Below are 569,558 nucleotides of genomic sequence, written 5' to 3'. Positions count from 1 at the left end.
GCGTTATCCTTTGGACCATCAACCGTTCCCTTCTCGATTCCAGAAACGTGTTACCTTTTGTTCACATAGACCACAAAGGCACCTCAGTGTGCTGACAATGACATGCCAACGTTCTCCAGAGTATTGGTGACTTTGTAAGGCCGTTGACCATGTACTTTAGTTGCGTTCTATTTTCCTTCAGGTATTATATATTATCGAAGGTCACTGGAGCTTGCTTTCTTCTTTTAACAGTGTTCTGCCTGGTTAATTTGGTGGTCTCGTGTACTGATATACACTGTTCTTTCAGGCTGATGGGGGCCTCTTTTGCCAACAAAAAAACCTCATTGTCTGTATACCTTTGGGCTTCATTGTATACAAGATAGCATGTCAGTGACTCAATGCTGTGGGATGTGCTGGAGGGAAGTTATCAAGTTCAACATATTTGACCACCTCGTGGCAACCACCATGAAGCTTAAAGTGGCTTCGGTGTCCCAACTAGCTCATATTCATAACCTCATGGGGTTTTCCCAGCATGTCTTAGAGTAAAGTCTGTCAGTTTAGTCAATACTATGTGGCTGTTACTCATTCCTTCCATTCCGTCATTTTATTGTGTTACTGTTGTTGTGTTTCCTCTTCTCGCCTGCCAGGGAGAAACTGGCCTCTGTTTTCCTTTCAAAGCGGACACATTAATAATGAAATAACAAGCTACTCGCTGCCCTTATTTATGACCTGCCATCATTTTACATCTTAAAAGTAACAGCAGCTGAGAATTGGAGGCAAAATGGTTGCTGCTGTGATCATGTTCCCCAAAAGTAAAACACTGCCTCCTTGTGGCAACTTGTGCAAACTCTCCTCTATCATGCTTTTGTTTTTCTTTTTAACCTCTCTAGCAATTGCACATACTCCCTAACGTTATTGGGTTGATTCTATGACATCCATCCATCCATTTTACGATCTGCTTTATCCTCACAAGGGACGCGGGGGTGCTAGAACCTATCCCAGGTGTCTTCGGGCAATAAGCGGGGTACACCCTGAACTGGTTGCCAGCCTATCGCAGGGCACACGCAGATGAACAACCATCCACGCTCACACTCACACCTACGAACGATTAAAAGTGTTCCATTAACCTAACATGTATGTTTTTGGAATGTGGGAGGAAACTGGAGTACCCGGAGAAAACCCACGTAGGCCCGGGGAGAACATGCAAACTCCACACAGGGAATTGAACTCTGCGCTGTGAGGTTGACGCGCTAACCACCGGGCCACCAATTAAAATGATTATTTAACGTAATGTTATTTTGCTTTGTGCTGTTTAACTTTAACAATGATGCATTGTAGTTCTTTGCTACTGTAAATTAAAAATACAATAACACCCATCCTATAATTGTTTATAAGTGATTCATATAATATTTAATTATCGCCACCCACAGACATTAGATTACAAATGTTGACCAATTGAATGAAATATCTAAAAGCTCATGCAGTGTGTGGGTCTGTTATTTGCTTATTTGGGCAACTAATGTGAAAAGATAAAACATAACTATAATTGAATGTGTCACAATCTTCCATCCACTGAGCAATTGCAACATTGCTCTGCGAAAACAAAATAAAACTGGACTCAACCACAAATACAGTCGATCATTTGAGCACAAGACTAGAGGTTTTATAACTGCCGGTAAACAAAGCCTTGTGTCCCGGTCTCTTCCAGCTCACCGTACACGACTTCCTCCTTCCACTGTGCCCCTCTGTCTTGCTGACCTATTTCCAGCATCAACACAGGGGGGCCCCCAGAAAGAGGCCACCCCGACGCTTCCCAGTCAGCAAAAGTGGTCTGGCCCAGCTCTGGGGCAGACACGGCACGTACACTCGGCCAACATACCTCAATGAATGACGGTCCTGCAGTGGCCCATGTCTGGCATCCATGATGTGGGCCGCTTTCGGCCCAGATCTGAGCCGCATTGTAAAACCATATCTGGCCCTACTCCGGCCCGACACTGGACCAGAACAGGTTCCGGATATCAGCCTGAATTCAACCTCAACTAAGCCACATCTTTCACAAGCCATATTTGACCCACATTTTTAAAAAAGTCTCAAAAACAACTGTTACAAAAATATGTTTATAACTTATATTTATATTATTGTCATAATTTGTGAACCTCACATATAACTCCATATACACTGGAAAAATGCACTTTTCTTTATTTAACAGTCAACACAAAGTCCAAATTGGGATGCAGATTACTCTTGAACGGTATTTTTCTGTCCATCAAATTGTTGCGCTCTCCATGTCCTTTTTTCTTCTAATGCTCTCCTTCCTGTCACCATCCCGATCAGGAGCCAGATGTAGCCATCTTTTGATTGTGACATCAATTTCCTGGTCTGAGGCCCAAGATGTTAGGCTGTTGGGTCTCACAGTGGTTGTAAGAACTGTAAGAAAACAAGAATGGACAGTGTGTTAGGAAAACAAACATTTGTAAATGTCACGAACAATGAATGGTCAGTAAAAATAACCCCTGAAATTTCTTATAATAATAATACATTTCATTTATAAGCGTCTTTCAAGACACTCTATTACACTTTACAACCGAAACTAAACTAGGTGTGACGCTGTGGGCATTAAAATGATACCATACTTTGCTATAAACAACCAAAACAATATGTCTTTCCTTTGTTTTGGTATAAAGAAGCACAAAAACATTAGAAAAATGTTGAAATTTAATGAACATATCTTTTACAAAACATTTCATGAAGCACCTTACATTTCCTTCAACAAATGTGCAATTTACTTTTATCATTCACATATATGCATTGCAACTGATCCCATTGATTGTACAAACTTTAACAAGTAACTGGTATTGAAAAATATAATAATTCACTTTATGATTAAACAAGATTTATAAAGAAAGGAAGTTTTCAACCATTTTCACGTGCATATAAAATCTAAATGTAATCCCTGCCTACACTTTACAAATGAAGGCGAGTGCTATTAAGTGTATACATGTGAGACTGCTATTGATAGCGTCTGCTGTCATGGGTCTCAGTGATGGACTGAGGCTGCTGTCTTCTTCTCTGGTCAAAACAGTGTCCTCTCGCGGATACTCAATGAATTGCACCTTATTAAAAATATTAATTCTACGTCCTTTATACATTTTGTTCATTTTTAAATTATCCTGCAGGCCTGATTGAACCTCGCGCGCGTGCGTGTGTGTGTGAGTGCGTGCGTGCATGCGTGCATGTGTGTGTGTGCGTGCGCACGTGCGTGCGTGCGTGTGTGTGTGTGTGATGAATGGAATTCCACATCGGTGTGCAATTGTAAAACAAGGCTGTGTGTTGAAAAAATAAATCTGAAACTGCATTTAAGGGTGGCTCATATACTGGCTGGCCATATACGGGCCGGAATTGTAAATTGATTTCTGGCCCAAATACTTCACTCCACAACTGGCCTTTGCCACTCCTGGGCAGTGTACGGCCCACATGCATTATGCCAGTGCCGACTCAAGGCCAGCTGTGCCAGCTTCATGCCGAATCCGGGCCAGATGTCTTTGCTGACTGGGTTGTGTATCTGCTTCTCCACTGAGGCAGTTCACAAAATAACTTTGGACCTGCTCCAGCTTGACACTCCTCCACCCATACGGTCCCAGAAGATCCTGCCTTCCACCTGGTCAAGGGCCTAAAAGCATGAATCACTATCTAATATATTGGTCATGTATGCAAGAAACACAAAATGAATTTACTTCCCACTTACAACCCATACGGAGGAACATAAGACAGAAATCAGAATCAGAAGCTCGATGAGTCGCTATTAAGAGCCCCGATATATGTACTAGAATTTAAAAGAAACAGTCGGGAAGAGGAGGGGGATACTAGACTCCAACCATTCTCGTCAATGGGAGGATAGTTTGAGCACATGTCGCGTAAATTTAAAAACAGTACAACAATTCTCAAGACTTCACATGAAGACTTTGACCTTGCAGGTGCAATGTCAAGACCTTATCAGTCACAGGCTTGGGAGAGTAAGGAGAGGAAGACTGGGAGATAGGATGCCGTGTGGGGTTTTTTCCATCCTGGGAAATCCAGATAACGGCTGTTTTGGGGACAGCCTTGAATGTCTTTTAGGTGAAGATATGTGAATGAGAGCAGTGTTATTGTTGTCTGTCTCACACTCACTATCTTAGCTCTACTCTACTCCTGTCAGGTTCGAAGCGAACCGAATAATGTTTTAGGATCCCAGAATTCTAGACACCAGACAAATCTCCGTCAAAAAATAATATTTATTCACACAAACCGCCGACAAAAGGAGAAACAGAAATCACTGGTCAAAAAAAAAAAAGACCATGGAAAGAAAAACAATATGTTAACCAAAAGCGCTTGCAAAAGGCCAGGAAGAAATTAACTCGAGAAATGCCAAACGAAATGCCAAGAATCCAATTCCCCTGAAATGAGATCAAATAATGAAACTAAGACTATATTTACCACCCCCCCCCAAAAAAAAAAACATAATCCAGAGAACCAGAACTAATACGACGAGAGCGAGAGGTCGAGAGAAAAATGATCACTTGCGCAACAGCAGTAGCACGGTCAACAATAATCCGACAAACTGCTGAAAGTTTGTCGGTCCTTAAATACGTGACTCCCGGATGATAACATTGGCAGCAGGTTCGCACACTGGAGGATTGGCTCTGGTCTGTCGCCTGCTGAGGGACACAAGAACTGGAACATGACAACTCCTTCACTTTGCTCAGTGAGTGGGATTCTTTTTTTTCTCCACAGTCCGGACCAAACAGAAAACAGACTGACTGGAATGCAACGACATTTTTTCTTCTTCAAAAGAACTCTTACCGAGCATTTGAACTCTCAATGGTCAGACATGTTGGAGGTCATGAAATCAGAAAAAAAGCTTTTTTTAAATGTTTATCCTGGAGAAAAACAGCCTCGTCTTTTTTTGCTTTCCAACACGCCAAGTATTTCCTGTGATCAGGAGCAGATTTCCACTCACACATTCAGTGTAGGCAATTGCTCCCTGAGGTCTTCACTTGAGGTTAATAAAGTCATGTGGGCTGGGATGATGATTACAAGGAACTCTCTCATTTCCAAAGCTTGGAGGAGATGATGAAGTCACATACACATAAGATGCTGTGCTCAATTTAGGGAGTGTATACGATGTGTTTAACTCAGAAGATGTGTCCATATTCCTTACAACATTTCAACTTTGCGAGAAAATGAGCTGCGGTCACAAAAGACATCTCAGACGGCTTAATTTAACCAAATCATCCATGAGCATCTTGCGGGACCTCATTTCAGCTATCATAGGATTAATTGTGGGAGTGTGCTTCGTTTTTTTGTTTTTTTTTCTTTAGATTTTTGCCTAAATGATACCAAAAGAAGGACTAATCTCAAGAATAGCTTAAGAGAGAATATAGCCTGGAAAATAAATGACACAAGTGGACTCTCATTCAAAGCATTTGGTCTTCCAGCATCCCGGAATGGATTGTGCTCGACGTCAGATGTTTCACTTTTACTATTTTGCTGTATGTAGTCTGACATGATTGATAAAAGTCTCTTTTTCTCCTAAACTAAAACAAACGTCCCACATTATTTCTGATTGCCCAGATTTCATGTGTCAGATTTCAGTTTATTTGTCCCTTCTGAAGCAAAGGCAGAGTTGCTTCATGAGAAGAAAGTAGGGGGTAACCACATGTCCTTTAAGTCACTCTTTATATTCATTCATTCATTCATCTTCCGAACCGCTTGATCCTGACTAGGGTCGCGGGGGGTGCTGGAGCCGATCCCAGCTGTCTCCGGGCAGTAGGCGGGGGACACCCTGAATCGGTTGCCAGCCAATCGCAGGGCACACAGAGACGAACAACCATTCAGGCTCACACTCACACCTAGGGACTATTTTAGAGTGTTCAATCAGCCTGCCATGCATATTTTTGGAATGTGGGAGGAAACCGGAGCACCCGGAGAAAACCCACGCAGACCCGGGGAGAACATGCAAACTCCACACAGGGAGGCCGGAGCTGGAATCGAACCGGGTACCTCTGCACTGTGAAGCCAACGTGCTAACCACTGGACTACCAGGCCGCCCACTCTTTATATTTTATACAGTATATATATATTTTTTACACTGAAGTACAGGGGTTAGTTCTATTTCCACACTGCAGGAAGTTCCAGGGGTTGAATTTGTGTTTTTCATGCCTTTCAGTGGGGGAGTCAGCATTCTCTACCTGTGCTTGTGCCAGGTTGACTTTACAGATGACTCAGTGAGTACCATTCACGTTAGAAGGAAAAAGTTGCGTTTAGATTTGACATCGCTCAACATTTCACACTATTTCCTACACGGGTGTTTGGTAAATTTCCCAACATTGAACTATTGAAAGGAAATAGAATAAAAAGTGTCACTTTTCTGCACATGAGTGTATAACAGAGGGCCAGTGAAAATGACTTTGTTCTGTGTGGTGAGAGGAAGGAAAAACAAACACGTGACCGCAGTGAAGTCACAGTTCATCTGGTTGAACATCTTGTGTCCAGATGTTCATATCACATTCGGGTTATCCACCTTTGCCGTCCGGCTGGCTGGTCCAAAGATTAAACACGTGGTCGCACAAGCCTCTTCTGTCCAAAACGCTGTGAATAAAACAGCCTTTCTTTCACAAAAAAAGGAGTGAAAAAGCTTCAACGTGTGGCTTCTAGTGCAGAGTTGAGAAGCAATGTGTCCACTTGGTGTCATCACAGCACAGCGTATTGGATCCAACTCCATCGTGCCATTGCTAAAGTGAGACGTGAAAGGTTGTCAACGTAGACTGTCAAACTTGACAAGTGACGGATGTCAAAGTGTCACTGAAGCCCATGTGAATAAATTCCAGATGGATGCTTTTGCGCATCTGCATGAATCTGCATATGCCAAAGCCCAAAGATGAGGTCACCGAGTGTCAAACTTAACATCGTGGCAAACCACAACGTGGCAGAAGCATGGGAATTTCCAAAGTCAATTCAGTCCATTCCGCGACGCGACTTAACTTCAAAGTTGCTTTTTCGATTTGCCCTTGCAGTCCATAGAAAGTCCATCAACGAGACCACAAAAATTTTACATTTTTTAAATGAAGCTATCTTAGACATACAGTTGGTGTGAGTGAATAAGTTGGGGTGTGAAGTCCGTGTGTGCTACAATCATCAACAAAGCAATACAAGATGCCCTTTGAAGAAGGCTGAGTTCAACCTCGAGGCACCTTTGATGTTCTGCTTTGGGTTCTCTGGTTTGTAATCCGTTTCTATGATACCGTGGTCCATATGACAGCTGTTGCTATCCTTGAGAATTTATTATCAAAATTGTCCCTCCTACTAAAAAGCGACTCAGAAATATTGAATCTGATGAAAGATTTCCTCTGACAGTAGGGTTGGTTTTAAATGTAAATATTTTATCTTTGCGGTTCTCACGTACAGATCTTTATTTTAACCTCCTGCCATCAGTCATTGTTAAATTACAGTCTGTCAACGTTGTCTTCGGACTGTCACTAAATTTCACCGTTTCTCCAGTCCGTCATCGTCAGTCTCGTCACTCACGATGTGGAACTGGGGAATTCATGACCAACCACCAAATCCAGTGTGATTTGGGAGGGCTGGATTGTGGCCGTTTCATGAGACAATACAATACAATACAATACAAGAGGTGTGAACTCCATCGAGATCCATTTGAAAAATACGTCTGAACTTTCGTCATGGATCTTGACGTCCATAGGCTACTTTTAAGGGCCGTGTTTTTGCATCAATTTAATCAGAATACCATATTACCAGAATACAATAACAAATTGCTTAGGAGACGGTTGAGCCTGAGACTTGACCAGGTTGCCAAGCAACACATTGGCACATGGCGCATCAAATTCCAAGAAGAAAAATTAGCGCTCATTGACCATTAATACAATAACTATTGTTTGCGATATTGTTTGTGCACGCTTGCAATCCTGGCTGACCCAGTACTGAAAATAATTCCTGATCAGAGCGGACTTTGCGATTGGATTTAGTAGAAAACAAGCTCATCTCAACGGAGGTCCACACACTTTTCGTTTTGGTATCTGATCGTTATATTTCATTGACATTTTCTCATTGATTTTTGTTTGTTACTCGGCCTTGTTTTTCATTGTGTTAGTTGTCATCTTGATTGAATTCAGTTTGATTGCTTAATTTTGAAAAGGTCTGCTTTGGTTACACCTGGTGTCAAACTCAAACGCGGGGGGCCAGATCTGGCCCGCCATGTCATTTTTCTATGGCCTGCAAAAGCAAATCAAACATGTCAATTTCCATGATGCTTGTCTAAGTGTTGGACCAGGTGCTTGATGAAAGTCTGAGCTGGATCTGGTCTGGTCAAGTCTTTATCACGTGCAATATCTTGCGCACACATTTGAGAGCAGGTCTTCAAAATTCAACAGCTTGTTTAATTCCTTTGGAAGTGCATGAGTCACCAAATGAATGTTAAAAGCTTTCATGTCAGTACACAACAACTTTTGTTGCATTGTCTTGTCTTCAAGCCTGAATAGCCTTCACATTAAATGTGATTCAATTGCAAAGAAAAAAAAAATTTCTAACAACTTTAGGTTGCACTTCTTTCCAAAGCTGCACCGGCGGCCTGATTTATATTGCGCATCCTATTTGACCTTGAAAAGGGCACGAAAGGGGAAAGCTGGGGCAAATTGGGGAGAGGGCAAAAAAATGAGCCTATCATTCCTCACAAATACTCTTTCACATTCACTGGAGCAAAGTTGTTTAATTTTGAGAAAGTCAACATTTTTAAAGTTCTTCCTCTGCCTCCAGTCTCGAGAGCATCATTCTCGATCCCGGGCTCATCCTCTCTGATAAAGCAAAGAGAAATCATGCATAGCTGCCGGCTTCGAAGGAAAGACAGCTAAGCATGGTAGAAAGAGATATGCGGAAAGACCCAAAGGGAAAACATTTTTCGAAAAGTGAAAACTCTGAAGCACATAATTATGGTTGGATGCGTTGCAATAGTAACATGTCGGTTGAAATCTGGAGAATATTGCCAAACACGACATCATTATGTGCTTTTGCTTTCAAAAGACAATTGAGTCTGTTGACACTTCTGTTGACATGATTCAGTGTTCTATAAAGTGGCTCCCAAACCCGTTTGATATGCGTATTCATGGGTGAGTCGATTTGAAGAAAAGAGTAAAATGACAAATTTCCTTTATTGGAGATTGATCAAACTATGCCTTTACCAACGTGACGTACCACTTTTAAAAATGCTTCTCCTGGCGCGCCAGATTCCCATTCTTTGCCAGTGCCATCGGTGAATTGCAGATGAAACAATGTTGAATGAGAATAATAATTTAAAAAATATATATATATCCCAACAGTTACCAATAACTCTGTTTTTCTCTTGGTAAAAAAGACACCTGTACCTCCGCCTTTGGTAGAGTAAGACGCTACAGCAGAGGAGACTCAAGATGAAGAGGAACTGGGAAATACGCGTGAGTCACAATGTGTCCAACCTCGTATTGACAATTAAAATGATTCATCCATCCATTTTCCGATCTGCTTATTCTCACAAGGGTCGTGGGGGTGCCGGAGCATATCCCAGCTGTCTTCGGGCAGCAGGCGGGGGACACCCTGAATCGGTTGCCAGCCAATCGCAGGGCACACAGAAACGAACAAGCATCCATGCTCACACTCACACCTAGGGACAATTTAGAGTGTTCAATCAGCCTGCCATGCATGTTTTTGGAATGTGGGAGGAAACCAGAATACCCAGAGAAAAGCCACGCAGGCCTGGAGAACGTGCAAACTCAACTGGATCACTGGGCCGCCAATTAAAATGATTATTTTACGTAATTTTATTTAGCTTTGTGCTGTTTGCAGGCAGGTCTGCGTTGCAAATGAGAATCAGACTTCCAACTGTCATATCTGAGCAAATAAAGGTTACATAAATACAATCTCATCAATGACTGAAGTCATGTGATATATAACAAGGTTGTTATTGCTGCAGTTAAGCAGAATTGGACACGGTTTGCCAGGAAGCAAATTGCATCTTCTCCTGCTTCAGTGATCTTCCTAATGCATTTAAATCAAATCTAATCGTAATTGGCTGAATGCCTTGATTTGTTTGCATGACTCAAAATTGGAAAAAAAAGAAATTCTAAAGATGTCATGTTAGAATCAAAAGTCAGTGGACTGAATAGATTATTAGAAACAATAAGAGGCCATATCATTTTATTATTCTAATCAGATAGAAAGAAACTTCTAATTAACCTTCTTTCAAAATGTCATTGGAAAATCGACGACACACCATCACAAAATGTAACAACACAGAGCAGAGTGTGAAAGCGTGCTCTAAACTTTCAGCTTGGTTGAACCAGAAATGCTCAGGCAAGTGGTAATAACACGCAAGTCCTCCACTTGCACCCTTGGCCCAACGCTGACCTCCTTCAAAGAAACATTTTTCCCCCCCGAGGACATCCTTACATCTTTTAATCCCTCGACTCAGCGAGGAGTATTCCCCAATGCATTCAAAACGACACATGGGCAGGGTCTGAAAAAATAAGTGGCCTTACATACAGTCGTCCCTCGTTTATCATGGGGGCTACGTTTGAAAAATTACCCGTGATAAGTGAAAATCGTAAAGTATTCATCTTTATTTGTTACAATTATCCATCCATCCATCTTCTACCGCTTATCCGGGGCCGGGTCGCGGGGGCAACAGCTTTAGCAGGGAAGCCAAGACTTCCCTCTCCCTAGCTACTTCTTCCAGCTCTCCCCGGGGGATCCCGAGGCGTTCCCAGGCCATCTGGGTGACATAGTCTCTCCAGCGTGTCCTGGGTCTTCCTCGGGGTCTCCTCCCAGTGGGACATGCCCGGAACACCTCACCAGCGAGGCGTTCAGGAGGCATCCGAATCAGATGCCCAAGCCACTTCATCTGGCTCCTCTCGATGTGGAGGAGAAGCGGCTCCACTCTGAGCCCCTCCCGGATGACCGAGCTTCTCACCTTATCTCTAAGGGAGAGCCCGGACACCCTGCGGAGAAAACTCATTTCGGCCGCTTGTATCCGGGATCTCGTTCTTTCGGTCACGACCAATAGCTCGTGACCATAGATGATGTTACAATTATTACATATTCAATACGATATTGAATGGAACTCAAGATTAAACATTTTTAACAGACCGGTTACGGTACGTGTATGTTCATGCGGGGAGTAAGCTAAATGGGAAGAGCCGCTGTCCACGGTGTCATTGTCTGTCTGATCACTGATTTTTTTGCAAGAAAGAAACATCACAGGTAACATGTTTAAAATATGTAAACAGTGATTATACTTTACACATTTGAGACAAAGTTTACAACAGTACAAGTATTTATTTGAATCTGTAACTATAAAACTTTATACAGTAATTAACATTAAAAAAAAAACAACAACCGCAAAACACGTTGTGAACTTGCTTTTAATAGCCAAATAAGTGAGAAGTAAAATCTTTGCAATTTAAATTAAAATAACAAAAGTGTCAAGTAAATAAAACATGATCACGTAACATAACACAACCTAAAACTATTATTTGTAAAAGGGATGCCAACATGGCGTAAGAGTAAGACGGTGTGTCAAATGCTTTTAAGACTTAAAAAGTTCCTTCCATCACTTTTTGTTTTGTTCCCCGAGGCAGAGGAAGACAGATGCATCATGGTTTCTTAACACAGCCGGGAGTGGCAGCAGATGAAGTGGGAGTTGTGAGATTTTACCCTTTCAGGCACCCTGTAACCTGATAATAAAGCATCGTGAAATTTTAATGTCACTGCTAGGAATGTATTGGTTGCTTATCACAGCATCTTAATGGACTCGTCTTGGTCGACAAAGCCAAAACAAACACAAGATTAGATTCAACAAAAACATGTACTCTCTTGGCGATGTGCTGCGAATTTAGAGCAGCCATTCGGATACATGACAGCTGTGTTTTTGAGGAAAATGAGAATGGAGTAACAGAGGCAAAATTGTTGGACCAGGAAATAGAAGTGCCGACAAACCAGTCAGCATACTCGCTTAACTTGTGTGCAGACAGCGTGGGATCATTCCCCAAAAAGGGTCAATGTGGATTGTGGGTATGAATGCTTGTTCATCTCGATATGTTCCCTTTGATTGACTGGTGACCAGTTCAGGGTGTAGTCCGTTGCGCCCGAAGTCTGTTGGCGATAGGCTCCTGCACCCTCTTCAGGATAAGTGGTGTTGGATGGATGGATGGACATAGGAGCGGAGGTATGGACGCATCTACTTTATAGAATGCTTCATTCTGATGAAAGCACCAAAACTTTCTCCACCTATTCATTCATTCATCTTCCGAGCCGCTTGATCCTCACTAGGGTCGCGGGGGGTGCTGGAGCCTATCCCAGCTGTCTTCGGGCAGTAGGCGGGGGACACCCTGAATCAGTTGCCAGCCAATCGCAGGGCACACATAGACGAACAACCATCCACGCTCACACTCACACCTAGGGACAATTTAGAGTGTTCAATCAGCCTGCCATGCATGTTTTCGGAATGTGGGAGGAAACCGGAGCACCCGGAGAAAACCCACGCAGGCCCGGGGAGAACATGCAAACTCCACACAGGGAGGCCGGAGCTGGAATCGAACCCGGTACCTCTGCACTGTGAAGCCAACGTGCTAACCACTGGACTACCGGGCCGCCTAAAACAGCTCATTTTCATCGCATTTTAAAAAGCCAGATTTTTTCCACTTGAAGCTTGTGTTCTGTGTCCTTCATTTGGTCACAATCAGTTCTGAGACACACTAACGACAAAAACATTCGATTTTGATTGTGTTATTTAAATCTTGCCAACGAGGACAGCATTTTGAGCAGCGGAATCCTTGATGCTCACAAACCTCCAGCTGTTCTGAGCATATGTAACAGTTGCCAGTAGCTTGAGGTTATCCGCAGTAAACCGTGGATGTGATTAAACTTCCTCAACTCACTGTCTCCCCCCTTAAATGTTCCCACGGTGGGATACATTTAACACAAATGGAGAGACCTGCTTAGATTTACTCTCTGTCAATGCACAACAGGTAAATAAGACATGAGATACACTTCAGAGCTAAAAGGTCCTTTGGCCTGGGTGGTACAGTCCTGTTAAGAGCTCACCATACAGCCTCGTAATCTGCTTATTGTAGATGCACTCCAGAATTAACTTCGAAAGACTCGACCACCTTTGGAGCGTTGTCAGACTTTTGCAAATGAACATGCCACCCCCTGCAACCAACGATAACAAATCTAGACACGTGCACTAAAAATTCTACAAAAAACACTCAAAAGTGACAAGGCCATTTTTACTCATAATGGGTTTAAAAATGACCACCACCACCATGTCCCAAGAAAACAATGTGGCGACACACAGCACATCACATGACTTACTCTCTCGTGAGCTGTTGCTGCTTAGCGCCCACGCCCGCGCTACTCAGCAGGGATTACCGGTAGGCACACCAAGACATACACACAAACATACACAAACACACAATGAAATGCAACCGAAGCAGCAAGTGAGTAGGACTAAGAATCATTTACATAAGGGAGGCATGAAGAAGTCAAAAAGTGACTCGCCACAAAGCAAATAGTCTTGCGCCTCATGCCCTTTGGTGAGTACCCCTGGAGTTTTTTTTAATGTTCCTCTGTTATTGTGCAAATATTTTTATATTTATATTTTTTATCGATATTTTGCAATAGTAGGTCCGGTTTCATGGCATGAGTATAATGCAGGCTACAGATCCTGGCTCGTTAGCTTGATGACAGAGCATCAGGACACTTTAAAAACGAAGCTCCAACACAAAGACACAGTCCGTTACATTTGACTTGGTGTCTTCAATAAGATTGTGGTCTCATTCAAGGACTTTGGTGTGCAGAAATGCTGCTGTGGAAGTGAGTTACCTGGCTCTCTGACAGACAGATGAGTGACATGGGTCCAATTTGCTAATCTTCTGTCGTCTAAATGCTGTGTGCTCACTTAGCTCACTGCCCAGTGTGGCGTTTGCTCATGTGGGGATTCAGATTTTCTTGAGAGAATGTTTGTTAATGTGCCAGAAGACCAGCTCAAGATGCAGTGCTTTCTGGTGCAGTTTTTGATAAGTTAACCTTACCACTTTATTTCACATTTTATAATTATCTGGAGATTTACAAAAACAAAAAAACAAAACCGTGATATTCCCCCTGGTGGTCGGAACTAAAGGTTGCAGGTAGGACATACTCAAGTATGTTTGAAAACAATAAAATATTTTGTAATGCCACTTTTTTTGTGATGTCAATCTTTTGATCTGCCTCAATAATGTAATGAATTTAAAATGAAAATCGGGGGGGTTCTCAGAAATTTTTAGATGAGATTAAAATATAGATTAATTAGATCAATTAATTACAGATCAATAATTAATTAATCACACCTTTTTAAATCTCTTGACAGCAGTGGTAAATAGTAGGATGGTACTGGTGCGAACAATGCCCTTCAATTTTTTTTTTTAGCTTCATGGTTCGTTAGCAAGTCACATGCTTTGGGGATGAAAACATTGTTACTCATCTTTGAAGCATTCAAATTTTTCAATGTATACAATATAATATTTGAGCAAACATGAATTTCAAACAATCTAGTAATGCAGACACAACCACGCAATTCATCTTTGTATGAAGCCAACTTTTCTCTCTGTGTCTTTTTTTCTCACCCTCTAATTTCTAGTTGTTGCGCCAATCTCCACAGGCAGCATTAAGCTTCGAGAGGGTGAGGGCAATTACAGAGGAGAGAAATTACAGAGCAGGCAAAAAACAAACTATTGTATTTCCCTTCTAGAGCTTGGTTATTAATAGCCTAGGCAACAATAGCATCTACGTCATCCGTCTACTCTCCGGTCATAATTTGCTCCCGGCTTTCAATGCTCTTGTAACACTGAATCGAGTAACGAGGATTCTTCTTTTTTGTTGTTTTTGTTGTTGTTGTCAAACCCATTAGGAGACCCCCCCCAAATTGCATGTTTCTTCAACATCGTCAAGTTGCATCGTCAAAGAGAGAAAGGCATTGTCAAGCCATGGTCAACAATTTATGCAACACCCACACACATCGACTGAGTCATAATGTAGACTTGTGACAAAACATGAAATCTAACGAGTTGTGACCTATGAAGTTATGGCCGGGCACCAGCAATATGTCGCTGTCAGTTTGTAACTTGGTGTCGTAAGGTGAAATTGTGTTTTCCATAATGATCAAAATGTCAGCATTTTATTTATGTTATTTTAAAACTTCTGAATCATTTAGTTAATGGGCTATTTTAGCTACCTGATTTTGAGCTGCTCGCATCAATCAGACTCACTTCACCAGAAATATCAATGTAACTATATATCTGAGTCTTTAATTATGTTCCAAAATGTATAAAGTCAGACAAAAATTGTATCCGCTAGTGGCAATATGCACATTGAAAATACAGCAAGAAAGTGAAATGTCGTCTTACAATGTACTTAATCCCATCAGGGGTAAGTAGTGTAGGAGGACTGTTCAACATAAAAGTTGTGGTCATGTGTAGTGTTGTCCCAAGATTTTCGTATTTGCTTGTATCTGCAAGGGTGTTTTTTTTCCCTTTTTTCTCCTGTCTATTTGCTTCTGTTCTACTTGTGGCCCAGACACCTTATCTACTCTCACGAGGTGCTCGTATTCATGTAGACAAGAGTGATAATGTGTCAAATGGAAGGATGTGCATGGAAGAGAGGGGCACGGTTTTTAAATGGATGTTGATAACGGGAAAGGAAAGAGGGTGAGACAGGTGAACAGGAAGGAGCTGAGTCAATAGTGTGTGAGAAATCAGGAGGAATAGAGAAGCTGGGAGGAGAAGTGCCCGACTAGTAATCCTATTAGAGAAGCCCAGATCAAGTTGGCATTGATGCTGCCGCCTCTGAGGAGATTTTCCTCCATGCTTTTGAAAAAGTCTGCAACACACCTGAGAATTCCTCTAATTGAATAAGTTTTCACCGTCACAGTCGACTTGTTTCTTCTGTTCCCATATCACTCAGGTAATTTACTCAACGGAAATTAAGTGACTTTATCAGTTTCCTGTTTTGAGCATACAGTATTTCAGGCGAAAAACAAGCAAAAAGCTTGGAATGAGACTCCAAGCTGTTTAGTGCTACTTTCAGCGGAAGCGGACAGTCAGACAACACGTAGCCAATGCTCCATTAATGTTACGCTTTCAGCAAGGAATTTCTGAACACAAACAGAAACACATAGAGACAGATAATATAACAACACTCGCGGGAACATCTTTATCCTCTGCGTAGAATGACTTATATTACTGTTGTACTGAGAATCCAAGAGAGGAGATGAATCTACACAGTCCATTAACATATATTTATGAATCTGTCTTCTACTGGTCCAAGGCGTGCACACCAGAATGAATAGCAAAATATGCATTGAAGCCCATATCCCATTGAGGGGGCGAACATTTACGTGTTAGCGAAGGTAGAGAACGTCAGGGTTCGTTCAAGGTTGCAGTCAACAAAAGTTCTCCAGACGTTCACCTACAGTTTTAATGTTTTGTTTTTGTCTTGTAGCAAGGAAATTTCATCCTTAAATGAACCCAGACGAACATTCACTACCTTTGCAAACGTTCCCCCCTCAGTGGGATATGGGCTTGAAGGAGAAAGTGTGACAAAAACTGTTTAATTCCTTTTAATTCGATTTGTCACGACTGTACAAGTTTGTATTTTGTTATCTATTAAGTAATATTGAAATACAGTAATGCTATCAAGAGCTATTCTTCCCAGTCAAGAACACAATACACATTTTTTTGCAGATTTTTTTCAGAAGATGGACCAGATTAATGGCAATTCTATTCGTTTCAATGGGGACAGATGATTTGAAATGGAGAAGGAATGAATGAATTGTGAATGTGAATTGTGAATGACTGAGGCCATGGTAATGAATGCACAAAAGTTACGATTATAAATTACACAGCAACTCACCTTCAAACTCATTCGCAGTGGATGAGGGAAATAGAAGCCGACATGAAACAGTTCCCTCTGCCTGTACCCCAAAACAGCGAACATCAATCAAAAATCGACGGCGCAAAATCATTTCTATAATTTTGTTTTCCAGGAATATGGTTGCGGAAAATTAGGGGGAAATGGAGTGTTGTTTTGGTAATTTTTTTCTAAACCTCATTTCTTTTTGCCATCAAGTTCTTTCTGTGCTGGAAGGATGTGTCCGTGTGTGCAATACTGCAGAAAAAAAATTATAATTTAGTGAGCTGGCACACTGTCTTAGTCTGAACTTAAATGCATTTCCACAAGAAGTCAGTGTTTGAGCCTGCATGGATGCCATCAGTGGATGTTTTGGGATGGCTGTGGCCTTATCATAGCCAGCCGAGGAGCCCCTGGACCCCCTGGCTCATCAACGGGAAATAGATTACCTTCTTCTTTAATCTCTTTTTTGTTTCCTGACGCACTGAGGGGTGCGCCATGATAAAAACCTTGGAAAGTCGAACCTTCTTTGAAAGGATCCACTTGGAGCGAAGCCTGAATGATTTATTGTTTTGGATGGCTGCTGATAGATGTTGTTTCTTGGAAAATACCATGCTTTTTGTCCAAAGTTCATAAATACTTGAATGTAATTATACCTTTTGCCACGCATTGATTTCGTTCAACTTCTACTTAATTAAAAATAGATTTCATGTGTACTCACAAAACCCCACCAGAAAGTTGCACACTCCACTTTTAATGCATACACTGTAATTTATACAAAACAACTTAATATCTGACCTCTCCCTTTGGGAGCCAGTGTGAACTAGTGACTTCAATGGTCATGAAAAGAATGACTCACATGTGATTTAGTTTCCTTAAAATATATGTATATAAATAAATAAAAAAGCTCATGGGGGCTAATCTGGGCTAGGAACAAGGTGGCAATGCCCCCACCAACCTCCCTTGCATATAAGTGCAGTATCTAATGTTTAAACTTTGGATCATGTCACGGAGCTTTGAATTACTGTTGAATACTGTATAAATTTTAAGATACATTACTGCATTTTGATTCTAATCCTGATGTTGGTACAATTTGGAGAGCAAAGTATTAAGGTGCTACTTCATGTAAAAGGTTTTACTGCATATGGTTGCAGAGTCACTTGTGTCTGGCCACTGTGCAGCCTCGGTTTGTAAAGTGTTTTTGTCTTTACTGTTTCTGGAAAGGGAACAAGAAAACGAATAAATAAAGTGGGCACCATTGAATAGTGGTGATTTCTCAGACTGTGTGTCTGGAGCCTTTTATCACAAACATTAGCTTTAAACTCAGTTCATTATTAAAACGTATGAGAAAGATACAAGTGAGGTCCTCAATAGTGTGGATGAATCACCTTTTTCCTACTTTGTGAAACACTAAATAACCTTATTTTACTCTCCATTTGCTCTCTTAGAAAGAGTCTTTACCTCGAATTGGATTTTTAATGTGCCTTGGTGGAGTGCGCACTGTCTCCTTGAGACTGACTGCGTCCAAATATATTGCAAGAGGAAAGGTCGTGGCCTCTAAGCTGACATCAAATTGCTTTTTGGGGAGGTGGGAGTGTTACAAATTTCATGTTGAGTGTTCGGATTCTCTTGTGCCACAACTCATTTTTCTATCATCTTGACTCTGCTTTTAACGTTGCCTCTTTGAGAGGTTTCTGACTACCTGAGAGGAGAAATATTCAGTTCTTAGTGTCATATGTCACAACAATAAAATTCTTCTTGGAAAGTATGAGACGGTGTGAGTGCTTTTTTTGGGGTGCTGACGTACTTCTGTTCCACCCTTCGGATCAAAAGACTTCTATCACTGAAATATCGCTGGCATAAACAGGATGCTATGATGACGCAAGAGCAAAATGCAACCGGGCGCACGCCCTGCAAGACTCAAATGGGAATGGGTTGCGGCCTCGCCGTTAGCTTTGGCTAACCTGACCACTACAGCAATGGCAGGTAGTACTAAGACATTTTCAGACATTGGACGCTTTATGACGCAATCTACAATGCAGCCACTAGATGGAGTTATTCCCAAGGAAATACTAACAGAACGATCAGATGTCAGTAATACATATTTAACAAATTAGCGACACAGTTCACTTCACTACAGCAAGTTATCACATTGACCGGTTAACGTTGAACTCTCTTGCCGCTGCTCCATTTCCATGTTCAACTGCATAACCTGTTCGCCTTAAGTTTGAACTCTACGTTGTAATCGTGTCTCTTGCAAGGAGCCATTTTGGGGTCGACATATTATCGTAATAACCATACACAAGGCGCATCGGATGTTAAGGCGCGCTGTGAGCTTTTAAGAAAATGGAAGGTGGTAGATGTTTTCAGAACAATGCCACCAAAACACTACACTTTGTGGCGTTATCCGCATAAAGACTCATTTGGAATAGGACACACAAGTGGTCTATTTGAGGTGTCATTAATGGTGAGTGATATTTTTCCTTTGCCGGTCCTACAAACTGTGTCTTCATACACTGTTTGGGGACCGCTGCCATTCAGTATTTTTTTTCTAAATAAATAATTTTGTGCTTGTGCATTGTTGAAATGTCAGTGCAACAGAAATATTTTAAGTGCCTCTTCTGGCATGTCCACCACCTAAAATGTCTTGAATGTTGGACAACGCAGTGGTGGGCACTGTACTCAATTTTGTCAGTCGTGAACGACACAGGCACCCGGCTGTCACCATCTGTCAGTCATTATTTCAACCCCAACGAAACGCCAATCATCTTACAAAGATGTAAATGAAGGATATTTTCAATACCTTTATTGTTCGCTTTAGCTAGTTTTGTGAGGAGAAAATGTCATTCTAGTGAGTTATCGTATTTTTGTTTTTATTTTATTTTGTTAACAAAAATGTTTTTTTTTAAATGAAAGTTTTTGTTATTTTGCAAATTTTCGTTGCTAACAACCTTGGTCCCTGCATGAATCCGTCAGCTCACTGCTCCACTGCATGTTGCTGCTCATTAATATGCACTGTGGAAGACCAGGGCCAAAGCAATTTCATTTTCTAAGCAGAGCCTTTGAGGAGTTCATTTCAAATGCCCTCCAACCACGACTCAATCTGAATTGCATTTGGATGGACAACGACTTGTGTTTAGAAAAAAAAGAAAACTGGAGGGAGTGGGGTGGTGGGGTTGATTTGCCATCAGCTAAAAGTCAAAAATTGCACAATAATAAGAAAAATAAAAAATGTCATGAACTATGGCTCGATTCGGGATCGTAATGCCACTGGCATCCGTCATATTGTTTTGCAGCCGGGGCTCTACCCAGTAAGCGCCACTTTTTTGCACGAGTTTGTGAGCAATTACCTTTGTCACCTCTGTACAAATAGCTGTGAAAAAATTAAATCCCAGAACTAGGAAAGTGTAAAAAAACACCTTCAGAAAGAAGTTTTACTGATAAACTGCTGGACTGCATTGACTTTTGCCACGGTGTTCAAATATCTTTTTTTATGTCACAAGAGAACACAATTTGTGTTAGAATGATCAAAATAAAGATATATGTTCGGGAGAAAATGGCAAAATAAAATATGGTGAAAGGTCAAAATTGTCTTTTCTGGCTCCCGGTTGATTTGTCATCCCACTTTTGAGAAAACAACGGCTGTTCCTTGAGTGACTTACCATGTTTGAAAATCATCTTTGCCCCTCTCCCCAGTCGGCAAGTAATGGGGCTATCTCCCTGCAGATTCCATACGTCGTCAAGAAATGACCTGTGGTGAGGACATCATCTTTTCTAGCTGGTGGGAGGCCATATTTTAATATTAAGATGGAAATGTTCTCGTGAATGAATTTTGAAAATGGAGTAAGTATTGTGCGAATGTACAAGCAGCAGGAGCATCTCTATTGACCGTGACTTATTATCCCCGTGAGGATTGTACATGTCCGCGACAGTCGATCCACTGAATGATTTTTTACTGGTGGTTCATGCGGTCTTTTTCCCCTCTTACTTTAAAATCCATCAGCCTCCTCAAAGGCAGAGAGCATTTTACAGATACCCTGCAGATTGCTAATATCGCAGCTCATATGCATAATTTGAGTCTCGAGTTGCCTCATCCGTCTACTGCAAACAGCCTCTTCTCATTTAAATTTGTTTCACAGTCATACTGGGGCCACCGTTAAACCTTTACCTGTACAGTGTCTCAACTTGAATTTCAGCATTTCACTGTATTTTGAATCCACACACAATAAATCATCTTCGTGACATCTCTTAGATCGTTGCTATCTAACATACGGCTTGCGGGCCGGATCATCCCCGTGCTGACCGTGTTCATGACTGTCACCCAAACAAACAAAAGAAATACAGGATGCATTTTCGGTATTGATAGCACACGCTCCGAGGTTGACATAAAAGGATACTTCATGAAAATCGGTTGTGAAATGAGCAAGTTCTGACCTATTTTCAACGCGCATGCATTGCCTTTGATGGTCGTGAGTCGAGCTGCGACTCATCATGGCACTTGAATCGCTCGTAACAAGATTAGAGCTTGCTGATCACCGAAGTGATATAAAGTGGGTCACTACACTTGCGTTCACGTTAGCATTAGCATCTAGCTTTGTCACTTTGTTGTTGTTCAGTGCAGGGAAAAAGCCTTTGATCTTCGCAAAGAGATTTGCGATGGGCGGGTGTCAGCATTACAAATTTGCAAACATGTGCATATATCTTTAAATGCGTGCGGCGATTTGCAAAAGCGAGTCTGGAGACTTGTATGTGGCTCTGCAGCTTCTCATTCAGAACCTGCTAGTTAGACTGCACTGCGCTGTACCACTTGTGAAACATTGCAAATCATATTAAGATTTAATGAGTGCATTTTGATCTGTAAAATTTCTCTGAAATGAAATAAATCAGTCTGGGCTTTGTCATTTGGAATGACAATAGTTGTTTGTGAACACAGTAATACAAAGCGGAGTGCATGCTAAAAGAGTCAGACAATATTATCTTGGGTTACGCGAAGAGAGATGGAAAGAGGTAGTTGCCAATGACACGCCTCCTCAACACAGTTAGTGAGAGGCAGCACAATCTGAGATAAGGCTCGGTTGCTCACTGGCCCACTTTGTTTCTCACCCGTATATTCGAACAGGAAATATGATGATAGCTACATTAACTATCCATCCATCCATCCATCGATCTTCTTCCCTCTCCCTAGCTACTTCTTCCAGCTCTCCCCAGGGGATTCCGAGGCGTTCCCAGGCCATCTGGGTGACATAGTCTCTCCAGCGTGTCCTGGGTCTTCCTCGGGGTGTCCTCCCAGTGGGACATGCCCGGAACACCTCACCAGCGAGGCGTTCAGGAGGCTTCCGAATCAGATGCCCAAGCCACCTCATCTGGCTCCTCTCGATGTGGAGGAGAAGCAGCTCCACTCTGAGCCCCTCCCGGATGACCGAGCTTCTCACCTTATCTCTAAGGGAGAGCCCGGACACCCTGCGGAGAAAACTCATTTCGGCCGCTTGTATCCGGGATCTCGTTCTTTCGGTCACGACCCATAGCTCGTGACCATACATGATGGTTGGAACGTAGATTGACCGGTAAATTGAGAGCTTTGCCCTTTGGCTCAGCTCCTTCTTCACCACGACAGACCGATACAACGTCCGCATCACAGCAGACGCCGCACCGATCCGCCTGTCGATCTCTCGCTCCCTCCTGCCCTCACTCGTGAACAAGACCCCAAGATACTTAAACTCCTCCACTTGGGGCAAGATCTCCCCCCCGACCTGGAGGGGGCACTCCACCCTTTTCCGACTGAGGACCATGGTTTCAGATTTGGAGGTGCTGATCTTCATCCCAAACGCTTCACACTCGGCTGCGAAACGCTCCAGTGAGAGTTGGAGAGCCCTGTTTGAAGGAGCCAACAGCACCTTCAAAATCAACTTGAATGAGTCGTGGGAGGGCATATGAAAGGACCATTGAAAACAGATGGTCACAGTTGCGGTCCCGTTGCAGACCGAACGTAATTGCAGCTAGTTGCTCGACTACTGTCGATGCGCTGTACATCCCAAGACTCATCTTAGGGGGGAATCTGGCCTATGCTACTTTAATGCTACAGTATATGCCATTTATCGGCATATAAAACGATTGGACACCATTTTCATTTCAGTCTGTGCCACTGAATTAAATCTACTCATGAAACACACAGGTGCATTTGTTAATGTCTTGTTATTGCAAAAGCAATGGAACTAATCCCGTGAGACTGTATCGGTGACGCCATGTTTTGTTGACTGTTGTGATTGTGTAACAATTAATTTAGCCACCCGGACTGTGTATAAATGTGAGGAAGGGTCTGAGCTGCGTGGTTTTATTTTAGCCTTCGCCATCGTTTAATGGCACTAATTATCTCCTACTTTATTCATAAATAAATACACAAAATACATAAATGAATAAATGGAGCATACGGTAAATGGATATTGTCTCCCGACATGTTGCACGTGGATTAATGTGTTTCAATCAAGTAGACAATGCAAAATGTGAAACTGCCCATTTGTTCGGCTGCACTGGTTCTAAATATTGCGCATCATCCATTATGCTGCATAGCCTGGGAAGTATCGCAGTAATCAGTCCCAGATGACATGAGATGACCATCGTTTTTAATGATTATTTCATTTCCTCTCTCCATTTCTTCCTATGAGGTGGGCGGCATGTGTGGGAGAGAAGAAATGGGAATGTACTCTTGGATTATGCCTCATTTTGCCATTAACTGTAATTGGCTTCAAGCTCTGTGTTGAGCAACTTGCTGGGAACAGACTTTCTTTTCCACAAGGAGCCAAGGAGACAAGCTCTGTTGTCTCACACACACCCGCACACACACACACAAGCGCCCACACACGCACAATAATTAGGTTACCTCCTCACTCTCACTTTATTGTGCCAAATTCATTTAGTTCTGCAAACGTTCCACCTGTAACGAAGTTTCCCTTTGCCCTCTCAATCCCATTAAGACTACCGCCTATGACATAGGAGAGTCATGTTTTATAGATCAGACAATGAGTGCGATCACACCATTTGTAACACATCGCGGGTTCCTCACTGCAACGTCGAGATCTGGCTGACGGTAGCTGCAGAGAAGCTACGAGCTCCCGCGGTTGATGAGTCAGTCAGCCGCGATCCAGAAAAATAGCCATTTTCATTTCTGTTTTTCCATTTGAGTCAGACGTCTTTGATCCCCGCGCTGTAGGCCGCAAGCTCGAGTCAACTTGACCCGCCGTCACCTCAGTCAAGGAGTGAGGCTTTATTAGCACTAACAGTGAATGCTTCTGAGTGCCTCTCCGGTCGTAGTAAAAGCTTCATTTGCATTTGGGATAAGAACCCTATCACCGTTTCCATTCTGATCTTCTCTACTACTCTATTCCCACTGGTTATTGTGATAATTGAGAAGGTAATACAAGCTCACAAGAGCGACTCAATCAAAAATAATTTTTCAGTGACGTAATACGAATCGCTTTTAAGCCCTGTAATTAGCTGGAAATAAGTCCGGAGTGGATCCTTTTTCTTGCCCAAAGTCGTGTGAGAGAGGCTCGAGCTCAGCCACGACCTTGAAGAAAAGCCTTATAGAAAATGGAAGGATGTTTTTGAGCCAGGGCCTATTAATGTCAATATCGTATAAGGCTTTATCTTTTTAGGATTATGACTATTAAGGTTCTGCTTGCAAATCTTATGGTAGAGTACTAGATTTAATGGTGTGTTCAAGGAAACGATATACCTCAGAGGAGCGACTGAAGGCAGATTTCTTATCCTCTCGGGCAACCTACTCTCTTAAATAAACCCTTTTGAAACTCGATGCTACATTTGAAGAGCAAACAACATTATGATGAATAATCATGTCATTCCTTCTGTGCTCTACGCATGCCGGAATGCTTTTTTTTTTTTCAAAACTAAAAGTGATTTTCCAATCTTTCCTGCAATTACTTGTATTGACGGATTTCAAATAACAGCAGAAAGAGGGAGCAAGAGAATGAAAAAGGTTACCCCACCGCGAGTGGAACTAGATTTCTAAAATGTCAACAGTGTTAAAACATATAAATTTCCTCTTGTGCAGGAATGTTACTCTTACTGCAATCATACGCCTGCAGAGTCCTTCTTCCATCAAAAATGTCACATGTGCCAACCAAAATGATGTCTATTAATTACTTGAAGTCCTTCAACAGACCAAATACATCTGATCTGCCCAGATCTGCCCGTGTTTTGATCTTTGTATAAAGCCCATGAGGTTCAAAAAAATATTGTGCATAGTCCTGCCAAATTTGCTCACTCAAGGCAGATCGAGATGCTGAATGTGGCATCGTACATGTGCAGCACTGGGAACACGTGCGCGGTATATATACGGTGCGTAATGCGGGCAGGATAAAAATATAGCTGAGGCTATTTGGCTGCATTCAGGCATAAAGCTGGCTGACATGATTTACTGCCATACAAATGAGGATCACGTCCGTACACACACACACACACACACGGATTCATTCTGGGTGAATCGCACGAGAACATCAAAACAGATACAATCACCTAGATGTAGCAGTTCTTTAGTCAGTTCTTTTGATTTTTTTTCAACCCAGCGTTTGGACGCACTGCCATTTCAAATGTGAATATCCTCGGGGGAACAAAACTAATACATATTCCAGTCACCTCCCAAAAGTAGACAGAGGCCTATCGATTTGTGGTTAATGCCAATTTGACCCGCGCTCCTCAGCTTTCAACACCGCGGTCAAGGACATTTATAGAACGGGCTTTTAGCCATGATGCCATGGATCTTTTCTTCCTCGTGAAACAAGAAAAAACACTTGTTTGCCTCATAGCATCGATGTAGTTGCCTAAACCATATCTGGATGTTTTCAGAAAACGACAAAAATAAGACAGTAGAAAGTTTTTTTGTTCTTTTGTTTGTTTTTTTTTATGGATTTGCTGCCAGTATATTAAATATGATCAAAGAAATTAAGCTAGTTGGCTAATTACATGTAAGTACCATGATTGGTCAATATCATCACAACACACAAATACATGCCCACACACACACACACACACACACAGTTCTGTGCATAATGACTGGAAATGGAGGCTGTCGAACAGCCACATGAACAGTGACTAAAGAAAAAAAGGCTGGCTAATGGTCGTCGTCGGTGTGGAAACGTTCTGCTCAAACAGAAGTGCCACAGCACCAAGAAAGACTGTGTGGAGACTGTCGAATTGACATTTCGAACGTCGCGTCGTCCAAATCTGTCCTCACAAGATGCAAAGGCTATCCAACCGGTAAATTCCAAAAGACTTACATGCCTGGATACATTTGACTAAGCGAGTTATCGCCACAATAGTATATTTTTGGCATATTTGTTCAAATAGAAAAAAAAAAGATAATTTTGCAATGCGCTCTCTCGTAATGCAATTACTCGCCTCATCGGTTTTAGCCTTAGACACTGTTTTACACCGATTTTAATAATTGGGTAATTAAACCCAAACCCAGCACAGTCGATAATTATTTATACAAGTCAAGCATTTTCAATTCGTAAAACCTTGCTTCACTGAGCTAAAACTCAAAGTACACTGAATCTAAATGTCCATATAATCCTAAGTATTAATTTATGGTTAGCATGCACTAAACTGACCCATTTGCGTCCTTTCAAGTGCCGTATTCCTGCAATTATCTTTTCATAGACTGTACATGAACATTTTACACTCCGTTAGCTTCTCATGCTTTTTTGTCTTCTGCTAAAGAAATGAACTATCATCATAGATCACGGTTATGCACATTGTTACTCCTCCTGCAAAGAGAAAAATGAGAATGCATGAAGGATTGTGGAAAACGGCACGTTCTGCAGTGAGCGCACACAAATAAGCGGACAAAAATGAGTCGATTGCCCCTAGTGGCAATTTCTAAACAATAGTTTGTGCTTGCGTAATAAAGAAAAAGATGAGCTCAAATAAGGAAACCCAATGGAAGGGGAGATTAGGACCTTTGGCTGTACTGCTCTAACCTTGTCATTGAGGACACACGCGACACTCCAATTTGTCTTTGTTGGAGTCATTGCTCTAGCTCTTGTCTCGTTAGGTTGACTGGGCAATTAAACTAGCATCTGATTAATGCTGCAACAATCTCTGCTCATTACTCTGAAAAGGTGCCTCATTAGGCAAGTTGTCATTATTTTCAAAACGTGCTGTATTGGCTTTCTCGGGAAAGGCTTTCAAAATCAACCAAACCTCTCAACTGTTGGCGACCTGAGACCCGCATTTTCCTCTTGCTGCAAAACCATGACAACATTTTAAAGAAGTTACCAAGAAAATATGTTGTCCAAAAATCCTGGTATTGATCTAATCATTTTTAGAAAATTAAGACGTCAATAGTTAGATAATAATAATAATAGTATAAAATCGATAATATAAAAACTGCAATCATTAGAGTCGAAATTATGATGAACAATGATGCTATTTGATATGTGAGATGTGTAGCACATCGCTAGCCAGGAACATCGATAGCCAGAGGTTGAGCCGCACTGTTTTGTCGATTTCTTAGCCATGTGGCAACTGGCAAGAGCATGAAACACACTTTGCTACCTGATATGTTCTGTCTGGAAAATGGATATGCTACAGAGGTAGAGAAATTAGGGATACATGAGCTATTACACTGCAAATACACTTTCAGACACATTTCTGTCAAAAAGATTTTAATTTTCCAAATGAAAGGCAAGCTTGACCTGGAAGGTCACAATAAGTATTTCAATCTACAAGGGATCTGCAGCATATGAGTTCTGCTCCAACGGCAGTGACCCAGCCACAATTTCTGCATATGTCGGAACGTAAAGTGCAGTGTATCACTGAACTATGCTAGCGGTAGTCTGTCACATTACAGTCCAAAAATAAATGAAAGGAAAACATTCGCTGGCGAAAAGTGTGATGTGATAAAAAATAAGAAAGGCACAGGTGTCAAACTCAAGGCCAGATCCAGCCAGCCGTGTCTTTTTATGTAACATCAAAGTGGTCCGCGACAAAAAAAATAAAAAAAAATAAAATTGACACCCCTGAAGTAAGGCGTTTAACTGAGCATGCCTTCTGGTGCAGCATGGCCATGCATTCTGTCTTTTTTTTGGGGGGGGGGGGGGCTATCTGTCTCCAACTCACCCACATAATGAGCCCATTTTGGGTTCCTGGCCCCCAGTTGAGAATCATTGTTCAAAAAGGAATCGCATTTGGTCATTACATTCATTCATTTACAATATTTGCGTTTTTAATGGCACCAGACCTGACCTATCTGCCTATTTGATGTGACGTTTTATTAATCAACTGAAATCTGCATCAGAAGGAGGGCAATGATGCCATGCCGGTGGCTTGCAAGGTACCGTGGTAGCTCAAGAATCCCGTGTCTGGAGTGAGCCAACCTTTTGAACAGATGGCATCATCACATGCTTGTGTCCCTGTTTTCTGTGGCCGTGCTGCACCACTTTCAGATATTGAGTTTCGTGTACTTATCGGTGTTGTGTGGTGCCTTTTGGTGTCTTGTCTCTTTTGTGACCGCCATTGATGAGGCAGAGACCGTCTAATGGCTTTTGGCAGTGGAGAATATTGATCACATGGCAATCAAAAGCTCAAAGTTCGACAGGTCTCAGTGACAATTTTCCACTTGATCAAAAGAGAGCACCTACAACGCAGCACAGGTGCATGCTTTGAAAAGCACATGACACGCTCGCGACCGACTGGAAGGTGCATGTGCACAGATTGCATTGTTGCTTAAATTTTATATGACTTTGCAGCCATTCAAGCATGCGCTGTCATTCCTGATTTGGCCGACGGATCAAAAACTGGCCCGAGCGGTGCTTGAAATTCTTCAAAAGTTTGCCTGCGTTACCTAAGGCTCCTCTGAAAATAAATATGTGCCTGGTCACAGCAGGCCTACATTCCACACCAGTGCTCATAAAAAGCCTGGAGCAGCGGTGTCGATGGGCAGAGAGATCACACACTCTGTGGACCATGGTAATAGGTAGGAAATGTCAGTGCGTCTGTCCCCCCCTAGCCGTCTATCGTTCATCCATCTTTTACCTTAATCCTTTACTTCTCATTACGTTGTGCTGTCTTGTTTGAGTATCAAACTTCGGGAGTCCTGTACTTTGTCCGCAAAGTGTACATATTGCTATTTCACATATTTGCTGTTCCTGGTGCTGTCAAATGAAAAAAAAGTATGTCCAGTAAAGTTACAGAACATAAGCAATTACAATCGATATATTTTTTTTATCCTAATTTTGTCTGTTTTGAGGTGGTGGTCCTGTCTCATGAACATAAGAGACACCTGCCTGCTGTACCAATGCATAATTGTCGTTGCCATGATGACTGGGGACGGAGTGAAGAAATTGAACAAAGCAAGCTGCTGAAATGAATAATGAACACATGGCATACAATATCTGTGAAAACTGGAGGCAGGCAAAGTGAGACGAGGGATAAAAGGTGAGATGAAGGTGATCAAACTTAATCTAGACCGAACTGTTGAGCCGGCTGTGTTTACAGAGCAGGGAGCTCCAGCATGGCAAGCAATTTATTGTCAATTACTTGCAGTTAACATGGGCAATAAACCTCCATTTTTTATCTTCTAATTACCCTCGTTGATGCCATCCATTCACAAGTTCAAATGACATTTATTTTGAGGACTGTCTTTTTGGCAGTGGCGGGCGGTGAATTTTGTACCTGGCCCTTCAGTGGGTATTTAGTATATAATAATACGTCACAATGTGTACAAAATCCCCCAAAACACTACCTGTATAAAGTGAAACTCCTCTACAACGAAATCATGTTTGCCGCAAGAAATTTTTCACAACAGGGGGGTTTTCATTGTAGCAAATTTGATCTCAGATGTACACACACACACACACACACACACCACCCGTCTGTGCAGGCTAACTTATCCACTCATATTTAACTAATCTGAAAAAGCTCCGCCCCAAAACAAGTGATTAAAAAGAACATTCAAAGTTTTGTGATTTTCAAGTATGAAATTGTTTTGTTCATGATATCGGTTCAAGCGATCAATAACGTATAAAAATGATCCGCCTGTGTGCGAGACCTAAATATTCATAGCAGGGTAGGAGACGAGTCAGGCATGAACCGACCAACCAATTAAAACATTCCCATTAGTGGAAATGATGGTGGTGAATGCTTTCAAACAATGTTCTTCTCATTTGCCATCCCAGCAACACAAACATCCGATAGTCTCCCACCCACCTCTTATGCCTGTATGAAAGCACATTTCTTATCATGAGTGTTCTTTCTCTTCTCACCATTCCAGATGTCTTGTGACACCATTTCAGCTTCACACCTGTGTCACGGTCGGACTGTCACAGCCGTCATGTGTGAAAAATGGTGACATGAATAAGCGTGTCAATACTGTAGGCTTTACATTACTAAATGGTTCATTAACCTTGTGTAACATTGACATTTGCTTTGTTGTTATGCAAATTTGGGGTCTGAAGCACGAGATTATGATCGTCGTCATGTGGGGCTGTGTGGGGTCATAATTACTCTCACATGCAGCCATTATTATTCTGGGGTTTTTTTTCAGCCTGCCCGATCTCTTCTTTCATACTTGTTTTTTTTTTCTCCATAAACTAAAAAAAGAAAACAGTGAAGGTCATAACACACACACACACACACACACACACATACACAAATGGGGTCGCATTTGTTTCACTCCCTTTTAACACCTACTCAGGTGTGGGAGTCATTACACCGCATAATAGTTGCAATCTATCACTGGGGCCTCGGGGTGTCAGGTTCGGGAGTGAGTGAGAAGAAAATGAATTGACGAGCACTTTAGCAAGGGACAGAATGAGAGCTACTAAAAAAATACTAATGAACGGCTCACTGGTGGGGGTGAGCGGGCCTCTCGGAACACTTCTCAGCCTGCAACTACTTTGACGTATCGGCAGTACGGCCTCCTGAACAGGTACGGCGTGCCACGTGCCCATACTCCTGCATGAAAAAGAAGAATATGTTGCAAAGAGAGGGTCGAAATTCATTTAATGGAGGAAGGAGTGTTGCGGGCGAGAACAGATGGCTCCAGGTGATATTGTACAAGTCATTTGTTTGCCTTCTCAAATCTGGCCAGTGAGATCTTATTCATAAAACATTGAAGTAAATCTGACATATTTACACCGCCCTTTTGGAGTTTCAGCTAATACAATCCTAGTTTGATACCGATTTTGATCCCTCGAGGGAATATTGAATTGACATTCTGCTTTATATTTTTCTTTTTGGTCCGCACAACACAGAATTACAGACAACACATGCAGGCATGCAGGAAGATGATGTCAGAGTGAGGGGGAAGTTGAGCGCAGGGGTGGAGTGGTGCCTTGCTTGTAGGATTTGAACGCTAACTCTGGTTGGTATCACGATTTACGCAGTTGCAATGGTAAAACACTGGTGGGCAGTACTGACAACAGTCACAACGCTGGTTCCTCTTCAATCTTAAGAAGACTTTTTGGACAGTTGTATATTTGTCGCCATGTTGGAACGGTTTGCAGAAGACGCTTTTCTGTTCTAAGTTCTAATGAGTTGATGATCTTGTAGAACATCTGCCAGAAAATGTGGCGGCAAAAAAATGGGCCGTTGGCTTTCATTTTCCGTTTTTGTTGGTGTAATGGCAACGTGTCCTCATATCTTTGTGTATGCATGGTGAACATGACAAGCAATCCATCATCTCTACTGCAGCGAGTCATCGCACATCACCCACCTTTATTCAAATTAAGGTTGCGTTCATACCATGCACCCACATCAACAACCTTGACCTTTCCTTGCAAAATATACGCGACATGGTGCAGATGTTCTGGTAAGGCTCAGTAGAGCATTCAAAGACACGGAGATGAAAAATAGTGAAGGGCACTGTGAAAACCGGCGCTGAAAATATTCTGGTTCTGTCATTTGGGACAAATAGAAGTTGGCCAGCTGGTAGGTAAAAGTGGAATTTTACACAACAGCCGATGAACATATGTTTCCGTATGTTGACCAATCAGAGTGTGAAAGAGGCTTCGAACAGCGGTGAATCACCATTTTTTTTTTTTTGCCATTTTCTATCATCTTCCCTCTGCATGGATTCAGCCATCATGGAGCAGATGCTAATTACCCCCACATTTCCCTCCCAAGGTGTCCCTTGCTTCTCTTTCTTTTCATCCATCTCAATCCCTCTCCCTTCTTGCTTTCACTCGATATCCAGATCCAAATCTGCTAACACGACAACATATTTGACGTCTTTCCCCGAGATTGCTGCAGGACGGTAGCAAGCAAAGCATATTTAAAAAGAACTCAAGAAATTACAGTTTGGTAATTTGACGTGATTGCTCACGCATTTTAATCACAATTTTCATCATTTTACTCAACATTTACTTTAGGAACAAGCGGCAGTGTACCATTAAAAAAAAAAGACACATCTTCATGCCTTAACTAGACAGTTTGTCACTTTCTCGTCATTCCCAAACGGCCACGTGTGAACATTTGTGACCTTCCTGGTGAGATAAAGGCTTGTTTTATGGTTTACATTTTATACGAGTCTATGCCTTTATCTCTGTTTACCCAAAGCCCCCTTGAGTCATTTTTTTCTCTCTTCCGTCTCAAGGGCGGATTAATGTGGACTGTCACCCTCATACAATAAAGAGTGTTTGAATATAGATTATTTTGGCCTTCTCAAATCATTTCGAAACAAGAATATTCAGATTTCATTCACACAAAAGATGGTGCATCGCTGCCTTATCTTCTACAAATAATAGCATTGATTATGTTTTGCATTCCATATTTAATTTCCTTTATTTATTTTTTTTAGCAGAGGAACAAAAAGAATGAATTTGGCACTGCAGTCTAACTGTGGGAAGTGAGAAATTCTCTGTTCTGGGTTTCATGCCAATATTACACCTCTGAGTTTTCCCCCCAGGGTCAAGGGAACTATTTGGAGGAACAGATAAGAAACACACTGTCAAGTGTATGTGCGTGAGGACTTTGTATCTGTGTGTGTATCTGCACACGCGTCTTCCTCCGAGTGGTGATACTGTGCTCTTGCCAGATCAGTGGGATGTGTAAAGTATCCTCATTTCACAGCTTGTTCACTTTCTGCACTGTGACATATAATAGAAAACAGTTTGGGACTGGGCTCGTCACAGAGCATGAAAGACAAAAAAATATATATTTTCTGGCTCCAGCAATCCCGTCAAGAGTTGAGGAAGGTAATGGTTCTCTAATGATCAGACATTAGGGATTACAAAAGACCATTTTAGTCATATTACGCCCATAACATTGCATGTAACAGTACCTTTGAAGTGTTCTTTTCCATATGTACAGGTATATGATTTTTTTTTTGAACCTTTAAATCTAACAGAGATTTTAAAATAACAGTGGTCAACAGCAAATTTGAATCACAGATGGCATCATTTTTTATGTCGATTTAAAAAAAAAAATCAGTTTTCAGGTAGATCAGGGTTTTCAGATATATTTTTTTCATTTGACCGATAAAAGTGGGGGCAATTCGGCTCTTTCCATGTGGTGTAATTTATAGCTGTGACATTTTCAAAAGAAAAATACACCTCTTATGACTACATTTTCACATGATATGATATTATTACCATCATCAATATCTTCTTCTCATTATTATTATAATTATTATCCATCCATCCATCTATCAATTTTTTAAATCCGTTTATCCTCAAAAGGGTCTCAGGCATGCTGGAGCCTCTCTCAGCTGTCATCTGGCAGTAGGCAAAGCACACCTCAACTGGTTGCCAGCCAATCGCAGGTCACACGTAGACGAACAACCAGCCGCACTGACACTCGCATCTACAGGGAAATTTTAGAATATTCAATCAGCCTGCCATGCATGTTTTTGGAATGTGCGAGGAAACCGAAGTACCCGGAGAAAACCCACACAGGCGCGTGGAGAACAAGCAAACTCCACACAGGAAGGCGGGATTCGGAATCAAACCCTGCACCTCTACACTGTGAGGCAAATGTGCTAACCGGTCGACCACCGTGCCGCGTATTATTTTCATGCCTAGATTTCTCACATGCATGACTGTGATCTTTCAGTGATTGTCATTTTATTTTTTACTATTTTTCTTAGTAATTTGATTTTAATTACATTAATGTAGCTTTTGATTTCATCTTTGCAAGTTGTGAATGTATATTAGATCAAGTGGAGATGGACACACACACACACACACACACACACACACACTTGAGCAGATGTGGCATGGCCGGAAGCCTGAGAGATGTTGTGTACCGTCGTGTGTGTGTATAGTAGGAGACAGTGATGTGGTTGTAGACCGCAGGGCGCCAGAGTGTTTCTCCCACAGCCATCTGTCGGAGCATCTCTGCAGACACGGCGGCTCACAGAACATTTGGTGCTATAATATGAGGCCATTATCAATGTAAAGTGTCAGTGCACTTAAAAAAAAAATATTTTTGTCGTATCAAATGGGAGCAGATTCATCGCAGCACCCAAATACGGTGCATTGCGTTTCACAATTAATGATGATATAATTCGCTTTGCTGCAACAAAAATATGGCGTCATTAATTAAAATAAGCTTGGAAATATTTTACACGACCCAATCTGTCTGAATGAAAGTAATTTGATCATATCGCCGCTATTTGTTTTCCGTCGACTTCTGGAGGTCAGTACTGACGCACAATAAAACACAGCCAGGAACGGACTGGCAATCTGCTCTGCCAAATGGGAGAGACGTGAGCCAAATTGCCTCATTCGCCGCAAGGGCAATGATGCCATGTCATGTCAAAAAGTCTTGACGTGAAAGATGGCGCTTATTTCATGAAATGATCTTTACCGATTCGGTTGATGATCCATGCTCAAAGAATTTCTCAGAGAACATTACAGTCGCTCGTAATAAATGCGCTCAATGTCTTGATAACTGCAGCGTGAGAGTGATGAGGAGGATAGTCGGTGCAACTTGGGAGAGCAAACAGAGGCATTTGCTAGTCTTTGTGGCGCATGAAGTGTGATGATTGATGCTGCTCATAGCAAAGGTGTGCCACTTGCGAACAAGGACATCACAATTTTGTGACTTGAATCAGAAATTTTACAGAATTTTAGGCTAGTGAGAATCTAGCCTAAAAATTAGAGCAGTAGAATAGAAAGTCTTTCTATACTTATATGCCATGTCTTTGTTTATCATAGTTGCTTGTTACCAGTGTAGCTACCAAAGACAAATTCCTTGTGTGTTTTATGTACATGGCCAATAAACATGAGTCTGACTCAGTACAGGTGGCAAACGCAAGGCCTGGGGGCCCAAATCCAGCTCGGCATATAATTTTCTGTGGACTGAAAGCAAATCATAAGTGAGAATTATGTTTTTATTTTTTTTAAATTATAATTATTCAAGAAACTATTTTTTTTTACGTTCATTTCTGATTTAAAAACCAATTGTCCCTCAAATTTCTTGTATTTATGTATGTAATAATATCATGTGACAATCAAACATGTATATGCTATAACACAGTCTTAGTGACCCTGTGAGGGAAATCGCAACCACATTGTGGCCAGCAACAAAATTGGGTTCGACACCCTTGCCTTCAAGGGTCAACTCGTCTCAAACTGGACTGGTGGACCCAGAGAGTGCTACTCTGCCCCAAGGTTAGAGAGTGTAAATACTTGCCCCAGGTGCTGGCAAACCACCTTGAACTAACATGGAAACCTTTATTGTACCATTTCCAAACAGATTCTCATGAAATGATGTGACATTGCGCAAACATGTTCTTTCAGTGCTGCCACCTACTTGAAAACAATATAGATTTGAGAATGTTTTTTTTATTGCTTTAATGTTACATTACAAGAAAGGACAACATAAGATTTATTCGTCCCACAATGGGGAAATTTACAACATTTACAACAAACAGTCCCATTGTTGCTTTTTTTGTCACTTACCTTTTCATTTTGTGAAGCAAATCTTTTTTTTCCCTCATAACTCAAACTGTGAAAACATTCCCCCCAAAAAACTACCATTAAATGCACAATGCCTCCGCCTGGACACACACACGCACACGCACACACACACACAGATGATTAAATGCGTCTTCACATCAGCTTGGCGGTAATTACTCTCAGCCTGCCAGATATTCGAGACTCAGTGTGCTGATAAACGGAGATAATTTTATGTAAATCACATTGTCATACTTCTCATTTTACATGCGCCTGCGATTGGCTGGCAACCAGGTCAGGGTGTCCCCCGCCTACTGCCCGAAGACAGCTGGGATAGGCTCCAACACGCCCGCGACCCTTGTGAGCTTAAGCGGATTAGAAAATAGATGGATGGATGACTTTTGTGGAGCGAAATGTCAATGAACCTACACCGAAACATAATTTAGAAGGGACGTGAGTTAGTTTAGCATTGGAACAGATGGACATGTGCACATTAATAAAAGCTACTACTTTGGCATCACGGGTTCTACGCTGGACCTTTTTTTTTTATTTACACTTTGGTCTTGGTAGAATTTAGGATGTTAATTAGTGGTCTTTAGAGATGGTTTGTTTGTTTTGTTTTGTTTTTTTGCTGCTGGTGTCATCTCTGTAGTTCATTTGCATAATTTGTTCTTCGTCACACCCAATAAAATTAAAATGTATTCTTCGGATTGGGATACATATTGTATCTAACATTTAAGAAATTTGATAACAGAATGATGATGTTTAGGAATCCATTTTTAAACATTTTTATTCCATGTAAAATATCAGCTGTATGAAGGTGATGGCCATCCTCTGATGTGACGATCATGTGTTGCGTTAGCCATTAAAAAGCAATCACGTGTGATTATCACGCATGAATCATGCTAATGCACTGTGGCAACTTTTATATTAAAAAATAAAATAAAATTAGACCAAGAGAAGTGTCTGGCAAACATATTTCCATTTATTGATTATTTTGGATTTAAGCCTAAAAAGAATGGACTTGTTTCAAAATGAGTCAACAGGTGTCTTGTTATTTCATTTTCTTGTAAAGATTGCCCTCCTGTGTCTCCGAGGGATTATAATGTAGGCACGAAATTGTTGAAAAGTAGTCCTCCTTGCTGTCAGAGTTTTAAAACTCAACGGGACATGGTTTTGATATTCCAAACAAAACGGGGATCCCTATTGTACCGTATTGCCGACTGACAGTGGTGAGGAATTTTGTTTACCCAGCCAGCACTTGAATGAACACGAATTCACATTCACAGATGGGAATGGTTTAAAAAAAATGGTGAAATGTGCAAAAACAAAAGGAGGTGAGAAAACAGGCTCAAAGTGTGATGAAGCAACAAAGGAGAGAATGCGTCAGCGGCAGCCGCTTCGGTGGGTTCTCTCCATCTCAAAGGACAGATGTTTCCCAGAGATTAAAATTCAAACTCAGGGTTCAATCATCTGTATCATTCCTCCCCTCTCCAGGTGGTTTCACGCTTCCTTAGCCACCAGAAAAGACTCCTTTTTCCTGCCGCCGTAGTGTTCAGCCTGTCTCCGATTTTAATGAATGACCCTGATAAACCAGGCTTATGGGACAGGTTTTGAGGCTGTGCTAAATTTAGCTCCCTGCAGATCATGTATTTAAGTATTTATCCAGAGTGTTTACAGCCGGCACGTGCCAATTCATTTCCTCATCAATGTTTAAACTGTGGAAATCCTTCCAAATGCCTGACCAGTCGGCCATCACTCACTCATGGCCGCCGGGGGACATTGTTGTGAGTGTAAGGCAGCTGTTACATTAAACTGGTTATTCAACTACCAATGAACAGCAAGCTAGTAGATAGCAAGTTAATTTGTTGGAGTGCAGATCCATCAAGATAACGGATTTCGCAATTACCGTCATTGTGACCGCAGTTCTTCACCTGTCTTTATTTATTTATTGGCCTTAATTACCTTCTGGCTTCTAAGTTACATTGTCCCGTCCCCCCCCCCCCCCGCCCCCACCCTAAACGATACACTACCCATAACTGTGTGCACAGACCAGCCACAACTGACCAGTGTCACTGTAAGTAGGCGAAAAGTGAAGATAATTCTATTGACCCAAGATTGACAAGGGACCTAGGAAATAATCATTTCAGTTTGCGCCATTGAAGCAGGGCCAATTCAAGTGTTATTTTCAAAGGGCCCCCAGTTCTGACCACCTGAGCAAGGCGATGAGAACCAATATACAGTAAGAGCTATTGGACTTCACAAAGATGATAAAGGCTCAGTTGATTGACAGTTGACACTGTTGAAATGACTTATTTAGCGCTGGTATTGTAATACAGTTACAACTCCTTTACGCTCCACTGAAAGTTGTTCCGAATGTTCTCGGTGTAATGCAAGAATATTACACCGGAGAGAGGTCAGAGTTAAACGGGCACACAAACTGTGCCACACTGCTCGAACTCGGCAACTGGGAACAGTGTGTTGCTCATGGGTGCCTCGAAAGTAATCAGGAATCAGACAATGGCTCCTATTTTTGCATTTTGCCCAAAGTGTACCGTAACCGTTCAGTTCCAAAGCCCAAGTTGTTCTAGATGAGTTATTGTGCCACTCCAAATTCAAAATGGAAAGGCATTGAACCAAAGGATGTCAACTGCTGATATCATTCTTCAGCCTGCTATACATTTCAACAAATTAGAATGGATCACGGTAGTTACGTCAATGATTCAGTTCCAACACATTGTCACAAAAGCTGTGGAGCACTGGACAAATGTAGAAGCTTCTGATGACGCATTTTTGAATTTACCGAGAGGTGGTACGCATATTATCTCCTCCATCATTGTCACCATTACCGAATGACACACGTTTCAATCGACTGCCACTAATTCACGATGAACGTAGGGATACTGAACCTTTAAAAAGAGCTCTGTTTTACAATAATCCCCAGAGTTGTTATTATACAGTACATGCTGAATAAATGAGGCCTGCCCTCAACCTTTCCACTGAGTCTCTTGCCTGTATGAGCTTGTCATCGAGCTGTGAGTAAAAGCACCTGGTCCGTTTGCTCTTCATCTTCATTGTGAAGGTTAATTGAGTCCTCACGCCACATTGGCGTCGTTTCCACTTTTATCTGGAGTCATACAGACAACGTCTGCTGTCAATTGTGCATCCGAGTGAACAAGCAGTTGCATGATAAGAGGCTGCTGATATAGCACTGATCAGACATCCCGTGGAGTGGTAAAGGTCAAGAAGACGGATAAAGAAATATCGTACATTATGGACATTCCATGTCTCCATCCTTTTAGTATGCAGCTTCTCCTCACGTGGTAAAAGCCTATCCCGTTCGATTGTGGGGCCGGGCCGAAGGCTGGATTAACTCTCGGCTCGTCACCATCACATTGCATTACTTCAATTCATGTACTGCATGCTGTTTTCATTCAGTGCTGACAGACTATTTGCTGCACCAAAAAAGTCAATTCTCATCCTTTTTTTTTTTGGTACAAACCTTAATGTAAGAGTGACATTAAAAAATATACCGTATTGGCCCAAATATATGAAGGCCCTGATTATATGACGACCCCCTCTTTTTCAAGACTCAAGTTTGAAAAAAGACTTTTTGAACACCAAATTAATTTTTATACAGAAAATAATTTCAGTACATCTGAAACAAATGATTATCACAATATATCTGAGAGAAAAGCCTGTTGTTTTGCCTCATTCAAATCTAAAGTGCAATCACATTCGTAAATGAATGGCTTCTGGTTTTTGAAATGTAAATTACATCATAACTTGACCTTAACCTGGCCGATCTTCGACCCCTTTTTCTCGAGACTGTCACTATGTTTCTCCATTTTCTGTTATCTCTTCTATTATTTTCTTCTCTTTTCCTTCTTAACCCCATTTTTTTTCTTCGTGCTACCGCTATTTTTATTTTTATTCTTCATGGCAGGGGTTCATTTGCCCTGGGGAGTCAAGTTCAGCATTCGCTTCAATGATATCTGGCACCATCTAGCGTTGTGAATGGGTATAATGTCTCGACCCCATATATTGGACGACCCGTACTTCAATGCAAAAAACACAGTCTTATATTCGGGCCAATACGGTATTGTATTTCTTATAATACTGATAAATAACTCACCACTACATTTCTGATATGTTATTTATTTTTGTTTTTGCTTTCTTTGACCTCTCTCTGTTTGTATGAACTTTCAATATGCTCACAATAACACAAATACAAAGATTAAGCCGGGGCAAATGAGAAGAGAATGGTAGAATAGGTAAACATCAAGGCTCGAAACTCCACCCCCGAAAGACTTTCTACCCATCTGAATGCTGTTTTTTTTTCTTTTTCCCATTTCTAACGCTAATGTTGGTTTTCTATCCAACCTGGATCATCTGCCGCCTGATTTAATACAGCCTTCCCAGAACCTGGCTCGGCTTTATACAAGGACGTTGGCTGCTTCCGGGCCAAACCTGCTGGGTTCATCTCAGCAGTCAACTGAATCACAACCTGTCCCCAACACTGATTCCCCGCTCTGTGCTCTCCTTCCTCACATATGACAGATGGAATATTTGTTCACATATTATACTGTATGAGAAACATATTGCTACCAATTTATATTCGGTGTCTACCTTTATTTCCAAACGAATCCTTAAGGGAAAGAGAGCCACAGCTGTGCTAATCATTGATGGTTCTGAGAAACCAACCAATCACTCTGCCCACCATTAACCTTTTCATACACTCTTAACGATCACATCCCATAATCATAAGCTTTCATTATGCTGAATGCCCAGGTGGGAAGACAGCTAGATGGAAACACTAAAAAAAAATAAATCCAGGATAACTGAGGTGAGTGTGGGTTGTGATTGCGCTGATTAACAAGACCATTATTGCTAATTGCTTCCAAGAATTGACTGTCTGCTGATAGATATGGACCTTTACAATCACAGATGCTCTCCACCGTCATGTTAATGCACGTGTTCCAACGGTTTGGGTTCGAGTGTGTGTATAACGTATCTATTTTTAGCACAATGAGTTGAAGAACTCAAAAACTGTTGAAAACTGTTTTTTGATCAATCTTGTGGTTTACTCAGTCCCATCATTAGTAATAAAGGGGCTGAAATGCTCGGCTGGTTTCTATTGCTGCTTGGCTGAAGAGAGACTGTCTTCAGAACATGGCCGTGATGCCAATGATACAATCGTCTCCCGGTGCTTTTGGGCAGCAACTGAGGGTGTGATCGAGCATCTTCTAAGCAGGTCACAGGATGAATGCAGAGCTCTCAGCTATGCCCCATCAGTGGAGCTTTGACGGAGTTAGGAGCACATTCGAGCACAAATTTGAGTTATTTCCGTTTTTCACTACATGAAATTATCACTCGCTATGTACTCTTTGATTATTTATTGAAGCACACAGCAGGCAAAAACCTAAAAGCAGGCATGAATACATCACAAATTAATGTATCCATCTTCATGCATCACAATGTAAATAATAGACATGAATTCGTTAACTCAATACCGTCATCTTAACAATAATTTTATCAACCATAATATTATCAATCATGATTTTATCACATTTTAGCATTGTGTATTATCATTATTTCTCGTAAAGTTCTAAATGTAATCCAAATTATTTATAATGTCATCAAGATATACAGTAAATCGTCTCAACATCACGAGAAACCAGACAACTGGAACCTAAGACAAGGACGACAAATGCAGGAATCACAACCGGAAGTAAAACGCCGGCATGACTAACTCCAGCCGAAACACAAAATCGTCATTCAAACTTTTCCAATGCAGCCAGACAACCACGACGTGACAACACTCCAACAAAACAGAACTGAACATGTACACCGCTGCAATTGCAAGTCTTAATTCTTCCGTCGCATTCCGACCAGAAAGTAACGTTCAAGCGATGCAGCAAACATAAAGAAGTGCCACGGACACAAAGCAAAGCAGGCAAACAAAGCAAGTAAGCAGGATTCAAACTCAAAGATAATTCTACAGATCTGGCCAAGGGAAACGTATCTTACCATTGGGGTTATGCTGGTGACGAAGTGAGTCATTTCTTACTCATCCAAACTTCGATACCTTTTTTAAGATTTGCTATTGACGTATTTAAAATACGGCAAGTGAATGGTCACCTGTCAGTGGCAGCCCCGCCCCATTTTAAAGCCCCAGGTAAATTCTACATAAAGTAATCCCTCGTTTATCGCGGTGAATGTGGACTAAAACCACCGCTGATAAACGAAAATCCGTGAAGTAGCGTCCAATTAACATAAACAGGTAAATAAAAAACTTTTTTTAAAAGTCCGCAAATGGTCCACGAGAAGCTGCAAAACAACAGTAATCCCTCATTTATTGTGGTGAATGTGGACTAAAACCACCGGTGATAAACGAAAATCCGCGAAGTAGCGTCCAATTAACATAAACAGGTAAAGAAAAAACTTTTTTTGAAAGTCCGCAAATGGTCTGCGAGAAGCTGCAAAACAACAGCGAGTCACATAGAGCAACATATACAGTACTGTACTCCATGTATATGTAAAAAAAATCTTTTTTTTAAAATATATATAATAAGTGCTTGTCTTTGAGAGTGTATCTGGCTCAGAATGGTGTTTACGAATTAAAAGATGTCGCATTCTAAATAGTAGCATCATTGAAAAAAAAGGACCACTTTTACTGAACAGCACGTTATTTTTATGAATGCAAGAAAGGCAATTTCTCGAAAATGTAAACTGCCGCTGGAGCATACAAACTCTATCAAACCAGCTTTTTATTTATTTATTGACCAATTCAGAGAATTCACGGGCCTGCAAGCACAATTGGCTCTTTGGATGTTCTATAAATATCTTTGTCATGACACAACGGCTCAGAATAGTGAGTGCATCCTTTGGTCTGTCTGACTTTTCTGCTTCCACGTGATGGCTTTTCTGATTTGCATACAGTCATTTAAAAATAGTCTGTCTGACAATGACAAGACGTTCACTGTGAGCTCCACTTTAGTGCTGATTTTCCCTTGTTTGGTTTCCTTTTTTAAAACCGCCAGCTCTCTTAAATGTTCTGGCTTTTCATCTCCACTGTAATTGTCCTTCCATCTTTTATTTCGAGAAAGTGTGCAATGGATTAGTTCTCGCCACTGAAAAGCCTTTGGATTAACAAGCGTAGAGTACCAAAAAAAGGGTGATGAGAGGAAGGACAGGATTAAGAGGGGAAAAAAGATAAATGAGAAAAATGTGTGTGTGTTCATATGTTCATACTGGCTGAACATAAATCACCACCAAAAGGCAATTAGCACTGTAATTATCCACAATTATTTATTTGTCTGTTGTCTGTTTGAGAATAGCATGAGAAGAGAGTCTCTGTTGCTATGCAACTCTTAAGTTTCTGGCAGTTTGGAGCCTTCATGTCTTTTGCTGTTGTGATTCCAACTCGGATGTTGAAAACAAAAGCATCATGCCGAGCTTTTTTTTTTGGCCAGAAACAAGGACACCTACAGCTACTCGTGTGGGCAGAAAGATTAGCACTTCAACACCTGTCAGTGGAACACTCATCTGTCATCAGTGGCATTCGACATTCACCCTTTGGGAAGTCATTTCCGGAGAAATAACATGTCAGCCATTCATATTATTTCTAAACGAAATGGGAAAAAAAACACAGCTCAGTGTGTCAGTCAAAAACTCGGAGTCCACGTCAAACAAAACAAACCGTGACATCTTGTAATCGCCATCCTCCAATCTTTGTCACTATCTGCATGTGATGCTGCATGCTCTACAATCTGCAGACCGAACCCGTGAGATTGATTTGGAGAGGATGTGCACTGCGGTGTTTCAGCAAGCCCCCCCCCCCCCGCCCCCCCCATCACTGGGCCCATCTTTAAAACTCGCCCTCCATGAATTGGCCGACTGAAAGATGAAATGCCCAAAACACTTCTGTGGCAAGATGAGTCAAGCACTAAATATTCATTCGGAGTAGTGAAGTCGACCTATTGACTGGTTGACTAATCAATTCAAACCTTATCCACTCACAACACACACACATACACAAGCACAAAACCTGTTGTCTCTAACCATTTTTTTCTATCATTTCTGTCACAGAAATGGAAAACTGAAAAGTCACAGCAATTCTCGCTCGCGTTTCTTTTTTTTTATTGGCCTCGCTAATGGACCGAGGAGGGAAATTGTGCCTAACCACAGACACTGCAGAAAACTTTGACATTACTTTGTCTAGCCTCCCAGACAGCTTCAAGTGATTGTGACGAACATTTCCTTTAAACCTGCAGGCATGATTTTTACGGATGCTTACATCATGTTTTATGCCGCACCTGCAGCCGTTATGCAACCAAAAGAAGAGCTACTTTGCTCTACTTTATTCTGCAAAGAAATAAGGCCATTTGCTCGTTATTGGCAACCACCAGAAGTTTGCTTCAGAAATGTGGGCTTAGATTCATTTCACTTTCATTTCTTTGACATACAGCGAACACAGTTACACTTGATTCAGTTTTAATGTTGTACTTTGTCACAATGTCATGGTGCGGAGCATGCACCTGTTCACGACACGGCTTTGTTTGAGTTTGAGGACCCTTCATTGTGCATGTTTTTGGGATGAGGGAGGAAGCCAGAGCAATCAGAGAAAACCCACAAAAAAGGGGGAAAAAAACACGCAAACTCCACACAGGAGCCGAGATTCAAACCCCAAACCTCGAGAGCTGGCAAAAGTACTCACACACTGGACTGAAGTAGAAATACATTGTAATAAACAAATAAATAAATAAATAAAAAGTTGAATAACTGATTTATCTCCTATGAAAAATTAAAAGTAAAATGTACAGACTCTGAAAGTACACAAGTAAAAAGTACACTTGAATTTTTAACGCAATTATTTACAATACTTGGATAACTTGGCACAGCGAAAGAAGACCTTTGCACGCACACACACAATAGCTGTCCTCGCATGGTGTTCACATAAAAGCTGGACACAGCTTTGCCACAAGCGACATTTTGGCAGGTTATTTGAGACTGAACTGACAGATCCTGCATGCGCAAAACAAAGCAATGCCACCAAAATGCTCAATTGCAAGATTACCGATAATGACAACAGCTGAAAGAAGAAGCCAGTGAGTTTTTTTTTCCAGGCTGGGAAAGGACAAAGCATTTTCCACAAACCGTTCTTCTAAATTGACTCCATCAAAATATATCTTAAATATAGCTGTGGATGGGGAATAGCTTGCTTCTCCGATTCTGTTTCGTCATCATTATTGTTGCTCCCTGTCACCTTCTTCCACGTCCCTTGTTTCCCCCGTCTTATAAGTTCATGAGATCAAAAGACAAGACAAGAGCTCTCATGCGGTTATCTTTGGGGAAAAAAAGTGTAATGAAAAGGCTGTCTATTGATTTTCTCCGCTGATGTCAAATGTTGATGGTTCGAGGCACCCCCCGTAGGGGGTCTGCAACACGCCTCGACTCGCGGCAAAATACATTCATTGAATAAACAAGAGCGTACAAGTCATCTACACAATCATTTATTGTTGCGAATCCTTCAACGGACTCATAAAACTAATCACGGTCCGTTAGTCTATGCAAACGATTCATTTAAAGGTCATCCATGACGCGGCTCGAGGTCTTTCAGCAACACGGCGCGCGCCAAGGTGCGCGCGCACGGTTGGAACCGTGACGCGTGCCCGAAGGCGCGTGTGCGTGGCTTGCTCGCGTGGTAGAAGAACGTCACAAGTGCAGCTGACACCGCCGGGGCTCGTTGTGTTAGACGAGTCGGTACGAAATTCACACTTTCACTTCTTGGACGCTCGGGGACGCGCATGTGGACCGGAGAGTGACCCGGGCACCGGCACGCTTTTGTGCGCTCCGTTGTGCTTTTTTTGGTCGACCTCTCGGAGGAGGAACATTTTCTCACCCGTGGAGGACGGTTTGCTCGTTTGGACATCATGACAGACGCAAAGTGCCTTCTGAAAACACCATGGTAATGCAGATTGTTTTACTTGGGCTAAAAAAAAAAAAACTGGCACGATTTCCACAGTGCAGCATTTTGTCGCATTTATGGCGGTACAGTATTGTAAATAATGAGGCGACGGCACTTAATTGGCGTGTAAACTGGGGTGAAGTCTTTGAAAGCCTCTTCCTTTGCGTGTTGTGTCTCCTATTATGATGCAAAGTCTTCAAAGCCAGCATCACCGGGGCACCTGACAAGATGTTCAAGAACTGGTTTGCTGGCTGAAATGTTCCTTCTCTATGCTTTAGATTCCATATTAACCAAAATTTTCCCCATCTCTGTGTATGGGGGAAAAAAAGCCTTATGCATGCATAGTGCACTGATTGTTTTGCCCATTTAAAGGTATCTCTTTCAAAGGGACGAAACGAGCAGGCTGGCTGATTCGGTTACAGAAATAAAATATCAGCCGTGTCACTAAGTTGTCTTCCTGTGATGAAAGAGAGAGATAAAAACCGAGCACAAGGACTGACCTTGAAATAATTGTGTCTTCTCCACGTTGACTAAATAAACGGACTTAACAGATAAAAGATGAAATCATTATAAACGATTGTAAGTGACATTTTATTGCTGAAAGGATCACTATGAACTGTTTTCTTTGTTTACATCGCATTTGTCCACCTGTTACCACGCAAAGTTGGAAGGACGCAATCGAAACTAGCCCGGTTGGAAAAATCGGAAATTGACACATGCTTTCTGTTGGCTTCTTGAAAGACAAAAGGAATGATTCGTTTCCGAAAACAGCTGAGAAAGAGAGGAAATAACACCAGCTATTTCTACTTGAATCTGCTCTGCGTAAAATATCAATGGCAGACAAATCTGGATGTCTTTACGTCACATTCCTAGCAGCAGTCTCTGCAAAAGTCTGCGCGCTTCTTGACGGGTGTTTTGTTGTGTTCCTCAGAGAAGGCACTTAATAGCACATCAGATCCACTTATCTCCTGTACATCGTCTTGTCCCTGCATTTCCAGCTCAGTCGCCCCCCACCCCCAACCCCAACACCCAAATTTGCCCTGGGGATTGTTCCCTGAGATCAAATAGATGGTTGGTGGTCCTCAGGCTTTTTAAGGGAAAACGCTTACAATTAGCTTTGATATATGTGAGGTAGAGAAAGACAACCGCTCTCTTGTCCATTAGCACCCGTGCCCTACTTCTTTGTGAAATTGCTCCATGTGAGTGCTATTGCAAAGAAGCTTTGGTTATTATGTTGTTTTAAAGCTGACATTTGACAGATAAAGCATTCCGAAGTGATTATTTCAGAAGGGGGGGGGGGGTTACCCTATGTGAGTTGCCCAGACATTCACATGCAGACCCATCATAGTCTCATGCCGCCTCACCCTGCCCTGCTTCTTAAAGGCACATGCTAGCAGCGGGAGGGGGGGTGGGGGTGGGGGGGGGGGTGCTGAAATACGGTTGGACTATGTCTCCTAAAACCCGAACTCTTGCAAGGCATGCATTTTTATTTTATTTTTATTTTCTCTTTGATATTTAGGCTAATTGGGACCTGATGGATGTAAAAACAACGAATTATCTTTTTACTTGATGTAACGTCCTGGTAAGTGGACGCCAGGCCCTTATAGTCCAAAATTTAACATTATCGTCTTGAAAACCAAAGACGTCATGTCCACACATGTGGACGCCAGGTCCCAAGAGGTTTTAAAGAGTGTGTTTTAATCAGTTGAAGTTTGTTTTAATAATAATAATAATAATAATACATTTTATTTATAAGCGCCTTTCAAGACACCCAAGGACACTTTACAATAGCAAAAAACACCAAACAGTTTTAGTGTGTTTGAAGCATGCGGGGTGGGTAAAACTATTTTTTTTTTAAATAGGGGTTCAATGTACAGTTGGTTTTCAGTTCCTTGCACTCGCTTTTTAGACTTGGTGCTCATCCTGGGCCAGTTACCTGTTACAAGGTCTAAAAAATAAAACAAAACGCTAATACTTCCCACTAGGGGTTTGAGCTGTTTTTTTCATTCATTCATTCGTTCATCTTCCGAGCCGCTTGATCCTCACTAGGGTCGCGGGGGGTGCTGGAGCCTATCCCAGCTGTCTCCGGGCAGTAGGCGGGGGACACCCTGAATCGGTTGCCAGCCAATCGCAGGGCACACAGAAACGAACAAACATTCACACTCACACTCACACCTAGGGACAATTTAGAGTGTTCAATCAGCCTGCCACGCATGTTTTTGGAATGTGGGAGGAAACCGCAGCACCCGGAGAAAACCCACGCAGGCCCGGGAAGAACATGCAAACTCCACACAGGGAGGCCGGAGCTGGAATCGAACCCGGTACCTCTGCACTGTGAAGCCGACGTGCTAACCACTGGACTACCGGGCCGCCCTAGCTGTTTTCTTCTTAATGATTATTTTTGAGTCATGAGCGCTGATTACATTGAAATCAGGATACATCATCCATCGGTTTTCCACCTGTGATCATCAGTCAGATTTGAAGTGACTTATTGTCACCCATTAAAACGGTATAATCGTTATGTAGGTTTTCTGGCACTTGGTTAAAAAAAAAAAGTATCAACAATCGGATCTTGTCCAATTTCTCCACGGAAGCGGTCCACATATGCCATTCCTGGCAACCTGCGTTCCGACAGTTAGTACTCTTAAAGTACTGTGTATGACTCCAACTTGCATTTCTTGGCCTTGAGAAGTGTGAGTTAGAACACAAGTGGCAGGCATTTTACTGCTCATGTCAGCTCCAGTCTAAACCGGTCCTTCTGATCCAAGACCAATCAAAAGCAAGTCTGAACATTTTGACAAGAATTTGCTCTGACATTTTCTTTTTTTTGGTCTTACAGTAATTTCCAATCATCTGCCATGTTTGAAGACTCTGAGTCTGTGGAGGTAGACGGAAGCAGCACAGAGAGCACAGTAGCCTCTACTATCAGCGCTTGTAAAAAGGTAAGGGGGAAAAAAAAACAACGGTGTCATGGAGGAAAATAATCAATTCCTCATCTCAGTGGGGCCCTTTCTTTGTCTGCTTCATGGATTCTTCTTGAAATGTGTATTTCAGTTTTGTGCAAGTTGGTCTGTTTGGGAGCTCCTTTCCATTTCATCCTTTGGGAGTAGCGCAGTAAGCGCAACCGATGTATCGTCTGCCTCTTCCAGGGAGAGAGGAGCACAGCCAGAATAGATCATTGGACTGGGGTGAAAGCTAAATTGAGTTTCCATTTCCAGTGTGATTCGGTTAATTTGACCTTTCTCTGAACATTTTCGTGCAGTTACCATCACACTCGCTGTGCATACTTGCCTGTAACTCACAAGCGTAACTGCAATCCGCTTGAATGTCCTGATATCTGTCTCATTATTGGGCTGCAAGTTGTGATGAGCTGTGGCAACACACATATATGTCTAGAAAACAAGTGCAAATACAAACGTTTGAATCACGAAAGTGAAAAAAAAAGGGTGTTACACATTTGAATAAAAACTATTCAAAATGGTCATTGTTGTCAACCTACAGTATGTGTTGTACATCAAAGGTGATTGATTTTGTTGCAGGTTCTGTGCAGTAACGGTGTGCTGGACTCATCAGACTACTGGTTGAGGAATAACAAAGTTCTGTGCAGACTGGGCCTGTTGGATGACAACACAGAGAGCAGCTGCACCACGGTGAGAAGCAGACTGTAAATGATGAAACATGTGCACCCTTTTGGCAACATAGATGAAGCTGTTCACTTCTCATGTAGAATCCTCAAGTTCTGGAAGCCAGAAACGACAGTGGGCCAACCGTTCTAACTCTCACTGTCAAAATGATTATGTTTCAGGACAAGTCCATTTGCCGTGCACACACTCGATAGAGTGTGATATACAGTACGTTCGGATAGTTTTACGTAAACGTGAATCATCCAGAAAAAAGTGTTTACCGGTCAAGGCGAAGGATTGTTTGAAACCGACAAAAGGAAACGTCCTCTGATCAATTATTTACAAAATACCAGGCAAAAAACACTTCTGAGGGAGAACATGGATTAAAGGGGGCAAAAAAACCCCGATGAAGACGCAGTCAAGTTTTTATTCGTTACTCTTTTCTTAGTTTTTTACATTATGCACAACTCTCATTTATTGTGCAATAATCTAATTGTGACATGTATATATTACATATTTTGATGTATTTGTATGCTTAAAACATTTATGTCAGAATTTTGGGGGGCTTGGAACGGATTAGGGCATTTACATGGAAAACACGTCTCTACTTGCAAACTTTTCCAGTGAAGAAATTTCTTCCAGAACCAATGAAGTAGAGGTCCCACTGTACAATATACCTTGTTTGCCTGGGGCCAGGCCTGGAGGTGGTGCTCGCTGGCAAGCCCCCGGTAGCTCGGGTTGCACCCACGGGGCCCAGCATAGCCCGAGAAGGCAACGTTGGTCTGCCTCATGGGTTCACCATCTATGGGAGTGGCCAAAGGGGTCAGGTGCGTAGTGAACTGGGCAGTAGTCAAAGGCGGGGACCTTGGCTACAGAAGCTAGCTCGAGGGCAAATTCACCTCTGCGCCCGGGCGCAAGGCAAAGAAATTCTGATACGACATTGTCGGAGTCGCTCCAAATCATATCTTGGGTTCTGCTACCAGTCCTCTGGAGAGGGTTTTGAAACTCTTTCACTCTAGAGGTGCCCATGGTGAGTTGAGAGCGGGCGTTGTCATATTAATGTGTCAAGTCGCGGTCCCCTCGCATTGAGAGGAGCCAGATGAGGTAGCTCGGGCATCTTACCAGAATGCCTCCTGGATGTCAAATTGATGATTTTTTTTTTTAGAAGGGTGAATGTTTATATGCCATTTTTGAAATCGAGAGGCAATCAATACAATCTAAAGCAATGCAACTGTGTTTCAAACTTTGATATCAACAAAATGTCTGGGTTGATATGGTCACAGTATCATATTTTAGACCTTTTCACAGAGGACTCTATTTAATTCCCTTTGAAGGAGATAAAAGTTGAGATAGCTACTCAGAGTGAAAGGCCGTCGTCTCTCATAATATGATGTGAAATCTCGTCCTAATAAATAATGCCCACACAACAGCGGCAGCCTGATGCTAACTGCATTTCATCTCCTCGAGGTGGAATGAAGTTGCTCACCTTTGCCCCCCAAAATCTCATTCTTTCCCACTTTTGTAAAAAATAAATAAAATAACGGCTTCAGCTCGCATCTGGATTGATCGCAACGTGAATTTAGTATGTCGCTTTGACTTCCATTTTAAGTCCTTGCGTCATCACATTTGCCCTTTTTGCCATGACCGTCCTTCTCCTTTTTGCTTTGTGCTTCCTTCAGTCCATGGTCATTTCTTTTCTTTATAACGGATTCCCTTTCACGTGAGCAGAAACAGATGCAACCTCTCCTCCCACAGCGTCAACTCTCAGAATTTGAAACGATAAATTGCTCCTTTGACCGAATTCTCTGTCGGGCTGTCAACACATTACAAGGCCAATCAGTCAAATGGGGGGGGCATGTAATTGATAATGCAGTCTCTGGCATTTCACTCCCAAAACTGAACTGCAAAGAAAAGCAGAAAAGACGGCAGAGTGGCAAACACAAAGACATTGTAAGAGATGGATTGTGAAGTGAATTGGAGCGTGACACCCAAACCACAATCTTATTACAACAAGCTATCACAATGCTTTCTTTGCGGTGTCACCACAGTGCTAACGTTCAGTGGATCGCCGTTAAGAATGGAACAAGGCAATCATCGGCCCAATTGCTTTGATGGCTGCCTCTGATTTCTTTGTAGACAGGGTGCTTGCAATGAGAATATATTTTCTTTAATTACTGTAACTCTGAATCAAACACTATCACATGCAATTGAAACCCGGCGTGTTCAGCTGCAGAATCGTGCAAATAGTGGCCTTCAATGAAAGCTTTGACGCAAGCGTTACAAGGGGTGCGTTTATGTGTCATTTCAATTCACAAGCGCTCCAAAAAGTCTGCTTTTTTTTGGGGGGGGGGGGGTCCTAGAATACTGTACCCACTAAAATACATTTCAATAACTTTGACCTCAGTGAATGCTCTAAACCCACGATGTGCTATAGTTCCATCCATCCATCCATTTTCGAGTGCACTTATCCTCACGAGGGTCGCTGCCGCGCTGGAGCCTATCCCAGCTGTCATTGGGCAGTAGGCGGAGACACCGTGAACCGGTTGCGGACCAATCACAGGGCACACATAGACCAGCAACCATCCGCGCTCACACTCACACCAAGGGACAATTTAAAGTGCCCCATTAACCTGCCGTGCATGTTTTTGGAATGTGGGAGGAAAATGGGAGTACCCGGAGAAAACCCACACATGTAAACTCCACACCGGAATTCCGGACCCTGAATCGCAACCTGCACCTTCGCACTGTGAGGCGGATGTGCTAACCAGTCGAACCACCATGCCGCTATGCAATAGGTAGAAATACTAAATAATAAATGAAATACTACAACAACAATAATAGTCATTAAAGTAATGGTTTAAGAAGAAGCAGAAGAAGAAAAAGCTTTCTTTGTCTCCCAATGGAGAAATTCGCAATTTATAGCAGCAAAAATTCTGAAAAAGAGAAAGTAGAAACACAGAACAAGTAAATATGTACTTTTACATTCAACCTATGCAAGACTTAATAGATTTTTCATAATTGAGCCAATCCATACGGAACTGAACCGAAAACTATGAGCCAAAAACCAAGACATGAACCAAACCATACCTTGATTTTGCAATATGTTCCACTCCTAACACTGAGCAAAAAGTAATACATTCAAGTATATTATCAGTAAACGTTTTTTCAATATTAAATGGAGGCCGCATACTTTGAGTGTACTTTTCAAATACTATTTATAAACTTCACAGGAATATGCTTGAGTATACAACACTTGTCTTGTACTGAAAAGTATACAACTAAGTTGCGGTACTTTTAGTCTCCTTTTAAAATGTAATTTGTTCCAGTTCAGCATGAAAAGGTACGTTTTGAATACTTAGACTTGAGTATGCTCTATAAAGTAAACTTCATATCTACTACTTTTTCGTAAGGGAATAGTAATTTGAAAAACAATTACAGTTAAGACAAAATACTGTGTGCAGGTGTGCATGTTTTATAGCTCCGCTCCCATGAAAATTCTACCAGCTGCCGCTACTCTGAATAAATCACTTGATGCATGGATTTTGTTTGTTTGTTTTATGCATTTTGTTCACTAATTAACTCCAACCTTCCAATATTTTTAGCGGTTCAAAAAGATTTTTTAAAAAAGAGTGAGTGCTGGAAAGAAAAAAAAATATGAGTTTCATAAAATCTGAAAACATTCCGATTATCCGTTTTCCCCTCACCAAACCTCAGGCTCGAGGATGTTGTCTCCTTTCATCAGTCACTCATGTTGTACGGCACGGAATCTCGTCCCAACCTGGAGATATTTGATATTAGAATTTTGACATTGACGTTTTTTTTTTTTTACTCTTTGGCAAATAGAAAGTTAACTTCACTGTAGTGTACTGCTATCATTGCATTCTCTCTCAATTAAGATATCCTTTACATAATTATGGATTTATATTATTATGATATGGAAATTGAATATCTAGCATACAAAAGGGAATTTGGGGCTTTCTTTTTAAAAACTTTTTTTTTTTAAATTCTTGCCGTTGTCAGAATGTCCTATTTTAACACCGTCCATTGCTTACATCCTTTGGCCTCCGGGGGGGCTTAGAAGCTCTTGGAGAACAATCCATTCGTCATTGGATTCAAGCAAGTCTCCACATTGTGACATTTCCATTCCCTGCCCAGAGAGCAGAATAAATATGCCATCAGCCACAGCCTGAGCGTTGACTTACGACAGGAAGGTGAAGCTTGTTATTTTAAACATGCTCATCTTTGCCTGGAACCGCAGTCTTAATAATCTGCCTTTGTGTGGAACATACTAGTCCTGCATTATAAGCTGGGTTGTGACCCGATTTATCACTACGCTTTGTTATGGAACGAGCCAGTAGAGTAGGATCAAGTGAAAACCTTGGGCTTCTGTCAAGCCGTCCATTTTCTATGCCTCTTAGGGTCACAGGTGAGTTGGGCGACAGGCAAGGTACACCTGATTTGGTCACTTGTCAATCACAGGCCTCATATAGAAAACAATCATGGAGCTGAACTTCCCATAGCAGATGCTTTGTAGTACTGTCATTTCCTCGACGACAAGCTAGTTATGACTGAATCAGGAGTGTCCTGATGATTGAGGCAGTTTCTTAAAACTTCAAGCTTCAAGATCCAGTTAACTCACAGGAACGCAATACAGAGAATTCTTCACAATCAAAGAATTGATTAGTCAATTCTCTGTTATGAGACGAAAACAAGAATATACCTTGGGTTACATCTGCTACTGCAAAAACATACCCATTCACTTCATCTAAGAAAAAAAAAGTTGTTGTGTAGAATAGTTTCTTATAATACCGTATAGTATATGTATGGTAATTATATAGTAATATAGTATATGCATTTTATTTTTTGGCAGTTCTTGCGATCTTTGTGCTTCTTTATCCTGTACTGCTTTTAAATTTGAATTTCCAATCTGGAGTTCAATGACGGTTTGTGTTCAATGAAGTCCTTCAGCAACAAAATAAGATCCTCAACTGACGACAACACGTTTCACAATATTCGCAGTATCCATTGAACTGCAGATGCTTTGTTTTTGGTTAATTTCACGTGACACTTGTAAGACTGCAAAAATACTCAAACATTTCCTGCACGGTAACAAAAAAAAAAAAGAACTTCATGATCCCGTTTGAATTTTGAAGTGGCTGATTTACTAGGTTTGCACTTGGAAAATGTACACAAGGTTCAACTCACCCAAATAAATGTGGAAGCTGATTTACTAACCGGTTGCACACAGGACTGCATCTGACAAATGCGCAAAATGTTGAGTTCGTCCATATTCGCTTTGTTTTTGGAAGAAGGTTACACATGCATGCGATTCAATTTAATGCTAGAAATGGTCCTGCGTAGGAAAGACAAGTCAAGTCAAGTCAACAGTATTTCTCGAGCACTTTTAAACAGACATCGCTGCATACAAAGTGCGGTACATGTAGCGATTTAACATGCACAATAAACAGTAAGACAAATCGGTAATAAAGGCGGTATAAAGCACCAAACAGTAAAATCAAGAACACATCTTAAGTCATGCTGTGCTAAAATAGGAAGCAGTGTGACTTGTTCACAGCTACAGCTCCTGTTAAAGTGTGTCATAAATAGCGTTGAGTTGAATTACCAATTGACGGTGACTCTTTTGTTGGTACTTTCGGCTCTTGCCACAGCTCGCGTCATTTGTTTGGGCGCATAGCTGACTACTACTACAACTCATCCAAAGGTGTCAAGATTAAGTGACAACTAATCGATTATCAACTAGTTTTAATAATCAGGTCATCATTTGAGTTGTGTCATCAAAATAAGACTTTTGCAAACATCTGCTTTTACCACGACACTGACCAAGCCAGTTACTGAACCGTTTATAGGAGTTTGATGAGCATGAACATAAATCCCGCTTGTGTGACATTGATTAATTTTGAATGTTTAGTTGTTTTTTTTAAACCGATAAAGAAAGCACATAAACAACAATAAAATTGGTTAATGAACGGTAATCAATCCAAACCAAATTAAATGCTCAAATATAATGTGCATGTTTTCCATTAATACCTGACACCAATAAGAGTCAAATATGTTTATAAGAAAAATCCAAAGATCTTCATTGTTTTATTGTGTAAGTCGTTTTAATGCAAATCTGGGACACTAAGAATGCAGCGAGCGAATGCAGGGTGAAGAGAGCAAAGCTAATTGGCTGTGACTGTTGGATCCCATAAATAAGTCTGTTTTGAAAAAAAAAACCCGTCAGATGTGGCACTCTCATCTTTTATAATACCTGCAAGTACAAATTGTTTCAAATTGTTTCAAATGGTGTATACGTTTATATTTGAGCTGGCAAAAGAAGAGCGTGCTCGTCACAAGTGCACAGTAAATACTGGATTTTGATTTGATTTGAAAGTAAACAGGAGTCACATTAAAAGCAAGGAGACAGAAAGAAGGGCAACAGCTGCGTGTGGGAGGATGAGAGAGAGAGAGCAGGACAAATCTTCAAGTGTCAAATGAGACTGAAATGTTCAGTAATGGTTTTGTATATTGACCAAGTCTGTGCAGACATTATCGTATGGGGGACATGAGGTTTAATTGTGGGCATGTGATGAAAGGAAACTGGCAGCTGGTCACTGTGCATGTTGTCAAAAGATTTGACACAAAATGGGATTTATGGGTAAATATACTTAAACAATAAGAACCGGTCTGTTTTTCTCGGATGCTGCGGTCGACGACGCACATACGGTACACACATGTGCAGGGTGTAAAATTCCATGCTGTACTCAGGCGTAAAGTAGGTTCAATTACTTAAGCACTGGCCCAGATTCTATCAAGCAATGACTTTCCCTTCACTTCAGAAAAATATATATTTTTCTTCTTTTTATAATTTTTTTTTATGTTTCCATTGTAAATTGTCCCAAAATACCATATTACTTTTCATCTCTCCTTTTGTTGGGTTAGTCGTTAGGGCTGAACAATGAATCAAAATCAAATCGACATCGCATTGTAGGAGAATATTGAAATTCAAAGGCGACAATTTGGGGAGGCTGAGAGTTTGCTCTCACTTGTCTTCCGAGCGGCGGCCCGGTAGTCCAGTGGTTAGTACGTCGGCTTCACAGTGCAGAGGTACCGGGTTCGATTCCAGCTACGGCCTCCCTGTGTGGAGTTTGCGTGTTCTCCCCGGGCCTGCGTGGGTTTTCTCCGGGTGCTCCGGTTTCCTCCCACATTCCAAAAACATGCATGGCAGGCTGATTGAACACTCCAAATTGTCCCTAGGTGCGAATGTGAGCGCGGATGGTTGTTCGTTTCTGTGTGTCTTGCGATTGGCTGGCAAACGGTTCAGGGTGTCCCCCACCTAGTGCCCGAAGGCAGCTGGGATAGGCTTCAGCACTCCCGCGACCGTGGTGAGGATAAAGCGGTTTGGAAAATGAATGAATGAACGAATGATTTGTTTAACCTCGATTTTTATCCTGGTAATATTTGTAATGTGGCGGCAGACGGATTTCCACTCCATATTAGAAAATAATAAGGTCTGTAGCCGTTCAGTGTTTTCAGTGCCTTGCCCAGTGACTTATCGCGGGTGGCTAATCCGTTGCCGCACTCCCGCTTGCTCTGTCTGCACACATTGACCAAGTTGACCTTGTTGCCCTCATTCTAATTCATTCAACAGCTTTACGTTATAAAGAACAGGCATTTTACATGGGCTTGTGGAATATTTCCGTCCATGACAACTACCTACACAAGAAACATGGTCACTTCTTAAGTCAGAGAACGTCCGACACCAAATGTTCTTGTTCTTGTCTGGTACGTCTGGTGTCAAACTGATAGAATCAGGGTGTTTCCCTTGACACCTCTTATCAACTGCATCTGGCCCTCATTGTTTGATGAGGTCAAATATACCCCTCCTCTCCTCCTCCACAAAGTCAAACGTGAATTATTTAGGCCCCGTTCTCTTCAATTGAAGTGATGAGGTGATGACGGGCAGAATAAAGTGTTTATATTATGTAAATTATTTCCCTAAAAATAACCGCTTTACATTTTTCATTGTATGACACTAACGGGCAGAAAGCCAGGTCTTTCATCATTAATTTAGAGAGCAAATATTGCACGTGATCTGAGCAACTGAGATGAGTTGAAAAAGGTGTGTAACATTTTACAGCACTCAACTCTGGCCCTCTCAGATCTAGTAGGAACACAAAGACAAAGGAGACACTAGATGTCCTTTTTTTAGTGGGGGCGGAGGGTTGTTTTAGTTCTTAGAGAGAACATCCAACCCCGACACTGTTTATGCTGGCATTGATTTGCTACGGCGAGAATGTCCAAAACATTTTTCTTTTCACCTTACAGTAAGTCTATTTTTTGCACTCACCATCTGCTCTTTCCTTCCAAATAATGCTCCTTCTTGTTCCAGCAGAGTCTCCTGCTGCTTTTACCCACATTCTGCATTAATATAATAGCTTCGGGTATGTTGCTAGGAGTTTGCCTCACATCTCCTGTACACGTCTTTGCCAACAGATATGCAGTGCAGTGCAGTCCGACAGCTCTTTATTTTTACGTTAAATTCTTGAACATGTTCATTTCCTAAGGAGTGTTTTTCCCATGAGAAGGGAAGAAATTAATTTGACATCAACTGTACAGAAAAGAACACATATTTCTATTACGTTGCTGTCGATGTAGGTCATAGGTATCAAACTCCTCGAGGACCGCTATCCTGCATGTTTTCTGATTCAAATAATCAGGATCATTCTCAGGCTTGTCCACAGCTTGCTGATGAACTGATCATTAGAATCAGGCGTGTTGGAGGAGGGAAACGTCGAAAACTGCGGTGTCAAACATACGCAACGCGGGCCGGAACCGGCCCCCACGGAGGTTTGATCAGGCCCGCGGGATCATTTAAAAGTGAAAAATGCATAAAAGACACGGAATGAATATTATTAAATTAATAAGGTGAAATTGGTGGAGTAGCCGCTAGGCGGACACACCGTTTTGATCAGAGTAGAAGACAACAGCAGTCTCAGTCTGTCACTGAGACAGACCCAACACAGCAGACGCTATCAAGGACATGTGAATAGTTTATTCTTTACACATTTAATAGCAATCTCCTTAGTTTGTAAGGTGTAATCAGGCATTAAATTTAGATTTTATATGGACGTGTAAATGTTTTAAAAATAGGATAGTGGCCCTGAAAGACCGGAGTTTGATAAATCTGTGATCTATGTTGAAGCTGGGGTGTGGGGAATGTTGGAAAAATACAAAACAAAACAAAACAAAACGGTTTCTTGGATTGGCCGGCATCCTATCCTGGTCGTACCCCACCTCTCACCCAAAGCTTGCAAGGAGAGGCTCGAGCACATCCGTGACCCTAATATAAGCGGTATCAAAAAAATGACCGGATGGATGGAAAAACTGTTTCAGTTTTTGGGGTAAAAGGAGAAATTAAGCAAATCCCAAAAGGTGGGAAAACTAAATCTTTGAAAGACATTTGTTTTTTTCTGTCAGTGAAATGGCGAACAATTGATTTAAATTGGATATACCAGTAATTTTATCAGGCAATTTTATTAGAAGGCCATAGCACCCGGCCCTGCATGTTTATCCGTCATTTATAATTGATCTCTGTGAACATTTGTTTAAAAGACCACAGTACTAAAGGAACACATTTGGCTTTCTTGTTGAGTCAAGCACCGCTTAATAGAAGTGAAAACATTTTTGAAAAACATTTGAGCATCCCAGCTGTGAGGCAGGATATGTTGTGAAAAGTTGAAAGCAGACTTTCAAACTGGCGACGTGGCAAGGTGTAATTATTTGGAACTATGTATCTATTTTGATGCGCCTGGAGGAGAGGAGGTGGTTGATGCAGGTGGTGCAGATGATGATTGAAGTGAATGAGAGCGAGCAGGATTCCACCTGTGCGTGTTTTGCATTGGAAAGACTTCATGACTCATTTCTCTGCAAGATGACTAGAATGGTTGCACTTAGATGTCAGACACATATAGGAATGTCGTGACTGCGACACAAAAATCATCGCACCCCCAACTGATTCATGTTGCACAGCCGAGCTCAACTGGGAGCCCCCTCCCATCCAATTCCTTCTAGACTCGAGCTTCACTTCATCCATTTAGCCATGCAAGTACTTGACGATGCCACCTTAGATCAGTGGCTGTGTGCTGAAGAATGAAACTGCCAGCCTTGTGAACAGTCCCTGGCTCCCCATGCTGACATGAGGACTCCATCATAGACCATTAAGGCCGTAGCTAGAGACGAAGGTGGGTGAGATAGGAAATAAAAGATGAAGATGACAGAACGGGAGAGAATGAAATGAAGGAACCACTGCCTCACAGCCCTTTTGTCAACCATGACAGCTTGTCTTTTTTTTTAACTCAAGTGACATTGTGAAAAAAGTATAACCCTGCATTTTCTATACCAAAGAAAGAGCAGTGGCGCTAGGGGTTGCCTTACTGGTGGTCAAATGCTGAAATGTGCATGAGCAAACAATGCAAAAAAAAAAAAGTTTCTTACCTTGTCTCTATGTGTCCTTTCCAGATGTGTTTTGTGAAACTGGACCCTCAGAAAACAGATTGTCGAGATGACGAAAGCATCAAGGTGAGCAAAAATTTTTTTTCTCCTATTCCCCCTTGGAAAAAAAACAAACAAACGTATTAATACCACATGCTAGATCTACATAACGTGTATCCATGCTTTCCATATAAGGTCATTACAATGGCCGATTTGTTTATATACGGTAATGTGAAGGTTTGATAACTGGTCCCAGTGGCCGTAGCGAGCAATCAGTGTTCAAGATCAGATCAGAAAAGATCAGAAAAACCTTTATTAGTCTCGCAATAGAGAAATTCCCAATTCACAGCAGCAATGTTATGAAAGGAAGAAGTAGAACAACAAAATATAGGAGCTGCTGGAAAGGCAGCCACTCGCGCGGCACCATTTTGAAGTCAAAATAACAAAAATAACACAACACAACACATAGGACACAGACAGTCGTGCAATCTTCACCACTTTTCTGCATACACTTTGTTGTCTGAAGCAGTTATAGATGAAAGAGGAGAGGATCAAAGTGTCCTTTCAGCAGTGGATCAGAGACGTCATGCTGAAAATGTGCACACATCTGCTCCAAGCTAAGTTTTGAAAGCAAACACGAAGCTGTAGCGTCCATTGACGAAAAGAGATTAGTTCACTTCTCATGTCCCACGTAATCCGCTTCAAACTCCAAGCCGCGACTCCCAGTTCCAAATCCGCATCGGCGCTCCGCGCCAACGCTCCTTTCTTCTCATCGTCGGCTCCTCAAGCCTTACATCCATCCAGCCGCAGACCGTTCAACAGCACCGATCCCTCCGCTGAACAAAGCGGGGCTGTGAAAAATGCTTCCCATTACAGGCGCAAGACACAAGCGCCCTTGGACTGTTCTATCAAGATGCGCTGGTAATGCTGAGAAGCAATTTTGTATGCTCTTCTCCACAGAAACTGGCACTGGTGTCTCCAGACCTGCCAAAGCTTGTTGAATTACTAACTGCTCAACGGCCCAAAGAAAATGAGATCCTCTTCTTCAATGGCCTTGAAGGATCCGACACTTGCCAAACACATCCAACAGCTCCTTCTCAGGTGACTCTGGGTGTTTTCGTGGCCTTACAAGTGTTTGAGATTGTTGATAAGAAAGAACCGAAGCATGAAACATTGCATATTTCCATCGTGACGTACAGTGTCATGCGCTGTGGCGTTCATCATACCTTCTGGTTTTTAAAAATAGGTTCAACGTTTTTTTTTCCCCCCAGACAAAGGGTTTTTTTTTCTAGTAAGGAAAAAAAATCTCTTACCTTGCTGACAATTTCAGCTGTCACTTCAGCCTTTGTCAGAGCTGTCACTGCTTCCTGGTGTGACATGTCTAAAGCACGGCTTTGATCAAGTCTGGGAGCCTTATTTTGAAGGTTCCCCGACCAGATCAGCAGGAAGCAGTGACAGGTCTGATGAAGGTAAAGTGGCAGCTGGCACTGTCAGCGAGGTAGGAGATTTTTACCGCAAAGAAAAATAACCATTTGTGTGAAGAAAAAAAAAGTCAAACTATGTGATATATTGTTGTTTATTTTTTATTTTTTATTCTGGTCCTCAACAGCAGCAGAGAAGAATGGGGGTGTGCCTTCTTCAGCGATCAGGACAAAAGCGCTTCATCCAACCAAGCAGCATTATCTTTGAGATCAACAGGTTCCTTGCAGGTTTCCAGTGGGGACAAGAAGGACAGCTTCATCAAGGGCAAATCAGACAACGGGTTGATGATGACACCAATCGTTCAGTTTCATCCATAGAGGAAGACTTCCTGACGGCTTCAGAACACATGGGAGATGACAGTGAAGATGACGGTTTTAGAAATGGTAAATTCTGGCTGAATACGTAATTTCAAATATGTTCTCTGCTTTCATTCTTTTCAACACCATTACTGTGTTTTTCACCTTCCATCCATCCATTTACTTTACCACTGGTCCACATCAAGGGTAACTGGAGCCAAAACTAGGTAACTTTTGGTTAGAGGCAGGCTACAACCTGGACTGGTCCATTTGATCGCGCATAGAGACAGCTATTCATATTCAGATATATGAATGTGCATTATTCCACAGTTAAGATCTGAACCCAGAACCATTGCGCTGTGAGACAGACGTGCTACCGAATATCCCTCTCTGCTTGTGTGGATTTGTTTTATTTTTTCGATCATATTGGCCACTTATTTAAATAAAATAACTTCCTTCTGAACAAGACAACTTATGATAGGTAAGATAGGGAAGAAATATTTCGATTAACCGTATTCTTCTATCGTGTCATCGGACATATTCCAAAATCAGGCCATTTTTCACTTGAAACCCTGGCTTCATGTTAATAAGAACATTTCAGAATATCACATTTCGAAACTTATATTGTACATCATATTTAAAAATTACATATTACACAATGTTTCTGTCTGTGTGTGCTAGGTCTCGAAAAATAAATCTGTTGACAGTTACAATTTGTAAACTAATTGTGATACACTGACCAGACTTTTTTACCGTTCTACACCACTGAAGACTCCCAACTAGAATAAGAGATATTGAACATATTGTTGAAGTCCAACCTCACTTAATCTAATGTGTTATTGGACATCTGCTGGCCTTTCACGATTCTACCACTCTTTCTTTCTCTCAACAGAGGCAGAAGTTGGTGAACAGACAGAGAGCTTGGTAGAGGTTGCGCAGAAACATAATGCTGGTGTCACGGGTCAGAGGGGACAGCTGGCTCATCATCAGAGAAGGGAGGGTGCAGATTTGAAAACAGAAGCACATCAGCGGGTCAGCCGGCACACAAAGGAATCAGCTGGTTACTACGCCACCAATCTGGCAGAGTCAGTCCTGCAAGATGCCTTCATACGACTTTCTCAAGATGAAACCTCGTTTATCTCTGAGGCTGCAGTCAGTGTGTCACATTCTCAGTGTCACCCCAACACAGCACTTTCACCAAGAAAACAGCCTTCCCAACTGCAGACCTGCTCCTTTGAACTCCCCAAAATTGTCATAGTTCAAAGCCCAGACAGTGCAGATGGAACTGCGGAGTGGCCAGAGACTCAGGTGACAAATGTGTCCGTTCAGGATATTACCAACAAAGATATTGAGATGCCAGAAAAGAAAGCCCAGATTCCTCACCATAATGGAGGACCTCCATCTAAACCTGTAGAGGTGGCTTTGGCCTGTGCTGCCAATGTTATTGGCACCATAACATCCCCACAGCTAGCGAGACATCTCACCCAGGATTGTACTTCAGAAGAAGACACAGAAGCGGAGCTCGAGAAACCGGAGGAGAAAAGCGACTACTCCTTCTCCTCAGCCATCTGTAGTATGGCTCAGGTTGCTGGTGCTGTTGCAGCATTGGAGCTTACGGACGCATCAGGGGAGGGTGACAATAATGACAGAGATTTAAGTGCAGTCTACACAACATCACAGGGTTTAATATCTGCTGCCCAAACATCTGCAGCCTTCACACTACATTGTAGTGTTGCAGAAGGTACCAGTGTGGACGCATTCCGTGCAAACATTGCTGAAGTCTTTCATAGGGAAGCAGCCGGGGTGCTGACAGATCCACATGGTTACCGGAGTGTTGCTGACCTCTTGGAGTCCACACATAACAAGATAGTTGATGGCATTACTTGCCCAAAAAAATCGTATACTGAAGAAAGTGAGGTGAGTGAATTAATCAATGAGATGGCCGACAGTCTTTTTAAGCACGCTTTAGAAAAAGCCAAAAGGAAAAAAGAATTGGAGGGGACTGGGAAAGATGCACCACACCTCCAGGCTCTTCTGCAAGACAGTGTAAACAATTTGCTGTTTGAGATTCTTTGCCAGGCACAAAAAAAGATTAGTCACATTTCAAGATGTGATAATGGGACATTTGAGACACAGGACCTTGGTACTTGTTCCAAGCAGTGTGTTCCCCCAAAGGGAAATGACTCATTAAGTCAGTTACAGGGTTTAGCAGGTTTCAGGCAATCCACTAACACTGACAAACACAGTGGAATGCGTCAAAGCACAGATAATCTTACCATGGTTCCTGGAATTAGTACAAATGCGTTTGAAGAAAGCGATGTAAATACATCTCTCTTTACGACATCCAGCAAAGAGCAACCACAGCACGCATGCTGTGCACAAAGTCAGTTGAAGTCTGCCCTACATACGAAAGACTGGTCTGGCCACCATGATACAACTGCTGTCAGAGTCCCTGTGAGTGACATCCCAGTTCATGGCACAGAAAGGCGAGGCCGATTTGCAACAGCAAATGACAGCAGACAGTCTTCTCTCACCCCACAGTCTTCACTCAACTCTTGCAGTTCACTTTTGTCTTGGAGAATGGACTCAGAGAGCAGGACACCCATTACTTGCTATGCTGATGATTTGGCTGCTACAGTGGTGTCTATGGCCACCGAACTAGCTGCTATATATCTTGAAAATTCAACCGGGAAGCAACCCTGGTTCTGTGCCCTCAAAGGGACATCTGCGGAGGGCCCAGAGGCTTTCTTTATCCCTGCTTGCCGAACAGTATTCAGAAGGAAAGAGAGTCAGAGCAACAATGTCTCCTCAAAGAAACATCGAGCACCACGCCTCAGTGAGATAAAAAAGAAAACAGAGGAGCAGCCAGAGTTGATGGAGCGCCTGGTGAACCGCGTGGTTGATGAGTCGGTCAACCTTGATGAATCGCAGGACCCATTTGCCCTATTTGCCTCGGAAGTCACAGCCAGGATCATGAACTGCCCTGAGCTAAATGTGGTGGACACATCCAAAACAAGCCAGCCACGTAGCAGGTTGCAGTGTGAGAGGTGGAGCCGTGGGAAGGCCTCGAGTTATGAAAGCATTCCAGAGGAAGATGCAGACCCCTCGGGTACACCAAATACCCTCGGCCCCGGTAGTCGATTAGGCCAGAACCTGAGTCGCGGTAGCTCTATTTCCAAGCAGTCAAGTTGTGAGAGTATCACGGATGAATTTTCACGGTTCATGGTCAACCAGATGGAGACTGAGGGCAGAGGCTTTGACCTTCTTCTGGACTACTACGCAGGGAAAAATGCCAGCAGCATCCTGGCGGCAGCTGTGCAACAGGCTGCATCCAAGAAAAATGGTCACCTTAATGTCAGGACCACATCCTGCCTGTCCAAACAATCCAGCACTGAGAGCATCACAGAGGAGTTCTACAGGTTTATGCTCCGGGACATGGACAAGGAAAACAAAGAGCACGGCATTGCCAAGACTAAAGAGTGGAGCAATAGCTTGTTCCCGCCATCCCCCCGGAGTCCCTTTTGCATACGACAGTCATCAGTCCCAGACAGGCGTTCCTCAGATTCAAGACTGACCGTTAACTCACCCATTAAAGCCAATTCATTTGATGGGTTTGCCCAAAATGTTCATGGAGATACCCTGACTATCTACCCCCGCAACTCAGTGGCAGCAACAGGACTGTGTAAATCAGACTCATGTCTCTATCAAAGAGGTAAGACTGACCAGATCACTGACATGCTGATCCACGATACCTGGTCCAGTTCTATAGAGTCATTGATGCGGAAGAACAAGATCATTGCTGATCCAGAGGACAGTATCGACCTGGAGGGTGCAGCAGACCCCCAGCCACACATAGAGCAATTTGCTAACCGCTTGGCAGCTGATATTGTAGATATTGGCAAATCATCTGCTGGAGATCAGCGAGAGGTTCCTGGAAGCACAAATGGGCCACAATCACAAATGCACATACCTGTTGGTGAGAGAAGGAGGGGATTCAAACAATCCCATTTAAACTGTAGTTGGGGTAGATCGGGTCAAGAACAAACAGGGTTTATACCAGGGCCAGGTGACAGCAGTACACCCAGTTTAAGAGCCCCCAGGGATGTGCCAGTGATCCACATTGAGGGGGATACCCAAGAAAGGAGAGATGGACATCCAGAACGACCACCAGAGGTGCCAGGTACCAAGTGTACAGAGAGGATTAAAGCCAATGGGAAAAGGTACTGAGATTAAACCTTGAGTGTTTAAAAAAAACTGTGACATTATAAAAGAATAAGAAATGTACATGAATTGCGGCGCGAGTGGCTTGTTTGACGGCGTCAATTTCAGATCTGTGCAAATATCCCTGGAGGTCGGCCTGGTGAAATTTTTAAATTGGACTTTGAAAAATCCTGCTCGCATGCGAGCGAACCTTGTGAGGATATGCAGTGCAGAAAATGGATGAATGGATGGATTTTTGCAAAATTTATGACACCCAGAGCTCTAGCGAGGAGACTGACCTTTCAGCCAAGTGTAGTTGTATGTTTATATGTGACGTAGGTACAACGAGGATGTGTATGCATTGTGTGAAGGAAGGCGGGCCCCCTTGGGCGATACACCCAGAAGTGTATATGTGTATTAAATGAACTGTTCAGCAGTACGGTCAACGAAGCTAATCTCAGCAATCTATCGGTGCCTTTGTTGTTGGTTTGCTCCCCTCGTCTCTCTCACACCTTCTCGCATGGCAACAAATGAAGGGCAATAGACAATTTCAGCCCAAAAGAGACTAGCGTAGCTCTGGGATTCAGCTGGTCCATGACATGGAGGATTTATTATTTACAACACCAACAGGCGCAATAACTGACCCAGATTCTCCCTTTGGCTAATACGTGGTGTAGGATCCTGGTGAAAGTACATTTAAAACTAGTAGGGACTAGAAGCGGGTGTATGCTCGTGTCTGCCACATCCAAATCTGTACTTTCTGATTCAATAGATAACGTTTTCAACTATAACTTAATGTCAGAGTTTGTCAATTGCTTTGGGTATCACATACTCTAGTTAATGTGCTTTTCAGTGCATTCCATTTAGCAATTTTACCCAATCGGATTTTATTTATTGGACAATGACTTGTTTTGTTTCGGAAAAGTAGCATGACTCAATTCCATTTGAAAGTCATTCGTAACTGTCAACGCAAATAACAAACCAGGCTTTAGAGTGCGAGTCTGAGCTCTAGTAATAAGGCAATGTAACTCCTTTCATCTTTTGAAAGGCAAGGACAGTTCGGGGAAAAAAAATTTTGTATTCCCAAATGGCTTCCCTAAGAGTTAATGGGGCACAGACAGATGTTTTAACTGCATTTTAATGTTTTGCAGTTAATGAAGGATGTCACTGTACTTTGTCCATCTCAGGATCAAATGAACCTGAAAAGAGATGCTAATGAATATATTTAGGAGCAGAAAACAAAACTCTGTCCTGTTCTGTGCTAAAATGTTGGGCCAACAATACTTTTTTGGAACATTATGACTAGAGTGCACTGGTTTATAAACTGCATGGATGAATGGATGGATACATTACGCACACTTTGCTTTCCCCTGTGGTGTACACACATAAGCCCGACAATGGCAATAATATGACAAGTTGATTGATTTCTAGAATAAATCAATAGTTAGCAAGCTAAACTGAAGCTAAAGCTAAACTCCCAAGAGCAGAGAGAAGGGGAGTCTACTTTGAGATATTACAAGCATTTTTTTGTTACCAACCCTATTATAATTTCAATTTGAACAAACAATTTTCTGGACTTCTGGATTTCAAAATTTGTTATACATCAATTTGTTGTTTATATGTTATGATGTGATAAGGTGCTTAAACAATTATACAGTTTCACAGTCATAACGGCTTCCTGTGAGAAACCACAAACATGAATTTATCACGCCTGACCTAAGTACACTACATGAGAACCTAATTATCCTGGGATTGGGGAATATTGTAAATAAACTGCATTAGTGGTTAAAACTGAGGGGGAAAAAAGTCAGGCCTATTGTGTGAACTTTACATAAACTCGGACAGATGCAGAATGCAATTACCAATTTCCACAAAAGCTTATAGAGCTATTGCGTATAGGCCAAATCCCATATTTTAGTGAGGATACAGAAATTTGATTTCACAATCACCTTCGATGAATCAGGAAATAACTGGTCGCTATTATCAATTGAGCTTGGCAAATGTTACCCCTAGTTTATCTCTGAAACCTCACTTTGGTCATTACCGCATTGCTAAACATAACACTAACTAACAGTGGCTTTTGCACTGTGTATACAGAGGGCATTGGTTGATATATTTTGAGGTTTTAATGGTATGCTAATCCTTAAATTAATGTGATGAATAATGAACGTGGGTGGAGAGATGCTCCTGTTTGTTTGACAAGACATGCAATCTGTGTTAGTCTCTGTCTCTAAGGTACGAGCGGCATCAAGACAATAAACGTTTATTTCTCTCCTGTATTCTCAAGGTTGACAGTCCTCAATCATTTGATTATGACTTCATTTGATCAGTTTGTTAAAAAGCACTGAATATACCGGCATACACTTGGAGGCATGGACTTGGTTGATACGTTGAATATGCTGACGAATGAGCTACCTTATTGTGTACTACACACTGAGAATACCTCAGGACACTAAGGCACTTTAATCCGTGATCAATTTTGCTTTTCCAGCAGTGAAAGGGACAGGTCAGGTGTGGTTGTGGCGAAAGTAGTGAAGCGGGACAAGCGTTCAATGAGCGCCAGCAGTGAAGAGAGCATGGGAAGCTGGTCCCACATAAACACGGAGGATGAGCCCCCCGAAGAGACCAGTAGTTTTATCCAGCTGAGTGAGGGGTCAGTAATTGCTGTTTCCCGATAAATGCGAATAAGGCTGCTGCTCCTCCCACTGTCACCTCACTGTCATTGGCCCATTGCTGCTGACTCCTGTGCTCCCTTGTGCAAATTCTAAATTTACTCCCTTGCTTTATGCTGCTGCTGCTGATTTCATGCCACCTTGCTAGGACAGCGAGCTCCACAAAGTCCATGTACAAGGTGTGACCCACCTTCAACAGTGTTCAGCTTTCGTGATTGGAGAACATGTGACTTCTCAAACCTATCGCCTCTTTCCTGATGGCCAATCACTGATTGTTCTTGGCCTTCTGTGTTCCATGAGAAAAAGTTCTCTTGACGTTGACTTAATTGTGAAGCATGAGGTCATACCACACGCTGCTCTGTTCAACTTCTCCATCAGCAGTTTTAATTTAACACGTCATCCCCAAACCATGTGACGCGATGGCATGGTTACCAGCCCAGCTCGTCCATCAATTCAACTCCAACTATCTCCAAATCTCATTTTCAGACAGGCTTGCCATGATTCCACTACCACCAGCTCTCCAACCATCAGTGTTAGAATCTGCTGCAACTGCTGTATGCATGGAAATCTCCCCCTAACTGGCAGTATGACCAGCTGCGTATTGTCCTCAGTGATTAGGCAGATGCGTGAAACTAAGATATAAATATTGTCCTTAACAATGATTTACAGGAATGCGACCAGCAGCGACTCAAGCGTAGGCATGGCCGATCTCGAGATCTTCTCTGATGTGCAATCTCAAAGCACAGAAATAAGGTAACTGTCACTTTTCCAAGACATCATAAATTGATACATATAGAAGGCGCATGGGATTATAAGGCGCACTGTCGGCTTTTGAGAAAACTGGAAGACTTCTTCAACTAAGACGACTTTGTTTAGGCTGGTTCATTTTGTGTTCACAGTGCCGGGTCAGAGAAAGGTGACCGCTCAGCAACCAAAGACTGCTATTTTGGTAAGTGTGAACCTGATGCTGAAAACATCTTATACAGTATACGCTTTATTGCTCAAAAATGGCAGTGACTGGAGGCTAGATTACAGCTAGAATAAGATAAAACAAGGTCAGATAAGAATACCTTTGTCTCATAGTGGAGAAATTCCCAATTTACAGCAGCAAAATTATGAAAGGGAGAAAGTAGAACATAGAAACAAACATAAATATAAATATAAGCATATTGAAAATGGGTGAGTGAGGGTGAGTCCAGGTTTTCAGGACCATCTATTCAATAGCCTGACAGCAGTCGGCAGGAACGAGGGGCGGTACCTCTCCTTGTTGCAGTGTGGGTGTATCAGTCTCTGGCTGAAGGAGCTACCCAGTGCTGCCAGGGTGGCCTAGAGAGGGTGGGAGGGTCTGTCCATCATTGCTGTTAGCTTAGCTAGCATTCTCCTGTTGCCCACCTCCTCCAGAGTGTCGAGGGCACAGCCCAGGATATAGCTGGCCCTCCTGATAAGTTGGTCCAGTCTCTCTCTGTCCTGGGCTGAGATGCTGCCTGACCATCAGACTATGCCATAATGAATAGTTGAAGCCACCACAGTCATAGAAGGTCTTAAGGAGTGACCCCTGAACTCCAAAAGACCTCTGTTTTCTGAGCAGGAAGAACCGGCCGGCTCTGCCCCTTCGTGATCAGACCGTCAATGTTGTTAGACCAGTCTAGTTTATTGTTGAGAAGAACACCCAGGTACTTGTAGGAGGTCACCCTCTCTATGTCCATACCGTGGATGTTCATCGGTGCAGGTGAGCACTGTTTCCTGCAGAAATCCACAACCAGCTCCTTAGTTTCCCTATAGTTGATCTGGAGGTGGTTCTGCAGGCACTAGTCCACAAAGTCCTCGGTCAGTCCCCTGTACTCCCGATCGTCAGTCCGTAATGAGGCCGACAATTACGGAGTCATCAGAGAAATTCTGAAGGTGGCAGGTTGGAGTGACTAAGCTGAAATCCGAGGTGTAGAGAGTGAACAGGATAGATAGTGTTTGCTTTCTGGGATTAAACCCTCCAATCCAATCCATAGACTGTGTATTGCCTTTACCTCATTTTGTAACTCTGAAACCTACTGTAAATATGATAAATAAATCATAGTGTGTATCGTGAGGGTCCTACGAGGGAGTTGTGATGACTAATTTATGACTGACATTTCAGAGAGCAGCTCAGCCAGGAAAGCAGGCGGGGGTGGCTGTCATGTTCGGGAGCTCCTTGTGATAAACTGCGACCTGGAAGCGGACTGCCTGGACTCGGAAGTGACTTTGGCTCTGGAGTGGATTGCTGCTTCCGAGCTGGGCCTTCAAGAGCTCTACTTCAAGAAGTCCAAAGAAAAAAGGGTCGCCAAGGTGCTTGTCTGCTCAAGGAAGCGTTTGTTAGCATAAATTTGACTTTGGTGCATCTGTTCTCTCAGTTTCAGAAGGTGGTCCATCTGATGTCCCAGAAGTCATGGAAGATCGCGGACTTGTTCGATGCTGTGGTTCGGTTCTGTAAACTTCATGAGGAGAGTGAGGACATGTCTCTGTCTAGCCTGTTTGACTGGCTCTTAGAGATCCCGTGAAGCGGATTTCTTTCGACGGACTGCATAAAAGTTTGCATGCTCACTCCCTCACACTGACACTTGTCTTCACACCAAGTGTGTTTGTGTCCAAAGCTGAGAGCACAAAGTGATCAGCCAACTTCACGAATGCTCTTTCCTTCACTGCTGTCACACTCCGTCTGTGGAGGTTTTGTTTTCTGTCTGTCACTTCTCACATACACCCCAAAGGAACACGGGTTGGACATTCCTATTTTGAGTGAACAAGCCATTAAGAGATTATAGTTAGTTAGCAGGTTTTAACTGCTCTGGTGTATATTGATAGACACGGTAATCAAGAGTATATTTAGAGATTCTCACAACCAAATAATGGGTTGCTTCATTTATTTATTGGAAAAAGTACTAATACATAGTGCACTTTCCCTGCTTTTCATACCTTCCTTGCTGGTTTGAAAGACATGGCTGTTTACATTAGCACACGTTACACATTCCTTTAAATCAAAGTCAATGCCTATTTGTTTTTCATTCGCCAATAAAAATGTCGTCGTTGTGATCTTAAAACTCATTCAGTACCAGCCAATTCTGGACCAAGTCTGAAAAGACGTTTAAAAACGTCTTTGGGAGTGAATGAGTTAACGGCTTGTCTTGGGATCTCGTAAGCGTTACTTGAGAACAGATCTTAGATTGTTGTCTTGTATATAGTGACCATTTGGACCTGCAGCAACCTCGGGCGAGTGGACTCTTTAGCATTTATGGTCAGGACGAGCACGTAAGGTTCGTAATGTTGAATTTGTAAGTGAACTGTGTGTTTATTTCACTATTGTGGTCCTCTTGTGTTAACAGAAGCACACAATTCAGCTGTAAAGTGTCACAAGTGAATATTTATTTCTTGACATTAATAAAGATTCCTGTGATGTGGAGTAAATCGATGACCTGTAACACCGCCTTCTCTATTGATCTGGTCAGCGACACGACAAAAGACTCATCAGAGACAAAATTAAATGACAATGCATTAATTTCCAGTTTTACAGTCTTCATCATGTTTTCCCCCCTCATCCATCAGAATTTTGTCGCAGTGGAAACACAACAAACAAATAATACTTGTGAAGGTAGAATTTTCAATGCTCACTGAGTCTCACAGTCTTTAAATTCCAGGTCTTATTAGGCACAATGAGGGCTTGACCTCCCAAGTTTTTTGTGTGGTCATATGTTTGCAGAAATATTTGGTTGAACTCCAAACTGCAAGACCTTAAGCTCATTTGACCTTTGAGTTAGCACGAGGAAGCTGAGATTGTCAGTGTGAAATGCTAACTCACTTTACAAACCGTAACAGCAAAGCAGCCAAAATTAAATTTATCTAAATATATATGCTCAAATATACCCAGATTCTAATGAGCACATTCCAGTGGTAAGACTTTTAATGTGCATTCCAAAATGGAGAGATACCAAATGTAGCAGCAATCGGTAACACTGCAAATTTGAGGATGCGATTGTCCTCTCTAGACGACACAAAAACTTCAAATCATCTTTATGGTCTCCCTGAGCGCACACATAAGTCTGTGCGCCGCCTGTAAAAGCTAAATCTTGGAGGAACTAGCTTAGGCTCCGTTGGCACGGTAGGGTGGAAACAACAAGATGACCTTGAGCTCAAGAGGAATGGAGGGTGGGGTCGGGGTGGTATCCATCCCTCTTTGCCTGATGCTAATACAAATGTCAAAAGAACAAGCCGAGGATTGACATCAAGAATTGCATCCGGATGATCACAAGACTGAAGATGAGTGGCAACCACTTTCATTAACATTTCAATGTCATGCAGACGCTGTCAACATTGCATGTCATTGAGCCGCTCATCCTCAAATGAAGCTGTCAACACGGCACCATGCATGCGCAATTGGGAGCGGGAGTGACATGATGACGTCTACTGGCTTCCCAGGAAGGGTCAACACCAGATTCGGCACGTGTTATCCTTGCTGCCTGCAGTCGAACACAAACACGAGCAGGTGGCTGCACAGCTGGGACATTTGCAATTAACAATTGGTGACAGGCTAGCAAGGACCGCTTGTTTTCTCGCTCGAGGCAACAGTCGTTATCGGCCTTGCGCATGCTTGCCAAATGTAGGACATTTGTGGGGCCGCTGTACCTGTGATAATGGTGTCACCTTCGTAGTTGAAGGCGCAGGAAAAGATCTCGTCCGTGTGGCCCTCTAGGACCTGAAGGCAGACTCCGGACTGGACATCCCACAAGCGCGCTGTCTTGTCTGAGCTGGCAGTAAGAACCCTGCTGCCCTGCGGACTGAAGCAGATCTAACGAGACGGGTCTATACTGTAGTTATTGAGCCGCTCAGTGGATACTGAAAAAAAGATTCAAGTGGAAGTATTCAAATGACAAAAGGAGGTGAACAGTAATGAACACTTTCATGAGCCCATGAGAGGAATTTTACTTTAAATCAAATGTGTCAAATTCAAGGCCTGGGGGCCAGATCTGGCCCGCAGGGTCATTTGATGTGGCCCGCGAAATTAAATCGTGTTGCTAAATCTGTACCGAAATGTTAAATTGTCACCTGTAATAAATAACGTTGAGATTTTGCAATCACTTTGTGAGCCAATTTACCGTCGCTTGAACAATAACTCAACAAACTATTTTAATCGAGTTGACTTATTTCAAAACGAGTAATCTATGAATTTGTTGTGTGTTGTTCACTCACTGTCATAACGGCCCTCTGAGGGAAGCTGTAACTCCAAATTGGCCCGTGACTAAAATCAGTTCGACACCCCTGTTTTAAATACTTAAGAAGGATGAGGAAAGCAATGGCACCACTTATTAAAAGAGAGCATTTTGAAAATCACGCTTGAAGACAATTTTGTTCGAACACGGGCGGATTGTTCTCTGAATGACTTTTTTCTTACACAGAGGGGACAAGACAGAAGAGGTGATTAAATAGCGCCACTTTGTGAAAATAAAGTGTGGTTTTATGAGGGACAAACAGAGCACCGAGAAGCAAACCCACACAGGAAATGGAAACTGTCAAGAATGCGCCTAAGAAGGCCAGAGGGAGAAGACGGGAATAAATGCAAAAAAAAAAAAAAAAAATCAGTAATATAGCCTTAAAAAACACTTGGTTGACATCAATTCTCATAAAGGAGAAAACAAAAAAAAATTCGATAAAAGGGCAGGTGCACAGACAGACAAAGGAGACGATGTCAAATAAATACTAGGAAAATGTCACAGTTAAAAAGCATGGGTGGGGGGGGGGGGGGAAAGGTGTCCTGTTACAGAGAGATAAGAGTCATAATCCTCTGGATTGATCCCCCAGCAGTCTATTTATAGCTGGCGGATAAACAGAGGGACCTTCTTGTGTACACAACACATGCGCGATTGTACACAAGACCACTTCTGTGCGTTCATTCACGCGCAACACTACAAAGGCATTTGACCTTTCCTTTACGCTTGATTACGTGACGGGAAAGAGACAAATCGAAGAGTATGACCTCAAGTCTTTCCTGCAGAAGCAGCACAACGGACTATTGAAAAAAACAAAAACAACACTCGTTAATTATACCGACTTGCTTAACAACTCGACTTGGACACATGAGCATCCAACGGCCTGAAACCAGGCCTCTTGTCATCCCATTTGAATATCAGCGCGTTTACAAATAAAGGTCTTTTTTTCGAGCACAGTCCAGGAGAGCTGCAGCCAAAGATTCAGGCCAAACGTCACACAATTGCAAGAGCTGTAATCCTGGTCAGAATTACTCTTAGCGTCCCAAACAGAAGCGGTGAATAATGCAATATTTAGTGTGTGATTGTCCATATTTTATGAGGCCTTATGTAATATTTCTAGTTCGAGCCAGACGTGCATTATTCATTTTGTCGATATCATCTCCCCTATCCAAAAAAGTCTGTTGTTTGTTCTAAATTGGAAAAACAGAAACTCAAAGAAAGCAAACAGCTCCTGCGTAGGTATGGGTAAGATCAAATTTACCATCATTATCACTGCCTGTCATGCGAGGAGCAGTGGGGTTAGTGTGACATATGAAGACTCCCTTGATCTCACACTACTTCAATGATTCCCAAACTTTGTGCCGCGGCACACTAATGTGAGAGATCAAGTGCGCGCCATGGGAAATTAACTCGTTTCACTCAATTTCATTTCAACTTTTTTCCATTCTTCCCACAGAACAATCGATTTGTCTTCAAGAAAACAGGCCAAGGTTTCTCCACAGCGTTTAGTTTTGACTGAGCGCCTCCTTGTGGCAACTATTGTAATTTCAGTTGTTGTTTTTTTAAAGCAAAACCAACAATAAGCATACAACAGAAAGAAGAAAAAAAATTCTCCTGACACCCTGTCAACAGTGTTGTGCATGCACGACTCTCACCTTTGAGATCTCTCCCTCATGGCCTTCTAGTGTTGTCAGACACTCGTGTGTGCTTGCACTGAACACTCTGGCTGTGCCTAAAAATAAATAAATAAATACATAAAAAAATATATATGTATAAAATAAAAAAAGAAACAAGGATCGTCCGGCACCAGTCTGCATGCGATGAGACTGGTAAAGTAAACACAAAAAAAGTCCATGTTTTCCAGTCCCCAATTCTTTTATTGATGATCGGTGAAGTTTTGTGTCCTTCTACACTCTGTTGAAACAGCACTTTGGCTTCAGCTTTACAAATGGCCCGTGTGAGGCCATTGTGTTGTGAAACTGATGTAACCACCTCGACGTGTATGTCATAATAAAGTTAATTACATCACCAAGTGACACCACCATTTATTTTTCCTGTAATGGAAAAAAAGGAATTGATTTGAGGTGCATTGTTTATTAATTGATGAACCTGGCAATTATTTGCGACACTGCGTTTATCAGAGGAGAAACCACTAGTAATCACATTTTTACATTTTACATGACATGTAGGAAGAACTGAAGGCATTTGCGTTGGAAAAATATAATGATGACAACAGAAATGTCTCACCATCAGCAGAGGCTGTCGCAATGAGTTGACCCCGTAAATCAAAACACACATCCAGCACCTCCTCTTTGTGTCCAACGAGTGTGGCAACACAATTGCCATTGCTTGCATCCCAAACCTAAAAAAAAAGAGACTTGCAGTGCAAATACAGTATATATTCACTACATAGTGTTAAACCGTCAAATGAAGACATAAGTAGAGCTCGAATGGTAAGGTGAGGCACCTTTGCATTACCGTAAATATAATTTTAAGTATAATGCACATTGTATTATACGCATCCCCCAAAATTACCTTCCAAAGGCCAATTTTCCTTGGTACTCAGGTATTATGCACTCCTCCGATTTGCTGGTATCCATGCTCACAAATATTAATATTATAGGCATCGTAATTTGATAGATTGGAACTTATATTTTTTTGAGGAAAGGGATGTTCTCGTAACTTCCTAACAGTTTTGGCGGTCAATAGTCAAGCTGTCAACTTTCATCAGAGTTACCACCACTTCCTGGAGCGAGACAAAGCCCGGTCTACACCGAAGAAGAGAAGAATATTTACCAAGTGGCGAGAGCTTTGTGAAATGGTGAAAAAGACTTGATTTGGAAAATACTACCTGCCATCTGGGAACTCGGGTAGATATGTTCATTTTTTATTTAAAGCCAATTTTGAGGGCATCATGATTCTAGCGTGAGCAGCGAAAATTATGTTATTAGACATTACATATCAGATTGATCATGCATGCGTCCTGTCTAACGCAGTTGTTTGGGACAGTCTCCGTGGGTCAGAAAAACAAAATTCTGTGATTCTCAGATTTGCTATTCAATTTTCGTTTCGTCACTTTTTGTTGGTACTCCTTTCCATGGTCAGTAAATAACATAATATTCATTTTCTCACCTTGCCGGTTTTATCCATGGAGCCTGTGACTATAAGTGAGCAATCCCAGTTAAACTGCACATTGCTGATCTCAGCCTGGTGGCCCATCAACGTGGAGACACGCCTTCGATTACAAGAGGAAACGGTCACGGGACAGAGGTATGGCGGCGGGCTCTTGCATACGATGGTGCGTTACAGTGTCGTAACAAGGAAGGATGTCTGACCTTCCTGAAGCAACATCCCAAATAATAACGGTGTGGTCAAATGAGCCAGTTACAAGCTGACTGCCAACTGAGTTAAAGCACAAGGAGAGGACCTCTGCGGTATGACCCTTGAATGAAATCAAACACAGAGTTTTAGTCATACAGTAGATATGTTAAAGACCCAAAGGTTGATTATTTCACTTGTTATGAATCTCAAACAACTGCTTAAAAGATTGATTTCCGCTACTACGTTCACGTTCCAACAGTTGCCCTCAGAAAAGGATTTTGTGCTTTATTAAAATTGAATAACAACACATCCTTAGTGGATCCGTGAGGTTGAGAGGGTCTGCTTGCGCGGGTATCAGGGTTCAATTTAACAATGACCAGGAGAGTTGCAATGATGTAATAAATGCCTCGAAGGACAGCAAGAGGAAAAAGAAAAGGTGACTCACAGCGAGAGTGGCCACCTCCCACCCAGTCGCCACATCCCATAGCTTGGCAGTGGCATCCATGCTGCCTGTGGCCACAAGTGTGCTCCGAGGGTTGAATGACAGACACACCTACACAAAACACATTTTTTTTCACATTTCAGTTGGGGGGAAAAAAAATACGTAGTGAGACTCTCTTATCTTGGACTTAATATAACACAACATGAGTTCGATCTGATCAAAGTGTGCCAGCATCAGTTGAGGTGTAAACAGTGTGGGATACCTACATTTGGTCTTATTAAATGTATTTCCAAGTAAGATTTATACAATATTTGGGACATCGTCTCTGCATATCAATCAATCAATCAATTATACTTTCATAATCCCTTGTGAGGGTTCCCTCGAGGAAATTAGCTTTGCAGCACAACACAGCACCACAGCAGCAAAGTATAACGTGCAAGTTAATTTAACTCATTCAGTACCAGCCAATTCTAGACCAAGTCTGAAAAGACGTTTAAAAACGTCTTTGGGAGTGAATGAGTTAAGAGAGAGTAAAACCTACTCAAAGAATAAAAAATGTATATGAAATGCAATCAAATATAATGCTAAAAAATACAATCAAAGAAGTGATACACACACCCGGCAGACATCTGCATGAGAGAATAGTGTCAGAGGTCCATGAAAAATGGCAGAAATGCTAAAGTGCGACAGTGCAGTAGCTTCTCCACCCCCCCCCCCCACCCCACCCTCAATCAAACGATTACTGCTCACATTTTGTATTTAGACCAGAACGTAATACTGTACTTACTATTTCAGCCATATGGCCTCGAAACGTATAGAAGCATTTACCCGTCTCAGCACACCACAGCTTGCAGGTCTTATCAAAAGAACCGGTGGCAATCTTGTCTCTAAATGGCATCGACACAATAGCACTTCAATGTGGAAAGCCATTTGAAAAAATGATAATAATGCTTGCTCTCAACTATAATAGCTTTGTACCCAAAGGGGTTGTTGAATGCGATGGCATACACCACATTTCGGTGACCCTCCAGTGAGTGCAGCTCAGTGCCTGAGGCGGTGTCCCAAATACGACACGTTCTGTCATAGCTCCCAGTTAGAAACCTGCAGAGTGAACGAAGATGATGAGAGCAACAAACGCGGGAGCTTTTCATGAGGCGGCAGAAGTTTCAAGCACATCACCTTGACCCTGATTTGTCAAATGCAACATTTGTCAGAGGCAGTATGTGTGCCTTCAGCTCCTGTAAAAACGACATAAAAAGGGCATATGATAACTGTCGTGACTTTTCTTCAGTCACAAAGTTACATGTGGAATATGCATATCATATTGATGCAAATTTAAGACATGAACAGGAATTTCGCCTAACTTCAATCAAAGAGGTTCACTGCCTGTCTGTCTCTGCTCTTTCTTGGAAAAGCACTCCATATGTGTGAATCTCTCGGGCAATTAATTTAAATCTGGGTTCTGGCTGGGCCATGCACTTAAATTATCATGTGATGCCAAGGTTTTTTCTTTAGATTTGGATGGGCAGAAGGGCGGGAGGGAACTGGGGCAGGGGAACCGACAGACATATAGGCAATCGCTCAGATGGGCTAACCTTGGAAAAGGCGAAACTGTTGTTGTCCTCTTGGTTCTGTTTCTGTTGGAGTCGAATGATAAGCTTTTTGACTTGCTCAGCTCGAGATTCTGTGATCAAAGGTTCTGATTGCATGATCTCTTTCAATAACTCATCTGGGTTGGTTCTGCATTTAAAAAAAACAAGAATATCACCTTGATTAGAAAAATGTAAAACACATTTATCCATCTAATATGAAAGCAAAACTGACAATACTGCTTTGAAAATTTGTGATTTTTTCCGTCTAATTGAGTGCACTGCAGTCTGACCACTATACTGTCCTGTATATGCGAGGTCATAAAAAAATGAAGTATTGTGTGCAATTTTTTTCATGTCATGCTAATTTATTGAAACAGGCAGCATATATTCTTGAAATTAAAAAAAAATATATTGGTTTTGTCGCACAATTCAGAGTCGTTTTTTTCCTTTTTTTCTGCGTTTGCTCTAGTTTAAAATTACATCAGTAACAGTCTTTTATGACAAAAGTACCTGCAGCGTACTACATAACAAATCAATATACAGAAAGTATGCATAATGGATACCGCATATGTAATGAACAAAGCACGTACTCCAATGTCAAATCCAAAAGGTCGATCGATTTAGTCCTCAGAAGCCCTGCTTTGTCATACTCCAGGATGATACCTAATGGGGGCAAAAGTCGTTCGGCTGAATGCAAATAAAAACGACAGCTTCTCTTCTCTTACAGACGCATTTTCCGTGAAAAGAACCATAAATCACGTTCATGATTTGTGTTACCTGGTGGGTAATATCTGAGAAGAAACCTTTTGAGTCTCATTTTGCGCAAGCAAGCCTACGTCCCGTCAACAAACCGTTGTTACGGCAACAACTGGCAAGTGGCCATGGCGCATGCGCAGTCGGAACTCAGAGCAAAGGGAGTGGGGGATCACGCCTGATGTCAGGAAAAAAAAACTTTTTGTGGTTTGCAGCGATTCATTTTATATATAAATAATATTTCATTTCACAACATCATCGTTTTCAATATCATAAAAATATTACTAAAACGTTATGTTTTTTGCCTTCATTCCAGAGCAGAGTCTGCACAAATGGCATTCTGTTTCCCAACAGGTGAAAGTCTAAACTCATAAAGCGTGCCATGTGAAACGACCCAACTCATTAGATTAGATTATTCCAGCTCGTGGTGGTGACTAACTGAAGTGTCATTATTTTAAGGCACGTATCGGCTTCTGAGGACCAAATCAATCATGCCACATTAGGAACCCCCCACCGGGAAGGAAACCACAGAGGATTCTATTGAGGAGAAACCATGGGCTGCTGGGTCAAGCTGAAGTCCTCAAATTGGGCTTTCCCTACTGCAGTCTTGTCACTCTATGGTTTTTTTGCCAACTGCAGAATCGCAGAGCCTTTCCTGGCGCCGTACTTAATTGGCCCTTATAAGAACATCTCCGAAGAAGTGGTAAACTGATCTCACTCAACAGCATTGCGTGTTAGTATACTGAACTACACCAGCACTCATGTTCCTGGTTTGTGCATTGTTTTCTTTTAGGTGACCAACTACCTATTTCCAATATGGACATATTCCTACCTGGCCTTCCTTTTCCCTGTTTTCCTGCTGACTGACTTTCTGCGACATAAGCCGCTCATTGTGATCCAGGCGCTTTTTCTGGTTTCCAACTATGTCCTGCTCTGCTTTGCCCCAGGACTACTTGCCATGGTCTTCCTTGAGGTTTGCACAACGTGTCATCAAAAAATATTTGACAGAACATGATTGGAAACGTCGTCCCTTACTCAGAGATTCCGCAACCGGGCAGGCAACCCAGAATAATTTGCCCAGAGCTGAAGGGGCCTGGAGAGATAGCTGACATTAGTCCATGAATGCAACCTCTGTGGATTACAGCTCTCACCGGTTTCATTTCAGCCATTTAATAGCAGCTCTTTCTTTTACAGATTCATTATGCTGTCGTGACTGCTACAGAGGTGGCATACTTTTCCTACATATACAGCACGATTCCCCATGAAAATTACCAGCGAGCCACCGGTTACCTTCGCAGCGCCATGCTTTTTGGGTACACGTCTGGTGCCGGCCTGGGCCAAGTTCTCATCTCATTGGCAGGTGGTGTTTCAAATCCTACAACAGAGAACAACAAAAAAGCGTTCGATTCATCACTTTGATGCGTCTTTTCAGCATGCAAAACGACTGTTATATTCACCGCAAAGAGAATCAGGAGAGAAACTAATGAATTATTTGATCATTTGCATCAGGCAGTCTGAAAATATGAATTCTAATCTACAGGGTTGAACTACTTCTACCTCAATGCCATCACTCTGGGCGTTGTAAGCGTGGCTTTTCTCATCTCCTTCTGGTTGCCAATGCCTCAGGGGAGCATGTTCTTCAAAGGGAGAAAGACAGCATCTTTGGGTCGACAGTCCCAGCAGGTGGTGCCTGGGAAAACGGACAGACCCGATGAAACGGCATTGGATGAGGAGGGCGCTAGCTCGGGGAAACAGAAGATGGAGTGTGATGACGACGCTGGCTGGTGCAGCAGGAAAAATGTGTTCAGTGCAGGTCATTTACTTTGGCAAAGCTTCAGGGAGTCCTACTCGTCAAGGCATTTTCTTCCGCTCTTTATGCATCTATACTTACCTTACGTGCATGCACGTGCCATTTGCCACTTTTCACATTGATGGAACATGTTTTACAGTGACTTGGGACTAATTATCATTAATAATCATAATTTCTTGTCTTCATGATCCACATGCAGGCATTTGATCTATTGGTCTTTGTGGTGGGCTCTGGCCACAGCTGGATATACACAAATAGTTAATTACATCCAACTCATGTGGAACCATATTGAGCCATCTGCCTCGTCATCCGTTTACAATGGTGGAGTAGAATCTGCATGCTCTCTCGTTGGTAAGACTTTTTCTTCTTTGTAATGTGTGTGTGTGTGTAGTTTTTTCAATCAAACCACATGTTGCCACAGCATCATTAGCTTGCAATGTAGACAGTTGATTGGGTTAACTGTATAAAAATAGCGTGGACATTTTTTGGTGTGACTATCCTGAGATAAATCAGTTCAAAACTTTTTTCCACCATGAATGTGGCCTATAAACTCGTATCTTCCTTCTCAGGTATACATTCAAAAATCCTGTGCTGTCAGATTTAATTACGGAAATGACAAGAAAGGCCCGGTAGAACATCTGAACTTTATTTGGGGTTGATCAGGGCAATTTAAATGGTTCCATGTGTGTCCTGACTTTCATCGAATGTGAGTTTGAATGTCACACATTTGGATGGGTATGAGATGGCCATCGCCGCTAATCTTAAATGGTTTCATAGCAGCAGGATGACAGGACTGGGTGAGGAATTAGGACAGCGGTGTGTAGTGAAGGTCTGTCTTTGGCACCAAAATATAAGGTGTGGTCAACAACGTGTTAACAAGAACTCAGGACATTTCAGTAGTTTGCGTATCATAAATCAGAACACTTGTAGCAATATTGCCGTCTCTTCGACAAGAAACAGGCCTCGGGCTAATTACAACAACATTCGCATACAACAACATCAGCATAATGGTGAATTGTATTTTGAAACATTCTGTTGAATTTGTTTCAATGCCAGTCGATCAAAATATCTCTCGACAAGAAAAATGTCTGCGGCACAAATTAGGTTGGGGACCGCTCTACTGAAAACAGATCAATGAAGCCTTTGACGAATGAACTTCGACTCGACTTTGATTACATATGCGTCGACTATGAAAATCATTCGTTCTACACAGTGGTGTGCAATAAGGGCACACATTTAACATACTGTACATATTTATACAGTGTACCATATTATTCACATCTCCCTTTTTTCCCCTTTTTTGTGGGGCAGGTGCCGCAGCAGCCTTCTCTGTGGGTTACATCAAGGTGAACTGGTCCGTGTGGGGAGAGCTGGCTTTAGGGTCGTTTTCAGCCATTGGGGCAGGCGCTGTGTTCTTGACAGGACTCACCAGCAATATCTGGGCTTGCTATGCAGGCTACGCCCTATTTAAATCATGCTACATGCTGCTCATCACCATCACAACGTACGTTCACTGTAGTCACAAGGCAGCTTTCTTGAAAACAATTAGATGAAACATAACGGATTCAGATTTGTGCAATTCAGATTTCAGATTGCCGCCAATCTCTCCATGGAGTGCTACGCCCTGACATTCGGGATCAACACATTTGTGGCCCTCTCCCTGCAGACCATTATGACACTTATTTTTGTTGATGGAGCTACATTAGGACTGGACATTGTGACGCAGGTATGGTTGGATACCTAACAAATTCCAGGCAAACTCATGCCTCTAAAATAACACACGTATGGCAACGCAGCAACATGTGGTACTGATGCAAACAGTGACACCTAGTGGCTAACATGCACAATTGCATACAGAGCCGAAGATGGAACTTTGTTCAGTGCTGTGAAAAAGATCTCTCTCCCTCTAGTTCATCATTTACGGGATCTACCATGCTCTCATCTCCGTGCTGTTTTTGATTCGAGGGACCTACACTGTTTGTACAAAGCGAAGCACTCCAGAACCACCAGATAACCTGCCAAAGGAGAGGAAGGACCCCGTGCAGGTGATCCATGATACGCCTTTCTGATCATGGTCAACCAGTTGTTAAATTGTAATAGTACTTGAATGAGTAGATAATCATACAATATAGCTTCATTTTGAATCAGTGTCCATTCCCCATGTTTACATGCTTACCAATTAAAGATGAAAATCGCCATGGTGGTCGACTGGTTAGCACGCCGGCCTCACAGTGCAGAAGTGCAGGGTTCGATTGCGGCCCCGGCCTTCCTGTGTGAAGTTTGCATGTTCTCCCTGCGCCTGCGTGGGTTTTCTCCGGGTACTCCGGTTTCCTCCCACATTCCAAAAACGAGCATGGCAGGTTAATTTGTGTGATTTGGATGGCAACCAGTGCATACTGCCCGAAGACAGCTGGGATAGGCCCAAGCGCGCCTGCGGCCCTTTGTAAGGATAAAGCAAATTTGATAATGGATGGATGTTATTTACCCATTCACACTATCTTTTGATTGATTTCCCTTTCTGATGTTTATATGGTACTGTTTGAGTTCCATCCATATCGCTCACACAATGTTTTTGCTTTGCTCCCGTAATAAAGACACATTTATCAAGAAATTATTTCACCATTGCAGAAATATCAACCTTCAGTCACTGTAGGTGTAGCGGTTCACTTGCCTGACTTGCATGCAGGTTGCAGGATTCGTTTCCCACTTTTTACTGAGGGGGTGAATGTGAGCATAATCACAATAATCCTGTCAGTGATCAGTGGTTGTCTCGCGACCAGTCAAGGGTGGAATTAGACTTTCGCCTGAAATCAGATCCATCTTACCATGCATTACAGAGGCACAGGGTTAAGGGAGCACGCTTCCCTCTTGGACCGCCACCACGAAATATAATCCCACAATTAGTGTGAAATATGTTGACTACCTGGAGGTGCTATCAAAAACAGCAACCAAGGGTGGCTGTTTATTTTATTTTATTTTTTGCCTATAATGAATTACCAATATCATATTATACAGCTCGCAATCTCATAAATTGCTTAATAACATAATAACGCTGTCATGTTGCTGGATAGTCTTGATACATGACCTGTAAATCAACATAAATTAATGTACTTTGTCCGGATTGTTAATTGACTCACCAAGATATGACTCAAGGCAGCAAATACAAACAGAAGAATGCACAACAGGAAACAGATTGAGCTCAACCTCACTTTCCATTGTACCTTGTGTTTTAGTCTTATTTTTAACAATGGATTAAAAAAATGCTTAATTACATCGCGAAACAAAATCTAAATTGACTAAACCGTTTTTTGAATAAGTAAGATTGCAGTTGACCTTACAATGAAGCAACATGTGCATGTTTTTGGAGCTCACACCTTTTTCTACATTGAGTTACAGACCAGCTTAAAGTCTATAGTCGTTGAAAGAGGCTATTATTCTCAGGTGAGCCACTGGATTTTGTCAACAGTCAGCTAAAAATGTGTGCTTTTGTTTTGGCAGTTACTTGACAGCAATTACTGTTGTTTTTGCACTCTGTGCCCTTTTTTGGATGGCACGAAGACGAAAAAAAGAAATAAACGTTCCAGACAACAATGATACAGAATTCAACACTATTAGAAATGATTTTTTTATATATCTATATACATATATTCATATAAACAGCACAAATATTTTCATACATCAATATAAATCAATGATTTGGTCAATTCTTAAAACTCATTTTAAGATGCACATACACGTGTTTGTGTGTATGCATATATACAGTATACACACTCACACACACAAATTAACTTAAAATTGTCTTTCTGCCAAGTGGTTGATATGCCATCCTGCTGTGGATGACATTGTGAACCAGGCCTCTGTCAGGCAGGCATAGCCTGGCAGAGAGCATTACACCATTGCTTTCTCCCTTTCCTTATTTGTCAAGAGAACATGCAATATTTGTCTGGTTCACTGAAAAGTATTCTGCACAATTAAACAATATCGATGGCAGTACCCATTGGCTTTTACAAGCAATAGTTGCGTTGTAACAAAACTTGTGTACAAACTGATATGCACAAAGAGTGGATTTTCTGAAGGAAACAATGTTCACCGAATTTTAGATTGACTACCCTTGCAAACTCACATTTTCAGCCAGTTTGATGAGCCATTCATGGACAGGAGGAGATCAACCTCTCCCCCTCTGCACTCACCATCACATTATTTTGTCAGCATACTCAGTGTCATGACTGTAACACTGCAAAATGGTCGATTTGTGGAGTACAAATCTATACACACATTGCGTTTTAAAGCTACCTGTGAAATAAAACTATGAAATAGGTGCAAGTGCCATCAATCAACCCTGAAGAGGAGCTAATGTGATGGAACGCTATAAGAAGGGATTCGTTGAAGAGCCTCCTGTTGGAAATTGCGGTGCTGGACCCGCACCCTAAAAAAGACAAATGTATAGAAATCAAGGACCAAATGTTGATGCAACAAGTGCAAGTGACTGTAAGTTGTCCACAATTATCCATTAGAGTGGGCATGCACTTTTGCCAAGGTCAAGTTTCATAAAATTCATCATTAATAAAAATTTCAAGCACCCTGGAGAAGCCAGGCATTAGATGTGAGCATGACAGTGAAGTAGGAATAAATTATATTTGCATTTTCTTTATTGTAAAGTCACAACTATCTTAATGCATTGAGATGATGCTGACTCTTATGACGTGCTGGTCAAGTTTTATTATTATAACAATATGTGAATAATTGTATTTAGATAAAATGTACTGTAAAACATACAGTATTTGTTTTACGAACCAGAAAAGGGTTACTGGAGACCGCTGGTCCAGTAGCCATTGCCTGCCCAAAAGGAGTCAACACTGGCTTGCCCTGGCCAAAGACTGGAAAGCCTCCACCTGCACAACAAGTACATATTACAGTTGTTGGATTCACTTTCTTCATCTGAATCAAATGTAATCTTCATGCACTGTCATTCTTTAGCTTTAGTGGCTCTCAATACACTATTATCCACAAACACAGACACACACCGTTGAGTTGCTGCGGATACGCTGCAGGTTGCGAATAGGGCACCTGGCCAGGAAAAGGCTGCTGAAAGGTTCCACTAAAGCTGGTAGGCAGGTTGTAGGCTGCAGTGTTGCCAAATCCAGCAGGCATACTCATGGAGGCGGTGCCAAATGAAGCTGCAACACAACAGGATACCAGCGGGTTAAATACTGTCATAAACTACAGTAAAACAAGCGAGTGTGCAACCTCGGTCGCACGACTGACTCTGAAGGGAAGTGGGAATGCTGTGGTGCGGTGCGGTGTGGTGTTTGCAGATTAAACGGAGTTGTGGGAGAGTGAAGTGTTTCTATCTTGAAACCAAAAAAAAATGTGCCTTCTTCAAGAAGTCCCTACATTATATCTGTTAATCAATGAGAAACAAGTGAAAAGTCTTTTGACCTTTAAGTGGAGGACAACTGGACACGCTTTTAACTAGCAGCCACATTTGTGGCATTATTGTGCTGCGAAACGAGGCACATGTGCTCGGCAAAGCGACTCACCGGCTGCTGCTGCCGCTGCTGCAGCAGCGGCAGCTCTGCTGTTGTTCTGGAATGGGTTGGTCGGCGCAGTTGCAACACCAGCAGCTGCAAAGGGATTATTTGGCTGGGCTGCTATGGAGAAAAAGAGACAGCATATACAACAGGTAATCAATGTTGTATAGAAAAACCATTGAAAACAAGAACCTGGAATTACATTGAATATGAAAATGTCAAGTCAAGTCAAGAGTATTTCTCGAGCACTTTCAAACAGCCATCGCTGCATACAAAGTGCTGTACATGGAGCAATTTAACATGCACAATAAACAGTAAGACAAATCGGTAATAAAGGCGGTAGAAAGCAAAAACCAAGAACAAATCTAAGTCATGCTGAGTCGAATGCCAAAGAATACAAGTGAGTTTTGAGGAGGCTTTTGAAGATGGGCAGCGAGGAGGCTTGCCGAATGTTCAGTGGGAGGTCATTCCAGAGAGAGGGACCAGCAACAGAAAAGGCTCCATCCCCTCTGAGCCTCAGTTTAGTCTTAAAATAACCGTTTACTCACCCCCAAAAGTTTGCGCCATACCAGGTAGTACTTGTTGTGCGGACACTCCAGTCGCTGAACTCAAGGAAACTCTAGCCAAGAAATCATACCGCATATGACTATGTTGTTAAATGTTGCCAAAATGGGAACAGAGAAGCGGCGTGGTGTCTCACCCCTGTGTGCTGCTGCGGCTGCTGCTGTTGTTGTTGTAAAGACCTGAAGTGGGAGCTGGGGGGCCAAAAACTGTATCAAGTTCAACTAAAGCAGCATAGCGGTCCCCTCCTGTTCCTGGTGCCGGTTGGTTATGAGACGCTGCAGAAACTGAACTCACCCCAGTAGGAATAGGCCCCCCTGGAAGGGAGACACACACAACAAGGGGGCCGAGTTGAGCACAACAATTCCAACCAATCAAAGAGATTTCTTTCCATTTCGAAGCTCAAGGCGAAAGGTCTGCAAACACCTGCCATATTTAACGGTAATCTTTGAACAATTGAACCGAATAAATGATCAAACTTGATAAATGAAATATTCCTCCATCACCAAACGTCAACTTTTCCTCATTAAACAGAGTCGTTACAATAAACCAAGGCTCATCTTTTGAAGCACATCTTGAGGCTGAGGCTTGTTGTGGTTTGGGATTATCACAACCAAGGAACCAGAGAATAGGTCATCCTCCTTAAAGTCTAACTGGCTCAGCAATAGCTATAGAATTCATGACTGACTTGCCACTAAATGTATTTTAGGTGTGACGTGCACTTTATTCATACAAGCAACAATCCAAACAACTGAGCTCGATGAAACAGGCTAGGTAGGAAAGGTTTACCTTGCTCTGTTTTGCCAGAGCTAAACACGTTATCCAGGTCAGCGAGGGCTGCGTATTTATCGGCAGGGACACTAGTACTCTGTACGGTGTCCCTGACTGCTCCTGTGGAGTTACTCTGGGAGGACGAACTGAAGGATCCAAAGTCGGCACTACATGATTTGGGGAAGTTGTCAAAATTTGCAAAATTGGCATTTGCTAGTCCCCCTGAAGCACTACCTGCATGAAAGAGAGAGATTGTCGTTGAGTCATGAGGGGACGTGGATTCTTGGTGCTCTGTGACAAGATACAAGAGCGAGAAGATGACGAGTTACGTTGGGGTGGAGTCCGGCACTGGAGAGTGGATTCTTTATTGCATCCTCTGCACACAGTTACGGGATGTGCAGAACAGCACCTTTTCCAATACGCGCGCTACTCGCAAGTTGAGCGCTAAACTGAAATCAATCGAGAGTGGCAAAGAAAACCAAACTGACAAAAGTACGGTAACATCATCTATCCTCCTGGGCCAGTTCACAACCCTTTTCCGCGGATTTCAACCTGGTCCATATGGCCACCCTTTGATGCAATGTCTGCAGTAGTTCTAGACAGGGACAATGATAATAACGCTCACTTATCATCAGTTTCCCACCAGCTAAATTGTAAAATGTCCTTTAAATTTACATACAGAATTTGCAGCTAGAATATACAAATTCCAGAAACGTCACAAATTGGTCATAAACACATCGATGTTATTCCAAAGGATTCACATATGTTTCCTTGCAACCTTTCAAAGACAGGAGGGAAACAGCTGGCAACACATAATGAAAGAGGCCAAACCCAATGTGAGACCTATTGAATACAACCTGGAGAAGCAGAGCAGTTGCTAACTCGTATGTACTGCAGCTGGATGAGAGGACAGTCAATACTGGCAACCCCAAAAGCAGCGATTGACAAAGATCAAAAACGGGAATGATGAAAATGAGTCATGGGGCAATGAGCAACGCAAGGTGGAGAAACATACTGTATGTTGCACAAGAAGCACACACACACAATTAAGAGGTCAAAGCAAATAAGAGTGCTGCAGAAAGTCTGGACTCCCGTTCACTATGATGCAAAATTTTGTCTTCAATTAACCCAACGTGCGAGTTTTTGTATGCGACAGAAAGCCAGAGTGCCATAAGAAAAAGGTTGTTTTGCAGTTGGGTATGTGTCCAGGAAAGGCAACTTGATCTACCTGTGTTTGAGGCCGGGAATGAGGCTTGGGGCGCTGAAGGGAAACCACACATAGACCCAGGAGTGCTCACGAATGCATCAAAATTAGCAAAGTCTGCATTTGTGTTGGCATTCTGTGCCGCTGGAGGAGTGGTCACGATGACGTTCACATAGACAGACCAACAAAGACAATGAAAGGAGAATGACATTTAACATAGTAGAGAACATGGATGAGATTGAATAAAACACACACACATAGGATTATGGGATAAATGTGACATAATCAGAGATGGGATGCCATGTGTTCTTTCATGCAGAGCAGCATTAAAAGCTAAGATGTAAACATGAAATGATTGCAGATCACAAATTGTCATGGTTTTTGGAATGGCATTCCTGCCAAGATGTTTCGACGTCAATGCTGTTCTATTGAAGTTACAAATACTGTAACCTTACTTGTGTGGCTGTTGAAATGTGCGAAGTTTCCAAAACTGGAGCTGGCGCCTGCACTCATTTTTGGTGGGGCAGCAAAGATGTCACCACCCAGGTCACTGAGGAGGTCAAACTTCTTGTCGTGCTGTTGGTGGATTTGCCCACGGCTGACGACTGGAGACTGTCAGAGACAACAGACTTAATTGTAAACGGGTGGCAGTTTCGGTAAACCTGCATCAATCCAAGTGTATCATAAAGTCATCCTTTAGAGACACGGCAACCCGTTTCGATGGCTGTATTATTTAATAATTTATTATTTTTGTTGTGTAGAACTAAATTGTTTCATTTTCAGAGTAGTGTCAAATATTTCATTATCAGGTAGAAAGATAAGGTCACAAAAAACAAACAAACAACAAAAAAACTGTCTTCACATCAATAAGATGTTTTTTTATTCATTTGAAGAGCTAGTTTTTGTGGTATTTTATTCTGTTTACTGATTATGCACATTAAACAGTCAGTCGTGACGTTTATTTTTTCGTTCCCTTTTTATTTAAAAAAGCATCAAAAGGTATTGACATACATGTGGGTATCGTTACAACCATAGGGGGGTGACATTTACAAATTCAGCTTGTGTACAGTTGTAGGTATTGAAGGAATCTTACCTGATTGGGTGGGAGGTTCTTGTTGAGATGGAGGGTCAGTACCGAGTCCCCAAGGAGGGATTTAAGAGGTCTGACCTCTGGAGTGCTGCTTGTGCTGCTGTTTGAGGAGCCAGAGATCGACGCGTGGACGGATGCCACTACCTTGGCTTGCTCAGGTGAAACATACCTCAGGAGCAAAGCACACAATAAAGCAACTACTGGTATTACATTTTCAGCTGTAAATGGCATGATTACTGCCACTTTCAGTTTGCGTCATCAGAGGTCACACCACAGCAAATCAAATTGCATGATTTGTTCGGCACAATTTTTACACTGGATGCCCTTTCGCAACTCGCCACTGCCACTACACTTTCAGTCACCTTAACCTTATTCTGACTGTGGTAATTCAGGGGCAAGTCGAATCAGGGTTCCTTATTATGCAATTATTTAATTTCAAGAGGTATCTTACCACCGTTTCTTCTCATATTTTTCTTGAAGGAACTCCTTGACTTTCTGTGGTTCTCTGAAATCTGGTGCTGATGAGGTTTTCCCATCATGAAGGCCTAGCCAGATCTGTCTACATACCTGAAACACACACACAATCGAAAACCAATTCATTCTAGACACAGAGTTAAGTGTGGATTTAACACATTATGTCATAGGGGACTGTTTAACTGCAGGTATTCAGAAGACGTCTCTTGGGGACATGCCGATCCATGCATATAGAAAAGCTAGGTTTACACTGCAGAACTTAATGCACAATTCAGATGAGGTGAATTCAGATATGTGTGTGTGTGTGTGTGTGTGTATGTGAGTGCGCATGTAAACGTTCAAATTACATTTTAAAATGTGACCATAGTCTGTATGGGGTGTGTGAACCAGATGCCTCCCCAAAGTGAGCCAAAGGTGCTGAAGAAGAAAGGACGTCCCTCACAAGGTAGTGTTTAACGAAGTAAATATGGTCCAGCGAGAAGGGGCTCATCTTTTTAATCATCTCATATTTATACAGGAGCGTTGCCAGAGGAGTTATCATTTGGGTAATTAAGGCAAGGCTTTTCAAGTGGGATTAAATTAAAGTCAAATAGTCAATACTCCTGTGATTGGCTGGCAACCAGTTGGGGGTTTCTCCTGCCTAATGCTCGATGACGGCTGGGATAGGCTCCAGTACAGCTGCAGCCCTCGTGAGGAGAAACGGATTAGAAAATAAATAAATAGTAAATATACTGCTACTCCAAAAAACTTTGCAGGTTCACGGGCAATTACCAATCTACCCATGAAGCACTTCTGTCTTTGGGTGATTTACCTGTATAGGTCAGCAGATAAATGTGATCTGACTGATCAGACTGCAGTTGCATTGCAAATATAAATTGAAAAAAACCCCCCAACAACCCAAAAGTGACCCAGGCCGAATTAAAAAAAAAAAAAATCTGAATTGAGCCACTCAGACTATCATTAAAAAACTGATACAGGATACATCTGGGCGAGAAAAAAAAAATCCCATCTGAGTAGCATTTGCCTGTAGTGTGAACTTAGACGAAGTGACTGTTATACTATATTATATGTATGTGAGAGTGGACCCTAAATTTCCACCCCAGTGCCATGTGTATACTTTACTGCAGTGATTCCCAATCTTTTTTGCCCCAAGGCACATTTTTGAAGTTCCAAAAAAAAAAAAAAAGTCGCCACGCCACTGAACAAATTTGTCACAAAATGAGGGTACATATGTCAATTTCATACTTGTTGCCATCTAACAGAAGATCATTTATTTGTTCTTCGTCACTATAAATTGCTGGCATAGATAGATTATTTGTTATGAAATAAATAATTTTCTCACCAATTTGATAAGTTCCCGCGGCACACCGTTAGAGCTCTCACGGCACACTAATGTGCCGGGGCACACCAGTTGGGAATCACTGATTTACTGGACATGATAACCACAGTTTCTCCTCCTCTTCCAATCAACAGTAGGAGTCATGGCCAAAAGGTAAACAGAGTTGCATCGAGTTTCACTGGATATACAGGCTCACATTAGTTTTCACTTCTGATAAGTGGCATGTGAAGTCGGTGAAGTTGGCAGGCATTTGTGATTGGCAATGTATCCACTGCATGCGCCTCAATCACGGACAAGTGCAATTTGATGGCTTGGTGATGAAGTGCCATCTCCACGAGGTAGAATATAAGCAACGCCGTCATTGTGGGGGCCGGCCGGTGTGTGCATCACAGTCGCGTTTTTAGATTGTGGGCTAAATATGCAGCTCAGAGGCATGCACATGGGCACACCACTGCAATCAATGCCAAGTGTCTCTATGGACAGACAGAAGGCCACTTGAAGGCTGTCGTATTTATAAAACAGCTCTGGAGGATTTATGACTGCTTTAACCTTGAGTCTGCTGCTTTGCTAGAGCTTTAAATAGACGCTGCCTCCCAAGAGACAATGCTGCATTTTAAACTTGCTGTTCCTGAAATTACTGCTGAATAAATGATGTAGTTTAGCCTGTCCGGTATATCAGTAATCTGAATATGAGTGGCGATAAGAGATTCAAATTATTTACTGAAAGTGCACAATCAATGTACATTTAGGGTCCAACGGTGCCACATTGCCAAGCGTACCCATATTTGGAAGCGCTGACATAAACACGGAGACAGTGGCCACTGGTTTAGACGAGAAGTAGACCACAACTTGACAAGTTGTATCTTTCATTGCCGCAAAAGAAAACTCCAGCTCTGCTCATTTTGAGGAGGAGAAAGTGGAGACAAGCAGCAGAAAACAGAATGGATGCATCCTTTCCTCATAGCTTGGTGAGAACTTGGAGAGTTTAATTTAATTTGATTATATTCGTTAATATACCTCAAGCTTTAAGGCCCTATTTCGGGCTAGCAGGGAGCAGTGTCTTCTTCAACACGTCATATACATGTCATCAGTCTTGTGGACCAATGCTCAGGATACAGACACCGCAAGTTCAATTCCACGGTGTCCGTCTCTCACGTCATTCTGCTAAGTGCAGTGTGAATAGGGCGAAAGGTGTTTGTGCAGAAATCAGTTTTGCGCAGTGCCAATTTGAAAGAATGTGACGTTTTTAAAAGGAATGGAAATTCTTTTTTTCCCCAATTCCTCCATAAATCCAAAAAGTATTATAACAATGCGCAAATGCACAACGGAATTTTGTTTGAGAACTCAGGTCCGTTTTCAAAATTCAACGTCATCTCTTGATTTAACTTTCACCACCTGATCATAAAGGCATGGCAACTTCTTTTTTTCTCTCTCTCTCTCTCTTTGACAGCCAAAACTACCTCATTGCCGTTTTTCTGTAGAAATTCTATTTCCTGTTGTGTGAAGGTTGTCATGGAAATGGACTTGACTCTGTTGGGTGGATTCAGTCCTCGTCTGTGGAATATAAAAAAAAAAAAGAAAAGAAAAAATAGCACGTCAATTTTATTGAATGACTGTACAGTTTCTCCAAAATAATATATACTGTTGGTCTACACACTAGCAAAATACGTATACGAGGAGTTGAATCAGTAAATTACACACCCATTAAATACTGTTCTCTCAACTGTTGATTCCCACCCATGAAATGAGCCGTTCATTATTATGAGGGGGTTACTTGTTCCCCTTTTTTGATACATAAAAATAATATCAGTATGATGCTTGGCAAAACAGATTTGCAGTTTGTAGTCATGTAAATCTAACAACGGTACAGTGGTAATACTTGGGTCAAGTGGTGTGACTTGATGCAGAGTACAAATTTCCGGAAAGAGCAAAGGAGACATTGTGAGTAGAGTTCCTCAAGGGAAAGTCTCCACCTTCATGAGGAATGTGTTTACATAATGGATTACAGCTCCACCCATTGAGCAACCACAATTATTGGGGTAGAAACTGAGGAAGGTACTGGTGCCTTTGTAATAAGTTTTAACACATGAACAACATTCCCAAAATATGGGTCACTTCATCAAAAACAGAGCTTTGACACACAGCAATGTTTCATCTTCTGTAATATTGCGGGTACCCACAGCGGCTCCTCTCTCTCCTGTGTTTGGACTGTGGTTGAGTGGAAAGAAATGTCATCTGTGCTGTCTGTTGCACATAGAGCACATATGACAATAAAGTTGACTTGACTTGATATTTAGAGCAATAGAAGACTCATTTGTTGTTTTTTTTTCTCTTTCTTCTTTCTACATACATTCTTGCTGCTGGAAGCTGTAAATTTCCCCAGTGTGGGACGAATAAAGGATATCTTATCTTATAAAACCAGCATTCGGCCACCACTTGGGGGCTAAAAGTGAGTTATGCTTGTGTAGTCACTCAAAGTTAGAGTATATGTTGGGAAGGCAGACAAAAAAAATAAAAAAATCAAGTTGGAGCATGCACAATGCCAACTTCTTTGCAAGTCTGAGCGCGCCTCTACCGCTTCCTGTTTTCACATGCACATCACATGCTGGTGACACCGCAGAAAACTATTCTGCCCCCTCGAACTACAATCAGATTAGGCGTCATACAGTCAGTGGACAGACAGTGTGTGCATGCCTTCTGACACTCAAGATGTTAGAATTCAAATTTATGTTTCCTTACCCAATTTGTGCTGAGCTTTCATTGACCGTTTACTGTGCACTTCTATTTGTATAGACTTTTAGAACATTACTTAAAAAAGTGCCCGAAAAATTCATTAAAAGCTTGAAGTTGGCAAGAATTGGAACCTGATAATGAATCAAAACACATCAAACAATCCATGCCAAGTCACTGACCACATTCTTGACACTCAATCCATTTGCCTGCCCATCCCTTTGAACTGTTTATTTTAAACATTAAATGGTGAGCATAATTCAAATGCATTTTAAAAATGCATTTTTTTGGGAAAGTTAATCGACCAGACGACTATGGCTCTTCAAACATCGGCCCAAACAATCAAATAACCAATATTTACCAATTGTTTTTAACTCTAACCATTTGCAGCAATTCTCGTGATTTATTACACATACATTTAAACCACAGCCTTGTATCCTTCAATATAAATACCGTTTTTGATAAGGTCATTCTCTGCATCGGTCATTCAAAACAAAGTAAATATTAATTAATTAAAACAAAAAAGGTGATTTTATGCATCATACTTTTTAACGATTAAATCTGCTGATTATTCTGTATTTTTTTTCCCGACAAAAATTAGCATCATGTTTACAGGAAACTTATTTTTTTTAAACCAACAATATCGACTGCGTTTCCACGTGGACAGAACTCCATAGATTCTGGGTCACATGGGTCAGTGATGGTTGGAAGAGGAATGAGTGCAAATATTTCAGTCTGTTCTTTGAATTGCAGAGTTTCACTATCCACCTTTATTTCTCCATTTTCATATTTTACAACCTCAAACTGCTGTAAAAGTTTCACCAATTACACACTTTGCACACTGCTCCAAAATGAAAGGGAAAAAAAAAAACAGCAGTAAAAGTCTTGTGTGCTGCTCTCTGTGCACATACATTGTATTTTAATAGAGCCGAGTTCCTAATGAAGTTTTCTCATTCACATATGTTCTGTTTTTGCTGTCGGACAATGGTGAAAGTATGAAAGTGGCCAAGGAAGACTACCTGTTATCAGTTGCTGCACCGACTGATGATTGTCGCTGCAGCTCTTCTGAAACCAGAGATGTATTTCATCTCACCGTGCATAGCCAAAAGTGACAGCACACCCGCTACAGCTCTCTGTCACTCAATAGAAGAGACTAGAGAAAAAAAAGCTGCCACTCAATATAAAGCACTACAGCAACAAACTTTAACTGGAAGCCGCTAGCTTTGGCGCTTCTTTGGAGAAAAGAATCCTTTCTTGGGAGGGAAAGGTCAGTAATGCTTAACAGTGGAAACACTGCAGCAGTACTGTTATGAGGGAATACAGTGCCCTCCATAATTATTGGCACCCCTGGTTGAGATGTGTTTTTTAGCTTCCAATTATTTTATTTTTTTTCTAAATAATATGGGACCTTAATGGAAAAAAAGAGAAAAATCCAACCTTCAATACAAGTGCATTTATTCAGTGGGGAAAAAATCCCACATAAAGAAATAATTATTTGACATCAAATCACCTGTTCCACAATTATTGGCACCCTTAACAATTCCCAGGAAATAAACATAATTGAAGCATTTCTGTCATTTCTACAGTAGTTTACAAAGTTTACCAGAGTATGTAGGAACATTTAATTAGTAATTCATCACTTCCTGTCTCCCTGGGGTATAAATATGACGTGACACCGAGGCCATTTCTCTTATCCACTCTTAAACATGGGAAAGACAAAGGAACACAGCATACAAGTGAGGCAGATGTGCGTCGACCTTCACAGGTCAGGCAGAGGCTACAAGAAGATTGCCACTCAACTGCAGCTGCCCATATCCACTGTGAGAGGAATAATTAAGAAGTTCAAAACAACTGGAACAGTGGTAAACAAGCCTGGACGAGGAGCCAAGTTTATTTTGCCACCACGCACAGTGAGGAGGATGGTAAGAGAAATCAAAAGATCTCCAAAGCTCACTGTTACAGAATTACAACAAATGGTAGCATCCTGGGGTCACAAAGTCTCCAAATCAACCATCAGGCGCTGTCTACACGCCAACAAGCTGTTTGGGAGGCATGCACGGAGAAAACCTTTCCTCACTCACAATCATAAACGCAAGCGTCTGGAGTTCGCCAAGCGGTATTGGGGCTTCAACTGGGACCGTGTGCTTTGGTCAGATGAGACCAAGATTGAGCTTTTTGGCAACAAACACTCTAAGTGGGTCTGGCGTACCACGAAAGATGCGCATGCTGAAAAGCACCTCATACCCACTGTGAAGTATGGGGGTGGGTCAGTGATGCTGTGGGGCTGTTTCGCTTCCAAAGGCCCTGGGAACCTTGTTAGGGTGCATGGCATCATGAATGCTTTGAAATACCAGGACATTTTAAATCAAAATCTGTTGCCCTCTGCCCGAAAGCTGAAGCTGGGTCGTCACTGGGTCTTTCAGCAAGACAATGACCCTAAACATATGGCCAAATCTACACAGAAATGGTTCACCAGACACAAAATCAAGCTCCTCCCATGGCCATCTCAGTCCCCTGACCTCAACCCCATTGAGAACCTGTGGGGTGAGCTGAAGAGGAGAGTACAGAGGAGAGGACCCAGGTCTCTGGATGATTTAGAGAGATTCTGCAAAGAGGAATGGCTGAAGATCCCTCTTTCTGTCTTTTCCCATCTTGTGAAACATTATAGGAGAAGATTAGGTGCTGTTTTGTTGGCAAAAGGGGGTTGTACAAAATATTAACACCAGGGGTGCTAATAATTGTGACACACATTATTTGATGTCAAATAATTATTTCTTTATGTGGGATTTTTTCCCCACTGAATAAATGCACTTGTATTGAAGGTTGGATTTTTCTCTTTTTTTCCATTAAGGTCCCATATTATTTAGAAAAAAAATAAAATAATTGGAAGCTAAAAAACACATCTCAACCAGGGGTGCCAATACTTATGGAGGGCACTGTATGCAGTTTGTTGCTAACTGATATTTTCTAAACAGATTAAACACAAATCATGACATGAGGAACGTCCTATTTGGTCGCAACACTCTGGTCACTGTGGTAATGTTTAAACGTGCCTTCAAAATAAGATATAGTGCAAATAAAAAGTGCATGTAAAATACGGGCTTGGTGCGTGAGAATCATCGAGATGAATGATTCATTGAGATGAATCCGTATTTTAGGTAGGACTCTTGATACTGTCTATTAAATGTAGCCTTATTTTTCTTGAAAGTCGTAGACTCCTCTTCTGTCTCCTGGACGGGCCTTTTCCCCTTGCCAAAACAAGACCAAGACCTTCATTTTAACTCATTTTGCTAGCTCCTGGGTTTCATTTTTGCGGTAACCTATTACGTGACCGAGAAGCGCGCCTTGAGTGACATCCTGTCGACGGATGTAACAGAGAATCTTGCAATTTCTTCAACTAAAAACATCTTTCAGATTCCGAAATGAATAAAACGGAAGTAATGCAAGTTATTTATTCCTTCTTTGATGCCCGATACCAAATGACCCACGGACGGTACTGGTTGCCCTGGCCCGGTGGTTGGGGACCACTGCTCTTGTGGAACTAGTGTTCCCTACCCCTGGGCTCGGGGCAGAGATGAAGCAGAAAAGCGAAAACAAACAATTTATCAGTTTGACCCTTTTTACTTTTATTTCTCATTATCCATGACTGGTAGAATATTGATCAAATTTCCAGTAATGGAAATTATTTTCAGCAAGTTTAGAATCCCTGCATCCTGAGTACCATGTGCTATCTCAATACCCGTCGGAGAACGTTTACTAATCCCAAATCCCAGGCTACAGATGCTTGATTACACAACTGCACTGTCAAGCTTAAACTATAACACACTCTGTATTCATATTACTGTCAAAACACCCAAAAGGAGTGATTAGTGTGGTCAAGGTTGTATCCTATTATACGTACAGTACGTATTCTAGGTACTACATTTGGCAAACGCAGTTGGGTAGGTTTGACAAGCAACCGGTCGTGGTGCCAGGCGCAGTGTGTTGATTTAGCTGGTGTAAATGTCAGTTTGTTCACCCGGCTGCCATGATAGGCCAAAGTCAAACACCAAAGTGAAGCAAGACCCCTCTCAGCCTGACCACCATTGGAAATGTGATGTCGAAAAGTACATATTTAAACTCTCGGCAAAACCAACGATGCTCGAGCAGCCGTCGTTAGCCAGTAGCGGGTAGGCTAACCGCTCCTAGTAACCATATGTCGGGTTAAATCTAACATTATGCTGGGTGGTGGACACGCCATCTCCATGCGACTATGAGGTCGGGCGGCTTGGGAACTCACAGGATGCCTGAGCAGGAGGTACACACGAAGGAGCCCACCGTCATGTTGGCGTAGGTCGGGCCGCGCTGGTCACAGTCAAAGCACTTTCTGTTAGCAGGCAAACTCGTCATTTCCCTCAGCATCTTCAGGTGTTTCTCTTCTTGCTTCCGTTTCGCACTCGCCGCCATGATTATGTCTACACAACGCGAATCGACTAAAGAGAAATATTTGGTGACCTGATGAGAGTCTAAAGGTGTGCGCTTTATAAAGGTTGTCAACTCGTTGAGCAGGGAGGGAGGGAAGGCAGGTGGCTCAGTTGACAGGGCTGCCTGGCGACTCCGCTAAAGAGTTTTGATGGTGCGTTTAATGTATGCTGGGAAGTTACGTTACGCTCGGCAACACGGCGGGGCGCTGACATCCACGACATTTGCTTGTAAAAGTCGATTGTCAAGATTTGTGGCGTCATCAGTACGTCTGTTCTTAGTTTTAACATCGTGGTCGTCAGTATACTTTTTGAAATGTTGACATTGTTTTGTTCAATGTTCGTGTGGTTTCCCACAACAAACCGAAATAGTTTAAATTTTTAACACATAACTTCGACATTTCATGTCATTAAAATGACAAAACGATTTGGCCCGTCTTCTGGTGAATCTATTGGTCGAACAGTGCGGAAGGCGGTTTAGAAATAATCAGAGGTTGTAGAACGCAGCATGAGAAGTCAAATCAGTTATCTGTAGTACAGTACCGCCATAAACTTCCGCATTCTTTGACAACGTTATCTATTTATCTCCATCTCTCTCTATTTATATATACACCCCCTCATTTCTAACATTAATCAAATAAAACTACCATGTGCACCCATAAACGCCATGGGAATGTATTCCTTATATATTTTTATACATGCATTCTAAAAGTGAATACAAAACTTGCAACTTACATGTATTTGTTTAGATTGTTTATTTTTCATTTTAAGACCACAAAACAGACAATGATCTCAATAAGCACATTATTTTTCTGGCAATAAATTGGGAAGTTGTTCTTCAGCTACAAGTAGCAAGCCAAGTGTTTTTGTCTTATGAATTGCTGCTGACTGTTTGAAGTAAAGGATGCTCATGCTGTGGTTGTGGACTAAAGTCGAAGGGTCTGCGGTCCTCAGTGTAGCCATAGAGTTTTCGCAGGGCCACACGAGCTGCCTCCTCCTCCGCTGCAACAAGTGTCTCACCTGGACCCTGGGCCAGGAACTTTTTATCACTGGATGTATACAATGGAGGAAACAGAATATTTATTATAAAAGACAAATGAAATACAATTTATCTAAAAAGACATACACATACCAGTACAAACCAACAAAGTAGAGCGGCAGAACAGTGCTGGACCCAGCAGACCTGATGAGGCGGGGCTCTGGTGGGGGAACATTCCTCTTACCGAGTTCCTCCACCAGAAGGCCCATTGGATTGACCACTGTCCACATATCAAAAAGGTCTTTTCCTATTAGCTGGGAAACTAAGAAATCCTGAGGTTGAGAAGATGCAGAAAGAAGGGAAATGTATTTAATCCTTCGTTTTCAAACAGACAACAAAGATCTCTTATGTCATTAGGGCTGGGCGATATGACTGAAAAGTATATCACAATCTAATACATGCACGCTTTTTCGTCATTGGTTTGGCTGCCGGTTCATCGTTGGATAGAATGGTTATTCTTCATTGAAATAGTGTATCCCACTTCATGCTTGGATTTGTATTCTGATACTTTTTTTTTTAATCGAAAGCATTTTCTACTGATATCGAACTGATTGATGTCTATCGCAATACATATTTATATTGAATTATCGCCCAGCCCGAGACCTCATTATGTAAACCGATTGATCAACTCTCACCCTGAGGAAGTATCCTGTGCGTTCTGTTCCACTGCTGTCATGTAGTGCTCCAATCACTGCCATGAATGTAGAATGAAGTACATTGTCCGGGACAGGGAATTGTAAACTCATGGTTAGATCCTCAACACCAAGATTTTGTGCTACATTGCTCACTAGGGTTACGCTCGTGAGGTGTCTCACGACACTTTCCACCCCTTGTGTTGGCAAGCTGGGAAAGCTAGCCCTGCACCAATCAGTCAGGAAGCTTTTTGTGAAGGCATCTCCCTGTGCACTCAACTCAATATTATCATGCAGAGCAAGAGGTGTGACTTCAGAGTCCATGCCCAGCTCTTGTCTCCTTTTCAGCTCCGCTTGCAGGTAACAGGGATTTATGAAAGCTGTTTTCAGTCGCTCCAGGGAGAAGTTTTCATGGAGGCGGGTGCTGAAAGCCTGAACTTCGGCATGGTAATCCCAATTAGGCTTTTGAGATCTGAAAGAAATCACATGTGTAGCTGATTAGAGTGTTGTATTTTGAAAACAATCAATCACTACACATTTTTGGGCGGAATTGACATGAGGTTTAAAAGAAGAAAATTAGTCTGGAATTGAAATAAAATATGGGTTGCATTTACACTAACAATTCAAATGAAGCACACTTCAATTAGAAGCAGTAAGTGACCCAATACAAGACCAAACAAATGTATAAAAATGTGTAAATATAATTCTGTTTGATTGTCCTTGTCAGTGTGACCTTTAAATGTTACACTTGTTTTAGTCTACGTTGCATGATGCTGTGCAGTGTTTACAATAATTAACTCCATGTATCCCAATATGGAGGCCAAACATCTCATAGTATGACGCAGGGCCGTTGTACAATGCAGCAAAGTGCAAACTACAGTCACAACAAATAATCGATGACGTCATCATCCGAATGGGCCGCTCATAAACACTCATTCATGCGTTTGTTCAGATAGCTTTTGCATTGACGCTCAATGACTCGGATATATTCGACCTAATTTCAAGATGTCCAGCACAGAACTTGAACTTCAATTGAAGTGAATGGGCATCAGCATTGCTGACTGTTTCCCAATAGCTCAGTTTGCAGGGTCGTGAGTAACAAGATTGCATGTTCACGGCCAGTGATAATTATTGCACATTGCAATACAAAGTTTTGCACGTTAAATAAATATGCAGCAATTAACTCATCTCAATTATTCATCGCTCTTGAGTCGATCTCGAACGAAGTTGTTTTCGCCGACGTTAGCCTCACCTTGGTTTCGGAAGTGGAGGACCTTCAAGCTTTAGCTTTTTTGCCATTAGATGTGTATAGGCCCTCATCCAACGCTTAATCCCTCGAACCTGCGTGACCGTGACATTCCAACTCAAATGTTGGCAGTATGTCCCTAACGTCAACGCGCCTCGATTAAGAATAACCCCCGACGCCATGCTTACTACTTTGATAGACGGTACGTCAGCTAAACAAGTCCGACCAGAAACAGGTGACAACGGCCTCTTCTCAGAGAGTTACCATAGGAACAAAACATCAACAAACACATTTAGTTTTTGGGTGATTGAACGAACTCCAGCCAGCTAAGGATTTTTTTGGACCGCGACACTTAAACACAAAGCGCAGACACCTTTGGCACAATGTTGCTTACCGAGGGTGGTGAACCAAAACATGATAGTACGTCAACAACCATTCAAATGGGAGTTGAAGACGGGGAAACATCTGCTCAAATTGCTGCGATACAGGACGGACGTGGAGAAAAGAAAGAACACGGAAAGACTTCAGGGCCGCGGATGACCAAGACATTTTTAAAAGACCACTGTAAGCAGTACAAACTCTACTCAACACCATGCCTGAATGACACCTTGTATCTGCATTTTAAAGGTTTCGACAGCATTGAAAATTTGGAGGAGTACACAGGATTGAAGTGTCTTTGGCTAGAAAGCAATGGGCTGCAACAGATTGGTAACCTGAATGCACAGGTTGACCTTCGCTGTCTGTTTCTTCAGCAGAACCTTATCCGCAAGCTGGAAAATCTTGAGCCTCTGAAAAGCCTGTGCACTCTAAATGTCTCCAATAACTACATACAGACCATTGAGAACATTTCTTGCCTTCCTCAACTTACTACTCTGCAGATTGCCCATAACAAGCTGGAGGGAATTGGGGACATAGAGCATTTGATTCAGTGTCTATCCATCAGTGTGCTGGATCTGTCTCACAACCTATTAACTGATCCTGGTATTCTTGCTGTGCTTGAAGCCATGCCTGAACTGCGAGTCCTTAACTTGATGGGCAATGAAGTCGTGAAAAAAATCCCCAACTACAGAAAAACACTGATTGTGCGCCTGAAGCGGCTTACCTTCCTCGATGACAGGCCTGTATTCCCCAAAGACAAGGCGTGTGCAGAGGCTTGGGCACTTGGTGGAATTGAGGAGGAACGCAAGGAGGCACAGCAATGGAACACACGAGAAAGAAGAAAAATTCAGGAAGGCTTGGATGCTTTGGCAATGATCCGAAAGAAAGCCCAGGAGAAACAACACATGAAAATGGACGTTGACAGAGGTTTGCGAGTTCGATAATCATACACGTTGATTTGCATTTTTCCAAAGGGCACAAAAAGATTAGTTTCTATGGCTTTTTACTTGCCAACTCTTACACTTAGCATCTAACACCTGAGCATATAGTAGATTGCTTTTGCCTATGGTCCTAATTAGCTAAAACATCATTAAATTTTTAAGTCAGTTTACAAGATGACACATCTTTGTAAAATTAAATCAGTTACAGTATTTTACCTCCTAGGAGAGACTGATGAAAAAGTATGTGTTTTAATATACTCATGAAGATGTTTCCCATTTTGATCACTTTCAGGTGAAACCGAGCCTTTAATCAACCCAGAGGCTTCTTACGAGGAGCCACCTGTAGAGAAAATCCAAGTATTTGTTCAAGACACTTTGGATGCGCGTGAGGAGCTGATACAAAACAAAACAAAACAGTTGCCCCACGAAAAGGTTCCCAACAAATATTTTGAAGCAAAGAAATATGGCAAGGAATTATACAAGCAAGCACCTGAGGACAATAACAGAGAAGAACCAGAGAGAGTGACCCTAAGCAATGACTCAGGGCGAGAAGTGAACATTCCACATCAACTACTTCCTGTGACTTCCCCAGAATCATCCCATAGTCCTGGCCTACACGTGACCGAACTGGTGGATGCAGAGCAGTTGGAAACCATTCCACTAACAGGTCCACTTCTTGTGGATGATCTGCCTGACCTGGAAGATGTGGAGCCAGAGAATGTCTCAGAAATGTTTTCCAATTTGATGGCGAGACCAAGAATAGAAGTCATTACAGGGGACGACCTGAACGACGAGGGTCATTCAGTCAGAAAGGTTACCCCTTTTCGTGGAGAAAATCCAGTGTGCCCAAGCGTCTGCAAATTAACCAAAGATCCTGATTCATCATTAATCTATCCCGAAGATAGGGACACTCCTAATCCAGATGCAAAATTCCAAACAAGCGAACTGTCCTTAAAACCACATTGCCTGATTGAGGAGCTTTAAAATGAAGGTGGTCTCTGATTGAGGACACAGTCTGACTGATTCTCCTGTTCAGGTTGGTGTGTAGGATGCTCAATTCTGCGGCTAAAGAGACGTGGACAAGTGTTGGTACCACTCTGTTAATGAAAGAAAAGCCCACAGTAGTCAGAAATATCCTGGAGCTTCCAAAAGTAATTAAGAAATGTGAATTGAAAGAATTAACCAATAAAAATCAGATTTGATATTGTGGTTCAACTGTATTATTTTAATTAATGAACTAATCAAGCAGGCCTTGACAAAAATAGTGGTACTTCATATTCTGTTCACAACCCTTTGAAGTAATCACTGCATTCAAATGTTAGTTAACTTTTAGTGTGACGTTTGCACCTCTCAGCAGGTATTTTGGCCTGCTTTTCATTAGAAAACTGATTCAATGTCTCCATGTTTGAGGGGGTGCTTTCTCTAGATGGTATTTGTCAGCTCCTTCCACGGAGGTTCAATAGAATTTTAATCAGGGCTCTTACAAGGACACTTGAAGAATAGTCATGTTTTACGCAGAGCCATTCTAACCTCTCTCTTGCACCACAGTTGTACATACCCTGTACGTAAATATATAAATATGCAACTTAATTACACATCTCTATCACAGCTGCATTTTTCCTTTGGTAAACAGAGCTGTACTTTATTAATGACATACTACTTTCATATTTACAAGTCACAGCAAGCACTGCTCAACATTTAGATTTAGAAACAAAATATAGCATTACTCCTTTCTAAAGTGATACATATTTACAAGTCATGCTTAGCATTGCTCAACATTTAGAATCAAAAACAAAAATAGAACCAAACTAACAAAAGCACAGCTGTAAAAAAAATGGACATCCCTGTATATTAAATAAACCAAACATGACATGAGTGCTTCGCGCAATAGGTTATGGTCTTGCTCATATGGCAGCAAGTGTAACATGTCACACACGTCATGGAGATGTTAACTTGTTTTGCAGGGGTACTGGCAATACAGATGTACTTTAACGTTTTAACCACACCCACGTGTTGACGAGCCAGAAAGCGACAGTGACAGAGTACAGGATCATCTCGCGCTTTGCTCGCTCCTTATTCTCTTCTTCCAGAAGCTGGAGCCGTCGGTTTAACTTGATAAGCTACAAATTAAAAGTACATTTTTTTTCCAGTTAGTTTTTGCCAGATCAACTCTCTTAGCCACTAAACATGGATGTTGTTATTGCAATGTTCCAACCTGTCGTCGAAGTGTTGCAGCATCTACAATGTTCATGTCATCAGATCCTCCATCCAGAGAGCCTTCGTATGTTGATAATGCAAGCCTTAAAAAACAGTTGCACAATAACCTGGATTAAAACGCGTTTAATATACCTCACGTAAAATGGTCTATGCAAATTCATTCACTTCACCACAAATGGTGCATGAAACAAGAGGAATAGACAGGAAAGGATGGGTTAAAGGAGGGGAACAAAATGAAAAGTGAGTGCTACATGGTGTTACCTGGATTCATTCAGGGGGTTGGAGCTTGAAGCTGACCCCCCTCGCAGTGATGTTTTTCTACAGGGGTGAGGAAATACAGGTTTGGGTTGGGGTAAAAAGGGAAACATAAGCGCTAGCACTTACACAAAACACTGTTCCAAAAGCATGCAAATGTGTGGATACCCTTCCCTATTCTAGATAAAAACGCTTGCCAAACAGGTTAAAAATGTTTTGGTTTTGCCAATTTGCAAACAAGGTACGCAGGCCTTTCATTTTAATTGAATCGACTTAACCTCCCTCATTAAGTCTGATGTTCTAACTGCCAAACCATTTCTCTTGTTTGTTACCAAGATTTGGCACATTTTTAACTTCTGAGGATTATGAGAATATTTATAACTGGTAGTTTGCTCAACCAACGAGTGTAATAGTTTATTTCACAAATTCTGCATTGTGTTCTTTGAAATTGGACTCTAATATGCACGCAGCACTACCCCATTTGTTGTAAGGTGGCATGCAAACACACTGCATGGAACATTATGGCACACCGCAGTGTTGCCTGGAGGAATTATGTCCTCGCATTTGATAAGGAAATGACATTTAATGCCATCTTAAGCTTAATTTACCAGCGCCAAACTATTCACCATACTTGTACCTACTACACAACCTCAGGTTATCATACAGTTAATGGTAGGGGTAATTTTTCTTTCAGATAGCATCCCAGTAGCTTGTAACATATTGACAGCAGAAACTGTTATGCCATTTGATCTTTCCACCTGAAATGCTTCATGTGTTGTTTCATTATTAAAAGGTTTACATATTATTGCAATCCTATCTGATTACAACCGTGATGTTGAGGGGGCTTCACTGCTAGAAAAGATCGCCATCTCGCTGTGTGACGCTCTCCTTACTGGCCGAATGAGAGATTGTGGCAATTGGGGGGGGTCACCTGCGAGGGTTTTCATCCAAGACCTCAAGGACATGCTCGTAGGCCCGACGTGTAGTGCACTGGAGGAAAGATAAAACGCCACTAGCGCTGTACAGGTTGTGTTCTTCTTCAGCCACGGTAGAAGGGGAAGGGGAGTGAAGAGTGGCTGGGGGGGATGCTGTTGCACTGCTTGGAGGCAACCATTTAGAGCAGCCAATTTAGAGAAAATAATAAGGAAAGGAAACAGGAAGAGAAAAGGGAACAGGGAAGGAGATGGGAGAGAAATGAGGAAAAGGAACTATCCTCAAATGTGTTAGTTCTGCTGCAGTGTTCAGGAAAGATACACTGCTACATAGCTTGAGTAAAAAATTGACACCCATAGCACGAAAAAAAAAATCGCCGTAGGGCATGCAAATTAAATTACATTTTAATTACAAGCTCTAACATGCATTACTTTTTAGGAATGGTGTGACCATGTTTAAAGAAATGGCAAGGCTTATCCTAAATTGCCAACAATATAGTTTTATTGGAGCAACTGCCCTGCAAATACAGAGACAAGCTAGGAAAAACATTAAAACAAGACATTAAATCATGTGAGCGAGGAAAAGGGATTACGTTACAAAACGGTGTGTTAATTTTTTTTTTTCTTCTACATGATGGTCCCTGGGCACTCTCCTTCCCGACTGCAAAAATTGAAAAAGGCTCTACAATTGACAAACTTTGCTCTTATCAAACTATTAATGCAAAATAAATATGAGACAACTTTTAATGGATTCTTGAACCACCACCCCCCAAAAAAGTGTATTATGTGGCAATAAAGACAACAATGTCTATATGGGGAAAAAAGGGAAACGTGAAAGTAAAAGTAGGAAAAAGATGCAGCATGCAAGAAGGATGCAGTACCAATGGCTGAACAAATACTCACGCTGAATCATTATGCATCAATTGACTTCCATGACGGACAGCTGCATTCTCACTCGCTGAGCGTTCTCGTCTCGATCGGCCATGGGGCCGCAGCTAAAACAAATAATGCCAGTTATCCAAGATTGACTGTAAATCAGAGTTTCACTTTGCTCAATTGATTTTTCCCATACTGTAATGGAACAGGACTGATTGCTCTATCACTTACCACGGCCTCACTTTCTGGTGCTCTATTCTGCTCTTCCTCCAGGAAGTCAAGAGGTCGCTCACTGAGTGTGAGTACTCTCGGTGGGGTCTTCAGGGACAAGGCTTCTAAAGGCGTTGACTGGATTAAATCTAAGTCTCTCGGTCTTGAAAACTGGCTGTCATCAGCGTCTCCTGAAGTATGGAGTCATCATGAGGTCAAAGTGCTATCAAATATAATTCTTTACATTACAGGTTAATTAAAATTAAAAAGTAAGACTACATTGATGATACATTTCTTTCGCAAGCCTCCTTTTTTCAACCAATTATCAAATACTAAAGGGCACACTCCGTCACAACCTCTTCAAATGAATATATTTTTTATCATATTGTATCTGGTACATGTTTACAAAGCCACCAATTTTAGAAGAACACATTGATTTTATATGAAGGGTACAAACAAGTATTCAGACCTGAGACAACAATTCTTTCCGGGACCTGCATTATAACACTCTGAGGAAGCTGCCGTGAGCCAAGACCGGAGTCGTCCTGGCCTTGGGGAGCCACTTTAAGCATCTGAGGTATGCGCATCCTTTGGCTGATCCCCTCAGTGTACTCCAGATCATAGTGAATGCGGTTGATTTCTGCCATCTCGGCAACGGGAGAGGGGAATGTTGCGCCGTTCATTTGGCTGTGCGGAAATATGACGTGACACCATCATTAGTTATCATACAGTCAATACCGACAGTATGCATAGTGCGGACTCACTGCAACAAACTATATTCACATCGCCATTGTCTACTCGTACAGTATCACTGAGAGCCATTTCAAATGTATGAGGCAAAAACAAATCACATGATGAAAACAATCACGTCCGTTGACAGACGAAACGGAGATTCGTGGATTTTTTTCACAACAGGACACGGACATAAATACAAACCAGGTGGAACTATTACAGTTACATATAAATGACCATGGAAATGGTCGTTAAGGAGTTCAAGTCAACCGCAATGACATGCAAAAGCCCTTTCCAATAAGTCTTGTTTCTTCTCATTAGCATTGTTTGCTACATAGCGGTCACCCTCAAACTTGTTAACACTCCTATTCGCAAATATTAACATAAAACACGCTTGGCCAAGAGTGATATGTGCTCCTTTAGTTAGGGTTTCTAATATGTGACATTCGAGGAAAAAATACTGTAAATATAACTGGCTGTTTATGACGCTAAGTAACAATCTAGCATTGGCGCAATTGAAGCGAAGAGTTCAAACCTGTTTCTCACCCTTTGCTTATTTGCTCAAGGTAGCACTTTCCTCTAATAAAGCTCCCGAGTCGCGAAAAGACCTTTCACATTTACTCCGAACGTGCGGGAACAAAATACAACAGTTAAAATTCCAAAAGTCGAGAGCAGTCGGATGGGAACTTTTCATCCTCCTGTGTGCTCAGTCGAACAGGAATCACCACGGGAAGTGACGTCACGGTCACGACCGCTCATATCGAAAGCATAAACGTTTTACGAATAAAGTTGTACGTCTAAACTCATTTTCCACAATAATAGGTACACTTGGTGCACGATATTACGAGATCACTTTGAGCAATATTAATTAATATACTATTACATCATGTATTACAATGACAAATCATAAAACCAGTAACAAAGTGTGAATGTTTGTTGGCATTTTATTGGGTGATACGGATTTGTGGAAATTTATATTAGTTGAAACAAAACTTTTATGAATAGTTACGTAATGTCATCAAACAAAGCATGCCTAATGGATAAGTTCAGCTATTTTGAATTATAACTTTTATTATTTTTTTATATCTCCAAAAAAGTTTATTTCAGGACCTCAATTCAAGAAGTAAAACGAAAAGATTAATTAATAACTGAAAATACTTTTTCAGAAGGCCAATACCTACCTAATTTTTACCTAATAATTTCATTATTCCTTTAGATGGTCAAATTTGGACTTTTATCATCAATGTATCATAATGCGAATATATTATATACTCATGAAATCTCACTCTGTGCTAGTGCATGAATTGGTGTATCCTTTAAGAAGTGAATTTTCCACACGATTCTAATATGAATATTTAAATCTGGATGCACATCTATCTATCTATCTATCTATCTATCTATCTATCTATCTATCTATCTATCTATCTATCTATCTATCTATCTATCTATCTATCTATCTATCTATCTATCTATCTATCTATCTATCTATCTATCTATCTATCTATCTATCTATCTATCTATCTATCTATCTATCTATCTATCTATCTATCTATCTATCTATCTATCTATCTATCTATCTATCTATCTATCTATCTATCTATCTATCTATCTATCTATCTATCTATCTATCTATCTATCTATCTATCTATCTATCTATCTATCTATCTATCTATCTATCTATCTATCTATCTATCTATCAAACCATTCAACCATCAAGACAACCATTAAACTCCAGATTTCCGAGTCAGTTTTACTTGGGGTGGAGGTGGTAAGCAACCCACTCTACGACGGTGGGTGGTGCACTTACGCGCAAACCTGTTGACACGAGACGTCGACCTTCATCTTCTCTCACAGCTGACGCGAGCTCACGTCCAGATCACATGCCAGAGTACTGAAGACTTACACCAATTTTCTCAAGACGGATTATTTTAATGGAAACGTGTTCTTCATTTGATGGCCCGTTTTGCTTCCCGGCAACCTAATGATGCCATCGGCTTCCTAAGGAACAGAAAGTATTGTTAAATTAGGCCTCTTTCCTTATATTAATTATGTTCCCAGACATTTTCACTTTGTGTCTGATATCATTCAGCACATTGTACGCCGGGTCAACATTGGAATTGCAACTCGAAATGTAAGTAGATTGTTTCGAAATAGAATATATTGTATCGAATATCTGAACTTGTTAAATGAAAACGATACTAAATTAAATGATTACATGTTCACACACTTCTGGAGCGATATAGAGCATTAATTATTGTGAGGCGCGCGCGCGTGTGTGAGTGTGTGTGTGTGTGTGTGTGTGTGTGTGTGTGTGTGTGTGTGTGAACAGTTGTAATTAGACGCAAGCATCATGATGACCGATCGAAATCATATTCTTTCAATTGGCCACTAGAGGTCGCACTTGCAAGTAACCTATGACAAATGCACGGTTTGAATTGCCTTTAATGTACCTTCCAACAAAATTCAAATTCTAAAGTATTTTGTCTCGCCAACAGACGTCTATTAAATTAATTAGAGTGTGTTCGGCAAGGTTAAGTGAAACGTTTTAATGACAAGCAAAGCTGAACACTTCCTTTCATTAACTTCAGGCTGTTAGTGTTTTCAATTGGAGCCAGATGGTTGGTAGAGGTGGACCCCGCCATAGGCCATTTGGAAAGCCACCTGAAGCTCCCGCCATTGCCAGAAAAAATTGAGGAACAACTTATCAACTTGGGTGTTAATGTTGGTTGCCACAATCATAATGACAAGAAGAGTTAACAGACAAGCTAACAGTCTTTTCTTTCTCCCAAATCTGCTCGAAAATGGTCGTGCAGACAATTGTAAATGTTAAACCTGTACTCGCACTAGTTTTGAAACCTTCGCGTCCATGTACAGAAAAATGATTTTGTTTTTTAAAAATGTTGGGCATTCTGGATGCCCCTGTAACATCATGTGGATTTTAACACATCACAAAACGTGCAATTGTCATTGGCATTATTGTTAAGAGTGATGTTCATGAGAAGAAGCATGCGAAAGGTCATGGTTAATCTGTTCTCTTTTGTGAAACTAATTCAAATGGCATCAGCAACAGATCTGTTCATCTCTGTCTGCATTTCAGGCCCAATGTTTGCGCCGACCAGGAGATGTTTCATTTGGGTGGCCCTCAGCCTTGTGTTCAGGGTTTTACACGAATGGTGAAGGTGTGGAGGCAGGGCTGCACAGGCCACAGATGGTGTGTAGGATATGAGAGGAGGTAAGAGTCACTCCTTTCTCCAACACTGAATAATTCATCATGTTCATGGTGAAATGTAGCTATTACAACCCAGTAAGCAAGGCCGATTTTGCTCTCCACAGGACAGCATATTACACAATGTACAGACAAATGTACAGGACAGATATTCGCACAGTTTATAAGTGCTGCCCTGGTTGGACTCAAACAGATGGCGAACCAGGCTGTCTTCATAGTAGGTATTATTAGCATTTTAATATCAGTATGCAACGTTTTCACTGGTGACCCCAAAAAATAAACCATACAGTATGTAATTGTACCAGTTAACTAAACATTATAAAACTGTAAAAATATATATGATAATGTCACACTATTATATGTCACACCTTTAGGGATATGCAGTGCCGATACGTGTTTCAATGGAGGCCGATGCGCAGAGAGTGGGGATCTTATATGTCATTGTCCAAAAGGTTTTAAAGGGACACGGTGTCAATATGGTAAGTTTTCACTCCTATTGTTGTCAATATTTCACAGTTACTCTACGTACACCACATTTCCACCACGTCATCATTGGAGTTTACCTACAGCGTAGCATCGACAGTCTGTTAACTTCTTAAGAGGTGGTCCTGTGGGGTCTCTGGCTGTTCAAGGTGGTAGAAATTCTTGAGGAGTCGTGGTGCGCATGGGCTTTAAAGGTTCTGTTGAGTCTTGCTGCAATTAAAAAAAACAACAACAAAAACAGTGCTTTGTGTGCTTGGGATCCTAACCTGCCAAATGCCTCGCGACGCATTCAAAAAACAAACATATGCTGTAAAATACGTGTTGTCCAGTAAATGCATAGGGACTGTTGGGAATACTGTTGGTGACCTGAGGATATTGGGTTGCTAGTCCCCCTGCCACACCCACCGCGCACACACACTCACACACACACGGATGTACACTCCACAAAGCGTTTGCCACCCTCACAGATTCACCTGAGTGAGCGCTTGCCTGCCTCGGTTTTTTAAACAGAAGCCCTTCTTTACGACAATGTCACAAGCACGTGTTGTAGAGGCAGCTGTCTGCTGTGAGTGTTTTGGCCCAAATTATTTGCTTTTTGCACATTGGAGTGATAGATTAGATGAGGATTTCTATGAGTTTGTCTTTCACATGTTCTAAGGTCTCAGCTCAACTCACTTTTTTGGTTTTCTTCAGTGATGAAAGCATTCTCCTTCTCGCACTTCTGCGGACAGATTTATGCAGCTCTCCATCATACGCAGAACAATTTATCCACTGCACACATTGTTGTTAAATAAATGCTGCAGTAAGACTTTGTTATAGGACTTCAAGTTTGGTTTGAATTTAGTGTGTCTCTAAAATGTATATGTTGAAAACACACACACACACACACACACACACACACACACACACACACACACACAAACACAAGATTCAGCTGAGGAGGTGTTGAAAGAGTTGCTGTAGCTCAAGGTTGGAAACTATTGATGATTCCGATTACTCACTTTAGTTTTTGTTATTCATGGTCAGTATTGACTTCACACTGCAGGTGGTTTGAGTGATTTCTGTTCCGGTTTCTTGGACACAATTAGGACTGAAAGTTTCGACAAGCATTTTTATGTTCCAAGTGTGACTTGTATATTGAGTATTTGTTGCAGGAGCAAATAGTCAGGCCATCTCTCATCGCTTCAACTCTCACCCCGATTGCAGAGTTCATGTTTGAACGGGCTTGATTTATAATGCTGCTAGATCAAACACACCTGCTGTTTATATGCAGGGCGTATGTACTGTACATGAAAGCCTGTTCTCGTGTCGTCTAATGACACAAAAAAAGTATAACATCAAAAGAAAAACTACAGAACTTAAACTGATATCTTGTTGGAAGGGGAATTCAGTTTTGTTGGTAGTATTATGGAAAATAAATTCGAATCAATTCTATAATGTAATATTTCAATAAGACTGCTTCAAAGTTGAAGCAGGCAGTTGAGGTTGTTTTTGGTGGAGGAAGCGAAGAGATCTTTTGGGAAATTCTGAAGTGGAGTCTAGAGAACACGCTATGCAAGTAAGACTTAATGATCTACACAGGGATCTGGAATCAGTATGTCTGTAGAGAACACAAGAGCTTTTAACCATCTGCGTGTTGTCCGTGTTACCGGATGGGAAACTGTTATTTGCCTTGTTCATATAGCAGCTCCATGGCAACACTTTCCACTTGAGTGTAGAACACACTTAATTCCGTGAATAATGGCATGCACACAGTGCGTTTCCAGCAAAGAAAGTGACAACTGATCTTTAGATCTAGATTGAGATCTTTACAGACTCATTTTGGGGAAAAGTCTCAGGTTTCCATCCCGAGGTTCTGATTTATGGTCCTTCTTGACGTGTCCTTAATCAGTTATGTAATCCACAAACGGTGGCACTGTTCCATCACTTCTGTTGTATCTGTTGCCCCTTTTAGACTGCCTTCCTGGCACTTATTATTATTATTTTTTTTTTGCTTTTCGACAGAATAGGACATTGTCATATCCATGCGCATGCACACAGCCATTGCAGCATCACACATTCAGAAAGTTACATCTGGCACACACTCTAATACGACATCAGAACTTTTATTAATTACATACAGAATGAAGGATATAAGATTCTAATGCTTCTTGTGCATCTTCTTTGTGTTGTTTTTTTTCCATTTCATTTTTCATTTTCAAATTCTCCTTTATCTCTAAAATCTTTAACAGAATGATCAGCAATGTATTGAGTTTTTTTTTCCCCCCAATGCATACAGTATATAGTTTTAAAATAAAAGTATCACACGTTGTCTTATGGATTGAGCCAAGTCATTTTCACAATTTGCTTTTCTTTCAGATATAAATGAATGTGAGGTGGACAAAGGAGGCTGCGAAGAAAACTGTTGCAATACGATTGGCAGCTACTACTGCAAGTGTCCTGTGGGCAGTGAGTTGGGGCCAGATGGCAAGTCATGTCAAGGTAAGAAGAACGTGAGGAGACAACCAGTTTGCACAAACACATTTTTTATGTGGCCTTCTCCTGTGCAGTTTGGATAGTTTTCTCCAGTATTCCAGCCTAACCGTGACCTGAATAAGAACAAGTTGTCTAGAAAATGAATGGACAACTGGTTTCTGATGTTACCACCACCTTTCTTCCCAGTGTCATTTTATTTATATATGGACCACCTTTGGATTAATAACACTTTGGTTAGTTGGCATGTTCTCACTTTGTTTGTGCTTTCCCTTTTGATGGCTTTCTGCAGATGAGTCTACAGACAACCACAGTTTACCACACTAGACATCTTCCTTTTGTTTTCGATTATTCTGAATATTATTGTACATTTGTGTGTGTTCAGATGTCAATGAATGCGCAGAGCTCAATGGAGGATGCCAGCAGACGTGCGTCAACACACCAAGCTCTTATTTTTGTGAGTGCAGTGAAGGATTCCGCATGCACACTGATGGTCGGACCTGCATTGGTAAGCGGTTTTAACACTTGCTCACTAGCTCATGATGCTACATTGGTACACACGTTTCAAACATTGTTTTAGGGAATGAGACCAAATACACAGAATATGACATTGGAAAATCTTCGTACTTGTGCATTAAAAAAAAAAACACACCCTAATTAAATTCGCTGGACAAAAATAACGGTACCCTTAACTGAATGGTCTTTTGAGCCGGTCACTACAATCAATTAATTGCTGTAACTAACACTCAGTGAGACGTGCACACCTGTAAACAAGTATTTTGGCCCACCCTCGTTAATAATGGCTACAGCTAGACAAGCTTTGAAGAGTGTCTGTGAAAGAAGGTCAAGACTTGGTTATGATCTGGGAATGTTTTTCTCCATCTGACTCTGGGTGTCTTCAATCTGTGTATGAATGGTCCAATGAAATAACGATTGTCAAGGTATTCTGGAGCTTTTTGTACTGCCCAGCATCACAAAGATCGGAATTAGTTGCAGGTCATTCGTCCTTCAACAGGATAATGACCGAAAGCTAAAGTACCGACAATGGAACAACTTTGGCCTACTTTGAAGAGTTCTTACATAAAGACTCTTGAACATTTGCGGAAGGCGTCGAAACATGCAGACTGCAGAAGGATCACATCAAATCTGGAGCATGTTGCGCTCAATGAATAGTCCCGAATACCTGTCAGCAGGTGCAAAAGTCTCATTGAGAGTTACAAAAAAAATGTACACTGATTGAATTTTGATTGCTTTTTTACAGACTCGAGGTCCAGGCATAGACAAGCAACATACACAAGTTTAGAGTTGATCATGCTCTTAAACAAGAGAGAATACAGCGAACATGAAAAAAAAGTTATCATTGTAGTGAGAGTCTCGCTCCGTCTTTCTGTCGTATCTTTGCACAAGAGGACAGGCTGAGGTTTGGGTCTGCTAAAATCATCAGTGTTAAAATGTTTTCTTCCAATAAAATCTCAGGCACAGAAGTGATATTTCATATTTGGTTCATCGTACCGTAATTGGAAGGAAATATTCGAAAGTCAGTAGGACTGCCTGCAGTAACTGTGACTTACATATTCTTTTCACCTTTTAAACATATGATTGGGCGGCCCGGTAGTCCAGTGGTTAGCACGTCGGCTTCACGGTGCACAGGTACCGGGTTCGAATCCAGCTCCGGCCTCCCTGTGTGGAGTTTGCATGTTCTACCCGGGCCTGCGTGGGTTTTCTCCGGGTGCTCCGGTTTCCTCCCACATTCCAAAAACATGCGTGGCAGGCTGATTGAACACCCTAAATTGTCCCTAGGTGTGAGTGTGAGCGTGGATGGTTGTTCGTCTATGTGTGCCCTGCGATTGGCTGACAACCGATTCAGGGTGTCCCCCGCCTACTGCCCGGAGACGGCTGGGATGGGCTCCAGCACCCCCCGCGACCCTAGTGAGGATCAAGCGTTACGGAAGATGAATGAACATATGATTGTGTTTTGATGTCATTTATTATACTCCTTCTAATCATTTAAGGGAAAGTTCACCATGCACTCTTCTGCCTATTTTGCGCGGCACACCACATGGAAAACCAGATCACCCACAATGCAGGCATTGCAAGGAGAGATTCAGCGAGAGACAAATAGTGCTGCACTGTTTGAGATGGGAGTGAGGATGGTGACTCGTTCAAGGGCACCACGAATGTTCATCGTGCAAATGTTTTACATTTATTTTTCATACATGCATGCGTCTCCTTTGTTTTTTTAAGCCATACACTCCTGCTTGGTGTTGAATGGTGGTTGTGAGCACAAATGTCTAGACATGGGTAACAATCACTATAAATGTGAGTGCCGAAAGAACTACAAGCTCAAGACAGATGGGAGACACTGTGAATGTAAGTCATCAGTCCTAATTTCCTCCACAAGACCTTGAACAAAAAATGTGTTTATCAACAAGATACCCATGATCGAATGTGCATGTGTGGGTCAAATCCTCCGTGGCTTTATGTGGCAGTGAGGGAACCCTGCGAGGAGAGGAACGGAGGCTGCGCACAGCTGTGTGTCTCGGCGGATGGTCGTGTTCAATGCAGCTGTCGACCCGGTTTTACTCTGGCTGAAGATGGCAAGAGCTGTGAAGGTGAGGAAGCAGATGCACTCATCTTACACTGGGCATTAAGGGACATTAGCAAATACATTGAGCGCTTTCAAAAATTATTCGAGGGATTTTCAGTGCTTTACTTGAGTCTGATTTTTATTTATTGTTTAATCACAATTCCACACAAAAGTCTCAAACATTGATCGTTATTGGCTTGGTCAAGGCAGAAGTAGTGATTTACTGGAGAGCTAGAAAATGAAACCTCTGAAGTTGAACATCTCTGTAAAGAAACACTTAAACTTAAACCTAAGCTTGGATTAAAAAAATAAACAAATACATAACGGCTGCTACAACTCTTCAAATGTGCATACCGATACACAGTTTATCGTATTTATGTTTTCATTTTACAGCAGTTCACTTATTTTCAAGCATACGTCGTAGTTACAAATTTACTAGACTCAAATACAATGAAGGGTCAAATACATTCATTCATTCATCTTCCGAGCCGCTTGATCATCACTAGGGTCGCGGGGGGTGCTGGAGCCTATCCCAGCTGTCTTCGGGCAGTAGGCGGGGGACACCCTGAATCGGTTGCCAGCCAATCGCAGGGCACACAGAAACGAACAACCATTCGCACTCACACTCACACCAAGGGACAATGTAGAGCAGGCATGTCCAAAGTCCGGCCCGGGGGCCAAATCCGGCCCGCGGTCGAATTTCATCTGGCCCTCGGCCCCTGTCATAAAATCAGTGCCGTCTGCCCCGCAGGTTGGGCGCAATGGAACACGTGTTGCATTGACTGAGGTCTCGTAGACTGGTGAGTGATGTTTCATAGAGTACTGCTTCCCTCTAGTGGCTAAATGAGTAATATCATTCACTAAATGAGTAATAGCATTTAGACACTAGAGGGCATCACTCACGAGTTAACAAGACATCACTCCGTGTTTATATTGACTGATATGTCATATTTCAAATGGTCCTTGCCGTTGTGGATATGTGTATTGCTTGTTCATTTCCCTGTTGTTCGAGTCAAAGGTTTTGTGACTATTGAAAAGTCATGGTGATACATTTTATGTTTCAAATCAATCAATTTGCACTCAGGAGACTTCCGTTTAAGAAAAAGTCAAGTGAATAAGCAGTTGCATGTGATATACCTGTTTCAAATGAACCAAAAGAAATTCTTAAGATTGTTGAAATTAAAATAAAAAATGGAAATGTGAAACAGACTGGCTTACTAAGATTTGTTGAACAATATTGTTGTTCAATGTAAAGAATGTCAGCCAAGGTCGGCCCCCCGACATTTTACCACATAAAATCTGGCCCCCTTGGCAAAAAGTTTGGACACCCCTGATGTAGAGTGTTCAATCAGCCTGCCACGCATGTTTTTGGAATATGGGAGGAAACCGGAGCACCCGGAGAAAACCCACGCAGGCCCGGGGAGAACATGCAAACTCCACACAGGGAGGCCGAAGGGTCAAATACATTGACCCTGAAATTGATTTTTGGATGTTGGATGAATTATCAGGTTTTTTTTGTCCTAATCTCCGTCCCTCCATCTCTCGACAAAACCTTGCTCCAACAAATGCAATATCGTTTGTAATATCTGCCGCCAGTATTGAATTTGTAATCATGTTATGTCTGCCTGTGTATGTGGAAATTTCCCAATCTATCGTAAAATTTAATCAACAGAGCCAAGAGGGACAGTTTACTCAAGTCCTGCCAAGTCAGATACATTTTATTTCATGCAAGCTGAAATGCACATGACCGTGAATTCCAGTCTGACCTAGCAATACGTTCTTGTGTCCATGACACTGATAAATAAATCAAGATGTCTTTGTCAAGGATCTTCCATCTTACATCTTTTGCAACTCTTGCATTTCTGCCATTTGTATTGCATTCCTAGGTATTTAAAATAACCAACAAAGCACTTTTGTGCATGTCCTGTCTTCAACAGACATTGACGAGTGCAATACCGGACATCACAAGTGTTCCCATGGATGCATCAACATGCTGGGCTCCTTTCGATGCGTGTGTCATCCGGGCTTTGAGCTTGGTGCAGATGGAAAACGCTGCTACCGTGAGTAAAGATAACATCTTTTTTCCCACTACAGACCCATTATAGCAGAAAAAAATCGATACATTCATCCACCAGTGGACAATGCTTTGTGCACACGTTTTGAACGGTGAAGGACATTCCCTCTGCAATGTATGACTCCTTTACTTCCTTTCCAAACTAAAGTCATTTTTTGTACTTGTTTACCGAAGATTTTGTGTCTATTTTATGGCCATACACTTTTGTACATGCCTAGGCATAGAGATGGAGATTGTGAACAGCTGTGAGAAGAATAACGGAGGCTGCTCTCATCAGTGTGAGCACACCAGCAATGGGCCCCTTTGCTCCTGCCATCATGGCTACCAGCTAGACCAGGATAGGAAGACCTGTGTAGGTAAGAACTTCTTTGAGCCTCGTGAACCGTCAGTTATATACGGAATCTGACAACGTGCTTCTGCGTACCTACTTCAGACAGTGATGAGTGTGTCAATGGGGAATCCTGCTGCAGTCACTTCTGCAGAAACTATCCAGGCGGCTACGAATGCAGCTGCAGAGCCGGCCACACACAAAACCCAGATGGCTGCGGCTGCGATGGTAAGACTTCTGCATTGTTGGCGAATTATGTTTTTTTTTTTGGTGTTGTGACACTGTGATTTTTGTACGCAAATCCCAAGACATGTTGATGTGACAGAAGCTATTCCAGATTCAGTGATAAAGAACAGAAAGTGTATGGTTGCTAAGAAGCAAACCATTATTCAAAGGCATTTGTGCAATTGATACGACAAGGCAAGATACCAAACATTAGATTCAAGAGTTGTTGATTCGTCAGATTCCAGTCCATTTTATTTCTATGATAACAACTTTTGTGCAGTCCCTCTCTGGATTTTTTTTTCAAATGTTATTTCTCCATTATCCTTTAAGATATCAACGAGTGTCTGGCAGAGACTTCAGGCTGCGACCATGGCTGTGTCAACACCCTCGGATCATATGAGTGTTTTTGCCGAAAGGGTTTCCGCTTGGATCAAGATCAGCACACTTGCATCTGTCAGTAACCTTGACCCAATTCTTAAAAACAAAAAACATTTTAAAATGCAATTTTCCATTCATTCTATGATTTCTACGTCCAACTATCTCCTGCTTTATAACACAACCAAGGGTGTGAGTTTGTTTCAACCTACTTGGCTAGACTGGCTTTAAATTAACAATCGCAACGTTGTGAGATTGTGACCATAAAAATAAATACCCAGTCATTCGATCCACATGAAATTCTAGTGAGTCCTACAAAAATAACATTTCAATAGAATATTTAATCATATTCCAATGGTAACACGTGGTCATTGTGTGGCCTTTGTTAGCTTTGTATAGCGCAGAGTTGGAGGAAGATGAGGAGGAGGAAGAAGAAGATGCAGAGCAGACGGAAGTCTCGAGGTTTCCAGAGCTCCTCTTCCGTAACGTTCCCCAGCTTCTCCATTACACGGCAGCATTACGTTCCCCGTACGACGGCGATCATGAAGATAACGATGCTGGCGACTCTGATGAAGTGTTTGAAAGCTTCATAAAAAGTCCAGAAGAATTTCGATTGGACACCCAAATCGGTACAACAAAAGCATTATCAACTCTCCACCGATAGTGCTCAACCTTTCTGACAGCGTCTTTATTTTTATTTTTCATTCTTGACAGTGTGTCTGGACAATTCTTTTGGGGAAGACTGCAGTTGGCGATGTGAAGATTGCGTCAATGGAGATTGTGGTGAAAATAAAGACCGCTGCGAATGTTCACCTGGATGGGCTGGCATCATCTGCAATGAGAGTAAGTTCAACAGTTTTTTGTATTCGGAATGTAGAGTGCATGTCGCATCTGCTTTTTGCATCACATACGCTTGGCAGTCTGATCCTTAGTTTCCAAAATGCTTTAAAGAGATTTGCCTTCATTTGTGCGATACAAAAGCTTCAACATCGTCGACCAATGGTTTTGTTTTTACCTGTTTGTTCGCAACTAATTGATTTTCACTAAATTATGAAACGGATGCAGCAGGGTACCAACGAAGAAGTCATAAAAAGTTGACATGACTTAACTCAATGTGAGACATTTTGATTTGAAAACAACTTCTTTCAAAGTAATATATGAGTAAGTAATATATGACGACGAATGGCATAATTCACATTCATAAAGTCACAACAATGTACAGTTTGGTCCCGATCCAAATTCGGATTTGATTCTCAATGAAACGTCAAAATGGTTAAAAAGTTACTTTTTTATTGACAGTGTTCACTTTTGTGATTAAGAGAGACTCTTTGGGGAGTTCACGCAGAACAGCAGCGGCGAAAGAATATGCAGTCTGTTTGCCAGACGAACTATCGTTTATCTTTTAACTAGTTATTTTTGGCCATGAATATGTACACGTACACACGCAGACTCACAAAACCATCATTTTTCCCACCTCGAGGGAAAATCCATCTGTTAGTTCTATTTGCGCTACCTATAGAAGCGTAGACCAGTTTTAGACAGAGATAGCCTCCTGCTTGCATCAATCCAGGGTCATATATCAAAACCTGTCAGCTCTTCTGCGTAGGTTGGATCATTGTTTATGGACTCCTGAATAAAAAAGCACCAGGCGAATCAATCTGTAAGCTACCTTCCAAGGCCAGGGCCCTCAGCAGGCCGGAGTCCAAGGATGTTCATTGTCGGGTTTAAGAACCAAGGGTCCACTCTTCCCGTGCGCTCCTGTGACTAATGGCTGTGTCTGCTGTGAACCCGAGTCATGCTGGTTCTCATGAAGGGAAAGTCATGTGGGATAAGTCCATTAGAACGTCGCATTTTCTACAGAATACACACTCCCAATGCGCCTGGCGCCGCTTGGATGCGCAGTCACTGGACACTTTATGCACTTTATGCGTAATCCTCGCCAGCTAATCAACAAACAAGACAGCAGCAACCAAAAATGAGACCATAAAAGTCCATTTTGATTGCGAATGGATAGTACTTTGAATTGTCCGGTATTTAAGATAAGATAAGATATCCTTTATTCGTCCCACACTGGGGAAATTTACAGCCTCCAGCAGCAAGAATGTATTTAGAAAGAAGAAAGAAGAAAGAGAAAAAAAACAACAAACATCTTTCAATTAAATGCAATATGAACACAAATGGATAAATCGCAGTACTATTTACAATTTTCCTTCACATCATTTAATTATTATTATTATTATGATTGTTATTTTTTATTCATCAGCCTGACAGCAGTCGGTAGGAACGAGCGTCGGTATCTCTCCTTCTTGCAGCGCGGGTGTAACAGTCTCTGGCTGAAGGAGCTACCAAGTGCTGTCAGGGCGGGCTGGAGGGGGTGGGAGGGACTGGCCATCATAGCTTTTAGCTTAGTTAGCATTCTTCTTCATTCTTCAAGGGAGCAACCCAGGACAGAACTGGCCTTCCTGACCAGTCGCTCCAGTCTCTTTCTGTCCCGGGCTGAGATGCTGCCTGACCAGCAGACAATGCCATAATGGATGGCCGAGGCCACCACCGAGTTATAGAAGGTCTTAAGGAGTGACCCCTGAACCCCAAAAGACCTCAGTTTCCTGAGTAGGAAGAGTCGGCTCTGTCCTTTCCTAATCAGGGTGTCCGTGTTTGTAGACCAGTCCAGTTTGTCGTTCAGAAGAACACCAAGGTACTTGTAGGAGGTCACCCTCTCTATGTCCATACCCTGGATGTTCATCGGTGCTGGTGAGGACTTTTTCCTGCAGAAATCCACAACCAACTCCTTAGTTTTCCTAGGGTTGATCTGGAGGAGATTCTGCTGGCACCAGTCCACAAAGTCCTTTGTAAAACCTTACATATAAGCCAACATAAGCAGTGTCATAACGTTACCCAATGTTGACAATGTATTTTACTCAAGACCCACGTTATTTTCCAGCTTGTCCACAGGGCACTTATGGGCCTCATTGTAACAGTCTGTGCCAGTGTAAGAATGGAGGCACGTGTGACCCCGTGTCTGGGAAGTGCTTGTGCCCGCCGGGGGTACAAGGTCTACTCTGCGAGGCTGGTTTGTATTATTTGGCCACAAATTCACACACATCTGCACCAAACAAAAGATCTTTTCCATCACATAAAATTCCGTTTTATTGAATTCTCAATAAAATGTTGGCCTTTGATTATGACCAATGTTCTCAGTTATCATTCATATTTTCAGGTTGTCCGAGGGGCTATTTTGGAAGTGATTGCATGATGAAGTGCAACTGTCCCAACAATGGACACTGCCATCGTTTATATGGCGCTTGCTTGTGTTCCCCAGGATTATATGGTCGACGCTGTCATCTGCGTGAGTACCAACTTCATTTTATGGTGTCGATTTTTAGTGCCGCCATTTTCAAGGCGCTGATCACGCTCATCGAAAGCAATGAAATATTACTCATAGACGTTATCTTTTAATTGCAGCTTTAACACCAAAGTATTACGACCGTGTCACATAAAATGAATTCACAATTCTGTATATATTGCTCAAAGTGAAGAAAACTGTCTTTGCGTATGTTTTTTTTTTGGACAATCTGTACAAATGATGCACTTAATTATTGCCCCATACTGCATGTCAATTCAGATCTCTTCATCAGTCATATTTAGTCGTTTTGAAGGAGGTAGCAGGTGAGAGGGCAGCTCACGCGGAAGCCAATGGCCCTCCAGTTTTCCTTCGATAAGATGGACAGCCAGTGCGAACTCCTCATTGTCCAACATACCATCTGCATCAATGTCTGACAGCCTCCAAATATGAGCAAGCACAGAATTTGGCAGGAGTGTTGTTGTCATCCATTCTTTGACTTTGGCTCCACTAAGTTTGCCTTCATTCGGGCTGAGGTTGTAGAAGATCTCATCGTACTTTGGCTTGTGTCTCTCCACTATCCACTCAATGGAATCTTGTTCACCGTCATCGTCATCTTGGATTTCCTTGAAGGGATGCCTCTTGTAATGCTCGCGCCTGAACGTTCCCAGGAATTCGCCATCTAGAACTCCGGGGAGGGATTTATTTACAAGTTCTTGTTGCTGAAGTAGGGGAACCAGGTTAGCTATGTCAGTGTTTAGGAGTTTTTCAAGTGAAGCCATCAGACTTGGTTTCAGTTTCTTGAACTTTGAGAAGTTTTGACTCAGAAGTTGCTCCTGAAAAAGCAAAATTGTAAATGATGAGTCAGATCATATTTAAAGGGGATAAAAATAATGATCGGAGAAGCCAACAAGATGCAACGCGTAGGACTTCATCTTAGAATCATATCATGCATGCACTTTTGGATTTCATCAAGCCATATGCTTGATGAAATCCCACGTGTTATAAAAAAGGATAATATTTAATGCCTAATATTTAATTTAATGATAATAACAATACCTGCATGAATGGAATGATGAGTATTTGGTTGTGATTTGATAGTATTCCGCACTATATCTGAGAATATTCAGTTCCAAATAAGTTCATTATTGGATAAAGCAAGCTTGTTATGCTTCATGCATTTTGGCTATCATGACAACTGCTTTCAGTTGTTGTCGCCAACGCCTTTCACAAGCAAATATTCCAAATGCATTTCATAGCTGACCGGCTTTAGGTTCGTTTTAAGCTTATGTGAAGGTCATGAATGGCACAATTAGCTTCTGGATGACAGCCATTCCTTAAATGGTTGGCCTCTTAAGAGCTCTTAATCCAGCATTTCAGTGTGACCTGCATCTTGGTGCAATCGGGGAAATCTCCTGCTGGAACTCTGTGTCGCTGCTGGATCTTGGTGAAAATGACTGGAAGCTCGTAGATCAGATTGTGCTTCTTGTTCTCTTTGCAGAAAATAGTCGGCATCTCCTGCTTCAGATAACCGATGATGTGTGCATGAGCCTATAGCGAGCGACAAAGCACATATCAAATACAACAAGATCAACTCTGACTGAGAATCGCTGAATGTGTTTTCCCGTTGGATATTTTACCCTCACAAGTCGTGCTCTCTTCACCAGATCATTCAGTTTTCTCACAGCAGCATTGTGTGGGAGGTTTCTTAGGTCGGTCAACAGATCCTCCTCCTCCAAGTCTATCAGTTGGTAGTGGTCACACATCCGTCTTGGCTCTGACCAAAAGGATCCGATATAAACTCGCAAAATTTCAGGGGTTCTAAAAACTTTCCCCAGTGACCACATGAGGGCGCCATATACTCTCATGAGCTGCTGCGAATCCACACTGTCAGCCTTATTCAGAACCACACGTAACTTGTCCTCGTAGCCAAAAAGAGCCCCAAAGGCCCGAGTGAGCTCATCCGAAAACTCAAGCTTGTGCGCGTCGAACAGCAAGATGATCCGATCCACACGCTCAGCAAACCAGCGCAGCACTGCTGGGAAGTCGTAGCCTTATAGGACAAGGAGCAGAGGGTTTCGATTAACATTGATGCTAATGGCCTCTGCCCCTGTGCCTCAAGGAGCAGGGAGAAATATGTAACACATCCCAGCGGCCCCTCACTGTTCGCAAGCTATTCCAGCTACACCCATAGATGAATGCGTCAAGAAAGTAAAGCAGAGGCAGCTTTGGTACTTTCTGCCGATCCCCTTCCAACTCTGTGAAATTGTTCTCATCTGCCGTGCTCACGAATCAACTGCATTTGATTAAGTATTGCATCATTCAAATTCCTACTTTGCCTCATCTGCTTCGACTCTCATTTTAATACAAACTGGATATGTAGTGTGAGCAGCATTATTTAGTATCTTAACTCACCTCTGCTTAGTTTTTTCCTCGCTGCAGTTAAGATGCCCGGTGTATCGATGATACTGATACTCTCGAGGACCTGATTGGGCATCTGCACACACTGAAATCTGCAGATGAATGATTCGACATTTTTTACTACGAGAAAGGCATCTTTCTTCAAACGGCATGTGAATACAATACAATACAATACAATACATGCTGATTTATATAGCGCTTTCACAACAGCGGCAGCTGTAACAAAGCGCTTTACAAAACAGTTAACATAAAGTAAAATATAAACACAACACATAACATAAAACACGGACAGTCGTGCAGTCCTAACCACTTTTCCGTCACACGCTTTGTTGTTTGAAGCAGTTTGAGATGAAAGAGGAGAGGATCAAAGTATGATGAGATGCTGTTGCCAAGTGAAAATTCCAAAGAGTTAAGTCGAGTACTGTTAATCACATCGATCCGCGGATACCAAGTGTATATGCAGCATCTTACGATGATTCGACTTGGATCTTTGCAAGGAGAAAGCCATATATATCCAATAAATAAGTTTGTCTATTGAACCGTTTGTTTTTGTTTTTTGCAGAATATCATCAACATGAATGCTTGACCGCTCAGCATGTACACACGACTGCCCCTGGCAATATTATGGATCGTTAACATAGCTCAATGCAAAGTTGATGATCACAAATTATAACGCCCTCCCTCCTCCATCTCCTTATCTCTCGCTTCCCATCACCTGTTCAGAAAAGTATTCCCAAAAGGGTCAAGGTGGCGAAATGGTTTTTGGGTATCCATGGTGAGGGCATTCCCTGGTGTGATTCCCTCCACCTCTCCGTACATCAAGGCTGTGAAGCAGTCGGTGGTTGGCTCCGGTCCCACTCTGCTACCCAGAAAGTCTTGTTCGATGAGATATCTGAACGCACACATGGCACCGGAATGTGCTTTTCTGTAGATTCCGATGGATACTGTTGAATTGCATCAGAATGTAGCCAAATGTTATTACCTGATGAACGTTGTCTTTCCTGTTGAGTACTGGCCCATCACCAGCACCATTGGTTTGTTGTCAAAGTCCGCATCCTCATAGCCTGGAGAGTGGTAGTGATGGAAGGAATAGTACTTCTCTATCGGCAGCAGTCTTTTGTAGTAAAGATTCCTTAGCTCCTCTGTCACCATGTCGACACCCCCGAATGTTTTAGGATTGCCTCTCCGACGAGACATCGTGAAGACGACTTCTTACAGAGTTCTTTTTTTTTCCCCCGTATGAAAGGCTCAGTCTTACCAAGCACGAAACAAAATGATGGAAGAATGTGCTTGACAAATATTGTCAGATTCCCCCAGCTGCTTGCTCCATCCTGCAGCGCGACATTTGGAGGGTGTAACCAGACAGAGACTCCAGCTGCACCTCACACAAAGCCTCTGTCAAGCAGGACAAGGGTGGAGTGGAGTTTTTGCTGCTGCCTTTGGGACAGTCTTGGCAGTTTGCATGAAAATTTAACAACCCGAACAATGATTATGGATGTTTCCATGCACATTTATCATGCATATATATCCACACATTTTAAACAATATCTACACAAAGAAAGCATTGTTTCAATTCAACTGCGCTGACCTGTGAACAATTATCAGCGTTTTCGAATGTTGCATTGTCGTCAGGGTTCGTTCAAGGTCGCAAATGATCACCAAACGGTTGCCAGACGTTTGCCTACACTTTACTTGTCGCAAGAGAATTTTGAACAGGTTGAAGATTTTTGTGCGACAAACTCGTGACCTTGAACAAATCCTGATGAAAACCGGCCCTTTTGCTACCTTCGCCAGCAGTTCCCACTCAGTTGGATTGTCTCTTAACAGTATGCTAAGAATCAGTTACAGTTTAATGTCAGCGTGAAAAACGGGTGAAACCATCCAAACAAACCACGAGCAAAATAACCAATAGTTACAGTTTGGTTGGCAAACACCATCGAAGAAGCTCTATGACACTTGAAATCCTCCAAACTGAGATTTTACTTGCGCTTGTCTTCTACTCCTCAGCTTGTCCCAGGTGGACGCACGGCTCTGGCTGTTCGGAGGAATGTGACTGTATTCGAGAACATTCCACTGGCTGCGACCCCAAGATGGGGAGCTGTATCTGTAAGCCTGCATACCATGGCTCACAATGTGAGAAAGGTATAATCCCTTCGCAGGAAAACTGATCTCAATGTAATTATTTTGTTAGGCCACAGCAGCAAAATCGGCATAGCTGGAGGCATGCTTCATTAGGGCCACAGGAATAACTTTCACATGTCCAATCGCCTAAATTCCAGCACATTACTTGATCATCTTTTCATTGTGAAGTGTCAAAAAGATCCACTTTATTTCACAGTTGCAGAGTGTCAGTCGCACTCGCATCTGAAAGACAGTGTACTGTTCTGAAATGGCATTTTGAGAAACGACAAACCGTTCTCCGCTTTATATGTACCGCTACGTGTTTGTGTGTCCCACTGTAGAATGTGAGCCCGGCTTCTTTGGCGCTGGTTGTGAGCAGCCTTGCGACTGCCCAAGTACGGGGTTATGTGACCCCAAGACTGGGGAGTGCAGCCAGCAATGCCCTGCAGGCCTTAGTGGGAAGGGATGTCAGCTGGGTGAGACAAACAAACTTCAGCATTTTTCTGAACCAAACTAAAATAGTATCACGATTGATAAACAGAAATGTGATCTTTGTGCTAACTGTTTTGCCTTGAACATCTGGCTCAAAAGTTTGAATTAAAAAAAAAAGAGAAAAGAGAATTGCTACAGCGCCCCCTGTGGTTTTTATTCATGATCAAGAGTGTTGCTGGCTCAAAAGTTTGAATTAAAAAAAAAAAAAGAGAAAAGAGAATTGTTACAGCGCCCCCTGTGGGTTTTATTCATGATCAAGAGTGCCGCATAACTGTAAGAATACTTAATGGAAGAAAGCATATATTGCTCAAGAGTGTGTCCACAAGTGTGGTTAATGTCCGCATACCTAAATGCTTGTATAAATATGTGCTCCATTATGGATGTCATCATAACTATAAAAAGGAGTGTTTTTCAAAGTGTTTGAGTAAGACTATAAAGGTTCTGTTGACCCATTAACTTTACTTATTTTGTACTAGACAACACTGTCCTGTTTTATTGCCAAATTATATTTGACCACAAGAATACATCATTGAAAGATCAGCACTCTATTTTTATTCAATGTTGCCCTGTATGTACACTATGTGTTGCTTCTTTGTGCTGTTGAATCAGATTTCAGGACAAAGTTATGCATTAACCAGCTATAACAGTAATCTCATATGCACAAGTTAATATTTGTGCCACCTGTAACTGCGGATTCATATTCTTGTAAAAATACTCATGCGGGTGTTATGAGCTCTTGTTTTGGTTTTGAACAGTACTTTGATCCCATCCATTCTCCAAAATCTATTTAGAACTGGGCCTTGGGGACAAACATTACAAGAATGACTTTTTTCTGTCCGCTCTCTCACGTAAAAAAAAAAATCAACTATTGTCTATTATTATAGATACCACTTGTCGTTATGCAAAAATTGGCCCCATTTGAAACTCTTGGATTATATCCCCCCCCCCCCCCCCCCAATGAATGCTAATGATTATGATCTTACACTGTACTATGTTGATCATGCATGTCTTAAAGAAGACATTAAAGTGGTGAAGTCATCATCATCATTAACCGAAGTCTGATTTTTAAACTTTGTTCAGAATATTATATTATATTATAAAAAATGTAATATATATAATATTACATTAAAGACAAAAACATGTGCATTTTACATTGACTACAGTGTGTCCTCCTGGCTACCATGGACCCGGCTGTCTACTGAGCTGCTCCTGTCACCCTGATGCTGCTTGTGACCCACAAACCGGCCAATGTGTCTGTCCGCCCGGAAGGAGCGGCCATGACTGTGCATCACGTAAGAAAATGCAGAATCACAAAATATAGTTGACCCCAGGTTGAAATTTCGCAGCAATTCAATGCAAAACAGTACTTTATAAAACACACACCTCAATGAAGAGTATAAATGGCCCAAATGAAGATCGACAGAATTAAAATGTGTAAATCTAAAGGGGAAGTCAACCCAAAATTCTTCTTCACAAGAATATGTCCGAACTACTTCTGCTAGTCTAAACACAGTATTCTGATTACTATGGAATATGAGCTAAGCAGCAAAATTCACCTGTTTTTTGCCCAGCTCAAGGGGCGGCCATCTTGCCACTTTTGGGCGACTGAAAATTATTTCACAGTTGTTCAGGGCTCGGGTAACGAGCTATCACGGCTCAACTGTTTTCTGAAGGTGAGCCATACTGTGTTCTCAGACTAGTGGAGACACGTAAGCCATAATACTGTAAAGTACTATTTTGGGTGGACTTCCCCTTTAAGAAAGTCTCAGTGTTTTGTAAGATTCATTGGTTACAATAAAGCACTACGCATTTATTTTTTGTCAAGTAAGTTAGACATGCCGATCCCGACAGTACAGTATGAGGTTTAGGCAGCGACTGCTGCCACCGTGTGTTTTTCTTTCGTCACATCAGCTTTTCTCGAAGGTTCATTCACAAACTTTGGAAAGAAGTTGGTGGTTTGGTCCCCGGACATTGCAACCATGTTGAAGTGTCCTTGAGCAAGATATTGAACCTACTGATAATCAGTAATTGGTGAAGTAACGGTGTAAACCCGAGGTGGAAAAGTCAGGGCCCTTTTAACAACAATAATATATTATTCCAGCAGAGTGCGCTGCAGGTCTAGTTTTCTGGTGTCTTACAATACAATACAATACATGCTGATTTATACTGTATAGCGCTTTCACAACAGCGGCAGCTGTAACAAAGTGCTTAACAAAACAGTTAACATAAAGTAAAATAATAAACACAACACAAAATGGATTATAAAAACAACACGCACACAAAAAAAAATCACGTCCACTTTTGTCAGTGGCAAAACCATTACAAAACCCCACAAATTCCATAATGCAATATGTATTGTGTCTTAGACCGTACATAATTATTTATATTGTATTCATTTATTTCCCTTTATTTAGTCACCCAGTCCACGGGGAAATCAGGCAGGTTGATGCCATTTGTTAGTCTTAATTCAATGATGATCTTTTGAATAATCTTTACTGTAAGTGTTCCATGAGGCTCAAAGCTCGGTACCACCTCAGAAGTAGCAGTATTGCCCTTAAAATCATGGCCATTCCTCAAGAGAGCAGAGCCTCTTGTCCCTAGTCATAACATTCTCATGATTCACGTCACTCTGATTGGACCTTACTGTGGAAATAAGCCGATCATTCTATCTCGGTTCTGTTTTCTGTAGGCCCTTTCCTCTCAAGTTGAGGTGTTCAGTTTCTCAGTGGTGCCAGGCCTCTCCCTTCAGGAGAAATCAGAAAAAGGCCTGTGCTGTGAGATGTACCAGATCTCATTGGGTATTTTATTTCCTAGAATCAAAATAGAAAGATATGTGGCTTTCCCTTTCAGTGGGATATTTTAGTTCACACACATGATTCAATAATGAGATTCATGACTACGGCAGAAACATTTGTTTCGCTGAGTGAGCCTTTATGGGATCTTGGGACTGCTTAACATTTCAGGCATATTTCTTTTTTCAATGGAAGCGGGCTGTTATGCTGACATTGGTCCGAGATGTCGCTTACTTTTACAACTTTGGTGTCATATTCCAAAATAGTTTGTGTTTGTTGTAAATAGCGCTGTTCTTCCACTGTCACACTGGCTCATTGTCATTGCTGACTTCCTTGAGTGTAAATGACACCAGGAAGTTCGATTCTATTCTCTGTCCATCCATTCCCTTTCTGTGGTCTCTTCTTTCCGACTGTGTGGTCCTGTGTGGACCTTCTTTATGGGCTGACAGCCCTCTTTCTTCCACAAGCAGGGATCTGGAAATAATCCACCCATCTTAAAGAGCTCATTTATCCCAGAGATGGAGTCTTTCAGTGATGACACAGTGTGTGCGCGCTAGTCATTGTGGACCATTTCTTCTATGCCTACCTATAAACTTTGAGAGAGGAAGTGGGATGGTCCTAAACTAACAAGTACCAGCAGACTGTGCACAGGCTTCTGTGGTTAATATGAAAGCTACTCACTCCCTATTGGTATAAATAAACCATAAGTTACATTGCATCAATTGACAGTATAGATTTGAGTCACTCCAGTAGTAGGTGGTGTCTCTTGCTTTTAGCGTGTCGAGGGGATTGCAGTGCCTTGTTGTAGGACATCTTAACTCATTCAGTACCAGCCAATTCTGGACCAAGTCTGAAAAGACGTTTAAAAACGTCTTTGGTAGTGAATGAGTTAAGGATCAGAATTCTATCGGATCCGTTTTGGCTTGTGCTAGAACTCGTTCAACTCAGTTAAGCGCTATTCTAGTTCTGTGCAAATGCGATATAAATCAGCTCTGCTGAAAATGTTGCCACAAAACCCCCCCACACATTTGTAGATCGTAGTTTCTGAGGCAATTTGGATTCGGAAACATTAAACCATCAATAAAAAGAAAGCATTTTTTCCGTCATGCCAAAAGAGTGGGTCTCATTAGTGTGATTTCCCTTTGAACTAAATTCTTGTAAGAGCAGGCTCTCCTAAAAATACGGCATCTGACAAAAAGGCATGTACATAGCCATGGTACCACAAACTTCAGTAAAAGTAAACACGAGACAAGAACAAGTACTTTTGAAACAGTGTTGCCGTGGAGCTCATTTATGGTGACGGCATCCTCAGTGGGCCGGTTTTAACGACATCACAGCTGAACCACTGCCGTTGCACGCCAAGACGTCATGCTGTCAGCGTGGGAACACGGTGATGGGCATGCCTGAAAGGATATGTACTTTGCTCACATTGAGGCTGAGGGTTGAAGGGACGAGTGGACAACATCAGAAGGAGGAGGAAGTGATGTAAAAACCAAAGGGAAACACCCTCAGCATATGAAACCGCCAAAAGTTAACATTTCTGGTGCGCCCCAGTTTGTGGCTTCCTTTGGTTACATGGTCCACTGATTCCCTTATGGAAAGAAGAGGTGGTCTATTGAAAAAAAAAACTTTTTGGTTCAGACTTTATAAATATATATGGAAGTAAAATGGAGCTCAGCGGGCACCAAGTCACAGACCTCTTCCAATGCTAAACATTTGAAAGCCGATTGTACACATTCATAGATGCCAAATTTCTGGCATATTTTAAGAGTCATTATTCATGGAAACATTTAGGGAATATATTTTAATATGACCACATTAATTTTGTGCTGCATTTGCACCTTTTATATGCACCAACACAAATCAACTCAGCTGAAGTTGATTTTATTCATTCATTCATTCATCTTCCGAGCCGCTTGATCCTCACTAGGGTCGCGTGGGGTGCTGGAGCCTATCCCAGCTGTCTTCGGGCAGTAGGCGGGGGACACCCTGAATCGGTTGCCAGCCAATCGCAGGGCACACAGAAACGAACAACCATTCGCACTCACACTCACACCTAGGGACAATTTAGAGTGTTCAATCAGCCTGCCACGCATGTTTTTGGAATGTGGGAGGAAACCGGAGCACCCGGAGAAAACCCACGCAGGCCCGGGGAGAACATGCAAACTCCACACAGGGAGGCCGGAGCTGGAATCGAACCCGGCACCTCTGCACTGTGAAGCCGACGTGCTAACCACTGGGCTACCGGGCCGCCTGATTTTATTTTATTTCGTTTTATTTTTTTAGATGAACGAAAAAAGTTCAGTCATTGAGAGCCCTCAGGGCAGCACGGTCGTCAAGTGGTTAGCACATCCGCTTCACAGCGCAGAGGATGAATTTTCGATTCCGGCTACGGCCTTCCTGTGTGGGGTTTGCCTGTTCTCCCGGTGCTTGAGTAGGTTTTTTCCGGGTGCTCCGGTTTCCTCCCAAATTCCAAAAACATCCGTGGCAGGCTGATTGAACACTCTAAATTGTCCCTAGGTGTGAGTGTGAGCACGTATGGTTGTTCGTCTATGTGAGCCCTGTGATTGGCTGGCAACCGGTTCAGGGTGTCCCGCGTCTCCTGCCTGAAGACAGTTGGGATAGGCTGCGGCACGCCCTGTGGATAGAGCGGATTAGAAAATGGATGGATGGATGGAAAACATACTCAATAGCCAACTGAAATTGCCCACAAGTATCCCACAAGGCATCCTCCAACTGTTAATGACACTGCATGTGTGACAGTCTATACCATATTATATTCTACAGTATGAAAGCTGCTCTCAGATTGTAGGTTTTGATATTTCAAGGTCTGTTACAATAACACACAAATCTCATTTTATTGGAAATGTTCGTGTTACCACTGACAGTACTGTGCGCAAATATTTTTGTCGACCAACTACACACTCTTGAACAATCAGCGTCTGCCGATTGGACAATGAGAACCAGACGCTTCCACCAAGCAACAGACTGTCATGCCGTAAGTGGGCGCAGGAGCCTGGTTCTGTTTAGTTGTGCATTGGTGGGGCCTGCGGACTCAGCAGGTGCTCAAATTATGGGGTCTCTGGCCCCTAAAAAGGGAACGGCCTCTGAGCTGCTGCTGACTTTGATGTGTCCCCGATTCACCACACGTGCGCAACATCAACTCACTTAATGAATGTCGATGTTGTATAAATTCAAATAAACACTGACATTTGATTTTGCCATTTTCACTTGCTGATGTGACAGTGAAGACATGTAGCGGAAAAGCCAAATAAGAAAAAAAGAACAAAAAAATCATCCTTTTTTGTTTGTGAATTTGCAAACTCTGGCTGTTTTGATGTTTGAACTGGACCCACAGTGTGCCTGGACACCTTTTACGGTCTTGACTGTGGCCAGATGTGTGAGTCCCAGAATGGTGCCCGTTGCCACCACATCACAGGAGTATGCCAATGCTTCACTGGCTGGGCAGGACCTCATTGCATTCTGGGTAAAGGAAGCCACATCATTAAAATGGGGTGTGAGGGAGGGCCTCGCTGCTGAACATCCTCTCTTGACACACAATTATCCCTAGAATGAGACATTAGCAAAAACATTTTGGCAACGGGGTATTTTTAAGCAAAGGAGCCAAGATATCTTGGAGCAAATCAAGGTCTGTTCTGACGTCTGGCAAAGTATAGTGATGCACATGTGAAATATTTTAAGCCTTTAAATTGCCTCCTTTTTTGTTTGTTTGTTTGTTTTTCATGGTCTTTCGTTATTTTCCCCCAAAATCGAAATAAAACAGTTAATTCATATTTCGTAAAGTGCATCGAAGTGGCAAATCGATGCAACTCCTTACATGGCGTCACATAGTAGTGAAGGTTTCACGGACACATGTAAAAAGAAAGCAATGCAGTTACCCTTTAGGATTTATAATGTGTATATTGTTGTTATTGTATATTAATAACACTCCATCAGTATGTCTTAAGAGTCTTTTTCATATTTACTGTGTATATACAGGTATATATATACAAAAATTCATCATGAGTGTGCTTATTCATTTGTCACCAGTCGCGTCTCTCTCATTTAGGTTTCGTTCTTCATTGTAAACTTGTGCTTTTTCTGCTTGTGTCGGAGCAAGTTGTGCATTAGGTGCTGACTGAGTAAGCGCAAAAGAAATGTGAAAAAAGCGCTTTTGCATTTTGATTACAAATGAGTGCGTCTGTTTTGTCTTGAAGGTTGTACCGGTAGTTTATTTAGTGAGGCCTGCGAGCATGAGTGTGATTGTGTCCATATACTGTAGTGTGAGCCCCAATGTGAGCCCGGCTGGACAGGAGCCAAGTGTGACAAACGTAATTGTGGAAAACAATGAGGAAATTGAAAATTAATTCAGACACATTTGTATTTGCATGTGTAAGTGAACACCCGGCTTGTTTCTTGGGGTTCTTTCGTGCTTCCTGTGTGAGGCTGGTGTGTCATGTTGTCATGAGACGGGGAACTGCGGATGCCCTGCTGAACTCGGCGAGAGTAAAATGAGAAAAATAAGAAAGACAAGGAAAATATATTTGGACGAAACAAGCTGAATGCGTAGTCCAGTGGTTAGCACGTCGGCTTCACAGTGCAGAGGTACCGGGTTCGATTCCAGCTCCAGCCTCCCTGTGTGGAGTTTGCATGTTCTCCCCGGGCCTGCGTGGGTTTTCTCCGGGTGCTCCGGTTTCCTCCCACATTCCAAAAACATGCGTGGCAGGCTGATTGAACACTCTAAATTGTCCCTTGGTGTGAGTGTGAGCGTGGTTGGTTGTTCGTCTCTGTGCTCTGTGATTGGCTGGCAACCGATTCAGGGTGTCCCCCGCCTACTGCCCGAAGACAGCTGGGATAGGCTCCAGCACCCCCCGCGACCCTAGTGAGGATCAAGCGGCTCGGAAGATGAATGAATGAATGAAAGCTGAATATGGAAAATGATTTGTAGAAAAAATTTCTTGTAAGGTTTAAATAGGAAGCGATCAGGCAATTTAAACCTTGTATCCACACTTTTTGAAATTAGCTTCACGGTTGAAGTCAACACTCTTTCCACAAGGTACAATCTAAATAATGATTACTGGACTCCAAGTTTAATGTTTATTATTTTTCTAATGCCCAACACTTTCCTGAAGTTGTACAAGGCTCAGGGTCCCATTTTACAGCCCAGTGCAAGCTGAGCACAAATTGCACTCTTACAGTCCACACAGATGGAATTTTGTTTGATTCCTCGATAGTTCCCGCAACGCTGCCCTTATCCTTGAAAATGGCCAACAGCACACTTTTCCTCCATTTGTCTGGGGCAACTTCTAGAATTTTATTGCCCAACTCCTTGTTGGGAAGGCAATTGTCGTTGCTTCTTCTTGTTGCTTCTTACTGCACCACGTTTGCCTAAAATGTTTTTACATGATAATGCTGTGCAGCAAATGCGCACAGTTACACGACTTGATGTAATATTTCATCTTGTACTCCGTACCATTTATGTACCAGCCAACCCCCCAACACCACCTTAGCTCCCTTCCTCTCCGCACATACTCTCCAGACATCTGATAAATGTTACACACCAGTTGCCAAGTAAAACAGAAGGCATTGTTTTTGTCTCCTCAGCAGCGGATAAGGGCTTTTGGAAGGCAGACATGCATAATGACAGCTCCGTAATTGCCTCTTTAGTCTGGAGTCCTTTCTTATCTGTTCCCCACGCTGCCTGCTGCTGCCTGACTGAGTGCGGCGGCGATCTCACCCACAAACATGTTGGGTTCACAGATTCATGCACTATGACTGATGGTGTGGAGGATTGCGTTCATTCTTGTTGTATGCACAAATGTGTGCATGGAGAAAGGGTGTGTGAAAAAACGTTATCCCCATTTGGGTTTGGGCACCAGAGAATGTCGATGACTTTTGTGACCAGTTAGGATTGAAAGTCGCTATATTTTTTTGCACAATCCAGTAATGCAAGAGAGAGAACATTTCTGACGACACACTACGCAGTATTTGAAAGCCCTTTCTGTTGCTTTTGCACTTTTTTAAAATGATGAGATGTTATGTGAGTACACTAAGGGCGCTTTTGTTTTTAAATCTTGATCACATTCTATCAAAACAAATGGAAAGTGTTCCCACTGAATAATGAGACAGATATCGCAGTCAATGGCAATGAGATAAGCTGATTAAAAGTACTGTATTGTTTTTTTTTGTTTTTTTTTGCCAGTGCATACTTTACTGTTAAAAGGCAGTGCTGTTGAGGTTACATTGTTGAGAGCAGTCTTAGCATGAGACATTTACTAAATGCAACAAGGATGGGACTATTGCTCTGGCCTTCCTGTGTGGAGTTCGCAGGTTCTCCCCGAGCCTGCGTGGGTTTTCTCCGGGTACTCCGGTTTCCTCCCACATAACATAAATCTGCATGGCAGGCTAATTGAACACTCCAAATTATCCCTCGGTGTGAGTGTGAGCGCGGATGGTTGTTTGTCTCTGTGTGCCCTGCGATTGGCTGGCAACCGGTTCAGGGTGTCCCCCGCCAACTGCCCGTAGACGGCCGGAGATATATGTGTATTGTTTTTACTTAATATAAACTGACTTGATTGTGTGCTGAATACACATTGTATGATGGATAAAAAGTCTTTAGTCCCTTGCTCAAATGCCAGGTTTTGTGTTAAAAAAATGAGATCAGTATTTATCATTTCAAAACGTTTCCCACCATTCATGTGACGTAATAACTCAATTAGAGGGGAAACACGTTTTATGAAGGGTTAAGTAAAAGTGAACACCTTTGGAATCACAGCTTAATATGTTCAAGCTTTTGTCATCTAAATTTGCACGGGGTTTGTACATTGCACATTATGTGTTGCTTTATTCATTTCATATATTAATCATATCTCTTGAGTTTTTGCTGAATGGTGATATTGGTTTGTTTGTTTGTTTTTTATGTGTGTTATGTTAGCTTGTGCTGCAGGTATGTTTGGGAACAACTGTAGTCAACTATGCCAGTGTTCAGGAGACCGTGAGCAGTGCCATCCAGTTACGGGGAACTGTAGTTGTTTACCTGGTTACTATGGAACAAGTTGTGAGTTACGTAAGTACACTTTTAAAACCACTTTATTTCTGCTTGAATATTGGAATGCAATGCTCAAGGATTCCTTAGTTTTATATGGCCTTGCATTGTGAGAATCAGTGTCCTTCAATCACAGGCCATATTTTTAACCATCCATCTATCTGAGCTCATTTTATGATAATCAGTACATACAATACATCATCCCGACTTGATATGTTTCCTTCCACGTATTATTTTTGGCTATTTTGCGTTAGGATGTCGCTCAGGCACTTATGGACCAAACTGCAAGTGTCGATGCCGTTGTCTCAATGGTGGCCGCTGTGACTTCCGAACGGGGACATGCCGCTGTCCTCCGGGCTTCATCGGAGCTGACTGCAGCTCACGTATGTTTGTTACATTAACACCTTCATTTCTTTGCTTGATTTATCCGTCTACCATTTTCCATACGCCCTGTTTTCTTCTTAGACAAGCAACGCAGACATGTGACAATGTAGACTTCCTTCTTGCGTAATATGAATGCACAGAATGACTCAAAATAAACCACACGGGACAGTTGACGGAGGAGTAACCATGTCTGTGGAAGGTAGCCGACATATCAGAGCGCATCCACACTTCTACTGTGACATATAGACTCACATGATAAAGCAAAAAGCAACCTAACACCGCTCCCCCTTCTGTGCTTTCAAAATGTGAAATTAGTTGGGGATGATGACTGCACTGAAAAAACTTTTTCACTTGACCATCGGACTAATTCCTCGTTTCTCCCCTACAGCCTGCCCAAGTGGGTACTATGGCACAGACTGTGCTAAAGTGTGTTCTTGCGGAGAAGGGGGTCAGTGCCACCCAATAAATGGAAGATGTATCTGTGCAAGTGGCAAAATGGGACAGTCCTGTCAAGGTACTGAAAGGCATCACTAATGATCAAAGAGATTTTTAGAATGAATCCTCACACGACCTTTTTGTACTTCTACCTAATGCAAAGACCAGATTGAACATGACTTTATACCATCAATGTTGTAAATCTAAACAGTGGTATCTGATTTCATTACAATATATAAAAATTAAAATCGGAAGAAAGAAAGCAAAGATCATCAATGGATGTCGGAGTTGATAATATTTTAAATGTTCAAAGGGAGTAGGAAGAAGTACAAAAACGAATCTAATCCGAGCCCAGTGTTCTCTATTACGCATATCAAATAATTACATGAGCAGGTTTTTTAAAATATGTTTCCCAAAATATAATTTAAAAAAAACAAACAAACAAACGAAAGACACTCCTCTTAACATATGTACTGTATTTTATGTATAAGCGTGACTTTTAAACTCTTATACATGCAGACAAAAACAAACAAAAAACATTATAGATGTGTGTTGATTGGCTATTATTATGTAACATCTTTAATCCTCTTTATGAACACAGTAAGTGATTTACACCTTTTCAATTCATGTGTCATCATTATTAAAAAAAAAGAGAATCCCAAAACACTTTTAACAAGTCAGTGACAAGTCAGTAAAACAACATAAATGAATTATCTTTTAAAGGGAAACATTTTTAGAAATGTACAAATGTGTTCAGGCTGTGAGTTGGTATCACAGATGATCTTGGTCAGTCCTTGAACTTGGATATTTTATCAGTGTCTTCAGTAAACATCGACTTTAAGAAACACATTCTAGTGTTGGGTCTCAAATGAGTACAGGCTGCTTTGCTGGGAAACAGAAGGCAATCTGGTTCATCAGCATTTGAGCGATTGTAAACGGGGGTTTCCAGCCCAGGATGCACTCTGTACCCACTTCTTTATCCTCTTGCACATGTGTATTCACCAATTCTTAAATGTCTCTTGTTCAATGTTTACAGAGACATATAAGCAGCTCGTTTTCTGTGTTGCATGTCACTGGACTTGGCAAAAAAGCAAATAAATACACATGGAAATCAAAGACATCTTCCATGTTGTTTTCCCAAGCTAAATTGCCCAGAGAAACATGATTATTCTTTATATCAGTGCCAAATTGGACTATTTTGCCTCTCTTTAATGACCTGCTGATTAAATAAACAAAAAAGGGGTTGTCTCTGAATGCTTGCAGAAGTGCTTCATGTTGTTCTCCGATTGTTGGTGCATTGTTTTAATGTCTTCTGATTTGTGTTGCGTGTCCCCATGTCCTTGAAATATGCAGACAATAAGTCCATTTCTGATATCTTTTGCATATTTTACATAAACATGGAACGTTATTGCCCAGCATGTCATGATATTTTTATTCAAATGAGTCACTTCATTTTCATGCCAGTGCAAGTTTAGTCTACTGTGCTTGGGGCCATGTTGAGCTTCCCGGGGCATTCCGGTGCATGAAGTTGCCGTGCCCTCGGATCATCTGACAATTTGGTAATAGAAAGTGGCCTGTGCTTGGCGTAAAAACGGGTGTGTCATACTTATCCTGCCAAGGCAATTGATTAGTGTTTCTGAATTTGGTAGATGTGTCACACCTCACTGAGCATTTCTACCTTTCCCCTTTGCCCCGGCGCAAATTTGCTTCCAAAAAGTAGACTACTGTATTTTCCACACCGGATTATGAGGCGCACCTTCAGTGAATGGCCTATTTTGTAATTGTTTTCATACATTGGACGCACCACATTATAAGACACAATGTACAATGCATCCACTAGATAAAGCTATGCCCAAGGAAACGCCAACAGAACGATCGGATGTCAGTAAAACTTATGTAATAAAGCAGCGACACAGTCGCAAACACCCCATTACGCCCAATTTTCGTCTCGCAAGATACCAAAAGAAAGAAAACTCCGAACTCAAAAACAGTTACACTTGGCTTGACTCTGGACGGTGTACGAAAATACGGCCCTTACTAATTTTGTTGTCGTGCAGTCACATTGCTGTGATTCTGATTGCTGTTGCAATGTCCTGACAATTTCTCAATATTTCTCCAGTGTGTCCCAGGGGGCGTTATGGCCTGCAGTGCCGACACACATGCAGATGTCAAAATGGTGGTCTGTGTGATCCTGAAGATGGTAAATGCAAATGTGGCCTTGGCTGGACCGGACCAGAATGTGATACAGGTTAGAGTTACGATACACCTGCATGATAGGCGATATGGTTGTTGAATATTCCAACTCTAACGAAAAACAAAATGTGCTTTCATACTCCAAAATAAGTTGGCTCATTGTATTCGATGCCCATTTAAGATTGCGTCTGATTTGTCATTCAGATAAAAGCATGCAATTATGTGTCGTCCCTGTCATATGTGAAACATATGTTTTTGATATATTGTGCAGTCCCAATAGATGCTTTGAATTTTACACCAAGTAAAACATGCATATTATTATTCCCCGATTGCATTTCATGCTACTTTAAATCAGGTGTCATTGTATGTACGTAGTGTAACAAATGTTTGAATGACTGCCAGTAATGTGTTCTGTCATCCGTGTCCATGAGTAGTCTGTTCACAGGGAAAATATGGTGAAAATTGTTCTCAAGACTGTCCTTGCCTCAATGGTGGGACATGTGACCGCTTTTTTGGCACCTGCAACTGTACAAATGGGTACTACGGCCACACCTGTCAACATAGTATGCAACCACCTTTTGCTCATTTTTTTCCATTATCAGCATAATTGTAAAAGCTTAAAAGTTGCTTTCGTTAAACTAATACATAATATCTTGCATTTCTAGAATGCCCGCCTGGATATTTTGGCTTCAACTGTGGCCTTACATGTGACTGTCAGCCCGGGCAGACCTGCGATCACGTGACAGGACAATGCGTGTGTTCTCCGGGTTACTACGGGCCTCAGTGCCAAAGCCGTGAGTACTTGTTTGAATTTCAAAGGGTCTCTGAAACATTTAGTGAGTCACATGCAGTATATCAAGAAAGAGAAGAATGAACATCTTTCGAGACTGGTATTTCCATATTGTTTTTGTCAGCAGTTGACTTATTTTCTGCATAAAACAGTGAAACGAAATAAAATTTCTGTTTGTGGTAATAAATGATAAATTAAGCGTTCACTTTATACATACTGCATACTGTAAGGTACAGTGTACACAACAACAATCACTGTTATTACTACTTATACCTCAAACCAAGGTGTGTGTGTGCTCGCACATGTGTGGAGGTGTGTGCTGTCATCTTACGCTCTAATTTAAAATGAAGTATTTTTATCCATCTAAAAATTATTATATATATTTATTTTTTTTTTACTGTGAAAAAGTACAATTACCAGTATATGGCCACTGGGATTCCCCACTTGTAATGCTGCATGGACAGATGTGAGCATGCATGAAGAGAACAGTTCCAAAATGTCTGTGGGGTTGTTTTTGAGGGGAGACAGACAGGCCTGGAGCAAGGTGGGAGAGCAGATGGATTGGTTATTTGATGACAGACATGTGTTTCCCCGCCGCTTAATGCATTCCTCGACCATCCTGGTGCCCTCCTGCCTGCTTGCAAGGATCTCACACGGCGTGTGAGCATTTAAATGGCCACTTCAGACACGGCAGGAGGGACAGACAGCATAGAAACATCGTTGACTCGACGTGTGCGTTTGTGTCTGAGGAACAAAATGTGGAATTCATTCCGGTTAAAAAAAAAGAAAACAAAACCAAAAAAACTGTTTAAAAAAAGAAACAAAAATTATTTGTCATGATGATACATTTGTGGGTACTACTACTTTTGTACTGTAATGCGTAAAATGTGTTCTGGGACACTTGTCTTGCTCCAATTTGTTGTCACCATCATAAAAGCTTAGTAACAATATGACTGATGAAATTAAAAGAATTTTTAACAGTAAGACGTTTAAAAAACAAAAAAAAAACGCTGAGTCTTGTCAACAAATGATGAAGTCATGATGTGGAAAATCACAGGTGCATCTCAGACTTCTCATTTTTTGGCATTCTTAATTCTTACAAAATTAAAAAAATGTTCATCACTGGTCATAGTAAACCAATACAAAGTAACAACTGGCGTAAGTGATGACGTGCATGATGATGTTTGAAGTCTCGCTGCTTTTGCATCTTCCTTCTGGCTCATATTGTTTGGAACAGGCGTCACAAAACGCTACAAAAGCCAAAGTAAAAGCTAAATGTGCAGAGGGATGTCGCGGTCATGCGGGATGGTAAGCATGTTGCCTTGCATGACAGTATACATGGTGGAGGCTCCAAAGTTTCATTTTGTTTTTTGAGGTGAAGTTTTTCAAATAAATTAGTAAAATTTTGAATATATGTCTGTGAGCAGGGGTCATTCTCTGAAGAAATAAAGATAGTTTTTGTTTTTTGCTTCTCAGGATGTGAAGCCGGCCAGTTTGGCCAAAAGTGTGAAAGGTCATGTGACTGTTCAGGTGGCTCATGTGACCCATCTACCGGACGTTGCCTCTGTCCTCCAGGAAGGACTGGGCGGAGGTGTGAAAAAGGTAAAATCGACTGATCAAAACAGACAAGGCATTTAGAAAATAAAGATTTCCTCCATCATTCTGGCTTCCCTTGTTGTTCTCAGAGTGCAGTGGGGACCGATTTGGCCCAGACTGCTCTCTGTCTTGCCAGTGTTCCCACGGGGTGCGCTGTGATGGGGTGAATGGACGCTGTCAGTCCCCACTCACCTGGCTGGGCCCCACCTGTGGTGAAGATAACACACACACACACACACACACACACACACACACACACACACACACACACACCATGCCTCCCTGGCTCTCTCTGTCTCTTTCGATTGCTACGTGTTTCTCCTTGACAGTTATTTTAATGTGCACCCAGCGTGGAGTCAGCCTCTGGTCTGTCTTCCATTTTACATCCTCAAAGAACATTTGTTTTGAATTTTCGATTTGCGCTGATTTCTTATTTCTCTTTCAGCACCGCTTCACCCAACACGTGGACAGCTGAATGTTTCTGTCCTGAAAAAAGAGCGGGCAGTAAAACCGTATTAACGTCAACATTGAAGCACATGACTTGGCTGGCTCTTGGAAGCTTCATACAGGTAAAGGTGTCTGGAATCGTGTGACAGAAAGTAGTCTTCCATCACTGAGCCTGGAGTTCAAGACTATCAAGCAAATAACTTGACTCGTGAGCCAGCCTCAGAGTACCACAAACGGTTCCCTTTTAAAGACTCTTTATCCCTTTATAAGGCATTATAGGGGGAAGCGCTTCATTTATGTGTGTTCAACGTATAAAGTAAGTGAATGAACACATTTTGAGTGAGTGATCGTCTTTCCAGACTGGACCCCTCCTTTCACCCAATCATCTGTAATTGGCTCGCCGCGACCGTGTGCATGTATTAATTCTAGCACAGACAGTATTTACAGAGTTAGTTTTTAGTTTGCATCTGCAGGTGAAGTAGAAATTTGAAAAAGAAGTTTACTGCAAAAGTTAATTGCCCATTTAAAATCACGTTTTTCAAGGTGTGGTGTTTCGTATTTTTGTAAAGCTGTTATCTAATTACCTACAGCGTAATACAGAATACCTGTATATTTGTAAAGGCAAAGGTGTATACCGTCTCACTATTTGCATATATACGTCCAGGTGGCTGACTCAATTTCTGTACATTTGTTCATACAAAACTATTGCATTGTATTTTGTGTTAACCCCCCAAAAAACATCTCACCAGTATCCGATTGCCTTTGTTTAATGGATTTGCTTTTTTCTCACTGTAGAAAACTCTCCTTATACACACATTGAAATATTTAGGATATCTTTGTTCATTTATTTCAATTGTTAGAATTTGTAAATCAAACTGCGGGCATTATGAATTCACCAAAGGCTTCTTTGTTGCAGTAAATGTGGCAGAAAATACTGCAGGCAAAACGTGCATGCATGGCATTTCTTGGTCATGTGAGAACTGGATTAGCAGCTGGTAAAGATTGTTGCTGATGGTAAATCATAACATTGACTGGTGTAAATATTTGTTCTGATTCACCTGAAGCATTGACATTGTTTTGCAAAAGAATATTTCAACACGAAAATGCATTTATGTGTCAGGGGTGCCTTCTACCACTGTTCTGTTTTTTTTCTGCCTACTTACAAGTTGGTGGTGCTATAGTGTGTTGGCATGTATTTACTAGATAAAATTGTGTAATTGTGTCTATTGTATGTCCTAAGTGTAAGTCTCATTGATGGCTATATGTTGATCAATGAACCCAAAAATAACAATAAAGAAAATTGTGAAGACCTGCTTTGAATTATCTCTCAAGTGTGCATTGGAACGCAGTGTTGTGTGCAATGGATTTGCGAGAAAGGAGAGATACGACATTTTTCAAGTGCACTGGAGCATTTCCTTTACCGTCAGCCAAAGGTGGTTGCGGTCTAGCAGAGGCGGGCAGGTGCCTGTGCCAAATGTGCACGCATCCCAGCATCTCCAGGGTGACTGATGGGGGAACAACCCAGCAACGGCAAATGGAAATCACCACGCATCCTCCCTCTGATGTCGGTGATGGATGGACGGGGGGGCTGCTCCAGCTCAGCCCGTGTTGCGACAGGCTGCAAATGTACCCCAATAATGTTTATCGTGAGGCCTTCATCTTCAGATGAAACACACCTGTTTCCAGTCAAACAGGCCCAGAAAGGCCATCCATCCTACAAACTCTGGGTGGGAACTGTATCCCTATATATCAAACCTCCGTTTTGCATGGCTATCGAAAGTAACCTTTAAAAATGCCATATATTATACAGTTATGTGGACCACTGTATAGATAGTCTAGGTCTAAATGTTTAATACAGAACTTGAGATGTGATTAAAAAGTAGATTTCCAACAAGATTTTGAGAACTTTCACAAACTTTGGCTGCTATAATTTAGAATTACAGAAATTACACGCAGAATACTGCACCTCCATTTCTAGGCACTCAATATTAGTTGGAACTCTGACATTATTGTAAATGTAGTCAAGACGAGTGAGTCGATGCACAGGTTCTTCACACATTGTGAGGGTTTAAGATACTGTAATTTATGTAAAAGTTTCATCTTCAGGGCCAATTACTAAAACCTCAGTTTTGTCCTGATTGAGCTGTCGGAATTTGATGAGTTAATATAAATACAAGGTTATTACGGTACCTTGTATTTGTGTGTCAGTTGGCCCTGTGTTTTATACAACTGCGTCTCATCGGCATAGCTGTGGAAGCTGACGCTGTGCCACTTAATGACATCCCCAAGAGGAAGCATGTAAAGATTAAAAAGTATTGGGGCTAAAATCGAGCCCTGAGGAACCCCACATTTAATTTCATGGACTCCGGAGGATCAAATATCCAAAATGGACCTGGTTTTTAAGTCTGTTTCATGAAATGTGGTGATCTTCTGTGTCAAATGCAGTCCTTGAATCCAGTAACACCAATACTGTTAGTTTTTCATGTTAGCATTACACCTGGCATATTTTAAAATCCTGAAAAGAGCTGTCTCTGTACTATGGTTCATCCTAAAACCAGACTATTTCTAGAAAATATTATTTATATGTAAAAAATAAATATTTAATGGGAGAAAAAAATTGTTTCTCTAAAATCTTACTTAAAATGGTAAGTTGGATACATGTCTGTAATTATTATTAAAATTGATATGATGCCATAGATCATAGGTGTCAAACTCAGGTCCTGGAGGGCCGCTGCCCTGCATGTTTTCCAAGTCTCAGGTTCAGTGTCAGGCTTGCGCAGAGCTTGCTGATGATCTGTTCATTTGAATCAGGTGTGTTGCAACAGGGAGACTTGGAAAACATGCAGGGCAGCGGCCCTCCAGGACCCGAGTTTGACACCTATGGCATAGATGATACTGGGAAAAGGTCCTTCCATCAACAAAACTAGTGATGGTCTTAGACTTTTCACAAAGTACTGTACACCTAACAATGCTCAGCCTCCAAATATAAGTTATCATTTGCAAATATGGAGGTTTCACTTCACTTTTCCTTTTCATCATCCCAAAATGTTATACATTTTAAAACCACCAAGTAAAGTAATTGTGCTTAAGGTCATTTACAAATGGTTCAGTATTATAAGTAGTCTGCCTATCTGGGGGCTGGGGGTAGGCTGCGGGGTTGCAGGAAACAGATTAAATAGCCTGGAAAAGGGAAGATCAGATCATGGGTACTTTTTCGTTGTAATTAGGCATGCGCCACTTTTTGCATGGAGATTCTATCACTTTTACAGCCTTCGCCTCACGTCCCAGTGATCATTTCTAACCTCTGCGTTGAAGCAGATATCCCAAAGCAACGGAATGTTTAAGCTCCAGCTGACAGTGCCGAGGGCCAAGATAAAAAGAATGAGGGTGATCATGTGCCATTAGTTTGGTTGCTTACAAGAAAAATAAGTATAAAAAAAATCTATGTCAAGATGGCAAATAAGATGTGTATCAGACAGTCTCCCACATTTGGTGATTATGTAAATGTGTGTGTGTGTGTGTGTGCGTGTGTGTGTGTGTGTGATGAGGCCAACTTTTTCAAAAGATATCCTTGTTCATGTTTTTGAAACGTACGCTATCATCCAAAACTTTTGTCATCACCCTTAAAAAAACACTGTTGTATATATAAAATATCGTTCATGTTTGGGGCAGGGGTCACTTGCAAAAGACAATTGATTTTAAAGAAATGCAGCTGTTTTGTTTTGTTGATTATTTTACCACATCAACGTGTAGAATGTATTTGCAATTTATTTTTGAGTTTATCTTTACAGGGCGTGGAAAAAACGATCCGAAAAACTACAAGGAAAACCCTGAAGCTCTGAAGAGTAGTAAAGAACCGTAGTAAAGTAGTAAAGCTTTTCATTATGTGATCATCAGTATTTATTTAATGTATTCATTTCCACAAGTGCTTTTCATTCAAAAATTAGGACATTTGACCCTGAACTTTCAATGTATGTCAAGATTCACGTACGTGCACAAAAATACATTTAAGGAATACACCCGCCATATTAGTGTTGTCATCAAATGTAACCCGAAAGTGCTCAGATGCACACGTTGGACAGCGGTGGCCGCATTTCCGGGCCTAACCAGGAATGCCTTAGCGATGCAAATGCGAGTGCTAATGAAAGTGAGACTGAGGAAAACGGACCCAAACAGAAAAATAATTGAAATTTTGACCCAAGTAGTTGTTCAGTAAAATAAGCCACTTGTAATTGAATGTGTGTCACTTCTAATTGAATTTATTTCAAACGGCAACTTAAGCTAAGCTACTTTCTATTCGGAACAGCCAGGGATGTTTAAGGAGACGATAAGCAGAGAATTCAGGCCACGGCCGTCCTTGCCGCCCGCTCCAAAACATTTTCCCCTGGGGTCTGACTCAGCATGTTTGCCAAGTCAATCAGTGTGAGAGCTGCCAGCTACAGTAGCATCGCTCTCTGGGGATCATGATGTATGTTTCAGTTACCGGTACATGCCATGCAGGGATGATTGCCTGGACCAACGGCATAGGAAAGGAAGAGAAAGGATGTCGAAAAAAAAATGGATGGGGCTTGTTCAGGATCTGTGCTGAGGCCTGCGTGATGGATTTGAGGATGGGGTTTTGCCAGATGCCCTATTAGCTGAGTGGCTTCAAGCCCCGGGAAGGGCTGCCCACATTGTGCCCACCTGTCTGGAAACATACATTCTATCAGCATAGCACGTTTTGGATCACGACTAATAATAATTATACATGGCCCTCCCACTCGGGCACTTAACGTTACTTTATGGCTGGTGGCGTGGCGGTCGACCGGTTAGCACATCTGCCTCACAGCGCAAAGGTGCAGTTCAACTCCGACCTTCCTGTGTGGAGTTTACATGGTCTCTGTGTGCCTGGGTGGGTTTTCACCGGGTACTCCGGTTTCCTCCCACATTCCAAAAACATGCATGACAGGTCAATGGAACACTAAATTTTCCTTCTGTTCGGTTATGACCGACCCGAACAATGTTTTAGGATTCCAACAATGCAGGCTCAGACAAAGTGCGATTACAAAAATATTTATTAAAAAAAAAAAAAAAAAATCACACTGAGAAGTTATGAAATGAGATTGCTGGTCACAAGGTGCCAGGAAAAACGCACGAAAGGTTCAACAGAACACTGAAAATACTCAAACAAAACACCCAAAAGAAAAGTCCAACAGTAACACAAAAATACTGGCAAACAAGCATCTATGAACAATATGACAGCAACTATGAATGGTACCTAAAGGTTTAACAAAAAAAAAAAAAAAAAAATCACACTTGAAGTACAACAGCAAGCAAGGTCAAGAATGTGACAAAACATCGCACAACTCGGGGTCCTTAAATACACAGCCTAGCCTGATGGGAAAACGAGGCACAGGTGCTGGAATCCAATCAAGACAAAACACAACACCCTCGGTGTGAGTGTGAATGGTTGTTTGTCTGTGTGTGCCATGCGATTGGCTGGCAACCATTTGAGGGTGTCCCCCACCGCCTGCTGCCCGAAGACAGCTGGGCACTCCCCGCGACACTTGTGAGGATCAGTGGATCAGAAAATGGATGGATGGATATTACTTTATAATGCCAACAAGTCATGCCAGTGAAACGAGGCTGATATGTGCTCATCAACACAAACAGTGAAAGTTTTGTGAAATATTTTACAATTAGAAGGCATTCAAATCTTTTCAGCAGGTCTTGACTTATAACAACAACGACAACATAAATAAGTCCATTTTCCTTTGTAAATGAAAAATACTTTTTTTCACGTACCCACTGCTGTGCTCATACATAGATGTTACACATGATGATGTTACACACATTGCTATGAATTCATTTCAGTTTAGGTAATTTCAGAGGCAGTGGATTTTTGGCGGGGGGGGGGGGGGGATATTCTACTCTAGTAATACCTAGCATAATTACGGAAGCAATTTCACATGCACCGGGCGGGATATGTGGCCAATGTGGGGTAGCGAAAGTTCCTGCTGTTTAGTGCCCACATTTAAGTGAAGGTTTAATGCAATTTTACACTTTTAAACCATACTGGTCACATAGAAATGATGGGATGCATATATGCTCTATATTTGCTATATTTGGTTAAAATTAAATAAACAGCATCTGAACCACACATCCCCCCCTCCACCCAAACAAAAAAAATATTTAGAATTGTTGGAGTAACTTAATGCCACTTGAGGGCAGTAGACATTAAATGTCAACTTATATATCTATAAGAAAGGGAGAAAAATAAAATAAAATAAAAAATAAAAATATATTTTTTTTCTGCAGTGCTTATAGATACACAAGTTGACATTTAATGTCTAAGTTAAGTTGAACCAATGGTTTCACATAATACAGGCTGCATGTCGTCAACACTAGCACAGGTGGCAAAAGTCCCACTCAGGACCATTGTCACGGCCACTCCATGATGAAGTCGCTTTGCACCATCACTGCAACTGACCTCATCAATGCTGTGCGACCCACACCGACCTCATCAACAATGCCTGACCCTCCACGACCTCATCAAAGGTGGACGCCCCGTGGAAACCCGAAGGGTGACGACAGCCCCGAAGAAAATTCCCCACCCACCGGGGTAACAAAATCACTGTAAATGCGGCGCGTCAAAGCCAGGCAGTCATCGACATCGTCATGCTCAATTCACCCAAGCCCGCAAGCCCCCTTCGCGAGTTGCCCTGTGGACAATGGAGCTGTTAAGACCTCCAAACCCTCACAGCCACAATGTCCGCCCACGTCGGCTGGCAGCAGTGACAGAAAAGGGGTTGCGGGATGGGGAGAACTGCTGCACTGGATGGGACTCTTATTGAGCGTTTGAGCGATGAGCCAGGTCATCACATCTACCCACCTCATCCATCATGCCTCACAAACAGACACAAATGAAGAGGACACATTCCTGCCTCCGCTCCCACTACCACATTCAAGCCCGCTCTGGCCTTCTGTCCCCTCTATGGAAGCCAATGCCCGGGGATGAAAATAAAGAAATAAAGAAATGAAAAAGGAGCAGAGTTCAGGCTCTGGCTTGCTTTCGGAGGCCATGGGAGTGCCGGAATAAAATGCCAGGTGGTTCTCTGACCCATATGTGGAAAACCGTGTTGGTGCCGTAATTATGGGCACGGGAAGGGGGTTTATTTGGGGTACCGTGAGGGAGGTTCCAAATGAATGAGTGAGTAAAATGTCTGTGGAAGAATAAAGAGCGGAAGGAAGACGTGTCAATCCACATTGTAGTCCTTTATTTAGTTGTTCCTCCCACATTATTTGAATTGAAATGCGTAACAGTTACATTGTAAAAAGCATTAAAATAAAAGTACCACAACTTGCTGATTACTTTTTAAAATTGATTACAAACAAAGACAAAAACAAAAATGTGGTCCCACAAAACGGGAGAATACATAAGAGAAATCGGTTTTATTTATTTCTTTTTTTCGTTTGGCACAAGGGTTTAACATGAACTGAACGCCACACAAGCTTGCAGACGACCGTAGAAAATTTCAACACAAATCTTAGCAGACCAACCATGCGCATATGAACAAATGATACCTGGCTTGTTTTGTCTTTTAATGATTTCCTTCTATATACAGTTTTTTTTCTTGTTTTCTTTTCTTTTCTTTTTTTTAACAATTTAATCATTAAATTGTCATTAAAAAAACAAATCTATTCATCAACCAGTTTCATCAAAAGAATAAGGAGTGAGTTGTATGTTTAATACTATCTGGCACTCAAATGGAATCTACATACCCCAAAGAAGTCTGGGATAGGCCCGGAGTGGAGTCTGCCATTGCCCAGGCTCGGAGCAGTGCTATTCAGTAAACAAACTACAGTTTGCCAACAAATAAATACAATTATCAACATAAGACAACATACAACAACACCAACAGCACTAACAACATCAACAAAAAAAAAAGAATGAAAAAAAAAAAGAAATCATGATTGTCTAAAATGAATGAAGGTCAAGAATGAGCAGTTAACAACTAGCATTCAGGCTATTTAGTGGTATTCGGCTGACTAGGATGAATTCAATGGCGTGGAAAAAGATAAATGCCCTTTCGAGAACAACATTTAACTTCAGCGCTGGCTACTTATTTCAGTTTAAAAAACAAAACAAAACATGTTTTCTTTTCATCCACTAAAATGCCGATCTATTCCTAACCTTTCACAGATAGTGCAGATGGGCAGGATGGAAGGCAGGAGAGAATAGATGATTGTGCAGACACACCGTGAATACAGATGGGGAACTGGCTTGATTTAGTATTACTAACAGGTACTTCTTTTAGAACTTCTATGACCAAAGTTGTTACCACCCTTCATTACATCAAGTGCATTTTTTTTATTTTTTATTTTTTTAAATAACACGTGGACCCTGGGGATTTGAATTGCAATGCAGTTTGAATATACATGATGTCATACGAGACAGTGTTTTTGTTACAGTGATACATACTTTGCCTTTGAGACACAAGCGACTCTATATATTCACCCGACTTTGTGTGAACTGGGCAGTGAATGCAGTCTATCCAAGATACATCAGCACATCTTCCATGTCCACCAGCTGCCTTTGGTGTGCAAATGAAGAGAATAAATATGACTATTATTACTTTAGATTTATTATTTCCACCACAATCGCGTCATCCTGGTTAGGTGCCATACTAGGAAATCCATTTTTAAGGTCTCAGAGGGATATTTTTTTTCTCTTTTGAAGTTGAGGTTTTCTGGGCTGGGGTCTGCAAGGACCCTGCTTTTGTACAAGGCGCTGGAATCAGCAGTCAGAAGGGCCATGATTCTGCTTTGCAGACAGGAAGAACGCCCGGCAATGGGTTCCCAATTCCATGAGTCAGGGGTTGGGGGGGGATGTAAAAGGTGAAAAGCAGGTGTCATCATACATGGGCACTGGACTCAGCAGCGGCCCGAGCCAGACTGTGCCACATGGAGGCCGGCGTGTGGGTGGCGGGGTGGAGAGAGTCCTTTTCAGCCAGAGACAACATCATGGCATATGCCTGGCAAAGGACAGAGAAGAGCAGGTCATTTAGTGGCCGGACACAACGCACACAATTTTGAAAGGCAGCGATGATTAGTTACTCATTGACATATCTTGAAAGATATTTGGAAATATGCAGAAGTTGGCCTTCTGTCAGCACTTACGGAAGGTCAAGTGGGACTGGGATCAAAGTTCAAAGTGCCAGACCGGTTCTCTTGGAGTCGTTCAGATTTTAAACTGATGTGAATAAATTAATAGAATAAAATGCTTCCTAGTCAGCTGAGTGGAAGAAGTTCAAACCAAGAAGGACTAATGGAAAGTGTGGGTGCGTGGCACTCAACAATACACACCTCGAAAAACTAAACACGAGGTGTGTGCGCAAGCATCGAATTTGCAAGATAAAAAGTGAAAAAAAATGCATGTCTTAAAATGATGTCATGTCAAAGAGGTTGCAATTCAAATCCTGTGCGTCCACGTGTGTGGACATGACGTCTCTGGCTTTCAAGACTATGTTAAATTTTGGACTATAAGGGCCTGGCGTCCACTTACGAGGACGTTTCATCAAGTAAAAAAAATAATTCTTTGTTTTCTTTGTCAAATAATATGACAATTTAATTGAGGTTCTAATTTAGGGAAGCACGGTGAAGTGACTTCTAGATATTGCTATGCAAAGCATTTCACAACTTTAACTCATTCGCTGAATGTACGTGGACAGTACAGTCATGCAAGAGTTCGGGGTCCAAGGAGGTTAAAACACCTCTGGGTTCACGGCATAGCGTTTATCACCTATGCGGCATCTTCGACCTTAGTGAGATGCTATCACAGATTGCATCAGAACCTCCTCCCCTCTATGAAGCAAAAAAAAAAGTCTTAGACGTACAAGTACGTCCTTGGTAGGCGGAGCCTAATTTTAAAAAGACGTACAAGTACATCTTGTGGAATGAAAGAGTTAAGAATCAAGACCTTGGAGGTTCCTTCTAAAATGCTGTTACCTGTGACTTTGATTTCCGAAAGAGGGGCTGTTTGACTGCGTCATCCAGCGAGGCAGAGGCAAACGATTGGTCGTCTTCATCACCTTCCCCATCGCTCAACTCACTCTCTTCAAGCTTGTGGATGTCTGGAAAGTGACGGATCTGATCCAAGGCGGAGTAGCCACTCGGCTCTTCCTCGTCCTTATACCTGAAAACCACCACAATATATCTTCATGTCAAAAATTGAAATTAAAAAACAGACACCCATTACACTATTAGCGTTACCTCATTGGAGAGATTTTACAGTTCTGGCTCGAGTCATTTGTCCGACTGAAGTCCATTCCATCTTGTATGATGTCATCACTAATGTCGCTATTGGGCATCTCCTCTTGGGATTTATGCAGGGTGTTGCTGGGCTCTTCTCCATATTCATCAGCAGCAAGCTCTTCTGCTTCTTCGTCTTCCAAGTCATGTGACCCATGGCTGGCCATCTGTAGAGCTTTTTCTTCTTCAAATGCGTTGCCATTGACACTGCAGAGCAAGAATATAACACATTCATATGAACTGATTTTATGGGTTTTGTTTTTGTGTGTGTTTGTGTATGTTTGTGAAATGTTCTTGCAACATTCCTCTGCTTCCATATGTGAAAAAGCACAATGCCTAGTGGCCTACTCGACAAAGCAGCGAAGCAGGACATGGCAGCTGGGACAGAGCAAAGCCGGAATCTCATTCGTCATTGAGGCTGCAGGGCCCCTCTGGGCACAGCAGCACCAACTTCATCACTGCAGCACTTAACCGGAGTGCTTAGTCCCTCTTCTTGTTTATCTTCACTACTATCTAGTAATCATCTAATAGGCAAAATATTTAGCTGACGGCCCCATTTGGAAGTTGAATTATGAATGCGCTGCCAAGCGGTCCATTCTGCTCTGCTTGTGGAGGGAAAGAGAACCAGCTATACAAACTGCCAGAGTCTTAATTTTTCCTTCTCAGTGCCGCAGGAAACCACCATTTGCTAAATCACCTGGAACCACATTCAGACTGATTCACTAATTACACTCAGGGATGTCTTTCTGCAGATACATTAAAAAAAACAAAACTTGCACAAAGAGAGCTCAGAGAAAGAGAAATGCAGATCGGAAAGTAACACATGTCATCACATAATTACTGCGCGTGTATCCGATACCTGACTTGATGGCAATGCAGTTAAGTGTGTGCAGACATAAAAGATGTGTATCATCCTTTGTTCTTTATCAGACGTCGTTACCGCATTGTGTTTTACATCAATCTTGAACCGGGACGGCGTAAGCTTGGACCTGAAACGGTAGTATTTGTGTCGTGTTGAGCTCACGCGGCTCTGAATAGTGGCTCCTGAAGAGCCAGCGAGAGCTCTGTGATTAAGCAAACAGATTCGCTAATTATGCTTTCAAACGTGGTAATTTGCTGGGGATAAAGTATCTATCAGAAGCAGTCAGAAGCGCACCATTTTGAAAGGAAACACAGGCCGACCTTGTGACCCCACCCCCTCTACCCTCTTCCTGTCGGCAGACATGTTGGTTCCAGATGTGGCGGGCTAACTGCTTCGCTCCCCCTTCGGGCTTCTCTTCCCGTCCTCCCGAGGCTCCTGCGCCTGCTCCTGCTCATGGAGGCCCAATCATCGGGCAGTCTACGAGATCTCTATCTGGCCGTACAATCGAGACTGTGATCACACCGACGGGAGGCGCGTGAAAACAAACTCTTGAGAGCCGAGCAGATTGCACAACCGTTATCTGACCTGATCGCAGCTCCAAGAATGTATTTGCATAATGCGCAGACGGACTTGCATGCACAGGGACATCACCTGATTTAATGCATGAAAGAGCTGTGATCTCCTTAAATGTTGACACACATGATTGCGCTCTCAACAGTACGCAATTACTCAGATGGGCTGGAGTGATAGTAAAATCCAAGTCTAAGACAGACAAACCGCTGGAGAACAATTTTCTGTCTTCGAGCCCTTACGTCCAGAAAAACGTAAATAAAAATCAAATGCAGAAAGTAGTATTAAAAAAAATGTAGATGTTTATCTACCCTTCTTCAGAGGGGTCCGGCGATGTTTGGCTTTGGCCCGTGTTGCCGATGAAATTTCTTATTTCATTGAAGTAAGAGTCTTCTTTGTCGTCCAATATGGCACTGCTACCGTCGAGTTCCGACTGTGGCGAAGACATTGCGGTGCCTGTGCAAAGAAACAAGGGAGAAACAAACGTTTTTCTCAGTGTCATTATTTTCTGGTAGGGTTTAATGCATGAGTCACGTTGACACTCTTCAACCCAAATTACCATGCGGCTCCTTGCACATTATTTCTCGGGACAAACTGTTCCTGTTGACCACGGCTCTGAAACTCAATTTATGTTGGTGCTGCTCGTAAGTCTGGGAGTGTTTGAGCCGCATCAAGTATTCTACAAAAAAAGTAGTTCAACTAATCCAACCTTTATTAATAACAGTTCAGAACACTCATTCTTCTTCAGAATGTGAACAAGATTTAATCTAATCTCCCCTGTACTTGGCATACTCCTCAGCATTTCTACTTGAGTCACAATGTTTGATTTCTTGAGCGGCAACAACTTTCTCTGTGCATTATGACGTGTTGGGGAGCCTTGACAAAAAAAAAACAAAAAAAAAACATTGTGTGTCCTATTTTGCTAGAAATTGCCTGTTCTGGTCACCAACCTCTCTCTTCATAGCAGATATTTTAAAAAAAATACACAAATGGACCTTGGTGACAGGATATTTTCCTTCCACTTGGAATTTCGTCATAAGAGGTTATGAGCCTGAGGTGTGGTGGCTCATAAGTGCGATGGTACGGCGTAAAGTGGCCCCCGGGCCGTGAGTTTGAGACCACGACTGTCGGACTTAACTAAACACATAGCAGTGTGTGACTGATGAGTGATTTCAATGTCACAGATTTAGACTCGGCATACACCAGACATCAGAAAGCTGCACCGTGCCATGCAATGCAATAGAGCTGTGAAGATATCTAAACAGGTTTTTCATTTCAGGTCAGAAATTTGAAATGTATATGCATGCATGTACCGTACTGAGCATTTTTGTGTGTGTGTGTGCGCGCGAGATTCTGATCAGTCAGAGACACTGAGTCCATCACATACATAAGCTATGTTCGCGATTATATTAGCTCATTTCATAAATATGTTGTGCTCTTGTTGATCTTTATGGCAGATTTACTGGAATTATTTCATTTCTCATCTTTTAAGATAATTTCGCAGTGTGGGGGGTGAATCGTGTAGGGATTCTTTGGGACCATTCAAGCTCTCATTTGGAATAACAGTTGAGGCCTCTGTGCTCCTTACCTGACAGGTTACCATTCTCGTGCTTCTTGAGGTGGCGATCCAAGTTGGTTTGCTGACCAAAGCATCGATCACACAAGTGGCACTTAAAAGGCTTCTCCTTGTTGTGGATGTTGCGAATATGCCGTTGCAGGTTGGAAGAGATGCTGAAGGAGCGGTCGCAGTATTTACATCTGCAAGGAGAGAGAGAGAGAGAGAAAAAAAAGTGTTTTAAGGACAAAACAAACAGTCACCCAAAACATGACTTTGGAACTCTTGCTTTGGGTTGCAGCAATCATCTGTGATACAGAACCCACACACACATACATACTCACACACACACCCAGTCCGAGCAATTCCACAGATCCAGACATGATGGAGGAGCTTGTTGAAGGTGAAACAGAATTGCCTCTTATCTCCAGCCAGCTCAATAAAATTGCATTCTTCTCTCACTCAATAAGCACGCAACAGATTGTGTTCTATCCCAGCAAAATTAGACGCCCTTGCCAAGTTTCTCCATGCAAAATTATACCAGAAGATTAGATCTTTTCTTCGGCTGGAATTAGCTCGCTGGATTGGCTGTCCCTCAGGACCCCCCCGGTTATCAACATAACAAATGACCATAAACAGCGGTCATCTTTAATGGCATGCCAGTGTGTGGAGTGGAGGCTATTGGGCTGGGCCAGTGGAGACCTCGCTCCCCTGTTGTGAAAAGGCCTCCTGCAAGCGTCGGGGCAACATTTCATCTAAGTAACTACAAAGCTGCCTTCTGGCGAGGGATTACTCTTGATTTTAACAAGGTAAAGGTACTTGGATAAACAACAAATTGTTTCATTGTTGGTTCTTCAGCAACTGGAGCTGCTAACGTAGTACAGAGGGTGAATGTAAATATTTTGAGCGTGATATGTCAGAAAGACAAGCATATGGATTTATGACAGCTTCTCCTCGTGAGGCATTTAGCCAGAACTTGAAAGATCTCTCAAAGGATCACAATTTGCCTCCTTGTTTTGCTCTTGGAAAATGTTGTCGCCTGGGTGACAGCGCAGCATTTTTCAAGAGACAAATTATTTCGCAGTATCACAATTATTCCAGGCAGGTCAAGAGGTTAGCGCGTCGACCTCACAGTGCAGAGGTATTCGATTCCAACTCTGGCCTCCCTGTGTGGAGTTTGCATGTTCTCCCCTGTCCTGCGTGGGTTTTCTCCGGGTACTCCGGTTTCCTCCCACATTCCAAAAACATACATTGCAGGCTGATTGAACACTCAAAGTTGAACCAAGGTGTGAATGCGAGTGCGGATGGTTGTTCCTCTCTGCGTGCCCTGCAATTGGCTGGCAACCGGTTCAGAGTGCTCCCCACTTATTACCCTGAGACAGCTGGTATAGGCTCCAGCATGCCCCGCGACCCTTGTGAGGATTAAGCGATCGGAAAATGGATGTCATTGCCTACAACTCATTCACACAATGGCGAGAGATATTGTTTTCAATGCCCTTTTGTTTGTTTTCAGGACTACCCCAAAAAGTGGACTTCCATGAAATGCTGCTCTGGCGTGGCATATCTGCAAGGCCCTGGGAAATTTGGGAAGGATCAAAGCTCCAAGCACCAAAATTACTACACTTTCTACAGTTATGGTCTACTTTGATTGACACCAAGGACAGCAGTGAGCAGCTCGATCGTGGGCTTAATGACTGTAAATGAAAGCCACAAAAGAGTCTTTCTTACCTATAAGGTTGCTCCCCTGTGTGAGTCCGAAGGTGGCGCGTCAAGTTGGCAGAACGTGGGAAGATTTTACCACAATATCTATTCAACATAAGAGAAAATAATACAGAAACCCTCTGTAAATCAAATGTAAACGCCAAACAAAATATGGTATAGGCTATGTTTTCAATTTCCACAGTATTTGAAATTAAATAATCCTTTGCTTAGTAGGTGCTTTTAGGGGCGAATCAGCAAAACTTTACAGTTTCTTCATGAGAGTAAACCTCCTGAATCTCGTCAAATAAGTGTTGATAATCAAAGCTGCAGTTCGTGTTGCGGTTACCTGCATGTATAGCGCTCCTTGCCTTTGCGGAGCAGCGTCTCCGGAAGCGCTGAAGGTGGAGCCCTGAAGTCAAACATGGAGGGGACAGAGCGCAGCAGATCGCTCGAGTCCGGCTTCAAGGAGCCAAAAGTTTCCAACTTCTCAGCCATGTTCTCAATAGCTGACATCTGAAAGAAAGCAACGGGAAGATGAGACCGGATCATTGTCGAAACTAAAAACTCCAGGAAATGCCATTCTGCTGGAATTTCATGTTCATGAATGGTCTAAAGAGGCTGGCATTGATTTGATCAGGGTCTGAAAATTTCTCAGCAAAGAGCGGCAAGTGCGATTAAAAAGTAATAAAAAAATTGGGCAACACCAAACGTGCAAGGTTTGTATATCCTACATTTGAAATAGGCACAATGAGAATGTAGGCCTCAATTACATTCCTGACATGCTCTGAGAAAGTTTTGAGTTGTTCACACAACTCTCTCTTTCTCTCTCTCTCTCAGCACAGACAACACCTCAACAGACAGACTCAGACACAAGGAAAGAATTAACGACTGGAGCCAATCTGCTAATGAAGTTGACCGGTTGCTTTCATCAGATATCCTCGGAAAAATTATGCCTTCTTGCCTACTCTGTATGTGGATATATGGATATAAGAAACTATTTCATGGTGGTTATAGTTGATTAATTGCCACCTGTGTGTGTGAAAATAGATGTCTGTGTGTGAGCGAGGAGAATGTATTTGTAACGCGTGTTGCCCGCGAGTTTGATTCTCCGTGCCAAGCGTGTATCTGTGTGTTGTCAGATCCGTGTCGGGTGTGTGTTTGTGTTTGTGTGTGGAGTGATTCATGTCCACTGCTGGGCAGTAAACCATTCTGTGCACAATGCGGGCAGACAGCACATTCGTCAATATGAAAGATGTTGACATTGCTGATCAAGGGCCAGACATGGGTAATAATGATATCGCTGTGCTGAAAGGGGCGGAGTGGGGGAGGAGCAGAGCTGCAAGGGGGGCGAAGAGGGCGACAGAGGGGTGGCGGTCCCAGTAGAGCACTGGGCCTGACAGGCCATCCCACGCACACACATGCGCACACACTCCCGCATGCTCGCACTCACATCCCGCTCGCACATGAAATGCATGCACACGCGCACACTTTTCCAATGGGGCCAAGAAAATTTGCATTATTTTACGCGTATTGAAATTTCAGCTTGTTCTTATTTCATCAAGGCAACAAATCAGTGGTGATTCGGGTCCTCTACGGGAGCACCGCTTCGACTCTGACATTCCATCTCCTGTTTTCAGCCCCTGTTACACTCAGGCGTCTCGCCAAGATGGAGTAAATGGCGAGCAGAGAGGTGAAGAGGTTCTGCGAGGAAGCACGATGAAGGACAAGATGATAGGCGAGAAAGAAAAAATAAATAAAACGATAGAAAGATGGAAAGATGGACAGAAAGACTATCGTTTGAGAGAAACTCATGGATGACCGTGCGTGGAGACGTGTTGAAAGCAAGTGACGGCTGAGTACAAAGTTCCCGATGCAGTCGACATTTTCAATGTGGGAGGATGCAGATTGTCGAGTTTGGTAGATTTAGATTAGAACCGTTATTGTAATTGTAGTTTGCAACGGCTATGCATCATGATATAATGGTTGGACTTGGGAATGTCTCCATGCTGAGACGAATAAAGGTTTTCTTACTCTTATTCTTATGTTGATCACCTTGTTTATATGTTTACCACAAAAATATCTTCAAAAACATTTTGTGATACGATGCAGTCGTACGCGCCTGCTAACTACAAAAATAACGATCAAATTTGCCAATCATAAATGATCAATCATAATTTACAACCTCGTCTTAATAGAGCTTTATTTAAAGTATACAGCCTTTATTCATTTACGTACATTTCATTCGTGACTCGTCATATCCGATTCTCTAAGGATGTCTGAAAAGTTACAAAACATTAACCACAGATTGCACTTCAATGATGGATGTGTACGTTTTATGGATTAGGTTGATTAAGTCTATTTGGCTATGTCACAGTGCCTTGTCTGTGTGAAATGTTTAAGCTACTTAATGTCAAGAAGAGACCAGACTGCGCTCTGAGGTAATTTTCCCAAGGTCATACACTCTACTCTTTTGTATAACCGGCCCCTTTCCACATACTTTTGAACACACACAGACGCACACCTCATGAAAACCCCTTTTCATTTTCCCCAAGGCAGTGTGTAAGCGTTTGTGAACTTGCTTGTTGCTGTAGCGTCGCAGTGGGACCTGTGGTTGATTGGCTATCTTCAGAAGTCGGTGATGCTGCGAGGGCCTAATTAGCGAGATGCATTCTCAATTGTTGATCTTTATCAGCAACCAGATGTTTGGCGAGAGAAACAAGCTCAACCCTCGACCCCTCACCCCCACCCTCCACGGGGGTGTCCCAAAGAGACTGTTACCCTTGGACACATGTAAAGCACATAGTTCCATCTAAACAACTACCTTCAACAAAATCTCCACTGCCCCTCCATTCCCTCTCCCTTTCATGATCATATGCAATAGATGCGCTTCATTATCTGTACAAGAAAGCATACTACATGTTCAAAAGTGGTTGGTTTGGGTATATTGATGGAAAGTGCCTCTCCAGCCTCCCTTTTTGAATCAGACCACCCGTTTTTCACCCTGTGCATCCGACGCCAGACTGACCCTCGTTTTCTGCCCTGTGAGCTCTTATGCAAATTAACCATGAAGTTGATTGCTCAGTATGCATCTCGACTGGGCTCTTCACTACAGTATGACAAAGTAGCCCAAAATGTTGTTTTGCGACACTTACAACTTAAGTGTGAGCTTGACAATATAAGAAAGAAAAACAACACTGTGAAGTGAGCTGAATGAGATCTTTTTGTGAGGTGGCTAACATCCCCTACATCTTTTTAAAATATATTATTTTTATTATCCATCCATCCATCCATTCATTTTCTGATCCGATTTATCCTCACAAGGGCAGCGGGGGATGCCGAAGCCTATCCCAGCCATCTTTGGGCAGTAGGCGGGGGACACTCAGAACTGGTTGCCAGCCAATCGCAGGGCACACAGAGACAAATAACCATCCGGGCTCACACTCACACCTAGGGACAGTTTAGAGTGTTCCATTAACTTGCCATGCATGTTTTTAGTATGTGGGAGGAAACCGGAGTATTTGGAGAAAACCCACGCAGGCCTGGGGAGAGCATGCAAAACGCCACACAGGGAGCTGGAATTTAACCCGATAACTCTGCACTGTGAGGTCGATGTACAATAATAATAATCATCATCATCATCATAATAATAATAATTTTAAGTATTGATTGGCAGTGATTAACATATGGCCACGGGTGTTTTTCCAGCTAATACAAGTTTTACTATAACTAAAGTTTTGGCCTGAAACTGATCAATTCTGTCCCATTATCTGAATCCGAATCAGAAACTGAATCATCTTTATTGGCCAAGTATATAGTGCACACAAGAAATTTGTCTCCTGAAGGGAAACATTTCCTCGAAAACGGAAGTGGACTAGTTGCGCGGAACAAATTGTTTTGGTCTTCCATTGTAATGCCAATTTCCCACAGTAGTGTAAGAGGGGCAGAGAAATCCAGAATTTTAAGGTGCTGTGACTCATTGGTACCTCTTGAGGAATTAAGTGTTGCAACAAGATTGTGCAAAACAATGTTATTTAAAAACAAACAAAAAAACAAACACTACGCTCTTATGGCGTACATGAATTACTGAGGAAAAAGTAGATATACATATATCTTACCCAAGTGCTCTGATCCGGCAAACGAAACTGAAGGGAGAAAAGAAAAAAAAAGTCAGAAATTAGCAGCAATCAATGTCTATAGCTCTACAAAACATGGGTCAAACATTTTAACTATAGAGGAGCAATGAGCTGCCTAACTCCATAGTTACAGCGGCGGAATTGTACATGGCTCTCATAGTTCCGAACACTTCCCTGTGCGCAATAAAAATATTACAATAGCATCCAGAATGTAATATGACCCCAAATTGCTTTGCAATAAAATATCCTGCCAGGAAGTAAAAAGCTGAATCACAAACGGGTTAAAAAAATAAAAAGAATATCGTCTTTCAGATTTTCTTCGTTTGAATTGATATATGAGCAAACCGTGAGTCAGGTGACTGAGCGCAGTGCCACTCAAAAGTATATAGAAGGGCCCCTCGCCTGGTCTGACTTGGACCTACACTCGTCTGGGGTTTCTGGGAATGATTTGTGTGTCCAGACATCATAAAGTCATAAAGATGGCCTAAGCACTCTGTTAGTGTTTCTACTGATAGGACACCTCATTAAGGCATGTGGGACGACCATGTGGTCGTTGCAGGCTAGGCCTTTGCCACAGTCTGGACAGAGGACATAAATCAGGCAAATGAAACAGCCTGTAAAAACCAGACCTGAAATGGAGAAAAAGGGGGAACAGAATCATATGCCTGAGAGAGTGCTGTTTTCACTTTCCGAGGCCGTTCTCACCCACAACAGAGACTGATTAAACGAATGTAGTTCAGTACATACACAAGGCTGGAATTTTTTTTTCTTCACTGCAGAGCCATTTCGTCAATCAATTACTTTGTTTGAGGAGCAAGTTTCTAACTTTTTGGAGCAATTTTTTATTTTTTATTTTTGCAGGTCAATCGTGTGAAGCAAGGGTTTTATTAAACGATAAAAATCTTACAATATAATGAATGAACATTTTTCTTAAATTCACATTGTGTATAGCAGTGAACATTATTTACTGGCCTGGTTCCTTTTATTTCTGAGGAGACTGACATTGCTCCAAAGCAGTCTCCATCCAGGATCAAGCAGCAACGGGCACTTTCATTGATATCACGGAATATGTTTTCCTTGTTTTCTTCCTTGCGGACTCTACATTCGGCCTTTGCCTTTGCCTTTCAACGCAGCTTCAATGTGTCCGCTTTTTCCTTCTGTCCCTCATTTTCTTTGCCTTTCTTTATGACCTTTGCGCCTCCTCTGTGTGCTCTTACTACCACAGGTTCTAACAATTAGTGAGTGACAATCATTTCGGGCACTTTCAAGTGGAAGGTGACAATGGCTCACAGTACACATCACTACTTTTGACAGTCGGTGTTCGATGATCAGTTTTGCGATTCCATGTGTATTGATTTCGAGGCTACGCCGACTGCACTCGGTCTTCCACAGAAAGCGTGAGAAGAAATCAAAGCTATAAGCACTTTTTACACAAATATACACACAAATAAACACAAACACATTTTGATGAGATAAACAGATCAGTTCCAGGTCCCATTCCACGTTGATGGCACAATCAGAACATACCTGAGGGTGGAAAAGGAAGCCCGGAGCTTGCCGCAAGTACTTGTCTTTCAGCGTCTCAAACGGATCACTCATTCTCCTCTTCTCAACCCTGCTAATAGTAGATTTCGATCAGCTCGTAACACACACGTACGGAATTTGAATGTTGCAATTCAAAGAGAAACGAGTGAAATACTCCAACTGTAGCCTGCTGCTGTTCATTTGTCAGCTGCGTAAGAGTTTTCACAATTTATGGTAAGGTAAAAAGTGAAGCAACGAGAGGTAGCATTTTCTTTTGGTTTACGTAATTTCAAACAATTAAGTTTGCAATGTTTCTGTGCCTTCAAAATTCCAAACCAATCCTGCTTTCGAGTTAACTTCGACTTGATCGGAATTGCGCTTCGAGAGAGAGATGATGGAAGAATACCAACATCACATGGCACAAGGCTGTGAGCTGATTAGTATGGATGGATGCTCGACATTGCTACGTGGTTTTTATTTCGGTGCCTTTTACAAATTTGTAAAATGAAAATGCAGAGGTTGTACTGTGCCAAGTTGAATCAAATCACAGTTCTTGGTAGGAACGGGTCTTGTGACAAAAGCACTGGGAATAACAATACCTGTAGATGGGATCCATGAAGAAAGGAGTCGGCCTGGCATGTTGTAACGAGGAGTCGGGCTTTGGTGTTACCAAAACTGCCTTCTCATCCTGATGACCTTCACACAATTTTTCCTCTTCTTCTCTTGCATTGCATCCACGGCCCCTGGTTCCTAGGCTGAGGTCCAAAGGCTGATCTTGACCGGTAAACTGGGAGGCTTCGAGTTTGGAAGGCTCAAGCGGGGGCAATTTGTCTTTTCGTTTGGTGGTGAGGTCAAACGGTGACTCTGATGACGATTTGCTCTGAGCCTTTTTGCAATCGTCAGCCTGCAACTGCGCCTCACTCTTCAGCACGTGAGCTCTGACATCTCTGTCTTGAACAGGATAAACTGGCGGAGAGAAAGTTGTGAAGAAAGGTAAAGGGAACATCGAGGGATAGGGCAGTGAGCCGACTTTTTTGTCTTGCAGGCCAGCTAGGCCCGTCGAGCCGAAATACTTCTCAGCTATGGAGGCAATGGCCTTAATAGAGTCATTTACAGCTCCGGTAACAGCCGTGTGCTCGTCCAGTGAGGAAGGGATAAGCGAAGGTCCGGGAAAGTTTTTATCAGCACCGCTGCTTGTCAGGCTTCGACTTTGGGGGCTTCCATCACGAGCCTTCAATTTGAGGCTTTTGCCATTTTCCCGCACGACCCCCCTATCTCGCTCAGTGTCCATATCACTTTCGAGCTCGGAGCTCGACATGCTCTCCAGATCGCTTCCGCTGGGTGTGCTGACTTCATCCAGATCACTGCTTTCAGATTGGTCACTTTGCTTGTTGCGTTGCTTTGTGGAGGACAGCGAGCTTTGATTGCATAGGTCTGAAGCTGCGATATGACTTTCAGGAACGCTGTTGTCCTTCCGAAGCGCCTTAAGGAGCTCTCTGGACTCCTGAGCTCCAGGGCTAGGTGGCAGTAGTGGATTCCTACTTAGCTCCGCACCGTGCCTAGCAACAGCAGTGTGAGCGGGTTGCCTAACCGGCGAAGGAGTGGCTGGAATTAGTGGTGGGCGGTGATAGATACCAGAAGGGAAAAGGCCCGGGAAGCTGAATGGGAAGGCTGGCGCAGCAGGGAACGTAAGCCCACCATGATGGCGGCTAGTTCCAAAGTAATCAACCAATCCGGCACTGCTGTGGCCCATCGCCAAAGCTGATTTGTCCAAGCCAGGGCCACCAGGGAGTGGCATACTTTGAGCAAATATTCCTCCTGTCGTGAAATGGTTCTTTCCCTCACAGAAGCGTCGGTGCTTGTTGAGGGAAGAGGTGGTGCTGAACATCTGCCCGCAGTCCTTGCACTTTATCTGCGTTCTGCAGTCAGCATGCATGCGTTTGTGACGGCACAGGTTTGAGAATTGGGTGTAGGACTTATGGCACACTTCACCTGCAGGGGCACACAGAAGTAAACAAAGAGGGTTTCACAACGCGACGCAGAGACGCACAAAGTACCGAACAAGAACATCACGCAATACATATCTACTTAACAAGTGACACAGAGGAAATGCAATGTGAAACGCTTGTGTTCCCATCAATATTATGACCATGGTTTCCATCAATGTGAGGAGGAGAGGTGTGTCCAGTTCCTGCTATTGTAACAGGATGACAGTGTGAGTCGGTTGTTGCCGCTCATCACCTGCACATCAGAAATGGTTCCCAGGCATCCCTCGACTCATTGTGTCCCAGGGATTCCATAAACAATTACATACACGCACACACACACACACACACACACACACACACACACACAGTCCCCCAAGAAAACAACACAGACAAACTAAGTCACAGAGAAGGACACACAAAGGAATGCAAGAGTACTGACACACTCACACACACACACACACACACTCACACACACACACATTCTTAGGCGTATGAAGTACAATGGCTCTATTTTAAGTTTGTGAAGGAAGCAGAGTTGAATGAATCCTATCCTGCAGTCTGGTTCCCAGGACAGGTCCCACGTCCTATACTGCCCCCCCCCCCACCCCCACCCCTCTTGCCTACACTGAGTCTCTCCCATCACTCTTTCAGGTCCCTCACCTTGTCCCCAAGCTCGGTCACTGTCATCCTGTACTGGGCAACCTTCCCACAGCACCCTCGAGTGCTTTTGTGACAAACATCTGACCCTAAGAGATGGACAGTGAACATATCCAGTATAGAGACCATCTTACTAGTTTATCAGCATATTTACGACCTAGCCTACTCTTAATTCACATCAGGGTTGTAAAGAAATACTGTAATTGCAATAGTCGTTCCTTTTGCAATAGTTTTCATGAAGCCATCAATGGAATTTGACTACATTTGACACTGTTTGAAAACAAAATCGGTTATCATGCTGACCTATACTAAATTGATATCAGAATCCAGTTTGTTTTAGAAACAGATGTTACATATATGGGGCTGGAGCCTATCCAAACCTCTTGGGTTTTTTCAGAGTACTCTGGTTTCCTCCCACATTCCAAAACATGCATGGTAGGTTAATTAATCACTCTAAAATTGTCTTTAGGTGTGAGTGTGAACACTTGTTTGTCTTTGTGTGCCCTGCAATTGGGTGAACAGATCAGGGTGTACCCAGCCTACTGCTTCAGCACTACTAGCTACATTCGATAGGCATTGGACTGGTGCACATCAATGCTGGCTGCACACCGACTTTGAATTGTATCATTCCAAAAAAGTGACACAGTATATCGCTTTGTGTCAGATTGTCAGGCCTGATATCGATTCGATACAGATCGTATCGGTCAAAAAACATATCATTATTCATTTCAGCCCTACTAGCCTGCGTACTCACGACATGTTAATATGCTTAATTGAAAAGAAGAGTAGAATCTGTTATGTGGACTGCTTTTCATATGCTGGCATGTGGCAGGTCAGGGAAATAGAAGAGGCAAAGGGTGAAGGTCATAATGCTTTAGGGAAAGGAGAGTGTGAAAGGTCAAAATGTGTCTTGCTGGGGTATGCAAGACGGAAAAAGTGTGATTGTGTGTGTGAGTGAGCGTATTTGTGTGCATGCGTGCATGAATTTGTGTGTGTCAGACTAGGTCACTTGGATAAGACCAAGTGTAAGTGACTCCAATTACATGCTAGTCAAATAATCATTGGTGTGTTTGCTCTTGACTTCTAGTGAATTATGTCACAACTCTTAATATTCCCTCCTTTATTTACTTTGGAACATTAGGTTTGAATCTGGAGGAGAAGCTGAAAACAAGTATTCCCAAGAACAAGTTTTCTAGTTACACAAGCATGTTATTTTTGTTATTATTATAATGTACTGAGTAGACTTACATAGGTAGGGTCTTAGTGACTTACACATGAAGGGCTTGACACTGCTGTGGATGTGCTTATGCTGCTTTAGGCCCGAAGACGTTGCAAACGTCTTGCCACAGTCGGAGCAGGCGTGGGCCCGTGCCCCGACGTGCTGCGAGCGGATGTGCCTCTGCAGGTTACTCGGGTCTGTGAACACCTGCTGGGGAAGGAACCACACGGACACACAGAAGGTGTTACTATCGACCAAAGAAACACAAAGTAGTAGACACAGAAATCAAAGCGAGAAAGTGGCTGATCCATCACAATTTCCCCCCAAAAGTCATCACTTTACCTTTGAGCAGTTTTCACATTCATGATGCTTGCCACTGTCATGCGACATCTGGTGTCGGATCAGGTTGGATTTCCAGTTAAAAGCCTTGGGACATTGGTCGCACTTGTATTCTCTCTCCTCAGAGTGGGACAGAATGTGAGCCTCGAGGCTGCAGGAAGCACAGATTAAAAAAAAACAGAACAATGAGAAAGAGAGGGAGAAAAAAACAGCTGATTCTCTGAGAAAGTGTGTGTGCCTGATCTGTCATCAAATTCACCAAGAATATAATTTAAATAGGCCCCTTTGAGTCAGTCTGATTGCATTCTGAGCGAGTGTGATGATCTTCCAGAGCAATACTATCATTGGTACAAAAGTTGTCAAAAACATTGAAATCATGTTTCGACTCAGTGTTGGAAGTGAATAATAGCGTACAGTACATGTCTAGACTAAGTTGTATATTTTGTTACGGGATCAAAAAAAAAATCTGTTGGCAACGGCAAAGTCGACCCTGTTCACATTTGTCATTTAACATTTATTATTCTGGCTTGCTCCACACGCGGAATGATCGAGACAAATGACCAATCAATCAGTCACACTGAGGCACACTCACACTACAACAACACAAGCGCAGGTCATATAGAAATCACCTTTGGATATCCGGGAAGACCTGATCACACTCTTTACACTCATGAAAGTCATGAGACATGTGGAGAGGTCGCAGGTCTTGAGGTTCCTGGGCATTGATGTCACTGTCCTCTGCTAGACACAAACAACAAGTGAAATCTTATGCAATTCACATTCCAGGAAATAGTCAGAGAGTATCGACTAGAAGGAAGTCTGGGCACAAAAATAAAACCCCAATCCAAACCTGCATCATGGAAGGAGGAGGGGGGCATCCCGCACTGCTGCATCTGGTGGTCCAGCAGTTGGCTGCGGGACTCAAAGTGCTGGTCACAGTCTTCACAGCGGTACTGCCTCTCCTCTGCAAAGCGGGAGGGGTGAACATGAGAAAATCGTTGAAGGAAACGTCTTGTGTAAAGTTGTCCCATTGAGCAACCATCGTGTACCGTATACATGTGTGATGCTGACCGTGAATATCAGGAGCCATGGAAGTATCACATGAATACTCTTCTGCCTTCATGAAAAGTAGAAGCTCCTCACCGGGGAAAATATCTCGAGTGACTTTGTAGAAGATCTAAAAGACATCCACAAATACATTGTGTATTATGTCGCAGCTCAAACAAATGCAGCCAACAATGTATTTTCTCACACAGGTGTAAACGCGTCACCATAAAATGTGGACACACATCGCGAGGCGCGGGTACAGAAAATGGAAAGTCATCCCATATAACAGATCGATCATGGAAAAAGGCAAATTGTTTTGAGATCTGAGGAAAACTGAGGTCGACCCAAGTCTTCCGATGGCATGCATTCGACTTTAGAGGTTGAGAGGTACCTATGTGTATGTAACAAAGAACGTAAGAAAGACGCGGTCCAAAGTCATAGCGGAGTAACAACAATTTGGAGCCTTTGACCTTTTCCCCATTTGTGTTATTTTAGTGGTTTATAAGCGGGGGCACAATTTCAGACCTTCTTCCATTCAACGCGAGTGTGATGAAAGTCAATTGTACTGCAACTACCGGTAGGTACTTATTACATCATTGATATTTTTTTGTGCAGTACCATAAAACACACACACACACACACACGGGAGCAAGCAACCATAAAACACACTCAGGATAGTGACTAGTCGGTGTTAGTCTTTGAATGTCATTTTGAAGTGGTACAGCCGACTAGTCTGGACGACCCCAACTGACTAAATACTTCTGCATGAGCCTCTGAATTTTGTGGTAGTGTGGCAGTAAAAGTATTTCCACAGGCACAAGCAGAGGCACACTTGAGGAATTCCCCTCACGGCTCCACCTCTTCCCTGTTGGCCACCACAGACAAACAGCAAAACCCTCACACACACAAACAAACAAGCAAAGGCTCAGTGCAGAACAGAAGACCCACTGTTTGATCTAAAGGGTCATCAGTAGCAGATCAAAACCACACGCCCGCGCACACACACACACACACACACACGCACACACAATCATTGACTGCCACTGGTTTAAATTAGCAGGTTATTGTAGAGATTAGATAACTGGGGTGGTGGAGTTCACAGTGACAAAGACCCAGCAAAGCATTATGGCAGCCATTTACACCAGGGGTGTCCAAACTTTTTGCCAAGGGGGCCAGATTTTATGTGGTAAAATGTCGGGGGGCCGACCTTGGCTGACATTCTTTACATTGAACAACAATATTGTTCAACAAATTTTAGTAAGTCAGTCTGTTTCACATTTCCATTTTTATTTTAATTTCAACAATCTTAAGAATTTATTTTGGTTCATTTGAAACAGGAATTTGAAATATGACATATCAGTCAATATAAACACGGAGTGATATCTTGTTAACTCGTGAGTGATGCCCTCTAGTGTCTAAATGCTATTACTCATTTAGTGAATGCTATTACTCATTTAGCCACTAGAGGGAAGCAGTACTCTATGAAACATCACTCCCCAGTCTACGAGACCTCAGTCAATGCAACACGTGTTCCATTGCGCCCAACCTGCAGGCCAGACGGCACTGATTTTATGACGGGGGCCGAGGGCCGGATGAAATTCGACCGTGGGCCGGATTTGGCCCGCGGGCCGGACTTTGGACATGGCTGATTTACACCATACACTCCCATTCTGATGTGTTAATATTTTTCTTCAAATACCAGAAGCTTTGATTAAATCCACGTACTTATTAGAATGGCATACCATTTATCTGATCCTTCTGCGAAGCTTCTTTCCCCATCAAAGGGCACAAAACCACAAGTACATGATCCAACTGGTTTCCCTGAAACCATTACTTCTTAGCCAGGTTATTAGCACGTTCTCTCAGTTCACACCCTGGTGACTCCTTTGCGCTCAATTGATTGGCGAGCTATTAGGCAGAGCTTTCATGTTGTAAAAGGTCACAAATGCAAATGAATGCTGGTCTGGATGCGCACAGTCGAAACGACGAGCAATTTTGACATCTTGAACAGCAACGTTTAGAAGCACCAAATTTACAATTTTGATATTATTATTTTTATTATTATGAATATTATTATTATTTGGGGGGGACACTAATGCAATGAAGAGGTACTATTATATGACAAAAAAAGACTTGCTGTGATCTGTTTTGGGCCCACAAGAATTTCAAGCATTTTAATTGGTATTATGCTGCTCACTTCCATACCTCACCCAAAACGGCAAAGATAAAAAGATAGCAACGTGATATTTCAGCATCTTGCCCCATCAAAGTAGATGAACAGGTTTGATGTTTGGAAATGCAATTGCAGTCTGCTATTGGAAGCTACAAAATAAAACTTTCGGGTAGCAGCGCTGTCAAGAAAGATTGCTCAGAATAAGGCAGCAAGCTGTTTACTTTGTTGTCCACACAGAACAAATGTTCAGTGTATGAGTCTCTAGTTGGTTGAAGGTAGGGAACAGATTTCCTGCCTCATTCCTATAGTATTTTTTTTATTTGAGAATTATCAATGACTACATATTACATATGTAATATGCGATTGGTTGGTTGCCAGTCAATCGCAGGCTACATATAGATGGAAAAAAATTCCCATCATCCTAAATAACTGGCAAGGAGCAAGCACATGACAGTAATTTTACGACACGTGTACATTGCAAGCAAGTCGGAAAACCGGGCCTACTTTTCTAAGCCTGCCAGAGAAAGGGATGTGTTCTGTTCTTTTGATGCCAAACGTAAAAGACTAGGTGTGAGATGGGCTGAAGGAAAGCACCCATGTTGGCCAGAGAGTACACACTGACATTTATATGTCTTTGTAGTGTCTTGTGAAATGTTCTTCAACAAGGCGGATGATGATAATTACATTAATAATCCACTTGCCACCCAGTTCTGTCTGTGGAGCGAGGACAGCGGCACGGGCTTTTTAAGCGCTAATTACCCACATTATTTTAATGACAAACCACAATGGTTGGGGAGTTTTTCTGCAGACTGCCTTGTTCGATGCATCAGCAAAGCAACGGGAACATCAAGAGAGTGCCAGCATTACGGGGTGGAATGGAAAAGGGCTGTCACTGAACGCACACAGTATGTGAAAGGTTAATGATAAAGATTAATTTGCATTGTTGCTGTTACTGTAAAAGTTAAAGAATCTTTCTATTTTGTGGAGAAAAAAAAGATGATTGTCTCCAGTAGTCGTTTATGTGGTGTGACGATAATATTGAGTCAACTTCAGAATTCAGTGGCTAACTCATCTCTGTTCAATTCCAATTACGATTCCAAAATAGTTTCCAGAGGTTGGTGGTTCGATCCTTGGCCATTGCGACCATGTCAAAGTGTCCTTGAGCAAGACACTGAATCCCGCAGCCCCCAGTTGCTTCTGATTCTGCGTCATCAGTTGTTGAATGAGGTATCAGTGTAAAACGCTTTGAGTACCCGAGGCAGAAAAGCGCTTTAAAAGTGACAGCCCAAAAAAAAAGACCAATTTTGAAAATTAATAAATGTTTCCACATTCAATGGTCAAATTGCCTCCTTAATTAGGGGTGGGCACGATTGTAAAACATTTGTAATTTCATCATTAGGTCTGAGACAGGATTCACGAACCTTGATTCTCAGAATGCTTGCCATTTCACCTTAGTTATAAAACTACAATTGTTGCATTTATTTTTCTCTGAAATTGTACACAATATTTTGCACAGGTAAGTTTTGTTTAGCTCATCATCTTATGCTGTAGAATTTTCGAGTGTACCTAATGGTGATGAAATAGAATGTTTTTCAAAGTCCTCGAAGAGGATTTAACACAACCGATTCTTTATAGAATGAAGTGAAGAGTGTGAATGAGAGGGGGGGGGGGCAACAGTTTCTCCAACGAGACAAAACACGCTATTTCCCCTTCTCTCCTTACTCATTCCTTCCTCACTCACACACTCGCCCCCTCTGAGATTTGCTCATAAAGTTTTATGGTAAACAGAACTGGGTCAGAAATAAGAGGATGGAGGCCAGTTTTACTTTCACATTGCAAGGGCTGAATTGGAGCTTACGAGTGAGCCATAATGACCAACACACCTGGAAATTGCTGAGGTTGTATGACATCGCCGTCATATAAATCACGCGGCAAATCATCTCCGTTAAAAGTACTGCACTGGATTGCTTTAAATCCACTTCTCAGAAGAGGTTTTGCTGCAGTTTACACTTGAGGGAGCCCACTCTGTTTTGTCTGGTGGAGCATGTGTGCGTGTGTTTTCAAGCTGACTTCATACTCAGCACTTCTCTGCGGTTGTAAAAAAAAAACCTGTTGGACTCAGGTAAGGCACAAGTTCCCGTTTTCAGCCCCGAATGAACTCTTTGCAGTCTTAACGTGGCTGCTCGGATACACCGGCACACGTGCGCATTGCCACAGATGCAACGAGCCACACTTTGCACACGCACTCAAACCGGAATGTGTGAACAGAGACTGAAAAAGCACAATCAAAAAGCCCTCATGAGCGCACGCGGTAGCAAAAAAAAAAAAAATGACAGGGGCTTTGCAAGACCACCCCACATTTAGTCTATTCAATTTGAGCACACAGACAGGCATTGTGAGCGGCTACAGTGTGTTTTCAAAAACATCAATGCTGGCCGGAAGGCTTAAAGACGGCACATTGTACTGCACTGTGACAGTGTGTAATAGTTAACAATCACCTCATCACAGCCATGTCCGAGACCTGTCGGAACCTTACACAAGCACTAGAGCAGAACCACCGTGTTGACAGCAAGTCACACCTCGCGCACGGTTCTCTCTGCTTGTTTGTCTCCCTGTCACTTTGAAAACACGGAGGCCAAGTGATTCCAGACGTTTGGTGTCTTTCAAGAGAACGGGGGGGGGGGGGGGTGACCTCGAGGGATACTTATCCTCTTAAGAAAAGTGAGAAGAGGGGTGACAGAGGAGTCGCTGATTTGTTCAGGAAAGTCCTTTTCAGTTGTTCACCTAAAGGCTCCATTATGCCAAGGATACCTGACGCATCCCTTTCCTTTGAATTTTGTTACAGGGCTCTGCGGAGGTTTCGATCCACCATTCCCATTGCTCAAATGACCAGAGATGATCTTCAACACAGCCACAGCAAAGAAAAAAAAATCTGAGAGATTTGTTTGTTTGCATTTTTCTTGGTTCTTGGAGCAGAGGTGGGCGCCATCATTAGAATTCTGAAGAGTGCAACGTTTCAAAATCCACATCTTGATCCAGACCACTAAACTTCAATGGGCTCAACACAGTTATGTAAAAAATAAAATAAAATAAATGTATTTTTAGCGTAATCTTGCTTCCTGCATCGGGATTCGTATTTACATTTTTGCCATCAAAACCACTGTTGTGAAAAGGTGGCCTATGACTTTTTCATAACACCCTGACTCATTTTGTGATCATCTGTTCATCCTTTCCTTACAGACAATTTTCCCCTCTTTTTCGTGACTCCTCACTGAGAGGTAATGACAGGCATGGGGCTTAAATTTCTTTTTTTTTTTGCACGGGTCATGCCACGGAATGTGCTACACGCGTGTCAAGTAAAGTTTAGTCTCTTGTCCACCACCCTCTATGAAAGAATGACTGAGTGGGATTAGTGAGGTGAACAGACCCCCATGTGGGCAGCACGCACCTCTGGCCACAGCCAGGTGAGCAGCAAAAGACGGTGACATTCCTGACATATCTAAGAGTTTATATCGCCAGCGTGACAGGGAAGTGTGGGGAAATATCATCTCGACAGGCCGCCTCTGATCCTGCCCTGTGGTCCTCGCACGGCAGAAGCCAGCACACAATTACAGAATGAAAACACATGCTGATAACGTAGAGTGTCTGCAGTACACCGCATTGTGTGCGTGCGTGTGTGAGAGAAGTGAGAGCAGGGTGGGCCACGCAGTCGCACATGGGACTATCTGACTTGAATCACAATAACACCTTTTAAGACAACAACAGCAAGCAGGACGGAGAGTTGAAAATACAGCGAGACTTTCATCCGACGGTTGAAAAAGATGCTAAAAATGCCGCGTGATTACAATTGTACTTCATCCTTGGTGGGATACATCGATGGGCACAATCATCATTTGGGAATTCAAAATAACCCCCCCAAGCCCCCCTGCCCATTTCTCATCAGAATCTAGTGTGCATTTCTCCAGAATAAGCTGCATGTGTCTCCACTTACCTGATCATCGATCTGGCAGGCTGTCAGGTTATGCTGCTTGGCAGTGGGGGCAAACTGGATGTACTTCAGCCAGCTCCCGATATCTGGCTTACTGGCATCAACACAATATTTCACATGGCCTGACCCATCCAAGATCTGAGGAGACAGAGACAAGTAGAGATCAATATCAGTCCAGGTGACTGTGTACCAACCATACCTTGCACTGAGAAATAAGGCTCTAATTTGGGGGTCACTGTGGAAATTGACATCCACGCCAAAGACCTATTTTGAAATATTTTCAACATCTAAACAATGGTGGGAGGAGTGTGGGGGGGGGGGGGGGCAACAAGTGCATATATGACAGTCAGCAAATAAAATGTGTGGTTAACAATAAAACTATCGATTTGTTGAGTCCTTGGAAAATATATTTATCGATTCATTGCACATGCAGAGATATGAATATGGGTCTATGCTAAAAATAATAATAATAATTATTATTATTATTATGTGGGTAGGGAAAAATAATAGCCAGCCACAGTTATGAAACATACAACGGATTCATTGATTTAGAGACACAAAAGGGATTTTTAAAAAAGAGCTGATTTTTTAAAGCTTACACAACATCTTTAACGAAGGACACATCAATTAACAGCAGCAATTTAAACTCAAGGAACAACAGTTAGGTCGGCCCTCTGACGCTTGGCTCGTGAATTTCTTGACACGAAAAGGAAATTATGCATTATAAAAATCAACAATGAAAAATATTTTGAACATGAAAGAATACAACAAAACGTGGACACCGTGTTCAGCATGCACATTGTAATGCCGTTTAACGAAAATGAATTATTTATTTTTGTTTCTCGCTTCCTTCCTCGAAGCATAAAACATTTGAAATCATTCACACATGTTTGGATCCAAGCAGGATGAAAACAAAACAACAACAACACTATCCACGACACGAAAATGTGTTAACATAAAAGAAGGATATATTTTTAGGGTTGAGTGAGTCCTTTTGTCTGGTGCCCCAGCATTGTTTTCACGTCTTGAACAATTTAAGTCGGATTGAATTCGCCCTGACAGCAACAATAAACTCTCTAACACTAAACACACTAAAAATATAAATACATTTTAATATATATTTTTATATATACATATATATATTTTTTTTTTTCGTTTAAGTCGGTTTCTTCTTACCGTTGACTGTTGATGTCGGCGTGCCGTTCACGAAAGTGCGGTTGGTGAAGTGAGCAAAAGTGATGGAACTCCGCTTCAAAGATCGCTCTATCTTGGGATTCTATTTTGGTTATAATTTTTCATGTAATCAGCCCCGTCCATTTTAATTGTCACCAAAAATATACGGCAAAAGTTTTTTTTTCGTTTTTTTTTTTTTTATCAGGCTCTCCAAGACGCCGGTTGAGTGTACGACTGACTCCTCTCGGGTGCGCGCACACTTCACTGCCCGCCACACACCGCGTGCTTTCTCAACTCCAGTCCTCTCATCACCGCGTTGCCTTCACGGACCCGTCTGACTGGTGCATCTCCCTTCTGTTTCGCGGTGGCCCCCGGAGACGTCCCCGGCTGCAATTCCCTCCGGTACATCAACTTGCTTCCAACTTTTCACTGTGCGCGACTCGTCTGCTCCTCTCTTGTCACTCCTCCTGTCCCGACGCACCCAGGTGTCCCCCCCTCCCCCCGCCTCCCGCAGACACACACCCACCTCCTCCTCTTATTGTAATGTATCAATTATAAGATAAAGGCAGCGTTTTAAAAGTTCTTCTTTTCTTCTGTGGATCTCTCTCTCTCTCTTTCTCTCTCGCTCTCTCTCTCTCTTTCTCTTTCTCCTTGTTTTACGCAAAAGCGACATCCATCCTTACGGCCCCATTCTGGGCAACTGTCCGGCGGAAGCAGCTCCTCTCCGCAGTAAATTGTAAAGTGACGGGGGCCCTGGGTCGCAAAGGTTGAACAGGGTCAGAGACAGGTCGAGATGGGGCTTCTAAAGGGATAAACTGGCCCGGCACACTTTAATGAACCAACAGAAGCTTCAAAGGGAGCCATTGTTCATATCTTCTCCAAACTTGTCCACAACACTCGATGTCACTTCTTGAGGCGTTTCATGACAATGGTGACCTAACGATTATTTTGTCGGCTTTCGTTAACTTAGTTTTTTTTTTTTAATTATTCGGAATGTGGCGCAAAGCGCGTCAGCACACCTGCGGAGGCTTGTGTCACGCAAGAAGCTCATTCAAGAATTAGTGTGATTGTACAAAAGACAGGTGGGGACGTGCCTTTTGAATCTCGAAAGTACAAAGAATAAAGAGAGACGACTGTTGTCAGTGAGCCGAGTTTATTAAGCAGCTCATAAAGCTGAGGAGGTTCTGCAGCCTTGGCTGATGAGAGCAGATGATGATGGATAATGCCTCAACTCTGTGACATTGACCTTCCATCCGAGATAATAGCCATTGTTTTGGCAAATCGCGGAGCAAATGTGCAGGAAGGACAGGAAAAATCATGTGTAAATAAGGCAGGACCCCGCCACCGATTCCCATCGTTTTGCGCTCCCTGAGAACCCAGCAGAGACCCCGGTCCGCCCGGTCATTGATTTCCTGCCTCTCCTCGACTTGTCCATTGTTGGAAGCCCTTTTAATTTAGCCATAAATTGGGAAAGCTCAAGCCGAATGAGCTGTTCTATTTTCTTCCTGTCAGGATGAGGGATTTGTTTTATGATGCATTGTTTATGAAATACAAGTAATCTGAGAAGGCTTCGTAGCCTTTTTCGCATCTGATCCAGCATTCTGAATCTGTGTAGAAAAGGAACGACGCACGCTCCCGATTTGTGGGGGGTAAACGTGGGCAACAGTGTAGCAGGACCCCCGAATGCCGACGACATCGGTACACGTGTCGTTACTTTCCCACACCAGGAGATGGCGTGCTCTACTGAAGTGAACTTCCAATTGCTCAGAATGGAACATTGGACTGCAGAATGGCATTTCAAACTCAATGAAAGATGTGAACTAACTATAAAACTCAGTGTTTAGTCTTAAATTATTGCGGTAATTCAATTATAATCCGGTTCATGATTCAAAGTAACTTTCCCTTGAAATTCAACTGTATGGACCTGAATGGATAATGCCATGAACGTGCTCCTCTAAAATGCTTGAAACAGCTGTGTAAAGATGGGTGACAGTTTGTTCAAACAGTGTTAACAAACCTGGAAAGAATTGCAATGCGCATAGCATTTGAACCATATTGTGATGTGCATGGAGGAAATTGATCTGCTCGATGAGAATTATTTGATATGGCTTTGAGGTAAAGATTTTGCCCTTGTGGAAAGCTGTTTGTCAACATATTACAAAACCAACACAGGCAAAATTCAGGCTGTATTTTCTTCCAACTACATAGAACACAGCATTTTGTCCCAGTGTGGGACAAATAAAGGATATCTTAACTTATGTTCATACCTATTTCTAATCTCATAAGTGTTCAAATCATGTTTAATGCTGCGGCTTTCGGGCACTGTGAAATTGTCTCGCAGCATTCTTGTTTGTTTTAAGAGTTCAGACATGGGGAAAAAATATTCATGCATGAAGGTTGATGGTGAAATGTCTTCTTTTGAATTGAGTTGAGGTGCAGCTTCATTGATCATATGATTTTCTTTAATGTTTTTGACGCAGCAGATTTGGACTTTTGCTGCTGGGCTCTGGCTTTTTGTAAGTCATAATAGGACTGAAGAGGGGGGGATTCCCGTGTGGGTTGCAGCCACTCCAGCCGTACAGACAGCTCCACGCTGCAGCTGAGGGGGCTACATGGAGACAGAGCAGAGGCCTGTGTGGCACATTCCATCATAGGAGGGCACCATTAGGAAAAGGAGAGAAAGTCGACGTTGCAGCCAAATCAACATTAAATGATCCGCCATTCATTGGGAAGACCTCCCAGAGGTGGGATGAAAAGCCGCTGATACAGAAATCTTAAAACAAGACACGTCAACTTTACCTCTAACCTAAAAATCCTTGACCCAAGATTAGTGTACAGCGGAATAATCCTACTGCTCTAGATAGACCCTGTGTCCAATTGGTCCATACCAATTACCATTAAGACAGAGTGGAGGAAATGACAGTGGAAAATGTAAATACCAAAAATTCGCTGGGCCTGGAAATAGGCCTGTCGTGAGCAGCGTGTTAATCTCCACCTCAGTAATTTGGTTCTGCAGCAGAAGACAGAAGCCCTGCTGCTGTGCCCTGCACTTCATAAATCACTGCTTTATGTGGACAAGGTCAGCTCACCCCCTTCCCCTTCCACTGGCCCCTCCGCCATGTTTACCCGGCCTCCCGGGGGCTCTCAGGACCAGAGCAGCCCACTTCTAATTACTGTGGATTATTTTCATTTGCCGGGGGTCAGTCAGGCATTCCGGCAGAAAGAGCGAGTAGGGATGATTTTCGGACAAATTCTGTGGCCTCGGAGAAATAGGACTGACATGTTTGCTGAATTAGCACCTGGATGTTTTGTGTTCACGCTGTTTGTTTTGCCTTTCAGAGCTCTGCGCCAGAGTCTATCGGCCAAAATGTCCATTTCCTTATCATTACATTTAAACATCAGTTTAGCACTAGAGCAAGAGGTCAGACTGATTTGTTTTTGTCCATTAAATAAAGACAACATTCATATTCAGTTCAGCTGTTCCGTGACACAAAGTATAAGGCTCTCATTTATTTAGAGAGTCAAACAGACAAAAAAAAAAAAGACAGACACACAGACAGGGATGGTACGAGCAGGGAAAAATGCTGACTGACAGCAGCCCTGGAAAATAACATTTTTAACTTTCAGCATTCACCTGGAGGGCACCAAAGCAAAATCTTTGTCACCCGGGCTCGAATCCGAGGCTCTGAGGCCTTATAGCTAGCCAGCTGGCTAGCTAGACAACTAGCTAGCTACAAGGCCTATAAGGCTAAAGCTAGCTATGTTAAAAAAATTAACCAGCTAGCTTTAATTTGGATGGATAGATAGATATTTATAATGTTTTGATGGGTCGCTTCTACAGGGAATGCCAGCAGCCCAGAGAACAGGCCAGCCCAGAGAGGGTCCGCAGTCAACAACACCCTCATCCACTTCACTTCACAGTACTTCACACTTGCCAGGGATTGTTGATTGGTGACCGTCACACCGACCTGGAAAAGTGTGCTTTTGATTCAAGTTCTGACATTATGAGTGGGTTAAGTATAGCAAGACCTACGTCTCAAAGCATATTGTTTTAGTGATTCATAAAATATTGTACGATACCTGCAAATTCAGATTCATAAAACTATATATGAAGCTTGGGAGAGTGAATAACTGCAGAGAAGAGATACTTTTCCGATAATGTTTATCATGATACAATAACATAAGATTGTCACCTCAATTTAAAGTTAAATTGTCTGTGTGTGTAAAAAGACGAGAGGCTTCGATTATTTGCGCAGGTAGGCAAATTGCGAAGCCAAAACGTCTGAAAATGAAGCTGAGGCACATGGCAATGGTGGTATGCCAATGGTGTACATAAAGTATTTCAAGCTATCGAGTAATTACGAACACTTCCTCTGTGGAGAGTTTGCATACAGGCCCGCACTGTGTGTAGGCTTTGGGATGTGATAAAATTCCACAAAGGGCAAAGGCTAGCTTTTTCAGACATAAATCGAACGGGCACACGGCTCCGACCTGAACAGAATAGACTGGAAACTTAAACAGCCTCACTCAGGCCTGTTGCGAGAGGGGTGGGGGGCGTTCTAGGTAATTAGAGAATGTTGCCTTTCGCTGCAGGGTGAACAAATTGGCTCTAAAACGCTCATAGATATCATCTTTAAAAGACCATTTTTACGCTGTGGAGGTAACGCATGATGGAATTGAACACGGCACTTCAGATCAAGCGAGAGCAAGTGTCACACGTTCATTACCTTTATCACCAGTCTAACGTTTTAAGTCCTTCTGCAGATGGAATACTGAGATAATTAGCTTTTGCTGTGGCGTGTCCAATTGGAAGGCTAATATTTAATGTTGGCGGATATCAGGTTGAGATGTCGGACTTGCTCACTGTGACGGCAGAAAGACAACACTTCCTCGTCTGCTAAGTGTAGGAGCTATCGTATAATTCAAAGCTAAATCTTTGAATTTCTAATAGTGAAGCCGATAATGTTTTTTTTTTATTTTAAAAGTTGTTCTGAGACTTTCAGCATTTTCTCTACAGCTGAATTAAACAAGATTTTTCAAAGGGCCGTTATATTACCATACTAAAGAGAAAGTCATAACCTAACAAAAGCGATGGAGTATTTTTTTTTCTTTTTAATTTTTAAGTGAATGAAGCTGTAAACTGAGAAAGTGTTCAACAATGTAAGTGGAAAACGAGAGAATGTGAGACCAGGGTGTACTAGACCTGTTTGGCAGCTCAGGTCAGTAGCTGAGCTGTAAGTGCGATGATTAAAGTCTGAATTACCAGAGAAAACAACAAATCAGTAACGGTAACATAGCGACACTGAGTGACTCCCATTAAAGGCTTCACTGGTTTTCAGTAGCATCAAAGCAGCCCTGAGTTAGGCTGGAATTATATTTAACCTGAAGCACTGCTGCGCACCGTGACTAACACTCCAACACTTAGAGCAGCACTCGCCTTTCAATCTTTCCTACAAGAGCACTTAACAAAGGCATCAAGGTGATTTGATGTGTTTACTCTCCTCTGATCATTTCATTTTCTTTTAAGTGTTTTCTTGATGTTAAGCTTTTTTTAAAAATTGCTTTAAATGAAGAAAACTCTAATCACAACTCTCTACTATGTTGTGTCTGAATCACACTAAAATACAGCAATTTTCATCCATGTTTCTCCTGATAAACCTTTGTTCTAGCTTACCACAATTTAATATCACTCAAATATGAATCTTAAAAAAGATTGCTTGAAAAATCTAGCCATACATCCATTGCGTGCTGAAGCCAATCCCAGCTGTCTTCGGGCAGTACACCCTGAACTGGTTGCCAGTCAATTACAGGGCACACATAGACGAATGACCTTCCGTGCTCACACTCACACTTAGGAACAATTGAGAGTGTTCCATTAAGCTGCCATCCATGTTTTTAGAATGTGGGAGCAAACCGGCATACCTAGAGAAAATTACGCAGGCACAGGGAAAACATGCCAACTTTACATGGGAGGGCCGGACCCGGAATTGAACCCTGCACCTCTGCACTGTGAGAATGGCGTGCTATCCCTTATTTGAAAAATCAATTCATGAATAAATAAAAAGCGTACTTGCGTCTTATTGCGGCTGGAAAATGTTTCTGTATTGTTTTGCATGCAAGTCAACAGTGTTCTTTTGACACTAAAATGCAATTCTGCTGAAAATCTGCAATGGATGACACATTTTTTCTGGATTTATGATACTGTACATAATTAGATTACCGGTACATGAAAATGCTCATCCATTGAAGTTGTATATTGCTGCCGTCGGGCCGGAAGACTCCTTTGTCACTATTTGGTAAATGTAATATTTTTTCACAAATCTGAACTATTGATCTGTCCACGTGCGTGGATATTACAAATTATTGACCAATCCAAAATGTTGAAAATGCCATCCTCTCTTTGCCAATGAAATGTTATCGGTTGAACGAGCGTATTGTTTTGGGGCTCTCCTGAAAAGTGATGATTTTCAAGGTACGCCAGCTACCGTCTCCATTCAAACATAATAGAATTCTACATGACACATTTCAGTAATAGGCCCATCAAATTCGAGCATTGGTGCTTGTCGGGTTTATTCAATTCCAGATCAATCATTCAGGTGTTGTACACTTTTGGGTTAATATTCTAACCGTGTGGCTGAGGCCCCGCTGGAGATAAATCAGCTTTTATGATGGGTTGTTATGGTTTTTACTGCACTGGCATTGTGTGAGACTGATTTGGGGATCAATCACCTGCAGGTGTCTGCCGTGGGGTTGGTGAGGCTAGAGGATCGATGGTGGATCTGGAACCGTGGTGATGGAATGGAGCTCTATGTATGTGTGTGTGTGTGTGTGTGTGTATGTGTAATATGATGAGTTGGTGTCATTGCATGTGCGTGTGACGACGAAAATGATGAAAGAGTGTGTGTGAGTTCTTCGGAGCCAGAGAGCAGATATGTCGAGTGCTGAGGCACAGATGAACAGCCGCTGGACTATGACCAGACCATCTCAGCTCTTATCCAAATCCCCCTCCCTCCTCCACTCTTTCTCTCTCTCTCTTTCTCTACGTGCAGTTCTTTATCTAGATGGCCCTTTGGAAAATCTCATTGTCACACAACATTTAACAAAGACAAAAGTATCAGGCGTGCAGCCGGAGATGACTGACCCTACAGAGCAGCAACTACCGAGTGTCCTTCACCCGACTCTCACCACAGATGTGGGAGAACAGATGACACGAGCACATGTTAACACACAGACACATTAGTCACAACTAAGTTTGTTCCATTTCTTTCGATCCCTGCCTGGACATGGTGTTTATCCTCGTTGATCATCTCTGACCATCAGATGGCTGCTTCCTCTATGCTGTCAGCACTACTCGGCTGTAACAAAAGAGGCGCAGAGCAAAGCTTATGGTTTCTGAATCGGAGGAAGTCGGTGCTGATTGCGCTGCCCCTGAAGAAGCATTCCAATCCTGTTAACTCGTGTTCAGACTGCAAATTCCAAATGGAGCAACAAAGCACTGTGAGAGCGATCCTCACTTGCTGACCCACTCTGAGTATCTAAACTCAAGCATCTTTGACAAATCTTTGACACTTGACCTTCAGAGCCTAAAAGTCTTGAAAGGAATGCTTCACTCTCAATTAAATCGAACGGCGATTGGGCCAGAACATCAAAACTTGATATAATTAACATCTTACCATGATATTTTCTTTCCTTGAAACATCGTGGGGACAATTTGGAGAAGGCCCCAGTGCACAAAACAATGTCAATAAAGACACGGTTGGATGAGTCTGATATGGAAGCACGAGAGAACCGCAATCTCAGACCCATCCTGCACCCGTGGACTAAAGTGGAACTAACCTAAAATATAGCCTTCTAAACACAGACACACTCTCAAGTCTTGTGGAAAGTTGACCAAATCTACGTCTCTGGTTGGGAATCGCTGTCTTGCTGCACCTCTACATTCAACACAGCTGCCCAGCCCTTTTCTTTCTAGATGTTCCAATTCTTATGACGTATTTCTCCTCATACAATGACTTGACAGCGGGGTCTACTCGGGGGAGAGAACATTCACATTCTTTTTCACACCCGTACCTCTCTATCCCTGATGAATGCCTTAGCTGCACTTGTTTATATGACAGAAAGCTTGTTCATAACCAAGCTCAAGGGAGTATGTACACAAAGTGGACATCACGATAGAAGGAAGGGGCTTAAATTTCTGTTTGTTTGACAGAAGCCCCGTCTCTCTCCTCCGCCTTGACGGAAAGACCCCCCATCTGTCCAAGCAGGGCCATGACCTTGGCAGCACTCCCCTCCATTCACACTCTTATGTGACGGTGCATATGAATTCATTGAAGAGTCCTTCCTGGCCTAGTCGAGACAAACGGGCTTCTTAAACCTTGCCTGAGTGACGATTTGATATGGCGTTGGGACGTGTTTATTGCGTAGTTGCGGTGTAGTCGTGACTGTGATGATCCTCTTGGAAGTGTGTTTATAAAAGTGGAGATGGGCTCCATCCCTTTGCACCGTTGCTGAAGCATTTCATCTTCACTTTGAGAGGAAGATTTTCTTTAGTGCATGTGAGTGTTAATTCCTTTTGGCTGTGTGTCAGTGTGACAGAGGCTCAATGCCAAATGCTATGCAGGCAAGCAGACCGGGAGGGTGTCCACATCCCGAACAAGATCAGGTTCAGGTTAAACTGTCTGCTTTCATTCCTCTCCAGACTCCTTGCCCTGTCTTTCGGTCTCATGCTCTCTGTAGGGCTTTCTCATTATGACTGTAGAAAAACACCACTGCTGTTGGGCGGGCGGGGAGGGGGTCTAGTATGGGGGCGAGTTCCTATGGCCCCCAGGCTAGGTATAGGGTTTGGCGAAGGCTCGGGGGCTGGTGGTGCGGTGTGTCCTGAGAGAGGGCCCTGGTGTAATCTCAGTGCTGAATAGACGAAGCTCTTAATAGAATCCCGCCGTCCGGCTGCCACTGAGAGAAACAAGAGCTGTAATGGATGGGTTCGGCTCTGGCTCCCACTTTCCCCCGTGACCTCTGCGTTGGTCAGAAGTAAGAGCTAAAGAAGCATTGTAGCCCCAGGCCTGATTGAATGGGGAGGGAGGGAGGTGCATGGCTGAGGTGGTAGTGGCGGTTTTGGGGTTGTGGGGGGTGGAGGGGGGGGGGGTGAGGCAGCCACGCTGATAGACCAATTTCCCACTACTGCGTGCAGCAGGGCTTGATTGATGAGGGCTGGTGCTGCTGAGAGGAGCCCCATCACATGCGATCACATAAATACTTATTCAGCTCGAATTGGGCCTGACAAGCCTTACGACAGCTTTGTGCTGTCACAGATATCATTGCAAGGAAAGCGCTCCATTAATCATGCGTAATTAACTTTTCTAAGGGAGGTACTTTGTGAGACCACGAGTCGCCTGCTCACTACCTTGAATACACCGTTTAAAAAAAAAATCAAGTGTATTAGCAGGGATCGGAAGAAGGCTTATTAAAATCTAGACCCGGTTTCCCATGAACTATCCAGTTTGTAAAGGAAACAGCTTCATTAGGACTGGTTTAGGGCTCTAATGGACTTGATACAAAACCTCCTCTCTGTAATGCAGCCCCGTGCAGTGGCCTTACAATGCAATATCCTGTGCACGTGCGCAGCCATAATGCTGTCTGTTTGAAGTTGCAGCGCGACCCATCTGAACGCCTGCCACTAGTTAACTACACCGACCCTGATATAAAGTACTCTGGAGGAGTGATGGTAAGGGAGCCCAAAAAGTCGTTTCGCTCCCCCTCCCTAACCAAATCATCACCACCCCTCCTCCTCCTACCGACAAAAGGTAGCCTGCCCATAGGAGTGAGGTCTTTTTGTTTTTATGCAGCAGACCAAATGACGACCAAATTAGACCAAATTATCCCCACCAACAGTAGGAATAAAACATGCACAAAGAAACAAAAACACAGGTGTACAAGCGTACAATATCTCACCTGAGCAGCATTCTTCCCCGTAACGCTAAACACCTTACTTGGTGTTGGCAGTGAGCTTTCAGTAAGAGAATGCAAATTTAGAAAAAAAAGGGGGATCGCAATCTTTAAACTGCAAAATGCATGTAAAAAAAGTAATGAGCAAAAAAACACCAAACATCCAAACAAACAAAAAAAAAAGCAACAGAAATCCATTGCCGCTGAGAACAGCAATGTGTCACACAAGTCTTTTTTTTTTAATTATATAAATTTGAATATCATCGCTATAAAGTTGTGCGTGAAGTGAATAAAGTGTAGCAAACTGGGGACTACAGATTCATTCACCGCGTCCCATTGGGGGATCCAAATCAAAGTTTTCTATGCAGAACATGGATCCACAAATAGAGTCGCTGCAAGAAAATGTGTCGTCTGTGAATGTTGACTTAAAAAGACACACTTGCAGGAAAACTACAGTATATTTTTTGGACTCACTTTGGACCTGAAGTGTGTGAGCCTCATAAAAGCTTCATTATTCACGATTAAATGAAAACAATATCACATCGCAGAAAGGAACAGATCATATAGGGAGAGAATAATGTATGCATGCACACACTCCCAGATCAGTCATTCCTCTTCCTCAGTTGGTCATTCGCGATCACTTCCTCTAGACATCAACCCCACTTGCGGCGGGGACGTGACTCATTTCCTGCCTATTAATTGGCTCTGTCTGGACCTCTGAGAAAAATGACTTGACGGTAAAACATAAACGTAAACTTCTCCGAGACTGCATGAGAAGACATCTGTGCACATCAGATTCCAGCCACCCCAACTGCAATCACACACTGGGAGGAGGTTGTTTCATTCCAGTTTCCAATCATGACTTTCCCCATTTACAGCAAAACATCTCATAGTCATGCTCTGAGCATGTCATGTTGACGTCAAAGTTGATACTGAAATGCTTCAGTGTCTTTTAAAAAATGCAAGACAGAAGACAGAGCGTCTCTATTTAATGACCTGGGAGGGAAGTAGTCTCTGGATACAATCGTGAGTAGTTATTGGCAAGCGCACAGCTGATTGAAATCTTTGTAGGGAACATGGTGAGTAAAGCAGCTGTCTTTATTGGCTGCTCTGGTCAACCCTCGAGAGAACAATTAAGTCCCTGAAGTGGTCTTTCAGAGAAAATGAAGTAGGACAAAAATACTTATTGAAATTTATGGCACATAACAACGATGGATCCGTTTGTTTCTTTGCCTTTTCCATCGATACTTTTTTGTACTGAAAACTGTATTTATCGCTACACCCCGGCTGGTTGAAATTTACATTTTTAAATGCCTGGTAAAGAGAGCTGATTAAGTTACACAGAATCGACTCAGCTCAACGCAGGCATACTTATTTTTATCATGGCAAAACCAGGTACTGATGGATGGATGGATGGATGGATGGATCGATGGGTGGGTGGATGGATGGATGGATGGATGGATGGATGGATGGATGGATGGATGGATGGATGGATGGATGGATGGATGGATGGATGGATGGATGGATGGATGGATGGATAGATAGATAGATAGATAGATAGATAGATAGATAGATAGATAGATAGATAGATAGATAGATAGATAGATAGATAGATAGATAGATAGATAGATAGATAGATAGATAGATAGATAGATATAGATAGATGCATCCAGATATTAAATATTCATATTAGAATAGACAAAGAGAGAGAGAGATATCTGGAAGAGAAGACCTGAATGGGAACTAGCCTATGCAATGGAGACCAGTGGAAAGAGGCAGAGTTGAATTCCTGTGGCCACAGCCGCGGAAGCTGCAATCACTAAAATGTAGTGCTGTCTCAATGCAGGCAAATTTTGGACATGTTGCAGATGAAATAAAACAGCAAGACATGTCTGCTTTTTCAAATCAAATAGACAGACAACCTACAATCTGCATGTTTTTCCACCTCTCTCCCTCACGATCTTCTCTGATCTATCCCTCGGTCGAGCAATCTGTCATTCCAACCGTTGCACAGATGACCCCACTTGTATCTCTATATTTGACCCTCTTTGTTTATCGGTGGCCAGTTGGTGCTGGCATCTGAGACTTCCATCATCGATCACTGGGATGACAGCGGGCCCCAAGTGGGACGGCCCTGTTATTTGGATTCTCTGAGGATTTCCTCAAAAATGAGGCTCCTCCTTCCTCTTCAAGCCTGGCACGGCTGAAGTTTGGTTTGGAGCCGCCATTCCTTCCCCAAATGTCCAGCAAGCACAGTCGATTCACTGTCCGCGTGTTTGGGTCACGCCGGGGTGAGCGAGACAGTAAAATAAAATAAAATAGGTTGAGCTGTGGTCCTGGACGTTTCTCAGTAGCTTCTCCAACCCCATGAAGAAACACAATGAGGACTTTGGCAGTCATGCTGATAAAAGTAATGCATATTTGCAATACGAAAACAGCGAGGTAACTTGATTTAGTACTGTTATTTGTGTATAAAACTTAATTTGGACTCATGCGTTTGTTATCTTGGCTTGACCCTGTTTGTCTTCATCCATGACAGTGTGTGAAAGTCCTTGGAAAAAAATACCCACAAAGTTTGCTCCTCCAGTTCATTTTTGAGCCATGTCGCTCAGCCCAAGTACCACTCAGGCACGAAACGAGGATTTAGTAGTGATACAATTGTCTCGCCGCCGTCACATTTTGTTATCATTACAGCCAGTTATAATTGGAAACAGGAGTCTTCCTAATAGGATACATGGAAACAGGGATATCTGTCTCTTCTGATCTTCCCACACTGACTAATCCATTGCCCCCAGCCTTCCTACAAAACAGACACATGCACATCGCTGTATCTCACTTCAGGCAAGAGAGTGGACATGGGTCCAGATGACTTTGTGTAAGCGTAATCCTCCAATGTACACACCCAAGTCACTGGAAAATTGATTGAAGTAAACGGTGAACATGTCATGCAGGGGTGGAGGAAAGTGTTGGCCCGGGTGGTCATGACCACCCTTTGTCACACTGGGAAACTTATTATCCATCCATTTTCTAATCCGCTTGATCCTCACGAGGGTCGCGGGGTGTGCTGGAGCCTCTCTCAGCTGCCTTTGGACAGTAGGTGGGGTACACACTGAACTGGTTGCCAGCCAATCGCAGGGCACACAGACTAACAACCATCGGCGCTCACACTCACACCTAGGGACAATTTAGAGCGTTGTATCAGCCTGCCATGCATCTTTTTAGAATGTGGCAGGAAACCGGAGTACTCTGAAAAAAAAACACGCAGGCACGGGGAGAACATGCAAACTCCACATAGGAAGGCTAGGGCCGAAGCAAGAATTGAAGTCTGCGCCTCTGCACTGTGAGGCAGACGTGCGAACCAGTCGACCACTGTGCTGCCTGGAAACTTATTAAAAAGGCTTTTTTTTTTTTAAATATGCATGACAGTGTCAGCCATAATGTGGCTGTACATTCGGCCAAGTTTGATGGAAGCCCTTGGGTTCAGTTTACGCTCTGTTACAGTGTGAATGGGAGTGTTAATGGTTCTGTCTCTAGACAGTATGTGCCTTGAAGTTGACTGGCAACCAATCCAGAGTCTAGTATAACCTTTGACTTCCACGAACATCAACAGGAAAAGTGCTCCAGAAAAAGGATGACTGAAAGATGGACCAGATATCCTAAATATTGAGCACACATATTCTCCTGGCTGCTTTTAATTTTTCTTCAGAATTCAACGGGTCACACCTGTTGGGTGGTTGTGCGAGTTTTCACCGGTTACGCGGGTGTGGGTGTGCCAGAAGCCGAGAAGTGAGAATCGCCGTGCCTTGAAAGTGTGTAAGAAATATCCGTAAGGAATTGACTAAAGAGGAATTGGGAGCATACACTTTTAAATGTGTTCTTAACCAGACACTGAAAAGAGGTGCACAAGCATGCTGTTGGAGTCCTCAGAGCCCTTGGTCTTGTATGAGGGGCCTGTCAAACAAAAGGTGCACACACTTCATTAGCATTGTCAGTGAGAGGGAAGCACTCTTACACATGAAATCACTCTTCATCTGTTGTCTCAGGCTACTGCAGTGCAGAGTTAGGGATTGTGAACTTCCTTCCCCAAAATCCCCATGGCCTCCGCCCAAACATAATGCACAATTTGTTCATATCCAGTGCCAAAGAAAAGGTCCACGCACAAAGCCAAAAAGATAAGGTTACCAACTGTCTTCTACTCACAGGTGCGGAACTGTCAACAGCTTCAAAACATCCCCACCTCACGCCACCGCCTCCCATTGCACTTTATGGTCAAATGAAAGGACGGGCGCGTATAGATGGACAAGCGGGTGCGGGATGAGTGACAGCTTTTGAAAGAAAGAGATTTGTAATAGGCTGGCTAGCTGATGCGATTAAGGGGAATTTAGCCATTTCTTTGCACACACTGGCACACACGAATACACACCCACACAGAGCCCTTATCCAGCTGCTATCTCACATTGCATCACGCTGCTCTGCACCTTCACACTGGCAATCAGCTCTGCTCTCGAATTCATTCAGTCCTGCTTTGTTTCAATGGCATCAAATGGTTTAGTCAACAAAAGAAGAGAGGGAGCGTTACCAGCTACCCCAATCCACTCATTCCCACACAGACGTTTAATTTCACCGCACCACAATGAACGTGGCCTTGGCCTTCTTGCCTTGACAGCACAAATTTTGGTTTACTAATTATCACAAAATGGGCCCGTATTTACATTCACTAAAGGCAATTGGCACATTTAGATGCGTTTTGTCAGTGTTCATCAGTCTCGTGCCTTTATTGCTCTTCGGAGTCTGGAAAAATTCTGTCCTCCTCAGATATAACCAGAGGTACAAAAGATTACCCACTTTAGTATCAAGTACAGAATAGCCACAAATACGTCTGGGTTATCCTTTTTTTTTTAACAAGCACAAAATGCTTTTGTCCCCAAAATGGGTTAAAAAAATCATCTCAACTTAAAAAAATAATATATATATATATATATATATATATATATATATATATATATATATATATAATTTTTTTTAAAAAATCCAAGACATGCCCTTGACGATACGGCTTTTGAATAAAGGACTTGAAAAACATTATTGATATAAACTCAGTGTTTGAAAAAAATGCAGGTGTTCTACATGAGGTTATTTTTAAACATCTATTTTGACCAAGTTGACTTTTATAAGAGGAGTCCTTGGAGTGCCAGGTTGACAGGTTTGGTCGGTTCTCAATTACTTTGCTATTTGTGCCATGGGTTGTGTCACCATGAATGCCAGCCAAATTGACGAAATAATGAAAGTGCCCTTTGAAATGACATGCAGTCAGTGGTGTTTACAAATCAACATTTGGGCGCAGATTTGTTTCCTTCAAAATGAAATTGAAGAAAAAAAACAGATTTTACCTCGACACCTATCTGAATTTACGTTCTTGCTTCTTATTGGTGTGAACTGAAGGTGCATCACTTTCAAATGTGGCTCCAGGATTTTCTCTCATCTTTTGCATTTTATTCACTGAAAAACTTTTTATCACTCTGCCATAAAAGGCGTTTTCTTCTTCTGCTTATATCCAGAAGAGAACAAATGACTCATTGACGTTTCATTGAGTTCCTCGGTTTGTATGCGTTGTACACACCTGCACAATAACTTATCAAAGGTCAAGGAAAGAAAGGCAAAAAGAAAAATAGATCATAAGGTAGAAATGATAAAAGGGAGAAATGGGGGCGATAAGAAAAAGCTGATTGCTTTGTATTTGAGATGACTAAGGTGACAAGGTAGTTGCTTGAATAGAATCTGTGGATCTCTCCAAGTTTGTTCTTCTTGTGGATGCCAATTCATCACCCTCTGTAGATATGTGCGCCGTTTTCTATGAAACTCCGAGGTTAACTCAGGTCATTCGTATTGTCATCTTGTCCAACGCTCTGAATGTTTGTCAGTGCAAACTGCTATTTCCTCACAAAAGCTGCATGCAACCTTATCTGAAAGTAGATCTTGTCAAGCAAACTTGATATTACAATTCGGGGACGCTTCTATTGGGTGTCACTTCAAAAGAGATTAGGTATGCCCCATTTAGTCATGGAGCTCTTGAGCCGGAATTGGTGGTGAGGGAGATCTGTCCGAAGGAAACAATATCTTATCTGAGCTGATCCGGCCCGTAAAGCTGTCCACCACCAATGGATCACCTTCCTGGAACGTATATTCCAAAGCCACGGACATACAAAGATGTGGATCAGTGTGTGCATACAATCCTGAATCTGTGTCCACACGTGTCAAGGCAAAGGGCAAATCCATTCGCGTTTGTCCCAAATGCACTTGAACACCCTTATCATCAGTACAGCTGTATTTTCCAGCAGAGGAGTCAAGATGTAAGCTCATGAATGTATGATTTTTGTACATTCTTTGCTAAACCGTGTTCTATTTGCATTAGTGTTTCTGAGCAAATAGAGCAATGTGCAGCCACCTCTGTGATGTGGATTGACTCTCTCAGATAGTGCACGCACACACACACACACACACACACACTCCCCGCTTTTGCCCTCTCTGGCCAAGCCCAGAGTTTGACCTCTCTATATCACTCAATCCTCAAGCCAATATTTGCTTTCGGCATCATAAATATTAAATATCTACAGAAGTAAATATTTGCGTTTGGCAGCCATGAAGTGGTAAATGAATTAATGTATTCACACAACGAGGGCACCAAAATCTGGGTGTTCTTTCTGTCTCTTTCACACATACGCATCCTTTCAGCTTCTCTAACTCTTTACCGTAAAAGCTTGTCAGTGGTCACGCAGGAGAAAACCCACAAACACATTGAATTAGTAAGAAATAAAGAGACAACATGACATGGAATTTAATTGGAGGGGATGGGGTGATCACCCCATCAAATCCATATAAAATGATTTTTCATGAATCAAATATCGAATATTTAATCTAGTCATTAAAAAACAGAAATAAAATTAACTAAAATCGAATAACCATTACGCACAATGTAGTCCAGAACAAAAATCGGATATCTTAAAAAGGTTCATGAAAGTAAAGCATCATCACCATGTGGTTACCTTTTATTGTAAATATCAACAGTTGGAACCGGGACAGGCAACAAGCTGAATAGCTGACATTCAGGATCCAGGCAATCTAACAAGACCACGTAAAACAAATCACATAGAGCAGTTACGGTTGACCTTGATGATAGCAAGGGCCAAAGATTGTCCTTTGGTGTGAACATGAGAGCGAATGCTTGTTTGTCCGTACGTGCCCTGAGAATAGCTGGAAATCAGTCCAGCGTTTACACCACCTTCTGGGGTGCCGTCGGGGCCTTCAAAGCATTTTCTGCTGGCCTAAGCATTGTCAAATTTTTAAAAGTTTCAACATGATCTGCAGTTTAAACTGCATAAATGCGTCAAATATTTCATACATTTATTTCCAACAGTGATTTGTCTTTATTCATTACCGTGTGTTTTGGCAGCGCATCTTAATTCAAAGTAGTTTGTAAATAAGATAAGATAAAATAACCTTTATTTGTCCCACACTGGGGAAATTTGAATTTTATTTATTTTTTTAATTGTTTTTTTATATTTTATTTTATATTATTTAATATTACAAAATATTTATACATTTTACATAATATTTATAAAATTAAAATTATAATTATTCTTCTTGTTTTGGTATTTTATATATATATATACACACACACACACACACACACACACACACACACAAACAACCCTTAGTGTAACACAAAACGTGTGCAGAACTCAGGGAAAAGGGTGCGTTTTAAGGAGAGTGAAGGGGGGGGGGGGGTACTCAAAAATTGTCGTCGGATCGGTTTGAAATAATGGGCCTCCCATTGTGCGCGACAAAGACAACCCGCAACAGAGAGATGCACTGCATCAAACCAGGAGGACAAGAGGGGTTCAAAAAGCGCTGTCCCCTCGGGTCTTTCAGGCTGGCATCCGTGCACTCTATCCCAGCAGGGGAACAAGCTTCTTCACACAAACACAGTGGGAGGATGAGAGGGAGACACAGGACAGGACTAGAATAGAGGGAAGCTTTCAAGGACAGTGTGAAAATAAGCAAACATGAGACACCGAATAGTGTGGTTATTGTACAGAGACAGCGTCCGTTGTCACAACCTTATAATGGTCTCCGCAGCTGCTCTACATGGGGTCGCCGGGTTTGATTGGTACTCAGTTGATCTCCTACAAATAATTACATTAGAAAGTAGGCATTGATTTGTCAAGATCACTGTCACTGTTGCTCCTGATGAGCATGGCTTACGTCACTGTTGTTTTTGCTGTAAAGTGAGCGCTGCCAAGCCGAGCTGCCGTCCGCAAATCCGTAAGCATCCTGCCTGGCATGCCACAGATGTGCTCAGGCTCAGCCTATGTTTCAGATTCCTGGAAGAGTTCCAAGTCACTAACCCAAAATACTGAGGGCGAGCCAATATAAATGTCAATGTCCTCAAAGAAAACCAACAAGACTGCCGTTGCGGCATCACATGGAGCTAAAGTTCATTGAAAAAACATCCAAGACATGCAGAGTTGCAAGAAAAAGGTTGCACCATTTTGAATTACAGTTGAACCTTGACTTCAAGTTTTGCGCAATACTTTTGCTTTCGGTTGTGGTGTCAGTTGGTTGATGATTTATTTATTTGTTTATGTATTTTGTTTTATGTTACGAGACAAAAACTTACAAGCACATTTAAAGCTACTGCTCAAGTAAAGCAAAAAAAAAAATGTCACTGGTGCATTTTTTTTTCTTGGTAAAAGCATGCGGTGAACACACAAATCCAAGATGATAGACCCAACGGGTATAGAGAAGACAACTAACTAACAAGGCACTCATGGCCTGATAAAGAACAATTTCATTCAGTTAGATGTGGTAAATCTGAATTAATACAAGTCAAATGAATTATGAGCTTGGTGACAGAACAAATTAAACTTTTAAGTCAAGGTCCCACTATACTGTAGATAGGTTTTAGCAAAATAAAAAAAAAAAAGAAGATTAAGAAAAAAAAATGTAAATACTATATTATATATATTATACACATTCAATATCTCAGTGCTAAGTTGAAAAAGCAAATGCACCTGTGGATTTCATAACTCCTTGACTAGTGTTGTCACAGTCCAACATTTTGAAGATTTTGGTCTTGTCTCGGATGCAAATACCAAAGGCCTTCTCTCAAGTCCCAGACTGGCCGAACCCAGAATTTTGCATTGAAACCAGCAGTCATCCGCCTTTCCTCACTTTCATTCATAAGGTAAAAAGGAAAATCACATAGCTCTGCAATTACCAACTGAAAAGAAACCGACGACTGTGATGTCAAAGACGACAACAATGCACAAACCATCAGATGACACACGGTTATAGACGTGGCCGGAACAACAAAAGTACTTTAATGTGGTACGACTAACCACACCCCTAACACACCTTCTAATATGGAAAATGCTTACTTTGCCTTCAACAAAGTAAATAATTGTTTGACATCAATTTAAAGCTGAGCTTGGTAGTATTTTGCCCCTCATAAATGACACACACATCCACACACGCACAAATTGCCCTCGGTTCAGTCTATCCTGCAAGCCTCATAGCTGTAATTGAGAGTTAAAGACGCAGTTGATTCTGTTCTTGACTTCAGATTAAACAGAGCCTGCTGCTACTCGACTGTAAAAGCACCACACCGCACCTTCCCTCCCACCCACCAGCAACAACACCTTCTCCAAAAGATGTATATAAACATTTCATATAAAAAGCAAGTGATGGGCTTGTTGGAGGTCTACAGCTGCAACACTATGCTGCTCTAAGACTACATTCACCCATCCCCAAATCTCCAAAGTGAACCCAAATTTTGTGTTCCCTTTCTCCCCTTCTATGTAGGACATTGGCAGAAGAGCAGAGCAGTAAAATCACACCCCCTCCAAAATTTCTTGCGAGGGGGGCTCGCGCGACAGCCTGGCGCCAAGAATGGTGTGCTGCCCACAGCGAGGAGGTTGCTCTGGGCCCTTTCTCTATCACTGGCTGGAGCAAAAAGAGTAAGAAGAGAGAGAGAGAGAGAGAGAGAGAGAGAGGGTGAGGTAGCAATCGCAGGGATGTTAGAAAGTGAGGACGAGAGCAGGAGAGAGATCCAGGCAGAGAAAACAAACAGGACAGAGGCTGCAGTGTGTGTCAAGTCACTGGGGAGTTTTAGAATGTTCTCCACCGCTGTTCTCCGGAGCAAAAACTCCTGGAGGGTTATCTGCTCCTGGCACTGTCATTTATCATCAGTCAGTAGCAGTTAGGCCAGCTCAGTCGGAACCTATAACTTCACACACGCGAACAGATGTGTAAACAGAACACACAGGCAGATGTTCTCGCACCCATATTTCAATTTGAAAAAAAAAAAAAACTGAAAATGTGCACATCGTTTTGATCAACAACAGCAACGGTAGCGCAAAGAAACAAATATAGGAGACATTAAATAAGATCATAAGAGCCATGTGGAATGAAATGACACGCAAGCACAGCACACTCATGATTGTGATCACTGGGACCTCCATTGCGTAAGCCCAACAATGCCTGATCTCCTGTTGTTTCCTAAAATGGCTGTAAGCACACAAGTATAGGTTAAGGGTGTGTATGTGTGTGTGTTGGGGGTAATTTGAAACTCTTCTCATTCCACTGCTTATGCAAACGCACACGGTTTTAACAAAGTAGCCTTTAATAGGGCACTCCCTGAAAACTTCAGTTGGAAGGCCCTTATGGGGTGTACCTGTCTACTTTGGTTGTTTTATTTTCATAATTCAATTTTATACAGAACAGGCAGTACAATAATGATTTTATATATGTATTTTGACCTGCAATGCTTCTGAACATTATAATCATTCATTCATTCATTCATTCATCTTCCTAACCGCTTGATCCTCACTAGGGTCGCGGGGGGTGCTGGAGCCTATCCCAGCTGTCTCCGGGCAGTAGGCGGGGGACAACCTGAATCGGTTGCCAGCCAATCGCAGGGCACACAGAGACAAACAACCATTCGCACTCACACTCACACCTAGGGACAATTTAGAGTGTTCAATCAGCCTGCCATGCATATTTTTGGAATGTGGGAGGAAACCGGCGCAGCCGGAGAAAACCCACGCAGGCCCGGGGAGAACATGCAAACTGCACACAGGGAGGCCGGAGCTGGAATCGAACCCGGTACCTGTGCACTGTGAAGCCAACGTGCCAACCACTGGACTACCGGGCCGCAACATTATAATCATTATTTATTATTATCATTTCTGTCTGACTTTTTTGTTGTTGTTGAGGGAGAAATGACAATGTGCATCTCTGTCATAAACTGACCTACCTTATAATTGATGGTTCCTTGTGCGGGAAGACTATGAGTCCAACTTCCATGCTAAGGCTCATAGCAGGCACAAGATGAGGATTTCAGACAATCTTGACGCAAGCTTACTTACTTTAGCCCTGCTTGATACTTTGCACTATGTCTCACAGCTGTCATTGGGCGGTACACTTACATTACAGAATGTCCTTCCATATTTATTTGTCATGTCCTTGTTTATGATGATACCAGTGTAGCCTGTACTACCCGGAGACAAATTCCTTGTATGTTCTACATACTTGGCCAATAAAGATGATTCTGATTCTTTTATGTGGGTTTTTTGTCATCTTCAACTTTACAACAAAACAGCCGACAACTTCTTAAATTGTCAATAAGAAAACGATGAGATTCTTCCGTCCTTTCTTCTTCCTCACAGGAACAGTGTCAGGCTATTCTGTTGCCAGCCAAAGTGAAAGCAAAGAACCACCGGTGGAACCAATGCGATGGGTGAGCAAAGCTGTTTTACAGGCGCTCTCTTGCTCTTTCGCATCCACTCTATCTGCAAATCTTTCCTCCCAGCAGGCGGCTCTTGCATCATCTTTCATTTCACAGATTTTCTTTTCTCAACTGCCTGAAGGGTTTAATTATGTGCAAGACAACCCCTATAAAGTTCTATTCTAAGGACCTTTTTTATTGACTTTTGAACCAGGCTACCCTCTGGCATTTCAATTAACCATTTATAAGAGAAAAATCTACAATTAAGCTAAACGTCTCCATAAAGACACTTTCACATCTTTCATTCTTTTTTGAGGATGGTGGGAACGATGTCAATGGTGCTGCTATGATGCCGCTGGAGCGGGGGCTGGGGGGGGGCTCATTTAAGGGGAAAAAGAAAGGAGGAGAAGCACAGCCAATGAGAATGGGATAAGGAGAAGAATGGGAAAAAATGCAATGTCATTAAAAAGTGATTTGAAATGAGAGGAGATAGATAATTGCGGCGGGACTGGGCTGGAGGGGCCACAAGGACCGGCCAATGCTACCCTCGCTACTTAGTCCCTAATTACATGTTGTGAAACTTCACTCGACTCCCTTCAGTCATTTGGCTGCACTGGGCCTCTCGGAACGCAGACAGAAAATAAAAGTACAACACCTTGACACACGCAAACCAAAAAAAGAAGGAGGTTGATGGTGTGAAAAGGAAGAAAAGTGTGAGGAGGAAGTAGGTTGATGTCATTTGGTATTTTTTGGAGAGTGCGGTAAACAAAACATGGAGGCCTTTCTTTTGGCGATCCCCCTGAACAGTTCATTGATTCTGAATGTTCGGGACAATCTCATTGCTGTACAACACGGAGTTAGTCAGAAACTTCCTCCGCCTCATTTCCCCCAACTAGCCCACAAACTCATCTTCTGGTAGCCGAGAGCTGACAAAAATTCTTCAACATGCACTTGTCACACACGTATTCACATGCATGAACACGGAGTCGGCCTAACAAAACAAAAACAAAATGAAGAGCCAATTCAAGGCCTGTCAAGAATTCTGTCTTCAAGATAATAATATAATATAAGATAATGTAAGAAATCCTTTATTCATCTCGCAATGGAGAAATTCCCAAATCACAGCAGCAAAGTTCTGAAAGGAAGAAGTAGAAGAACAAAATATAGGAGCTGCTGGAAAGGCAGCCACTCTCGCGACACCATCTTGAAGTCAAAATAACACAATAACACAACACAATATAATGCTGCTCAATTGACTATTTATCTTTATGTACTCACTTCATTGATTTGACGGTTAGGGTTCACGAAGTATTGCAACAAAGTTGTCTCATCATAAGCAAAAAGACACAACCCTCTTGGACAGCAACGGTTGAACACCTTTCTTGACCTATTCATGAGTGTGCATTGATTAGTTTTACGACTTGCACTCATTTCCTGATTTTAATTGTCGAGTCGAGGTCTTATCTTTCCTAAAAGAGAAGCCAAGCAGAGAGACGAGTGGAGCAGTACAAGAAAGACGGGGTCTGCTATCTGTAATCTGTGATCAATCTTGGCCAAAGCGGATGTGGTATGCGAGGCAAGTGGGGTCAATCCCAACTCTCACCAACCCGTCTTCACCCCACCCGAGCTCAGCCCAGCCCAGCCCAGCTCAGCTCCTCTCTGGTCTCAGCATCACTCCTCATCCCACGGGTGGCTCGGTCAGCCCGGAGGGGAGAACACGCTGCAGAGCAGGCAGACAATTTTCAGCCTGACTGCTTTTACTTTCAGGCCGACCATCATGAAAACAAACTGACAAAACAAAGGACAGCAAATTAATGACCCGTGTCCCAGCAATCCCCCTCCACCCCCAGCCTCAAACGGTTGACTTCTAGCTTGGCACTTCCCTGCCACTCCTCCCCGCCCTCCTTCCCCTCCTGCCCTGACTTTTGATCCCTTCCAAATCACGTAAGCACAGCCACACATATCTGGACACTGAAGTCCACTCACGCACGTGCACGCACACACACCCACACACACATACACACACAAAAACACGCACATCTCTACTACCATCACCTTCTTCCTTAACTCTGTGACCCGTGGCATCTGGTTTAGATTGTCACAGGAAGAGCTTTACAGAGACACGCAGAGGGGAAGGCCCAGTGCAAGAGAGTGAGAGAAAAGGCCTCTCTGTCTGCGTCCGCGCCTTCATTATCATGTGTTAATATTAATGCAATTTGAAAAAGAAACAGACGTGGAGACACAACGGGGTGAAGTGGGACTTAAGTGTGCTGAGTGGAACAGCATGCTCTCACAACGCAGACATGCTTCCAACCTGAAAGTCTCTTGCACCCATGTACTCACGGAGAATTTGTTGCTTGACCACAAGGGTCCAACTTGGTTAGTGGTAGCTACGATTGCATTTCATCCTCCTCTCTATCAAATGAGATGAACGTGTGGAACACTGGACTGGTGTGTGAGCTGTGAGAAAGCTGACTAAATACTCCTGGGATAGCAAATAGTAAAACTTGTGATAGTTAAAAAAAAAAAAAACTGACATTATAGCCAGAATAAGGCAATATTTGTTCGGCACTGTTCTGTATGCAAGAGTGCAGTTCCTAAATAATTTGCTGGCCCAATTCTAAAGAACATGGATGTTGTCTAAAACATAAAAAAAACGTAGCAGACTGATTTGCAAATCCTTTACAATCCATTTTGTCAACAGAATATAACCTTATAATCAACGGAAACAGAGTTGCGATTTACTGAATAGTAACAAGCTTAATTATTTATTTTTTTTCGCACTTGTTGCTACAGCTCTTTTATGCACCAATTCCATATTGTTCTTGCAGGTGTTTCCAGAGAGTGTCGCTCACTTCATAGTTTTAACTGATATAATGCCAAACCGGTTTTGCGTGTACCCCGCCTACCGCCGGAAGACAGCTTGGATAGGCTCCAGCACACCCGCGTCCCTTGTGAGGATAAGCGGTTTGGATAATGGATGTAATGAATGGGTAATGTAATGAATGCCTGGAGAGTTAAAAGTACCCGGATATGAAATATACTACCAAATATTAACGATTGATTGATTGATTGAAAACATGGGCTATCTCACTTGACTACTAGTATGAAATGCCACTCTTGTAAATCGCAATAACTTTTTCATTGGTGACGGGGAAACACCAATTTTGAAAGACAGGCACAATATATTTAATAATACTTTTAATAATGCCATGTCAATATCAAAACAATCAGACGACTTTATTTTTTTGTGTGTTTTAACAATATTTAATATTTCCGTCATTTACAACATAGCGGAGGAAGTATCCATTTCACATTTATTTTATGGATAAAATATTCATCAAATTCATTCACTATATCTGTTATTTTATCACTAACAATATTTTTATCCTAATAAAATATTCTGTATAGTATTTTTTTAAAGCCATTATTTATAATAAAATTTGATATCCTCCATGTGTCTCTCTCACACATACGGACACACACACACACATGCACACACACACACACGCACGCACGCACTCACACGCGTTCCTTTGAGATTAGTCAAACGACTTTAGACCGTTTCATCAAGTGTTTCCTATTCAAACAGGCCTGAATCGTTGATCCATAGAAAAGCTGAGGTCACCGCCCTGGTTTTTAGTTATGGCTTAATTTTTAAACTGAGTGCTTGATGGACTTAACGTGGGTGTTATCAGCGTTGCCTACAATATCAAGGGTCGGACAGTTCTCACTATGTGCTCAGTCCTCGCAGACTGACAATACAAAGACAGATTTCCCTCCTCTGTCTCTTGCTGACCTCGATGAGGTAACTGGTCAACACAAGCAGATTTATAGCTAATCAGCCTGTATTGGCTGCAGTGTGCCGTGGCGGCCTGAGCCAACTTTAGAATATTAAACATCAGCACACAAAGACGGGAGTGAACTGGTCAGTGGGAGGGAAAAGAGGGGAAAGAAGATGACACAAAAAGGAAAAGTAGGAATCAGTGTTTGAGACAGAAGCAGCTTTTGGGATGGTTAAATGTGAAAGTTTGGACAACCCCTTTGCCATTCAACTACTCACAAGCAGTCCGTAAGGTATTGAAAATGTCCCGCCGTCCCATATAGCAACATTGCTGGGTCTAAGATTGATATTTGACAAAACAAAAAGCCCACATGTGCATTTGCATGTCTAAACTGTATTGCTTCTGTTCCAAGTATTGGCATGTCCTGATACATCTGTCAATATCATTGATCTGTCGTCTGGGGATGAGGTCAAAGCTTTTGTCAAGTCGAGGTCGTTGACCTCTCAGCTCGTTCAATGAAAACACATCCACGGGAAGAAAACGGGAAATTCTGTTCCAACACTCCAACACAGCCTGAAACAAGGAGCCACGTTTGTGTTTCTAACAATTCAAACATTTGTAGTGTCAAATATGGGTCACTGGAAAATAATTTGAACACAGACGATACAATCTGAAACGAGCACTAAATTGTAATTGGTCACTTCAACCTGCATTGTAACTCCAAATTGAATCGTAAAATTCGGATTTAAAATATAAGGGGAAGGAACCAGGCGTAGCATGGAGTCCACGAGGTAAGCAAGTCTGCCTCAGAGATGTAAGACTTGAGTTTGGAATCTTGGCTTTCTGCCTTGAAATTGCTTTACGCTACCCGTGCTTGCGTTGGGTTTCCCCTGGTACTTTATCTTTGTAAATGTATTGTTATTGAAAGAATTGCCCATGAGTTGTTTGGGGACCAGTCTCGAGTATGTCCTGTCAGGCTCCATTTTACCCACAATCCTTTTAGAGACAAGCGCTATAGAAAAACAATAAATGTTGAAGAAGCCTTGTCAAACTCCGGGCAGATAAGACAGCAACGCCGAAGTTCTACGTGGGTGGCCTTTTGTTGAAAACTACTTCCCGAGCTTGTGATAGTCCTTGGGTACCTTCAATTCCGCCCAACCCCCCAGTCCAAAAACAACATTTAAGGAAATGATTGCCCCTCGTCTATGTGTCTATACTGTAATAAGCGAATTCCTCATCAAGGCTGGTGTTTAAGCGATCATTTATCTGAGCCGATGTTCACGATAACCCACTTGTCCTCCTTCAATAGGAGTATTATTATTTGATGCCAACGCAACAGGCCAGCCTTCACCATCGGACCAAATTACAACCACATGGTCACAGACGAATTCCTCCAAAATCCCTGCAGAACAGCCACCAACCACCAGTCATCGGCTTCCAACACCACATAACCACAGGCTAACCATGAGCAGAGAGGGTGAGGATATCCAAAGATGGGGAGAAAGGATCTTAACAGGACAGTTACCGAGGTGTGCAATCATGAGGTCGCAATGGTAAACAAATGTAGTGTCGCTCAGACGTGGATGTCTGCCTTTTTTAATAAATGGACTGACTCAGCCCAAGGGAGCTGCGCCATCTTAAGCCACATCTCAGCCGTGTGATATGCTAATCAGTATCTTAATGACAATCACCACTTAGGAGCTGCTAATTAAAACCAATTTGATTCCAAGACATTTATCATACTCTGAGGGAAAATACACGCAAGGGAGGTAAGGCAGAGTTATGGCCACCTTTATTTGTTAAAGTCCTCCCACTCCTCCCTCCTGTCTGTCACTGCTCCCCAGCTCGATTGCCGTTAATGGACACGCTTTATCTAGGCTGACCTAACCATTGTCACAGGGAAGAGAATTTGTGAGCTTTTAGAGTGGGTACACTCATCTACATTCGGAGGGAGTGAGGGATGGGCGCACGGAGGGAGTTTGTTTGGCAAGTGTCCATCTATGCACTCTCTCGGACATCAACTTTGCCCACTCCTGTTCTCCACGATGCAAATAGGATGCCGCTTAAATGCAGAGTGAGGATTGAGATATTAGCTTTGCATTAGACGGAGGTATGGGCAGGCACCGGATGAAGGGAGACGTGAAGTTTACAGCCCAGCTTATTTCGAGACACAATAAGAGGAGGTGGCCTCTGATGAGCAATGTGAATCTGAGAGAAAGTTAAGAGGGCAACGGAAGTTTGTCTGGTCAACCAGTAGGAGAAACTGGATAGGGCCACTTTAAAAAAATCGCTTAACACGCTCGACACAAAAGGCAGCTGAGGAACCCGAGCCGCGTTTGATTTGAGTGTCGGTGTGGGAGGCACTAATCTGGAGACATGGCGGGCACAGGTGGTGAAACAATCAAAGCGGCCTCGCGCGTATCTCTCAGTCACACACAAGTGAGTAGAGCACTTTCGAAACGTAAAGCAGGAAAGTCAAGCTGGTTACGACTGGAACCCCTTACATCCAGTACTTTCATGCCTATAAAGGTATTTTAGAAAGCAAACGAAAGCCTTTGTCGGTGTTTGATTGGAGAGCGGTTTTAAAAGATTTTTCAAACCGCCTATTTAGTTGTTCAAACCAAAACAAGAATATGTTCCTGAATCCGAGTCATACAATGATCATGCGATGACATCAATTGGGATCCTACTTTGATCTTGTGGGGAGAAAAAAATGAAATACAAAGTGACACTAAAAGTGAAGAGGCAAATCATTAAAGTGTCATTTAAAATTACCGAACACTGAAGAAAGGTCGTTTGGTCGTTATTCATTTTCATGAGCTGAGAACATCAAGTGAAAAGGTCACATTGCAAAACACGCACCAATGTTTTTTTGGGGGGGGGGGTTGTGTGTTATTTTCATGTTTTCTCTGACACAGATTACGCCCGAGTGATTTGTACTTCTGCCTCTCAGTTCAGATGGTGGAGATTCCAATTCAGTCTGCAGCCTGCCTGTGTCCGTGTTCTCTCTGTGCTTTTGCGGGTTGCCTGTGGGTATTCTGGCTCAAAATCAGACAAGTTCGGTTGATTAAAAACTCCATATTGTCCTTAGGCGTAAACTTGAGTGTGAATAGCTGTTTATGTCGATACATGGATGCGTACACTCCATCTTGACTAGCAACTGCGTGCGCCCTGCTCGTCTCCTCAAAAGTCACATTTTGCACATCCGTTACCCTAATGAGAATAAGCCCGATCAATAAATAAATATACACATAAATAAATGAATGAATAGCTGTAGCTACGGTATATAATGTATCTGAATGTATCTACGGAATGTGTTTGTGGATTACAAAGTAGCATCGTAAAGGGAGAATTATTATTTATCGAGGAGTAAAAAATGCACACACACTTTAAAAAGGACAATAATGAACATGTCAAACAACGTTTCTAAAACTGTTGAATAAGGACCGTTAACACATAACTGGTAGGCTTTGATGCATTGGTGTTGTCTCCTTACATCGCCTTCACTTTCCAGCCCTGAAGGATCTGTCGACTTCAGTGGATGAAACATGGATGTACACGCACACACACACTCACACACACACACACAGAGCAAGAAACATGTGTGCATGTCCACTGCAGAATGAATTGCTATGGAGTGCAGTTGTTTTCTAGGCTAGATAAAGACAAGGTAGATCGGATTTTCCTTTCCCAATGTTTTTTTTTAAATCAATAACTACACAAACATGTATACACAATTTAAGTACATGAAGCAATTTTGATTTATAGTTTGTTAGACTGAGCTACATGGGTAACCACAGACTTTAGAATAACTTCTCCTCACCCACGCCTTCCCCCCCTACACACACACACACACACACACATGCATTCGCAAAGAGATCAATACAGTTAGGTATTAACTGGAAATTAATCTTAATATTCGTGAACTTCACCATCCCTTCGAAACACACAGAACAAGTGTCTGGAAGTCCACACCTAAACCTTCAAATGGGGTGTAATATGATCCATGACTGTGCTATTCATGCAAGATGAAACCTATCATTGGACCGCAATTGGAGTAACCCGAGCACTACTTCTTATTTGATAATCGTTTTCACACTCTGAAAGTGAGCAGTGGAGTGTGAATCTTGGATGTGGACAGCCCTTGACCTCAGTGAATTTTGCTAATGCACAAAATGTCTTTACTAAAACGATGGGCCTATCCTGCAATTTGCATTTCTATTTGGTTTTATTTGTAAAGTGTGTATGGGTCATGTTCACATCTCTTAAGGAAATGTGTGACATTTATAGGTCGATTACAGTATCCGTGCGTTATTATTTCTTATACTTCTCCATTAAATGCAGTTGGTTGCTGTACAAGTTGAAAGAAAGAACTTCCCCAGAGGACCCTCCCCAGTTTATTTGTGAACATACACTATGCAAACACACACACACACACACACACACACACACACACACACACAAAATCTCACGCCCTCAGGCCAGTCTCTGTAATGGGATCCTTATTGTTATTTCTGCTGAATAAAATAAATCCCAGTAATTAACATGTTAACATGATTGATGGGCCTTGATCCTGCAGGGAGCAGAAAATGTCTGTCTGCAGTCAAGCTGCCCCGCTGCTGCCTGCACACAGACTGACACATTGAAAAAGATTCAGCGAGACACGCGGAGAGTGAATGTGAAACACTTGCACAGGAAATGTGCAAAAGGCACAGCGGTGTTCATTTGAGTTAGAACTCTCGTACCAAAGATTCGTTTGCCTTTTCCTGAACAAGAAGCGAGATGTCGTTGGCACAACCAGCTTGCAGATGCGAGACAGACTGTAATTATGAACGTGCTTAAAGGACAGACAAGTGAATGGACCTGGCAAAGAACTTGCTTCACCATTCATATGTTGAATCGGTAGACAAGGAAGACGGTTTCCAACGTGACGGAAGGGGCACGAGGTTTCAAGCGCAATCGGAATCTAATTTATCTCAAAGAGCGGCGACAAATACGAATGACCTGACAAAAACACAGAGACGCCGATGCTGAAAGTCACCTTCAGAGAGGGACGTGACGGAGAAGTTGGAATGTTAAATAACTTCATGTAACGCGGCATTTGTGTTCAAAGCGTAAGTGCAAACTGTGAAAAAGAACAGTCTGTAACGTTTCAAAATCTATAAAATGATGCTGTACATTTCGTCTAGGGCTCAACGTTTCTCATCACATCACACTGGGAGCACTTGTAATAACCATAATAAGAATGGGAAAAAAAATGACATTGTCTCTCAGCATTGCTTCCGCCTACTATAGATTATTCAACTCTCCGGTGAGGTCGAGAAAATAAAGATTTTTACTGACACTTTGATTCCCTCCTGTGTTTCCCGCCAGTCTCCTTTCCCTTTGAATAATTTGGAGAAGAACACTGTGAAGCGGGCCGACTGTCAGGGGCCTTCCCCCTTGCTGTGCCTGCTTGTTTTTTTTTTTTTGTTTTTTTTTATGAATGAATTAATCAATAGTGACATGACGCTACGTGATTTTTCCTTCCTCATTATTTTAATTAGCCGTTTATATGGATGCCCCAACCCTCTCCCCTGCATTTCATTAATACATTAACATGCACTTGACAAAACGAACAAGGGCACAGACAAAGTGCCGGCCGCTTGACTGGTCACTTTGAGGTGTAGCATGGGGCTTGTCATTTTAGCCTATCCGACAGTATCCTGCACCTGACTGAAATTGAACCAGTCAACGTTAAAGCTGGTTTTACACATAGTGAGTCTGAGAGACCAATTCCGATATAGCAGACTGTAGAGTAAGTCATGTATATGCAAGTCTGAAGTTACTCGTGTGTGTGTGTGTGTGAGAGCGTGCGTGTTTAAGCATATGTACTGGTATGGGTTAAGGAGCGCACACATGATAATCGATCCTATTCCTCAAGATAGACAGACTCTTTATTCGGAGTGCTTATCAAAAGAGTCACATGAAAATAGTTTTTATGCAGTGTAAATGTCTGCCAATGCAAGAAAAAAAAAAATCATAAACTGGATGGTAACCAAGAGACAAGTACTCAGGCGTAATACCATTCAGTATTTTAAATGCATTTTCTAATCGGGCAAACAAGTCAGCCTGCCAGTGCCCGCAAACACAGAGTAATTGATGGTATCCGCCTTGTGAGGAGAAATGATACCACGCACATTAAAACATCTAAATATAGACACTCGCACAGGTTGATTGACAAGTCTGCAGGCACGCACGTGTACCTTTGTGTGTGTTCTCTCTTGAGCGAGTGTGTGGAAGTCAATGTGTGTCCATGCTCTATGTCACATTGTGTCATCCTGGCTATAATTGCAGTAAACGAGCAAGTTATGTACCAATTTTATCTGTTTTTAAAAATATTATTATTATTCTGTCCATTGATTTATTTTTATTTTTATTTTTTGTAAAAGCCTCCGGAAAAATATTTATCGAGGTGCGGTTTTGGTGTCATGGATGACTATGAAACGGCTGCGAAACAAGCCACTGGCATTTGGGCTGGATGCCCGCTCCTGAAAGACCACATACTATACTTTCATCAACATGGGGGTGTGGACCGAAAATGTTTCCATTCACATGCGTGTGGTTATTGACCTTGCCTGGAAAACCAGACTCAATACAGTACCAGCCATTGGATCTGATCAGAATTGCGTCAAGTGCTCTTCTGAGGCAGGGCAAATATGAGCAAACAGACAGTGGAACCAATCAGCAAAGAGGGGATATGACCTCAGTAATGCGACAAGCCATGGTCGAGGCGGGCTGGCCAGATCCATATCTTTGGTGGGATTGGCATGCCGGGCCAGTATTGACCAGCAAAAGTAATTTTATTGCCCATTCAAAATTTTCTTTGCCCCTGCACCTCAGACAATACATTTGTTGACCTAGAAGTTGACACTGAAGTACAACACAGGTGAAAAATGAAACGTTTCCAAGATCTTGCCGAAGTTTTGCCCCATCTCAAAAAGGTTTCTCTCACAAAAGACCGCTTTTGATCCACTTAATCAGATCGGTGTAAACTCACTTAATTAATCACAAAATGGCTGCTATACCCAAGATGCACAGTGTTCGAGGCGTATGTAGACGAAGCTACGAAATGTCGAGTCTATAGTTTGGTAGGGCAATTAGTGTGTCAGTGGTGCATTACATCATGCAAACAAAAAAACTTGTGGTGTGAGACGAGAAGAGGATGTATTGCTCAGCGTACAAGCCTCACAACTGGCTGCTCTCGCGCCTCTCTAATGTGTTATTTTGTCAGCACGCGGTTGTAGTGGCATTGTTTCCAGTCAAACACGGTCCAGTTGAACTGTTGCTACTTTTAGTGGTGGTGACTCTTGGTGAATCCGGTATCCCGACATTACAATGAAAACAAGAAAAATGCCCTTTATTCCACAAGTTTGCTGAATGGGCTGATTTCACACTCTTTTGCAAATCGCTACATCTCGGCCATCTCTGGCCCACAGGACAGGAGTTTGAGACATGTGCTCGAGGGACACCATGCGCAAGAATAAAGCAACAAGCTGAAACTCCTGTTCGGTAATCAGATCCAGAAGGACCTTGGCCCTCTACCACCTGCCTCTGACATTCCAAGAACCAAACAAGCCACCTAGCTTCCAACTCGGCTTAGAGACATTTTACAAGCGAAATATTGATGCGAATTGGGCAAGAGTGCTATTTAACTCCTCAGAAATCTTTAAATTATAAACAAGGCGTGTGCAGAAATGTACACCCCCGCACAAGGAAAGAGGCCACATCAGAGCTGCCACTTCCAGGCCTGCATGACTTAAACCTGGCTCTTCCACAACAAAGTGACAAATCACAGAGCGAAGAAGTGCCAGTTTGAACCTGAATTTTATTCAAAGACAAACACAGCTGATTAAAGCTAAATCGCTCAAATAATGTGACTTTTTAGAGCATTTCTTAGCGACATTCTCTCGAAGACGATATTGGTACAAGTTTAACGAAAATTAAGCTTTTTTTATTAAGCCAAATTTTAAACCAATGTGGAAGACTGTATAAATTGATTTGTTTTTTTAATTTGAACTTCCTGACAGTTATCGACATGAACAAAGTCAGCAACCCCTAAAATAAAATACATTCACATTGTGCTACAAGAACTTATCAACTTACTACATTCAACTTATGTTCAATCAGTACAAAACATCTATTATTTTGGTCACATAGATTGTGGGTAACAAAGAAAATTGACAATGCACGGTACATAAAAGCAGCAAGTGAAAGCATTATCAAAAGTGGAAAATTGTTCTCATAAGGCTCATTCGGCAGACGGCAATCAAAAGAAAACCCTTTTCTGCATGAGCATGTTCTTGTTTATCTGCTGCAGAACCTCTGAGCGGGTGGATGTAAACAAAGAAAAAGAGTCTGAAGCGAGCCGAAGCTCCTGATTGGCGTGATCGTAAGAAGCTGCAATTATAGCCATGAAATCAGCCCTTACTGCAGGGACTTTAACGAGCAAACCATCACACAGCCCACCATTATCGTCACGAGAACTATTAAACACTACAGCTAGAGCCCTGTTAAATGCTCTCATATGTGGCGGTGTCGTACAGTCTTTTCAGGACAGTGGCTACTTGATGCACTCTAAATCGAGGTGGAGGAGAGGGAATGACTGATGGTGACAGGTACTCACAAATCATAATAGAATAAAATCTAATACCCGAGAGCACAAAAAAAAAGATATGCATCTTCTATATTAAGGTGTTAAACTGCTTCATGCAGCCACTTTTATTGACAAAAAAGATCTGTAATTTTGTAGGTAAGAATTAAACAAGGTTCCCTCCACTTTCTTCTCCATGTCAAGGTACAATTTTTTGAAGGGATCATGCTAAAAATGGTCATCTCATTTTGTTTTGATTCTGAAAGTGAAAATGGAATTTAGCTGCAGGGGCGGATCGATTCCAGTGGCATACAGGGCTACAGTCCACCCCGAAACTTGAAAAACCCAAAACTATTTGACTTATATGAACTTTGGTAGAAAAATGTGACATAGCAGTTTTTCAAAATAAAACATCACCAATATATGATGGACTCATTCATTCATTCATCTTCCGAACCGCTTGATCCTCACTAGGGTCGCGGGGGGTGCTGGAGCCTATCCCAGCTGTCTCCGGGCAGTAGGCGGGGGACACCCTGAAACGGTTGCCAGCCAATCGCAGGGCACACAGAGACGAACAACCATTCGCACTCACGCTCACACCTGGGGACAATTTAGAGTGTTCAATCAGCCTGCCATGCATATTTTTGCAATGTGGGAGGAAACCGGAGCACCCGGAGAAAACCCACGCAGGCCCGGGGAGAACATGCAAACTGCACACAGGGAGGCCGGAGCTGGAATCGAACCTGGTACCTCTGCACTGTGAAGCCGACGTGCTAACCACTGGACTACCGGGCCGCCCCTCTATGATGGACTGACTGATTAATTTTATCATGCTAAATAAATTACAGTCAAATAATTTCAAAGACACCTTGTGAGGATAAAGCGGATCAGAAATGTAAAACAGGGGTCTCTGGAAAGTTTAGAGCAAGAGACGGTGCGTTGAAAGTGCTTTCAGCGTGAGAGCGTTTGGCTATGACAACAGTTTTTGGCTACATCGCAAAAGATGAAGCCTTTGCCAAATGACCTCTGGTTGATGTGCGTTGCTGTAGATGTGTGTGAATGAACTGCGATAACAAAGAAGCCAAACATATGAGCAACATGTCCAGAAATAGCCGGTGAGGTTTCTCTGCTCACGATCAAGGCAGCGTTGCTTGTCAGATTATGTCTGAATTTGGTTGACCCATTGGCGTGTGTACTTGGCAAGCCACAGCCGAGACATGCAGTGATGCTCTTCGGGGATGTGGTGGTCATTTGGCAGGCCAGTGGAAAAGCAGGTTCAGAGCAGAAGTCCAACTGAAGCCAATTGAAAAAGCCAAGTCAAAGGGGAGCCTTTGTGTAGGATACCGGCTTTGTATAGGTCAGCATCTCCTGGTTGCCAAGTCATTTATCCCCCCTCCCCCCAAAAAAAACACACACACACAACAAAAAGAGAGACCTCCACTACGATGACATTACTTCATAACAGGCTCCTGGAACCCAACATCAGTGAACTGTTGCTGCCAGTTCTGGCTATCACTGTTGTCGGCCCATTTTGGTGTGAATGAGAACTATGCACTTAAGGAGAAACAGACACACGAAGCCATATTCAGCTTTCAGTTAATTTCTTTTCATAGGTATCTATCATTAATCTCTTTGACACTAAGTAGTAGGAAGCAACCATATAAAAACCAGATAAAAAATACAAAAGAATGCACCGTTTTTAAAAAGGGTAGTTTATGAGCCAAGAAAGAAATTACAACATTTGGTAATGACCTGATAAAGGGACCGCCAAAGAATGTCTTCACGGCACCAATGTAACCAATTGAAAATCACAATCATCCTGCTGAGTAACAACACAATTATGGCACTCCATCATGTTTTGTTTAGTTTTTTTTTCTCTTGTGTAGCAGGTTGGTGGACTTGGTGGAGCTCAGTGTTCCTGAAAGGGACATTCTCGTTGTATGCAGTCATAACTGCATTGTTAAAACAACAAATTCAATGGAGGTCTAAGACTATGGCTCATGTCCGTGTGTGTGTGTGTGTGTGTGTGTGTGTTTAGTAGCCAAGTGTCTGTTTTGTGGTCTGTGTGTATGCTGTCAATGTAATGATTAATGACTTACCCTCATGATAAAGTTGGATGTGGCTTTGACAAATTCATTCACACACAAGCAAGCCCTTCACTAACCCTCTCAATAACCGCCAAGATATCAACTGAGAGCGCAAGCAACGGACTCCGTGTTTGTTATGTTTCACATTTATTTATTTTTTTCCAACACTTCTGCAACCACATTGTCAAGATAATTCTATTGTATTCAAATTGTAAGTGGTACGTGCACGTTCTTTCCCTCCCCGCATAGCGAGCGAGGCTCATGCTCAGTCTTCACCTCTGCCCGTGCACACATAAGCTCAAGGCTTCTGATTAATGGCAGCCATTTGTCAATGAGAGGTGGATAAAAGAGTGAATATTATCTTTGCGCTAAGAGCTGGAGCACATCGTACGCTCTCCCCCCTCATGTCTTTCATAAGTGGTTGAACACAGCGGCACGGAGGGGCACGAGGACGGCTCGGCTGCCAGCAGATCTATTCTCATTACTTCTGTATTAGGACATCAGCTTCCACTGATCAGGCCCCATATCGTTATACTGACACCCGAGAGGTGGCTGAAGGGAAAAGAGAGGAGGGGAAAATGAATGTCCAAATGTGAGAGTTACTGCAAAGCCAGAAAGGAATTTGACATTCCTGAATACGATTCATATGATGGTAAATGATTCTATTTGGGAAGTTCTACAATTGTACTTTAGTGTCAAGTGGCATTGACGTACCCTGATGTTGCCCTTCGCTGAAAACATGAGCTGATGTCCCCAGCAGCATCCCAAACATTCTGTATCGTGCAGCAATCCTTTAGTACGGTATAGTCATGAGACTCAATCGCCAAACTCTCTAAAGCTATGAACAAACAAAAAGACCATCCAAACAGACATGAAGATTGTCGTGGGGTGTGGCCTGAGACAAAGAAGAACCCACTACATTTTCAGTGTTTTTTTTTAACTCAGTTGACATTATTGGCAAAACTCGGAAACAGATTGGCTTGCCCATGGCAGAGGTTTGTGCGCTAATGATCTATTGATGCAACTGTATTTCACTGACGCTATTCAGTAGCCTCACATAAATCTTTTGGTGTTTACTTCCTTGTCTTCCCGTTGACAAGGTTGGGAAAACGGATATTTGAACCCCAATTAACTGACGTCAGAAAAGATGCGGTGTGGCTAAAATATGGCTTTCCTTGCAAACACATAGATGACATCACCTCTTGACATCATCAACAGTCTCATGTCATTCGATGAAGAGTGTGCTCGTTTGAGTTGTAATAAAAAAAAAGAAATGTATTGAAACGAAATGATTACTTTAAGAACTATGACAAATCCAACTGTCGTTTTTTTTGGTTAGACGCATATGGTTTTGGCACAACTCGAAGGAATGTTTCAACGCTTCATGAAGCTTCACCCAACAAGTGCCCCCTTGTCATCTGTCCAAAGAAAGCTTTGTTTCAGTGCGGACGTGGGCTAAATCGTGACCCACTTTTGCAGAAGTTGAGAGCAGTAAAGAACATGTTCAAATGTAGCCTTTGAAGATATATGTACTGTGTATCAGATCATAAACCGTAACTACACATTCTTACATTCTAAATGTGCATTTTGAACCTAATTAGGATACTGAGAAGGACCATGACGACTGCACTGATCTCTTCATTTTAGGAAAGGGCAATAGTTTATCTTTTCCATCTAAAATAGCTCCACCAACAACGTTTTGTGTCCCAACCCACCAGTTGAGAATCATCACTGTTTTAGAAAAAAAAAAAAAAAAAAAACAAAGCATCATATCCAAAAACCGCCGACAGAAATTCTGCCACTGTTACAACTTTCATTGGGACAAAAGGTAATATTACTCCTTTTTTGACAGCATTATCAAACTCATTTGTGTTGCGTATCATACAAATCCATAACAGTATTTTGGGTTCCCCTCCTTTGTACTGTGTTAAATATTTGAACAGGATAAAAAGCATTGCGCAAGCCGTGGCCCAATCACAGACATAACACTTTAGAATGTGGACTCAAATATTGAATGTTCTACACCATGGCTTAGCCGTAAATGTCACACAGGTGAGAATCTCAGACTCGTAAAAAAAAAAAAAGTGCAACAAGATCAAACCAAAGCCAACAGCCGAGGAAACAATTTGTGTGCATGTGTGAATGTGCCTCGTGGCACAGCGTTAAATTGGTGATAATTTATAGTGGGACAATTCAAGTTGCAATTCATTTGGGAATCCATCTGATGACAATCCCACTGACCAAGCACACATAAAATATAAAGTGTAACACATGTGGTCGGTTGTCATCCAAATTAGAATGCATATAACAAAAAGATACGCCTTTAGAGTTGAAAATCAAACCGCCATGATGTATGCAGAGATGTCAGTTCTGCTGATTGACAGAAATGTTTGGGAGGTAAAACTTCAGTGGCCATCAATTGATACACTTCAATATGTGATGGCCTCTTGTGGCTTTTTTACCACTCTTTCCAGGTCTACTCAACAAGGGAATGTCAAGGAAAGAAACATCATAATGCTTAGCTTTCTTAGTCAACATTTTGTTTCAATGAATCCCCTCCAAATTGACCTTGAAAGTAAATTGACCTTCAGCTTTTATTGATTTACGTGCATCTAAGGGAAACAGGCTAAACTTTTCCCTGGACTTCTCTTTTTTCTCCCAGTGTCCTCTCTTCCTACCACTGAGACGATAAATAGCACAGCATGCTCAGTGTCTTCGTTGCCGGGACAAACAGAGGATAAGAGGTGGGGCCGAGTGTGACCGGGATGTATGCACCTGACGACTCTAAATCAACACCGCAGCAGTCCCATCTTCACTCTGGATATTTAATGAACTACCGCAGGCTTTTTATGCCTCTTAAGGCTCGCTGAGTGACCACTTTGTAGTTGTTCAGAAAAAGAGGCGACGCTGCTTCTTCCCACTAAATCTTTCTATGTGCCAAACAGGATAAAATATCCCTTTATTCATGGGCTATTTACAAGAGCTAGATTTATTATAGCGGGTATTCTAACAAAGGGGGGTGGGGGCGGTGAGAGACAAAACCCCAGTTTCCCTCCTCCTGCAAGTCGGGCTGGGACAGAGGCCCGGGAGTGCAGCAACTCATCCTCACTGGGCTTGTGTGAGAGGATGAGGGCAGCTTTGGCTTTATAGGACCGACCGATGTGAAGCAGACACCTAACAATGTCAAGTGCTGTTGGTGAGCTCATTTCAGCTGCAGTTGATTACCGCACTTGTTTGTTGAACTGCGCACATATTTGCATTGGGCTTGAAATTCTTGACCTACATGATTGAAATGACCCCCCAAAAAGAATAACAAATAAATAATCACTTCTGCTTTTGAACTTTTGTCTCTGGAGCTTACCACCAAATTACATCGCTAGTGTGTAAATGGTAATTCGAACTAAACCTAACCAAAGGAAACATTTAGCATCTGCATTAAGAACTGGAATATTCATTTTTTTATGTTGGAAGCAATGCAGGTTCAATAAAAACATGCATTGCCTGTAAAGCAAGCTTGAATTTGTTTTGTTTTTAGATATTTTTTTTTCCAATGCGTGGATTAACATAAAAATATTTTCTTATTACTTGATTTTCTACCATCCAATTGATTTGATATTGAGTTGTATTATTTCCATATCTAATCATCAAACATATTTATTGAGAAGTAAATGCTAGCTTGTAAAGTTAATCCGAGTGAAGAGCAGGTGTACGTAGGCGTGAGACATAGGCGTTCGCACTAGGTCATGTTGAAATGTGCCACGCAATCACTGCGCTATCTAGATGCCATCTGTCCCTTCACTGACCCACTGGTCGTGTTACCATAGTAACCCTTCACCCAGCGCTTTGTTGTGTTGACTGGCCAAGGGGTCATGGGTCAAAGGTCAAAGACATACTTAGACCTTTGTGATGGCTTTGTCAAAGAGATCTGCCCAAAACTTGAAACGTCTTCACTCAAAAAAAGGCCCTCCCGACGTACGCAGATGAATGGACGCATGAAACAAATGTGCATGCCCACACACACGCTTGTGTCGGTTGTGTGAATGCAACTGAAACGGATATATTGTGCTTGTGATTGGCTCACAAGTGTAAGCGCGAGTACATCTCTGCATGACATTCTACTGTTGATTGAGGTCCAAAGAACAAAACGCATCATAACTCTTCCCCATTCTGTTGGGCTTCATATGCAAGACTCTTCATTCATTCCATGCATTTATTTCACTTTTGTTTCCTTTTGACGCAATTAATTGCCAGGCCATAAGCATAGAAGAGAATACAATACAGAAGTTGGAGGTGTGAGACATTTCACATGAATGTGGGCAGATGTCCACACGCTGAAACACCAAAGAAATGAATTAATTAAAGTGTGTTATTACTGTGTTCGTCTCTGTGTGCTCTGAGATTGGCAGGCAACCGGTTCAGGGTGTCTCCCGCCTACTGCCCGAAGACAGCTGGAATAGTTCTCCAGCATGCCCTATGAGGAGAAGGCGGTTCAGAAAATGGATAGATGGATCGATGGATGGATTGTTATTACTGTACATCACAGCATATCATAGCAATCTCCAGATGTCAAGCAGAGCCCCACACGGTTATAAATGGACACTTGGGAAGAGGCCAACGAGATATTTGTTTACTTTCCATCCTCTGTTTTCCCTCAAACTGTTCCTGACTTGGCCAAGAAAATTGCAAGAGCACTGCAAAACAGAAACAGTTCAACCATGATGCAGTCGCCTGCCTCTCCACACTTGTATCTCGAAGCTGAGAGTTCATGGACTTCACTGACCCAGCAATGACCCGTTTGCATTGTGTTTCCCTTTTCCTCTTGAATAGGCACTACACCCTCCCCCTCCTGTGCCCCCCTGGAAGAGAGGTGCCCTATCAATGTTAACTGCACTCCCTGTATTTCTCTTTTGACCTTGTGCCAAGCTGCAGAAGCACAGGTGAGTAGCATCATCCACAAGCAACCGTCATTACACAACACTAATTTATTCTACAGGACTCCTCGCTAACTGTCTATATCTTGTCCAAGAACAAACAAGTTTTTAAAAGGTGTGTCGGTAACTTTAAGGGTATCAAGCCACGAGTCATGAGAATGAAATATTGCTCTGGAAAACGTCAACATTTAGAGAGTGAGTATATGCATGATCTGGTCCAACGGCTGATCCTACAACGGTCTGTCCAGGTTGTTGACTCGCTGACACCTGCCCACTCCTGACCTGTAGGTGGCAGTAATGTGTATCAGAATGTGAATGTAAATTGACTGCGGTACCCCGTGGAATGGTTGGAAAGCAATCACAGGTGATTTGCCACAAACTAAAGTTTTGACTCCACTGAAAGTGAAAGTGAACTACAATTGCAAAATGAGGAAATACATGATTCACACTTTCCTCCAGATCTACCACAAAATAGAATTGCATAACCCCGTTATTGACAATAAGGCAACAATCTGAGTGTTTCAAAGCTAAGCAAGTCCTGCAGAGTTTAGTTGACTTTTCATGGCCTCACCACCACTTTCTCATTAGCAGCAAACAAAGAAGGCCACTGGAAATACCACTGGTGCAGGAACATAGCTGTGAGCTTTTTAGTAAGCAGCCAAATCCTCCCCACCGACCCCACCGCCTGCCTCCCCAACAATAATAATTCATTAAAAAAAAACTACCAAAAAACAAAAGCAAGTAGATTAGCAACTGAACTTGATCTCACAGGAGAAACTCTCAGAGAATTTGAAGTTAGCAGAGATAAGCAGAGGAGAACATCAAACAGCCATATGTGCACGCTTATTTTTAAAAGCTGCGACTTGTTATCAGGGCCGGGCAGGACTTTAGACTCCACACATCTTGTTGTGAGGTACGTATGTGTTTGTGTCCAAGCAGCCTCCCCATTGCACATGCACTGCGGTGTCTGGATGGCTGCCAACATTTCTGAACTAATATTCACAATAATGTTTTTTGCTTAAGGCCTGGTGACAAAACAACACAGTGGAGTGCGGCCAGCATTAACTCTCGTTTCCCTTTACGCCTCACTGCACTTTGGGAGTCACTCCTGTAGTTGAAACGCGGACTCCCTTGAGGCATTTTTAAAGCAAAGAAACGTTCCTTATGCATCGTGTCTGTACCTTTTAACACTGTTGTTCAAAATGCAATTAAAATGAGTGCTCAATAAGAGTCAGTTTCAGAGGGCTGCAAGAGAAAAAAAGCTGGGAAAAAGTTCTTATTTCTAAACCTACAAATGAATTGAGATATGTGACACAAATACAATCATCCCTTGTGTGTTATTGTTATGTTACCACAGTGTTCCTTTTAATAATAAAATTTATCAAGTGTCAATTTTTATTTGGGCCCACATTTCCCACTCATATATAAAACATTTAATTAAACACAAACATTTCTAGTCACCTGACCTTTGAAATGAGCAAAAGAGCCTCAGTTAAGGAGCTCATAAACCACGCCCATGTTTGGACTTCTTGAATGAAGCCGGTGATGAGCCGCCTGCAGCCTCTTGTCAGTGCATATGGGTCAATGTAGTAAGCTTCAAACTAATGTAGAATAACTGAGTGTGCATCCTCAGCCGCACGACTGAAACTGCAAGGGAAGTGGGAATCATTTGGTGCCATGTTTGTAGATTAAACTCTTGTGGAAATGATGGCCCTAAAATTACATAGTAGGATGTGGTCTGCTGGCCAGGAGTTTGATACATATGATTTAGACAAACTATCAATGGATAAGTTACTTTCAACCAGTGTTGTTGTTGATCCACATGACTTCGAATGGCAACGTATCAGCACTGATATTTTGATTTGAGAATCGATTGTAGAGAGTCTAAAAACTAGACTCTGAACCTCATATTTCTCACTCCACTTCTGACACACCCGAAGCTCATTTGTATTTACATTGCCCTGGAAAGTGATCCCTGAATGGTAAATGTGTCTCGGACTCCTATTGAATATGGCCTTTGGCTCACTTGATAGCGCCCCAGTGTAGCACCAATGTTTTATAGAGCTGAGAGACAGAGATGTACTGTTTTGCCTCTTAGCGATTCTGTCTCATGACACTTTATAGGCCCTAATCACACCAGAGGCATTATGTATCCTTAGGTATGCATGCTTAAGATGTGTACGGATGCAAAGACAATACCCTTGGCTGGACACACTGTCTTTACTTTCTGAGTATAGATCCCAGAGCTTATTTCTGGCTGAACATTGTGGTGTATGTTATGACAAGATCTCGCCAAGATCCTCAGCCGCTCTGTTAATTTCCATTGTTGGCAAAATGCACCCCCTCCTCAAAAATGGTTAAGTCATCCTGAAACCTCCTCTCTGGCCTTCCCATCAAAAAGCCCTATAAATAACCATGACATCATTCTATTCTTATCTATGGGACATCCCCTGATCGATAGCCCAGCTCCTACAGTGTTAATAGCTTCTAATGCCCCATCTTCGCCTTCAAATAGGTCTACATTATTTATGATGGCTGTTAGGTTACCAATCCGGGACACAATTTATTTCACCACAGGTCCGCTCCTATTATAAAACTGCTCTTGAGTGATGATTTGGGATTGATGCGTGACATGTGTGTTTGTTTAGAGGCCAAGTAGCCTGTATTGCATATGCATACAAATAAAATAAGACTGCCAGTAAAGCAATTAAAACAACTGTGCAAAGTACCGTCACAGAAGGAGAGCCTTGAGAAGACAACTGGGGAAAATGGTTCAGGGCAAGAGGGGTGAAAGTGGACCTGAGTGTAGTCTGGCCCCACCCACTGGTAACGGGTCATCCGTTACTCAGATGACAGTGAGAGTGGCAGGCCTATTTGCAGGGCTGCCTGTGCGGGATGACGGATTGGACAGACATAGCAGTTGGAGGCTGCGTAAAGTGACAGGTTGCATTTCCATTTGGGTGAAAAATCTTGTGAACGTTGCTTACGTGGCTCACCGGATCAAAGGAAGAAGGATACAATGGGCAAACTGAGGCCCGGGATGTTTTCATGGTTGTGGGTTTGGTTTATCTGTCAACTGGAATTGTCTATTATTCATCAAAAATAGAGTTGATGAGTAACTGCTGGTTGCCTTTCCGATTATACTAAATTTCTGGTCTGCTTGGACATGTGGGCCCTCGTTTGGTGCCCAGTGCGATTGTAGCGCAAAGGGCAGTCTCCTGTTGGTGGAGTTGTATTTCTTTTGGTATGTAGTGGTACCTCTACTTACGAAATTAATTGGTTCTGGAAGGTGCTCATTGGTCAGTCAATCCCTCACATTTACAGTACATCTCTGGACGTAGGGGGGCCTTAGTCCACATCCAATAATGAACTGCGAACAATAAACTTTAGTTAAGACACCTTTCAGAAACATATATCAGATGCCAATTGGGATTTGGGAACAGATCTAACCGGACTTGATTTAAGTGGAAAGGGAAACGGATCACTACTCAGTAAAGACTTGCAAAAAAATCTACAAGCAAAACCCAGAGGTTTGCCTGGGAGAACAGCCGGAGGAATGTTCATAATCACGCCTCATTGCTGTTCTCATTGCTGTGCACTGATCGGGCAGTGGAGATGGGACACCCCAGATTTACGAGACATGTCAAAAGCTTCACATCCTCAAGCCCCCCGAGGCCCATCCCTTGTCTTGATCTGGCCTATAAGAAAAACAGCAGTCCCTCACACTCTGACAGAGTGGCGGCGCCATCCAAACACACAGGGACGATGGAGACTGGTGGAAATGTGGAATGTAAAGCAGCGAGGGGAGGCCACTTTTGGCAAGACTCTTCATGGTAACAGAGGTGAAATCCCCAAGTTGCGCCATTGTGTTGACTGAGAGCTGATGCATCCCGTAGGGATTCGAATTTTAATAGCAACTACGAGACTGGGCACAACATAAAGTGAATTAAGCCTCTTACTCAGATGAGAGTTGCATCATTTTATCACCAATTCCTTTGTCGTCAATTTGTTTTAGTTGCGGCAAAATGAATTCTAAAAGCATGTCTTGGTTATCTTGGCAACAAGCAGATGCCGGAAAAAGGTATTGTTAGTTGTCTCACAAATGGAAAGACGCATGCTAAGTGCCTTTTTCCCTCTCAAGTTCAATTATATTGTACTCAAGGACAAGACTGAAACCCCACTTGCCAATGAGCTTTTGACTTTTTAGGTGTGTAAATGACATTTTCTAAAATCACTTTGAACATTTTTAAGGTAAAAGCACATTGGCGAACAAAAGCCCGTTGGGGTGGCAGCATCTTAATATGAGTCAGGACTTGCCTTTGAAATCGAGAATTAGGAGTCAAGATCAACTCCAAACTGAGAATGGATGTGGGGGCAAGCTCAATTTCCCACATAAACACTACTTGGAAGGTGCCCTTGAGCAAGCCCCCAAAGTTTTCTCCAACAATCATCCATTCATCTTTCCACTTTCTGCATTCGAGGGTGTAGGATTTTATCCCACTAAGTTTGGGTGAGAGGCAGACGACACCACAATTTTGAATGGGGCATTGACCAGATTTTTTTAGGACAGACGAATAAAACCCTGGCCTCAAGGGTCTGATTAAGGTACAGTGGAAAGTTGTGTCAAGACTTTTGCGGGTCATAAGAGGTATCGTTGTATTTTTGTAGCTGTATGGAAGGTACCGGTAGTCATAATTGTTTTGTTAAATAATATACAGAAACTGTGCTCTCTTAAACTTAATCGTTATAAAATCTGTCATATTAGTCAACATCATCAAAAAGAAGACGTTTGTATCCCCTAAAGGACTCTGATGCAGATCAGAAAGCATACATAGTCTTGTGCCAGCAAGATGATTTATGGCTGTGTGTTCTAGTTGGGGATTGGACCTGGTCCCAGTATCACTCAGGGCCAAAGAGGAGAACTGGGAGGAGAGGAGAACCAATCAGAAGCTGTCCAAAATATGTTAGGATGGACGTCATAACATACTTGCAGGGCTTACCAGAAATGGAGATGACAATTAGTTTGTTGGAGATGTCAGAAATGGCATTTGAGTTCTGCTGGGAGAAATGCTTTGTGACGGATCAGTGTTTTGGGCTTACCTGTGAGCATCCATGAAAAAAGATCTCTCACAGTCTACCTGCTGCAATCTGGAAAATCCTATTACAGACTTCAGGTGGAAGACTCCAGAGGGAAATGAGTCTCCCTTGGCACACACAAGACCAGACATTGGATACTTTTCTCCCTTTCCTGGGTGATTCCACCACACTTTCACTCACTTTGATTTGCTCTCTTCTTTTACTCTCTAAATCCATCTTTCTCTCTACTCTACATCATCTATCACTCTGGGTCGCCGCCTATCTAGGTATCGAGCTCCAACCAATCCTGTCTCATCACGGGCTTCCATAAGTCACAATGTATGAGCTTGTTTTAACTCATCCCAAGCAGCCCCTTCCACCTTCCCTGATGGGAGAAACACCATCTTTTCTGCAGCATCTATGGATGAGTGAATTGTATTTATCTGTGCATATGTGGGTGACTGTAACATGGAAAGATCAATTCCCTGCCCACAGGGAAAAAATATATATAATTCAATACATATGACCGTTCAGCACGCTGGAGGTCTCATCCGATATGTGTAACACATTCTCTTTATTCTTGGTCAAATTTACATTTTGAACAGTGAACGGTTGTGCGTATGGAAAGGATTTGTTGCAAAAACGGCTAAAATACTTGGAACAAACATTACTGGAGTGGACGTGTGTGTAAACAAAAAATGTTCCTCTGGAGAGCACAAATGAAAAGTGACTTGTAGCATATGTATCATACAGTTCATGTTCGGGGGAACTCTTACACTTGATTGATGAGGCCTTCTAGTTGTAATATATTACTCAAATATCTGTTCTCGCTCTCAAAACGTTTTATGAATTACCTTGCTCTTATACTAAGAAGCAGAGTAAATCATTCAACTTATTATAATCATTGGAGAAAATAATGACTTATTTCCCATTACAGAAGAAGAGTATGTTTGATTCCCATTATGCCCCACTTATATTTATGCGGCGCAGCACCAATTCTCCATCAACCAATTGACATCGAAAGCATTTGTACAAATAAATACCTCTTCTCAAATTCACACGAGATTCACCCTGCAGTTAAATAAAATACACTCATTCATCTATTCTTTGAACTGTCGTGGTTGAGGACCCAAGTTCAGGGAAGCAAGGAGGCAAACAAGATGTGTGGGATTAAAAAAAATCAATCCTAAATAAACCCATCCATACATCCATCCATTTTCTGGTCTGCTTGTAAACTTATAGAAGTTTAGAGTGTTCGCTCAACCTGCCATGCATGTACCCGGAGAACATGCAAACTCCACACAGGAAACTTGCACCTTTGCTCACCAGTCGACCACCGGGCCTTCGTTCTAAATAAACCTACGATTCAATTAAGCCGCCCCCCCCCCCAAAAAAAAAGCAAAGTTCAAGGCACGCAAACACAGGAAATAAATAAATAAATTCACAACAAAGGGAACTACGAAATGCCTTGGGTGCTTGAGAACAGAGAGGAAAAGAAGCAACGAATGGACAAAGACGGAACAAATCCAGGGGACTAAATAAAAGGAAACTGAGAATGAGGAACACCCGAACATGACACGACAGACTGGCGGAGATGATTGGGAGACACAAGGGACCGGGATGACGAGCACACATGGAAACGAAACGAGCCAGACAAGAAAAGAAGACATAACATGAGTCAAAACAATGGTAAATGTAATCAAAATCATAAGAATACCATTCAGAACAAGTGTGGCTTGAAAATGAACATTATTATATTTGTAAGTGAAAATCGCCAAAGATTATTAATAATAAATTCACGTTATTGTTTGCGGGGAGTTCAAACGATACCGAAGAACATTTTTTTTCCTATTGTGTAGCATTTTAGTTCGAAATGAAGTGATAGCAATTCTCAGTCAATTCATCTTCAATTAAATTAGATTTGCTTCGGTTAATTCTATTGGACTCATCAATCTATGAGGGATTTTTTTTCCTGTGAGTATCTACTTTCTCTTCTGTCGGTCATTTGTTGCTCCACTATTTTCAGCTACTTACATTAATTACCACGTCATCTCTTCAAAGAATGGACAGCGACCCCTCGCAAATATTTACTCTCCACATGTGCTCAAGTGTGCCCAACAATCTGTCGCATTTATCGAATTAAAGTATTATGATGTAATAGAGCAATGTCTGGGTTAATGCCACCTGGGGCCTTTGCTTTCTCTCTCCCCGAACCTGGCAGCTTCAAGCTCTGGTTTTGGATCGACTCCAATTGGATCAACAATATGGAGTAATTGGAGGCGCGGTATTTATGTGATAAATCTGGTCCTGTGTTTCAAATGCTCAAACATGATCCTGGTATTTTATTAGCCTTTGAACTTTAGGTGCAGAAGAAAAAGTGGTTCCTAAAAATGTGACTACGCAAATGTACCACACACACACACACCCACACCCACAGGTGGACTTCTTAAAATCATAAAAACAGAGAAAAACTCTAGGTTACAACAACAGTGGAGTAAAAGCAAAGAGCACACTCTGCCTTCCATTGTACCTGTTTGTATAACTCTGACCACAGACTTCAAGAAAGTGATTTGGTACAGCAGTATTAGCGTGCCATGATTATTTGCCTTAACTGGTACTTAGATTTACTGCTCGGTAATGTGATCTGAGTGATAGTTAAGCACTAGCAGCAACTGGAGGCAGCAAAGCTGGGACTGAGTGGCCGTTCTCTCTCCATTTACCTTCAATTAAACCAATAAAAAGCTCGCAAGCTCTGCCCCAGAGTTGCTGTCTCTCGCACTTTCTAACCTTTTCCCTATTGGGTGGACATTTGGAAACAATCAGTCATGTGTTTTAAGAGAAGGCCCTTAGCCTATCATGCTCCCCAGATATAAGGTATCTATAGGCCCAGCACACGGAATTCATCACTTGGATTTCCTTTACTCTTTTTCGGGGTCCCTTAAATTTCGTTTCTACCTTTTGACCATGTTGGTGGATGTAACCGAGTTACCAGGACTATTTGCACTCATGAACAATGTAAGAGGAACAATATAATGGTTGTGCAGCTGCTCGACACTCGGGTCACTTGTTGCAGTGCGCCTGTTGGGGGACCAATGGTGCATATTATTTGTCAATAGAGGAGACAGTTTATGTAAAAAAAATAATAATAAGATAAATCATACGTAATCAATTTGCCTTTATTACTGTATTTGCCTCCATTTGAGAATACGTTTACAGTTCCTGGTAGACGGCATTCAGAGTCACACCAAATGCAAAGGGTGTAAAATATGTAAATGTGTAATAAAATACGACGCCAATGAGTAAGTACACCCAAATTATGTTGTACTACACATCAACTAGCCACACGATGAAGACAACGTGCACAACATAATATCCAATATCCAATTCAAGGGCTGTATGAAATATTGTGCCCTTTAACAACATAACAGTATTTGTTGAGGAATATTTTCAGAAATTAGGTTAGTTTGTAGTGGTTTAGAATTAGCTGCCTCACATGCTGACAGCTGCTGCGACTATTTTTGGATCTCCCATAACTAATTGGAGGATACAAAATATTAGACAGGCAGTTTAGTGCATTTGCTTCAGTCTAGACACTTCACATTATGTTCTTGAACCTTTCTTAAATTACTCCCCAATTTGATCAGCACCCCCGTTGAGTTCACAATGTCGTATGCATGTGTTGTACCTCCCACTCCAAAGCATCAGCGGGACTTTTGTCTTCATCAAGGCAGGTCAGATTAACTGCGACTAACAATACCCCCCACGGATTTATTCAATCACTGCTCCTTCTTCATCTCTTTGTTTTGCACTCGTCATTCAAATTTGGTCTCCCGTTCATTTAAAATCTGCTATGTCCTATGACCTTTGACCTGCACCGATGAACGCCTGATGAGGGCCTCCTTCACCTGGCTTTGTGTGGGAGCTATATCTTCCAAATGCCAGGGCTCCCACTCACAGCCGCCTTTATCCTTCTGCAATTCACTCTGACTTTGTTCAGTTAGTTAACCTAGCTTCCCCTCCCTGCTGGGAACTCAAACAGAGAGAGAAGAAGGAGGAGGGCATCAGGGGGGAGATGATGAAGGACTTGGGTAGTCCATTTAGGACAGTTGGGAAATCAGGAAATCAGTAAATGGCCACAGTGCGATTTATCTTTATTACTGTAAGAGGACAAGTTTGGACAAATTGTGAGACGTGCAATGAAAGTCACCCGCGCTTGCAGTCAACCCTGTGCCTTTTCTTTGACAAAATGTCCTTGCTCTTTTCACATGAGATTAGAACGTCAGTAACCCCCACTGCTAGACACACACAAGGCCTCCACCAGCACCAAAAAAACAACAGATTAACCCAAAAGAAAGGGATTAGTAAATTGACTGAGAGGCAGGACGATGAACCCTCCGCTTGTTTTGTCTTTGGGATTTTCAATGGACATCACTCCAAGACAATCAAGCTCTGGCTGCACTGAACGGGCAGCTCATCTCTCATAGCCACCTCGCAGGCTCCCAGTGAGACAAAAGAAGACCCGCATGGTTGAAGAGGGGTTGAACCATCAGCATCAACAAGTTCGAGGCCTTGGATAGCTCAGCTCAAACAGGATTACGACCAGTCCTCGTCAATGGAAAAAATGAAAAGTAAAAATTAAAAGTGGCCCGATTAAGAAATTGAACTGATAGATTTCATTTAAAAAAATGCTTTCTGTTAGATTTCACAAAAGAAGATGGACGCTACACCCCATTGAATTAGATTTGTACAGGATGTTGTCACATGACTTCCAGAAAAGGAAAACTTCAACTTCATTATATGAAGTACATTATAGGAACGGTGAAATGTGCTTCACATTATCCTCATGTGTCGGTGTTCTGCCTGCATGGGACCTATTCTGTTGGCAATGGCTCTACTCAGTATTACTGCTTGTACAATGATTAAACCCAAACGAGATTCCAAACGTGACGGCCGGTAAACATTATTGTAGCGTTGTAGGATCCATCACTAATAAAATAAATATACATAATGTGCTGCTGTTGGCTTCCCTGGATACGTTTAAAAAAAAACATATATATATGTATATATATATAAATCTACAGTATATTTTTTAAAATTGTTCTTCTCTGTGTGCCCTGCGATTGGCTGGCAAACGGTTCAGGGTGATCCCCGACTACTGCCCAAAGACAGCTGAGATAGGCTCCAGCACCCCCTACGACCCTTGTGAGGATAAGCGGATCGGAAAATGGATGGGAACTTTTTTTAAATAGTTATATATATATATAACCTGTGTGTTCATTTAATGAGAAAATGTGAAGATGTGTTTTTACTGAGAGTTGCATGAGTGACAGAGAGTTTGATCCCGCTCGCACGTTCCCCTTCTAAGCGTTGCTCTGAGTTGGACCTTCTTCTCCGACAGTGGATGGGATGTGGCCAGGGCCTCGGGGATTAAGGGGCTTTTCGCAAGCCATGAGAGTGGTTCTTTCTCCTTGTGACAGAGAGAGGTGACAGGCCGTCAGTGCACAGGGGACAGACATACAGACGGCCAGAGACATCTGCATTCATTCAGGACAGCGGCTTATCCACGCACAAAAAAAAAAAAAAAACTCTTGAAACACCCTCAAGTCCACACTCCCACACTCTGTCTGAGACCTATATGATCCTGTGATGACAACATATGCTAATCAAAGCACATTAGTGACTTTGACAGTTGAGGTTTGGAAAATGCTTAAGGTTTATGTTGCAAAAGAATGGAATAGTTATGTAACGATTCCCTAAGTGTGGTTACATCTTCATCTATCCTTATACCCGTGCTCAGTAAATAGGCGCAAGAAGAGGTCAAGTAATGTAAGGTGCATGTGTAAAGTGTGTTACTTATTCTGAGACTGTACCCTTGTCCAGTCACTCACATTGCTGTTGTCTGTGAGAAAAAAGACTGGAAGCAAATCAAAGTACAGGAATGATCCAGTTCACACATTATAAAAACGGTAAAGTACTTAAGTTGACAGCAGTTTGAAGGACGTGTGAGCAGGCATCTGCCTCTCCTCCTTCCATCCTTTCAGGACGTTCAGAAGACCAGCCAGAGCCAAGAAAGGCCTAACCCAGCCACCTAATCCTCTATTCCCATTCACTATCACTGCTAATCTCCACCACCACCTCCTCACCACCAAAACTATTGCCTCCGCCTCAAACTCAAGAGAAGCATAAAAGCCTTAAGAAGCTCCGTCCCGCCCATGCCTACCTTCCCATCCCTTCCCGCACCCCTAACGTACTCCGCCCATCCTTCCAACTGCAGGAGGCGCCCATCTTTTTAAGACCAGGACCCAGAAATCCCACGGGGCAACAGGTTTTTGGTTGAAGCCAAAGACTCATTGAGTGCCGGATAACTCTCTCTCAGACTTCAGCTCCCTTTCTTATTGTTGATGCTTACTTGACACAAAATGAGTTTGAATTTGAATGTGCCAGATGACAGAGAGAGAGACAGAACAAAATAAACTCATGGGCGGCATCCGGGCATTGGAAATGTGGACCAAAAGCCCTGCAATAATAATAACAATAATAATAATAATGATCAGAAGAAACGGTAAATATTAACTTAAATTACATGCAGACCACATCATCCAATAATATAGCAGAGCACCAATGATTAACTATTTGTTAATTTCCAAATTGACACTAGAATTTAAGTTTGGTTTGCTATTGGTTAAAAGTAAAGTCAAGACAATTTGGTGTATAAGTATCTTTTCAATGGAAATTGCATGGCAAAAATTCATATTGTATAAAAAGATTGAAATATACTTGAGAAAAAATGGCAAGCATGAATATGTCTAACACAGTATTTTGCCTTTCTCTTGTGTCATTTGAAGCTACAAGTCCATCATTTAACAAACAAAACTTTAACACTTCAAACGTTAGCTAGTATGTGAAACAAAAAAGAAAAAAAGATTTGATGGCCAGGAGGTGTTTTGCATGCTAATATTTGGAGTATATGATTTGAACAACTGTATTAGTCACTTGACTACAAATTTGTGTGACATCGCCATAGACTGAGGACCCCCTGTACAATAATACCAACACAATCGCGAGTGGTGGTGCGTCTGCAGTCCAGCTCTATCTACAGTGGAGGTGAGCGCCTCAGCCCACTGGACCCCTCAATGCTGCCTCTATGCCTTTTATTTACTGAGGCTATCTTTTCCATCAGTCACTATTCCTGTATTCATAAAGCATCATGGACCCCATAACTCACACTTCCCCTTTATGAATAAATCCCATAAATTTAGGGTGATGGTGTTGAGGAGCTGTGGCCTCTCGGGTGACAAACTTCCCTCGATCTGTCAAGACCAGCTCCAGCCGCTCGGGGCTCTTCATCAAGCGCTCCAGATGGGAGCTCCACTTTATCGTTCCCCGGTCGGTGACATCACCTCACCACGCTGGATTTGATGATGAAAGCAAACATCTCTGTCTTAACTCACATTTGCCAAATCAATTTTGTTTTCACAGAGCTTCCAAAAGGGCTTATTGGCATATTGACGGTGGGAAGGCGGGAGAGGTGCTGGCAACGGGCAAGGGATGGGCATGAGAAGGGGGGTTCAAGAGGCATTTACCACATTTAATGCAGGGATGTCATCACTGAATATCCATTCTGAATAATGTGCATTTCATCATAAATTCTTTACAACTTATTTACTTAATGGAAAGACTTATGGCTCGCTGTCAAGATGGTAATTAAACATTGTGATACAGTGCTGCCTCACCAAGATCCCATCTTTCCCTCAACCAGCCTGCCCCCACACCTCACAACCCCATCTCCCGCTTTCACAGATACAGACATATGGTGGTCCCTCTGCTCTTTTCATGCTTATTATTATTGAAATACCTTGTGAATTATTGCTGGATTTTAATTGATGATGATTTTTTTTCTTTCCCAGCGAAAAACAAAAATCACATGGCATAATAGCACGGTAGATATCCTGGCAGGGAGTGAGAGAGCGAGAGAGAGAGAGAAGCTGTTTTGCATCATTGTTCGGGTCATGTTTGAAATTGGCAAAACTGAAGGATTTTATGTGAAGACACTGAAAATGATGTCTCACTCTGCAGTTAAAAACAATACAAGTACGGAGTGGAATAGTTGTCTGGAGTGGAAAAGGGGAACATTATTTTTGTTGGAGCTAAACTAAAGCCGCAAAGTTGAGACTAAGAGTCTATTGATGCAATGTCAATGGGAACCAAGTAGTCCACAGCCAATTGTTTTTTTTGTACACACTCCAAAAAAACAAAACAAAACAAAAACTAGTTCTGGGGTTTAAATTGAAGGAAGTCTGCAAGGTTAGTTCTTTCTATTGCTCTCTCTCTTTCTCTCTCAGTACTATATATTGAGTAATGTGTTGATTATTGTTAATTAAATTTCCATTTCTCTTTTCAGAAAGAGGAAATTATTTAAAATCAGTCCAGAAAATACTTAATAAATTAATTATGATTCAGTTACTGGTTTGGTTTGTAGCATGTTGGCAAAAATCTTGATCATTGCTTTCCAAAGTAAAAGTGAATGTTTACAGATGTCTATCATCTACTTTCATGGAGCACCGCAGAAACTGTTAAAAGGCTGTAATTCTAAGGATTTGGACAATTTAAAGTTAAGCATCTCTAAATGAAGTATAGATGATCAAAAAATGCTCATGAGAAAGAGAGAGAGGAAGAGAGAGAGAGAGAGAAAGAAAGATCCAATCATCTGGAGCCTTTCACAACTGACTTTGGGACTTTGTGCGGGAGGCAGGGTAAATCCTGGACCAGTCACCAGCCAATCGCAGAGTCCATATAGAGAAACAACCATTCACACTCACACCTGTGGGCAATTTGGAATCTTCACCCTAAGCATGTGTTTGGAATGCGGGAGGAAACTGGAGTAACACAGAGTAAACCCATGCAGGCAAAGAGAGAACATGCAAACTCCACACAGGAAGGACCCGCAACCTCATAACTGGCAGGTGGATGTGCTAACCAATCATCACCCAGCTGCCCTACATAATAAGTGTGTCTGCATGAGTGTGTGTGTGTGTCTGACTTCCAAATGGGAGGGAATCTATCCAAGAAAACTAGGTGAAACTTAGACCCTTCCTCCACCTACATAAAACCAAACTGGTCTGACAATGACCTTTGACCTTTTCCTGTGACCCTATCTTCGATTTGCTCTGTCGTCTGACCAATATGTGATTTGCCAATGGCCGCACTGGGTCCCTAACAAGGATTTATGGCATTTCATTTTAATTGAGTTAAGAGCACAACCTCATCTGTTATGCTTTCAATGGTTCGACTGCACTCGCCAAGTCTCTATGTGATGTCTCTGTTGCTTCGGCTGCACAAAACAAAGAGGAAATAATCACAGCTGTCAAAGTGCTTTGTAACACATTCGCTCAAATCGACGGTGTCTGTCAACCATGAAAGAAATGTGACTCCAACAAAATTTGAGTCAACATATTATCTCTTTGCACATTTAGATGGACTTGTTTTCCTACCTGCCAGCCTTGAGTTGGGTCTTTGAGAGAAAGTGTTCGTTCGCCAAGGTACGGTCCAACACGTTCACCGACGTAAAGGCTCCTGCGAGTCCAGATGCCAAGAGCACCTCTTAGAACAGCTGACTGTTGCAATTCAAAGTCCAGAGGAATGGTCAAGTTTTCTTGAGGTAAGAACATGTTCGTTGGTTGTTGTTGTTGGATGAATGCAGGTCTATGAGGTGACACTTCCTCTTCAGACAGCGACAGGGACGACGGGTCCTCTGCCAGGCCCGAAGACGGTACAGGATCACCATCTGAGCCACAAGCATCATCTAAGACGTCAGTAGGTTGATCAGCGTACTTGTCATCTCCATCATCTGTTCAAGTGAAACACAACAATAATTCTTGTCAGGGCAGTGATCGGCAAAAGATTGTGCGTTGCATTAGAGCATTTGAGTAATTTATGCAATAGAACAAAGTTCCCCATTAAAAAGTCTCCTCAGCACAACATATAATGTCACAAAGGTGTTGTGTTGAGTGGGCGTACTATAATGCCTTGATTGTGTTTAAATGGTGGTTATTACTAATGAACTGAAGGATGGAGGGAGCACCATCACCATAATAAAGATGTTTTTTTCTTTCTTTCTCACCTTGACTGGGTCACATAACGTTCTCAAGACAAACCGCGCCTTAAATATTATTCTGTGATGTGAAATAGCTTAAGTTTGCAATTTCAAAACAAATACTGCACATGGAATGCGAGAAACAGGATCAAGTGTTTATGGCATTGAGATGGGGTGATACCAGGGCGAGTGAGCAGAAGTAACTGGGCATTGTATTGCTCTGACTGTTTTATATTTCCTTTTCCTGAACTTGATCTTTGTCATACAGTGAAAACAGAAGGAAGCGTACTGGGGTTAATTATGAATATGGTGAAACAGGACATGGGAAATAACCTTTCAACTCACACAGGGCTTCTTCAGCATGACATTTGGGTGCATTACATTTTTATTGTGACTTTGTTTCTTTCATTTTAAGGTATCAATCATCCAGCAATGGAAAATATATTTATTCCGAATATAAAGTGTCATTGAAAGAATTTAAGGTGCGTCTAACATTTGACAAAAGACTCAAGGAGAATAAATAAAATGATAGGTGACAAGCAACAATAGATGCAGAGAATTGGATTGTTTTCCATGGGCGCTACATACGTTGACAGGTAACTTGTTGCCAGGCAAACATCACAGGTCTGAATCAGACTAAGGAATCAGCACATGCTGATCATGCCCAAATGGTTTAGATCGCCAATTTCGGATGGACTTCTCGATGACAGGGACCGGCCCATTACATCTGGTGTGTATCAAACCTAAATTTAAAAGTTTTGGTCCGGCTGTTAAATTTTTCCACATAGAACTTGTCCACGCACACGTTTGTGGAAATCCCTTTCCGCACTACAAAATAGTCTTGCTGGAATCAGAAAATCCCATTCTCTAATTGTTTGTCGAGTATAATATTTTCTCTGTAAGATTCAATGCATGTCCACTGGTGGTGTCTTTATCAACCCCAAATTTAGTAGGTAATTAAATCACCGATTTACGGATTGTTGACAGATTTTTCCATCAATTCCTCCTGATACCACAGTGCTTAAAGGTCTGACTGGAAAGTCAATTTCCTTTGAATAAGCGGGAAACAGATTTGATGATTTCTGATGAACAAGGTAAATAGTGGAAGGAGGAGACACTCAAATACGGAAATGATCCACAGGAAGTGGTCACTCCCTGGTGTGCATCTGTGGTGAGCTGTGCCTAATACGGGCTGACAGACTGCAGAGTGCTAATGAGGCTCAGCAACCCATCTCTGGGCTCAGGAACATTCCTGAATGACTGCTGATGTGACACTGCCTCACTGTGTGGTAAGCCGTGGAACCTTTAATCCGCAGAAGGATACAAATGCATTACTTGTTCACCGAGCATGAAGCAACTGCTCTTCTGAATGACTGGAAAGATCACTGTGATCCGCCAAAAGTGGCTTTGACCTCCACTGCCAAAGCCCAACTGGATACCTGAACAAAATCTCTCACTTTTAATAAATCAGACGCAGACATCGACGCATTGAGCTTGTGTACCGTATGTTTAGGAAATGGTTAAGCGAAGCAAGACTAAACCAAACTATCTGTGAAACGCTTGTGTTCATCACATTTAATGCGTTGTTGGAAACAGAGAGCTGGCTCCAGCATGAAACGGAATGGCCCTCAAAAGAAGTCAACATAATGATTTTCAACACAGTGTGTAACACGGTTATAGTCCTGGATGTGAAGCTTACCATATGGTAGAGGGAAAAGAGGTTTTATAGGTAACCGTATCCCCCCCACCCCCATAGCCGTTCCTCCCTTGACATTTCTCCCTGCGATTCTGGTCTCTAAGTTTAGTTTTGATTTAGACCAGAAATTTCCTTGGTCCACTGGTCTCGGCAAGAGCGTTCTGACCCATAAACATCTATGTGTATATCGGTAAGGTAAACATTAGCTGGAAGCAAATATTTTAGGCTAAAAGTTGGGCTTCCATGTGCAGTTAAGGCACGAGCTCAGACACAGAAGGTGGTCAGTACTCACTCGAATGAACACATCATTTTGGATGTGTCTCTCTCGATCTTTCCTGAGAAAGATCAAGGCTGATACCCTTTTATCAAAAAGATAATTCCAAGTAGAGAAGTTGAACTGCATCTAAGATAGCTGCATGTGGAAATTGACAGCCACCACAATGCAGGAAGAACAAAAGTGACAAATAAAAGCTTGCATACTGAACCAAACACGTTTAAAGCTAAATAAGGAACATTACATGATTTCCTTGCTCTCCTCGTGCTAACTGATTCTTAAGGTGTGACAATCACTGGCTTAAGAATGCAAAACAAATGCAACATTGAGAAATTCAGTAATTTATAGTATGTACGCGAAAAGATAGGGGTCCCAGTATTTCAATGTCTATAAAGTATATTTTAAAAATAACTGCATTGATATCACACATTTGCATTTGATGGCAAATTCATCAATTTTTATTAAGAAGAGAAACGGTTATTCACAGATCTACTATCTGCATGGTTGGAATGATTTTCACCCCTGCCACAAGGTGTAGGGCGCACTCATAGATCACACGATTACCGGAGCCGCGAGGAGGGCTGCCATCATCAGGGAGTGAATTCAAGATGATAGAAAGAGCTATTAATCACTGTGACAAAGCCCCTAATGGAGGTGTGACCCAGCCACTGCCGACGGGGCGCACCCACGGGACAAATGGATACACATGTTTACAGAGCCAAATAACCTACCTGTGGACGAGGCCCACCCCCACCCTCTTCAGCACTGTCCTTTTTGCTGTCCCCATTGCATTTTTGTTCTCTCTTACAAAGCCACTTATGTTATCTGTTGCTTTCATTTTGTCAGTATAATGATAATATTTCATGAAGAGCAAGTTGGTCATCGGTAGGAATAAGGTCAATCATTTGAGTTGTTTTGCAGTATGCATTGATAAATCAAAGATGGTTTTGTTTTTAAACTACAGTATCATGTTTTTTTGTTCTGTTTTGTTTGTTTAAAAAAAATAGCCCATTCTTGGAACTGAAGAAGTTGACACTGGAGATACAAGATGTAACATTGTGAGGACCTAATTCACACACTCTACCTGACATTGAGAGAAAGCAGGTCCACCTATTGACTGATGGGGTTTAAGATCATGAAATATGAACCCCTTTGACCAATGAGAATGGACCTTCATGTTCATTTGCAGATATCATTTATTACCTGTGAATGCAGATAACAAGAAGAGGGGTGGTGTGTGCCGACTGCAAAACCTAATCACGCATTTTCCCCTCCATCAGTCAGAATCATAATTTTGAACCTGCACTCTTCATCATTTTTTTGACTGCTCGTTTATCTGTGTGACTGAAAAGCCATATAATGTCTCCATCTGAAGGGCAGGGTTGGATTTACCATCAGGCGAGCACAGGCAATTGAGTGATTGAGATTCGACAAAAAAATCATTTTATGAGAACTGTTCATTTCTGAAATTGTGCCTGTGAGCAGACCGTTTTGTACTTTTACAAAACAGCGGGACTAATTGACATAATAACCGCCTTAAATAGAGTTTCTCAGCCAAAGCTGGACAACGTTCCAAAGAATTACTTTCAAGCAGTGGCTGAAAAAACGATGTTAAAGCCAAAGGTGGCAGAGTCACAAAAATGTAATCATTGTCTGGGCCACAAGCTTGTTTTCCACACTCTGGGCTTTGCCTCTGGAAGCAGAAGCGAGGCAGGAGAGGAGACGGCTAAACACCGTCTGGAACGTACCGGTGATCCAGCCCACTGGTTGTCGGTCTACTGAAAAGTAGACTTTCGATTGGCCAGACACTATGTGAGCCAGGATTGTGGCTTGAACACTTTCATGAGATGGCTGACTCCTGAAACAGCTGAAACACTCCTGATATTTGCAAGAGAGGAAATAGGGGATATAAAAATTAAAAGAAAGTATTGATTCTTTGGGTATTTCGAGGCAAATATGCAAATGCATGTTAATATGACCCTTTCGTGATCATTTTTCTATTTGTCTCCAGTAGGTGGCATATGAGGGCTTTCCCTCATTATGTTTTTAATTGTGAAACAAATTGCATATGATTCCATTTAAGGTGAGCCAATTTGTGACAAAGGTTCACTGCAACACAACAGAACTGAGTTTGGGCTAAAATAAGTTGAGATTTGTGTGGCAAATTGACAATACAGTACAGTAAATATTCTCTATCCTTCAGTATGCACAAGAATTACCACACATCGGTGATCAACGCTTATGCAAGTTCCGGTAACACGTAATATCGTAGTCAAAATGTTAATGCATGGGTTTTTATTACGGGTGAAGGATATTCCTTTTCATAGATTTCCGGGGATGGGAATATTTACTGTATTATCATTTGAGCGGGCAGAAAAAATGTGGATAACGTCAGGAAATGGGTAAACCTCTCTGAGAAATAACTCATATTGGCCCAAAACAAGATAAAAACAATTCCAGTCCCTATCAGAAAGGGGCTGTTGTTCATTTTAGGAAGCACTGTTAATTACAGTGGATCACTTTGTGCCTCCATTCCCTCGGCAGGGTGGAGGGGCCGAATGTTTTGAGCATGCTTGCCCTCAGGAGAGGCAATAAGCTTCCCAATTAACACTCTCTTTGTGCTTAATGGGGGCCATGTTGGACAATCTTTTGGTTTGCAGGTCCAGTGGGGTGACTAAGAGGAAACCGCACGAACAGATTGAGGGGAACAGCTTTTTTTCAGCAGTCGTTACGTCAATTTACTTTTCTACATTTGCCGCATTCATTTCCTTCCAAATTCATTAAATGATAAAATGTTATTCCTGATCCTGGTTCTTGAAACAATTAAACAGTCCAACCACCAGCACCATGTGCTTCTCAAAAATCGAGAGTCTGAAAACGTGAAATTCAATTTTTGTGAAACACAGATGCATTCACATGCGCTCGCACACAAACACTCAGAGTAACAAGTGCATAACACAGTCTTAATTGATGAGCATCGTCTGTTTTGTTTTCGCAACTCGGAATGACTCAGCTACTACACCAAATGGAAAACACTTCATTTAGGGCCCAGTACCCAATTAACATCTCACAGGAAGCTGAAACTCGGAGCAGGTGCCTCTGTGCACGCCTTGACACTTAATTAATTAGCATTAGTTGTGATTAATAATGAGGGGCCTTTTAATAGTAAATCTGCAGCTCCGATGGGAAGCTGACACAACAAAGGCGCCTGTGTCCACGGCGGGATTTATCTGGGGAGCTGTTCAGGGTGGGGTGGTGGTGGTGGGGGAATTTAACATGTTTCTCACAGGCCTGACAAATGGCCTATTAATTATCTAATGTCTGACAACAGTCACTTGATAAAGACGTATGTTTGGACAAGGAGCGGAGAGGAAGATGCATCAGAGGAGAAAGAGGGACCGAATGTATGCGTGCACTCAAGAATTATGTGAATTTAATTTCAGGACTACAGAGTGACTAAGCCACTGAGATAATCAATATGAAAGACTAACAAAGTGCATTTATTTTTAATGAAATGCAAACAAATGGGATCCTGATAAAAAATACAGATGGAAACCCCGCACACAGTTTGCACCCTTGAGCCACAATCGATAGCCCCAATGAAAAGACACGAAGCCACTAAAGGCATTTTCATCTCGGTCTCTCACTCTCTCCCTGAGTTTACTTCCATTGACTTCCCGCAAGCACATAAGGGCCCAAAGTGAGCCATTTAGCCAAATGATCTCCTTGCTTGATTTCATGAGATAAGATCCCAGTTGGACACTAACTCAAGTCCGTCCCGCGGAAAGCAAACAGCAAAACAACATGACAACTATGTTTCATTTGGTGAATGAATGCCGTTCATTGGCCGGTGCGGAGACAAAAGACTATTCACATCACAGACTGGGACCAGGATAGAGATGATGACGGACTGAAAGAGCCGACAACAGAAGGGAAGGGAAGCAAGTGGACACATTTATTCTATAGCCCAGCTATAGAATTCCCTCACGTGTTTATTTGAGGGAGACATCTGGAGAGGAGTTCAAGTGCATTTGTTCAAGTGGTGATTATCGAATTGGGTGCAAGGCATCTATTCGAATGTTGGACTGCATTTCAGGACATACACTGGCTGCAATATTCTATCACAGTCGTTCGTCTGTTGCCGCATTTAGCGGTATTGACAGGAAATACAATTTACGTCCATCTGTAAAGTCTTTTGAATCAACGTGTCATTACTTCAATGACCACACTTGATTTATTTCGATTCATTTTAGTTTCCAGTGGTCACCTCTACCGTTATCGTCTACGCGTGCTTGTGTATCTGTGTGTCATTTATCACTGTTCTCGTTCATCTACATCACAAAGGACACCTGGAGTAAAGTACAAAGCTATCCAGAAAAGGGACCGACGCAAATAAAAAAGGAGAGTTAGTACATTTATGACTTTGCTCCATCATGCCACGTTACAAACCCCAAACAACATTGATTCCCCCCCACACACACACTCTGTTTTAGTCCCACCGTCTATCACTTCCATGCCATGGCTGGGTGCCATGACGCGCTAATATCATTATGGCCCACAGTTGTGCACATTTGAGAAATTGATTCCTTCGATGAAATGTGAGTGAGGCAGGTCCAAGCAGAGCAGAAAGGGACATATATTACATGGTTACTGACAGGCAGCCCCTGAGCCCCTCCGAAGGGCCCCCTGGGTACCACAGCACCAGCCTCAGCCCTCCCCAGCCGGGCCCGGTCATTAAAAGAAATGATAGCATATGTGCTTTGTTTACCTTTGATGCCTTCATAATACATTACACAATTAGACTGATTTGACAATTTCCATTATACTTGATAAAATATTTATGTAGGCCTGAGGATGGGAGATCTTATCAAAAGGGAGGGGGCGGCTCGGCGGTACAGATGGGAAGTCTGCTCTCGCTGGTCAATATGTCTGCAAATGCCAAATTAACCCGGAATATACGGTCAACCACAATGTATGCCTTCAAATGTTTGTTGTACACCCCCCCCTCCGAAAAAAAAAATGAATAGCAAACGGGTCGCTATATATATTTTTTGGATGACATTGAAAATATGAGAAGGTCCATCAGGAGTGATTCCTCACGAGATCAAGACGATAGAGCCAGGCTGTGTTTCGATTTTGGCCTTTGACATGGACAACTGAAGCGAATCAAACACACTTTATGTCCTGGTAGTGCACAAGTCTTGCCCCCGCACTGAATGCATTCAGCAGAGCAAATTATGACCTTGGCGGTGTGCCCTCCACAACTTTTCCATGCAAGAGAATTATTGGCAACACAAATTTCTGGCTGTATGAAACATTAGATTTTGAGTTGACTCTGATAGGGCAAACAAAGCATAGAGCTTAATTTTGCACCACCATCAGAAATTTTCTATAATGCCATCGGGCTTTGGCTACAACATTTTCTTTTCTTTTAAGAGGAAAACAAATTAAACATTCATCCGTCCCCCTTTTTCCTTCTCTTATTCCTCCCTCATTCGATCAAAATAGCCCCTTTTTTCTCACCTGTCTCCCTCTTTCCCCGCGCACGTTTCCACAAACCTTTTTCTGGTGTGTAGCCACTCCACATCCATCACAACCTAGAAATTTAAGGAGCCAAATTGGCCTCATCTGTCTCAATGTTGGATGCAGATGGAGTTTCTTCTGCTGAGGGAGGTGCAGTTAGTCACCCCGCCTGGCTCTACCCTTCCAATCTACTCCTTTAAGAACGAGATAGACTGCTCCGTGATAGAGCCACGCTATGCGCCGGCTGCTTGGATGAAGAGGGCAGAGTGGGTGAAGTGACCACTTCACTGACCACCCGCACCCTGCCTCATTCTTGAAATCTCGCCTTTTGTTTCGATTTTATTTTCCATTTCATCCTCAATCTCATTTCTCTATTTTCCATTCATTCGTCTCCCGAGCGCGGCACACCTCCAAATGCGCGAGCAGCCGCGGCCGTGGCGCAGCCTGCGGGATCGTTGCAGGCAGCCTGGTCAGAGCGTGCTCGTTAATAAAAGCCTAAATGAGGCAGCATGCATAAAACATGAAGCGCTGCGTGCTGCCGTAATGAACTGCTGCTCCATAATTGCATCTCAAAGCTGTAAAATGAAGACAAAATATTTGAAGAGGGGTTCTGTCACCTCTCTGCAGAAGCAACACTAATCACAAGCTTTTCACAGGGCCCTCGGGGTCCACCCCTGACAGAGAGCAGGGGGTAAATGCCCAGGGCGGCAAAGCTGGCAATACTCCTCCCCCCAACTAATGGGACATAATTGAATAATTGCTGATTAGAAAATAAGGGGAGGAGTAGGAATAACATAACAGTGTGTGTTATCGCAAATGATACCATTGGGAAAGCAAATGTAATTATAAGGAATATGAATGGCTACTAAAATATGTCCTAATTAAGAAACAATTCCATTAATTCAGAGTGAAATTCTTTGCCTCCATTTATTGTCGAAAAAATCTAAAAGTTCTTGTGTACCATATTGCCTTAGGCGGAAAGGGTTGCAATTGAAGTTTTATCGTAACGGCAACGGCAAGGTTTGAAGATTAAAAAAAAAAGTAATGCCTGTATGGAAACACAGACAAAAAAACGCCCACAACAGGGCATACAGTGACGGGTCTGGAGACAGGCGGGCTTCCAGATGAGCGATTGGAGTCCCACCCAAGGGTGTCACCCAGACAGTTAGAGAGTCTCTGTAGTGACAGGGTGGCTGCTGAGACATAATGAAGGTGCTGTGGCTGTCACAGGAGGTCAGTGCTGATCACACTGCCCAGCTGTGCGGGGTTAAGGACACATGTAATGAATCCCACCAATGACAAATGGCCCTAAAGTCCAGACTGAGGCATCTGACAAACACAGACTCATCACTTGGGCACAAACACGCACTCACACATACCTACAGCTAGACATACGAAAACTCGAAAATCGTACATATTCTGTGGTCAAGTATGGCAGTGTTTCGTGCATATTTTAAGACAGGTTGCTAAAGTTTACCGATCTGTAAAATGCTATTTTTTTGCATTCTTTTGGGACACTTCATCCAACTCATCTTTCTTCCTGATGATGGCAAGTACATCTTTATACCTCAGGGTACAATGTCTCTCACTGTGGGCGGTGGGGCAATCTCAAAATGTATTTTTGATATTTTGTCCAAAACCACTACACTACAAGAACATGTTTTGATATGTTTTCACACCTAGTGCAAAAGCAATAGCTCTTGAACTCATTCACTCCCAAAGACGTTTTTAAACGTCTTTTCAGACTTGGTCCACAAATGGCTGGTACTGAATGAGTTTTAAAAGATTGGTACATTTGTATGGACGACAGGGCTATACAGTATGACAATTTGAGGAAAAAAAAAACACGCTACTTTGCCCAGTCGTTGCACCAAATACGATCTCGCACCTCACCTGTACACGATGGTACACTGAAAGACAGAAATGACCATCGGGCTATTTCTGGCATGGCAGCGCAATGAAAGGTCAGTGGTCAGCAATGGCAGTATTGTTTAACATGCACAATAAACCAAGGAGAACCACAAACCTCCAACTTGCATCATGAAACGTGAGTTTATGCAGACCTACACGAAATGTGTGATACAAATTCAACACAGCACGTCTGATGCTCTGTTTGAAAAAATACATAGGAAGCTGAATTCAATCTAAATTGTGATCTGGTTAAGACAAACTTGGAACGGAGGTTTTTAACGCGGCAAGCTGAGCACCGAGTACCAACCTGACATCCTTGATTTAATAGTGGTGGATGTGAATAGACTTTATCGAAGAGTTGCTTTGCCACTCTGAGGTCTGCTTGCTTCTCGTCTTGTTACAAACAATAATGTCCAAAGTGGTGGATGCTTTACAAACCGCAGGGCAACACATGGACCTGAGCACTCACGGAACGGTACCGCAAAGGATGTTAGCTTCATGATTGTTGAAGGTTAACATTCGCACAACGAGAGCAACAAAAAACCCTGACTGAAGCCGTTTATGTTATTTGTTAACTTCCTTGTATTTCAAAGTTGATTCAAACCAGACAATATTGTACAATTGTACCCTTTTAGGGTAATTGTTATGAGAGTCTGCACTTAAACACTGGGTGCATTGCCAGGACTGAGAGACCAATGACGGTGACTGCACAAACATCTGACATTGAATTGGCTCCTGCTAAAGCATGTCCACTCAAACACAAACTTGTTCATAAACTTTATACCTTAAATTTCTTGAAATTCAATCGTTTGTAACACTTTAGCCTCGACAAATCAAAAACGTATATTTTTTTTGTCATTACTTTGAGCTAGAGGAGGGTCATTTCTGTTTTTAGCATACGCTCAAAGAAGAAGAGTAAAGGGATGGTTGGAGTCTGTGCATGCATGTGTGTGTGTGTGTGTTTGTTTGCGTGAGGTGGGAATGAACTATATTGAGAGTGACAGCTGCCAAAGGCCAGTGAGATTGGGGTGGGAATGCAAAACGACAATGATGGAAGAAGAGGAACATGACAGTAACAGCAAACCAGATTAGACGGAGAGCACATGTGGGATCAGAAGCCCCTGATCGAGCATCGGTACAACGGTGGTGGGGGTGGGCGCGGGTTCAAGGAGATGCACATGTCTTGTCGGTAGTGTTTCGGGCAGCAGGGGAAAGGGATTTTAATCCCGTCTTTCACTTATCTCATGGAAATACTAATTTGTAAGAGGAATCCAAACAAAGCCACTTTTCCTTCTTCTCTGACTGTGATATTGTTCAAGGATAATAAATATTCACAATCCTGATCATTGATTCTGATTAGAACCTCTGTTTTGTTCTTTGACAGAGTGACTAAAAAATGTTGTTCACGCTTAAGCATATCATCTTAAACTATTTCATTTGTCAAGTAGTATTTTTTTTTCAATGCTATCCAAACAAAACAGTTTTTTAAAATCGTTATCCCTAGTTCGTTTTTAACCTGCAGGAGTGTTGCAACTTTGTTTTTGATACATTTGCTGTCTATTAGAGCTTGCAATTTTTGAGCACGCTGGTGCACCACTAAAGTACTTCTGAACCATTTCATACATTGACTACCCTTCAGTAAAATACGTGGACAATAGACCCCACCCCCCTCCTCGACATTAAAGCACGGCGGGCAATTAAGATTTGCCATTTTGCACTCATGCTAGCAAAAATCAATTGAGCTCCTCTTTTCCACATATTGATGGACCGCGTTGAGTAAAAGAAACGGGCAACTTTTTAAAGCAACTGCCATGTACTTAGATGCAAATCAATTGTAATTAAAACTGAACAAGTGTTCCGCTTGATTCACTCAAAGGCTGCGTTGCTCATTAAATCCATTTTCATCAGTTATCAGTTAAAGGATTTAAACGACGTCCACGGCTTCTGCCTCCTTTGGGATAGCGCTCAGCGCCCCCGCACGAGCATGGTAAATTCACTCTTGCTTGGTTTGCGATCAAAAGGCATCCAAATTAAGTATCAAACAATTAGCTGTTTTGTGTCATTCTCCAAAACAAACTGTATTAGACGCACTTAATTAAACTTTCATACTCAAACGGACTAATCAGTTTGCAGCAGAGTTGATGCTTGGGGTTTTTTTTTTCCCCCTCACATGAAACACGAGAACGAGCCAGGTCGGGCCATTGCCCGCTCATTAACATGAAGGTGTCATTTGCATTTGCTGATGGAGTGTTCCAGTTTTTCATATCCCTCGTTTTGCTCTTGCATCAATCATCGGCAAAGGGGGCCAACGTAGGCCACAATTAACCCTCCAAATCTGCCGCTAAACAAAGAGTTTTCACTCATTTGCAGATCAAAACGCCACTTGTCCATTATACAATGGAAAGGAAGGTGGAGTGTTGCACTTCTGAAAAACTCTATAATTACCAGCTGTTAATTGCACACTTGTGCTGTCTCACTTTTAATTAAAAAGAGAGGCTCGTTGTTGGATGATAAGCAACGGTGGAGAGGCAATGGTTTAATCAACAAAGCCAGAGGAATTTCTTTCTGCTGGGGCCAGAGGCAGACTGGATAAATCTTCAAATAACCCAGGGAGATTAAAACATGTCCATTAGGGCCAGTCAGGTTTTATTTGGGGTGGACGAAGCGAGGTGCATTTGAAGTCGTCCCGCTGCAGAGTCCTCTGCGAAGCGCGGCTGGGGGTGTGCGACTAATCAGCCCGCTGTTAGCCCTGAGCGCTCAAGTGGAGGAATTGGACTCTGCTGGGGGTGAAGAAAGGAAGGGAACCAGGAAAGGACAGAGTGAGTGAAGTTGAAACGTCCCTGTCGCTTTCTTCCTATTTTACTTTTTTCACCCCTTTCTTCATCGTGAGCCAAAAATACTTTTAAAACTATATAGTACAGGCATCCGGATATTTACCCGTATCTCTGTACTGCTTAAATGGTCACAGGTAGACAAGCAGCTGAGATGGGGTGAGAGCGGCGGGATACAACGCAGACAGCAAACACGCTCATTCACAACTTTTTGCCATTAGGAGTCTTCAGTGAAACGAACAAACCATATTTGGGACTGTGGGAAGAAGTCAGACTACCTGGAAATAACATCCACAAGCACAAGAATAATCGAATCCCACACAGAACCACTTTACGCCAAGATTTGAACCTGGATCTGTTTTTCTGAGAAAATTACCAACACATCCCTGCCAAGGCGAACGTAACGTATTTTCCTCACTAAAAGGTGCACTGTATTATAAGGCGCAATCTACAATGCGTCCACTAGAAGGAGGTACGCTCCTTCTTTTCGACTCGAGAGGCGTTCAAGACCGCGTCCGATAAACGTAACTTAACGATTACTTCAGGGAAACTATGAAAATTGAAAATAATGCATCAGAACAGAAAATCAAGCAAGGAAATCACAAAATGAATTCTATAGCCCCTAAATGCCATTTATTTGGGCATTTCCTTGAGCATAGCTCCAACAGAACGATCAGATGTTGTTTTGTTGTCTTATTAATAAGGAGGAAATTTCATATGTGCATACAGCACATTTGACAATAAAGTTGTACTTAACTAGACTTGAGATGTCAGTAAAATGTAGGAGACTGGACTGTCTCAGAAGTATTTGTTATTTTTTCCTTTGTTGTGTACTCTATTCACAAACAAGTAAATAACAAAATAAATATCTTGAAGCGACACAGTTCACTGAACCAAAAGCAAGGTATAACCTTGTAAGCATGTCTCCGGTAAAGAGCCATTTTGGGGGTCGACATATTACCGTAATGAGGCGCACCGGATTAAAGGCGCACTGGGAGCTTTTAAGAAAATGGATGACTTTTCGGTGCGCCTTATAGTGCGGGAAAATACGGTAACTGGTGTAATGGCAAAGTGTCCTTGTTTGTAAAAAGTATTTCATGCGCTGTTGAACTCATGTTAAACAGTCCAATTTCAGTGTGTGTGGCGGGGGGAACCTTCTGTTTTTCAGTATTGCAGCCACATCTCAATAACTCATAAGAGTGTTTATATGAAAGAGACATTTACCTTGGTCAGCAAGTCAATGTTGTCATGTCTCAGGGCACGATACAGTACTTGACTACCAGGGTGTGATAACCTCTTCCACCCTCTCTTTGACCCCTCCGCTCCCTCACTGATAAAACTGTCTGCCAGGAAGTGTCCTTCGCAAAGCTTCCTCCCCTCTTATGCTCAATCAACACCTGTCACCGCAGTGATCTGATAACCGGGAGCTGAGTGCTCGTTCATGCTTCTTGGACACATTTTCAAAACAGCTTCATTCGGCGTGTGTAAAACGAAGATCGGTACAAGTAATAACAAAATCACCAGGGGCTTCCCAGACCCCCTGTGCGTCGCGACTCTCTGAGATAAAGCGCGCTGGGTTTATCTAAGGAAACAGTCGCTGGGGCAAGGATGGACTGGCCTCACTGACAGATTAGTCCAGCCCAGGCCCACTTCCTGCCTGCTGAGGACACTAATTAGAAGGCAGAACTGACACCACAATAAGAGCTGACAGTTGAATGCACTTAGAACAGCTTCACACAATTCACCGCTGTATCGGGACTGTTGCCATGCCAAGCCATAAATTTCATCACATTAGCCGACACTTATCTGATGTGACAAAGTTAACCTGGATGTTATTTAGGCACAAAAGTACAAGGGAAGTTCTGAGAAAACTGTGAGGCTGCTGATTTATCAGTGGGACTAAGTGTTTTATTTGAAATTTTATCACCACATCTCACTCTCGTCCGCCCCCCCCCCCCCCCAACCACCCACCCACCCCCTTCGCCCTCCGTTCCCTCCACACACTGACAAGTCATTGTTAACGTGGACATTTTCCCAATGTGAAAGACATCCTGTTTACAAACATGGTGGATTGTGTCTCTCAGGTCATGGTCACTCACACTCTGTCCGTATTTTTTTTTTTTACCCCCTAGCCTTAGATGCAAATAACCTCTGGCCACATGCAACATTTTAACATAACAGATGTGGAACAGAGTGCAGTTTCTACATCACTTCTCTTTCCACAAATGATGAGCGTATTGAGAAATCAGATGTACAGTATTGAGAAATATTCATATTTAAGCACCAGTCATATTTGCTTTTAACTAGGTACTTTCAAATGGTAATGTCATATATGCTGTATAATATCTGAAATTACATGATTGGATTGTAATATTTTATTGTATTATTTGATAAGAGTGCTTGTATGCACCCGTGCACGGCAACTTTGATTACAGCATCACCAAATGAAGGGAAAATATGGTTTTACCCAAAGGGCAAATTTCCAGTACAGGTACACATATTAGATGGAGTTGTTTTACAACACCAGCCGGAGCTGATATATTGATTTTGTTTGAGACATTAGAGAGGCCTTTTTTGATTTCAAAAGTCTGAAAAACAGAGGTGGGGAAGAAAAAGAGCATGTGTGACGCATGCAAGCTTATGGAACAGCGCTGCTTGGTGGTTACAGACGCTCTGTTTTCTGCACGCCAGTACAGAGAGCAGAGTTGGGCCTTTTCTGGGGTCGTCTCCGCCTGTGCCAGCGGGCAGAGCATCATCAATGTGGTTGTCGGCCCCTGGGACATCCCAGAAGAGGAGCGCAAGAGACAAGCCCCCACCAGCCTTGCTCATCCATCATGATGACACCACGAGTTGCAGTCATGAAAAGCACACAACCGAGTGGACGCATACGACCACAACTGGGAGGGGATGGAGAGGCAGGATTGGCAGGATCTCTTAAAAACACATTTTGTGCCTTATAACTACTCGCGAAGGCTGAAATGGAAGCTCTGATGCTGGTTTTGTAAAAATAACTCCGGGTGGTTCTTAGTGGGTGCGCATCGCATTTCGAGAAAGATAATGCGGTCTTCTGGGGTCGGGGGGAGTATGTATCTTTGAGAGTTTTGCGGCCCCCTCACTGCAACATCTTATTCATATGTTTCTTTATAAATGTGTCTCAAACATTTACTTTACTTTACATTACTTAGTTAAATCAATTGATATCTGTTTGACAGGTCCGCGCCAACATTCAAGTTATTGCGGGATTAAACAACAGTTGTCCAAATGTATTTAATCAACCAAAGACTGATACAAACTAAACATAAGAGCATATTCGCAGCATTGCACTACTTTTTTTACGAGTGATTTAGTTTTGAAAAAAATAGTAGAGCAAAATGAATGAAATGTTCATGAAATGTTTGACGTAATGTCATGTGCTGTTACGTTGAGAATTTGCAGCATCAGCACCATAATCGTTGTGGAGCTGGAGGGCCCTCAGTCTCGCCGTCTGGAGGAGATATGACAAGAGGCGCTGCTCCCTGTTCGGGCGCAGCAGGGGAAGAATGCCTGGCCTGCCTGCCGAAATGCCGAATTTATTTATTGTTACTATTAAATCTTTGCTACTTTAACACAAGATGCAATCTGCCTGGCAAACTTTTGCGAGTGTGAAATGTGAGAAGACTTTTCTGTCATGTCTGTCTGTTTTGTTTTCTGCCTGAGCTGGAGTGAAGGGCGTTTCCCTCCAACAGGCGCACCTGTTCCGCATTTACCAATCAAACCTGCCGTATTTAAGGACTGCCGAGCTGCCGCGTCTCTTGTCGGATTATTGACCTTGCATGCCATTTATGCTCAAATGTTGTTGGGTTTTTTTTAGACCTCTCGATCTCATTCATGGTCGCTCTCGTTTTGTCATAGAACTTTGTAAGTATTTTCATTATCGCTTCTCACAGCCACATGTTTTTTTCACACAATTTTTTTTAGTGCAGTAACTATGCCCGTCCAATAATTTAAGCATCAGTGGACTTTTGTGAGGTAAAGCAAATCAGTTCAAAGACAAAAGCAAGTAAAAAATAAAATAAAAACAGGTTAGGCGGTTTTGCATGAAATAGCACACACAAGATGATCCCAGAGATTTTCAGTTCGGTTGGGGTGAGGACTGTCAACGGCTCACTTTATTGTTTCTCCTCCACCAAATTCTCTTGGTGCTCATCATCACAGTCCAAGGAGGCGGATTCTAACACAACTGGAAGCTCGGCAGAATAAGCTGTTCGGAAACAGTCTGTCACGATTTAGGCACAAAGCACCGACCGAGTCATTTGTGCTTTTCATTTTGATAAATGCGTGGTCTTCACAAACGAGGCATCTTTTAAGGTTAAAACAAAGATTGAGCCCTCGACATTCGAAAACAATGAGTCTTCACTTTGGGATAAGATTTTGAAGAAATTGCCTGGAGGCATTCGTCATAAAGAAATGGCCACCGTGCCACAGATGTGAAACACGTGCTCGGTTTTGATGCAAAAAGGATGCGGAAATAGATCACGTTTGGAGTAAAAGAGCCTTCCACACATAAACACAAACACACCCAACCAACGAGCAGAGGGTGTTGGTATGAGTTGCAGTGAGCAAAGACAGGAGCTCTATGTCTGTTCAGTGTGTTTTAAGCATGTTTAAATGAGTGAAAAGGCAGTTATGGCTTCCAGATGGGTTCTAGTTTGATCCGGATGATTTTGACAGGCGAGGACTTTGATGTGCTGTCGCCTATTACTGGCATTACAGGGAGACACGGATATTTCTCCCTAATCGCTTCCAACTCCTCCCCAGCAGTACGACTACAGGCTCGCCACACCAGAACTACGAATGGGAGTCTTTGTGGAAATTTGCATCTTATACACCGGGACCTCTCAGGTCAAACACAATCTGCCGAAAGACGCGCGTATTTCACATCGGATGATAATAATTAACGGCGAACTGTCAACATTTAAAACTTGAAGGCAATTTTGATCAAAGATTTTCACTGTCATGCAAGATTTTGAAGGAGACGGAGCACCCCTCCGCTCCCCGCTAATCACGTTTCTATAGGACCACCCCTCTTAACCCCTCAGCGTCTCCTCCTCATCTCCTTGTTCTGTGGAACTCTGGAGAGGGATGAAGAGCGAAGGAGTGAATCAGACTGAAGTTTCTCTCTTTATCGCCAAAAGGATAGGGAATGCTAAGAGGCTGATGCCTTGGAATCTGCTGTTTTGTCCCTCTCTGGGGCATTCCTCTTGGAGCAGCCCCGAGACCAGAGACGTATTCCAGGCAAAGCCTGGAGGGCCCTTCGGTTGACAATGGAGCTACCCTGGGACAAAGTGATCCTTGAGGAGGGATCTGTGGAGAGGTGCAGGTGTCCGAGATGAACAAGTGACCCACTTATCTGCGGCAGCTCCCTTCCTTATCAGCCCTCCCATGTCTCTTCAGCGAAACCTTTTCGACTAGAACACATACATAAAGGACAGACGTGTGTGACTAACTCAAACACAGGACTGGGCACAGAGCGATGGGGAATGAAATGGAGGCCTTCTATCTCAGGGCCTCACGATGTTTCTGGTAAATGCACTCCATTCTACCCTGTGACGGAAAAAGCAACCAGCGAAATAAACTCTGTCAAACACACCGTCCATCTCCTGACAGATAAGATGAAGAAAATAAGCCACGCTCTATAAACAAAAACATCACAAATCAGCGGTCGGGCAGCTGAACCGTAAAGCCGTGCAACCATTTTTAGCGTTCGTTTGACGGTGGGAGGACAGCAAAGGAGGAGGCCACCCGCTCTTTAAAATCTCATCACTGCTGCCTTTGCAGCAACAGAAACAGCACTTCGGCAACATGGACATGAGCTGGAGAAAGACAAAACAACCAAGAAATCACCAGTAAGAATCTGACGGGCCCAGCAGGTTTCAGTGGCTAGCGGTGGTTTTAGTGGAAGAAAGGCAAAGATAGAACAAATGGCTACGTTGCAACTGCGGCTTCGCTTTCCGTTCTTGCAGCAAGACGAGAATTCCATTCCTTAATTGTTCAAATTTCTTCAATGGAAGCCATCCTGAATTTGTTGTGTCGAGCCGGCGCGTCAAAAAAAGGTTGATTTAAAACTCATTGGCAGTGTTAAGTTTACAATGAGCACAATTAGGATGCAATTATTCAAGTTGCCGAAGAAACGTTCGTTCTACATCGCCGTTTGTTTCGAATAAGCGGAGCACCACCGGCGGGACTATGTTTGCACTAGCAGTTTTTGCAAAATGAAACAACAAATCAACAGCAACATCACTTTGGACTCTCAGGAGCCTGTATGGCAATTGTGTTATTCTGATTCTCCTTTTTTTTTTTTTCCAACATGCCAAGTAGCTGAGATCTCGCAGCGCTATTTATCTAATTTCCCCCAACTTATTTTCATATCTATTTCTTTTGTAAATTAGGCAAATGTAGCCGCGGGGCCTCTCGCATTGTGAAATCAGCTGGAATTGCAACATTAAAGAATGAAGGGCAGGTTGGCGGGACGGCCATCCTCCTGGATTTGGGCAAATTCAGCTGATGCAAAACAAGGAATTAATTTGAGGGGAGCGACTTGCGTGCTGCGCTTGGCGCTCTGACAAAGATGAATGGCATCATTCCAACTGAATGGCAATTTCACTTTTGGTGACGGCGCTTTAAAGCAAAAGCGAATGGGGATACATAGAGCATTTGCAATCCCACCGAGGACCCTGCTTACCTGCTTATCAGACATCGCATATTGTTTACCAATCATCTGATATTGATTGGTTTCACATGAAAGTTTGAAGACGGAATGAGAGCGGGAGAAGGTTAAATCCTAACCTTGAAAGATTTAGTGTCTATTCAGGCCTCGTGTAGGACTTTCCTCCGCTCTCTCGGAGAATAGAGAACTTTTAAATTCAATAGGGGATGGGAGACACAAAACGTGTCACATTCACCAAGTGAAGTCACTGGAAGAAATGCAGAAGAACACCCAAAAGCATAATCTTTCTCCCCACTTGATAGAAATGGTAATTGCATGTGTGGGATAATACTTTGAAGCCAAGGCCTTGGTGGGACAGACCGCCTATTTAGCTTCCAATCGGGGCAACAAAACAGCTCCTTCTTAGTGCTTTTGTTCACTTCTCCACTCTTTGAAATGTTTACTGAAAAAGAACCTTCCACTCCACTCTTACACAATGTGACAGCTATCATTCTTGGTTCGTGGGCGCGAGGTTTGATGTCAACCACTGACATGTAGCGATTGTTTCGGTCAATCTTTTCCTAGTCAACATTCTCACTTTCAACATGATACCCTTCGAATCGAGGTGGACAAAAACTGAGATCAAGTCCACCGTCTGAATGCTGTTCCAAAACACGCTCAATTGAAATGCTACGGTGAAAGAAAAATACATCTTCCAAATGAAAAATCATCCATGGGTTTGTCCTTTTCTTTGTGCCTGCACTTTGAGGCCGTAAATAATGGCCCGTGCTCCGCGGGATACTCCAAGTCAACACCGGGACATGCAAAAAAAAAAAAAAAATCATGTTCCTCCAATTTGACCTTCATATTTTGACAAAACCAAGAACATGCTTGCACCAGGGTAGGATCCCTTCATCCTGTTGGAATGTACCATCTCCCAGCATGAGTTTGGAACTGTAAATGGACCGCCGAGACACCCGTCACAGCTGGGCTGCATCACTTAGCATCCCGATCACCCCGCGGCAGACAATTCATTAGGTTGAGTCTGTGGCTCTCCGGCCCACCCAACTTCTCGACACGTCACAGAACGGGCCAGGTCGCAGGTTATTTTCTGAGACTGAAAGCTTGCGTTCTGCCCATCCTTGGAATGATCATGTATGTGCTCATTAACTTGAAGTCTGTCATTATATGAGCACCAAGATCAAAAGAACAAAGACGGTTCAAGTCCAGTACTCAACTTTGACAAAGTATCAATTAGGCGCCGTTGTGCGTTTATCACGTGGTACTGGACGGTCTGCGTAAGGTGAAAATGGGCACTTCCGGCAGTGTCGAGTGATGCTCGGCATCAGAAGACAAAATTGATTTGTGTAACTTGAAGTGCACGATGGGCAGAAATTGTTGGTCAGTGCGATAGAACATAATTATTTGAAATTTTGCTCTAAGGCCAAACAACCATGACTTGGGACTGGACAGTTTTGTTGATACCAACGTCTGCATGCAAATTAGGAAGGAATTGTTGGGGAAAAAAAGTGGATGTTTTATTGGGTTTGGGTGGATTTTACAGTTCTGCAGTTGACACTGGACAACACCTGTGGCAGTCAGTGGAACACAAATCGCCACTGAGGCTGAACAATCTTGAACTCATTTGTTTGACTCGTTACCATGACATCATCGTCAGTTTTACTCCAATGCAACCACGCTCAAACTTCCTGGGTTCTTTCCGGATTTTCTTCTTCCACTTTCATCTCAACAAAAAAGTACGAGTGAGGGTCATGTTAATAGCACAATTGATAAGACTAGAAATCATGCAAAACAATAGAAAAACTGTTCACCTAAAATACGTCTGGCAAAGCGATTTATTTATTTTCTTTCTGGTTTTATTACCGGTACATATAAGCAACGTTAAATGCGCCCAAAAACACCATCACTGTTCAAAAGTTGTATGTTGGTTTGGTGTTCGTTTTTCCAGCAAGAGTCTGGTGAGTGGAAGTTTCACCGATCAGTAGCGTGCGATCTGACAAAATTGAGGAACTGGATCACAATGAATGGGCCTCATTTCTATACCCACGCATAAATACAAACGGTTTTTGCACAGTCCTGCTAACTATCAAACATCAATCAAAACAACAGCTCTTGCTTCCGTACTTGGTGTGGCTAATGACATACACATCTACAACAAGCACCAGACGGCTCTGAGGCCTCAGAGCTCTGCAAACACTCCCGGCGTAGCCGTCGCTCAGCTCTCAATGAGAGAGCCACTTAAACTTTCCCCTTCTCAATCAGCGCAGCACAAAGCAAGGAGCACATCAGCGGCCTCCTGATCATCCCCTGACGTCTGAGCGTGTACAACAGGCATGTCCCTGGATACCCGACTCAATGTCCCGCGGCCCCGAGCACCCACCCGACCACCACCCCCCCCTTCAGAATGGCACGGTGTTCAGGACCGTATGCTGCGCCGGCTCTCATGTGCGACTAGATGAATGACAATTCCTTCGAGAAGGGCAGTTTGAAGGAGCAGTTGGGCTAAAAGGGAGCGGCGGCGGAGGGCTGCGGCAGCTGTCCCACTTGCCACATCCACCCCGTGAGACCCCCACCGCCCTCCCAAGTCTTACTACCAAACCCAGCAGCAGGTTTCTCCCTACAGAGAGAGAGAAAAAAAAACACGCTTCATTACGTCCTCTCTCCCCGGAGCAGCTAGGGGCCTTTCACTGCAGATAAGCCTCTTAGACATGAAGTAGCGCACAGAGCAGCATTTGAGTGACAGCAGGAAGGTTTAGCCATTCAGTAGACAATGCTCACATTCTCTGGCTTTAATCTAGGAGGCGGACAATGATCTGTTTTTAAGGCCTCATCTCCTCTGCTTTTCCCACAGCAGTAAGTGACTGGCTCAAGTGGGAGAAAAAGAGACAGTGCAAGCCGAGGGCTGGCCAGGAGAGCGGCTGCTATCTCCAAAGGCCTCATGTTTCCGTGACAGTCCCGACTGAGGTGCGTCCAGAGGGGGAGATGTGGGCGTGTAGTCGGCGCAAAGCAAAAAGCATCAATAACACACACACACACACACACGCATGGGCACACACAATCCCTCAGTGATGGTTGAGTGCACCCGAGTGATAGACAGGCAGGTGAGAAGCCCGCTGGTGATGTGGCTTAGTGCAGAGCTTTGTCATTCTTATCTACACTGACCACTGACATCTATCCCTCCTCGACTATTGTGGGGCTTTCTATGACGCATTTATACAAACGCGAAGGCACAGTCGACCGGGAAAGAAAAGTTAGGCAGTCAAGGGCAAATATCCAAACAATATGATTTGTTTTGATTTCATGATACGCTGTATTTGTCCCTCCCTGGGACTTATGGAAACAATTTAAAATGTAATGCTCTGAGATCGGTGGCCCGGTGATGAAGTGGTTAGCGAGTCGACCTCACAGTGCTGAGGTACCGGGTTCAATTCCAGCTCTGGCTTCCCTGTGCGGATTTTGCATGTTCTCCCCGGGCCTGCGTGGGTTTTCTCCGGGTACTCCGATTTACTCCCAGATTCCCAAAAAATCCATGGCAGGCTGATTGAACACTCCAAATTGTCCCTAGGTGTGAATGTGAGTGCGGATGGTTGTTCATCTCTGTGTGCCCTGCATTTGACTGGCAACCGGTTCAGGATGTCCCCCGCCTACTGCCCAAAGATGGCTGGGATACGCCCCGGCACCCCCCGTGACCCGGATCGGAAAATTGATGGATGGATGCTATGAGATAAGCATACACTGAAAATTGTGTCTTGAATTTACTCAATTTTATTTTGTGCATAAAATAAAATCATCTGGATCAAGATGCTTTTTTAAGTAGATGATAAATCTACTTTAAAAAAATCCAGATGATTCTATTCTGTACAGCCTCTTGACAAAATAATATAAAGGACCATCGTGCTGCTGGATGCTGTAAATTTCCCCAGTGAGGGACAAATGAAGGATATCTTATTTTATGTGTATGCATAAGACTTAATTAGGCTAAGAACAATTACTACAATTGTTCAGTGTCTTTCTTATTACTCGTGTGCAGCGCATCAAATGGCAGTTCATTTGAAGTAAGGGAGCAAGTACACTTAGTATATTTTCATTATCAGCAATAACAAATTATACAAGTGGGGGCAAAGTGTTTCAATTTGCCAGGAGGACTCTGGATATTTACATTATTTTAGAATCGTTTCACACTTGAGATTGGTTCGTTTGCCTCACCACTGCATAAACATCCAAACCTCAACTACGTGTGTGTGTGTGTGTGCGCGCACGCATAAATGCCAGCGTTCATGCTTGTGTGTGTGATTGCGTGTGTGAACAGTAGGCCAAGTTATAGAAACATGTCCTTCAAGTAGCATGGCCTTAAGGCTTCTTAAATGTTTAATTGAACGGTCAATCACATATAAACAACACGATTATGAAATTTGTCACTATTTGTAGACACGCAGAAGTAACTGCAACTCTCTCTAGGACTGTGGCTTTTGCATAAAATGTTTGACGAATGCAAATTGATCATTTGGTCTTTTGAAAATATGCATGTGAAATCGTACCTGATTTTCTTGGCAAAATACACTGATAAGAGCATCGCTATGTGCTAAGTGCTAATGTTCCATTCTCAGTGAGACAGCATGCAGCCATGAGTAGAGGTGTCAAAATAAATGGTCAGAAATTTGAGCCTGAACACCAACAAAATATAGACACGAGTCCCAAAAAGCACACCTAGCGTGTCCTCAGCACCTCACCCTTTTCTCGCTTGCCTGCTTTTCCAACTTCCCCCCATTTCATCTCACACACCTCATCACTGTGCCCGACACCTCCACCCTCATATCCTCCACACACCTTTACCTCCCACTGGAGCTCAATCAAAACTCTCAAGCTAATAAATCCATTGTTTGCTCGACTGCACCACAATTATTAACCATTTAATTAGCTATCTGACTTTGCTCTCATTTGATGCACTCATCGACCGCAATAATAAGCATATGAGAATCTATGAGCGAGCTGTGTGTTTGGAAAAAAAAGATCTTCACTGACACTTTCAAAGGTGTAATCATTAAGATGAGTGTTTATTAAGAAGCTGAGAGTTTGCAATGGTGTCGAACTGTATTTGGTACACTTTCTAACGTGAAATGTTCAGTGTTAAAAATGTCCAAAACAAGAATTTTAATCAGAGCTCTCAAAAAATATATAAGAAGAAGAAGAAACAAACTGTAACCATTATTGAAAATTAATAATAATACAGTACAATACAATACATGCTGATTCATATAGAAAATTAATAATAATAAATCAGTTGTTATGAGGTTATATTAAATTGGGCTCTTTACTTTTTGACTGCCTCCTACAATAACACAAATATGCAATAATCATTATTACTACCTCTCTGAATGAAAACGTGACAATAATACAAGATTTAATTCAACATTAGTTGTTCAGGTGTATCTGCACTAATGCCACGGCGTGAGTCTCACAATGAAAACAATAATAATCAAGTCAACTCAATTCTGAATAAGGAACGCGTTCTTACATTGCACTCGATATCACGACTGTGAGCAGGACCGTACTTTAGGATGACTCGTTTGATTGCCACGCAAAATGCTGTTAAATAAAAAATGATGGACGTTTGGGATAAGAGCAGCTAAGGGCTCGAAAAGTTAAAAGATAAATATAGGCGGAGGAAAACACATCTAGTTGAGGACTAAGACGGACATATGCCAGGCTGGGAGACCTGGAGACTGATTGTGCAATTAGACAAACATACAGAAACAGATCTTTTCATTACAGAGAATGAGTGACGTGGCAGCTATGGAGACAATGGGGCCCTTCACTACGCTCCTGAGTGTTTATGTCCCCCGTCAGTCTACATCACCAGTGTCTCCCTGACTGCTCCCAGTTAACTTCATGCGCGCACACACACACGCACACTACTGAACCAAAGCTGAACCTGAACATAGTCCTGTAGTTCTGGTTCGTATTTTGTCACATAGCAGCATCCAATCAAGTGCGCAGAGTCTTATGACTCAATGTTTGTTTGTGTGTCAATGACACAAAGAGAAAGACAGAGTGAAAGTTTTTACGACAGAAAAGTGTCCAATGAGCATAGGTTGGAGAGTCGGACAAGAATGAATTAATAGGCTTCTGTTATAGATGTGCTGAACACGTGTCACGTCTCAAGCAAGACGAAAGCTGAGTTGATGGCCGTGAGACTAATAAAATGTTGACCTCAGAATAGAATTGAATTACAAATAAAATGTTTTTGCATTCGATTTCTTTGTATTACCACCTATTGTCAAATAGATACTGAAACAATCCCTGCTCAGTGTCAGAGTATTTGCAGTTGCACATTTCCTGTCATGCAACACCGACTTTCAATCATCAATTCCAAATCTTGAAACATATTTGATGATGTGTTTTTCACATAACTTTTTTTGTTTTGACAAACAGCAAAGACAACACTGCCAAAAAAATGGAGCTCATCGTTTCACACTTTGTTGGGGGGGTAAAATAAACGTGCTTCCGAATTTGTGAAATACTTTGGTAACCAGTAAAATTCTTTTCTTTATAAGCCAGATGATTGTTGGGGTTTTTCCTTCTTGAGTGAGAGAAATATAGTTCTTTCTCGCAGATACTTTTGCTCGAATATGTTGATAACTGCATAATAGCGCGATCGTGATTTTTATTGTTATCCTTACCACCACCTACTCTCTATTTGTCCAACGAGCCGCTGACTTGGAGAATTTTGATCTATTTCTCAGGACGAGATGAGCAGACAGAACACACTGACATTGTTTCCACACTACTCATGCAGTCTCCCTCTTATTTTTTTCAGACTCCCCTTTTTAGCCTCTTTTCCTTATCCCCCCACAACGCCCATGTCTGATCGCACTGCATAAAACACAGCAAAAGTTTTCGCGAGAGTTGGGTAATGAGACAGACCTCTGACCTTGTCTTGATGACTTCCATACCTGTGCATGTGCAAGAAGATGTGTGGTTGTGTATATGAACTTGTGTGTCTGCAGCTGGTGGCTGACAGCGACATGACTAATGAGGGCTCGGGACAGAAATAATAGGTGGGAATTATAACACAAAAAGGTTATGAGTGAAAAGAAAGAGCAAGAAAAAAAATGACAGAGTAATATGGAGAAGTAGAGGATGATTAGAGGCAGAAAGGGAAGTCGTTTCAAAAAGTTGGAATAATTACATGTGTTCTATTGAGGACATGAATTCCGGCCCATTGCATTGGGAACTACACCAATTGGACTTATACGGTATAATTCTAATGTTGAACTTCTTACTTTAATATGAACAAAATCGTATACTTTTTCTGTCTGACCTAACATTCAAAAAAAAAAAAAAAGCTTCCAATGAAAGAGCGGAAACCAGTCTTTTTAGGGTTCCATGACCTGGACATCATATGTGAGTGTCTGGCAATACCAGCTTAAAAGTGTCACACTCAAGGTCAAGGGTCATCATGTGTAGACAGAACAGAACTTCCTAATTATACATGATAAATGTAATCACACCCAGGAAGCGTCTCTCAACACCATTTACTGGCTTAACCTTGTCAGATGTGCTGGTCCGCCGAGGAAATTGCTCACAAAGATGTGCCTTTGCATTATTAGTTCTATATTATTTTTCAAAGAAATAAAGAAAAGGACCGACATATTTAGTAAATGCGGAAGCGATGATGGGCCCTTGACGTGGTTCCCCCCCAGGCTGTGTTGTGATAATGATCCTATCTGGCCTTGAGAGATCCCCTCGGTGAACCCTGCGCTCCTGCTGGATCAGATCAGTGCCCATAATGGCTGTGTGCACCCGGAAGGTCTCGACCCAATGACACACAACAGGGCGCCAGGACAGAAGTCAGACAGATGGACAAATAGACAGATAGACCTTCAGACAGACATTCTGTCTCAAAACTACCAATAGATATAACAATTAAGTCAGGTCTGGTTATTTTCATTTCAGTGGCCTTTGACCCTTGCCTCCTACACATGTAAGGAGACAAATTACCACTGCCATCGGTTTTGCCAACGCTTTCAATGTAGGAGAACCCAGTGTGACCAGGCTGCGACAGTGGACATAAATCATACCTGTATTTGATCTGTTGGGGCTCTGGGCTAGCTGCCGATGTGACAGCTAGCATGACCCATTGTCTCAGAACCCCCCATGGGACTGTAATGGGTCACTTCTTTGGCTGGGACATATTTCGCTTTCACTGTGGCAAAAATTTGAGGACTATTTTAGCTATTTTCTTGAAACAAAAACCATGAATATTCATCTACAAAGGAACGTCAGAATGAAAAGGTTTTGAATCCGAGGGGTCGAGGAGTGCATGAAAGGTTGGTCTCTGCAGTTGATTGAGCGGATCGTCAGGGAAGAACCTCTGAAGTTGCTTGGCCGTGACATGTTCGTGACTTGCTGCAATGTTGTCTAGGCCACAGCAGACCAACCGTTGTGACTTGAAGGTGCCTCTCTGTCTTCAGAAGATACCTCTTGGTGGTTTCAGTCACCACCAGACACCCAAAACCAGGGACAAAAAATGTCATGGTTTAATTTCATGAGGTGAAGACAATCTACTACTTTGTGTGTGAGTTGAGGTTAATTAAAGTGCCGAGTTTTTGACCTGCCGTGGTTGTAATTTCTAGGAGCATCATGACGACAGGCCATTGCACCGAGCTATTTTCGTTGGAAGACGTTGTTGGTTTGACATTTGTGCGGTTTCTGGATACAACGTTGCCAAAAAGACATTGCGACGTTGTTCCATTAGCTCTGCTCTGGGGGGGGGGGGTCTTCTTTAAACACGGCTAAACGTGATGTCCTGCCTGTGGGTCTTTGCAACTCGGACTCCTACAGTCTATCATCACAGTGAAGCTCCAGGTGTCTTTTGCACCCCCACCCTCCCTCCCAAATGACAGAACACCTATTTTGTTTGGTATCCATTTGCCCTTTCTCGCAGAACAGGGTGTATCATACGATGACTAAAAATGGGAAAGTCCAGCAGCAACCTTCTAAAAGTCAGATTCATTGTGTAAACAGCAATCTTGATTCCATACAAACATTAACACAATTACAAAGCATCTTTGTATGTTGTCCCAAGGAAGATTACCATGTCACATCAGGAAGTGCCCTTCAAAGTTTCCACTCTTCTAATTATACGGTTTTGATCCAGAGTTTGTTTTTCTGCTTTGCCGAGCCAGCTTTCAAACCCCAGAGGTAACAAGTCTCCAGGCAAAGCGAAATCAGAATTGCATTAATACCCGAGAAGCATTTCATCAGAGACGGCGGCGCCCGCAACGCGAGACACCTCTAATAGAGTTTCCGCTCGCTCTGTCACAAAACATTTTACCTCATTGTATATGCTCCTGCCTGCACAAAAACGATGCTGGATCCAATGATCAAATCAGGCCAAACAAATTCCATTTGTGAGGAGGAGGATCAAACGCTAGCGCGCGCAACAATTATATTAGCGTCACCCAGCATTGTGGTGGTTGCGTTTGGACGGAGCAGCACTGAAGAGAAGACCACGTGCAGAAATTTAAAGTGACTCCTCAGCTTCTGTTCTCTGCTCTGATCCACAGTGCACATTCACAAATAAAAAGTAATAGGTAAGTGTAGTACCCTTTGGATTGACTTAATTCAAACATGCACATCGGTTGCACCTGATTCAAATCTGGCAAACCAATGTAATTTGCCCTTTATTTTCCGCCCACAAAAACCACAAAACAAAAACAAATGATATGTGTGAGTTGGTTTAACACATTTTAATCATGTAAAGTTGAAAATCAACTCATTTTTTAGCAGGGTGGGGTCATACCAAAGCAACAACATACTGTACATTTAATTACAAGCAAGTCAAAGTTAATCTACACAGCATACCAAACACAAAAGGGAGTGTGTGTTTGGAATGACTGAATATTTACAGTTCAGTACCCACCAAATCCAGAAGATGGTGTTGTTTTTCTATCTCTGATTGTTTTTATATTCAATACAGAACAGTGATTCAATTGTGAAATGAAACTCATTAAATTTATTTCATTTTGACGAACGTACTTTGTGTGAATGGTTTTGACTCCCTGTTCCTGTTGTCCCTGGGCAGCGCCAACATTCATTCACATCAATTTGCCATTTTGGGTCGCGTAAGAGCAACAAGTGGAATTACAGATGTCCGATTGGTGAGGAGCAATCCAAAGTGTCTGCTAGCCTACTCTTGTTATATACATGCATAAATACCATACATCACTTCAAACATCCTCACCTTTTAAGAATTCATCCTTTCTGTTGCTGGATAAACCCACAACTACCAGCTCACGTTCCAATGAAATTTGTGCTTACTTGTCACCAGGGAATTCATACCTCAAAAAATAAAAAAAAATAAAAACAACCCAGATGACAACGAAACATTTGGCAGTGATAAAAGGAGATATTTCCCTTGTTTCTTGTTATTAAAACAAACAGAGCCCGGGATGACTGTGATGAAGTGGTGTGTGAATGTGATGAAGGCTGAGAAAAAGACCAACAACCAACAACCTGACTGCCTGACACAACCGCAAAGAAAAAAAGGCAAAGACAAAAACCTGACTTTGGGGACTGTTATTCTGCCAGAAAATGATCCATACAGACAAGATGGTGTCAAAGGGCATCCCTTGCACAATGTCTCATCATCACTCAATGGCCTTCAAGATGGGATAGCCTGCAAAAAGTATGCGTGCCGGTCTTTTGGGGAGGTATGTACGTATTTGTGTTCATCTGAATCTATGAGAGATAGTGCAGGATAAATGGCCGCTTTTGCTATTCTTGGCCTCTCAGGAGAAAAGAGAGACCTCGCTGTTGTTTTTACCAGAGCTCGGGCCAAAGACTGTCACCCACCATGTCAATTTGTTCTTTCATCAACATTTGCAAAAAGGCTCAGAGGAAAACCATCAGTGGGAAGGTGAAAATAACATGCACCCGAAATATGATTTATGTTTGAAAACGTATGGAATCATTGCTGTTCAAGAAGGATTATTTTCCTTCTTGGGGTTGGGTAAATACCATTGGACGACTCCTACAAGGGCAGCCATTCAGGTGGTACCGCAGAACGGTCGTAGGAGCTTTCTGCTGTCTTTAATGTTTTATTTGTTTTTTCGGGGGGTTTTGTACTTTATCACGACTACCGACTCTATGACATGAAATTCAAAAGAGTGTCAAAGCATTCAATTGTCCTCCTAATTGTCCATTAAGTGTCTTCTTTATTACAAATTTTCACCCTCAAACGAACATGTTTCTGAAGGGAATTTTCATTGGGTCTGTAATTATGGGTCAATTATATACAATCTGATCAATAACTAACGGCGCACTGAATCTCATGTTAAGTCATTATTTGAGTTATAGGCAGTTGTTATAATTCCAAATTTAATCATTGTACCAAAAAAAAACCCATTGTTTTTGAAGTGATATTTTTCACACTTTTAATTCCTAAATGTGTTTTACGTTTTGGAGACAGACGATTTTTCCTCCTATGGCTCAAGATGTATTTTTTTTCAATGAAAGCTAACACAAATGGATTTTAGTGGGTCAAGAGTTTCTTTTTTGGGTTCTCCTATGTCACTCATGCCACTGGAAGACGCCTCATTATGCTGTTGCAATACACCAGAGTGTTCTTATTGAAGTCGGTTTTAGTGGTTTTCAACTGTGAGCTCAGAATATTGTGTGCCGTATTATGTTTGAATGGGTAGAACATATCTGGGCATGGTGTGGAACACTGTGTTACACTGAGCAAAGCAGTAACGGTGCTGAATAAATATATCGGCACCTCAAAGCAACAGTGACAGAGGTCTCCTTATTTCATGAAGGAATCAAGTGCATCAAAACCACTCCACCTTTCTATCTTCAACCCCCCCCCTTCTTCATTTTTCATCCTGACCTCCAGTGATTCTCTAACAATCTATCTTTCACAACCCTCAGATTGTCCTTTATGCTTTGCCGTCTCCCCGATGCATCTTTTGTCACTGATTGTTGATGCGTCTGGCTGCTTCCAAGCCAGAGGTTGATCTGCCATGCTAACCGGCACCCTCCACCTGCACCACTCGACCCCTTTTTGATTGAACTGTCACATGTCAGCGATTAATGGTTGGTCATACCTGCAATACTCCACCTCGTGGTGCCCAGTCAAACAACACGCTTTCACAAACGGGGGGGTTCCGTAGAGCTAATTATCGGACTCCAATGCAACCATTTGTATCTAAGATGTGTAAATTCCCAAGATGTAAAAGTGTAAAAAGAAGTACTTTCGGGGTACCCTCCTAGCGACAGGCCTACATATGCTCCAATGTAAAATGATGTGCCCATATCCCTGCTCAGCTCAGATAAGAGTGCTTATGTTATATGCTGTATCTAATTATATTATATTGCATATGTGAACTGCAAAATTCCTTGAAAATATGGATACATATTGCCTATGTAGACCACATATTTATGGGTGCAGATAAATCTTTTCTTATATATGTATTACCTCTGAAGGTAGATTTACGGTACATTTTGGCCACAGTCCCTGATTGATAGGTTATGGTCAGGGATTGGCTGCAATGAGCAACAGGAAAAGAATATTGCAAGAAGAAAAAGTAGACATACAATGAAAAAATGAAATATTAATGAACACAGGAAGAAATGTAAAGAACTTGAAGGGCTCACCAAATTCCTTAATTTACTCAAATATAATAATAATTCGATAGTGATATCATTGCATTATTTAACATGTACAGTGACTCTATTGAGGATGCACAGTGCAATAAAAGAATGGATGGATGGAACTGTGTGTCTAATTTCTTTAGATCTGGTGCGCGTGATTTATTTTGTATCCGCACAAGCGCACCTATGCACCTCTTATATGCACCCTTGCCTGTGGTCATCCATAATGTATTTTTTCAGGTACAATCCACTATGTAATGTGCATTATGGGCACCTACAGGATTGAAGGGCAATATTAGTGGGGCCACCCAAAAAAAAAAAAAATTTTTCAATCAAAGAGCAACAAGATATGTTTAATATCGGATGGCCTTGGTGGAGATCTGAGCTGTCTGGGCTGTAATTCAAGTTACTGTAAGATTTATTCAGTGCTTGTTTCCCCTTGTTCAACACTGACAGCTGAATTAGTTCTTACCGTAACCCATAATCCTTCATTTACTCTCTATTTGCAAGACAGCCAGAGGGCCTAAAATACTAACATGTCCTAAAATGAGATGAGAGTGCGATTCGGTCTGGTCTCACTGTGTCTGTCTGTTGGAATAGCGCAGTAGACCGACATGACCATCGTGTGTTGTACTTGGCCGGCGGTCGGCTAACTGTCAGCGCAGTATCTCCTTACACTGACGAATGTGAAGTTTCCAGACCTTTCCCAAAGCTTTCATTCCCTTGTTCCAACGCCTCATCTTGAGCAACGGTCAAGAAAATAAGAGTCCCTCCACTTGCTCGCATTAGCCTCCCTCATGGGGAGTGCCAATGTAGAGACCAGTGTTGAGACTAAATTTAAAATGTTCCCTCCTAAGGGTGTGTGAAAAAAGCTGGCACGAGGTGGGGGAGGGTTTGGGGAGGGGGGTCAGTGAAAGAGTTACAGACAAAACAGTACGCAGGAGTGATAGATGAAAAAAATACATGAAATGTGGCGGGAGAGAAAGAGCAGCAAAGCGAAAAAAGGAGATAGAGAGGAGATGGAGGGAGAATAATCCTTTGAACATTGTGAATATCAGACCAGTAGGGGTTTGGCGGCATGTGTGAAATGGAGATAAAATCGATTAGCTTGTCCACTGACCCAGTGAGCAGTGAGCCCCCCCATTGCCCTGGTCCTGCCACAGCCCTGACAAAGACGTCCCGGGCCTCAACCCCAAGGGGTCCCTTTTGGATTCCGAGGTGAACAAAGTGGTGCCCTCCTGTCAAACTAAAGCCCTCATGCTCCACCAAAACAACAAACTCTGCTGCAATGCTTCACTGCTCCCTGATTCCACAGGAGACAGCAAAGATGTAGTTGACTGCTGAAAGAGGATACTGCAAGTCAGAACGAGGACTCAGCATATATATTATTCGTGTTTCTAATATTTCACCCCCATGTAGTTGAATAAGGTCAACGGAATAGGGATGCAGTGCAGTGAAGTACAGCCACCATCACAATGACAATTTACTCATCCCAATTACTGGACAACTGAGCAGTATTATCTTTTTAAAGACTGAATTTTGATTTGAATTTTGTGTAGGGGTTCCTAATGAAGTGGTCATTTGAATTACCGGCCAGCAGATCAAACATGTACAGTACACCAGCCATAGCATGTTGTGTTACACTAGATGGAGCTACGCTAAAATGACAACAGAACGATCAGATGTCAGTAAAACTTATTTTATAAAGCAGCGACACAGTTCACTTTACCAACAAGTTATAACATTTCCTTGTTAACGTTGAACTCTTTTGCCGCTGCTCTATTTCTGTGTTCAACTACATAACCCGATCGCCTTAAGTTTGAACTCTGTGTTGTAAGCATGTCTCGAGCAAGGAACCATTTTTGCGGGGGCGGGCATGTTACCGTAATAACCATACACACGGTTAGGCGCATCAGATTATAAGGCGCGCTGTGAGAAAATGGAAGGCTTTTGTACTCCAGTGCGACATGTTTTTTCCTTCTTAATTGTGCTTTTTTTGGCAAGTGCAATGTATAATACGGAGCGAGGTATAATCCGAAAAATACGGTATACGCAACTGGATATTATATTTAAGATTAATGTGGAACATATTGGAACATATTAAGTTTGAACTCTGTGTTGTAAGCATGTCTCGAGCAAGGAGCCATTTTTGCGGGAGTGGGCATGTTACCGTAATAACCAGACACAAGGCGCATCAGATTTTAAGGCGTGCTGTGAGAAAATGGAAGGCTTTTGTACTCCAGTGCAACATGTTTTTTCCTTCTTAATTATGCATTTTTTGGCAAGTGCAATGTATAATCCGGAGCGAGGTATAATCCGAAAAATACGGTATACACAGCTGGATATTATATTTAAGATTAATGTGGAACACATTGGAGAAAACAGACTCAACAGTGTCAACATGTGTCAGTCATTAACAGGTACTGTATTTGGAAAGTGTTGGCCTGACAAACTTCCACCTGTTGACAGGACCTGAACCCTCTCGCTATCGTTTTATCGCCTTGTTTTCGTCACCGTTTCCTCGGTAAGCTCGCTGGGTGAGGAGCACCTCTTTGATTTCTGGCGCATGTAGTGCATCTGACCCCTCGGGTCACAGAGTGGAAAGAAGTGGATGTGTCACAGCTACGCTTCTCTCCTTGTTAGAATAATATTTCTACGGTGCTTTTAGGATGCTAAGACTAATCAAAACAGGACATCCTGAGGAGGGCCCTGCTCACCAGCCGCTTTATGTTTTTGTGTTTGTGGAGGAGCGACAATCCCAGGAAGCTGTGAGAAGGGTTCATCAAAGCTCTGAGTAGGGGGCCCTGGCTGAAGGATCGCTGGAATGCGGTGTGGAAAGGAATCTCTACTGTCCTATTGTTCCCTTATTTCCTCGGTCTCATCACATGCCGGCACGTCCAGTTCACTTACAGGTAAGAAGCGCTAATCAACCTTGCATTCCTTTCTCCAGCCACATTCTTTCCTCTGCTGTGACCTTGGTTGACCAATAACACTTTCGGCATGAGCACAGACCAACGCAGTCCTGATTTCGTTTCGCGTCGACTGTACTCACCAGGTACCGCTGTTTAGTATTATTCTAAAAATGTGTTTGCGCTAATAAAGGCCTCCCCATGGTGGACTTCTTTGCCAATCTGCAAATGAGTGAATAAACAACCCCAGGAAGACAATACAGTATTTCCCACTGGCACTTTTGACTATTAGCGTTGAAGTGACTGCCAGACAGCCGCAACCACGTTCCATCAGGTGCGTGCATATGTTGCAGCCCAGTCCAGATGTCAACAGGAAGGCCCAAGCTTTGATCATATCTCCTCCTCTCATCGCTCCTGTCTTGTAAGGGTGAGGGGGGTCACTTCTTAATGAGTTTTGTGAGTAGATCGGGCTTGTCGCGACTGAAAGGTATACAGTATTCAGACAAACACAAGGATGTGTTCACTGCTGTCAGCTACTAATGTGACAGCACATCCTGATGGCCAGTTAGGTCCCTCCTAACCAGAGCCAACTATCTCCCACTCCCATTCTTCAGTCACTCACTTAGGTACTTATTTTAGGCTTGAGGCCAGGAAGATCTACGCGGGGAGATCCCCAAGCAGCGCTGGAACATGCTGTTATCACCACATTGGTAAAGCAATTGTTGGATAATTCCTGTTTATGAGAATGTTCCCTTTCCAGTGAATAATGAGGAAAGGGCCCATTCTTTCTGTCAATTCTCAATGAAAGGAATGAAATGTTTGGCAAGGTCCACAGGCAAATGGGTGCTACTTAATTAAACAAACAAAACAGTCCTAATATACTGTATATTTAACTTCACTGGAAAAAAAATTATGTGTTGAATTTACTCAATTTTATTCTGTCAAGTGGCCGCACAAAATAAAATCATTTTGATCCAGATACAAAGTAGATCTATCTATCTATCTATCTATCTATCTATCTATCTATCTATCTATCTATCTATCTATCTATCTATCTATCTATCTATCTATCTATCTATCTATCTATCTATCTATCTATCTATCTATCTATCTATCTATCTATCAAGGGGGAGAGAGATACCGGTAAATAGATATAAATAGACAGATACATTTTTTCAAGTAGACATATAGTCTACTTAAAAGGTGTATCAAATTAAGTAAATTCAGTCCATTTTTTTCAGTACAAGTGTTACAAGTGGGAAAGAGACAAGGAATAAAACAGACAAATTGTATATCGTGAGGCTAAAATTAGACATCAAATCAAGAGTCCCACCGGGACTGCACATAGACATTTCATAATTACATTTTTTTTAATTGCAGGAGTGTTCAATAAGCTGATTCACCAGAAAGATTGCATGTGTTCTTTCTTGCAATATTATTTACATAGCGGTAAATACTCTCTAATACTCTGTCGAGTGTTGCCTTGATTTAGAAGTGCACCAACTTGAGTTTTTCCGAGTTATGAGCCGTCACTTAGTCAATTTTCTGCTCCGTATGCATGCGAGACAAAATTTGAATTATGTCCAAGCTTCAGATACGATGCCGCTCAAGTGAAGTGTGTGTGTGTGGGGGGGAAGCAACGGTCGTTGATGCACATTCAGCCACTAATTCAGCGGGACAAAATACACAATGAAAACACTCGCAAAGTGCAGGTAACAGATGCAAACACAGAACTAAGCACATGGCAAGTCAGTCAAAACTGCTGGTGTCATCCGCCAAGCCCTGTAAAGGGGCTCACATCAGCACACTACTGTGTGTGTGTGTGTGTGTGTGTGTGTGTGTGTGTGTGTGTGTGTGTGTGTGTGTGTGTGTGTGTGTGTGTGTGTGTGTGTGTGCGCTTGTGTGCGTGCACTGTGAGGCGGACTCTTGTATTATGTTTTTGCATTCATATTTTACAGTAATTTTTCTTTGTTAAAAACTTTTTGGGGGTTATGTCTTTTTTGGGGGGGCGGGATTAAATGAATGAATGGGAGTTCAGTTCATTGCCGTGATGAGTACTGAATATTTATGAGCTTGGCCATACACAGAACCCTTGTGAGTCAAAGTTCCGCCTTATAAGCACACAGGCCACAGAGGCTGGGCAGGATGAATCAATTTATGAATCATTTATCGATAAGAAGTCGCTAAGTGAATGGTTTAGTCAATTGGAGCAAATTGGAGAACGTGACTTGGATACAATCAGCGGAGGTGCTGTTGAATCATTCTCAATTAAAGAGTCGAAAGAAAGACAACGAGATATTAGTAACTTGAACCCCAAGCATGCAGTACTCCATGACACGCAAGCAATTTCTCATCACAAATTTCAATGAGACAATGACATTTTTATGACACAATGGCATCAACATAAATATTGCTGTATATTGCAGTCATGAAACCCAGGAAAAACAATATCTTGACGTTTTCTGCTTCCTTCTCATGTCACGTCGGCGCGACGCTATCTTCTCCAATCGATTTATGTGTAAAATGTTTCAACAAGCCAAGGAGCGCTAACTTCACACCGCCTCATCAATGAAGTCGCCAGACTGCAACATCAGCAGTCTCTTGATAACTCTTCAAACTGATGTCAGGGGAACATTTCAAATCAGCAAAAATGCCATTTGTCTCGTCGCAATTTGTGATGAGAAATTGGTTGCGTGTCAAGTGTTTGATGACTACACTGTCAACTTATCTTTACTGTTGATAATAACTTCAGCCTTGGCACCATATTGGGCTAGACTGGGAGTGCAGAAAGACTGCAAGCTTTTTGTATGGGCTCACTCGCTTTAACTCTACGGCCTTCAGGAGGGACGCAAAAGCATCATCGACTTTTCTTTATGTCCAAAGGGGTAACGCTCACTCATTGTTCAATTGCTGGTACAATATCCCAATGATAAAGACACAGCGGTTCCCGGGCTTGGCGTGTCGCAGCATAACGCCCCTCCCACCATCCATCCATTGGTGTTCCCACACTACCTCATCTGGGTTGTTGAAACAAACAACAACAAAAAATATCCCACTTGAACAAATAATGTAGGATCATTCCGATATCTGCAGTAAACGTGACATAACAACGGGCCTTTGCCTTGTAGTCTGAGAGAAAGACGTTCGGAGGCGCCCTCAGAATTGCCTCGGACAAGGAGTGCCATTCAAACGGGACACCATTGTAAACAAACCCCTGACCTCTTTACTTCCCTGTTGATACACTGAAATGACTCATTAACATCAGATAGTCACTTTCTGAAAGAGGGAGTGAGAATGAAACCCTGAGACCAAGGGACATGTTGAACAGACAGGGGTGATGATCAATGACACACACACACACACACACACACACACACACACACACACACACACACACACACACACAGGCAAAATGCAACAAATTAACAATACAAAGTGCCTTTATACCGATACGTTACACGAGTGTCAGGGAGGTATTGTTTTACAATGTTCTCAACATTTGTTGTAGTCGCATACATCGCTGCTGGAGTTAACAAGAACACCAGCAACAGTCCCCAAGGTAAATTCAGACATTTGTGCAAACAAACAGAAAAACCGAATGAAACCCTTGCAAGGAGCAGATGCTCATACTGAAATAAGGAGTTGTAAATAACCAACGGGGCAGACTCCAGATCGTGCCACTTGGCCACATAAACACAGAAATGGCAACGAGTGTGACGTTCAGCCTCAACTACAGTTTATTCCTCAGCATTAGTGTATTGTATTGTATTGTATTGTATTGTATTGTATTAGCTTTTATTGTTTTAATATTTTGGATCACTGTTCTATTTTCTTTCAAAAAAACAAACATGTTGATGAATGGCTTTTCAATTCATTCCAGTGGGGGCAATTGATTTGATATAAAGAGGGAATTGAGCTGTGAGCTTGGTCACCAATAACAAATAATTCTCAGTCAAGGTATAACTTCCTTTGAAGACGCTGACGTGAGGTAGCATCAGCGTTTGTTGTCGCTGAACTTTCGAGGAAAGGCCGCCGATGTGATAAGTAGCAAGGAATGAAGATAAATAACTTCGTCATTCACTCACCGATGACTTGCTTAATATCACATTGAAAGTAACAATCATTTTGGAGCATACGGTGATTCCTGACCCGCTTTTAGTGGGGCCGTTGGAGAACAATAAGCATTTGAAGCCTTGGCACCGGGCAGAGCTCACGCGTGCGCGCGCAGAAACACGCGTGCGCACACGCGCTACACGCACACAAACGGCGTGTTAAATGGGCTCTCTATTTCACTTCCGTGGCGCAGGGCCGCCCCCCACACCCCCACCACCCCCGTTCACCCTTTTAAACGGGCTCATCTATGAAGCGTTTTAATGAGGGAGATGCACGGCCCATTGCACAACGCGAGCGGGACGACGCGCGCACTCGGGAGCCGAGCAGAGGAAAGGCGTTGACAGACGGACTTTGCTCTCAGTCGCAAAAAAAAAAAAAAAATAGCCAGCGTTTAATGTGCGCATCTGATAAAAATGCCCACATTCCCGAAAATGTGCGCATGTTGCAAACGGATGTCATGCAAATAAATGTCATTGGAGCTGCAACTTGTTGCCATCCACTGCGGTCAAAGTCATCAAGTCGAGCACTCCTTAATTAATATGCAGTGGTATTTGCCGGGTTTTGTTGGCACTCAAATATGGGAAGTGGACCTTTAACAGGATCTCCACCAAGCTACTTTCTCCATCTCCCCCCTAGCCCACAAGTCACTGCGGGGTGCGGCCTGCAGATTTTGGCTATATTTAATTGGAAACCAAAGGCGCGTTTTTGTGGCGCACCACATTCCATCTGGACGTGCGCACTCATCAGTCAGCCTCCATCAATCTCTTTTTACGTTTACCACCTCCTCCGTTAAACACACATCCATACATGGCCGTTTTAACACACACTGAACGCATTTACCAGCAGCGCCCTTATGAGGGGTCTGGGAATTTAAATATTCACTGTTGACATTGCGCAGACCTGGCTACAGGGGCCACTGCGGGCCCGTTCCTCTTGGGGATGCACTTCATTCTCCCATTGTGATTCCAGAGAATGTAAATCTCATAAATTAGTCGCTTTTAAATCCAAGGAGCCAACAGAGTTCGTGGGTGAAGCTATTGAGCGATTGATTTCTGACGCCACTCTCTGCGAGTAGCGTTCATTAGTTTGAATAATGCTTTGAAAACGTCTGATTATTAAGGATGTGAAGCGATACTGCAAAAGGACATTTTTTGTCATATGATGAAAATTGTCTGGGGGTGTGTTTCTATTATTGTGTACAATAAAAATAATTTCAATGTATGCTGTCTTTTTGTGGAAATCATTTAGCCTCTCATTCCTTGATCTTCAAAGTCCACATTCGTTTTAGACACACGCTTTATTTTGAAAATAAATATGTTATGTAATAAATGTTTTTTCTTTGGGTTTTTTTCAGCAGAAACAAATAAGTACCAACAAAAAAAATACTTTTATTATTTAAACCCACCTACTTGCTCCAAATGACACAATTTCTAATGTACTGTAAATGTCAATGTAATGTAAAAAAAATATGTCAAATAAAATATAAACGGGTTTTGAGTGGGGAAAAAAAGGAATTTCACATCCGTGAGAAAATGATCATTGATTTATTCAATCATATCAATGCTTAAATATCACTATCAATCGTCACACTGCATACATTTTTGTCGCTATTGTTAGAAATTAATGTCAGATGCGTTTCAAACCATCGCCCGTTTCCATTTAATCCAAATCAACAATTGGGAATCGAATTATCGTCATCCGCCTGAATTCAAACCGTGTCCGGTCGGACGACGTCAAACGCGATCGATCCCACATCCGTGCAAGACAAACAACAAAGTTTGCCGTTTTCGTTCGGTTTCTACAATTTAACATGAAACATAACTCACGGAAAAGACCTCGAAACTTTCACATGCACGATCACAAACAAGACCCATAGTTGTTACCGTGTCTACGGTCCTAAATACAACCCCTCCAAACGCCCCCCCCTAGCTCCCCCACCCCCCGAAAAAAAAAAAATCTTCATTTCTTGCTTATTTCTGCAGGTTAGTCTCCAAGGCAGTTCCCAAGACTCGCGAAGTGACCCGCAGCCCGAAGCAGCACCGTGCACACCAGTGTGCGTGCAATGAATCCGACCACGCACGGGGGGGATTTTTCACCTCCGATGGGTTACACGAGAGCGCCCACTACATGCAGCGTGCACGTCCGCGACTTGGAAACTTCCACCATCGGCTTCTCGCTCAACTTTTTTTTTCAACTCCAGACTTTGCGCGTGACAGCGTTCAAACTCCTGGATGTTGTTGTTTTTTTCCCCCTATCCCTCAACCTCTCAATTTTTGTATGATTTAATAGATGCCCGACCTATATATATCGCGGAAAGAAATTTAATCTCAAAAGAAGCTATTGGTAACAGCTGTGATGAGATCAGATGACATGTTTTAAAAGTAGGAAAAAAAAGGGATGTTGCACCTACTTGTGGCCAGTTTCCGTGCCCTGCCTTTGGACCTCATGGTGCCAGTCTTTCGGCGTGAGTTTGTTTGGATTTTTTTTCTCGGATCCCCTTTTCTCCCTTTTTGCCGTTTTCCCCTCTCTTCTACGCTCTTTTTTTTCGCTCAATCCCAGACGCGCTATCTCTCCAGCATTGTCAATCCGGACACCTTCGCACATGCGCACTAGGCTCCAAGGTCTGCGGGCTGCACGTGCCAGACAAAGTTGTGGGAGATTGATCGTTTTGGGGATGAACCTGACGTGGTCAAGATGCACGTTGTGGATGGTTTGTCACTTTTTTTCCCACGCTGAGCGGAAGCTTTACAATCTGTAAAAAAAATAAACTGTCACGTTGTTACTCCCGTTTTGAGGTTTATTTAATGCACCGGACAGTTCAGTTTTCCCCTCAAAATGAGGCACTTTCAGAAAGCAGTGGGCAACTCTATACTGTTATTCGGCGTAGTAAAATGTGTCAATATGAGCTTTTTGTGCATTATAAATAAAGCTACATTATTTTTAACAGTACATCCACGGACATTCATTATAAAACCACTCTCCTCGGGGGTTTGGGGTGGGGGTGACCCTTTCAAGCGTCACATTAATCACACTTCATTGAAATTGCAATGTATCGTGTAGTTAATAAAGAGTGCACACATTTAATTGTGGAATAATACAGAGCGGGAGAATTGGCCTCCCGTAGAGCACCTTTTTTGTGCTGGAAATTATATTGCTGAAGTAGCCATTAATCCCAATTTGAGACGTTCTTGTTGCCCTGGTGTAATACTTTATCTGTCGGTAATTTATGAAGGATTGTCTCACTTGAATTCACTCGGGAGAACAACTCAAATCAAAACGGAACGCACATAATAATGTCAGTATTATAGTTCCATCCATCCATCCATCATCTACCGCTTATCCGGGGCCGGGTCGCGGGGGCAACAGCTTTAGCAGGGAAGCCCAGACTTCCCTCTCCCTAGCTACTTCTTCCAGCTCTCCCCGGGGGATCCCGAGTCGTTCCCAGGCAAGCTGGGTGACATAGTCTCTCCAGCGTGTCCTGGGTCTTCCTCGGGGTCTCCTCCCGGTGGGACATGACCGGAACACCTCACCGGGGAGGCGCTCAGGAGGCATCCGAATCAGATGCCCAAGCCACCTCATCTGGCTCCTCTCGATGTGGAGGAGAAGCGGCTCGACTCTGAGCCCCTCCCGGATGACTGAGCTTCTCACCTTATCTCTAAGGGAGAGCCCGGACACCCTGCGGAGAAAACTCATTTCAGCCGCTTGTATCCGGGATCTCGTTCTTTCGGTCACGACCCATAGCTCGTGACCATAGGTGAGGGTTGGGACGTAGATCGACCGGTAAATTGAGAGCTTCGCCCTTTGGCTCAGCTCCTTCTTCACCACGACAGACCGATACAACGTCCGCATCACAGCAGACGCTGCACCGATCCGCCTGTCGATCTCCCGCTCCCTCCTACCCCCACTCGTGAACAAGACCCCAAGATACTTGAACTCCTCCACTTGGGGTAAGATCTCCTCCCCGACCCGGAGGGGGCACTCCACCCTTTTCCGACTGAGGACCATGGTTTCAGATTTGGAGGTGCTGATTTTCATCCCAACCGCTTCACACTCGGCTGCGAAACGCTCCAGTGAGAGTTGGAGAGCCCCGTTTGAAGGAGCTAACAGCACCACATCATCTGCAAAAAGCAGGGATGTAATACTGAGGCCCCCAAAACGGACCCCCTCAACGCTTCGGCTGCGCCTAGAAATTCTGTCCATAAAGGTTAGGAACAGAATCGGCGACAAAGGGCAGCCTTGGCGGAGTCCTACCCTCACTGGAAACGATTCCGACTTACTGCCGGCAATGCGAACCAAACTCTGACATCGGTGGTATAGTGACCGAACAGCCCGTATCAGGGGGTTCGGTACCCCATACCCACGAAGCACCCCCCACAGAACTCCCCGAGGGACACGGTCAAACGCCTTCTCCAAGTCCACGAAACACATGTAGACTGGTTGGGCGAATTCCCACATACCCTCAAGGACCCTGCTAAGGGTGTAGAGCTGGTCCACTGTTCCACGGCCGGGACGAAAACCACACTGCTCCTCCTCAATCTGAGGCTCGACTTCCTGACGGACCCTCCTCTCCAGCACCCCTGAATAGACCTTACCAGGGAGGCTGAGGAGTGTGATCCCTCTGTAGTTGGAACACACCCTCCGGTCCCCCTTTTTAAAAAGAGGGACTACCACCCCGGTCTGCCAATCCAGAGGCACTCTCCCTGTTGACCACGCGATGTTGCAGAGGCGTGTCAACCAGGACAGCCCCACAACATCCAGAGCCTTGAGGAACTCCGGGCGGATCTCATCCACCCCTGGGGCCTTGCCACCGAGGAGCTTTTTAACCACATCGGTGACTTCAACCACAGAGATAGGAGAGCCCACCTCAGAGTCCCCAGGCTCTGCTTCCTCCAACGAAGGCGTGTTGGTGGAGTTGAGGAGGTCTTCGAAGTACTCTGCCCACCGGTTCACAACGTCCCGAGTCGAAGTCAGCAGCGCCCCATCCCCACTGTACACAGTGTTAGTGGTGCACTGCTTCCCCCTCCTGAGACGTCGGATGGTGGACCAGAATTTCCTCGAAGCCGTCCGGAAGTCGGCTTCCATGGCCTCACCGAACTCTTCCCACGCTCGGGTTTTTGCCTCGGCGACCACCGAAGCCGCGGTCCGCTTGGCCAGTCGATACCCGTCAGCTGCCTCTGGGGTCCCACAGGCCATAAAGGCTCGATAGGACTCCTTCTTCAGCTTGACGGCATCCCTTACTGCTGGTGTCCACCAGCGAGTACGGGGATTGCCGCCACGACAGGCACCAACCACCTTACGGCCACAACTCAGATTGGCCGCCTCAACAATAGAGGCACGGAACATGGTCCACTCGGACTCAATGTCCCCCGTCTCCCCCGGAACATGGGAAAAGCTCTGTCGGAGGTGGGAGTTGAAACTCCTTCTGACAGGGGATTCCGCCAGACGCTCCCAACAAACCCTCACAATACGTTTGGGTCTACCAGGACGGACCGGCATCTTCCCCCACCATCGGAGCCTACTCACCACCAGGTGGTGATCAGTTGACAGCTCCGCCCCTCTCTTCACCCGAGTGTCCAGAACATGCGGCCGCAAATCCGATGATACAACTACAAAGTCGATCATCGAACTGCGGCCTAGGGTGTCCTGGTGCCAAGTGCACATATGGACACCCTTATGTTTGAACAAGGTGTTCGTTATGGACAATCCGTGACGAGCACAGAAGTCCAATAACAAAACACCACTCGGGTTTTGATCAGGGGGGCCGTTCCTCCCAATCACGCCCCTCCAGGTATCACTGTCATTGCCCACGTGAGCATTGAAGTCCCCCAGCAGAACAATGGAGTCCCCAGCAGGAGTACTCTCCAGCACACCCTCCAAGGACTCCAAAAAGGGTGGGTATGCTGAGCTGCTGTTTGGTGCATATGCACAAACAACAGTCAGGACCCGTCCACCCACCCGAAGGCGGAGGGAGGCAACCCTCTCGTCTACTGGTGTGAACCCCAATGTACAGGCACTGAGCCGGGGGGCAATGAGTATGCCCACACCTGCTCTGCGCCTCTCATCGTGAGCAACTCCAGAGTGGAAGAGAGTCCAACCCCTCTCGAGAGAACTGGTACCAGAACCCAGGCTGTGTGTGGAGGCAAGTCCGACTATATCCAGTCGGAAATTCTCTGCCTCACACACCAGCTCGGGCTCCTTCCCTGCCAGAGAGGTGACATTCCATGTCCCAAGAGCTAGCTTCTGCAGCCGAGGATCGGACCGCCAGGGTCCCCGCCTTTGGCTGCCGCCCAGCTCACATTGCACCCGACCCCTTTGGCCCCTCTCATGGGTGGTGAGCCCATGGGAAGGGGGACCCACGTTGCCTCTTCGGGCTGTGCCCGGCCGGGCCCCATGGGTGTAAGCCCGGCCACCAGGCGCCTGCCAACGAGCCCCACCTCCAGGCCTGGCTCCAGAGGGGGACCCCGGTGACCCGCGTCCGGGCAAGGGAAACTGAGATCCATTAATTTTACTCATCATAAGGGGTCTTTTGAGCCGTGCTTTGTCTGGCCCCTCACCTAGAACCTGTTTGCCATGGGTGACCCTGCCAGGGGCATAAAGCCCCAGACAACTTAGCTTCTAGGATCATTGGGACACACAAACCCCTCCACCACGGTAAGGTGACGACTCACGGAGGGGAGTATTATAGTTATTATTTTAAAAACTACTAAATTAGCCCATGCATGCTGTTGTCTATAAAAACCCGCGAAGGAAAGTGAAGACTAATTAGAAATGAACGACCTTCAAAAAGATCAAAATTGTTTATCCGTATCAATTTGCAGCCGACAAAATGTCAAGCAAAAACAAACAGGAAATGCTCTTAAAGCCAAAACATCCTCAAGGCCTTTACAAGCTCACTTGATCGTAAATAAATCAAGCCCCCCCCCGCATTTTAACCTCACTCAATCCCAACAAAAACGAATTTCGTTTCTTGCCACTGTAATAAGGTCCACTGTTAGCTACCACCATGCCCCGAGAGTGCGCGCCCCTCACGTGTACGCGCGCAAAATCTGAGCTCAAGTGCAAACTGTTTCCACTCCAAAGATCCTACAATGCGTTGAAAAAAATGTTAGGACTTTGGGCCACATAATAATAATCTTCCGTACCGCTTGATTCTCACTAGGGTCGCGGGGGGTGCTGGAGCCTATCCCAGTTGTCTCCGGGCAGTAGGCGGGGGACTCCCTGAATCGGTTGCCAGCCAATCGCAGGGCACACAGAGACGAACAACCATCCACGCTCACACTCACACCTAGGGACAATTCAGAGTGTTCAATCAGCCTGCCATGCATATTTTTGGAATGTGGGAGGAAACCGGAGCACCCGGAGAAAACCCACGCAGGCCCGGGGAGAACATGCAAACTCCACACAGGGAGGCCGTAGCTGGAATCGAACCCGGTACCTCTGCACTGTGAAGCCGACGCACTAACCACTGGACTACCGGGCCGCCATCACATAATAATAATAATAATAATAATAATAATAATAATAATAATAATAATAATAATAATAATTCACTATCTATTTATTTCTAATAATGCTTGTTATTGACATACTACTTCAGTGACCTTAAAAAATATCTGTCTTTATATTAGCAGTAGCATTCGTTTATTATTATTTATTTACGAAATCACAACAGATATTCTTTTCTCGTTGAATACACAAATTGATGTCCTCGTGGCTGTCATCCTCGTTTTGAGATTGCTTCTTATGCTAATGTATTTAAAAAAAACGTGCATTCGGCCTCTTACCGTTTGAAAATCACCTTTTTTTTTAACAGTAATTTCTCCCAAAGATGCATCTTTCGAAGGAGCTGTTCATTTGTGCGACACTACAATGCTACACGCGTGTTGACTGATCAATGTGGCTAATTATTATTTCTCTCTCTTTATTCATCCATCCACCCATCTATTAAAAAAAGACAATTCAGGAAGGCCCATCTTTTGACTGGTAATTTAAAAATCAAGTGAGACAATGCAGTATCAATTCATTTGTGATTGACATTTTAGGCCATGATGCAGCGGCCATTATGTAATTACCATCTGTAAAACAACAGAGGGGGCTCTTGCCTTTGCAACGCAGCATCAAAGTTTTTAAATGTGCCATAATATTTGATCATTGTAGAACTGGAACCTGTATGGAAGACAGTCATCGACATACTTTAGCCTATACTGCCCTCTAGTGTATGTTTTGTGTAATGTTTGAGTTTGACAACCTGGAGATGAAAACTGGGCCGTAATATGCAAGTTACTGTGTATTGCAACAATTCCATACCTATTAAAGTTACCGGATTTCACTATTGCCTCCCCAGGATCTCCGTTTTTCAATTATAGTGAAGTCACGATTCGCATTTTGAATTCAGGTAAGAACATTAAAACCGAAGGTGAACAAGTGAAAGAATGAAACATTTCTCTTTCCAAAAGATCTGCACTGCAATTGAGTTCCACTAGTGCAGATTTACAAACGTCAAATTTATGAAGTGCCACCGGTGGCCTTTTAACAGAGTCATAATGAGAACATTTTGACAGTGCACACACACACACGCGCGCATTAAAAACTCATCCCCATCAATCCACAACATAGTACTGTTGCATCAGCTCTGAGACATCAAGACATGAAATCAGTAAGACTACGATCAGTTTTATTGACCTTCGTTTCCAGTAACAGAGCAAAAATTCCTAGTTAAATTCCCGGTTTCGGGCCAGTGAATAGTACTTACAAATTGATGAGATACGTCTTGCTAAATAAGCTCAGTGTCGTGTCATCAGTATTTGATAAATACATAACAGAGTGCTAAATACAACTTCTCAATGAAGCTATTGCTTGCGTTTTGTTCATTGCATTACAACACAAAACCTTTTTCAGCTTTTCAGAGTGAACCAATGGTAGCTATGGTTACAAATGATGGCAAGAAAATGTTTTTACATTTGTGGGATTAGCTGTGACAGGGACACTGGGATGGTTCTTGAAGTCAGTGGCGAGGATGCACTGTCTTGTTCAATACATTCTTTTTCAGTTTTCTCAACTTCAGAGGGCAACATTGCGAACTCTCAGTCCCTGATCCTTTTATTGTACCGCTTTTTGCCCTACAAACAAGCACACATGATGAGTATAGAATGCATCATAATCAGAAGTGGGTCCCATGTTGCATTCATCGCAAGAGTCACACTCACATAGTTATGGCGACAAGACCAATCTGGATGCTGCTGGGCGTGAAGTCTCCTCTCTTCCTCAGCTAGCTCGTAATACTTGGCTTTTTCTTTTTCAGGTAGCAAATGCCACTACATTGAAATGACACATTTAGAATGACGCACAGAAAGAACATCAGTGATGGATACTTTCTACACATGCTGAAATCTGTCAATTACCTATTCGGACACGAGGAAAAATAAAGTGTGAGCTGTTCATTCATTCATTCATTCATTCATTCATTCATTCATTCATTCATTCATTCATTCATTTTCCAATCCGCTTGAACCTCACAAGGGTCGCAGGGGGTGCTGGAGCCTATCCCAGCCATCACCAGCAGTGGGCGGGGTCACCCTGAATCAGTTACCAGCCAATCGCAGGGCACACAGAGAGAAACAACCATCCGTGCTCACACTCACAGCTATGAACAATTTAGGGCGGCGGCCATGTATGTTTTTGGAATGTGGGAGGAAACCGCAGCACCCAGAGAAAACCCATGCAGGCCCAGAGAGAACATGCAAAGTCCACACTGGTAGGCCGGAGCTGGGATTGAACCCGGTACCTCTGCACTGTGAGGTCGACGCGCTAACCAATGGAGCACCGGGCCGCCCCTGTGAGATGTTCTTCAAGGTAACTTGCCAGTGGGGTAGACGTTTTCCCTCATTTTCTACACTGTATTGATCAGTTAGAGGGAATAGTCCTTATTCTTAAAACGGGTTAAAACAGATCTCTACCTCGCTGCAGGCATATCAACAATCAGACCAAACGTAAGCATTTTCTCTCCTTTGCGGTTAAGGCAGCAAAAAAACAAGCTCTCATGTGCCACTAAAAGATCCTGAACAAGAATCATCATGGCAGACAAGAAAAATGATAATTAACCCTGATCAATAGCGAATAGGAAGCAACCTGAAGCTTGCACTGTTGCGGGACACAAGTAGAGGAGCAACTGATTGTGTTGAGTGTTTGTATAACGTGTCATTTAGGACAATAAATATGACAGGGAGGTGTAATTGTATTTTCTGACAGTTTGGATGGGCTGTTGCACCATGCTGCCTCTCACAGGCCAGTCTGGGTATTACACATTACAGGAGCAATAAATGGTCAATGTGTGATTTTTGCCTCATGAGGAATTTAGAAATTAAAATTTAGTACGTGTGTTATCTGCTGAAGAGCAAGTGTATTGCCTCAGCAGTGCTCTAGAAGTGAACCGACCTCTGTCCAGCAGACAGTCCTAACTCCACATTCTCGTGAAACTTAAAAGCTTGGAAATGCAGCCTTCTAAGCAAGTTACTTACTACCTGAGTTTCTGCCACCCCTCAATTTTGCTTAACAGAATGTGAGCACTTACCATTTTTCCTAAGGTCTCATTTATAACAGCAATATTTGTTGAAGCAGACTTGGCCTTGACTGCTTGCCTATGTTCTTTCGAGAACAACATGAAGGCATTTAGTGGCTTCTTGACATAGGTTTGCTCTGTGACTTGGTCTTCCACTTTTTTAGATTTCTTCCTGTAATACAGTATTAGAGTATCAGATACATCTGACATGTAATGCACCGAGGACATTAATATACTGTAATCATTTTAGACAAATAAAAAAAACTGGCACAATTTGAAATATAAAAGTATATACCAGTGATTCTCAACAGGTGGGGCGCGGACACAATTGGGGTGTCACAGACAGCTCTTAAAAAAATTACCGGTATATGTATTTATATTCAGATTTTGTTTCAGAACAGTACTGAGGTGTTACTGAGTTCTCACATGGAACGTAGACTATTGGGAGAGTGGCAGGAAATGTTACACACTTGGCCCCAGGCTAACAACAGCTGAGACCCACAGGTCTCCATGGCCTTGTAAGTCCTTTTTTTTATTTTTAAAGAAATGAAACATTGTAACATTTCCATACAACACCATCATTTTATTTCCCACTACTAATTGCCTTCCTTACTTTATCTTGGGAACGTTGGCAGGAAGGGGAGCAGCAATGTTGGGAGGAGCCGTAACTTTGTACAAAAGCTCTCCATTCCTAAACAAAGAGACACAGCCACACCGATACATGAAAAGTATGTCGCAAGTTGCAGGGACGATTTCACTGCTGATTTGTACTTACAGTAATCCAACAGGACGCATGTTCATGCCATTAGGCAGCAGCACCTCTGGGACAAAGTTAGTCTAAAGGTAGAACAGATAAGGCAAATGACTTTTAAGGCAGAACATTGACATCAATAACAGGGTAAATTAAGCCCTTGTAAATATCATGAATGGTGTCCTATTTCTTTTATTATAACAACACAAAATAATATCTGATGAAAATATACAGTACCAAAATGTGGAACGTTAGGTTAATCAAGTATGCACTCATGTGACACTGCCCTACAAGTTAGGTGTGCACAATTAAGGCCAGAAATTTCCAGGTACATGGAAGTACTCCGGAGGGCACGATATATGACTGGTGGGTTATTTTTCTGCTGACTTCTTGCTATATGTTTTTTAGTGGAGGCATAGGCAGTTCTTTTGACTATACTGAATCTATTCATTAATGTTATTCATTCAAAAGATTTATGGCGCCAACTTGTTGAATGCTTTATCATTGAGTTCATGTTTGATCTAATATTTTACTAATTGAGAGCTGTAAATTGCATTTATGGACCTTAGCACAAAGTCATTCTCGGAGACGCAGCCTTAGTTTAAATGGTGAGTGTGCACTAAAATTGCTTCTGCTCTGTATGTGCGGTGCGGTGACTAGCGCTAATTTTATTACTAGTTCAAACAAAGCATGAATCATGTCCTCGGTTCAGTTCTGTCTTTGAAGGCAGGCTTATAATAATCTGTAGTTTGTTCATGACTCATGCGACGTTTAAAACGAGATGGGGAAAATGCGGTGAATATATGAGAATGAATGGCAACATAATTTAGGATATGTCAATGCAGATTGAAATATTGGACTTACATGTCATTGTTTACCACTTATTTTTGTTTTTTATCTACCTTATTAAAAAAACACATATATATACACTGTATACACATACTATATAATATACACATACTGTATACACATACTGTATGTAATACACACACACACACACACACACACACAAAGGAGCGTCAGCGCAGTGCGCCGATGCAAATGTGGAACTGGGAGTCGCGGCTTGGAATTGAAGCGGATTTACTTGGGGCAGGAGATGGGAGCCAATCTCTTTTTCGTCAATGGACGCGACAGCTTCTTGTTTGCTTTCGAACTAAGCTTGTAGCAGACGTGTGCACATTTTCAGCACGACGTCTCTGATCCAATGGTGAAAGGACACTTTGATTCACTCCTCTTTCATCTAGAACTGCTTCAAACAACAAAGTGTTTGCAGAAAAAGTGGTTAAGATTGCACTGACTGTGTCTTATGTGATGTGTTGTATTATTTTCTCATTTTATGTTAACTGTTCTTTTGATGGCGACACGGGCATCCGCAGCGGCTCACATTCTCAGCAATTAAACTTCACAAAGAATGCTCAAATAGAGTTACAACTGCAGTTCTTGCAGTAACATTATAGACAGTAGGAAGCAGCTTTCTGCATCTGTGCCCCACGCATCAGAGAAACCGCCTGCCTGAGACACTCAAACCGGCAAACTGAATGTCCACTACCGGAAACAAGTTCCAAACTGTCCTCTGCATGACTGCTTTTGACTAACTCATGTGCAAGTGTGAGTTTGTGTTTATGTGCGTCCTGGGTTTGTATGAAAGAAAATGTGTATGCAATTCTTGTGATTTTGCTTTTTTTCCCTCTCTGCCTGGAACTTTTTTGATTTCTGACTTCACTTTGAGACCGCCTTGTGCATGGAAAGTTCATCATAAAGTTATTGATTGATTGATAATGGTGTTATCAAGCAATCCGTGTCTTAACTTACCTGGCCATGGATATGCGCAAGTGTCTCAATGCTCTGGGGAAGAGGCTGGAGATTCTGGTGATTCATTGGCACAAAGTGCATGCTGGGAGCAGCCATCACCGGAGTTGGCTGCATATAACTGTTTTGTATGGGAACAAAGCCATTATAGTCCTTATGCTGGCTGCCTACTGCCTGAGGGTTGGTGTTGTACCTTGGCCCATCAGGTCGTGAGGGTTGAGCAGCATTTTGAGGATGACATTTTGATGTAAACCCAGGCATTTCCATATCCCTGCAAAAACAAAAGCACACACTCGTTAAAAGGTCCCCGAATATTGACATGCAGTTTGGACTGGACGATAAACACCATTCTTGAATTTTCACTTCTAACATGTCACACATAAAACACGATTTTGATTCAATTAATGAACAGAAATCCAAAAATAAGTAACAGTAACTCTGAGGATTGTGACACTCCTTCGCTACTTTGCCAAAATGAAGAAGGAATCTTCTGTTCAAAGCTCGGTTTATATTCACTCCACTCATTTTAAATGGAATGGTGGTGCTCTGGTGAAACAAGTACCGGTATGTTATGTTGTGGGTCGTTGACTTGTTCAAAAAAACAGACAAACATCTTCATCTTTACTTTGTATATATTTTGTTGTCTGACGATATTTTAGAAAATAGCATACTGGTCCATGGATTTGCTAGTCTCATGAAGTCATATATTCCTACTTATGTGTTAACAGTGGCTTGGATGTTATTTTAAGAGCCTTCTTTAGCACCATCACAGGCCACAGGCATTGATGGCACATCTTCTACTTTCACATCTGTCATAAAGTTTATGTCAGCCAAGAGGCATCATATTTGGAAGTCTTGACTGTAGACAGTTGGCACATATAAAACCACCCAACCATCGACAAATAAAAATAATTCATAGCCTAGTGTCAGTATGTATTCATTTTTTGACCAATTGCCATAACTATATTTACAATTAACAAACAAGTTGAACTAAAAATTGTAACACCTTCACACAGACAGACAGACAGACAGACAGACAGACAAACACACACACACACACCCTTTTGATACCTTTTATATTCTTTGAAACATGACCCTTTGCAGCCTGGTGGTCAAGTGGTTAGTGCGTCGACCTCACAGTGCAGGGTTCGTGGATTCTCTGACCTCCCTGTGTGGAGTTTGCATGTTCTCCCCGGGCCTACGTGGGTTTTCTCCGGGTCCTCGGGTTTCCTCCCACATTCCAAAAACATGCATGGCAGGATGCTTGAACCCTCAAAATTGTACCTACGTGTGTGTGTGAGCGCGGATGGTTGTTCATCTCTGTGTGACCTGCGATTGGCTGGCAACCGGTTCAGTGTGTCCCCTGCCTACTGCCCAAAGATGGCTGGGATAGGCTCCAGCCCCCTCCTCCTTGTGAGGATAAAAGCGGATCGGAAAATGGATGGATAGATGGATGAAACATGACCTTGTAAAATCCGATCAGATGAATTTGACTTTAACAGCAAAATCGACAAAGGATTTCATTTTGGAATTCACTTTCAATTCAATATGCATGTGTTGTGACACATGATCACTTACTAAAACAATTCTGTAAATGGGACTGTAATAATTGAGTGAACTGTGATGGACACAATTCAAAGTAACCTCATTGTGAACTGTGTGATGTATAGAATTCAAAGTAACCTAAATTTTACTTTGACATAGAGAAGTGTGTTTGAAGATCAGATGGTATTTTTGGAGCTTAGCCTCCCGGAAAATACTTAGCCTTCCTACGTGACCTTTACCCCAGTCAATGTGTCAGACGCCATTTTCAACTTTGTCTTTCATTTCAAACAGTTGGATAATCCCAGACACTTTGGAGATTTGGTGATTTATATTAGAATTGCTTCATTGTTTTTGGCTAATTGGCAACATCAAAAATCCAGCAGAGGGAAGGTTTAGAGATGATAAAACTCACAGATTATTGAAAAAGTGATTTGAAGTGCACATATATATATATATATCTCAGTGAGTAGGCATTCTTAGCAGAGTCTCTTTAATATAATATACGCATGCACACACGTCCATTTTCCAATCCGTTTTATCCTCACTAGGGGAGCAGACTTGCTGGAGCCCATTCCCAGCCATCGTCGGCCGGTAAGGAGGATACACCCTTAACTGGTTGCCAGACATTCGTAGGGCACACATAGATGAATAACCATTCGCACTTATGGACAATTGAGAGTGTTAAACAGACCTACCATGAGAGTTTTTGGAATATCGGAGGAAACCGGAGTACCTGGAGAAAACCCACGCATGCACAGGGAGAACATACAAACTCCTCACAGGGAGGCCAGAGCCGGAATCAAACCCATGACCTCCACACTACTTGCACTCACTGATCAGCGGTGACTCATTAAAGCACTTACTCTGGTCGTTCCCAGTGTAGATTTGGTTCCTTAGTTCAACTGTTGGATGAGCTTGCCTTCTTTGCCCCCAAATCCATCTGCTACTGTGTTGCTGAGACTGTCCTAAGAATGCCTACTCACTCATATCCAACACTGTCAAACTCAGACTGCCGTCAAAGACTTCAAAGCAGTGATGGCCTTTCGTGTGTGTGGTCTTGGGTGTACTTTGAGACATCATGCACATGATGCTAAAATTCTTTACATAAGTATGATGTGCCACTTTCAAATTTTTTGGGGGGTAAGGGTCAAAAGTTTGTTTGTAGCTGGTATCCTGGGGATGGCATGTAAAATCTCAGCCATTGCTTTCAATCAGATGTTGAGAGACGGACTGGGATTTTTTTCACAATTGAAAAGATTTTTCTGGTAATTTAATTTAAGGTCTCTGACAGTCCATCCCTCCATCTTCATCTATTTCCTGACCCGCTTTATCCTCACAAGGGTCGCGGGCGGTGTTGGGGCCTATCCCAGCTTAGAGGGTTCCATTAATCTGCCATGCATGTTTTTGGAAAGTGGGATGGAACCGGAATACCCGGAGAAAAGCCACGCAGGCATGAGGAGAACATGCAAACTCCACACGGGAGCATAGACGAGGTGAACAGGAAAAGAGTAGCTCAGGCTGCACATTTTTACTTGTGAAAGCATCACTTCATCACCAAGCCGCCTCACTGTGATGTTGTGTGTACATCTGTGCAAGTGGTATGTTTAGCAGACGCATGGTTTAGATATCAGGAATATCTTGATGAGTTTTTTAGTTCGTTTTAGTTTTCAGTTTGCCTGCATGTTTAGCTGCCCGTGCTGGTAATTTGCGTTAAACTATAGTTCCCTTGTAGCTCCTGGATTAGTTCATTCTGTTGTCTGCTTTAATTAATCTTGCAATGCAACTGAAAGCACAGTTGCCTTACTGGTATAACAGTTAGCACAAATTGAATTTCACATACAATTACATCAACAAGTGGCGACTATCGCTACGTGCTCCTAGCTACAAGGTAGTCCTTTATTGCCGGTGACCCTGAGGAGGAATCATCAAAGTATATGGCACAGTAGTCACATGGTCTGATTTTTAGACTCCAGGTCTACAATAAGACGTTGAATTAAGGATAAATCTCAACCAAGTATGTTTTAATGAGTTCATCATGGCATGGGCTTATTGTCAAGTCATTCTTTAGTTTCAATATTTTCGTCAATGTTTTGTAGTTTGTCTTGTCATTGTTTTTGTTAGGGTGGTTCTGTTTGTGACCAACAGGTGGCACTGTAGTGCTCTTCCTGCAGTGGCAACCCTTTTGGTTATTGTGTCATCAGTTTGTGTTTCTGTTAAAAGGACTCCCTAGCCGACCTGTCGAGTTCGGGCCATTATATTTAGTTACTGTGTTTGATTTCATGTCCGCTTTAGTTTGTATTTTTTGTTAAATACATTACAGTCAGTCCACCCTGCTCCTCCCTGCCTCCCTTCTTTTTGGGGTCCTCTACACGACCATCATTTTCTAATACTGACCCTGTATTGTAGGCTAGAGAAGTCTTTTTCGAGCCAAGGCACATTTCTTTAACTGAAAAAAATCCAGCTGAAAATGTGAAAAAAAGCTTATTTTAACAATTAAATTGTTATATTGTTATTATATGCATTTAACAGTATTATAACACCTTGAATAGAATCAAACAAACATCAATCAAATATTTTATCGTTCATATTTATTCTGTCAGTGTGATGAATGGTTTTGATGAACACAGACCTGATATCCTGGCAGCAATCGATGAAAGAACTCTTCCTCGACAGCTCTTTTTCTGTTTCTAGTTTTTACAGCAGTCAGGCTATTTCTTTAGCCACTTCAGATCGGAACATCTCATTTACAAAGGCTTTGCATGCGGGAAATATTAATTGCTGTGCCACTGGGACTTTTTTGATTTAGCCACAAGTTCACCTAAAGGGTAACTTGCTTTCAGGGCTCTCTTGTTTACCTTTGCGTTTTGTCTCATGCATGTTACTTGTTTCTCCGTGTGTTCACACAGATGAACAAAATATTCCACATTTTTGTTTCGAAGTGAAGGGTGTTTTGTTTGGAGATGGAGTTTGAGCTGACTTGGGTCTCCCTGTTGCAACACACCTGATTCAAATGAACAGGTTCAATGTCAGGCTTCCACAGAGCTTGCTGATGAGCTGATCATTTGAATCAGGTGTGTTGCAACAGGGAGACTTGGAAAATATGCAGGACAGCGGCCCTCCAGGACCTAAGTTTGACACCTATGATAACATCTTATGTATTGCTGCTTATGTTGACACAAAAGGGCTGTTCACATGGCAAGATTTGGTCCGGGGCTGCCCCAGTAGAGCGTTCACACGTGCAAATTAACTCCGGCGTAGCCCCAGAAAAGAGCTTATACCGGACCAAATTTGACCCACATCGGGATGGTGGGTCAAATTTATTTGCTCCGGTGCAAATGCTCGTTTGCGGAGCAGCACCGGTGTAATTTTGCACATGTGAACGCAACTGGGTTAAATTTGCTCCAGAGCAAATGCTTGTGAAGAGTACGTATGGCGAGAATGCGTTGCTTTCGTGCTGTCGGACTTCCGTAATGTGTTTGTTTCATAACGACACAAGACTTGGCTAGTAACATCTTTCCTTTTGTAGGAGACTGGACTGTCTGAGTTGTTTGTTCCTTTGTTGTTTGTTCACAACCCCCGCCCCCATATAACTTATTTTGTGATTTCCTCTCTTGATTTTCTGTTTGGCGCATTAGTCTACACGTACAAAGCTCAGCGGCTACGTACGTGTGAACGCTCCACACAATTTGCTGCGGTGCAAAATATCCCGCAACAAAATATCTCGGTGCAGCACCGGAGCAAATGTGTGCCATGTGAACGGCCCTTATGTCTCTTGCAAGTGCAAATGGACTTCAAAATATAACTGACGAGCATGTTTGTTTAGAATCACAAATTAAATGATGACTCTCAGTAATAGTACTAATCATAATTTGTAGTTCTTTATACATTGCCGAGCACCAACGATTGGCATGAATGTAAGCGGCACTGGTTGACCGTCTCTGTGCCCTGCAATTGACAGGTGTGGCCTGTGAGCTGCCCTATGATCCACCTCACAGCAATCATGGTTTAGGATGGGCAGTAGAGAAAATATACACAGCTTATTCTAATTTTCGTTCAGTTTCGTTTTTGAATCATGAAGTGCATATTAAAAATTTGTTTGATAAAATGACTTACAGAAGGCCAAAAATGGGGCAGCATTTGAAAGGAAATTAAAAATGGCTGATTCAAAAAGTTGTACTTGGTTTAGGTTTAGCATATGGCTCCATGATACATATTTTTGCCGGTCTTGGGCTTATGTATGCCTCCAACTTCTCCGATGGTTACAAAACATACGACAAGGCCGGTTTCCTCAAAGAAATGCCAGGCTGCTGAACCTCTTTTTTAAAAACTGCACAATAAACAAATACAAAATTATTTTGTTAGGTATGACACATGCAAAGCATCATGGTTATACCAGGAATATCCAGTTCCAGTCATGTATGAATCTGTAAATGTGCAAAAATGGGCCAGAACTGGACATAAAAAAAATCATAGCTCACATATAAGGATATCTTATCTTATTTTATCTTACATCTAAGCATATTGCTGCAATGGCCTTTTTGGTACATCTCTAGGTGCAACACATGCTTGCCAATTTCCATAGCCCAAGGCCAAGCATCCCAAGATGGGATTGTTTTTCCATTGCCAAATGAAGTGGTAAAGTTTGGTGAGTTTTCATCCATGTTTTAGGTCCCAAAAATGTGATTCAATGTGTGTGTGTGAATAAGAGTAAATAATACTGATAAAAGAAAAAAATATACAAAACCAATAGGGAGCTCATAGCGGGCACTGCTCGGGCCTTACTAGTGTAAAAACTATGTGAGAATAAATAATTTAATGTGATTTGTCCCATAAAAAAGTATAAGAATACTATTGGAGCAATTCTTTTCTCATACAAAAATAAAACTTTGTTTTTCTACAATGTGTGACTGTTGAGTCCCACTATACATCAAACAAAAGGCTATGATTAAACAGCAAAAGCAAACACTTTACAAGAATAAAAAATATTAGGTAGGTTGGGGAGAGGCACAGGCTGCATCAATCTTGCAATCGTGGTGGAGTTTTTTGTTCCAAAGAGAACTGTTCGGTTGTTGAATCCACTGACAAAGAAGCAGGGCTGTCTTCATCGTCACTGTCTACCTGTCCAGGTTCTTCGTCCTGAAGTTCGGATGTTGATGTTGCTGTAGAAATCAAACTGCTACTTATTTAGGGAACACATTTCACATCAAATAAGTCAAGGGTCCTCTGTAACAATACAAGTATATGATCGGCACGTAAAAGTTCGTCAACACGTGACACGGGAAGCATGCTACTGCCAAACTTACATGTTGTTGACCTGATTTTGTTTTATTTATTTATTCGTGTTATGTATTGTACTTAAGACTTTATTGCTGTGTTAGCATAGGCTAGTAATAGATAAGTTTAGTTTTTGTCATGTCTGCGATCTGCTTTTTAATTTTAATTTTCATTTTTCCAAAAATTAAAAAAATGAATGAACATCCTCCAGACTGGCGATTCATTCATTTTAGCCAGGGTTGTACAATAATATGTGATCCTTTAGTATACATTGCTTTTGTATATTCTCTTGGCAGATTCAAATTACATTTAATGATATCATAAATATTGCCTTACCCTGCACACTGCCAGTTGTTAAGTCCCGAATTCTTTTATTATACCTTTTTTTGCCCTACAGTTGGGGGGGGGGGGGGGGGGGGGGACACATGTAATACTATAGTATTAGCTGCAGAGTACAAGAAAAAGAATTGTCTAATTTTGTAGTTTGGTACATTGGGGTATGCAAATGCGTCAAACCCACGTAGTTGTGACGACAGGACCAATCTGGATGCTGCTGGGAGTGAAGCCGCTTTTCTTTTTCAGCCAGCTCGTAGAATTTAGCTTTCTCCTCCTCTGGTAGCAAATGCCACTGCGTTGATGTAAAACACAAATTAACAAACAAACAATTCCATCATATTCGGCGCAGTTTCATCTGAATATGACATTCATTAATTCTGTGGACAAACACATCAATGAACGCATTTTCTCCAAAGTTAGGTTCCCGATTTCTTCTTTTCTTTCTCATAATAAAAATTAATAATGCATTGGATTTAAATCAGAGGTGCCCATTATCCCCAACTGACTGGATGTAACTACCTGAAGGCAGCGAACAGATGTGCAGGACGGCTATAAAGGCCTTGGAATTACACAGGAAAATAGCAAATATGAGGAGGCAGCTTGAATGGCAGCCACGGCCAAATACTTAAAGAGAGAGACACAGATCTTATTTCGTCAGCTGAATGGTAAGTATGATCCAAGGGATTGACATCTACTGTATGCCCTGCAAGTAATCAGATGCCCTGCTGGCATAATACCCTGGCCACCGGAAGAGATGCTAGCCACTGACAACCAGACACAAAAGCTCCTTACAATCCACGAAATGTTCTGCCCCAAGTCCAGCATCCTGATCCTGTGCACAAATGACAAAGTGGGGCTGTGGACTCGTGAGTGTCACGGGCACTATCATGGAGGAAACAACAGGCCTACAACGTATGGAGCCCGCGGACGATCTGCTTAGTGAATGCCTCAGACAACTGAAACTCTGTAAGGAGAAGGAACCTGATGGACTCTCATGGCAAGAAAAGCCCCTGCATGGCATGTACCACTGAAGAACGTATTCAAGAAAACATACCAGTTGCCAGAAAAGGCTTGACTGGAAGACAGCATGAAATCACTAATCATAGCAGAACAAGAACAGGCCCTAAACAAAAGATCAATAGAGGCTGTGGTCTCCCACTTAACTCCAGGTGCAGGTTATGCAAAAAAAAACCAAGAGATTGTGCAGCATATCACAGCGTGTACGATGCTGGCATGAAAGGCATACAGTGGGCGGTATAACTTGGTAGCACGAGTGGTACATTGGAACATCTGTATGACAGGCCCCATAATCAAGATAGCAGGCACCTCCAAAGGTGATTGAGAACAAGACCCTGACTGACGAACCGCTGATAGCCAGACATCGTGGTGGTGGTTGGCGAAGAAATTATTTCCAGACAGTTAGATTGCGTGTGTGTGTGTCTGTGTGTACATAGTACATACATTAGAGTCACTTACCATCTTTCCTAAAGTCTCATTTATAACAGCAATATTCGTTGAGGCAGATCTGTCCTTAACTGCTTGCCTATGCTCTTTTGAGAACAACATGAAAGCATTTAGAGGCTTCTTGACATATGTTTGCTCCGTGTATTGGTCGTCTACTTTTTTAGATTTCTTCCTAAAATAGAACATGGCAATTTGAGTATGTGAGGTCATTAGGAGAAAAATCAGTTTATTGTATTTTCACAAATCCAAAAAGCCAACCCCAGAATCCCCAACCACAAACCCCCCTCCATTTTTTTTAAATGTTACGCCTCAGAAAGGAGCTCCCAGTTTTATCCTCATGAAAAAACAAAAAAAAAAAGAAATCCTGGTTCAAACACGTGTATATATACATGTTTCCAGCGAGCGGTACAGTTCATTTTGCTGTCCATACAGAGTCCACACAAAATGACTGCGTGGCTAGCGCGGCCATATTACTACGACATCACCCGAGCTACTCTGATCGACTGCCTGGTCTGCTTTACAAAAACCAAGGCATAAGATCGATCCATAATCTGAATTGCTTTATCCTCATGAGGGTCGCGGGTGTGCTGCAACCTATCCTTGCTGTCTTTTGGGCAATAGGTTGTGTACACCCTGAACTGATTGCCAGCTAATCGCAGAGCACATGGAGAAACCTTTCACACTCACAATCATACCTACAGACAATATAGAGTGATCAAATATATACCCTACATGTTTTGTGAAACTGGAGTACCCGGAGAAAAGCCACGCAGGCACGGGGCGAACATGCAAACTCACACAGAAAGGCAAACAGCTGCAAATGAAATAGCAAGATCTTACTTTGGCTTGGAGATGGTGGGTGGAAGAGGAGCTGTAAAGTTCGCAGTTGTAACTTTGTACAACAGTTCTCCATTCCTTCACAAATTGACACAGGAGACACGATTAGCAAGTGATCTAATATTTTAGTCTCGCTAAAGCATATCTGCATTACTTACAGAAGACCAACAGGACACATTTTCATGCCATTAGGCAACATAACCTCTGGTACAAAATTTGTCTAAAAACAGAGAGAAATGCAACTGTTTCAATGGAACGATAACACAACTGCAGTATTTCTCTTCCATGCAAATTCCCTTAAAAACTACAAAGCTAAATTGATTGCAATTATACCTGTCCAGGAATGTGCGGACGTGGCTCAATGTTCTGCGTAATAGGTTGAATATTCTGATGGCTCATTGGTACAAAATGCATGCTGGGTGGAGCCATGACTGGATTTGGCTGCAGGAAACCGTTCTGGAGAGGTACATAACTGTTTTGTAATGGAATAAAGCCATTAAAACCTCGGCTCTGGCCTACTGGCCGAGGGTTTGTGCTGAAGACTGGCGTCGCAGTTCGAGATGGTAGAGCAGCGTTTGGAGGTATACGGTTGGAGGTAAAACCTGACATGTCCTTGTCTCTGTATAAAAAACAAACAAAAAAAGAAGAGAACCACCACCTCAGTTGTTATATGCAATGAAAACCATCCTAGCATGCATGGTCAGTGCTCGTGTGATATTAAAACAGTGATAAACATTATTCCAACACCTGAAGACAATGCCTGGGATTATTTGGCTCTTGTGACACATATTGAGAGGGAGATGATTTTCTGTTGGCAATAACACACAATCATATTGTCATTAATACTATTATTTACTGAATTAATTTTCTTTAGATACAATTGAACTCATCATCAATTCAAGAAATTATTTATATCAAATCCTCATTGAATTCGGTAGTGACCTAACCAACAAATGGAACAATTACCAGTTCACCGTGCACTCTAACGAGCACTCTTCTCGTTTTATATGAAAATGTTGGCAAAGTGGCATATTTATCGGGGTACTTACTCAGGTAGTTCCCAAAGTAACACACGTACCTTCCTTATATGTTGACGCAATGGTGACGCAAGTTTAATTTTCTCGCCTTGTCTCGTACATGACGTGTTCAACGTTTCGATGCCCTCTGTATCACACACTGGACTGCACACTGTGCATTCAACACACTCATGACACAGCTGTGATGTCAGAGACATCAAAACAGTATTGGTCTTTTATGTGAGTTTTGGGATGCTTTAGGGCATCACCTTAGACGATGATGAATCCGACGCATCACTGGACCTGATCATGTCAATGATCATACACAATTTTGCACGATGATTTACATTCGGCATAACAACGCATTCATCGTGCATCAGTCGCCCGGACCTGAAATCGCGATGGGCAAATGAGGGCCCCCTGAAGCTGATGACTTTGCTGAAGGGTTCATCGTTTAAAGTCTTTCATTTACACTGGAGCGTTTAAAAAGGTCTGCAAAGGAGTTCTGTTTCTATTGTGACGTCGCCTGAATTTGAAAGCAAGTACCAAACGTGCCGTATTATTTAACTATCACTAACGTACAGTATAGTCTAAATTAATGCCACATAGGAAAAGACACAATTTCAGTAAATGTTTGTATAAGAAAGACTTCATCGGATCACAAATACAAAGCAATCAAATTAAAGTGAGATTTTAATGCTGTCTTGTTTTTATTTTCTCATAGTTTAATATGTCAGTACCATTGCATTGTGTTCTCTTCAAACCCCTTAATAAAATGTATAAAAAAATAAATATAACATAATTTTAACATAGTTTGACTTAGAAATCCATTGAAGGAGGCAGTGGTGGTGTGGTCCCATGTCAAGTGTCAAAAAGGAAGAGCAAGTAGTTTTTCAACCGATTCCTCACAACTAGCTTCATGATCATGCCAGTTGCAACCAAATAGAGGATGTCTTGTCTGGTGTTCTCACAATAAATGTCAATGCACCTCTGTGACCACAGAAGTGCACCGTTGGGGAATCGAAACGTCCACCATGAAACTTCAGAGCTCACTGTTGTGGAGACGTGTTTGTATCAGTTCTCATGAAATGGTTTTCAACACAGGCCTCACCTGTGCAGCCTGTTTCCATGACTGTGTCATCCAACTTCACAAGGTCTTGAACAGTAGGTACATAGATCTTGGCAATTTTTTTTTTGCCCCAGTGAATGCCAGTCTCTTCCTCTCAAAGGGTTGAGATTTGAGTTCAATGCAATTGTGGATGTTCATGCCACCCTTGACTTGCAAATGGCTTCGAAATCTTTAGCATTACCTCTTGCGACTGTTACATCTCCAAGACAGTTCTCAAAGTGACAGTAAACAAGACATTAAAATTGTAAGTCTTGGCTGTGAAAGATGTTGCCCATTACAGGCGCAAAAACACAAGTCCCGGGGGCTGCCCAGCATTGACAGTCAAATATATTTGAATATATATACACATATGTACACATACTTTGAACACCTCTTGTAACTGTCGAGGCCAAAGGTAACTTGTTTCAATCTTGAGATTTCTGAATAAATTTGGTTAAATTTGCACGCATGATTTCCTTGTCTTTTTATCCTTTTATCCAAGGTTTTTTTGTTGTTTTTTGGCTGACTGTATATAAATATATTTATTCGTGTGCTTTTGAGATTGGAATAAAAATGCAGACCTCGTCTTTCCCTTAATCAACTACACAATAAGGTTTACACTGCAGTGTTAAATGTCATATTTTTGTCAAACCTCTTAATTAAAACTGAAAGATGACTTCTTGATTCTTTTGTTAAAATTACATTATGGTGGCAGAGAAAGGTGAAAGCTTACGCTCTGCCATTGGCCAAACATTTCTGGATTTAAATGCATTAATATAATGTCAAACTGCCTGTCTTCCCTTCCAGTATTTAAAAGAGGATATAAGATGAACACATTTCATCTGCAAGATTCTTAATGTAACAACTGAAGGTCTTCCACAGGTTGTGTGTGTGTGTAGCAGTCACCAGCATATGTACACACACACACAAGGGATGCTTGGCTTTCAGGTGAAATTTATGTCAGATGTAAATGTATCACTCCACAGTGATATGAAATCATGGACATTTAAGTAGAATGATACACTGGTGATTTCCTCATTTCAAACAATTCACAAAAACAAAAGGGTACACCACAACAAAGAATTTCAACGTCTCAATAACTCATCATGTGCCCTTCAGCATCAATTATCTCTTGACAACGACGTCTCGTGCTGTTCGCAAGTCGACTTATAGTCTGCTGAGGCATGGCATACCACTCTTTTAAAAGGACAGCCCTCGGGTCATTGAGGTTTTTGAGGTGCAGAGTTTCAAGCCTCAACACGGAGACTCAGCTGCTTGCACAGCTTTTCAATGGGATTCAAGTCTGGAGAAAGTGCAGGCCATTCCAATTGAGGTACACCCGTCTCCACCAGCCGTTCCCCGATGAAACGTCCCCCGATGAGCCAGAGCCTTGCCGTCCATGAAGATGAAATTAGGCCCGTGTTGTTCATATAAGGGCACAATCACTGGATTAATAGTTCTTCAGGTACATTAGTTTGGGCTTGTTAACGTACCGTTCACAAGTCTGACAACTCCCTGACCCATGCAAGATGCCGCCGCCTGTGCCTGGCGGTGTGGTCAGGTAACCTTGTAGGTCAACCACGGTGATGTAAACGGTTTCAAATGGTCTGATGTGACCTCCCTTCAATGTGCCTGGAATTGAGTGGCATTCATCATCCGGTTTCTCAGGGCATTGTTCATCAGCAGGGGGTGTGGCCAAAGGACGTCCACTTCAATATCTTTCTGTGACACTTCCAGTCTCTCGGTATCTGTTGCAAACTGCTGAAGACACTCTGTGACACTCAAAGCTTTACTGGCCACTTCCACTTCCATCTGAGAATGTCCTGTTTGAAGCATCACAATGGCAAGGTACTGTTGATCCATCGTTAGGTGTCATCTTGGGTCTCATGATGCCAAAATGTGAATAGGATATGAGGACAACTGTTTAAACATCAGCTCTAATTGAATCAGAACATTTATTGGTCGATTCAGGGATCAAACGGCTGTTGTTTTTGTCGTTAAAATCATCGTTAGAGAACAGCAACTTGTGCAAAAAGTACTGGAACGTTCAACAATTGGACGTGTGCATTCAAGAGCTTCGAGAAGGTCACATTAACTTCACCTGTCAAAGGTTTAAATGCATTTTAGGCTCATTCTTAAATTTCACTGGAAAGCCAAATATCCCTAACTTTTTTGTGAGTAGTGGATGTAAAATGTTTGCAGGAGAAAAAATATAAGCGCAGATTGTGGACATTGTAAATGTGTCAATATCGGGTAAGATATTGGCTCCAAATCAGTCAGTCAATTGTCTTCCAGTGGCAGAAACGTGGCTTGTGCATCAAAATCTTCCCAACGTTTGGTCAGGGGAGAATGTGCACAATTAAAGTCCATCAAAAATCAACAGTCCGGAAGGAACCTTGACGACGAATGCTTGGGCGATCGGGACGGAGGGTGGGTAATCATCTGGTTCAAGGCAGGTGGCTGTTTCAGGTATATCTGAGAAATATGCTCTTCAAGGGAGAGTTCTACTGTTGTTGAACTCAGAGACAAGGAGTCAGCGTCATCATCCTCAAAATCTGTCTCGGCTTGTCCACTTCCCTCCTCAACCTCTGGCACCAGCGCTGCTGTAAATACCAAAGTTTGGCTTATTTCATTTCACAACTTCTTTTTCATAAAAAGAAAATTTTAGAAAATTCATTCTCTCTCTCTCTCACACACACACACACACAAACATGCACGCACACATCTTACCCTGTACACTATTGGCATCTGGCTCAATAATGTGGTCACAGTCCTCCTTTTTGCCCTTCAAAACAAAACAAAACAAAACAGGCTTTGCCAAATGTATTTATAGGATGAAGCAATAAGTCACACTTACATAATTATGCCTCCAAGACCAATCTGGATGCTGCTGGGAGTGCAGTCGCTTGACTTTATCAGCCAGCTCGTAATATTTGGCTTTCTCTTCCTGAGGTAGCAAATGCCACTATATATTGGTAATAAGATATTCGTTATTAACATACATAGCTTTTGTTGTGCATAAGCTCATATCCAAACATACTGAAGACCAGTACGCTATATGTAGGTCAAATATTCATTCAATTAGATGAGTATACAGTGGATATAAAAAGTGCAATTGGATTGGCAACCGTTTCACGGTGTCCCCCGCCTACTGCCCAGAGACGGCTGGGATCGGCTCCAGCACCCACGCGACCCTTGTGAGGATAAGGCGGATCGGAAAATGGATGGATGTTGTAAGTTTAAGTCGCAGCTTTAGAAAAAAACAACCCCAACGTATCATTCTGGTACCAACACGTTGTACTGTTAGTACCGGTATTATTACTATTATTTTCAAATGATGAGTAAATGTTAGGGCGATGCCAAACACACCTTTTGGAATTATCGCCAAAGAATGTAGATTGATTTTACTTTGTATATCCACTGCACTTCATTGATTATTATTACCTTTGTTTGATATCATGTGAGCGGTTACACTTACCATTCTTCCAAGGATCTTGTTTATATCCGCACTGTTTCTTAAATGAGAATGGTGCCTAACAGCTTGTCGATGTTCCTTCATGAACAACATAAAAGCATTTGGCGGCTTCTTGACATACGTTTGATCCGTTTTTTTGGGTATCTTCCTAAAATTCGAAGAAGTAATCACAGCATGCAAAGCATCTTGGTGAAATTGTGAGGACACGTAGCAGCAGTTGTCATAGAAATAATTATTCATAAACAAGAAAATGAGCCTCATTTACTAACTGTGTGTATGCACAAATCTGAGAGCGAAAATCTTACTTAATCCTCGGGATGGTGGGTGGAAGAGGAGCAGCATAGTTAGGAGCTGTAACTTTATACAACAGCTCTCCATTCCTGAATAATAGACGGAAACATATTACGGTGTACAGCACATTAAGGTATTGCCTAATTCACCATTGAACAAGGTTGACAAACATCACATTTCAAACACAGTCAACAACTTGACCAATCCATTGTTGTTCATTTAGAGTCATGCTAACCATTCATTCATTCATTTATTCATTTATCTTCCGAGCCGCTTGATCCTCACTAGGGTCGCGGGGGGGGGGGGGGGGGGTGCTGGAGCCTATCCCAGCTGTCTTCGGGCAGCAGGCGGGGGACACCCTGAATTGGTTGCCAGCCAATCACAGGGCACACAGAGACGAACAACTATCCACGCTCACAGTCACACCTAGGGACAATTTAGAGTGTTCAATCAGCCTGCCATGCATGTTTTTGGAATGTGGGAGGAAACCGGAGCACCCGGAGAAAACCCACACAGGCCCGGGGAGAACATGCAAACTCCACACAGGGAGGCCGGAGCTGGAATCGAACCCGGTACCTCTGCACTGTTAAGCCCACGTGCTAACCACTGGACTACGGGGCTGCCCCAATGTTAACCAGTTTTGAACTATTTATAGCATTTTAGAAGGGAAATTATTTCGTAGTGATCATCCATGATTCTTGTCATGTGAGCCTGTGAATAAGCAGCCCATTTGAAGCAGCTCCATTAACGTTTTCCTGATATAAAATTTCCACTCTAGATTCTTTTTGCATATTGCTAATCATTTACATTTTTTTTTAGAATTAAATTTATTTTACAATACAATACAATACATGCTGATTTATATAGCGCTTTCACAACAGCGGCAGCTGTAGCCGTGTTTTTCTGGGATGCTAGAACCATGAGGAGCTTCACCCCAGCCGAAATCCGCTCAGTGCGAAATGCACCCATCAGGAGTTATGGAGAGATGTGAGAGCCGGCACAGAAACGGAGTAAAGTGAAGCGAGAGGGACATCTTAATGGGAGAGATTTGAACCGTTCTTTTTCTCTGTGAGTTATTTGCCACTGGACTAGGGTGACCACACTCATTGCCATAGCGGGCTGTGCCCGCCCACCAATTGCTTGTGCTCCCAACCGTGAAAAACCAAATACAGTGCCTACCATATTTTCCTCACAAGGAGCCAAAACTCCTACGAGTGAAAACCATGGTCAAAGAGGATGTATATCTGACATGAAATTTAACTTTACAGGTGGTATTACTTACAGTAGTCCAACTGGACGCATGTTCAGTCCATTAGGTAACATCACCTCTGGTACAAAGTTTGTCTGCAGGCAGAAACACGCAGAACCGACAGTGCATGACAAAAGCTCTAGATGCTTTAACTGTGGCATCATGACTCAATCATTTAGCCATGTTATCATACTGTAGGGACCTATCACGCACACCCCCATGGCTCACTCTTTCCAGACTCATGCCTGATTCAACAAATTAATCACTCTCACTTTAAATCGCACACACACACATACACTCACGCACGCACACACGAAAACAGCTACCGGTACTCAAAAACTGTAATTGTCAACCTACCTGGTCAAACACCTGAGCAAGTGCCTCTGTGTTCTGGGGATGCGGTTGCACATTCTGATGAGTCATTGGGACAAATTGCATTCTGGTGGCAGCCATCATTGAACTTGCTTGCATATAACAGTTTTGTATGGGAACGAACCCATTAAAGCCCCTACTCTGGCTGGCAACTGGTTGTGGGTTGGCACTGTACCTTGATCCAGCAGGCTGAGCAGGATTTTGAGGTAGACCTTTTGATGTGAAACCTGACATTTCCATTTTCTGTAAAGACAAATCACCCGCCAGATAAATACACAGAAGGAAGGAAGTATCAACAACTAGAAATGCAATATCACAGATGAGTGCATGATCTTCCAGATCATTAAATCGCTGTCGTTTTATTGTGTGACCTATAGTAATTTAGCACATAAAGCAACAATTGTATCGCAGCTGTTTCAAACTGCATCAGTGCTCTCTTGGTGGTTGGCGACATTCAGAGGATGATTATAACATTTTGGCTTGTAGGGTTTATTATATTTTACAATGTGTGAGTAATGTGCTTTTTTTAAATTCTAGTCAACTTGTGAAGATAAATAAACTCACATTTTTCTTGATTCGTAAATATTACAGGAGTTTATGGACGTTTCGACTAATTTGATGAAAAATAAGCCTTGGTGGGGACTGAACCAGTGTGCTTGTTTTGACTGAGACTTGATTTATATTATGCTGTAAAAGTGATACAATTATGAGGTACTTATGTGCAGCTTCAGCATGAATATCAAATAGGTAGACCACATTTATTTGACAGTCGAAGTGTGTTCCCAGTCACCGGGAGTTGTGGCATATCCCAGTGGTCTTCCAATGCAACAGACTACTCCCTGGACTGATCATCAGTCAATCCCAGGGCACATTAGCAATATTCGCTCGGAAGTCAGGCAAGTGAACCATCACCATCACACTATATATAGGTATGTGACAATTAATTAAAAAAAATCAGACCAATGTCATCAGAAAGACCTGGAATAAAATAACAAAACAGTGTTTACATTTTGTCAATACAGTGGTGATTGCTGAGAATGCAAGCTCAGTTTTGCCCTCAAAATACTGCATGACAATTTTCAAACTGAAAATCGAGCCGACAGAGGAGATGCTATGGCACATCATATCTTAAAAAAGACGCATTTTGAAGAAGCCAGAGCTAATTTTTCTGGGTGAAGTGCAAAACAGACGGGCGCGAAAAAAATCATGCAAAAATGGCGGAAACGAGTCAATTGTCACATGCCTACTATATACCATAAATGTCAGATTACTTCTGCATTTCCCCAGGGTTATTTGTGTTATTACACCTACTTGCTCTATGCCCAGTGTTGCTTTGGTATCTTACGACTATATTCACTGATGGTTGAGGTTGTTTTTCTTGTCTGAATTCTAATGATGTACAGCACTTGAAGTCGGGAAGCTAGCTGTCTATATTCATCACACGTTAAACACTCACACCCTAAATGCAACAAATGCTGACACAGCTTTGTGGTCAAAGAATTCAAAGCATTGTTGGTCTTTCATGTGTGTTTCGGGGTGCTTTGGCACATCACCTTGTATAATGATGTACACAACATGAATTCACTTTACATGATGACATATATTAGACTCATCACTTTACATTATATGATGCCATGTTAATTTAAAAATTAGCCTCTGCATCTCACATGCTACTAGTTTGAATAGGCTTTAATTTCCACAAGCTTGAACAATCTGGCTAGATGCAAATGAGTCTCGAGTAGTACAAGAAATTCACCTTTGTGATTTTAGCTCTGTGCACATTTAAGTTAAATTGGACAAACAACAAAAAAATTGAATAGCATTTCACAAGCTCGGCACATTTGAAGGCTGGAGTGAATAATTCTTATTTTACCCACTTTGGTAAGTTCGAATATTATTTGTCATATGTTACATCGTACGTATAGGATGGCTCATAAAGAAGAATACCATTGCTTTATGAAGCAAGGAAGGAATGGTTCTTTTTTTATTTTTACTTATTCAAGTTGGGTGTCTGCACTAAAACAACTTTAAATAAAAGTGGTCCAAGAATTGAACCCTGTGGGACTCCACATGTAATGGTGATAGAAGAGCTCTTACTTCCCGAAGAAGCCTCAGTTGGGCAAAACATTGAGGACTTTGGACACACTTATGATACTTTGGAACATAAGGACCTAATGGCCATTGTCCAAAAAAAAAATAACTTTTAGAAGGACACAGGGTGTTTTAACCCAAAGACAAATCCTGTGTTTGGGTTAAAATTGCCACTCCTGACTCACATACAAAATGACATAATATAAACAGGCTCCTTAGTTACAATGTTTTGGAGTGATAGCTAAACCAAACCTTGGCAAGACCTTGTAAAAGAAATACTCAGGTTTCTAAGGCAACCTCAGCCAGCAGGATAAATTAGACTTGACAAGCATAGAGATTAAAATGCCTTCAGATGAGCATAAAAATCCTTAATAGTACTTGAAGCTCCTTCATCGCTGTGCTATTTCTGACACTTGTTCTGCAGCCGATAGTGCCACTAGCTTTTCATGACCATGCACCTGTTGGTTTTGTAGTGTCTGCAGTGGTCTATCCAGCAGGGGAGAGCAGATCTAATTAAATCCTGTCTCTCCTTTCCGCCCTCTGTCTCAGTTAGATGGCTTTGTATTGTGTTGTCAGAGCCGAAGGCAGGAAACAAGATCGATAGCAAATAGTTTAAACGAGAAGTTATAATTATATTTTGTCTCTTTTCTCTGGAAAACTGAGCAGGTGTATGTCTTTTTTCTTCGATAAGGAACCATAGATAATCAGCTCTGAATTTACTCATCAGTAAGACTGAAATTTTTTTAATTAATTACAAGACCAGAATTGTTAAACTAATTAAAAAAAAAAATAATAATAAATGAATGTCCATGTCAATGATGGCGTAGCACAAGCATTCCCAATCAGCGGACCGCAGACCAAATGCGGCCCATGAGAGCAAGGAATCTGGGCCATGAGACCAGCTCCCGTGCTGACTCAATGACGCTTTTGCCAGACTCGGGTGAGTCAAATAAGTGGATAAATTGTCACAAATTGCTTCATATCAATTGCTTCCACTCCCATGGTTGTAGCTGTGATATTGTGAGCAAACCATGTGATCATGGCAACCATTTGTTCCACAGGAGCTCGCGTCAGTTATCATGTTGACATGTGACAAGTAAGTCACTCCGGTAAAGGAATAGCCGTTGAAGAAAATGACATGCATTGCTAACGCAGCCACTTTAAAAGCAACTTTGAGGGAATAGATTGTAAAGTGTTTGGGCCATATTCACTCAAGGACTTATTCATTTTAAAAGACATTGACAAAGAGTGATTGTAAGCTGTTAAAGTCATTTGAACATATTTTAAACATATTTTAATCTTCCACATATCATGGAGCATGAAATGTCGAGGAATGTGGCTTGCTTCTCGACCCATCCGTTCATAAATAAAATTAAAGGTGGATTTTAAAACAATAAAACATGGTGAAACGATTAATCGGCTGGCGCCATGTAAAATTTGTTGGTGTGGGGGGGAAACAACATGACACTGTGGTTTTATCCAACAAAGCAAAACGACAAACTGCGGATCAGTTTTAGATTCGAATTTTCTTGTCAAGGTATTTGTATACTGTCAGTGAAATATGATGAGATATACAACTTATCACGTATAACTTCTGTTCTGCAGAGCCTCAGCCTTTGTTATCCTTTTATGTCCTGACTTTCTCTTCTTGCATCCCTCTTGTCCGCCCCCATTCTAAAAAAGGTTCAAAGTAGTTTAGGCGTATCCCTCTCCATGGTAACAGCATCTCTCTCATGCTTGCACACGCACACACTCACACCTCATAATTCTGCCATACCCAGCCCTACATCACTGTACCCTCCCCCCATGTGCATTGCCTCCCCCCACACTGCTTTGTGCTCTCTCTCTCTCTCTCTCTCTCTCTCTCTCACTCTTCCCCATCTACCTCTCCCCCCCCCCTTCTCTCTCTCTCTCTCTCTCTCTCCTGCATTCTCGCAACCTCTCCTGATCTGTCAGCTGCTCCACTGTTAATGCTGCCTTGACAAGATGTTCACCCCAGCTTGCAAAGGATCTTCAGGGGAGGCGAGGTAAGGCATTGGCTGCTGATAGCAGCAAATGGAGAGCCATTACAGTGATGTAAAAAGTAGGCGTTTTTCTACGATCAGTGTGAGAACTCTCCAGATGGAGGCAAGAGGCAGCATGAGTTGCTGGCTTTGTACGACTCCTCAGCATTTGCACTGAAGCAAGTGAAGTGGAGAGCTATTTATAGGATTCCTTGACTTCGGTGTTCTCAATATCGTTGAACTCGAAAGAAAATGTGTGTGTACAGTACATATACAAGTGTGAGTGGAAGCGTGATGGCATGGAAATCGTCTTAAATTTTCTACTGCAATGTCTGGTCATAGTCACCACGTTCTGTGTCGGTTTACAACATCATATGACACGTGTGTGTGTTTGTGTGTGTGTGTGTGTTTGTGTGTGTATGCATGCATGTGCATGTGTGCATGTGTGCGTGCGTGCGTGTGTGTGTGTGCGTGTGCGTGTGTGTGTGTGTGTGTGTGTGTTGAGACTGGTGAGTGGGCAGCATGAAGTTAAAATTTCCGCATATTTGCGTGGGTGGTTAAGAGTACCTTCCGATTTTCATTAGAACAACTGAAAACATTGGTCACCTCATGAAGTTAGAGGGAAGGAAAAGAATGCTAACGATGGGGAGAATGGAAAATGTATTGCTGGTATTGGTCTTTTAAGATTAAGATTGGACTGACAATTTGTTGGCAAGCATGATATATCTCTTACATGTCAGTTAGTGGCTCAATCTCAGATCAATCATGAACTGTCAAGCATGTGTGAGCATATTTTCCAAGCTTGTAGAGTAGGTGATGAGATCAAAATCAAGCCCGTGGGTGTGCATCCCCTTCTGTATGCGGTACAGAAAGGAGCAGGGGGATGCAGCAAAATGTGCAGCTCTGAATCTGTGTTTGAGATAATAGCAAGCAATGTTTGAGCAGGAAACAATCCACTGGTATTTTGTAGTAATATTTGATGACTTGATGAACATATTGATCACAATATGGTTTATCCACTGCATTTCTTTGTAAGGTCAAATATGACTTAGGCTCGTATTGCATAACGTCGGTATTGACAAATATGCTCTAGCAATCCAGGCAAACATTTCAGAAGCAGTTTTGACTCATCCGTACATCCATATTGAGATTTAAATCAAGAAACATACAACAGATGGGTGCGGATAGGTGAAAGGCAGACCACACCCTGGACTGGTCGCCCGCCAATCACAAGGCACGTAGACAGACAATGATTCCCACTCATATTCACATCATCACCGAATGGGATCTGAACCAGCCTTTTTGGAAGCCGGGCCAGTGAGCCATTATGTTCACCCAGCTGGCGCGTGTAAAATAAAAATGAAAAACTGAAAAAATATTTTTTTAATTCTTGGATTTGTGATTCTGAAAATCATTGTTCATGTGTTGTTTGATGTGGCAGAACAGGCAAATTAGAATTAACAGTAACCATGCCAATGGTGAAAACCAGAGTTAAAAGGTTCTGAAGAAGGCATTGGCTTCGGAGGCAGCTGACGTACGCTTTTGCCGCTTCTGTGGTGGCTGACGCAAAAACTCAATGTGGCAGGAGTTACTCTCGCTTGCGTCTCATTAACAACTGAGGTGACGATGAAGTCTGAAATCAACAGATTGATGGGTCATGAATTTGGGATATCTCAGCCTAAAATTCGACCTTTTAAGAGGGACTCAGATTAGATTCACTGCTCCTCCACATTGAGTGGAGATAGTTGAGGTGACATTTTTTTTTTTTTAATCTTTCCCGATCCCTCTCAGTTGAAGTGTATACGTCCTACCAAAATGATGCTAAGACCCTCAGCGGGCCAGAGACACGGGGGAAGTCTGTTTGTTCAGAGTGCTGCCCCTGCAACCTGAATAAGTGGAGGAAAATGAGTGGATACAATGTATTTTTGTTGTTGCCTTGAATATTTATGGACGATTAAATGGTTATACTGCAAATTAAAATATTACCTTGAGAAAAAAAAGTGAACTTAGTCAGAGCAACACTTCACTCAAGAGCTCACTTGAAGCTCTTGGGCGCTGGAACGGCAGGCGCTGTCTGCAAAACTGCCACGCTGTGCGCTTGATTCCAACTCAAAATAGAAAAATCTACAACGTGCTGACTTTTATGAGTGGAAATATGAATGAAGAAATTAAAAATGGATTTTTTCCATTCATTCTCTGCCAAATGTATTCATCATCAATAAAGCTGCAGAGACAAACTTGCCCTGATGAGGAGGATGCTGGCAAAAATTAAAAACAAAAATGATTTTCATTAGACATCAACATTTAATAGGTTAAAAAAACCTGGTGTTCGAACGGGTCACTCGGTCTCTCCAGCGGAAATAAAAAGGAAAAGAAAATCCATCTTCATCTTTCATGCCCAAAGTGCTTTGTGGCTCCTGCGGTTTCTTATGTGACATGGTTTAAAACGGCCGATTAGTTGCCAACCCCAATGTCATAATGTACCTCCTCACTTGCTGTACTGTGATGATGCAATTTTAATGGATTAAGAAAATTACCATTTTATCAGGGTACATTTGATCAATCCCCTATATGTGTTCAGGGTGTTGGCATTTGGCCCCTGTGAGTATTTGCCATTGTTTGTAGCCTCTTGCAGTGAAGGGGAAGTCTTTTTTTCAATAAAAAATGCTATTTATGTAAAAATAAGAATTAAAAAAATACCCTGCGTGTGTGTGTGTGTGTGTGTGTTTCTGCTGCTGTCATAGCATATTAATTTGCCAATATGAACGATTATGTCAGCTTGTGTGAGTGCAGCTCCCTGTGCAGTATGCGTTAAATGTACAACGTGACAGTCAATGTCGCAGTCTATGAATGTGTACGGGAACGTATACTGTGTGGAGATGTGTGTGGGCATGCTGTCACTTTGCATAAAATCCATCAAAAAGCAGAACCATGAAAAGTAGGTCGCTAGCGTTTGTCAAAATCCACAATAAATGAAAATCAGATGTACCAGAAGAAAGAATTTACATGTTTATGAGATTATGAATCCTGGTGATGCATTACCAATTTAGAGAAAGTATCCATTAGGGACAAGGTGGTAGGCCCCGCTGGTATCTGTCTTTTTTTTTAACTTTAAGTAAGGCAATGGGAACTCAGGTCAAACAATCGTTTACGCTACGAAATTAGCTCAATGATCACATTATCCGATTTAAAAAAACAACAAAAAAAAACTCATCACTCAGTTTCTGTTTGTCTCCAGTAGGTGGCGAAGGAGGGCTCTCCCTCATGAGGCACACCTGTCTGTAATCATGCCTCGTCAGCAGCTGCCTTGAACAGCTGCCACACTGACAACTGGCGGTCGGATTATTAAGCCTTGCTCATGACTCTGTTTCCAAGTGCTTCAATTTTCTTGTTGATTTTGGCCTCATAGCTTTGCTTCATTGTGTTTCTCTTGTAAGTATTTTATCATTGTGGTGGAGTCTCGGTTTTGTATTCTTGTGTTTTGTATTCTCTTATCCCTTTAGTTTGTTTTCTCGTTCCTTCCCTTTTGCAAGCGCTCCTGGTTTTATTCCACATTTTCCTGGTTCTTTGTTACCAGAATCCTGACTTTACTTTGTCGGTCCTGCCTTTTTTTTGTTTTTTGTGTTTGTTTTTTTAATAAACGTATTTTTGTTCTCTTGTTTCTCTTATCCTTGTCTAAGTTTGTTCCGGACCATAATAAGTTTTACTGCATTTTATTTCATTTAAGCATGACTGTCAAAAGCAGAATAATCGATTGCTTTCTGCTTAGCTTTGCAAATACTGTACATAAATGTGTTCTTACTGCCTTTAAAGTGTGTGGTGCATTGGTGACCAGCACAGCACACTGCACACAACTTACAATGTTGTATAACTACCGGCAATTGTGATTCTCCTTGTGCAAATCAGATTCTCTGGTATAGTGCCAAGACTGACCTGTGAGAGGCAGCATGGCACTACAGGACACATCCAGACAGCCGGAAAAGACAAATATTTTTCGACTTCAAGTCCATCTCTGAGCCCCGCGCAGAAAGCTACTCCTTTCAGCTGTGTGTAGGGGGGCTTCTGATCAAATTGTGGCAGCTAATTAGTTATCCATAACTTTGTTGTTGTGGACAATGCGCCATTCACTGATGCAGTTAGTTTTACTTGTAAGATTAGGAACTTCCTTTATCATTTTTAAGAAGCCACAGCTCAACTCAAGCGGTTCCATTTGCGGTCAAATAGTGGTTAAGGTTCATGGAGAAGGGCTAAAGTCAACTGAACCCTTAAACTGTGACGCACAAGCTTTCTTTCAGGTTTGCTCGTTTGTTTCTTCATTTTTATACTCACTACTGTTCCAAAAGGGGAAATTAAACTCACACTCCACTGTATCACTAGTGTTGCACACCACGGCAAGTGAAAAAGGTGCGTCAAGAGTTCTGCACTGCTTGAGCTAGATCTTTAGTAGTGTGAACTCTAAGCACGAAGAGGAAGAGTGCCAGGAAGGACACTCCCTTTGGTCACATCATGGGTGGTGTCATACAACATTTACAACAGTATGTAGCACTTGTACCGTATATACTAAATTGTCAGGCTCAGATGGGCCGTTGTGGCCCCTCCCCATCTTTCACCCTCCCCCTCCAGCATGTATCTTCAATGTACCGGTACCTGGATGCTTCAGTGTGACTTTGTATTTAACTGTCAGTGGCAAAGCAAGAAGTGTTTCAGGAAACTGACTGGCCGGCGACCCAGTCGTCAGAGTAGCCTAGATAAAGGAGTCATAAGAGAGGAGACGTAGAGAGAAGTGAGAGACACATAGGCTGACAGCACAAGCCCACATTTCCAAGCGGATTCAGCGTGAGCGTGCCATCTGAAGCGTATCTTGGGACGTCAAAATGCTGAGGAGAAGGAGAAGCGTGTCATTTGGTGGTTTTGGATGGTATTGTATCTTGATCTTTTCATTGTATCGACGTATGCATATTACACACCTTTCATGTTCATGCACATGATCATTGAGCTTTCACGTCAAGTTGAAGTGATGTTGCTGAAGTTTCAACGTGGTGCAGGAGTTTTTGTTGAAAGGAAGGAAGGGCGGGTGAAGGTCTCATGCTGTTTCAGTTCGTGCTGTGTCCATGCAGATAGCTTTTTTTTTTATTCACTTATCTTTCGTCCAGCTGCATATTGTTTTTTTGTTGCCTCATGTGACACGGGACACACACACACACAGTGGAATTGACCTAACTATTACATTGCCTGTTCATCTGGTAATATTCCTTTGTTGCGGTGGAGAACAAGATCCCAATTTAGACTAATTACCGTTGTTACTATAAGTGCTGACGCATTGGAGTGGAGTAATTGTGGGTAATATCCTTGCTGGCTGTCATATCCTTACATTGAAAGCATCACATTGGAGCACTTCACATCCCTAGAATTGCTGAGGGAGCACACCATGACATATGAAAGGAGCTTGGTGAAATCACGAACACATAGACGACTATTCAATTTATTCTATCTTCTTCAGAGATAACATGTTTTCTTTTTAAAATCATTTAGATGCCTTACAAAGCAATTGACTGGCACTCAGTCGAGGGCAATGGTTCTGAACATTGTTAGTGTCACGTTGCGTGGTGGTGGGAGGACCCCAAAAAACAGGCAGGAGGGAGGAGCAGGGTGAGCTTGACAAATTGTATTGAAGAAATACAGACAGAACTAAATCTAAACCAAACAAAGTCATAAGAACAAAAAGAATCCATAGTATCAAACAAAAACCATGACTGAAGCTAAAACCTAACAGCGACCGAAACATGGCAGACAAACACGACAGTAGCAAACAAACAAACAATGACCCGTGGTCGGGCGGGAGTCCTTCGATACAACTAAATAAATAATGACCAACAGGTGTGCAGCTGCAGGGAGAGCTCTCCAGTGCCACTTATTGGTCACAAACCAAAACATGACAATTAGAGGTACCGAACCCAAGCAGTTCATATGCACATTCACCGAACCCTTTTGTGAAAAATAAAAAATGATTTTTTACAAATTCAAGATATTAAAAAAAACACATTTATTAAAAACAGGAAAAGTAAATACAATTACATGGCCTAAGTATATATATATTTTTTAATTGCATGACGTACGATCACGACAGCACAGCTGAAATGTCAGGTGTGATGTGTGATATAACTACAGATAGAAGTACAAAAAGAACTACTGCTTTCGAGGGAATTCTGAGAAAATTGTCATCAACTTTTTGTCTCTCATATTCCTTTACAGGATTGACAAATCTACCTTGTCGGCATTGAAATCCCGGTGAGTAAATCTCTAAAGTGATACTGAGATGAAAACAATGCAGTGTGACACATGTATCAATTGAGGCCTTGCCACAATGTCATCCAACGATGGGAAATAAAATGTTGCCTCAGTAATGAATTTACTTTCATACCCCTTCAAACATGTTTATTGTAGATATCGTAGTGGCTTTGTGGCGTACATCAGAAAAACAAAGAGCGCTTCTGAGCAAATCCCACGAGAACTTCGGCTTCGGGGAAGATTGTTCTGATGGGTTTGGAGCAATTTATTGTGTTTGCGGTTTTGGAGGCTGTCAGTAAGAAGCGTCCATGTGAGGCATCATTAAAAAGCAGCTTCCCACTGAAACTTCTCATGGGGATTGAATACATGTAGATGGATTTTCTGCTCAGCAAAAATGTGAGCATTGTTATAACTGGACTTGGACATCACAATGTTCTTGCAACCTGCAGCGTGACTTATAAATATATTACAGTTTGATTCCTTACGTATGCATCACTCTGATTAGGTTTTATGTTTATTGGTTCTGGCATCTGGATGTCGTATTACATTTCATCATGTCGCTCTAACGTCCGGAGCTATGAGAAGTGATGGTTGCGTGTGTTTTTGTCTCGCTCCATTCATCAATGTCTGCTTATCCTAGTATGTTCACAAATACACAAAAAAGACTCTTGATTGTGTTGCTCTCAGCCTTCTTGCTTGTCATTTACTTCTTATTTGTGTCATTATTCAACTTCTCAAAGATGGCTTCACAAGTGAGCCACTAGACAGTTGAGCGTGTCAAATATAACAGCGGCAAAATAAATTATTCCATCTAAATTTTTCTCACCAAATATGCAGAGACTTAGTGAATCACCGGTAAGCATTTTAACATTACCGATTACAGGTTTTCCAATATAATAATGCAGACAGAAATTCATGTGCCGATCAAGGGCAGTGGAAATAGGCCTCATTGATTTGGTGAGCTATACTGTATTTCTTATTTAAATAACGTCTTTTTCAGGCATGTCCTTGCTTATTTCAGCAAGACAAGGTCAAGCCACATTCTGCATGTGTAACAACAGCATGGCTTCACAGAAAAAGAGTGCAAGTACTAAACTGGTCTGCCAGCAGTCCATACCTGTCTCCTAAAAGCTTCAATCATTAGCGTCATGTAGTTCCCAAATGCTTATTGGGTGCTCTTAAAAACAGGTATTGTAATACTGTCCTGGCTTTACAGAAATCAAAATCACAATGAGAGAATGTTTGAAACAAAAACAAACCAAAAAAAGCTAAGTATACCAGTTGTTCATTACATGTCTTGCATTTGTAGTGTATTCAATTGAGTATAAGTTAAAGACGATTTGCAAATCATTGTATTCCGTTTTCATATAGTTTCAGGCAACAACCCACTTGGGATTGGAGTTTTTGCCATAATTGCAACACAGATGTTTATATTTTAACCTTTCCACTATTGTGTATTTATGGTTCATTGATCTTGCAGCTTAGGAAAATGAATGTAGTCAGATGTATCCAGCGCTGGTTTGGGATTCATATCAAAATCAAAAACCCTGCACAAAACATGTGTGCTGGTGGGACTAAGTGAGTTTACTGTACTTTTCCTGGTTTGCCAACAATTATTTTCTATAAAATGGATACCATTGTGTGGACTTTGCACTTTGTTATGGATACGTATACGCTCACACCTGTCTCTTTCACTTCCCTGGCCGGGTGTCGTTAGACCGCTGGCTCTGGAGTGGCATTGAATATGAATGACTGAGTCGTGACTCTGACATGAAGCCTGTGTGTGTGTGTGTGTCGGTGTGTGTGTGTGTGTACACGCGTGCCCTTTTGATCTAGCCGTTTTATGATGAGAAAAGGGCTCCATGGAGCACGGAGCGGAAAATAAATGGTCAGCAATCATGCAGACAAGAATATAAATGTGTTTTGTGAAATGTATGTTTATACTGTGACACATACTAAACAGATAGATAGATAATAAGCCACATGCCACATATTAAACAGATCACTGTGTGCTTTCCGTCTCATCCTTCTTGCTCCCACTGTTATTAATCCCCTCTACTCTACTTCAAAGAGAACATCCATCTACCTTCCGGTCTCATGAAGAGATAATCAATTCTGTGTGCACGTGGCTTCTAACTGCATGCATTAGCAAACACATGCATCTCATTGTGGCTTTTGTCTTGTGGGTAGAGCTGAAGAATATTGCAAGTAGGGATTAAGGGAGAGTACACGGGCAGATTTCAGCAGATCGCCATTCTCATATTGTGCGACGATGCCCCGCAAGCTATGGTGAGTAGCTGCCGGCGGACTGCCTGTTTGTTTGTATACATGTCATTTATTTGGAAATAATTGTCGGCTATCTGATAACCATTTTGGTTCCTAATACTGCTTATTTGTATCCCCATTCTACAGTAAAATAAGTATTAGAAACAGAAACAACTGAATGTTGTCACTGTTCTCTTGCAGTTTTGCAAAATTTGATCTCGTTTCAAACTTCAAGACTAATGTCCAGTGCATAAGGAACCTTGCCTTATATACTGACGTTTTGCAGACTGCATTTACAGTCTCATATTTAGAAATATAACGTCATCGTATTTTCGCATACCACACCCATTAACGGATGTTTTCCCATTTTTCCATTCATATAACATTAATGACCTGATGAATGATTTAATTTCTTGACTTTGGGGTAGGTGTGGTCCATCCAACAATAATTGTCTCTGTTAAGTTAGGACACAAGTGGAGTTTTGCTGTGAGTTTGATATTCTCAACTTCTCTTTGCGTTTTGGATCTTGTCACTCCAAAGCATGCACACGATAAATTGTTGCTGAGCATCTTTCAACAGCGACAAATCACGTGGCTCGGGCACATCGAGATGGTTTATCTGATCATGGATCATAGGGGATCTGGTCTTCGTGATGCATTCGAACCGTCGCTCCTCTGGCTCAATAGCACAAGTCCTTACAGATGAGCTGCAACACACCCATTTCCAGACAACATAGCATCCTCTGTAGCTTTGCCCATGATCTGCTGTCAGCATGAGATGGGTCATTTCAATGTCAACACTTTCAAGTTTCTCCTGCCTGTATTGACAGCTTCATATTATTTTTTTGCTGCCATACTGTGTGCAGACTTTGTTTTTGATTTCTTTGTTTTATTTTACCAACGGATCAGCAGGCTGTGCCACAGATGGGGTTATTTTTGTGTGTGTGTGTGTGTGTGTCACATACGCAAACGTCTCTTTGCACTTTCCTCATTACGCATGTGCTGCTAATTAGCTAACACTTGTCACACATTTTTTACACTCTCATCAGCCTCAACTGAACTCTTTACACCTCGGTTCAAATCAAACTGAAGCTCACGCTGAAGCATACTGACATGAGTTTTATGAGCGCGTGTGGCCTTGTCGTCTCTGCTTTTCAGGAACGGATACAAAGATGACATTTGTTCCAATGGGAATTTTAATGAAGCTCATTTTGCATCTGAATGTTCTCTCAGAGAGAGAGAGAGAGAGAGAGAGAGAGAGAGAGAGATAGAGAGAGCGATACCATACCTGTCAACTCATACGGTTTAGCCATAGTTCATACGGATTTTGTGGTGAATCTTACGTATATGGCCGTATCGCACAAATCATACGGATTCTGAAAATTTCCGGGTTTTTTTTCATCAACTCCAAATGATTTGAAAACCGCACTTTGACCTTTTACTGGTTACATTAATTTGACCATGTTGATCGGTCCAAGCAAATTTCCATGAATATGTTTTTTCTGCTTAACACAAAGTTTATTTGTTGGATGCATAATGGACTCCCTCAAAAAGAACATCAAACAACTGCAGCTCATTCAGAATGCTACAGCTCGGGTTCTAACTAGAACAAAGAAAATCAAAACATATTACTCCAGTCTTAAAGGTTTTCTTTACACGGGCTGCCAATTAACTGTAGAAGAGATGATTTTAAAAATGCCCTGCTATTTCTTGCTCTACTTTTGAAATGCCTTCAATGTTTTAACAGTTTCCTGCTCACATGTTTAGATTTTCCATTTCGTAAATTTGATGAGCTACTTTTATTTTCTCTAATTTGAATTTCACATCCCTTTCACTTTGTGTGCAATACGATTCCTCACAAGAAGCTGCCATGACACATTTAAATTACCTGGCTACTGCTGCTTTACCTCAACCAGAGTTTTACAGTGACAGCAAGATCATTTGGCCGTTTAATGTTAACTTATTCCTGAACAATCAGCCCCCCCCCCCCACACACACACATACACAAGCGAAATGATGATGTTTCTTAGAAGACATCTCATCTCACCTTATCACTCCTTAACATCGTTTTGTTTTGTTTTTAAGTTGGCAGTTGTTATCTTCATGGCCGTGTCATGGAAATGAGCAAATGTTCTGCTGCTATTTCTGGAGCATGCCATTTGTTCTGTCTCCTGGCCAACGTTCTACATTGCATGCAATAACGTCGACTTATGGCCACCAAACAAACACAGTCCTTAATGTCTACTGCTATCATGTTTACACAAGATGATAGTTTAATAAAGCCCGTAGCAAGCAATGGTTTCTAACACAGAGGCTGTGTGCCGTCTTAATGAGCTGTCGGCTGTATTGCTTTAGTTTATTTAGAGCTGTTGTGAAGACTGTGTACACAATGCGAGGGTTTGACCTGCCAGATGAAGACAATATGAGAAGAGCAACACGACTGGAGGTCACGGAGAGTATAATAAAATTAGCCATATTTACACATATGACTCCTCTTTGGTATATCAGTTCATTATTTAGTGTGTAAATTTGCCTTGTAACGCATGTGTTCAATACGTGTGAGAAAGGGGCAGTGAAATGATGTGGTTGGTTTTTTTTTCAAGTTTCATAGATAATTCTTGAAGTATATGGGAAGTGGTAAAGCTCCACCCATCCTCAAGCGTCCAAAGGGAGGATGTTGCACTTCCTCTCCTCTCACACCTCCTCTTGTAAGAAACAGAAAATATCATTTATGAGAGTTTTAGGTCGTCTAATAGTGTTGTTTTCAGATTTTTTTTCTTAGGCCTTTTTGACAGGCTAGTCACACCTGCAAGTTTGAACTGCAAAGTTGTCACAGTGTTGAAGGGAAAAAAAGACATTATACCACTAGAGGGTAGTGTTTACTCACCAGTTGACGTGAATATGGGTAGCAGCACTGCACAAACAAAAAGCGACCCATTTTAACTGAACTAGTCAACATGTTGAAATTAAATTGTTGATTGATTGCTTTTGGTTTTATTTATTTTAAACCTGCTTTGGCTTCTACAGTAGAAATACTTAAGGCCAAATATTGCATCAAGATGGCAGGACTTGAAATCTAAAGAGATAATTGTTGCTTCATGGATTTAATTTGCATAATAAAAGTACTATTTTTTTCCCACTTGTTGAAAGCTTCATCGAATGTAGCTACAGGGAGTTAAGTCTGTTGCCATGGCAGCAAGAACCCATGGTCCTTTCGTATTATTCATTATCATAGTGATGGTCAGGTGCAGCCAGACTGTTCAAACATGACCATTGGAAAAGGATTTTGAATTCAATGTTTGCAAAATTATAGTGCCTGTACATTTCTCCCTCTTGCTGGATTGCATAAACATGTCTGTGCGCTTGTGCGTGCGTGCGTGCAGGTGTGTGTGTGTGTGTGTGTGTGTGTGTGTGTGTGTGTGTGTGTGAGAGAGAGAGAGAGAGAGAGATGCCCCAAATTTAGGTGGTGACACACAGCTCAGTCCACATTGATTTAATTATTTTTTATACAGAGAGAAATGTACAACTGAAAAAAATCTGAATCTGTATATGAATATGTGCAGGACATCAGAGTTTTCTCAGCAGCCAAACTCCTTGCACCCCAATGGCAATGATGTTCAAGATGCACACGCATAAGATATGCATCAGATGCATAAGGTTTATGAAATTTCAAAACAAGCTTGAGAGCACCCTGTTGTCATGAAACTTTTAAATAGAAAAAAATGTATCTTATTGTGTCACGGACTTTTTTTCTGAAGTCCCAGTTCACGTGCACTGGGTAGAATTTGTTGACAAAATTGTCGGGTTTGGTACTTAAAAGGAGTACTAGTCAAATATTTAAAAATAATGTGAGGGAGGGGCCAGCCAGCTCTGCAACTCACACCTGAGACTCATCAGCTCATCACCCACCTGTTGCCTATCTGCTCGTTTGGACTGGTACAAATTGACTCCCAGACCACTCCCCAGTGCAAGTTCGTGCCGTCACCACACCAGTGGACTCTGTTGCCGTCTCCCGCAGCTTCTTGGTCCTTGTGCGGACATTTCCTTGTGGACTTCTCGTGCTTCTCCCTAGTGATTTTGTGTAGACTCTTAAATAAACTACGCCAAGTGTTGGCTTTCACGATACCTGCCTGTTGTCGTGCTATTGGGGTCACATCCAAACCCTAACAAATAGCCTGATATTCGAATATTCTTACTTTGCAAAAATCCTCTCTCCGTCAATCAATCTAATTTATTTTAAATTATTATTTATTATTTCTTAACCAGGGCGCCTCGGTGGTCCGGTGGTTAGCGTGGGTATATTTGTGCCGTGTCTTTTCTTTTACCCTAAACTATACCATCAAAACAGTTATGCGTGTGCGCTAACGTGCACTGACTCCCGTCCTTCTCAAGTCACATGAAAAACCTCAGTGTTTGACAAATATTTACTCCCTGCCTCGTGCCTGATGCTGCCTGCACTCAGACACAGAGGAGCTGATAAGCGGACCATCTGGTCAGAGGGCTCACTGTTAAGGGCTCAAAGAGAAGACACTCACCGCTGCAGCCGCATCGCTGAGAGGTTGCCTATGGAGAGGGATTCAACAGCAAGCACATGTTCATGTCGCGCAATTGTGGAATATGATGCAATACACGTGCCTGCTCACATGCACACTTTTGATCACAGAAAACAACCGTATTAACACTTGCCTATATAGAGTATGCGCAGTCAGTTTCCTCGACAACGCCACAATTGCACAATCTGATTTGATTCAATACAAGAAACTGTATGCACATTTGTTACTTCCTCTAAGTGAAAAGTTAAGAAAATGATGGTCTATTATGCTTGTTAGCTGTGGTGCTGCCCTGAGGCATATTGAAAGGTATGATGCACTACTTTTTTTTCTTACTGTATGTGTTGAAAGCATTTGACTTGTCATCCAGATGGTTTTTAAAAATATATTTTACCGGCGCGCATCATCTTATTGAGGATCTAGTACAGTGAATGGTAAACAACAAAGAACTGGGTTTTAGTTTGAAGTGTTGCATTACTTGTTTTTGTTTACACTCTTTCTTTGGACGAATCAGTGTTGGGGCTGTGTGTGTGCGTGTGTGTGTGTGTGTGTGCGTGTGTGTGTGTTTGTGTGTATGTGTGTGTACACGCACGCGTTTGTGTGTGTGTGTAACGATTTTATTTTCAATTTCCAGCCTTCTTCATCTGAACTTGTTAAGGCCTCCGTGTGTCGCCAGTGGAAACAGAATGTTCTTTCCCTGCTGTGCGATGGCGGTTTGGTACACACTTGATCTAACCTTGGTGCAAATTACAGTCTTTGAGTGGGCTAGAGCAGACAAAAGAAAGGTGGTGGTGGTGTTGGGGTGGGGGGAGGAAGGGGGCTCCACGGCTGACAGACAAGACCAAAGAGACATAAGGTTATGTTCACACTGCAGGCAGATGCGACATGTTGATCAAATCCGATTTTGAAGCTTTCCTGTCCACTTTGTCATTTGCAAGTGTCCAAATCTGTTTTTTTTTTTCCCCTTGGCGTTCCCCATTGATTCATCTGCAATAGTTACTGCGGTTATGACGCAACTTTGTGGTGATGAAGGCGCAGTGACAAAATTGAACCTGACACATAATGAACTTTTCCCAGCGTTGGTCAAAAAAGAATTTCGGGGAGCTTGGGGATCTTGAACAATACTGTGTTGCAACAATACTGTGTTGCAACAAATTTGCAAAGAGGCCACTCATTTGTATCAGATTGCTTTGGTATAATTGATCCGAACCGTCCCACAACATACATAGCAGTAAGCACGAAACATGTATTGATACAGTTTGCCTGCGACTTCATTTGGATCAATCGGTTTATCCAGGCCACTCAAGATTTATGTTTGAAGCTGTTTGTTCATGTGAAGTGACAATCACAGACTGACCAGCGGCACATTAAACCTTTATGGTGGAAAGGTGATGTGGCAGCTGGTTTCCGTTTTCAGCTTAATTCAAGCTACTTGAATGCCCTCCAGAGGAAAAATAACCCATTTGTTTTTAAACTTATGTTAATGTGGGTTTGGGTAATCGGTATATCGGTATATCGGTATATCGGTATCGCCACTTTGCGTTTCAAGTTTTGCAGCTTTGCTTTTTTTTTTTTTCTCAAAAATTAATGACAAAAATGTTAATATGGCCATATCGGCACCCGTATTGCGGAAAGACGCATTGTTTTATGTCGAGGCATGAGAGAGGTTTCCCTACATGCCGAACAAAGAGCTGACGTGACTCCAAGGCTTTGTACAGGCTCACTCAAACAAGGCGCGTGATTGGTTTCTGGCATGACAACGACCAATGAGAGCATGAGTGGATTTGGTTGACTGTCTCGCATAGAGTGTCGTAGTGTTGTGTTTGCGCCAACTGTATAGTCGCCGACTTTTAGAAACCATTCTAATCTGGCATAGTTGTTCACAACAATATTCTGTGACGTGTGTCAAATTTAGAAGCTTTTTTTTTTTTTTAACGTTCCAGGTGCTTTAAATGTATTGGTTTGTACAAGTGGGTGCCATTGAATTCCCCGAGACCCTTTTAAAAGTATGCCATCCATCTTTATTTGTGAAAGCATTTGATATATGGTCGCTTTTCCACAGAGTCTTCTTTGTCTACCTCTGCACGGCACATCTGTCCGTAGCGTGATCACAGGAGGGATGTCCTTTTGCTGTTTACTGTGATCAGAGGTAAATCTTGATATAACTGAAGGGATGTGTCTCTCTTTGTGTGTGTGCGCGCAACATGTGCACTCGGTACATAACACACACAGGACTTACATCCACTGAACAATCAGGGAACGGTGGATGTTTTTGCTTCAATAGAACTGAGCAGAGCTCAAACCCAATTTCCTTTTGGAGGAATAATTCATCCGGTTCCTCACAAAACAGAATATCACGATTGATGATACACAGTGTCATTGTGGTCACTGTAACAATAATATGATAAAAATGAACTCAACATAGCGTACAGCTGTGTTTGCTTAGTTGTCCTACCAGTCTTCAAAGGGATGACTCAGGAGTGTATTGTATGACCATCTCTTGTTCTCCATTTCAATTAGAAAAATGTCTATCCAGGTCAATAATCTGAAATCTTTTTATACCTTCCGGTCTGATTTTATTTAATTTAGAATGTGAAACAATCAACACAATCAAGCTTTCTTTGCCAAACGACAATCACTTCCAGTCCGATCCAGCTAAAATCAAGATTGTTATGGGAATATGAAACATGAAATCCAGAACTGAAAGCAAAGTGCACCAACGTCACAGTCAGCCAACACGGTTATGTTGGTAATGGTCACACGAACATAAAACAAGTCAAAAGCAGTCCAAGCAGTAGGACCCAATTGCAAGACTCAGAGGCAAAAAGTTCAGTTCCATAATAACTTGTTGAATAAACAAGCGAGCAGTGAAGGCAACAGCATTCAAAACGTGAGTCAAGGGCAAAGTTCTATCATCAAAACAGGATCAAGGCTCACTAGGAATGAGCGGCATGGAACAAGAAATACTGGAGCCTCTGACAACCAACCAGTACAAATGCATGCGCTTGGTGAAGAGCAAAGGTAGTTATAAATCAGTAATATATCACTGACATCGTCATAAACGTAACAACTATACTGCACCTCCAATTTATCATCACCCCATGACTCATGGCTTGTCTCTCATTGGATGTGATGTCTTGCTGTCATTTCGCTCCACCCCATTCTCATTCGTTCAGATTCTTTGCTCTGGTTCTAATTTCCTTCTCCTAATTCCACTGTTGTTGTAGTTTGTTTTTTCTTACCTAATTTTATTTCATGTGTGTGTGGTGTGTGTTTAGGGGGCGGGACACCTATGTTGAGGCATGGATTTCTGCCTAGTTTCCAAATGCTACAGTCCCGATTTTAATAAGCCACACATTTATTTTGCCAGGCAAGTAATATAGCGGCATTGTCATTTACTGACTGATGGTGACTGTACTTTCTCACCAAAGCTGACAGAATCCAGTTACACTGGCCATCTGGCTTGACTATGTCACAGGCTATCTGATGCCGAAACCAGTATTTCTATTGATGGATCATCCATCAGGTTCCACTTTGGCCAAATCCGTAGTGTGCGGGGTTGTTTGTATTTTAAGTGTGTGTGTGTGTGTGTGTATCCACTGAAAACAACCCAATTTTTCTCGAAAGCTACATTCAAATCGGAATCTCTCAAGCCTGTTCATCTGAAAATACGCCTTCACAGCCACTTTTCCTCGAGCGCAGGTTTTATTATCAGCACAACTGAGGTCACCCTTTTTTTTCTTAGATCAAGATCTACTTTGATGTTAGACAGAGAGCAAAGAAAAACTAAGAAGAAATGTAGTTAGCTTCGTTGTTCGTAGAGACACCATAGTCCACATTAGCAAGGTATCTATCAGTCAGACTGTTCCTTTACTTTGACTGTATCTTTCTTGTTCCCATCATCATATATTTTATACAGATGTCAGAAGACATGCACAGTACGTTCTTGCATTTGTAATTTTTCGGGGGGCTTTTTCAAAAGGACAAGTTGTACCAAGAAATATCAATTTAAATGACTGAAGAGTAACTTGAAAGCTGTAGAGGCCAGCTGGTACTGATGGTTGAGAGTGTAAACTCTAGCTGGTGCACTTCAGAATGCTCACAGCTTTGTCCTCTGTGCCCTGAAACGCTGCCAGCCAGTCTGGAGAGACACTGAGAGAACTGAAACCAAATATGATGGTCACAGGGAGCAGAGCATGAGGTTGATTTTGAGGAGTTTGCAAAAAGTAGAACAGACTTACAAAACCGCAAGTCTATCTCAAAGCGCAAGTGATGTGGATTTGATTGAGGCGCAGGCAGACAAATGTCGGTGCGCCGCGGACGTGCGTGGAGTACGGCATGCTATTTCATTCGGAAGCGTGACACGAGCAAGGGACTATCCCTCTGAATCATTTTAGAAATCACTTCCTTGAACAGATCCTAATCACGATCATCATCCGTGTATTACGAAGCACCGCGATGCTTTAAATGTTCTGTGTTTGTAGTACTTTGTTTCGTACGAAACTTAAATTCTCCTCTATCCTATGTGCACTGAAGTACAATGAAAGATTTGATTCATGATTATTAAATCCTAATCAATCTTCTGGACATTCTATTTTTGTAACGGTCAAATCACAAGGTCATAGGTCATAAGGATTATATACAATTTCACTTTTTTCACAGCCCACGATGGTGTGTTTTGTGAATGTGAAGCAATGTGCTGCATAGAGTAGTAACCACATCCTCTATTCGAATACACACACACGCGCACACACGCACACAAGCACACGCACGTACACTCATGCACAGTCACGCACGAATATATAGAAAACAATTACAATCAAAAGAGGAAGTGGTTATGATTGCAGAGGAGTTACATATAATTTATGCTCATTGCCCACCTCCATAAACTACTGCTTGCCTGTATTTGAATGTACTCTAGATAATGTGATATTATACTTGCACGCGCTCCCACGCGATGTAATAGTTGACTAGGAAAGAAATAGAAGGGGAAATGATGAGGTCCAACGCAGAGATAAATGGATGATAGGAATGGATAGTGTGTGACAGAGGCTCAAATTAAATAATAAACACATCAGCTCGAAATAAACATCAGCTCGAAAAGGATCAGTGGTTTATGTGTAAGGGTCTTTGAAATGACATCAAAGACCCTTATTCAAGTTCAAGGCCAAGTCAACTTTATTGTCAAATGTGCTACATGTGCAACATACAGCACAGAGGAAATTTCTTTCCTCCGGAGAGAGAGGAGCCGCTGCGGGTGCCCACGCCGCCATCAAAAGAACTGTTAACATAAAACTTTGGTGGTGTTTCAAGCAAACGAGATTGTTTTGATTATTATTTTTTTTTTTTTATTAACTGTGGTTTTGTCAATTTTGTATCATATGAAGCTCTCCCTATGAAAAGTGCTCTATAAATCAAATTGACTTACTTAATTATTTCCTTACAAAAAGCGATTTGTGTGAACATTATGAGTAATTGTAATTACAAAAGCAATACGGAAGAATATTAAATCAACACAGGTGTCAAACTCAGGTTCTGGAGGGCCGCTGTCCAGCATGTTTTCCAAGTCGCCCTGTTGCAACATCCCTGATTCAAATGATCAGATCATCAGCAAGCTCTGCGCACGCCTGACATCAACCATGTCAGGCCCTCCAGGACCTGAGTTTGACACCTATGAACCAATCTTACAAAGTAATAATATGATAATAATATGACAACAAAATCTATGAAAGTCTACATTGTTTTAATTTAAAAGTCAACCCCTGAAGATTTTCCTTCTATTGGTATGATTCGTTATATTTAGACACATCCTTCATGAAATAGACAACAGATGACCTTTGCCTTTCCAGTATTTACTTTCAGACTTTAATTTGCACACATGGCATTTCAGGATTTATCATATTGTATGCACCAGCTGACATTTTCAAATGAACTTTTCAGAAATATTGGTGACTTGATGATGAGTAGCTAACACTCCCTGCTTTACCTTGCTCACACTCACACTCATATTCTCCAGCTCGTGTTGCTGTTTTTGTGTAGTTGATTGAAAAAAAAAAAGGTTGCAGACTGGAAAAAAGTGGTCTTTTGACGTGGGTGCGTGCGTGATTCTATGTGTGTCTTGGGAATAAAGCTGTTACTCAGCAGCAGTTGTGAAGGTCACTTTACCCAGCCTGCATGCAGCTGTTCCAAGCACTTTCCCTCCAAGTGTGCCTGTCTGCAAATAAATGCCGTTGAGTAGGGTGACATGGCGTTACGTCGATGTGGGGGTACTGTCGGAGCTATAAAGAGAGGTGACGTTTGCGCACTGGAATCTGTTGATTTGGAAGACATTTGAGAGGCTGTGGGAGTCGCCGGGAGAGACTTGGTACTATTTGCGCAGACACAAGAGCGCGGGCACTGCATGCGGGTGTGCAGTGTACACTTAAATTGGCCTCGTGTGCATTCCTGAAATGCGCATTCTGTTTCAAGTCGGGTTTGCGACCGACTTATTGTGACTCCACGGGGAAATATACAAAGTGGTAATACGGTTTAGTCCATTTACACTTGCCTACATTAATGCGGTTTGGGGTTTCAACAACTTTGCCTTCAGCAAAGTGGACCATTGTTTCAAAAAGACAAATTATTTGGGAAAACTAACAGTCAACCATCCGCTCTACCTCAGATTTATATTTCTCACTTAGCTGCACGGTGGAATCCCGATTAACAAACATCTTAAGGCTTGTAAATATGGAGTCAAATGTGTATCTGTCAATGCAGTGTGTCAGCATATCACGATCGATTTCATTGCGCAGTTCCTGATGAGGGCGGCCCGGTAGTCCAGTGGTTAGCACGTCGGCTTCACAGTGCAGAGGTACCGGGTTCGATTCCAGCTCCGGCCTCCCTGTGTGGAGTTTGCATGTTCTCCCCGGGCCTGCGTGGGTCTTCTCCGGGTACTCCGGTTTCCTCCCACATTCCAAAAACATGCGTGGCAGGCTGATTGAACACTCTAAATTGTCCCAAGGTGTGAGTGTGAGCGCGGATGGTTGTTCGTCTTGGTGTGCCCTGCGATTGGCTGGCAACCGATTCAGGGTGTCCCCCGCCTACTGCCCGGAGACGGCTGGGATGGGCTCCAGCACCCCCCGCGACCCTAGTGAGGATCAAGCGGTACGGAAGATGAATGAATGAATTAGTTCCTGATGAGACTTCATCACATGCCTACTAGCATCAAGGAAGCTTCGCTTTTCATTTTGTGTCACTTATTCTCTCTGAGAGACCTTTAGTGCTGTTACAAGTTTGAAATCGTGCAACTTTTCTCCTTCGTATTTTTAAATTTTTTTGGGTTCCTTTCTGGCTTGATACTCAGCCAGTAAAGTGGCAGCTTTTTGTGACCGGCTTGTTGATCACTCGTCATGCATATCAGTGCCACCTTCGTAAATTACTGTTGACAAGGAAGAGCATCGAGTGACGATGTTAAATGCTGTGTAAGTTTCTCACGCTCGCCAGCACCCAGCTAGACGCTGACTGGATAGCTTGTCGCGTGTGATCAAATTTACACTGAGAAATACATTGTTGGCTGAAGGCATTTCCGACCTTAACTTCTTGACTGGACCTTGAAAATGACATGATGCATGGCAAGGCATTTTCCATCCCAAGTCACATATTTATTTGACGCCCTGCTCAATTGTCATGAACCCTATTTTATCATTTACTATGAATATATTAATGTTAAAACTGGTCGATCGTATGGTTCTATGTGACCACCCCTTGCATTGGTTTCTTTCCGTGCAATCAGACTTCCTCTGACACGTTCTAAAAATAGGCATGTTAGGTCCATTGAAAATTAAATTACTCATGGATGTGAGTGAGTGTTTCTTTGTGATACCGTATATGCCCTGGGATTAACTGCCGATTTGTCTCACCTCCCGACGAAAGTCAACGGGGACAAACCCCAGCTCACCCATGACCATGATCCTGTTCATAGTCCACTCCATATTTTCTTTAAATTTGACTTTCTCTCATCTCATCTCATCTTCCGTACCGCTTGATCCTCACTAGGGTCGCGGGGGGTGCTGGAGCCCATCCCAGCCGTCTCCGGGCAGTAGGCGGGGGACACCCTGAATCGGTTGCCAGCCAATCGCAGGGCACACATAGACGAACAACCATCCACGCTCACACTCACACCTAGGGACAATTTAGAGTGTTCAATCAGCCTGCCATGCATATTTTTGGAATGTGGGAGGAAACCGGAGCACCCGGAGAAAACCCACGCAGGCCCGGGGAGAACACGCAAACTCCACACAGGGAGGCCGGAGCTGGAATCGAACCCGGTACCTCTGCACTGTGAAGCCGACGTACTAACCACTGGACTACCGGGCCGCCCAAATTTGACTTTTGGTTGTAATTTTAGCAACTATGTGTCCCAATACTTTGAGTTCATCTTTTTGGGGGGATTACAAGGTTTCTTTTTTTTCTTTTTTTGTGGAAAGTGTGGCTTGGAAGTTTTTGTCTTCAAGGTTCCTGGATAAAAGAAGAAAGCTGTTTTCAATTGTTTGGATTTTGAGGGTAAGAATACAGTTATGTTGGGTTTTTGACCTTAGCTTCACACCTTTTTCCTGAGTAATTGTTTGTGACATTCAAATGAGGTAAAACCAGTTGCTTTGGTGTGATCAGGCCTGAGGCTTTATTTGCATTACCCGAAGATTAGTATGAGCGCTTGTTTGATGAGGATTGTTGATTGCTGAAGGAATGTTTGACACTTTCATTTCAAAACACGGCAGGCTGCTGACTGGTTAAACCTGAATTGAAGTCCTCTCTCTGAAATAGGCTTCTGGACTTTAAACAGCAAGGAAAACATGGTGAGAGATGTGTCATTGCTGGTTGGGTTGTGTCATTCTGAAATTCATCTTTATTTTAAATTGACATTTAAGTTGTTCATGTGATTACTTCTAAGTTTCCAGAGGCAATCTGTCTCCTGATTTACATAAAGTATCCACTGTTTCCACAACAGGCTCAAACTGCAACAGAGTGCACCTGCAGTGAATTGACCAGCTGCCAATACTGATAACAGGAAGCTTGGAAATAAATACATTTTGTGGAAATACTCTTACCAAGACGAAAAATTTGTCTTGGAGTGACAACATGCATAGTCCTCCAGGAAAAAAAAAATTCTCACCTATAAAATCATCCATCCATCCATCCATTTTCCGATCCACTCTATCCTCACAAGGGTCGCGTGGGGTGCCGGAGCCTATCCCAGCCATCCTCGGGCTGTCGGCAGCACCCCTCCCCCCCCCCCCCCCCCCGCCCCCCCCGATGTGGATAAGCGGATCAGAAAATGGATGGATGGATGGATGGTTTCACAAATGTCCACTCAAAATAAATTTCATGTGCCTATTATATACATCTTTTGTTAAAATAATCCATATTTGATCCTTTATTTGTATGCCACCAATGTTGGATGTTTATTGAAGCTCAGCCCTGCACCTAAATGTATCCCACAGGAACATTGCTTTGTTTGTGTGTGTGTGTAGGTGTGTGTGTGTGGGTGTGTTTGACTGTAAGAAAGACGGGGAGGGGTTGAAGGGGAATCACAAAGTGTTGATAACGGCGTCTCATTCCCCTCCTGATGACGCACAGTAGGACCCTGGAGAAATGTCCCAGTTGGTCCCTACCTCACATTAGGGAGTGTATTTTGTTTTTTACAGTTGGTCCCAAGGGTGTGTTTGATATTTCAGATGAGCTGTGTGCATGTTTGTGCACATTTCACCTGGGAAAAGACTCAAATGAATTTCCAGTGCACGCCCAGGTTTGCAGTGTAAATCACACACTTATTTTGTATTTTGTATGTTAATCTTTTGGATCCTTCTGGCAAATTTTGATTCAGCTAGTCGGTTTCTATGGCACTGATAAGATACAGGATCAGGAACGCATCAAGAAAGAAATTGAAGCTTCTATTTGTCAAATTTGCTTGTTTCCTGGGCTCCATCAGTTCCATTCCCTGGGCACTGTCACATAATTAATGAATCATCTCAGCTACCGGTAATCAGGTGACTTTGAGTCTTTGTTGTGTGTCTAATTAGTGAGGCAATTCATTCAAGCCATCCAACAAAACTCGACTTCTCATGACTATACTTCATTTTTTATATGGCCAGTATAGTTTTATGTGCATGGCCTTCCCTGTTTAGAACACTTTTTTTGCTTCTATATATGAAAAAGTAAAATTAAAGGACCAACAATATCACCAATGGTATCATGAAAATGTGCGCACTTGGCAGAGGTCAATTTTATCTTCACATGTCAAAGGATGAACTGGTTTCACACTTTGGTTCAATAAAGGATTAATGGCCTTTATTTAGAACATTTACTTTTTTCGAAAATGGATAGATGATTACCATGGGGAATATGTATAAATAAACGTGTCTCATAGTGATTCTGTTTTGGGAGCAATTTCCTTAGTGTCTGTATGAATTCCTGTTTCTGTTTCTGTCAGCCCCCCCTGATGGATGGATGGTTCAAAAAGAGGAATTGAAAGTATTTGTTCACAGACTAGTCATCTATAAATTAAAAGTGATGGGTGGAAAACAATAGCATGAGTAAGATGTGAGGGGGGGATCTGAGTAACAGTTGGTAAATTCTCTTCATATATTTTTCTTTCAAGCAATTTCATTTTGCGAGGCAGCATTTCAGTTTCGATGTCCTTGGCGACGGAACAGCACTCAAAAAGCTGATGAGATTGTGCATAGAGTGGGTACCACTTATTCCTTATCTCGTCGGGGATTCAAATTGTTGGCAAAATGATATTCAAGGAGCAAACATGCTTCAAGTGTTACAAACAGGCACATGGTTTCAAGTTATGGTTTTAGTGTGAGTACATGTGGTAAATGACATGTCATCGAGAGTGATGTACAGTGTGTGTGTGTGTGTCCCCACAAGGGAGAATACAAAGAAATTGCCAACAAAAAGGTAGAAGAGTACAGGGAGAGATGGAGGAAAAGATGCATAAAGTGGGAGGAGAGGTGGGCAGTTCTTTCTCGAACTCCAGCCAATCAGAGAAAAGGGACTGGACTTCGAGGACAGCAAGTAGGGAGCAAAGCGACGGCAGCAGTCACAGAGGGAGAGGCAGGGAAGCATGTTTATGAACGAGGGAGAGGAGCGGAGTCAGAGGAAGGCAGAGAGATGCAATGCTCCAGAGTCTGAGAGGCTGTCTGCTGCAAAACTCTTCTCTCATTAAACGGCTCGTTGTGTTTCGGGAAGATCAAGGCATTGATGCATTGCGGGAGCTCGGGATGCAGTTAGTTCACCTGAGACTCAAGTCTACGGCCAACGACCAATTTGGACCTCTTGGGATTATCACCAACTAAGAAAGCTTTCTCAAAGGATCTGACAGCTGTACAAACCAAAAGTCGACAGCCTCTGTTGCGTCGCACAAATTTACCATATGCCTCAGAGAAAGAGATTCTCCAAGATTTAAGGTGTCGACTTTTACAGCTCACCCTGGAGCCCCAAAAGGCCACCACCAAGCCGTGCCATTCGACAAGGAGTACTGGAGCCGGCGCGACCTTGGAGCAATCGTCACCTGAATCCACCGTGGAGGCACCGAGCATGTCTCAGTCCAGGGGGCGCTTACACAATAAAAAAGCCGGCATTCGGGCTGCAGTGATCCTGATTGGACTCCTGCACAAGTCTCGTAAAGCCAAGGAGAAGGAGAAAGAAGAGAGTGAAGGGTGGGTGAAGTTCATTGTGTGTTGAGACTGGAAAGCTGTGCAGGTAGTTTATTTGAGTGGATGAAAGAGTATGGCTCTTGTGGCTGTCTGCCAAAGCAGGAACACACACACACGCTCAGATTCACTCGTCCAACATGGAGCCTGATTGTGAAGCAAAGTTTATTGGTTGCAATTTATGTGAGGTCACCTGTATGTACCACTGTGTGTTCCGTTTTTTTTTTTTTTTGTCTGTTGATTTATACTTACGGTTTTATTATAGGTCCTCTTTTTATTGGAGCATGCTATTGTGTAGTGTGTTGGAGAGTGTGTGTGCCATGTGTGTGTGTGTAGTCCACACTCAAGTGCATTTGGGTCAGTGGAAAATAAAAAGGGGGAAAAGATGGAGAGGAGCTGCGGCAACAGGAGTGAACAAAGGTCCATTCTAAGTGGTTTTGAAGCATAAACATTCCGTACAGTAGACTGAGTTGGAGGGAAGAAAGCTGTAAAAGAGGAACATGGGAAAAATAAAGAGGTTGTAACTGACTCAACGAAAGCGGCTGTTGAGTTTAAAAGGGGAAAAGTTCCCACTCATCTATTCTTGTCCTGCATATCTGCTTCTTGTTAGTTGTTGCTCTCACTCAAGCATTTTAGAGTTGGGAGTCATTGAAGGCTGTCTCTCGTTTTAGCCCAACGCGAACACATGCTTAGATGTTTCCGAACTGGCTCCAAGTGAGCCTTAAGCTTGCGTCCGATTCTTCAGTGTAATAGTAACAGCTTGTCTTGAATTTTGATAAAAGCTCCAAATGAAGCGTGCCACCATTCGCTGTCCATTGCCAGCAACTATGTAAACACTGAGCTGCTCGAGTAAATGAACTGTGTTTTGTCCATATTATCTTTATGTGTACTTTCTTACAACCGCAGACCACCTGTTGGAAACATACCACCTGTTAACAGTTTTAGCATGTTGTAAATGTTTGTGGTGACGCTCTTGTACAGATGAGGTGAATTTGATCAAATGTTCAGGACTGAGTTTGTATAGGGCAGTGGTTCTTAACCTTGTTCGAGGTATCGAGCCCAACCAGTTCATCTCCACATTCACCACAATAAAAATGTTTTGTTTTGTTTTTACAAATTCAAGACATAAAAAACACATTTATTAAAAACAGAAAAAACTTAAATAACATTTCAAGACATAAGTTTTTTTAATTGTGGATAAAATGAACCAGCCAGTGATGATGGCCAAGCGGACGTGCCATAACTAATTGACATGTTGAGTCGGGTGTTTCTTAACCTCCATGGCAGAGGTTCCGTCGAACCCCTGAGACCGATTCCCGAACCCTTAAGGTTCGATCGGACCAAGGTTCAGAACCACTGGTATAGGGAGAGAAAAAAAAATCTGTCTTACATCCACAAAATTGTGTGTGTATGTATGCGTGTGCTCCAAGCAAATATAAACTTTTTTTGATAAGGTGTTTAAACCCAAATTATGAATTAATCACCAGGATAAAGCCACGCTGTATTCCAAATACAATTTGGATGCCAGCCCACTAGTTGATGTTCCAACATATTCCAACTTCTTAACCTGCACATTCCAACTTCTTAACCTGCTGGGTCTTATTCAGTATCCTTTTAAATGCAGTTGTTGTCTGACAGTTTAATTAATCCCAATTATTATAGTTTGCATAAAAAATAAAAATCTACTATTGACAGCAGTTGTACAGTGAATCGAGAATCATAATCAAACATTGCCTTCAGCAGCAATACATTTCCAACAACAGCAGGTCCACCGTTGTGGTTTTGATAGCAGCATACGTGTGAGTTGCGAATGCCCACGCTTGCCAATCTCCAAACACAAAAAGGATCCATTTGTCTTTGGAAAAATATCTCTCTGTTGTAGCAGTGCTTCTTGGCATTCAATGTTAAAGTATTTCCCATTTACCGCCACATTTGTAAAGAACATGCAAGCAATGTGTGACATAGCTGCTGACCTGTATAAGTAAGGGGGGCCAGGCTATTGAAGCTGTGTAGTTGTGCATGGTTCCATGTGCTCCAGATGCTCCTTGTTGTGCAATAAAGACACAGCTAAATTGCCAGTATTTCTTTTTTCTTTAAACGTCAATCATCCGAACCACGGACAACCAAACAAGAATCAATAGCAACAGCAAAATCAGCTGTATGGCATTGGCAAAGATGATTTGGCACATTTTTCATTTGGAGCTCTGCTGCTTATCCCGCTAATGCACGTTTCTGACAAATTTAAAATGGTGAGAAATGAGTTCTCCAACAATTTCGGATGTATTACCAAGAAGCCTTGTTACAACAAAGAATAACCTACCTCGACCAATGACTTACTTTTTGTGCTAGGTTTTCTTGTTGCTGGGGAGAATTCAATGAATGCTAATGGAAAATTGGCGTTCGCCAGGCCGCCGACTCACTCAGCTGCCGAAATGGAAAACTGCAGGACTGACAGTGCTCTGGCCTTGGAAAGACTCCAGAACAGCACTAGGAATTATAAAATAACATAATTTATACTCGGTAATTATGTAATTGAATCACTGCTCTCTATTAAATATAGAATACATAAGGGAACGAAATAACAGTGTTTCCATGTGGCACTTCCCCCTGCTCCTAATGCCTTTCCCACTGCGTGCACCTTTGATTTGTGACATGCATTCTGTGTTTTCCTGCCTCCATCGCCGATGGCAGCCATGCACACGGTATGAGTACCGTTGATATAGCCTGAGGCGGTCATTTCTGTTGCTGTAGTGGGGTCACATGATGATGGTAATTTGGGACGGTTTTAACTTGCTGTTGTTCTGTGCAGGCACCCTTTTCAGACTTTAATATCACCACCATTTGTCTATCTGACTCAGTCAATTGCAGCTTGTCCCTGACCTTTTGTGTGTTTTTTTGTGACGGTGAATGTGAAGAGAAATACATGCTGACTATATTATGTCAGCGGATAATATCAAGTGTTCGAAAAAATATAAGCACAGCACATATGTATGCAAATGCGTTTCTGAGTCTCGTGTGTGTTCCACTCACCTTTCGTATCCCTGCACTGGTTGTGGTGTGATGTGTATTTGCTCTCCATTCAGTCGAGCATGACCTCGGCACCTTTTAACTTAATGTGTTCATGTTTTCCACTGATTCTTGTTGTTGTTCTTATTTGTCTGTGTGTGTGTGTGTGTGTGTGTGTGTGTGTGTGTGTGTGTGCGCGCGCATGTGTTTTACTTGTCTTGCCAAAATCAAGGCCGCATCATGCAATTGAGTCAACCCCACATACTGCTAGGGGCCAATAACAAGTCAGACTGTTTTTCAATTACGACAAGTGGGCTTGGAACTTGCCAGGCGAGCGTGGCTGCATTCCAGCCAGTGGTTGTGTACGCTACATCCGTCTGCTTCCTTCTGCTTCCTTCTGCTTGTGGAAGCAAAGCCCAGACTGTGAAAAATAAGCAATCACTCAAGACAATGAAAGCATGTTTGTGGCGCGCTGACACATTGCCAAACAAATGCTCCACAAATACCACCCCCCCCAATCCTCCACGCCAACAGCTTGACTGAGCAATCAAGTAGGTGCAATGTAGCTAACCCTGTTATGTAATGCCATTTTGTGAACACCAGGAGACCCAATGCAGCTGTGCTTACCTTGTGAAAAGCCTTCATTGGCTACTTCAGCCAGATTCCAGGGTTCATCATATGCTAAAGAACAGCTTGCAATTTTTGATGCCACACTAACCGAAGTCGAAACTGTAGCGGCTTTGGCATTGCTTTAACGTCTACACATCACCTACTTTGTACTTTATTGATGTTTCAAACTGATGAACCAGCCCAGACACTTTTGCTTTTCTTTAGTTTCATAAGTAGGAGTTGTGTCTGTGCGCGTGTGATGCGTACCTCCAACTCGTTATTCATTAAATGCCTAAAGATATAATGCATGAGAAATCCCGCTGACCTATGAGCAGTTTCTTGCGATATCATTCTGTTTTCCATATCAAGGGATCTTATAAGTTACTTCATAGAAATCTACTCCTTGCTGCAAGGCTTTTCAAGAAAAATGCATTAAGAGCCTGGAAATTTGCTCCGTAGCCCATAGCATAATTCAATATTGCGCAGTGCATACTCTTCTTTTTCGATCTGTGTTTCTTCCACTCTTATTGAAAGTTACAAAGAGTGGTGTTGTTGTGTGCATTGAACACCCAATTTGGCAAAGATAATATTCAACAAAAACGTATCTTTGAAAAAATGAAAGTTATTAAAATATTTCAAAAAAGATGTCAAATAAATGTATGTAAGCGTGTGTATGTTTATAGCTCCTTGGATAGGCACTGTATATGTCGATACACTGTTAGAGGTGTATTACACTCCATTTCCCATTTTGATTGCATTTGATTTTTTTTAATCTGTTGGATGATGACCTGATCTGGGGGGGTTGAGAATGATAGACAGCCTGGGGGATCGGTGAAATTTACTGACAGAAGCGATGACGGAAGCTCGGTTAAATAAAACTTGACGGAGTGATGATTAGACCTTGGTTCGGCTTATAAAAATGACAGACTGACGATGACGAATGGCTGCCCAGGCTGCTGACGGATGACAAATAACGGACAACTAAAATTTTGTAATTGCCCACCTCTGGTGATCAGCCTATTCCAAACGCCTGCAATCTCATTTAGATCATCCAATTTCTAAATAAACTTTAATTAAATAATTCCATTGTGGGGGGGGGGGGGGGGGGGGGATAAGGTGTAGGTCATGTTTATGTCTGCCTTTTTGGCCAAATTACGTTCTTTTCCTCTTCTCCCGTATTTTGTTCCTACAGTTTTGTTTTTTTTTGTAACTGACTCACTGGTATTTCCAGTCCTCCTTCAATGCCCATTTACTTTGTTTAAACTGCTCATGCCTTTTTATGTGTTTTAGACCATTTGTAAGGAGGCGTTAGAGGAGACCCAAGTATGGTAACAGAATCATGAATGTGCTGTATGTATTCTATTTCACTTACACTTACACCCTATCAAGAAACAGAAGACAAAAAAGATATGCTTGTTGGCATGTGTTTTTGTTGACTACAGTCAGCCTTGTCTCAGGGCGCAATGGATGTGATAGCATTGTCGCTAACAAGTGTCCAGAGACCCCTCACCAAGACAGCCGTGCTCAGGGGATATAAACCTCTATTTTTTTAGTCTGCAGATTCATTTTTTCCATTCTCTGTAGCTTGCTCTCTTTCAGCAATCTGTCTGACATCCATTTACTGGGTGGCTCTCTCCTTCTCAATTGCGCTCTCCTCCTTTCTGCAGGACCTCTTTTGCTCTTGTGCTTATCGCCTAGTCTGAAGTTGTGGGTGGTTTGTAGAGAGATGTATTCAATGTCCACTGGCAGATGCTTTTGTACTTCAGACGGGGCAAAATTGTGCAAAAGGAAAGTTCAGTGAAAAGGACCAGAATTTGACTAGGACATTCAGCCAAGAATGAAAGATAATAAATCGATAAATAAATGAATAAATAAGTAAAATAAAAATCTGACAAAGTCCTTAGATTAAAATGTGCAGATAAAAAAAGCCTCGACTAACTTCCCCAAAATATTTCTACCTCCTCCCGCATCGCTCCTCTATAAATATGACATGATAAAAAGATGAGCCCCAACATGTTGGACTATATTTAATTCCGCAAACACTGTGTGAGTGAAGTTGGCGCGAAATTGTACATTGGTTAGGGTACAAGTAGCCTCTTAGACTGGGAGATCCGGTCTTAAAATAAAATACGTAAATTTTAACTTAAATATTTAATTGGCGGGCGGCCCGGTAATCCAGTGGTTAGCACGTCGGCTTCACAGTGCAGAGGTACCGGGTTTGATTCTAGCTCCGGCCTCCCTGTGTGGAGTTTGCATGTTCTCCCGGGCCTGCGTGGGTTTTCTCCGGGTGCTCCGGTTTCCTCCCACATTCCAAAAATTTGCATGGCAGGCTGATTGAACACTCTAAATTGTCCCTAGGTGTGAGTGTGAGCGTGGATGGTTGTTCGTCTATGTGTGCCCTGCGATTGGCTGGCAACCGATTCAGGGTGTCCCCCGCCTACTGCCCGGAGACGGCTGGGATGGGCTCCAGCACCCCCCGCGACCCTAGTGAGGATCAAGCGGTACGGAAGATGAGAATTGGCTGCCTAATAACAGCTGGAATATATGCCGCACATGTGCCTCTCGCCCGAGTGAGGATATGTGGTATTGAAAATGGATGAATGAAGTTAATCTGGAATTTTCTCTGATTAAATTGTATTAAATGACAACCATTTTATGTAGCTATTGGGCGTTGTCTAGTCTGTCTGACAATATTATTTATGTTGAGTAACACCCCCCTGTCCCTCCTTGAAAGCCAGCATCAGCCTGTTAAAGTGCTGATCGGAGCTGTAACTGTCATGTCTGATATGTCTCGCAAGTACACAGACACACACACAAACCTTTTCGCTTTCCATTTCCTTCGCTTATGTTTTTATTAATCCACCAGAAGAATTACCAGTTGCCTAACCGGCCAGTAAGCATAAGAATCGAGCTTCTTATCAAGCTTCGTAAGAGACCTAAATAGAAAGCATGGCTGAAGCCCAAAAGATAAACTTTATAGTCATGGTTCACACTGTGACTCTGTCGTTCAATTAACCCCTCCTTCTTCATTCCCCACTTTGTCAGTGTGTATCAATGTGCTGATCATCCATAAATGGCCCAAACGGGGGCAAATAAAATAAATAGCCCTGAATGTGATGCGGTAAATCACTTTCGCAAGCATGTGCTTGTCATATTTCGTTTTGAAAGTGGATGAATGATGGGTTGGACTTCAGGAGATTGATTCAATTGCCGTATGCCACGTTCCACCCCAGGATGCCGGTCAAAACACAACTGATAGTCGAGTGAAGAAGGGGTTGAGAAGCTTTAATCCTGTTGGAGGCACAAGCAAGAAACAGCACAACAGTGTGTGCATGCGATTACGGGTAGTCACCCAAGCACTCTCCCTCACCCACGCAGAGCGCATATTTGGCTTTTGATAGTGTATAAATTAGATGAGCGTAACCTGAACATGCATACTGGAGATGCATAGGATACATAACCAAATTTTATCCACATAGAAAAGAGGCCTGAGTCAAATTTGAAGAAAAAAAAATCCTAATTTTACTGTTCACATTGCATGAAAAAAAAGTCAGTAACGTTTCGCATATGGGCAAAAATATGAGAATTGATCTAAAGTGTGAACATAGCCTTCATCCAAGAAATGACAATGTACACAGTGGTGCTATACATAAGCACAATGTAAACTCGACTAAATCCCTAAACCGTATGCTCACTGTGGTGCTTAACACACCCTACCATAGCGGCGTGGTAATTCACACTCTATAATGGACACAATCACCCAGAATGCATTGCACACTTCAAGTAGTAGCAAGGAATATCACTTAACTCTACTCTTAATATATAAGCACCCACTGTCCACATCTAATATAACATTAGTATTTGGAACCTTTCTAACAATATGCGTAAATGACTACTTCTCAAACATCGCTGGTAGTTTAACATGATTATGTTTGTAAAGGTAGAATGTTTTGATTAATTTAAAAAAATGTCCCTCATTAACTTTTTATTAAAAGGGGACATCTGCCTTTGAAAAAGATTTCACCACAAGGTCTTTCAAGCTTCCCCAGGGTCCAAAATAAACCATGTGACAATTTTGCTCATTTGGCAGAGGGAATTCTGGCTATGCCCGTTTACTAGATGTGCTTCCACATCTGTCAACCTTTAGTAAATTGGGCAAGAAGGCACCAGCTGCTCCAAGGAACCCAGCGGGAGCGGTGTAATTTAGTTCATAAAGACTCATGCGCTATTGAGATGACTTTTTTAACCTTCATCCTCTAGAAGGGTCATCGCTCATTTATATCAAAGCCTTTGTCAGGCTTTGTGACTATTTTTATATGACCTCCGCAGTAAGGTGACAGCTCATGGAGGGGTCTTCTGTAACATGTACATGTAGCCACATGTGAGTGACCCCACACATAATAAATTGAATGAAACAAACAACATTTCAACAAGAGAACGAGTAAAACCAAGAGAGGCACGAAAATTCTGCGCTTGACGGTGGCAGAAGGCAGGCTGGCTGCAAAGTAACAAAGGCACACGACTGATGGGTCAAAATGTGAGGAAGCTTCGATTAGAATCAAGACAAGGGCACGGAAAATCCTCCTGGATCCCCCGCACCCTGCCCACCACCTTTTCCAGCCACTCCCCTCAGGCAGACGCTACAGATCCATGCGCACCAAATCCAGTAGACACTTAAACAGCTTCTTCCCTCTAGCCATGAACTCCTTAAACAGTCACTGACGTAGTCACTCTTCTTGCACCACAAAATGGTACTACAAAACTACTGGTTACTCTAAAATGGTTCAATAATTTTGTTGTTTACAATGATACTAATGCAGTGTGTTATAACGGAGACAAATTCCTTGTGTGTTCTACATACTTGGCCAATAAAGATGATTCTGATTCTGATTCTGATTAAGCTGGAGGGGCTGACGGTGGAGTTGAGGTTTTTAAATGGGAGAAAAGCATGATGGGTTATGACGTTCATCTTGTCTTCTTATTAGTTGAAATAGTTTTAAGGTCTTTTTTTTTGAGTGAAGAAAACAATTCTCACGGAGCTGACAGTTTCGGCTGTCACTTCAGCCTTTGTCTGAGCTGTCACTGCTTCCTTATAATGTGTCTAAAAAAAACAGCTGACGAGGTCGGGAAACTTTAAAATAAGGCTCCCCGATTGTATAATAAACTTAAAGCTCTTAACATCTGACGATCACGGTACTCACTGCATAAGCACATGATGTCACCCTTCATCTATTTTTGCATTTACTTTGTCATAAACACCAATGAGTGACTTCTTTTGAATCTCTACCCAGGAAACAGGAACTGTTGAACATCTCCAGCGTCCCTCTTGGAGAATGTCCCCCATCACCACCCCGCACCGCTCCCCCCAGCATGAAGGTAGGATACATTAAAAATCTCTTCTGTTTTGGCTCCATTGATGCGCTGTCTCAGTGGAGAGGAAGAATTTCAGTAATGTTGATGAATTGGGACTTTAGAACCTTAAGATATCACATTTTATGCATTCACATTGAAGTTCAAATAATTGCACATCAGGAATGGTCAGTCCCAACAGTGAGTTTGTGTGTTTCAGTCATACTCATAAATGTACACTAATGTGACCACGGACTATTAAGCCATCAAAAATGTGTGTTGGGGGTGAAGGTGACATTTGAGGTTGCTTAAGGAGAGATAATTGTTTTGGGAAGAACAAACAAGTCTGCCTATTACATTTCTTTTTATGACAGTTTGATTTGTGTTTTCTCATGCTTGAGCATGTTGGGAATCGATTCCGCCCTGTGAGAAGCATTAATAATTGATTATTTTGGCCAAAGGGGTTGTGGCAATGATACATGTGAAATTCCATTTGTGCATGACTCAGTATTTTGTTGTTCGGGGGAGGATAGTCTGAGGGGCACTCGGCAACTGAAACACGGCAAAGTGTCATGTGCTTTCGAAATAAATTATTTTTGGGCGTGATGTTTTATTAATCATCTCCAGGATTTTATTTGTTACAATTTTCCTGATAGATGTTTTTTTTTCTCCGAGGGCTGATTTGCACCGCAATGGATAAAAGAAACAAAAACCCATCTCGCTTGACATTTTGTCACCTTGAGCAAAGCTGTAATTATGGAGAGAAACAGTGTGGAAAAGAGGAACTGAAATGAAGAATGAATTCTTCTCATGACATTGAACACACAAAAGAAGACTGACTGAAATACAGAGAGCTTAGGGAGGAGACCATACACGCAGAGCACATAGAGATGTACTCAATACCACATCCTGCAACCCTCAAGTGACCCATTCGAAGCATTACTCGACCCATCTCGCAAAAAACAATAGCAAGACCTTACCGGAAGGCTTTAAATAAATAATAAAGAGTAAACGCCTGTATTTTTTTCCAAAAGGTTCAAGTTGTTTGTATGGTTGATCTATCTTACATTATCGGTACATTATTCCACACTTTCCAATTAAACTAACACATGGGGAAATGCATCTTGCCCTGGATGCCAAAAACAACACATTTTAGCGTTGTTTTCTTTTTCTCAATTACCGGTAAATATCAGTATCTTCCTGTAAATTCTAAATGATCAATAGTTACATCTAAAGGTAACTTGAGCACATTTGTGAAGTGTGTATGAAACGTGTAGCACTTCATATTAATCCGTATTCAAGAAGTAACTCAGTTTCAAAGAGGTCGGTGACCCCCGTTACAAAGCATTCGGTCCAAGAGGTGTTCCATTTGCAAAGCGATCTGACTAAGTGTGTAGAGAAGCTTTAATCAGTGGTCTTGGCGTTGTGTGTTTGTTGGGTGGATACACACTGAAATAATATCTCAAAAGAGAGCTGAGATCCTCTTTTTAATATGTACCTGCACCTATAAATCCATAAGCAGAGTCATTTTAGAGTGTGTGTGTTTGCAATGTTTTGAGCGATTTAACTTATACTTATTTACCCAGTGTAACGCTGTATAGAAACTGGCACGGTTCTGACGGTTACATTTATGTTCACAGGTGAGATGCTAAGGGTTTACCGTGTAAGAGTAAGCTACACTGTGTGTGTGTGTGTGTGTGTGTGTGTGTGCTTACCTGCATGTTTTTTATGAAGAAAGATGCAAACCGGCAGAACCTGTTTCATACTTTGGAAAGCTCTATGTCAACTGTCGGGTTTAACTTTCCTGTTCAAGGCATAGACTTTTTAAGATTAGAAAGAGATTAAATATGGGCATGAGAAAGTAGCTGTGCGCGAGGTGGAGCCAAACAAGGGACGCTGCAGGGATTTACATGACATTTTTAACTGCTGCCTTTGAGGTTTGCCACTATTTGAACTCAGAGAAACCAGGTGCAGTACTTAATTATTGGAAAGAACTCAACAAAAGGTTTTAAGGTCTTTTTGAGGGGGTTTACCCTTGTGTTACTTGATTGCTATGTGAAATATTTAACAAGATGGATCACAGATACAAGCAACTAACCCCTAGTAAAATGTTGCTAAACATGCAAAGTCACCTTTTTGTTTGATTAACTTCCATTATTTTGGGACTCTTTCAACGTAGTCTCTTTGAGTGAAGTGTCACATTACCGCACTTGAGGTTATGGCTCAGGTGTGAGTCTGACATGCCATGACACTGGAGACACATGCTTGAGGTCAGCCAGAGTGCTCGGTTTCTGTGGCTTGTCAGTGGTTGTAGCACCCGGTCATGCAAAGATGATGCTAAATTTGGATGTGGTATTTCTGAACAAGGTTTGTTCATTGTGTAGGTGCAAACAAAGAAGGACTGCTTTTGGGAGAAAAGAGTGTCAACCCTCGATTGGAATTTTCCATCACACCGCTGTATCCTGTCAAGCTAGCCAGCTATTAGCTAGAACCAACATTAGCTAGTCCCTCGCTAACATGACACCATAAAAAAGTTCTGATCAGGGACTGCCGTATGAGACATTCCTCCCACCAGCTACGAACCAAAGCAAGTATGCGCGCCAACTGGTTTACGCAAGGAACGTACATTCATTTTAAAAAAGAGAGGGCTAAGGTGACCTTGATTATGGACACTGACTCAGCGTAGCTTCGCAATCAATCGGTGAAAGGGTTCACTTGCGTATATGTGGCCGTGATGTGCCGTCGTCTGGCCCCTGTAAGACCTGCGCTCGGACGTTCAAATGTAAGCATATCAGGAAGGATAGAAAAAGAAACAAACAATGTCAGTTGAATATTTTATTTATTGTCACTTAGCTTTTTCTATATCTCTGTTGCCTTTATTAAGCGCACTTGATTTCTATGCCGGAGCACCATGTGGCGATTAAAAGCTCCATCACAATTTGACTGCCCGTAGTTATCTTTTTTTTAATTAAATTTCCCATACTGACTCCATTCTCAATAATGTGTATCCTGTTAATATTAACCCAGAGATAAGACTGGTAAGAGTATGTGTTGCTTGAAGGTGGAGGGAGCGGTGGTAGATTTATGAGTTTTCATCAAAAGTAATTTCAGGTAAGACTGGTTTTTATTAGTACTATCAAAATGTTGTCATCTCCAGTTTTTTTTTACTGCTAGAATCATTCAAATGGTGGTAAAATGTCTTCCAGTTGTCTTTTGAGGAGCCACACTGTTTCGAGGCTAGGACGTATTTTGCTGTCCCACACTTCTGTGCTTCAGAGTGTGAGGCGCGGAACGCTTGCTCAAAATCCGTGTGTGACGTTTCTGTTAATTTTGTCCAATAAGAAGACTTTCCATTTCTGTCACCATCATTTCATTTGCGATTGCACAACAATCTATTCCACATTGCACACATCACATGTGCCAAAACCTGCACAAACACAAGTGTGCAGGCCATCTTCACCCTGACATTTTGATGATGTGAAAAGGTTGGGAACCCCTGGGAGGAGCATGTGTAAATGCATTTGTGGAAGCGCACAAACTTGTTTATGTGTTCCTGTCTGAGGAAGTGCTTGCTTATCACACTGTGTACATGGGTGTGAGAAAAACGGGTGCTGCCCTCTTGACTCACTAATACTGCGTAAACACAATGAACTTGAGTGGCAGACCTGCTGCTGTCAGCATAGCTCGCTGTTGTGAATGTACAGGAAGATATTTAAATGCAAAACTTTGAGGTGGTGTTTCATGTGAAAATACTGAGCTCTTGTTTCATGGTGAGTTCAATGACGGTATTTATTTCTTTTTTCTTTTTCAGTCTGCAGAATTCTTCGATATGCTGGAGAGAATGCAGGTATGACATCACGCTAGCGTAATTTTGTCTTTGTACATTGAGCTTAATTTCTAAACCACACAAAAATGGCCCAAGGAATTGGGATGCACCTCGATATAAATAAATTAATCAGACAAGGGTTGGACTGGGAGCCTTAATTTCCCTGATTCTTTTTTTAAGCATGCAATATATATTGACTGGCAGTCTGGTGGGAACAGTTTGAAGAAGGTGTGTTCCAGGATATTCAAAACAAGGTCGATGAGTTGATTTCAAATGAGTTGGGTGTGAAAGAACCTGTGAAATGCACTCCCATATCTCTTCCATTTCACCAGGCTTCCAGCACAAATAGTGTATGAATGAATCATCCTTCAATTTCTTTTCATCATCTGCTACAAAATTGCGAAAGCTCCAGGAACTCACCTGACATTAGCTTAAACTTTGACTTGAACATGAATTCAATATGTGAGACTGTTCCATCTCCCTAACCAAAATCAAGACAAAAGTAGAAAGATGAGCCAAACGTTGATTGAATGAATCAGTGAACGTCAACCACATGTGCGTAACCGCTTGCTTTTATTTGACAGCTCACGGGGGATAGCGCTACCAGATACTTCTCTTTTTTTTTTTTTTGTATGGCACTTATTGATTCACCCCCACAACAACCCCACCCTGATCAATGACCCACCATGCAAGCCCCCCACAACCTCCCGCCAGTCCCTCCTTGCTGCGACCCGTTTGTTCTCTCCAGGCGCTCGCAAGGACGCAGCTGTGAAAAGAGTGAGCACATACAGTATTGGGATATAAAAAAGGAGAGAAGGACTAGAAAGATTATGATCGGAGGCATGAAGAGCACATCGAAATATAGTGAAGCAGAATGGAACAAGTGGTCAAAGGAATTACCGGTACGCAGGCTCTTTTAGATGTAACGTTTAAAGGCTGAAGCACTGACAGACCTCAATGAAGCAAACAATAGTCACTGACAAGATGCTCACTCGGCCCCAAAATGGTTATTCGAAGTCAAAAACCCTGCATGGCAGTTTCAAAATATTGCTTAGATGCACTAGTGCACAGATTAGTGTGGACATCATACAGACATTTTGCAAGCACGATCAGAGAATGACAGCCAATCAATTCAGGCGAATGATCAAATAGTTCGTTTCACTCCAAGAACAGCGGCCCTCGTCCATCTTTTCTGAACACTGTCTTGCATCGATCTGTTCTTGGGCTCTGACACCAAAAACTCAAGAATAAGAAATGTGTGTTTAAAGTCTGCTTTGTTGCATTGAAAAATGGACCCACCTCTTCCCTCTTCCTCTTCTTTGTCCAAGACACAAAATTGAGTGCTCTTAAGTGTGCCTTTGTGGTCAATTTTATATTGCGGACAATGGCTCCGTTGTGACTGTAACATCTGTGCCGTCAAGATGCACAGACACACACCATTACTGTCATGCAAGCAAGCACATATTATGTATGATCTTGGTGGCATTGATGGTGGTGAAGTGCCTGCTTTCAGGAACTCACTTTGTACTCATCCAGACAAAATGTTCCTCTCAGCGCATACACACACACACACTTGATTGAAATGTTGATATGCTTTTGTGCGGCTCTGTCGCAAGAAACATCGAGCATGGCTGGATTCTGCCCTGAGCATAAATGTCTGTACTACCTAATACATTAGCATGTATGACTCACTTTGTTTTAATCCAAAAAAATAAAAAAAAGTGAACAAACAACTAGTGGAAAATACAAAATTAGAACTGTAATCATGTTATTTTGCTTCAGCACAAGTCATAATGTTTTCTTAAAAAAAAGGCCATGATAGCTTCAGGAAAAGTTCTTAAACTACAGAAATGTTCACGCTTTGTTCTTTGCTAGCACCCACCAACTGATTTGTCAAAGTTAACACCCCTGTTTGAGATGGTAGCATGTGTGCAAATGACAACAAACTAAAGGGGACCAACAAAAAAGAGAATTAGGTGGCCAGCCAACAAGGAGATTTGGACAAATCTCAAAGAGAAATATATTTTTGTACAGAAACTTGTGCATGAACATAATTGGTGGACTCAAACAATTACCGTACTGTGTAAAAACCCAAATCAAGTTTCACTTATATTAAATATGAGCGATTTGTTTGACAACCATAGCAGGGCTTTTTTCTCGTCTCCGGGAAAGGGTTAATTGGGATGAGAGGGCATAGTGACGAAAATAACAATGAACATGATTCAAATAAGGATAAGAATATATTCACGCCTTATTTCAAATGCATTCATTACAACAACACATTTAATTGCATTTATTTTTGGAACTGTGTTTTTACTTAAAGGTGTACAAGTAAGATATTTATGTGAAAAAGAGTGGATGCAACAGAGGGCGTGTGCTAATTACTATCAGACAACAGATGTTTTCAACTGGCCTGTTTGACCAATGGTGTGAACAACCGTATAATGCTGGTTTTACGCTGCACGGTTGAAGTGACATGATTGATGTTTTTGTTTTTGCCCTCAAGTACAGTTTGGCTGTGCTTTCTTAAAATAAAATGAGTACCGGTCAATCTTTTGGATCATACAGTCTATCTTCAGATCAGAATCAGGCCTCATCCAAGAGTGGATAAAAATCTGATGCTCTGATTCGTATCGGATGTGTCAATGTGACTGTGGCGTAAACAACTTGCAGTGTAAATCCAGCCTCAGAGCTCTTATTGAATGTGACGTAAACATTTAAGAACTGACCATTTCAATAAAGCTATTCGAGATCCGGTGTTGGCATGATTCCAAATTAACGTTTGACACATGTGCTTTTCCGTCCTCATGCTGCAAATGGATTCAGGTCCCTAAAGTTGAAGAGACCAAAAAATGGAAGGTGTGACCAGTCAGCAGACGCATTCACACTCATCAGCTTGTGTCGTGATGTCTTTGTCCTCTCTCTGGCACCTCTCAACACTTTCACATTAGAAAATCAATTGTCTCCTAATCTAATTGATCATAAATTGGAGGAGCTCCAACTGCATATTGATCTGCACCGGCTCTCCCTACTGTAGAGTCAAAAGGATTAGGGAAGGAGCAGTATTTAGAGACTGTACCCTGAAATTGTGCCCCACTGCGCAAAGAACTACAAGGCTCCAACAACCTTAAACTACGACAACCACCTTAAGTGATATTTGCTGGAGTCCGTGTGTTTTAGGTTATTGCCTGAGCTTTTGTTTCATCTCACACGTCTTTTAGAACCACTGAGCTGTCATTTGTTCTATGTGTTGTTTCATATTACAGTATGTTGACATTTGAGAAAGTGTACCGTGTCTTTTGCAGGATGACTATATTCCCTACCCACGGATAGAAGATGTGAGTAACTCATTCACTTCATGTATTTGATGTCAAGAGGGTGAAGACTGGTGCGTGATCAGAATTTGGTTCCTGTTTTCGTTTTTGTTCTACCTCCATCTCAAGGTCCTAGAGAAAGGTGGCCCGTTTCCCCAGGTAATCTTGCCGCAGTTTGGTGGCTACTGGATTGAGGATGTGGAGGCGCCAGCCGGGACACCCTCCTCTTCAGAGTCCAGTTTCTGTGAAGAAGAGGTTGGTGGAGAAGGCATGAGTCCCGGTGAGGGACACAGCTACCGTCTGGAGTGCAACAGCACAGCCAGAGCCTACAGTAAACACTTCCTGGGCAAGGTTTGAGGACATGTTTCAATATATGGATAAGATGTTTATGAAAGTACATAGAACACTGTAACAAATATCTCGTGTGTTTGTAAATATACTTTTGTGCAGGAGCACATGAACTATTACTGCACTGGCAGCAACAAAGGCAACCTCATCATGTCTCTGAAATATGAAGAGATTGAAGGCCAAGAATTATTGCGCATCATGCTCAGGTACGGAAGTTAGTTAAGCTGAGTGTACACCGACCAGGCCGAGAAAATGACCTCCTCAAAGAACCATATTTAAATATTCTGTCTTAATGAAGATAATATTGCTAGGTTTTAAATGACACTTATCAGAGCGTTTTTTTATTTGTATTTTTTTAATGGTTTAATATTGGGGCAGCCCGGTGGTCCAGTGGTTAGCGCATCGACCTCAGTGCAGAGTTGCAGGGTTCCGGCTCAGGTCTCCCTATGTGGAGTTTGCAAGTTCTCCCTGTGCCTGCGTGGGTTTTCTCCGGGTACTCCGGTTTCCTCTCACATTCCAAAAACAGCAGGCTGATTGAACACTCGAAATTGTCTCGAGGTGTGAGTGTGAGCGTGAATAATTCTTCCTCCCTGTATGCCCTGCGACTGGCTGGCAACCCTTTCTGGGTGTACGCCGCCTACTGCCCAAAGACAGCTGGGATAGGCTCCAGCACCCCCCGTGACACTTGTGAGGATAAAGCGAACCGGAAAATTAACGGATGGATGGTTTAATATTGTGGTTGTAGTTTGCAGGGTTGAGATCTCTGTCTAATATTTTATTTGCCTTACACGAGTCTAATATGAGCTCTTCACACCCCTTTGAACACGCTGACTGTGTGAATCAAAACTGAACATTGCTGAGGCATTATAGCTCGAGTATTGGATATCATATTGTGCTCCTGGTCAAGCTTTGTCTAGTCAGTGTACGCAGCGCACTACATCATTGGTACTCTCCAATACAATACAATACAATACATCTTTATTGATACGGCACAACAGTTGCAGATTGTAATTCGACAATTGCTGAGTAACTTCAATGGTTCCGTGCAGCAAGAATGCCTGACAAGCAATGACACAATGACCAACAAATGCTTTGAATCGCTATATTCTTTATTTTTATTTCAGGTTGAGCAAATATTGACATTGACGTTTATATCTTTATATGTAACTGAATGAAGTCAATCCTGCAAATAAACTAAAATCATGGGCTTCCCAATTTAGTTTGGATATGTTCATCATAGTTTTGTTTTCATGAGGATTGATTGTAATGTTTAATTTATTTATTTAAAAGGTACAGTGCATTGTCATGAGGGCAGACCTGTAAATATGCTGAAATTTGCTAGCGGCTACATGGTGAGTCATAAGAAACAGCACTAAAAAAGAAAAAGAAAAACTTGTAAGGGTTACAGATTGTTTGCTAATATGCTATTATATGTTCCAATTTATTAAATTAAGTGCCCGCCAGTCTTCTTTAAAAAGGGTTTCTGTTCACTGTATTGCAGGTCAAGGACCAAAACTGTCCATGATAGGATATCCTTAGCAGGCATTAACCAGCTTCCCAGTGTACCTCAGATTGCCAAAGTAAGATTCACACAAATCCATCAATACGAGTGTCATATCCATTTGAGATCTTCACAAGAAACTCTATTTCCATTGATGAGCTTGCAATGTTTCAGCTTCTGTGTGACGATGCCACAGGATTAAAGTTCAACCCAGTTCTTTACCCTCGAGTAAGTTTATTCCCAGTCTCACGTCACAACCTTAACTTGTGCAACTAACCATAGAATAAGATCAGATGGGTCGATATTTTATAAATTCTGTTGATGCTAACACTTCATATCGTATTGTAACTGTGTAAAAGCTATTATTGAAAGCCTCCCTAAGGTACATAACCTCTAAATGCAGCACCTTCATTCGCTTTTTAACATGCTATGACTTAAATAGAGTGGAAAAGTACAGGCACAGCCTTTTCGTATTCTATCCCTCATGTCAACCTCCTTCGCTAACATCTGCCATACTCAATGAGTGCAATATTCGAATGGATTGATGGTGCAATAACAAAACAAAACAAAATGGACACAGTGGCTTGATTTGATTACTCTGCGAGTCTCAGGGAGGGCTATGATGGGGCTTGCCTTTGGCCAGTGCCTCGGGGAGGGAAACATACCATCTGCGTCTTGGTACGCAAGAGGCTAAGATGAGTGTGCTGGTCTCACTGGGGGCTGTGAGTTTGCATGTCAGCCTGACGCAACAAGAGCCAACTCAAGTTGCCCTTGAGACATGTTTGAGAATACGACAACACGTTTTCGACAGCAATGAATAACGTTTTTTGTTGTTGCACAGGGATCTCAGTTGATTGTAGCTTTCGATGAGCATGAGGTCAACAACACCTTCAAATTTGGGGTGATCTACCAACAATTTGGACAGGTGAGTGATTGTATTGACAGCACAACTGCATTTGTGTTCCGTTTTACCCTGCTCTGTGTCACTTGTTCTCCTCTTCCAATTTAGACATCTGAAGAAGAGTTGTTTGGGAACAATGAAGAGACTCCAGCTTTCAAGGAGTTTCTTAGTATACTGGGTGACAACATTGAACTTCAGGACTTTAAGGGGTGAGATGTGATAGAAAGCTCTTAAACGAGGAATCAAGGACAAATGTGTTAAATGTGCTCAAATATCACACAAAGAAGTAATGTGATCACCAAGAACTTAGTTAGGCTTTGATTGCGGTACAGAAAACAGAATTTAATAAGATAAGATAAGATATCTTTTATTCGTCCCACACTGGGGAAATTTACAGCCTCCAGCAGCAAGAATGTATGTAGAAAGAAGAAGAAAGAGAAAAAAAACAACAAACATCTTTCAATTAAATGCAATATGAACACAAAATGGATAAATCGCAGTACTATGTACAATTTTCCTTCACATCATTTAATTATTATTATTATGATTGCTATTTTTTATTCATCAGCCTGACAGCAGTCATGGTGATAATCATGGAAGTGCGAGATTGCCCTGTTTCTGCAATCATGACAAACTATTTGGTGAAATCTATCCTTTGGGGGGCGGTGGCAGTTGGAGCTTTGTGCATGTCATTGGCATAATTAAAAGCTTTCATAATAGTTACAATAAACATACAGTAGTTTTCCTGTGTCTCCTGGGAAGACTTTGTACAAGCTTTTCATCAAGGAGGAGGAATTGGCATGTTAACAGGCGGTGGGTTTGGAAATAAAGTCATTCAGGGATAGAAAAGGGCCTTTATCTGTTCGCACAATTAAAAGCATAGAAATGTCTTAAAGTTCTTGGTAGAAGCAAGTTAAGGTCACTGCCTGATAATTTTTTTTTTTTAATTAACAAATTAACATGGCCTACAACTACATAACATTAAAAAAAATGCTTTTTATTTAACGCAGCTCCGGCCTCCCTGTGTGGAGTTTGCATGTTCTCCCCGGGCCTGCGTGGGTTTTCTCCGGGTGCTCCGGTTTCCTCCCACATTCCAAAAACATGCATAACAGGCTGATTGAACACTCTAAATTGTCCCTAGGTGTGAGTGTGAGCGCGGATGGTTGTTCGTTTTGGTGTGCCCTGCGATTGGCTGGCAACCGGTTAAGGGTGTCCCCCGCCTACTGCCCGAAGACAGCTGGGATTGGCTCCAGCACCCCCCGCAATCCTTGTGAGGATCAAGCGGATTAGAAAATGGATGGATGGATGGCTTTTTAATAAAGACTGACGTGCCTGTTTTTGCTGTTGCAGATTTCGTGGCGGGCTGGATGTGTCCCATGGACAGACTGGAACTGAATCCGTCTACACAATGTTCAGACAACGGGAGATTATGTTCCATGTGTCAACCAAACTCCCTTTCACTGATGGCGATGTCCAGCAGGTAGTTGGCCTTCACCTCTTCATTTCAAGGCAATAATTTTAAACATCAATCTGTTTGAGAACCAATATTTCATTCTATGCTCCCTCAGCTTCAGAGGAAAAGGCACATAGGAAATGATATTGTGGCAGCAGTTTTTCAAGAAGAGTCTACACCCTTTGTTCCTGACATCATTGCCTCCAACTTTCTCCATGCCTACGTGCTGGTCCAGGTTGAGAACCCGTGCACGGAGAACACAACGTACAAGGTCAAAACTAAGCTTTCTAATAATAACAAAATAAAACCAAGTGCTATCCATAAAGTCTGTTAGTAATCATCTCAACAGGTATCTGTGACTGCTAGAGAGGATGTACCTCCCTTTGGACCCCCTCTCCCGAATCCAGCTGTCTTTAAAAAGGTGAATGCATTTTTTGACAGGACCAAACATACGACGTGAAAGAAAAAAAAATAAAAATGTTCTTCTTCCCCGGAACCCAAACTACAATCATACTGGCATACAGTTTATTCTGTATCCACTCTATAGAGTCCATTAATGATAAATAACCTAACTGTTGAGCTATTAAAACATGTTCGTCAAAAGCCCATTAGTCAAGAAAATGTGTACTTGTTTGACAGTCAATTTAATAGCTTAGCTACAAATGCTGTGATGCTGCGCATCAGAGAGCCGTTTCTCATCAACTGTGTTGTGGCATTTGTCCCTATTCAAATAGACATGAAACTAAATGAAATGAAGTGAACAACCTAAGTCTTGAAAAAAAAAACTATTATAAAAGCTTGTTGGGTTTTAGGTGAACATGAGCTGCATACCAAAAAGATTTGGACACAATATTAATTGTCTTTGAGTACTTGGTGTATATAGAGACCTTCAAAAACGGTTAATCTTCTTTTTATGCTTGTTTCTTAAATGTACATTATTTTATCTTGACTTAGTTAATTTTGTCGCATGTGGGCAAAACAGATCGCAAGTCGTTTCCACCATTTCCTTTTCATCATTCCTGTCTTCCCTCACTGTCTTCTCTCTCCAGGGCCCCGAGTTCCGAGACTTCCTTTTGACAAAGCTGATCAATGCGGAAAATGCCTGTTACAAATCTGATAAGTTTGCCAAACTCGAGGTGACACATGAAGACACACTCTTGAGTAGCAGTGTCATAACCCTCTTGCGGCACGGCCAATTAGAATGTGTTTTATGTGTGTATGAATGTGTAATTATTCCAGGGTCGAACACGAGCTGCATTGCTTGACAACCTCCACGATGAGCTTCACCGACAAAGTCAGGCCGCTCTGGGTCTAAACCAAGCAGAAGAAGAGGACAAGCTGGAGAATGGTGGACATGGAGGTCTGCTGGAGTCATTCAAGGTGAATGTAATGCCAGACGTGTAATCTGCTTTGACTGTGTCCCTTATGTTGACACCATTATTACCTTTGTAAGATAGGATCCCATTGGAGATTTTTTTTAAATAATGTTGGCTGTCACGTAAACATCAAATCAGTTGCCCAGCAACTGCGCTGAGGTGAACTGTTATTTAGAACGACTGCTTCGAAGGGGATCAAAATATGCCAGATATCTACCACCGTGTTACCAAACTGAACCACTGATTTAATAGATCTAAGCTTTTATATTTTGCACGCCACATTGAGGCTCTACCATCCAGTTCATCAGATAACACCCCCCGCCCATGCCCCGGTTTCACTTTTTGTGAGAATGTGCAGACTGCAGTCACAAGTTTCTATTCATAGCTGACAAGAGGAGAGTTGTTTGCGCAACCTGGGAGGTTCTCAGTGGTTGATCTTTCAATAATCCTAATTTTACTTTTCAATATCTATGAATCCACAAGATTACTCGTTTGAACAAAATCAGTGATAAAGGTCCATATGTTGGGTACTGGCTAAAGGCGGAGTAATGGTCATGACATTCATTGTAAGTTCATTGTGTGTGTATGTGGAGGGGAAGGGAGCATTTTTATTCCATGTTGTTGTTCCAAAATCATTACTCTTAATCTTAACAGGCACTCTGGACAGCCACGTTGCAATTATTGGAGTCTCTACCAGCATCCGCTTTTCTCATCGCTGCTCTGGCAGTAGCCATGTATTGTGTGTCGACAATGCAGAGGGTGATTGCCTCATAATGAATAAACATTTTTAATATGCTGCGTTTGTCATCTATCCATCCATCCATATTCTATAGTGCTAACATCTTATCCTCGATGACTTTGGGTGAGGGGAGATCCTGGACCTGTTGTCATCCCCAATTTCATGGTGGATCTAGAAAAGCAACCATTCACAATTTCTCATTTTAGCCTAACATTCATGTTTTTGGAATGTGGGAGAAAGCTGGAGAGCATACAAACTCTAAGCAAGACTGACAAATCAGAGATGTAAACCTGATGACGAATGACACTTTGCCTTCATGAAATAAAATGACAGCACAGGAGATGGATTTGTGCAATGTACACAATGTGCACGACAAGTTAAATGAAAGTTGCTCTGTCTGAATTGCATCTTGAGTGTTCCAAATCATTTTCAATGATATACCGAGTGAACACAGTAATGCCCAACCAGGGAGCCATGGCCACACATGGCCCGTGTGCGGCCATGGCATCAGTCCTGCGGGAACATATGAATTTCACTTATATGCCAGTGAGGTAGAGTGACAAATAAAAACCACGATATAGCAGACGGTGCAATAAAGGCGTATTAACTGTTGCTATACATGCAATAGAATAAGTAATGGTCATAACTCCTGCTATCCGTTTCATGTGACAATCGATATTTAACACTGCAAATGTTTGAGGAAATTAAAAAGAGTATTAATCGTTACACAAAGGAATTAAGGTATTCAGAATGCATACTGTTGAAAACATCTTAATTTGATACTATGCCGTGATCTTTTTGAGATAATAATACGGGTGCCTTGGCTTCAAGGTTGGGAAACACCTGCACTAACTGAAATCAAGCATAGCCTAATTCTTTTTCTGAGGAATTGCTCCCTCTAGCGCTTGGTTTGTGCAACTTCGTCGATTAACAAACGGGTAAACGTGTACTGCATCTAACTGATTTTTAATCCATGCCTTCATTTTGTTTACTAAGTGCTAACTTAGTACAACGAGTTACCTGTATGTTGTCCTTCTGTTTGTAGAGGGCCATGCGTGTGAGAAGTCACTCAATGGAGACTGTGGTAGGGTCAAATCGTCTTCGGAGCCCCGGCGGTGGAGGGGGGGTGCCAGCCAGTTTAAGTGGAGGAGCAATGCCACAGAGCACCAGTGAATGTACCAAGAGCACCTACAATGTAAGTATATGCATAGAAGGAAGGGTTAGGGGGGAATGTCATGTCATTTTAAATAGAGAAATAAACATGTACTTTTTTTTTTTTTTTTTTGATACTGTGTCCTTGGCGCTTTTGGAGGATGTAGTTCGCCAGACGAAGCCATCTGGCTCCCCTTGCGACTCTCTTCCCCCACGCTTCTTTCAGGAGGTTCTCCCGAGTGTTGGTGCATCGGTCTTGGATATCATCAACAGCAGCCTTTCTTCTGGTGTAGTTCCCCAACAGTTTAAACATGCTGTGGTCCAACCCTTGATCAAGAAACCTGGTCTTGATCCAGATGAGCTGTCAAGTTACAGACCCATTTCCAAACTGCCTTTCATTTCCAAAATTCTGGAAAAAGTGGTGCACATGCAGTTGAAACTTTTCTTGGATGAACATAACATCTTGGAGGTCTTCCAGTCAGGTTTCAAGACGATGCATAGCACGGAGTCAGCCCTGTTACGCGTTTCTAATGACATCCTCCTGGCAAATGACTCTGGAGACCACGTGTGTCTGGTTTTATTGGACTTAACTGCAGCATTTGATACAGTGGATCACAGTATTCTGCTGACTCGTTTGCAGCACTTGGTGGGCATTGGCGGGAGTGTTCTTGATTGATTTAGGTCCTATCTAGCTGACAGGACCTTTTGTGTCAGCCTTGGCTGCTCTGAATCACGCACAGCTCCCCTGTCATGTGGTGTTCCACAGGGCTCAATTCTGGGGCCTCTGCTGTTCTCGCTGTATCTGCTCCCATTGGGTTCCATCTTAAGGAAACATGGTATTCCTTTCCACTGCTATGCAGATGACTGCCAGATCTATGTCCCACTGAGCAAGAAAGACACCTTCTCATTAAGGCCACTCCTATCCTGTCTGGAAGAAATCAAAACCTGGATGGCACAAAATTTCTTGAAGTTCAACGAAAAGAAGACAGAGGTGATATTGTTTGGCCCCAGTGGACCTTGTACATTCCATCCTGTAGACTTGGGCCCCCTATCTCCTTATCTGAAATCAACGGTCTCAAACTTGGGACTTAAACTGGACAGTGATTTCAAACTCGATCGGCAAATTGGTGCCGTTGTTAAATCCAGCTTCTTTCACCTTAGACAGCTGGCCAAAATAAAACCTTTCCTCTCACATGAACACTTTGAGACAGTAATTAATGCCTTTGTCACATCCCGGCTCGATTACTGCAACGCCCTGTACTTTGGAGTCAGCCAGTCCTCCATCAAGCGCCTTCAGCTGGTACAGAATGCCGCTGCTCGCCTCTTGACTGGTACTCGTAAGAGGGAGCATATACTGTAACTCCTACTTTGGCATCCCTTCACTGGCTCCCCATTCATTTTAGAGTTATTTTTAAGATCCTCCTCTTTGTTTTCAAATCTCTGAATAATCTCGCGCCACCTTACCTCTCTGAGCTCATACGCCCCTACACCCCTGCCCGGCGCCTCAGGTCTGTGGACCAGTCTTTGCTAGACGTACCAAGAACTAAACTGAGGCTCAGAGGGGATCGAGCCTTTTCTGTTGCTGGTCCATCTCTCTGGAATGACCTCCCACTGAACATTCGGCAAGCCTCCTCGCTGCCCATCTTTAAATCCCTCCTCAAAACTCACTTGTATTCTTTGGCGTTTGACTCAGCATGACTTAGATTTGCTATTGGTTTTACTGCTTGGTGCTTTCTACCGCCTTATTACTTATTACTTATTACTGATTCGTCTTACTGTTTATTGTATATGTTAAATCGCTCCATGTACAGCACTTTGTATGCAGCGATGGCTGTTTGAAAGTGCTCTATAAATACTGTTGACTTGACTTGACTTGATGTATTGTAAAACCATTTTTAAGCATGCGCATTTTAAAAGGCCTTTTGTCAATTCAAGTCAGCTTTATTGTCAAATATGCTCCATGTAAATCATACAGACACGCAGTGCATTGAAAACACACGGCTAAAAATATGGGCAGCGAAACTGAATTGCATAAAAAAGACATTAATGCATAAACATAAATAACCATGGGCACTTGTGATTATTCGGGGTTAAATTTAGGTCGTGTATTGTTTAAGTGCAATAATCTGATGTTGGATGCTGAAGGAGGGTCACAGTCTGGCAGGAGGCAGGGGGTAGAGGGGAGGGGTGGGTGTAGGGAGAAAAGGGAGGGAGTTGAGTCTCTTGACCGCCTGGGGGAATAAACTGTTCTTGAGCCTGCCGGTTCTAGTACAGAGACACTGCAGTCTCCTCCTTGACGGCAGCAGGTCGAAGAGGCTGTGAGATGGGTGGGTGGGGTCACTTGCGATCTGGATGGCTTTGCGGGTCAGACGAGAATTGTAAATGTCTACGAGTGGGGTAAGAGAGACACAAATGATCTCAGCTGCTCTCCTGATGTGCTGCAGACTCTTTCGGCATGACATGGTGCAAGCGCCGTACCACACGGTGATGCAGCTGGTCAAGATGCTCTCACTGGTGCCTCTTTACTAGAATGTCTGCATGATGGAGGGCGGGGTTCTTCCTCTCCTCAATTTGCGGACGAAGTAGAGCCGCTGCAGATTCTATTTGTAATTTTTGATTTTCTCAGCCTCCAGCATTGTCAACCAAATCTTCCATAAAGAGCCCAGTAAAAAGACGATCTGGACTCTTCCCTCGACTCCACTCCAGCATTGAAACTCAATCCGAAAAATGCAATCGAAGGTTGGTCTTTATTTCCCAGACACAAGTGCGATGTCTCATGCTCAGTACATGGTGTTCTTGAATGTTTTGTTTGTTTGTTTTGGGGGGGGGGGAATATGTAGTGACCAAAAGGCAACAGAGATCTGCTCACTGTCCCAGGAAGTCAGGTCGGAGACATTATCCAACCCCAGTTCACCTGAGATCTGCCCTAACAAAGAAAGGTGAGACAGGCTCCAGTGACACTAATGACGACAAGCGCTGTAGAAAATAGATGTTGTTTTTAATAGAATTTACCTATTACCTGCTAAACTAACATCTTTCCTCTACCAGGCCTTTCATTAAACTGAAGGACAACACGGGCAGCAAGCTGAACATCTCTCGGTCTTCATCAAGCACTAGCAGTTTTAGCAGCATTACAGGAGATCCAGAAGCTTTGGAAGACCTAGAGATAGTGAGTATGGTCCTCAGAACAGATTCATCTTGTGTGCATCCACTGGTTACATGGTACATGATTATGTACTGTATGGGATGCAAATACAACTTCCTTACCGCAACACTGTACTGAGGGGAAATTTGCCTTTTGGAAATAAATGAATTTAAAATCGTATCCAGTTTTCAGTTTTTTCTCAAGTCACACAACAGGATTCCTGGCCAGAGATCAACCTCCACTTTTTAAATTCTTTTATCTTTAGGTATGTTTCTTCTAAACAGTTTCCTTCATTCTTTATCCTTCTTCCACCAGGCCAGTCATCCCTCCATAGCATCATCCTCTGCCTTCAGCCCTTCAATCAGCATCGACAGTCCCGTCTCAGGAACTCCCATCATCATGTCCCGCAGTTCCACAGGTACATACTGCTCTAATTGTAACCGCTCTTAGCCTCTTGAACATGTGTTATTCATTCTTCCTTTTCCTTTCTCTCCAGATGGGAAGAATAAGACATCACCGAGGTCTAACTTGAAGTTCAAATTTGACAAAATCAGCCACTCATCCACAAATGTAAGGCTTTTATTTTTCCTTCACATAAGTAGTTCCAAAAATGGATGGATGAAAGATTTATGAGAATATATTAGATTATAATATTTACTAGTGTAAACAGTCGTGAAGTGGTTGAACTTTCACACTACATCAAGGGTCAAGTCGGTCCTCAAGGGCCGCTGTCCTGCCTGTTTTCCAGCTCTCCAAGGAGCAACGCACCTGATTCAGATGATCAGCTCATCAGCCAGCTCTGACGCAGCATTAGATCATCATGATCATTTGATACAGGTGCGTTGCTCCTTGGAACGCACCTGAATCAAATGATCAGGCCGGAGCTGGAATCGAACCCGGTACCTCTGCACTGTGAAGCCGACGTGCTAACCACTGGACTACCGGGCCGCCACAATGCGGAGATGCAGGATTTAATTGCGGCTGCGGCCTTCCTGTGTGGGGTTTTTACGGTCTCCCCATGCCTGCGTGTTTTTTCTCCGGGTACTCCGGTTTCCTCCCACATTCCAGAAACATGCATGGCAGGCTGATTGAACTCTCAGAATTGTCCCAAGGTGACTGTGAGCGTGCATGGTTGTTCATCTGTGTGCCCTGCAATTGGCTGGTAACCAGTTCAGGGTGTACGCCGCCTACTGCCCAAAGACAGCTGGGAAATCTACTTTGCCGACAGACAGAAAGAAAGGCCAAAATCATCAGCTGTGATCCACCATGACATTCCCAATTCTCTCATTCCCCTCTGGAAAGAGACATCAAACTATCAAATGTAGAACAAAAACCACTAATAAACAGCCTCTTCTCCAGGCCATGAAAGCCATTTTTTTATGTGTGCGATATATTGTTTGAACCAATATGTGAAATTACTTAAATTATTCTTTAAAAGTTGTGTCTCAGTGCTATCGTATACTGTTTTTATCAAGTCAAATTCCATTTTTCTGTATTCAGTATTTCTCAAACTGTTCAAATAATGTCAATCATTCTGTCAACTATTGATAGATCAATGTCTCTACATTTCTCTTTCAGTCAGAGTAACTTGATGACCAGCCTCGAGAGGGCCCACGTGGGTTGAATTGAGCTGTGCAAAACAACAACTTCAAAACCAAATCATTGTAGAACCACGTCGCTAAGCCACGGGTGATCCGGCAAGACTCGCAAGAGCACCAGAGTCCCTTAAAATAACTCTCAATACTGTGAGTGTATAGGGCAGAACTGTATTGTTGGGGTTCTTTTTGACAGACTTTTGGTGGACAGAAAATAGTTGATGTTTTACAGACGCTCGCGCATTTTTGTGGTAAAATGTTCATATCATTAACAAACCCTGACCAGGCTGTGATACTGCGAGTGTCGGTGAGCTCGACTCTCCAAAGCTTTTAACAAGTTGTAGTCTGTGTTAGCTGAAGAATGTACCCAGATTTAATGGGAACATGAGTTAAAAGCTTAGTAAAGGTTTTACTTTTTAGCTTGTCAGCTGCTGGCCAGTTAGGAAGTTAAAGCGCCTGTAAATGGTCTGGAAACAGATCCTGTTAAAGTAAAACCATACTACTTGTGAAGTATTGGAAGTCTAACGTATATTAGTGTTGGATTAGAGTTTGTCATGTGTATGAAAATTGTTTTTTTTGTATGGCGTAATCTTTTGTCACCTTGCTAGGTGCTGCACTATGAATGCTGCTGGAATTCAGTCAACCCATGTAATAGTATTTCTGTTTTTGTCAGGATGTCAAATTCCAAATTTGATGTGCTTGTTTTGATGAAAAATTATGTGCAGTACATGGTACTGCATGAATATTTCACCAAGATTTTATTTTCTTCTTATACTTTAGCGGTGTATTACTTTCATTTCGTGTCAGGGCAAAATTACCGCACATTGTTTTTTTTTCTAAACAGACTTTCGTACTTCAGTATGCTAAACAAAAACATTTCACCTCCTAGAGAGGCTTGCTAGATCACCCACGTGTGTACTCTGTGTATGATAAATATTTTCTTGTCATGACTTGATGACTTGAAAAGACTGAATTACCTTTAAACCAGTTCTGGCAAAAACACACTGAATGTGAACTTGAAATTGTTGTTGCTGCTTTTTGTATGCCGTCCATTAGATGTACAATGCAAAGGTACAGTAGTTGCATACATGCACAGAAAGGCTAGACTAGTTTAAAATATGGCATGATGGTCTCAATTTGACAAAAGGGAGTGATGAAAAAAATGAATATCCATACTGGCTAGGATTATTGTAATTCTAGTTGTGAAGAAACGTTCCTTTGACAGAATATTTTTTTTAGAAATCATTTTTATTTATAAACTGAGGGGGAAATGGATTTTTAATGATTATCTGGAGAAAAGAGAATAGGCACAAATAAGAATGGATACAAGTTAGAATAGTATTTGTCATTGAGTTTGCAGCAGCCTTAATGCCTTGCATCCCTTTCACTGTCATATTAATTAATTTATTCAAAGATATTTTTTGAGCAATGTATAAAACTAACGGAAGGGTACAAAAGCAAATGAAATGACATGATGGGAGAAGATATATGAATTTCAAAGCTGTCTAAAGATGTAAATGTATATTTCATTACGTAATGTGCTGCTGGAAAATTTATTCAACAAATAAAATGTATTTTGTGTGAGTTTTGCATTTGTCATTTTTCCATTTTAAAACGATATTAGATTGACTATCAAACAAAAAAAAGCCACCCAAATCTTTCATGAAGAATATTCATTCATTCATTTTCTTGCTCAACCAGTCACAGATGAACGTAAGGCTGTACAACTAGGTGCAGGAGGCAGTATGCACCATGGGGCCTACTGGTCTTTTGGGACTCATTGAATGTATTCACACTGTTAACAGTCAATGTGCTCACATCTGGTGCTCACCCAGTTATGCCATTATCATATTATCAAAAACTGGAGGCACTCTTAATGCCCATTAAATCCTGAACTTCCAATATAGAGGAAGCATTTTTGCCTGGCTAACTCGTTGCACGTATTTGCAAAGTACGTTCGAATATATCGATGATGCATTCAAACATATTTGCAAATACGTGAGAACGTGAACTGACGCTAACCTCATGTCCAAGTACAGTAACTGAGAGAATGACCCCGCCCCTCCCTGACCTTAATAACACCCACTAAGTCAAGGCAAGTCAACTGTATTTATAGAGCACTTTCAAACAGCCATCGCTGCATACAAAGTGCTGCACGTGGAGCAATTTAACATGCACAATAAACAGTAAAACAAATCGGTAATAAAGGCCGGTAGAGAGCACCAAACAGTAAAACCAAGAACAAATCTTAAGTCATGCTGAGTCAAATGCCGAAGAATACAAGTGAGTTTTGAGGAGGGTTTTGAAATAAGTATAACTGCCGAACAAACATGGGAACAGGAATTGTATTCGAACAGGGTGGGTGGTTTTGAACTTTGTTTTATGTTTATGAAATGTAAATATTTTCATTAATGCATGAATGCATTACGAGGGTGGAGTGTGGACGGAGACTCCACAGATTTCTGACGGCGCTGTAGCACCCCCTAGCCTCAATATGGCGCCATTACAGTGCATTACCCATACTGATGCTACATTTAGTTCTTTAAAACCGAAACTTAGGGCAGAGTTCAACAAAAGGTACTACGGTATGCACCATACTACGATATGGAAGACTGGCTCAGACAAAAAAAAATCATAAACAACAACCAGAGGTGTGGACAGACAATGAGTACGACTGCATGCTGTTTTGTTAGTTTTCCTCGCTGTGCGGTACCAATTGAAAAGAGTGGTCGGAAAATACAAAGTTTTACGAATATTATGGTAAGGTCACGTGCACTCATGGATACTAAAAGGTAAACTTGATATCCAGCACAAATAACGAGATAAACGCGTAATAAATAGATCTAACCTCAGGGTACCACTGGATTATTTCCAGAGTTGATTTACTGTGAAACTTCATGGTGCCATTTCCATTATTCATAATGCAACAGATACCGTGTTAATTAATGTACTTGGCTTGGTAACTAGTTGCAGCTTTTGCTGGTAGCTTACTACTTATAGTGTTATGTTTTGTTTCAACCCAGCTGACATTTTACACCCAGCTACCATGTCAGGTAAGACAAGTTGTCTTAGACAACTTTGAAGGTATGTGTGCAGAAAACAACGCCTCGATGACAAAGGGCAAATATTTTATTACCGTTGATTTATTTTACCAAAGGCCCAGGCTCGACTGACAGGTTTAGACAGAATGGCAGTAAACACACGGCGTGTCAGAATGTGGCGAGTATGAAAGAGCTCAAACCTTTACAACTTAAACTCCGCCCAGCTCTATGACATGGAATACGAGGCGGGGTGAATAAACGAGCGCACCCTGCCTTCTCGTTGACATACTGTACTGACTGCGTCTGATTGAAACAAAGAACCAGTGATTATTTTTGTAATAGTTTTTTTAAAAATCGCAAACGACCCAACAACACTCTTCAAGGTCCAAGACGTTATGGAAGCTGGTAGGTTTTCCCCCCCTGCTTTCTCGCGTTTGCGTGCTCATATGTTTCTATGCTTGGCAGTTTAAGCATGACAACTCGGGAAGCTAATCGGCTAAGTTAGCATTCTACGAGCTTGCTTGCCTATCAAACACGGTGGGTTTGTCTCAGTTAAATTCACAGCTTTGTATTGATTAGGTGAATATATTATTATACAATCCACCAACCATTAAAATAGATGGGATGATTGGCAATGGCTGTTGAAATTACCTTGCTTTTTGTTGCGCGGGGAGTTGTATAGCTGGTGCTCTAGCAGTTGTCAATCTATGTGAAATGATTATTTCGGGTTTCCTGATGATGTACCTCAGACGTGCCGGACTGTAGTCGTGCATGAAAATACAGTATTATTTTGTTGTTGCTGATTAAACCCAGTAAACTAATTGAAATGGCTGTTTCAATAAGGTGCTTGTAAAATTAAATTCCTCTTTCTTAAGAAGTTTGTGTCGTTTACGGGCCCTTTACTCTTTAAGTCATGTGGCGTTACCCTCGCTCACAGGTATATTTTTCATGCTGAACATGAGGACAGCCTTGTTTCAGCCTGCACGAATGCTGAGATCCCAGTATTCGTGCAGGTTGAACACCTCTTGTCCACATTAGCTGAGCTTGAGGGTACGAGGCATTAATAAATAGTCAATAAATTCAGAAAATAAATCCCTTTCATCCAATCTGCTATGTAAAATTTCCATCCAAGATTGAAGCAGTGGCAAAATCTGGATTTGTGAAAGCTGCAAGTCACTCTGCAGATCTGTGCTTGGCCTCTTGCCATTGCAAACAACTTGGATGTCAGTTACTAACCTCACATGTTGTTTTTGTTGACTATAAGATGAGTGACAGCGTATCAGTCATGATTGTGTTTCACAGTTAGTCACTGGTCATTAACAGAATGGAGCAGACAAGGGGGACATAACCTTGGCAACACGCACGACTAGTCAGTCTTCCCTCCCATGTTAAATTTGTTCGCACAATGTGTATTTGTGCAACCGTCCTCCATTTTTTATTGGCTATCTAGATGTTCGCCAACATAGAGCGCCTCAGCACTTTAAGTCTTATACTACCTCCGACACTACCATTTCACTACAATTATACTGTTGTTAATCATCTGTTTACAACAATTTTATAATTAGCTTAACCTTTCCTTCATTTTCTGAAATTATTATAATTGTTTTCGGTCTACATATTAATATGAACCTCTGTATAGCGTTAGATTACAATCACACAATAGTTGCAATACCTAATTGGGGAGTGATGTTTATTATGGCTATGAACAGGACATCCTCCATTTAGTATTGTGAAGCGGAGTGCCTGAGAGATCCTAAACTATGGCTTAAGTGGAGAGAGCGAGTTCCTTATGTCTTCAGATGACAAAGGGGTTTTGAATATCGAGAAATATCTCCCCCTAATTACACAGCATTGCTGCACTGTAGCCACCCTCCCCAAAATAATGTCTTGTCTAACCCCTTTATAGTATTTTGCTCTTTTACTTCATCCTCTCCTCTTGTTGCTCTTCCAGGTCTCAGTCAAGAGAAGGTTGCCACCTTTGTAGAGCGCCTGCAGGCAGAGCCTCGCTACTTGTTAGCCCAGAATGTGTCAACGTGCATCGACCCACTGGAAGTTTGCCTACACCGAAAGACTGTGCAGGATACTGTACACATCTTTCAGCATGCTATCCCCACAGAGGGCAAGCCCGTCACTAACCAAAAAAACTCAGGTAGTTATTCTATTCCATTCTATTCTTATCTGGGTTTTAGTCACATGGATAGCTTGAGATAAGGGAAATTGCAGTCGTCCTTTCCAGGTCAAACCATTGCGGCCGTTAGAGCTTTTTTAACTGGCCATGAAATGTTTTGCAACATTTTTTATTATCATGAGTGTGAGAAAAGTATTAAGGTCTATCATAAAACTTGAACCCATGAAGTTGTATATTCCCCCTTATCTTTGTTGGCACATATAATCCGGCGCACAAGGGTTGCTAAAGCTGAGCGTACTTCTTGCATTGTGCTTTTTAACACTCATACAGCTTTTAAAAGAATGTTGTTCACTGTTGTATGACAACAAAAGTTGTGTACTCACCCCGAAGTTGAATGCATAACAGATGTTCCAATTTTGTTTTGTGATTGATGTTTGGATAATGTTGACTGAACCATTCTGTACTGAGAAGCCGCGGTAGTGATGTGGATGCCGTGTTTGTTGGGGATGTCACCAGTCGATCTGTGTCGGATTTGACTGCAGCCTGAACTTAGCCTTCGACACGTTGAGAATCTCTTAGCGCTCACTGATCTGAATGTCGTGTGTTAATTTCATGATATGTGAACATTTAAATTTGCCACATAACTTTTTTCTTTAAATCACTATTTTATTTTAGCAATAAATATTACAATGTATAATTTAAGATTTTTTCTTTCAGACCTTGTAGCTCACATGTATGGATCGGTATAATCTCTGGTCATTGGAGTTGTGGTTTCATCATAACCAAACAAACATGCCTGTATATTTTGTTCTCATCAGGAAGATGTTGGATCTTTTCATGTCTCAATGTCATGCGGCTTCCCTTCATGAAGAAGTTTAACATAGAGGAGTTTGAATTTAGTCAGTCCTATCTCTTCTTCTGGGATAAGGTGAGATTTTGAGGTGCATACATTTTCATTTTCTCCACATTCTATTAGCACACTTTAAAGAAAGATGTCTTTCGTCTGTTCTTTCTTGGCAGATTGAGCGGTGTTACTTCTTCCTCCATGCCTATGTGGAGACGGCACAGAAGAAGGAGCCAATGGATGGACGCCTGTTACAATTTATTCTCTCCAATCCAGCCAATGACGGGGGACAGTGGGATATGTTGGTCAATCTCATTGGTTAGTTGTAGTTTGCATAGTCACAGCATGAGGTTACTGTTGGTGAAATTGTATGGGCTGTGTCACTTGTAATTTTGCCAAGGTATTTGGCAACATAGATTCATTGGGGGGAATTAACTGGACTCGTCACAAATGTCGAAATCTTCCAAACATTTAAAAAAATATTTCTAAGCTTGCACAATATAAATAAACACAATAAACAACTTGGTAGAAATTTTACCCAAACAAACGCTATTCTTCATAGACCGGCATCTTATGCTTGTTAATGGAGAAAAGTAGCTGGCAGTGCTGTCACAAACAAACAAATTTATAGTCGATTATTGTGTTGATTTATTCCATTGATGACTCGATTAATTTGATCCTTCTTTCCCACATCCTACTAGCAATGGTAGATTAATAACATGTTACCTTGCAGCTCAGCAAAGTGTTGGATTGCCATCTTTGATACAGGGGACCGCGGTTCAAATCTCAGTCATGAGACAAACGTCTTTTTGTCTATATTAAACAGTAATACCAAGGCACTGCCTGTTGTTAAAATGTGTTGGCTACATCGGGAAGGCATCTCGTGTCAAACCTGCCAAACATAAAATTACTCTGACGACATTATTACCTGGTGTGTCGTGTGGAAAAACTCACTGACTGCAGTGTCAAATGTCCACCAAAAGAGGGTACCAAAAGACTGTGACATTAGTCATGATTGGTTTCAAATTTGTGCAGTGGACTGATGTGGCCTCTAAATGTGTGTGAATTACCGGTAAGTACAATGTAGCTCAAAGGTGCCCCCTGCGGGGGGGAAATGCGTCCCGCGCTTTTTAGAGCCCACTTGGTCGACTTTTATTCTCAGCCCGAGTAGCTAGCCTGAAAGTAATCAACCCATTATTTTGACCTACAGTTACACAAATTGCATTGATGAATGTGACATGATAGATATGGCCGGCAAATTCTTCTACTTTGATCATTACAGTCATGAGGTAACTGTCAAACGTGAATTTTATTTAGGTTGGAGTCACACGACTGTACTCCTCTTTCCCATTGAATTTAACTCGCTTCACTGGGAGCAGCAGCAAATCATCTTCTGCGGTAGCTCCAGCTTACCCGTATGTCTTCCCTCACCATATCGAAATTTCCTCTTCGGTCTTCATCTTTGCCACCTCCCTGATGGCTCACTTGCCAGCATAAGTTTACCGATGTATATATTGTCCAAGCTTAATCTGGCCTCTCTAGCCCTGTCTCCAAATCTTCAAATCTGTGTTGTCCTTCTGATAAGATCATTCTTCATACTTGTCTTTTCTCTTCACTCCCAGAGAGGTCAATAACACGGCTGTACTAAAATGTACGAATGTAACCATTGTTCAATTTTTTTGTCTTATCCAGAAAAGTATGGTGTCATTCCAAAGAAATGCTTCCCAGAGGCACACAGTTCAGAGGCCTCCCGCAGAATGAATGGCATTCTCAATCATAAGGTGTGCATGTATTCAGATTAAGACACCCAAAAATTTCCCTTGAAAGCTCAAGACTTTTTTTTTTTTTTGCACATCCAATTGTGTTTCACAGCTTAGAGAATACTGCTTCAAACTGAGGAACATGGTGGACAGTGACGCAACTCAATCGGAAATCTCCGACGCCATCCACACCATGATAGAGGAGGTATCTACTACGTCTATTTTGATCGCTGCATACTTTTGTCGAACATTTATTTTAGAATACAATTTAAGAAGGTTGAGGTTACAGACTGCAGAATAGTTTCAGATACAAGGTGAATGGCAGACAAATGACTGAATGACTGACAGATTAGCAAGTACCGATACCAGGCATCATCTCTATCCAGCCTTATTTCAAAGTGTTGTATACATATGCGACCCTTTCTAGCTGTTTTCCTGTCAGGAAGTAAATGGCATGTGTGGCTACCAGACTGATTTTCTAAGTGAAGTGCATCAATGTCAATCCTCTCATTTTCCATTTAAGATGCAATTTCTCTCATGTACTGTATGTTGACGAGGCTTAAATCAATATTAAGTCTTGCTTTTTAGCCATGTTCACGACAATTGACTTTCCATTATTTTGATTTGTGTAAGAAACGATCACCGTATCGTTTGGATTTATCGTAACATCTTGGCTCTATAAGTAAATAATAATTAGTTATGCATGCATTATTTACAAAAAAAAGTTGCTTTTGTTTTCAATTAGAACCTGTAATAATGTGTAGTTCTACCCTTCACCCTCAGTCAGCTGGGATAGACTCCTGCCTGTAACTGTGAACGGAGTAAGCACACAAAAGATTGGATGACCGGATGGTTAACTACTACAGATCTTCCTGTTAGGTCAAAACAAATGACCATGCAGACCTTGCATAGAGTGTGAAGAGAACACCTTAGTGAGCCGAGTTTAACCACAGCAATGTTTCATGTTAACCAGAAGAGGGGGCTGTTAAATAATAGTGGACTGAGAGTAGTGTCATCGGCAGTCTACAGGTCACTCTTAAAAGCTCCTTCAATAAAACCGTTACACTGGTCAAAAACATTTGTACTCAATGATTTTAATCAAGCATGTATACTTTTTTGAGTACGTGCAAAAACTGGAGACAATGTTGCATCTCTGTTGAGGTGGGCCTGATAGTAGTCAGTGTTTGTTTGTCCACCTGGAAGTGGTTTGTTTTGCGAAAAGCTCTTCACTCAAGGCCAGCTGCAATGGAGAATTTCGTCATGTTAAAAGCATGGGTTGCATAGCATGAGTGTAGAACAGGCACATTTGATGTGTATCATTAAAAATGTTAACATAAGTACGGAACATCAGTACTGTGCGCATTTTGCCATTTGGAGTCAGTAGTTTTTGAGCCTTTATTTTGCTGTGCTTTGTGTTTTCATAGTTTAGATGTTATTCAACGATCGTTTGTTTGGTCACAGTACGCACTTGACAAGTCCAACTTGTTCAATTTGACCTAATTCTTGTTTTGTACAAACTGACTGCCCGCCATTTGCAGGGCGAACTGCTGCCTAACATGATGTTTGCTGCCACCATCCGGCACTTAGTCGGATGGTGGCAGACAAAACTCCAAACTGCGCATGCAACGTAAGACAGACAAATTGTCCCGGCTAAAGGGTTGTCAGTCAACAACCCCGTAGGTTTGGGTCATTCCTAAATCGAGATACCACTGTTTTCACAGTATTGCTTTATACTTTCTCCCATCGAGGAAATGCCGCATGGCCTCTTAATTGTTGAGCCCCGTTTTATCATTCAGGATGTCAGTTGCATATGTTCAGTCTTGGGGGAGGAGAAAAACAGGACGGTAAAAGTGCAAAGCATGAGGGGAAATTCCTGAGAGCTTCAGCTGAGGTTAGAAGGGTTAACAGTCGGCCTAATCCAAACAGGCCAGTTTAGCCCACAGGAAATCATTCTTTTACACAGCAAGAAAATGCACACGAAGAAAGGTTGTGGGGTACAAAAAGGGAAATGAGAGAAATAGCTGCAGGGAGGAAAGAGGAGTGAAACTGGGCGGGATTTAGTAGCAGTGATGGTTGATGAGTATTGTATTTGTGGGGCCAAACCCCAGGTTGGAGATGTTCGGCTTTGTGCTGATTAAAATATAATCCAAAACATCCTCCTGCTGAGCTACTTGAGCACACAGGCATGTGTCGCACAATACTGCAATGACATGTTGTTGGTAAATCGATATCCCCACTGTGTTTCCCGTAAAGGTGTTCCGGGTGGTTAGCATTTGTCTCGGCAGCCCGCCTGAGACCATCTCGTGGGAGTACCGAGACAAGGAAAAGAACTTCCATCGCTTGGGACCCCTCACCCCCCAAGAGTTTTACAGGGAGCACGTCAAACCCCTCTACAACATGCAGGACAAAGTATGTGGGAGAATAATACGACAACTGTTTTTTTTTTTATTGTCACAAATTTTGGGAGCTATTCCCACTCTAAATTCAATTCGTTTTTGATGTCAGATCTGCCTTGTGAACGACCCCCGACCCCAAAACCCTTACGGGAAGCTGTATAGTGTGGAGTACCTCGGTAACATGGTTCGAGGTCGCCAGACAGTCTACAACAATCAGCCCATCCAGGTTCTCAAAAAGGCTGCTGCCGAATCCATAAAGGACGGAGAAGTAAGTTGAAATGAGCCACGGTCTGCATATGAATTGTTTCGTTTTAAACACATGAACACGTTTCTCTTTTAGGCTGTGTGGTTTGGCTGTGACGTTGACAAACATTTCCACGGCAAGATGGGCATTAACGACATGAGTGTGTGAGTTTAATGTCCTGTGCTTCAAAGTGTTACATATCGAAAATAGTTCTCCCTACATCCGTTTGTTTTTTGGCGGGGGTGTACGTGCTGAGTGCCGATAAACCAAAAATACTGAAATGAATCACTTTATTGTTACAACAGTTGAAAAATCTGATCGAACAGTAAACCAGCCCGCTTCAGTATGACGACGCTACATCACACTGGTGTTTGTACGACGTCATTATAACAGCTTTGCACAGCAAAACCAGACCTCTTCTTCCGGCACGAGGCGATTTGTCTTCCCACAACAGAACAATTCTGATCCTTGCCCTTAAGGTGCACCGTCATTTGTCTGAGTTACTGGCGCCGGGCTCAAATCCCGACCACCGAACTGAGCCAAACGTGATGCTACATTTCTGACGCAGAAGATCAGCTATCATTTCTGTGGCTGTTAATAACATTTGGGAAGTCGGAGAGTCGCAAAGTGGAGAGAAAAAGAATTTGTGTGCAATGTGAACCTCCTTGACCCCTCACTCTAATAAATTGAATCGTATTCAAGGAATGAGTACAAACAGCTACTTATTAATTAGTTTAACAGTAAATACGCTGAGTCCTCGGTTTATGAGAGATTGGTATTAAGCTCTGCTGCGAATAGCAAAAATCCGCAAGTACATGACAATCCCCTTAAAAAGGTTTGTAGTTCCCTATAAATACCACAAGATGATGGAAAAGCACTACTTTTGACCAAATGAAGCTCATGGATCCTTGGCACCAAGGATCCCACAAAAGGGCGGCAAAGTAATAATTTTATCTCTTTGACCCAATTTAAGAATGTTGATGTCGATGAGTTTTCATCAACAAAATCTCAACAAAAGTTAAATCTTCCTTTCCACGTTGTCAGTTAACAGGCGCCAGTGTGTCTACTAATGAGAGTTACATTTTTCTTTCTGAGATGTGGTCAGATACCTTGCTCTTGTGGGTCCGTTCACCTCAAATTGACCCCTGATCTTCTGTGTTCCATTGTGTACAAGATGTCTGAACACAATCAAGGTCAATCAAGCATGTAACAAAATGAAACTTTAAAACATGATAACATTGTGTTTGTCTATTCGATAACAGTTTTATAGCAAATTATAAAGAATAGCCCCCCACCCCCTCAAAAAATCTGCAAACATAGGAATTGACAAATGGTGCTCTGCAAGTATGTTGGGGGGTTTCTGTATTTACTTACTTTTGGTAGTTATTAGCGCAGAGGGCAATGGCCTAGTCACAGAAACAAATTTTGTTGTGAGCTTCCTTGGACATCATTCTTCAATTTGCGTTTGTGTATGTGCAGCTTCAACCATGAGCTGGTGTTTGGCGTTTCAGTAAAGAGCCTCACTAAGGCAGAGCGCCTGCAATGTGGAGACTCTCTCATGACCCACGCTATGATCCTCACCGCCGTCACGGACAAGGTAAGCGCACACTGATGCATAGGTGAGGGTTAGGCTGTCTGTTTTGAACGTGGTCTGTCATGAATACAGCTTGGCATGACCAAAAGAAACTGTAGAACAAGGCTGTGGTTTATTGCATCCAACTTTGCTCTCTTCTTTTTGTTTTGTTTTTTTGTTTGTTTGTTTTTTTTTATATCATTGGCTGCCGTGATTCATGGTGCTGTCAATGTCCCCTTTTAAGTGACGCCAGCTGTCAGGACACTTTCTCTCATGTGTTCCCCTGCTTAGCTGTAATCTCTTCATTGTCTTCTCTTTCTGATTCTCTCAGGATGGAAAAGAGGGTTATGAAAAGTGGAGGGTGGAAAATTCTTGGGGAGATGACCGTGGGAACAAAGGTAACCAAACATCTTACTTTTTTGCTTTCATGATGATTTTTTTTTAAAATATGCAATATTTCCTTGAAACTCTTTCCTAGTCCAGTATGGCTGACTCCGTTAGCCACCTCAAACAAATTAAGACTTCCCTCAAAGTGACCACAAAATAATCATTGATTTCAATAGTAATGATCCCAGTTCATACGTGATGTTGACATGATAGAGGTAACGGCGTAGCCTATTTGACCTTGGTCGCTGACTAAAATAGCAGGGCCGAACCCCGAAATACTTAATTTTTTGTACAAATTTTGTAAACATCTCTCTATCAGCGGCATGAAAAATACACAAATCAATTTGTTTGGTAATTAATGCAATTCCCCACTTTTGGGCAACATTATTGTGGCATTTAAACATAACATAGCTCTTGTAGTATTTTAAAAAAATAAACCGTCATATTTGAGTTAAATTAAAGCAAAACCGGTGCGGCTAGCTTTCAACATGTTCCTCAAGGCTGCTTAGCGGTGAATTTTCACGCAGGCCACATGTTGTAAGTGTGCCTTTTTTCAGAGCGCCCAACAAGATGTTTTTCCGATTGTAAATCCTTAATTAACTCGAGCTTTGTGTGCAGTTTTGGCCGGACTACTAACGAGAGACAGGATGCAACATAATTAGAAATTGATATGCTTTTTAACTTTTATTTATGTTATGAGCAGGCTCAACATTTCAAACGCTTCTGCACACCACCGCACCAGTCTTGACGAGAGCTCTTATTATTCCTTCATTCTTTCATCCCTGTGATTTATGTTCCTGTGAGACCCATCATCTTCTTTGTATCTCCGCTCAGCATTCCACTGCAAATTTAGTCATGCGTCATCAGGCAACAAACACATACAATTCAGTGTGGCGCAATATACAGAGAGAACGAGAGGAGGACACTTCGACAATATTTGTCTGAACCCGCAAACCAGCGACCGTTTGGGGAAAACATGAAAGTTCATAGACAGCATCAGATTAGGAAAGGCAAGAATACATTACGCAATCAAGATTTCGGAACCGATCAGCTAGTTTAAAAACGGCAACAACAACAACAATTCCTCATCCGATTGGAAGATGGATCAATCTATCCAATCTATTTAAACAACTTGTTTATTCCCCAGAGGAATTGGGACCGGCCTGTCCCATGAATAGCTAAAAGTCATAAATATTGACGCTAATCAAAATGCACTGAGCGAAAAAAAACCCCCAAACTATTAAACCCTACAACTTCTCCCCAACACGCTGATTACCGTTCACTACATATAAAATGAGATCAAGAAAACCTGCCCAAAATATCTGCCGATGAGATCTGTGTTAAGTCTTGTTGTTACAATAACTCTGCATTCCACTGACTTGTTCTTTTAAATACTTCTAGTTGTGAGGTCGGCAAAGATGGCTGCCACAGTACTCCCTCCACTGTTAGAGTAGCCAGTAGGCCTTTCCCTAAAAAATAAATAATGACATGCAGCGCACACAGCCCTGTGCCACCCAACATGCGGGTTCCCATTGGTTTGCAACAATGACAAAAAAGGCAACGCGCCAACTATGATTTGCGTACTTGGATGGACACTCGGACGAAACACACACCACTTTGATAGATTGTTTTGAACTACGATATCCATGCTGTCACTTTGATAACTCGACTGTGTGCGGGATTCTTTGCTCTGAGCATGAGAGGGAAGAGGAAAGAGAGAAAATAAATTGAACAGTGCGTCAGGTCTTGTTGCTCAGACCAAAATCTCTCCGTCAAGGTCTCACATCTTGACATTGGGATTCATCAAGCTTAAAAGGAGACACGAGTAGTTTCGCTTTTTTCTACACAATTTAAAACGGTTCCCGACTTTTTTCGATAAAACGTTTGTCAAATTTGGTCAAAATACATTGATTAAAAAAAAGTCAATATCCACTTGATCTGCGCAGAGTCACAAAAATTGAGTACGTTTTTGTTAGCGTGACAAGCGGGGGCAGAGCTTACTTGCCAACTGAAGCCAGTAAATGGCTTTTTCCCACGCAACATATTAGGATTTGTGATATTTTGCATGTTTTATGTTATCTACAATTTAATGTTGAAGCTATTTACGTCGCCCTAAGCGAAACTATATTTTGTGTTGCTGTGGCCTCACAACATTTGAGTCATTCGTTACCATCTGCTTTCTTGTTCTGCTCAGAGCTTACGCTGCCAATTTCAGATGCTGTTGCCAGAATGTGATGAAAGTCCCAATTTTTTGGAACACTTGTTAACACTTAGACCTCTACAATTGTAAAGTTGAAGCCATTTTCCTGTCTGATAAAACCTAAAGTAGCTTCCCAAAGAATAAATCTGACAAAAGGGTCCATACATCCAGAGAAGAAGCTCAACCGCTAAACAACCAGGGCCCCTATTTTGATGTTGTTGTTTCTGTGTGTCTGCAGGTTACCTCATCATGACAGATGATTGGTTCTCAGAGTATGTGTACGAGGTGGTAGTAGACAAAAAGTTTGTCTCTCCTGATGTCCTGGAAGTGATGAATCAAGAGCCTGTTATACTTGATGCCTGGGACCCAATGGGGGCTCTGGCCTAAGTGCGGACACCCATGTTTTCAACCATAACCCTTGTTTTTTTTCTCCCTCTTGCTCCTCTGCTTTTACCTCGGCTGAATTGGCTATTAAAAGGTTTTAAGACATAAAAAAAGATTAGACCAAGTCTTATATTTTCCACCGATAATGTGACCCGTAACCTGTCAACTCAAGTGGAAAAAATAGATATATATCAATTATATTTTCGAGGAGAAGTAAAAATGAACATGACGTGTGCACATCTTACCACACAGCGCATCTTAATAAACCCAAATTGAAGTTCCACCCCTCCGGAAAGCTTTTCTGACATTTTTGCCTTCTCGCAGAAGCCTGAAGGTTTTATGCAAGCATTGCCTGGTGTTTGAAACCGTTCATAATTCCCTCCACCTTAAGACCCCAGTTTCAGCTGAAGAAAAACGGCGCCATATCATGAGGCTGTCACCACATTGCTTCACTGTAAGTTATTCTTTTGATGAGGAGGAGTAAGTTGCATTTACACCAAACCTCATGTGTGGAATGATGGCCAAAAAGTCTAACCTTGCTTTCAGTGGACCATGTACGTTCATGAGTGAGATTTCAAGTGTATTTTGTAGCCACGGTTTGGATGTTTTTGTCCGACTGATGTGGCTTCTTCTGAAGTGCCATCCTACCTGAAAGCCCAGACATATGAAGAACACGGCATATTGCTAAAATGTGTTGAACATTCACTACATGCCAGAAATCCCTGCAGCTCCCTCAGTGTGCATTGCCTTCAAAATGTATTTTGTGACCTTGAAGCCAAAAGTGAAACGGCAACGAGTGTCACAAATTTGAATATATTTTGCTCAGACAGAATACAAGACAATATAATTGTCAAGTGGAAAGAAAAGAATGTGTTTTTTCAAAATGTTATGCCAATATAAATCTGAAAAGTGTAGTCTGCCTCTGTACTCTACTTCAGTGCAATCACTTGCCTTCAGAAGTCACCGAATTAATAAAATCCACCTATGTTTATTCTTAGTATAAATTCATCTGTGAAGGCATCAGTAGTTTTAGATAATACTAGTGAACAAACCGCATTATGAAGATCAGGGAACTGATCAGGGACTGATCAAATATCAGGGGACTGATCTTCATAAATAAGGATAAAATTGTAGAGAAGTTGAAAGTAAGGTTGGGTTGTAAAAAAAAAAATCCAAAGTTTTGAATATCTCAAGGAGCATCATTCAATCCATCGTTCAAGAGTGGAAAAAGTATGGCATAATTGCCAGCCTACCTACTTATGATTATCCACCAAAACTGTCAGAGAAAGCGAGGTCACTCACTCTGGAGGAGCTGCAGAAATCCACAGCTCAGATGGCTTAATCTGTACCAAACAATTAAATCATGCACTCTGCAAATCTGACCTTTGTGGAAGGGTGGAAAGAAGAAAATCATTGTTGAAAGAAAGCCAAAACAAGTACCATTTGAGTTGCATGTGTTACAGGTCACCACTTGTGGGTGAAAAAGGTCTTGATCTTCATATTTTATGTCACCAAAAAATGGCATTTAAATTGGGGGGGGGGGGGGTAGACTTTTTAAATCTTGTGTCTCCCATGTTTCTTTGAAAATATGTCAGTGTTCTAGGTAAAAATAAATATCCATTTTTAACAGGCTGCTTGTGTTTTCTGAAAATTATTTAGGCTTTGAAGAGTTCACTACGTTCAGTCTAAATTGTCTTTAAGCCATCCCTAATCTTTCTTCACAGCTGTGCCCTATCCATTACAAGGCCAAAATAACTACAGTGGCACCTCTAATTACGAACGTCTCTTCATATGAAATTTTCAAGTTATGAAACATCTCAAAAGGAAAATATTGCCTCTTGTTACAAAAGAAATGTCAAGATATGAAAGGTAAAAACATAGAGGTCCTTCCTGGGTGAAGGAGCTCAGACAGGTAAGGTGGAGCGAGGCCTTTTAAAGATTTGAAAACAAATAAGATCTTAAAAAGAACTCTAAAATGTATTGTGAGCCAGTGAAGGAATGTCAGAGTAGGAGTTATGTGCTCCCTCCTACGAATACCAGTCAATAAGCGAGCAGCAGCATTCTGGACCAACTGGAGACGCTTGATGGAGGACTGGCTGACTCCAAAGTAAAGTGCCTTACAGTAATCCAGTCGGAGTGTGACGAAGGCATGAATTACTGTTTGAAAGTGCTCAAGAGAAAGGAGAGGTTTTACTTTAGGTAGATGCCTAAGATGAAAGAAGCTGGATTTGACAACAGCACTAATTTGCTGGTCCAATTTAAAATCAGGGGCGGCCCGGTAGTCCAGTGGTTAGCACGTCGGCTTCACAGTGCAGAGGTACCGGGTTCGATTGCAGCTCCGGCCTCCCTGTGTGGAGCTTGCATGTTCTCCCCGGGCCTGCGTGGGTCTTCTCCGGGTGCTCCGGTTTCCTCCCACATTCCAAAAAACATGCGTGGCAGGCTGATTGAACACTCTAAATTGTCCCTAGGTGTGAGTGTGAGCGTGGATGGTTGTTGGTCTCTGTGTGCCCTGCGATTGGCTGGCAACCGATTCAGGGTGTCCCCCGCCTACTGCCCGGAGACAGCTGGGATAGGCTCCAGCACCCCCCGCGACCCTAGTGAGGATCAGGCAGTTAGGAAGATGAATGAATTTAAAATCACTGTCAAGTTTAAGACCCAAGTTTGAGACTGTTGACTTAAGATAAGGAGCCAGGGGGCCCAAATCAACAGGATGGGATGTACAAGGGCCACTGGGCCCAAAGACCATCACTTCTGTCGCATTTTGTGCCATCACTTACACGAATAAGGACGACGGTCATCCCTACAGCAATCAAATTTAAGCAACTTCTAGTGTAGTTGTAGACAAAAAAATGTCAGTTGAATTACACCTGATGTAATTCTTCAATACATTTTGTCTCCTTTTGCCCTTGCAATTGTTGCCTTTCCTCTCGTCGTGCGTGTGTGTGGATTTGTGTGCACTGCAATGAGGATTAACCTCGTGCTTCAGCTCATGCTGATTGGAATGACGTTCAACACATTTGCAAAGGTTGGATATGAATGAGAAGCGGAGACTGGTAAGTGAACACACTTTTATTTGATATCAACGTCTTGGTAGCCCTTTTTATGTCTGCGTTAGTCGACACGCATGCACACACACACACGTCTACCGATTGTGCTCCTGTACCTGGCACGGTGCCTTTTGGCCCAGTCGGTTGCAAGTGTCTGTAAATGGGTTAGTTAGGCCAGGAGACAGACAACCTGTGACTTGTAATGACCTATAAGCTCTCGCTGGCCAGCACACACTTTACAACATTCTACCCTGCTGATCCACAAGTGTTACTTGATGTTTACGTCCAATCTTGTTTCCTTTAGGTCATCTTTAGAAATGTGCCTCAGAAAGTCTTGGATTAGGAGCTCGTATGTGTATGAGGAAGTGGGTGCATGGGATCGGGTTGAGACTGGCTGTTAATAAGGCGATGTCTTGCACGTGTCAAGACCACATGCTTTATGTCCTGCTCAACACACCAAGGTAAGAACACAGGGTTTTATTTTGTTTGTTTGTTTGTTTACTACCACCTTCATCTATGCTGATGAGACAATTTTGCAATATATTAACATGCCTTGCCCCTGGATGACCCTACCAGGGGCAAGGCAAGACACTCAAACACCTCTACCAAGATAGGACAATTGCTCAGACAGCACAATATAAAACTTAAAAATATTTTATAAATATATACTTTAACTTGACCCGAAAGGAGAAGTAAACAACAGACTGTTGGAGGAAAACAGGGCAGAGGAGGAGCTGCTGGAGAACTGGCGAGTAGTAGGAGGGGTGTAGCCGAGGCTTAGCAAGCTCACGGTGAAGAAGCCGTGCATTGTTACAACTTCAGCACTTCAAGAGAGAGTTTTCTCTAAAACGGGACGAAGGGAGAGAGACCACCTGAAGCCTGAAAAAGTGAGAGTCAGTCTCAATGTTAATTTATTTGCCCGATTCTTCTTCTTATTGTTGTTATTATTTTTATATGTTGAAAGAAGAATAAAACATTGACAGACTTTTCCAAATGTCAAAATGAACCAATGTTGGGCACAATTGCCAACATTCACCACCTACCGTACTATGACTTGAATTCAGCCCACGTCATTAAAACTCGCATTATTTTAGAATACAATATTTAATGTCCCATCACCTAAACAAGTAAAGTAGCACATGAACTGTGATGTTTAGTGTTTAGTTACATTTTACATTGATGTTATCAAGAAATGCATAAAAGAGCCAGTCCTTTGAGCGGCTCTTTCACATGAACGGCTCCAAAATGAACGTCTCCCTTACTTATGGCTCTTCTAAGTCCAACTATATATCACCCCTCTCTGTACAAAATAACGTATTACAGAGTTGCAAACCTACCACACTCATCAAAAGTGTTACTTGCAACGACAACAAAGCATGCTTGCGAACGAATGCATTCCTAAACATTGGGAAATTTTTAATTCGTAAAATTGAAATTGTAAAATTTCCTTTTACAATGCAACTTCCAGTAATTGGTTTGACATACAAATGAGTATGAGAGAGAGACAGTAGGTCGTCTACCTATCTTCGTCACGTGTTTCTCAAGACTGTTTTATACTTAATAGGTCAAAGGTTACACCACTGTATTAAATCTTTGGGTGTACCCAAAACATGACAGCTCAGTGACGTTATGTTTATTTAAGGACTTTTTCCACTCCAAAATATCCCGCGCCCCTTTCCTCATTAGTAATAAGTTGCGTAAATCTACTGTGGTACTCAACCGAGCAGGAAATTTTTGAGCATGTCTTGACAACAGACCATACGAAGGTTTTTTTTTCTTTGACTGAAACTGGATCCAGTTTCTAATCAAATCACGCCTTGGCCACAGACCCCAGTGTCAGACTCCCCCATTTTCCTTCCTCTCAACTTTTTCTTTTAGGCGTTGTCCTACTCCTCGACTTACCCTTTCTGTTATCTGTCAGCATACTTGCTAAGAGATTACATGGAGAAGAAAATAAAAGTTGACCATTCAGGAAAACCGCTGAGAGTTGCCAGACTCTGATAAGTGGATCATTTTTACATGCCAACGGCCGACTAAAGGGTGTTGTTTGGTTTGCATGTGCTCTGAGAGCTGGCATAGAGCCCAAAGTTTGCTGAGCTGGCACCTTGTGTGGATGTGGCTTTGTTCAGCTCACCCCAGTGGTCCTTAACACTCTAATTTAAAGCATAACTGCCATACAACCATGTGATGTGCAAATGAATTTGCATTGTGTGAGCGTTTGATGTCAAAAATTGTATTTCTTTTTGTCGTGCTAACTTATGGTGTGCATTAAAGGGGTTTTTTTTGTTTGGTTGTTTTTTTGCTACCCGCAGATTGGAAATGATTCAGCTCAAACTGTGGAATGAAAGATATTTAGTCATGCAGTCAAAGCCCAGTATTCATTTCAGGAGGGCTTAGATTATTTACACATGCAGTAAGATGTAGCATACTTCATGTAAAAGACAGAAGAAGAAGCACGAGGTTGGGTGTTTTTGCAGGAAATGTTGAAGGGTTGTGCTCAGTACACCTCAAATATGTGCAGTTTTACCAGAATCAACATCTTCTGTCTCAATTTTTTTGTTTTAAAACCCTCAAAAAGATAATGATGATAAAAAAGAAACAGGGAAGCGTGAGTGCGTGCCTGTTGCCTACAAATCGATCAAAAATACGCAAGTGATTTAAAGTAGTAGCAGATGTCATGCATTTGCACCACTGCTCATCGCAACGTAGAGCTCATCGAGTTCATACTGTAGCTGTATCATACCAAGTTGATAAAAATATTGCCATTTGCCAGCCGCATCAAGTATGTTGCGCAATTGAATCACTCCTCTGGACTGAATATCAAATGCACAGTGAAACAAATAAGACTGATGGATTTGGTGGGGGCATTCTCTCGCTTGGCCCCAATACAAATTGATCCCATCTGACTTCCGAGATATAAAGTGACCTCCATCATTATTGCCACCCCTGCTTAAGATGTGCCAAAAGTCTTCAAATAACCTCAATTTTCTAAAGAACACATCTTAACCAGATGTGCCAATAATCCTGGAGGCCAGGGCATTTTCGAGACCGCTTGTCTTCGTAAAGGGAAGGGAACCCTACTTGACCATCAACACATTCATGTGAATACCCCAATTTTTCCCGCTTAGATTGCAGGATAAAATGTCCAGAAAGTCCTTAAGTATGAAATAATCTGATCCCTCCATGCACGGCATGATGACAATGTATCAGCTTGTTAACATGAAAGCATAGGAAGAAAAAAGGAGATAAGGGAATGAGGGAATACCACCTGTGAATGTTTATCCTTAATAACGGAGTGCGGAATCCAGTTCTTAATGTTTCATCATGAGATTCTACATCTGACTAGCTCCCGGCATACACAACCTTTATCCAAACTCAATTGTTCATATGCATGCATCTTCACGGCGTGGCGGTGCTGCTGCGTGTCTCTTTGCATGTGTGTGCGCGGTGCGAGTTGGTGGGGAGGAGGGGGGGGAGCCAGAGAAACAAGAGAGGTTCGAGAGCTCCGTGAGCTCCAGGGGCAGTTGGCTGTCCTGATGTGCTAGTCTACACTGTTTATTTCCTTGGCGAGGATTTTGCTCAGTTTTTATTTGCTGCTGCCGTCTTTTGGCAAACTCACTCAACAGGTAACGTGGTTGTGCTTACTATAGTTAAATATTGATGGCATTACTCAAGTGAAAGTTGTTTAGCTTTCATCACTTCTATTTGTTGGATTGTATTTTATCATGAGTCTGGCAACGAAAGTACAGTAACTTACAGTAGGTAGCTATGAATCGCATTCATGTTTCCTATGCATACTTTTTTTTCACATTGAAATGCTTGATTGTGGCCAAAGCTTTTTGTGTCTTTCGCTGAAATGAGGTCGTTGTTGAGGAAATAAGAGTTTTTCAACTGCTTTGACCCGAGGATGACCGCTCAGAGAGTCACGGCACATGGGGTGGAGGTGATGAAAAGGATGTGAATGGAACCTGACTAATAGAAATAAGATACATTGAAATAACTCTGTTGATCCGTGACTCACTATAGTTATCTCCTTCAAAATCCGATCAGTTCTTAATTGTCCGCTTTTGTTTTAACTACCATATAGTCAGTTCAGGTTTCAACAACGTACAGGACAACGATGTACATTGAATTTGAATCAGAGTTGTTTACTTTTTAAAATGACTGCTTGTAGTACATTGAGAGGACATCTGTATCATTTTAGTCAGTGTTGGTTTGATTTAAATTAGCGCTTTTTTTCTGTTTCTTAAATTTGTTTTGTTTTTTTAAAACCTTCTCTGTGCCTGTGCCTGTTTAGTGTGCACACATGGAACAATACTCATTGGTTGAACACACATTGTGGTGATTCAATCTGGTGCTTTCTCAACTCTAGATTCTTTTTAGACTTTTATTAAGTTTTAGGAGCATATGCTGGCGTGTGTGGCCTTTATTTTTGTTCTCTTCTGATGGTCAGCTTTTGGGTAGATATGCATCAAAAGTTATGCAACTGATGATTCATTCCACATGAAATTTGATTCATGTGTGGAAAAAAAATGTCTTTTTGCAGTAGTTTTAAAAATGGAAAACTAGTGTAAAAGTTCAAAGTTGAACTCGGGAGTGCACTGTTGTTTCAATCATTAATTTTTTTTGTCAATGTTCTTGTGTCAATAGTTGATGTCCTCCCCCTCCCTCCTCCTCACCACCAAAGCATTGGGCCATTGATAACAAGCAGCTAACGGAGAGGAGCCAAAATTCTCTTGTCTGCACTTAATCTTTCTTGGCGCGCAAACCCATCAAAGTCTATTTTCTTGAAATTCCGATCTCCTCATCCTTCCCTGTCCAAGAAGGACACAGACAGTTGTAAATCATTCCCTTTCTCTCCTCACCCTTATTTATTCAACAAATTTGTTCCCCTAATGGGCACCGTATCGGACACCAAGACCATCTTACATTCACCGACCTCTTCCCGGCCGTAACTACCTCACCAAAACCCAAACACAACGACCAACGTGACCCCAATGGAGACAAAAGATCTGACGATGACGAGCATGTTGACAAAGGATCAACGGGAGAGCGAGGCCGAGCGAAGCAATCAGAGAGAGGAGGTGAAGGAAGCGGAGAAGGCCACGCAGGACGAAACCTGTCGACTGATGCTGGCTGACGGTCTTGCGAAGCGAGGACCCAAGAGTGCCACACCAGGCCAGCAGGTGTCCAATGGCTTCACCACATCCAGCCCTCAGAGTTCCAACGAGGGAGCGGGGCTTTCCGAAGCTTACTCTGCAGGTTCTACCTCGGGGCCCGCAGGCAGCTCCGAGGACGCCGCGACGCTGGGAGTTCTCAGGACTCTGGTGGTCCAACAAACTAGCTTGGACCGGCCCAGAGAAACGTGGAGCAAGAAGGTGGACTTCTTGCTGTCTGTGATCGGCTACGCAGTGGACCTGGGCAATGTGTGGCGTTTCCCCTACATCTGCTACCAAAACGGAGGAGGTGAGGAGTTGCATGAATTGGAGTGGCGGCTGTGTGTAGGATGTGTCAAAATCTGATCTTTGACTTTTATTTTTGTTTTGTTGCAAATTTGAGATTAAAATTTAGAAATTCACATGTAGTCACACTGACTCCATTGTAGACTCCTAAAACGAGTCTTTTTTTTTTCTTCATTTTTTTTCAGCCAGACACGCGTGTGAAATTATATTCGTCTGCCGGATTAAAATATTTACAGAGCTTCACACATTTATTAGACCACCATGCGATGTAAGATTAATGCCGCAGACACACTAAATAATACACTCAAAAAGTAAGTTATGTTTAAAAAAAAAAAAGTGAATTATTCCTGGATGAAGATGCCAAATTACGTGTGTCGGCATTCAATCACTTCAAGATGCCGGATGGTTCCTGAGACAAATGGGTGGTTAAATAAAGGTTTTAAGAACTGTATTTACACCATCTAGGTAGTAAAAGGAAGCCATTCTGTCTGTGTCACAAAATCCTTACTACGCAAAGAAAACTGCCTTAATTTTCACTTTTATTGAATGTGCAATAATAAAGTCCATGCAATTTCCTGTGCTGTGTGTGTGTGTGCGTTTGTGTGTGTGTGTGTGAAGCAGAGATGGGCTCAAGGAGACACTTGATAGAGGCACCAGTATTAATTGTGAGAGGTTTTGTTTTATTGAAAAGGCCTCAGTGCCCTGCTTGCTTAATAACCTGTTGCTTGGGCAGGCGCTCAATCATCTCTTATCTTTGACCAGACGGGGGGACAACAAAAAAAAAAACCACTGACAAACAAATAAATGATGAGATAGGAGGCAAAGGGGAGATGTGATCTGACAAGCTGTGAGTTGAAGTCTCGGTTTGTGGTCTTGAACTCTTCTTGTGCTACCTTTTCATCTATCGATACATTTTCTGTCACGCTCGTCGTGGGTGAGCTGTATCTTTTCCCAACTGACTCGGGACGAGTGATTGGTTACACCCTTGACTTACCGTCACTCAATCGTAGAGACGAAGGACCATTCACACACAAATTCATACAATTTAGATTCTACAATTTCCTACCATGCATGTTTTTGGAATGCAAGTTACAGATTTGACTTGTATTTCTTCTTCTTTTTTTTTTTTTTTTGTATGACTCAAAGTTACTCTTTTTTCTGTGTCTCTAGTTTCTGCTTCTCCTGTTCATCCTTAGATCATTTATTCCCTAACCCTTGTTCTCCATGTCCTCACCCCAGGTGCCTTTTTACTTCCCTACCTGTTAATGGCGGTGTTTGGAGGTGTGCCGCTCTTCTACATGGAGCTGGCTCTCGGCCAGTTTCACCGCAATGGCTGCATCTCCATCTGGAAACATATCTGCCCCATCTTCAAAGGTAAGAGCGGATATGGAAAAATTAGTTGGGCATTTGCTTGAATTGGGGGCTGCAATTTGAGAGAACTGCCTGAAAGGGTGGAAGAAAAAGAGAAAGAAGCACGATGTGAAGATCTTAGCAGATTCACTTCACGATGCCTCATTTAAAGTCCAGCAGCTCCGAGTCTTGTTTGAAAATTTCCAGTGATGTTCTGTCTGTGTTATGGAAATTGTCGCATTTCCATGGCAAATGCCAGGTGTTTGGAAATAGGTTTGTATGTAAATTGATGAGGAAATGTCAACCACTTGAGCAGGAGTTTGAAAGAATCACTGATCTGTGTCGGAGGAGTGATATGTAAAATAATCCCTCGCAAATGGCATCTTATTGCCTACGTCCACACTGTGTCGGCCACAATTTTCCTCGCGTCGTCAAGTATTCTTCCTTAACGGTCATTTGTTTCCTTCATCCAGGTATAGGCTTTGCTATCTGCATCATAGCCCTCTACATCGCCTTCTATTACAACACCATCATGGCGTGGGCCTTGTACTACCTGTTGTCGTCGTTCCGTTCCACCCTTCCCTGGACCACCTGCACCAACAGCTGGAACACGGGCAACTGTAACAGATACATGTCCACCGACTACAACGTTTCGTGGTCCAACTCCTCCACCTCCCCTGCCGAGGAGTTCTATACGTAAGTGCATGTAAGTGGGATGAGAAAGCATAGGGGGAGACATTTACAGGAGGGAGATGATGAGTAGGATTAGGATAAGAGCAAGGACGACAATCTAAGTATGCATACCAAAATATTGATGAATTATTGTAAAAATGTAAAAAAGTGATCCTGTGAACAAGATTTGCATTCAATCATTACATCAGTGACTGGAAGTATAAACAATATATTTAATACGAGTGATTTCAGGAAGTCCTGCTTTTACAAAGATGCACGCACAATTTTGTACAACACGGCTGAAAGTGGTCTAGAATAGCGTCATACTTTGTTCTGTTCCTAAAATGTCTTTGGTTAATGTAGCTAAATCGGATAACCAACAGATTAACTCACTAATGTGTTTCTGCCTATTATTACAGCACTCCAAACTACAACCACAAACTCAAACATACATTTTTGTCAATGAGCGTACATCAACGTTACAGCCATATTGGATTATCATCATCATTAGATTGTGCAGGTGTACATATGTGGTGGCCTGATTGACTGTCATCCGTCCGTCATTCTGTCATGCAGTTCCGGGACGGACTGCAATGGCGTCCCCGTAGCTTGCATACCGATCTCTTTTCTTTTGTTCCGCCTCCCCGACAACTATAGTCTTGGTGGCAGCGCTTCCAGCTGCGCACTCAGTTTTCATGTCAAGTGACGGCAACGTTTTTTTTTTTTTTTGACGATTAACATTTTCCAGCTCCATAATAATTAGTCATTAGGAAAGTGACAGAAATCTACCTCCACACCCTTCCTCCCACACACCAGCGTCAGTTTCAAAATGTCACAAGTGCATGCGTACTGTGTGCGTAGCGGAGAGAGACATTGCAACATTGCGTTGTGTTTGAGTACCGGTACATAATATTTGCTTTCTGTCTTATTTCAATATTCGTTATTGTTATTAGAGCGAGACCGTTCATGTGGATGAAGCTGAATAAGAAGCAGCTGAATGAGCCCTGTCCTGCTGTTTTGACATCTTGAATTGCTTGTAAATGCGCTGGGGAAAAAATGCACCTATGCAGTTTGGTGCTTTTTTTTTCTTAATAAATAAGGCTGTGTGTACGGATTTTTTTTTTCCTACGCGGAGAAGGTGAAATATTCAAATTTTAAAAAAACTTGGCTATGTGTAGGCAAGACCTAAGATTGTATGAAAAGTTCTTTCATGTGTGCAATCATTTTACATTTCCCTTCCTTTCTTTTCTTCACAACATTGTGTTTGGGTGACCAAACATGCCGGTCTCATGTCCTTCAAGCTATTTTTGAAGACGGATTGTGTTATCTGTTGAAGCTGCTTGAGAACAGTTAAAAAAAAAAGTTGCAAATTCTGCAAGTCAATCTGCTAACCGAATTTCCTGTTGTCAATATAAAATCATGTCCGTCTTTCATCATTTCAGCTTTGTGTGCTTAACTTGTGACAAGATGATATCCTCATTGTCTACGTCAACCTGTTTGCCATCGTTTTTTCTTTATCTATCCATCTATCTATTGAGAGTTTGTACATTTTTTTGATCAATGTCATTTCAAATGAGGGGTGTGGGTGTGAATTTCATGCAACTTTGTCGACTATGTGCTATCCTCTCTGGCCCCTTCACTGCATCTTTCCCTTCTGTGAGCATCTTCTTTTCACTTCTCGACCTCGCAACATCCTCACCCTGGCTCCTTTCTCCAGTCGTCATGTGTTGCAGGTGCACCGCTCATCGGGTCTGCACCAGCTTGGCGCCGTCAGCTGGCAGCTCGCCCTTTGTTTGCTCTTCATCTTCACCATCGTCTACTTCAGCATCTGGAAGGGAGTCAAAACATCTGGAAAGGTAGCTGAACCTTTTCGGCGGTACGGTTAATGGGCAGAGCGTGCCACTTAGAATGGATAGATAGATGCTTGGATTGAGAAAAATGGTCATCATACATCACACTCATTCTCATTCATTGTTGCTGTCGGGCAGGTCGGTTCGAGAGAAATCATCTGTGGTTTGCCACTTAAGCCAATGAGACCGCAAACCAGACCTGAGAGTCTTTTTTTAGCAGCTTCACTTGATTCGATTTCACCCAATGAAAAAGATCACTGCGATGACATCACTCTCCTGACACATCAACGGTGAAACAAGAACAGTGTGTTCTTCAAAAGGGCCGTCGATAGGTTTATTTTATTTACTCTTTCAGGTGGTCTGGGTGACGGCAACCTTTCCGTATCTGGTGCTCCTGGTGCTCCTCATCCGTGGGGCCACCCTACCCGGGGCCTGGAGGGGTGTGGTTTTTTATCTCAAACCCGATTGGCAGAAACTGCTCAGTACAACAGTAAGAAGAGTCTTGTTACTTTTTGCCAACTCACGAAGGTTGGTTACGGCAGAAACTTGTCGCGTGGATTGTTTTGTCCTGTCACTGGAATTGATATTTTTGTTTCTACCACCTCCAATGTGTCTCTGATGTTGTGTTCAAGGTGTGGATCGACGCAGCAGCTCAGATCTTCTTCTCGCTGGGTCCGGGCTTTGGGGTTCTCCTTGCCTTTGCTAGCTACAACCCATTTCACAACAACTGCTACAAGTGAGTTCCGTAGGAAGCGCCTCATAGGGACAAGACAAAAGTCGCTATAACATTCTACAGTTTAGACTCACACAACAAAAGAGCCCAGACCCCAAATTCCTCACGCATTCACGCGCGTCTTTTCTGTCCCTTTCAGAGATGCTTTGGTCACCAGCTCAGTGAACTGCCTCACCAGCTTTCTGTCCGGCTTTGTGATTTTTACTGTTCTGGGCTACATGGCTGAGATGAGACAGCAGGATGTGGATGCTGTTGCAAAGGATGCTGGTAAGAAACTACAATGACCATTTCCATTCAATATCACGTTGTTGAAGACAAATCCAGTCTCACGATGACCTGCATTTTTGTTCCCTGAAGTCATTTCGCGCAAAGTCTTGGTATCATTTTCCGAACGCTACACAAAGCAGCCATCTCCTTTTAACCTGCTTGTTTTTTTTTCTTCTTTTCTCTAGGACCCAGTCTGCTTTTCATCATTTATGCAGAAGCCATTGCAAATATGCCAGCTGCAACCTTCTTTGCCATAATCTTCTTCCTCATGATCATTATGTTGGGTCTGGATAGCACAGTAAGTTTAACGCATTGTGCTCATGAATCAATGTTCTATGCCACTTGTTGCTCCCCTCTAAAACCGCATAAAGCATTTCATATTAGCACAGCCATGAACATAAACGCTGTCTTCTCTATGACTTGTTTGGGCTCGCTTTTGCGACAAAATAACGTGGCCATGCCCTTATATCAGCGCAGTGATCTTTTCCCAATAAGCCTGTGTTCATCCGTGCCTAAGCAGCCAGCTGTAGAGACCTGCGAAGTGCTTATTCCATACAGATAATCAGTGTAGAATCAACATCAGGGATCCTTTGCTCCTTTTTGTCATGACTGAGGATATTATTACTGCACAATCTGTTGCTTTGTGTCATGTATACCGTCTCGCCTTGTGTGGCCCATTTTTCCTTCTTTTAGGCATCTTGTGCTTGAAATTTAACGAGGGAAACATCCTATTCTGCTCCATAGTCTTGGAGGGCCACTCTCCTGCATGCTTTAGATGCAGGATTGACCAGGATCGTTATCAGACTTCTGCAGAGTTTGCTGATGAGCTGATCATTTAATAATAATAATAATAATAATACATTTTATTTGTGGGCGCCTTTCTAGAAACTCAAGGACACCTTACAACAAGCAGTTAAAATCACGAGTACAATGTTAAAAACAACATCAAATAAGAAAAAATAAAGACAACAATAAATAAATAAATAAATAAAATAATTACTAATTTAAATCAGTTGTGTTGGAGGAGGGAGACATCTAAAACATGGAGGATAGGGGTCATTGAAGACCCGAGTTGGTGACCCCTTCTCTAAATTGTTCGTTGGTGTTAATGCGAGTGTGCATGGTTGTCCCACTCCTGAATATATGCCACCTCTGTCCCCAAATCAGCTGGGATAGGCCCCAGCGCCCCAAGTGAGGAGCAGCGGTATGAAAAACAGAAGGAAAGATCGATGAATAAAAATGTTATAACTGTTTAAATGAACGGTCAGTTCAGTTCTTATCTGCTCGTATCTTGTTCCCTCTTCCAGTTTGCCGGTTTAGAGGGAGTCGTCACCGCTATGCTTGATGAGTTCCCCAATGTCCTGGTTAAGAGACGAGAGCAGTTTGTCTTTGGCCTGGTTTGCGTCTGCTACCTCGGGGCACTCTCCACCCTCACATATGTAAGTCACATCAACTCGACTACAATATGTACAAGTTAATCTGAAAATAACAGAAAGTCAAGCCAGCAGCATTCGTGCATTCGCTTTTATTTTCTTATCCTAAAAAAGTTTTCAGCATTTTCGAAAGGCGCGTTCCAATATCGCCTCAAAGAACGAATGAATCATCCTATGAAATTGCTCCAATGTCATACTGTACTGTTTGCAGTCCCAAGGTTGCTTGTACATATTTGCCTCCTAACTGGGAAATGTTCCGATGATGCTATGATTAATTCCACTACGACAACAGTCCTCAGTTCATTCCATTCTTTGGCATTTTTCCCAAATTTCTGAATATTTTGAATCATTTCTAAGAATATACTGTAAATATGCTTCATTGTGTGTTGCTGCTTCATTTAGCTAACGTAATTAGCTGCAGTTTACAATGACATGCAAATCAGATTAAAGTACTAATTCCTTTATCTCCAGGCCTCAATTAAGGTAAGGAACTGGAGTAATTAAGGGCTACGCTCTACACATGCAATATGCGAACATCATCGTGCACGGACAAGGCCTGTTACAAAAGAAGTGATTAAAAACTGGATTTTTCTGAGACTTTTTCTTCTTGGATCAGGGCGGAGCTTTTGTGGTCAAGTTGTTTGAGGAGTATGCCACGGGCCCCGCGGTCATCACCGTGGTACTGCTTGAAGTCGTCGCGGTTTCTTGGTTCTACGGTGAGTTTTGCCCCTTCTTACATCAAGAAAAAGAATGGATAACATTTGAACGCGATTTCATTCCAAATGATTTTCTACACCGAAGATTAACCCTCGTAGTCCACCGCTTGCGATAAATGTAAAATTATGCCTTTGAATCAAAGGCAAAGGCATTCGGAAAAACACGAGAGAGCTGAAACATATGGGGGGGGTTCTAAAATGGCCTAAATTTCATGACGTCACGGGCTGATAATTCTCAGGCATTACAGCAATAATAAAATTCGTAATCTTCACAATTTACATATTTTCCACCATAGGGACCCATTATAATTCATATTTTTGAATGCATCGTAAACCTAATGTGTAAACATGCATTTCACGCGATTTTTACGTCAATCACTTTGTTTTCGCTTGGACAAACGTATGCATGCCACATTGTTGGGTTGAGGTCATTCCAATTGTGCAACTTTTAGGTGGCGCCAGATGAGTTTGCCTTTTTGCAGGAGGCTTCAAACCAATGCATTTTACATGAACACGTCCGGTCGGGATTGTTAGTAGGGCTTGGTTGGGACCTCCAGACACATTTTTTTTTTCCTTTTGCAAAAAATAAAGAATAATAAATCCCAAAGAACTAATAAAAACTATATATGTATCGATAGCACAGATGCCTCTGAACATGTTGAGTGTTTGAAAAAAAAGAGAATGTTTGTATAACACAAAATACATCATTACAAAAATTGTAAAATGCGTAACTTTTTTTTCATTTGAAGGACCCAATAGTTAAGGCAACGTGTGTGCATTTCAGGTACCACTCGATTCTGCAACGACATCCAGGTTATGCTCGGTTTCTACCCGGGATTCTTCTGGAGGATCTGCTGGGTCGCCATCTGCCCCATTTTTCTCCTGGTGAGTCACTCCGATCAATGCTCCCTCAATCTTTAATAGCTTAGTCACATTGTTTTTCATCCCCATGCTGCATGAGATCCCCATGACATAACTCCATAAACACTTTTTTGTCCACACACACAGTTTTCAACTTGTTTCTATTTACAGTTCATCATCATCAGCTTCCTGGCCTTCCCGCCTGAGGTCAAGTTGTTCGACTACCAGTATCCACCTTGGACCACGGCCCTTGGCTACAGTATCGGGGTGTCATCATTAATCTGTGTGCCTGCTTACATGGTCTACCACCTCATCAATGCCAAGGGTACCTTCAAACAGGTACGCTTTTACCGCGCACACTTTTTGGGGTGGGGGGCTCATTTTGGTCCTTCAGACTTTGTGAATGAGTCAAAATGACCTTCCTCTGATCTTTCCAGGAAGCATCTCGCTAGTCTTCTCACAGTTTCTCATGCATATTTAAGGCCAACCTCTAATGTGACACTACTACAAGTTAGCACCAAAAGACTTAGCATTCGGGAAAAAAAACACAAATTCAAGCTACACAAACTACACTTGCACGCACGCACACACACAAACGTGGAATGCAGGTAGACTATCACCTGACTACACTGACTGGAAAGTTCATTCGGGCCGTTTCATTCGGGCCGAGTGAATGCTTCTTCGCTGCTTTATGCAATCACACACCTGCCACAGTGTCGTGACGAGAAACAACAACAAAAAAAAACGTTCCTCTCATCATCAACATCATCATTATAACATTGTGATAAGCTGTAGTAAGGCCGCATTGTCCTGTATTGACACAACTGCCGAGGCGTGCAATGACACTGACACACGTTGTCAGCATGGCGCAGTGTAAACATCTACTTTTGTACAGGACAAACGCATGGAAGTTCTGGGGATAGATAAGCGTTAGCAAGGTCAAAGGGCAAGTACATTTTTCTCACTAGCAGGCTTGTCGTTGATATAATAGACTGAAGTGAAGAAGACATATTTTGCTCTGAATCACACTTGTGACCTTCTTACATGAGTAAAATGTTGCTTTATTTTTGTGACACTTACCAAGCTTTCACCACAGCTTATTTCAGTTGTTTGTTTGTTTGTTTTGGGGCGGGGACGGGGATGACTACCTCCAATCTACTCTTTCGCAGGTAAAATGCATACTGTACTGGGTTTAAATATAGAGATTCATTTGGCCAGTCTTTAACCTTTCACTTCTTGCCCCAAATGAACTCCTTTGTGATTTGGTAGAAAAACTGATTCAGAATCTGTTTTGGGTTTGGGAAAGTGATCGGCATGGCAATGATAGCTGTTATTTTCCCCCCCTTAATTTTAGGCTAATGTATGAGAATAATCCCAAATTCCAGGCTAGTGTTTCCCAACAATTTGAAAATTGCTACTTAAAGTAAAATGCCGAAGAACTGGTTGATATACATCGTGACGTAGAGCTGCTTACACCTTGGATATTCTGGAAATAGCACTGACATCAGAGCAATCTGATCGGACATTACGCTAGTGATGTGTATGTCTGGCAATGACTTCCATACTTCTTCTTTTCAGCATCCACTTTAATTATGTTTTGGAAATATAATCATTTATCCCAAACATATTTTCCTCACAAGATGGGATTTTAAGAGAACAGATAACTGCTACGTTATTCGGCATGGGCTGTCGATTGACTAACTCAGTATCTTTGAAATTGTCATTTGCAATGTACTTTTATATTTCTTTGCAGCGTTTATCAAAGAGCATCACTCCGGAGCCCAGCAATGACCAACACAGAGGCTTCATTGTCACCAATGCAGTCTGACCCGATCCTCCTGTGCCACTTCAAGCTTTACTTTAAGCGCCCTCTTCTGGATTCCTTACAACACTACAAAACATGGAGGCTACCTTTCACCACATTTGCCTCTTTTTCTTTTTTCTTTTTTTTTTTCATTGTGAAGCTCAAATCTGGGACTGTTGGTCGGTTTCATGTGGGTGAAGACAGGTTACATCAATCTCATTTCGTTTGGTTGAGTGCTGGTCGGCTCGGTCGGTGAACATGTTTTACATGCGCCTACCATTTCTCTCATGCGCATCACTTCCTTTTTCATCAGGTAACGCCTATTTTGTACAGGTATTGGCTTGCATTTAAATTGTACATCTGCACTGATCGTTTCGATTAGACGGTGCCCACGTGTTTGACTCTCTTCCTCCACTCTCATTGTATTATTTTAATGACATACAGTACACATAAGTTATGCATTCTAATATGTAGCAAAAATCAGGTATTTTCTCTCTTACGTCATCGACGCCAAATATATGACGTTTTCTCGGCTCATATGCCATGCGATGTGACATTATTGTTGGTCCATCGATGTTGGATTACAAGGATAGATTTGCTCAGAGTTCGACATTCTGTGGCATTGTGTGTGTGTGTGTGTGTGTGCGTGGGTTTGGGTGTGGGTGTGTGTGGGTGTGTGTGAGTGAGAGAGAGACCTGTACGCGTTGTGTGCGTGACAGAAAGACTGTTACTATGGCCCATAAATATTCAGATGAAACGTGTTTTCCTTCCATCTGTGCAAAATGAAACATGCATTTTATCCACTTTCTGTGTTCTGTCACTTTAACCTTGCATATGCTCATATTATCTTCATGTTATCCACTAATCATATTTATTCAGTCACCTCCTGAGCTTGTAGTAATCTTGCAGAGCAGTCAGTAATAGATACCAAATTTGGACTTCATACCATCAACAAGGTCATCATCTAAAAGTCGACTTACCATCTCTTTCCTTACGACCAAAAAGACAGAGAGTGAGAGAAATCTAGACTTAAGACTTCAAATATGGTAAGTACTGTACCTCCACATGTGTATTTCCTTGTCCGTGTGATATTTAGTGTAAGCTACCCTGTGGAAATTTGTTTCCTGCCCCTCATGGAGGTTTGAATGTGGATGTTTGGATTCGAGTGAGCATGTGCTGATGCGTGTGCAAGGCTATGAGTAGGTAGGGATGGTCAGCCTTAATGTGTGCATGCTGTGATGTGTGTGTATCATGTACTCAAGGTGTGTTGGGTGTGTGTGTGTGTGAGAGAGAAAACGTGTGTATGCACAATATGGTCTCTTGTTGTTGTCAATTGCCAAATTATCTCATGAAGGATGTAAACTCCCTCTAGTACCTCTCAAGCTTATAGATCTATGTACTATGTCTTCAAAAGACTGTATTGACAACCCTACCTGGATAGAATAAAGCTATTGAAATATGAGAAGCATCAGATAATAAAGATATATGGAGAAAAAAATGGGGTTTGAGTCTTTTTTTTGCGTCAATGCTTTATTATAAGAACTGTGGAGATAAATCGCTTGAATAATTTTGGGCACAAATACACACATATATATATATATATATATATATGTATATGTGTATATATGTATGTATATATATATGTGTGTGTAGAAATATATGTATGTGTATACAGAATATATATATATAATATATATACACACACCTTTTCATTGAGCGAGTGACTAAAATAATTGAAACGGAGCTCACTATGATGTAATGAACCACGTCATATTCGTTGGATTCATTCAGTAACATTCAAAACATTCCCTTTGGCCTTGTGGCTTTGATGCCCACCGCAATCTTGTGACGGTGAAAGGAATCCTGTAGAAAGAAGGATATTTCAAGATTTTGTTGGAAAACCTCAAGCAGTCAGCAGCAAACTGGGTCAAGGTCGACACTCCTCCGACATGATATTGAAATCGATCACTCTGGGTGAAGAACGACCTCCAGAAGGCTGAAGTGAATGTTATCTCATGGTCTGCACAAAGCCCCGACTTGAAACATATGGGGGAGAATTGAAGACCAAGGTCCCTGGCCAATGACCGGCAAATCTGGAGTAGCTTGAGAGGTTTTTAAAAGAATGGGCTGGGAGTGCTCAGGAGATGTGTGAGACTTGCTATAACAAAAATTGCAGGCTGCTAACCAACAAAAAGGACACACGCTGTCACGTTCCGTGCCTGCCTGCAGGGGGCGGGCTTTCTCTCCGCCGACTGCACACCTGTTGTTCATTTCGGGATGATTATGCTTCCTTTATTAGGAGACTCCGGCAGTTTACTCACTGCCGGAGAATTCCACGCCGTGCCATATTGCTCTCGCGCTCGTTCTCGCTATTTTGTCATTTGACCAGTTGCCTTTTTGCCTTACGGCCGTTACTCTTGTTATTCGCGTTTAGCTCCTAGATTTTGTATTACTCGTATTTCCGCCAATTCAGGCCCTCCTCGCGTCGTTTTGTTTTCCGCGAGCGTTTTCAGTTGTAGTATCCTTCTTTGTTATTCCTGGTCCTTATTTGACCAGCGTTTTGTGTTACCGTTTTTCCCTGTCGGGCTCTTTCTGTTTTTTGTCATTAAAGACACTCTTTTTCTTTGACAAGATTTTTTCGTTGTCTGTTCTCCGGGGATCCAATCCTTTATTTCATTGTTCTGCACGGAGCGATAGTTATCGCTTCGGGCAGAACGTGACACGCGCTTTCCTATTCGCACTGGTCATTTTTGTTTTTTGCGAAATAACTGCGCTTTTTTTTTTTTTAATCCAAGTTTCCAAAATGAAAGTCGGATGCTTGGGGAAAGCTGTGTTGAAAATGCATTGTTCTCTCTGACTAATTTAGGAAATACTTTGAAGGGGCGGGAACAATGAAAATTTCATGTCTATGATTAATTCTGTCCCCAAGTGTGTGTAGAAGGGCACCGCAAGGGTGTGATGTGAATTTGTGTACATGTCTGTTGTCAAGAACAAGTAAATGATCTACTAATCTTGCCCAATAAAACATTTATTCAGTATACAATTAATATCCCGATTATAACAGCATTTTGGATCACCAACCATTGTGCTTGTGTTCAATGTTTCTTGCAAGCTAATAAAGGTTAAAGATTTTCAATTCTCGACACAAGCTAATGTGTTAGCAAACATTTTTGGTTTAACATGCAGAAAACAAACAGAATGAAAGTGCCACAAAAGTATGATTAGTATCGGTGTTGTCGCATGTGTTGGGAGTTGACAACAAAGCCTTTTGTGCACATCAGAAGCCTGCTCAGTACAGGAGCCATTACTGCATTACTGTGTACTGATTTAACGTAAGGTTCACACTTTCATTGTGTCCATCCGCACACACACACACACATATAAATGCATAGGTTTGTGTGTGTTTCTACCATTTGCGTGCCTTTTATTGTGGCAATTTCCTCTGAGCTCCCTTCCACTGACTGACGGGCAGGTCCTGTGTTCTCGGGCCCGTCTAATCGCTGTAGATCTATATTAAACAGTGGAGCGGAGACACAGTATCCGTCCTCCTCAGCCGTACCTGTCATCTCAGCATCTCCCTACCACCCTGCCACGCTATCAGGTGCCTATCAAGAACCTGTGGTTCATTTCATCCCCTCCATTTCATAGTTCATTTCTTTCTTAATGATGGTATAGTGACTTTTCAAGCGCTGCCATTTCAATTGGCTAGGTTTGGCCTCCTGCACCGAGATGACCCAAGTGGCTCACTTTGATTGACTTGTTTCCACAGAGCTGTTCGGTTTGACATATATTTTCACTCATTCTGTCCAACTCCTCTCGGTCTCTATCTAAAGGGGGACTTTTTAGGGCGAGGATATAAAACCCTGGCATTTACCTCTCTAACTTGCCCCGCCTGTCCTCTCAGACACTCTCCATTTCTTTCCACGGCCGAGGCACTCTGCTGATGCTCTGATACCGCCGCTGTCTCTGAAGAACAGGAAATGAAAATCTTTTTTTTTCTGCCTCCAATCGGTTGCTTCAGTCCTTTATCATACAGAAACACTGAATCCCTGCACCGGCCGTCTTTCACTTCTCTAATGAACTCATTTTGCAAGAAGAGAGAATACCATCTTATCTTTGCAGAGGAGGCCTTCTGCAAACACACACACACACACACACACGCACACATTTGGGTTCTTAGATACTTTCATTGTTCTTAAAATAAAAACAGAAGCAACAGGTCAACACTTCATTCTCTCTTTACAGGGAAAACGTTAAAAAAGGCAACGTATAACATTTCATTTCAAATGTAATTCATATTGGCAGCACAGTGCAGAAAATAATTTGGACTTTGACATACAATTATCAAAATTTTTGATAGGTATAAATTTATGTAAATTGCTTGATTGAGATGTGTCTAAACTCACGCCAGTTTGTACAAAACCTCTTACCCTAAATTTTTGCAAACCACGTAGAAAATAAATCAAAAGAAAAAATGGTAATGCTTTTGTGTGTGTGTGTGTGTGTGTTTTTGTGTGTGTGTGTTTGAATTTTCGCTATTGCATGTAATGCAAATAGATTAAATCCATTCCAAGCTAAAACTGTCGCCATCATAAAATTGGTTTTGAGGTAACAGACGATTTTTTATGAAATTCCTCGATGTCTTGCAGGTGTAAAAAGAAGTTAACCACAATGACACATACTGTTCAATGTCTATTCATCTATACTGGACTGGACAAACGCAGTGAAGAATGTTGAGACAGAGGTAGGATGCGGATCTCTTCTTAGTGGTGGGTCATTAATTTAATACCTACACCTTCAAATTTACTTGACTTAATCCAACTCTTTAATACCAACACGATCACATCACAATTTTCCAATCCCATCAATATTATCAAAAAATGCAATATCATGTCACTGTGCCTCATATATCAGTTTGAGGCAGTTTTGAATCAATATTGTCAAATAACATGACCATTAAAAAAAGATAAATTATCCCCTGACTGCTCATACAGTAAATGCTAATAAACAGTCTCACATCAAGCAACATCTACACCAACAAACGAAAATACAAATCTTGAAAAATGTACTTGCATCTCTGATTTCAAAAACTATAGTCAAAATGTGTTATCACCTAATTAAATAACAGACAGACAGACATCATCAGGAGAAAGTTGTGTACTGCAGATTTTCAATCACCTTTTCAGTCAAAAAAATGATGAGAATGGGCTTGCGTCTCCCCCTATTGGTACAAAAAGAAGCTGTTGCAATACAAGCGAGCTGTTTTGTCCAACGCACACCACTGGGGAGTACTGAAGCTCCGTGTAGAAATGAGATCAGAGAACAGGATGTGACATTGACAAAAGTGCTTACAATTTGTTGTCTGAAACCCTTAAAAGGGTTTGACTACATCATTTATTCTTTGGTGTATCTGTAGACTTGTCTGAAAAATATGTGCTAGTCCTTGTGCTCTCTTTTACCATACTTATATACCAACAAGCATACACACACTCCCTCTTACTCGGACACACACATTTAATCTGATGCAATCTCTAATGCTAAGCAGAGATTTAATTAGATTTAGATTTAATTTCGTCTATACCGTCTGTGGTGTTGCGATAAAGTCCTGAAGTAGAATTAACCTGCGCTCTAATCCTAATCTTGTTTTCTACAGCACACTTTCATTCCTCCTGAGCGCCTTTTAGTGGCATCCAGTATGCAAAGCATCTACGTCCAGCCCTCGTCCATCTTCACCTTCATTTTGCCGCTCATTTGTCTTCCAAATAGTCAGAATGTGGCTCTCACATATTTTGCATACTGAGTGCACCAGTGTGAGGAAGGCCAAAGATGGCCTTTATGCTTGAGCTCTCACACTCATTATAATGACGCATGTGGAATATCCTCAATCATTCTGACACTCCTTTTTTTCAAAGCATATCTCTTTTAATGTCTACTTTCCAATTAAACCGCCAATTTTCACTCGGTTCATCTGCATAGAGTCCATATGACAATCGGTGTACAGTATATGTTTTAGCGTTGATTTTTATCAACATTAAATGACTCAGGACATCTCTGCAGCTATTACAACAGACATGGCCATACATGCATACTTCATGATCCTACATGTCTCCTGTCAAGCAAAACCACTTTAACCCTATGAGTTCAACAACACCGTTCTTATACAAATTTTATTACTTCATTGATTGGGGCGGAGACACTTGTCCCTAAATTTAAGTTTTCAACACCCGGCCTCCACGCCCTTTTTGACAGCTGGCCACTTCAACGCATGCGCACAACAACAGCTGCGGAGCACAGAAAAAAACATCAAGCCACTTGGAGGTGTAGACAGCGGTGGAAAAGGGTTGTGGATTTTTTTTTCAAAGTAAAAGTTTACCTTCTCGACACCGATACACAGTACATTAATAAGGAAGAAGTCGTTCGTATACACCTCATTTAAATATAAAACATAACAATTGCATAAATAAAACGTTCAGGAATTCCTTAAAAACATCACAGAATGATTTTTTCATTGAAACAACAGTCAGAGAAAACACAGCTTTACAAAGACTCCTCTTTTGCCGGATGTCGCTAATCACTCTGGTTAACTTTATTACGCCGGGTACGAGCAGAGACCAGACTTAACCTCGATCGCTAACTGTAGTTTATATTTTCTGAAAATGTCCGGTATTCAGGCTTCTTACGCTTCCAGGTGACCGAGGACGGGTTTAGGCGGGATGGCGCTGGTCACCGTCCAGCGGTCACCGACACCGAGCACTACCTCTAGCCCCTGTGTGTCGGTGAGTGTCGGTCAACTGTTTTGACATCTGGTTGAACGCTTCGTCTCTATCATTCGTTTTTTTCTTGCTGATCGGGCACACGTAGCGCTAACTTTGCATCAAAATAGAAGCTTCGCAAGGTTGCCATGCGTCCGTTTGATCAGTTTTCTTATTAAATCTACCAGATTTGGAAATAAATAGTACAGTAATTTAGCTATTTCATTAGCACTTTGCTAACCTACTTCCTCTTGAGTCTAATCAGGAAGACGTTGACTATTTTAGTGTTTGGATAATTGATACCCTGTACGGAGAATTGTTGAACGATGTGGTACTCGTTCGACAAGTATTTTCATGTCATCAGCCAGTCTGCTACATTTAGCCTTCATTAAGGCGACTAGGCAAAGTGACAGTGGGGATAAAGGAACTGCCTTGAAAGGAGGTTAGTGTGACAGGGATGTCAGACCCTTCGAGGGTCCTCTTATCTCCTCTGCCTCCGAAATGGGGCCTTAAAGCTGCTGACGCACACTAAGACGGGCTGTGTTGGCGTGGCTTCCATAGATAAAATTGCCCTGTAAGCTTAATGTGGTCGGTGTTGGCTCATCCTGGAAACGCAGAGGATATGTGCGTTTGGGCTGAGGAGCCTTGCCTCTGGATGGAGTGCAGTAGACCTGAACATTTGGTACTGATCATCCATCCATACCGTTTGTATATCCGCGTGTCCTCAGAGTCAGGGCTGGTAGGTTTAGTAGCTGAGTAATGGGCTGGAGCCCAACCAGTGGCGGATCTAGAAAGTTTTATCAGGGGTGGGCAGGTGGTTCATTTGTGGAGCAGAGAGCTTGGTTTCAGTTTTGTTTTGTTTGAATAGTCTGGTACGCATCGTTGACTGATGAACTAACAGCAACTTTCTAAACATACCACTTACAAATAAACAGAGGTGGGCGCGTCATTAAATTTTTCCGGTCCATCATTCTTCATTTGCGATCCTGTACTTGAAATACACCATGACGGTAACATGTTTCAACTGTGCAAAGACATTATTACTGAGGATTGAGGCTCCTTCTCTCGATCGGTTATGAGCGGAATGGTTAGGTGACGGATAGACAGCTCAAGCGCTGGACAATGCCATGTTTGGGGTCATTATTATTTTTGTGGTCGTGTTTTTCTTTCACGTGCCAGCACGATCAAAAAAGGGCAGTGAATGACTGCCAGAAAGGTGTGGTGCAATTCCTCATACTTTCTTCCCTCCTTTTCTAGTGTTCTGCCAGTAGACACATCTTCCCAATTATTGACCCCGCAGGCATCGCAGCTCACGTTACTCGCATGCAACACAGCAAGGACGCCACCCTTGTGTGCAGTAATCTGCCTAGCAGCCCAACCAAATCCCTTCTTCTCATTGGCTCACTCCCCTGCACATGCATGCAGCTGTGGTAGCCATAGAGATGAGCTTGTGCATTAAACCTCATTACTTATTATGGCATCGCAAGATCACTGCCAGGACATTTTAAGACCAGTTGCCCAGTTCAGTGACTTGCAACACAAGATCAACTGTACAGGGCTCAGGACACCAATTAGGATGCCCAGGCAACCACATTTCCTAATCGTACACCCCCAAAAGTAAAAACTTGCCTCGGTGCAAACAGCCTTTTGGGGTTTAGGGGAGGAAGGTTAATGACTTTTGAGACCACAGGTGCCCACGCCTGAGTCTGTTCTATTTACTTGTTAATAAAATCAAATACATCAACAATATTGCTTATCATGATCATTTTAGGAAAATATATTGTTCTAATAACTGTGTTCTTGTGACAGGCCGAAGTGATCTCATCAGAAGAAGAGTGGAAATAGCTATGCATGACAAGATGCTAAGAATGATTGACAACTTCAAAAGTCCTCACCAAAAGTGACACAGACCACTTCAAGGAACAATACTTAAGTTAGCTGTCTTGTGGATTTGTGATCTAAAAAAAAAAAAAATCTTAGGATGACTCTTAGTCAATCATTGACCCATCAATATCACGAAAAAAAAGATCGGCACTAATTTTGCTTGAATCAGCAGTCAATCTCGAAAAACTGCAGTGTTGAACGTGATGCAGTGGAAAATTTGGGCACACCTAATTTTTGTACTGATGCACAAAAGAGAAAATGTCAGGTGCACCAGTGCGTCCAGTGCAACAAATTAGTCCAGAGCCCTGTGCATACCAAAAAGTTCCTGACAAAAATGATCATGTTGAATGATGGAATGTATGCAGTTCTACCGGTATAGTTGGAGTTAATTGCAACGTGATAGAACTGCACGGCGTCAAATTAAAGTGCGGCTATGTGGGGTTGGCTGATTCGGAGGATATCCCTCAGCCTGGCAGCTGTCCATTCCGCTGATCAAATCTGTTGGCTTGGAGTGAGAGTAGTGGATCAAACTAACCGCAACAATTTTACAACTCCATTACCATTATTTATCGGCATTCAATTCCATCATGAATGCAGTTCCTGTATTGTTGCACACACTGTAGACTTAAACCAAGCATTCACGAGGGCTGACAGATTAATGCTGAGGAGAAAGTTGCTGAATTTTGGGAGGGATTACCACCAGGATTAAAATGTTTGTGTTTGTGGTGGACTGGTTCCTGTTTTGGGGGAGGATAATTGCATTTTTTTTGTCAGTGGGGGGTGGAGGGGTGTGGAGCGATTGAAAAGCATGGGGTCTTGTTTAAGCTTTACCCCTTCTGTCTGTTCTGAAGAGAATGCCTGCTATCACAAATGAAAAATCACTTTTATTTCCACTTCCAATGGAGGGTTAATTGACTCTGACTCAGCATGTGGTATAAGCAGCCATCATGGCTTGCCTGATACACTGTATTCTCTGAACTCTCTGCCAAAGTGAACAGATGGTCGTATCAAATGTAAATTTTTGTTGTTGTTTTTTTTTTCTTTTAGGAGTCGGGCAGTGGTGAGGATGACAGTCGCTCCCAGCCCAGAAGGTGAGACCATATCCTGTTTAGTCAGTCACACACTCTTACGTCATTCCCCATGGTATCTCTATCTGTTCTTCTGTGTATACTGCAGTGTGCGAGATGTGCCACTAGGGGGTGGTTGCTGATCAATATTAGGACAGTTGCATTTTCTTTTCAGCAATGTTCATCCCATTCCCATCACTCAACTTTGAACATACTCCAAGTAATATTAGTGCAACACTCATTTTGATTGAATTCCTTCATAAGAATTTGATTCTACCAACGCTCAAGACTAACCGAATGCTGGTTTTGTGATGGAGATTGCAATAGCTGTTCACCAAAAGATACACTTTTCACTCCCATTTTTTTGGAACAAGAAAATACTAAAAAAATATATAATGTTACACAGACTTTTTATTTTTAATCATCCCTTTTTAAAAAAAAAATAAAATAAAATTTCATGCATACTTATTGTCATGCCTGTGTGGGTTTTCCCCGGTACTCCGGTTTCCTCCCACATTCCAAAAACACGTATGGCAGGCTGATTGAACAATTTGTCCCGAGGTGTGTGTGTGTGTGTGAGCGTGGATGGTTGCTCGCCTGTGATTGGCTGGCAACCAGTTCAGGGTGTCCCCCGTCTACTTCCCTAAGACGGCTGGGATAGGCTCCAGCCACCCCCGCAACCATTGTGAGTATAAAGCGGATCGGAAAATGATTGAATGAATGAATTACTTATTGTCATTCATGTAAAAAGTATCAATCCCAATTTTAAAGAAGTTGGCGTGTTGTGTAAAATGTAAATAAAAACAGAAGACAGTGATTTACAAATACCTTTTGGATTCAATTGAATACACTACAAAACGAGATATTTAACATTCAAACTGATACTTTTTTTTGCCAACAGGCATTCCGTTTTGAATTTGATGCAAGCAACTCATTCCAAATGCTGGGACAGGGTCATGTTTACTACTTTGTCTTGTCACCTTTCCTTTTTAACAACAGTCAAGAAGCTTTTTGATTATATTAAGAAATCTTGTTACACTTAGTTTGGCAGCCTGTGGTCTAGCCACAAAGCTGAGCTGCTGGCCTCAACAGCACATGAACTGGTGAGAAAAAGAGTCAAACACAAATCGGTATGCTTTACTCTTGTTTCTGATGCCGTTGAATTGTCGGCAATGGACATAGGGCAACGATTTTGAAGGTCACGCTCTATGGAAACTGCAGCACCTTGAAGCAGTCGACGTATACAGTTTCTACTCAATTTCTGTTATTGACCGCATTAGTACGGTAGTTCAATTTATGTAGCTCTGGAAAAAGGAGGGTATTACAGAGATTCACTGAAACATTCTACGTGTTGTTTAAATTATCGATGTAATTTAGAATTTGATCGTAGTTCACCATTAAAACAAGACACAGATTGATTTTTGACTCAGATCAGACACATGATGGCGCAGCGAACTGAAATCAAAGGTCAAATTCAGTCCTCTGCCTCCGCTACAATGTTCAACCGGTCTCTCGTGGTTGGAACTGAGCCGTCTCACAGTGATCACTTTATGTTCCTCTGCTACATGAACAATATATGATGTAACAATCGATAATATATGCAAAAACACAATATGAGAATCACTGTAGCGTTTGTACTGAGCAATTCCTGGAATGCAATGTTCAACCTTTCAAGAGGCTTTCCATCCGTCTCTTCCACTTGTTAAAACAATGTAAGGCATTTGTCGTAGATCCCAAACATAACAAATAGAACATTCTCAAAGTCAAATCAGCTCTCTGTACCATCTGCGTAATTTCCATTTTATTCTTTCTTCTTCACCCTCTAGTTGAGATTCCCTCTCATGTTTCATTTATGCGCATTTCGTTACGGATAACGAGGGGGAAAAAAGAATATTGGGTTGGCGTTTCTTTCTTCTTAAACTGTCTTATGAAATGCAATGAAATGATACAAGCAAAACCAAATATTTTTTCACAAATATTATAATAATATAATGTTGCCGTACCGAGTCTTAATCTGCTTGGAAAAAAAAAGGACACAGTGGTGCAACGAATTACGAGTGAATTCTTGCTAAGCCAAACGTTCTGACTGTTATTGGGGAAAAGTCGGAAACTGCAGAGAGATTGATGAATTGCACTGAAAATAATGGCAAGTTCGGAATTAAAAAAAAAAAGTTTTTTGTCGTCTGCTGTGTGCACAGTTTTCAATGTGATCCCGATGTCAGGTATGCAAGTGTGTTACAGTATATTCTGTTTTTAAACATGGTGACATCACACCTATGAACCTTCAACACCTCCCTCACCCCATAGTACCTAAAAACACACATGTTCCCCATTATCTGTTAGGTAATATTCGAACGTTGCAACAGCTGGTGAAGTCACTGACAAACTCTGCACGTATTCCCACATGCATCATCAACGTCCGCTTTCACCATTTGTTCAACAATACTGAAGATACTGAAGAAACTAACATGCCGATTGGAGCCAGGGTCCTTCTTGAGTGACCCCTAATGTGTATGACATAACAGCTGTGGTCCAATTAACTTGGTTGACCACACCGCGTATGGATCCAAGAAGCTGTAACGGCTCGTGTATTGTGGACGGGCCACAGAAACTGAGAGCGGATGCAATAATGCTGCGTCTTTTTTCCAAGACTAACTTCATGTACTATCACTACTTTGCATTACACACGCCGGTATAGCACGACTACTGCAGGCGATATTTCTCTGATGAACATTGTCACACATCTTGTTTTTTTTGGGGGGGTTGAAACATTTGGTCCAACTGCAAAACTAATGACATTCCCGCTGTTGCAATCAAACAAAAGGGCTGCTTCTTCCCAGCAGCTACAGGATATTGTGGGATGACACAGCAGTCAAAAGGCAGGTTTGTTTCTCTGCAGCTACAAAGATGAGGGATAAAGTGAGCCAAATGGTAAAGCAGCGAGGTTATGGATACTTTTGTGTTTTTCAAGGGACACTAATCAAATTGACCAGTTTATTGACCAATAAACAAACAAACAAACCAGAAAGTGCAGCGTATAGAAATGGCTTTACTTGCAATGGAGGAGCCGATTTTACCAATACGAGCATTACCAAGTTGCCCATGAGCAAGACACAGAATCCCCAACACCTTCATGACACTCAAAAATGTCCTCAACTGTGCTTCTGTGTGTGTATGAGTAGTAAGGAAACCATCAACAAGAAGTACAGTCCTTAGTGTTTTGCTTGTGTCTAGAATGTGTTTGAAAAGTGTGGGTGGAAACTATTGTGCCACTTTTCTTGGTAGACTACATCTCAGTTGCAATTGCTTGGAAATGGTGTAGCATGAAGAGTTTGAACATCTCTTGTCAGGGTGTGTAAGTGTGTGTGCGTGTGCGTGTGCGTGTGTTCATTTTGTTCAAATCAAAGTCTCGACATTTTTTACCAACGTAACCTGCTCTGCTTGTCGGCATCAATGTGACAGCTTGACGCACTCAAAGTTTGGATGCTGGAACTTATAATGAGCCTATTAACACGCATGCTGTGGACGGAGCAAACGTCACAATGTATTTGTTTTATCTACAATCTGTATTTCAGTATTTCCTCTTTCCACACTAATCCTGGACAGGAAATTAAAAAAGGTTGGGGAAAGTGCTTCGTTTTATTAAGCTAAGCAAACCGTTTATATTTACTGTGGCTATATAAAGACAATACTCCACAGTTGAAATGCCAGAGTTTGCGATGAAAATAAATAAGATTGTTTGAATTGTGAATACGAGCCCATCACATAATTTGTTCGGTACTACCCTGTGGATGTAGCCACTAATACGTGTACGTCTATGTAATCTGCGATGTTGCCACGTCGCACGGCTGTGATTGCAAAAAAGTGCCCGATGCTCGGCCACTCGTCAAATCTGTGGCAGAACCCCACACGCCTTGGTTGTCTTGATCCCGGCCCAATTGATTGATGCCTGTTGGAAAGGAGAAGCAACGGCGCAAACTATGAGCTCACCTAATTTATTTGTCAAGTATGTAAACTGAACTTTGAACTCGTTTGCAGGAAATGAATTTTCCCAACACAGTCATACACATTGAAACATGCAACCACCCCCACTGGAGACTGGTCACCAAGTCATGCCCATGTAGCCAAGTCCACGGGTGTCAAAGTCAAGGCCCGGGGGCCAGATCTGGCCCGCCACGACATTTTATGTGGCCCTCAAAAGCAAATCATGGGTGTCAACTTCCATGATCCTTCCTAAAATCTGTACCGAAATGTCAAGTTGTCACGTGGAATAAATAACATTGACATTTTGCAATAATTTTGTTGGCCTCATTTGAAGAACAATTGCGCAACAACAAATAACTAGTTGACCTGAGTGGTTTCAAAACTCGTAATCTGTCAATTTACCGTGTCCAAGTTTTAATACACTGAGAAACATTTATTCGCTTTCGCTGTCATAACGGCCCTTTGCGGGAAGAGGTCGCTCCAAAGTGGCCCACGAATTAAATGAGTTCAACACCTTTGGCCTAGTCCTGAATCAAGGATCTCCTGTGGCCCTTTATAACGTGACCTAATTGAGTTCAAGCTTCAGCTCATCTTTGACCTCCATGTGTCTGTTCCTTTGCTCAGAGTCCAGTTGTGTAACTTCCCCATAGCTCGGCTAAACAACAAACAACCACACTCTCATGTTACCAGCCTGCAATCCAGGTTCCCACCAAAGACCAGTTAATTTGGCCACTCTAAATTGAACCTCATGACTAAAGCATCAAAGCAGCTGTGTTTGGGTTGTGGGCGAATACGAGAGGACACTAGCTAACTGACTTTGTGATGCAACAGTTGTACATAGAAAGGTGAGTCGATGTGTGGTAAAGCGTGGCGAAAGCAGAGCAGGTGCTGGCATGTTTGTGTCGTTTGTGATGTAATCAGTTCTATTCTGAACGAGTCACATGGAGAGAGCAATGTTGAATATCAACATTCGTTATGATTTGCGGTTGACGTTAAGTACATACAGTACATTGCTCAGACCCGCTGCTTTTGTTTTTTTGTTTTTATTTGATTGGAAATGTTGGGGCGGCGCGGTGGTCGACGGGTTAGCACGTCTGCTTCACATTGCAGAGGTGCAGGGTTCGATTCCGATCCCGACCTTCCTGTGGGGAGTTTGGATGTTGTCCACTTGTTTGCGTGGGGTTTCTCAGAATACTCGGGGTTTCCTCCCACTTTCCGAAAACATGCGTGTCAGGTTAATGGAACACTCTGATTTGCCCTTAGGTGTGATTGTGAGTATGAGTGGTTGTCTCTGTGCGCCCTGCGATAGGCTGGCCACCATTTCAGGGTGTACCCCGCCTACTGCCCGAATAGGCATATTGCCATATATGCCCCGATAGGCTCCAGCATGCCCGCGACTCTCGTGAGAATAAACAGATTAGAAAATGGATGATGAATGGATAAAAATGATGGTTATGTACATCGATTATTTTTTTTTAAACTCCTGCCAAACCATGCCTCTGTATGGTTTTTCATTGGTTGCTATTTATTCGACTTCACACCGATCTGACGAGTGTATCGAAATCGTTCGATATTTTGTATTTTATACCAAATCACTGATCGCCTGGAATGTCATAATTTCAATGACGAATTATCAATGACGTTGTCAAACGGATCCGTGAAATAAGACATTGCAGCAAACTCAACCTTGTTCACTCCTTGATCATTCTGTGCTGCCATAGTTTGTATGTGAGCCCGAAAGCTAATCTATTTTTAGCCCCGTCATGTGTTGCGAAGCCTTTGTGCTGTCAGGTGAAAGTTTTCCCTCCACGGCCATGACTATCCAGTCACAAAGTAATACCATCTGTATTTATTTTATTTTATTTGGAGAGTGGGGGTAAGGTGAGGGGGCTAGTCAAAAGTCCCCAAAACATTTTTTCTGTCAAAAAAAGAACAAGCTACATTAATGAACATTTTCAATGAATTTCCACTCTGGCGGTGGTTGAGTGTAACCCTAACCCCCCAACCCCAACCTTAACTTCTCCATGAACATGTGAGCAAACGCGCGGCTTCCAAATCCCACAGTCTTTGTATTTATTTTTTTTTATAAACATTCCACAACAAAATCAAGCAAGACTAATGCATAAAAGTTTCAATTATCTTTATTAAAAATATAATAATAATAATATCCATTTCAGAGAAATGATATAACAGCATTTACTTTGAGGAAGCCTGGATCACACAATTGAGTTAAACAGCGTGTTGACCACAAAGTTTGTTGGGAACGTCGAAGCAGATAAAGCTTGCATGCAAGGCAATATTTGAGACAGAGGTACCGTTCATGTAATTCATACACAAAAACAGGATTACTATTCTTACATAAGTGGCTCCAAGGGAGACTTATTTTCAAACGAAAGCATGCAATGGACAGGTTAAGACGTGTTTTAAGTTAACTTGAGCAGTTGTCAAATTTGACAAGGCGGGCGGCAGTTTTATATGGTTTCAAATGGTTGACAGTTTGCACATGGCTCTCAATGTCGATATAAAAGGTAGTAAAATAAAGTAAAATATCCCTCTTCTCACAGCGCGGACCTGCATTAGTTATATGGTGTGGAATTGGCCACTCTTTTTAATTTGTAATTTATACTTTGTTCAATTCAAACTTAGCTGAGAAAATCTGTGCGTGTTCATCTCCACATGGGGTCACATTCCACTTAAGCAGCAGATGACTCCAGATGTCTACTTCACATGTTACTTTGCTTCTTATGTAAGAAGCACAAGATTTGGGTGTGGAGAGGCTACAATTCATCTCAAAGGCAAATGAAAAACTTTATTAGATTTATCAGCCTCTATAAATGAACTCACAAGACATTGTCTTGAGCATTTGTTTGTGTAATTTAGTGGGTCTTATAATCCACTTTTCCCAAAACAATGAAATAACGTAAATAGTAGCGTACGTTACTACTTTATTTGACCCCTTTTATCGTTTGTCTTTTTGAGGTTAGTAGGGTCCCGTCTGGCTATTATTAGGCGTTCCAAGACTCGTGGCGTTGCACCGAGGGTGGTATTTATAGCAAGCCATGCGGGGTGGCTTGACAATCAACCACTCGATGCACAGCCAGTAAATACTTGGATAAACACACGTTCGGCAGAGAAGAGTACGTAAACAGTGTGATCAGCTGCTTCGAATGGTTGCAGAAATGGCTCGAGCATAGCTTCTTCTTTTTTCCTCGTTTGCCCTCATTGGCTCCGCACTTGGGCCCGCCCACCTCACGCTGTCATTGGCTTCCTGTTTCTCGGGCTTGCCTTCTTCATGTACTCATTGGCTCCCCATCTCATTGTCCCATCTGCTTCTTACCCATTGGCTGTCCTCGTTCTGCCCGCCCACAGCACGTGCCTTGCAATTTTGGCTGCTGTGACTGGAATGAAGTGAACCCTGTCACTGGTCCCACTACTGTACAAACCGGTCGTGTGCCACATTTGAGTGGGGGAAAATGTTGAAGAAACAGAACGATAACGAATCAAGACTTGTGCAATACTGTGTAGTAGTATTGTGTGCTAATCCCGGGTGTCCCTTTTGTGAGACGTGAAACAAACTTCGCATCTACTTCAGCTGGCATTCTTTTTTTTTTTGTTACGGAATACCACTCTATTGTTTAGGGAAGTGGTTCGGAGCGTGTCTTTTTGCCATGGCGGAGCAGACGCGTGGGGGAGTACAGTAAAAGTTTTTGCCTCTTCCGGAGAGCACCTGACATCTGTCCGCTTCATCCTGCCCGGGCTCCACTAAACTGCCGAAATGACCCTCGGCACGGTGTCCGGCTCTGACAACTCGTCGGCGGTCAGCTTCTGCTCTTGTTGCGGGGCCAAAATGGTGCCTTACTTCACTGACGACGCGGTGGTTTCAAATAATGGAATCAACCAACTGTAAGTGGTTTCTTCTATAGCGAATTGGGAATCACGTTTCTTCCTTATTGCCCTTTATTATTTTGTATTGTGTTGCATTGTATTTTTATGTGCTAGTTAAACAACCGATTTTAGTGTGTGTGTGTATGTGTTCATATATTTGGGTAGGATATTTCATATTTGGAAATTGTGACATTCGTAAAAGTTTTGCAATATACTCTGCATGTACTCAGTGTACTTCCTGTCGACGTAGCAGCCAGGGTCTTACTCATCATCATCGTCATGATCATCATCACTGCTGTTTGACCTTATTGAGACATAGAAGTTGTCTGTGCAGAGCATGTGTCTTACTGGGCCATACATGAGGCATTGTTTGCTTGATGTTGGACAACCTGAGAAGAGAGAGTGGGGAATTGGCCGATGGTGTAATGCAGTGTGTTTTAGTTGGAGAGAAATAGTACCAGTGTTATTTTTTTTTAACTTAATACAACCACGAATACTCAGGTAGAAACTGAGGGAATAGTATTGTGGTATTCCAAAGATCCCCCCTCCCCCCGCCTGGATGAAATAGGTCGGTTTTGTCACATTACTTGTTACTTTAAAAAAAAAAATGCCCACAGCTTTAACATCTGTTTTAGTCTGTTTTAGCGTTTGTTTTTGACTTCATTTTAATAAAAAAAATATAACAAGACATGCAGTCTTCGTTAGACCATATACAGGGGTGCATAAGTGGTGTGCAGGTGCATATACGTGCTGAAAATATTCTTGCACTCTCCAGATTTGATTGGGTCAACGTGCATTTACGTACCAAACATTTTCAATGTGACGGCAGTCAGGCCACCCTCCATTCAAAGTCAAGTCAGTTTCCATAATTATTTCCTTGGGCTAACTAAAAATAAAAAGCCTATTAATTGATTGATGTCTGTGTCCAGTATTACCTGTTAGTAGAGCTCGGACTCACCCAAAATCTATGTTGGCTATTAATTTATCGGTTAACCGGTGAGTCTCGATTCAATGGGTTTTGAATGGTTTCCAAATGTAACTTTGGCCAAAAGAAAACGCGTCATACTTCAAAAAATGACAAATCTAGTTTGATCATAATGGCACTGCTAAATGAGGTGTACATATTGTGATATTGCACTTTGTCTACACCTCATGTTATCCAGAGCACTTAATCAAGCCTCATATTTACTTTTTCAAAAACATGTTGGAGTGTACATCAGTGCTGTAACGCAGCCACTTCAACAAACAGAAAACGTTTCCTTTTTAGTTGAAAATAACTCACTTAAACCTCCAAGATCCTAATAAAGGGACTGATAAAGGATATCTTATCTTATCTTTCTACACTGGCCAATGGCAGAGCGCAGGGTGTTCTTTACGACTAGTTTTTGGACCACCTGCTTACTAAATGCATATGTCAAGGGACAGGTTAAAAGCTTATTGTAAAGTCTAAACTCATGTGGACTAGATATTTGTGATCATGCAAAGAGAAAAATCAACTGAGGGTTGAAAAGGCTCGAATACTTGATTCATGAGTGACTTAATCCACTTTTCCAGGAAATCAATTCATGCGTCTCCCCTGTCTGTGTTTTGTTGAGTGTTTCGTAACATTCTTGTTCAGTCAGCAGTTGGCAGAGCTCTCCATGAGAAATTGCCTTCTGTCATGGGTTTGGGGAAGTCAAGGGCAGCTCGAGTTTTGATTGCAGTGTTTTTGCCTGTGAAGGAAGCTCTTTGAATCTTTTTGATTAAAGGCGCACTCTCATCAAAATCAAAGTTTTTTTCCCACGGTTTACCAAATTGAGACTGTGACCTTTTCAAAGTGTATGCAGTTTGTGGATTGGTTGCAAATGTTCGATTAAAGGCAATAGGCTCTGATTTGAATTTGGTGTTGTTGTGATGTAGGATTTTGGCTCATTATTCCAAGACATGCCCATTTCGGGGATGCTATATTCCCACTCATGAACAAGGACTGACGGCGTTTTTGCATCAGCTGCCAATCTCAGAGGAGTTCAGGAATAAACAAAATTAAATTAAACAGTAGTTCTTAATGATAACTTGATTATTAAAATGGTAGTCAACTAATCTAATGAACGAGTAGCCATTGATACAATTTGAGACTAGAGGATGTGGGGGGCGGAGGGGGGTTAGTGTGTCTGTGTGCGTGTTCTTAATATGATATGTTTCTGTGCTAGTGTACACTGAACAAAAAAAATATTTAAATAATAAAATTAAAACGCGGGTCAATTTTTATTCTACGATGGCGCGTGACCTGCATCACGGGAAGTTGTGAGTGGTCATCAGTATGCAGTTGCAGCTTGTGATCAGAGCTGTTGCAATATCTCTTTTTTTTTTTAAATGTTCTCATTCAAAGTTTGTTACATCTGCGATTCACCGATGACTGTTTTGACAAAGCATAGCCTCGTTACCAAATGTTATTAAGGATGCATAACAGATTGAGCCTCCAATGAAAGGTTTTCACACGAGTGTTGCGCTACTCCATTTGGAACTTCACCGTCCTCCAGCACATTTTTCCACAGTGACCCCTTTAAGCAGCAAGGCTTAACATGCACCTATGGCCCTGGTCTTTCCCACGGGGTGCATGCAAGTTTCAAGCCTTATGAGCCTGCCCTGCACTGAGCACAGCCCTAAATTTATCCCAACTCACAGTGACTAATATGGGCACAGGCTGGTTGGGTGGGTGGGGGGTGGCGGGGTCACTTATCTGCCTGCCATGTAGAGTGGTCCTTACATAGTGATGATTGTGTCTCTGACTGATTGACATGCCGCCCTGCCCCTATTCTTCAATGGCTGGAAAAAAAAATCCAATGGAGGCTCTTCCTAACTTATCCAGTATCTTAAATAGCCTTTTCACCTACCATGTCAAGTGCGCTTTATTTACTGTATATAATAATAATTTACAACAGAATTTATCATAAGGTACTTAAAATGAAGCAGGCCGAGAACTGCCCTATCACAAAACAAAGAAAACAAACCCTGCATGAACTATGCCATTTGGCACCTGAGGCAAGGAAACGGTTCAGTATTTAGTTCATCCATTACTCATTTTCCAACTTTTACTTCCACATAGCATTAGCCCCCACTAGACACCTGTAATGCAGTTTGAGGACCCTGTGTAAAGTTCTCATAGCCTTCGATTCCACAATGTTCCTAATTTGCACATGCAGGCGACCCATTTGAACCTCTGCAGCGTGTTGTGTCATCGCGAACCCACAAAAGCGTATGTACAGTAAGTGACTGACACGAACTGAATGCCATCTATCAATAGCTGACACTTTTAAAGGACTCGTCTGTTTTTAGCTTTCGTCCTTTAGCATACAACCCCACAACCTCTCCACTTCTCAAGCTAAGTTTCCATTCTCTTTGCAGGGTTTAAAAGTGGGTGATTGTGCACAACAGGCACAGCCTTCCGTTTACCACTCGCAGTGAAGGATGATGACAGTGTACCGTAGCAAAGCTTTGCATTGCTGTGGAATTGAATGTAGTGACCAAACTGGAAGACGTGCGGAATGCGCAAAAGAGGATATGATGCAGGGGGGAGTGAGAGGAAACAGCTGGATCAAGGGTCGGCTAAGTTGCGGGAAATGAGCACTGCACATGGCTGCCGTTTTGTGTTTTTCTTTCTCGTCCTTGTCCGTCCATCGCAATTGCATGCTATACATCCGTGGTCTCAGCAAAACTCAGGAAGGAAGATTGAATGGCTGGAGGAACGAAGAGATTAAGTTACTGAGGAATAAGCGGGATGCTGGGCTGCCTAAAAACTCGTTTTACACAAGTGGAAGCGTTTGAAACAGACACTCGTGAACCCTTTGAACTCTGGTTCAGTGAGTGTAAAGTAGAATCAATAAATCATTGCTGATAATCCAACCCTTTAAGACCTACGAAGAGTTTTGACTTTTCATTTTGACATTGTGAGTTTGGGTGTTTCAGCAGGTTTCAAGTGTCAGTTCCTCATCTTACATTCAAACCCCAGTGGCGATGAAACCACCCGTATTTCCGGTCACTAGAACAGGTTTACCAAGTCTCTCGATATTCTCTCTCTGGTTCCTTTTTTTCTTCCTACTGTACTGGTCGTGAGTCACACAATCAGGTTCTCAAATAATCTGATGACATCAAAACTCTGTACAGTATGCTTTGCCCCATCATATAGTACGATATCAAACAAATGCTTGGAAGTTAAGATAAGAAAACCTTGATCTGTCTCACAATGGAGAAATTCCCAATTTATAGCAGCAAAATAATGAAAAGGAGACATAAAAGGACAAAAAGTATTTAAATAAATATAAATGATCATGATTGATGCGGTGCAAACAACAGGGGCATGCGTACCACTCTGTTACGCCCCCTTTCCTTTTAACAACACTACGCAACCCCATGCCATCACATATTCTAGCTTTTCAACTTTATGCTGACAACAGTCCAGTTGGTCATCCTTTCCTCTTTGGGCCAGAGGAAACAACATCCAGCATGACCAAAAACAATTTGAAATGTGGACTCGTCAGACCACAGTACGCTTTTTCCACTTTTGGTAAAGTTCTTTGTGAGTTTTTGATGCTGTGAGGGATCGGCATTCAATGTCGTTTTTCCAGCATTGCTGCTTGCGTGAAAATATTTTGTGATTGACAAAATACATCTCTCTGAATCTTTTGATGATATCATAGAACGTCAGTGATGACATCACAATTTTCCTTGCAATTAAAGAAACATTGTTCTGAAACGATTGGACTTTTTGCTCACGCAGTTGTTGACAAAGTAGTCTACCTCAAGTCATCCTTTCATGTGAACAAATGAGCCCTTCAGGGACGCTCCTTTTTCTATCCCTTCATGACACTCCACCTTTTCAACCTGATCTTAGCGTTCCTCAACTTTCCCAGTCTTTTAAAAAAAAAAAATTATGCCCCTGTCCCAGCTTTTTTGAGACGTGTTGCAGGCATCGAATTCAAAATAAGATAATATTTAATCTTGACCGCGTTATGTTAAAAATAATGGAATATCTTTTGACTTTGGGTCCCATCTGGATGGTGATTATGACTGACGGCAGTCTCTGTGAGTTGTAGTTGTTGGCCCTTCTGCAAAGCTGTACGTGCGTTCATTTCCTTCGGGTGTGCAAATTGCTCATACATGTTAGCTCAAGTGGTTGTTATTCAAGTGTCGTTATTGGCTTATGAATCTTTAAGGTGAGTGGGCAAGGTGGTGCCTCTTAACAAAAAAAGAGAGCTGTTCCTGACACTTCCCTGCTCCGCATAGTACATAGTCCGTCTTTTGTCTCCCAAAACACTGTTCTCACTTTTATAACGTACAGTATCGCCCTCAAAGCAGTGACCTCGGTCATGCTTAATACGATTAAGTGTTCAAAAGGGGAACAGAAGATCGACTTTGGTCCAGAGATTTGGGTGCTGGCCAATGTTTATCCCTATCAAACATTGCGGAGGAGGGGGGCCTGGCTTCATCTTGCCTCTCAGACCCTCTGCCCCCTCCCAGTCCCGCTATCCCTCTTTGCTCACAGCTGCTACAGTGAATGCGTTCAGTGTGTGTAATCCAGCTGTGTGGAGGAGCAGAGAACATTGTGTTCCGAGTTCACATTTTAGCTTGTTTTTGTTCTGATTTGGGGTGAATCCTGCCAAGCCAGCATTAATCAAGAGCTGTGACAATGACATAATTGTTGTGACCACACCACTCAGACATGTGACAATAAACTCACAATGACATCAATTCATTAAACAATTGATATCTTAGCTCTTTTTTTTAGCAGTCTCATCTTAGTTACCAGCAAGTATTAAAATGGCTGACAACATAGTTTGCTATTTAAATGGAGAAATTGTGTGTATGTGCGTGTCCGTCAAGGTCAAGGTCATCTTTATTGTCAAATATGCATACAAACATGCTGTGCATTAAAGACACAGCTGAGAAGATAGCAGCTGCACTGTATAAAAGGCATAATATGCAATCTGAACAGTATAAACAATATAGACGATATAAACAATGGCACTTGTGGCTATTGTGGTAAAGTGAGCTAGTGCAATACGCAATGTCCATGTGTCCGTCCATCCATTCATCCATCCAGTGCTTGAAGTATATGAACACTTTTTACCTTCTCTTACAGTATCAGCGAGAGCTTCCTGACTGTAAAAGGAGCAGCCCTTTTCCTCCCGAGAGGAAATAGTCCCACGCCAAGCTCTGGACCTCACATCAGCCAGCGCTGGAACAAGCACACAGGTTAAACATATACCGTACATAAACAGCATTAACAATGACCTCCTTCTCATGAGCTCTCATAGCCCTGTTTAGAACCTTACTGTTAATTCCTGGAGGCTATTTGCTGCTGGATGATGAAAATCCATGTGCTAGATGGCATAAAAAAATTAATGAATAAATGAAATTTAATTGTTGTAGGATGTGGCGAAACTGTAAATTAAAACGTTTCTTAAAATGGCACCATGTTTTTTAACAAAGAAGGCTCACTGCAGTATTTCGAGATGGACAAAATGAAGACAGTGTAGCCGAAACTTGCCCAAGGCGAAATGACACAGTATTATGGTTCTAATGTTTACGTTCAACTGTCAAGAATGCCCAGATAAACCAAGTCTAAATGCATCTGGTTTTTGCCAGGAGATCTCCAGAAACATCTTCAGACTATGTTCACTGTGCTGCGGCCGGAAGACACAATCCGACTGGTGAGTAAAAGTGAGACACACTGACATACTTTGCTGCCGCACGAGACACTGGAGTAGAACTCTAGTTCTGTGATCTGAAGCATGTAGCATGAATTCAAGTATAAAATGTGTTCAATTCTACATAAACCTACCACGAGTGATTGGTACAGACTTGTGCAATTGCCCACTGAGGGTTTCAGCAAACAATAAAATGAAATAAATTCAAACCAATTTTCCACAAGTCTATTTATTATCTTGATCAGTCCACATGTGTGTGTGTGTTATTTGTATAAATTATTGACCGATCTAAAGTGTTGGCAATGACTTTCGCTCTTCGGCGATATTTGAGAAAATGTTTTTGAGTCTCCTGAAAAGTGATGATTTTGGAGGTAAGAAGATTCCACCCATATGTTTGCATTCATACCTATACAGTTTAAAGACATAAACACATATTCAAATACTGTATATAATTTAGGGTGACTGTGATCAAATAGCTAATGTTCGGAATGAATAAGGTTTGGATTGAAGTGATCAAAACAATTTTGTAACCAATCGCATCATATGAGGGGGGGGGATGCACAGTTTAGCTACTATGTTAGTACCGATTGTAAGCATCATTGCGCTTCACTTCTCATTTTAGGATAGACGCACAGCTTGTGTTAAACGGGGCAAGAATATGACCAAAGTGTTATTCAGATACATAAAGAAGTATGATTCATTTTTTTAAAAATGTCTTTTTCCATTCCGGATCTGTCAAGGCTGTGCGTCTGGAGAGTTCCTACGCTCAGGTAACCCGCTACATGGTGGTGGTCTCCACCAATGGTAGGCAGGACACAGAGGAATGCATCGTTCTTGGAATGGACTTCTATTCCTCTGACAGGTTAGCACAAAAATCGCGATAGATGATTCCCGCCCTTTTGAAATGAGCAGTGAAAAAGCATGGCCCATCCAAATAGTCCTTTTCTTGCATTTGTTTTGTTTTTTGGGGATCAAAATTCCAATGAAAACAGAAGTTACCGTATTTTCCTGTCTATAAGGCCCATCTAAAAGTATTCCACTTTCTCAAATGTCAAAGGTGTGCCTTATAATCCGGTGCGCCTTATATATCGATCAGTATTCTGATTTCTTGGCCATAGTATTTTAAATTTAGCATTACTCCGTTGAGTGGATGCATAACCCAAACTCAGCCGCTATTGTAGCTTCTATTCTATGCGTTTTATAATGCGGTGCACCTTATATATGAAAACAGTTTTAAAATAGGAGATTCATTGAAGGTATGCCTTAGACTTCAAAGTGCCTTATATTGCGGAAAATACGATACTCTTCTAATACGTGGAACCGGTTTCTCTGATATTTGACATTCTGAATATCCCTGCCAGCTGCTGTACCGTGGGCCTGGTTTTGCCTCTTTGGAGTGACACTCTGATCCACTTGGATGGCGATGGGTACGTCCCGATTTACACCTTGAGCTGGGAGTTGTCCGTATTTCTGAAACCGTGCCTCTTTTCCCTCTGCAGAGGTTTCAGCGTGTCCACTGTGAATCGAGTTCATGTTTTCAAGCCAGTCTCAGTCCAGGCAATGTGGTAAGCATCATTTTAGTGTTTGCTCTGAATACGTGTTTATGGCTACAAGGATTTTCATGCGAATGTAAGAAAGTAGTGAGAGCTTTCTGTCTGTGGTTTCATGCTTTCGTTCCTTGTTTTGTTGTCGGTTCAGAAATGTGTGCTGTCACCTCTGTACACTTTCCACACACTACTCTGCAGTCTGTCCCGCTCATTCAACACATCTCCCTGGTTAAGAGGCCACATAATGACCTTTTGAAGAAGCTCCATATTGATTGGGAAGCTTTGTTTTTGTTTCCCCCATCAGGTCGGCTCTTCAGTCACTCCACAAAGCGTGCGATGTTGCCCGCTGCCACAATTACTACCCGGGCAGTCTGTTCCTGACATGGGTCAGCTATTATCAAAGCAGGATCTCCTCCAACCAGTTCTGCATCAACGAATGGAACGCCATGCAGGATGTTGAGTCACATCGTGCCAATTCACCTGTTCTCTTCACCGATCTGTGAGTAGAAGAGGAACTTATGTTCATTACATTTTCCACTATTTAAAATGATCAGCCTTTTTTCCACCGGGCTGTTCACGCATGCATATTATTCAGCACTGAGTGTTCACAAACTAAATTTACTACAGTTAGAAAACAATGAAGCGGAAACATCTCTCTTACGTGTATGTTTACTGAAAACCACTTCCAGGTAGGGTATGTCCTCAGTCAGACATCACGTCTCAGAGAATTGCTCAACTACTTCTCACATTCAGGTTCGTTGCTCAATTTTCCACAGAGCACTGAGCAAGAGCGTCCACGTGCTTGCTATGAACCTTCGGGTAACGCAAAGGCGTCATAGACGAAGACCAAATAAACAGGCACGTGGGCTAAACTATCGACACTTAAACTCGTTGGTAAACACGATGACAAAGTTGTCAACAGTCCCATAAGGTTTTATGGCTCAAAGAAAGTCCCTTCCCTTCTGCCTAGTCATGTAGTCATGTGCATCCCGTTACGTATTTGGATCGTGTGTGTGTTTTCTCACTGAGATTCTGGAGTGTCCAGAATAACTGAGCCATTCGCTGTCTTGATTTACATTCGGAAAAGTAGAGTCCAGACACAGATCAGTAGAGCAACACTGGAGAGACAGAAGCAGGTGGCAGGCAAGTACTTGTCCACGTTCAACGGCAGCGGACGATTTAAATAGATCTCTTCTGTTCGGACACAACGTAGCTGCCCCCCCAACCCCCAATTAAAAAAACACACACACACACACAGGTACTGGCTGCCCTTCTGGGAACATGAACACGTCGCTCTTTCCCAGCAAGGGTTGTTTGTGTTCGATTGGACTTCATAAGGCGGCCACCCATGTTTTATGACCACTAAGCACGCACACTCAAACACAAACGCACACATCAATCTGGTATCTAACCACAAACTCCCCAGTGAAATTCTGCTGTTTTCATGTCTAAAGTGAAGTCAACCGAGGCAGAGAATGGGTTGTCTTTTATCATCACCAGTAATCGTGTTGTCATACGTACTGAAAGTAAATGAATTTTCGGGAGGCGGGAGCGGGTGTCTGTATTCAAGTGCCCTCAGGCTGTCTGTGGTTGTGCCAGGCAGAGCTTCTGAAGGGTTCATTCAAGACGGTATGCGGTGTCTTTGTTGGCAAAGGAGAATAGCCATTCTCAAGCCGGAAAAATTATTCCGCAGCGCTCAAGAACATGTCTTGCACTAAAATAAACAAGCCTACTGACTTAGAATTTTATAGCACACCCTCAGCTTGACCCAATTCTTTGAAGAAGGTAAATTGGCCACTTGAAATCATCAGTGCAATGGCGAAATGTCTCTCTCTCCCCCCCCATCAACAATGTCTAAAACGGCACCAGACAATATTGCAGGAGTCTTCTACCAGGAAACGTTGTCATGTTTCACGTTCACATTTTCTCTTCCCACTCCACTTTCGGAGAATTGGACAAAGCGCTCATTCTTTTGTGGAAATAAGCCATCTCATTGGCACTCAAACAATTCGGTGAACGGACGCCATGACGCTTCTTTTTTTATCCTTGTGTATGTTGAAGAGATTGTGTGATTTAATTATTTAAATACATGTGCGTTTATTTTATTTTATTTTTTTCACAGGCCCACAGAAAGGGAGTGCACGGAGAGACTTATCAAGATGCGCCTCAGAGAGATCATGATGCAGAAGGACTTGGAGAATGTTACCAGCAAAGAGGTGAGAAGCGAGAGATCACATGTCCCGTATTTGCAGGTGCAGCACACCGAATTTTCCTCTCCTAGTATAGTTCAGTTCAACTCACCACAGTGAGGTTTTGAGCAGTTATCCCCGACTACACTACGGACGCAATGTAGAATGTGTTTACACAGTGCTTAAGTATGTATATTTGCGGGAATATTTTTGCCGTAGGTCATAGCATGCCGTCGAAAATGCTGATTTCGAACAGGAACTCAAGATTTTCTCACACATTTGGTCAAGTGTACTCCTTTATTTTGACCGCTTGGCATGCCGCATTTTATTTGACTAGATCCGCACAGAGCTGGAGATGCACATGGTCTGCAATCTGAGGGAGTTTAAGGAGTTCATAGACAATGAGATGATTGTGATCCTTGGACAAATGGACAGCCCCACAGAGATCTTTGAACATGTTTACCTGGTAAGACCCCCCCCCAAAAGCCTTTTTTGTTATTCTTTTACCATGACTGGCTGCCTTGCATCATCTTCTAGTTAATGATTAATAAGACTTGGCTCACTTCGAGGTCATCACAGCTACTGTGTCAAACAAGAGCTTGCACAACATCTGATAGCTTAATATTGACAAGAGCCGTGCTGTCTCCAGGGCTCCGAGTGGAACGCTTCCAACCTGGAGGAGCTGCAAAACAGCGGGTAAGACATCTGGCCCCACAGTCACTCGGAGTACACACAAGCTTGGAATTTTACCCCCCCCCCCCCAAAAAAAACCCCATCAGTTCTGTAAATATATTTCTTTTTTTATCTAAATTTTACATAAATTCTTTGCAGTCTTCATCCCACAGCATTAATTTGTTGGAAGGATGCAAATAATAGATTTATATATATTAAGCCGTGTTGGGCCAGCATGAGCCAAGTTGCATTGGCCTTGCCAGAACTGTCTCTGGCCCTGATTTTAAACAATACATCACACATTTTATAATTATACATTCCGGCCTACCTGTGCATGAACTAGTGAGGCGTATAGTCTCAGTGGCGGTCTCAGTGGCCAAAATCGGTACATATAAAAAAAATGTGATTCAATGCCATATCTTGATATATATACTGTAAAACAGGAATGATTGAGTTTGATTTTCAGATTCAAATTATTTTTTACATCCTTTTATCCAGGCCCACCTGTGGATGACATTATGACACGTGTAGATGCAGTCTCTAAAAAGAGCAAAGATGATCTTTTATTTGGGGGTTGAAGGGGGGGAGGATAAAACATAAGGTATAAAATATTAGATCTTAAAAAAAAAAAAGCAAAAATGTGTTGAAGTCGTCACATTTATTTCTGAAATTTGTACTTGTGGCCCGGTCGGTAAGGTTCGGGTGGCCCAACACAGTCATGCTGTGGCCCCGGGCTATCGGGCCACTGTTAATGTCGGAACCTGCCCTGCTACACTTTCTAAGTGGTTGCAAAGATTCACGAAAGAAAAAACGAAGCAGGAAGCTGAACGTCACACACGTTCAATGAATAAGAGCAACATTTACATAATTGCGTTCGATTTATCTATCAATCGTTTAGTGGTTGTGTGGCATTTACAAAGCGTTGGACAGAGAATATGAATTGATGATGAGATTTAAAGTTTATCTTCCCATCTCTTGTCTAGCGTCCGTTACATCCTTAACGTGACGAGAGAGATAGACAACTTCTTCCCGGGCATGTTTGAGTACCACAACATCCGGGTGTACGACGAGGAAGCCACCAACCTGCTGGAGTACTGGAACGAAACTTACAAGTTCATTAGCAAAGCCAAGTAAGACATCATGCACACCCAATCACACACGCTTGCGTTTTCCCCAGCTGCCTCCTAAAAATAATGTTGTTCTTTTCTTTCCTAGGAAAGCCGGTGCCAAGTGTCTCGTTCACTGTAAGATGGGCGTGAGCCGCTCGGCATCGACTGTCATCGCCTACGCGATGAAAGAATACGGCTGGTCGCTGGAAGCCGCTTTTGAATACGTGAAGGAGAGACGAGCCGTCACCAAACCGAACCCTTCCTTCATGAAGCAGCTGGAAGAATATCAGGGAATCCTGCTCGCCAGGTGGGATTTTGATGAAAATTCCTCAGAGTAATCTATATCGGTGCTCACATTTATTTACTCTGATTTTTTTTTTTCTGTCCTTTCCCAGCAAACAGAGGCATAATAAACTATGGCGCTCTCACTCAGATAGCGACCTGTCAGATCGGCCAGAATTGTGTAAATCCTCATCTCACTCCCTGGGACGCTCCGACTCCCAGAGCAACAACAATAATTCCTCCCCTGCCTTGCATCACTTTCTGGGTGTGACCATGCTCCAAGCTCTAGTTTCAGAACCTGATGACGCCTGCACATCAACCTCTGACCTCCGCATGCACTGCAACGATGCCTGCGACTTGCCAATTGAGGTGACGGTCGAAACGGCTTGCGACGACACCCTCCCGCCCCCCTCGCCGCAACAGCACGCGGCCGCGCCCATCCCAGAGGAAAAAAAGGCATTGAAGGCGGTCATCTCGGCTCCTGCCATCAGTCCTGAGCTTCCCCCCTTGCTCCACATCCTCCCCCCAACTCCTGAAGTCCAGCGTGCTCACAAGGCTCACACAACGCCGATGGTCAACACAGAGAACAAACCGCTGGAACTGTTTCTACACTACCCCGAGCAAAGCAGCTCTGCGAACCTTTCTCCCATCACGGCGATGTCCTCAGACACCTCAGAACAGTCGCCATCAGATTTGCAGAGTGAGAAACACAGCCCACCCAGCCGGGTTGGCAACATCCCTCTGCTTTCCTCAACCGGACACAGCGACGACAACAACAACCCCAGCGAGTTTCACGACGACGACGACGAAGAAGTGGACGGCCGCAGTGAAGCAGACGGCTCGTCGTCCAACCACAGCTCCGATAGCATCGACTTCTTCAGCGCCAGGGAGAAGTTTCTGGGCTTAGCCCAGGAAGACAAAACGCAGATGCTATCAGAGCAAAGGACCCCCTCCCTGGACGGCGATGACAACCGAGTAACCGAGGAAGACGAGGAGAGTGAACACAGTAGAAGTCAGGTGAAAATTCTTTTTTCTTTTTCCTGTCCCCAAACAGTAATATCGGTTTGGAATTTTATGTGTCTCCATTCAGTAGTATCACCTGTTTTTTTATTTTCATCCATCTCTATACAGTAATATATGGGAGGTTTACAGTTTGAAAAAAAGGGGGGGGGGGTATTTTATTGCATCATCATACCGTAGTGGAGGTTTGAAGAAAAAGAATCAGTTCATTTTCATTCTCTCTATAGCAGTATATGTTGAAAGTAGCTTGGGTGCACATCAAGTTTTTTCGTCCTCATTTCTAGAGCTCCTCATTATGTGAGCCATTCAACCTGCCACCCTAAAAACACATACTGTCAACACATACATTATCGTTTCAACCTTTCTCTGCAATGACATCATCATAATGATTTGAAGGTGCTTTACTGCCATTGGAAACAGATCTTTTTGGAAAATGGACTTGTGTCCTGTCTGTCATTTTCGAAAAACCTATTAAAACTTATTCAGTACCAGCCAATTCTGGACCAAGTCTGAGAAGACGTTTAAAAACGTCTTTGGGAGTGAATGAGTTAAATTAGTTTAGTTGTGTTGTCATTGCATTAAAAACACAATGAAATTGCACATGCCCCACACACCAACCTTCACATAAAAACCACAACAACATTCAATCATCAGCAACCACACAAAATGTAACATAACATTTAAAAGTGCTTCGATGAAAATTTATTAAAGTGCAGTCATCTTTGTGGGCAATCGGCACATTTCAAAAAAGATTCATTTCCCCTCATAAGCAATGTGCTGGTGACCATGATGCATGATGGTGATTCGGAGAGTGAATGGCTTTTTGAAAAAAAAAAAAAAACTGTTGATGATGAATCTGGTGGTGTGCGATCAAATTCATCTGTATCGCCTTCCTGAGGGCAAAAGAGTGAAACGGTGATGACTGAGGTGCGAAGTGTCTGTCCTGATGGTCCCTGGCTCTCGTATAATAACGGCTATTGGCAATGTCATGTAATGGTGGAAGGGAGAGGCCAATGACTTTTTCTGCAATTTTCACAAGTCTCTGTAGTGTGTTTTCTTTTTTTTTTTTTTTTTTTTTTGTCCGCAACAGAGCAGCCTGCATACGATGACGTAATACAGTTTGTTAAAATGCTTTCGACAGTAGAGTTGTAAAAGTCTACCAGGAGACTGTCTGTAATTCCTTGCCTTTTTCTAAAATTTGTTTTTCACAATGCGCAATTTCAAAATCAAAGATGAATGAATGACCTTTTTTTATGTATTCTTTGAGCCACATTTTTCCTCTTATAGTACCAGTAAAGTAACAGCCTTGCTACAGCTAGGAGTAGTGCTTCCACTTTTCAATTAAATTTAAATTAAATTCAATTAAAAGTTTAATTTTTCTTCATGGTCAGCAGAGGCTTCCTCCACTTCTAATCAAAGTTGCCTCGCTCATTTGCTCAGTAAGTCATTATACACCTCTTTGGGAAACTCTGAGTTTTGAGGCTTTTCAATCAGCTAAAAGTGTCCACAATAGACCCAAAAGGTTCAATTTGTTGTCAACAGAATATTATTGATATATTCAAAGAGCTACAAAATTAGACTAAAATCCATACTCCTTTGAAATATCATTAAATGTTTCCTAACACAACTAAAATTGTTTTTAAAAAAAAAAAGGCAGTGTGGTGCACCAGTATCGAGCCCGCAGGGTTAACAACACAACAACTAATGACTTACATGTGTTGACTCGCGCCACGAAGCGCCAGAAAACATGACGTGTTTACTTTTGGATCAAACCTGACGGGACGAGAAGCAAATTTCTTCTCAACAAAGTGGCCTCACCTACCGGCTTGAAATGTACTCAGTGGTTGTGATGTCAACTCACAAGCCAGATGTTTTCTTCTCTCTTTCCCGCAGTCTGAGGTTAGCGATGACAAGCTCAGCCCCAACAGTCCGCACCAGCCTCATCACGACAACGGAATATCAGTCCGCCATATCGTCACTGAGATCGAAGCCATATGTCACCCAACGACTTCCATAACTCCTCCCGCCCCCTCCTCCCCGTCGCCCGTCCCTCCACCCTCGCACGGGCTTCCGCTCGTCCGGTCGGATCCTCTTGAGGGGGCGGAGCCTAAAATCCAGTCGCGGCCGACGTCCCCCTCGCCACCGCCGTGTGACCTGCCCGCCGGCTCCGTGCGGCGGGCCACCGAGCAGCTGGAGCAGAAGTTGAGGCAGGAAATGGAGATGGCGGCGGCGCAGCGCTCCCCGCTGCCTTCGCCGTGCGGCGAACACCCTCCTGTCCAATCCTCCGACCATCCGAGCTGCTCCAAGGGCAAGACCGCCGCCGAGGAATTGAACAGCTCAGAAACAGCCGACCTCCAAAACACCTCTCTCAGCCACATGTTTGGTGCTCCGCTACAATCTCTAAGCCATATAAGATACGATACACAAACAGTCGATTCATGTCTCCATACCTCAGCCCAAACCCAAAGAGACAGCGGGCTCCAAATGAGTCTGGACGGTGTCACAATCCAGGAGTCGAACCCCGATGAGAACTTGGAGTCCCTCAATGTGCGAGGGAGTTGCGATCCTGACTGCGCCGACCAGAAGCGTCTGGCACGCGGCAGCCAGGAGCTGGAGAGGATTCGCCAAACGTTGAGAGAACTGCAGGCGTTCCTCCACGAGGGCGGCGGCCTGGAGGTGCCGGACGCGGGGCCGCCTCACCTCGTGAAAGCGGAGCTCCACGCCGATCCGGATGCGGCCCGGCAGCTCGGACAAGACAGGAAGAGTCTCCCCGAGCCGGCAGGATGGCACCGCGCCAACGAGCTCCAGGCTCGCATCCGCCAAGCGGGCCTGACCCCGCCTTCTCTTATGAAGAGATCGGCCTCCTTGGCTAAACTGGACTGCCTGGAATTGTCAGCGAATGACCTCAGTGACCTTGACCTGAGGCTGCACGGCCGGGCGGCGGCAGGCCACTCCCGCCACTCTTTCCCCACCTCACCATCCCACTTGGATGACACGTGGAAGAAGCAGAAAGTTCTCGCGCGGAACTATAGCCCCCAAAAGACACGTTTGTCCCCCGATGACCTCTCGCTATCCCGCTCCCCTGAGAGGAGCGAGCGGGAAGAGACCGAGGGCGGCGGGGATGGCTCGCTCACGACGTCGTCACGGCAACAGGGTAGGGCTCACTCTTCCAGACGTTTGCGGAAAGTCAGCGAGAGAAAGCAGCGCGCGGCCACCGCCACGCTGCTGTACAACACCATGTGACCTCACTGGAACGCACACGAGCGGACTCGGCACCGTGTGCCAAGGCAATGTGTGACAAGTGTGTTTGCAATGAAATGACTGCGTGTGTGGGAAATCGTTCGTGACATGACTCGGTGGATAGCCATTTGAGCATTTATTCGATATTTTAAGGGCCATGTATTATCGTGCACTCTGTAGAACAACTGGGGCACACTGGTACATACTTGTCATACGTTTTCTTCTGGTGCGCACTGGTTCTTCCAATCGTGCGAATGGACGGATGGATGAAGACAACCTTGAACTGAATATCGATGATTGAATAAAAGCTTCAGTGGCTTTCCCTTGAAGTCCAGATTACCTCACGCAACTGAAACGCCTCCGTGTCATACACTGAAATGCTCTCACACATTGCACTGAAATGCTTATACAGTATACTGACATCCATCTTTTCGTTCTGATTGTGAGAACATTTCAGTTGTTTGTGTGTGTGTGTGTGTTAGAGAGAGGGGTAATTCTGAACTATGTTCCTAAGAGCCCCTCATGTCAACTACTGGATGTTTGAACTGGATTGACAACCTTTCATGCACACAATGAACTACGCACTCCATGTCTGCGTTGCTTTTATTTTTATTTTTATTTTTGTCGTGTGTGTGACTGTGAGTGTGCGTGTGTGCACGCGCGCACGAGTGAGTCAGACCTTCACTGCCATGTATAAACTCCAACAAGAGGGCTTTTCTCAAAACATGCACTTTACTGTTTTGATAATATTCTTTTATTACGACAATGTTTTGCACTGATGTCAAGAGAGGCTCAATAGTCTCTTGTCGGTTTTTTTTCCCACAAATGTCTTTAATTCATGTTTTAATTGAACCTGGGCAAAGCGGAATACGTTCAATACTTGTTTTTTGTTTGTTTGTATTTTTTTAATTCAGTGCTTTAGCAGTTAATAAACACCGTTGGCTTGTTTTGACTAGATTGTGACTTCTCTTGCACGGCACACACACACGCGCGAGCGCGTGTCCCTACATTTACTGCCATCTGCTGGACAATAAATGCACTTAACCGTGGTTGTGGGGATCCAGAATGCAGTTTGCGCGTGCCGCACGTCTCAATGGGCGGCGGGGGTCTGTTAGTGCTGACATTTTACCTATTGCTTCATGCGGCTAATTAAACACCGATGGAGGCCACCAGGGCCTCTCTCAATTATTTAACCAGGAAAGGGTGACATTAAAGTATGTCATAATAAAGTCGATTAAAAAAAAAGACATCACAAGCGCCACTTGGTATTTTGTAATGAGAGCATCGGAATTGAAGTGTGAGGCAGTAGGGAGCAGATGAAAGTGGTTCATTAGATTTTGCTGAGCACATCTACACCAGTAGGATAAACCAGGGGTCCCTAACCGCCGGTCCGCAGGGCATTTGGTACCGGGCCGCACAGAAAGAACTTGCCTTAATTCTGTTATTTTTATTTCGGAATACTAAAGATGTTTTATTTTGAAAAACTACTGGATTCTCCATTACTTGTGTCACGCTTGACTCACGTCAAGCCACGCTACTCCGTCACGTGACCATGACGCTAAAAACAAAACGTTGGAGGTCGCATAACGAGTTTTGCTGGGGGGGTCGTCGGGTTTCTGCAGCAACAGCGACTAAAACAAAATTACGAAGTAGACGAGACACAAACCACACACTTGAGGTGTCATTGTCGCCTATTACCCCGAGATGGAACCGTCTAGTTCCAGAAAATCAAGCTCGGGGCTGTGGTGAGTCGTCATTTTCATTTTCATGCACTTTGAATTTGCGTTGTATCGTATTTTGAAGGCATTAAACATTCCCATAGGGATAAGAGTGTTGCGGCCAGATTAGACGCTCCTTGTGCTTATTATTATATTTCGAAAACACCACAGTTTTCATGCAGCTCATACCATAGTATTTTGTTGTATTAATCCGCTACATCTTAAATGCCGGTCCCTGAAAATATTGTCTGACATAAACCGGTCCGTGGGGCAAAAAAGGTTTGGGGACCCCTGGGCTAAACAAAGTGGATAAAATGAATTTTAATTGACTATTCGTTGTCACGCAAATTGATCTGAAATGTACAGGACTTCTCTCCAAAATAGTGAGGCAGCTGTGAGTACTAATTGGTTCTCTTTTTATTCAAGCAGATTTGTAAAAATTGCTCACACTCTTGCCTGTTGGAGACAAATGTCAGCCACTTGGTCAAGGCTGTTGGATTCTACACACACAAAACACACGCATTGTTCTCTGTGGGACAAACTGCACCATAAAGTTTCAACTGCAGAATATTTTTTTCAATAATTAAGAAAAAAAATGCCACGTATAGAGACATACACTTAATAAATGATGTTCTTTTATTTGATTAGCATACCCATAAAAACATTTGAAGTGATAAAAAAAACTTTAGGAATACTCGTGAATGAATTACCGTAAAAAGGAGCAGGATGAATCTCCTCAAGTTGTGCTGCTATTGGTGAGAAAGTACTTCAAATGTATGCATCTGTATCAAGGCTGTAGGTCTGTCGTTTCCGTTATTATTGACATTGAAAAGCATTTCATTCGCATTTCGGGGATGGGAGGTCGTGGATACATCTGAGATCCAATATAAGAGTTCCATCCAACATTCTGTCTTTACAAAAAAATATAATAATCCAATATCTATTCGCCCATTTCGCTAATTATGGGCGAGAGACACGATACAAGCCATTCAGCAGCTACACACTGAAAAAAATAAAGTCCTTGAATTTTCGGTCGCAAACTTGTACGTGATAAAATTGTGTCAAACTAACGGATATCAAAACGGCATGACTGATCCAAAGTAAAATCAGAATGTTTGATATAACTCCTGTACTGGCTCACGTCAGATTGCAGTACACTGAATGTCATCGGAAAAATCATACCTGTGCTCCTGCGGTTTAGTTTGTGCCCCAGCTTGTAACCTCAAACATCTTAATTCCAGCCACAGTGTAAATACAGTACATTTGGATTTTGTGCAAGTAAAAACACAAGTACCTAACTACAACTCAGCAACTTTTTTTCTCCATTATCATAATAACAGTATTATGGGACAAAGGGTTCAACGTTCACGTCCACCAGCTGATTGGGACCTTTGTCCAAACGGGTATTGGGTACCATCGTAATTTGTAAACTGGCACTGGGAAAGAAGTGCCATGCGGAGAGGAAATACCGGTGTCAATTATCTTGACATCAGCATCATCATCCTATGGCTTTGCAAGAAAGCTGAGTCATGGATGGCTGTGAAGACACAACAGTCATATTTTTTTTCTTAAATTTTCTTTTTGTGTGTGCTTACATTGTTTGAACCACCTCACTGACCTATTGGCCGGTTCACTTTTCCATAAGCGACAGCTGGATGATATGCAGCAGCTCTCCTTCCTCCTTCCGTCGCCGCAGCTCAGCTTCCTCTTGCTCCCGAGCCGACATCTCCATGGCGATGCGCAGCTGCCGGTCGTAGCTGCAGCTGCTCGACTGCAGTTTCTTGGAGGGGGTTGAGGAGCGGCTGGAAGGGGAGCGAGGCTTCGTTTGGGGGATCCTGGGCAAGGCGAGACAAGAGACGATGTCTAGTCACTGGTAGAAGATTTTTTTAGGGGATGTGGGGGGGCATGAATACAAATGTTGACTTGAGTTTTCTATCTGTGGGAGAAGAGGAAGTTGCACGTGTCCATCCGGCACTCTCCAAACAAGGAAGACAGCCAGAGAAAAGATAACAAGGCAAAGTCAGCATCTGTAGACTGTGAAAGCAGGAAACTGCCATCTCCCCCCTCGCTCTCCAAACACACACGTGCGCGTTAGACAGGCGTGCGCGACGAGAAAAATACAGGATGTGAGTCGGGGATGGAAGGAAAGATGAAAAGAGTACGAAAAGAAACAATAGCGCACAGCAGTGACAGGAAGTTGGAGACAATGTTGGTAAAGGGAGCAGGATGCACAGTTCTTTACTTTGAACGGTTTGAGGGTTTTTTTTTCCTGCCATTGATTTTCATAAAATACAAGCCTTGCGTATTTGATGTGATTTCCCTTGATAAGTGCACTTGGGTATGTGGAGAAAGACAGACCAATGCATGTTTATTGATGGAACTTAAAGCTGACCTCTCCAGGCGACTTGGATCACAAGAGAGGGGGTGTGTTCCAGGCTTGCTATTGGTCAGTGCCTCCCAAATGGTCACCTGGAAGCAAATGACAGGGAGTCAGCAAGCAGACACCTTTAAAATTGTTGACCAGTTGTGGAACACTTAAAAACTGCTGGCAATGGCTGGTTGTCTACATCTCCTCCATAATTGACTGGCGATCCGTCCAAGGGTGTGGCTTGCCTCTCGCCCAATGCCAGCTGGGGTAGGCTCCAGAAAGTCAAACTGTACCCTTGCATTTTATTGTCCAGCAACGTGAGCTCTTTGCTCATATTCATGTTTTGATGCAATTCCAAAAAGAATCCGCCAACCCTCCCCCAAGGCCAAAATAATGGCAGACAGTCAAAAGTTCATCCCACCGAGCTTAGCAGCTAATGTATGCAAGAGAAATGGATCAGAAAACAAGTATCAAGTATTTGATTGTTATTATTTTGATGCTGGCCTTGCTTTGAATGTACCATATTGGCCCGAATATAAGACGGGTTTTTTATTTGTGTTGAAATAAAATGTGGCGGTCGTCTTAAATTCGGGGCCTCGACATTATACCCATTCACGACGCTAGATGGCGCCAGATATCAATGAAGCGAATGCTGAACTTGACTCCCCAGGCCAAAGTGAAGCCGTCATGAAGAATAAAAATAAAAATACGGGTAGCACGAAGAAGAAAAATAAAAAATAGCGGTAAGAAAGAAAAGAGAACAAAATAATAGACGAGATATCAGAAAATGGAGAAACGTAGCGACAATCTGGAGAAAAGTGGGTCGAAGATAGGCCAGGTTAACTGGCAGCTGAGGAGAAGTTATGATGTCATTTACATTTCAAAAACCAGAAGCCATTCAGTTACGAATATGATTGCACTTTAGATTTGAATGAGGCAAAAGAATATGCTTTTTTTCCCTCTCCAATATATAGTTATAATCATTTGTTTCAGATGTACTGCATTTCTTTTCTGTATAAAAATTAATTTGGTGTTCAAAAAGTCTTTTTTCAAACTTGAGTCTTGAAAAAGAGGGGGTCGTCTTATAATCAGGGCCGTCTTATATTCGGGCCAATACGGTCGTTCTTTAACTTGCACAGCCAATTGGCAGTAACAAACCTCTTTTAAAGCTTCCATGAAAGACAAAGGGTGACGAGCTTTTTCGAGGTCATTGAGGGAAGCGGGGAGCGCCTTTTTAAAGACTCTCCGAGGAGCTCTGCGGTCACACCTGATCGTATTCCGAGCCGGCTTCCAGCAGGCTCTGTTGAATGGCGAACTGCAGCAGGTCGTCCTCCTCTTCCCTCATGCTGTCTCTCTGTTTGCCTCCAAGCATGGTGTATCCAGGCGGGGGCTCAAAAACACAGGGGGGGATCTCGCCGGCTCGACATGACACTGCACATATGCAGGGAAGGCGAAAGGGCAAAAGATGGGAAGGTATCGGACATTGATGGGATTACACCCGAGCGGGAGAGCAGGAAAGGGAAGGAAGCGATAAACCTGTTTGGAAAGAGGACAAATTGGTGAATGTAAGAATGTCAGGCAGGTCCTTTTACCTTCAAAAAGCCCCCCCTCCCCCTCGCAAGACTCAGCCAAATGATTTTCCATCCGACTAAGTGACATATTTTCAGACAGAAAACTCTAGAAATGACATCCGGGCAATCAAAACTGACATTTAATGCGATGCTAATCGTGTCTCGAAAGCCTTCTCGTGGCCCTCACAGCCAAAGTCGAATATTTCAGAATCTCCGAAGAACTATTACAGCTCACTCACCCAGCCAGAATGAACTTGAACATTTTGTTTTCTGAATCCACCTGGTGATTCAATCACGCCTCAATCAAATGTTCTTTTTTTTTCCCCCTGCGGAATAAAAGTCTAAAACGCTTGTCTCACCATTTTTCCAATATGTGAGTGAGTGAGCGCGTGAATGTTCTCACTTGTGGAGCTGGAGCTGGAGCTGGACACACTCGAGGAGTCGCTGCCAGGCGAGGGGGTGTCCGTCCTCAGGTTATACCTTTGTCCGTTCCCTTCTACCGCGGCTTCGTTGTCAGGGCGCGCGCTTGCCCCCTCCTCGCAGCCGTTCAAGTTGCTGAAGGTAATCCTGGCGTTCAGGATGTGATAGAGAGGGATCTCTGTTGGGGGCAAAGAAATGACATTTGATGCATTTTCATCCTTTTTCAAACGAGCATTTCTCGTTCCTTCGCTCCCTCTTCACTTTTCTACGACCGCTTCCTCCCATCCGTGTCGAATATTCCACCTTTTCATTTTTATTCCAACAACCTTCTGTTTTTTTCCCGCTCAGCTTCCTCGGCACTCACCGATCTTGACGGGAAAGCCGGGCGGCAAACGCAGCATGATGAAGTCACGCAGCTTGGCAAACAGGGCGTTGGAAATGGCCATGAGGTCGATGATAGGCGCCACTTGATCTGCCAACGAAAGAGGGTGGGACTCGCACAGCCACAGCTTGGCTTTGAATCTGGAGAAAAGACACTGACAAATTAACATGATTTATCTTTCAGCTCGGTTAACACTTAACTCATTCACTCCCAAAGACGTTTTTAAACGTCTTTTCAGACTTGGTCCAGAATTGGCTGGTACTGAATGAGTTAAGGACCTCATTTGCGTCTTTTACATCCTGAATCCTGATTATTACTTTCGATAGATATTGATCAGAGAATCTGTTTGGCCGATCGATGCCCAAGTTGAAAATTGATCCGTGAACGAGCGTGGCATTGAGAGCGGCCTTACCGATTTCCTCATCATCATGTACCGTCGCCTTGAATTACGCCGCAATGAACAGTGAGCTGAATGCCAAACATGACAAAAGAGGCCATTGCGGTGACAAACACGCAATGCCTGGATACTGCTAGCTTGTGATGAGCTCCCTTTTAAAAACACGGTGTGCTTTTGTCACAGCTATCAGTTTAGCAGTGGACGGCTAAACCTAAATTCTAAATTTGCAACCTAAATTCTAAATTTGCAACCTAAATAAATTGAATAATTTTCCCAGTAAGTTGTGATTTCAGGCTCAGTGTCAATGTCAAGTGAATGAGCACAGGGCCTTCAAAATCAGCAGCGTGTCTCAATTTCGCTTTATAAGTGCGCCAAAGGAATTTCCTCAAATTCGACTTTCTGCTCCGGGTCAAGTTCGGATTTATCAACATATAACATGAATGATCCTTTCATTCATTCATTCATCTTCCGAGCCGCTTGATCCTCACTAGGGTCGCGGGGGGTGCTGGAGCCTATCCCAGCTGTCTCCGGGCAGTAGGCGGGGGACACCCTGAATCGGTTGCCTGCCAATCGCAGGGCACACAGAAACGAACAACCACTCACACTCACACCTAGGGACAATTTGGAGTGTTCAATCAGCCTGCCACGCATGTTTTTTTTTTGGAATGTGGGAGGAAACCGGAGCACCTGGAGAAAACCCACGCAGGCCCGGGGAGAACATGCAAACTCCACACAGGGAGACCGGAGCTGGAATCGAACCCGGTACCTCTGCACTATGAAGCCAACGTGCTAACCACTGGACTACCGGGCCGCCAACATGAATGATCCTCAAGTGAAAATGGTCCAACACTGATTCTGAATGTGGAGATGGCATTGAATGTTGTCTACTCTTCAAGTACCCTGCGATTGGCTGGCGACCAGTCCAAAGTTAAATGGGATTCGCTCCAGATCACCTGCAACTCTAATGGGGGCGAATGAATGTCACCAGTGGTCTCAAGAGGGGGCGCATGCCCATGATAGCTCAGAAGAAACCAATATGGCCGATGCAGCCTCATAAATCAAATAAAGGCACCAATGTCAGAAAGTACCAACAGAAATGTATTTGTAGTTTTGTCAGCTTGACGGCAACGTGGTGGCCAGGTTTGCAGGGCCGCATCAATGTATGCATGGCTGCTTCTCTGTCGACTGGCTCACCTCTGGGTCTTGGTGGTGAGTTGGCACGGGTGGCCGATGTCCCTCAGCGTGGGAGAAGAGCTGGGGTTGAAGTATTCCTCAGCGCTCAGCGCAGAGGGATTGGTCGCTGCTGGAGCGGACATCTGGGTCACTAGGGCCTACAGAGCCAACACATTATACAGTACAGTCAAAGAAACATACAAAGGAATATAATCAGAAAGGAGACTTCGCTTCAAAACCTCAAATCAGCCATTCCACTTTTTACAGGTGTTCAATTCGACTAAATCACGGATAAAAGAACTGCAGATACTGCAAAATGTGAAGCATAGAGCCTGCAGTATATTCAAGCATATTTTTCTAATTAGATTCAACCCTATTCAATCCTACAGCGAATGTGTTTTTTTTTTTTTTTTAAGGCATGCCTTGCCAGCAATAAAAACATGCTCTTTACAAGCAATGTGAACAAACTCAAGATGCCGCGACTCACCCCGTTGTTTGTGCCCATGTGTTGCTCTGCAATCCCGAGGAAGTTCTGCAGGGGAGTCTTCCCACCTGCTCACACACAAACAGCCAAGACGATTAATGAGTGTTGGGTGTTCTGGCAGACCGAAGATTTTTTTTTTTGAAGACATCTGACAATTTGGTGACAGAAAGTAGACAAAACCCTAGAGTAGCTAAAAACAAACACAGACAAGAATGACTGAGGTGAAAGGCGATCTCCAGGTGCCCAGATCATAGCGGTGATCTGTGATCGCCCCAGTCCACTTCACATCATCTGCAAGTGGGGGTCTTGCAGTTTGTTTTTAAATGTACTTTGCATGCTTCAATCTTCTGAAATTGTAAGTTACTTTGCTTGATTACGCAGTACTAATTGACCTTTTTTTCTCAGTCTTGCATCTGATCAGCATATTAAAAATAAATACATATATACATACTTACATACATAAATAAAAATAAAAGTATTTCCAAAACATAAAACTCACAAACCTGCTCTAAAAGCTTTTTTTAAAAATTAAAAAACACGAAAATGAAAATGACCAAACTATGAGAATAACCATTGTGGCAACATCCTATATCAGCTGATACATTATTAGGAACCTTTAATCTTGTTCTTGTTCTGGTCTGACAGGTGGTCCGTTCTGGTCCTGGTGATAAGCTCTACATTTGACGCAGCATACACCTGAAAATGGAAGAAAAGATGAAAATGATGGTGATGAGCAAACAATAAAGTAGCAAACGGCTGCTTGGCGCCATGCTGAATAAGAACTCGTTTTTATTGCTACAATAAAGATGTACAAAACATTAACCCCACAGCAATACACAACAACAATTCAGCCCATCACACTATAATGTTCATCAAGTTGCATCGTCAGGCTGTGCTTCACGAGCGAAAAGTCAAACAACAGCCGCGAGCAAAGTAGCTCAACTGAGTGGATCCATCTTTGCTCCGAAGTTTTCATCAGTGACGAAGAAAATAGCAATTACTGCTGAGCCCTGTCCGAATAGCTTTTAAAGCAGTTGGTGATTGATGGTCCTCGATATGCGACGCATTTCTCCGATCAATCCCTCGTGACGCTTGAACAAACAGATGCAGTCTGGGGTATTGTCATGATGACAAAAGACATATATTAAAAATTCATTTTTTTGTGGATTTTGGATGGAAGAAAAGTGCTCATTTCTTTCCATCCAAAAGTGTTGTACTTTGTAGAATGCTAATTATTTCTGATGAGGTAATTGCAACCACCTTGGAAGGGCCAATTGTTGCTTGCACCTGATTGGCCTGAAGCTCAAGTGAACTCCCTTTATAAGAGGAATGAGGAAGTCACTGCGCGCCGGACAACTTGGAGAGCAGTGCTACATGTGGTCTGCTAAAAACTGGTCGACTGTTACTCCTGAATATAAAGAAAACTGGAAAATCTCCTTCCTGGCTGAATTGCCTTTTTATTCTTTTTTTTCCTGGCCTTCTGTTTCGCCGCATAACATGTATCTATATTGTTCGTCTAAACCGCAATAGAAACATATTTTTCTCTCCATTTTGTTGAAGGCCTTTCAGGGACAGCGGTCACTACAGTAGTCAGCGTGTCATGTTATCAGGTCACAGAGTGCATGAAAGAGTTAAGATGGAGACAATGATGCCGACAAGCATTCTGGTGATAAAATCAAGCATCATAAGCAAAAAGAAAGCAATCGTAGTGTCAGATTGGAATTGTTCTGGAAAGCGCACTTGTTGACGAGTCATCGCAGGAAACGTCAACAGTGTGTTTTGCCTGAACAGCGTGAGAAACTCAACGGGCTGTCAGTGGCTCTCCCTACCTTGGCTTCATATCCGTTCACAGTCTCCGTCTTCTCACTCCTCCAGCCCAGAATGCCTGTCTTGTTCCTGCAATCAACAAACTTGACATCAATATACAAGCTCTGGAAAATATGTACTGTCAATGTTTTTTATTTTTTCTTATTTGGTCCACAAATATACCGCTCAATGCAATGAGATTTGTTGAGGTATTACAGTTGGGAAATAACTTCAGGTCTTGAATGTCTCATCTTTTTATGAAAGAAAGTGACACTAAAATAAAGGGAAGGGGGTTGTTTTTCTTTTCGTGTCCCTAAATTGGTGCTCATTTTAATACAGCATAGTGCTGCTCAATTTACAAGGTCCTAATCTTGCTAAATACTAAAAGAACATCAAATATTTGGTGTGCTGTGACAAGTGGATCTCATTTAAATATGGGCATGGAACATTTGTCTTAATTTATTTGGGTTTTACTCCAGGGCTTCCCTAGAGTGTAATGTAAAACAAATCCATTTTCTATACCGAATATCATCATTAGAGTCGTGGGTGTGCCGGAGCTTGTCTCGGCTGATCTCGGGTAAGAGCCAGTCGATCGCAGACAGAGAGGAATCGACAGAAATGAACGTCAAAATTATTATGGAGATGGAGTGTATGATTTTATTGGACAGTAGTGATTTGCTCACCAACAAAATACAGAAAGTTCAATAATGCAGCAATGTAAACTGCATTACAAAAATTGTGTGCGGCAATACATCATCGTGTGATGGTCAAATTTGTCACAGCAGTGCTCAGAAATTAAAACAGAAGCATTGAATGGCGTACAAATAATTTGATTTCTAAAAAAAAAAAAAAAAGGCACCGGAAGTGTACATAAACGTTCCACAAAGACGTAATATAACTTCCTCTAACAACCCAGGCTAAAGCTAGCTCTTTCCTGACATACAAGATGTTGTTCTGTCAGTCGAGATATTACGGTATCACTCCAACAAACTTCCTTGATACCAATTAGTACTTTCCCGGTAAAGAGTGCTTTGGCAGCATCTTTTGTCAACTTGAAGCGAAATAGAAAGAGCACAAAATCTGCAAATAGGTGAGTTTTTTAATTTGTCAATCGCGAATTATGAGTAGGTAGGGATTCACAATATCATCAAGTCTTGAAAAAGGAGACTATTGCTATGCTTTCTGTTCATGGCCGACAAGTCTAAATATATGCAAGCCGTGCGCGGGGACTTCACAGTTTGGCTTGCTCACATGCATTCTAAATAATTAATTTGCATATAGAAAGGGAGCACAGTGACAAGCAAAATGCAACGTTGACACTTTGAGCTACACACCTGACAAAAAGCTTACTTTCACCTCACAAACTTACCTCCACGTCGCTATCAGTCTTCTTGCTCTCTCTTGAAACTTTTTATTCTGCCCGTGTGTAAGTGGTCACAGTTGTGTAAAGAAATCAGTGCCATGAAGCATTACGCTAAAGAACAGGGAAAGTCAAGTGCGCTGTAATAAATTACTTCAGTGTCCAGAGGGGATTAGAAAGATAGGTTTAATTTATTAACTCGTCTTTTTCATTAGAAATGGCCTCACTTGCTTTCTTTCTTTCCTTATTTGAAGGTTTGAGGCAGAGCATGCTGAGTTGATATCTTCATATCCTGTGCATGTTTCGGTTTCCAATTTATTTTTGTTGTATATAATTAGGTCTAATTGTTCCCTATATCAGAGCGGCACAATGGTCAACGGGTTCGCACGTCCGCCTGTGGAGTCTGCATGCTCTCCCCATGCCTGCGTGGGCTTTCTCCGGGTACTCCGGTTTCCTCCCACATTTCAAAAACAACACTCAAAATTCTCCCGAGGTGTGATTGTGAGTTTGAATGGTTGTTTTTCTATGTATGCCCTGCAATTGGCTGGCAACCAGTTCTGGGTGTACCCCGGGTACTGCCCGGAGACAGCTGGGATCGGCTCAAGCCCCCCCCACGCCCCACCCTAGAGAGAATAAAGCGGATTGGAAAATGGATGGATGAAAGTTCCCAAAAAGAAGCAGTGAGGAATTTTTCACATTGCTGAGGTGCAAGTGTCCTTTAAGGCACTGGGATGAATACAAACATGCTACGACCACTGAGTCAACAAATGCGCAGCATGTGTGAAATGTTAAACCCATCAGTATTATCGCTAAATTAGCACTAATTCGAGCACTAATGCAACATCCGATTTGATCTGAGAATATACGCAGAAGGTGAGTGCAATGGCAAAGACGCTCAATCTCAATCTTCTTTATTATTATCTAACGTAATATTCAGGTAGTTTTAAAGCTGATTCTTGATTTAACCTCCGATTTTCTTTGCAGGTGGAAGCACGGAGACTCATCAAGCTCGGTCAGTATCAAACTGCCCACTGGGCGACATAGAAGAGGTGGGTGGACGGAGGATGTTAAAAAAACTGAAAATCAATCATGCATGACCACTTTCACTCTGTCACAGTGCTGCTGCGGGGATGTCAGGATGTATAACATAAGCAATAGCGGTGAGTTTGTTGTTTCAAACATATAAAGCAGGGGTGCCCGACCAGTCAACAACGACCGGTGGCCCGCAGATCGGTCGCGAGGAATGTTGGGGAAATGGGGGTGGGAAAAAAGATTTGTGTGTCTGTATGTATTATTATTATATTTTCCGCACTATAAGGCGCTCCGGAGTGTAAGGTGCACCTTCAATTTTAAAACTGTTTTCATATATAGGGCGCACCACATTATGAGGCGCATAGAATAGAAGTTACGAGAGTGGCTGCGGTTGCATTACGCATCCACTAGATGGAGCTACGCCACAGGTAATACAATACAATACAGTGTTATTTATAGAGGGATTTCACAACCACTGCAGTTGTAGCGAATCGCTTTACACAGAATTTAATATGCTTTGTCCAAGAAATCTGAATATTGATCCATATATTAGGCGCATTGTCTGCTTTTGAGAAAATTGAATGCTTTTAGGTGCACCTTATATAAAATACGGTATCCTGCTGATAACTCCTTAGCCAGTGCCCATCAGAGCAAGAATCCTTTGAGTTTGAATCTGTGAGGTCTTTTTTTGTCTGATGTGTATGCTGAATGTTTGCCCACAATCCAGACTATGTTTCAAGTGGGCCAAGTCTAAATGTGAGTGTCTCTAGTCTACTGTAGAGTATCTGAGACATGTGGCATCCATTATATCTGACCTCTCAAAGGCAATGTTGCGCGTGTCCAGCTGAGTGGTCACCACAGCGGCAGACAGTCGCGCCGCCACCTGCTCGTCACTGGGCTGCACTCCCCCCAATAGGCCCAAACCAGCAGCCGTACTGCTGCAGGCGCCGCCTTTCCCTCGGCCGGGTGAAAGCGCCGCCAGAGATGAGACGCACAAGGTCTCACAGAACACCAGCTGCCTGTCGTGGTCGACCTCGATCACCTCTGCGTTGGAGTCTGGGATGTGAGATGAGAAAGTTAGGGGTGTAGAGGAAAGTTAGGGCATCTTAAGCATCCAAAAAGATGAGAAAATATCTCCAAACGTACAAATTGTGAGTCCTTGATTGATTTGAATAGGGAAAATGTTAATATAGGCTCATATGAGCAGAGGAAAAGGAGACAAACACAGTGGGAGAATATTTTGCAGAGTCCAAGATGAGCCCAGGGAAAAGTATGATGAAAAATGATTCAAGATGTAAGATGAACAAATATAAATATAAAATGAGAACTATAGAGCCAGGGAAGAAGAATGAGCACACGGATTTGTTAAGTAATTCCAAAGAAGGGTGCTGGGGAAGTCACCAAGGAAAGACACAGTCACGCTTGCGTAACTTTGGGATTTGTTTCATTTTGCATTTGCATCCCGTGATTGAGAATTATCTAAATGTTCTTGAGTAACCTTTTGCGAATTTATGTGGAAATATCAACTTGGTTTATAAATTGCCATACCGGCTCAAGTGCAATGTCATTCTGACATTGGGAGTGATTTTTTTTTTTTTTTTTTTTTTTTTTTTAAGATTCTAGCTTCGTGCACGTGCAAATATAACTGAACGTTTCGACCTTGTCCCCTGAAAATGAAGCTCCGATTTCCTCTTTGCCACGTCATCTGCTCAAATCCGGTCAGAGTGGTGTCGACGCGGAGACACTGGCCACTCTTCCAAACCCTGTAGGTGTCGCTGGGGCAGATACGAGACACCAGGGGCACTGAGGACAAATACAAATTGATTAGACAGACAGATTAGATAGATAATGCAGATGGACGATAGATAGTCTGTGCCCCCCAAAAATGAAACGCAGAGTACCGACCCCAGCTGGTAAACTCCCATTTCATCTCCACATAGAAGTCCTGGGCCTGCACAGACAACACAATGCAACCATTAGTGAAAACAAAGCAGCAGAAAGCCATTGATAAAGAGAGAGTGGGTGAGGTAACGGCTTTATTTACAGATGGCCATTAACCCAATGGGCAGGAAAAGATGGAGTGTGAATAAAGAGGGTGATGCCTGCCAAAAGGTGTTGTGACTGGCACGGAGCACTGCTTGTGTATTAGGTGCGCGTGGGTATATAATAGCACATGATGGAGGAGAAAGGATGTGGGTGAGCACAGCGGAGGAGGAACGCTGCCTGATGTTTATGACATTTGCAAGGGTGTGCTTGACTGCACGTTGTATGCGTGTCAGGGGTTCGCGTGCACCACGCGGATGTACTGTACATGGTGGTAGGTTCCCCCAAGTATAGAAACAAGTAGTGTGATGGCATGACTGAAGGATCTAAAGCCAGCCAAATGTGCATCAGAAGGGTCAAATCAAATTCTTTGTGAAATATTTTGGTCGTTATGAAAAAGCTAAGATGTCCTCTGACGCTACAATTCCTTTTTTTTCTAACCCCTAAATAAGCCAACTCTAAAGCTTAACTGAAATATATATCTGACACTGAAAAATGCTTTACTATACCTCTAACAATACGGTAGCCACTTTGAAAATTGTTTAGATATGTGGCAAATTTCTCAACTATCAATATCCTCATTATTTCTGTTGGATTTAACACCGTTTATTATGTTAGGTGGTTTAGTTTCAGAGGTTTTTTTTTTTTTTTGTAGGTTAACCTTCTTCCCTGTACGTCTCAAAATTATGTTTTTATACTTCATTTTGAACTTTTAGAGTGTTTCTTGTGGAAAATGATAATAATAATGATAAATGAATGAATGAATGATAATAATGCATTTTATTTAAAAGCGCCTTTTATGCCACCCAAGGACACTGTACAGACAATAAGAAAATACAATGTAAAAATTTGTAAATGAGATATTATATAAAAACAGGACATAAAATCATAAAAACATAGGAAATGGAAGAGCTGTAGGCAATCCTGAACAGGTGTGTTTTTAGACGGGACTTGAAAGTGGAAAGAGGTGTGCATGAAAATGCATGAAAATGCATGAAAATCAAGTCAAAATAGGAAAGCATGTCAGATAAATAAGCAGCGGCGTACTTTGCAGTTTGTCCCTCTAGACTAGTAATTTATCCGTGGGTTTTAAAGAAAGCATCTGAAAATAAGGATGTAAAATTTTTTAAAAACTCATCTCTTATTCAAATGATAGCATCACTGCTTCAAAGCCTCTTTTGATGTGCAATTGTTGAATTGTTTTGTTTTGGGGTTGTTGTTTGGTTTTTTTTTGCATTTGTTTGTGTGAAAACTCACTTGGCGCAGTCGTTCCAGAAGTACGGGGATGCCCGCTAGTCTCTTAGCGGTCCTCTGGTAGTCACGGTAACGCAGCACAAGGCGCACCAGCTCTGGATCTCTAGTACTGACTGCCTCCTGAAGAACTGAGAGATGGCGAGAGAAGTAGTGACAAATGAGAGCCAATCACTCTGGCCTCATCTAAAATGGATGTGCGGGAGCAATTTAAGGCGGCGGGCAGATTCTGAAGTGGGTCAAAGAAAAATTTGGCATGACGAATAAGCGCATTTTTGAACCCATTCATCGGGTAGCCACTTCATTACTAATCTTACAGCTTGCTTGATACAGAAAGAAAGCTATAACAAGACAATCGTGTTTCTTAGCGACTAGAACTGGAGGTTTTATTCCAAATTGTACTCAGAGTGTCTCCTTTGAGAACCACATGTCAGTTGATCACAAGGTGATACGTCAAGTTTACATAATGTACGCTAACGATAGCTGATTGAGTAAAGTGCGAGTCAGCGGTGACAAGTATTTGCATCAAGTCGTTGAGCAGTGTTTTAAATCCATACCGCTTTACAACCTGAAAAATAACCAAGTCTTGTTTAAAGACGGGAGCAGAACAGATGTAAAACATCCCTGCCCGAGAGAATCAACAGAGACGATCCTCCTTACTTTGTTTAAATAAACCGATCGCCGACAGCCACAGATCATAGACATGTTTTTGTGAACTAATGATGGACATTGAAGGCCTCATTTCAAAGTGGTTTGTACCACACATACCAACGTGAAGACACTCGTGAAGCAAACATCCATATGCTAAACAAATCTTGGACGTTATGTCAAATATACTTCAATGAAAAAGAAATACAAAAGCCACTCACCAGTCCAGCCGTTGCGGTTCTCCTTGCTGACATCAGCTCCATGCTGCAGCAGAACTCTGGCACAGTCCAGATGGCCCAGTGTGACAGCCAGGTGGAGAGGAGTTCGACCCCGGGGATCCACAGACTCTAAATCAGTCTGAGGGAAGAAAAAAAAGAGGGAAACAGAGAGAAATTAAAGTAATGTGACATCAGATCGTAGAATATATCTGGAATAAATGCATAATAGTGTGCCTCTCCGGAGCGGGGAGAGTATGTAAATATAAATAGAAACGTCAACAAGAAGTTGACAGCAGAAAGGTGGAGAGGGAGCTGGTGACAGGTGCTAATTGAGCTGTCTACACGCTAATGATGATGGCCACTGCACTTCTGCAGTATCTTTCGTATTTTGGGGCTGTTTTACCTGCAACCTCTGGTTCCCTCCTACTTTTCCAGTTCATTTTCTTCGAACCGTTCAAAATTCACCATTAGATTTTATTTTGTAAAACTTAATTCCTTTTTGCATCATTTGTGCAACTTACAAAGGCACAAGGAGGCTGGAAATCTCAAATCTGAGTTGCTATATTTAACAGCTCTTTCAAAAATCTATATTGACAAAAAAACGGACTAAAAAACATCACAGTTAAAAACTATATCACAGAAGCAGAGCTCGAGTGCAACAATCACAATCATCCATCCGGCCATTTGCTAGTCTGCTTCTCCTCACAAGGGTGTGCTGGAGCCTATCCCAGCCGTCACCGGGCAGTAGGCGGGGTACAACCTGAACTGATTGGCAGCCAATCACAGGGCACACACAGACGACCAACCATCCACTCTCTCACTCACACCTAGAGACATTTTATCGTATACCATTAACCCACCATTTTTTGGGGAATGTGGGAGGAAACCAGAGTACCAGCAGAAAACCCATGCTGGCATGGGGAGAACATGCAAACTCCACACAGGGAGCCCGGAGCCAGAATCGAACTCTGCACCTCTGCATTGTGAGGCCCACGTGCTAACCAATCGACCACCGTGCGCCGCCCAACAATCAGAATCGGTGATATCGGTGATTGAATATGCACTGTGATATAATAAGTAAGGTGTACTGTACATCCACGCAAATGTTTTCTACTGATTATAACCTATCAAGGGGGAAATATATATATGAGAGAACTCACAACTTGCCATTTTATTGCAATATACTTGAATGGTCCTCTGTCAATTCACGCCGCGCTTAAGTGACCACCATGGAGACATGGTCAGAGATAGACGGGGGGGGAAAACTGGAAGGAGAAAATGCGGATGACATGCTGCTGCGAGTGATGGGAAACATAGAATGGGATGAGTGTGGAGCTGAAAAGTAGAGCATGCAGCGAGAGGGAGGCTGAGAAGTGAGCTGAAGAAGAGAACAACAACAGAGATTCCCTCGGGTGCCGATGTCGGCTGGGGGATAGGCAGCGGATGAGTCGTTGCAATGCAGGAGGAGCGAGACGGTTTGCTTGCGTGTGCTGTGCAACAAGAGTGCAGTATGCAAATTAAGCCTCGTTCTTTGTCGTCTGTCGCGTCTCTAAGGACACTGCGGACAGCATATGGCTGAGCCGCATGAATGTCAAAGGAAGCATTTTACAGTCCAAATTGCACCTTCCATTGTTTGACAATGCAGCTGGATATTTATAGCAAGGCTTTGAAATTATACCATTCAAAATGGAAATGGACCCTCTAGACAAGTTATTTTGTGAACGAGTATGTCGGAACGGTACGTGCATGGAATTGTGGAACGGCGAATGTGGAGTAAAACATTTTCGAATATCAAATATATTTGAACATACTTACATTTCAATATACTTGGGAGTACATTCGAATGTATTTGCGAGGACATTCAAACGTACTTACAAATGCGTTTAAACGTTCCAACCAAAAGCATGTTTTACGTAGAACAGAGCTGACAAGAATAAAGATGGACGGTAAAACATAAATGCTTTATCTTCTATTTGTCTCCTTCAAAATCTCCTTTTGAAAATGGATGGATGGCCTCAGGTCTGTTTTCCCTGAGCCTTCTACCCGAACTTTAAAATAAAAAACATTTTCCAGCAGGATGAAATAGTGGTGTGTGACAATTAAACAACATATGTCCTCAGAAACGAGGACATCGAGTCACTTTGAAAAACATCGACTAAACAAAAGTGGTCCGTTTTCTTACTGTTAATATTGCTTGCTCATACAGCGACTCGAAAAGAAAGGCGGAGGGAGGAATTTTTTGTTGTTCTCAGGAAGAATGATTTCCAATATCAAATGGAAATGAGATATATTTAGGCTTGAAACATTGTTTGAGAACATGTCAGCTCTTTGATGTCTCAAATAACCGCATTCTTATTTTTAGCTGAGGAGCCACACTTGACGGAGAGCAAGCCATACATACACGGATCAATAACGTAATTTTTATTTTTCCCACATTTTTTTACATTTCATTCAGTAGGCAAGATTATTTGAGTTGGATATGAGCAGGATGCAGATGAAAGTAAATTGGTTAAGATGTTCACAAATAATCACAGAGGCCGAATTCTGTCATGAACTGGAAACTGCTGCAACAATAGTGTCACCGTCTATTACAGGGGTGTCAAAATCATTTTTGTCACGGGCCACATTGAAGTTACGGTTTGTCTTGGAGGGCCATTATGAATTAGGGAAACCATATACATGTTTAATCACCTCCACATATTACATGCACAGTGCACAACAAATTGATGAATAACTAGTTTTAAAATCAGAAGTCAAGAATAATGACTGTTATTGTGGATTACATATGACGATTTGAAGTTTTGGTTCAGACCTTAGCAAGCATTATGGAATTTGACATGCTTGAGTTGCTTTGCGGGCCACATAAAATGATGTGGCGGGCCACATCTGGCCCCCAGGCCTAGAGTTTGACACGACGTTTATTATGAAGCAAGTTTTTATCATCATGGCATATACTGACAAGCCGGGTCTGTGCAAGGAAACCAACCAGTTGAAATGAACCTTCGGGCTCCTATCTCTTCTCCTTTGGTGTTTGATGATGTCACATTAAACTCACCCAACCTTGCTGTGCTTCCTAAAAAATGACCCCTAAAAGTTATGAGAATGTCTAACTGGGTTCTATAACATTAACCTGAATAAGGGATTATTTCATAGGTCCTGAATAGACTTTTGACCCGCACCTCATTCCATTCTCAATCATTACTGTATGTATGACTTAGCACGTAAAACTTAGTACGTAAACTTAGTACGGTAAAAGTTCAAGTGCTGTGGGAAAGATTTTGAACACACCAAACTCTACCGATGGTATGAGCAAACGTGTGGGATTTTTTTGGTGGACGGGATCACCGTCATTCCATATTTAAAGGGTATGCTTTGGTACCCAAAATCTTTGCTCAGTTTTTTTATCAGCACATCCAAGAGCAAAACTACACAATGTTGTAGAATCCTGCAGCTTGATCAATTTGTCACACGTTATGGGAAGACAGAGAGAGCAGCACAACATTGCCCAGAGACACAATTTATTGTACTGTGTTCATCGTGTAAAATCTCAGTTTAGGCCGTAAGGTCGGCAAGGTGGGAGAGGAACACCCATCTGTGTTCTGCTCATTGGCGATATCACTTTTTTAGGTCTTTTAATAAGCTGCTATCGTTTCATTGTGCAGTGCACTGCAGTTAACATCTGCAGCTTGACACAATATGACGGACAGACTGAGACATTTTTTCACAAACATAAACACATTAACACTTAATGATGACAAGAGCACCACTTAAGGGTGCCTAAGTGCTAATGTCCACCCAGTATTACATAACCGACCTGCAGAAATTACATGGGGGGCGGGCGGGTGGGGGGGGGGGGGGGGGTTGAGCCAAGCTGAAAAGCAAGCAACAGAACTATATGTAGTGAATGATAACTAATCTCTGTTTCAAAGACTTTAGAGAAGGGATGTGTTTATTTTCCGCTGCTATACTGCAAAACGTATTGTACATTTTAAGCATTGCGGCAGACCGAGCGATCTGGGGATGACATATCTTTTGCTTCAAAACATAACGTGAAACTTTAGCAACTCATAAGAGTCATGTTCACAGGGCGGTTGATGAGTTGACGCCGCGCTATCTTCTTTCTTCTTTTGAGTGATTTCTTAACTATACAGTCAAATTCTGTCCAAGTAATACCTGCCTCCTATCGTCCATTTTCCTTCACCCCCACCATCTCAGTGGTGAGCTCAAAGACTGCATTATTGATATGCATTTCTAGCTACGGCATCTGCTCCTTCTCTCACACCGACCCACATCCCCCTTTCCTCACTCACTGTGTTAGTGGCCCGATGCAGCTTGGCAGGTACTTAGGCCAGCATCAATCTTTCATTCAAAAGCCACACGCACGTGCACGGACACACACACACATAGTCTCACATTTAAAAATGTTCATACATACCCAACAGGTAATTTTCCCCAAATGTTTGCACATGGCCGACATTGTGGAAGTGAGTGCTGACAGAGAGATCTTTTACTTTCCTCGACACAGATGCTAGACTGCCATGAAACACCGATTCATGTCACCGACTCAGACAGTCGAATGAGTGCAGCCAACGAGGGACGATAACTCACAGAAAAAATTGAGAAAACGTCGCAGCTGAAATTTACTTGCATTGCGGGATGTGAATTGAAGTGCTGGACAGAAGAGCAAAACATACTGAACCTTAAGAGCGCAAACGCTGACCTACATTTCAGAATGTTTTGTGTTCCGATTTTCACTGCATTTTAGTCCAAGTCACTCCTAATCTCCACAGAAGGCAGAGAGACTTTCACTGATGCTTATCTAAAGTTGCACATTCGCACAGAACGTGAGAGATCCACACACTAGCACCACTCCTTTCTTACCATGCCCTCACACCAGTGTCTATTTGACACACTGGGAGTTACACATATTAATTTAAAATGTTTTTATTGATATAGATTAAGTGTAGAACAATACAGGATCTTACTGGACGTTTTTTCTGATATTTTGAGCCTATAGTTTTCCACCACAACATGACTCCAAATATTGTTTCTCTAGCTAGCTATCTAGCTAGCTGCTTAGTTAGCCAGCTAGCTAAATACTGATCTACCGGTAATTGCGAGATTAATTTATGTCATGGCTAGGTACAAACTGCCCTGCTCGTTGCCACGTTCCTTGTAGAATGTTATGGGATGCCGAGGAACAGTTCCAAGCGCTTGACTTAGGTCTTCAAAATGTTTAAAAATATTACTCCTGCATCTATTTTCGAGCAAACACCCAATTTTTCCTCTGAACATGTCTTTTTTTAGAGAGCTCCAAAAATTATGAAATGTTGAAGATGAGGCAGTGTGAATAAGGCGTTACCCTTCATGTATAAAAAGATGAAGGCAGCGAGGTTACTGACTGTTTTGTTTGTGTGTTTTTTTTTTCAGGTTCATCTTAACACATAGTTTTAAAATAAAAACATATAACGGTCGGGCTGCGTTGTTAGCATTGACATTTTTTCTTACAACTCTTTATTTTAATGTGTCTTTTACGCATTTTTTTTTTCATAGTGGGCCAAAAAACAACTGAACAGCAATGAACAAAAGTGGATCAGGACAGCCCATCCTTTCTGCTATGCAGCAAAACGGGTGGAAACGAACTGTTTCAACAACCAGAATATGGCTCTCCTGTGTCAACCTCAGGAGTTGGTCAGAAACTCTGTAAATCAACAAAAAGCATTGATAAAACGGTTCATAAAACCAAAGGTCACACAAACAAATGGAAAGGAAAGCATCAGAGGAGAGGTTGTATATATTCATAAGGTCACTGATGCAGTAAAAAAAGGCTTTATCCCACATGAGGCATATGCCTCGTGTCTAGACTTTCATTTGCAGAATTTTAATCCACTACATCTTGCTACAACTTCCATCCCTTGCGAAGATTGCTTTCTTCCACCAATCAATTCTCATTTGCATTTGCTTTTATCATTTACTCTCAATCCTGAGCTTGTATTGTGTCTTCTTCTGTGAAAAGCTTTCTGCAACTGAACTAAATATGACCCCCAATCATACTGGCTTCTCTTTGTGGCTTCTCTCCGCTGCATTTAGGAATTTGGGTTTCATTACACCAAGGAAAGTAAGAGGGCTGAGGGTGGGGTTAATCAATAGGGGAAGAAGGATGGGAGTAGAGGAGAGGAGAAGCCGGTCACAGACAACCTGTGAGCAATAATTAATGGCTCTTTTCCCTTAGGTCAGCTGATAAATCTCATGCTGATTAACCATTAACACCTCGGGGGTTGTATCGTGTGCACTGCTTGCATTAGGTAGCCTTTTGCTTCAGTTTAGCACAATAACATATCTATTACAAAGTCGTAACTTCATTGTGAGAAAACAGTAGATAGAGGATTGATAACACAGCCCATCATACATCAGTTACCTGCACAGTACAGCGAGCTGGTAAAAAGGTGGAGAAAAAGCTGAGCCATGTGTAAAGGGCTTGTGCCGTGATGTCATGCTAATTACGTTGCTAATATGATTCCATCTACACATCTCACCGTGGAAATACGAGGCAGTTTAATGTTCCGTAGCATTCCACGGCGAGATGAATTGAATTATACTGCGGCACAGTGACAATGACAAAAGAGAGCTGGATGAAAAACTGCAATGGAAAGAGCTTGATGAGATCATAGGGTCAATTCCCGACTTTGTCTTGAGATAACCCATCAGTCTTTTTTTGTGCTTTCTGAGCCAGACAGACTCTGCTCCAAATCAAGCCAGCCGTCTCCCCCATCACCATATTTGTACCTCCTCTGTTTCATTCTTTAACTGTTGCCCGCTTTTACTTTTCCACTGCTTCTGCCAACTTGGTTATTTACACAGGAGAGCACAGCTGAAGATTCATCTCTGTGATTTTTTTTTTCTCTCTTCAGCACATCCTTCAACTTGGACCACTCTCATATCACCTTGGTGCTCCTCACCATCGCTCTGTTGAGGATAACATCCCCCCTTTTTGTTTTCAGCTAAAGCCCGTCGAAGCAGCGATTTGGCACATGAATAATGTAATATGCTTGCATGTGTCTGATTATTGTAAATAAGTGAAAGTTTGATCAGATATAGTATTCCAGTACGGAGTGGAAATAATTTCAACAAGGGGACAAAGATCATGGACAAAGATCGTGATATAATTGGAAAGGATTTCTATATTCGCCGTCATGGAAATGATTTCTATTTACCCTGTCATGCAAGAGGAACTATTTTGATATTCTTCCTCTTTTGCTTGCCTATTTTCTTTTTGCCATTGATGTTCCTTTTTTTTAAACGTGAATTTAATACACAATTTGTAATCAAGTCCCTGTAAGGTGTAAATGTCTTCTATATTTTACACCTCAAAGAGAAGAATGAATGTTGTTACCAACCCTACAAAATTGAATGATTATTAAAAAAAAAAAATAAATAACAGGTATGTAAATTAGAACCCTGCTATTTGCGGGGCATTGGGGCCAAACCTTGGTCCACAAACTGACCGTCACCTCGGACAAATGTTTACTGCTCGTGCCAACTTTGCTTTTAAACAACACATAAAGGCAGATATAATTATGTCCTTTATTGGTTCCTCTTGGTCACTTATCAGTCATATCTTTCTGAACTGTGCAGCTCAACTAGTTTTGACAAATACAAGCGCTTTGATTTGATGAATTTACTGGCAAAGCTACACACTGCCCTCCTTCTACTACGATGCTCTACTATCTAGCAGTGGTGGGCAAACTACGGCCCGCGGGCCAAATCTGGCCCATTGTCTTTTTAATCCGGCCCGAAATTAAGGTTCGATGTCAACGACTGCATTCATTTCATTTGGACTTGTAAAGGTGGCACAGTTACTTGAAGTTGCAGAGCACAGGGAGGAAGGGGGAGACGATACGGAAGCCCGCAGTTGCGCCAAGTCAAGCAAATCCCGTTCGATACGATGGAATAATGTACTCTTAAAGTCTGAAAATGTGCCCAAAAATGCAAAATACTGCGTTTTAAATAAAGAAATCTGTTTAATATTAAGTCGAATTCAGTTCACCCTTTTGATCCGGCCCTCCATAATATTTTCTGGTTCTCATGTGGAACCTATGCAAAAAATAATTGCCCACCCCTCATCTAAAGGACTCTTATAGCTATCTGCTATGATACTCAGTAGTCAGCTCCACGCCCGTTGTTAAAACGTGTGAGAAAAAAAAAAGGGTGTCGAATTGACTGGTCCAAACTGTGCCTATTTGAACTGTACTGCTTGTTCCAAAAGTGGCAACACTCAATAGATAGCTCAGTTTTAAACAAGAAACTCTTACCTTTGTTTAAAAAGGGATATTTATAGATTACATGTGAACAGAGGAACAAGAAGAAAGGAAGAACGAAGGGGAAGTGTTTGCTCTGCTTTGCTACCTGTCTTCCTGCGTCATCACAACTTGCTCTCATCTGACATCTGACAAAGCAGGATGACTGCTAGGGTTTACAACCTGAGAGTATTTTTCTGAAGTTAATGATAAAGGAACATAGAATGTGTGTGTGTGTGTGTGTGTGTGTGTGAGTGTGTGTGTCCTATTTTCACTCCGATCGTTCTGGTGTTTTTGACATAATATTGGACCCAATATGTTAGTACCTATGGAAAAATCAGGAAACTATACCGACAATCGTCCACTCTGCAGTGTGGGGGGGGGGGAGTCTTGTACATAATTTTGTGATGTAATGACGTTATTAAGAATTGGATTAGGTCACTCAATACCCACTGCAGGCCCAGGTCCAAAACTTACCAACCGTCACTGATTTACAGTCATGTTCTTGAATTTGAAGGTTCATGTCACCTTCAAATTCTGCTTTTTAGAGGTTATTTCAGGTTGGGTCTCATTACAATAAAAGTCACTTCCGCATAACTATTGCTTCCCTCTCTTGTCTTTGCTAACATGAACGTACAGTATGTTAATTCTCCACCAGTGATTGAGCCTACATTTTGAAAACCACCACTCACTGCACACGGTTGAACGTCTTTGGATATCTTGGCAGTTAGAGCAATACTGTAATTGACAAATAGCTATATACACAAATGAAGATCCGTTTTTCACAACACGATAAAAGCCAGTTTTAAAAGATGGATTTAGCCATTTCATTCTGCTGAGTACTGACTGTATTAGCTACCACTTCAAGTATGTGCCTAGCCACAATCTTACCTTGTTTCTCTTTTATTTTGTCTTTCTCATTTACTCTTTATATTCCAGAGATTTTGAATTTGTAGACGAAGATTGTGTGAATGGATGTTTCTCGATGTATCCTTTGTGATTGACGAATGACTAATTCTGGCTCTAGTCTGCCTTCCGCCCACAGTCAGCAGGGGGGGAAAAAAAGCTCCAGATCCCTACGAATTTGAACAGAATAAGTGGAAAGGAAAAAAGATGCATAAATATGAACAAGTGAATTCGGACATGACTGTAAAGTTGACTTGTCTGAACCAACTGCAGAGGAGTCATGTAACATTGTTGGTGATGATGTTTCTGATAACTGGCTCTCATGTAATTAACTGAGGTCATATTAGGAATATCTGTTAATGTGATTTTGCAGATTTATTTTATACATTAATTGTGCTTGTGTTGTGACTGGTCGGTGTAAGCAACTGGATATATATATATATATATATATATATATAATATATATATATATATATATATATATTTATATTGCTGATTAGCCACAATAACTGCAATTTGACATGGGGATTATTTGGGGTACTTTACGAAGTAGTTTGTGCTTCAAATAGGAGGCTCGCAGTATATGTTTTGTGCATGTTCGTAGTGTACGCAACGTGTAGGAAAGTGTGTAGAAGTGCGGTACCTTGAGACTGATGCATGCACTCAAAACCTATCCTGCAAAGCATCTCTTATATAATGACATCGAGTGTTAGTACATTTGTTTCAAAAAAGAAACTGTACTCAATGCAAATCACTGACACGCAAATGCAATCGTCTTTTTATTTCAGCCGAACTTACCGGTAAGTGGTCCGTTTTAAAGAATAAGTGAAAACATTTTTTTAATAGTTTAGGTTAGGATTGTATTCTCTGGAAACCTACAATATCGGACATTTCCTCCCCCAACTGTACTGTCACATGCTACATCATCTAATTTTAGGTTTTAATCTACTCAATGCACGTCATCGTCCACCCCCCGGTGAGCAGAAGAAAATATACAAAAACAGAGCACAATTAAGCGAAGAATATCGTTAACAAGTGCCCGCTACTTCCAATTATTGGGCAGGTAAACGAAGTACTCCGCGATTCCACCAGCACCACGTTATAATTCTCCACTGGCTCCAGCGCGTGCACAAAACACGCCCCAACAGACGCCACAAATACAGAATCGGGCCCCATGTACAGAATATGAAATGTGTGTTTAAAAAAAGGGCTGTCCTCCGGTTCTCACCTCCTCATTGACTGTCAGCTCTTTTTCCAGCTGCCGGTGCTTGTTGTGCCACACCAGATAGTGGACAGGATAGCGACTCTTCTCCGGAGTTTTCTTAGCAGAAATCATGCTCGTTCATAGTTTTTCCCCCTCCTTCCGCCGTCTTCGCTGTGGATGGTTCGGATACTTTGTTTAGTGATGCTCGCTATACGATGACGCTAACCATCGTGTCGCTGTCATCCAGGGTCGAGAGCGTTTGGTTTACGGCAGCGGTGACATTTTTGGCTGTGCGTTTATTTCTTCTAAACCACCCCGCTTGTCCACCCCTTTCTCCCTCCCCTGCTTACTCCAGTAACGCATCTCTCCTACTCGCCCCTCTCCTCCCATCCGTCCGCTGACTGAGATGCGCTGACAAACTGCAAGCAAATGTGCTCATGCTCAGCCAATCCGCGCTACGGGATGCCGCGATTGAACTCGTGTCTCAAAATAAGCCGCACAAATTATGAGCAAACGCTCAAAATCTTATTACACCGATCCAAGCCCCCGTGCCAAGCAGGCAGAGGAAGTTCGTATCCCGTATGGCACATGGAATGAGTAAAGATCATCAAGCAGCAGAGCATTTATTTGTATGCGCATCCTTATTATTCATCTTCTTTTATATGCCCATACGCCAACACTACAACTGTTTTCTTTTCCTGAATTCATTATTCTATGGATACACTACTTATATTTATTGAAGCACTCCAATCTACAATTGATCCTAAAGCAGAAAAAAACACAAGGCTTACCATAGTGCTGTGCATTTCATAAAATACAATACAGAAGATAAAACCAATAAAACACAACACTGTACAATTTCAATAAAATCACACGGCTAGCATGATAACAACAATGGTAATAAGAATCCATTCATTTTCATACGGCGTTTTCTGTTCAGGTTCCCAGGGAGAGCATATCGATCCATGTTGACTGTTGGTGAAAGGCTGACGAGACCCCCAGATTGGTCGCCAGTCAATCACAGGGCACATATACAGACGGACAACTGTTTACACGATTCCTGAGTGGGAATTTAACCCGCACTGCTTCACATGAGACAATTAAAAGAATTAACCAGTGCACCGTTGGTGACTTGAGACAAACGGCTAAAAATGCTTAACTCATTCACTCCCAAAGACGTATTTAAACGTTTTTTTCAGACTTGGTCCAGAATTGGCTGGTAATGAATGAGTTTTGTACTACAATGCTCTAGTCTGGGGCGCCAGACTTGCGTTTGACTTTTGACTCTGTTCTTCCTTTGAGGAGTTTGCATGCTTTCCCAGTGCTTGTGTAGTTTTCTCCACATGCTTTAGCTTCACACGTTCCAAAAAAAAGCAGCCACATCACATTCATTGAAGGCTCGAAATTGTCCATAAGTGTGAACGTGACCAGTTGTTTGTATTAGACATCAGAATTTGAATCGAAATTGTTTCTCCCATGGAAGATTCCTCATCTGCAGCTATGATGGATCGTCTGTAACATGGTTGCCCATTGCATCGATTGTGAGCCTCCAGTAGCTCGTGAAGTGGGTGTCGGTAGATCACCTGGCATTAACTCAGTCACTGCCAGTGAAAATGAGTCTGGTTTCATAGCAGGCTTTGTTCAAACAAGTGTAAAGGCTGGTTAATCCACTTTGAGATAAATTTGAGGTACTGACTACAAATGGTGTACCCGCGATGTGCGGTTAATATTCTTGATTGATGGGTAAGATTCGGGATCTGTGCGTGAGTTTACAATAACACAAGTGGCAAATTTCATAAGAGACAAAAAAAACGCCTTGAATCAACACCAGTTCAAGTGTTTGTATGTGGACCAGTCTTTGTTAGAAGTACCAAGAACTAAACTGAGGCTCAGAGGGGATCGACCCTTTTCTGTTGCTGGTCCCTCTCTCTGGAATGACCTCCCACTGAACATTCGGCAAGCCTCCTCGCTGCCCATCTTTAAAGCCCTCCTCAAAACCCACTTGTATTCTTTGGCGTTCGACTCAACATGATTTTACTGCTTGGTGCTTTCTACCGCCTTTATTACCATTTCGTCTTACTGTTTATTGTGTATGTTAAATCGCTCCATGTACAGCACTTTGTATGCAGCGATGGCTGTTTGAAAGTGCTTTATAAATACCGTTGACTTGACTTGACTTGACTTGACAGAATACATCTGCGTGTACAAGTGCACGTTTGTGCCCTATCACATAGTGGTGAGATGGCTAAACCGGAGAAAAGTAATGGACAGATGTTTTTAGCCATGTGAGGAAATTTGTCAGGGAGAATGTGCACAAGTGCAGTCAATTTTATTTCAATTAGCTGGTATGGGCTAGGGCTCTAGGGCTCACTCTCAACCCCGTAAGGAGAAGGGGAGAGCTACAGAAAATGGATGGCTGGAATTAATGCTATTTTACAGTATATTATAGGAACCCCAGATAGAATGCAAATCGAACCCGTAAAAGAACTGTGAGTTGGCGCACATGTGATCATCAACAATGTTTTCAGACACTGATTAACTTCTTTGTTTTCTGGCATCAAAAAATGTTTAGATATGCATTTATACATGCAGCAGTGAGATACTATATACAGTATCTACGTTGCCCAAAGGCATACATGACACAGCACAGTGAAGCCAGAATGAAAGAGCATAAACGTCCTTTTTCACTTTGCCTCTTTAAAGGACAGTCTTAAGTACACTTATTTAATATTGAATGAGGTAATTAGAAAACGTGTCCGTTTTAGTGCACTGGTTTCTCTTCAGTCGTGGGAAGTAACAAAGGATAATTATGTCCTTACTGCTTGAGCTGATTTCTCTGGCACTTTACGGGGGCATTTTTCTGCCAACCTTTTACTTTCACTTCTTACATTTGAAACCCTGTATCTGTACTTTCTTGTGATCTTATACAGCGGGAAAAAAAGAGGCTGCAAAGACATGGTGCAAACTGAACAAGGGAGTATTAATGACAAAGAGAACAGCTTTGGAGAAGCGCGGTATACCCATCCATGTCCTTATATAAAACATCCATCCAGACATTATCCAAGCCGCTGATCCTCATGAGGGCTGTGGGCGTGCTGTAGCCTATCTCAGCTGCCTTCGGGCAGTGGGCGGGTTAGACCCTGAATTGGCTGTCAGCCAAACGCAGTTTATACAAAAGAATTGTTTGATAATGCTGTTGTTTGGAACGCATTGTGTATTGTGCCGGCCCCAAAATTCAGAAATTCTTCGTCTACAATAAAACCCCACTATTTGCAGGGATAGGGACTGAATGCTTTCAGGAGTGGCAAAGGTCAGTCAGTATTTGACATCCACCCAATAAGTCTAGTTGTTGCCTATAAATGCCATAAGACTGTAGTAAAGCATTTTGTTTCAATTATTATTTAATTACCGGGTACTGCAATCTGACCCCCCCCCCCCCCCCCCCCGCTCCCCACTACAACTGTGTTTTTACAAGTGTGTTTTTAGTTGTTATCCTTAGCTATTTTTGGCACTTTATATTTTTATATTTATATTTTTCAGTTTGTAGAATTGATCAACAACAAAACATGATCTCTTTCCCTTCTGGAGACTATTTTGAATCAATACTTATTCAATATTTTTATTAGGGGGGGTTGCTTATTTTTTCATATTTCAGCGTTTGTAACTTTTTAATAAAGTGCAGACGTGGAATCATTTATTTATTTTTCCCAGCCTTTTTACACAAGCATTTATACTTATACATAACTACCTGTAGCATGTGCGATAGCTACTTTTTATTTTGTACAATACATTCTGATTTATATAGCGCTTTCAAAAAAGCTGCAGCTGTAACAAAGTGCTTTACAAAACGGTAAACACAAAGTAAAATAATAAACACATAACATAAAAACACGGACAGTCGGGCAATCTTTTTGTAATCTTGCAGAACAGTGGAAAAGGAAAAGTATCAAATTCCCCATTGCCTCGGTATCATAGTCCTGTATTTCGCTTTCCAAATGCATGCTGACTTTGAAATAAATACCGACTTGGACCATATTTAGCATAACCGCAGGTAGGCTAACAGGGGAGTTGGGTCTGTGGCAGGTAGGGAGCTGACACCTCTCGGCGAGATGCTGTCAATGCAGCTGTTACATGGACAAACAAACTGCGGAAAGCGCTTTACACCGCAATAGTACAATTAGCCACGTTACGTGCACCGTGGACACACAAAAGCGATATAGATTAAGTTACTTCGCCAATGCGTGCAGCGAATGAACTGGGGGGAACGTACGCAGAATTTCAACTGCCAGCCGCCGGCCGAGAAAACCTCTCGCACCAGCCGGCTTCCGGGGATTGAGAGAGTCTACATCGTCTGACGGGTGACGGCACGGCAGACGTCGCTTCTGTGGTTCGGCCAGGGGGAAAGGGCGAACTAGCACATCTTCGCTGATATGTCAAGAAAACTACAGCGGACGGAAATCTGCGCCGACTGCAGTGCGCCAGGTAGAGAATCAAAACACACGGGGAAATTGTTACCCGGTTGTATCGGCGCTATATCTCGGGAGAGCGACACGTTTAGAAGAATGCGGCCGTGATTGGGCGCCCTTTCTACGGCTGGGTAGAGCAGGAAAACGGCCAGTGCTTCGAAGCGTCGCTTAGGCCTCACATATTGTGCGAAAATAGGCGTGTTTTTAAACGCAAGATAACGTTAGCCAATTGAAGCTAACCATTGTTTTACCTTAGAAGGCAGACTTGTATGTTAATTTGGCAGGAAAGGATGTATCCGCGTACACGGTAGCGTAATGTCGCGCTGTGGAAGATTTGCATCGCTTTTTCATCCGGAGAGGTTTGTTTTGATTTTTCGGGGCAGAAACATTCTAGCGTAGCTGAGCTGAGTAAATTGCCGAATCTCACCCTTTCTGTTGGGCTTTTTTTTATTGAATACCGTGCTAGCGCATAGAATAAATTCAGAGTTGATTATTCCAACAAGTTTTGAGTTTATTTGGAATTTGAAGCACTTGTTTGTTGTGTTTTGAATCGTTTCATGGTCATTGTTGCTAGTTGAGCTAACACCAAGCTCGCTCGCCAACTTTGGCTAAATAACAAGTTTTCCCAATATGTTATAGTTTATGCGTAAAATGTCAGTCGTGTGCAGCAATATTCATTCATATTTCGCAGTTTATTTTAATGATTCTTAGAACTCAGTACAAAGTCTCGACACATTAAACATCTCTTTTGAATTTTTAATTTGCCACAATTATTGTCCGGCACAACTCGGTTTTATTTACTATGTTGCGTGGAAGTCATGTACGGCAATGACATTTACTTTCTTTGACTTTATCCGGCAAAAAAAGGAACGAAACACCCACGCGACATTTATTTACATCCCACAAAAGTCTAATAATCATTAATATGACTGCTCAGTAAACAAGTCCTTACGTTTAGTTCGGACTCTGGCTCATGATTATTGATGCTTAGGTGTGTTGCCTGTATTCATTCATGTGTACATAGATTACAACAGCTGCTCTTTGTCTGCTGATGCCTCTAGTTGCAATGCATGTGTATTCAAAGCTGTCAAAATAGCTTTATGGCCCCAGTACTCAGTGCATGTTGGTTACACCTTGCACATTTTTTTATTACATAGCATCTTGCTACTGTCCATATCAATAAACGAACAGGCACTTTCGAACATCAGTTAAACAATGACTAAGGTGTAATTCACATTGATTTAAAAATGCAAAATCTGTGCTTCTTTTGTTTCTTTTCAAGAGTTTTCCTTTTCAACTTGTGCGCCGCTCTTAGAAAGAGCTATGAAGTGGGCACAGTCTCATTTCATAGTTCGCGACGACCTTTTGCATGGACTCCAGTGAGTCCATTTTTGCTCCCATCAAGTAGCCCGTGTGCCTCTTCTGTGCTGAATTGGTGAATTCAAAGGGAATGAGAGGAGCCACTTTCATTGACTGCTAAGCTCGTCGGCTGTGTTCATGCCCACAAGCACCCGTGTCTAAATGTGCTCTAAATCTACTCCACCCATCCGCAAAGTTAAACTGTACTTTGCATTCGATTTGCGTCGGGCACGAGAATAGGGCCCCAAGGGTCCTGCTGTAAGTAAAGGTCAGATGAGAGCTACACATTCCAGTATGTTTTATATACGGCCTGGGATTGGCTTGCGACCAATTCGGGTGTACCCTGCCTCTCGCCTAAAGTCGGCACCGGTATGGCTTCAGCTCTTAAGCGGCACAGAGAATGGATGGATGCACTGTCGATGGCTGCTTGTAAAGAAAGTCTGAAGTTTGTTAAACCATTTTTAGTGTTGAAAGGTGTCACTGTCACGTAAACCATGTTTACAAAGCTCATAAAAGCATCCATATTGTTGTTTTTCAGACCCGGGCTGGACCAGTATCAACCGAGGTGTACTGATCTGTGATGAATGCTGTTCAGTCCACCGCAGTTTAGGTCGCCATATCTCCATAGTCAAGCACCTGAGGCACAGTGGATGGCCGCCTGCGTTAATGCAGGTGAGAGTGAGGGAACATTGAGGGGGAAAAAAAACATGGATGGCTTTTCCAAAATAAGAATGAATATTATGGCTCCCAGAGTTGGCCGGTATCACCTGTGATGTCAATTTAGATTGGTTAGCAATTTGCAAAAATAAAAGATACCTGTTGATACTGATCAACAGTATCGATCGCGTATGTCAGGGTCACTTCAAGTAACATTTCCTTTATACCAATGACTACTTTCCGATTGGCCAGGGCTTTGGCAGAATCTTTTGATTTTACGCGACATTACAGAAAGTACAACAAATTGCCAATTGGTACGATTTTCCATGAATAGCTGAGGATAAGTTCTATGGGGAGCATTGCAAATGAATATGGAACTGCAAATCGGCAGGGCTTCACTGTACTGATCGAACAAGATTGTCCGTTTGCTTTGTGATTGATGCGATATTTTATGTGGTCACGGATAATATCAATTTGTTGCTCTTCCCAATGTTTTACTGGGTCAGTTTGCTTGTGCTTGTAAGGTGTGTGCTGCTCAAGGTGAAAGCCATTAACTACCCTGCTTGTGTATTTGTTCAGATGGTTCAAACGTTGGCTGGCAATGGGGCCAACTCCATATGGGAACACAGTCTTCTGGATCCCGCTCAAGTGCAGAGCGGTCGAAGGAAACCCAACCCGCAGGACAAAGTCCAGTAAGCATAGTCCCTCACTACCTTAAGTACCACTGTAATGTAATACCACAAGACATTCATTCAGTAGTTTTCATTGACAAAATAATATCTACGCAGTCCCACCAGTTTCTTTACCTAGAATAGCTTTGCAAATATTAACTCCTTATAGTTGCAATCTTGTATTCTGTATTAGTATTATCATCATCATCATCATCACCACCCCCATCACCACCACTACCACTAAATCCCTTTGAGGTGTACATTTTTGTACAATTGCCCCACCTACAGTCCCACAAAATCTGAGTTCATCAGAGCCAAATACCAGATGCTGGCCTTTGTGCACAAGCTACCCTGCCGCGATGACGACGGCGTGACCACCAAGGACCTCAGCAAGGTGGGTGCTCTACTGCGGACCCTTGAGTCATCGTTTCAGCTTGAATATAAAAATTGGAGTCAGACATACTGTCGAATTGCATACATGTGTCAGCACAGTGGATGTTTAATTTCCAGATGTCAGCGGGTGGTCCCACACGTAAAACGTGGATGCATAGACACGTATGCACACACGCAAACTAGCTTATTAAACACCCATGGCATAATGTAAATTGAATGACGAAGCAGGATGGAATAATGACCTTTGCTGCTGTGTTGCTTCATTTGGCCAATAAAGAGGATGTGCCTGTTTCTATCTCCGTCTCATGTTTTATCACCCCCTCTTGTGTCCTTTTCTCTCTCCGTGGATTGCTCTGCCTTTCATTGTTTTCCTGTCAGCAACTTCACTCAAGTGTGCGAACAGGAAGTTTAGAGACGTGTCTTCGGCTGCTGTCCCTCGGCGCTCAGGCCAACTTCTTTCATCCAGTACGCAAATAACACACAGGACTTCCTAAACTGACCGCTCTACTTTAGGCCTGCTGCTTGACACTCTTCTCCGTCTCCCCAGGAAAAGGGTACTACACCTCTCCATGTGGCAGCCAAGGCAGGGCAGATTTTACAAGCTGAGCTACTAGTGGTGTACGGCGCTGACCCCGGAGCACCTGACATCAATGGACGCACACCCATGGATTACGCCAGGTAAAGCCTGGTAGAAAATCGTTAAATCACACTCCGTGCGCGTAAACTGTGAAATGTACTCCAGAACTAAATTGGTCTTGTGTGTTTTAGGCAGGCGGGCCACATAGAGTTAGCCGAGCGACTGGTTGAATGTCAGTATGAGTTGACAGACCGGCTGGCCTTCTACCTTTGTGGCCGGCGCCCAGGTAAGCCATCGCAGCAACAGGCAGTTGCTATCCAAAAGTGACAAGTAATGTGCACTTCGATTTATGTGCTTTTCCCTTTAGATCACAAGAATGGCCATTACATCATCCCTCAAATGGCAGACAGGTATGGACTAAAAACTTGGTGTTTTCGACTCGATGCCTTTTTATGCATGGATAGTAAAAAACAATCATGGGATTCCTACAATTTGATGCAGTTGAGTACTGTGACCAGAGGGTGGCAGCGCATTTTAGCCCACATTTAAAAGCTGATAAAGTAGGTGCTTTGGCCATTGCAGGTCAATATTTAGATACTGCGTGTTTAAATTTTTCGTTTTCATCAACAGGAGGTTTGATTCAATGTCCCAGAAGTGCGCAATCATATAAATCAAACATTCGCAGCGCTGACAATAGATGCTAATGGGTTGACAGCCAAATGTGCGATACGCATCACTCGTGTATTACAAAATCTTTTGTTGCCGAACAGAACGTTATTGTAGGACCTGCCTCCCACGTCACTCGATCTGTTGAATGCTATCTGTGGGTGATGACAGTCTTAAGTCGGTTCTCCACCCTTCTCTCTGTCTATTTCTTTCTTTTGCTCACTCGTTTTCTGTTCTCTCCATTTTGCTTCGCTCGATGGAGCCAGAGCTCGTCCTAAGTGCCCAACACAGAGGTATCTTTACTTTCTTGTTCCTCTTTCCCCCCCAGAATTTCTCTTCATTTTAAGCACCGTTGCTGCAACCCTATCTGTTGTACATTCCCTTGTTGTACAAAGAGCTCTCAAAGTGGGAAGCCAAACATTCAGCTTTAATATCTTACAGTACGCTAGGAAAAGAAGCAGCAGATTAATTAGGGTTCATTAATAAAAGTAGCACGGCAACAGTTTGGCAACTTTTGGCTGCCCAGCTGTGCCTTTCACCACCTCAGGTTCATCCTCCCTCTGAGACGGTAAATCCATCCAAATCCAAATGTGCTTGTTATCTCTGTCTCCCCACTTCCTTATCTCTTACTCATCTCTCCTTATCGCCATGTTGCCCAACATTTTCCCCACAATGTTCAGCACCCTCCCTCCCACTGTGTGTCTACTCTGCGGTGCAATTACCTGTGCTGTGTGCTACCAGTTTACTGTTGTTTTTTTGTTTTTTTGTTTTTTTTTGTTTTGTTTTTTGTTTCGTTTTGTTTTGTAGTCTGGACCTCTCCGAACTTGCAAAGGCGGCCAAGAAAAAGCTGCAAGCGGTGAGTTCATTGGGGGAGATCAATTGGATTGAACCAACTTATTGATTTTATTAGTTGGGATGTTTTTTTTCCAAGTCTTTTTTTGTAGCCGTAACTATACTTCAAAGGACGTCTCCTCCGATGTACACTCTTCAGTCATGAGAACTCTGAACAGAGGGTAGTTAGCTTACCTAAGGGCAGTCAGAAGAAATTTGGTACTACATTCAGTGATGTTTAAGACTCTTTTCAATTTTTACAAAATAAAAGTGTATTTTTTTAAATTCTGTTGTGTGGGTACACAAATAAATTTTTTATTCATTAATTTTTTCAATGCTGGATCTGAGAGAATGTAAGTTCCTAAAAATATCTGCATACACGTGGACAAGAAAAAGTCTGAGACCAAATCTTTGTAAAAATTGCCCTTGATGCCTCTCGCTGGGTCTTCAGTTGAGATGTCTTTTTTTTTTTTAAATGTAATGATATTTACACATATTTGTCTGTCTCTGTTGTCTGACAGCTGAATAATCGTCTGTTTGAGGAGCTTGCTATGGATGTCTATGATGAAGTGGATCGCAGAGAAAATGATGCAGGTGAGCCACGTCCTTTTTTGTGGCAAAAATAAAGTAGCTTTCATTTGTTGACCTTTGCCAAGTAGCTGTTTGAATTTTAATAGTCCTCAAGAGTTTTGACGGGGCTCAATTCAAAAAAAGGAAAAGCAAAGGAAAACACGTGTTCGTAGACATTGAAAATTAGAAGGTAATTTTGGAGCAAAGGAAAAAAAGTTTTTCGGAGTGAGGGAGGAGAAACAAGAGGGAGGAGGAGAGACTGCCTCCAAAAAGTGTCAAGTCTCCTCTTTGGCGCTTTTTCTTATTTCCTTTATGTTGAGAAGGAGCACTAAAATTCGCTCTTTTACTATTCCACTGGAGGTAAGTGGGGAAAGGACACACACACACACACGCACACACACACACGACGAGGGCTGAGAACACAATTGTGCATGTTGCAGGATCTGTTTTTGCAGTATGTAACTGTGTTTGAGGATTTGGTTGGATATGAGACATCCAAGACCTTGTTACTTAACCACACACATTTATTTTTGGTCCTCTTGCGTATGTCTCCAGTGTGGCTTACTACACAGAACCACAGTACTCTGGTTACAGAGCGAAGCGCTGTGCCTTTCTTACCAGTCAACCCTGAGTACTCGGCCACGCGCAACCAGGTAAACCAACACATATGAAGACTTTTGTTGAATGCATGAGGAAAAAGAGTGCACGCAGGTGAAAAAAAATTATCGTGACAAAATGCAGCCTGGCTCACTCGGTGTAAGGAACAAATCTTTCATGTCTTCTTGCATAGCTTATCTGTATCTGTATTGCTTGTGAGCATAAACATGACATTTTTCTCTCGCAGTTAAAAACAAAAAATCAAATTTATGCTTGTTTATTTTGTAATGAAAAGTTCACCACGTTCGTAACCGCAGTCTATTCTTGATGCAAAAGAGAATACTTTGACACCAGAATAATAACTTTGGTTTAACTCCAAAGTAGGCTTTTTTTCTAGTCTCTATAATGTATGCTTTTGCTCATATTCATGTGTTTATCTACTCACTAATCATAATTGCATGTGTGTTTGTGTGTGTTCCAAACGTTCAGTATGACTGTATTTTTCCACAGCAGCACATGGTCATTGACCACAGTAGTCTCTGGCAGTGAACCATGAGCTCTAAAATGGATTACTATGCTGCAAAACCAATGAAAGATGATATATTTGAGCTGAATTTCAGCTCAGCGGTGAACCTTGTTTTGTTTTGTCTTTTTAAATATGTTCCTTTCTCCCCTAGGGTCGTCAGAAACTTGCACGTTTCAATGCTCGGGAGTTTGCTACTCTCATCATTGACATCCTAAGTGATGCCAAAAGGAGACAGCAGGGGAAAGGTCTCAGCAGTCCAACTGGTGAGAAAATGATGGGAGGGTTACACAGTCTAAAGTTTGTTTTGATTGAATATTTTGGAATTGTGTCTAGTTCAAGGTACTTTACATTTAATTTAACTACCCAGAGGGTTGCCAGCAAAAGCAATAATATAATTTGTAATATATTACGTCATATTCATGAAATAAGTGTTTAGATTTAGCAATAGATTTTTTTCTGGGACGTCATAGCTGTTAAATCACAACATGTGGCAAAATCGGTATGACTAAAAACGGAAAACAATGATTTTCAAATCCTTTACAATCTATATTCAATCAAATACCATACAAGGACACACTATTTAATGTTGTTATTTTTGGATAAATATTCTGTCATTTTGAATTTTATGCTGACAACACGTTCCAAAAAAAGATAGGATAGGGACACCTTTATTCCTGTGTTAGATCATCTTTCCTTTTAACAACACTTAGTAAGCGTTTAGGGACAGATGCCATTCAGGCTTTCTAGGTGAGACTCTTTCCCATGCTTGCTTGATGTTCACGGTGGCACGGTATTGAAATTGCAGCTCTAAAATGTCTTTTTTTGAAATATTGGGGTCAATTTTCCCCATTGAATACAATCCGTTTTATTTAAAAAAATAGAATATTTGATAAATTGACAAATGTACACCATTTTATTTTTTAAATAGGTTCATATTTATTTTTATACTTTCTTTTTAATTCTTCTTAGTAAGTCACAGTGACCCATCACTGTTGAGCTATAGAACAGACCCGTGACCCACTCATGTTGCCCTTGGGGCAAACTGATGCCCGCTGGCACCATGTTTTTTGTTTTTTCTTTTAAGACAATGCTCTTTCATCAAAATGGCAATTTTTATATATTTTTTATTTTGAAGTTCCCTCTCATCTTTTCCCCCTCACTCCTGTGTGCGTAACTTTTACATCTTCCCGCATTTAGCAATTCCTGCAAGCAGCCAATCATGTTGTCGTGCTGAGAAAGCCCCCCCCCCCAAAATAGAATGAAAAGAAGAGTGCATGACCAGTGATGAACAGTTTGAGCGGTTAGAGATCATCATGCACAAGAGACAAGTCCTGATATTGTACTATACCTATGGATGGCATAAAATGTATGTTTTCTCCATAGATCCATTGGACCTAGGATTTGATGATGACCAGCATGACTATGATAGCGTAGCCTCTGATGACGACACAGACAGCGAGCTGACCACCCAAAATAACAACAACACCCAACGCAACAACCGTGCAAAGGTAGCCCACTTGAGGAAAAAAAAAACTATTGTTGACTTCAAATGTCAAGAATAAGCTAATAAGTTGGTCCGTGCATCCTACACATGGGAGTGGCCTCTGTGAGTGCTGCCACATAGCTCCCGAGTGACATCATATGGGGTCCTGTCAGAGAGGCATTCATTGTTCATTCAGAGGATAGAGGAAGGGGGGAAAAACTGACTCAAGTAGCACTGGATTAGTACAGAAATGCAGGACACAAAATTGCGCTCGACAAGGAGATACTTTAATTATTAATTTGTTTAAATGTCCCCAGTTCAAGTGTACATAAAATGTATACTATACACAGTACGTGTACACTACATTTCATATATTGACTATTTCAAACGATACTGTCTGTTTTCAGTAAAAAGAGTTTAGTTAGTAAGTTTATTGAACTCATACTTACTATTCATAAACGGCGTGTGAAGGATATTTGTTTTGGTCCACTTTTGGGAGTGCAATCGAACTGCATGTTCTAAGGTCACAGGAAGTGGGGAGAGGTGGTGGGTGGTGGATGTTGCATAGAGAGGGCAAGAACCAAAGCTCTTCTGTGTGCGTGTGTGCATGTGCAATTTTTGGATCAGCTGCGACTCTGGGCTTCAGGAAGCTTTCCAGCGCTTGCGTTTTCACACTGCTCCACTCTGTTCTGATTAAAGACCATCTAAAGTGAATTCGGAGATATGTCCCTAAATACATTATACACGTTTGATGATAACGTCTGGAAACATGCAAAGATATAGTTCTGTGTTGTGGAGACATAGTGTTCACCTGTTTTCACAATTTTGAGGCGTCATTTTATGTACCTGGTGATTATTATTATTATTTTTTTTTTTTGTTGTAATCATAGAAAGTTGGCAGGTATGCATTCTTCTCTTTGGTGTGTCAAATTTTTGAAGATATTGACTCAAAGCTCAATTTTTATACTTGGCACAAAAAAAGGCATATATTTAATAGTCAGTCATTTGAAAAGTGGCATGAATGAATGAAATGCAGTGAACACTGAAGAAATGTGCTGATCCGCATGAGTGTCTTTATATTGTTTGTGTATCTTTCCGCCTCCCGTCAAGCAGAGTATGGACTCATCTGATTTGTCCGATGGGCCCATCACTCTGCAGGAGTACCTGGAGGTAAAGAAAGCCCTGGCCTCTTCGGAAGCCAAGGTGCAGCAGCTGATGAAAGTCAACAATAACCTCAGTGAGGAACTCAGGCGGCTTCAGAAAGAGGTAGGAAGTGGAGAGGAGCCTTGAATGTACAGTGCATTTCAGAACAGGGGGAAGTTAAGGACCATCAATATTACACAAGTGTGGATTGTGATGTTGTTGGGAATGTAAAAGAAGTCCTTATGAAAGAGTCTAAACAGCTGTCCTGTGGTATCCCACGTTTTCTTTAATAGCACTCACCTGGTCATATTCGCTTCATTTGGTCACTTTTAGTTGGGGTTTTCAATTCTCTCATTGTATTATCTGAGGCTGCATATTCATATTATTCATTCATGTTTGCTTGACCAATATATTGAACAAGCAAAGCGGCAGTCTCCGACTGTACTTTGTTTGCGATTGTCCAGTCTAACCGGTCAAGTCATGCTGCTGGATGTTTAGCGGGCTTTGCTCTCACCAGGTTCTTGAGGAGGTATACATGCACTGTCTAGTGACATCCAAAACAAGAGGCTCTACTCGTGATACTATGTTTTGTTTTTGGCACTGCCAAGATTTATTACCGTAATTTAGCAGGATCTTAACATTCAAGCCTCACTGCAAGAATGTTCCGGCCTCTTGGTTCAAATCTCTGTGTTTGGAGTTTGCAAGTCCTCCCTGGGCTTGTGCGGGTTTACGTTGGCAGTCCTGTTTCTTCCCACCGGCCAAAGGTTAATTGTAAATTTGAGACTCCAAGTAGACCAACATATGAAAATTGTGATCGTGAACATTTTATTGAACACCTCCATCCCTCCTCAGCACCCACCCAGTCCCTATCTCATCATGTAACATGTCAGTGTAACGTGTCATGACCACACATGTGTCCCTCCCTACTACTGATATCAATTAACACTTGAGGTCCGTTGCATCCCTCTACAATACCTGTGCTTATGATTGTTTGTCTTGACGATTGAGTTGATGCCCGCCCCCCTTCCCTTCAACCTCCCCATTTACCTCCCCCCATCCTTCCTGGTTCCCTCCTTCCTGTTATGTAGATCACACGGATGCAGACAGAGAACAGCGCGCTACGGGGTGGCCAGCACGCTGGGGGTCCAGTGGGCCATGGGGTCGGTGGCCCTGGTGGAGGAGGAGGAGCAGGGACCAGCTGGCTGGGTGGCGGGATGCGAACAGTAATTGGTGGAGGTTTGCCTGTATTGGGGAAAGGACTTGACCACCCAGGACTCACAGTGCCCTCCTCAGCCACCCCGCAGTCCCATCCCCATCGGAGAGACCGCCAGGCCTTCTCCATGTATGAACCCGGGGCTGCCCCCAACCCCACGGCCCATGGTCCCCCAGCCCTGGACTCCCCGGCAGCCCGCCTGCAGCCCCTCAACACACCCAGCGTAAGTTAGAACTTTCCCTTCCTTTTGGAGGCCCTAATTGGCTCTCCTTGGCCTGATTAATGGGTGCTAGTTGAATTCCTATGTCACCATTTCTCTTTGAATCATTCTCTTTCTGCACTTCCGCTCCTCATCTTTGTCTTTCAGAGAAACACCATATTGTGATTTTCCAAGTGCCAAAATAATTCAACCCTGTTCTGTACCTTATAGTCAAATGATGGGTAAATTGCAAAGATGTGCTATCTGAATGAGAAAGATGGAACATAATAAATGTCTCTTTTTGTCTGGTGCCTCGTAACACCAGCGGTGCTCCTTCCTCTCCTCCACACTTTTACATTCACCTTTTCAGCGCCGTCTCTCCTGGTTAGCTCCTCGAATTAACAGCCGCTTAGCGGTACAATGTCCAAAAACACATACTTTTATGGCCTTGCCACAACATAATGACTATTTTGCACATACAAGAGCAGTGTTAAATAATCTGCCTTTCCAAATAAAATATATTCGTTATTGTGATTGTGGTTTGCTATTGTATAGAACTGAACGACATTATTCTCAGAGCTGTGTTTATCCTGCATTTTCCTTTCTGCAATTAGTGACACGAGTGACTAAAACATCAACTACAGCCCCACAACTACAATCCCTATTATGAACATTGTTAAATTAAGTCCTTTGTGACAGGAAAATTTGAACGTTATCTTTCGAAAAGGAAGGCAGAATATTTGATACAGCTGTTTTTTTTCTTTCTTTTTTTTCTTTTTATTTTTTATTTATATGTTATTAGGTTGTAAGCGTAGAAGTGGCCAGCCAGTGTCCAATATATACCCGTTCAGACATTTTATAGACATGATCCATCAGGTCATCCAGCATCAATCAGTGATCACCACCTCTTCACCAAAGACTTACCTTGTTTGTCTTTCTGTCTGCCTCCTCACCTGTCTGTCTCATGCTCACTGCAGTGCAGCCATGCATCCTCCGGATGTAAGCATTCTGCCTGTCATTGTGCCCGTTTTCCACTCATCTTCGCACTGTGCTTGCCCTCTGCTTATGATGTGCTGTAGCACTGGGGGAACATCAGTGTCATCTGGTCTTTTTGAGACGATACTGTGTGTAACTTTCCACCCGTTAGTTGTGTAGCTAATGTCTACACAAGTGTTTGATAGAAGAGTTACCGTTAGAAGGCCTACTGTGTTGATTACAGCAATCAAACCGGCTCTTGCTGACGCTTCATCTTTTTTTTTTCCTGCTTTCTCTCACCGATATCACTTTCCTTCCCTCTACTAATCTTCTACCCATTATTTTGTCCATTGCTGTCATCCCATCCCTCTCTTCCTGTATCCATCCCTATGCTCCCCTCTGTTCACAGGTAAGGAAGGGTAGTACAGGTGGTTTACCTTCGTACGGAGGACAACATTTGTCTGGATCTTCAGAAATGGGCCGATACATGGTGAGCTAATAAAGGTTTGCGTGTTTTCATACCAGAAGATGGAGGACACGGGCAAAGAAGGATGAGGAGATGCCACTTCTTTGTAGTTCCTGGCATTTAAATTCAATTTCACGGGGAAAGGGACCGAGCCCTCCCGAAAGTTGTGAGAGTGCTTATAGTCATAGTTGAAACTGTAAATATGCCACAAACTATGATCCCAAAACACTTTCATATCATATCAAACCCATATTATAACATAAGCCTTAAAAATCGTGTGTTGATATCTTCCCATGGAATCGAGTATCTAATAAAGATTGCCAAGCAATTCTTCAGTCATTTGATTGATTACATTTAACGTAGTTCACTTGTTGGACCTGTGTAAATGTTCCAAGAAGCTGCATCTGCAAGAAATACTGGTACTTGTTTGCAGTATTGACTCTGAATGAGTGATGAGAGCCTAATGTTCAATGAGGTGAATGATAATGACGCCTGGGGGGGTTGTGTGTCCCTCCACAGACTTCCAAATCGGATAAGCATGGGAGTGGTACTGACAGCGACTACGACAACACGCAAACGTACGACCCCTCGATAAGGTCAGACTTCACCGTATGTCACCGCGCACAGAAACTGAGACGCTGGTACTCCAAATGTGCATGTCTGGTTTATTGAAGACTCTAAATTTTACACAGGTGTGATTTGGGTACTTATGTGTGCCCTGTGAGTGACTTCTCCGCCTCTCATCCAAAGTCAGTTGGGATTGGTTCTAACTCAGCCTTAAGAGGACAAGCGGTATAGAAAATACAATACCATGATGTTGACGATCGTGTATTTTGCTCTTTTTAGCATGGGTCGCAGCAGCGAGGAAGACGGGCGTGGGGAGGCTGAGGAGGGAGGCGGTGGTGAGATGGGCGATCCAGACCCCACCTTGCCATGCACGGAGGACGTCATACTTAAGACTGAGCAGGTGACCAAGAACATCCAGGAGCTTCTCAGGGCAGCTCAGGAGTTCAAACATGAAAGGTGAGATGCCAACACCCCACTAATACTGCAGTATTAGGTATTGCTTGCTTTATGTACCAAATAAAAGTGTGCTACTTTCAATAGATGGATAGCTAACTAAAATAATACAAGATTCAAGTGTTAGGTCATATACAAATTACTGTACTGTACTCAATTACAGTTTAAAAAATTTCAGTGTTATCCACATTTTTTCTGTTGAATTTTTAAATGGAATAAAATTCAATTCACACAAAAAAATATTGGCACATTGATCACATAAAAATTAGCAACTCTTAATATTTTAATTATTTGCTTAATAATTTGTTGCCAGGCACATTTCATAACTAAAAAAGAAAACAAAAAGGGCGGCATCTGGTGAGCGCCTCTGACTCACAGTCAAAAGGATTGGGTTTGACTCTCTGCTTGAACATGAATGCATAGTTTTGCGGGGATAAGCGCACCTAAACAAATTAATTCATGAACACTGTTCCACAGTTGAATGAGTGCACTGTTTGAAATGCAAAATGAAACAAAACCAATTAAATTGCCCCATTTGCTGGCTATTTTAACCTGTCACCAATCCCCCATTTCCTTTTAAAACTTTAATATATATTTCATCTAATGCTGTGGTTTGATGCATTTTTAAAGCTTTCAACATTCAGTACAAGCTGTCATGAGTCCAAAAAATATCTGTGGTCTAAGTGGAAGAACCATGTTGCTTTAATTGTGTTTCAACATTTAAATCGAATCATTCTCCTCAGCTTTGTACCGTGTTCTGAGAAGATCCACTCTGCGGTCACTGAGATGGCCTCACTCTTTCCCAAAGTAAGTTTCAGCACATTTTGTGTTTCTTTACTTCTTTACTTTAGAATGGCAATTGCAGAGTAATCTACTTTATAATATAATTACAGTATTTTACCGATGTGTAACGCCATGATAAATATTACTAGATAGTCAATAGACGACCGCACGAATTTCCGCACAACAAAACGCCCCTGATTAAAAGCTGCAACAGCTACATTTAGCTCCAAAAAACTAATTTGCACCTAAAAGCCTTCCATTTTCTTAAAAGCTCACAGCGCGCCTTAAAATCCGATGTGCATTGTGTATGGTCATTACGGTAATATTTCGACCCCAAAATGGCTCCTTGCTCGAGATGTGCTGACAACACAGAGTTCAAACATAAGGCGATCGGTTACGCAGTTGAACACGGAAATAGAGCAGCGGTAAGAGAATTCACTGTTAATGAGTCAATGTTATAACTTGCTGTTGGTTAAGTGAACTGAGTCGCTGCTTTATTAAATAAGTTTTAGTGACATCTGATTGTTGTTGGCGTTTCCTTGAGCATAGCTCCACCTCGTGGACGCATTGTAGATTGCAATTGCAAAATTACATAATAGGCCATTCATTGAAGGTGCGCCTCATAATCCGGTGCGCCTTTTAGTGTGGAAAATACGGTATGCGTTTCCTCCACTTATTATTTTCCGTTGATCCTTCAGCCATTTGAACGATCCTCTACTCAATTAAAAGCTTTTGCCCTCGCGTCTATTTGTATAGCGCCCGGCCCTGGATGCAGTCCACAGTTCACTCCGCCTGTTGGCCTCCAGCGCCTCGCGCTTACAGGTGGAGTGCCGCAAGGCAGCGCCCTCAGAGCCCGGCGCTCCCGCGGTGGACTATCAGCTCCTCACTCAGCAGGTCATCCAGTGCGCTTACGACATAGCCAAGGCCGCCAAGCAACTGGTCACCATCACCACTCGAGAGAAGAAACAGTGACACACTGCAAAATGCTGAGAGAAGGGTGGGTAAAAGAGGAAAGGGGGCAGGTCCAGTGGGGTCACACTATTGGGTGGCGGACAAGGTGGGTGGGGAAAGACAAGTTCGGACTATGCATGGGAAGGAATCGGATGAAAATGTTACGGATTCAATGAGCACAGAGAAGGAACGGGCGGAGGGATCCAAAATGGAAAATGACAGCTTTCTGAACTCAACGTGTAAGATAAATGGCTTTAAGTGCGATGCCGACAAGAACGCATGATGGTGCTGATGTACAGTTAATCGCATCGTTGACATGTTGCAACTTCCTTTATACCCCTGCCCGTTGTTCCTCATCCCACCGTCAGCTCAACACCCGGACCAACATTCAACTGTGACAGCCTGTCTTTTGCGCTCCCTTGCCTTACTAGGCTGGATTAGTGGACCCCCATTCCACAGCTTCATGCATCGTCTTCTCCGGTTTGCCTCGTGCTACCTGTAGTGGAGGTCCATCATGGCATGTTCTGGCATGTTTCTTTCTCAGTTTCCCTTCGAACAGGCAGATTTGGAATGGATCGACATCTCTAAAAACAATTAACACTGGAATAATTGCGATGTATTTTATTTTTTGTTTTGTATTGATATTTTTACTGATTTGTTTCATGTTTGTCGTCGTCTCACTTATGATTCTCATTTAGTGGCGCAGGGAGTCTTTGTTCACCCTCTTACTGGGATTTAGCTGAAACAACCTGTGAAGAGTCCTGAGGATTTCTCAAGCACTCTTTTGGAGTGACATTTGCTCCTTTTAAAGAGACACTCAATGGCTGAGATTGGTATCAGGTGCCAAAGCGTTTGGATTGAATGGTCAGACCAAAAACCCCTTGGTCTTGTTTTATGACAGGACCTGGATCGCAATGTTTTAATCAAACCTCAATTGTCTTTTATTGTCCATTTTTTGTGTGTGTGTGTGTCTGTGTCTCTTATAATTTGCCTCATTTTACCGCTCCAGTGGAATCATCTCATTATTAGTCGTTGTCAAATGTTGCAGTTCAGCAGTCTGGAAGCCATTGCAAGATATGTTTTGCTGATGTATGTCATTTGTTATTGATTTAGTGTTCAAATTTTTTAGCTGACTGGTGAGCACAATCAAGCCCTGTGTTTTATTTTTCTTAATTCTGCGTCGGTGTGATCTTCTGATTTTGCTCACGGAATTTAACAATCTCAGAGGGAAAGAGCATTGTGAACACAGATACCGGTAGTTGGCCTTGTACAGGTGACAAAACAAGCCCGCTGGCTTTCTCACCCTCAAAAACGCAGTTAAGACTAACATTTGACCTTGCCAAGTCCCATCCAGCACTTTGAATTCATGGATCACCTTCAGCACTTGAGCCAACTTTTTCAAATTGGTCATTTGATTTGCTCACGTCTTATCTGTCGCAAGTCTCCATAGGTGAGGGTTGATTGTTTGCCATGACCTAAAACGACTCTTGCAATGTATCATTGCTTGATACTGAATGCCTTTGCACATAATCATCTCATGTTTGACTGGCTGCAATGTTCTGACTGCTGCAACAATAGAACTTCCATCGATAAGGCTCCTCTCTCGCTAAAGTTTTAGACCAGGTCAGTCTGTGTGTTTGTCTATTTGTTAGTCCAAGTGGGCTTTAGGGCGTGAGCATCTAGTTAAGGTTCTGCCTTGAGAGTGTGCTTGCACAGTGGCGGGAACAAGATGGAGCTAGCAGGTGGACTCACATCTGCAGCGCTCAATGCACTCTCCTCACGGTCATACTTCATGCATTAGGCGCTTGATGCAAAGGCTGCCTTATGTGCGGCGTGGTGCAATAGGAAAAGGTCTGAAGCATGCTTGGGTTCAGCACTAAAAATCATCTCAGAGTAGCTTGGGGGAGGGAGAAAAAAAATGCACTTGGCACCTCTCAGTACCTTGATAAGTGAACACTAAGTAGAGTGTGAATGTTGACTGGTTTCATCTCATCGTGCCCAGCAGACTTTTATTTCTCCATCTGCGCATACTTTTAGCATTTAAAAAAAAAAAAAGTCATCGGCTGGACCAAGCCTTCCATCAGCCAGTGATTTATTTGAGCCTAGCCCAATCCAGAACCACTGGCCGTGCACTGTGGCCTGTTGGGTTGCTGTCCTTGAGCATCACCCCACGGGCATACATTTTGGGAGATGTGTGACGGGAGCATTGTCTTTTAGAAGAAAAACACTAAGAAAAATGTATAAATGTAGAGACGCAGAACAATGACTTCAAAAGGTCAGTTGTAATGGAAACTCATAAGCTGTACATTTGTAATAAAACAAGTTAATTGTCGATGGTTTGGCTGTTATTTTTTTTTCCCCCAGCTATTGTTCAAAAGAACTTATACCTTAATTACTTTTATGTCATAACGGTTCTACATTAACTCATTCACTGCCAGCCTAGTTAAAATACATGACATACATTTTTCACTTCTATAGCTGTCGGTGACAGTGAATGAGTTAATGCCAAAGTTACTTAACTCACGTACTTTAACCTTCATTATCTAAGAAATACACATGCAGTATTATACAGCAACAATGCCTGCTTGTAAAAAAAAAAACATGATCAGGCGACTTGATAGTTGTTGCACAAATGTGTCAAAACGAATGTACCGGTAATACAAAATATACAACATTGGAATTTTCAGATTGTGGTGGTTGGGTTGTTAAAAAATGTTTTTTTTTTCTTGCTGTGGCTTTCACAAGCCGTCCCTTTTTGTACGTAATGACATCTACCTGTGGATACCACAGTTCCAACTCAAAAGTTAACATGTACACGATTCACCTGACTTGGAACAAGTCCCCAAACACAGTGGTTCCGTCATTTGTCTATATGTACTCATCCGAGCTTGAGGAGCTCAGCAGGAGAGCACACTCTTGTCTTCGGCCTCTCTTCCGCCTCCTTTTTTGAATTTGCATCCTTCTATGGATAACGTCTAGAAGACAAAAATTGCCGTTAAAATTAAATACTGTCCGAAAATGTACAACCGTTTTGTTGTTTTTTTTTGCCGTGTGCCAAGTTTACCAACCTGCCACGCTTTCGTAGTCTTGCTGTGGATCGTGCCAGTACAGACTGGGCATGGTCCTCCAGTGGCGGTAGAGGCGCGTGTGCAAAACAGACAGTGTGAGGAGAACCAGCAGGAAGCCCAGCGCCGCCCCGGCCCACACCGCCTCGTCGGACCTGGGGGTCCTCAGAAAGTCGCTGCTCACAAACGTGGCTTGGCACTCGGAGTCCCCGACGCAGTCGGACTGTTGTCCTGTGGTGCAGGTGTCACAGTCGTCGGTGGTGGCCGGGTCACTGCGCCGCTCTTGTTGGATGTGTTTTGGAGCCACGGACTCGTCCCGCCGCTTTAGTGAGTTCATGTCAGCTTTTTGCGCCGACTCTGTCTCTCTCAAATCTACGACTTCATTTTCCTGCGTTTGTCTGCCTGCATTGGCGCTGTGTTTAGCAGAGACCCCCTGTTTCACTGTAGGACTTGTGGCTGCTGCCCTGTGTCCATCAGTCTCTGGAACCTTGATGAGTAAAATCCTCTGCGTAGGCCCCGACACTCGAGACCCAAAAGGGGTTGCAGGCCTGGATGACAAATCCTGATTTTGGATCTTCGTCGGAGATGCACCTTTCCGCAGACCAGACTGATTTGTGAGAACCGCAGTCCCTGTCCAGTGTGTCCTTGGTCCATGTGTGCTACTGTTTTTCCGGTTCCTCAAAACATCGGACATGTGAAATGTTCCATTTAATTTCACATCATCCTGTTTTGCTGGTATCGCGGCTCTTTCCTGCCTCTGCCTTGATTCCCCTTGAGGTTCTTGCCCATTTCTGTTATTTGCAGGGGGGACTTTCTTTTTCTCCGCCTTTATCTTTCCTTTCGGCCATGATGAGATTATCTGCTCACAGCACTGCCTCACAGACTCCTGTAGATTTTGGATAAACACACGCTTGGAAACATCTCCCGGAGGTAATCTTTTTGTTGTTGTTGTTGTTTTGTTTACCTTCTCAGTCACATTTTATATGTGTGAGTGGACGGATAGATGTTTACATGTAAAGATGTGGTCAGAATAACAGAATCAGTTGTGAATGATGCTTACATTATGTATATATTCTTTCCAGTATGGAAACGGATATCATACCAACAAAAAAAAAAAACAAATGTGATGTGGTAGCACCATTGCCAAAAGAATTAAAACTAAAATAAACGGTTCAAACTCCAACCTTGGGTTCTGAGCGGCGTCCCTCTCGACGTGTGCGTCTGTATCCATGTTGGTTTGTTGCGCGCGTCAACAGGAAGTTGTATTTGCCTCTGATCGGACTACCCGAGGTCGTAGTGCTCTGCAGCCAATCACAAACGTCTGAAGAGGCCGCAGTGGAAAGCTCCAAAGTTCTCCCCCAAGCCACCAAAGCTACAGGCTGAAGACAGACACGATTGTAGGTTCAGTACTTTAATTGTGAGCCCATTAATTGAAAACCCGAGGAACAAATGAAAAGAACAGTGTTATTCCACAACCAATGTGCTCGTTTCTCGCCGTGTTTCAGTCAGTGACTTGTTCCCTAACCATAGATTTGTTGAGCTGTGGGTGAGGGGTGACGATGTAGTCGTGTAGACATGAGCGGGCCAGTATGGACACCAGCGCACGCTCGCTGAAGGCTGCGCAGGGATGGTAGAGCAATACGGCCGCTCCGTGCTGGTAAAGGCACAACAAAGAAACATGAGACCAAATATTAACTCCATAAATTTCTGCTTGAAACACGGGAAGTCTTTCCAAAAAAAAAAAACCCACTTGAGGTTGGAAGTTACTCACATGCAGGTTATTAAGCCACCGTTGTGGAGGACAGTACAAGTACTCTCCACTCTGTGCCCTGACTGGCCTGAAAGCACCGCTGCAATGCACACAGCATATATACGCGGTCAAACAATGTCATAAACGATTTCACTTTTCTCAAAAATTCAGCTTTAAAGAGGAGGAATGCTTTAATACGACTGAAGAACCAAAGACACACGAATAAATATAAATCATATCAATCCACGGTTCTGAATATTAAGCACTAGGAGAACGTGCAAACGCCACACAGGAAGGAGATGCTGACCACAAAACACCTAAAACAATATTAAGTATCAATGCTTGACTTTCTCGGGCAAACTGCATTCCAATAACAATGTAAAAACACAATGTTACCTGTTGGGGATGCTGTGGCGGTAGGAAATGGGTTCAGTCATGCAGACCTGCCAGGCAAGCTGTTAAAAAAAGTGGTCACAAATAACCCTCCTCCTAAGTTTGTTTCTCCAAAAAGTAACAAGGTTCCTATGTCAGTTTAACCGGGGGGCATACACACAATTGAATTCCATTCAACAAGTATTATAAGGGATTCAAAAAAATACATTTACTCTCTTTTTAACTGAATTTTAAAGGTGTCCATTTGTTCCGCAACATAACAGGACTGTTAAGCAGAATTAGTATTCAATACAGCCGGTGAGCCATCACCCAAACTCTTATCAGGTGGACAGTCTGGGACAATAATTACATAATAGCGACATTATTTTGAAGTGTTCATAACAGGCGGAAACTAAAGAGTCAAGGTCTTTTGAGGATCTAAATTGAGGCTTTTGATTCACGATGACCTACAAAGTACGGTTGTTGACTTTTTCGTGTCACAGTGGAGCACCTAAAGGTCAGGGGACATTAAATGTGGCGTGACCTTTAGGCACTTAAATCACTCCATTTAATGAAGGTAGCGTGTTGGGTAAACATAGCGCTTGTTTGAGTGCTCACCTCAGGATCATACACTGTGTCAACACTGGGGAGCCTCTGTGAGGAGCAAAGAATGAAAATGGCTCAGGATTTGCAGACAGCATTGTGAAAAAGGTTTTTCCACAAGTGTGACAATCTCGTGCTGTGGTGCGTGACATCAAAGACATTGAGAATCTCAATTCGGAGCACATGAACATCCATCCGTTTTATACTGTATTGCGCGTGACCTTTTTAGGGTGCAGCAGCCTGTAAGAGACGACTCTGAGTGAGAGGCGGGGCACTCTCTGGACTGAATGCATAATCAAAGGGCTCAAAAAGTCTCTTACAAGTAATAACTAACTTATTACCCTGCACAGATGGTAATATTGTAAGGAAGCTTATAATCATAATATTACTTTCAAACGCAAGTAACTAGTAGTATGACATGTATTTCACTTTACAAGTAACTTCACGGACAATTCTTATATAGTTGTCAAGTACAGTACTCAAAGAGTTGATATCTGCCGTATCCATGGTTACCTGTGTGGAGTCGTACCAAGCAGCAGTAGTCGGACAGCCCCAGTAGATGGCATCCGTTGGAAGATCCCTTTCTAAAAGCAGCTACACGAAAGATAATTTTCACGATATGACTTAGTGACGGGTTACAACGATCATCATCAGCAGCATAATAATAATAATAAGAATATATACCGACCTTTCCATTGTCACAGTCGGAGGTCAGATGCTCAGAGTTGACGTACCGACCGAAAAAGAACCACAATGCGGCCAGCACGGCCACCGTGTGGTTCGGCATGCTCGTCAGTCATCCAGGTGGGAGATAAAAATGCCATGGAATGTCAGGCTACTGCAGCTACGAAAAGAATGAAAGCAAGTCCTGAACCTTCACAACACATTTTCCAAGAACAATGGCACGGTGCAAAAGAAAATAAAAATAAATTACCATGCTTATCTTGTCGACTACGTTTTCTTAGTTTCAGATCATGTCGACTCCGTTTTCTTAGTTTCAGACGGTGAGCGAAGTTTTGCACTTTGTAACCTGTACAACGATTGGTTTTGACTAACATTGAAAGTGAGCATTACAAATGCAATCACCAACGTCAACAACGGAAGTATTTTTTTACTTTCAAAATAAGTGTTCGTAAATGACTGAATATTTGACAATCTGATGCATTTTGTCGATTAAAAAAATAAATGTAGATAATACTTACATAATTTTCCAAGTATATCTGAATAATTCAATCGAATTCCTTTTTTAAGATAAACATATTCGCTCTTTAGTCTGAAAATGTCCTGATTGAACTTGATGACTTCCGTTTAGATCGCTGCTCATGTACGGAAGGTGGAAGGACTCAAAATTACTATTTAACGGGTGCGCAAAAACAGGTTTTCAAATGTAGCTGCACATAACATATAAAACCCACAAAGTATGATACCTTGTGTTTCGGTGCTGTGGTTTTATAATTTAATATACCCCCCCCCCCCCTTTTTTTAGGTTCTAGTCGAGCATAAATTCGAGCCTTCTTCCCCTATCATAGTAATTTCCATGAATAGACTTAATGTCTGGCAACACTCCAAGTGAAGAAATGAATAGGGGAATGAGGTCTGGTATGCGGCGACCTAAATAAATGAAACAATAAACAATCTATCCATCCATTTTCAACAGCCCTTTTCCTGAACTGGGTCGCGGGATTTCCTGGGGCCCGATTTGGTTGCCAATCAGTCTAATGGCGCAATACAGGCAAACAATAATTCACGCCCATAGCCTCACCGTCATCGAGTGGGAACTGATTCCACGCTGGCCGCACTCAAGGCAGACGAGTGTACCAGGACACCATTAATGACTTGCATAATAATAATAATAATAACAATAATTACATTTTTAAAGGAGTTGGTAACAAAAAATGCGTAAATCTCTTTGCAGCAAATGGTATTTATTTGGGTGACCAACTGATGAGCATGTTTGCCTCACAGTGCATAGGTGCAGGGTTCGATTCCGGTTCAGGGCTTCCTGTGTGGATTTTGCATGATCCCTCCGTGCCTATGTGGGGTTTCTTTGTGTTTTCTCTAATCTTCTCATCCTCACAAGGGCTGCGGCCGTGCTGAAGCCTATTCCAGCTGTCTTCGGGCAGTAGGCGGGTTTCACCCTGAACTGCACATTCCCGCTCACAATCACACCTCGGTAGAATTTAGAGTGTTCCATTATGCCATGCCTGTGTTTGGAATGTGGGAGGAAACTGGAGCACCCGGAGAAAACCCACAGGGTGCACACGCAAACTCCAACAACAACAAACGGGTTGAGATGACCGGATGCGACATATATGCTCCAAATAAATGCACAACCTGAGTGTGTATTACGTCTTATGTGTTATGTTGCTAAGAAACCAAGTCGTGCTGTTTTGTCTCCTTCATAGGCAACATTTACTGATTCCGACAGCAACAAACTTGTCACTACGGGTAGCGGAACAAGCATTACCTGTTTGCACAGGTAAATGTTTTTTTTTACGGTTTTCAAAATAAAGGCAGGAACAAAGCATTTAATCCTTAAAATACACATCAGTCATGTTTTAATGCACACAGGATAAATAGACCTGTAATTGCATTTTGGGCTCCGCTGTGTTTTAACTTTCATGATATTTTTAGAATTATAATTGTTTCAACTTTCATTTATTTTGAAATGTTTCTTGCCAGACCCCATTTACCACATACTTTACAACCCAGCCCTATCATGTAGTCTTCACTCACCTACATTATCAGTGTGTTTCAAGGTGTGTTTCGGAGGTTTCCTCGGCAGAGGAGAAGGGTGGACGTAAATGGAGTTCCCTCTCACTCCAGGTTAGCTAATTCAATTGACATTCTTTAAACTAGCAATAGTTTTTTTAAGCTCATACTTCGGTTACACTCTTTGGAAACATGTAAAACTCCTCTCTTTTTGAAATATGTCTGTAATTATTTCAGGAGTAATCATGACACTTTATTGCAGAGTTACACAGGACATTGGGCATTTCGTCTGTTGTGTGTCCCATAGCTCCTCGTGGAGCTGCAAGTGTGGAGGAACCAGAGGCCATCCCTCCTGTTCGGTTGGGGTCAGTCATTGAGGAAATAGAGCCTGTAGAAATAGAACAGCATGATGATGACAAAAAGCAACCTGCAGAAACTACAGTTTGCCCGGTAAGTATTCATACAGAATTAGTTGGTTGATTGTATCAAAACAGTGACAAGTATTTGATTTTTTTGTTTGTTTGTTTGTTGGTTGGTTTTCAGACCCCATACTCATATGACAGTTCTTCATCATCCTCTGACAGTGAGTATAAACGCAAGATGGAAAAGAAGAAGAAGAAACTGAAGAAGAAGAGGAAAAAGAAAGTATGTGGCTTGAGATCATTCTTATCTTCTTATCTTATCTTCTTATCTTATCCGTGGAGATTAAGTTTCGAAAAGATTACGCCGAAACTACTCAACTGATTTTGAAAAAAATCTTGTGGACGAGAGGTACAACGAACAACACATTCACTTTTCGGTGATCTTTTATTCTTTTTTGTCAATACAATACAATACAATACAATACATGCTGATTTATATAGCGCTTTCACAACATAAGTAATTACCTGCATCTCAAAAAAAGTGTATTGCAACGGAGGTGAAGTGAATTTGAAATTTCTCCGCAAACAGTTAATGAAGATGTAATTTTTTCTACATCCCACATATGCAAGCTTTTTATGAATAAATATCAAATATAATCATGCCATTGCTTTTAAAATGACAGTGTATTTTATGGGGCAGTAACCCAAGCTTTTTATAGCCTCCTCAGGGTGCGCCTTACCTTGGACTGAGTAAATACTGTACACTCCTGGCTGCACTCGACCAAACTGGTCAGGCCTGTGATTAATGTGTTTGTAAAAAGCAGAGCAATTGCACTTTGTGATGAGTACAATAGGCTGTCTACATAGCTGCAATGGGCGGGCATGTACAGTACCTGTTTGTATGTTTGCCAAATGCATTGCATGAGGAGCCCTTCCCTTTTTACACTACGCAGCAATGTCAAAGATCTCATTGATGTGGATGAATTAAAAAATGAAATGAATCTGTTTAAAAAAAACATCACTCTTCACTCTTTTCACAGGATTCCAGTTCCTCTTCCTCCTCCTCTTCCTCCTCTTCTTCCTCCTCCTCTTCCAGCAGCTCTTCAGACAGCGAGAGTGAGGTAAGTTCGATCATCTGCGAGTTCAAATATTGCTTCAGCATGTCTGCCGCCTGATGTTGTCATCACAGGTGGTTCAGAACCAAACAGTTCCCCTCCAGCCAAGTCGGGCAAAAACAACATCTTTGCAGAAAGACTACATTTCAAAATCCGCAGCCATTTGCACAGCTCTCATCTTATGCACATGAAATCCAAACGATTGCTTATTTGCGATGAGTGAGCTTGTGTGATTTTTTGATGTGACATTGATGTGAAGCATTAAAGTATGAGAAAATTAAAGTATGAGAAAGTCGGCAGAGGTGCTAAGGTCGTGCGTCTGTGTGCACGAGGTATCTGACTGAAGGCAGGGCGCACACACCCATATGGAATGTATAAAACAGACATGTTGTAACAATGAACTGGTTTCCAATATTTCTTTTTTTTTTTTTTGGACCAGCCCAGAAGGAACAAAACAGGTGCTCATTCACATACTGACATACTTCGGTTTAGTGTGTATGCAACTGAATTAAGGACATGCATGATATTTTTGAAAACATGCAAAAAAAAAAAGATCAGATCGGTAAGGGTGGCAGGGGTGAAGTTGTGGATGCACTTAAACGCAAACAGGGGGATTTTGAAATGCATGCAGAATTGAACTGAAAACCAGTTGACAAAGGTAATGGGTTATAATATTACACACACACACACACACACACACATATTGGGAGAAAGAGGGAGAGAGAGAGAGAGAGCGAGCTCTCTCGATATACAGTGTATACGTCTGTTAAACTACCGGTATATAGATACATGGGTAGATATGTAATTACAGTATATTGCATTATTATCTAGAAGGATGACAAGAAAAAGAAAAAGAAGAAGAAGAAGAAGAAAGTGGTGAATGAGTACACGTGGGACCGGTTGATCGTAGCACCAACTGGTAGGTGGAATATTGTAATATACTGTATGTATTTCCCCAGGTACTATGTCGATTTCTCATACCAGAATTGAATTTCTCAAAACTGCTTGTGCAATGTCATTTGCCCCTCATCAAAAATGCAGTTTCCGATTTCTTGAATCAAGTTGCAAATGCATTGCCGCAGCCGTACAAATTCGTACAATTCTCTGCTATTTTCAACATTATCAATTGCTAAAGGCATGTTGATCAAAATTGAGGGTCAATGTGAACACCCCACCACCTTTTGGCATTCATTCTTTACATGGCTGAACGAGTTGTTCTTATGGGGCCAATTTGGTAGACTGTTTGCCCGCCGCAAAAACTGGCATAACTTCTTTTTCATGCCATCATAAGTCTAGTCTAGGCTCTTTTGGGCCCATTTGGGCATTTTGGCACAACGCGTTGCCTCGCCCCTGAGTCATCTGACAATTTGGTAACATAAAATATTCTGCGCTCAGTGTAAAAAGGGGCGCATTGCCATTTTTGTGCCAGGGCTATGGACTAATTTAGCGCGTTTGTGAATTTGGTAGACGCCGTACACCTCACTGGGTGTTTCTGCCTCCCCCCAGTGCATCTGCAAATTTGGTCACAAAGCAGATTCAATGAACATCAAACGATAATCAGCAGCAGTGATGTGTTTTCCACTAAAATTAATTGTCCATGTTCATCTGTGTTTATACAGACGAACAAATGGGAGTTCCTGGGTACACGGAGTTAAAACAGGTGAGAGAGAAAGACAAATAAGCTTTTATTTGAAACATGCCCATATGGAATTGTTACATTTCATAACCAGTCATCTGGATCTACTTGAAAGAGAATCATAAATACTTGGACGCAACATCAGATACGATTGTCCGATGCTGCTGTCTTGTTTCAGGTTTCCAGTTTATCCTATGATGACAATGACGAAAAGGACAAGGAAGACAAGAAGACAAAGAGCAAGGTACACCGTAGCTTTTCGGCACACTGAATGATTGGAGCAATGCTATTGATAGTAGCGAATGTGTTGATGCATTTAACTTAGTAAAACATTCAATGTTGTGTCTCGTGCAAAGCTCTTGCATATACGCTTGCATCGTGTGGCATTCCTCCTAAACAGCTTGAATAGCTTTAGGCACACCACTTTGGGCAGAAAGTTTTTCACACTTGGAAATACAAATTCAGAATCTGTTCGCCTCGAGTGTGCCTCAAGGATCCCTATTTGGCCCGGTGCTTTTTCTTTTATCATTGATCTCGATCCAATGCTGCAATTTCTTCATGTTAAGATTTTGGCAGACGATGACAAACCTTCCGACTACATTTAGTTGTTCTTCAGGGACTTAATCGAGTCTGTTTGGATGCAGTAACAAGAAGTTGGAAATAGCAGCCGAAAAATGTTTGGTTGTGCATTAAGTGTATTCCAAACACAAAGGGATTTTCAAGTAGGCGTCACTATAGTTACTTGTGATAATGTGGAGATCGACTTCTAAAAATGTCAAGTTTTCATCACCTTTTTTTGACAGTAGCAAAGGGAGGCTATCAAAAAGTTGGTATTATATTAACGTTGTGTCTTTGGTGAAGTTATAAAAAAAATGTTGTCCGACACGGGTTGGAATAAACAACTGAGGTAAGGGTATATGAGGTATATGTGATTCTTGTTTGATGTTGCAGGTTGTCTGGAATATTTAAAAATTTCAATGTAAAAATGTTGTATCAACATTTAATATAAAAATGAACTCATATTAAGACAAATCAATTTAATCAATACGACTTCCCCACCCTCATTTCCCAGGACTCCGATTCATCTGACAGTGACAAGAAGAAGAAGAAGAAGAAGAAAAAGGACAAAAAGAAGAAGAAGAAGAAAGACAAGAAGGTAGACGTATGTCAATTGAAGTATTATTTGGGCTAAAAAAAACCTTCATAAATGAAGTCAAGAAATAAATGGTGTGTTGACGTCAATCAATATTTATTTTCTGCTTTTTCTTCACAGCATTCCTCATCCTCTTCATCTGACAGTTCTTCCTCTGATAGTGAGGATGAAAAGAAGAAGAAGAAGAAAAAGAAAAAGAAGAAGAAGAAGAAGAAGAAAAAGAAGGTGGTGTGATTATGATATGCACGATTGATTTTTGTCTATTTTATAAATCATGAAAATAAAACATCGATAATTGTTATTGTTTGTCTTTTACAGGATTCCAGTTCCTCCTCATCCTCATCCTCATCCTCATCCTCATCTTCTTCTTCCTCTTCCTCTTCCTCTTCCTCATCCTCTGACAGTGATGATGACAAAAAAAAGAAGAAAAAGGATAAAAAGAAAGACACAAAAAAGGTACTGTACATTACTTTTGGTGTTTTCCTTATGTGTGTAAAAAATGCAGACAAAATCCAAGAAAGAATTGAAGAAATATAGTGATTGTTATTCACAGAAGGATGCAAAAGAATCACTGTCACCTGCAGGTAAGTGCGTCCACTTTTTTTGATACTAATAATTATTGCAACCAAACCTTTTTTTCCCTTGATGCTCATATTTTGATTCTCCGCAGGAGTTGATATTACTCAGAAAAATGCTGTTGGAGACGCAGCCAAAGATAATGATGATGACAAGGTGACACACTCACACGAACTTCACCTACAATATGCCATTCGCCTAAACATTAGATAAACATGGATTATTATTATTATTTTTTGGTGCGTGTGTGTTTTATAGCATAAAGCAGCAGAAGATCCATTTGCAGCCTACCAGTACTTACCAGGTGGTAAGTGTGAATTTCAGCACGTCATGTTGCAGTTGCAGGTTTTTGGACAGATGAGCGATATCATGCTAACTCTTGAACGCAGAGCCGGGCTACACCGAGGAGGGCCATCTGAGTGACGATGAGCGGGAGGGAGGGGAAGAGAACCAGATGAAGAAGAAAAAGAAGCTGAAGAAGAAGAAGGAAAAGGTGATCTTGGTGTGCGCATGTGACTGAATCAAGCATCAAGCGAGCTTCGGACTGATGGATTTTTTTTTTTCTTAATAGGATTCTGGTTCATCTTCGGACAGTGATGATGAAAAAGACAAGAAGAAGAAGAAAAAGAAAAAGAAGAAGAAGAAGAAGAAGGTACATTCTAAAATCAGTTGGGTTATAAATTACCGGGACCCAAATTTGTGTATTGGCCTTATTTATTGAAGCCAATCGATTAAGTTGATTTGTATAAAGCCTGTATAAAGTCTTTGAGCCGTTTCGTGGGCTATTCATTTGACCCAAAAATGTCAATGAATGAATAATCCACAAATTCACACATTTTTAACTCCATTTGGGTTATTTTTGACCCAAGTGTATAATCACAGAAAGAAAATACAGTACACTGTATAGATTTTAATCACAACATTTAACAGGATTCAATTGTCACATATCAGGTGCGCCTAACAATGAATATTCTTTGTTAATGCAGATCTTGTTGATTGAGCTCTTGTTTTAGATCTCATGAGCTTATGCAGGCATGCTGCATTTAAGTCATGCGTGCTAAGATGAAATGAGTAAATGATCTCACATAAGAGACGCCTATTGTTGCTAATTGCTGTCAATAACTTATTTGTTTGATTTCATGTTTAGGATTCTTCCAGCTCCTCCTCTTCTTCATCTTCTGACAGCTCTTCCTCAGAGAGTGATGATGAGAAGAAGAAGAAGAAGAAGAAGAAAAAGAAGAAGAAGAAGAAAAAGAAGGCATGTTATCTTTCTGATATCTATTTCATTTTATTCACTGTGGGTTGGTTTATGACACCGATTTATACTGAACTGTATTAACAGGATTCCAGTTCTTCGTCGTCGTCGTCATCCTCCTCCTCCTCTGACAGTGATGATGACAAGAAGAAGAAGAAGAAAAAGAAAAAGAAGAAGAAGAAGAAAAAGAAGGCATGTTATCTTTCTGATATCTATTTCATTTTATTCACCGTGGGTTGGTTTATGACACCGATTTATACTTAACTGTATTAACAGGATTCCAGTTCTTCTTCGTCGTCATCCTCCTCCTCCTCTGACAGTGATGATGACAAGAAGAAGAAAAAGAAAAAGAAGAAGAAGAAGAAGAAAAAGAAAAAGAAGGTTTGCTTTTGCCCCTCTTGTATTATCCGCTACAGTATTTGTGTGTGTGCTGTGAATTCTGCAGTTACTGTTTTCTGACATCCTCTCGATTGCTCCGTGGCTTGCGTTTGATTGTTTTGGTAATCTCGTAGTAATGTCTTTTGGTTGATTATTATTGTTATTATTTCTTGCATATAAAGCCTGTTTCTAAAAATCATCCTCACAGGACTCCAGTTCTTCTTCTTCCTCTTCCTCATCTGACAGTGAGGATGAAAAGAAAAAGAAAAAGAAGAAGTTGAAGAAGAAGAAGAAAAAGAAGGTTTGCTTTTTTTGTTTTACCTCTATAATCCAGAAGAGTTTTTGTGTTCATTAGTCACATTTTGTAATTCTCCCTCATCTCCGAACTAGGACTCCAGTTCCTCCTCCTCCTCCTCCTCCTCTTCATCTGACAGTGACGATGGCAAGAAGAAAAAGAAGAAGAAGAAGAAGAAAAAGAAGAAGGTAAATAGAGTAAAACTAGATTCTTCTATTAATGGAGTCCCCCGGGACACATAAACAGTTGTTCGTAATCCTGTATCTATTCACAGTAGGTTTTAATCATCCTATGGGATGTGTGCTGAATTTTTTTTGTCATTAGAAAGCCAGCTCCTCTGATGAGAGCTCTTCTTCTTCATCCTCCTCTTCCTCCTCTTCGGATAGTGAGAGTGGCAAGGTGAGAAAGTGTGCGCTAGTCACGATTGTATTGAGACTTTTTCCAGACCTTCAATCATACATCATTTCTTTAGAAAAAGAAGAAAAAGGATAAAAAGAAGAAGAAAAAGGGGAAGAAAAAGAAGGTGAGCCAACATGAAAACCTAACTAAAATAAAGTAGAATTAATGGAGCGATAGGTCCTCTTACAAAAGATACATAGCAGTCTAGTTATTAACTCATTCACTCCCAAAGACGTTTTTCAACGTCTTTTAAGACTTGGTCTAGAATTGACTGGTACCACTAATCATACGTTGTATGCACCAAATTCTGTGGATGGTAAACGGAAAAGAATTTCTTTTTTTTTTTAAACTACGTATGTTGCAGCTTCCAAATAAGGAGCGCTGGAGTGTTGTTTTTTTTTTTTAACGTACACTTTATTCATGCTTTTAACACTCTGAACAAATACAGCCACGTGTGTGTCGAACTATGTGCCTTCTCTTCTGCCGTTCGGCTCGAGAGGCGTTCAAAGACCGCCTCTGAAAAAAGGTCAATTAACGATAAAATCAATGACACTAAGAACATTGGAAATAATGCACCAGAACAGAAAATCAAGCGAGGACATCACACAATAAATTCTATGGGGGAGGTTGTGAACACACAATAAAAAAAATAAGTAACATAAACAATTCTGAGACACTCCAGTCTCTTAGATGTAGATTGAGTTACCTTGTGTATGAAACGTGGGATGTGGCTGCCTGAAAGTAGGCGAGAATATCTCCACGTTCTGTTCATTACTCTCCTTCTTTTAGTCACTTAAAGTTATTTTTCCTGGTAACGAGTTACTCCTCTAAAATAATTCAATTACCGTACGAGCAAATAATGAGCAACTATAACGCATTACTTTTATAAGGCATCGCTGCCAACCCTGCCTCAAACTGATATTTATTCTGTGGAAATTGAAAAACACTGCATGGTGCTCACCGCATTGTTGCATTTGCATCCAAGCAATCAGATCGTTCTGGTAGTGATAAGAAGAAAAAGAAGAAGGACAAGAAGAAGAAAAAGAAGAAGGACAAGAAGAAGAAAAAGGTCAGTTCAGTGATGCGTGCCGTGGGTGACTGTCGGGGGTGTCGTCTGCCAAAATGGTTGGATGAATGATTCTGTGGGTGCTTCTGCTTTCATTTCCAAACTGTGGCATTCTTCAATATGTTCAGCATTCAAGCTCCAGTTCATCAAGTTCCAGTTCCTCCAGTGACAGTGACAAGGAAAACAAAAAGGTCAAGAAACAAAAGAAGAAAAAGGAGAATGTAAGTCAATATACAAGACTGTAAGCGCTCTGTGTTTATAGAAAATATATTTGCAATTTATGGACAGTGCTCCGTGAGCTAAAGTTTGGCCATAAATATTCGGACATCAACGCATCTTTTAGGCTCTTCAAATGATTTTGAAATGAATCGTCAGCAGTCGCATTCTCAATGAATACGAGTGAACCAGTTCCATCAGCAGTCATACATACCCACGTAACAGCCAATCGTCCCATTAATTTTGGCCACTTAAAAAGTGGAAGTCATGTTGTACAAAGTGTTGTAATTCCAACACCGTTCACCCGATTTGGGTGTAAATGATACCTTGCAAGAAGAACCACATTAGTAGGTGGGACTCGTGCATTAATCAGTTTTCACAGGAAGTCGAAGTGAGCCTGAGCTCTTGTTCCTGTAAAATGTGCATCCACAGGAACTTGGTGCGGCTTACCGTCTCCACATCACCGCCAATGGCCTCCTAACATTGACACCAATCTTGTTTAGTTTTTAAACCTGCACCAGTTGGCATCTTTATTATTGGCAATCAGTCCCGCCACTTCTTGTAGTCTGCGAAATGAATGATGTGGTTGGTGCTGTTGTGATTAGCAGTGTAAAGAGCACACATGATTCAGCGCTACTTTCCTCCTCATCATTTCTTCTTCCTTTTTCATTACAGAAAAGTCCTATTGTCGGGCAAAGTGGTGATCCACAAATGCAAGTGTCTGACCCGGGTACGAGTGGATACTCGGCCTTGAGCAGAAACTCCAAGCCCGGTGGTGCTCCCGTTATCACATTTCCATTGCTTCCCTCCAAACCTGTTGTAAACCTGGATCCTCTGAACCTTCCACCCACCTCACTCTCCAATCCAGCAGTGACGACAACTGTTGATGGAGCTCGGCCACCCGTTCGCAGACCCTTAAGCCCCATGGAGTCATTGATGGGGAGTACCAGTACATTTCGGTACAGGGATCCAGGGGCCCGTTCCACCCAGCACCTCAGCTCTACTGGTCTATACAGAAGCACTAGGTCTTACAAGTGATGAGATGTCCAAACTATTCACAGATGACGATGTATGAGGGGAAATTGAAAAGTGCTTCAACGATATATCACCCCATGAGAGTCTGATAAGACGTCTAATACTGAATCAAAGGAAACGTGTGTTTGCTGAGGAATCCTTGTGCTGAAAAAAAGATGATTTGATGGGGTTTGATGTGAAATATATATGTATGTATATATAATATATATATATATATATATGGATCAAATCAAATTATTCAATGTTTGCTTCAGGGAATAAAACAACAAAATTGTATTTTGTGTACTCTGTCTGTGAGTATCATTCACACACACACACACACACACACATCTTGATAGAGCGCCCCGTTAGCCCTGAAAGAGAAAGATTCCTGGTGCGGTGCCTGGTCTAAAGTAGGGGGACTTGGCAAACAATTCACCATTAATGTTTCCATTAAAAGCCACATTATCTCTTTGTTTATAATCTTGGGCAAAGTGTGTATTTGAAACGATGCTAAAGATGTTAACAACCGAGCTAATGTCCTCAAAGACTTTTTTGATACATAGATAATAATGGTGCGGTGACCTTTGTTTCTACACTCTTTGAAGGGTCGATAAGTAATAAAGATCTCAATATGTGATCAGGGTGAGCTGACCTTCTGACAGATGACATGGTTGAAAAAGGTTTTATCATTGCAGATAACTGTAAGGTTTACTGTTCACATTTTCTCGAAACGAAAAGGCAGACACCAGCATGCAGTGTGTGTAGGGCCTTATTTTCGTGGACTGGTTCCTTGTACTCGGTTTAAAAAACAGGCATAACTTCATTTTTTGTGCACGTGCAAGTCTAGTCTTTGGGCTGTGTTGCACCCATTTGGGCGTATCGGTGCACAGAGTTGCCTCAGACTTGAGTCATCCGACAATGTCATAACAGAAAGTAGTTTTCGCTCAGCACAAAAATGCACTTTTCGTAATTTCCGTGCCGGGGCAAAGTACTAATTAAGCGTGTTTGTGAATTTGATAGACGCGCCACGCCTCATTGGGCTTTTCTGTCTTTTTGTTTCCACAATGTCAAGCATGGCGTACTCGGGTTTGCACTTTGACCGCCCTGAAACAAATGCAGGACATCGCGCAGATTGGCTCACAAAGGTCTACTTCCATCCCACAACAGCACACAAAAGCAGATAACACCTGTTCGCCCAGTTTGACCAGCACAAAGTCTGGGGATACCAAAAGAAAGAAAATTAAACATGAAATAAGTTGAACCGGTACCTCAAACATGTACTGTACTGGTGACCATGGTAAGTCTCCATGTATGATTTTAAGTACAGGGCTGTAATTGAATGACCCGAAGACAATCAAACATTTCGTTTTTAAATCAGATTTTCTCCCTCCCCCCAATTTATGAGGTTAAAAAAAATGCATCTTAGTAAATTTTAAAGATTGAAATAATAATGCCGATATGTATTCAATAAATGTAATATTTTTAAATGAATACAAATTTGATTTAAAATACTTTACCAATAGTTTTTTTTCAAAAGTTATTATGAAAAACAATTATAAATGACTGAAAAGAATTATATAAAATGAATACATCCATTTGATGAAGCAGATTCTTTGAAAAAAAAAAAGTATTTAAAAAATATTTCAGGACCACATGTGACAAAAGTCACAGAGAAAAATATGCGTTGACTAAAAATGCTGCTTTAAAGTATGACGTTGTTTCCATACCACTATTCTATTCAAACGAGGACAGTGGATAGAAACTCCTCCCACATGTTTGCTCTGCTTGAGGGTTTTACTTCCTGGTTGGGTCACGTGATTTGAGGTGCGGTTGTTTTGACTTTTCTCTCCAGTTCAGTGCTCATTAGCGGTCACCGTTGTCATTGTTTGGACGAGCACGACGGCACGATGAGTTTCAATCTTAGCGATGGTAAGTAAAATTTCAGTTTAATAAGCTCTTACATCTTTCTGTTAGCAAATACAACATTGCGACTGTCGCTTGCATGCTCAACAGGAACTTTGAGAGAAGTTAATTTTGTGATGCGTTCTTGATCTTTGCTGCGTTTGTTTGTTTGTTTTTTTTTACAGCAATGGGCGGCGGTGAGGAAAAGATGACAAAGACGCAGGCAAAAACAGACGAGATCAGCTGGCCTTGGAGTAAGAAGAGTGACGACAAGGTACTTCATCCAAGTAACAATAAAACGATATCTATCCATGGAACTATATAGGCGACGGGACGATTAATGGGTCAGTATTTAGATTTATTTAGATTTTAATATGTATTTGTTTTCACACTGACTTTTACAACGTGGTGTCTCAACAGGTAGATAAAGATTAGTTTGACTCCTGACAACTTAAATTGAAGAATACTAACAGATAATGTAAGCCTTAAAGTGAGGTGAACATTTATTAAATGCTTTCATCATTTCAGAGTGGCGGCAAGGCCAAATCCGGTGACAAGTCTAAGTCATCAGATAAAAAGACGAAAAGCAAGGACGGAAAGAGTAGTGGAGACAAGGATGGAAAGAAAAAGGACCATAAAGTTGGAAAGAAAAAGGATGGACACAGGTCAAACACTTCCAGCTCATCCTCTTCCTCCAGCAGCAGCAGCAGCGATGAGGTGAGGGTTTTGTTTTGATTTGTTTTTGCAAAAACATGTTCACTTCTTTTTCAAGATAGAACAGAAGACAGGACTGCTCAACACTCGTACCACACCTGTCACGCCCTGTTTTGTCTTACTGCTATGCAGCCGCGACAAGTCTCACCTGCTGTGCCACTTTGAACCCCGCATACACACCACACCCTCATCTTGCTATCTATGTTCCGTGACATCTGCAGTCATATTCTGCAGCCTTTCTCCCAGTCAATCGGTGCAGTTCTTTGTGAGTCACATTTGCGTGGGCATGACACAAATGGGTGTGAGGGAAAAACAAACCGGTCAGATAGCCAAGTCACATTGTCTAATGTTGCCTTGCTTCCTCTCCAAGTCTGGCAAAAACACGATCAGACCACGTCACTGCTCCAAATGGGCGTGTGATGAGGTTGTCATTTTGGTGCTTGTTAGGGGTCACTGCTGCTGTATTCATTGATAAAATGTATGAGCTGTGGCACTTAGGATGTGCTTGAATGAATCCTCTTCTTTTTTTGCAGTAAGCATTGTTCTTCTTGTCATTCCAGGGCTGAGGCTTCCCGGTGGGAAAATCTGGTGTGCGAGCAATTTGCATGTTTTGACCAGAAGGTGGCATTGTTTGGGGGGGGGGTGGGGGCAATCAGAAGTCTGTAATTCATGGTATTTGTTCCCAATCAGATATTATCATGTATGAAATTAAATCATTATTGAAAATATTTTTCCAGTTACCGGTATTTAAAATGCTGCTTTTTGGCCAGAGTGGATGTTTTTTCCCCCTCTTTTAAAAATAAATCTGCAGACCCGAGAAATTATGCAAAAGCTTAAAGTAAACATCATACATGACATAAAAAAGTCTATTCATTCAGATGACATTATATATAACTCAACTGAATTTTAAGGATCAGCCGGTCTTTTGAATCTATCGTGGAGATTAATTATTAATTAGATCTATCAATCTAATTAATATCAAATACAATATCTACTATTATACATACATACATACATAGTATTTTCTATGGCTGTTTCTCTACTATGTATCCTCATTAAGTAGAAGCTATCCCAACAGATTGTGGGAATAGGCATGTTGCACCCTTGACTGGTTGCTAGCCAATCGCAGGGCACATGCATGCAAACCGCCATTGATACTCGCATTCCTATCTATGGACAATTTAGAACACGGGGCCCCAACATGGGGCCTGTGGGGCAATTACGTAATATAAGTTGCCAGATTTGTAGTAAATTGAAGTAAAGTTTTCAATTAAGATATGTAAGACTTCAAATCTGCTCGTTATGATGATGATCGAGCAACATATGCTTCGAAATAAGAGTTCACCCCCCCAAAAAAAAGGAAGCATCTGTGTCCTTTCGGCTCAATCTTGCTACCAGACTTCTACGTCGCGCCCCAGTAACCACGATTCAAATTATGGTTTGTTTCACTGCGTTTGTGTCCCACTATTGCCAGAGTATGAAGCTATCGACGCAATACTTTTGTGCCGAGAGGTATCACATTATTGTTTTATTTGCCTTGTCTTTTAAAATTGCTTTACTTCCTCATATCACCATCAGTGACATAAAAACCTTGTGCAGACACTTTTCCGAACCTCAGATCTCTGTGTTGTGCATTGTGTTTATTGATTAAAAAAAAAAAAAAAACTTGTTGTGGGTTGACCAAGACACATCACACATCCTGTGATGTACAAAACGTCAGAACAATTCTTCTGAGATGGACATGTTTTGATCAGTGGATCCGAGCAATCAAACACAAAAGAGTCTTTGATTGCACCCTGCAACTTTCCATCAGATGGAATGTTACATACATTATTGAGGCTGGTGAGTAAGAATGAATGATTATGAACAGTTTTTTCCACACAAAAGAAATCCTGAAGGCAATTGTGAGATGGAACAACATGGTATGAATACTACATTTAAAATCAAAGGTCAGTGAAAATAAAGTTGTTTTTTTTTTTAAGGAGTTGGTAACAGTCTACGGGCAATTGTTTAATGTACCCCCATCCAACTTCGGGAATTTGTCAGTTAGACAATAGACATGGTTTACCAGCATTGAATGCCACTTCAAGATCTGTGGCTTGATCTTGGCCTGTCTTGACCCGGCCTTGGGTGTACCCCACCCAATGACCAAAGACAGCTGGAGTAGGTTCAAACACGCCCGCAACCTTTGTGATGATAGACGAATTAGAAAATGTGGCCAATAGGGGGTGCATTTTCTTTTTGGTTTTCAGTTCTTTTTAAATGCAATTAATAACAAAGTAAAATTTACTATTGGTTCAGATAATTTCCAGCCTTTCTGGGTCACATTAAAAAATGCAAAGAACCAAATTTGGCCCCCAGGCCGTGATATTGACACGGATTAATTATATTGTCACGATTTTTCGTTCCTTTACAGCATAGGTGTCAAACTCTGGTCTTGGAGGGCCGCTTACCTGCATGTTTTCCAATTCTCCCTGTCCCAACACACCTGATTCAAATGATCAGATCATCAGCTAGCTCTGCGCAAGCCTGACATTGAACCTGTTCATTTGAATCAGGTGTGTTGCAACAGGGAGACTTGGAAAACATGCAAGGCAGCGGCCCTCCAGGACCTGAGTTTGACACCTATGCTTTACAGTGCAGTTAATATATTTTCCAAAATAAGGGTCGCACTATACGTACGTACCACAAGAGGGCGCAAGAACCGTTTCCTCCGATTGGCGTCGACGGTTTCCTAGCAACAGCCGGATTCAAGCCGCTGCCACAGAATCTCATCAAGTGCACAGAAGCATTCGAACATTAACAGGAAGTTAAACATATTACAAAGTAACGTACAGGAGAAAAGGCAACTTGGTTCTTTTGATATAATGTGAGTACAAGCTGAATATAGGAAATATATGAAATCGCAAACCTACCTGTTGAAGGTCACGCTTCTCAAACTAGCAAAGCATCCTCCTGAATATGTCCAATTCCCCAAACAGGAACGTAACTGATTTTTATTTTGGATTACTCTAACCGGAAGCTGACATCCTTTCATTACTTTTACTACCCGGTGCACTCAGCCGCTGCAGATCAAGCGAGGAAGTATGGAGCGTCTCAGAAGGCGTTGGAGACACTCACTAAGGCGGTGGGGAAACGGTCAGTTGGGGACTTGTTTCTAAATCGCGTTCAGACACTTGTGGAGAGGTTCGACTCAGTGCAACTAGAACTTTTTGCCAACTGTAACTACATTGATGGGTTGGCGTAACAATTTCACTGAATACTTGGACTGATCCGCTTCCCAAACGGACGAGCATCGTCGGGTGAGACACGCCAACACGGAGTCAGCGCCCGGTGAACCGGACCGGAAATGAATTGGGATTCTTTTTGGACCAGGCGTGTGAACATTTCACTGTGTTTTGGACTAACAGAGTGGGTGGTGCGCGCTGCGTAAAAACCCAAGTTGTCACATGCCATTACAAAGACGAGTTTTCTTCAAGAAAGCTGAGCGGTGCACAGGACTGAACGGCCCGGAACAATGGTGAAGTTTCATAACTCGGACCTGTGGATAGCCTGGTTTGTCATTTTCTGCATGGAGGGTGAGTCTTCATGAAAAACGCGTTACTTTTTGTTGGCAGAGTTGCACTGTACCCTGCGGTACAACCTGTATTATTGTCTCTCATGACGTTTGGAAAACTATACACGCAACCTACCTTGTCTGACAGTGTGGAAGAAGGAAGAACTTTATTAGAATACAACAAATAATCAAAGTAACTGTTATGTAAGAAGCATGCATGAAAATCAGCAGCAACACCTTGTTAACAATTTGAGAGCACTTTCTATAATAATAATAATGATTTTAATCACGTGGATCAATTAGGTAAATTAAAAATTGTATTGCTGAATTGTAGCATCAGATGCGTGCCACACAACCATTTGACTCCTCCACATCTCCCATTCTACTTAATACTTATTTTATCCGGTAGTCAAATCCCCACATTTCAAACTAAAGCTGAAGCATGCAAGTGTCTTTGTCTATGACACTTTGAACTCTGCACGTTTGATCCCTTGCGTGGTCTTGATGTGCCTGGAACTTTTTACTGTTGTGACTGGATGTTCCGTGATGCATCATTTGCTATGCAGCTGCTGTGGGGCCTTTATGATACAGTCTTACTTTTATCATGTCCTACAGGCTTGCTGTTTTCCAGTGTATAAAATTGGATTACTCAATGACATGTTTTCAGTACATCGAGCTTTCTTCCAATAAGAGTGTCAGATCTCTTCCGTGCATCCAGCCCTGCTCTCTGTAGTTGCTTTGTATTTTCCTCCATACAGACTTACTTTTCACCTTCAGTGTCATGTCTGCTAGTGGGATCAAAGTGACAATGGAAATACTGCCGTCTGTCTGTCTCTCTCTCTTCCCACGCATTGCAACAGATACCTAAAAGTTGGCGAGTCTATTTGATTTGAAATAAACACAAAGGTAGGGTTGTTAACCCTGTTAGAATGTGTTGGTAATTCCTCCCGATGAACAACTAACCCGCTGGGGCCGCGCGTGCATGTGGCCTGCACACATTTGTTGATTCACCTCACTTTTAAAACGGGCAAAGAAGCAAGCATGGAAGCGGAACAGAGACTTCATTGACTTACTAGAGACTTCATTGCATCTGATGAAAATCAAACAAAAATAATGTATTTAAACGGAAATAGTTCTGCAGGATCAAACCCCATATCTTTAAAAAGTACATTCCGCTCCTTCGAGTGTATCATAGTACCTACATGATTTTCTTTTTCTACTTTAACTTGAACTTCTAATCATATCGATTAGGTATATATAAATAATGGATCTTAAAATCATAACATGAGAAATAATTGTCATTGACACAATAGCGAGACTGTGCAGGAAATTTTAAAGTAACATTTTAAGATTCATAACTGTTCAGAAAGGAAACAATAAAAACACTCAAAGCTCAGTTTTTTTGTGTGCAACTTTAGAAGTGTTTTTTTTTTCAATTTCAAATCATACAACTTCAGATTCATGTTTGTTCCTCGATACATGGAGGGCTTTCATTTAACCAGTTTCTATGAAACACTACACTCTAGCCATTTTTCATCCTTGAAGTCCATCCGTGACAGAATGCAAGGCCACTGAGTGAAAATCAGCAGCAACCGATTTGAGGGACAGTTCCTCCTCTTCACTCTTGTGTCTCAGCAGGGAGTCACAAGTGTCTCTATAAATAAATTCCAGTGTATCGATTGTCGTTGCTTGTATTGGCTGTGTGTACTGACCTCAACGCTTTGCATGCCACAATTCGGAGATTGATCGCCTGATTATGTCAGCAGTCAAGGGATAGTTTGTTGCGGTATTTTGTGACCTTTGCTTCAAAATCAGTGGGAATGCTGCATCATGTGCGGGGTGTTGGCACTGTCCCACCAAAAAAAAAAAAAAAAAAGCTAAATGTGTTGTCTTTCTTTCCAATCCATGCCAAATAATTTAATTTGTTCATACACAAGTATCCATTTCATATTTTTGTGCATTTCATTTTCATATTAATGCTGAGGTGTACTGCTTCCTTCTATATTTTTGTTCAAAACTAAAAATTCACATACATGCCTCACCACAACTGTGCCCCTGATCTGGTGACCTCTCTTTACAGCGATACTGAAATGACCTCCCCGAAAAAGGTTAATTTCAACCGGGATAAATTCACTGTCATTTCTGATTCATGTTTTTTTTTTTTTGGTAATCAAAACATCTCATATATATATTCATTATATTATATTATTATATTCAGATATTTCATTTATTCATCTGGGGAACTGTTTTAAAATGTAAAAACATTTGTAGTTCTTCCTTGAGTCTAGTGTTGTCATGGTTACCTTGAAAAAGTCACTTAATTTACTTATTACTTGCATTCCAAAAATAATTAGTTACTTTATTGATTCCCTAAATTTGACAAGTAACTAAGTTGAATTACAAGTCACTTTCATTGAGCTACATTGAGCAGATGCTGACAACCTTGCCTTCGCATAAAAAATGGCACAAAAATGACATTTAAGGATTAAGATGTAAAAGGGTTTTGTTTTAATGAAATTTTCATTCAATTATTTTTTTTGACAGGATTTCACTTAACGTAAACAGGCTGTTTGTTTTTAATAAAGAACAAAAAAAAATGAAAAAGATTTCTATCTTCCGAGTTTGGTTACGTGATGTTCGTAAACGAAGCCATGATTGGTCGTTACCTAAGCACTCATAAGCTGTGATGTAATTTTCGGTCGACAGCAAGTGGCAAAATAGCCGGCCACTGAGATGGACTAAAAACAGGTGGATTTTGCTGCTTCATTCATATTCCACAAATGCAATGTTCATCAGAATGCTGTGTTGACATAGCTATTATTGTAAAGAACATACCGGGTTGACTTTCGTTTTGATTATTGGTTTGACAAAGTATGATAAATGCTTGCGTGAGGGAGGCAGTGTGGCTGATGTTATCTGCATGAACAAGTAACCGCAGTCGACAAAATAATGCCTTGTGATATGAAACGAGTAACTACAGCTTGATGAGGTGACCTGAAAAAGTGCCGCGTTAGATTAGTTGGACTAAAATGCGCTCTAGTCTGAGTAACGCGTTCCCGCCATCACTGCTTCAGTCTCCTTTAATTAGATATTTGACAAATATGTATTGTTTTATGCCCTCCCGGGGGAAGTTTCCAGCCTTTCGAAAACAAAACAGTGGAGGCTCTATGCTCTTCAACTGATTGGTTCAGCTCCCGTCCCAATGAACCCCTCGTGGCGATATCGGCACAAAACTGCTCTGTGCGTGGACCCAGGCTTAATGTTTCACCCAGAACAACCCTCAAAGCAAATGGCTAGAACCAACATTGATCCTCAATCAATTGAGCACATCAAATTCTACTGGAGGTGCTGCCTTCGAGCTTTTCGGCTACTATTCAAAGTTCCACAGAGCACGGTACAAATTAGAATATTCCCGGAAATCTTCAGATTACCCAAGAACTCGCATGACATTTTCTGTTTGTTTTAGACAACAACTCCATGTGTCTGTCGAGCTCTTTGCCATTCAGGGCGTGCGTTCTGACATCAAGCTGAATTTGCACTTTGTTTGTGAACTTTCTAACCTCTGAAAGTTTGAAAAGACACATTGAGCCTGTTTATTTTTGATATCTGTCACGATGCCGGGATACTAAATACTTCTTCTGTCCAGCTGGCAACAACGGGAAATTTCTGCACACACATGAAGTGGTACGAACGCATGAAGATTGCGTGAGTCTGAAGTGAGGGCGTTAATCGAGCAATTCATGTGCCCGCTTTCCATTTTTAGGCTGTGCCCGCATGTGTAATTTCCTCCTCTGGCGCGGAAGAAAGCAGGTGATAAATGGTGCATAAAAAAACACACGGATAAACCCGATTGAACAGCATTGGTGATAAATTATGACATAAACTTCAAATTGTCAAAAATAACATCGCCGTCCAGTGAATTACATACACTTGTTGGTATTTTTACCCGCTGAGAAGTCATGAAGAAAGCATGGTTTTACGGGTTGCTTAGTAGTCGTATACGGTTAGTGTCCTTATAACAGTGTTCCGTGTCAGTATCAGTCTCGTATTAAAGGATCCGTACTGGAGTGACATTGTCAGACAATAGTTTGGAACGATGGCAGAATTCCAATTTCAGATCGCTTTGTAACATCGTCACCTGTAAATACCCATAAATCACTCAACGAGCGGTATCAGAGGAACACATGGTTTTACGGGTTGCTTAGTAGTCGTATACGGTTAGTGTCCTTATAACAATGTTCCGTGTCAGTATCAGTCTCGTATTAAAGGATCCGTACTGGAGTGACATTGTCAGACGATAGTTTGGAACGATAGCAGAATTCCAATTTCAGATCGCTTTGTAATATCGTCACCTGTAAATACCCATAAATCACTCAACGAGCGGTATCATCATCGCTATTTGTAGTGGAGTGATAACAGATGAGGCAAGTCAAGATTGCTCAGAGTAAAAAAAGTTTCATTGTGTTCAGTGTAAATGCTGCTTTGAGAAGTGACAAGCTGCTCACACATTCTTACATCATCCTTGTATGGGTGGAAGAAACAAGACGCGTAAAAAAAAAAAAGTATCCAACTTGGAAGGTGGCTCTCCCTGAGTAAATCCTGCCCAATTCACGTGATAAATAAATCCTGTCTGTGTCAGTTTTATCTGACAAGCAGCATTTTCCACTGCTCTTTCCGCCCGCTGCTAAAAAGGAGCAGCTGGAACACGAGTGTTGGACAGATGGAACTTTCCACCTCGATTATTTTTCTCACTAAAAATAGGCTGTCCAAAAAATTAAAAGGCCGCTGGGGCCGTTGGCAAAGTGCCCGTTCGTGTGTGCAAGTACGTATGTTTTGAGCGACAGAGGCATGGAGAACTTCAGACGACGTGGCTCTCAGATGACGGCGGCAGGGGCCGTCTTGGGAGTGTGAATGAATAAATGATAGCCGGATATCTGGAGGAGAGAGAGAGAAAGAGCGCAAGGGAGTCGCTCCGTCATGCGGCCTCTTAGGTACACATTAAACGAAAGGCCGGTCGGCAGTTGGCAAAGCATCTGGGGCAAACATCTGACGTGGTCACAGAGGTTTGGGTGTTTGAGGTTTCCACTTGGTTCTACCTTTTGTTCGGTGTGCCACATGAGAAAGCCATGAGCATGCAGGTTAACATACCGTATTTTCCGCACTATAAGGCGCTTTGGCGTATAAGGCGCACCTTCAATGAATGGCCTACTTTCAAACTGTTTTCATGTATAGGGCACACCGCATTATACAGCACATAGAATAGAAGCTACAAAAGTAATTGTAGATACATTATGTATCCACTAGATGGAGCTACACTAAATGGAATACAGTACAGTACAGCTTTATTTATATCGCATTTTCACACCCACTGCAGCTGTAACAAAGAACATTTAAATTACTACGTGCAAGAAATCAGAATATTGATCCATATATAAGGCGCATCGGATTATAAGGTGCACTGTCGGTTTTCCAGACAATATTATGCTTTTAGGTGTGCGGAAAATACGGTAGTTTGAAGGATACCTGATTCTTAGATTGGCTGTATCTGACATCATTGGTTAAGGAGATAGTAAACACTTTGTTTTTAAACTGATTCAGCCTTGCCACTGCTGAACAGATCGCCCCAAAAATCTGTGAAGACGACGATTTAGTGTGTGTGCCAAGAACCAGCAAACAGACATCTTCACTCTCTAACTTAAGTCTGAAAACGCAGATTTCTGCAATCCTGCAGTAGCTTTGCATTCAGATGAGATAATATCTTGGATTGATGTTGCTTGTAAATTTACTGTGTGTGCGTGTGAATGTGTGTGTGTGGGGGGGGGGGGGGTTGTCGGGTGTGCGCACATGCATGCGTGCACGCTCTTGACTCATAAATATTTAGCTCCATCTCTCACGGCGTTCACACCTTGCTGGTTCTGAAGCTTTGACAGGATCTTTGCAGATGGGCCCTCAACACACATCAGTAACTCGTGGGACGTTTTGACCGGTACAGTGCTGAGGTGCATTAGTTAAGAACGTTGGAATGATTTCAAGAATTTTTCTTTTCATTCGGGGTACATTTTATTTCGACAAACCCGACAGAGCATAAATGATGACATCTCATCCTTTACGAACTGTATGTGAACGCTTTGCATGATGTACGGCGGCGCTCGGTCTGTTTCCGTCACTTGATCTCGGGTATTACCGATCGTAGTCGTCGTGTTTTTCACTTTAAGCCTGTATGAGCTCCGATGAATGATGAAGGAAATGCTTCCGTGCACACATGAAACCCACAAGCGTGTGCTAACAGAACGTCCGTGTTCCCTCAGTCCACACATATTCCCCGGCAAGTGAATTACCGTTGATCCCAAAGGATCACGAGCTTCTCCTGCACCGTATTGACTGGTTCCAGTGATTGGTTGACTGGGTAACATAATGCTCTTTCACTGAGCTATTACATCGTTTTTTAGGACAAAGCGGTAAGTGTTACAGTGAATTGGTAAATTCAATAAAATCCCCCACCCCCAAAAAAAAGAGGAGAAAGGTTATTTTGAAAGACGAAAGAACTAAATGCTTTGCTGTTTTTGCCAAAGCGTTGTTCTAAATCTGAACCACTAAACTTCTATTGGGGCGGCCCGGTAGTCCAGTGGTTAGCACGTCGGCTTCACAGTGCAGAGGTACCGGGTTCGATTCCAGCTCCGGCCTTCCTCTCTGGAGTTTGCATGTTCTCCCCGGGCCTGCGTGGGTTTTGTCCTGGTACTCCGGTTTCCTCCCACATTCCAAAAACATGCGTGGCAGGCTGATTGGACACTCTAAATTGTCCCTAGGTGTGAGTGTGAGTGCGAATGGTTGTTCGTTTCTGTGTGCCCTGCGATTGGCTGGCAACCGATTCAGGGTGTCCCCCGCCTACTGCCCGAAGACAGCTGGGATAGGCTCCAGCACCCCCGCGACCCTAGTGAGGATCAAAAGCTGCTTGGAAGATGAATGAATGAATGAATGAATAGATATGATGTTTAATTGATTTGAAAATGGCTTTCATAGTAGGCACGGTATTGGCAGTTTTAGTAAGGCCACATCCAAAAAAAACAAACCTATGGCAGTCCTTTTCCATGATGAGACACGAGTTGTATCATTCACCTTTCCAACTGCACGTCTTAAGATGCAAAGCAGACTTTGCATTGAGAAAAATTGCCAACTTGAGTTCTCCGCTGGTACATGCGAATGATCCATCACCGCACCATTCATTCATCAGGGAGTAGTAGATGTTCAATGACAACAGGTTTTATGTTTCTCGCCAGCGCACCATATGCCGTTTGCAGCGTGCGTATGTCAAACTCTGTTCCCTCGATTTGTTGCAGCTCCCGCCTCACTAATTTGAAATGGATTGTTCATTGATCTACACAATGACGACTAGCTGAACCCCACCGTGTAGGGACACGACGCAGATCCCGTGACCGCCACACAACATGTTACAACATTGTTTTGTTTCCCACAGATCAATGCCTGTACATCTTCTGGGTGAGCTTTGCTGGTGGTGTATCCGACAAAAAAAAAAAAATCCGGGTCAAGCATTCACATAATTAGTCGTATTGTTTGATTGTCAACAATGGCCGTGTCATGAAAGAAACAGATGGCCCCGAGCTGCAGACGAACCCCAATCAGTCAGATTGGGCATTAGCAGGCATGAAACCTGTCATCTGCGCTGTACAACATCCGCATTATGTCCAATTGATTCTATTTGTGAGCACGCCATTGCCTGGAGAATTTACGAGCCCGCCGGTGGTATTCTTGATTACGTCTTTATTATTTGACTCGTGGAAGTGTTCAATATGAACATCCAGGGGAAAATAAAGAGTTATTCAACGAAACATGCACGGGCATTGGGTCACAAGTCTCTTGTCTATTATCAAACTCATTCATTCATTCATTCATCTCCCGAGCCGCTTGATCCTCACTAGGGTCGCGGGGGGTGCTGGAGCCTATCCCAGCTGTCTTCGGGCAGTAGGCGGGGGACACCCTGAATCGGTTGCCAGCCAATCGCAGGGCACACAGAAACGAACAACCATTCGCACTCACACCTAGGGACAATTTAGAGTGTTCAATCAGCCTGCCACGCATGTTTTTGGAATGTGCACCCGGAGAAAACCCACGCAGGCCCGGGGAGAACATGCAAACTCCACACAGGGAGGCCGGAGCTGGAATCGAACCCGGTACCTCCGCACTGTGAAACCAACGTGCTAACCACTGGGCTACCGGGCCGCCTACTATCAAACTATTAATGCCTTTTTTTTTTTTGGAGACAATGTTGTCACTCAAAATGATCTGCACGGTGTCCTGCCTCTATTTAATCCCCAAAACAAATACAGACTATATTTAAAAAAAGGTACTGAAGCGTGGAACTGCCAATGAGGAGCAAAAAGATTTGGCTGCCAAATACGTATTTGCAAGTACAGTTGAACATGTTTTCATCGAAAAAAAAAAAAAAGCCCCATTGGAACTGGGTTTGTGGTAACCTATTTGATAGATTCCTGGACTCCTTTTAACTACAGTGTATCTCTCTCATGTAGCAAACACACACACAAATACACACACATTCATGCAATGTCAAACAATCCATTTAGCTACTATCTATTCAATTGGGGTAATTACCCGGAGCCTATTAAATTGTTACTGTCTGCGCACCATCGCAGCTGTAATTACGGCCAAGCTTGTGCAATTCCACGTGGCTCTCCCTTTCGATTGTTATGCGATGACACAAAGCGTGTGAGGATGATGGAGCACGGTGGCGTATCGAATATTGATGGCCAGAAAGTCTGAAAGGGAAGAGAGGACAGGGGAAGGGTGAGAGACGTTCTCACAGGGCCCTGCGAGACTCTTGCAAACATATCGCGTAATCAATGTCACAACATCGGGCGATCCATTTTTTTTTCTGGCCCGTCAACGATTGACATTTTCTTTTTATTAAAGCAACGAAGGGAATCTCAATGTTTTAATGATGATTACACAATGATCAATGACGCCACTGTACTCGGGAGGGAGAGCGAGGGGGGGGGGCTGCTTTATTAACTGGGGCCTTTGTCCTGCTTCAGAGCAATTTCTTTTGTATTTCGAAGATAACGGGGAATGGAATGTGGCTCTCGGATGGCGAGATTCGAACATGTTCTACTTCTACTTCACCCGTTATTGTCAAGCAGATTTTTATGCGGGGCAGCGGGAACATGGAATAGATTAGAAGTCAAAGTAAAGGTGTCTTTAGTGGCATAATAAAATGTTCGGGTCCTACCTTATCTCATCAGAACAGTCGCAATGGTGGACACGCAACGCAATGAACGGCTGTTGCGTAAATTGTGAGAAACGACATCATTTGTGTGCCACCAATATGTCCACGGCGCATTTTTTGCCACACCGTACTTTTTTGTGATGTGGACCGCATGTCGCTCATTCGATCATTTGATAGGCTGTTTGTCTCTCTCTGCGTTCAAATGCCAAAACACTTTTTGCATTAAAGGAGAGGTTAAATTGAACTCCCCTGACGATACATTGGAAGCTGAATGAAACAGACGATTGAATGTGCGGAATAATATGGCAGACCAGAAAGCTTGGGAAGCCGAAGATGACGCACTGAGAAACAAGCAAGCGTGCGGAAAACCGATATGGAAACATTCACCCCCCTGGTTATCTGTTGGGTGTGTGTGTCTGTATTCCCAGCAGCTCAACATCTGGCGTTAACCTATTTAACACTTACTCTCTCGATCTTCCACTCGCTCTTCACAAGGCTCTTAGCGACCGAACAGTCGGTTTTCTCGTAACATTACCGCTTTCAATCCCGGCTTCGTTCTTTTCCTAAATTGCATCAAAATAAATCAATATAAAGTCGCCGATGGCGCAGTGGTCCGCTCGCCTGACTTGTGTGCGGGATCGGTTCCCACTCGGTGACGGTGAAAAAAATGGTTGTTTGTCTCAAAGTGTGCCCTGTGACTGACTGACGACCATTCCAGGGTGTAGTACGTCTTTCGCCCAAAGTCGTCTATTGGCTCCTGCGCCGCCTCCGCGAACCTGTTCAGGATAAGCATGTGTTGAAAATGGAAAGTTGCATAAATCAAAATAATTCAATACAACACGTTTATTTTTTTACAGCGCTTTCACAACAGCTGCAGCTGTAACAAAGCGCTCTACCGAACAGCAAACAAAAAAGTAAAAACAATAGAACAGAACACATAACGATAAACGTGGGCCAGTCATAGGATCGGAACAACTATTCCTGCAGTTCTTTGCACTTAATTTGCAGTGCATTCCTCCCCTTCAGACCCCGGTCGAGACTCAGGTGGATAGGATTATTAATAGAAACCCTCGTTTATGACGTCATGTCAAATGCACACGTGCCTCTTAAATTCTCAAAGGGGGGTTTATATGTCAGTCAGACAAAGCATTCTCAACGGTTATTCATTCAGTGATGTAAAGGATAAACAATCTTCTCCTTTTGCCATTCATCATGCTTGTATTTCCTTTCTTTATCTCTCCAGCTGTGTTTTCACCCCGTCGATCTGATGCTAACCTGCCCGCTTCCCCCCCCCCCCTCTGCTCTCTTAATATGAATCTCAAGCACTCATTCATTCATCTCTCCGATTTCTCCCTGTGACAAATGCATTGCCTCGTGTTTCATTTTCTCTTTTATTGAAAATGGCCTCCGTTCTCTGCCTGGAAGCTTTGTGGGGTCCTAAATGCTAAATGGCAGTCTGTCTCTGCCAGGCGCCCGCTTAGTGCCGGTCTCCTTGGTGATGAGACCGATCAGGCGGTTCTGTACCAGACAATGAGCAGTCTGTGTTTGTGGGTGTGTGTGTGTTTCAATTACTGTACGGCAGTGCCAGCGGGTTTGACTTATTTGGACGTTCATATACTTTAGGGAGGAAAAGGTGCTATGCCGGTCATGCATTCACTCACATTCATAAGCATTTGGATGCATTATGTTTGGTGTCGGCAGGGCCCTGCCAAACAAGCGGGCCTTGTTCTTTCTGCCAGGGACTTGAGCAGGCAGCGGCGACCGGGGCTCAATGTGATATTGCTCGACATTGGCACAATTTACCCCGAGTTCAACTCTGGGGACACTGCTGTTGGCCTCGTAAGAATTCTGTCCATCTGCACTGGCATTTCAACAAGAGTCGGATTCTCAGGAATGGAAATGAGTGACTTCTGAGTGCTTGATACAGCAGATTAATCTAACTACAACGTCATAAGACAAGATAAGATAAGATATCCTTTATTTGTCCCACACTGGGGACATTTACATGGGAATTCATGTATATTTCATGGGTCATGGGAAATACAAGTGTCACTTCTTAAACAACATCTTCAGATTGTATTGAAAGGTCAGTTTGCGGTGTCCAAACTGCTAGCAGGATTTGAAGGTCGTCTCACTTCACCACTCGAATCTCTGATCAAAGCCACGCTCCGCACTGACGTGCAGAAACTTGAATATCAAACATGCTCATTCATAATGGCATGCAATTATGAAAGTGCATAGCCATTATAAATAGGCACAGAGAACGCATATCCAACCTCAATAAAAAGAGTAGCGCTATAAACTGCTATAATGGTAGCATGAACTTGTCATAATTGAGTTTTGCTCAATTAGTATATTTTTTTTTTTTTTACCCAGCACAAATCTTGTGCAAAGTCCAGTCTAACTGTGCGTGGAACAAGTTTTCTTTCGCTGTACGCAACTAGAAATGAAATTTGCGCTTGTTTATGGGAGTGAACACAGTCGAATCTTTAAATTCAGGGCCAGGAGGAGAGGCGCACGGTCTACATGGCAAATAAGAAATACAAAATAATTTAATGTAATCATTGTTAGTTTTTTTTCCACTTGCATTAGCATTGTGTGTAAATATACATTTTCTGTGTTACAACAAAAAAAAAAAATCTGACTTTTACATTACATGATTCACTTGGCGACTAAGCGACTTACTTGTAACATAAAGTATTTATGTTAAAGTACCGGATTACAGGCATTTCTCGAAGAATCGTGAAATCTTAAGTGAGAGGCACCAAAATGCACATCCTGGAGGCTACAATACGATTCAAACAGAAGCCACGATCAGTGTAACACCGACTAATAAAATGCTTTTCAACGTAACATGGCACAATTTAGGTCACATGCTGCTTTCCAAAGATGATCTAAAGACTATCTAATGACTTATTCCAAAAGCGGACGCTCAAAATTGTTCACGCCTACAGAATCAGGTGGCATTTGTCTTTTGCATCATCACCAGCATCACCATCATGCCACTTCATTCAATTTTGCGAGCTCTCGACATCAGAGTTGCTTCTTCCGATGCTGTTGAGCTATTGATCAAAGTGACAGAGACTAATACTGTGATACACAGCTAACACAGGACCAATTTGGAGCGCCTCATAGTATGACTTCCAATGCTATCGCACGCTGCACGTCGTATTTTAAGCATGCGGATGTGTGTGTGTAATCTGAATGGAAATACATTTAGGTATGTGCATAAGCTAGCATTAAATATCATTCTGTATAACTTCTTATGTTGTGGAAGAAATGCAGAGGTGTAACACAATAATCAAAATTATGAAACGCTTTCTAGAATTTTAAAAGAAAACATCGCAATGACCTCTATGGTAGACTGACAATGTCATTTACAAAAAAAAAAACCAACTCTGAATGATCACGCAATCATTATTTTTTGGGGCACCCGTATCCCCTTGACTTTGACATTCAGTGTTTTGCACCTAAACCGTATATATGTTTATTCAGGTGCAGATTAATTATATATGAACAATATTAAAAGGCCTGATCATCAAAAATTAATAGTCTTTGTGTTTTAAAGTAGGCTAGAACTCATGAGGATTGCGAGCTGGAACGTAAAATGAAGAAATCATTCTCCATGAAAAAATAAAAATAAATCATACATAAAATAAAAACACCAGACAGTGAGTTATGGCTCGAATGACAGAAAGGTTAAATGATGAAAAATGGGCATTCATCCATCCATTATTATCCTGAGAAGGGTCGTGGGGCGTGCTGGAGCCTATCCCAGCTGTCTTCGGGCAGTGGGCGGGGGACACCCTGAACCGCTTGCCAGCCAATCGCAGGGCACACGTAGATGAACAACCATCCCCGCTCACAATCACACCAAGTCAACTGCCATGCATGATTTTGGAAAATAAGGGTAAACCGGAGTACCCGGAGAAAACCCACGCAGGAATGGGGAGAATGTGCAAATTCCACACAGGAAACCCGAAGCCGGAATGGAACCCTGCACCTCTGCACTCTGAGGCCGAGGTGCTAAGCAGCCGACACCCGCGCAGCCCTGAAAAATGATCAATATAATAAATTCATGACGGGCAGTTGTTTGTGTTTGTATTTGCTTCCGCAATTCTCAAGGACGCGGTGTGTCTGCGTGTTTTGTGTGTCTTTGTTTGGATGTTACATCCACCCGAGCGGGCACACAGTCTCACTCAGAGGCATTTACACCTAAACAATCTCACAAACTTAGAATTGATGCCTGGCGCGAAACAAAGAACATCATTTTGACTCGAGTGGTTGAGAATCAGGTGTGACCACCGCGGGTCACGAAGCCATGTGTGAACGCACGGCAACGATGCTGATAACATTGCGGCACCATTATTTTTTTTTTAAAGGCACACTCCACCTCCTCAGGGACTGTGTTCTTTTGGCATGCTCCATCTCCAACTTAGCAGCTCACTACCCGGTGATTATCCTTTTGCTGAAAAGTGTAGTTGCGCCTCTGGGAAGAATATCTCTGTTCTCCTTGAAGCTGCATTTCTTGTACGTCCACTGAGCATTTTGTCTTTTGAAGCAGAACAAAACACAGGCAACGCTGTGAGCTGTGAGCCAGAAAAAGAAAAAAAAAACTGAGCCAAACTGTATGACACACTCAGAAAAAACCCCAACAACAAAACAACATGTTCAAGTGCACTCCTTCGAGTTTTGTGTGAAGTTCATCAACAAAAGTTCTCTTAGCCTATGACAGTGGGACAAGTCAGCAGAACCAATCAGCCAATTAGGACCGGGGGAACGCAACGAAAGCTGACAGAGAAGTGGTGTCTGTCCGCTGAATTCCGAAGGTTCACTTCAGCATGATTAGTAGCTTGTGACCAGTTTTTTTTTTTTTTTTTAATCTGTCAATGATCAGTCTATATTGCATATGCATTTCAGGCCATATGAGCGTCCGCAATTGTCCGCTGGCTGTCATTGGCAATGATTTTCTTCATTTCATTATCAATACACCACTGCTTGTGTTTTATAATTTATTTGTTTTGTTTTGTTTTTTGGGGGGTTTTGTGATGACATCCTGGTTGTGTATCGGGTTTGTCCATTAATGCTATTCTCGCTTTGGTCGATAGTGGGCTTGATTCCGACCTGAAGATGGCCAATTCCATGCAGTGTTTCATTTTATGTTACCAGTCGTGCTGTATCGCTTGAGCTGTGCAGTGTAAAGCCACACATTGTTGTTGGTTATTTTTATTTATAGGCTACTATGTGTACTGAATGGAACCACTTAAGTTAAATGAAGATCATTTTTATGACTGCGATTGACTGGCAACCAGTTCAGGATGTACCCCGCCTGCTAAGTTGGCCGGGTTAGGCTCCAGCACGTCCGCGACCGTCGTGACGGTAAAGCGGTTTTGATAATGGATGGATGGATCCATTATACAGTATTATCCTACATCCGGTGATAATTCGTTTTTTTTTTTTTTGGACACCATTTAAAGCAGTCACAAACAGAGGCACTCAACGAGAAATGTTTTGAACGGTGGCTGTTGGTTTATTTTTTTTCTTCTTTCTTCTTTCTACCTTCATTCTTGCTGCTGGAGGCTGTAAATTTCCCCAGTGTGGGACAAATAAAGGATATCTTATGTTTGAGGGAAGGGGTATACAAATGGCATTGCATGAAATGAAATGCTCACCTACAAGGAGATGTTTGGCATGTTTTGTTGATTTATTCATTCATTCATTCATCTTCCGAGCCGCTTGATCCTCACTAGGGTCGCGGGGGGTGCTGGAGCCTATCCCAGCTGTCTCCGGGCAGTAGGCAGGGGACACCCTGAATCGGTTGCCAGCCAATCGCAGGGCACACAGAGACAAACAACCAACCATGCTCACATTAATGGATTTATTATTATGATTAGTTTTCATATTGTATTTTGTTTTAAATGTAAAGCCAACAGGGGACCTGTTTTTTCTCCATCGACTCCTGAGGGAAATATGCGGTTCCTGGCTCAACAGATCTTGCATAACATTATTGGCGGACGGAGAATTTTTTGGTTTATGGTTTTGCTTTAGCTGTCTGTTTGCATAAGAAATACTTTACGTCTATATTTGTTTCTATGGATTTTTCTTCTTTGAATAAATACACGTTTCCATTTGCACGCAGTGGTGGTGGAATGCACACCATTTTGAGAGATGGGAAGAAGTGGGGCGATACAGGTGTAAGTGTGGATATGTTTATTTGCTGTCACTGTGGAAACTGGCATGAGGGAATGTCAGGAATTTGGCAGTTGCAACCATTTTGAGTAGACTTAATAGCTCAAAATTGTCTGCAAAGTGTTTCCGAGGCTATATTATACTCAAGCTTTGTAACGGGGGTTGACATTTCACACAACTGCTCTGTTTTTTTAACCTGATTGGCATCATTTTTTGAAAAAAGCATTCCGGTGTGAGAACAGATGTACATTAATGAACCATCACCGCGCTTGTTAATACAGTATCAATCCCGTTAATGCTGATTTGTACCGTTGGGTTATATTTGGCACGGCCAACAGGGATTTTTTCTTTCCCTTTGCACCGTAACAGTCGTGAAGCTCACCATATTAACTCATTACATACTGAACATTGGCAATTCTTTTAAATGTAGCGCATGCCGGGCCCTGTTTGCCGTTCTATTCCCAAGAGCTTTTGCTCTACCTGCCAGCTGGCAGCCCTTTTACAAGCGAGGTCAGGTGCATCGATGCCGAACTGAAGGGAGCAATGATTGCTCCTGTCTGTATCTAACTGTGGAACAATTACGCCTTTCCTAGCAGGTAGTGTGAGGAATCGACAAACGATGATGGCAGCATGAAAAGCAGGTTTGGCAAGGCAAAAGATCTGCCTCAAACCTCTGCCACGTCACCACTCAGCCAGAAAATATACTGTAGAGGGTGATCACTTACCGTATTTTCCGCACTCTAAGGCGCACTTAAAGCATTCCATTTTCTCAAAAGCTGACAGTGCGCCTTATAATCCGATGCACCTTATATATGTATAAATATTCAGATTTATTGGACATGGTATTTTAAATTATTTGTAGAGCGCTTTGTTGCAGTTGCAGCGGTTGTGAAAGCTTGATTAAAAAAAAAGCTGTATTGTATTGTATTCCTTTATCGTAGCTCCATCTAGTGGATGCAAATGGAACCGCAGCCAGTATTGTAGCATATATTCTATGCGCCTTATAATGAGGTGCGCCCTATTTATGAAAACAGATTTAAAATAGGCCATTCATTGAAGGTGTACCTTACAGTCCGAAGCACCTTATAGTGCGGAAAATACGGTAAGTCTGCTGCGGCGTCTGAAAGACTTTGTGAAGAGAATTCACTGAATTGCCATTTAAAACCGGTGTTTAATCGAGTCACCTCAACGAGGCATCACTTGTGTCTGATTAATGCAAATAACTCCAGCCAGGTAAATGACGGCAGCATGGCGAACGAGTGGTTTGCATGTGCGTGTCACAGCGCTGAAGTTCGGGATTTGAATCTTATGCGCAACTCTGCTGTGTGCCGTTTTAGCCGTTTTCTCCTTGCGTGGGATATCTTGTACTTTTTTCCCCCAGGGCTATCATACACTGATTGCTTGCCATTACAAAGTGAAGGGTAGCCATCCATGTCCCTTATCGTACAATCATGACCAAATGAAGTATGTTGTTTTTTCCACAAATAGTGGGTGATTTTTTTTTTTACATTTAAATATTACAATAAAACAAATTGAATTATTTGATTTGTTTTCTGTGTACTGCCGATACTAGTTACCGACCAGTCACTGGCACCCGCTTGTGGCCCTTGGACTGTCAGGAAGTAAATGGCATGTATGGCTGACAGAGAATAAGCGAATTAGAAAATGGAGGATGGCTGTTCACAAATCATTTGGTAGTGCATCTAGCGTGTATCTAGCTCTTCTCAGATTTCATTGAGAAGGAATGAATGAATAAAAGAAAGGTAAGAAAGGAAGGGTTATATCATCCAGAGTCATTAGGAACCGTCTGAGTGTGACAGTGTCCGTTAACCCAAAGCTTTTTAAACAATGCTTATTCTACAAAACACGGTGGATTGCAGTCAGTCCTCTGATGGTTAAAACAAAGCCCGGTGACGGAAATATGATTTATAATTGCAACAATACAATTCCTATTTAGGCATTCATGCACAATAATTACTCTCTAGTGATTGCCAGCAAAGGATTGGATTATCTTTCCCCCTGTCAGGACAGAAAACCCGTCAATAACATACATAAACACACAACTGTTTCCATCACTTCAGAGACATTACATTGACTTTCTCATGGGAATTCATTCTAAATTTTAGCGTGATACAGTATTGTGATGACTGGTAAGCTATATGCTGGTTACCAACGGTAACGTCATCCTAAAATGTCAAGATTTAAACGTGTATGTATTCATTTTCTGTGCACTTGCATGTCAACTGCCCGAAAAGGTCTGACTCCATAAACATACCTGATAACAGCACAAACGGCAATACTCTGGCTTGAAAAATGAGCAATTACATACAACAAGGTACAAAAAAAGTCGCGAGTGACACGGCTCAATTGGCAATTACAGAAGAGCAATGCTAAAAGGCTGCTGACAGGATCCGAGCATGTGCGAGTTTTACAGGGCAGCAGTTCATGTTGTTGATGGCTCTCCTGTTCATTTATATGCACATGCAGTATTCACACACTACACTCCATCCTCTAATGCATACTGAGAGGTTCTCCTAAATTTGTATTTCTTCCATAATTAAGGTCACCAAATGAAAACACGCCACACGAAACCCAAAGTAATCAAATATTTATTGCTATATGTATTCATTTTTTACAGTGTCGATAAGAACTGTAGCATTTTAGCATTTAGCATGTCAGTGATCCTATTTTATCCTTTCATTTCACAGGTTCAAGGTTTGACAAACTCACCGGAAAAGGTAAGAGACACACACGGTACACACACAAAGCTCACCATTGTGTTGCCTTGTTTTAGTTTTCTGCTCTTGCATTTTGTGATTATGATAATAGTGAACCTGCAGCTCATCTTGTGGCAGCTTGACGCTATTGGTTTTACGTCTGCGGCCTTCCCTCTGTAGGGCCCAAAGTATTTTAGAACATAATAATCCCCACCATCTGCCGTCTCTTTTTACTTTATGTTTCGTTCGTGTTCTGTCGCTCCTCTGTTTCGCTTGCCGTTTACTTTCTCCTCCAGTTCCTCGTTTTGGAATGCGTATTTCTTTCATTGTCGACCGTGCCCTTTTATACAACTCCTCCACTTCATACTACTCAATCTCAACGTGACAGCTCTCATGTCCTTCCCTCCTACTCCTCTCCATCACTTTTTCTTTAGGAGGCACTTGCTGCTTTACTTCCAGCATTCTGGGTGGCACCACACACATCGCTCCACATCCATTTGATCCTTCTTTCTATTTGTAACAACGCACACACATTCTTCACAGCATATCAAATCCTAATCGTTGTTTCCAACGTAGACTATATCCACTGGGGAAATCCTTTCATACACACTAGTAAGCATGCAGGCTACACATCATTCCCAGAAAAAGTACTTATCAGGATTGACTTGCACCAGTGGGATCCTGCTGGATGGAACTGTACCTTGACAGAAATGTTCTTCTTGCATCTTGTGGATTTCTAATGTCCTTCCCAAAAGACAGTCTTTAAGTAAGTTGAACGATGTCTGATTCATTGGCACAAAACACTCCCCAAAAAGGTCAAATAAAAGGAGAGCACAAATCATACAACGAAATTACATGACAAAGTGTACTTCAAATGCATTAGCTTCAATAGTACCACCATAACCGGGTCTTTTTCAAAAAATATATTCAGAGAAAAGCACATACTTGAACAACTGCCGTCAATCAAAAATCGCAGGGCACACGTAGACGAACAACCATCTGCGCTCACACTCACACCTAAGGACAATTTAGAAGGTTCCATTAAACTGCCATGCATGTTTTTGGAATGTGGGCGAAAACATGAATACCCGGAGAAAACCCACACAGGTGTGGGGAGAACATGCAAACTACACACCGGAAGTCTGGAACCAGAATCGAACCTCTGTACTGTGAGGCGGAAGTGTTACCTAGTCAACCGCTGTGGCACCCTAAAATATACCGTAGACAGTAATGACGTCATCAGTTCCCTGACGTCAGCCACGTCCAGCACACAGCTGGATTAACAAAGAACGAATGGATTAGTGAGTGTGAAAAGAAGTCAGACAGAAACAGACTGACGAAGCACGGTGACGCCGCTGTTTACTGATAAAGCAGGACATGTTATACAGATAATGATTAGACGGAGATTGTTATATTTTGGCTGATAGGCTAATACCATCACAAAACCAGAAAACATGCACAGAAGGGTATACACGTGGCGGAAAGGAGCTTGCCTTTCCCTGTCCCGTGCCTCATTTCTTCCCATGATTGCCAGCTGTTCCATTTACGCTAAAACTGCAGGTCTCTGCTGGTCTGAACTGCTGTCATTTCCTGCTAATAGGTATTTTTGCCATTTGCCTCAGAGTCCCACTTTGCTGCAATGTCATTACTTTACAGTTCCTTCATTCCATGACTGCTGCGGTGGTTTTTAAAGATTCGAGTATTTGAACGTAATGACGTGCCCTATTTCTGCGATGTAATGTAAGGCACGGCCCGCGTTACGATCGGAATGTTCATAATTGAAATGCTGAATAGACAGCTCAGGCTAATCAGCTTAGAAATGTAGTCCACACTCAATGGATAATAAAGAGGATCGTGCCACTGAAGAGGCTGTTAACACCCCTGAAATTAGACTTGGCGTACTATGATCTGAGTACAATTGATGGGTAGGGAAATTAAGAAGGAGACAGAACAGCAGGAGGTGAGAAGGCGCCATAATCGTCATTTGTTCTCATTTTTCACAAGGACAGCATGAAAGAACCAGAACAAAAAATAGTGAGTTGAGATTTTAAATGAACAAACTGCCAATTAAATACACGTTCGAGGAAAAGACTTGCAAAAAGTTGTTTGCAACCACTTGTTGTTGCAAACACAAAACACTTGTTTTAAATTGAAATCAAATGCATATCCTTAAAGGTTTACCTTGTCATTCTCAGGGCATTGAAACACGTTTCGTCAATTTACGCAGGTTATTTAAAGGACAGGACAATCCATGTTATGAATGACAGAGGTATTAGAATATTTAGCAATATTTACCAAATACCTTGGTTTAAGCTAGCACAGATCTGATTGCTCATTTCATTTAGCATTAGCATTAGCCTACTAGCTTGAGAGTGCTACAACCTAGTTGGGTTTGAATTATTTGCACTGACAGATACCTGTTTAGCTGTCGAAGGACGAGAACCGTTGAAAAAAAAAAAGACCACCTGAGCACTGCAATTTGATTCGGCTTGAAATGATGACAGACTGACGATGACGGACATGTGCGCACGCCGCTGACAAATGATGGACTTACAAAATTTTGCTAATGGCCCACCTCTGAAAATCACCCGTGTCGGGATATGTATTTTTTTATGTCCACTTTATTGTCACATTTGGATCAAAGGCTTACTGTATCTAGAAATAGTTTCCGGTAGTTAATGCCTTTTTTTAATTAAGCTTTGTCAAAAGTTGGTGAAGTGAAATGAGCGTGTTTGAAGAAGAATCCTCGTGGCCGAAACTCTGAAGACATATGATTCACCTACACTCACACACGACTTGCCTCTTACTTCACCCACCTTCCATTGTAAAACAATTATTCATTCATTGAAAGGAAAATACAAGAATGGACAACTTGGTCGAGTGTTTTGGAACAGTGAACAGATGGCTACGAATGGTAATGAGCTGGAAGAGGTGAGGGTGGCAAGTTGGATATGTTTCTGTGATTGACAAGGGGGAGAGCGGTGAGAAGGAGCAGCTGTCTTCAGATGTTGGCTTGGGCTCCGCTCCGAGTCACGGCATTCAGACACCCAGAGGAGTAACCGAATGCTCACGTCTTAGCTCACAGACGGAGAATGTGGATCTGACAACTTGAAATATCTTTTTGGAGGTGGATTTAGTTTGTATTTCAGAATTTTGAACCACATATATTACGCTCCTCCCAGTGCAGAGGAGCAGGCTTCAATTTCGGCTCCGGCTTTCCTGTGTGGAGTTTGCATGTTCTCCCTGGGCCTGTGTGGGTTTTGTCCGGGTATTCCGGTTTCCCCTCACATTCCAGAATGATGCTTGGCAGGTTAATGGAACACTCCAAATTGTCCGTCGGTGTGATTGTGAGCGAGGACGGTTGTTCGTTCACGTGTGCCCTGCGATTGGCTGTCAACCGGTTCAGGGTGTCCCCTGCCTACTGCCCGAAGACGGCTGGGATAGGCTCCAGTACCCCACAACCCACTTATGGAACAACACAGTGTCAGATTAACTTCTAGACATGTCGACCCCAAATGATCAAATGCACAAAGTCGAGAATTTTGTTGAAATCTGTGACATGGGTTTGTATTTCATAAAAGCTCGCCAAGATCCTTGTAGTTGATATGTGAGAGATGCTGGTTGAAACGAATACACACAGCTTGACGCCTCATTGATCACACAGCTATTTGTTTTTGAAATGATCTAGGCCATGCTGTCGTTCTCATGCATTATTCAGAAAATATCACACTTTTCCCCGTTGGAAGAAGTAACCTATCGTCTGTGTGTATGTGTGTGTGTGTCGTACTTTTGGACATCAGCCCAATCACTGCTGTTTTGATTTACTTGGTGGTTCAGAAGTTCCTTATTATTGGCAGATATGTCAGAAAAAAAGATTTGATTGGAAGCCACGCACCACCACGGAGTCTTTCAATATCATGGCGAATAAATGACATTTAAGGTGAGGTCCTTTTTGAAGTTATATGCACTGCTCGCGTGCCACATAAACTCCTCTGCTCGCTCAAGAAGAACTCATTACTCAGTGCGGCAGCTATCTTGTTTCTAATTTTTTTGCGGGGTGGGTGAAGGCCACTGGATATATTTTATTTACATCTCTGTGAATAATTCAGAGAAAGTGTTCTGTGATGGAGCGAGCTAGCTAACTGTCTACCAGCTGTGACTGGTTTGAGTTATTCTAATGATCCTGCTCACCCCTATATATGCATTGGTTGCATGCCTGCAGGCTTGGATGTTGGTGCGTCGACGTTGAAGATCCACTTGCAGCCCCGACTGGGACTTGTAAAGGAATCTGAGATTTAGTTTTCCAATCCTACCCTCCCTTATTCAGCTCGCCCAGGTTGTACATGGTGTGATGAAAGCGTGTGATCATGCCCAACTGCTCAAAGATGTATTGCAGCAGCAGCCTTTTGTCTTCTCCTTTACATGTGTCTTTTTTTTTTTTTTTTAACAGCAGAATCCCTCCCGCCTTGCCTTTCTATCATGCTACCCACTCGACGCCCTGTTTCATTCAGTCCTTATCTTGATCTTGTCATGTCAGTCTTTTTGTTTTGCTCTCGGCCCCAGCTGGAGTGAAGGGCGTTTCCCTCCAGCAGGCGCACCTCTTCCACTTTTACTAATCAAGCCTGTCATGTATTTAAGGGCAGCCAATCTGCCCAAGTCAGTGTTGGTCTGTTGGTCCTTGAAGTGTTGTTCTCTAGACCTCTGGATCTTGTTCATGGTCATTTTGATCTCTCAGTTCCTTGTTTGGTATGATTAAGACTTTTTGATCTTGGTCTTGTTTGTTTGTGTAAATTGGACTCTTGTCATTTCGTTTGTACTCTCTGTGTTACTTTACATTGCCTTTTGCAAGCGTTTTTTGTCTATGCCTTGTTTTTCCATGGTTCCTTGTGACCAGTGGTTTTTGTTTGTACTTTGTCGGTGTGTTTTCTGTTTAAAAAAAAAACAAAAACGTTTTTTGTTATCGCCGTCTGTCTAATCCTAAAACATTATTCGATTTGGTTTCAAACGTAACCGATCTTGTCATCGCTTCACCGCTGACCACAGCTACTTGAACAAAAAAGCAGTTCAAAAACAAGTCTCAATCTTTACCACTGAAGGCGTTTTCTTGTGTGAATGAAAAAACATCTACTGGTCTTTGTATTCAGTTATCTCTGAAGATGTTCAAAACAAAATCCCCTTCAGAAGATTGTGCCTCAAGTCCAATTGATGAATGTTGTTGAGAAGAAAATACTTTTTTTTTTCCATCGTCGGAAGGAATTGAGTCAAAATCATCTGCGATGAAAGTGTTGGAACTGGGCCTCAAAGAAACTGCAGTTACACGGGCTTTCTCAAACACACACACACACATCCCCACTCTCCCCATGGCTCCAAGATCCCCTCCTTACTTCCTCTGATCTTCTGAACATCAATCCCTCATCCCTCAGAGCAAAAACGAGAGGAAGGGAGATGACAAAAAATGAAATGACAGATTACTACCTCCTATATATAGAGTGGGTCTTGTGCCTCTTCGCTTATTTATCTTCTCTCATTGCCCCCAAGCCATTGGATACACCTTGTAGTTCGCAACTGGTGATGCAAATCGACCCGCTTTCTCAACCCGCAGTACAAAATTCAACAACTTGTCTTTGTAAATTGAACTGAACATAGTGATGGTTTCATAGAGTTTCCAAAGGCTGCAAAAAAAATCCCAAAACTACTGTTGAATGATGTCTTTTGGTACTAAATAAAGAATCTCAATAATATTGAGAGATAATTGTTTCATTGAATCACTACAGACGATTTACCAAATCCACATTTGGATATCCTCTTTTCGCAACTGTCCAATTGGCTGCCAAGTGTTCATATCGACGATGCGAATCAGTGTTTTTATGGACGCTTGATGAGAAACTGAAAGATCTCGCCTTTGCACAGCTATGACACACAAGGATGACACTCAATGTTTATTTCTGCTGGATTTCATCACTGCAGTCCCAGTTGCCGCAAACATTTGAAAAGTGTCTTGAACTTTACTTTGCCGTTGTCACACTTCAACCTTTTGTCTTTAAGTAGGAAAATGTTTTTTTCAATGGTATCGTATTAAAAAAAAAAAAAAGTAACACTAACTTATGCCGGAAAGACTACACGTTTCCAATGTAGTTTTTTTTCTCTGCTCTATTCCTTACATGCGTGCCTGCATATATATTTCATTTTACACCGGGATGCAAAATGGTGTGGGCAAAGGAAGGGAGAGACAAATTGAACCCACGAAGCCATTCCTTTCATGCTGAGAGGAGAAGGAGAGTTCAGTTATAACAGAGTTGACATCCCACTTAATTTGATACATTACTGCATGAGGATGCCTTATTGTTGCCACCTGCAGGAACTGGGCCAGCAGCAGATCCTCATGATGGACGCATGAAAGCCAATGTTGACTCCAGTGGCCCTCACAACCATTTGGCACCGTATTTGTCAACAAGTTGAGAAAATTTGTCGTGGAGGGTGTAACTAAATGTGAGCCATTTGCGCTCATCACAGGTGAACAAGCAAGCAGTCTGGCATGGCATGTGTTCAAACCATTCTAATGGCAAAGTGGCGAAATTCGGCGATGACTCAGTATCACGGTGCGGGGGGTTGGACACGACCCTCCCGGTACCAAACAAGAAATCATCTGCTGTTGCAGAGGAATATCGGTTTGTTCGAGGTTCAAAGTTAAATGTCATACATGATGGTCTCTTCATGAGACTATTTCATCCTATCAAAAAAAAACAACAACAGTTTGTGCTTTGTGAACCTACCGCATCAAACATCAAATTTGATGAGCACATCTCATCAAATTCTTCCACAGCTCCAACTTACACCATTTTTGAGAGTTTTCTTTTTTTTTTATTTTGACCAAATATAATCTTGCGCGATCCAGATTTTACAAAGTGATATATTTATGGGTGTTCACAAAAAAAATCCACCTGTTGCTGGACCTAACCCTTAATTCATAAATAGTACTTAATGTATAACTATCAGATCCTATTGTATTATTATATTCATATTATTTTGAAAACCTGATGTGCTAGAGAAGCAGAACGAGGGCAGGTTAGAATCTGCAAAATCAATTGAAAAGTGCACTTGTATCTCTGATTAAAAATAAATAAAGAAAAACAACAACCCAAAAAAAAAACCCCAGCTGACTTTAATTTTTGGTGAGCCGGTTCCCATCCACAGTCAATATGTTCACTGAGTAAGGCAAGAAAAGACCAACATGATGTCGCTGTTATGTTTCTGACATCTGAGCATGCTCAAGGGACAATCTGTCCGTCCGCCGTGCCGTTGAATTGCTCACACAGCGTGCATACACCAAAGACATCTGCTCAGTGACTCAACAATTTTGTCTCCTACGAGTTGGCAAGTTCAAGTTCAAACTGATGGTTGCAGCCACTTTGTCTTGGTTTGTTTGCTTTCATCATTAAGATAAAGTTCAAAGTTCATCAATAAATGTGATTACAGCCCGTTAGTACATTCATGCCTAACGTATACTGTCAAATATTTTACTTTTCAAGAGTGGGTACAAACTGTTAACTACTGCTTTTCATCTTCGTGTTTATCATCCGCATTACATCTTATTTTATATATATATTGCGCGTCGTCCCGCACGCGGTCTGTCCTTCCGTCTGTCCCTTTTCAAAACGTACCTACTTCACTGCGCCGCTGCGCGCCGCCACTGCGCCGCTCAGGCAGTGGCTCACTACGATCGCGCGGGCATCTTAGCGAAAAAATGTTGTCTACCCACAAGCATTGCAATAAAATTGTTAGTTATTTAGTAGAGCTAAACATCTCTTTATTTTCGCGATAAGCAATGAAGATGAACAAAAAGTTGAACCAAGCAACAACACTTTTGTGGGCCGAAGGCCCACCTTACCAGCCTTCCGCAGGAACTAGCTGATGAGCCGCCCGGAGCTAGTTTCTTTCTATTCTGGTATTCTGAGGTATGCGTATTCTGATACAGTATTTGGCCGAATATAATTCCGATAACATACTTTTTTTTTTAAAGATTTGAATTACAGGAAGAACATTTTTACAATGCTTTCACCTTTCAACCGCAATTGAAATCACCCGATTTATTTGGTTGGTTGTTTTTTAACGTTTGAACGTTAGATCGTTGTCTTATGTTATAATTGTGATTGCAAAGCTATTCCACCTTCAACCACTTTTCACAACCACCCTCTTTTCCTCTGCTATTAATCATCACCTGGCCACAAGCAACTGGGTGCAGCACAAGGTGACCAACACCACTGTAGCTAGGAAATGAGAAAGGGGAGGTCGGTGGAGGCTGCAAGGCAAGGCTGAAGAGAAAAAAAAGCAAGGGTGAAGGGCAGTAGGTTGTGTAGGCAGCACAAAAAGTGAGACTGTGAGGGGATCCATCTACAGGACTGTCACAACGGGTGGGAAATCCTGAAGGTGAGGCGTGAGTTTTGTGTGAAACCTAGACAGGTTCCCAAATCACGAGCTTATTAGCGCCTGGTCTGGAAACTCTGCAAAACGGAGCCGCTCTTGTTGCTAGGCTCCAAATGGTTGCGTCGGAGTGACACTTTGAAATACGTCTCCTGTCACCTTCGGGGGATATGAAGTGTGATCCTTGAGTTTAGTTTGTAGGATTTGTCCTTTGAATACCCGATGCTCTAAAAAGAAGGCAATTACTTATCTGGCTCACACGCACAACCTCATCGTGATGTCAACGTGGCCTTATCAAGTCGTTAAGTGTGGGAAAGAGAGAAGTGTCGGTGTGCCAAAGCACCTACAGAGCTCACAACTGTATGTGAATGTTCGGTATAATGAGCGCATTGGTTACGCTGGAGGCCTCGAGATGTAATTGTGAGCGCTTCAAGCATGAAGCGTCTGTGCAGCGGCATCGTAAATTGGGGCTTGCTCTTTTGCTGTATGTGGTCTCGGAAAAGACAATAACACCTGGATTTTTTTTATTAGTGGTATTTCTGTTTTGTGAGATTCTCCCCTGTGACATGTACCGAATATAATGCCAATGCTTTAAAATGACCTCATTCATCATTTGTTCGATGTATTGAGGTTGTGTATTGCAGAGCAGGAGATGACCTAACCGATGCTCGTTTTGCTCGAGTTTAACGGCCCGTGTGTGTTGCAGAAGAGGAACCGCTACATTCATCACACGTGCACTCAATGTATTTGTGTTGCTTGCATCGTGCCGCAAAAACGAGACTTGTCCAAGCGCCATAAAGACAGGTTCAACAGCAGTGTAGTCGTTTTATTTGCTAGTATATGAAAGCGAGTCCACGGAGGGCCAAGCCAGCCATCTATCAGGTCTCTGCGTTAACGACGGCGTTCTTGTTCAGCATTATGGCAAAGGCCAGGAGGGAGGAAAGAAAGGCAATGCGTGTAATTCAACCGCCGCCTTCACCTCCTTTCTATGCTCTAGTAAGTGGCGAGGGGATGCTGTGTAGTGAAGGCTATTCTGTTTGACAAACTATTGGAATTCGAGGCCGCTGGACTTTAGTTTCTATGCAAGGGTTTGTTCCAAAGACTGATGGTCATAGTTCCATTCCATGACACTTTTTTCCAATTTAGCCGGTATGTTTATCTACAACCTATCGCCTTATATCAACTTAATGTTGACCATATTACATCACGTTATTCTTGTTGATGTCTGTTTTAATTGTTAAAGGAAACTGATTGGACGTTTAAATCATAACGCTGCTGGATATAGGTGGGCTTTCAACCACATCATCTGAGAGCTCACTGATATCTATTCTGCAAAAGTCTAGATGGAGATGGAGGATTTATTATTTTTTTTTGAAGAGGAAGTTTTTTTTAAAAAGAGGCGAACCACTGCTCTTGCCTTTGCCCTCCGGTGTTACTCTGGCACAGTCCAACACAGACGGCGTGTGAGCAGTCATTTTCCTGATGTCAACCGCAGCTGGCCTGCGCCATGCTAGATTCATGCCATTATTTGGAAGAAGTGGAAAAATGCAACAATCAAAAACGCTCAAAATCAAAACCAAAATGTTGTGCAGGTTTTAAACCATCAATGTCTTTTATTGTTGTATTCAGAATCGAGCGTTTTTTTCATTTGCTTTTTTTTTCCATGTAGTTTAATGTTAAATGTGTGCAGAGTTGCTTGTGTGTTTTCTGGTTTTTGCACTTGGCTGCGTGCGCGTTAGGAAGAATGCGAGTAACTGAATGTGCAGTAACAAGAGGGAGACTGCGGCTCACGCTGCGATTGATTGATGGAAAGAATAAAGGGAGCCTCGAGGCCTTTTGTTTATATCAGTGGCTGCTCAGTGTCAGCTTGTACAGTGGCTCCCACCACCGATCCAATTAACAACGCGTCCTGATAGCCTCCTATCCAAATTGAAGACCGTAATACACAGAAAAGTTTTTTGGGCTTATTGAGGTTGATTTCTGCCACATCGCTGGCTTTTTCATTGCATGTTTGCTTGATCATAGGCCATTCGTAGTGTACTGCGCAGCAGTGTGTGTATGAGGTACTTAGCAACCACACACACGCACGCGCACACCTACATGGACACAAGATCACACATTCGTCTCGCTCGCTTCGGGCATTTTTTTTCTGCTTGGCTTGCGTAGCTTGTCCTCTTGTTGGCAAAATGGCTTCGGGTTGCCTTTGTGATAACTATACTCGTTGCTGGCCCAACTTGTGCTGTCCATTTCTCAGATGCAGGTTGTCTGCAAATTAATACTAAAGCATATTTGGCAGCTGATGAAGTGTGGCAACAACATGCCCCCCCCTTACCTGTACCCCCGCACACCCACGTTCATCAGACCTTGTGTAAAACCGTCGCAGCTAAAAAATCACTTTTCTTGAAACAACACCGAGCAGAAGGACTGATGATGATGATGGGACATATCGTCTTGCCTGCACGTTTGGCTTGCTCGTATTGGATGTTCTTGGATCAAGTCCTTTTAACCCAAATACCAAAACAAAACAAAACAAATCTGAAATCCACCCAGGGGTAGAATTAGCACTTTCTATTGTGAGTTGTTATCACTTTGTATGTAATTCCGCTGCGAACAGATGCTCAAGTCTATTTGCAGCTTACTCCATATTTGTCTCCCAACTTGTTAATGCGGTGTGAAGTTTACTTTCTCAGTCTAAGGAAGTTGTTCTGGAGCTTGCAAAGCGACATGAGTCAAAGTGAAGAATTGGGGATGTTACGAAGCATGAGCTGTGAGTGTTTTAAAGGATCTACTTGAGCTTTGTCCTCAAGGGTCCTTGTATATTATTATTATTATTGTTATTTGTGCTATTTGTGTGTTTGTGTGCGCCTCCGCAAACGTATGGTGTGATGCCGAGAATGTGGTGGGTCATTCAACATCACATCACAACTCACCAAGTCGTTTGAAGCGCATATCTGTTCAGTGGTGACACTCAGGTGCGTAGCTGACATTTGATCTTTCTAATATCCCGACAATTACATTTGAAAATAATTCAGCATCCTTCGATCCGGAACTGCAGCTGTTAAAATACCTCTTGAGTTATTGGACATCAGATAAAGCATCTAACACATGATGTTGGTTATTTCTGCTCCTTATATACACTAATAACCTTATTGTGCAACATGCATCCTGACTATAGCACTGTTACAGTGTCCTTGAGCAAGGCACCGACCCAAACTTATTGTTTGTGTACAATCATCATTGCGCATGTTCTCTGTCGTTTCCCCAAAATATGCAGCAGACTGGAAGACATTCATTATAATTCATTCATTCATTCATTTTCCGACCCGTTTATCCTCACAAGGGTCGCGGGTGGTGCTGGAGCCTATCCCAGCTGTCTTCGGGCAGTAGGCGGAGGACACCCTGAACCGGTTGCCAGACAATCGCAGGGCTCACAGAGACGAACAACCATCCGCGCTCACACTCACACCTAGGGGCAATTTGGACTGTTCAATTAGCGTGCCATGCATGTTTTAGGGAATGTAGGAGGAAACCGAAATACCCGGAGAAAACCCACACGCATTATAATTGAAACTTTAAAATGAGCATTCACCTCAATCATGTAGCCTTTACTCACCTATTAGCCGAATATATTTGATTGTACAATTACTTGTGTGACACCTCAAAATGCGGATGCTATTTCCACACAGCAGCTGTGGCATCTGAGCGGTTATTTTCAGAGTTTTACGCGCCAGGCTGGGTAATAGAAACCAATTTAGTTTACATGTGTGGGGGATTTGCAAGAAGAGGAGAAGGTGCGAGAGGCTTCTTTGGCCCCAGTGAAAGTGAGGATGAGCTCAAGTTTCCGGTGCTAGTAAGTGAAGCGGCTATTCCAAGAAACGATACAGTATACAGTTTCATCTTTGTCATGTTTAAATGCCAAGCCAAGTCCTCCTCCTGTGTGTCTTTCAAAGACTCAGTTCTAAATCCAACCCTTCTCCCAGACGTCTCCGCATACCGCTGGATTCAAGTGTCTCAAACGCGCATCTCACATTGGGTTCCGTCTTACGCAAGATGAGGTGGATAGCGAGTACGTGAATAAATCACTCGGCGGCTACAAAATGAGGTGCACCCGCATATTTTCCGCAGCTCTTTCTAGGAGCAATTCTTTTTCACAACCCGCATGTTAATCATTTTCCAATATCTGTACAACTAGTGGAAATGAAAACCCAGCCTGTGACATGACGTGAAGTATTTTTTGAAAACGATCCAGTTATGTTGATTTTTTTCGATTTGAAAATGTGCTCTGATGTCAAGGTGGGATCTTCGCTTTCGAGTTTGGACATCAATTCTTCTCATAGTCGCTGTATGCATCTTTGGTACTCAACCCGTATTTACCTTCTTATAACTTGTCCATTAGCTGATATCTCCAAACAGGTTTTTAATTTTATCATTCCTAGTTTAAACCTTCAATATTTGAAATTAAAAACATCCAAATTGATGCGTTCGCATCCCTGAGGCTTAACTCGGCACGTACGCTGCACGGGTCATCAAATCAAATAGAACGTCACTGTTTTCACTAATGAGCCAAATATGTTTAATAAAGAGCCTTTAATACGCATCCTATTCCCGCCAGAGAAGACGCTCATGAGTATGCGGAAGAAACCAACGAGGCAAAAATAATTAGTTTCTTCCAGTGATCACCCGGCGTGTTACTCATCTTAGATGGAACTGGGAATAGATAAATGGCTTTCTTACCAGTCCGACAGCCGCGCAACATGACACGCACTACATGGCATGTTAATTACCAGAAGAATCTATGAGTCTGCACTTAGAATCATATGCGCTATTATTCATTACCTCTCTCCAGCTGTGTGATCATGCCAAAGCCTGAGCATAACCGAACACAATCGGGTGAAAGACGACCGCATTAAAATCAGTGGTGGTCAGGTTAACAAGCAGTCAGAAGCTCTATTTTGTGAAGATGCCCTTTCAAGCGCAGGATGTTGAAATGATTCTATGTCAATTAATACTCCCCCCCACCCTGAAACGATAACTTTTTTGCCACGCGATGTCTTTCTCCCTTTCGCTCTCCTCAGTGAAGATTTTTGACAGAATTGAAGAATGATAAGTTGAATAAGTTGAAGTCATTTGTCCTGATTTGACGCAGATTTAATATTTAAGTTGTGATTGAGGAAAGTATTGGTGATGATGACCTAACGGGATGGTGATTTGTTCAGTCGACGCATGTCATGCACGACTTTAAAACGTAACGTTTTTCTAAGTGTGAAAAACGTTCACCTCTGTGAAACGTGAAAAACGCTCTTACTGCCTTCTCACGTTGTCTGCTCTTAGCATTCTCGTGTTGAGCCCCGATGAAAAAACATAACCAGGAAACCGATGTCTCCAAAGGGTACACCAAATTCCCGTGCCAGATGCTAACATCGTGCATGCTGTCATAACTGAACAGTGGTCATTAAAAATCGGTAAAAGTACTCCAAAATGAAGATTGTCCGATAATTTTAGCGTCTCAAGTTGATAACAGTGTGACTTCGATACCGGTGCTTATATGACATCAGTGTATGAACTTGTTGCCATGACAACAATGTGCTAATTGGAGTCCCTATGGACGAAATACCGGGAGTGACATTGATGAATAAAAAAATTATGAAGCTGTACTTGACTTGTGCTGCACTAGGAGCTCATTTTCTGTGCTTCGGTCGGTATTTTGTACGTCTGCATGTGTATCTCACTCGGTGAGGTAGCAGACATTATGCGCATCACGTCACTACCAATTAAGCCCCTGCTTACCGAAGCCCCGTTAAGTGTAATTTTTCACAGGCTGTCGTGTGAAATCTCCAGGATTGGATAGAAATGACATCAGCTTTGTATTCAGAAACCGCATGACTCAAAGTCGTATCTTTTCTCCTTTAGAGCATTTTCTTGCAGTTGCTCACCTAACGAAGGAATGTCTGATCATGTTAGCGCGCGGAAAGTACCGTCCACGCAAATCTGAGTGATAACATACACAAAATGCGGGCCTTTTTTGGGGGGATGGGGGGGGGCACCAATGCAGCACTGTGTATTGCTACCTGTTTATTTTTCTGTCTTTCAGTCAGTTGATGTTGAAAAGAACACCTGCTACAGTGTCAACAGTGTATAATTACACTACGTGGAAACTAAGCTAAGTCCCTCCCTCAAGAGTGTGTATTTAGAACGTCTAAGTGTTTATCTCCAGGCAGACATCTAATAGCTTCTTACTTAGCATGTGTTATCCTCGGCCTTTGCGGTTCTTGTGGGGAGCTGTCATGGGATGCGTTGGGAGCGATGCATCAATTAAACCTCAGCACTGGGTTGAAAATGATCCCCGACTTAAGGTCTGAATTACAGCCACTCGGGGGATCCAGACTACTGTATGGGGAAAGTGAGCGAGTGAGTGAGTGATGTGGAGATGCGCAAGCTCCCTCGCTGCCCATCTTTAAAACCCGCCTCGAAAGTCACTCGTATTCTTTGGCATTTGACTCAGCATGACTCAGATCTGGTCTTAGTTTTACTGCTTGGTGCCTTCTTCCATCTTTGTTACTGATTTATTGCTTTATTATTGTACATATGTTAGTTGCTCCATGTACAGCACTTTGTATGCAGAGATGGCTCTTTGAAAGTGCTCTATAAATACAGTTGAGTTGAGATAACCGCAGTCAAAATTGTTAGTTTGGCCCGCGTGTATCTTGACTTCAAGTCAGCATTCCGCCCTGTGGACTTTTCTAGGATCTGTCTACTTTGTGTTTTCAAATACTTGCACTAGAATTTCTTTTATTCTTGTATTTTCGCGTAGCAGTGTGCTACTTTGTTGACTCGGTCTGCATCATGTGCTGATCATCCCCCCCTGCCTCTCCTCAGGACTAATGTCTCCTTTCACCACGTGAGAGCATGGAGTTCGGTTTAAAGATTGACTTTGGTGTTTTCTAACTCTGACAAGTCCCAACTGCCTTATGAGGTACATCGGCACGATGTGATCCGATGCGGTACAGGAACATATTAAAATGATTTTTTTTTTTTTTTTTTACAACGATCAGAATTTAGTTTGACATTAACAGGACAATTTTGAAGCACCAAGAAAATCATTGTCAGCATGAAAGGTACCAATTTGGCCAACTTAATTGTAAAAAGTCTTCGTTGCCCCTTAAACTCTTCAAACGTGAACCTCCCTCCACCACTTCCAGTGCTTCCTTTTATCTTCACAGTCGCTTGTTCTTGTATGAATGAGGTGGGAAAAAACAGCTGCACCACCCCAAGCGCGATATCAGAGAACTGGTTGAAACTAATTGGTATTCTAAACTTGTGCGAGCTCTCCCGAGGCAAAACTTTCTCCATGAAACGATAGCGGAAAACCAACCAAACTTCCTTTTCTTGTCCATCTAAGCAATTTTCTCTGATCACCATTGTGTAGGGTGAGGAAATCCTACCTCTCCTTACCATCCCTATAACCGCTTGCCGCTTTTTTCTTCTTCCTTAATGGCTCCGCTGTTTGCCTCATTTCCTTATCTGAGTCCAAAATGAACACTCTTTCTAGGACTATCCCCAAGACAAGACAAGATGTAGGTATAAGTTTCAACCAGGGTCACCCATTCATTACCCGCCCATGACAGTTCTGTGGTGCCGATGTGGGTCACAGCTCTTACAGTGTTCTCCGATTTTTTTTTCTCTCTCCCTGACCTTCTTCTAAAGGGCTTCGGGAGGAGCTGCAGTCATTGCGGTGGTGGGTTGGGGGAAAGGGGGGGGGGTGTTCTCACTTAATTGAACTTGTCCAGTCACCATTTCTTCTGAGATGTCTCAATAAAATTTCCGTGTAAATTTAGGCTCGTGTAACACGGCCACACGAAGTGCTTCAACGACGGGTCTTTCATTGATTCTGCAGCTCTTTACGGAGGCCCATCAAACTGATCCACCAGCGTGCGCCACGCTGCTTGATTTCCTCTGTGCCACGAGACACTATTTTATGCGCGAAAAGTCCCTGTATGGAAACAGATTGGTCCTCGCTTTCTGTTAAGGTATGTAGACAGCAAAGTAATGATGACTTCATTAGGCACAGTCCCCACGTGGGACCAATGAGAATCCAAAACAAGTGCGCAGAGGCGCGGCGGTGCACATTTGAGCCATTTGCTACACTTGCAAAGGGACACTGCAGATCTTAATGATCTCATATAATTTTGTACCAAAGATTCCCATCGGAGAGACAAAGGCAAAATGGAACATTTCACCAGAGATCTCTCAATTCCTCTTCTGTTGAGACAATGAATGCTGATAACGATTGCCCTCACATTATATGCTGATTTAAGCTCATTGTCTCACAAGGGGGCATATCCTGTTCAATGGCAATTAGACACAATTGTGCCATTTCAAGCCCGAGTAGCCAACCTTCTATCCATCATCCGAACCGCTTATCCTCACAAGGGTCGCTGGTTACCAAGATGCTGCCTTGGATTTGCTCAACCATGTCTGTAACAGGATGTTCAAACGTTATATAGGGCATCGTTCTGTATTCTTGTGAAAATTATAACCGTGAGGCGGTATTTCCTCTTGGTGTGAGCGTGTGGGGAGTGGGTGATCCATTTGAGAGATTGGAAGGTCTTCATATCCACGTTAAACACATGAACACATGAATCATTCAGAATGTGAGCCTCTCACTATAATGGGTGCCTCATCTCACACCACTCTCTCAATCTCTGTCACCAGCTCCGTTTTCACATCTGTGTGCACACCATGCTGGCGCTCCAACGCCTTTTCCTCCGGTTTCCGAATTCTACATTAATTCAAATTATGAAAGCAATGAACAACATTCAAAGAACGTCAACATTTCTGTTCTTCAGTTTGGTCGACAACCTACCCGTTGTCAGGTACAGAGCTCCGTCACTGACGGACTGTTTTGCTGACAAATGACTGGAAATGTAAGATAAGAAAAAAAACCCCTGATGGATTAAGCATCAACAAAAGTGGGATTTTGTCCGTCACTGGTACGGGTCAGTACCGACGGACCTTCTCAGTCTGTCGCTGATGAGCTCCCGTTATACTGGTGACATATTACATAATTATTACATATGACAATTTGAAATTTTGGTTCGGCATCATGGAACTTGACATGCTTGATTTTGTTTCGCGGGCCACATAAAATGGCATGACGGGCCAGATCTGGCCCCCGGGCCTTGAATTTGACACCTGTGCTCTAAATGCATACCCATTTCTGGGCATGTACGGAAAAATGTTTGTTTGCAGCTCCAAATATGAATGTGTCTGAACTTATTCCAGGTCAGCCTGTCAGTCCTGTCGAATACAGAAGTATTTTTTCCGTGTATTTTTGGTGTGCATTATTTATGGTTTACTTGTCAAATGGCATGTTGGGTGTTGTGTAGAGATTTGTCAACAGACTTGTCTGTGAGACAGACCAAAATAAAAACCCAATGACATCTCTCAGTGAAATGGAATCTTTTATAGTCATTGAGGGAAATCCTCAGGAGGTTTTCAGAGTAAAAGTGCTGAAAGCTGCCATACAAAATGGACCATTTATGTCTCACATGCAGCACAAACTGAAGACAAACCATCCTGCAAAAAGCATGCTGGTGTTTGCTCAGTGTTCATACTCGCCAAAGATGCAATGTAAAAGAGAGCATTAATTTATGATAGTTTTTACATCAGTATACAACCAAAGTAAAGTCAAATATAATCAAATTAATACAATGAACATGACCATTACCACCGGCACTACTTGCAATAACTTGTGCACATTTCCTGGCTGACTACTTTGGATCATGAGTTTGAAGATCATTTAGTTAACTGTATTATTATTAATATTGTTGTGAACTGAAGAATATAAAGACTTTTTTTTTTAAATTAATAAGCTTTGAGTCTCGATACAGTTTCAGAGCCCCCTCTGCAACCTACAAATGAAGTTCAACACGACATGCTTCCTTTGTATTACAAGCAGTCGTATGGAATTTTGCCTTCTCTCAATAATCGATTAAAAAAAAAAAACTGCATCCACACCATTTTCAAATCTGGCCCAAAATGTATTATGTCCTTGCTTTGTCCATGCCCTTTCGTCGTGCCGTGACCAGTGTAAAAAAAATGTGATTCAACATATAATATGAACTTAACATATACGATATGTACAGCTCGCTGTAATTCCAACTTGTGTCTTTTGCTGCCTGAACATATGAATTTATGTCTCATCAATAATTCAAAACCAAGGAAGAGTGCTGCAGGTTAATTCAGTCTCTGAAATGCTCCTTCATGCGTGCTCAACATTTCTATAAATTAATTCAAATAATGTAAAATTCAGGGGTCGCAAAAGGTTCGGAGAGAGCTCATTGATCAACTATAGTCCATTCTATACGTTTAAAAAATATACTTTTGGGGTGGAACGATTACAATCCTGCTTGGATGTCATGGAGTCCGTCGTGAGAGGAAATACATTTGTTTTGCCGTTCTGTTGAAGTTTGAATGCCCACTGAATTTGAAATTACACACCTCCTCAACTACGCAAACGCATGCAGATTAAAGCTCATTCGCATATGTGTGCCATCACGCTGTAATCTGAACTACGAGTGAATCGCTGGCCGGAGCGTGTGAATTTGTGTGTGCGTATTCTCCCACATGGCCCAGGTGGCATGAGGAAGCTTCGCTTCCAGCTTCCAGTGTGAACACAAAAGCAAACTCCGGTGGTCGACCGCACGTTTCTGCCGATGATTAGATTACGTAAGAAAACACTGCACAGCTCTAATAGTTGGTAAACCCAGATTACGCGGGATTATCATCCCGTTTGCTCCGCCTGTGTTGTGTCCATGTGTGTTTGTTTGTGTGTGTGTGTGAGTGTGTCGGTGGGAGTGCATGATAGAGGATGAAATGGAAAGAGGTTGCGGGAAAGGAGTGACGTTTTTTGTGTGTGTGAATGTGAGTTTTTGTGTGGGTGTGTGGGTGAGTGGGTGGGCCGGGTGGTTGAATGATGCCACAAACACAAGAGCCAGATGGGACCGAGCCCCTAAGCAGCTTAGAGTCACAGTAATCATGCAGGCTAAGTTGCCATCAATGGTGCGTGTGCATATTTGTGTGTGTTGCATGCATCTAAATGTGCATTTGTGCATGTTAATAGTTTCCCGTATCTTCGAACAGCGCACACACAAGCGCGCCGCGCGGAAATTTGCGAGGAAGAGCCGAGTCAATAAAATATGGCTTGAACATTCTCATGCAATCAAAAGCTATAGAGAGATTGCCGAGCTGTCAGAGGAGACGTGCGCTCAACAAGACGATGTTGTCGAGCGAGTTCAAAAGGTGGGAATTTTTCAGCCATCACAAACGATGCTGAGGTTCAAAGTTCTGTATGAGATGCTTACTACACGGTAGAAGAAAAATAAAGAAAAGACAAAACTGTAAAACCCACATGAGAGTCGTGCATGAATGCATTTACCTACATGAGTATTCTATAATTGCTCGTCAGCGCAAGGAGGAAGTCATCACTAATTTATTTATTTGCGTTTTTGACATGCTACGCAACCGTAGCGCTACAGGCAAATTGTTTGCCCCCCCCCCCCCCCCTTCCACGCCCTTTAGCTGTGCGGCATTGATAGAGATGCCACTGGTTGACTCTCACACCCTAATATTGATTTGGAAGAATCAATCGGAATGATTGTTCTGGTGGAAGCTGAACGGTGATCAATAATTGGCTGTAATAGGATATGCCGCCCGTGTGCCAATTGCTCACGACGTACCGTGTCATTAGGAACACATCCCTGTGCCAAATATTTCAGAGTTTATTGCTGAAACTCAAGACACTCCCAAACTCCCACTTCACCCAAATTTACTTTCTCCATTTCACAAACTTTCGCTCGCCTCATTTCTTCCCATCTCCAGAGAAGACGGCGCTGACGGCTCGCCAAACTCTTCGCTCATTGAACACGCGGCATCACTTTTGATGGGATTTTCATTTGAATGTAAATGACACTGCGATGGTTGGAAAATGCCTTCATAGGGCAAAGATGCAGCAATTTCTAAAAAATAAAAATAAATACGACCACTGTAGCTTTGAAGTCGTGGCCCGTCTACGGAGAAGGAGAGCACGGGGGGGCTGGGGGCACAACAAGCCACCAAAGTCATTAGCCGCTGTCGCCACGAATGTGATGAAATTACACGGTCACTCTGTGAATGGATCAATATGTTGTTTGATTCTTATTTAGTCATTGTAAATGGGTCGTTTGTCTAAGGTGGCATTAATGGAACCGTGTGTGTGTGTGTGGAGGGGCGGGGGGTTGGGGGGGTTGACCAACTGAATAGAGGATGCCGATCGAAGAAACTTGAAACACTGAACACGGAGCAGCACATATTCTCTCGAGATTAGTGTTGTGGATAAGAGAGTGCTGAGGCCCTCAATTCCTCGGAAACCGTAAACAAGTGTCTTGCTTGCGCATCATTCTTCCTATTCGGCCCCTTCGGTGCAACTTATGAAGCCATCTCATCCAAAGTAACTCAGAACCGCATTCAGTTTTAATGAACGGATGGCAGCGGAGGTGAAATTGTTGCATCTCACCACATTTGACTTTGTTTTAAAACTTTCAGGGATTATTGGTCTATGGCAGGGGTGGGCAATTATTTTCCCGGGGGGGCCAAATGAGAAGCAGAAAATATTGTGGAGGGCCAGGCCAAAAGTTCGAAATAGAAATAGAAAATAAAGAAGATAGCACAATGTATTTGTATGCCAGTAATAATGTAACATTCTCCTCCACCATCCGACTCAGCACCGGTTCTCCTCAAGGATGTGTACTGAGCCCCTTGTTGTTCACGCTCTACACATTTGACTGCTCCGACTCTTATTAGCGGTCCAGTTTGCGGAAAGTTTTTAACATGATAACAATCAAACCATTCTAGTAAATGTTCATTTACTCGAGCCACAAGCAATTCACTCTGAGCATGGAAATTGCCAGAATCGGACTGAGTAAGAATCGCTTCCTTGTTTTTCAAAGTCTCGTAGATTTGAGTCTTTCCGACTCCAGGCGTCTCCTGAATGTTTCGTACTTTGTTACCTGCTTTGTTTAATCAGATACATATTACTTTCCCTTCCATGGCCATTACTCTCTCACTCTTTCTTCGTCTTCACCTCCCTCCCTGTGCTCTGCAACTTGAAGTAACTGCGCCACGTGGTGTTGAAATACCTGTCCTTACAAGTCTAAACGAAATGAATGCATTCAAACCTTAATTGTGGACCAATCTTTGGCGGGCCGGATTAAAAAGACCAACGGGCCGGATCTGGCCCGTGGGCCGTAGTTTGCCCATCACTGGTCTGTGGCTTTGCTCTATCGGTCCAATCCACTCATCTCAGATTGCTTCCTTCCCTCCTTGCATTACGGAAATCAGAGGTCAGGTCACACAGGGCTCGCGTTCTTTGTCAAGCTCAATTATTCTTCTTTAAAACTTGGGGACGATTTGTAAAAGTTCAAACAATACTGATTTCAAATTCATTGCCACTTGTCCATTCATCCATCCTTTATCATCACCGCGTATCCTGAAGGAGGGTGGCGGGGGGTTGCCGGAGCTGAGCTCACTCTGTCGGTGCATAAGTAAGGTGCAGTGTACCACTACACCATCAGCGACACCTCTTGTGTTAAGGGAAGTGATTGCCTCTTTGGCACTCGTGCAAAAATTGGATTATAGGTCTGAACAGCGTACAAAGATATTAGCATTTGTTTTTTTAAATCACTTTGCCAAAGAATGAGCATTGTCATCTGTATCCATGTTTTACTTTCTCAAGTTGGAATTTGGACTTTTGGACTTGATTGCGTCGTATAAAATTGTGTCCAAAGATGTCGCTGATGACCTTCTTCTTCTAATTATGATTATTGTTTTCAGCCTACATGTGAAAACAAGCAAACCACACGATGTGATTCATCAACAGTTTTGGTCATGTGTGTAGGTATAAATCTGAGAAACAATTGAGCAAGCAATTCCCTCGAAACGGGAAATCATGTTTCATTCATGATTATTAAACCCGAACTAAACATGGCAAAACATATTCTCGTGAAAGCATTCAATTTCAAAATGCTCTGCAGTAGCATGAACACGCTGAGAAGTAACGAGGCTGCAGGAGATCCAGAAATATATTCGCAGTCAATGTGAAAACCATTTCCAGTCACATTGATCCACGATTTATACTTGTCCACATTTGCCCTTGATCTCTTATCCAATAATCGTGTTTCATTTGACAGTTTCAGCTTCCTCCACATTCAGGGGTTTTAAAGTCACACACCGAAGCTTTCACGTGCTTCACGCGACCATTGCTTTCCTGGGAGTGACCCAAGAAGAGCCATTGGCCTTTTGGCGCCAAACGGCATCCACCACCTTGACTCTCTTTTCTCCTCTTCAAAATCCATCTCTCCTTGTGTTTATATGTCGGAATTATCACCCGGCTGCTTGAAATGCTGTGTATGTCCTGCACCCTTTGACTTTGATTCCACAGATTTATTTGGGGAGTTTCTGGGGAAATGTTTTGCATTCCCCGTACCGTCTTTGAAACAGAAGTAGAGTGAGGAAGTGCGAGTGTTCCTTCCACGCTAGTCTTGTGATGAATGCATTCTTTCTGTGCCCCGAACTGTGAATAGCTCAGCTGATTTTCAGGGGCGTGTTCTCGATTCGTCTGCGTACTGAAGTAAGATACGAGAATAGAGTGACGTGCGCACTGTTGTCACGAGATATTGTTGTTGAAGTCCTTCTCGCTTGCGTTTTTGATGTCAACGCGTTGAGCCTTCGGCATTATGAAAGCTCTTCGACGGATGCTAAGCTCCATTTAATAATACCGTGGTTTTCTGACCAACTCCGATGGATTTTCCATCCCAGCGAGGCTATAGTACAGGAGGAAAGGAGCGCCAAAGCTGGAGAGAGTGCACGTGGATCGTGTACAATCGGTTCCCTATTTACATACCGATGGTTTGCCATGTAAGCTTATTTAAAAGTAAGGCAGTCTCAGACAGTCAAATTATTTCATGTGACCGGGAGATAACCAACTCGCGCTCGGCTCGTGGCTCAGTCGAGAAGAGGCGTGGAGGGGTCTGGTGTGTCAAACTATTTTTAAGACAAAAGGGGGCACTGTACTTTTGTCGACAGATTATTAGATTTCTATCAAGTAGTGTATTCATCCATTCATTCATTTTCCGAAGCCCTTTATCCTCACTGGGGCATGGGGGTTGCTGGAGCCCATCCCAGCGATTTTGGGCAGTAGGCGGGGGACACCCTGAATGGGTTGCCAGCCAATCACAGGGCACACAGAAACAAACAAACATTTGCGCCCACACTCACACCCAGGGACAATTTAGAGTGTTCAGTCAGCCTGCCATGCATGGTTTTGGAATGTGGGAGGAAACCGGAGCACCCGGAAAAAACCCACTCATGCCCGGGGAGAACATGTAAACTCCACACAGGGAGAATGGAGCTGGAATTGAACTCTGTCCCTCCGCACTGTAAAGTTGACATGCTAACCACTGGACTACCGGCCCGCCCAAGTAGTGTATTGCCCCCCCCGCCCCCCCAAAAAAATCTTCAAATTAATTTAGCACTTAAACTTTCTTGGAATACTAATTATAATCATGTCAGCCTACTTCATGTGACAAGAACATAATCTTACGGCTGTATGCAGAGGAAAGCGCCAGTGTGTCTTTCCAGTTTGCTGTCAATCGGCTTTACATACTTCCTCCACCACATGAATCTCCCAAAATGATCTCTTTTGTTTTGTAGCACTGGGGCATGCTCTCATCCAGGTAAAAAAAAAAAGAAGAAAAAATCAGCAGCTGAGCTTTTATGTAATAAGCGGCATGCCCTCTGTGCCACGTGGAGGCAAAAAGTGCTGTTGTGTCGGGCTGTTTAAAACATTAGTCTGTTTGGAGGGGAGGTGCTTCTTCTAATGGGCAGCACGTGTGACTCCTCACTCGTCAGCTGTTAGACTTTTTTATTTTTAATTTTTTTTTGCCTTTGTTCCCTTGCGCGTCTCGCCCGGCACACACGCACATTCATTTCGTTCTCATTGTAAACTCTCTCTTTTGTGGAAGGGAAGGAGGAGGCGTGTTTGCCAGCCATATGGCGGTGCCAGGGGCGTCCGGAGCAGATGTGCTTGGCATTGGGGCTTTGCTCCGTCAAGCGCATGCCGACACACAGACACGCACAAAAACACACACCAATACACTTGCACACACTTTCAGCATGTACAAAACACTAAATGACTACCAAAATAGAAACTTGCAGCGACTTGTAATTAAGTGCCATTCCACTGAAAAATTCAACAGAATATATTTAGAATGAGATAAATTTTTGATTTTTGATAACTTGGTCGCAACATATGACTGATTAGTTACCAAGTCCTCAGCTTGCCCCCTAATTTTTTATTTTATTTTGCAGCCTGGTGGTGGGGGAAAGGGGGGGGTGGCAGGGGCAAGCCCAGATTGCCTTTGGAGGACTGACTCAGCTTTTATGCATTGTTTTTTTTTGCTGAATAGTATGAATGAATGATGGAGGTGTCTACTGTATATGTGCCGCAGTACAGTATTTGTCTGTCATTCTTTCTGAATGAAACAGACTGTAAATTTGACAAGAGTGCAGAATGATAAAGCCAGCGTCCTCTCACTATTTGCTGAGCCAGCGCTTGACCTGCGCCAAACATTGCAAGGCAGAATTAGTCAGAAAGCATCACCATCTTGGTATACCTCAAATTCCTCGCTTCAAAGCAATCCAGCAAAGTATACTGGAACTTATGTAGGAGCACTTTTCTGATTTATTAATGAATATCCATTTCAAATGAAATGCAGCTATGCAGGTTTTAGTAGATTATTGTAGATCGTAGGTTTTAAATGTACACACATTGAATGAATGCAGCACGGTGCTCGACCGGTTAGCACGCTGGCCTCACAATGCAGAGCGTGCAGGGTTCCATTGCAGCTCCGGCCTTCCTGTGTGGAGTTTGCATGTTCTCTCTGTGCCTGATGGTTGTTGTTGTTGGTCTCTGTGCCCTGTGATTGGCTGGCAACCGGTTCGGTTTAATGTCCCTGCCTACTGCCCATAGACAGCTGGGATAGGCTCCAGCACGAAGTGTATCGGAAAATGGATGATGAATGGATGGATCCATTCCACCTAAAAATAAGGTGGGCCATTGCAATAGAAATTGTGTACCACCTCCGGTTGTAAATAATATTCACATTCATCAACCCCAAAATGTTTTCACTCAAATGAAAAAAAACAAACAAACTGGCCTTATTTGTCCAATACTTTTGGACTGGAGTGTGAAGACCAATCACAGTCCACCCAGATGTTCAATGCATTATTAATCATGACTAATTGATTAGTGAAATGATAAATGATGCTTTGGATGTAGTGGGAGAGAAAACAAAAGCAAGTGGATTTTTTAAAATGGCTTCGGGAGGTACTGTAATCAATTTTGTATGCGTGTTCTTCTCCAACTGATAACATACATCACTTGGCTGGTCATCTGTCATGATTGAGTCAGCACTGAGCAGCTGTCCACAGGGAGCTTGCAAACTTTTGTGTCATCATGGCCAAAAAAAGTTTGGTTGAAAAAAGTGCGTGTGTGTGCCATGAATAAATGTTATGAGTCTTCTGGACGGGATGTCAGATGCCAGGCCCCCAAAGAGAAACAGATGTACAAAAAGAAAACCACCAAATGGTCACTGTCTATAGATATCAGAGATGCTGAAATTAAATGTACTGGCCGTAGTCTGTCTTTTGGGTCCCCTGTTGTGCACTCACACGATTAAACCTTCCTGTCTGACCGAATGGCATCCTGCTGTCTTCAGACAACAAAGACAGTTCAGTCCAATATTGCTTCTGTCAGCACTTTGTCTTCTGAACTGACAGCATGTAGGACAGATAACAACAATCGGATGTTCCCAATTGAACAAATCCGAAAAATTAGTCGAATTCAATTTATTTACGTTTTCATTTTTTGCACTCAGTGTAAGGTTTGGGTGCTCGTTTCAAACAGCGTAAGAGACTTGGAAAGACAATCGTAAAACGGAGAAATGCTTTCTGATAAGTTTAATGTGATGTACCCTTCGCAGTGCAACTGTCCTTAAAAACGATACATATATGCTGGGTGAGAGGCGCCATCACAGGATCTCGCACAGGTTGCCATTCACACAAGCACCGCTATTGCTTGTTAGCGTAAGAAGAAGACTCGAAAATTAATTTCCATCGTTACAGGGAAACAATCAATCTCTTTTGTCGTTGGAAATCTAATAGAAAATGAAAAGCAGTGGAGTTCCCGCTGATTTCTGTAGAAAAGGATGCATTTAACGAACAATGCATGTGGCGAGCACAATGCACCGTATCGAGCCTGCATTCAGAACAATTATCAGACACATTCATTTTGTGTGAAGTGCAGGCACGGCAAGCCTCAGGCCTGTGATCAGAGGCGACTGTTACTTCAGTCCCATGTAACATCAGGTAGCAGTGCGCATATGAGGCAGGAGACTATTGGTACAAAAAGGATTGCTTTCAAGCAGAAATTAAAAGATCTGTGACACCTTCCGGCATCATAGTCAGTTTTTCAAGTTCCATTCAATGAGGAACGAGAAACAACATGTCCTATGTTGAACTTTTATGACAAAATCGATTTGAAGCACTTTGAAAGATAAAACTGCTCAGTGTCCCCGCCTTTGTTCTCATAATTCCCATTTTTTTTTTCTGCTTCAACTGAGCTGAGTGTTCATAGTGAAGGTGAAGCACACACAGGTTCAAAAAGAAGATAAATTGTGACAAGCCCTCATTCCTATTGGATGGAATCACTGCTGAGGACCTGCCGATTCTCAGGGTTCGGTTTTTGCCAGTCTTTGGGGTGGGTTGCATTTCAAATCACTGCTTTCCTGAGATTTTAGAGAACTACAGTAAAGCAAGGAAGGATCCGAGAACATTCATGGACACACAAACTCAAGAGCAAGCAATACAATCAATGCAGACTTACAAGACAATTAGCACAGGGCACTGCAGATAAGATTACCTCAAGCTAACTGATGGTTCCAGTAATAGGCACACCGGCATTATCTGCTTGCTCTGGCTAGAGGCTTAGACAGCATTTAGGTTAACCTGTTCGTGCAGACAGTGGACAGAGTGTCAGGATTTTTTTCCTGAACCTGCAAACACTGGAGACAGAGTAATTAACTCATTCACTCCCAAAGACGTTTTGAAACGTCTTTTCAGACTCGGTCCAGAATTGGCTGGTACTGAATGAGTTAAGGACAGTGAGACTGCACACTCATGCGCTCAAAGCACGGCCTATTTGTCAGTCTTTCATCATTGTGTTCATTTTGTTCATCAAGATGTACCTGGAAACCAAGTCGCTAAGACTAGATTGCCTTTTTTGGGGCTTGATTGGGACAAACACGGGCATGTCACCCAGTTAAAAGGGACTTCAGGATTAGAGCTGCCAAAGACCAAAATTGAGCCTGTTGCCAATCATGTCATCTTACTGGCAGATCAGTATGCTTGCCAGGAAGTGAGATTTATATGCAGACATTGTGGCAGGTTTGCCAAACGTGCAGTTTGCCAGGAAATGGAATTACTCCACACAGAGGCGCGATATGAGGGAGCTGGTGGATTCTTTTGGGAGAATTCAGCTCTTGTTTGTCAAATGTTATTTTTTGTAAACCAACATGTTTGTTTGTTTTCTTTTTATGTTCGTAATCTGAGTAAATACGTGAACCGAGTTTAGAACGAGACTGGCTCTTTATGATTACTGTCCACAATGGAAGAAGGTACTTTGTGGACATTGTGTCTAAGTGATTGTGTGTGTGTGTGTACATGTGCGTGCATGTGTGTGTGTGTGTGCATGTCTGTTAGTTAAGTTCGGGTATACATGTGCTGAGCCATCTGTTCACTGCTTTATCAGTAGTCTTCCAGTGCCCAAGCTTATCTGTGCACAAGGGTTGTGCTGGCCTACTTTAACCTTCTGCTCACTCACTTTACCCAGTCAAGCACAATAGTTTCATGTTAATCACTGGTCGTCAGCTTTCTTTCATCGTGGTAGAAGTAGTACTTTGTTGCTAATGCTGTGGAGAATGATCAATTGGTTTCTTGATTTGTTTCACCAAACAGTATGTACACTGTTTTTTTTTTTGTTTTGGGCAGAGGGGTTGTTCATGCATACCTAATCAATCGAAAGTGGTGACCCGCAGCTCTCTTAAACAGGCCGTCTTAAGTCACATGAGGAGAAAGTCTAAAGTAAGCTGATTCTCATGTGACTGGGTGTGACCAAACACCACAAGTAAGGTCGTAAAAAGACTGTCGTTTCAAGATAAAAATGTCTTAAAATGGCACACTAGGCTTCTTCATTTTTCTTTGGTTAGTTTAAGTTTTGGTAAGACGCTCGTTCCTGCCGACTGCTGTCAGGCTAGTGAATAGACAGACCTGAAAACCTGGACTGACCACCACTCGCCCATTTTAATATACTTATATTTACAGTATATTTTATAATTTATATTTCTTGATATACTTTTTGTTCTTCTACTTCTCCCTTCCATAATTTTGCTTGGGAATCTCTCCATTGTGAGACAAATAAAGGTTTTCTTATCTTATTTTATCTTATCTTAACCCTTTCAAGGACAGCGGTTACGACGGTGTACATCTTATCATGTTACCAGATTACGGGTTATCATTGTTGGTGCATGAAAGTGTTAAACTGCTGTACTTTGCAGTTGATACTAAGGGAGACGAACCTATGAAGGCTAGTCATGTGAGTGCTGTTAGGTGGTTGTCTATGTGGCTAATAGGTCAACTATGATGGGCGGGGCGGGGGGATGAGAGGAAGGATGAGCAAGAGATTTTTAAAGCTCTGATGATGATGGGCAAATGTTTGGCGAGCAGCTTGAGGAGGGTGGAGTGCAGCGCCGGGAGATCAGTGGAAGGCATAGAAATGGATGGAAAGGTCACGTGAGTGACTCGTTGCCAGATACCGAGCTGACATCATGGTTTGGGTTTGGAAAAAAATAAAAATGATCAAATCCATCACAGAATGATTTCACATTCTGACATGTTGTAGAACTTAAGTTACTCCAGAGTGAGGGATTCCGTTGTCCTATTTTGCGCTTCATACCGGACCACTGGTTTTAAAGGGAGACAGGTTTGGACTAGCATTGAACTCCCAACTTTTTTACTCCGAAGCCCATTGAAACTTGCATAAAAGAACAAAGGACTCATAGCTTGTGCGGTGGGGTCACTTTTGTTTCAGTCACGGATAGATTATTTAGAACCTGACCTCAAGCGCACTGAGGTGTGTATCCAGCAGTGCTGCAATAGCCCGCTGCAGTTCTCAGCCCCCAAAGTTGCAGAGAACTGTTCACATATATGCTTGTTTAATGAAGTTCAATGTTTTCAGTCAGTGTAGAATTGAAAGTGATTTGCCATTTGAGTCCAACTATTTTCAAAGTGTACAACTCAAATTTGAAGTGGGATCGGCGTGGCCAACTGTTCCCCCCCCCGAGCGGGAGATGCACGCGTTTTTACGCTCGATCTCTCATTGCTCCCAGACTATTTTCCACCCCCGTCCATGAAAGTCTCACGTTCACACAAAGAAATGCAGTTGGAAAAAAAGGTTTTTATCATGCATGAAAATGGCCAACTGTTAGCTGTCAATTTTTTTCCCTCACATATTTATTACTTACTTATTACTTATTAATTATTCACATATTTTACAAGAGCAGTAACGAGTAACTAACAAAAAGGTCTGGCTTTCAGTGATACGCCTTTTACTTTCCTAAGCCCTCCCACCAACCTGCTGCCCCCCCTCGCCACTGTGAACTGCCCTGGTGTCGCTCCGTGTGTGCTTGCTGTGTAGCGGTCCCAAAGGGCTCATCTCATCACATCCTCAGTGTCGTAAGAGCAAAATTACAAGATGCAAATAACTTGCTAGACAGTCATTGTGTGTATGTGATTACGTGTATGTGTGTGCAGCAGTGCTTATGTGAATTCTAGATTTGTACCTATCCACAGTATTGGAATCTTTGTTCTCTGTGTTGCCATGGATGCACCTTGAACTTGACCCTCACACGCATGCATCATATAGAAAATGTATATACTTGTACCTTGTGTGATGTAGTTCTTTGTCATGCATGATCCAAAAGCAGTTATGACACGCGACGACTCCTAAATGGAAACTTCGAGCTTTCCAACAGATCCTCAATGTTGTTTATCGCTTCACTCCTCAAGGGCTGTTACGTTGCCTGCGGTGGCGGTTTCAATATGGCCTCTCTTAAAACAACACTTTTCTCTTGCGCTGTCTTCAACCTCCTTTTAACCGGGGAATGTGAGTTCAACCAATGAGTTTCATCAAAAATATGGCCTTCAAAAAAAAAAAAGAACAATCAACTTTATTCAGGCATTCAACAGCTGCTGCTCAGTTTTGATCATAGCTGTATCACGGCCCATTTCTATGCAATTGTTTTAACTGAAAAGAAATAGCCTTTGTGGTCGTGAGGTTTGTTCCCCCCTGTGACAATTTCCATAATCACGGAGACATGGAGGCAACTACTGAGTTCAGCCCGGAGCAAGAATCAAAAGAGCCATTCAGTAATGCAAGAGATCATTAAAGCTCACTATTTCATGTAATCAACGTTATGAACTCAACAAAACGACAGATGACGAAATAAGTACTGCGACGCAATTTTGCATATTCATCTGCACCAGAAAACCAAATCGTTACTGTTAACTACCACATCTGTGACATTTCAAGTCAAGCACTCAAATGTATTTATATGTCTCCCTTAAACACAGAAAAATCTCAAAGGTTGACAAATATTAACAACATCCCCTGATCTTAACCCCCACATTGGGGACAAGGACAAACTAAAAGAAAGAGAAAAACCATTTGGGGTTGAAAATGAAAAATGGCATTTCATAAAATCATCCGACAATCAGTCAGGAACTTCCAGTCGGCCTTTCCTTGTAACTTCAAGTTGAGAAAGAAATTCACCCAGCTTGAGTAGGGTTTTAGATAGTCCTATCAGTAATTTGAAACAGAACATTTAGTATAGTTACAGACATTATAAAAGGCCTCTTGATTGGCCAGTCAACCACTGTCTAAGAGTTTTTACCCGACAAGTTTAAACAAAAGAACTCAACTGTCTTTGCAGTCGACGGGAGCATGATTTCCCAATGATTTCAGTGGATGACTCATTATTTGTCTCATACCATATAAAAAAAAAAAAAAAACAGACAGACAGACCAACAGACGTGTTTTTAAATTTATTTTAAATTCTGTATGTTGGCTCTTTAGCGACACCTTACTCAGAGGTTTTCTGAATCCCGAGTTGTCAAATGAGCCCGGCAGCTAATTGTGAGCTTCGGCCTTGGGGGAAGCATTCTGAGGGAAGATCCTCCGACTCTATTTTTTTCTTTCTTTCTTTTTCTCTCTCTCTTCAGTTGTTCTTGAATTCAATATGACTTGATGGCGACTCATTACCTGTAATGAGGACGTTGTTTGTCTTTACCATGTGCAAAATCGATCGGTGCAAAGGAGTCACAGCGGGGCTGACATTTGAATGCAATATCTTGAAGTAAAAAGGCCTGAATAATTTAGTTTTTTTTCATGATTATATCAATGAGAAGTGGTTTAGCCGACCTCCCTGGTGTATCGAGTGGGTGTATATAGAACACAAAAAAAAGCGTAGGAAGTTGCAGTCAGACCAAGAAAGCAACAGACGGTAATAATAATAAAAAATAATAAAAACTTTCGGCCTCCTAGCAGTGATAACAGAGTGACTTGGACCAGTGATTGTCAACCTTGTTCTTAAATCGCACTGCACACCACCAAATAGAATCGTCACACAAAAAAAAATGATAGATATGTCAATTTCATACTTTTTTGCCATCTAATAGACTATCATGTATTTGTTTTTTCTGTCACGATAAGTTGCCGGCATAGATAAAGGGACAAGATACATTATTTGTTATTAATAAATAATTTTCTCTTCAATTAAGTGGAATTTGATAAGGCACACAGAATTTGATAAGGTTCCCCGGCACACTGGTTGGGAATCACTGACCGAGACAAAACACAAACGGCCAAGATCCGTATTTAACGTATCATTTGGCTAACCCCCTGCATCCTAGCGGCAAGATCAGCATCAGACATCATCACCAACAAAGAGGATTAACAGGACATGATCAATTATCTTTAATTCTATCAGAGGCATCTTCCCCCTCACAATCTTTCGATAAAGATGAAGTCATTGAGGGTTTCGGACATGACTTCTGGCGTGGAGATGTAATTTGGTTTGGGCTGTAACTTCTTTAGCCGAACTAGAAATAGGTTGCGCATGTTCATATTTTGTCTTTGTGAGGCGGCGATATCCGACAGCTGTTGCTAGACGAACAAACTAGCTCCATCGCTCCTTTTGCTTTTTGAGAGTTAACATTGGTTTCACAAACCACAAACCTTTTGATACCTTACATGAATAACGCTGTTGATAACTGTTGCTGTGTTTCATTTAATGACACAATTCACTGGAGAAGAGTCCTTGATACACACAAGCAGATGACATTGAAGCTGCTATTTACAACTCACACATAGGCAACATCTCCAAACAAAATGATTTAAAACAAGATACAGTAATACACTGACGCTACCTTTTTGGTGATGCATCTTTTGCAAAGTTACAATTGTGTTGGCTAGACATCCAGGAGGCTTTGCTATTCTTTCGAATATTTTACTTCTATATTACCGAGTAGATCAATGGAATTCAATGTGATCCTGGACAAGATATGCGTCAAATATTCTTTCAGATAATAATGACAGAAGAATATTGGTTTGACTCTGAAATATTTGTGCTAAGCTAACATTCTTTCCCTCAGCAGTTCACGAAAAAAATATATTGTTCATTAATACCACTTTGACAATGTTTTTGACAGTGCGTTTATATATGATCGAATTAGATCATTCCGTATACTTAACTCATTCACTCCCAAAGACGTTTTTAAACGTCTTTTCAGACTTGGTCCAGAATTGGCTGGTACTGAATGAGTTTTAATGTTGTGTCTTGCAACGGTATCTTTTGTGCCTGAAGTCACCGATCGGTTTCTGTCTCCCTTTGCAGTGAGCGTCCACGCACTGGATGTGATGGTGTCGCAGAGCAGTATCCAGGTAGCCCGAGGCCAAGCAGCCGTCCTGCCTTGCTCCTTCAGCACCAGCGCTGCTCTCAACAACCTCAACATCATCTGGATGGTGATCCCACTGTCCAATGCCAACCAGCCGGAACAGGTGCAGTCACTTACTCACACACACACGCTGGCTCACCCACAGTGAAGCTGCGCTCGATGCCGCAGCTTCCTGAGTGAGGGAACGGTGAATTAAAGGAGGGATGCCGAGATCACGTAGTCTAGTAGCCCGGGGAATAGTTGTTCTAACTCACTTTCCAATGTAACCTCACCGCATATGCCCCATGCGGACCGCTGCTTTCACCTTGACGTCTTGCAGTCAAAACAGGTACAAACGATTCCAACGATGATTTGGAACAAGGTGTGTTCAGATAGAGCCTGAAGAGTACTTCCGGGAACAAAAGTTTGGCCACGCAATTGATTGAAATTATTTTCAAAAACTACTGTATATCCAATAAAACTTTACTATTGTACTGCATCATAGAGATGTATCTCTCTCTATATAATAATATGTATATCAATCTAAATACGGTATATGTATGGCTAACTAGAGGCAGTTGTCAGTTGAACAGCAGGTGTGCCAGGTGAAGTATCCAGTATCTGGTGGAGTCTTTTGGACTCACTCCAAGTTCTAGATCCTCTCTCTCCTCACAGTTTGTGGCAAGAATGGCCAGTCTAAATCTTATTTGTTATGACTTTCGTCAGGTTATGCCATGCTCATAAAGACGGATTTACATGGGATCCCATATATGTCATAAAACATGTCCGCAAGTCAAATGCTTTGTTATAAACATAAGACACCGATGACCATTTGCACCGAAACAAATTGTCACTGAGATTCAAGTAAAGCAAGTAGCGCACACATATGGAAAGTGTCAGGTCAGAATCCATGCGCCAAGTAAAAAGAAATGTGCGCTCACGAAACATGTGACGTATGCAAAAGTTAATTCCATGACCGTCATGCATGCAAGTATATCAGCAAAGTAGCATTTTTATCCTTCTGCCCAGGTACAACATGAATACATGAAAAGAATCGTACAGGTTCTTCTCAATCTGGCTTCAGGCATCTTTGTATTGCATCCTGAGATTGGCTCATAATGAAGCAAAATAAAAGCAATCAGCAAGAAATTACTACTTCTGAATGTGAAGGTTGTTCCTGATTGTGTTGTGATTTGCTACACTTAAAAAGAACCTGTCATCGTATACATTAAATGAGCCATGTGACAAACCGTACCTACCATTCATGCAAAGTTACAATTTTACAGCCAAATGTATACAGCTAGAGAATCTCTTTTTGGTGCATCTGAACGCACCTTGGAAATATAAATATATTATATGTAGAAGTAGTAGCTTTTAGGCTTTAATAGATGTAGAGGTTGTGGGTGTGGCCTTGCTGTTTATTTATTTTTGCTGTCTATCAAGTAGTTTGATTTATTTATTTTGCTTATTCTACAGAAACAAACTGAAACGAAAGAATAATGTTCTCTCTTTTGCCCCGTGGTGTTAGTTTAACATCCTGCGCCTCATGCTGTGCCACCTTAAGTGTGTGTGTTGTTTTTTTTTCTCACCTCCCCTCTCTCACTGTCAGCTTAATTTGTCCTTCCCGCTTTCAGGACTTATGCGATTCATTTTTAACTTAGTTAACATGCAGCTGCTGGCCATACAAGCTCACCTGCCTCCCCTCACTTTGAACCTCCGCTGGTCGGCCGTCCAAATAATATGATTATCTTCTGCACTAATTACCTCATGCCCACGACAGGCTCTATATAGCAGCTGTTCACCACACGCAGAAGCTCGCAGACATACACGCCGACGCCACAAACTAGCGTCAGACGGGCCGCCCGTCCGTATCGCAGCGCAAATCGGCGCATGCATCCATGCATGGCTTCAATATATTTACTGTGTTCACGCAACACGCAGAGACACAAACATATGCATGCCGTGTGCCTACTCGGATCCATGAATTCATACAACAAAAAACTGCACACAGCCCCATCACAGCGTGATGCTCAGGTATGCTCAACAAATGTAGTAAACAGAGTGACTTCATGCGATTATCAGCTGCTGTCAACTGACAAGATCATACACTGCCACTAGAGAGTTGTTGTTTTATGCGACACCATCGCTTGACATTACATAATGTGTACTTTGGAAGTATAAAAACACCGTGTAGCAACTTTTTAAGTGCACATTGTCACAAGCAACAGACTCGTGCAAGGACGTGCACAAGTGGCAAACAAGCACTTTCAGTTCTATGTGTGAATTTGCGTGGGGGGTGGGGGAGTGCGGTGACAGTGCTAGAACAAGGTCATTTTAGAGAAAGAGAATGTCATAAATGATTACAGTTGATGCTAAAAGCCATTAAGAATTACTGAACAGAACCCCGTACACTTACACACCCTCGCGGTGTGCGTTAGCACTCTAAAAAGCGCTCTTGGACCACTCAGCTCGCGCTCAGTCTTCTCAAATTTGAATAGCCTGTTCGGATAAAAAGCGACAGTGCTACTTATTGAGCTGCGTTACACGGCTAAAGCATGAGAAACGTCAGCTCCTCGCACAGAAACTTGGCTTCTTCGGCGTTACGCGGGAATTTTTTTAAAAAATTTGCTTTGCTTGATGTTGTAAGTTTTCATTCTGTCACGTTTGTGTGTTTTACAGCCACCGGTCGACAAGGCCAACTCCATATTTCATTCTATTTTAAGGATTTGGTCACGAATTAATTTGGTAACACATCGTATCGATTGCTCCGCGAGAACTCCTGGGGCATCTTGCTCAAAGTCAGCTGGGGTCGGCTGTAATTCACCCACGACCTGAATGACTACAAGCGGTATAAAAAAAATGAAGAGCTAGAAATGGAAAGATGGAGGAATAGAAAACATAAACGCAGATCCAAGCCGACGTGGTTTCCTTGCCCTAACTTGGCACATTGTGCCCTTGAGATCCAGAGTCTCTATGATGTTGTCGCAGACGTTTTTTAAGTTGCTTACACAGTAATTAATTCACAGCCCTTTACCCTATAGACCAGTGTGAAATCTAGGATTCTGAAATTAAATTAATGAATACATGTTGTATTCATTAATTCATCCGAGAACTATCGTTTGACGTTTCAGTCAGTTTAAGGCTTTCATTAAATATAATTACAAGTTAAAAAAAACAAAAAAACCCCGCCCACTGTTATTTATTTTATTAGTGTCGCTTAGTATATATATATATATAAAAAACAGGTATATATCGATAGATCGATCGATACACACACACCGTCAGACCACCACTAAGCCATGCCATCCATAAAAGCACCACATATTTTTTGTTTTACTTTCGAATCATGGTGAGGGCCAATCAGAGACTGTGGGTGTGTAAATGAATAGTTTATTCCATTGACTCTGATGTGTGAATCACAAAGGTTAAATGTCGAAAGGATATTTTTAGCAGCTGTTTGAATACAGACAAGTATAATTTTACAGTTTGAAGTGAACCGCTGCTCTGGTTATATTGAGGTCAGTGATAATCTGTGGTGCAAAACTAACGTTAATCTGTAATAGAGAACATCTGTCAACATATTTCGGATGATCAGATTTTGATCCTCATCCGAACCGTCCAGTCCATCAAAGGATGAATCTATGGCAAACGTAATGCAATTGACTTTTCCCTCTAGGGATGAGATCAATAAAGTATTGTTTTCGGCCAGGTACACACATCAAGACAATTAAATTGTTTTTGTTCTGATTTTGGGTGGCACGGTAGACGACTGGTTAGCTCATCTGTCTCTCAGTGTAGAGGTCCGCGGTTCGATTCCTGGCCCCGGCCATACTTTGTGACGTTTGCATGTTCTCCCCATGCCTGCGTGAGTGTTTTCTGGGTGCTCTGTTTTCCTCCCACATTCTGAAAACGTGCATGATATGTTAATTGAGATCGTAAAATTGCTCTGGGGTGTGATTGTGAGCGGTTGTTTTTCTTTGGGTGTCCTGCGATTGCTGGCAACGAGTTCAGGGTGTACCCCGACTACTGTCCAAAGACAGGTGGGATAGGCTCCAGCGCACCCGTGAGCCATGTGAGGAGAAGTGGTCTAGATAGTGGATGGATGGAAGATCAGATTTTCTCCCTTATTATTGGGAGGCCTGGTGAGAATCGTGCTCTTGAGGTCACACCACAGCATTTCTATTGGGTTGAAGTCAGGACTCCTGAGCTGCCAACTGTTATGCATTGTCCGTATATTTCCAATAAACTCCCTAAACGCGACTTTATTACTGCCGTATTGTTCCGGATATACGTCAAGCCGACCGTCCATCCATCCATTTTCTGTGCCGCTTATCCTTACGAGCAAAAATACTTGGTATTGCTATAATTAATAACAAATAATGTCTAAAATATTTCTTTCTCCCCCTCTCTCTCTGATTGGGTCATTCCAGAAGTCTTACTTTCTTCTGTTGCAGCCATTCAATTGTCGGATTAGTTTTGGGTCATTGTCCGATTGCTTTGCCCATCTACTGTTAAGCTTCAATTGGCAAACAGATGGACTTGGTATAATAAACTTGGGAAATCATTTTTCAATGCATCCAGTCCCTGAGGCAGGAAAGCAGTCCCAAAATATGATGACATCCCTTCCTTCACCCCCACCTCCCACCACCATTACCGTACACTTCACAATGCGGATGAGATTTTGATGGTACTGTGCTGTCCTCTTCCACGGAAATCACGATTTTTAAACACTCTGAAAATTTCTCAAGGCAGTTACGCGAATGAGAACCCTTTTGGACTGCTGTAAAACGGGGTGAATGCAAAATAATCCCGTTGAAGTCCAATGCACTTTCGGAGCTTCCTTTGACATGCCTTCATGCACTTCTGGAAAGATTCTTCCTGGTTTCTCTGCTGGTTCGTGGTCACAGCCATCTCGATAAGGCCCACGTCTTCAAAATGGTCCTTATGTTTGACACCTTTGCCATTGGGAAATAGGAAAACACAGAGCGTCAGATGTTCATCATCGTGAGCATGTACGATGTCATGGTGAAGTTTTCGTGCCAACAACTCTCACCTCTTCTCGCACACTGAATGAAGCAGGATCTCTTTGGAGACGTTCTGGTCGGCCGTCTGATAATTTGAAAATAAATTATATGAAGCATATTTTCTTGGAAAAAAAACAAACAAAACGAAAACGTATTGCTGGTGGATCGTATAAATGCACAGTGATGCTGTGGAAACATGGTTGACCGTGAAAACCGAGGACCATATGGCAAACCTGCAGTTTAAAGTGAGCGAGGGCTCATAATGTTGATGTCATGTCTCAGAGGATAGAAAGAGATAACAGTGACGGCTTATGGTTAGAAAATTGAAGGGAGGCTGTGGGGGTTTAGAGGTTTATTCAGGCTTTATTTAGGCGGTAGCAGTATCCCTTGTATTCGCAGCCAAAAGGTCCGTTGGGTTGCTCAGAAGTAGGCTATAGTCATCAGAAAATAACCAGTTACGGTCCTGATGCTTCTCCGACACGTGCAATGTAATGCTTTAGGTTCCGAGAAATGATGGAGCCGAGGTCGACTGGTAGAGAGACAGTGGCATGTCCAGACTTGTGTTCATTGCTCGGTCCGTCATCTGAATGCCTGCGCTGACCTCTTTTCTGTCGGCGCACAGTGACCGAGCCAAGCAGGTCAGGTGGGAGCATGAGGTGTTTTTAAGATATCCTTTATTTGTCCCACGAAATTTACAGCCTCCAGAATTTTACGCATATGCTACATTTGGCTATACAGTATGCATACACTTACACAATTTTAGAATAAGGCATTGAATTGACTCTTTCGCACTGCTTACTTTTAATCCTCTGCTCACCCATGCACACGCAAACGGAATGTTAAATGGTGAGGTCGATTGACTGGATCGTTTTCGGTGAACGTCGAGATTATATTGTAAAGTCATCTGAGTATGAAGCAGGATTGCATAGGTGTAAGGACAGACAGGCTTGACCGATGCAAGTGAATGCGTGCCAACGTGACACGCGGGGGAGAACCGGGGACAGTTATTTTGGCAGAGCAATCACACACTCTCAACCCCGATATACAGCAATCGCGCGAGTAAATGAATGCACACTGACATACCAAACGGCACAGACATGGAGGAGATGAAGTTGCAGGCTCTCATCACAGCCGAGGAGCTGCCTATTCATCTGCACGTAAGAGGACAAAGCGAGCGCGCTGCACTCAGGAAATTGCAGCCGTGCAATTTACTACCGTTAAGCAGCAGTGAAGGACAGTAGACACACACACACACACACACACACACACACACACGCACACACACACACCGTTTTCATCAAAACTATCCCTGTCACGCTCACAGACACACACACTGAAGATAGTTGTTTCCCTGGCTGGGTCTTTGAACAGCTCAGTGAGGTCTCTTTTCAGCCAAATGAATGGCCCCTCTGATTCCCTTCTGTGTGTGTGTTGGTGTGCGCATGTGCACGAAACCATGTGTTTGTGCGTGTCCTCTTCATCTTTTGTGCAGGCCCAGCTGAGGGGTGGGAACTGTTTTGCATGGGGCTCGGCCATACAAACCAGCCTTTTCAAAGCGAGTTCAAAATCAGCGCACGGCTTTAAAAAAAAAGCCTTTGTTTTATTTATTTCTTTTAACGTACTTCACTTTGGAATTGTGTGAATGTTATTCCAACCTTTGAGCGGATCCGAACAACAACGATATTTCCATGCAACAGATTGCTGTTGATATTTTTGAAGGCAGATAGTTTCAATTATTCATTCTATTAAGTTGATGCTTTTTTAAAAAAATCTTTAGAGCCTTATAGCTTCGAATGTTACATTCAAACACGTTTGAATGTAACATCGCCGGCCTCCCTGTGTGGAGTTTGCATGTTCTCCCCGGGCCTGCGTGGGTTTTCTCCGGGTGCTCCGGTTTCCTCCCACATTCCAAAAATATGCATGGCAGGCTGATTGAACACTCTAAATTGTCCCTAGGTGTGAGTGTGAGCGTGGATGGTTGTTAGTGTCTGTGTGCCCTGCGATTGGCTGGCAACCGATTCAGGGTGTCCCCCGCCTACTGTTCGGAGACAGCTGGGATAGGCTCCAGCAGCCCCCCCCCCCCCCCCCCCCCGCGACCCTAGAGGGGATCAAGCGGTTAAGAAGAAGATTTTCTCCTCCCCCTCATGTGATATTGCTTTTTTTGTAGTTTGGTTTTTTTTAGGCATTAAGCAATAGCAAAAATAAATATTACAGTCAATAAATAAACAGTAGTCAGAAAAACATGATTTTACGATGCATTTGAATGCAAAATACAGTTGACATCAGATTATTTGATCAATGGATGGAATAATCCAAAAATTAATAGATTTCAAAAAATATTCAATAGGGACAGCTCGACTTTTCGCACCTACACTGAGTAAAACTCCACCCACCCCTCGAGCAAGAAAATTTGTAATAAGCCAGTTTTTTTTTTGTTCAGATTTTAGTCATGTGGTTGTTCAGGTTCCAAGTGACAAAAATAAAAAAAAAAAGCTCTCCACAAAAATTTCTTCAAGGTATCTATTTTTCCCCTTCAACTGTCATTTCCCTGAACGATGGCTCTGCCATCAATGTCACTAATTTCATCTTTGTCTCCACCCATCCCCCCCCTCGCTTTGCCGGTGCCACCTCTGTTCTCCCTTCTGTGATGTGCCAATCCAGGTGATCATCTACCAAGGCGGCCAAGTGTTCAGCCTCGCGAACCACCTCAACGGACGTGTGGGCTTTGTGTCCACCATGCCAAGTACAAGTGCCTCCATCTTCATCAACAACACCCAGCTGTCAGACACAGGAACCTACCAGTGTCTGGTGAACAACCTCCCGGATAGGGGGGGACGCAATATTGGTGTCATCGGGCTCACTGTGTTAGGTAGTAATCCTATAAGCGTTGTAGAAGTGATTATTGACAATTGTCTTTGGATTAGCAGCTGTCTCTTAGCTCCATGTTAGAGAACAGCAATTTTGCAAAACAGTACTGAAACATTGAAGAGTTGGACATGTGCATTCAAAGGTTTTGCTGCATTTGAGGTCATTTGGCCCATCTGCCAAATATCCCAATGTATTTATGAGTAGTGGATAGTTTGTCATTTTATCTTCAATTCACAAATCAGTGTGACATATATGGACCTGCTGAATCAAGTACCTCACTTTTACTTACCTGACCACATACGGTCATTTCCCATCTGTCTATGTACCGTATTTTCCGCAGTAAAGGACGCACCTAAAATCCTTCCATTTTCTTAAAAGCTCACAGAGCGCCTTAAAATCTGATGCGCCTTGTGTATGGTTATTACGGGAATATGTCAACTCCCTAAATGGCTCCTTGCAAGACACATGCTTACAATGCAGAGTTCAAACGTAAGGCGATCGGGTTCGCAGTCGAACGCGGAAATAGAGCAGCGGCAAGAGAGTTCAACGTTAACGAGTCAATGTTATAACTTGCTGTTGGTTAAGTGAACTGTGTCGCTGCTTTATTATATAAGTTTTACTGACATCTGATCGTCACTATATAAATTAGGGTGCAGTGTAGTGTTCTGTTGGCATTTCCTTGAGCGTAGCTCCATCTAGTGGATGCATTGTAGATTGCATCTTATAACGCGGTGCGTCCAATACCTGTATATGAAAAAAAATTACAAAATAGGCCATTCATTGATGGTGCACCTCATTGATGGTGCGCCTCATCAATGAGTGCGCCTTTTAGTGTGGAAAATACGGTAAACGTAATCTTGTATTAGAAATAAATCAAATAAATTGCATCGTAAAGTGGTTGACGTCTCACCACCCACTCTTTTCATCTGTCAGTGCCCCCCTCGGTGCCAGCATGTCGAATCCAGGGAACGCTGGATGTAGGCAGTGACATCATGCTGTTTTGCAGCTCAGATGAAGGTATTCCAACACCGTCCTACTCGTGGGAGAAGCTAGACGCGCTGCCCAAGCTGCCGCACAACGCCATGCAAGGTATTAGAAACAAGCTGGCCATCGGGATTCCCTTTTGCCCCACCTTTGCTGGTAAATGTAACACACACGTTAGGGAGCGCAGACTCCACCGTCCGTCCATTATCACTACCATACCTGGAAATTTCCGCCCTGTGATCCTCCGGAGGACCGATGTTGCGTTGTGCGATTGAAATGAGGAGAAGGAGAAATGTGTTGCGTGTGTGTGAGATCAAGAATTGGTGGTGTTATTTTCACCCACTTCTCTCATGCTGACTACCAATTGCTGACGTTTTCACACTTCATCCAAGAAGCACTTGCATGTGTTAAACTGGATGTTGTCACTCGGCAGCTGGCGTTCAGCCTAAGAGAGCTTTTTCGTGGCCTCTCCTCTCTTATCCGGCTGTGTCCTTTGCACAGCAGACAGTCTTCATCACCTGTTGCACTCTGTGTACACTACCGGTCATATAAAGGCTCATGTACAAAGAGGCCTCCGTTTTCGACAGAAGCAATGGCAATTGAAACTGCATGTTCATGACTGTAAATTAGACTCTCTTCATGCCCATAAAATATCCAGGCAGTTGTTGGAGCCTTTTCGTGAAACAAGTAGTGCTTTTACACAGCGTGTGCAACCTCTTAACTCACTCATTTCATTTTGTGGAAAAAATCAACTAATTTGCAACACTCGTTAAGGATGCAGAATATACTCGGTGGCCAAAACATTGCGTACACCTGCACAATGATCCGATCCAATCCAATATCTGGTATAACATTTCTGCCTTCACAAAGATAACAATGATCGAAATTGATCCAACCACTTTGAGTAAAAGCCCATAACCACAATACACTTAATTCTCGCACAAACCAAAAGGTGTAGAAATAGAATAGCATAGTATACACAGGGGTAAAAATATTTAATGATTTGTAGTTTTTCATTTCTTTGTTTTGAAAAATGAACAATTCAGTTACATAATAAGGGGGAGGACTAGATAAGTTATTTACTTCTTCCTACTCCTTTGAGCATACAGCTGTGATGATGTGTGTGTTTTTTTCTCTTAACTATTTCTAATTTTCCTTTTATAATTTTGTTTGACCTTTGTCAACCTGTTATTGTGTGTACTATATATGCTCAATAAAAAACAAACAAACAAACAAACAAACAAATAACCAGAGTAATACACACTGCTAAATCAATATATCGATGATGGGGTCAATCAAAACTGAGCATAATCTTTCTTAAGGCAGAATATTTGTACCGAGACGCTCATAAGCGTGCAGGTATAGCTTCTCGTCCATTTTCGACTAAAGCTATCTGGCGCCCCCTGTTGGGTAGTAGCAGAGGTAGTTCTAACCGACCTGCGGAACAAAAGGGAACTCTAAAATGCAATTTAATCTATTCTGAAAGCAACACAGTTCCCATCCGTAAAACCAAATGTGTGTAATGGGAATCATGCTGCATGTTCTGACTTTCATACACACAATAATATCCGTGTGTGTGTGTCCCACAGACCAAATGCAAGGCACTGTAACACTAAGAAACATCAGCACCGGTACCTCAGGACTCTACCAGTGCACCTCCAGCAATGCCATCGGCAAGAGCACATGCCTGCTCAATCTTCAGGTTGTTGCACGTAAGTTCTCCAAACACCACGGCTCTGTAGCTGTCGCACAGTTGTGCCTCTGCTTGCGACCCACTTGCTTGCATTTGTTGACGTTTCATATGAAAGGGCTGAAGTAAAGTTCAAAAGCCTCATCTGTGACATTTGTCAAAGTAATATGAGAGCAAGAATGAAACCATATGGATTGTCAAATGTTGGCATATTTGACAACAAATATGAAAACGGGGTGTGTATGATAGGGACAAACTGCAGTTTGAATTCATGCGTTGTGTTTGACCTGCTTGGTTATATTTCCGTCAAGCATTGTTTTATGCAAACACAGACCGAGAGAGCCTCTCATACGTTTCTCATTTTGCAAATGAAGTTCTTGTAGGCTGAAATGCGCGGTGCATTCTGAACGTGGACCTTCGCTCGGAGTTCTTTACGTGTCTTTTTTTTTCTTTGGCAATCTGATATTTCCCTTATATTGTACAATATCAATGTATTTATCCTTTTTTTCCTCCCCCTCCAACATTCTTTAGCCCAGCCTCAGAGTGTGGGTCTGATAGCAGGTACCATTGCAACTGGAGTGCTGGCACTCATCATCTGCTGCCTGTTGGTGGTGGTCACCCTCTACTACTGGAAGAATAAGAACAAATACGAGGAGGAAGAAATACCCAATGAGATCAGGTTCATCTTTTTTTTTCTTTTCTAAATGAGGTAACATTGTAGAATTGTAACATTGATGAAACAAAAATATTGGTACGATTATTTGTACGTAGACTCGCTCTCACCAGGATTTTTGAATGCCTTAGGGAAGTTTTGTATTCATACCTGTCAACTCATACGGTTTAGCATATAGTATACGTATATGACCGTATCACACAAATCATACGGATTCTGAAAATTTCAGCCCCCCCGCAATCAACAGGTAGTTCCGTTTGCTTTTGCCCAGAATGGTGCTCGTCTACTCGATTGCTTTCATTTCCAGTAATTTTCCAGTAAATCACGTGGCTCCTAGTTGAAACCTGAGTGCTGAATGGCAATTTTTTTCTGTGTTTTCAATATTTGGAGTTGGTGAAAAAAGTAACGCCGGAATACAACTCTGAACACAGTAATGCCACTAAGTGGAATGATGATTAGACATTAACCAGACATTGTATTATGGAGATCTACAATAAATATCATTGAAAATTTCGTGGGGTTTTTTTCTGCCGTTATTTTGACATATAAAATGGTTTGGTATGTTGTACGGATTTTTAGCTCTTTATAAGGATTTTTTTGGTAGTTTTTTGATAGTACGAAAAGTTAACAGGTATGTGTTCCGGCCCAATCAAGCATTTGCCATTATTAGTCATTTTGCATCTTACCTTACAAGACCTTTTGAGGAACTGTCTGCTTCCAAATTTTAGCAACAAAATGGTTTGTTGAATTTGCTTAGGAGGAACTTACAAAGAACTCTGACAACACTCTCAAAATATTGAAGGGGAATCATCGTCACACTTCGGTCTCGCAAATGTTTGTCGCGACACGTGACAAAATATTGGCGGAACTCCTCTCAGATGTGTGGAAGCTGTTATACTCTAGCTGCAGAGTGAGACTGATTATATTGTCAGTATGGTTTTTCATTTTATGTAAGTGATGGAAAAATCTATCCATCCATTAAAAAAAAGTTTTTTCATTTTCTGCACCACTTGTCGGGGAGAGTGGAGTAAGTTGAGGCACTTTTACGGGATCACTACAAGAAGTTCGTTAAATTTGGGGGTAAACTAATTCCTCTTCCTTCCCTCACTCCTCCATACTCCGTCCTTTCTTCTATTCAACACTTGTCTCGACCAATTTCACAACCTCCCCATTTTACTTTATATTCAATTTGTCCAGCTTGCAGGAGAAAGCAAACAGACTTTCCCTCTCTCACTTCATTGGCTGCTTTGTCAAGTACTTCAGTGGGCGATAAACCCCTGTTCATTTTGATGCTTAGACACACACGGCATAATGTCCGGGTTATTTATTTTTTTTTATTTTAATTTCCTAACGTGACGTGATTTTTCATTACGATGTGAACGGTAAAATTCAGATTTTTTTTAAATATTTGCCCAAAGTCAGATTCGATAGGCCTTCGGAAAAAAAATAGCCCGGTAGCCCAGTGGTTAGCACGTCGGCTTCACAGTGCAGAGGTAACGGGTTCGATTACAGCTCCGGCCTCCCTGTGTGGAGTTTGCATGTTCTCCCCGGGCCTGCGTGGGTTTTCTCCGGGTGCTCCGGTTTCCTCCCACATTCCAAAAATATGCATGGCAGGCTGATTGAACACTCTAAATTGTCCCTAGGTGTGAGTGTGAGCGTGGATGGTTGTTCGTCTATGTGTGCCCTGCGATTGGCTGGCAACCGATTCAGGGTGTCCCCCGCCTACTGCCCGGAGACGGCTGGGATGGGCTCCAGCACCCCCCGCGACCCTAGTGAGGATCAAGCGGTACGGAAGGAAGAAGAAAAAAAAATAAGAGTTAGAACGAGCACTATAATTTTTTTTTTTTAAATCAATGGATGGGGCAGAGAGAAAATGGGAATTGGGGGTGACAATGTACATGAAGACATACCAGCATCCATTGCCTAGCATCTTTGACAATACTCAATGCATTGAAGAACAAAATAGCTTTTGAATAGCAGTCTACTCTGGTGAAGCTTTTCACCTTCGGATTGGTTATATCTCTTTTTAAAGCAAATATCCTTTCACTCGCTCATGTCCACAGGGAAGACGACCTCCCGCCAAAGAGGTCCTCATCAGTGAAAGCGTTCCACGCCGATGCCTCATCCTCAGAGAACGACACCCTGACCTCCACCAACACTTACAACAGTCGCTATTGGCACAACCCCAAACCCAACTACGACACCAACTCGTACACGCGTTACAACGGAGACACGCGGCAGACCTTCGCCACCGCTGTCCATGGCACACATGGACACAGACAGTCCCAGAACCCGGGACACGGACACGGCTCAGCGGTCACGGCACCGGGCTCCGTGCCGCTGTCTCGCCACCACCCTCAGCCCGCCGCGACGACCACGTCCTCCTTTGCCAACGGCAGCCACACACTTCCGCCACCAAAGACCCTGGTGGTCACCACAAACTCAGCCCCGTCCCCCACCACCATGGCGCGCAGCAACGGCTCCGTGAGCCTCAAGCCAGTGGTGACGCCCACGCACGGGCAGCATACGCACTCGTACGCTGTGAGCCAGGCCACGCTGGAGCGGATGGGAGCGGTGCCCGTCATGGTGCCCGCACAGAGCCGAGCGGGCTCGCTGGTCTGAAAACTTCTTTTGCTCTTAACTCTTTGAAAACAAAATTTACTTCTATTTTGGGTTGTTGGGGTTATTATTTTTGTTTGTTTCTTTTTTTTTTAATCCAATAATGTAAACCAAACCGCATATGGGCTGAAACAGCCTGCTGTCCTTTATTTTACTCTTACGACTGTGTCTTTCTCTACTCTGTGTGCTGCTGAGTTGTTGTTGTTTTATTTTTTAACTTAAAACAAAGTCGGATTTTGCAGAGCAGAGTTCATACAACCTAATGCCAATTTATTTATTGAAATGATCTTACCTTTTATTTGGAAGTACAAGACTGAAATTAAATCCGTTTTTTTTAATCACGTCGGATTGTTTTGTAACTACGGTATTGGTTTGTTTATCGGTTTTCCGCTAAACAATGCAGGCCTTTCAATCTCAGTGTACCGCGCCGTTGGACTGGAGTGAACTCAAATTCCGTCGTAGAATTGCACGTGGTCTGTGTTTCAGGATAGTTTGGGGGCCACGGTTTATGTTCAACAAATACAAAAACTGTGATAATGATGATTTAGATTTGAAAAATTGAATGTTCCGGTGTCTGTTGGGAGGTACTTTAAGATGAACGTATGTTTGCGATGGCCTTAGAGGAGAAGAGAATGACAGGCTTTATAGGTGCAATACATTGCATAATACAGCATACTTAATTTCATGAAAATGTTTGATGCACTTTTTTTAGAGCAATTTAGGCAGCCTACCTATTTACTATCTTGTTAAGAACTGTCTTAATGATGAAGTGTTTTACCCCTACAAATCTTCAAGTATGCATCTCCATTTTGTTTTAAAATTTGTAATTTTTGTCTTTTATGTTTTGGTTACAGATATATATTTTCTTGCTATTTCTGAGACAAAAATGGAGATGTATGCTTTAACTGTACTGATAAAATGTTGCTCTTCAAAGGATGACAACATTTACATCCTGCTTTTTTTTTCTTCGTCTTTCCACTTCACTGCTGTCCTAATCTGGTCCGTCACCTCTGTGCTGCTTTTAGAAAACCGTGTTTTTAATTAATTTAATTAATGCTTTAGAAAGGAAGAAATATATACAGTATTTAAAAGATAGTTTCTCCCCCCTACCCACTGATAAAAAGGAAAACGGCTTCTGTTTTTCTACTGTATATATTGTAACTACAACTGTAGGGTAGAATCGGAGTACATTTCAATTTGACTCGCGTGTCTTAAAATTTTGTGGCACAGAAAGAATATAATGCTGATCCACTGAAGGGATTTTTTTTTTCTTTTATCGGTATCTTTGTTTTCCTCACAAATAATGACATTTTTTTTACAAGGCAGGCAACCCCAGTCTATTTATGCTGTATGTGGTAGAAATATATAAAAAGTTTATATTTTAACCAAATTTTCGACAGATGAACTCTGTTTTGTCATTTCTTGGGTTTTAATGTAATCTACTAAAAGGCTTCTCACACAGCATGATGCCGCACTTATTCGAAAGAGTTCATGCTTTTTTTTTGTTATTTCAGTTTTATGAATATTTTATTATTTACAGTTGAAAAAATGCAATCTCATTTTGTCTTTGAAACAATCTCAAATTGCGTTGAGTCAGTGTCACCTTCTTATGTCACCTTGTAAGACTTTATTTACACTGGGTTGCAACTGGATCTGACTTTTATAATTCTGTCTGTATTTAATGTTTGTAAATCCATGAAGTCAAAGCTGTACATGTGCCATTCTTCACTCCAACGAGAAGAGAACAAGATGGAAAAGTTCAGTTGGGTAAGTTGCTTAGAAGACGTGTTCATTAGCTCGGTATTATGTATGCCCTATGTGGATAAAAGTAATTAGGCAAAGTTGGAACTCATTGCTCATTCTCTTTAAACTCGCTCATGTTACTCAAATACAACCAAACTAAAAAGTCCAAAAACAATAAAAGCACACATGTAATCGCAACCCTTCTTGTTTACCTATCAAGTGTTCCAAATGAAGTTCATTAAGATTTTCTCAGCATCTCAGACAATGTTCCCCAACGTGGTTGTTAACACCAAGACGTCCCCGTAAGGTTTCTGTTGTTATTTAAGGGAGATTGGACACAAGTGGTGAAGAATCTCCAGACGTCCTGTGTCCATGACCTTGCGTCTACTATGAGGTGTTAGAGCAAATAATGACCAAACCAATTTGTAAATATGTAAAGGAATCAATTTGTTCTTACTGTTGGTTTGAAATGTCAAATAGGAAACATAACACTGGAATGTGTAGAGAATAAAATATTGTTGATACAATCTTCAGCCTTTATGTGTTTTTGAGTACCGGTATATACTTCTGTCGCCCTTCTTGAATGGTTACTACACTGCTTGTATGAAATGTGTCACGTGGACTCTACTGGAGTGTGGTGTGATGGAGAATTTTTTGAGTCACCTGTCATGGTACCGTTTGTGACCAACAGGTGGCACTGTAGGTCTCCACCTGCCGCTGCACACCTGTTGGTCAGTGCGTCATTAGTGTCTGTTTAAAAGGACTGCCGGCGCAACCACTCGGTTTCAGGTCATTGTTCGTTTCTGTCATTGTTTCTGGTACTGTTAGTTGTTATGCTTTCGCCATGTTTTTTGTTTGTTGTTTTGGATTTAGTTTCCTCAGTATTTTGTTTGTTGGTTTGTTTGTTGTTTGAATGCTGGGACAGACTAGTCCCAGCATTCCCCCAGGCACCGATTTTACTTCAGGAAAATCTCAAGCCAAAACAAAAACTGTGATTACTCCTATGATGATCTTGTCTCTGCTTTGTCACAAATGCGCTCACTCAGTGTGAATGACCTGCATTTCCTAAATATGCAGCCACCTCCCAGTGTGGAGTTTGCAGGCAATTAGTTTTTTGTCTATATCCTGCCTTTCATCAAAGTACAGCTCACCAGCAACCTTGATGAGAAGTTGTATCAAAATTGGGATGGCTGGTTGAACGTTTCAGAAGCACTTCAGAAATCAACCACTAGATGGGAGTATTGGTGCACTTCATATAAAATCACTAGTTACATCACAGGTACTCTTGACAATAGAACAGAAAAAGGTCTATCTTTACAAAGAAAATTATGTTTACTTTTGATTGACACCGCCAGAGAGCACTTAATTTGACAACACACTTTTTTAAAATTATTGTGTTTGGATTGTTTGATGGTGCACAAATGCAATTGCATGATACAAAGCTTTTGTCGGGTCTGCTGTCTCTGTGCACCCTGAGCTCCAGCCCCCTCCCTGGTGTGTGAATCCACCCCACTCCCTGGTGTGTGTGTATCACTGAAGGTTTTGACACCGGCATGCCGGACTCACTCGGCAACTGCACCTCGCCTGGTAATCAACAGCTATCCTCGGAAGATGGCCCTGGCCTCCGATTTACCGTGAATGTATCCAACCATGCTTCGCAGACATTTTTTTTAATCCCGAGTTAACTCTGATCTTGCTATGCACCTGCCTCTTGGATTCTCCCTTGACCAGGATCCTTTGCACTTGACATGACTAAATACCTCATCTTACCTGCAGTTGAACCTTCCTTTCTGTCCCCGAGTCCTTCTCGTTACCAGCCTCCTAACAGCGTAGTGTCAGTGCTTTTCGTGTGGAGCCAAATTACATAACCGATTGCTTTTACGGTCTCATGTTCCTCCAAATTAATTGTGAGAGTTCAAGCTCACAGGCCCTGCTAACATTGGAAAACAAACCCAGTTTGATAAATTATTCAACCTTACAAATGAAATGGTTTAGAATACAGTTTGAGTCACAGGGTGAGGAAAAATGTCGAGCCGTAATTGTACTGCATTGATGTTTTAGTCATTAACTCATTCACTCCCAAAGACGTTTTTAAACGTGTTTTCAGACTTGGTCCAGAATTGGCTGGTACTGAATTAGTTATCAGTACTGATGCCACCCCGAACAAGCGGCCCACGGGCCAAATCCAGGTGCGGCAGTCACCCCCCCGCGGTCCCCATGCAAACTCAGTGAGGCTTTTGTCAGGAATTGGGAGTCCAACAAGTGGATAAATTGTCTCAAATAGCTCAATGGGCCACCATGGCTCCACTCACACTGTTGTATCCATGATATTGTGAGCAAACCATAGAATCACTGCTGCCAATCACGTTAGCTATGTTATGTCGGCAAATGACAAGCAAGGTGCTCATTGGAGGGGAGGATTAGCTCTTCAAGCAAATGACAGGTTTCCCTAATGCGGACGGTTTAAAAGCGACTCGTGGGGAACGGATTGTCGAGTGGTCACCATGTGGACCGTGTTCAATGGAGAGCTTAGTCATTTGAAGTAACATTCATAAAGCAAAATGTATGCTGTCATGGCCATCACCACTGCTGATGTTTTATTATGGGGCAACTAGCAGCAGGCCAAGCCCCTCTCAAGAAAGAAAATGCTTTACTATGCTGAAATCGCCTGCAGTTAGCAATCTAAGTTGCTAAAAACTTGTCAGGAAAAACAAAGAAATGAACATGTATCTAGATAGATCAAAAACAGATTCAGATTTGAGATGTAATGTTCTGGCAATGCAGTATTATTCGATAAATGGCTATTATTACATTTGAGTTGGCTAAAATGTACCTTATATAAATTTTCGAAAGAAAAGGAACTGTGCAGAGTTGGCCAGTGTCTTCTGCTGCCCTCCGCACTAGGTCGAGTTTCATCAGGCGAAAAATTAAATGACCTCACAAGCACTACGGTATTGTTTTAAATTGAGAAAAAATAATCATTCGCAAAAGTCCTTTGATTACTTTATTTACCAGAGGTAAATAATCTTGCCAAAGAGACCGAGGGTGTGGAACGAGCTCAGGTATGCGCGCCAAATGATTGACAATGCCCTTAAGTCCCGCCTTCTGTCTTTCCAGTTTCTGATTGACAAAGCATAGCC

At 42.2% G+C, this 569,558-nt stretch overlaps 23 protein-coding genes and 1 long non-coding RNA gene across 73 annotated transcripts; 13 read left to right on the top strand and 11 right to left on the bottom strand.

Moving 5' to 3' along the window:
- Positions 1 to 13,435: 13,435 nt before the first annotated feature.
- Positions 13,436 to 72,034, top strand: sphkap (SPHK1 interactor, AKAP domain containing). Of its 3 annotated transcripts, none has more exons than XM_052077890.1 (12): positions 13,436 to 13,595; positions 48,671 to 48,773; positions 49,371 to 49,481; positions 59,976 to 60,035; positions 60,909 to 61,049; positions 61,558 to 61,813; positions 62,619 to 65,946; positions 68,418 to 68,579; positions 69,268 to 69,351; positions 69,498 to 69,547; positions 70,730 to 70,917; positions 70,983 to 72,034. In XM_052077890.1, exons 2-12 carry the CDS (start codon positions 48,690 to 48,692, stop codon positions 71,127 to 71,129), a joined length of 4,611 nt encoding a protein of 1,536 aa, XP_051933850.1. In that variant the 5' UTR covers positions 13,436 to 13,595; positions 48,671 to 48,689; the 3' UTR covers positions 71,130 to 72,034. The 3 variants fall into 3 exon arrangements, with proteins under 3 accessions (XP_051933850.1, XP_051933848.1, XP_051933849.1); XM_052077888.1 differs by lacking the exon at positions 13,436 to 13,595 and adding an exon at positions 33,786 to 33,926; XM_052077889.1 differs by lacking the exon at positions 13,436 to 13,595 and adding an exon at positions 45,525 to 45,831.
- daw1 (dynein assembly factor with WDR repeat domains 1) lies at positions 71,967 to 80,069 on the bottom strand. Of its 3 annotated transcripts, none has more exons than XM_052077915.1 (13): positions 79,959 to 80,069; positions 79,772 to 79,844; positions 79,185 to 79,329; positions 78,769 to 78,827; positions 78,568 to 78,690; positions 78,377 to 78,476; positions 77,593 to 77,700; positions 77,162 to 77,268; positions 76,959 to 77,061; positions 76,074 to 76,188; positions 75,482 to 75,558; positions 73,246 to 73,408; positions 71,967 to 73,079 (listed from the first exon to the last, which is right to left on the bottom strand). In XM_052077915.1, exons 1-13 carry the CDS (start codon positions 79,996 to 79,998, stop codon positions 73,045 to 73,047), a joined length of 1,248 nt encoding a protein of 415 aa, XP_051933875.1. In that variant the 5' UTR covers positions 79,999 to 80,069; the 3' UTR covers positions 71,967 to 73,044. The 3 variants fall into 3 exon arrangements, with proteins under 3 accessions (XP_051933875.1, XP_051933876.1, XP_051933877.1); XM_052077916.1 differs by having other exon boundaries at positions 73,246 to 73,390; XM_052077917.1 differs by lacking the exons at positions 71,967 to 73,079; positions 73,246 to 73,408; positions 75,482 to 75,558 and adding an exon at positions 75,653 to 75,880.
- On the top strand, positions 76,541 to 83,940 carry slc19a3b (solute carrier family 19 member 3b). 3 transcript variants are annotated; one of them, XM_052077912.1, is made up of 10 exons: positions 76,541 to 76,696; positions 76,981 to 77,096; positions 80,394 to 80,637; positions 80,728 to 80,907; positions 81,129 to 81,294; positions 81,475 to 81,790; positions 81,944 to 82,095; positions 83,056 to 83,248; positions 83,329 to 83,470; positions 83,655 to 83,940. In XM_052077912.1, exons 3-10 carry the CDS (start codon positions 80,488 to 80,490, stop codon positions 83,811 to 83,813), a joined length of 1,458 nt encoding a protein of 485 aa, XP_051933872.1. In that variant the 5' UTR covers positions 76,541 to 76,696; positions 76,981 to 77,096; positions 80,394 to 80,487; the 3' UTR covers positions 83,814 to 83,940. The 3 variants fall into 3 exon arrangements, with proteins under 3 accessions (XP_051933872.1, XP_051933874.1, XP_051933873.1); XM_052077914.1 differs by lacking the exon at positions 76,541 to 76,696 and having other exon boundaries at positions 76,966 to 77,096; XM_052077913.1 differs by lacking the exons at positions 76,541 to 76,696; positions 76,981 to 77,096 and having other exon boundaries at positions 79,673 to 80,637.
- A 1,398-nt stretch (positions 83,941 to 85,338) lies between these two features.
- agfg1a (ArfGAP with FG repeats 1a) lies at positions 85,339 to 100,062 on the bottom strand. 7 transcript variants are annotated; one of them, XM_052077905.1, is made up of 13 exons: positions 99,724 to 100,062; positions 94,175 to 94,268; positions 91,353 to 91,468; positions 90,905 to 91,070; positions 90,267 to 90,423; positions 89,836 to 89,955; positions 88,626 to 88,841; positions 87,976 to 88,153; positions 87,845 to 87,894; positions 87,285 to 87,392; positions 86,769 to 86,921; positions 86,539 to 86,636; positions 85,339 to 86,170 (listed from the first exon to the last, which is right to left on the bottom strand). In XM_052077905.1, exons 1-13 carry the CDS (start codon positions 99,888 to 99,890, stop codon positions 86,111 to 86,113), a joined length of 1,683 nt encoding a protein of 560 aa, XP_051933865.1. In that variant the 5' UTR covers positions 99,891 to 100,062; the 3' UTR covers positions 85,339 to 86,110. The 7 variants fall into 7 exon arrangements, with proteins under 7 accessions (XP_051933865.1, XP_051933862.1, XP_051933863.1 ...); XM_052077902.1 differs by having other exon boundaries at positions 87,285 to 87,395; positions 87,824 to 87,894; positions 99,724 to 100,061; XM_052077903.1 differs by having other exon boundaries at positions 87,824 to 87,894; positions 99,724 to 100,061.
- A 562-nt stretch (positions 100,063 to 100,624) lies between these two features.
- On the bottom strand, positions 100,625 to 103,011 carry mrpl44 (mitochondrial ribosomal protein L44). The gene is made up of 4 exons (XM_052077918.1): positions 102,828 to 103,011; positions 101,579 to 102,047; positions 101,037 to 101,215; positions 100,625 to 100,953 (listed from the first exon to the last, which is right to left on the bottom strand). The coding sequence occupies exons 1-4, from the start codon at positions 103,001 to 103,003 to the stop codon at positions 100,776 to 100,778; spliced, it is 1,002 nt and encodes a 333-aa protein (XP_051933878.1). The 5' UTR covers positions 103,004 to 103,011; the 3' UTR covers positions 100,625 to 100,775.
- Positions 103,012 to 103,056: 45 nt separating this feature from the next.
- LOC127608683 (dynein axonemal assembly factor 1-like) lies at positions 103,057 to 105,341 on the top strand. Its single transcript, XM_052077911.1, has 2 exons — positions 103,057 to 104,126; positions 104,433 to 105,341. The coding sequence occupies exons 1-2, from the start codon at positions 103,205 to 103,207 to the stop codon at positions 105,122 to 105,124; spliced, it is 1,614 nt and encodes a 537-aa protein (XP_051933871.1). The 5' UTR covers positions 103,057 to 103,204; the 3' UTR covers positions 105,125 to 105,341.
- Positions 105,342 to 105,754: 413 nt separating this feature from the next.
- mffa (mitochondrial fission factor a) lies at positions 105,755 to 110,095 on the bottom strand. 4 transcript variants are annotated; one of them, XM_052077920.1, is made up of 8 exons: positions 109,898 to 110,095; positions 109,100 to 109,317; positions 108,652 to 108,821; positions 108,448 to 108,539; positions 107,544 to 107,708; positions 106,619 to 106,675; positions 106,356 to 106,440; positions 105,755 to 106,260 (listed from the first exon to the last, which is right to left on the bottom strand). In XM_052077920.1, the coding sequence occupies exons 2-8, from the start codon at positions 109,311 to 109,313 to the stop codon at positions 106,129 to 106,131; spliced, it is 915 nt and encodes a 304-aa protein (XP_051933880.1). In that variant the 5' UTR covers positions 109,314 to 109,317; positions 109,898 to 110,095; the 3' UTR covers positions 105,755 to 106,128. The 4 variants fall into 4 exon arrangements, with proteins under 4 accessions (XP_051933880.1, XP_051933879.1, XP_051933881.1 ...); XM_052077919.1 differs by having other exon boundaries at positions 109,909 to 110,095; XM_052077921.1 differs by lacking the exon at positions 107,544 to 107,708 and having other exon boundaries at positions 109,909 to 110,095.
- A 1,080-nt stretch (positions 110,096 to 111,175) lies between these two features.
- Positions 111,176 to 146,497, top strand: megf6 (multiple EGF like domains 6). 2 transcript variants are annotated; one of them, XM_052077892.1, is made up of 28 exons: positions 111,176 to 111,493; positions 112,460 to 112,594; positions 112,696 to 112,805; positions 112,963 to 113,067; positions 115,430 to 115,552; positions 115,929 to 116,051; positions 117,788 to 117,913; positions 118,033 to 118,155; positions 120,068 to 120,190; positions 120,423 to 120,560; positions 120,638 to 120,760; positions 121,088 to 121,210; positions 121,522 to 121,761; positions 121,847 to 121,975; positions 124,074 to 124,202; positions 124,350 to 124,478; positions 128,901 to 129,035; positions 129,356 to 129,490; positions 130,670 to 130,798; positions 139,233 to 139,364; positions 139,598 to 139,726; positions 140,116 to 140,241; positions 142,282 to 142,410; positions 142,790 to 142,918; positions 143,021 to 143,149; positions 144,622 to 144,747; positions 144,831 to 144,953; positions 145,187 to 146,497. In XM_052077892.1, the coding sequence occupies exons 1-28, from the start codon at positions 111,411 to 111,413 to the stop codon at positions 145,258 to 145,260; spliced, it is 3,558 nt and encodes a 1,185-aa protein (XP_051933852.1). In that variant the 5' UTR covers positions 111,176 to 111,410; the 3' UTR covers positions 145,261 to 146,497. The 2 variants fall into 2 exon arrangements, with proteins under 2 accessions (XP_051933852.1, XP_051933853.1); XM_052077893.1 differs by lacking the exon at positions 111,176 to 111,493 and having other exon boundaries at positions 112,467 to 112,594; positions 112,696 to 112,809.
- LOC127608682 (EH domain-containing protein 2-like) lies at positions 124,565 to 128,294 on the bottom strand. The gene is made up of 6 exons (XM_052077910.1): positions 127,876 to 128,294; positions 127,609 to 127,785; positions 126,888 to 126,985; positions 126,113 to 126,525; positions 125,859 to 126,023; positions 124,565 to 125,308 (listed from the first exon to the last, which is right to left on the bottom strand). The coding sequence occupies exons 1-6, from the start codon at positions 128,088 to 128,090 to the stop codon at positions 124,751 to 124,753; spliced, it is 1,626 nt and encodes a 541-aa protein (XP_051933870.1). The 5' UTR covers positions 128,091 to 128,294; the 3' UTR covers positions 124,565 to 124,750.
- Positions 146,498 to 152,427: 5,930 nt separating the features above from the next.
- mecom (MDS1 and EVI1 complex locus) lies at positions 152,428 to 275,927 on the bottom strand. Of its 9 annotated transcripts, none has more exons than XM_052077362.1 (18): positions 275,772 to 275,927; positions 234,140 to 234,495; positions 177,238 to 177,372; positions 171,098 to 171,203; positions 170,877 to 170,990; positions 170,656 to 170,767; positions 170,030 to 170,177; positions 169,717 to 169,897; positions 166,423 to 167,815; positions 165,827 to 165,917; positions 164,282 to 164,308; positions 160,513 to 160,679; positions 160,194 to 160,271; positions 158,499 to 158,668; positions 157,222 to 157,366; positions 155,440 to 155,685; positions 155,176 to 155,362; positions 152,428 to 154,202 (listed from the first exon to the last, which is right to left on the bottom strand). In XM_052077362.1, exons 1-18 carry the CDS (start codon positions 275,806 to 275,808, stop codon positions 154,083 to 154,085), a joined length of 3,813 nt encoding a protein of 1,270 aa, XP_051933322.1. In that variant the 5' UTR covers positions 275,809 to 275,927; the 3' UTR covers positions 152,428 to 154,082. The 9 variants fall into 9 exon arrangements, with proteins under 9 accessions (XP_051933322.1, XP_051933323.1, XP_051933326.1 ...); XM_052077363.1 differs by having other exon boundaries at positions 165,827 to 165,914; XM_052077366.1 differs by having other exon boundaries at positions 169,741 to 169,897.
- Positions 268,917 to 280,462, top strand: LOC127608383 (uncharacterized). Its single transcript, XR_007964258.1, has 3 exons — positions 268,917 to 269,251; positions 275,344 to 276,656; positions 280,034 to 280,462. It is a non-coding gene; the product is annotated as an uncharacterized LOC127608383 (long non-coding RNA).
- A 1,552-nt stretch (positions 280,463 to 282,014) lies between these two features.
- On the bottom strand, positions 282,015 to 289,038 carry LOC127608663 (transcription factor 7-like). The gene is made up of 8 exons (XM_052077874.1): positions 288,888 to 289,038; positions 286,673 to 286,750; positions 286,483 to 286,600; positions 284,695 to 284,756; positions 284,533 to 284,610; positions 283,932 to 284,091; positions 282,568 to 282,675; positions 282,015 to 282,480 (listed from the first exon to the last, which is right to left on the bottom strand). The coding sequence occupies exons 2-8, from the start codon at positions 286,744 to 286,746 to the stop codon at positions 282,445 to 282,447; spliced, it is 636 nt and encodes a 211-aa protein (XP_051933834.1). The 5' UTR covers positions 286,747 to 286,750; positions 288,888 to 289,038; the 3' UTR covers positions 282,015 to 282,444.
- Positions 289,039 to 292,537: 3,499 nt separating this feature from the next.
- LOC127608658 (transcription factor 7-like 1) lies at positions 292,538 to 297,098 on the bottom strand. 2 transcript variants are annotated; one of them, XM_052077870.1, is made up of 8 exons: positions 297,014 to 297,098; positions 296,269 to 296,554; positions 296,094 to 296,155; positions 295,939 to 296,013; positions 295,111 to 295,270; positions 293,819 to 293,926; positions 293,635 to 293,689; positions 292,538 to 293,183 (listed from the first exon to the last, which is right to left on the bottom strand). In XM_052077870.1, the coding sequence occupies exons 2-8, from the start codon at positions 296,542 to 296,544 to the stop codon at positions 293,041 to 293,043; spliced, it is 879 nt and encodes a 292-aa protein (XP_051933830.1). In that variant the 5' UTR covers positions 296,545 to 296,554; positions 297,014 to 297,098; the 3' UTR covers positions 292,538 to 293,040. The 2 variants fall into 2 exon arrangements, with proteins under 2 accessions (XP_051933830.1, XP_051933829.1); XM_052077869.1 differs by lacking the exon at positions 297,014 to 297,098 and adding an exon at positions 296,683 to 296,876.
- Positions 297,099 to 299,995: 2,897 nt separating this feature from the next.
- Positions 299,996 to 303,690, bottom strand: LOC127608667 (transcription factor 7-like). Its single transcript, XM_052077878.1, has 8 exons — positions 303,622 to 303,690; positions 303,432 to 303,485; positions 303,108 to 303,169; positions 301,840 to 301,914; positions 301,538 to 301,682; positions 300,917 to 301,024; positions 300,790 to 300,844; positions 299,996 to 300,662 (listed from the first exon to the last, which is right to left on the bottom strand). Exons 3-8 carry the CDS (start codon positions 303,146 to 303,148, stop codon positions 300,436 to 300,438), a joined length of 651 nt encoding a protein of 216 aa, XP_051933838.1. The 5' UTR covers positions 303,149 to 303,169; positions 303,432 to 303,485; positions 303,622 to 303,690; the 3' UTR covers positions 299,996 to 300,435.
- A 3,730-nt stretch (positions 303,691 to 307,420) lies between these two features.
- rap1gap2a (RAP1 GTPase activating protein 2a) lies at positions 307,421 to 362,237 on the top strand. Of its 14 annotated transcripts, none has more exons than XM_052077845.1 (24): positions 307,448 to 307,564; positions 313,793 to 313,828; positions 341,246 to 341,330; positions 345,115 to 345,150; positions 347,956 to 347,988; positions 348,435 to 348,467; positions 348,573 to 348,794; positions 348,894 to 348,997; positions 350,293 to 350,371; positions 350,467 to 350,520; positions 351,134 to 351,217; positions 351,302 to 351,402; positions 352,544 to 352,673; positions 352,762 to 352,917; positions 352,996 to 353,067; positions 353,696 to 353,782; positions 353,886 to 354,026; positions 355,807 to 355,956; positions 358,540 to 358,652; positions 358,754 to 358,852; positions 358,962 to 359,082; positions 359,374 to 359,476; positions 359,555 to 359,628; positions 360,637 to 362,237. In XM_052077845.1, the coding sequence occupies exons 1-24, from the start codon at positions 307,524 to 307,526 to the stop codon at positions 360,643 to 360,645; spliced, it is 2,163 nt and encodes a 720-aa protein (XP_051933805.1). In that variant the 5' UTR covers positions 307,448 to 307,523; the 3' UTR covers positions 360,646 to 362,237. The 14 variants fall into 14 exon arrangements, with proteins under 14 accessions (XP_051933807.1, XP_051933809.1, XP_051933805.1 ...); XM_052077844.1 differs by lacking the exon at positions 307,448 to 307,564 and adding an exon at positions 312,043 to 312,458; XM_052077847.1 differs by lacking the exon at positions 313,793 to 313,828 and having other exon boundaries at positions 307,421 to 307,564.
- Positions 362,238 to 363,920: 1,683 nt separating this feature from the next.
- On the top strand, positions 363,921 to 377,242 carry blmh (bleomycin hydrolase). Its single transcript, XM_052077865.1, has 12 exons — positions 363,921 to 364,099; positions 365,646 to 365,843; positions 366,641 to 366,750; positions 366,843 to 366,984; positions 368,359 to 368,447; positions 368,539 to 368,631; positions 370,680 to 370,835; positions 370,932 to 371,090; positions 371,163 to 371,230; positions 372,546 to 372,663; positions 372,971 to 373,037; positions 375,465 to 377,242. The coding sequence occupies exons 1-12, from the start codon at positions 364,090 to 364,092 to the stop codon at positions 375,611 to 375,613; spliced, it is 1,359 nt and encodes a 452-aa protein (XP_051933825.1). The 5' UTR covers positions 363,921 to 364,089; the 3' UTR covers positions 375,614 to 377,242.
- Positions 377,243 to 378,537: 1,295 nt separating this feature from the next.
- slc6a4a (solute carrier family 6 member 4a) lies at positions 378,538 to 395,303 on the top strand. 4 transcript variants are annotated; one of them, XM_052077860.1, is made up of 15 exons: positions 378,538 to 378,663; positions 378,962 to 379,118; positions 383,308 to 384,123; positions 385,359 to 385,493; positions 385,943 to 386,165; positions 387,859 to 387,997; positions 388,347 to 388,481; positions 388,624 to 388,727; positions 388,864 to 388,991; positions 389,177 to 389,289; positions 390,299 to 390,430; positions 391,041 to 391,140; positions 391,925 to 392,025; positions 392,173 to 392,340; positions 393,755 to 395,303. In XM_052077860.1, the coding sequence occupies exons 3-15, from the start codon at positions 383,655 to 383,657 to the stop codon at positions 393,827 to 393,829; spliced, it is 2,022 nt and encodes a 673-aa protein (XP_051933820.1). In that variant the 5' UTR covers positions 378,538 to 378,663; positions 378,962 to 379,118; positions 383,308 to 383,654; the 3' UTR covers positions 393,830 to 395,303. The 4 variants fall into 4 exon arrangements, with proteins under 4 accessions (XP_051933820.1, XP_051933819.1, XP_051933818.1 ...); XM_052077859.1 differs by lacking the exon at positions 378,538 to 378,663 and having other exon boundaries at positions 378,737 to 379,118; XM_052077858.1 differs by lacking the exons at positions 378,538 to 378,663; positions 378,962 to 379,118 and adding an exon at positions 379,143 to 379,544.
- Positions 395,304 to 400,370: 5,067 nt separating this feature from the next.
- Positions 400,371 to 429,074, top strand: ssh2a (slingshot protein phosphatase 2a). Its single transcript, XM_052077879.1, has 15 exons — positions 400,371 to 400,581; positions 403,489 to 403,532; positions 417,496 to 417,608; positions 418,002 to 418,066; positions 418,804 to 418,925; positions 419,425 to 419,490; positions 419,563 to 419,628; positions 419,915 to 420,109; positions 421,733 to 421,826; positions 422,137 to 422,265; positions 422,449 to 422,495; positions 423,455 to 423,601; positions 423,687 to 423,887; positions 423,976 to 424,879; positions 426,776 to 429,074. The coding sequence occupies exons 1-15, from the start codon at positions 400,519 to 400,521 to the stop codon at positions 428,123 to 428,125; spliced, it is 3,606 nt and encodes a 1,201-aa protein (XP_051933839.1). The 5' UTR covers positions 400,371 to 400,518; the 3' UTR covers positions 428,126 to 429,074.
- A 2,339-nt stretch (positions 429,075 to 431,413) lies between these two features.
- Positions 431,414 to 455,939, bottom strand: ankrd13b (ankyrin repeat domain 13B). Its single transcript, XM_052077861.1, has 15 exons — positions 455,425 to 455,939; positions 444,997 to 445,132; positions 444,134 to 444,258; positions 442,739 to 442,784; positions 442,493 to 442,636; positions 441,649 to 441,889; positions 438,465 to 438,531; positions 437,250 to 437,331; positions 436,639 to 436,703; positions 436,173 to 436,309; positions 434,564 to 434,721; positions 434,183 to 434,377; positions 433,476 to 433,639; positions 432,233 to 432,309; positions 431,414 to 431,675 (listed from the first exon to the last, which is right to left on the bottom strand). Exons 1-15 carry the CDS (start codon positions 455,530 to 455,532, stop codon positions 431,471 to 431,473), a joined length of 1,950 nt encoding a protein of 649 aa, XP_051933821.1. The 5' UTR covers positions 455,533 to 455,939; the 3' UTR covers positions 431,414 to 431,470.
- A 3,560-nt stretch (positions 455,940 to 459,499) lies between these two features.
- On the top strand, positions 459,500 to 477,278 carry git1 (G protein-coupled receptor kinase interacting ArfGAP 1). Of its 6 annotated transcripts, none has more exons than XM_052077837.1 (21): positions 459,501 to 459,882; positions 461,764 to 461,897; positions 462,462 to 462,574; positions 462,842 to 462,947; positions 463,325 to 463,411; positions 463,494 to 463,624; positions 463,715 to 463,809; positions 463,891 to 463,933; positions 464,456 to 464,482; positions 464,997 to 465,045; positions 465,542 to 465,614; positions 466,146 to 466,243; positions 466,865 to 466,976; positions 468,097 to 468,221; positions 469,310 to 469,462; positions 470,428 to 470,775; positions 472,136 to 472,216; positions 472,712 to 472,770; positions 473,039 to 473,215; positions 473,956 to 474,019; positions 474,752 to 477,278. In XM_052077837.1, the coding sequence occupies exons 1-21, from the start codon at positions 459,831 to 459,833 to the stop codon at positions 474,965 to 474,967; spliced, it is 2,343 nt and encodes a 780-aa protein (XP_051933797.1). In that variant the 5' UTR covers positions 459,501 to 459,830; the 3' UTR covers positions 474,968 to 477,278. The 6 variants fall into 6 exon arrangements, with proteins under 6 accessions (XP_051933800.1, XP_051933797.1, XP_051933796.1 ...); XM_052077836.1 differs by having other exon boundaries at positions 472,712 to 472,788; XM_052077838.1 differs by lacking the exon at positions 464,456 to 464,482 and having other exon boundaries at positions 459,502 to 459,882; positions 472,712 to 472,788.
- Positions 477,210 to 483,003, bottom strand: tp53i13 (tumor protein p53 inducible protein 13). The gene is made up of 10 exons (XM_052077862.1): positions 481,671 to 483,003; positions 481,425 to 481,580; positions 481,250 to 481,330; positions 480,752 to 480,787; positions 480,158 to 480,216; positions 479,783 to 479,861; positions 479,537 to 479,665; positions 479,196 to 479,390; positions 478,015 to 478,897; positions 477,210 to 477,921 (listed from the first exon to the last, which is right to left on the bottom strand). Exons 2-10 carry the CDS (start codon positions 481,521 to 481,523, stop codon positions 477,815 to 477,817), a joined length of 1,668 nt encoding a protein of 555 aa, XP_051933822.1. The 5' UTR covers positions 481,524 to 481,580; positions 481,671 to 483,003; the 3' UTR covers positions 477,210 to 477,814.
- Positions 483,004 to 483,404: 401 nt separating this feature from the next.
- Positions 483,405 to 493,210, top strand: LOC127608646 (uncharacterized protein DDB_G0271670-like). Of its 3 annotated transcripts, XM_052077833.1 has the most exons (25): positions 483,405 to 483,562; positions 483,756 to 483,898; positions 483,992 to 484,093; positions 484,851 to 484,931; positions 485,760 to 485,844; positions 486,545 to 486,585; positions 486,740 to 486,805; positions 487,634 to 487,717; positions 487,835 to 487,942; positions 488,033 to 488,170; positions 488,268 to 488,298; positions 488,385 to 488,446; positions 488,549 to 488,597; positions 488,680 to 488,783; positions 488,862 to 488,942; positions 489,438 to 489,548; positions 489,633 to 489,737; positions 489,822 to 489,926; positions 490,132 to 490,224; positions 490,314 to 490,406; positions 490,543 to 490,617; positions 490,691 to 490,741; positions 491,603 to 491,686; positions 491,812 to 491,904; positions 492,575 to 493,210. In XM_052077833.1, the coding sequence occupies exons 1-25, from the start codon at positions 483,541 to 483,543 to the stop codon at positions 492,935 to 492,937; spliced, it is 2,370 nt and encodes a 789-aa protein (XP_051933793.1). In that variant the 5' UTR covers positions 483,405 to 483,540; the 3' UTR covers positions 492,938 to 493,210. The 3 variants fall into 3 exon arrangements, with proteins under 3 accessions (XP_051933793.1, XP_051933795.1, XP_051933794.1); XM_052077835.1 differs by lacking the exons at positions 488,033 to 488,170; positions 488,268 to 488,298; positions 488,385 to 488,446; ... (1 more) ...; positions 488,680 to 488,783; positions 488,862 to 488,942 and having other exon boundaries at positions 487,835 to 487,939; positions 490,314 to 490,415; XM_052077834.1 differs by lacking the exons at positions 488,033 to 488,170; positions 488,268 to 488,298; positions 488,385 to 488,446; ... (1 more) ...; positions 488,680 to 488,783; positions 488,862 to 488,942 and having other exon boundaries at positions 490,314 to 490,415.
- A 1,517-nt stretch (positions 493,211 to 494,727) lies between these two features.
- On the top strand, positions 494,728 to 497,144 carry LOC127608666 (uncharacterized). The gene is made up of 4 exons (XM_052077877.1): positions 494,728 to 494,845; positions 495,004 to 495,092; positions 495,347 to 495,535; positions 496,093 to 497,144. Exons 1-4 carry the CDS (start codon positions 494,824 to 494,826, stop codon positions 496,096 to 496,098), a joined length of 306 nt encoding a protein of 101 aa, XP_051933837.1. The 5' UTR covers positions 494,728 to 494,823; the 3' UTR covers positions 496,099 to 497,144.
- Positions 497,145 to 498,588: 1,444 nt separating this feature from the next.
- On the top strand, positions 498,589 to 566,945 carry igsf11 (immunoglobulin superfamily member 11). 2 transcript variants are annotated; one of them, XM_052077863.1, is made up of 8 exons: positions 498,589 to 499,110; positions 517,245 to 517,274; positions 550,778 to 550,941; positions 558,503 to 558,710; positions 559,643 to 559,798; positions 561,283 to 561,405; positions 561,915 to 562,062; positions 564,120 to 566,945. In XM_052077863.1, exons 1-8 carry the CDS (start codon positions 499,050 to 499,052, stop codon positions 564,676 to 564,678), a joined length of 1,449 nt encoding a protein of 482 aa, XP_051933823.1. In that variant the 5' UTR covers positions 498,589 to 499,049; the 3' UTR covers positions 564,679 to 566,945. The 2 variants fall into 2 exon arrangements, with proteins under 2 accessions (XP_051933823.1, XP_051933824.1); XM_052077864.1 differs by lacking the exons at positions 498,589 to 499,110; positions 517,245 to 517,274; positions 550,778 to 550,941 and adding an exon at positions 550,949 to 551,166.
- The last annotated feature ends 2,613 nt before the right edge of the window (positions 566,946 to 569,558 follow it).

This window comes from Hippocampus zosterae, chromosome 10, assembly GCF_025434085.1.
Source record: "Hippocampus zosterae strain Florida chromosome 10, ASM2543408v3, whole genome shotgun sequence".
NCBI lineage: Eukaryota > Metazoa > Chordata > Actinopteri > Syngnathiformes > Syngnathidae > Hippocampus > Hippocampus zosterae.
The sequence above is the reverse complement of the archived record's forward strand: the minus strand, read 5'-3'. Positions and strand labels throughout refer to the sequence as shown.

What these genes read in the sequence shown, in the direction of transcription:
- slc6a4a (XM_052077860.1), top strand. Translation starts at nt 383,655, where the DNA reads ATGGAGACAAAAGATCTGACGATGACGAGCATGTTGACAAAGGATCAA. An exon ending in CTGCTACCAAAACGGAGGAG is followed by an intron (nt 384,124 to 385,358) that starts GTGAGGAGTTGC and finishes TCCTCACCCCAG; the next exon opens with GTGCCTTTTTACTTCCCTAC. An exon ending in CACTCTCCACCCTCACATAT is followed by an intron (nt 390,431 to 391,040) that starts GTAAGTCACATC and finishes TTCTTGGATCAG; the next exon opens with GGCGGAGCTTTTGTGGTCAA.
- git1 (XM_052077836.1), top strand. Translation starts at nt 459,831, where the DNA reads ATGTCAAGAAAACTACAGCGGACGGAAATCTGCGCCGACTGCAGTGCG. An exon ending in CGCCGACTGCAGTGCGCCAG is followed by an intron (nt 459,883 to 461,763) that starts GTAGAGAATCAA and finishes GTTGTTTTTCAG; the next exon opens with ACCCGGGCTGGACCAGTATC. An exon ending in AACGCAACAACCGTGCAAAG is followed by an intron (nt 468,222 to 469,309) that starts GTAGCCCACTTG and finishes CCCGTCAAGCAG; the next exon opens with AGTATGGACTCATCTGATTT.
- slc19a3b (XM_052077912.1), top strand. Translation starts at nt 80,488, where the DNA reads ATGGGCTGCTGGGTCAAGCTGAAGTCCTCAAATTGGGCTTTCCCTACT. An exon ending in TTGCCATGGTCTTCCTTGAG is followed by an intron (nt 80,908 to 81,128) that starts GTTTGCACAACG and finishes TTTCTTTTACAG; the next exon opens with ATTCATTATGCTGTCGTGAC. An exon ending in GACTGGACATTGTGACGCAG is followed by an intron (nt 83,471 to 83,654) that starts GTATGGTTGGAT and finishes CTCTCCCTCTAG; the next exon opens with TTCATCATTTACGGGATCTA.
- LOC127608683 (XM_052077911.1), top strand. Translation starts at nt 103,205, where the DNA reads ATGTTGCTTACCGAGGGTGGTGAACCAAAACATGATAGTACGTCAACA. An exon ending in GAAAATGGACGTTGACAGAG is followed by an intron (nt 104,127 to 104,432) that starts GTTTGCGAGTTC and finishes GATCACTTTCAG; the next exon opens with GTGAAACCGAGCCTTTAATC.
- LOC127608658 (XM_052077869.1), bottom strand. Translation starts at nt 296,723, where the DNA reads ATGTGTCACAAGAGCCAAATAATCCCAGGCATTGTCTTCAG. An exon ending in ATCCCAGGCATTGTCTTCAG is followed by an intron (nt 296,555 to 296,682) that starts GTGTTGGAATAA and finishes TTTTTTATACAG; the next exon opens with AGACAAGGACATGTCAGGTT. An exon ending in ATGTGTCCTGTTGGTCTTCT is followed by an intron (nt 296,014 to 296,093) that starts GTAAGTAATGCA and finishes CAATTTGTGAAG; the next exon opens with GAATGGAGAACTGTTGTACA.
- agfg1a (XM_052077902.1), bottom strand. Translation starts at nt 99,890, where the DNA reads ATGGCGGCGAGTGCGAAACGGAAGCAAGAAGAGAAACACCTGAAGATG. An exon ending in CTCTGGCAAAACAGAGCAAG is followed by an intron (nt 88,154 to 88,625) that starts GTAAACCTTTCC and finishes TCTCCCTTCCAG; the next exon opens with GGGGGCCTATTCCTACTGGG. An exon ending in AGCCGCAGCAGCACACAGGG is followed by an intron (nt 87,895 to 87,975) that starts GTGAGACACCAC and finishes TTTCTTGGCTAG; the next exon opens with AGTTTCCTTGAGTTCAGCGA.
- LOC127608663 (XM_052077874.1), bottom strand. Translation starts at nt 286,746, where the DNA reads ATGGAAATGCCTGGGTTTACATCAAAATGTCATCCTCAAAATGCTGCT. An exon ending in TCACGACCTGATGGGCCAAG is followed by an intron (nt 286,601 to 286,672) that starts GTACAACACCAA and finishes CATACAAAACAG; the next exon opens with TTATATGCAGCCAACTCCGG. An exon ending in GCCAACGTTCCCAAGATAAA is followed by an intron (nt 284,092 to 284,532) that starts GTAAGGAAGGCA and finishes ACTGTATTACAG; the next exon opens with GAAGAAATCTAAAAAAGTGG.
- tp53i13 (XM_052077862.1), bottom strand. Translation starts at nt 481,523, where the DNA reads ATGCCGAACCACACGGTGGCCGTGCTGGCCGCATTGTGGTTCTTTTTC. An exon ending in CCGACTGTGACAATGGAAAG is followed by an intron (nt 481,331 to 481,424) that starts GTCGGTATATAT and finishes TCTTTCGTGTAG; the next exon opens with CTGCTTTTAGAAAGGGATCT. An exon ending in AGACTACGAAAGCGTGGCAG is followed by an intron (nt 477,922 to 478,014) that starts GTTGGTAAACTT and finishes TTTGTCTTCTAG; the next exon opens with ACGTTATCCATAGAAGGATG.
- LOC127608666 (XM_052077877.1), top strand. Translation starts at nt 494,824, where the DNA reads ATGAGTTTCAATCTTAGCGATG. An exon ending in GAGTTTCAATCTTAGCGATG is followed by an intron (nt 494,846 to 495,003) that starts GTAAGTAAAATT and finishes TTTTTTTTACAG; the next exon opens with CAATGGGCGGCGGTGAGGAA. An exon ending in GTAAGAAGAGTGACGACAAG is followed by an intron (nt 495,093 to 495,346) that starts GTACTTCATCCA and finishes TCATCATTTCAG; the next exon opens with AGTGGCGGCAAGGCCAAATC.
- rap1gap2a (XM_052077842.1), top strand. Translation starts at nt 332,224, where the DNA reads ATGTCTCAGTCCAGGGGGCGCTTACACAATAAAAAAGCCGGCATTCGG. An exon ending in ATCTGCCCTAACAAAGAAAG is followed by an intron (nt 358,853 to 358,961) that starts GTGAGACAGGCT and finishes TTCCTCTACCAG; the next exon opens with GCCTTTCATTAAACTGAAGG. An exon ending in CATGTCCCGCAGTTCCACAG is followed by an intron (nt 359,477 to 359,554) that starts GTACATACTGCT and finishes CTTTCTCTCCAG; the next exon opens with ATGGGAAGAATAAGACATCA.
- ssh2a (XM_052077879.1), top strand. Translation starts at nt 400,519, where the DNA reads ATGGCGCTGGTCACCGTCCAGCGGTCACCGACACCGAGCACTACCTCT. An exon ending in CCTGTTCTCTTCACCGATCT is followed by an intron (nt 420,110 to 421,732) that starts GTGAGTAGAAGA and finishes TTTTTTTCACAG; the next exon opens with GCCCACAGAAAGGGAGTGCA. An exon ending in GTGAACACAGTAGAAGTCAG is followed by an intron (nt 424,880 to 426,775) that starts GTGAAAATTCTT and finishes TCTTTCCCGCAG; the next exon opens with TCTGAGGTTAGCGATGACAA.
- LOC127608646 (XM_052077833.1), top strand. Translation starts at nt 483,541, where the DNA reads ATGGAGTTCCCTCTCACTCCAG. An exon ending in GGAGTTCCCTCTCACTCCAG is followed by an intron (nt 483,563 to 483,755) that starts GTTAGCTAATTC and finishes TGTGTCCCATAG; the next exon opens with CTCCTCGTGGAGCTGCAAGT. An exon ending in AGAAGAAGAAAAAGAAGGTG is followed by an intron (nt 487,943 to 488,032) that starts GTGTGATTATGA and finishes TGTCTTTTACAG; the next exon opens with GATTCCAGTTCCTCCTCATC.
- mrpl44 (XM_052077918.1), bottom strand. Translation starts at nt 103,003, where the DNA reads ATGGCGTCGGGGGTTATTCTTAATCGAGGCGCGTTGACGTTAGGGACA. An exon ending in CCTCCACTTCCGAAACCAAG is followed by an intron (nt 102,048 to 102,827) that starts GTGAGGCTAACG and finishes GATTTCTTTCAG; the next exon opens with ATCTCAAAAGCCTAATTGGG. An exon ending in TACTTTGTTGGTTTGTACTG is followed by an intron (nt 100,954 to 101,036) that starts GTATGTGTATGT and finishes GTATACATCCAG; the next exon opens with TGATAAAAAGTTCCTGGCCC.
- ankrd13b (XM_052077861.1), bottom strand. Translation starts at nt 455,532, where the DNA reads ATGATTTCTGCTAAGAAAACTCCGGAGAAGAGTCGCTATCCTGTCCAC. An exon ending in CTTCATTTTCAGGGGACAAG is followed by an intron (nt 441,890 to 442,492) that starts GTCGAAACGTTC and finishes CTCACATCCCAG; the next exon opens with ACTCCAACGCAGAGGTGATC. An exon ending in CCGGCTCGGAATACGATCAG is followed by an intron (nt 432,310 to 433,475) that starts GTGTGACCGCAG and finishes ATTTGCTTCCAG; the next exon opens with GTGACCATTTGGGAGGCACT.
- igsf11 (XM_052077863.1), top strand. Translation starts at nt 499,050, where the DNA reads ATGGTGAAGTTTCATAACTCGGACCTGTGGATAGCCTGGTTTGTCATT. An exon ending in TGACAAACTCACCGGAAAAG is followed by an intron (nt 517,275 to 550,777) that starts GTAAGAGACACA and finishes CTCCCTTTGCAG; the next exon opens with TGAGCGTCCACGCACTGGAT. An exon ending in GAAATACCCAATGAGATCAG is followed by an intron (nt 562,063 to 564,119) that starts GTTCATCTTTTT and finishes TCATGTCCACAG; the next exon opens with GGAAGACGACCTCCCGCCAA.
- sphkap (XM_052077888.1), top strand. Translation starts at nt 33,802, where the DNA reads ATGCATGTTTTTGGAATGTGCGAGGAAACCGAAGTACCCGGAGAAAAC. An exon ending in CAGAGAGCAGCTGCACCACG is followed by an intron (nt 49,482 to 59,975) that starts GTGAGAAGCAGA and finishes TGTCCTTTCCAG; the next exon opens with ATGTGTTTTGTGAAACTGGA. An exon ending in ATTAAAGCCAATGGGAAAAG is followed by an intron (nt 65,947 to 68,417) that starts GTACTGAGATTA and finishes TTGCTTTTCCAG; the next exon opens with CAGTGAAAGGGACAGGTCAG.
- mffa (XM_052077920.1), bottom strand. Translation starts at nt 109,313, where the DNA reads ATGAACGGCGCAACATTCCCCTCTCCCGTTGCCGAGATGGCAGAAATC. An exon ending in CACCAGAAAGTGAGGCCGTG is followed by an intron (nt 108,540 to 108,651) that starts GTAAGTGATAGA and finishes TATTTGTTTTAG; the next exon opens with CTGCGGCCCCATGGCCGATC. An exon ending in CTGCAACACTTCGACGACAG is followed by an intron (nt 106,261 to 106,355) that starts GTTGGAACATTG and finishes TTTAATTTGTAG; the next exon opens with CTTATCAAGTTAAACCGACG.
- megf6 (XM_052077892.1), top strand. Translation starts at nt 111,411, where the DNA reads ATGTTCCCAGACATTTTCACTTTGTGTCTGATATCATTCAGCACATTG. An exon ending in TCGATTGGACACCCAAATCG is followed by an intron (nt 121,762 to 121,846) that starts GTACAACAAAAG and finishes CATTCTTGACAG; the next exon opens with TGTGTCTGGACAATTCTTTT. An exon ending in TGGCTCACAATGTGAGAAAG is followed by an intron (nt 129,036 to 129,355) that starts GTATAATCCCTT and finishes GTCCCACTGTAG; the next exon opens with AATGTGAGCCCGGCTTCTTT.
- LOC127608682 (XM_052077910.1), bottom strand. Translation starts at nt 128,090, where the DNA reads ATGTCTCGTCGGAGAGGCAATCCTAAAACATTCGGGGGTGTCGACATG. An exon ending in AGAGAGCACGACTTGTGAGG is followed by an intron (nt 126,024 to 126,112) that starts GTAAAATATCCA and finishes CGCTCGCTATAG; the next exon opens with GCTCATGCACACATCATCGG. An exon ending in CCGATTGCACCAAGATGCAG is followed by an intron (nt 125,309 to 125,858) that starts GTCACACTGAAA and finishes TTGCTTTTTCAG; the next exon opens with GAGCAACTTCTGAGTCAAAA.
- daw1 (XM_052077915.1), bottom strand. Translation starts at nt 79,998, where the DNA reads ATGAGACTCAAAAGGTTTCTTCTCAGATATTACCCACCAG. An exon ending in TTTGACAAATCAGGGTCAAG is followed by an intron (nt 78,691 to 78,768) that starts GTGATGTGCTTG and finishes TTCACTCTGCAG; the next exon opens with GTTTCTAACTGGGAGCTATG. An exon ending in GGGAGGTGGCCACTCTCGCT is followed by an intron (nt 77,269 to 77,592) that starts GTGAGTCACCTT and finishes ATTTCATTCAAG; the next exon opens with GGTCATACCGCAGAGGTCCT.
- mecom (XM_052077362.1), bottom strand. Translation starts at nt 275,808, where the DNA reads ATGAGGTCCAAAGGCAGGGCACGGAAACTGGCCACAA. An exon ending in TTCATGGATCCCATCTACAG is followed by an intron (nt 165,918 to 166,422) that starts GTATTGTTATTC and finishes ATCTACTATTAG; the next exon opens with CAGGGTTGAGAAGAGGAGAA. An exon ending in TGTAAAATCTCTCCAATGAG is followed by an intron (nt 155,363 to 155,439) that starts GTAACGCTAATA and finishes GGTGGTTTTCAG; the next exon opens with GTATAAGGACGAGGAAGAGC.
- blmh (XM_052077865.1), top strand. An exon ending in CACTAACCAAAAAAACTCAG is followed by an intron (nt 365,844 to 366,640) that starts GTAGTTATTCTA and finishes TGTTCTCATCAG; the next exon opens with GAAGATGTTGGATCTTTTCA. An exon ending in AATCCATAAAGGACGGAGAA is followed by an intron (nt 371,091 to 371,162) that starts GTAAGTTGAAAT and finishes TTTCTCTTTTAG; the next exon opens with GCTGTGTGGTTTGGCTGTGA.
- LOC127608667 (XM_052077878.1), bottom strand. Translation starts at nt 303,148, where the DNA reads ATGTTACCTAATGGACTGAACATGCGTCCAGTTGGACTACT. An exon ending in ATGCGTCCAGTTGGACTACT is followed by an intron (nt 301,915 to 303,107) that starts GTAAGTAATACC and finishes TCTATTATTCAG; the next exon opens with GAATGGAGAGCTGTTGTATA. An exon ending in AGATGCCAATAGTGTACAGG is followed by an intron (nt 300,663 to 300,789) that starts GTAAGATGTGTG and finishes TGGTATTTACAG; the next exon opens with CAGCGCTGGTGCCAGAGGTT.